Here is a 576,716-nt window from a genome sequence, read left to right as displayed (position 1 = left end):
TGAATTTTCCACATAAGAGGTTTTTCATTGGGTGAGAATACCAGCAGTCAAGTTGCCACAGACTCAACTCTAATAGAGCAATCTGATGAAGTGTGCATACACATGAGAACTTATACCCAGAATGAAACTGTGCTGGTCTTAAAAGTGCACTGAACTCAAACTTTGTTCTGTTGCTTCAGACCAGCATGGCTATGTACCTAAGTTCCATCATGTGTGGGGGAGTATAAAAATGCACAGGGCACAGACTAGCTTTGGTCAATTACTGTGCAGGTTTACGATCCTGTTTCAGAACTCAAGTTTGGTCCTCAGCAGAACTAGAGACCCAACACCTCAGCTTCCCACGCAGCCACTCGTGGCACCCATTGACAATACAAACCCAGTATGTGCAACAGCTGATGTCATTGTGCAGCATAGGGCCATAAAGGTCAGCACTGCAACAGCAGAGCCTCTCACACCACAGTGAGTAGTCACACAGGCTTGGGCAATGGGTGCACAATGCAGGAACACAAAATACCAAGAGGACAGATAGGCGGGAGGAGCAGCCACAGAGACCCAGAAATCCCCAGCAGATCTGATTCCTTCACAGGATTTCACTGTAAATATATTTGGAGTTTCAGATGGAATATCTGGTTGATTTTGAGGAACCGGTAATTCAAACTCCGTCTAAAAACAATTTGCATCAACATTGATTCCTTTTGAAGTAAGAGCTGGAGATTAAATCTGCCTAAAAGGCATTCCACTTGGAAAGGAATTCCTGATCCATTGGCCATAGTTATTTCATAATTCTTTTCATACAACGTTTCATGGAGATGTTTCTATGATTCTATGACTATGATTCTAGACTAGCGGTCCCCAACCTTTCTCAGGTCAGGGACTGCCTCCGGAGTGAGGGAAGAGCCGACGGCCCGGGTGCTGCAAAAACGCACACGCACAATTGCCGCACATGCGTTTTTTTGCCACCAGGTGGCACTAACGTGCACGCGCGACAACAGCGCATGTGCGTTTTTGCCACTAGGGGGCGCTAACGCGCATGCGCGGCAACAGCGTGCATGCGCGTTTGCGTCACTGCCATGCCGGCGACTGCGCCTGCCTCTTCCCTTCCTTCTTGCTGCCGGCGGGGGAAGGCAGGCGTGGCTGGCGGCGGCCCGGTACCGTGGCCTTTGCGGCCCGCCACCGAGCCGCAGACCGGGGGTTGATGACCCCTGTTCTAGACCAAACGTGGAGTGGAAAGAGGTCCAGCAACCTTATTGAAAGTTCTGCCTCTGACGTTCTTTTGAAGACGTGGAAAAGATCTGCAGACTTACAAGTGTCCATCTGTAAGGGCTTATCTACATAATCAGGGACCATGAAAAAGCAGGATTTCTATTTTCAGAGAAACACCTGCATATATATAGAAATGTAATACAATTTCAGTCAAATGCATATAAAGTCAACGATGCATACAAAGCCGAGTGCATATAAAGCCAAATGCTGTCTGGCAGCAATTATATTTTTTCTTCCTCCCTATGTATATGCATTTCCCTTAGAATGCTGAGTAAAAAGACTAGTGAAAGAGTCTTTGAAAATGCCCAGAGCCTGGTTACTTCATGTTTCAAAACAGACAAGTAATATGGACGAGAAATCCCTTGAAACAACTTTGACAAGCATTCACAGAATAGTGAAATATTCCATCCTGAAATGTTTAAAAATGCCTCAATTTTAAATGTGCCAATCCTTTCCTCCTGTGCTCATTTGCACATGGCCTTCAGCAACCCCTAACAAATGTGGAGGACCAGAGTTCAGGCTTCTAGTTCAAGTGAAACATGGAATTAAACTGTGCCTGTCAGTCACCGGCAACCTGCCAGAAGTGCACACTATTAACTAGCACACAAGCAAAATGAACATTCCAAACAGCTACTCATCTTTTTATTAAAACTGATTATAGAAAAATGTGCAGCAGGCAAAAATCAGAGAATGAACAAGGTCTGTTACTCCTAAACAGAAACTATGCACACAAATAAAAGAGGACCAGCCTTCCATTTCACTTTGCCCACCAGCCAAAGGTTTTGTACAGACTGTGCTGCAGGATCAAGAATCCACTAACCCCATCCCATGAAGTAGCAGTTCAGCCTCTTTCATGTAAAGGATACAGCCCAAATATGTAAGCATGTCGTGCTCTCTGTCATTACTACCAGATCACGTCTCCAGAATTGGTACGAGGATTTCAATGGGTTTTAGGAATAAATTATAAATGAAAATTATTCAAAGTGCTAACATCTAAAACTAAAGACCACTAAGCCAAATTATACACTTTTCTATATCAACTGGTACCTAGACAGAGCCAGCTTGGTATAATGGTTAGAAGGGCTGATTTCTAATCTGGTGAGATGAGTCTGATTCCCACTCCCCCACATACAGCCAGCTGGGTGACTTTGGGCTTCCTGCAACACCGATAGAGCTGTTCTGACCGAGCAGTAATATTGCGCAGCAAGGAATCACCCGTGCCTCCGGTTGATGCAGTAGAGGGCGGACTGGAGGCAGGCACGACTGCCCTCCGGTCCATGCAGCGCGCACAGCGCAAAGAGGCAGGCAGGACCCAGGAGGCATATAAAGGCGCCTCACACGCGCCTCTTCACCTGGCATGCTGCGGAGCAGCGTCCTTCCCTCCTAACCTATGTGATATGTAAACAGCTATGTGACTGTTTCTGAGATGGGTGTTTCATGGTTAATATTTTGTCACAGCTGAGGGTTTTGCATGGGATGGAGCTTCTTGGCAGGGAGTCTGGTGGGTGATTGGATTCCCTGGAGTTCAGGGCCTCCATGGGAGGCGGCATGTAAATGAGCACGGCCTACCCTGCTGGGAAGCCACGGGCTTGTTGCCAGGTGGCCTGGGGGGCAGCCAAAGCAGGTAGGCTGCTGGTGGCTCTTCCCACATAGGTCGCCTCCTGTAGGGCAGACTTCAGTAGGCAAAGAGGGATGCGGATCCCTAGGGCGCCTCAGGAAGCCGCGGGTTTTGGTGCAGTCCGACTGCTAGGTCAGGCTCCCTCTCCTATGCTGTGCTAACTCTCCCGTGGGGAGGTAATAAAGCTGTGGCCATATTTATAGCCAATAACTGTGTGTTGCGTCTTTTTCCAGCCAAAAATGCCCTCCTGCAAGTCAACAGTGCTCTCTCAGTCTCACCTACCTCACAGGGTGTCTGTTGTGGGGAGAGGAAAGGAAGGCAAATGCAAGCTACTTTGAAACTCCTTTGGGTAGAGAAAAGCAGCATATAAGAACCAACGCTTCTTCTTCTAGTTCAATCTATACTTTCCCCATATGCTTCTAATAGATGCACTTTATTATTCTGGAAATATCTACATATTTCAATGCTGCTAGGATTAATAGCTAGACAAAAAAAATGCCTTGGAGCATGAGAATGTGTACTTTTCGAGCAGTAGCCAGAAGAATAAGAGGCAAGGTTGTTCAATGGGCTGGCAGATGTTCTCCCATCCCATTTCCTTTTATATTCATTTTTATTTGGGTTTCCTTTTCAACTGTCCACACATAACCTCAGATGACCAAGATAGAATCATGTATTGAAAAATATAGTTGCAAGCTACTTTGAACCAAGAGAAAAGGTGGGAAATAAATATTTTAATAACATAAATAATAATAAATAGAAACAAACTAACTAGAGGGCAGCCTTCAGCTATGTTTGTGGTATAGCTCATGCAGTTGCTTCCTGATCTCACCACGCAGTTCTAAATTGTGCCCTGCTTCTGTCTTTAAAAAAAAAAAAACACTTGCTTTTAGGTAAATAGACATACTGCACACTGGGCTTTACCTGTAAATGTACCAACATTTTCATGCATATTCCTACCTCACTTGCAGAATTACTTTTGAGATCTAACGCCTGACCCAGAAAGTTTCAGCCACCTGCCATAATTTTGGATTTCATGAGCTGGCAATAGCAGATGCCTTTGGACTCTGTCTAGCATATGGTTACTACCTTAGTCACCTGCTAGCCAGCCCAAACACCTGCGTTACAAGCCAGGACCACTTGACAGCATCCTCACTTGTGCCAACAACCTTCACTCTCACTGTAAGTACTGGGGGTGGGGGGAAGCCAGTATTAGAAGCTACTACTTGGGACTGGGAGTTTGGCTAGCACATTTTTGATCAATCGCACATATCAGGCTTACTGAAAACATGAGCCTCAGGTATGCGTATTACTGTGGACCTCTCCAGATAATTGCTTGATTAGGATCCCTGCAGATACAAGTAAATGAAGTTCAACCTGTGACTAATAGATACAAGCAGTGAAGAAAACTTTAAAAACAACAGGCCCCAAACCAATCAATGAACCTGTCTATCAATTTGAAATAATGAAGTGCTCCAACAAGAAAAAACTTTGAAAATATATAGAAATCTATCAGCCTTACCGATATGAATGTCAAGAAAGTGCATTATACATCATACATAATATGAAAGTAACAGCAGAAAAAATAGCTGTATCACATTGTTGAGCTCTCCAGCCTTACTGCTACAATGTACTGATCAACAGGTACTCCTCCCCTTATTCTCAAAGCCGTGTTGATGTAGGGAAGGCTGGTTGAAATAAGTTCACTGAATCCAAAGTAAGTTGCAAGGCCAGGGACAACCATTTTTAATGTTTAAAGAGGTGTGCAACCAGAAGGAATGCAAACACTTCAACATTAAATCTGTTAACTAACTATGTATTTAGTTTTTATATAAACTTATTAATTTATGTTGCAGCATTACAGTTAAGTTTATTATAGGCCTTGCACATGCAGCCACCACTATGGACATGCCCCGTGGGTGCTAGTATGTTGGTAGTCATTGAGAGCAGAATGAGTATTAATGTAAAGCTCCAAATCTACAAAATCTTGAGTACTTGTTCCATGTCATAAGGAAGGGTCTTAATATCACTGAGGTTACTCTCAATGTGTAAAGCATGCAAATAAATTTTGCAGGTTGAAGCAATTTAGCTGTGTTCATTTATCAGTTAATTCAATAAAAGCATTTTGAAACAGTGTGTGGCAATGGGAAGCAGCGGAATTACAGGCCCTGTTAAATATTTGACTCAACTTGGTGCAAATGCAGTCTGGCGAAAATCAGCATTCTGGATCAGTTAGGTATTAGTCACCTGCTGTGAAGTAAGGGAGATAATTCCAAGCTTCTACTTGAAATGCTTGGCATCAGATCCACAAGTCAAGGTTTAATTTTGTGTCAAGGGCATGAAATTCAGAGTCACTGCTAAGCAAAGACATTTTAAAGAGATTACATTCTAAATAAATGGTGAGGAAATAGGATGTGTGTAGAGTTATAAATACATTCTGTTGGGATGTTTCAGATTTTTGTGGGTGAGTGTGTGCAAAATTGTGAGAGAGGACAGAACAGGATCATTTTCTAAACATGTTAACCCATATTCCTAGTCAATGGCATCTACACTGTGAGCCAAAATGGAGATTTAAACAGACATGTTTAAATGCATATAATGCTAGTTTCATCAGATAAACTACCGGCTGTTCATATAATTTAAATGTTTACCAACAAATTGTGATTCAAATTCAAATTTATTGTTATAGTCATAGACCAGTCATATATAAAATTTACGAGAGTCTGAAACAGTCATTGCAGAAATTATAAATAGAATAAAACAGATTAAATGTGATTAAAAGGCCATACTCTGTGTTGTTAACATGCCAAGTCTAAAGTTTTGACAAAGAGACAACTCATTGGGATGGATGAGTCACAGCAAAGTTTCATTCCCATCCATACTATTGTGAAATATGGCAATGTGAAGTGGTAAATAGTAATTATCACAAGGTAAAAAATTATACATGTCATACTTGTGTAGTTTGTTAAGTGAATTCAGTCCCCTTAAGCAGGAGGCCTTCTGCCTACAAGTGTGTGTCACTCTAGTGGGGATGGAACTGTCAGTAGGGAGACTCAGCATTCCACAACCAGAGGTATATCTGCCCTTTAATCTCCAATCTCGACATATTTATTTCCTTGACTATGTTTCCCCCCAGAAATTAATCCAAACAATTGGTAACTTTATAATCTAAGCTTGTCATTTCTGCTTGGTCCTTGAATCTGTTAAACATCTTCATTCTGCTGTATGCTAATTTTACTGCTCACCCTCTACTGATATGTATGAACTGGTAAATCTCATTTTGGTTTTTTATTATTTATTTATTATTAAATTTAAAGACAATCCACTCTCGGACCAACCGACTCATGGTGGTTTACGTTACAATTAAAATAGCATTACAATCCCAATATAATATACAGTACAATTTATAGATTTTATGGCTGCAAGTCAACAATCTATTCTCTCCTGCAGAACCTCAACTCTTCTGTTCACAGTTGTTGTGTCTCTCCAGATGACCCCAGGTGATGTTAGCCTAAGGGAGGTACACATCACAGGGAGAGGGAGGGACCCGATTTCACCAATGGTAAAGGTAAAGTTATCCCTTGTGCAAGCACTGGATCATGCCTGACTCTTGGGGTGACGCCTTCTAGCGGTTTCATGGCAGACTTAATACGGGGAGTAGTTTGCCAGTGCCTTCCCCAGTCATTACCATTTACCCCCCAGCAAGCTGGGTACTCATTTTACCAGCCTCGGAAGGATGGGAGGCTGAATCAACCTTGAGCCGGCTGCTGGGATTGAACTCCCAGCCTCATAGGCAGAGCTTCAGACTGCATGTCTGCTGCCTTACCACTCTGCAGTCTATATCCTGGCCCCAACCAAATGGAAGATCTCCATCTTACAGGCCCTGCAGAACCTTAAAGAGTTCTGTCAGGGCCCTTAGCTCTTCTGGGAGCTTGTTCCACCAGGTTGGGGCCAGGGCCATAAAGGCCCTGGTTGAGGGCCATAAAGGCCCTGGTTGAGGCCAGGCGCACTTCCTGAGGGCCCAGGACATCCAGTAAATTCAGTAAAATTCACTAAATTCATACCCAGAGAGGGAATAGCCCTGCAGGGGGCATAAGGAGATAAGTGGTCCCACAGATAGGTAGGACCCAGGCCGCATATAGCCTTATATCTGAAGAAGTGTGCGTACACCCGAAGGTTTACATCTTGAACAAACCTTTGCTGATCATAAGGGTGCCACAAGATTCAAATTTTGTTCAGACACCAAAATATTACTGATAGGGATTAAGCAGTGTATTGAAAGATATTAGTGCATAATACAAAGCAAACTGCATAATGAATCTGATTCATGATACATGGACATTTAGGAAGATACAAACGGCTACAGAAAATAATATGACCAGACAGAGTTACTGGCCATAAGCATGAGAAAAAAATTAAAATTCTAAATCCATTCTAAAATAATAGAGGACACCTTAGGTATTAGAGAGATGAATGACAAACTATTAGGCAATGTAAATATACTTGAAACAAAAGGCTGCAAGCATCAGAGCAAACTTATTGCATATTAGCCAGTCTAAATCTATATGTTAAACAATTGCCATGCAGTTTCAGTCTAGGATGCAAGGAAAAATACTCTATAGTATGATTGTGCATGTAAACAGTCAGAGGGAGGTACTTTGTCTCCCCTTATGTGTGAAACACAGTCCTATGCTATATGGTTGTCATGACATCATAATAGCTGATGATCTTAACCTAATTGTCAATAAATAGCCAAACCAAAAACTAGTGCAAAAGAAATAGTAAATAAAATTAAACTATGAAAAAGTTGAAAAAGCAAGTAAAGTCATAAATGTACTTAAAAACAAAACAATATTATCCCCCAACACAGAAGCTAATCAGAAAACAAAATACAGAGCCAAAATACAATACGACTGATAGATGATAGTAGGTTATAAACTTTGCTTAGCAACACTAAAACTGTCAAACTCTGAACTCAAATTGTGAAATCTATAGCATTATACTCCATTTAAGTCCCATCCCTCCCCAAACCCTACCCTCCTTAGGCTTTCCTCAAATATCCATGTATTTCCCACCCAGAGTAAGCAACCTATCAGAAACACAATAATAAAACCAAGAATGTCAAATCAATTCTGAAAAGACTTCCATGTCATCTAAGCACAGTGCAGCAGCAAGAGGAAATTGCAATAATATTCCTCTGAAGATTGGAGGCCAGAACCACACATGAAAATAGCTGCTTCTGGCCTAGCCAGATTTTTCCAAGGCTCTATGGGTTGGTCAGGTAGCACTAAGTTGGCTAAAACCTGCTATGATTGAAGGATTCTGTGACTTATCTCCCTCACTCAAATCAAGAGTATGTTTAAATATAAATATCTCCCACCTTGATTGATTCCCTTCTCTTTAGCTGCTTGGATAGGAACACCATCTTCTCCTGTTAACTTGATAGCTCATATGTATGGAATCTGCCTCACTATGGAGCATCAGTTTAATGGACTTCTGATATGTACTTCAGATGCTGAATGTACACGGCATCAGACAAAATTGCCAACAATAAACTATATATGATTTTGCAATAACTTTTATCCATAGGCAAACAGAACAGTATTTTCCACACATGCATTGTTAATTCACTGCCTCAGCTGTATTGTCATACCAGGACTGCTGTTAGAGTGGAAATAATTTGAGGCAGCCTATGCATCCTTCCAGTATTGAAGTTAGTTTGCAGGTCATTTTAGATAAGGTAATGTTGCATTACGAAGATATGTCCTGAAATCAAAGAAGTGCAGTTGATCTGCAAATACTACGACTAGAGAAATTCACACTAATGAGGGGTGACGTCCTCTCATCCACAGTGTTGAAGAGGTGCTTTAAGCAAACCCCAAGAGCTGAGAGGCTTTGCTCATGTAGGCAGGGGGAAGTGGAGTCATTAGAGTATGTCTTTTTTAGATGTTCTCTTTATGAGGCTCCTCACTCTAAGATAATATCCCCACTGCTTAGGGATGTAACTCGCACCACTGGCCAAGAAAATATTAGGTTTCTTCTGTGGGAACAAAATTCTACTATGTGAAAGCAGATAGCTAAATTCTGTGCAACGACCATTAGGTTATGACACCTATTTGTGGAAGTAAATAAATGAAATCGCCAACTGCAACAACTTACCCTGCATTCCATTTAATACAGAATAGGAATCCTAGTTTTATTTTAAAATGCTCTTATGCTAAATGTCATATATCACATGTTAATCATATATTTTATCTCCAAATTCTTAACAGTAACACTGTTTTATCATACCTATATTATTGTGTATATTTTGCATGTCTTGTTCCTAAATGCCATTAAAAGCTTCTGTAATATATTTTATTTTTTATTATCATTATTTATTTATTAATAATAATGTATAGCTGTTGTATTGTACTTTTTAGTCTGTATTTGTTAGCATTATGCTGTATTTAAATAAAATTGAATACTACTAGAGAATGGCTAACATGTTTAAAACACACACACATACATACACAACAGCCATAGCCTCTGAATGGAAACAATGATTTGTTAATGCACTTATCATAGAAAACATATTCATGGCATTTGAATCCAGCTGATAAACCTATATGTGCTGTTGAGTCATAGGACTTATGGAGGCCCTATAGCAGGGGTAGTCAACCTGTGGTCCTCCAGATGTTCATGGACTACAATTCCCATGAGCCCCTGCCAGGAAATGCTGGCAGGGGCTCATGGGAGTTGTAGTCCATGGACATCTGGAGGACCATAGGTTGACTAACCATGCCCTATAGGATTTTCAAGACAAGAGACATTCACAGATGGTTTGCCATTGTTTGTCTCCATGTCACAACCCCGATATTCCTTGGAGCTCTCCTATACAAATATTAGCCAGGGCTGGGCATGATAGTTTCCAAAAACTGATGAGATCAGGCTAGACTGGGCTATCCAGGTCAGGGCATGAAAAGGATGTGCAAAAAGAAAAAGGGGTGAAAGATGTAGCTGTTCAGAGTTGTCCTCTTCAGTGATGAAAAACATTTCTTATGAGGTGCATCCCTTCTGCATTCCTGAAACATATCCTGATCCTAAAATGAATCAGAAGCCTATTCACTCAGAGTTCCACATCTGTATTGTTGTTCCCACAACTGTGCTGCAGTTATTCTGGGACGATTTTCTTTCTCTAATTGAGATGCAGGGTTCCCTCAACATCTCATTCATCATCTGCCAGCATTCATCTTTTAGCTTTTACAGTTCCAAATAGCTGCAGCTTCAGAGCATTTGCCTTTACCACTGTCCTTCAAATTGATCTTCTCACTGTTTAAAAGCCACGTTGATCCTCAATTGATTTTGAATTGGATCCAAAGATGCTTTGAAACTAAAAAGCAAATAACCTTATTTGTTGTGTTCACGTTAATAATTTGCTGCCCTGAACAGAGATCCCAAAACACACACAAATAAACTCAAGACAGTTTAACTTTGCAGAGTATTTTGTAACCATTAGCCTACCATTTTGCAGGGCCAGGTTCTAAAAGAACACCACTTCTGCATCCAACACAAAACCATGGCTAAAAGCAACCAATTAGCAGTTCAAAAGGCTGGCAGGAAAAAATTATTGACAATTCCTAAGCATAGCCATTTACGTTAATGTTATTAAGTGTAAAATTCTATGTTATAACTAAGGAACATGAAGCTCCAAAATAAAAATAAATTGCCAACAATCAGATTGAAAGCAGCCAGGCATCATTCCACCATGCCTGAATCCAGCTCTGTTGAGAATCCCCAAGAAATCTTTTATCTCAAAAAGTAATTGTCATTTGTATCAGATTGATTCTTGTGAATTGTTTGGAGAGCCAATTATTGTCTACAAAAGCATGATTAAAATATAATAAACAGAACATGAAGAAAATACATTTATGAAGATGAGGAATTTGTACACCACGTCACATCTGCAAGGTTTGAGGGATCTGAGTTTATGAAAGCTAATTACAAGCATGAGTCCAAGTGGTCATTGGTGAAATTTGAGTGATGCTTTCCTTTCATTATAATTATGAAAGAAAAAGCAGATTCAGTGCAACACCAGCAAAACGTGCAGAAGGTGTTAAGTACAAGCAACTTTTCCAAGTCACTTCAGAAGACCTAGATTTTTAGCTGCAATTAAATTGCTAAATTAAATAACAATCTTCACATTGTTCCTGTTAAAAGTTTCACCACACAAAACCTGCTGATAGATTTGCAGTCCAATCCTAAATAGAGTTATACCCTCTAAGCTGCTCAACTTCAATGAATTTGGAAGCACTTAAGTTTGCTTAGGATTGAACGGTAAGTATGGTTAAAAAAAAAAAAAAACAAGCTGGGATGTCATCATTTTCACACAGAACAAAAAACTCTTTTTTCCCAGCCACTCATGATTGCTTCTCCATATGTGATGAAAGTCTGTTCGGGGCAACTTGGTTTCCTCTCTGAAATGCTTGATTTATCTATTATCCCTAGAATTATGCCCTTCAGATGAATAATCTTTTCAAAACAGCTCTTCTTTCACCTGAAAATTGTCAAAATCTATTATGATAACGATGGATCTGCGATGTGTCAGTCACATCTGAAAATTCTTCATGCTGGCTAGCATGCCCATCAATGTCACTTTTGAGCTACTCAATCAAATCAGAACCCATGGCTCTTCCATATTCTGTGACCGTTATCCATGAAAACTGATCATTAATAGCCAAGAGACATTCATGTTTTAAAAAACTCTCAAATAATGCATCAGCTGTTGTTCAGCAATGTCAATATAATAATTTCATTGCCCTCAGAATGGCTCCTCTTAAGGTTTGACTTACAACATGACTTATTCCACTGTAAAGCCACTTTGCTAATTCCAAATTTGCCATTGACTAAGTGAAAATTGATCAGCATTTTAAGAATTTAGTTCCCTTGCCTTTTGGAATTCCCTCTGGATTGTTATCACTATTTTTTTTGTGTGTGATTAGTTTTCTAATACACCTCAATTTTATTGTTAGTGAAACTACACCAGAATGGCATTCATGGACACATACTTTTTCACACCTACAAAAAAGTGTTTCCTCCAAGTCTTCATTAAAGGTTTGTATCTTTTAGTGCTTGATCCTTAACTTGTCATTGCTGTCTGTTAAATTAAGGTGTCCTTCCCAAATGTACAGAATTCTCAAGACTGGGATGCTTTATTAATTCTGCTTTCCTGCCATTAAAATTATACAGACACTAGATTTCTATTAGTTTGGAGATTGAAAAAGATTCTTACATACAGATTTGTGGCCAATCCTGTGCACATTTACTGAAAAATAAGCCTCATTGATTCTGTAGGCTTTAAATTAGTGCACACAGAATTGCAGCTGTCATTTTCAAAACACAGGATTTATAACATAGTCTTACCCATGTTTACTCAACAATAAGTGCTAGTGATGGACAACACTCTTTCAGCTTGCTTTTGAAATGCATCCTTAATTAGAACTATTTAGCGTTGAGGATCTTGGTTGATTGCCTTTTTTGCTTCTTTGTCATGAACAAGTCAAGAAAATACAGGCTAGCAGAAGGGAAGGAGAGGAAATACATACCTGGCAGGAGCAAAGAAAATAAGAAAGCCTCCAGAGTGGAGAAGTTCCAGGATTGCACAGTTACTTTCCCCCTAAAGCTCTAGGAAAGCCATAGACTTGCTCACCATTCTATGAAGCCTTGAAATTAACTCCTTGGGAGAAGTTAGCTCTGACAAGTGGTCCCGTTAGGTTTGCCAGCATTTGGGCAATTCTGCTCCAGTTCCAAGGTCACCACAACCACAATAAATGTGCAGAAAGGTCATGAATCCCATCCCATATGGTGTAAAGATGGAAGCTACGATGCATGACACTGAAGAGTCACCCCCCTCCTATCCCCTGGTACCATTCTGCCACAAGCAAATGGCTTGAGTGCCCTTCTCCAGGCCTCTGATGTAGTTTTCAGTCTAATAACAGTAACAAGGACTTAACCTACTCCTGACCAACAGAAGTTCTGAAATCCCAACTAGGGCCGACTTCAGGATGAGGATTTAATATCACAGTCATAACAAATGTAGACTAAGGTTTAAGTGGAAACCTTAAAAAAAATCTTGGACCAGAAGCTTCTAGCTAACCCCACAGTGTGTTAAACAGGGAGAGATGTGTAAGGAACTCCACAACATGACTAATTCCACACACAGGCTTTGCTTGAAGACTGCCAGTGAGGGGGAGCTCACCACCTCCTTAGGCAGCCTATTCCACTGCTGAACTACTCTGACTGTGAAAATTTTTTTCCTGATATCTAGCCTATATCATTGTACTTGTAGTTTAAACCCATTACTGCGTGTCCTCTCCTCTGCAGCCAACAGAAACAGCAGCCTTGTTACGCAAATTGCTGAACACGTGTCCTAAAAACACGTATCTTTGAGCTCGTGGGGAATATTAGCCCAAAATGCTGCGAGAGGGGGGTAACTTAGCGTTATCGGATCGTTACCTTTGTATACGAGGGTTTATTGAACCCGTAGGAACTCAAGGCAAACACAGATTTAAAGGTAAAATATTAATATAAGCTTTTATTGAAAGGAAAATAACAAAAGTACACACAAATAGCTAACACACATACAAGCAGTTATATAGAGAAGGGGGAGGAAGAGTGGAAGGCTTGATAGTTACCTGTCCGAGGAGTGGTGGGTCAGAGGAAGGAGCACGAACCAGCGTGGGAGGTCCCGGGTTGGAAGACACTCAGAGTGGCTGTGTGAAGCCACAGTTTTTATAGGATTTTGGGAAGGGGGCTATGTGACAAGGCTCAGGTAAGCATGTGCTGGAAGTTTCCAGGGTCCCCAGAGATTAGGACAATACCTGGCCAAGTGGGGGGGGGTGATGGCCGTAAATGGATTTGGATAAAGGTATTAATGGCTCTGAGGAAGAGAGCCATCAGGTCTAGCTGGCAGGGTGTGGGGAGGAAATATCCCCTGGCAGAGGGGCCAAGTGTGAAAAATGTTGCAAGACAAAGGATTTTCCTAGGAGCCCTTAGGCAAACAGGAGGAAGCCAGTCCACTCACTTAGTAATACAATGGGGGGGGGGGTCGAGAGTAGGGCATGGAGGCACCTGGATTTCCAAACCAGTAGCTGAGAACAAGCCTGGGCTTGTCCTGTTTCCTAAGATGGAGTCTGCTCTGACATTGCCCTGCCAGAGTGACTTGGTCTGTCCTGTGTCTAGCTTGCTCCCAAGTCTAGACTGTCGTGCTGCGCTATTGGTTAAGGAGTACAGTGTGCCAAGGCATAAGGCAGGGATCCTGCCATGCGTAACAGCCTGGCCTCCTCCAAGTGACAACCTTTCAAATACTTAAAGAGGGCTATCATGTCCCCTCTCAACCTCCTTTTCTCCAGGCTGAACATTCCCAAGTCCCTCAACCTGTCTTCATAGGGCTTGGTCCCTTGGCCCCAGATCATCTTCGTCGCTCTCCTCTGTACCCTTTTAATTTTATCTACGTCCTTCTTGAAGTGAGGCCTCCAGAACTGCACACAGTACTCCAGGTATGGTCTGACCTGTGCCGTATACAATGGGACTATGACATCTTGTGATTTTGATGTGATGCCCCTGTTGATACAGCCCAAAATGGCATTCACCTTTTTTACCGCTGCATCACACTGTCTGCTCATGTTTAGTTTACAATCCATAAGTACCCCAAGGTCTCGTTCACGCACACTGTTACCTAGAATTGTATCCCCCATCAAATAGGTATGCTTTTCATTTTTCTGACCCAGATGCAGAACTTTACACTTATCTTTGTTAAACTGCATCTTGTTCTCATTTGCCCATTTTTCCATTGTGTTCAGGTATCGTTGAACTCTGTCTCTATCTTCTGGAGTATTTGCCAGTCCTCCCAATTTTGTGTCATCTGCAAACTTGATGAGTAGTCCCTCCATTTCCTCATCTAGATCATTAATAAATATGTTAAAAAGTACCAGACCGAGCACTGAGCCCTGAGGTACCCCACTACTCACCTCCCTCTAGTCTGATGAAACACCATTGACAACAACTCTTTGAGTGCGGTTCTCTAACCCAGTGGTCCCCAACCTTTCTGAGGTTGGGGACCGGCAGGGCATCGGGCCGCACCCACGAGCCGCGCCTGCACAATGGGCCGCGCCCGCGGACCATGCCCCTGCATCGGGCCGCGCCCGCGGACCGCGCCCCTGTGGCCGCGGCTCGGCCCCGATTCCCTCTCCCTGCCCTCCCGCAGTAAGAAGCTTCCCGGGACGCAAGCTTGCAGCCTGGGAAGTTTTTTACTGCGGGGGGGAGGGGTGGGGAGAGGGAGCCGCGGCCCGGCGCCATGGCCTTCGCGGCCCGGCACCGGGCCGCGGACCGCAGGTTGGGGACCACTGCTCTAACCAATTCCCTATCCACCTAACTACCTGAAAATCCAGATTGCAGTCCTTCAATTTATCCATCAGAACATCATGGAGAACCTTATCAAAAGCTTTACTAAAATCCAAGTAAATGACATCTGGAAGCAAATCTGGCTAAAAGTCGCACCAGCCCCTGCACAGCCTCAGGTTGCTGCCAACGTCATGTGGAAGTAGCACTAAAATCCACCACCAACTGTCCAGGGGCAGATTCCTCATGCAGAATCAGTCCATGTATATAGGTTTCCCTTTCCAGCCCATAGTTGGCTGCATTAAAAAAAAACACACAAGCATTAAAGTCCCCAACTCCACATTTGATGAGAATATTCAGAAAACCATCCCCCACTGCAGCTGGGGGGAGCTTCGGGAGAGGAAGAGGGATATCAGACAGCTACAGCAAGTGTGGCAGAAGACTCATGATTAGGCAGCAAGGACATCTCATTGCACGTTTATGAGGGCGTATGAAATAGAGGTGAAAGTGACAAATGTGACTACTTCTCTGCGGAAATCATAGCTGGTAGCTCTCACCAGGCCCAATTGTTTAAGGTAGTTCGGACTCTTATTGCCCTGAAGGAAGGGCACCAAAATAGTAGTAGCTTGGATTTAGGCTGTGAGGCTTCAGTGAGCTTTTTTTACAGACGAAGTCTTGTCACCCTGCCATGAACTTACTGCCACGATTGATACAGAATATGAACTGGAAGCTCCATGGCTGTTGCAGGGGATAAGATTTGATGACTTCAGGTGGCTCTCATGTATTTATATGCTTATTTACTTAAATTTGCAGATTTTATCTACTGTCTGAATCTAATCTCATATATAAGTGCCAGGTTACTTAAGCTTCTTGACTCTAACTAGACCTTCCTGACAACAACCCCCCCCCCAATATAATAGTTGAGAAAATACTGTTTCATTGTATCTGAAGAAGTGTGCTCGTACACAAAAGTTTATACCTTGAATAAAATTTTGTTGGTATTAAAGTTGCCACTGGACTCAACTTTGATTAGTATTATGTTCTCCTTGCTGCTGCAAACTGCTTCAAATTGCCAATTTGTTTCCAGTCCCTGCTATTCTGTCTTCAAAATAGCCCAGTTGACAGATTTTAAAAGGTGACCAGCTTACCACTTGATAGGGTTTTCTGCCAAATGGATGCTAGGTTCAAACTCACAATACCCATAGGGTTGTGCAATCACTTACGTGAGTCATCTGTGGCTCATGACATTAAGGAAATTATTTCTGTGAGCAACAGTGCTTCATGACTAGAGATTCTTCCATAGACTGCCTTGTCTTCCCTGCCTTTCCCCCCTGTAGTTTGATGAATACACAAGTATTGTGTCTGTATTTTAAAATAGTAGTTTTCATGTGGCTTTTAAAAATCACAAGAAGAAGAAACTTATGCCAGTCTATGAGAACATATTTATTTATTCATTTACTCAGAAATAGTACCCAGAGATAGATGGTTGTGTGTTATGTGATAAAAGGCTTAAGTTGTGCCTGTGTGGATTTCACTGTGCAAAGTGAATCTTTTCATGTTTTTCTTTCTCTTTTTGATTTTGTGAGGGGGTGCATACACATGAATGTCAGTGGAGAACATCTTTTCCACTAATATGCCCATTTGTGTCTTCCCAGGTGGTTGGGAAAAAGAAGAGTTGATTTTTATACCCCACTTTTCACTACCTGAAGAAGTCTCAAAGCAATTGCTTTCCCTTCCTTTCCTCACAACAGACACACCAGGAGTTAGGTGGTAGAGCTCTGACAGAACTGTTCCAGGAGAACTGCTCTAACAGGACTGTGAATATCCAAGTGGGGAATCAAAACCGGCTCTCCAGATTAGAGGCCACCACTCTTCACCATATTACCAAGCTGGCAGATACAAACTATTGCAGTTTCTGAGTTAGTTAGAAATCTTCCTGCTTTTTACTTCCTTAGTATTTGCACCATAATTTCTGCAGCCTGCATGCTCTCTAGAGATGTGCTAGTAGATAAGGCTTAAACATGAAAAGACTGACTGGATTCCTACCAGCTTACCTTGCAATGGCTAATATTACTGAAACAACCTTGTTTGATATTCCTCCTGGCATTTAACTGTTGAAGAGAAATACCAGGAGGTGGTGGCAGTGAGTAGAGGGAAAGGTCCCTCAAACCTCCTGAGAGTGAGTGAGAGCAATGAGGGAATCCAATCGGGAGAGTGGGTTTCCTTCAGCAAAGACAACTGCTTTAAATTTATTATTTATTAGATTTTTATATCGTCCTTCCATATGGCTCAAAGCGGTTTACATATAACATCATGGGGGGGGGGAACACATGTATTTTGTCTTGTGAGGACACAATAGCCCACAAACAGGCCTCTCTTGCCTGTTTGTGGGCTATTTACACAAGCTGAGAGTGTGGGCGGCCAGGCAGACATAGGGTTGACATGTTACAGGCATAATTATCTCTCTCCCCACTAGTAGAACATCTTCTCAATCATGGTGTGAATGCTAAGGCCCAGGCTGCAAGCCCCAGGCTAAAAACACCTTTTGGTGTGTGCCTCAGGTGAGCTGCTCCTGTTGAAGCCCTTGCTACATAACCTGTTCAGAGACAGCGAGAAAAGCAGTAAGTGTGAGTATAGCCTTTTCACTTCCTGACCCCAAAGTGGCTACATCTGGGGATAAATTTCTTCTGTCCTTCCTAACCATCTTAGTTTTAGCTCAGGTGAGCTGATCCTTTTGAAGCAGTGTCACTGTTACATACCTTTTTGGCTTGGGAAAAGTACATGCATGTCCTCCTGTTAAACCTTCTGCCACTAGTGTAAACCCTGAAAATGGTGCCTTGCCTGCAAAGAGTACTACTGAGCTTACACTGATTTCCACTACATCACGAAGGAGCCTATGGTCTATTGTGATTCCAGTTTTGTCTGACCTGGGTTTGGATGACAGCGGTTGGCTGGGTCAGAGAAGAAGAATATTGTAGGTTAACTGTTTTACAAACATAAATGAGCTAATTACTCTGATGATTAATGTTTCTCTTTGATGGGTTGCTTGGCTGGAACAAATCTCTTGTCTGGCTTGAATCTATTAAGCATGTAGCTTAAAAGATTACAATTTAAATGAAGTAGCCTAATTCACAAGCTATATTCAAGGCTTTTACTTTTCTTTTTTCTTTTTTGGCAACATAATGTAGAAGCAGTCTATGAATGTGATTTACCCCTTTCATTTCATGATGCCTAATGGACAATTTTTTGAAAGTCCAGTATCTCCTGACTTGAGGGATTAAATAGGAATGCTGATCTATTTAAAGAACATCATAAAACTGTCATGCATTTAATGAACCTTATGAAATTTTTACTATAAATTGTTTTCTGATTGACCTCTTGTCTGATTAGGGGATATTAAAATTGCAAGAGAAGAAGGGAGGAAAGACAGTTACTGCCAAGACGTCTTTTGGAAGAGTTCATGACCTGATTGAGCTATTGGTATCAACTAGAATGAAGGAAAGCAGGTTAGCTGAATCAAAATGGAATCTGAATATACTTGGATCAGGACTCTCAATCAAAGGGGAGAAGGCTGAGGGCAAAAATGAGATATTTATTGCTTCACTGTGTGAGCAAAAGATGCCCTCCATGCTGTGATATATACAACCAGACCTAGCATAGCCAGGCTCTCACCTTCACTTGAATGGAGACAGCGATTATCTCAAAATGCTGAGCACTCTGCATGCTTACAGGGACTTGGCCTGGAAATGCTATTGCCTTGTGGGCAGTGGGTTCTTGTTGTGCCTTGGGGCCCTCATGCCTGGAATACATAAGTGTTCATGCTCCAGAGCCATTGTACATCAAAATAAATAATATTCCAGCACCATAAAGACAAATACCCTTTGGTTCTAACATAAGCTCAGTAGGTAAAAGAGCCCTGGAATGCAGGAGATATAGCAGGAGAAAGAGAAAGAAAAGAACTATTATTTACTACCCAAAGGAGTCTCAAAGTGGATTACAGTTACCTTTTCTTCCTCCCTCCACAACAGATACCCCATGAGATAGGTGGGGCTGAGAGAACTCTGAGATAACTGTGACTGGCCCAAGATCACCCAGCAGGCATCACGTGGAAGAATGGAAATGAAATCACTGCTCTTAACCACTACACCAAGCTGGCCCCAAGATACAATTATGTAACTGAGTGGTGAATTGACCTGGAGGTTTACAATTATTTCTACATATGTATACACAGTATAGATCATTGGTGAAGGCCCAACTGGTAAAGTAGATTCTAGTCCACAAACCTTATGCTTGTACTAAAAAAACAGTTTTTCCTTAAACTCCCCCAAGATTCCCAATTATTTTTTTCTGCAACAGATTGGTACTTCTGTGGATCTTAGCAAATAAGTATCCCATCAATGGGGCTTCCAAAATGCAAAAGTGATTATCCCCCATTGTTATAAATCACAAACATTTTAATAGCATGAGACAGAATTTCTTTAAATTTCAGCTTAGCTCACTAATAGAATCATAAAGGGGCTACACTGGCCATCACCACCCTGCTCAAGGCAAAATCAGCCTGAGTATCCATAATAAGTATTTGTCCAGTCTTTAAGTTCAGCCCATTCTAAGTTGCCTCAACCTTCTCTTCAGAACTGACTTTCTAGCAGCAGCAACTACATAAAGAAAAAGAGAATCTTTACATACTCCAGCAGGAAAAGGAGTGAAGCAAACTAAACTCAAGGACCAGGAGTGAGGACTTACTTTCCAATAAGCATGCATAAAACTGCAACCATAAAGTAATGATGGACAATAACTTATTTCACCTAGAATATTTATTGCATGATGCTGCAGCTTCCAGCAAACAATGCTCATATCTATTTCCAATATTGTAAGCAACAACTTATATTCATGGATAGATTTCTTCATTAAAGAAGTGCATCCCACTTTTTCCTTAGATATATCCTGCTTTTCCATTGTATGCAAATCAACCAACGTTAACAAGAAAATGTTAAAATTAAACAAACCTATAGACAATTAAGAAAGATGGAGTGTTGGATTTCATACCCTACTTTCCTCAACTCTTAAGAGTATCACAGTGGCTTACAATCACCATTTTCCCTCCCCACAACAGTCACCTTGTGATGTCAGTGAGATTGAGAGTTCTGAGAGAACTGCAACAGAACCAGTGTTACCTAGCATGTGGAGGAATGGGGAATGAAACTTGGTTCTCCAAATTACAGTTCACCATTCTTAACCACAATACCATACTAGTTGTCTAAGCATATCATAGCATAAACATACAATGCCATTTGAAACCAAATGCTAAGGCTGTACCTAGATTACATTGGAACAAAAGCAGAAATTTTACAGACCTTATCCCATGATGACATCTTGCAAACATCCTTGGGCAGTTCTATCTTCAGAGATTCTTTGAGAATCCAGTTCCCACTCTGCATGAAGGTGGTATTGATTTGTGGCAATTCAGATCTTCTAAATAAGGTATAAGAGATCTCTTGACTAATTTTCTACCTCATATGGAGCAGCTGGAAAAGCTTATGTGGTAGTGGAAAAGTTGTTGAGCTCTGGCTTGCTTTACAGCAGGCTTTTGCAGAGATATAGCTTTCCTGCTCCTCCCTTCCTTCCCTGTGGATAATGTGGTAGTACCTGGTTGCCTTGAGGGGCTGAGCAGGGAATTTTTGAACCTGTAATGAAGAAAATAACTAATCTGATTGTTCCTGTTGTTTCTAAACTCTGGTTCAGGCCTGAACTGTAAGCAGGCCTCACACTAATCTCTTTGTAAAAGTGTGTGCCTTCAATTAAGCCCTACAGTGAATTGTCCTTGGGGAGGTTTGCACCTGTGGCCTTGAAGCTTAGTAGCTAGTACTGTATTGAATGTTTGAAGATAAGGTATTCTCTTTCCAGCTTTCTCCTATTAATACCATGAGAATTTGACCCAGTGCCGGTGCTTTTTTTTAGCCAGGCCTCTGATTGCCTTAGCTATCTATGCATTTTCTTATTCTTTTGTCAACCCCCCTTGATGTCTTGGGAGCTGTGACTTCTCTTTGGCTACTTGGGCTTGATCCTCTGGAAACTCTGAAGCTCTGTGTATGCTCTACAAATTTTGAAACTCAACTCTGTAACCTCTTCCTTGGGAGTGTACTTAAATGCATAGATAGAAAGATTATACGATGTTTTTATTTTATTCGCTGCTAGCATTAAACTTGGAATCACTATTTTTGCGTTCTATGAAACTTTTTGTTGCTCCATATAGACCACATTTTTCATCAAGACCCCCCCCCCCCCAGTCAATGGTGTCCTGCTTTACCAATGTTAAAATCTGGTCACCTTAACCTGTTCTAACAATTTGATGTGCACAGGTGGTGGGGGAAGGAAGCCAGGAATAAGACTGGCTAAGTTTGAAGCCAAAGTGGATTTGTCCAAAATGCAGGTAGCCATGGTAGCAACAAATCACACTAATTCAGGGATGTTTAACTTATATAGATCAGCCATTAATAAATTTAACACACATAATACATTTAACACATGCATTTGCCTGAGACCATCAACAGGTCCCCCTCAGACATCCCTCCATGGCCTGAACCAGTCTGTCCTCTCTGGGGGCCTTGGCTGGGTTCTGGTCCTTTTGTATTGTTTATGATCACTGAAATTCTGTTAACGGGTTGTTGCTGTATTTGTTTATGTTATGTATTAATTCGTTCCATGTATCCCCCATGTTGTATGTAAACCACCTTGAGCCATATGGAAGGGTGGTATAAGGTAAAGGTAAAGGTAAAGGTATCCCCTGTGCAAGCACTGAGTCATGTCTGACCCTTGGGGTGACGCCCTCCAGCGTTTTCATGGCAGACTCAATACGGGGTGGTTTGCCAGTGCCTTCCCCAGTCATTACCATTTACCCCCCAGCAAGCAAGCTGGGTACTCATTTTACCGACCTCGGAAGGATGGAAGGCTGAGTCAACCTTGAGCCGGCTGCTGGGATTGAACTCCCAGCCTCATGGGCAAAGCTTTCAGACGGCTGCCTTACCACTCTGCGCCACAAGAGGCTCTTAAGGGTGGTATAGAAATCAAATAAATAAATAAATGGTGTCTCGTGTCCTCAGGTCCTTATTTGAGGGTACTGCTGTGACTGTTTATGTATCTAGGGCAGGGGTAGTCAAACTGCTGCCCTCCAGATGTCCATGGACTACAATTTCCATGAGCCCCTGCCAGCATTCGCTAGCAGGGGCTCCTGGGAATTGTAGTCTATGGGTATCTGGAGGGCCACAGTTTGACTACTCCTGATCTAGGGGATCAAGGGCACTTTTAGAAGGGCCTATTGGGTGGGCCTCAGTTGCTTAAACAGTGAACACAGGGAGAGGGTGCTCTGCAGCAATATAATTAGTACACCTGACAGCATATGAAGGTGAGTTTATTCCACAGTAATCTTTTTACCTACTGGAAAGTTAAGGGTTGGGAAGTCACCTCGAAGTTTAATGCCAATGGGGGAAGACCAAATGATTAAATAGCCCCACAACAGAAATAGATCCAGTAATTTTATAAAAGTTGATGGGCCAGAGTACCTCTCATCCATCAGATCAATATTTTGTGAGAAGAGCCTCAGGTACTAGAGAGCCAGAGGGTATCTAAATGGCCATAAACTATCCCTCCTAAAGTGGAGTAATTACTTCCCAAGCCACTGCAGCTGTCAAAGCTATAATATAAATCAATACATTTGAGAAGAAACTCCAACAACACTTCCTCCCATAGATCTCATTATTATCATCAGTCTATAGGGAAATTATCTAGTAAATAGTTGTGAGGAAATATGTATTTGCAGACCATTTTTAAAAAAGCCCTACTAAACTAGCCACTAGCGTTACTTATATTTGAATTTTACAAAGTCAGTTTAAAAATGGCCTGATTTTTTGCAAACCTTTTCCACACTGTATGAACACCGTTAATATGCATGAGTGAGTGAGTGAATGATGTGTTGCCTTAATGAGAAAGCAGGCTATCATGGGAGCTAATATAAGAAATGGATTATACCTCCAACCTATCCTGATATGGTGTTTAAGCCTTGGGACTATGCATAACATTAAGATTTTTGAGGATAGTATGTTTAACTGAAGGTTCAGCACTGTGAAACAGCATCTCATAGTTTTGTTTTTAGGAGGCTAAGCAAGATGAGGATGGTCATACTAATAGAGACATTTTTCCTTTTTCCTGTTAGAATCTATCGTTCCCTGTTGATCATGCTTCCCAACCTTTGCCAACCAGCTGTTGAGGGAAGCTATTCTGGGCCCATGGGAAGTTCCCACCATCTCATGTCCCTCAGCCTGAGAGAAGAACGAGGCTCTGACCAGGGACACCGGATGGGGGAGGGGCTGGAAAGAAATCAGGGTCCAACTTTGAAAATTCACCTAGCATGAACACAGGAACAAGGGCTAGCATAAAAGGTGGGAAAGAAGAGACAGGATGGGGTTAGACCCAGGAAATTAGAGGAGTGTGAATAATCCTGCTGTGAGGAGAGCTATTAGAATGAAGGTGATTACTGAACAGCTGGTGGTTTTTTGTTTCTTTTCAATGCTGAGACAGGATTAAGAGGATGGAGCTGGAGACTTCCAAGGGTCCTGAAGAAAGAGTAAGCCAGGAAGCAGGGAAGTCCTCACAGTTGCTGTTAATGATCCATGCATAATGTAACACAATTTAATGGCACCTTCAAGACCAACCAAGATTTATTCAAGGCATGATCTTTCATGTGCATGCATACTTCCTCAGACAATCAAACAGGGATCATAAGAGTATAGATATAAGGAGAAAGTAAATTAATAGCAAATTATTAAACAGCATCACAACATCCTGAATCTGAAGTATGGTAATTCCTTGCTGAGTAAGTATGTAATGTAAGCTAGAAACTAACTCTCTGTTCTCAGGACAGGGTAACAAACTCAGCACGGCTGGTCACTTGTGGGGATGCCTCCATGATTGGGTCGAGATGGATGGGACTAGCAACAAGTCTCTTTTAATTCACAACTGGGAAAGTATCTACCATTAATCATTAACTTAACACTTTTATTCCCCCAATGTTTTTTGTGAATGGCAATTGAACCCAAAAGACTGATTTGCTTTTCTAGCAAGGGATTACCATACCAATGACTGCTCTAGATCCAGCTTGCCTCCCCTTCCTGCTTGCTTGGCTTTGCCAGCTGCCATTTCCCTCTCATAGTGGTGACTTCTCTCTTTCTTCACACTTGCTTTCTCCTTCTGAAGAGTCACTGCTTCTTCCACCACTTCCTGCATGGTTAAGCAGTGGGCCATCTGTTGGGCAGTGATAATTTTGAATTTCTCCTCCATTTTGGTTTGGAAAGGAAATCCCACCTTGCACCTTGCTTCTCATTTCCATGAATCAAACTTATATTGCTTCATCTTCACATTGCTTTCTCTTTCTTCACATCAGATTTTTCATGTAAAACAATAACTTTTACATGAATAAATCAACACAATATACACATTGAACATGCGACTGATGTCACTGTGTCTATAAATCACATAAAACAATGCAACATGAAATATACTGCAAGAATACAAAAACTAACATCAAATGTTAAAAATATTTTAAAAGAAGCAAAACAAGGAATATTGGTTCATCTCATCTATTAGGACCATGCTCCATTCTCAGTATCTGCTCTAATCAATTTTTATACATTCCCACATTTTTATACATTAATTATTAACAAAATTACTAATATGAATTAATTTTAAATGCATGTTGTATTAATTATATAACACAAATGTTCAGTTCAACAAATTCAGAGTCAAAATGTTTCACACGTATTGTGTCAAAGCTCTTTAAAGATACAAATAAAGAAATATTTGTTAGGAAATATGGAGGCATATGTTCTGTTCACACATCTGAAATTCAAAAAGAATTTCCCCTGGAGACCAAAGGATAAAAATCTTTGCTGTCCAGAGACATCTTTGAAATCTCATTATCTACACGAGAGGAGTTCAAACAGTAGATCATGTTCTCTATATTTATTTTTTCTGGCTTCTCTCCCTTTCTCTGCATTTCCACCATGCTCTCAAGTTGTCTGTTTGAATCTGAAAGCAATTTACATTTTTAAATCCAATAAACATTTTTATTATTTCTCCTCAAGTCTGATTCTCATTATGTGACAACATTATGAATGTGCATGCTAAACTTTTTTTCTTTGAACCCTATTACGTATCAATAAAAGGGGGCATTAAAATAAAAGTCAGTTGTGTTTGCAAAATCATCCATGTTTGGAAAACATTGTTATGTGATTAGAAGTTGTGCAGAAATACATGAAAGGTTAGCCAGTGCAACAGTGTACATTTTCTGACTTTCAAAATCTGTCTTGAAGGAAAGAAATAAGTTGAGGGAAAATGAGCCATTTATTCTGAAAGAAAATGTTGTTTGATAGAGAGACCACCTGCTGTCTTTTAAAAGGAACAAAAGAAGAGTAATTACACTATCTGAAGGGAATCTCCTGTACTTATCAGATTTCTTATGGTAAAACAACATTTATTTCCCTCTTTATCAAGTTCCTATGAGCCCTGAGTGTAGGAGTGGCATTTTCCCCTCCACTAGTGGAAAAGATGATAGATCAAGAGCAACTTCTAAATGAGTGATATGTGTCGTTCCTTTTGACCTTCAGTATTCCATCAGACAAGCCTCTTGTGGCGCAGAGTGGTAAGGCAGCCGTCTGAAAGCTTTGCCCATGAGGCTGGGGGTTCAATCCCAGCAGCCGGCTCAAGGTTGACTCAGCCTTCCATCCTTCCGAGGTCGGTAAAATGAGTACCCAGCTTGCTGGGGGGTAAACGGTAATGACTGGGGAAGGCACTGGCAAACCACCCCGTATTGAGTCTGCCATGAAAACGATAGAGGGCGTCAACCCAAGGGTCAGACATGACTCGGTGCTTGCACAGGGGATACCTTTACCTTTACCTTTTTATTCCATCAGAATATTAGTATTCTATAACAGTAAGGAAGAAAGATGCTGAAGATTTCCTAATAGCTGACATTTATCACCAGGCATACCTGTGATAAACTCTGCCGAACAAATTAATGCAGTAATTTACATGATATTCAGAATGTAGTTTGCCACTGGCATAGAAAATGCTGATGATAAGACCACTGTCGTATGCACACAGACCATGAACCATTGTAGTTCTGACCATTTCTTTTGACAATGGAGCAGGAGAAGTCATTTGATATGCTTAGAATTCCCAGGAATGGAATTCATGTTGGTCAGAAGAAACCTTGGGAAAAAAAACCCCGAAGGCATCTTAAAACACATCAAGTCATTAGTTTATTTAAGCCAGGACTGTCTCCTCCCATTAGCACTGGCTGTCCCCACAAGGTTTCATCATCTGGGGAATGAGAAGAGTGATTCTTCTCCAGCATCACCTTCGCCATCCAAAATACATGACTTCTCTGATCATGGTTGCAGATAACACCTAGCTGTGGCCCATGTTGTGTTCTTCAGGCCATATCCATCCTGTCAGCTTAATCTCACAGATGGCATTCCTCCAGCACTACAAACACCTTTGTCCAGGACACCCTCTCTCTTTTTTTATAAGGTAAAGGTAAAGGTATCCCTTGTGCAAGCACTGGGTCATGTCTGACCCTTGGGGTGACGCCCTCTAGCGTTTTCATGGCAGACTCAATACGGGGTGGTTTGCCAGTGCCTTCCCCAGTCATTACTGTTTATCCCCCAGCAAGCTGGGTACTCATTTTACCGACCTCAGAAGGATGGAAGGCTGAGTCAACCTTGAGACAGCTGCTGGGATTGAACTCCCAGCCTCATGGGCAGAGCTTCAGGCTGCACATCTGCTGCCTTACCACTCTGCGCCATAAGAGAGAACCCTAAATTTTGCAAACGAGCCTATAAAGATAGTGTCTAGGAAATATACTTGGAAAAAAAGGAATATTTTGATTTGTTAATGACAACAGAGTATTCTGTATCAAGCATTCAAGAAATCACTATGAAGAACAGTAGATCCCTTGAGCTAGGAAAAACATAAATATATATATATATATATAAACATACAAGTGTATATATATACACACATACACACGCACACATAGTAGCAGTTGTAAGTTCATCTTATCAGAGTGCCCAAGTGCTTCGTCTTGGGCTATGAAAAGCTAGAGCACAAACCTTTGTAGATTTGAGTAAGAAATTTATTACCCTGCTGAACAATTTTCGTGAAGTGTTCTGTCTCTTATATATTGAAAAGAAAGTTTAGAGACTGTGGATGAGCAAGTGGGAATTGTACATTTTTTTTTTACATTGTGAAGATTGATGCAGCCAGTTCTTCTGTAGTAAGCTACTAGGAACATGGAAGAAAATATGAGGGAGCTATCTAACTCTAAGTTATTGCTGATTTATAAAGCTGTAAGGGGTTCTCCATCAAAAGATCAGAAAAGGCTTTTGTATTGCCAGAGATGAAATGCTGATTCTCTACAAACAGAGACAGTTGCGATGTTGAAAGTACCCTACTAGTACTTATCCAAAAATGAGCTTATCCAAAAATGAGGTCCTCTGTTTTGGTTGGGGAAGAGCACTACTGATGGATTTATGTTACTTTCATGCAATTTCCCAACAGAAACTTGTTCTCTTTTAAAATAAGAGGCTACTGACCTTAGGACTTGAGGTGAAACTCTTTACCCAGTTTTAAGACAAGAAGCATTTATTTGCTAAGTTATTGTAGACATGAGTTTGTCTCTAGACACCCCCCACCAGAAAACAACAGCAAAAAAAACAACAGAAAACAGCTTAGATTTTTAAGTGAAGAGACTCCTTCACCCAGTACTAGCAGAGACTGTGTAGAGTTGCCATTGTTTCCTATTACAGAAAGAACTATGCTAACTCAGTGAGGGACCGTAAAATATTCATTACAAATACAGAGAAATCCAACTTGGGACACAGTTGAGATGCTACGGACATAATTGAGATTTCACACACTCTACAAAAGGAACGTTCAAAAATATTGGTGTCAATTTAGGCTCCAAATTAGATTTATGGCATGGTATTTAATTTCTGCATTGTACATACAAACATGTTTCCCAGTCAATTTGATGCAGTGAGAATACTTTCCCCCACCATTTCCTCCAGTCCAGTGTCCGGAAGCAGATGCTGCCAGTTCTCTCACAGCATCAAGCCTGTTTGTCGGCTGCACGAGAGGCAGGGTGAGGGGGCGGAGCCAGAACTGGTTCATCCAGGACTTACCCATCCACTGGAATTCCACCTATACCATGATTGTGTGTTTTGTGGAGCAAGCAAGAATGGTGCTGGATGTCATCTCCTCCATGACTCTTAAATAAGGAAGAAGAGTTCACCAGATCCAAAGACTCGCTGACTCTCTCCCAAATGGTGCAAGGCCTCAAAACCAGCTACATGCTCTCCTCCCATACAGTTAGGACATATCTTACTCCTTATTCATGGACTAGGCTCTGCAATGCAGCCAAACTTCAAGGGGATGGCAAAGAGATTGCAATTGAGTATCACCAGGTTGTATGCTCTCTGCAAGAAAGGAGAGTACCAGCTGGCCCATATCTGTGGCCCCAGATAAAAGGCAGCATTGCTCTCTGGGATGCAGAGTTTATGAAATGAAAGCCTAAGCTCTGCAGTGGAGGGAACAGGCCATTAGATGTTACCAAAGGGAACAGTGGGTAGAAGAGGCTAGGAAGGAGGTAGAAGAGGAAGAGTAGGAACAGCAGTCCATCAACTCTGCATCAACGAGCCCAGCCAGGAAGAGGTGCCACTACTGGTTGTCAGTGGTGAAATGAGAGGTTAGCAGCAGTGCAGAATGGTTGATCAGTATCCTGAGATGTAAAAGGAAACGAAACAGACAGTACCAAAAATTAAGCATTGCTTTTGGAGGCTTAATAATGTGGATTATAAAAGACAACAAATAATTCACCCAAAGCCTCAGTATTGTATATTTTTCCTTTTTATTATATACAACAAAATACAACATAACATAAACATGATATTCTTGTTCACAAGTTGGTAAAATGCAGTATGGAACCTAATTCTGTCAGATGGATCAATAACTGGTTGACAAATCATACCCAGAGGGTATTTGATAATGGTTCAGCATCTTCTTGGAAAAGAGTGACAAGTGGAGTACCCCAATGATCTGTTCTGGGGCCTGTGTTGTTTAACATATTTATACATTAGAGGGGATACTTATTAAATTTGCAGATGACACTAAACAGGGAGGGATAGCAAACACAACTGAAGACAGCAACAGAATACAGGATGATCTTGATAGGCTTGAGAAGTAGGCTAAACTGAATAAAATGAAGTTCAATAGAGACAAATGTAAAGTTCTGCACTTAGGTAGGAAAAACCAAATACACCAATATAAGATGGGGGAGACTTGTCTTGGCAGTAGCATGTGTGAAAAGGATCTAGGAGTCTTAGTAGACCATACATTGAACATGAGTTAGCAGTGTGACTCAGTGGCTAAAAAGGCAAATGGGATTTTGGGCGGTATCAAATGGAGTATTGTGTCCAGATCACGGGAGGTGATGGTACCGCTTTACTCTGCTCTGGTTCAGCCTCACTTGGAGTACTGTGTTCAGTTTTGGGCACTCCAGTTGAAGAGGGATGTTGACAAACTGGAATGTGTCCAGAGGAGGGCAACAAAGATAGTGAGGGGTTTGGAGACCAAGACATATGAAGAAAGGTTGGGGGGGGGGGCTTGGTCTGTTTAGCCTAGAGAGGAGACGCCTGAGAGGGGATCTGATAACCATCTTCAAGTATTTAAAAGGGTGCCATATGGAGGATGGAGCAGAATTGTTCTCTCTTGCCCCAGAGGGACAGATCAGAATGAATGGGATGAAATTAATGCAAAAGAAATTCCATCTAAACATTTGGAAGAAGTTCCTGACAGTTAGAGTGGTTTCTCAGTGGAACAGGGAGGTGGTGCGTTCTCCATCTTTGGAAATTTTTAAACACAGACTAGATAGCCATCTGATGGAGAGGCTGTTTCTGTGAAGGCAAAGGGGTGGCAGGTTACAGTAGATGAGCGATTGGGATGTGAGTGTTCTGCATAGGGCAGTGGGTTGGACTAGATGACCCATGAGGTCCCTTCCAACTCTATTATTCTGTGATTCTATACTTTTGTGATCAGGGTTTTCTCATCTAAAAAGAAAACTAAAAAAATGAAACATCTACTCTACTGGTGTTTTGACATGAGCTCTTGGAAAACAGTTCTCCTTTGACCCTTTAGTCAAACTAAATTTGAGTCAATAGAGCAGGCTTTCTCATACAGGGTTTCATGAAACCCTGGGGTTCCTTGATGGCCCTGGGTTTCCTGAATGGGTGAGAGTATTGCATTGTATTATATTGTATTGTATTAAACCTTTATCTTCATATGGCCAAATATGGTCATGTTGACCTGCTCCCCCTCCCAAAATGGCCAATGTGGGCCTGGAGGGGGATGGGAAGGGGAGGGTCTCATGAGGGCATGAACACAATTATGCTTCCTAACCATATTCTGCATGATCATGCCTCTTCTGGGGTTTCTTGAAGCCTGAAGAATGTTTCAGGATGTTCTCAATGGTGAAAAAGTTGATAAAGGCTGCAATAGGGCATAACCTGTACTCCATTTCCTTTGTATAACTTGTATGGCTGAACAGCCCTGCTCAAGCCTGCAGGCCCTATTCTACCTTGCTAACTCCAACACCTGAAAAAGGCTTGTCTCTTTCTCTCCCTAGGATAACTTTTCCTCTGCCACCTGACCTCTGCATGGAATTGCTCCAGTCTATTAAATGCCAAATTAAATACAGAGGATGGAACAGGTACAAATGTCTGTTGCATCTTAACTGCAAATGTCTTTTGTAGTCTTAGAACTGGCTTTCTCAACATAGGTGTTGTGAAACTCTGGGGTTTCTCAAAAGCCCCAGAAGGGTTTCCCCAATTGGGTGGGAGTTAATGTTTAATACATTTTTATTTATTAAAAAAAACATTCAGGTGATATGATCATATATGGTTATATGGACCTGATTCCCCTCTCAAAGTGGCCGACAGGTCTGGAGCAGGTGGGGAGGAGAAGGACCCCAGTCATTCAAATCCTTGCTAGTTGAGACTTGTTGCATGTGGTAGCAACTGGAGTATAGACAGGGTGCAGTGGAGGGGCAAATGTCTGCCACAGCCCTGTTCCCAGCCCAGCAGATTAGGCTGCTGGGCCATTTCTAGAGTGGGGTGGCAGGGGGCAATGGAGCATGATGTCATAGTGGGAGTGTCTGGGTGATATCACTTCTGGTGATGTAACTTCCAGGAGTGCAGCAGGGAAGTGGGGCCTGCTTACATCACTTCCAAGATCTGTTGAGGACTTATGAATGTTTCAGGGATTTCTCAACAGTAAAAAGGATGATTAGTACACTATATATTTATCTGTATATATTTGATAATATTATTTTTTCAGGAAATACATTTTTGGTATGTTAGAAAAATATTGTCATATTAGACTTTAATAAATATGAAATTCTACTCAAGTGTTTGAACGCACAACTTAGAAATAAAACACCTTTTAAAATAAAGTAAGAAACTCATCCCTTTCAACAAGCACACAGTTGGAATGAGGATCAGAGACATATGTCGCAAAGAGGTAGGATAAATTTATTAAAATTGTACAGATGTAGCAATTTTAAAGTCCATTGACAAACTGTGTAATATCCACATTTCAAGGTTCACCAGGCAATATGATTAAATATTACTCTACAAGTGTTAATTAAACTAGTCAATTAAAGTACAAATTAATTTACTGCAGGAACGCACTGCCTATTATTACAGGGAAAACACATAAAATTAGAGTTGATCACACTCACTACATTTGGGAAGTTATCACTTTTGTGACATTCCATTTAGATATGAATGTAAATCAGCATTGCCACAGTGAAGCAGAAAGCACACACGCATAAAGCTCCTCAGATCAGCACCATCAATTTTAGTATACTTGTTATGCAAAAGGTCAATCCATTACATAACATTATGTGTGCTATAAATACAGTGTCACTTGCCAGCCTACTCTCAAACATTCCTTAGAGGATCTTGCCTCCCCTTGAACATTTTTGCCCTTTCTTGCTCATAAAAGTCGATGGAATCAAGTTGCTTTTTACTCTGAAATGTATGGCTTCCATTTGAGCATATCTGCTATACTTTCATATCCAATTTGAGATGCTCATACAAAGTTCACTTTTATTGAGTTCCTCTGCTGATAGCGCAGTCCTAAGCAGAATGGCAGCCTTTGAAGCCATTGACTTCAATGGACTTTGAATTCTATAACTTTGCTTAGGGCTGTATGGTTAAATTTTCAGTACCTTGGCTATTATCATATCAAGCATTATAGGATACACTCAGCCATCTAAGTGTCCAAATGCTAACGTGAACACATACCATTGAACTAAATTTCAAAATTATTTTTTAAAAAATAATAAAAAGAAATCAAGTTTGTGTTAAACTTTTATGACCAAGTCAATTAAAGACATTTGGCTTTGAACATAAACTATCAAATTGGAAAACAAGACTAAAACGTCTAATATAATACCTAAGCAAGGCATAGTGGTTTACTTCCTGGAGTGTTTCCTAGAAGGCTGATCAATTTTAATCCCCTAGTCACTTCATTCTCTCCTCCCAGGCTTTTAACTTTATTTCAGAGTGTATTCCTTATTTTTCCCTCAATATATACAGGCAAAATAACATTTTGAAGTTTCTCATAGTGTAAGCCAGAGCATGAACATGGATTTGGAAAAGGAATAAGCAAGGATTAAAGTTATAGTGCATTGTGAATATACTACAATATGAGGGAACAATATAAATTTAATGATCAAATTGGCTAAGAAAAAGCTGAACTTGAAATGTGTAAACATGAAAGTGGTTTTTGCATGTCTTATTAATAAGACCACCTCTCATTAATGAATTCTGACAATTTACAAAGCCTCTAGAACTGTACGGCAAGGTGTGACGTACTTACTCTGCACCTCAAAGTGTCCCTGGGGCCTTTTGGTCTCATTTCAGGATCAAAGAACTAAATGACAAAAAACTGCATTTGCTTTTCTTCAAAATCCCCAATTGTTTTCTAAAACCCAGAGAAGGTGAAAATGCTCTACATTTTGTAATGCAGACTAGATGTGTGATACTTAATAATTCATTTATAAATATTTATGTCCTGCCTGATCTTCCCAAACTCAGGTTAGCCAAAAACACTACATGGTGAAAAATACATAAAATTCTGCCACTGCAGTTTATCTTCCATCCAATGCCCTCTGAAACAAGACTTTATTGTCTCTGTCTAACTATTCTGCATCCATTCAGTTTGTTATGGAGGCAAACAGGGAGAAAGTGTGCTCAAAGGAATGGGGGGTCTCCAAAGGAGCCAGTCAGGAAACTGGAGGAGAGTACTCGAAAAACATCATGACGTTCCTATTCTAAATTTGCTAAATACATATGTTCTCCAGTGCCTCCTGTAGGATAGTCTTCACATGCCTTTGAATAATGCACACTATATATCTTGCTTACCCCAACACTTAGAAGAATGTAACCATGCTTAGTATTGTAGTGTAAAACATACTAGGTACATCATCATGCATGATAAATAATTGCAAGCCATATTTTGAAGGCAAACATAATTGTAAAGGTCAGAACACAATAGAAGCACATTTAAAATTGTCCAGGAATTATGATTTTCTTTCATTAGCAGTAAAATTGTTTAATGAAGTGAAAAAATAAGAAAGGATATGATATTTGATTTAGTCATTGAGTTATATGAACTGGACCTGATATATGAACCTGTTTGGAATTTAGTGCTCATGAGACACCTCTGTTTTATCCAAGAATGTATCATGTGCATAAATCACGAGGGGAACAGCAATGGCTTAATAATATCAGAATATAAATATTCATAATTCATTCACAGACAGCATATGGATCCACTTGTTGTCACTTTGCTTCCAAGTAATACTTCTTCATATTCATCTTTGTCTAGAGAACATGGAGCAGGGACGGGTTTGGCATTCAAACCCAGGGGTAATGTTGAGGAAATATGAGTGCCATTTCCATAGACAAAATGCAAATCACCCCCTGAATCTGCTATGACCCTAGCTCTATAATCTTTTCAGGCTATACAAAGAGGAATCATAACTCTAAAACTATGGCCAGGATACAACATACATTGATGAACATGCCCATCATACTTACTTATTTACTTTATGAATTTATTTAATTTAATGTATGTATGTATGTATGTATGTATGTATGTATGTATGTATGTATGTATGTATGTATGTATGTATGTATGTATTTATTTATTTATTTATTTATTTATTTATTTATTTATTTTATTTATTATTTAATTTAAAGCTCACCACTCCTGTAACCAGCTCGTGGCAGGAAACAAAATTTTAAACCTCACAATAGAATCCCCATAAAACATAAAAACCCCAGTACATTCTGACAAAGGAATTAAATACCATCCCAACTTCCATTCAACAGAAGGTATTTAAGTGCCTCAGGGGTCTAGTAGGGCGCAACATGATGCCTTCGTTGACTCAAGTATGGGCCCAGATCTTAATTGCCCTGGTCTGAACTGAAGACCCATCTTACAAGACCTGTGGAACTGTGAGAGCTCCATCAAAGCCCTCTGCTTTCCTGGGAGCTCATTCCACCAGGTCAGGACAAGGACTGAAAAGGCCCTGGCCTGGGCTGAGGCCTGGAGAACCTCACTTGGACCAGGGATATTTTAGAGGTCTCAAACAGACTCCCTTCTCTCCTTTCTGCATCTAAAATTGTATTATCTTTTAGTTATTGGGTGTATCTGCACTTGCCCAACCTTACTTTTAGTCTCTTGAAGTTTATTGCTTGCACAATCATGTCTGCTCATATGCTTCACATGTTCGCAGAGTTTAACTATGCAAAGGTGCAAAGCACTGGTTGCTGAAAAATAAATAGCTATGGTGAGAATTGAAATAACTTTGTAAAAAAAGAGAGGAGAGAGGGAGTCCTACCAGTCTGTCTAACGAAGTCTGCTCAAAGGAGCAGGAAGTCTCCAATTGATCCATGATGTTTGATCATGCACACTGTAGATCTTGCATATTCCAACAGTACTTAAGGCTTTTGAGGAGTTAAGGCCATTTAAAAAAAAGGCCGAATTACCTTGGTTTTATCTACTACATTCATAGCAGGAAGGAGAACCACTAAGCTGTAACTGTTTATTCCAGAATTTAAAAAAAAATGGTTCCAAGACAGGCTTACGTAAATTGTTTGTTTACAAAAAACATCAGTACATATGTGCAGCAACTAAAGGATTAGCAAAAACCAACAAACAAACAAAAAGCTTGCCACCCTCTCTTCTCCCCTGTTAGCTTTGTTCCTACTCTTAAACATCTTTTTTTCTTGAAACACATCTTAAATTCCATAGCATCCATGGTAATGTCCTTGGCACTCATAACAGCAAAATTCATAAGTCATAATAGAATACTGGTAATATAATAGATAGCAAAACAATCAAGAAAATATCAAAAGTCACTATCCACAAAATTCACAAGGTTTCATTATATCAAAATAACATTTTTCCTCTAATCCAAATACATATAGTGTCTAAGAATGGAGGAATATTAATAATCAATATCCAATGCAGGTAAATATTTTGCATTCCAACAGACTTACTTGTGAAATCTAGAAATGATCAGAAACCCTCTGATCTTTTAGTTACTCTTGTATCTCACTGTCTCATTTCTTTCTCCTAGGCAGCAAGAGGTAGGAGAGGCAGGAAGAGAAGACTGAGCAGATATGTGTCTGATTAGAACATCATGCAGCCTAAACTGTTGACTTTCCCTGTGTTCGGAGTTTCCGTTTCCATTTTGTAGAAGCACTTGTCCTAAATCTGTGCAAGCTATTCTACCTGTAAGACTTTGAAACCCACTGACAGACAAACAGTACTGTGAGATTTTGGGGTGGAGATAACAGAAGCAGAAGCTTGGGTTTTACTCCCTGGTTCCTCTTTCCTGATAGACCACCCATTGTTCTGCAGACTAAAAAAGGCAAAGAGATGGAAGAAAATTTGCTCTGTCAACCCACACATCCTGAGGACTCAGAAGGGGGAGAGTGAAAGTAGCAACTTTAAGCTTCTTATAAAGCTTACCCTTTTATGTTTAAAGTGGGAGTGGCCATGTAGATAGATCCTTTAGAAGGAAGGCTGGAAGCTGCTCAGGTGGCTCCATCTGAGTAGCCATCTTTTCATTTCCCAACTATCAGAGATACAATTGTTTTGTTGAAGATCAGTATATAAATATATTAGATAAATCAATAGAAATGGGAGCACCACATTTCCATTTGGTTTCAAAATAGGGACAGTTTCTGGGAATAAGGATATTTTTTAGTCTTTGAGTAAAAGGCATTTTTCTGGGGAGTTTTAGGACATATGAATACAGTGGATGTGTATTTATACACTTCAGTTACTTTGAATTCACCTGTATCCCATAAAAAACATTTTAGATATTATGTATGAAACACCACTGACAGAACTGACAGTCAACACTGCTGTTCCCAACTAATAAAACCATATCCTAAGTTCAATGCCCACTAAAGTACACCTGCCTTAGATAACTTCCAAAAATGGAAGACAATGGTGGTCCCCCCCCCCAAACATCATCAGTGAGTCCATTATACACTGTAGATGCCACCATTTTAAAATCCCCATCCATAGGTCAAAGTTGATTTAACAAGGCTTGAGGGATCAGGGAGCAAGCTTCCATTAAACAAACATGACTGATGTATGAGTACATACTGAAAAAGGCAATCCTGGAAGTATGTGGGTCCTAGGCTATGAAGAGCACTCTCCTCCCATGGAGGCAGGGATCTGCTGCCAACAGGCCCTCCCGCCAGCCACCCATCAGCTGGCTGATAGCAAGAACTTACTTGGAGAAAGAGAAAGGCCCAGGCCTCTAGCATGCATCACACAGCAAGTGATATAATCATACCAGTAACATCCAGGCAGAAGCTGGTTTTACTATAGAATTTTGCGTAAATACCAGAGTGTCTCTAAGATAACATAGGTGTGATGAAAATACTGGTAACAAGGCCTTTTCTTCCAGGTGAATCCCCTGTACTCATTGCTGTTTGCTGGGAGAAGTCTGGCAACCCTTGAACCAGCTCATGAAAACTAAGGAAGACAATGCAATAATTTAAAAATGTGTAATATGAGTACTATGACTAGCTTCTGATAAAGAATAAGCTAACATATTATCCAGCAATTCAAAATTGTCTTCAGGGAGAGCCCTGGGTAGATCATATTAGCCTTGAGATTACCATTCCCTGGATCAGCATATCTGGGCTTTGTTACTTCAGATGGCACATAGGGCCTCCTATAGCTAAATACTTCTTCACAGGTACAAAAATACTCCCACACAGAGACTGTTGGGCATCAGTCTCCTAGAAAGAAAAGAATACTGTGTGGAAGAACATTAGTTATGGAATCCTGCCTTACAATCTGATGTGGCACAGACCTGGGCCTGGGAACCTCAGTAAGAACTCCATGGTAGGCCTCTTTGCCAGCCTCTTGCAGTTCCCATCTACCATGAAATACAGACATTTCTTTGTGCTTTCAGACACTTTCAGAAACTAGAACTTTAAGTGGGATGGGAACTATCATCGAGTAAGCAGAGAAGCAGATGGAATGAAACTATTTGCAGTCATGTAGGCCTTGTTCAAGTTCATGAACCTCTCTGAAAGAATATGTGTGGGCATTCAATCTGTACAGATAGTGACCTGAACATATCTTGGCTCTGGAGGCATGTCACACTTGGAGGAAGATAGAATAAGTTTCACAGAAAAGAGCATAACCCCCTGTATAAGTAGCTGGACAATTTTAAAAAAATCAGAAAACTCTCTTCCCCATTGCACTTTTCTAATTGGCACCAACCTTCTGCCCTCTTTTCAGGAAAAAAAAATCAGGAAATCACGTCATGCATGTAGGCAGTTGATCCTGAATCTCCCTTTTCAAAATAAAAATGTGTAGGTTCTTTTTTCCTTGTCTAAAACAAGAAGCAAAAATATTACAGTTATTTACATAAAGTTATTTGCATGGCAGGAGAGAAGCCTTATGAAGCAGATGCACACAGATCCTCTTATATGAGCATGGGTGCCCCAGCTCCTCCCAGCCCTCCCAGTCCAGCTTGCCACAGCACTGGTCTAGCCCATGGCCAGCACACAACACAGAGCTCCACGCATCCTCCTGCCAGCCTCAAATCCTTCTTGCAGCCTTGCTCTTCCTCTGTTACAATTTGACAGCCAACGGTGAGACATGGCTGCATTTATTTAGATAAAGTTGTTTAGATAAGAAGCAGAATCACATCCTAACATTATAGCATTTTGGGGTAGTTGTGGCATGGGTGAAAAAGAAATCTGCTTCTCTTTAGGGTACTTTTCCTACCTGGCAACATACTAGCATTTTCAATAGCAACACCAGTGAAGAACTAGAAAGAATGAGAATGATTATGTATTTATTTTTAGTTTGCTTTTCTCACTGAACCTGTTGTTATTAGGTGTGAAGTCGTGTCCGACCCATTGTGTCCGACCCATGGACAATGATCCTCCAGGCCTTCCTGTCCTCTACCATTCCTCGAAGTCCATTTAAGTTTGCACCAACTTCCTGACTCCCGCCCAGCAATAGGCCACCTTGAATTTTCAGGAGTTAAAAACATGCTTAATTAATCTGAGACAAAGCTCTTCAAGCTGATAGAGCTTTATCTGGCAGTACAGAATTGTAGTCAGAACTTCATACCAGAGAACTATCTTTACAATCTAGTACTTCAGAGCTTTCATCTTTGCTTTAATCACCTGCCCTCAGTGCTACTGGAAGGGAGACACATTCTGTCTTGCCAATGTCTGTGCTCTTTCCAACTGAACACAGTCAAAACAGTGAAATGTGTGTTATTAAATTTCCTATTTTATAAAGACACTAGCAACAAAGCCCATTGTATCTTACAATACAACAGGCCCTAGGCCCACCAGCCTGGGCAGGCAGCCAAGGCCTCTCCCCTGCAGTCCCCAAAATGCCCGGCTCCTAAGGTGGGCCTTTTCGTGGCAGGGGCAAACGCTGGGGGTGGGGGGCACTCTTCTCTCCCCCTGTGCCACCCCAGCCAGCCCTGCCAAAGTCTGGCAAGGCCGCAGCTGGAGCTGTTCAGGGTGGCAGGTTCCCTCCTCCCACCCCCATCACTCTCGGCCATAATCCCTGGCCTTTTTCTTCTTCTTCTACATTGACCATGAAATATAGCCAATTGGCCTATCAACAATAAATCCATATACTAACATTGGCTGTGTATTTGGACCTTCATATTACCCTCCACAAATCACCAACATATGTCTCCTGGGTCATGTTCTAAGTTCATGTTTGTCGTTATAATATTACATATTACAATAATAAAATAGAGTATGTAATTTGTGTTGACGATTGAGAAAAAATAATATATTGCTATTACACTATTTTAAAAAATCTATTACATGGAAAATATATAATTGAATGTCTTCTTATGATCGACAGTTGGGAGCCAAGGGTTACATTTAGGAATACTGTTGGTAATACGCTGGTCCCTTTAGGCATCATTAAAGCTCCTGGAGAGATATTTAATTTTGCTTATACATAGCACAGCTGTCAGGAAGAACCAATAAAATATATCCACTGACTTGTCACAAAAACTATGCCATCAATTTCAGTCTCAAGTTAAGCCCCAAAGCAGAGCAAACATCTATAAAATGTGTGCTTGCTTACCATTAAGTCTATTCATTAACTTGCTACTGGTAACAGAATGTTTCTGTGGTCTTAAATTTAAAATATATTGTAACGCTGAGACTTCTGTAATTTCCTGGGATTTCAAATGCCTAGAATCAGGAAATAAAAAGAGAGCCAACTGTACCAAAAAAAATCCCCAACATGCTTATGAGTATTGGAGGAAACCAAGGCTGATTCTGCACTTACTTTGTTTTTTCCATTGTGGATCCTGCTGAATTCAGATAGATTTAAACTCAGGCCTTCCTCTATTCCCCCCCCCCCGCCACAATTGAAACAGAAAGCATTCTGCACTTGATTGGGGAAGCTCAGAATGGAGAGGAGTGCCAATTGCAGGAGGAGTCTCTTTCTTTTCTTGAAGTGGGGGGGAGGATTGGAGACAGCAGTGGAGTGAGAAATAACAAGAGACAGATCTCTGCTGAGAGAAATTAGGGCTTCTGGAGTGCCTTGCAACCAGGAACCTGGAAGTCTTTGAACTTACGCCCTGGCCAATCAGGGAAGATTGCTTGCTCCAAGGCACAGAGCAGTGAGTTAATAAGAAAAAAGCAAAAAATCTGCACATTTACTCATGGCAGTTTTTGAAGCATCCACTCCAGGATATTGCTGGGGAAAGGTAGGGTAACCATGAATCAATCATACATGTTGCAGAAGGATAATTTAAAGCAGCCAAAATCAAATTCAGTGTAGACTGTAGGGATTTAGTCAATCTGTGAGTGGGTAAAAAGCTCCGTGTAAACTACACCTAGGAGGAATATTTTCTTTTTAATGAATATCCATTACGTGAAAGCCTTCCTGTTTTCATTTAATCAGGAAATACCAATCTGTGTAGGTGGTGGGCATGTTTTAGCCTGCCCATAGAGAGTTATGGATCCATCTGGTTTCCTGAATGTGGGATCCGATGCCTCCCGGCAACGCACTGATGGCTTTAGTAGAGGACTGGCTGTCCTGGCTGACTGCTGCCATTGACGAGATTGCTCCCAAGTGCCCTCTACGCCCTTGCCTAAAACTGGTCCCCTGGTATATAGGGGAGCTAAGGGAGAGAAAGAGGGAAGTGAGATGGCTAGAGTGAGTGTGGCAGAAATCTCACAACAATCTTACCTCATGCTTATGTGAGCATATGAAATGGCGGTTAGGGTGGCTAAACGTGAGTTTTATGCCACTTCTATTGCATTGGTGAGCTCTTGTCCTGCCCAATTGTTTAGGGTAGTCTGATCTTTGACCGCCCTGAATGAAAGACACCAACATACTAGACAATAGGCTCTTCACTGTGAGGCATTAGCAAACTTTTTTGCAGATAAAGTCTTGTTGCTTCACCAGGACCTTCCTGCTACCTTTAATATAGAGAGGCAACTAGATGCCCATTGGTTGTCATGGGAGGATATGTTTGATGGCTTCATACAGCTCTCAGGAACTGAAGTAGGCAAGTTGCTGGGGTCTTGTGGCTGAGCAGGAAAGGGATAGAACAGAAAGTGCATCTTCCCACCTTTGCGGGGAGTGCAACTTAACATCTCCCCCATGGCAAGGAATTTGGGAGTAATCCTAGATACCTTCCTTATGATGGATGCACAGGTCACAGGGTATGCATTTTGCCATCTTTGCCAAGTGAAGCTACTAGCATCCTACCTGCCCCCAGTCTGCCAGGCCACAGTGATCCATTTGATGGTCAACTCTAGACTGGATTTCTGTGACTCACTCTACGCTAGCCTACCCTTGTCCCTAACACAGAGTCTCCAGCTGGTGCAGAATGCAGCTGATAGGGTCATCACTGGTTCATCTTTGAGGACCTATATCCAGCCAGTACTGAGTCAGCTGCACTGGTTACGAATCCTGGCCTGAGGGACTGTTTGTCTTCTTATGCTCCCCACAGGGCACTTCACTCTGTGGGTATTAATCTATTCATGATCGCTGGCCCCAACAAGATACACATGGTCTCAACCCAGGGCAGGGCCTTTTCAGTCCTAGCCCCAACCTGGGGCTCCCAGGTTGAGCTGAGGGCCCTGACAGAGCTGGCAAAATTCCACAGGACCTGTAAAATGGAGTTCTTCTGCCAGATCTATGGTTGAAGCTGGGTTCATAAGATCAGTGGGCCCCACTTTTACATCTAGTGCACCCCTTTGTCAGGTGACTGTTGGAGGTAGGAAGTATCTTACTGTCTTAGCTTTGTGGAAGACAAACCCAGTTTTAGGCTGGGTTTTTATGGGGATTTTTATTCTTTATAACCCACCATTAACTTCAGTGGTGTTTAGTGTGCATCACTAAATAAAGGGAAGTTTTAAAAAGAGAGAGATTATCATTAGCTAAACGGAATAGAACTGCCAGTTTGTCAAAAGGAGCCTTTTAACAGTTACCTTCAAGTAGTATAATATTTTTAACTAATAAGTAACTTATTTGATATTGAGCAGAAACACACGGCTCATTGATGACAACAGGAAACTTGGCTTAATGGATGCTTGTTTTACCGAAAGCATAAGATAATCAGAGGCCAATTACTGTCTTTTCATCAAGTAAGACCAAAGTGCTTTCCACATGGGGACAGGCTAGTGCAATTTCCTCCTTGCCACTGCAGCTGATACTTTGCTTAGGCAAAAGGGTTCTGCAAGGTTGGTTTCCTAGTTCCCCAACCCCCACCCAGTCAGCAGCAGTCAATTCCCCTCCTCTGCCATTCTCTGGTTTTTAAATCAACACATGAACATCAGTATATCAATATCAATATAATTATAACAACTTGAGTGTTATTTTCTGTGAACAGCTCCCTTTCTCCCCCTTTAAAGGAAGACTTTACCCCTTTTATTGTGGGGATATATTAGAGGAAAGGCACATCTGTACAATGAAAAGGGCTAGAGCCTTGAAAAAATGAAATACGAATTACTCGCTGAATGTTTGTTCTGTATATTTGATGCATTTTTGACCACTGAAGAAGACTGTAGAGGCTGAAATGCATCTGGTTTCATGTCGTTCATAGGATATAGCCAATAGGAATGCTTGTAAATCGTACAGTCTGATATTCAGATGCCTAATGTTTTTGATTTTATACGTGCACATAGAGATTGCACCCAACTTTATCACCTGATTAATGCCCATGGACTCCCCATGGAAACATTTGCAAGATGTTTGGAATCAGTCTCTGGATGGCTCAGGCAGAGTCGCCTGAAAAGCAAACCCTCCAAGAAGGAGGTCCTCTGCCTGGGTGGACAGCAGCAGGAGCAGGAAATATGTTTACCCTTCCTGGATAGGGAGCAGATTCACACTGGACCATCTGCCAGAAATTTAGGGGTGATCTTTGATGCCTCCCTTTCTATGGAGGCTCATATCATGAAGGTAACTCAAGTGGCATTTTATCACCTTTGCCAAGGTAGGCTACTAGCTCCCTACCTGTCTCCAGAACAGCTGGCCACCATAATCCATGCAATGGTCACTTCTGGACTAGACTTCTGTAATTCACTCTAGGCTGGCATTCCCTTATCTCTGATCTGGAAATTGCAGTTGCTCCAGAATGTAGCTTCTAAGGTCCTCACACCGTCATCTTGGAGGGCCCACATCCAGCTGGTGCTGAAGCAGCTGCACTGGTTACTGGTTAGCTTCCAGATAAGGTTTAAGGTTTTGGTTCTTACCTTTAAGATCAACTGTGCCCTGGGCCCTGCATATCTGAGAGACCGCTTATCTCCTCATGCCCCTTTCAGGGTTCTTTGCCCTGCAGGTTTGAATCTGTTGGTGGTCCCTGCCCTCCAGGAGGCGCACCGGAGCTTGACCAGAGCCCTGGCCTTTTTGGTCCTGGCCACAACTTGATGGAATGAGCTCCTAGAAGAGTTAAGGGCCATGACAGAACTATCTCACTTCCTCAGGGCCTGTAAGACAGAGCTCTTCTGCCAGGGATTTGTATGAGGCTGGGCTAAGAAGATTGGGCCCTTCCCTATATATACGTGGGTTCCAGACTATGAAGGGCCTTGAAGGTCAAAACCAGTACCTTGAACCTGATCTGGGCCACAACTGGCAACCAATGCAACTACCTCAGCACAGATTGGGTATAGGTCTACCGAGGTGTTCCTGTGAGAACTCTAGAGGCCATATTTTGCACCAGCTGTAATTTCCGGGTCAGAGACAAGGGCAGGCTCTCATAGGGCGAGTTACAGAAAACAATTCTGGAGGTGACCATCACATAGATCACAATGGCTATGTGTTCGGAAGACAGTTAGTGTGCTAGTAGCATAGCCTGACAAAGATGGGAAGACGCCTGGCAGGCTACTTTTGTGACCTGTCCCTCCATGGTCAGTGAGGTGTGCAAGGTCACCCCAAGTTCCTAGCCTGGGGTGTCATGGTCAGTTGCATCCTGGCCAGGATGAGTAAGCATGCTTCCTGTTCTGCCCTATTTACTGTTCATCTGGGCAGGAGTTACCCCCTCCAGACGGTGGTTGGGGACTGTGGGTGGCTGCAGTCTGGTGTGCAAAGAAGGGAGGGGTTTAATCACCAGTCCATGGGATTGTATATTTATATTTTTTTATGGTATTTTATCATTTTACTGTAAACCGCCATGAGCCAGCATGGCCCGGGAGTGGCGGTCAACAAACATAATAGATGGACAGATGATAAAAAGGTAAAGGTATCCCCTGTGCAAGCACTGAGTCATGTCTGTCCCTTGGGGTAACGCCCTCCAGCGTTTTCATGGCAGACTCAATACGGGGTGGTTTGCCAGTGCCTTCCCCAGTCATTATTGTTTACCCCCCTGCAAGCCGAGTACGCAAAGGTAAATTTTGTTCTATTTTGACCCTTTTGACATAATAACATATTGATATACCAATATTTGTTGATCAACCTTTTCCCCCAAATAAGCAACCAACAACAAAATCTGAGTAGCAGGGAGATTATTGTCATGTGAAGAGAGTCCAAGCTTTCCCACCCACATACTAGCTTGCAACATTTCTTATCTAAAGCAGGTTTGGGATAGATTTGAGAAAACCTCAGGAAATGCCTTTTGAATGCACTGTGATGCTGTGAAGAAACCCACAAGCCCTAACTGATTAGTAGAGGCTCATGTATTTGGTCTTATTTTACTGTATTTGAATATGCCATGTGAACCTATACCTTGCACAGACAGAAATCAAGATTTGGACCAGTTTCCAGAGCTTAATTACCACCCTCATAACACACAATGCACCTTCTCTACCCTGCATACACTACAACTCCTCTAATTATTCAACCCCTGTAACCCACTGCTACACTACATGCATTCCAACTTCTCCAGGAAGTGGTTTTGTAGTAGCTAAGGCTGTCCCAGGCTGAGTAGTCAGTGCTCATTTTTCAACAAGAAGAGTCCAAGAAGAGTAGGTTTTTATACCCTGCTCTTCTCTACCTTAAAGAATCTTAAACAGCTTACAGTCTCCTTCCTTCCCATTCCCTTTAACAGGCACTTGTTTTGTGGGAACTGTTATTGGCCTAAGGACACCCAGCTGGCTTCATCTGGAGGAGTGAGGAATCAAACCTGGTTCTCCAGATTAGAGTCTGCCATTTTTAATCATCACACCATAGAATCATAGAATGGGAAGGGATCTCCAGGTTCATCTAGTCCACCCCCCTGCACCATGCTAGTTGGCAGTGCACCAAACCTTTCTGTCCAGCTCTATACATTACATCATCAATAAGAGCCTCATCCATGCCTTTGTAGGTCATTTGTGCTAAAGATAGTTCTCAAATAGTTTTCCAGCTTAAAAAATTGCTTTAATTATAATTTTAGCACTGAAAAATATGTCAGTACCTTTTTCTTTTCTTCTTTTGCATGGGGGAATGCTGTTTTTTTTTAAGTACAGTATTATTGATAATACAACTCCTTTTCTCACACAGATTTTTACACATATTTTCCCCAGTACTGAAGTCTCTGCTTTAGCAGACTCCGTATATACATCAGAACCCCATAGCTCTTTGGACTGCGACTAATGCCACCACCACAATATATCTAATGACTTTGAAATGAATGCCATTTCTGTGAATGCTGCTGACCATTTTAAATAGCATTCTTTCTTTGCCGTCTGGAGTCCCTAAATTGGTTACTGCACAGATGGTACATAAAAAGAATATGATGACACCTTTGCTATTTGTTAAAAAGCAAAGCTAAAGAGTCTTTCCTATTCCGTTCAATCACATATGTAACTGTGATCTTAGGGCAAACACAGAAGACAGAGCCCATTGGAACTGCAATGGGTATTAACAGATATTCTAAATTCAGAGCTTTCATTTCACAAACTATGGCCTAAGGCACTAATAAATCATTTTCAAACAGTGCTCTGAATAAAAGATAAGTACAAATATCACCAGGATCAATAGCCTGGGGTTTTATCATTGTACTATAATTACCAACATAATTTAGCTCTAATGCTATCTAAAATTGAGTTTAATTACCTAACGGGAACTGAACAATGGGATAGAGCACATAAGCTAAAAGTTTGTGTTGTTTTTCTTTTTTTGACAAAGTAGACCCACAGCTGGAAATATTTGCTAACCAGTTTATGTGTTTCAACAGCCACTCAAAGGCTCAGTGGCATTTTGCAAAGCACAGACAATGTGAAAGGGAAGGAATTAGCTCTTTTGCTTCTAAACATTCATAGAAAAATAATATTTGCCATGCCTATTAATGTCTCTTTCCCCGGCAATTGCCTCATTTTAATGCCAGCTATTCAAAGCCCAAAAATTCCACAGTGAATTTTGTCAAGAGGGAAGGGGAAGGGTGAGGGAGAGAAGCAAAACTTCAATTATTCCACTAGGAAGTCTGCCCTGTTCTGCATCATTGCACCACAGTTTAGATCTGGAAAGACCATCTTTTAGTGGGATAACCAAATAATTAAATCCCTGTACTCTTCTAGGCAACAACATCAAATTATTTGTGTGTGTGTGTTGGGGGGGGGGTTAATTCCTATATGTATGTACTTGAATGACAATGGGGTATTTAGTTTTTTCTTTCAAAATTTTCCATTAGCAGAATGCATTTAAAACAGTGACATCAGACTTGCTCTCTACAGGGGCTATTAAAAAAATACCTGAGTTTTTCCTACAATGCACATCATATACATTTTTCATAACAAAAGTTGCTCTATGTATTACGTTAGCAGCCTATTCAGTGCTTTGGCCAAAAACGTTATTCCCTCTGTACAATTTTCAGCAGATGTGCTTTTATATTGAGAATCACGTCAGCCTCAACATGAAGAAAGTTATTGCATTCTTCGATTCTCAGTTTCTGAATCATTTCACTGTTGTTTTTATTATTATATGCTTTAATATTAATATAGCCAGAATGAAAGCACTGGGGCACATCCTGGTTTACATTCGGGTAAATTTTGCCTGAACTTCAATGCAGCTGTGCTTTAGAAAGCAAGGCAGACTCTTGGGTGTAAGATTTGTTTCCATTACAACAAGTGCATGTTAAGTAGTCTTGGGGCCAAATTATCCATAATAGAAGAGAACAGCGATTAAGTTCTCCCCTTTTTAAAAGAAACCACACTAATTAACAACTTCATGCAGCTGTTTTGAAAATAAAATACATGGCATGGGTGCATCCTTAACTCTTTCCTTTCATGCCATTTCTCAAATGCAAATGCGCACAGACTCATTGAAAAGGCCCTGAATACAGTTCCCACTTGCCTCATCTCTACAGGCAGGTACACAGAACATGGAAGATCTTATTAGGCATACTAGACAGTACACTAGGAGATGATTCTTCAAGAACCATGCCCCAAATTGTTTTGGGCCTTACAAGTAAAAACTAACTTTGAATTGCATCTGGATAAATTGGGCAGTCATTGCATCTAAAAGCACAGGGTAGAATCAGTCCCTGAATCTAGCCCTTGAGAGTAATCTGGATGCCACATTTTGGACCAACTGATGATTCTGGACACTTTCCAAAAGCATGTAAAGCACATTTCAGTAATCTGATCACATCCACAGCACTGATCATCATGGCCATTTCATGATTTTCAAGAAACAACCATAGCTGACATTACCCAAAAGTGAAAAAAGATGCTACACGCCACAGAGGAGACCAGAGACTTCATCTATAGGTCAGGATCAGCAACTGTCTTCAAATTATGAACCTGCTTCTATATAGTGTAAACCCATCCAGGACATGATGACCCATTGAGTGACTTTATAACTGATCAACACCAGGACCTATTCCACATGGTAGCAGTTGTACCGGGCTGCCACTGGGAGTTTGTAATGAGGTCATTTGCCCTGCCACTTCCTGTGTCCCCATGGGGAACCGTTTTTGGCAGTGGATCATGTCTGCCCCAAATTTCTTCCTCCAGATGAGGCAGCAAGAGTGGAAAGGTTCTGGCATGCAGGGGCTTTTTTTCTCTTTAGAGACACGTTGGCAATACTGATTTCCTAAACAGAAAAAAAAATGGTCCCGGCAGCTCAACAGTGCTGTGCAGTGCCATGGAGCCATCTAGGATATTTTGTGACCCTTTTGGGACACCATAGTTGGCCAAGGGCAGGGGAAGGAACTGGGCCTGGAAGTCCCGACTCTTCCCTGCCAGACAGGGCAGACCTGGGCTAGCATACGCATCAATGGAACCTGTATCAGAACAGGGAAAGCAGAAAGAATCCATGTTCCATTGTCACAGGGCAAGCAACAGCCTGATTCATGCCAGACCCAGACCAGGCCTAGGCTGGCACTGATGTCATGTGGAAGTAGGGATTAGCCTTGCTGTCAGACGAGCACCAGCCTGACCTTTTCCCCTCATGTGGAAAAGGTCCACCTCAGTCTTGTCTACACTGAGCTTCAATTTATTGGCCCTCATCTATCCCATTACCTTCTCCTGGCATCAGTTCAGGGTATCCTCAAATCCACACAGATCTGTTAATGAAGTTGCCAACTTCCAGGTGGGTCCTGGATATAACTCAATGTTACAACTTATATCCAAACAACAGACCAATTTTGAAGGGTGGGCTGTATGGCATTATACCTCACTGAGGACTCTCTCATCCCCAAACTCCATCTTTCCCAGGCTTTACCGCCAAATCTCCAGGAATTTCCCAGCTAGAAGTTGCCAATCCCCTCTGCTAAGCAGAAATAAAACTAGGTGTAATCCACATAAGATACCTCAGACCATTTATGCACTGGAGGTTTCATGCTGTGCTGCAGACTAGAGTTTTAGTCATGGCAGGTTGCCCCACCTCTTCTTGTACCTACATGGGGGAGCATTTGGCCTGGTGCACCCCATCTGCCCCCTATTTGTGCTCCTGCACAGGAGCTGGGGCAGTGAGGTTCACAGTGCATAAATGGTCTTTCTGAGACAACCTCTCCTAGGGGTTTCCTGTAGATGTTAAACCGTATCAACATCATCAAAGAGATGAGCAAATTTTGAGATCAGAGCAAAGGACCTGGTAGTACTGTGCTGAGGTTCAATTATGATAAATTATAAAAGAATTACAAAGAGGCTTCATGACAGTGTGAATCAGATGCAAGCAATCTTAATTTCCTGCTGTGTATTTCATACAGCATTAAAGATAGGCTCCACTAATCACCAAAGTACTTCTACATGTTTCATCTGAACAAAAACACAATATGTGACATCAATAATATGGTACATTAATAGCTCATAAAACATCTTTTTTTTTTTTAAATCCACAGAATAATACATCCTTAGGAGAACCCTTGTTTTGGCTGGATAAATTTTACCAAGGGAAAACAACAAACTCATACTTGCTTGAAATGGGTTCTGTCTGTAGTTCCCTTGTGAAAAAAATACCCATTTATTGCATTCCTCCAGAGAAAAGATGATTCCAGTGGCTGAAAGTTTTATGTATATCGCTAAACACACACTAAAGCCTAGTTAATGGTCTGTATCTGGCGGCTTGGAGTTGTCAGATGCTACACTGCCATAATAGCTTTCCAGTATAAGATGATAACAGTTGCATGGGACAGAAATCCACCAAGAGTGTTGATTGTAGAGTTGCCAGCTGTCTCCCTCCCCCACCCTCAATTGTCTACCTTTGCTCTGGTGAACACTGGGGGGATTCTGGAAAGGGACGTTACAACAGACATTTCAATGTCTCTTCCAATTGAAGACCCAGAAGTCTTTATTGTCTCCTCCTATGATGCTGTAGGACTCATCTAATCATCTGTGAAGGTTTGGAAATTTGCACTGTGTAATGGGACGTTTTGCTTTTCCTCCCTCAAATAGCTTCCGAATAGCATAACCATGGGTCTTGGCATCCCTTGTTGATTGTCATGTTGCTTCCTCAGAAGCAATAACTATGGATTATAATGATGGAATCAAGTTTCCCCCCTCAGGATAGATGTGTACTGAAAATGAACCAAAGATTTGCATGCCAAGTTATGTTTTCCAAAATGGAGAGCATCCAGAATTTTAACTGATCTCCAGATCAGTTCCCCTGCTAAAAAAATGGCTGCTTTGGAGCATGAATTAAATGGCATTATACCCTGGTGAGATCCCTCCCCCAATTCTACTCTCCCCTGGCTCCACACACCTCCTATCTCCAAAGATTTCCCAACCCAGAGTTGGCAGGCCTAGAAACAACCCAGAGGAGGCAGCCAGGGCAGCAAGGTTCTTCATGCTGCATGGTGGTGGGGGCCAATTTTAATACTAAGGATACTGTGTTACAATGCAATACCCTGTTCTTAAAAAAAAATTGCCACAGGTGGATCCACTGCATTGTGTAATGTGGTGAAGCCATCCGGGACATTTTATGTCCCTTCCAGGATGCTGTACTTATGGCCCTGGGTGGGGTACAGACAGGTCAGGATGAGCTGACTCTTCCCTTCCCTATGGCCCTGGCTTGACATAAGCCCCATAAGTGCCTGGTGCAAAAATGGAAATGTGGATTGCCCTGGGGCAAGTGAGAGCCTGAATCAGGCCAGGCCTGGGATGCTACAGCCCAGCGATGATGTCATCTGGAATTGGGAATTTGCCTTGCCAGCTGATGAATGGTAAAATGGGACAAATTACATAAGAAAGGGAATAGAAATGTGTCTTAAGAGGAATTCCTTTTAATGGAAGCAGCAATGTGTGCCTTCTTCAGACTCAAATGGGAACATAGCTACAGGACACAATATATTTTCCAGTATGAAAATTACTTGCAATTGTTGACTTTTAATGGGCTGTCCTTCCGGAAGTCACTAATCTTAGTCTCTCATGGTCTTTAATTACTGCATTGACCTTTCTGCTTTTGTGTTTTTTAAAAAAAAGACTTACAGGATCAAGCTTCCAGTTATTAACTTTCAGAGTAGAACTTTGTCTTTTAGAAGGATTACTTCTCTGCAGACGTCAGGTGGCTTGCTGTCATCATAGATCATCTTTCTGTCCTCTAACTAGTTACTTTTTGGCTAATCTTGGATTAATAAAACAGCATTCTAAAAGGTTCCAATTTAGCTCTGGGTTTTTAATGACCTTTTCTATGATACGCTTCATATTCGTATTTCCTTAATGCTAAGTGACATATATTTCCCCCCTGCAGAAGCATTGCTACTGCTTTACTAGAATGGGCACATTTTTAACAAAATTATGCTTTTTAACCAGTTGATTATTAGTTTAGTACTGACTTGATTCTATAGGTAGTCAGCTGAACAGAGCAACCTCTTGCTCATATATCCCTTCCCCTATTCCCCAATACCAACTGTGTACAACTTTACCAAATAGTATTTAATTAAAAATCAATTTGATCTGTTAAGCTTGGGTTCTTTTCCTCTGTTTTTAATGATTTATTTGGCACTTCACGTTTGGGTTTACTTGTCTTTCTGACCCTTAAAAATATTTTTTATTCTTTAAAAAAACATTGATAGCTATTGCCTTGGCTGAGTTTTTTTATTTTTATGGCTGTCTTATTTATTGTTATCACTAATAGTGATATTGTTTGCTAGTATATTGTTTCTATTTTATTTTTGATAGTGTAAGGTGTTCAAGAAGACTAGGCAGACTGCAGGTGAGAAATTGATTAAACAAAAGACATTAAATAAATGGATAAGGGGAGAAGTGAAAGTATTGCCTCTCTCAATGTTTAATTGGAGGATAAAATACATATGAGGGCAGCCACATTTGCTGTTCGTATGTCTACTTTGTTCACATTCAAAAAGAGCACGAGGAGTTTTACATTTTGACAAGTTTATACAGGTGAGTGGAGTTGAATCCTTCCCATGTTTTACCATACAGGTATTTCTCCCACACAATTCAATTCCGGTCAGGGTTGTCACCTGACTGTTCTCCCAGAATTACAAATGATCTCTACACTACAAAGATGGAGGGAATGGCAGTTTTAGAGGATAGACTCTATGGAATCACAACCCCCACTAATCTTTCCCTCTTCCTGTTCACCACCACAAAATATCCAGGAATTTCTCAAACCAGAGTTTGAAAACTTAGTTCCAATGCCAATGTGAACTTAGTTGAAAAGGAAAAGTATTTGTAACAGAGTATGGCAAGGTAAGGCAGAGAAAAACCCATGTATCCCCTTCACACCAGAATCATGAATATTTTTCTGTATTAAACTAGCACATTCCTACATAATTGACCTCACAGCTCACTCTTTTTATACTGTACTTATTACGTTACCATTTTGAGTAGATTGCAATACTAGCTAGATATTTTATCTAGCTGCTTTCTGTTTCTCTAAGTTGCCTTGTCTGTTCTTAAAACAGAAGGCAGGATAGGCATTTTCTAAATAAATTAATGAATAAAAGCATAACAAGAATCAATTTGCTCAGAATAAATGTAGCTGTTTTGGGATTGGAGGCATGATAGCTCTGTTTGCAGCATATGTAGAAATTGAAATTCTGTAAAGTATCAGGCAGTTGGTAAAGGCTGCTTGCACTGAAGCATCTCTGCTGGTTGCCTGTGGATTTACAGTACAATTCAAAGAACTGTAAAAGAAATCCCAATTTTTCCTTAAAGATGTCATAAGGGCAGAATAAGCTCTAGCAGTTTTGTACATGGGTGATATTTTACTGTACAAATTGTTTATATATTTATATATTTTGATTTCTAGACTGCCCTTCCCTGCAAGTGGGCTCGGGGAGGTTTACAACATTAAACAATTTCAATGAAAACATGATAAAACACAGTAAATAAAAAGGACTTCACCATTTCTGTTATCACTATTGTCTAGGTGGGAGAGGATATGGAGAAAGAAAGGAGGGAAGCCCCTAGTTTTTTCACGTTGTCCTTGCCTCAACCAAAGGCTTGGTGGAAGCACCATTTTACAGGTCCTGCAGAACATTGATAGCTGTGTCAGGGCCCAGAGCTCTACATGCAGCTTGTTCCACCAGACAGGAGCCAAGGCTGAAAGGCCCTGGCTATGGTCGAAGTCAGACGAATTTCTCTGGGGTCAAGAATTACCAGCAAGATGGTATTTGCAGAGCACAATGCTCTTTGGGGAACACACTGGGAATGACAGTCCTGTAAATATACAGGGCTGATACCATGTAATTTGATTTTAACATAATGCTTTATTTATTTAAATATATTTTAACTAAAGAAGTATTATTTGTGAGAACTCAGTACCAATTATATACTATGGATTTCCCTCAAGAAACCTGCTGGTGGAAACTTTAGGGAATTTGGAGAATTTTAACAAAGTAATAAAAATATAATCTTACTTTATTTTGCATCATTAGCTTTGGCCTTATTCTCTATCTCCTAGTAATTGGTGCAGCTCTTTTATTTTCTCTATAAATCTCTTCAAGGTTCTCAACACTGCCATAGCAAGTGCCATCAGATTTTGGGAATGATGCACAGAAATGGAAGATGGTGTGATATCACTTTCAGGCTACATTTTAGGCTGCCTCCCCTAGTCACTGTTGCCTAACCATAGAGATTAGAGCAAATTCCTAGAGTGTCACTATGTGGAGGCTATTTTTCTCCTACTCCTCAGTTCTTTGGGGATGAGACTAATGATGATGATGATGTTATCCGTTCAGTCGTGTCCAACCCTCGGTGACTCTATAGAAAGGTCTTTGCTCTGTCTCTGACTGCTTCTTTTAGTTGGTTCATGGTCATCCCTGAATCGGCTTTGATTGCGTTGAGTCTAGGAGCTGGTAATTCCCTTCATGGGCAGGTAAATAAGAGCCTTTCTATAAGTTGATAGCATAGAGTTTTACATATTGCTATTTTCATACATATACAGAAAATTTTCATTTTAATTGACCATCTTAATAGGTGTTATGATATTAATTGTCCTAAGTTGATAAGTTGCCTCAAGAACCCCTGTGTGGATTAAGAATGAAAATTTATAAAGAAAACAGCCAACTAAATGCAACACTTCAAATCCATGTTACTTACTGGTTTAGATGCTGTGCTTTTATATTGTTGGGGCTTTTGAATTTCGCTGGGTCCTGAGTCTCTCAAGAGAAATAGAGCTGCAGAGTAACAGAGCATTTTGAAAGTATGCAGTTCTTAGTTACCCTTGTGGATGAGGCACAGATCCAGACTCTGCTTTGGTACTTTCTGTTTTAGAGTTCAAGTCTTCACTATTTTCAGACTGTAATGTGGTTTCATCTGAATAAATAGAATAAAAATATCTCAAATTGCTGCTCTTCCTACTACCAATTTTCACTCTAAATCTAATTCAGCCTTCCACATAATGTTACACATAAAGATTGAAGATACTGGAAGATAAAATACATCCTTGTCTGACACCTTTGCCAATTGGAAACCATTCTGTTTCTCCATATTGTATCCTAATAGTGGCATCTTCTCTGGGGTACAGGTCCCGCATCAAAACAATCAGATGCTGTGGTACACTTCTTTCCTTTAACACTAACTTAGCTTTTCATGATCCACACAATCAGAAGCTTTGATGTAGTCTTTGAAGCACAAGCTGATTTTCTCCTGAAATTCTCTCTTATGCTCCAGTAATCAATAAAAACTTACAATGTGATTTCTAGTGTCTCTTCTTTTTCTGACTCTAGCATGAACATTTCTCATTTCATATATGGTAACAGTCTTTGTTGTAAGTTTCTGAAATCACTGTACTCAGGTAAGAACTTAATGTGATGGTCCAATAGCTGCTGCAGTCTGACATCTCTTTTGAGTACTCAGGGAAAGCTAAGAACTAATATTGGGGGAAAATATCATTCATTCCTTTCTGTACTTGTTCCACAATTTTGCTGTATCAAATATTTTATTCTCATCTTCCCAATGATCCTTATTGAATTATGTGTATACACATGTGGCTATGTATTTGTATGTGTTTTGTTCAATATATACACTTCAGTAGAAACAATGATACTGTACATACAAGTGCAGCCCTTTATTTAAAAATCTAGGAAATACCAATGGAAACTGGCCATGCAGGTCCATATGACATGAAAAGCTTTGGTTCGAATAGCATGTTCTAGGAGAGAATTTCTACTTGAAAAGGATTGGGATCATCTCTAGTTAGAATGCCTGAAGTTAAATTCTGTGAAGAGATATTTGAATCTAAGCTTCGACAGTTAACTTCAATGGATTTAGACCAGAGTCACTCCACACAGTTTTCTTGGGAGCATGTTGTGAGCTTTTTGTCTTTGATTTAACAAGATAGGATTTTGAGTTTTGCTTGGAAAGGCTGTGGCTTCAGCTGCCTAGTTTTATAAAACTCCCAAGTTCAAATAAAACACATTGTAATGTCTGTTGAGGCCATACACAACATGAAAATACTTTCCAACTGTGCTAGCTTTTGCAATTGGCAACATAGCAAGCATCTCTACTTATATTTCTAAACTCCAGCAGGCATTTTATCTCCAGCCTTTCCAATCCTCATTGACAAGAGAAGTAGTAATTAAAAATGAAGAGGTAGCTTCTGCTCTCATCATATTTCACTGTTATATGTAGGGGATTTCTTTACACAAGTATTCAAAAGCTGTACATAATAAAGTTTTATAATATACGTGCATGAAAATGGGTACTAGGTTGGCATGTACATTCTGTATTAACTCATATCATTTAGAAATAATCCTTTCCTTAATTTTCCTTATCTGGAAACTCCAATATCCAGAGTTCATTACTTCATTCTGAAGTCCTGCTACTCAACTTGACTCAATTACACTTCTAGTTAAAATTTATTGGTCTGTATATCTCCTCCAAAGACATAGTCTTGGCATAGATGCTGGTGCATCTATGCATTATGGTTGCCAAGCTTGAGGATATTGTAGGATTGGGCAGGACAATGCTGAAATAGTCTGTGTAATTTCTGTCAAACTGAACGCAAAAGTTGGCAGCAAGGAATGCACAGTCATAAATAACATCTGCTATGGGATGGTCTCTGTGACAGGTCATTTTGATCAAATGAGGGGACCCCTATGGTTTGGAGAGAATCCGTTTTCTTTAAAACTGGAAACCTTCCCCTCAGTTACCAGGTTCTTTAAAGGTAATGAATGTAGAGGCTTTGGGTTTGCTGCTATGAGGTAAGTGAGGGAGAGCACAAGTAAAAAAATGGAGGTCACTGAGCCAAGAATTGTATTTTAACCACAAAGATTATTTATTTTACCAATTGGTTTCCATGATCAGAGCAGCAGCACAAGATTCCAGATGGACAAAAGAGAAACCTGGCTGAAGCACACTAATTTAGAGAGTAGTTTGGGACCATTTCTGGAAAAGGAATTTGTCCCTACCCAGCCTCACATTGTTTGCAGGTTTTAATGCTGCTTCCTTATGTTGGCAGCAACCTGTAGCTCTCCAGTGGTTGGTGAGAGTTTTCATCCCTCTTTTCCGCAATGATCATTTATACACTGGGAACTTCACTGCCCCAGCTTCTGTGCAGGAGTACAAATTGGGGGTGGATGAGTTGCACCAGGCCAAATGCTCCCCCATGTGGGTGAAAGAAGAGGTGGGGCAACTTGCCACAACTAAAACTCCAGCCTGCAGCCTGGCATGACACCTCCAGTTCATAAACAGTCAATGAGGGAAAGCGGTAGAATCCTCTTCCCCTTTTTTGTCGTGGCATACAACAAAGTGCTTTAGGATGCTTTGGGCTGATCCTGCATTGAGCGGGGGTTGGACTAGATGGCCTGTATGGCCCCTTCCAACTCTATGATTCTATGATGCACAAATGGGGGCAAGCCTGTCAGAAAGAAGAAACTCATGACAGTCTCACTAGCATTTTTTCCACCCTTGCACCCACCCTCCTCTCTCCATTTCTGGATCGTTATTTTATTTTTAAATGGTGTGGTCTGCATTGCTATAGTACTGCAAAGCGGCATGCTCGTGTATCACTGGAAATAAAATGTACAGTTGTGTTCTCTTCAGTGTGCACAGTAATATTGGGAGTGGGCAGCAACTCTATCTAAAACACATTCATGTTTTTGTTTTCTGGAAGTACAGCATGAACGGAGAAAGAGGGGGGCTGTGTGATGAAGCAGAACTCAACGTATTAGCATGGCATCTGTGTTCTGTATTTTTAATCTTTATTGTGAACACACAATCATCAGGGTCCAATTACTGTGACAAACCTATCAGAAATCTACCCGAACATAGATCGAGACCATTATACAAAGAATCCTGGAAAGAAATCTTGAAAAATATTTTACTGTTGTAGCATAATGTTGAAGCATATATATATATATATATATATATATAATTGATTTCGGGACTCGGGAGGGGGAATTTTGAATGCAAGATGGAGGCAGCGTGCATTGTCTGCCTCAATGCAGAAATTGTCTCAATTTTCTTTTATACCTTCAAGCATAAGCAGACTTTTAATAATTAGCCACTGTGCCTACATGCACAGGATTCCACCCACACCGGCCTGCCCACTCCCAGACTATATGGTATATATATTTTAATTTGTTGTGATTTTTGCCAAAATGCCTCTTACATAAGGCATTTGAGAGGAATGAAGCTGAGTCAGTGGCTATAATGAAGAAATTGAAGGATTGATGAATATCTAGAAAATAAGGTGGGAAATTGAAATGGGTAATTTAGAAAAAGAGAAAAAAGACTAGATTAAAAGAGAGAAAGTGAGAAGCACAAAGGCAGTATGAGATCAAATTAAATAAATTAAAATAGAAGAATTGTAATTAAGCGCTGAAATTTTCTTAATTTCAGAAAGGAGACAATATTGAAGGGTTTTTTGTTAGCTTTGAAAGGATTTGTAAATATTTAGAAGTGACTGACAATGCAAAGATTAATTATAATCCTCACAAATATATGAGGGATTAAATGGCATCTGCTCTGAAATGAGGAATGAAGAGTCCCTTGACTGTGATCTGTTCGAAGAAAGGGTGAAACAGAGATTTGGATTAACTGCTGAGCATTGCAGAAAAGAATCTAGGAACTGTCCGGGGGGGGGGGGTGTTAAATGAAAATGATTGTCAGTTGGCCTGTTTAGACAGACTGCTAAATCATTGGTTGACTCAAATTGTGTCCACAACTAGAGGTTAGTGAATTTCATAGCACTGGAAAACTTTACAGGCAAAAATGGCAGAGAACAAAATTAGAGTGGCTGAAATTGTGGATTTCCTGGTGGAGGAATCTCAGGGAATCAAAAGAAAGGAGCTTGGCTCCCTAAGGGGGGGGGGGATTACCTTAAAAGGATGTCTATAAAAGGACTGAGAAGACCTCATTTTAATGTGCCATTAGATAACATACAGATCACATACAAAGAATGGTTAGGAGACAAGGAATGTATAAGGAAAACTCCATGTTGTTGACCTTCCAATGACCTACAAGACTAAATTTTTTAAAGATAGCTTACTATACTGTCTGGATGTTTTCGGGAGAGAGGACAGGCATTTAAAATAGTGTTTTTGTGGCAATGATACCTGGCTAGCTATATTGGGTATGCATAAAGGCATGCATTTATACTGTGATTTTATATTTTTATTTAAAATATTACATTGTTGCTGGGTTATAATTGTTTCGGAAAAGGCAGTCCTGGAAATTTATCAGATAAATTAATGAAATGGCATGCTGTGATTCATTTCTCATCACTAGGCTTCAATGGCTGAGAAATGTCTGGAAGAAATTTCTCAACCATGACTAGCTACCTGGAGCCTCCATGTTAAGAATCAGTGCATTACTAAATGTAGATGCTGGGATAAAGCGACAAAGGCAGTTCTTGCCATCATATCTTCTTATAGGTTTTCCAGAGGCAGCTGGATGATCTCTGATGGAAATTGGATACTTGAGTAGAAAGATCTCAGAAAATGGTCCTTAGGTTTGTATAATCCCAGCTTGGTGTAGGAGCACCAACTTCTAATCTGGCAAGCTGGGTTTGATTCCCCACTCTTCATGCAGCTAGCTGGGTGACCTTGGGCTCACCACAGCACCGATAAAGCTGTTCTGACCAAGCAGTAATATTAGGGCTCTCTCAACCTCACCTACCTCACAGGGTGTCTGTTGTAGGGAGAGGAAAGGGAAGGTGATTGTAAGCCACTTTGAGACTCCTTCTGGTAGAGAAAAGCCGCATATAAGAACCAAGTCTTCTTTTTCTGACAGCAAAGGGAAATTAAGCAAGCCTACAATTAATTGCAAATGACCATACAAATGCTTTTTGGCATCTGAACTAATATTGATATTTTTAATTAGACATGGTTTCAAAAACAACTTCCTTCTATGAACACCAGGACCATTATTTTTCATTATGCATTTCATGTTCCCGTATTCATAAACACTGCAAGATTGCATCTGTTTACCTCATTTTAGCTTTGTCAATCTGGTATTTTGCAGTATAAACTCACAAAGAACCAGCTAAGAAAAGAATGAACAGTCCCAAATCTTGTAGTCAAAATAATTACAGGGACTGATAATAAATGCATTTTATCTTTAACACTGATTGCTGTAAAAGACATGTACTATGCTTTACCCCAAAAAATCTATTCACCATAATTCTGTTATCCAAATAAAGTTGCCATTTTATATTATATTTATATATTAATTTAAAACTGCATTTTAACAGATTTCTATTGAAATTATAATTTCTTAGGTTTTATATTGTTCTACTAATGCCTGTTCACCGTCCCAAGGCATCTAATCACAAGGGAGCAATATAGAAGTTGAAGAATGAATGAACGAACAAACTAACGAGGGGCCTGGAGACCTCCTAGGATTACCACATATTTCCAGACAACAAAGCTCAGTTTCCTGTGGAGAAAATGGATCTCCAAGCTCCACCCCCAAATCTCCAAAAATGTCTCAGTCTGGAGCAATGCTATGCTGAGTCTGTCGCCTTCCTAGTCTGCTGTTCTGTCACTAGGGGGCTTTCCGCACCGGGATCCTTGTAGCAAATTGTTTGCTGAATGAAAAATCACCATTTAAAATAGTGGAATTCGTCGTTATGCATACCTGACTTTGTAGTGGAATCCAGTTGCGTTTCCATCGTTTCCCACAAGCTTCCAGTCTCAGCAAAAATCGCTAGAAAGGAAGCGCTATTGCTGAGCCCTGGCCATCAAGCAGCCAATGGGCAGCCATTAGCATGCTCCCAAACAGCCCCTTTCCCTTTAAGAAAGGTTTTTTTAAAAAAAAACACACACACATTGCAACGAATCTGCGTTGATTTGTTGCAACGGAGAGACCCATCCAGCTGGCAGGTGTGTTTGAGCTGTCGTTTCATCGTTGCCACGCTCCCCCCGAGTGAAAAAAAAAATCCCCCCCCTCACGGGCCCGATTTTCGGCCGAAAACAGTGTAAAAAATAAAGGGAAAATACATCAGCAAACGGGCTTCTCTGTTGTTTGTGCTTAGTGACTGTAAAGAGCTCTGTGGAGGGACTGCAGCCGGGGAAGCCTCACTGGGTAAACGAAGGCTTGCCGGTGATTTGATCTCCGCTTGCTCGGAGAAAAAAAAATGGCGATCGCTTTGCTGGAAGATCAGAGGAGAGAGCCAGGGGGAGGGACTTTGTAGAAACCACAACAATGGTAACGCACAGAACTTTCCCGCTAGTGTTGCAGATTGGTTGCAGGAGTGTAGCGCTTTCCGGAGGGTGAATCCACTTTTGGGGATTTCCCTGAAAGCGCTACAAGGAAGCGCTTTTTGCGGATCGGTTTCAGGTGTGTGGCAGATTGTCAACGACGTTGTGCATAATGGCAAAACTGTAGTGATTTCAATTGGCAACCATTGTGCGATTTTGAAGGAGTGCGGAAAGCCCCTATATATTATACAGCTATAAATTTTCAGTGGCATATTAGTGTAACTACAGCTATTTAGTGTTAACATCCACACAAAGTCAATGCAATCATCATATTAATTATTTGAAGAATTAACATGGCTATTATTCTTTTGTGACATTCTGCCTCTGGCAAGCCAACATTATATAGCACAACAGAAACAAATAGGCCAACAGCAATGAGTTTGAGATTTGGTTCTCTATTTCCTTGTGTAATGCAGACACATTAGGCAGAGCACCTGTCTGCAACACACTAGGGAGGCCACCTGACATTTCCAATAGGTTCACATGATGATTTTGTCTCTACACAATGCTCCTTGATTGTCCCTGAGGACCTGTTCACCCTAAGAATCTGTCTTGAGATGAACTGAGCTCCCTATGGGCACATCTGCCGTTCTTGAGCAAGCTAATCCTATTACAGTTGCGGCAGCAATAATGGAAAATGCTTGGAAGCAGCAGCAGCTACAAGACACGAATAAGTCCCTGAGGGTACTCACTGAACATTGCATCAAGAGAAAATTGACTGTGTGAAGTGAACTTTTAAAAGATACTTTTTCGAGCAACCTCATTTTTGTATTTATAAAGCATGGCAATGCTTTTAAAACCATCCTGTACTTACGAAAGCATCTTCTTGCAATTAAAAATTAAACCTGCTATATGAAATCTAGTCCCTGAGTCCTAGTCCCTGAGTTTCTAAACCTGGCTGAATCAGTCACAACTTCCACAGAACGGGTAGGGGCTTCCTGTTATCAAGCTTTTTAAAGACCATGACACTGGGAGGGGAGACAATCCTTGTAGTGTGCATTTTAAAAGCCCACCATTTAGTGTGCTTTTTAAAAGCCCACCATTCTCCTTAGTATTGTTATAGTGAACATGAATTGCTGAATTCATAGAAGTCCAAAGGAAAGAGAACAAGATGCCTGATATGGCAGTTTTCTTTTTTCCTTACTACATAGGATTTGTTCTAGTGCTGGGGCATCATTAATCATGTCACACTTCCCAGGACCGCATTTATCAAGGTGTAACAAGGTGCAAAGTTCTCAGGATTGCCCTGTTGGCTTCTTAGCAGCCATATGGGGGGTAATAATGCTATAGTACTGAAGTAAAAACATTACACATTATAAACAGGGCCAGCATTTGCTGGCAGGGGCTCATGGGAATTTTAGTCCATGGACATCTGGAGGACCATAGGTTGACTACCCCTGAACAGGACCACATAGCAATAACAAATATAAAATTCTTCTGAGTTAAGTGACTTGAGATGTTTGTGCTTAATGTTAAGGACAAGAAAAATCACATCAGGTTGCCTTGCAAGTGGGTCCTATAAAGTAGATTATATTTAGAAGTGGATTCTACCTCAAACAGTTTGAGAGCCACCGGGTTACACCAAGTTAACTGTGATGGTTTACTGCAGTTCATGTAGGGATGCTGTCCTTTTAAATTAAAAAATGCATTAACTGTAACCTTGCTTTCCTGAATTAATCCCATAGCAATACTAGATAAGCATTCAAAGCAGTAATGCCCTTTTTAAAATGGAACAGATAGTCTGGATAAAAGAATTCACAATGCAGAAATGAGACCACTAATAACGGAAATAAAATTTCCCAACTAACACATATTGTTTGCAATAACTAGCAAATAGCTGAAATCTTTGAGGAAAGCTGCTCATTAAATAATCATCATCAAGTATGAGACTGAGCCACAACAGTAAAATGAGAGGATGAATAGGAGTCCAAGAAGTGAGCAGACCAGGGAGAGAGAGATCATGAAAAATTTAAAGCCTGGTAAAGCTCTCAAATGAGTACAATAAAAGCCTCTTTATTATTGTTTTCCATTTACAAGATAAAACCATGACAGATACTCATAGAATAATCATATTTTTTATTCCTTAGCTTCAACCTATTAAAACTGATTTTCAATTTATAACAATCAATGCCAAGTAAATTGTTTAGGAATATTTTTAAGATACAGAGAGAGAGAGAGAATGCTTGAAAACCACTATGATCCCACCATATTCAGACAAAGTTAACATTAATCATAATTTTATTGCAATATATCTTGGTCTGATACAGCAGAGATTACCCCCAACCTTGTCTGGTACTGAACAAGGGTTTTAATCATCATAATAAGTAGCAGTATAGTAATAGTAGTAGTGGAAGCTTCCACTGCTTCTTGCTTCTGGTCTAGAGGAAATGCTGGCTTAGATACTAAACCTACTTTAAAACATGGCCCATTGACTAGCAAAATGGCAGAGGCCAATCATTAAATGACTCACATCTTTGGCAAATTACAGGGCCGCAGCTTTATTATAAAGGTTGGCACAACATCCCTCTAGCCAGAGGGTTGGCAGGGGATGAGACATGCGCCAGCCCTAAAGACGCCTGGCAGCATGTTGTCGGGTAAATACGGTGCCCTATAACCCGCCTCCTCCCAGCCGGGAGGACAGGTCCCTTGCCCATGAAACCCATACCGTAAGGAGGCAGCCTGTGATGGTTGCCGGTAGTCCACGTCATTCGGCCACCACATCTGCCTGGCCCTGAGCTCCTGGCCTCCCCTTATTGAGACCCCTCTACCACATGGTTCCATTACACAGACTGGAACCCAACACAAAGGTTCATGCTTGTGCCCAATTTAAACCGAAGCTGCAACATAGAATAAAATACCAATTTAACAATCCAACTAATGGATGGGCAGGTTGGATGCTGTCTGGTGAGGTCTGCGGCAGATTCGCCGGGCGGCTGCACATAACACCTTATAGACCCATTATGCACGGGGGGAATAATGCACATTCGGGGTGGAATGGCGGTGACTAAAATCACAGATAATGCACGGTGCTGGCTGCAACCGGCTGCAGCTTCGGTGCATGCCACCGAAAAAGCCGTGTTAGCGAAACAAGCTAAGCTACTAGCGCCCTACCTGGCCCCGGAACACCTAGCCACAGTGATCCATGCGACAGTCACCTCCATACTGGATTTCTGTAACTCGCTCTATGCAGGCCTGCCCTTAGCCTTGACCCGGAAACTACAGCTGGTCCAAAATGCAGTGGCCAGGATTCTCACAGCAACATCATGGAGATCCCACATCCAGCACATCCTCCATCAACTGCAATGGTTGCCAGTTGAATTATGGATCAGGCTAAAGGTTTTAGTAATTACCTTCAAGGCCATATGTGGTCAGGGTCCAGTGTACCCGAGGGATTGCATCCCTGCCTATGCCCCCCAAAATGCTCTACGCTCCGCCGCCACCAACTGGCTAATGGTCCCTGGCCCTAAAGAAGTTTGCCTTGCCTCAACCAGGGCCAGAGCCTTCTCTGTCCTGGCACCCACCTGGTGGAATGAGCTCCCGGAGGAGATAAGAGCCCTGACGGAATTAAAACAGTTCTATAGGGCCTGCAAAAGGGAGCTCTTCCACCAGGCATTTGGCCAAGCATAATCAACAACATCTGCAGGACCCCTTCCCCCCTTCCCCTCCCCCAAAATCCATCAAGACACCTAGACCTGTTTGTATCATTATTGTTTAACTAGATTTAAAGCCCATTTCAGATGCAAATGAAATGGGTGCTAGATGGGCCGGGAGAAGGCGGCGCGGCCCACCCCCCACCCGTGGCTGTCTGGAGCAGCCAGCCAGATTCCCTGGGTGGGTGAAGCAGCCAATGTTGGCTCCTCCGAGTGTCCATCCCGGACAAGGCCCGCCCTAACTCCTCCCACACAGTCCTTACTCCTTTATTCAGTCTGTTTAAAGATGCTTACCCTGTTATTGTTAGTTAATAATATTAATGTTATAGTTATTTATACGTATAGTTTCTTGCATAGGTTTCAGTTCTATGTAGACCACCCTGAGCCTTCGGGTAGGGCGGTATATAAATGTGAATGGATGGATGGATGGATGGATGGATGGATGGATGGATGGATGGATGGATGGATGGATAAGCAGTTTATTTCTAGGATTAGATCTAGTCAAGTTTGTTGACCATGTATAATCTGACTGATCAAAGGGAAGGAGAGGGTTGTTCCAAATTATGAGAAAAGAAGTATTAGGATTTGATACCCTGTTTTTCTCTATGTTAAGGGGTCTCAAAGTGGCTTACAATGGCCTTCCTTTCCTCTTCCTATAACAGGCACTTTGTGAGGTAGGTAAAGCTGAGACAATTCTGAGAGAACTATGACTGGCCCAAAGCAGGCTTCATGTGGGGGAGTGGGGAATCAATACCCAGTTTTCCAGATTAGACTCCACCACTCTTAACCATTATACTACTCTGGCTTTCAAAACTTTCAAAAAAGTGAATAGACAGGAGATATATAGGTGGTGAATGAGATTCTTTGGTGGCAAACTTGGTCAGATTGGAAGACTGGAACTTTGCAGGCAATTCAGAGAATCTAAATTGAATAACTTTTTGATGGGAGATGTTAGCATAGAGAAAGATCTTTCTGTGGCAGCTGCTATTGTAGCAGGTTATCTGGCTAAAGGAACATCGATTAATCACTGAGACACCTGGATTAACAAAACAAAAGCTGGCAGGTGGTCCTGGACTCCAGGGGATATGAATGAAAATCAGAGGAGAAGAAGAAGAAGAAGAAGAAGAAGAAGAAGAAGAAGAAGAAGAAGAAGAAGAAGAGTTGGTTTTATATGGGGTGGGTGAGGCTGAAAGAGCCCTGATATCACTGCCTGGTCAGAACAGCTTCATCAGAGCTGTGGGAAGCCCAAGGTCACCCAGCTGGTTGCATGTGGGGGAGTGCAAAATCGAACTTGGCATGCCAGATTATAAGTCGGCACTCCTAACCACTACACCAAACTGGGAAGATTCACAACAATAAGCAACTTCCATTAATGGATCACTGGACCCCACTCAATAGTTCAGTCTAAAACAGACTTTCCCAACCTTTTAATCATGAAGGCACACCTGAATTTTTTTCACTGAGGCATACTGGAAATGATGTAAGCAGGCACACCTCCTCAGAAGTGACATGTCACCTAGAAGTGATATCACTCAGACACTGCCACTGGATAACCCTTCTCCCTTTCACTCAAGGACTGGAGATTGTTAGGGGCATTCTGCAGCCTAGTGCCTGGCCACAGGTGGCCACTAGGTCACATAAGGCCCCTCTCCCTATCACCTAAGCCCCAAACTTGCAGAAATCCCTTCAGCCACTCTGAGTTTTAAAAAAACCCCAAAAGGTACCCCCCAACCCTACAACCCCAAGGAAGGACCCACCTTAGTTGACTCTAGCTGCCACCAAAGAAACAGGTTGATTAAATGCTAGTTAGGGTTCGTTTTGCCCATCCCTAATGAATCACAAGGAGAGAAAAACATTTTTTTATATTTTTACTGCAGAAGAAATATAGACACAAGGGGGTTTCTCAAATCTATGCGGACAACAATACAGTTACATGAGACGTTATAACCTCCCATTGGAGGCGGGGAAAGATGATGCCCTTTCGGGTCAAACCAATAACCTGGGGTCTCCACCCCCTTGCACATCCCACAGGATCACCCTATTTTATCCATGCCAGCTCCCCGAAAAGGTCACAAAAGGCAACTTTGGTTCCTTCCCCCTCCCTCTGGCCTTGGGAAAAGGTCAGCCTGACATATCAGAATTGGCAATATTTCAAAAATATTTCAAAAAAATATTTCAAAAAATAGCCAGGTACAAGCTTCTGATTACAAAACAGTTCTGTATGCCAAGTTTCTCTCTACTGAATCAAAAGAACCCCCCCACACACACACACATACACACACCATCACTAGGAGTCTCAGCCAACAAATGTTTGAATGGCTAGGGCACCTGCTCTTCCATCCATCACTGACCACTTTGGTCAATCTGCTCATACCACAGTGCAGCTCCGGTGCACCAACAGCACACCAGTGTGCCGTGGCACACCAGTCAAGAATCCCTGGTCTAAAATATTCTTATATCTGCCAGTTATTAAAAAAAAGACATTTTAAAATGTGCATTAAGATACTTATGTCACAAGTCAGTATTTCAATGCTCTACAGATTACATATAACAAATCAAATTATGAAAATGTTTAAACTCTAAGAATACACAAGTAAGGATTTAACCGTCTCATCCTTTGGAAACTTAGCTTTGGAGTTCAGATTGAAAATGGCACCTTTGTCCCATCGCTCTTGAAAAAGTCTCTCACTCTTTCCTCTTTTGAAGAACTAAATCAACTGCAGATTTCATCAACAAACCAAGAAGGAGAAAACCCTGGAGTGATGCAAATGAGTTGAACAGCTGGTGAGTGCTTTATTACAACAACCCTAAAAATCGTTGCATAGCTTGCTTTTCTCTCAGAAATTAGTATTTAAAGTACTGCAGGGAACATCTCAGAAATGCTCAATAGAAAATATCCTGATGCTGAAACATTCATAATTACCTGCAGTCTGGCTCTTTCAAAGATAATGTGATGATGTTGTACATTATAACCAATGACCTATCCTAACTATGAAGTTGGAGGATAATGTCACAATGACGATAAGCAGAATATAGTAAAGCAAAATTAATCAACAGATTGAATAACTTATGACTGTTACATAACTTTCCTTCTTTGCCACTAGAAACTCAACACAAAAGTCACACCACCTGCATTAGCGGCCCTGCAGTATCCATCAGCATTGTTTAAATAATAAATACTTTCTGTCAATACACAGTCCCTTTGCTTTCATTGTACAGGTGATAGTACCCACTATCTGCAACCCACTGTGATCATTTCGCAAAGCACTTTGTAGATAAAATCTCTCACATCCATTGCAACTTGTACTCTACACTGCCAGTGACAGGATCAGATGGTCCCAGGGTGCCAATTTGTCCAGGTTTGTAAGATAATTTCATGCTTGTTCAGTCTGATGATTTGAATAGAATGCTTAGAAGTTTGAGGACAGCCTCTTCTTTCTGAACCTTGCCCCTCCTGGCTGTTTAAATATCTTGGCCCTAATCCCTTGCCTTAGCATTGTGTGCGTGTGTGTGTGTGTACAAGGTCGTTGTAGCTGTTAATACTACGGGCGCTAGCATGGGGGGAGGGTGTAAAATATAGGAAAGAGAGAGAGGTAGAAAGAAAGTGAGTGATTAAGAAAGAGAGACAAAGAGAGAGAGAATAGTGAGGCAAAAAGCCGCAATGAGGCATCAGGAAAACGCGGGAGGGGTCTCCCGTCAGGAAGCTTCAAACCGGATGTTTGCAAGCAGGAGGTGGCACAGGTTTTACACCTCAGTGCACAATCGGTTTGACATTCATCATGTATACATAGTACTAGCATCTAGAGAAAGACTAGGGATTCTTTATAGAATGTCCATCTTGACAAATATATACTGTAAAGCAGTGGTCCCCAATCCCCGGTCCGCAACCCGGTGCCAGGCCGTGAGAGCTTTGGCAGTGGGCTGCAGCTCCCTCTCCCCACGCTCTCCCCACCAAGAAGCTCGCCAGGCTGCGAGCAAATTGGCCGCCAGGCACAAACGCGCATGTTCGGCAGGTCTGCACATGCGCGGCAGGTCTGTGCATGTGTGTTTGCACGGGGCTGCTGTGCATGCATGGGGCCCTAGGTCACCCTCTCCCCCCACCCCTTGGCAGAGGTCTGCAACCTGAAAAAGGTTGCAGACCGCTGCTGTAAAGCGATCCTTCTAATATGTTCTCTTTCTACATACCTCATCTCATGTCCAAAGCTCATGTCTGCAACAGTTTCTATCCTTGTTTCTATCATCTAGCTATTGGAAAAGTGTAATCTATTTGTCCTGCTAGAAATGAAAGTAGACACCTATCAAACACTCTGCAAATGGAACTATGCCCCCGAGGCTTTCATTTCAGTCTTTCAATCTGATTCTCTAGTATCTTGTGCCAATTTTGGTGCAGGTTTAATTTTCCATTGCACTGTGCAAATAACAGCCACAATGTTTAAATTGCGAGAATTCCATAAAATCACCAGCCTTAGTCATCTTGCAACTGTGTTTCACCTTTGCAAACAACCCAGTTCCTATTTCACACAAGCAATTGGTGGGTGTAGAAAGATGCTTAGAGAATGAAAGAAAAATCAAAAGGTTGCTCTCCTCAGGGCAGTGGTGAGCATGAGAATCTAACTGTTTCAGAAACAGCACTTTCATGAAAAGAACTTTTTAAAACAAAGCAGTTTGATGATTTAGTACTTATTGCAATGACAATATGGCTATGTTACATTTTAACTAGAGCTGACTAATCAAGAAAGATGTGGTCAATTGAACGTACTGGCTAAATATTCATGAACTTAATTGAGATCTAAAGAGATGGTTCCTTTATGCCACCTTCTCTTTTTTATTTTTGAGGGTAGTGAGTGTAATAAATGAAATAATTGATGTGCAGCTCATCCAGCTGGGAAAACTCGTGTATGATTCTTTAAAACAAAACACCACTTTAATACATTTTCACAAATGACTGTATTTGTGTTATAGTGTGACTGCTTTTGTTTTGAAAAAGCAGTAGGAGGATATTGTAATTATTTCCAGTAGCACTTTCAAGTTATAGTCTTAAATATTTTCTAAAGTTAAGAAGAACAAAGCTACTTAGCTCTCACTTGGAAAGAATATTTCGTTTGATATGTAGGAGTTAATATCTCCCATTAATACTACCAGTTAAAAATATTTGTCCGTGAGGGGTGCGGAATCATTTGCACACACAGAATCAGTTTCTACTAGAATCCTATTTCTGAGTTCCCTAGAATTTCAGATCTCATGGAAATAGAGCTTCACCTCAAGCTACACTTTATCCCTGGTCCTTGCTGGGTATCTAGTTCTGTATTGTGTTTTCAAAGGGCCAAAACAGAAATGATTCAAAAGATCCATGGTTAGGATCCTGATTTTTTTTCCCCCTGCAAGCCAATGAGCAATTCTAAGAGGCCGCTTGGACATGAAAAATTGGCTTCTTTGATTTGGGGGGGGGGGGGGGTAGGTGTTGCCTCTCCAATGATTTAAAACATTCCATTATTACCAAATGCATTAACAACCTATGATTCTTCCATTTTTACTCTTTCACCAAGCATGCTCAGTTTCAAATCAGTGTGTTTCTTCTCTTTTACTTCTTTTCAGCTTGTAGGTGCATATTGTGGACTGCCACAAGGTGCAGTGCTCTCCATGATCTTATTGAACATCTTCATGTGCCCTCATGCATAGCTGGTCTGAGAGTATGAGCTGGAATGTCACCGCTTCACTGATTACACCCAGTTCTATCTGTTGATGAGTGGCCAACTTCTCTGGCCAAGTGCCTGGAGGCCATGATTGGATGGTTCTGGCAGAGTTGTTTGAGGCTCAGTCCTGTGAAGACACTGTGGCTGGGGAAGAAAGGACCAGAAGAGGAAACATGCCTCCCCTGCTTAGACGGGGTACAGCTAACATCTTCACATCCCATCATGAATCTGGGGGTGATCTTTGATGCCTCCTTTACTAAGAAGACTCAGATCACAAATGCAGGGACTCCATGGAGGGCTCATATTAGACCTGCCCTCTACCAACTACTCTGACTGTCCGTGGAGTTCCAGGTCAAGGTGTTTTTAACCTTTAAGGCTTTAAGCAGTCTGTGCCCTGCATACTTGTGAAACCACCTCTTTCAGTATGTTCCCTGGAGAACATTACACTGTGCAAATATGAATTTGCTGGTGATCCCTAGTATCAGAGAAATTCTGTAGCCTCAACTGCCTTGTGGAATGAACTGCCAGTGGAAATCTGGGCCCTGATGGAGCTAGTGAAGTTCCAGGCATCTCCTGCAGGTCCTCTTTTACCCAGCCTATGATTGAGGCCAGGATAAAATTAGGACAACTATGGGCTTCCCTACACCTCCTGCCCTCCCCCATTTCAGCTTTTCTAGGTATAATGATTAATCTCCTTGCAGAACGATCTCCCACTATAGACTTGGAAAAAAAATAGAATGCCAGTGGAGCTATGGGAAACTAATAGTGATAGACAAGTTTAAACTGTAATTTTATCAGGTTCTATTAATGTTACTATTATATTTACTGTAACCTGCTCTGAGTCTGCTTGTGGGGAGGGATGGTCTATAAAACAATATATAATAACAATAATGCATGCAATGTGTATGCAATCACATCACGAAGCTATTGGGTGCCTTTAAATCCAACGTGAATATATGCCCTATAAAATGGTTTCATTCCTCAAGTTTAAGGTACCAACTGAAAACATTGTCCAGGTGTTTGGATGTAGATTTGAACTCTCACCTTCCTATCAACTGCCATATCAGAGGAGATGGTCATTTATTTCCCTCTTTTAATCTGCTGCTTCTGATTGCAGCTGATTGCAGATCATTTGACAGAAAGAGCAGCTAATGAACATTTGAAATAAATAAGTAAAGATAAAATAAATGTTTTAGCTGCAAGGCTGGGGAAAGCATGGATAGCCCACCTGAAATACTTCTTTTGCACGGACCCAAGGAATTCATTCCAGGCCATTCTGATCTAAGCCAATAGTACAGCCTTATGGGTGACCCACTGAAGTCATTAATCAAAAGCAACCAGAGTCTTGTAAAATTGCCTAGAAATTATTTTTAAAGCAATCTTGTGATCTTAACAGGTCACAGGTATTTTTGCAATCACAGTGGCACCTTTGCTTGTCCTCACTTGCTGTATATTTTATAAAAATAGGAGCTCTGGTTGAAACCAAGATGATTTCAAATTGGTGATCTAGCGTTCAATTTTAACTAGTAAGCATTCAATATGTACTCTAATGGGGCACCTCAGACACCATGAAATGTTTATTTTAATGCCAAAAACATTTAACCTGCATCTTGAAGCAGTTAATGTTAAACTTAAACAATTCAAAGTGTCCCTGGCATATAATTTAAACTGTAATGATAAATTCTCCTGACTCTTATGTGGAGAATGGAATGCAATTTTTTTCCCCAAAAAGGAACATAATAACTTCTTGTGCACTGAAAATACAAATCCATTGCCTTGCTATGTAAGGAGAATTTTGTTTTCCCTGTTAACAACTAATGAGCCCAGCTAGCATACAGCTTCAAAAATGGAGTGATGAAAGCAAGTTGTCTGCATATAGGGAAAAAAAGGTTAAATTGGTCATTCCTCAGGAATCACAGAGCCATTTTCCACTCAGGATATTCACTGTGCAAGATAGCTCAATGCAATTCCCTTTATAAATAACAAAAAGGATCCACAAGACCAATTTATCATCAATCACAAATGTGAAACTGCGCTAAGAAAGGCAACCAGGAAGATTAAAGCTTTGTGTGCTTCAGAATACTGGAACACAAATTAAGGTTTTTATGCTTCTAGGAAACATCTACTAACACCCATCCTTCATCACTGTTGGCTTTGTTTTTCCACTGTGAAAATCAGAGCTTCAAAAAGAACTTTGGAAATATTTCATTCAATATAAAAAAAGAGAACCCAAATAGCTTATAGATGGTAGAAAAGTCAAACCTTGTTCTATACAATATTTTATCTCTTTGAGATTTCATTCAATAAGAAAAATTAGATACATATTTTAATACCTTGGTTTTCATTCTCTGAAGTCATTTAAAAGTTTTTTTTTGGGGGGGGAGCATAAATTAATATATCTGGGTTAACATTTATGTCAATTCTGTTAGATAAATTGGGGCTTCCTGTTCACCTGGATATATCCACTAATGCCTGAAAAATCTCTTACAAGCTGTGGTAAACTTCATGGCAATTAATGTATCTCATAGCAAGGTACATGGTAGGAAGAAGGAGAAGGAATCATGTCTGCTATCTCCTGTACAACCTTACATATGGAGTCACTACACCAGCATTCAAGCTTTAATCCCATGTCAGGTAAGGAGGCAGTAGAGTATGTCTTCTCCTGTAAATTTAGGTCAAAGAGAAAAGGGGCACTGAGACATCCAACCACCTTATCAAGCATGGGTGGAAAGAGGATTCAACAGAACATGGTTTGACAAGATAATGGCCACAGCTTTATTGTTATACAAATTGAACAACGGTGGATTCGGCCATCTTGCAGCCAGCAGACCGCAGGAAAGCTCCTGCACCAGCAGCCAAACTGCTCAAATAACCTTCATGCCATGCACGCTTTGGTTTGCAATGCATGCTGGGCACCCTGGAGGTGACAGTCATTAATGAACCACCTGTGAGCATCCACCTTTACTAGGATCCCCTCCTGTCACCAGGCAGCCTCCCTGATGGAAGACACCAAGGCTTCACATCACACATCCACTTAAGGAAGCCCCCAAAATAGGGAAGGTTGGCATGCTGGCATGACCTTCCCTGTAATATGGATCCACCCCTTGAACAAATGCCAAGCTGTGACATAAATAGAAACAATGCCAGATTAGAAAACAATGAAATAGAGCCAGAGACACAGAACAAGATTAGACAAAAGAATATTGGGTGGAATATCTGCCACTCAGGAGGAAAGGAGGCCGTCTCCGGGGCAGGTCTGCATTTAAAGGGACCACTGGCCCAGCCTGCCAGCTTGCCCCCATCAGCCCATGGCTGCGTTGGGGTGAATTGCTGGATTGGGTGTTTGCCAGTTACCCAAAATGGTATGAAAACCTGCTGCAGTTGGGACAGCCCTCCCTCACCAAGAAGTAAAGTCCGCCTTCCTTCCTGCCACCTCCCACCACTACAACCTGGGGCTGCCTTCAAATGGCCACACAAGTTACTCTTTTCACTTCAATACAAACAGAGTCACTGAACAGACTAATGAAATTATACACATGATATTGCCTCATAGATAGTCTTGTGAAATGAGATGGACCACTGGTCTGATTCAGCAAGGCTCTTCTTATATTCTGATGAGTCAGATGATCTGTCAAAATGAATACTATATTCTTACTAGTGGCAACTCTCCTGGGTTTTCACACATATTTGTCTTACCTGAACTTTTTGCCTGGATACTACAGGAATTGTACCTGGAATCTTTAGTCTGCAAAACAGATGCTTTAGCACTGAACCAAACCCCACCTCCCCCTAACGATCAAACCAATATTAGGATTCTGGTTTTGAAAGCCAGTATCACAATAATGTAGACTATTTCAATTTCAAACCTGGTACCATATTGTCAAAACAGTTTCAAATGCATTACAAAAGATCATAGAAAGGAACTAGAAAAACTGCTCACTTACCAGACTAATGCCAAACATTTGAAAAATTTTTTTACAGATTTTCCCACAATTAATTTCCCAGCTATTTGAATTCGCCGTGTCTGGTAGCTGGTTATCACTATGCCTCAAGGAATAATGCCCTACTTAGGATAAAACTTCTCTGCTCACACAGTTAGACCAGTGTAGGTAGATTAGCAGATTTATTGATTGCCAGTATTAACCAACAGAGTCCTAGAAGAAACAGCTCTACAGTGTCCCTGACTAGGTAGCCAAGCTCAGTCAGTTAAATGGCTTGAGAGATTCTTTTCAGTTCCTATATATTAGCTACAGGTAACTCAAGCAAGATCTTAAGGAAACATGGTTGTGCCATACTACTTAGCATTGACTATAGACTCCAGTCCTGAATACCCATTTTGTCCTTAAAGTTGTAATCAAGTGACTTCACTCATTGCAATACATGCACTAATAAGAAACACACCATTGGAATATTTGGCAGCCTTTGGAAGAGAACTAATAACTGATAACTTGACTCCTTTCATTAAGTGACTCTGATACTTCACAGCTCTTACCTTGAGGCTTTTGTTGGTTGCTATACATATTTTATATGTGTTAAGAACTGGTGTGTGTTAAAACTAGACTTCTGAAGAAGGACCAAAATGTGTTGGTGTAGTGGTTCATATAGTGCATAGCACACTGTTTTGCAATAGCCTATGGGCTGTAAATATGTTTTAATTCCTAAAGTTTTTAAATTGTGCACAATAAAAATAATACCATTTTAACATTTATACAGACATTCAACCCTTGAAGGTCCTAATTGTCACCAGTTGGGTTTTTATGGTTCCGGTTCCCCCCCTTCCTTTTGGTTTTTGCTCATAGCTAAACAGCCTGGAAGCCAAATGAGGTGGGTGCCCTTTGGTCCCCATTCAGGTTGCTTCCTTCAGTGGAGACTACAGGTGGCAAGGGACTTGCCTTTCTGGCTGGGTAACAGGCCAGTCCCAGGGCACCACTAGACTCTGGGTTATGGTGCAGCTGGACAGCTGTGGGTTGTAGGCTTCCTTCTTCAAGCCTGGGGATGAACCCCTTTGGTAGAAATAAAGCTGTGGCCATGTTGAGTTATTTGACCAAAGTGTCACCCTGCATGTCAATCAACCTTGACAACAGTCCTGAGCCTCATTATAAAAATGTATGTTACTTTATACTAAGTCCCGCCCCCCACACACACACTTAAAGTGGCAGCAAGGTGTTTTATGCATACTGAACAAAGAATTGCACATTTTTTGGTAATTAGAGCTTACCTGTACCTAACTCTATCTGGATGAGGACCCTTGAATATCTAAATAACACAAAATAATTATTAGTACTAGTCATTTTTAATATTTCACAAACTATAGGATTTCTAATCCAGAAACAGGAAAAGCAAGTGGCTTTTCAACAAGCCTGGCTACATCTGTTCAGGCAACTATTTTCTAAAGTGACTCATGACAAGAAAAAAAAACCCTGTTCACGGGTTTAAGAGGCAACACACATAAGGGAAGAAAAATGGATGGGAAAGCAAGGGGAAGAGGATCAATTTGATAGGATATAGTTGGGCCTGGCTGATTTTCTGTTATTAAAATTCATGACTGGATGGAAGCCGTGCAACTATTCTTCAGCTCTTTGTACTCGGTCAGTCATAAAAGTCAGCACATCCTTCCCTTCTGGCACTTGGAAGAAAGGTTTCTTGTCAGGATGGGGGAGGCATGCTTCCAGGGGCTATTCATTAACTGGTTGATAACTGGTTTTTACTTGCTATAGCAAGTGTATAAACACATGAAGGGGCCTTATATTGAATCAGATCACTGGTCAAGAAAGGTCAGTATTGTCTATTCAGGCTGGCAGTGTCTTTAGAGACAGAGGTCTTCGCATCAGCAAGTTTTTGATTATTTTAACTGGAGATGCTGCAGATTGAACCTGGGATCTTCTCTATGTCAATCAGATGCTTCACCAGTGAGCCATTACCCTTTCCTGAATCAGGTGTTCTTTCTGGTGCCATTTCCCAGTGACCCTTGGATCGCCAGCTAGTGGCACAGGTCAGAATATTCTTTCCTCTTTTCCCCGAAGTCTAGCTCACAATCCATGTTGAATATGTTTTCCTTAGTGGCAGACAAAAACTCTATATGATGGTTCCTACACAGAAAATTGTACTAAATTATACTGATAGAAATAATGATTGTTTATATACTGTGTGAAGTGATATTTTTAAAGGAGTAGTGTGTCTTTTTGTGCATAAGAGGAGAGATAAAGAATTAGCTTTTACATTGCAGTTAGCTAGTAACATTTTTGAGCATGTAACTTTTTTCTTATTCTGCAGAATTTGTATTGTACAGAGATATATTTTGTACTCAGACATTTTCATGTACTCTTTGATCTATGAGACTGTGGTCCCACTTGTCAATCATAGCCTGAAGGTTCTAAGTTGCCTGAACCTGAGATGCAAATTTGTACATGCAATTGTTTGTTCTCACTACACATGTTTGTCCAAATGAAATGCATTGCCTGACTAGGTGACCTTTACTTCCTGAACACCAAATGAGTAAACAAACAGTCAGGAGGAATTATTCATTGCTATTCCTGTTTAACCATCCAGTCCATTTGGCATTACTTTTAAAAACAAAGGTCAAAACTAAATCAGGAACAGATTAAAGTTTTAAAAAATCCCTTCTCATTTTTCTTCAGCTAGGCTAAGAAGAAGAAAGCACACTATTTGTATAGCTCTGTGAACATTTGATTGAGTCTAGCCTTTGCTCCAATACTTTTTTCTCTCCTGGTTAGATTTCCATCATTATTTGCACTAAACTCATTAGGAGATCTATCTGGAGAGAACTATAGGTTATGCTCACCTAGGAGCAGTATAAGTTACATTTGTCCAGAGGGTGTATAATGTTGCTGATTAGATAAATCAAGCACAGCATGAACACTGTTAGGCTGGTGAGTTGATTCAGACTTTGCTTTCCCCACCAAGCCTTCTCAGAGAAATCAGTTCATGATAATGTACTTTCCCCCCTCTCCGATTGTTTTATTTGCTGTTTTGTCCCAGAGGAGGTTGCAAGATAATAGGGTTCTTCTGATTGTTATACACGCTGTGTTGTTGCTGATTGCTCCTTAATGCCATTATGATAGATGATCCTACTTACCTTTTGACAAACTCATTTGCATGCCCCTAAGAAATCCTTAATCATCAACATGTGTGTGGATTTGGACTTACTTCTCCATTATATATTTTTTGAAGTCATACAATGAATGGACCCCCAGAGACATATCAAGTCAGATTTACTTATTCATGTTACTTTTCGAGAGTCAAAAGCAACCCAGTAAGGCCATATGCTCATGTTCTTTGATTCTTCCTTGTAAAAATGAAATAGTTAGAATGGAAGACCTCTTTGTAAGCTCAACCATTCCAATACGGAGGTCCTGGGACTAGGGAGGGTCCAGATCAGGAAGCACGTCTCCCTAGCCAGGGATGTAGTTGGAGATTGCACCCCTAGCCAGGAATTTAGAGGTGACCACTGATGCTTCCTTTTCTATAGAGGCTCAAGTCATGAAGGTAGCCAAGATGGCATTTTCCCACCTGCCCCATGCGAGGCTACTTGGCCCCAGAACACCTAGCCACAGTGACCCATGCGATGGTCATCTCCATATTACAGAAGTGACTTCTGTAACTCACTCTATGCTGGCCTGCTCTTATCCTTGATCCAGAAGTTGCAGCTGGTACAAAATGTTTGTACCCTGTTGCCTTCCATCTGAATGAAAAGGTACCAGAGACTTCAGAGAAGATCTTCCAACACAGCACACCTGCAAGTTGGTGCTCCTTCAAGGGACTGCCTGGACAGAAGTCAGAAAGACTGAGTCCCTGGTCTGCCCAAATCCAACAGGCCTGAATTGTTAACTATTGGTTGCTGTTAGATGTGTTGAATATTGTTCCAAAGATGGTATTGTTCCCAAGATGGTTGTTGTTAGATGTGTTGAATATTGTTCCAAAGATGGTTGTTGTTAGATTGTTCCAAAGATGATATCTGTTGTTAGTTGGGTTATAGTTATTTCCACAAATGCAAGTGTCACAAGGTGGGATCACACTGTCATAACTGTGAACTCTCTCCTTTTTGAAATAAAAAGAAATTATTTTTGATCTTGTTTAAACTGAGTAGGTTATAAGGTAAAGGTAGCCCCCGTGCAAGCACCGAGTCATGTCTGACCCTTGGTGTGATGCCCTGTAGCGTTTTCATGGCAGACTCAATACGGGGTGGTTTGCCAGTGCCTTCCCCAGTCATTACCGTTTACCCCCCAGCAAGCTGGGTACTCATTTTACCGACCTCGGAAGGATGGAAGGCTGAGTCAACCTTGAGCTGGCTGCTGGGATTGAACTCCCAGCCTCATGGGCAAAGCTTTCAGACGGATGCCTTACCACTCTGCACCACAAGAGGCTCTGAGTAGGTTATATAAGCACAATAATAAATAAATACAATAGCTGCTGTTGGTTTTGGAGAAAGGTTAGGATGCAAATATGATTCCTAAAAAAATGCATGTATCCCTTAAGGAATCCCCTTATTCAGCCATCTCATTAATGCAAAACATGTTTATTTAGTTTATTTAAAATATTTTAATTTTAAATGACTTTGTTCATTTATCCTTTCTTTTAAGCGGTCTGATAAACGGACCTTTAAATGCTATATATTTAAATTCCCGTAGGGGAGAGGATGATGTGGAGAGGTTGTGCAGTTGTGCAAGATGTGTGTACCAAGTGGGAGACTTATTTTTAATGGTTTCTACTCAGATTAATAGTTTTGAAAACCTGACATGGTAGTGCAGTTCCAGTGAAACATTGCTGTTATATGCTCTGCCTCCTTTTCACTCATAGCAGAGCATATCTTCCTTCTCTATCATCTCCTTGGAGGAAGTGTCCTTATTGTTTTAATATCTCCTGGTCAACTGAACAATGGTCTGAGATCATTTGAGTAGCATGATACCAGGTTTAGCATGGTTTCTTCATGAACTGATGAAGTAACACAGTGTGGAGAAAGTCCATGACACAGATCCTTTTAATAACACCACCTGTGAGAAACATGAGGAAGTGCAAATAAGTAAAGTGAAGAACAGCTCTAGCTGCAGTGGATTGTTTTTGTGTGGCCCAGAGCTTCAGACATAGCAACAGTGAAGGAATTGTGCTGAAACAGCCCCAAATGGCACATATACTGTAGGAATTGGCCGATAATTTGCTACCATCAAAGTAAACTATTTTAAAATATTCCTTTCTCATGGAAGCCAAGAGAATAAATGTCTGCAAAACTTGATGTCTTTGGCCTTCAGAACTTCTCAATCCTAGCTTTGTGACTGGAACTTTAGGGAATTTATAGGAAATGAATCATAGAAGGAGAGTAATTTAGTGAGATAAAGACATTCTACAATTTTGGTTTGTTAAATTGTTGATAATGTGTCAAATGTGATTTTGTAATATTTTGTTAAAGATGGGGGAGGAAAATTATTCTAAATTAGGACTATCATGTTGTACTGATTTGCATTTTTTAAAAGAGCTTTTGATTAATTTAATTCTCTCATGTTAATAAATTCCCTGCTCTGTTACTAATAATTGAATGTTTGAGGACTGTTTACTCAAAAAGATTTCTGCTCCTCAGACTTTGATGTTGTATGGAAATGTTAGCGCTTATCACAATTGTTTAGATTAAACTAAAAGGAGACCAGTTCAGTTTCTCCAAAGCTAACAGTAAATCCGATTTTCTTTATGTCTTCAAGGGATGGTTCCACAATAACTACACTTTCTCAGACTACTTTATTTGAACAGAAACCATTTCATCTATATGCCTCTGCAGAAAGGAAGCCTTTAGCCCAGCAATAGAGACCTTTATATGAACACCCTACTCCAATTTTATGTAGAAACTAGCAAGATTTCTCTTAGGTTTTGAGCTGTTGTGAATACTGGAATAAAGTAGAGTATAATCTCCTGAAAGGGTTAACCATTTCACTGGATGATTTTCACTGGATGATTTTGCTACCTCCTGCTGCCATGCGGGGGGAGCAAAACTGACCAGTGATAAGGCTGGCATCCATTTCAGCCTAATAGAAGAAGAAGAAGAAGAAGAAGAAGAAGAAGAAGAAGAAGAAGAAGAAGAAGAAGAAGAAGAAGAAGAAGAAGAGTTGGTTCTTATATGCTGCTTTTCCTGACCAGAAGGAGGCTTCCCATTCCTCTCCCCAAACAGACACCCTGCAGGGTGGGTGAGGCTGAGAGAGCCCTGATATCACTGCTTGGTCAGAACAGCTTTATCAGTGCCATGGCAAGCCCAAGGTCACCCAGCTGGTTGCATGTGGGGGAGCGCAGAATTGAACCTGGCATGCCAGATTAGAAGTCCGCACTCCTAACCACTACACCAAACTGGCTCTAATAGCAGGGTGAATATTCATATCAGACGGTTTCCACTATTGAGATATCATTTAGATATGCTTTTCTAAAGAGTTGAATTTTTCATCCATTTCCGCATTGAAATCTATTTCTTCAGGCACAGACCTGAATTGGCCCCTCACTTACGCCTCAGCAAAGGAATGCTCAGGAAACTAGGGTGTAAGCTGCATGGAGCTTTTATTCCAGGTTGATTCAGTCCCTGCCATCTACACAGAATGCGATTTCCATTTTGATTTTGTTCAATTTAAAATTTCCCTTGGCAGCAAACATGATTGATCCGGAGTGACCCTACCTTTCCCCTGCAGACATGGGGGAGGTTGTGGTGGTGATCCCCACCACTACGGCAGCCTAGGACCTGGCTGTCCAAGGTTTGGACGCTGGGGCCACTGTGGGGAAGATTAAGGTTGCAGGCCTCATTGATACGTTGGCCTAGGGCCTGGAGGCCACACTTCCCCCAGGCAGGGCCAAGGCAGAGACAGTTGTATACCTTGCTGCAGCCAATGCAGATGCTGGGGCCCAACCTACTGGCACTGCCATGGCAGAGGAGGCTGAGGCCTCCTGCTTGGAGCGAGCAGGCCCCTTCCTGGCCAGCTCCACCAACACTGATGCTGTCACAGTGATTGGACCCAAGGGGTGAAGGAGACTTTGGGTAGGTGGGGAACCATTGGGGGGACCAACTACAGCCCTGGGGGCAGCAGCAAACACCAAGAGACCCAGGAAGAGAGACCTAACGTCTTCCCCCACTGCTACTCAAAAGACTGGAAAAGGGAGGAGATTAGAGGGAAGGAAAGGGAGGGGTTGGGGGGGAAGAGAGAGAGAGAGAGACCTCCAACCCTTCTCCCCCAAGCCTACAAGACTTACCTGGAGAAGGACAGAAAGGGAGGAGTCAACCCACGAACAGCCGAGGCCGAGAGCAGTGGACCTGGAGATGAGGCTGGGAGGGAAACAAAAAGCAAAAAAATCTGTGAAATAGGAAAGGAAAAGGGTAAACTCAGATGTCCTAACAAGGAGGGAGGATATAAGAAAGGGAGGAGGATAAAAATGGGGGAGAGAGGACAGGGTTTGTTTGTTGACTAGGAAAGAGAAGGCATGGAACAGCAGAGGAGTATGAAGGAATGGAGGACTATTGACAGAGGAGCAACTTTCAGGAGAGGTATTGAAGTGGAGGGGAAGAAATTCCAGACTGACAATGAAGTGGGCAGTCAGGAGACATCCAGCAAGTCAGACTCCTTTTCAGGAAGCTCTACTGAAAGCATCACAACCCATTTCCACCTCTCACCTTGCTGGTGTACCTCAATAAAGCCCAGACATTATCCCAAGCTGGTGTTATGTCCATCTTCTTTTGGAAACCTGAGCAGAAGGGGGCACCCATCTCACGGGACCCCCCCGGAGCCTCACAATTATATGTATAAAGTTAAATAAAAGAATTTATTTGTCTGTGCTAAGTTAAGGTCCAATGACACCTTTAAAACCAAACTTTGTTTGCTGCTTCAAACCAACATGACTTCCCACCTAAACCTTCTTTCTGGCCATTATTGTTATTTGTTATATTTCCTGATTATTACTAAAAATAATTTTGACATATAGAGGAAGAGCCCTGACCTGAATAGCCCCAGCCAGCCTGATCTTGTCAAATCTCACAAGCTAAGCACTGGCAACAGTAAGGCAGCAGTGGCAAGCCACCTCCAAACATCTCTTGCCTTGAAAAGTCTACAAGGGCACCATAAGTCAACTGTCACTTGAAGGCAAAAAAAGAAAAGAAAAGGGAAGTTAAAAATTGTCTGCCTGTGAATGCCAAATGGACTGGGCACACCACTGACATTACAATGTCATCACTCCGCAGATTGAAAAGCTTGCCATAGCTCTACTTTCATTTGTCCTTTTTGCCCTTTGCATGTTTCAGTATCTCAATTCTTCTCACTGTTGATGCAGGACTGTTTTTTCACTTGATGACACTAGTGTAAGGAGGTGACAACCATTTATCAGTAGAGCATTAGTGCCTTCCATTTGAAGACTGGATTTTGATATATCTTCAATATGTGTATATGGAAGCACATGTCCAATTTCAGTTTGCTTCTATATGAACTGAAGAGTCAGAGATACAGAAATTGCCATGGCGTTCCCTATAACCATGCAAACAGTTCTGATTCTATGGCATAAAAAGAGATAATCTATTTAACATCCCACATCTTGCCCTTGACCTTTCTACGAAATCTCAGAAACTTACTTTGCAGAACCGACAGCCAAGCTGGAAGATTAAATGGAAACAGACCAACTTCGATTGCCTGTTAACTAAAGAAAAGAAGGTTACCAAAACAGGCTTTATTTAACATTCTGTGAAAACCCGTTTTACCTTCTAAAGGTTGCTCTGTCCCTGTATTGGATTTTATATTGTTTAGCAGCATGTTGTTTTTTCATGGAGAGACATTTGTAGAGTTGCTTTGGTCAGCCATAATTTATACTTCTCTGTGTTTAGAAACTCCCAGAGCTTATAATACTTTCGAATCCCAGGTTGCTAGCATCCTTGTATTTGGTTGCAGCTTTTTAAAATGATTTATTTTCCATCAGTCAGCTTTTTTTTTTAACAGTGTCTTTTTTTTTAAGGAAACTATATTATATCGTAATGTTGATCAGATTTTTGACAGCATATTTTATTTAGCACCAAGAACAACATTTTACTTACTACCTTTTCTTCGTATCAAAAGAATGGCAAATGAAAAATATATTTAGACATCAAGTGTGATCTAACGCAGTGGTCCTCAAATATTGCATTAGGACGCACAGATTCGGTGTGAGCGAGATGCATTGGCAACCAAAACATTTTTTTTTCAAAAAGGAGAAAAGGAAAGACAAAAACATAAATGAGAGAGAGAGTATGGTTATAGTTCAAATGTATATGAATCATGTGCTTGATTTAACTCTCATGGCTCTTTCCCTTAAAACAAATTTTTTTTTGTTAAAACAAAATAAAAAGTCCAAGCAATGTTCCATTAAGAATTCAATTAGAATTCATTATCTGCCATGCACAACTACAATTCCCTTGGGGAAAAAATGACTGCTCACGGTATATCTATATAACCATTCAGAGCAAAAATGTAACTGTCAAGGTGAATTACAAATATAGGTAAAACAAATCATAAACCTTTCATAGTAAGACAGAGGAGAAAAAAAGAGATTTTCAACTTAAAGGCCAAACTGGAACTACCCCATGTAATAACTAAGAGGTTTTAGGAAAAATCGCAGCCATGCCTTACCAAAGGCCACAGTTTGCCATTACAGCAGGCAGGACCAGGAAGACGCTGCAGAGGCAAGGTTTGAGTGCACAGCTGCTCTGGCCAGTGCAAGCACAGCCCGACAAAATTGCAGCTGACAGCGTGCTGCAGGGGTGTGTGGCCAAGCTACTTTATAGAAGCGGCCCGCTCGATGCCTACCCTGTTTGCCCTGCAGGGGGCCAGTTGGAAGCTACCCACCCACCCCATCTGTTTTTCAAGCATTATGCCCAGTTAAAATGTTTGCATCTATAGATTGTTTGCCAGGGGTTCTACACAAATAAGTTGTATGTTAATAATGTCACTATATTTTGTCTCAGCAGTTTCGGCTTGGGGAGGATCCTTTTGTGGGGAGGCTGTATCTGCAAACTGCACTCTCCGTCATGGAGGCTTAAAAGCCTGTGCACATGCTGAGCTGCAGTGCCAGCTGCCAACCCTGCTGAGAAGGCAGTCAGACTAGCATTGCGGGGCAACTGGGGGGAAACAAGCAGAGGCCCATGGACGAAGGGTTCCTCCATTTCATGTTTGCCTCCCCTTGGTGGTCCCAGCAAGCAAGTGGAGCAATGCTTGATGGGAGGCCAAGTGCTCAGCTTCTTTGCAGTCTGCTGACCACAAGATACAAAGGTCCTTCCCATGGCTGCACCAATTCTCCTACTTTGGGAGGGTAAAATAAAGCTGTGGCCAATTTTGTGCCAAGAAAAGTCAATTTTGTGTGTGCATCCTCTTTGTGGGCCAAATTTGCTTGCCTGCTAGACAAAGTCTAAAGTTTTAATTTTGACTGGTCTGAGTGCAAATCAAATTGGACTGTGGTCCAATTGTGCAGCCTTGGATCATTTACTTCCTTAGTTCCCACTTCCAATTCAAGGTACAACCCAGTTCCCTCTTCCAATCCAAGGTACTTGACACCCAGGTAACATTTAAAAGTGCCTGGATTACCTCAATCCTGTTTACAAGAACTTTGTGTGTTCTCAGTATTATTATTCCTACACTGCTACTCTAGAGCTGCAATCCTAAGGACAAGTCAGCCCCGTTGAATAACATAGGACATACTTCTGAATTGACCTGCTATTGATGGTTCCTGCACCAATGAACTATCTGACTGAAGTGAGATTTAAAACCAGCAGCTTCCAGGCTCCCTTCAGAGAGCTACTAAGAAACACGACCACAGCCTGGCCTAGTTAGCCCAGGCAAACCCAATCCCATTAGATCTCAGAAGCTAAGCAGGGCCATTTGTGGCTAGTATTTGGATTGGAGACCAGCAATGATTTGGGTGGTAATTCCTCCAAGGAACACGAGGTCATGACATGGAGGCAGGAAACGGCAAACCGACTCTGAATGACCCTGGCTACACTACACATGACTTACAATAAATAAATACATACATACACTAGCACATTAGTAATAGCCTCTGTCCCTTTTCTATGAGTTTGAACACAACAAAGCCCTTTTAAAATAAAAATTACATTTGTGGAATTCCAAAAGCCTTTTTAAAGCATCTTAGTAAAGTGTTTTAAATATATAATTCAGCAAAAACCATTGCATTAGACCTGATTTGTTTAAAAAGTGTTAGTTATTTTTCTTCCATTACTGTATGCTTTATAATGAAAACCATATATTGTTCCAACAATGTCACCATCAAAATGCTTTTTATTACAATACAATTTTATCTCCAGGAGTTCAGGGTGGCAAATGGAGTTCTGTGTCTCTTATTTTCCTCCCTTATAACAGTCCTGGAAAATACATCAGTTGACAGAGAGTGGCTCCAGATCACCCTATCAATTTCATGGCTGAACAGAGATGAACATCCAAGCTCTACCTCCATCTACTATAGCACCTTGGTTTCCTGTGTGCTCAGTCTCAGATATTAAGGTTGGATAATTCAGATAGCATTTGCTTTTTTTAGAAAAAAAAACTATTCCAAGAATCTGGCAAAATCATCTTTAACCGCTCCTTGTGGAGCTGATAAAATAAAGGAGTAAGGGCTCCGTCGGCGGGCCCTGTCTGAGATGAGGAAGAGTGCCGGTAAGCCCCTTCCCACGGACCGACAATCGGAGGGCCCGATTGGGCCCTCCGATTGTCAGTCCAGCGGTAAGGGACCAATTGTGAGCCGCGCATAGCGCGGTTCGCAATTGGTACCTTGCTGCCAGACTGACCAATCAGGAGGCACGAAGCTCTGGGAGGGGCGGCAGCGGCGGGGCTGCAGCACGCCACAGCTGGCAGCGCCGGAGCCAGCGGAGCCGGTGGTGGTGGTGGAGCAGGCGGCGGCAGCGCCAGCGGCAGTGGCGGAGCCGGTGGAGCCAGCGGCGGCAGCAGAGCCGGCAGCGGAGCCCGCTGCCCCTGCCCTGCCCGCACACAGAGCCGCTCGGACTCCAGCCATCCTCGCCTACATTTCCTACAGGTAGGCTGTGCCGCGGGAGAGGGGGGCGGACAAACCGCTAGCGCCCGCTATATTTAGAGTACAGCGGGCTTATTTTCTAGTCACTACATAAAGCTTTTTAAATTTTGGAACATAGACTGACATAGTGATATGGTAAAATATGACAGGCTGTCAGAACAGTAAAAACAAAAACAAAAAAACATATGGATTATCCAATGAAACCAATATCACTACACACTTGTATGATATAAAAGACAGCTCATGACATCAATTTCCATGGCCAACTGGGGGAAACTGCTACTGCAGATATAGCTACTCGGCAGAATTTCACTGATCTGTAACTGGGAAGGTTCTCAGGTACCTAAGCATGTATGGACTGTCCATCGGATAATCTCATACTGCTTCATGTAGTGGTTCGGTGTGTGGACTTCTAGTCTGGCAAGTCAGTTTTGATTCTGCACTCCTCCATATGCAACCAGCTGGGTGACCTTGGGCTTGCAACAGCACTGATAAATCTGTTCTGACTCCTCTGGGTAGAGAAAAGCGGCATATAAGAACCCACTCTTCGTTTTCCTCCTCATCCTCTTCTTGCCATTGTCCTCAGTGCATGCCCTACTGAAGTAGACTAAAAGAGTAGTCCTAAGATTTACTCTGAATTCTACTAAGATCTATTAAATTGGGATTACTCCTAGAAAAGCATCCTTAGGATTGCATTGCCAGTCTGCTCTGACTTAAAAGGCACATTCATTCAGGCTTGGAGTAATTTACAGCTATAAAACATCCACACTTTTTAAAGTAAAATAAACATATTAAAACATAACAAAATATAATACACCCCCCCCTTCTCACCATCTGCACCAATCATGCCCACCAATATTGGCGGTGACATAATCAATATGTCTCCATAAGAAGAAGGAGGAGGGAAACATGTTAAGTAGAAGAAAGCTCACCTGATATTTAGACTGCCATGGCTTCAGCCAAAGGTCTGGAGAACAGCAATATTTTACAGGCCCTGTGGAACTTTGACAGCTCTGTCAGGGCTTGGATCTCAGCTGACAGTTCATTCCACCGGGCTGGAATGGCCAAGCCAGGTTTATGATTATATCTTTATAAACTGCCCAGAACTGCAAAGAATGAGTGGTATAAAAATCCAAATAAATAAATGACTCAAGTCCAAGTTGAATAGACACTGCAGTGCTGCAAGGTCCAATTAACTAAATGCCACAGTAAAGGTAAAGGTAAAGGTATCCCCTGTGCAAGCACCGAGTCATGTCTGACCCTTGGGGTGACGCCCTCCAGCGTTTTCATGGCAGACTCAATACGGGGTGGTTTGCCAGTGCCTTCCCCAGTCATTACCGTTTAACCCCCAGCAAGCTGGGTACTCATTTTACCAACCTCGGAAGGATGGAAGGCTGAGTCAACCTTGAGCCGGCTGCTGGGATCGAACTCCCAGCCTCATGGGCAAAGCTGTCAGACGGCTGCCTTACCACTCTGCGCCACAAGAGGCTCATTCAAATGCCACAGTAAGAGCCCACAAAATTTGAACCTGGTAGCATCTTTAAGACCAACAAAGATTTATTAAAGGCATGAGCTTTCATCTGCATGCACACTTCCCCTCTTCTTCAGAACAGTCTCACACAGGTTCACTCAGAGTCCTACTCAGGCCTATTCAATGGGGCTTGGTCTCCATAAATTATTCTAGGGGTTGCATTGCAAATGACATTAATTGCTGTAACAGACCAAATGAACTCCTTCCCATGTGTGAAACCCCTGGAAATGCTTCAATTTTTCTTAAATAATTTGCAGTAACCCATTGTTGTTTTAATAAATGCTTATACATGAGTGCAATTTTTAATGTTTTATGTTTTGATTTATGGCTGCTTGCAAATCAAAGGGAATCATATTTTTTTCCATTAAGTTTAACTGCTTGTCATATCAAGAGTCATGACTTTCCCATTTGATTCAAAAAAATATTTTCAGAAAGCTAAATATCCTGGAATTGATCTGCAGCCCTAGCCATGGAATTAATTTGTTTCAGGCAAAGGGGAAGAAAACATTACCCAAAAGACTGCATATATTTATGAAACAGTCATAAGACTATGACTTTAACAGCTTTGATTTTATTAGTAAACTCAACTCCATAAAAGGTTTAATCTTGATGGTGTAAGAAATGTACACAATACTCCCAGCATGATGGTACCAATGAATTCATCTTTAATTCCTAGAATTATTATTGGAGCATTGTGGCTCAATATCACAGAATTTGCTATACTTGCAAAAAAAACTGGATTTAGAAAAGAAGATATACTGGAAATTTATTACTGGAGCCTTCCAGCACATTTTGAAGGGGTTAAAGTCAGTCATGCAGGGCTAAGGTCTAAGCAGGGAAGTTAGGCTTAAGCCTTTAACATGTGCACACATAGACACAGATATACCAGCTGTTCCTAGCCTTCAAAGAAGAAAGGCGCCCATATTTTTCTCTGTCTCTGAAATGTCTTCATTGTACCAGAGATTGATGTACTGATCTGATTGCCCTTTCCTTCCCCCTTCCCATGGCCCAGACAGACCACTGTCTTGGGAAGGGTTGTGCATGACTTTTGTACCCTAGCAGCCACCCAACCACACATTTCCAAGCAGGAGTTGGGGCAAGTTTTACACCTCCGTGCAGAATAGGTCAGGGTTTCCTTTAGGTTTGCAGGACCCTCTATCATGGTTTGCGAGCTTAAATGGACTTCGGGGAATGGTAGAGGACAGGAAGGCCTGGAGGATCATTGTCCATGGGATCATGATGGGTTGGACACGACTTCGCAACTAACAACAACAACAACTATCATGGTTGTGGCTGGACCTATTGTCTGCATTTTGTGCACAGGTTGTTGTTGTTATGTGCGAAGTCGTGTCCGACCCATCGCGACCCCATGGACAATGATCCTCCAGGCCTTCCTGTCCTCTACCATTCCCCGGAGTCCATTTAAGTTTGCACCTACTGCTTCAGTGACTCCATCCAGCCACCTCATTCTCTGTCGTCCCCTTCTTCTTTTGCCCTCGATCGCTCCCAGCATTAGGCTCTTCTCCAGGGAGTCCTTCCTTCTCATGAGGTGGCCAAAATATTTGAGTTTCATCTTCAGGATCTGGCCTTCTAAAGAGCAGTCAGGGCTGATCTCCTCTAGGACTGACCGGTTTGTTCGCCTTGCAGTCCAAGGGACTCGCAAGAGTCTTCTCCAGCACCAGAGTTCAAAAGCCTCAATTCTTTGACGCTCGGCCTTCCTTATGGTCCAACTTTCGCAGCCATACATTGCAACTGGGAAGACCATAGCCTTGACTAAACGCACTTTTGTTGGCAGGGTGATGTCTCTGCTTTTTAGGATGCTGTCTAGATTTGCCATAGCTTTCCTCCCCAGGAGCAAGCGTCTTTTAATTTCTTTGCTGCAATCCCCATCTGCAGTGATCTTGGAGCCCAGGAAAATAAAATCTGTCACTATCTCCATTTCTTCCCCTTCTATTTGCCAGGAATTGAGAGGGCCGGATGCCATGATCTTTGTTTTCTTGATGTTGAGTTTCAAGCCAACTTTTGCACTCTCCTCCCTCACCCGCATCAACAGGCTCTTTAGTTCCTCTTCACTTTCTGCCATTAGAGTGGTATCATCTGCATATCTGAGGTTGTTGATATTTCTCCCTGCAATCTTGATCCCAATTTGTGACTCCTCTAATCCCGCATTTCTCATGATGTGCTCTGCATAAAAGTTAAATAGGCAAGGCGACAGTATACAGCCTTGCCGAACTCCTTTCTCAATTTTGAACCAGTCAGTGATTCCATGTTCAGTTCTCACTGTTGCTTCTTGACCTGCATATAAATTTCTCAAGAGACAAATAAGATGCTCTGGTATTCCCATCTCTTTAAGAACTTGCCACAATTTGTTGTGCTCCACACAATCAAAGGCTTTAGCATAGTCAATGAAGCAGAAGTAGACGTTCTTCTGGTACTCCCTAGCTTTCTCCATGATCCAGCGTATGTTGGCAATTTGATCTCTAGTTCCTCTGCCTCTTCGAAATCCTGCCTGTACTTCTGGAAGTTCTCGGTCCACATATTGCTGGAGCCTAGCTTGTAGGATTTTGAGCATAACTTTGCTAGCATGAGAAATTAGTGCAATGGTGCGGTAGTTTGAACATTCTTTGACATTGCCCTTCTTTGGGATTGGTATGTAAACTGACCTTTTCCAATCATGTGGCCATTGTTGAGTTTTCCAAATTTGCTGGCATATTGAGTGTAGCACTTTAACTGCATCGTCCTTTAAGATTTTGAATAGTTCAACTGGAATGCTGTCACTACCACTAGCTTTATTGTTGCTCAGACTTCCTAAGGCCCATTTGACTTCACATTCCAGGATGTCTGGCTCCAGGTCAGTAACTACCTCATTGTGGTCATCAGGGATGTTAAGCTCGCTCTTGTATAGTTCTTCTGTATAATTTTGCCACCTTTGTTTAATCTCTTCTGCTTCTGTGAGGTCCCTACCATTTTGGTCCTTTATCATACCCATCTTTGCATGAAACGTTCTCTTCATATCTCCAATTTTCTTGAAAAGATCTCTGGTCCTCCCGATTCTATTGTTTTCTTCTATTTGTTTGCACTGTTCATTTAAGAAGGCATTCTTATCTCTTCTAGCTTTTCTCTGGAATTCTGCATTCAATTGGGTGTATCTTTCTCTTTCTCCCTTGCCTTTCACTTCCCTTCTCTCCTTAGCTATTTGTAAAGCTTCCTCAGACAGCCATTTTGATTTCTTGCATTTCTTTTTCTTTGGGATGGTTTTAGTTGCTACCTCTTGTACAATGTTGCGAACCTCCGTCCATAGTTCTTCAGGCACTCTGTCTATCAGATCTAATTCCTTAAATCTATTTGTCACCTCCACTGTGTATTCGTCGGGGATATGATTTAGTTCATACCTGAGTGGCCTAGTGCTTTTCCCTACTTTCTTCAATTTAAGCCTAAATTTTGCAACAAGAAGCTCATGATCTGAACCACAATCAGCTCCTGGTCTTGTTTTTATTGACTGGATAGAACTTTTCCATCTTTGGCTGCAGAGCACATAGTCAATCTGATTTCTGTGTTGACCGTCTGGTGATGTCCATGTGTAGAGTCGTCTCTTGGGTTGCTGGAAAAGAGTGTTTGCTATGACCATTGTATTCTCTTGACAAAATTCTACCAGCCTGTGTCCTGCTTCATTTTGTACTCCAAGGCCAAACTTGCCTGTTATCCCGGTTATCTTTTGGCTTCCTACTTTAGCATTCCAATCCCCCATGATGATAAGCACATCATTTTTGGGCGTTGCTTCTAGAAGGTGTTGTAGGGCTTCATAGAACTGATCAACTTCATCCTCTTCAGCAGCAGTGGTTGGGGCGTAGACCTGGATCACTGTGATGTTGAATGGTTTGCCTTGGATTCGAACTGAGATCATTCTGTCATTTTGGGGATTGTATCCCAAGACTGCTTTTCCTACTCTCTTATTGATTATGAAGGCTACTCCATTTCTTCTGCGAGATTCTTGTCCACAGTAGTATACCTGATGGTCATCTGAATTAAATTCACCCATTCCTGTCCATTTTAGTTCACTGATTCCTAAAATGTCGATGTTCAGTCTTCTCATTTCTTGTTTAACCACATCCAGCTTGCCTTGATTCATGGATCTGACGTTCCAGGTTCCTATGGAATAAAAATCTTTACAGCATCGGACTGTCTTTTCGCCACCAGTTACTTCCACAACTGAGCGTCCTTTCGGCTTTGGCCCAGCCGCTTCATTCATTCTGGCGCTACTCGTACTAGCCGTCTGCTCATCCCCAGTAGCATATTGGACACCTTCCGACCTGAGGGGCTCATCTTCCAGCGTCATATCGTTATGCCTATTGGAACTGTCCATAGAGTTTTCATGGCAAAGATACTGGAGTGGTTTGCCATTTCCTTCTCCAGTGGATCACCTTTTGTCAGAGCTCTCAGCTATGACCTGTCCGTCTTGGGTGGCCCTGCACGGTATAGCTCATAGCTTCACTGAACTACGCAAGCCCCCTTGCCACAACAAGGCAGCGATCCTTGAAGGGGGTGTGCACAGGTACAGCCCCTCAAAACTAGATATAGTGACAGATTAGACAACAAATATTATTCTCTTTTCAAGCAGATTTGAATCCTAGCCTTCCTTATTTTACTCTGGTTTCTCTTCAGATTGCATAAATCTTCCACCTTATTTTACTATGTGTATCTGGCTAACTAAATCAAAATATACCTTTATTGGCATTATCGGCCAAGCAGGGATGTGTAGAAGTAAGTGTTAAAAAAAAAGAAAATGCTAAAATTATTCAAGCTAAAACTCAAATTTACCATAAATCAAAAAAAGATTGCATAGAGAAATCTGGCAATGGCTTCAGTTACCTGGGGATTTTGGTCGCTCAAAAATGTTGAAGCAGTGTTGTGGGATTACGGTTGTCTGCTTCTCTCATTAGAGACTTTACAAGGTGGTCTCTGAGGAGGGTCTGCTGCTCACAGTAGAGCAGAACGTATTCTACAGTCTCTGAATATTTTAATGTGCAGGAGCAGATCGTCTTGGCAAAGGGGACTTTTAAATACTGGCCCTTAGTTACAGCAGTTGGTAGTGAATTTAAATGTGCCAGCATAAAACTTTGTTTCAGAGAAAGTGTTAATAGACAGAAGCATTGTGGAATCATCCCAGCCACTGGGTATATATGAAAGAAGATGGGGAGCATATTTTGCATGCTCTACATACTAAAGATTGATAGTCTATATCTGAGATTCTTTGTCTGATAATAATGTAGGCTTCTAGGGAGAAATCGATAGTATTTGCTTTATTGATAATCATCTTTGCTGAAGGGAAGAGAAAATTGTCATTTAGCATGAAATAAGTTAAATACCTGGTAGAGCTCTGAAATTTAATTGCAGTCAAAATTTAAAGATTTGAAGCCAGGCTTAGGGGGCGAGTGATACTTGAGGCAGATTGTGGAATAGGTGACACATTTGGGTAACCCAAGCAGGCATTGTGGAAAGGAAGATTGTACCCTTTTCACATCAGAGATAATGTTTGGGCCATAGACAGGCAGACCCTAGACTGTAGTAATTTTGATTTAAAAACTCTTGATGCTGCAGTAAGGTATTAGCTATGCAGGAAGGTATTGGATGATATCTGGATAATTGATGTGCAGACTACCACAAGTATTGTTACACAGTTTTAATTGCACTGAAACCAGGGCTTTTTCTGCACATACACTTTTCTCCAAAATATGACTACATTCTACCTGATACCATTTTATTTCAGTTTTTGTCCTCTGCACAGTTTCCATTCCTCCAATTGTTCCAGAGTATGAATTCTGCATTACAGTGAGCTCCATTGGATTTCTTTGATAGTGGGCTGTACCCTCCCTTTTTGCATAAAGCTCTGTATGGTGTGATTTCCTGGCTGTCATGTTCATTTATAGGGCATTTCTGCATCCATTAAATGTAGTGAAATGCATACCTTATGTAGACGTTATATTCCAGCCCCTCCATATGACATTGCCAACATCCAGCATCTGGGCAGTAACTGGATGGCTACATACTCCATTTTAAAGTGCTAGTTGGGGAATTGCATAAAGTGGATTCATCAATTTATTTAGTGCTAGCTACTGGAGAGCAATGAGCAGGCAACCAGTATGGAGGAAAGTATGGAGGCTCAAATGCACAAAAGGTGTCTGCCTCATCCCACCCTTGCACCCACCTCCCTCTAACTTGTTCCTGGGGATGGGAATGTCTTTTTTAATGTTTAAGATCCTGGCACAACGAATAGGGGGACAAGCATACAGGCAATGTCAGAAATAATTTTTTTCTCCCAAAGTTGTAACACAAAGCATGCCTCCATAAAGTCCCCCCCCCCAAAAAAAATCAGGAACGAAATTATTTTTTTTAAGTATCAAAAGACTTGTGATTCCATAAGGGGCGGTGTTCAAAAAGTGCTATGCATCTATGATTACATGTATAGGCATTTAAATGGAGAAGTATGAATTTAAAAATAAAATAGCGGGCATTGCGGGACCTTTAAAGCATGGAGAAAGGGGATTGGTTGCCTGGAATGATTGACAGGCAGGTGAGAGTCGTGTATAATGTGCATTGATCTCTTCCATCATTTCCAGCAGCCTATGTGGATGGTGAAAAATGTGAAAAGGTGGCAGACAAAAGCGACACAGCAAAAAAGGTGAGGAAGGGCTTGGAGGTGTGGTAATATTTAGCGCAACACCATTCAGCTGGCATAACGTTATTTTTAGTGATGTGCGGAAATGCCCATAGTTTATGGCAATGCTGTGGAAGTTTCCGTTGTGTTTACTCTTTGTTAGCCAAAACCTTACCCCTCCCATATACTGTAATTCATCTTCAGTCTAATGCTTTAATTTCAATGTAACTGAAGAAGTGCCCATGCACACAAAAATTTGAATCAAACTTTGATGGTCTTAAAAGAGCCACTGGACTCCAACTTTGCTCTGTTGCTTCCTTTCCACTTCATCACTGATGCTTTCTGGCACCAATCTCTCACCAAGTTTGGATCTCACATATCTGCTTTAAAAGTCTTCAAAGAATTAACAGGTCACAATTCCAAAGACTCTTCTTTCTAGGAGGGCAAAAGAAGAAGACAGCATTATGCTGGGTGCTTTTATGCTTCTCGCTTTCCTAAAGTCTTCATAATGCTGTATGCCAGGCCCAGTTTAAGGATTTGCACCAGAGACAGAGGGCCCTAGCAGACCACAACTGACACTATTATGTGTGCTGCACAAGTAACTGCAGGGCACCCTTCCCAGGGATAGTTCGAACTCTGGAAGCAACTGGCACCTTCCCTTTGATGAAAACATTTACTAGTGTTATCCTGAACTCTAAATTTCCTTAGCATAAAAAAGAAAACAACCTAATTTTTTTTTAATTGAGTACTCTCAGGCACTGTCATCTTCTTTGATGGCTATAGTTCCATTTCCAGAGCATTAATGTCTCTCCCAGGCATCCTTTTACCCTAAGACCTGAGATTACAGCTCGGTCGGAACAGTTTTATCAGTGCCATGGCGAGGCCAAGGTCACCCAGCTGGTTGTCTGTGGGGAGCACAGAATCATACCCGGCTCTCCAGATTAGAAGTCCACACTCCTAACCACCACACCAAGGGCCATTCCGCACCCGATTAAAGAAGTGGAGTCTTACCTTTTGCGAATGCCATATTTTTGGCGTTTTGCACAACATCATAAACCTCCAGTGTTACATCCGCAAACTGGCTGCTACATCCTCCATTTTAAAGTGCTTGCAGGGGAATCCACAAAACTGGCCACCCCTGCCATGTAGCGCTACCCTGTTTCCCAGAAAATAAGTCCTACTCCGAAAGTAAGACTTTTTCAATTGGTCCTTAGAGCCAGGATTGGCCTTCGGGGTGTTCTTGTAGGGGCGTTCCCAGTCATACAGGGTGCCGGCCAGCCAACATTCAAATCTGCAGCACACGTGTATGCTGTGCTGCTGTGCCGCTCATCTCCCGATCAGCAGCAAAGCACACTGCAGAGCCCTGCCCCTGCTCGCTCAGCCTCTGTCAGCTCCTCTGTCAGCTCTGCATACAATCCCCTGGCTTAAAAGAGCAAGAAAAGTGATTGGCTGCCTGTCTTCATTAACAAGGGGAAGAGAGGAGTGTGTATAGCACGTTCCCCTTTTCTGCCATTTCAAGCAGTGTGCAAAATACAAGGATGCACAAAACGGCAGGAGAAGAGCCAGCAGGTAAGGAATTCTGGGAGGCACAGGGTTTTTTTTTTAGCATTATGCAATTGCACTGGCATAAGGCTTTTTTTTCCTGTGCGGAATGGCCTCAAGTTTATTGTCATCATAACTCCAAGTAACATAACAGCAGTAACGTAAGTCATATTGTTCCATTAGTTTGTATGATATCTACATGTCACGTCCTCTCATATCAAAACAAATATTATATATATATATATCTTTAACACTGTATTTGCCTCTTATTGTTTTATGCCAATAAAGGTTTATTATTACATATCTTTAACATCTTGGACAAGCTATGCCAAGAGAGAGCAAAAGCAAATATGTGCTAGGGAATGAAAGTATCTGCTTGAGGGAAATGCATCTGGGAGAAAGGGTTTTAGTTCTAATGAATCCTTTTCTTACACAGAACATGTGAGAAATAAAGCTCTCTTGTAGGATTCTGATGTTGGTCTCCCATTCCCCAATCAGCAGGGGCCAGAACTGACAGATCACTTAGCTTCTTATGGAGACAGAATGCTTCTTGACTGGCAACACTAAAAGAAAGCCCTCTGGCTGAATACAGAAGACAGGATCCAACAGGAGGCCAACACAGACCATTCCTTCTGGTCTTTCTGTGATGCAAAACTTCAAAGGTGACAAGAAGAAAAAAAGGAAAATAAAAGGCTGAATTCAGAGCTTATAACCCCAGGAGAAAGGACCCAGAGTTAAATTCAGGCTTTGATCCAGGTTTCTTTCTCAACCTAAAACAATAGATTCAAATGAGTAGCCGTCTTGGTCGGAAGTAACACAATACTGAAGTAGCTACTGGACTCTGATTTTATTAACCTAAAACCATGTAACGTTTCAGCCTGACAAAGCCCAAGATTTAAACACTGCCCATTTGTAATTATTGACAATGTTTGCAAAAGGAAACTCCCAATCCCCTGAAAAGAATTTCAACTATAAGATGAAATCAGGGCAACGTCATTAACATATAAATAAGTTTTTACTAATATCTCCCCTGTAATAGAGAGTCTATTTTTTTCATTACTACATGTCTCTTTACATAGATCAAGATTAGGAAGATCCCCAGTGGCACAAAAAAAAAAGCATTAGATTTTTTTTTTAAACCCTGAATTGTCATTTAAAATGATGAAAGGAAAATTTGCTGTTTTATAGAAACCATTAGGAAGGAATAATTGCCAGAGTCACTTGACTGGAAGACAGTCTATGACCCATTATGCATGGCAGCAGCCACACCAGGCTGCTGCCAGGCATTGCATTAGGGCAGCATGCATGGGGGAGGGAATCCCCCAGCATACACAGACTGCCCCAGCGTAGCGCGCATGCATGCAAAATGCCAGGGCTGGAAAGCCTGGTATGCCGCCTGGAGGTAGCAGTGGGGGGAAATGGGGGCATGGGGCCTCCACTGCACAATGGTGGGGACCAGCATGCCCCTCTACCACCAAGGTGGGGGTGGGGGGACTCCGCAGAGCTGACAAGGGCATGAGGTGTCCCTGCAGGGACACCGTAGATCAGGGGAAGAGACAGGCCCAAAGGCTGATTATGCACGGCGCTGGAACAATCTAGCCTCCGCTGGTGCCCAAGGCACCGTGCAGGGACAGGGATAGGATGGTGGCAGCATCGTGCACATTTGGGGATGTCCTGTTGCCACCACCCCAGATTACCTGCCCCATGCGTAATCAGTCTATGAAACACATTTCAGGTCTTACTGAAAATGTTCACACAGACCTTAGGATTTTCAGTTTTCTATATTTATTTTACTTTTGTTTTAAATGTGATGTCAGTGAGGCATTCCCTGTATGGACTCAGGTTCCCATTGCAAATATTCTGCAACCTGTGCAATCTAGCTACATGCATGCTATTCACACTGCAGATATCTGTCACCCTGCAGATACCGTATTGGCATACAAACATCATGCAAGTAGCAACCCAATTTAATATTCCACAAAATTCTACAGGTGAGATTTTTTGGCCTTGTCAGCATAACAGTTAAATTTGGAAGAACATCCGATAGGCTTCTTCAGAACTTATCAGTGGTTCCTAGAAAATTACTTTGCATTTTTTTATTTTGACAAATCCAGATTCTGGCTCTGACTTCCAGCCCCTGCACAGCATAGCTGTACCACTTAAAGACTGTGTATAAGTATAAAAATGGAGCAGGTTCACTTTTCACTCTTTTCTGCCTTACTAAATGTCTTATTTGATTAAAACCAGTTACAGAGATATTTGCAAGCTGCAGAATCAAAACTAATGGGGAAAGGTGATGAGAGGAAGGGAACCATGCTCTAGCTATCATAACATCACACAATGTTGTCTTTGCTAGTCCCTCCCTGGTTTACCAATTCATAGTTCTGCAGCATAGTCACCATTATTCACCAATAAAGTACATATTCTGCATAGAAAAGAATCTTAAATGCTTAGCAGCTCCAGAAAATGTTCTCCATCTATTAGTGTAGGGCAAAATTTCTGATTCAGCCCCCCCCCCCAAAAAAAAACCCCCTGCTAATAACAAGACAGTTCTAAGCTATAATGACCAGGCAGTTTCACTCATAAAAGGACTACTTTTCCCCCAATGAGTCTGCCCATCATATAAAATGTTCTTCATCATCATCTGTCCTTGACATGAGTGGTTTTTTGTGGGGCTCCATGACTCTAAAACTCCTTCTCAACAGCTGTTTACTAAGCCATGAGCCTGTTTAACTTTAGACACCGGATGAAACCTTTTCCCTTAGTTGAGATTTTGTCAAGGTTGTCCATTATCTAATTCTTCCATCAACAGCTCAGCTTGTAAGAAGATGTGTGTGTTGTTTTTAATAGACTTTGCTGTCATGGCCATCATTGCACAGCGGCAAAACTCTAAAAAATGCTTTTTGTTTTGAATGGAGAGAAAATAAATAATGATCATTTGAGGTGTTCCACTCACAAAACAAGGGACAATGCAAGCAAGGTAAATTTCAACATTTTCATCAAGTTCTTCTAATCTCAGCAGAAACAGATTCCATGTCATGTTACTACCATGGTCAAGTATATAGAGTTTGATGGTGATGATTGTAGAGAAGTTCATGAAATGAGCTGATCCTGGACACTGCTGCCTCTCAAGAATATCTTGCACTAGACCTAGAGGTGCTAGCCTCTATTTGGGACATGGGGATCTCCCAGAATTATAGCTAATCTCCAGACTACAGACATCAGTTCCACTGGAGAAAATGGACACTTTAGAGAGTGGACTCTAAGGCAGTGGTCCCCAACCCCCGGTCCAGGGACCAGTCCCGGTCCGCAGATCAGTCGGTACTGGTCCGCAGCTCCTCCTCGTCCTCCTCCCCAGCTGCTGCCTCGGGGGGCTGCCCTGCCACTCTGCCCCTGGCTCATCTTTGGTGCTCTCCAGCAGCTGCCATGGCTGGGGCTCCCCCTTGACGTGGCACTGCGCAGCTGCTGCTGGCAGCACCCCCTAGTGGGTGGCGGGAAGTCAAGGGCACCAGCAGGAAAGCAAGTGGAGCAGGGGCACAGGTGGCGGCGACATCCCTCGGCAAAAGACTACCCCCCCCCGGGCCTCAGTAAAATTGTCAAGCGTTCAGCGGTCCCCAGTGATAAAAAGGTTGGGCACCACTGCTCTAAGGCATTGTACCCTGTTCTCTCTAGGTCCCATTTCCAAATCTCCAGGAGTTTCCAAGTCTGCTGCCAGCAACTCAACTCTCCACCCCCCCCCCCCCATCCCTCACCAGTGGCTAGGGTGGACCTGGGAAATTTAGCTCAGATGAGCTCCTCAGAATCATCCCTGTAGTGAATTGATCAACTTGTTATTACTACCACAGAGAGAAGCTACTACTCACTGGCTGTTCTTAGGATTTTTCACATGGTAATAATAACATGTATATTCAGTTTTAGATATGAACTAGTAAGAAAAACTTTTAAAGGGGTGTAATTCAGTTTTCTTGGCTGCCTTTTCTCTCTGAGTACAATTCAAAAGCTGTCAGTTTCTTGACTGTAGATTTTGCTTTCTGCTGTTAAAGGTGTGCCCCTTAATAAAAATTTTAAAAAGAGCAGAACATATACCAAAAAAATGTCATAAGAAATCTTTTGGAATTATGCATTCCAACTGGGAAATTGAAATATATTCTTTAGCGGCTGCCTCTCTTTCGTGGCATAAAAAAGAGAGAGACTATCAATATTCTGTAGGGGAGACTGAGTGAACATTTCTACCATGAAACCCTAAATAGTTGCAGTAGAATATATTTCAATATGAGCTATTCAATATTCTTTCAAGTGAAGAAACACAATGAAAAGAAACGCAGATCTCTTTTTTCTCTGATTCCTGGCTGGAGGCAAGTGATGTTAGTGGAGAACTTTTTAACATTTGTGGGTGAGCAAACTGCATTTTAACCCAAATTATCACTGGTCAACAACAACATATCTCCATGGTCAACAAGAATAATGGACATTTTTGGCACAGTAGGATTAGAAAAGGAAGTAACTGCTCTGCAAACAGAGCAGTTTAACTCTAAAAACAAAGTTGTACTTTGAAACTTAGTGAGTAAAAGAGCTTCTGAGAACACTGTCAGGGATCTGCATCATACACATTTTCACTTTCATGTGTGAAGATGTTTTCCCTAACAGTTAGGCCTGTAAACTCACTCAGACCCACAAAACAAATTTCTAGTTTAGAAACACCCTTGTTGCTTAATCACTTTTTTTCTTAAGAAACTTCTCCAACTTAAGACAAGCTCTACTCCTTACAGTGAGACTCAGCAATGATAATATTCTTGTCAAATAAGTAGAAACCTGCTTGTCTAAAGGAACCAGACTGATGGAAGACGAGAAGTGCCTTTAAATCTCTTGTGCATCTGCTGCAAGTAATGCACGGCTTGGAGGCTGCATCTGTTGATTGCTAACTTATGAATTTTTGAAAGCTCCACAGAGACTTCCATTAAACCAAACATATCTTCTATGTTTTAAGCATTCATGGTGAGCTGAGCAGACCCAGTGTTGTATTAAAGTTTGGGACTGTCTCTGTGGACTCTGTTTGATTACTGCTAAATCCCAGCTTGCCTAGACTTGTCCCTCGTACTGCATGAGTAATATCATTACCTTGAGAGGATGCTGAGCTTATGGTTTGTTCCCCTTTCCCCAGGTGGCAGGAAATTCTCTCTTCACACAAGGTTGATTCATTCTGAGGACAAAACTCTAGAGAGACAATGTGTTACTTTAAAAAAAAAGTTTTTTGTTTGTTTGTTTTTCAAACCTAGTTTGAGGCCAGTTCTCCAGACATGGCACTATTTGGTGTCCGTAGTATCAGTTTCATTGGTCAGCAGAAGCAAGTGGTCACCACAACCCAGTGTGTGAGGAATGATATGGACATTTTTTGCACTCATTCTATTTTGGCAGCTTCACTGGTTCCTCCTGAGTATATTGGGGATGAATGAAACTCCCACCTCTGGCTCTGTGTCATCATTGCAACTCTGATTGTTTGCAGGAAGGAATCCTGTTCCTCCAGCCACCTTCACCTCTATTTAGAATGCATTGAGGTGGATCCCCCACTAATTCTCTCTAAGTAGAATATTTCATATTTGTTTGGCTAAATTAAGAAGTGCTGTTTTTTATACCCCACCTTTCACTACCTGAAGGTGTGTCAAAGTGGTTTACAATCACCTTCCCTTCCTCTCCCCACAACAGACACGTTGCGAGGTAAGTGGGGCTAAGAGAACTCTGACATAACTTCTTTGTGAGAACAGCTCTAACTGCTGTCTCTAACCATTAAAAATAGCATCCTGCTTGTTACACTGCATCAACATTGTAACATGATAAGCTATTTCTTAAAAAAATCACATCCAACATATTTGGGGGAAATGGGGAGGTGATCAGTATATCTGAGGGAAGGCACAGAATAGCGGAATAAAGGGACACAGCAAAAAGAAAGATGCAGGCAGGTACCGTTTTGTGGGGAAACATTTTTGAAAAGGGGAAGGGAACCAAGCATGATGGGAAGCTGCCTCCTTCTGAATCAGATATGACAAACATCAGCATGGGAAACAAGGGGAAGAAAGCCCAAATGTGGAAAACCCAGTGTTGACTCATAGCAATATACAGATGACACCCAGCTCTTCCTCCTGATGGATGGCCACCCTGATTCACCCCCAGAAGCCTTAGCCAGATGTCTGGAAGGAATGATGAGGTGGCTCAAGTAGAGCCATCTGAAGGCCAACACTTCAAAGATGGAGGTCCAATAGCTAGGCAGAAAAGATCCAAGTGAAGAAACATATTTGCCCATCCTGGATGGGGTATAACTATCTGTCGTTCACTCCACCAGGAACCTGGGCATGATCCTGGATGCCTTCCTCTCTATGGAGGTGCAGATCACAGGAGTAGCGTGGCTGATGTTTTACTACCTGTGCTAAGCCAAACTACTAGCACCCTACTTGGCACCAGGTCACAGCCACAGTGATCTATGCAACGGTTACCTGTAGGCTAGATTTCTGCAACTCACTCTACATAGGCATACCCTTATCCCTGATCTGGAAGGTACAATAGGTCCAGAAAGCATCAGCCAGGGTTCTCATGGGAATACTATGGAGGATCGACATCCAGCCCATGTTCCAACAACTGCACTGGCTACTAGTTGGATCCCAGATCAAACTTAAGGTCTTGGTAATCACCATCAAGGCCATACACGGTCTGATCCCAGTTTTAACTGAGTGACTCCTTACCTGCCTATGCCTCTCAAAGAGTACTATGCTCAGCCAACATCAACTGGCTGATGATCTCTGGCCACAAGGAATCATGCTTGGTCTCAACCAGGGCAAGATCATTCTCTTTCCTGGCCTCAACCTGGTAGAATGAACTTCATGAAGAGATCTGGGCCCTGTAGAAGCCAACACAGGGCCTGAAAAATAGAGCTCTTCCACCGGGTATTTGATTGAGGCCAATCAAAACCAGTAACATCCACTGGGCCCTCAGAACCCCTCTTCCCATACAGATATGCCCATTAAATCCATCAAGGGAAAATCCTGTATTGATCGATCTATGGGCTTACAATTACAGTTGATATGTTAACATTCAATCATTAGTACTGTTGGTTGTTACTGTTGGTTATCTTTGTTACTACTGTTACTGCTCCTATTACCACTACTATTGTATTATTGAATTTATATTGTACCTGTTCATGTTTTCTGTCAGCCATCCTGACTTGCGAGGGTAGTATAAATATAATCAAGCAATAAACCAATGGAAATCCAAAACGAGGCTAAAAGAATGTATGTCTCAAATGTGGAAATGGTCTTTGTCTGACTCCCGATTGCTACTCTTGGGCAAATTCCCCTTTCTTCTTGGAAGTGCCACATTCACATTCTCTGTATCTATCTCTTTCTCTTTCATACAGCTAGGCATGTAGTTAAGAATCTATCTACTCTTTTCTGTTAAGGATATTCATTCCTCAATAAACCTTGATCTACTCTTCAATCAGATTGTGTACCATTGCTGTGTCAACCACTTTGCCAATGTCCCAGATCTGTTTTGTGTGCAGGAGGTCCCTTGTTCAGTCCTTGGAATCTCAAGTCCAAGGGATCAGGGAGTAAGTGACATGAAAGATCTTGCCCCCCCCCCCAGAAAAAAGGGTCAAAATAAGGAAAATGTGCTCAAGCCTCTGTAGGGTAAAACATATTTTAAAATGAAATATTAATATTTATTAAAATTAAAAAAACAAGGCTTAAAATATAGCCTCATTAAAATTCAAGTGTACATTCATAGTAATGGCATCACAGACATGATGGGCATCACTGTCTTTATCAATGGTCAGGCATAAAAAAATAAAGCAGCATATATAAAATGAAGGAACAGAAATGTTAAATATATAGTTGGCTTCTTTACATACAGTGATATAGTATGTTAACTATGTAAGACGCTCAGGACCTTAATTGATTCAATGGACCAGAGGGCCAGATAAAAAAATGTTGAGGCCTCTTATTATGTTTCTAAAGCAGGCCCTGGTCCAGAGGAGCACTTCCAATGTCCAGTGAGTGTCCTATAGGAGCCAGCCTTTCTCCAAAATAGTTGTTTACAAGAAAAAACCTGACAGACCGGCAGCCTTTAAGCAGACAGGTCCCATGATTAACTAGCACAATGCAAATTAGAGCCAATCACAAATTACTTCTCTACCCTCATAAGAAATGAAATGGTTATAGATTTTACCTCATTAGCACCACAAACCGATAGTTCCTCTGAAATGAAGATGGCAAAGATCACATTGCTGTCCTGGAGCCTACTGCAAAAATCCTCAGGAGTTAATTTTTCACTTTGCAACTGGTGCAGTTATGTAGAATGCTGCTTCCTGCAGCCAAGCTAGTTATAGCCAAGTTAAACAGCCAGGCTTCTCATGTGTCCACTGGGCAAGAGGTACTTTTCACTCTCTTCAAAAAAATAACTGGCCTACAGCTAGTGCTACAGAAACCTATTTTATAGCAGATGGAGAAAAATGGAAATTAAGATTAAGGAGGGCAAAAATAAAGCGCTCAGTCCGGGAGACTAAAATGCTCACTCTGAGTGAGGAGAGGCTATTACAAATGCCAGTCAAACCTGTTGTTTGAGAAACTGAAGAATAATCAGGGGGACAGATTTACAGCTTGTTATTACCAAGAGGCACCTGGAGCCTGATTAATGATGTGAAAGCTCAGCTCAGTATATATATATTTTCTGGGGTCCAAAAGTTCTTAGAGAACTCTGGCAGCTTTTGTAAACAAACTCCCTCTTGGTCAACTACATTGCATTCCTTCACCAGGCTTTCTCCCCCCTGAATGTTGATGATACCTAACCACAGAAATAACTAACTACTGATTCTGATACTCTAGAGGGAGAAACTCAACAAGCTGAGTAGCACAGAATAATTGTACTTACCAATGTACTTTCCATTTTGGAGTCTCAGAATTCCTCAAGGGCTGCTGTTTGCTGGAACAAACACTCTGGCTCTCATTAAAAACGAGAATTTAATGTAGCTGCTTTACAAATGCTTAAATGTTTCCTCTAATACAGCTTAATGCATAGTTTGGTGTTAGAAGTTATAATTAATTTGTTATCTGAGTCCTCTCTCATCTGTAGAATGTGCCCTGCTAATGGTGAAAAAACAAATTTCACCTAGGGGTGAACTGTGACTCGAAGATATACATGTTTGAGCCACTTTGCTGTATTCCAGGGCTTGCTATGGGAGCCAGCCAAGCTACATGGGGTTACTTTTGGGGGGGGGGGTGATTTGTGAAACCCTGATAAGTCTTCCTTATCAGTTTGGTGTAGTGGTTAGGAGTGCGGACTTTTAATCTGGCATGCCGGGCTCGATTCTGCGCTCCCCCACATGCAACCAGCTGGGTGACCTTGGGCTCGCCACAGCACTGATAAAGCTGTTCCGACCGAGCAGTAATATCAGGGCTCTCTCAGCCTCACCCACCCCACAGGGTGTCTGTTGTGAGGAGAGGAATTGGAAGGCGACTGTAAGCTGCTCTGAGCCACCTTTGGGTAGGGAAAAGCAGCATATAAGAACCAACTCTTCTTCTGCTTCCTTTCTGTCATTCCAAAATCTGTCTTTGGAACTGTTTGTGGCCCAGCCAGTCATACAAGTGTTCACTGTGCAGAGTAGAATAATACACTAAGAAGTTTCAATTCAGATTGGGAGCTGTGAGAGCTGTGGGCTTGCTTCCCTTGCCTAACTTCCCTTGCCTAACTAGGATTCTCTCCAAGTTACCATGGAGTTCAGAGTCTGCCTTTGGAGACTTGGGGGCTGCAAGCATAGGTGGTAGGTTTGCCTTTCTTTTATTGTCTGGATGGGGGGGGGGAGGATCTGCCCAAGTGAAGTTTCCCTGTGAGTTTGGTGTCACCAGCTTGTTCCTGAGCTACTTCATAGATTCCTGTAACCAGCTGTCTTTTCCAGAGAGAGCATTTGAGAGACCTTTGTGGAGTCCATAGCGGGAACCCTAAAAATGCAATTCATCCTCAACTTGGATAAACTGTAGAACAGCAGGTTCTCTGTGCATTTAGTGTGTTGAGGTTCTCTGTGCATTTAGTGTGTGTAGCTTGCAGGAGGTCCATTCTATACGCTTTTGAACCTACACATGACCAATCTACACATAACTCAGAATGCATGCATATAAGAATCAGGGGGAGGTCCTCCACAAGTCTAATGTTTCTAACTTGCACAGAATCCTTTCTATAGATTCCTGAACCTGAACCTGTCATTTCCCCAGAAAGCACTTTCCTGGGGGCACCATTTGGGTGGGGCATAATTTGAATCCCCAAAATTAAATTATTACTAAGCTTGGAGGGCATGTAGAGTAGAATCAGCCAGAGATCTCCAGTGAGTTTGCTGTATCTAGCATGCTGGGAAGGGTTGTTCTACCAAATCACTAATCTCACAAACCAAACACTCTGAAAAGCTAGTGACAGTCCCTAATTCACAAAACTGCAATTTCCCAGTTTGTGCCCATCCCTAGTCACCAAAAGCAGAACTGGCTGCAGTGGGTTGGAACTGACAGAACCTCATGTTGGATGGCATAACAACAACGTAATCCCTCCAGTTATAGGGATGCAAGCCCAGATGTCAGACAACAGGTCAAAGAGATGTTGAAATAAGTAACTCTTCAGCACAGAGCAGAACAGATTCTCCTCCCTGCAAATATGGCCTGACAACTGAGAGGCCCCAATGTTAGACCAAAACAGTTGTAAGCGATTTCAGCATACCAAATCATTCCTCCCCACTTCCAAATGGAGGGAAGTGATTAGGAGTGCTGAAATGGCTTGCAGCCTATTCAGCCTGACAGCTGAGAGGTGTCAGCCGAAGAAGGATGCAAAGCCATTTCAGCATGCCATTTTGCTTCCCCCGGCTTCTAAGGGGGGGAACCAGAAGTGGACCAGTTCATTTCATGGGAGTTGGGTCATCTGGATTTGGGGTTTGGCTTGAGAACACCTAAAACCAAATTGGAATTTTCTTATTTGTACCCACCCCTATTACTGACTTTCTTGACAATGTTGATTGGATGAAATGAAATGACAATAAAAATTCAAGTTTCCTTTATGGCTTTTTCACACAGGACAAAACAGTGATTGTCCTTTCTCCTTCCTGTGTTAATAAAATTGGACAGATTTAAGTGGATACTTATTTTTCATCCATTGTATTCAAGAGGTATAAAAAAGAAGAATGGCATATGATGTTAAACAGGCATTACAATACATAAAATGGCAAAAAATTGAGACATTTATCAAAGAAAATAGGGAGAATGAAAGTGGCTGTCCTGGCTATGTAATAAAATTAAAGGAAATTTAAGAGTTGTACAAATCAGATTGATGTTTCTTCTCTTTGAAAAACTGTGAAAGATGCCCGGTAGAGGAAAATACATGTGTATGAGTTTTAAAAAAAGAAAGAAAGAAAAGAAAAGGAAGGAAGGAAGGAAGAGAACACTCAGCTATCAATCTGGAAAATAACAGCCTATAAAGGTAAAGGATGGCGATATAAAAGTTAGAAATATTTCCCTTCCAACCGCTTCTGAGGTCTATCTGCATAACAGCTTCTTGGCTGAGCATTCAAATCTAGAGGTTTATAATTCAATTTTCAGGGAGTCATAAACAGCACTCTTCTTCACTGGGTGATGACATGTAGCATTGTTTTGAGTGTATTCAAATAACAAGTATTTTACTGTGACATCAATTTGGGTGAATACACTTTGGGTAAATAATATGATTAATGTTCTTTATGGCGAACGGCATATTTGCATTTGCTAAAAAGAAAGAATATGAACAGATATGTGTGGTTTTGGAGGTCATACAAAATGATCTTTTAATCTTGCCCTGTTCTAAAAATTCTTATTAAAAAAAACAAACAATATGATTATCATTTCCCTGGTGTTACCTTTTGAAAGTCTGTAAGTGTCAAAATGTCATAATAAATCCAACACACTACAGACATTTTTTGTTGTAAGCTTTGTTTGAATATCAGAATTAAAACACTTTAGCACAGAAGTGGAGATATCCTATGGTGACACAACAATTTTGGCAATAGCTAGAGAGTGTTAGTGTATTCCAATACATCTGTAACAGAGAAAGCAAACATAAATCTCTCCTATATATTCTGGTTTCAGATGTGAATAAGAAAAAATAGTCTCTTACTAACAATACCGGCATTTCATAATGATTAAGTTACAAATCCAAACTTGCCAGGAGATATCTAGATTTGGAAAATTTGTACCTTCTGAGAAGATTAATAATCAGATCTTGTCACATAATGAAGCAATAGAAGCAGAGTTGTTCTTTGAACCTCTGCTTTGCCCTAAGTAGATTCAAAGTATTTTACAATGTCTTTCTCTTCTTTTCCCACAATAGTCACCTTGTGAGGTAGGTGGGGCTGAGTGAGCTCTGGGAGTATGATGACTAGCCCATGATCACCCTGCAGGTTTCATGTCCGAGGAGTGGGGAATCAAACTCAATAAGGGTCTACCATCACAATACCATGCTGGCTCTCAAGTAACCAAGAAAACAGTTATCCTATCAAATCTGGAAACAAGCGCTATAACTATGGGATGAGAAGGTTTTGTTTCATGAATGGTAGTAAAGGCAGAGAAGGAGTTAATGAAGCAAGATTTCTGGGCAATCCATCCATAACAGACTAAAAAAGATAAGAATCTGAATGGTTCTCTCACATGATAAATGGAATAGGTTTGACACAGTATTCCCTTGAAACTGATATGCATAATCCTTAGGGGAAAATGGTATAAATTTCATTTCAACAGCACGTGACAAAAGGCCATCCGGATCATCCCAAAAGTGTCTGGGATTTTCAGGGAGGGGGAATCCCCCAAAAAAATCCTGGATATTTTTGGTTAACTGGAAAAATCACATAAACAGCTGAGAATGCTCCTCGCCTATCAGCTATTTCCCCCCTTTTTCTGCAGTCCTTTTAAGCCAGGCTGGTTTAAAGGTTTAAAGAAGTAGAAGAAGAAAAAACAACAGGAAAGTATCTACAAATCAGTTGTTCCCCCCTCCCTTCACCTCTGTCATAAAAACTTCTAATCCCGGCTCTTCTTTCCTTCTCATTATCAGTATCCCAGGTCCTTTATCCTGCCTACTGGCCAACTCCCAGTCAGGGGTCTCTCACAGCATATCACAGCCCCATCTGTAGCAAGTGGCTCATAATTCTCCCCTTCCAGATCAGGTAGTTGCCTTCAGTTAGCCTATCAAATAGGTAGTTATGCAGAATGTTACCAGAAACTGCCATGTTCTGTTTCTTCTTCTCATTACTATCAAAAAATCTCTCTCTCTTATTTTGCAACTTGAATGCTTAAACTGGACTCAGAACCCTGTTGGCAGAGTTTAAATGTGCAAAGAGGAACACTAGAAAGAGGAGAAATAGACCTAATTAACTGTCTAATTGTTGTTCTGATTTCTTGATTTTTGTGGCAGTGATCAGGAAGGAAGTATGCTCAATGAAGAAGAAGAAGAAGAAGAAGAAGAAGAAGAAGAAGAAGAAGAAGAAGAAGAAGAAGAAGAAGAAGAAGAAGAAGAAGAGTTGGTTCTTATATGCCGCTTTTCCCTACCCGAAGGAGGCTCAAAGCGGCTTACAGTCGCCTTCCCATTCCTCTCCCTACAACAGACACCCTGTGGGGTGGGTGAGGCTGAGAGAGCACTGATATCACTGCCCGGTTTTATCAGTGCCGTGGCGAGCCCAAGGTCACCCAGCTGGTTGCATGTGGGGGAGTGCAGAATCGAACCTGGCATGCCAGATGACAAGTCCGCACTCCTAACCACTACACCAAACTGGCTCTCCAGTACACCAAACTGGCTCTACACCAAAATGGAGCAGGAAATCTCCAAATGAGCCAATCAGGATATAGGAGGAGAGTATTTAAAATATATATCAGGTTCCCAGTCTAATTATGCTAAATACACATCTCCTCTGATGGCCCCTGCAGTATATTCTTATGTTTTTGAATTATGCCCTGTACAGGTCTTGCATATTCCAACAAAAATGTGGGATACAGAAAGTGTTACCTGTGAGTTTCACAAATGTATACAGAAAGGAAAACAAAGGATTCTTTAATGGATGATAAACTATGTAAAAGCAGGAAAATGGGCAGCAGCAGGAAAAAGTGGGACCCTTAATTCAATACTGTAGTGACAGACACAGACCGTTTATGCACGGGAGGTTTCATGCCGGGCTGCAGGCTGGAGTTTTAGTCATGGCAGGTTGCCCCACCTCTTCCTGCACCCACACAAGGGAGCATTTAGCCCGGTGCACCTCATCCGCCCCCGATCTGTGCTCCTGCACGGGAGGTGGGGCAGTGATATTCCCAGTGCATAAACGGTCACAGTGTCTCAATGCTCTTCATTCTCAGTTTGCTTTATTGTGAAGCCTGGATCTAGTTTTCAACATTTTTATTTTCCAAAAGGAAGAAAAGCTGGTCGCAGATTAGAGTTAGAAAGATGCTGGCATAAGAGGGAAAGTAGCTGCTGCTAGTGCTGAAAACTTATAGCATGGACTTGCTAGGCATGGGTTGAAAACATCATGTCCAGACATAAAAACCACATGCATTTTTTTCATGAAAGATGTATTAGGAGACTTCTAATAATTTCCAAAAAGTTCCCTTAATATTTTGATAGGCATTTTTCCATATGGAAAAAATATATTACTTTGAAATTAAACTAAAACAGTAATGGTCAGCATTTTTGACAGGTTTGCTACCAGTCATGAGAGAGTGCCAGTCTGATGGGTCCAGTAATATATCAATGTCCCTTCTACCATTGGTATGATTCTGCTTCTAGTTTACCAGCAAGAGCCCTATTTGATATGGGAGGGGGAACAAAGGTCTAGCCATATGCTATAATCAAGTGCCCAGGGTAGTAGTCCTGTAGTCCTCACTCTGTTCAGTAGACATTTTCCTTGCACTGTTAAATGCTTTTCCAAAAATGACTAATTGAGTGCAGCTTTGAGAGCCTGCTTGGCATAGTGATTAAGGGCAACGGCCTGTAATCTGGAGAACTGGGTTTAATTCCCCACTCTTACACATGGGAGCCAGGGCAGCAAAGTTCCCAGTGGGGAAATGGTCAGAGTGGCTTACAATCACCTACCCTTCCTCTTCCCACATCAGATACTCTATGAGGTTGATGAAGCTGAGAGAGCTCTGAGAGAACTGTGACTGAATCAAGATTACAGGCCATTGCTCTTAATCACTATGCCAAGCAGTGATGAGTTAAAAAAGAGAGGTGACCACATACCTTGACAAGCTTATTGAGTTGCCTAATAATTTAAAGGAGAAAGAAAACATGCCACTTCTATTGTTGGCAGGAAAGGTAAAGCAAGGAAATAGCTGTCCTCCTTAAAAAAAAAGTGAAATAATTTATTGATCCTTCACAGGTGAACCATTTTCCCAACATCAGCCATTTTCAATCAGTCTAAATTCTGGCTTTTACAGCTTGACTTACTTTGTACTCCGGTTATTGCTTAAACCTAACCCTCCATTTTTCACACTTGCTGAACTGGAATTATTTGCACTGATAGCACTTTGGATTTTCATCACAACAGTACTTTCTGACTGAGTCTGTTCTAACGAACGATTCTGGAAGGATAAAAACGGTTTCTTGTGAAACTGTTCTATTTAGACCAACAGTGGAATGCTTCAAACACAGAAAGGAAGCCTGTAGTGGTTAGGAGCGCCGATCTGGCAAACTGGGTTTGATTCTCCACTTCTCCTCCACATGCACCCAGCTGGGTGACCTTGGGCCCGCCACAGCACTGATAAAGCTGTTCTGGCCTAGCAGTGATATCAGGACTCTCTCAGCCTCACCCACCCCACAGGGGGTCTGTTGTGGGGAGAGGAAAAGGAAGGTGATTGCAAGCTGCGTTGAGATTCCTTCTGGTAGAGAAAAGTGGCATATAAGAACTAACTCTTCTTTTGCTTACCTCCAGAACAGCTGAAGAATGACTGCAGCTAGCTAGCTAGTTAGATCTCCCTCTCTTTCAACGCAAAATTGTTTCTCTTCTGAATAATTTTTTTTATTTTTAAGCAGCCTGGTGCTTCGCCTTCTCTGCATATTCATACTGTGCCAACAAAATAGATACTGAGCTATAAATGCTTATGTATGAGTACCACAGCCACCTCCAGAACCATTCGTGTTACCTAATCTGTGTAGTACTTTGCATTCATCTTGAAATGTCTCCTTTGCCCATCAGCTGCAGCCAGAAAGATTTCCAGCCTTTATCATTCAGCACATTCACAGAACAGTTAGGTAATCTCTCTCAAAAATGTGAGTGCAGTGAATGAGTCAGAACAAATCCAGTTCCGCATCTTAAGCAAGAACACTTGCATCCAAAGCAACATCATAATAAAAAGCCCATTCAAAAGTGATCCTCATATTATCTTACACTTTTTAAATGAAAAAAAAAGAAATCCAGCATTCAGTAGGCATAAGTTCTGTGGGTTCTGTCATCTTTGCAAGGTCTTTTCATTTTCACAGCAGCATTCATTTCTGTATGCCTAAAGCCAATCGAGCCCTTTGATGTGTAAAAAAAAATGTGCCTAAAAAATAGATCCGGGGAAGTTGTTTGACTGGCTTTGTGACCTGTACATTGTCAGACAATTTGTGGTGAGGAAGTTAAAGTTATAGTGGAGAAAAGGAACATTCTACTGATAGTATTTTTAAACATGCCCCTCCCAAATACAAACAATTCAGTATTACCATTTCAATATTTGAGATTTACCTTGCTTTGGATTTCCTTCCGATGCTGCATGTCAACACTAGGCTTTCCACATTTGGGTTTTCCTACCCTAGTTTCCAAGGCTGAAATTTGCCTTATGTGGAGGTGGTGGGTTCTCCATCCTTGGAAATATTTAAACAGAGGCTAGATTCTGTGAAGAGGCTGATTCTGTGAAGGTTCAAGGGGGTGGCAGTTTACAGTGGGTTGTGAGTGTCCTGCAAAGTGCAGGGGGTTGGACTAGATGACCCATTCCAACTCTATTATTCTATGATTCTATGTTTTCTACATCTGAGCTGGAAAGAGGCAGCTTCCCATTATGCTTTGCTTACTTCCTCTTTTCCAAAAAGGGCAGGGTTTTTTGCAAAATGGTGGCTGCTTGCACCTAATTCCACCATTTTATGCCATTGATCACCTCCCTCCTTCACCCAGTTTACTTGATGGGATTATTTACGAAAACATAGGTTATTGCATTATAACACTGTTGCAGCGTAACAAATAAAACTGCTGATATTTCTTATACTTAGAGACAGTGTTGTAATGCAATAACACCTGTTTAAAAAGTCAGATGTCTTGGGACAGAGGAAGGAAGGGGGAGGGGGATGATGACAAGGAAGGGGGCATCACAAATGACTCAAAATGGGACATGGGGGGAAATCCTGAATGGAAGCATTTCTCCATTGGACAGCTCTGAATTAGATTCTGTCTTAAAAAATGAAATTACCATAACCAGGAATTCCTTAATTGCATGGTAATTGAGAGGGTGATCAGGTCTGTGTTTGGAAAGGCAGATTTTCGTGCATAAACAGACACAAATTTTGGCCCTTTACAAAGGCAAATCCAAACAATATTGCTTGTGCAGAAACCTCCTATTTGTTGATCAAAGTTATTGATTTTATCATCTTTGCAGAACTCAGTATCAGTTTATTAATGTGGTACTAGACCAGAAAACAGACTACAGTACAGAAACAATAAGTATACAAAAATTAAAATAAGAAAAGATTCCAAGCCATGAAAATTAATACAATTTCAAATTAAAATACAATACAGCTAATACTTAACACTATCTTTCCTCCAGATTCACCTAGGTCTTCCTTATTTTAGTCACGTTCCATGCAAATTTAGTCACAGCAGAGATTAGTATCTGACAACATGATTTCAAACTTCTCAGAATTAAAACTAGTTTATGGGAAAGATGACAAAACAATAATAACATGAATTTCAATAGCGATAAACCTAAAGTTCTGCATTTAGGTAGGAAAAGCAAATGTAAAATAGGAAGGGAGAGATTTGTTTTGCCAGTAGTATGTGAAAAAAATAGAGAATGAGATGGCTGGATGGAGTCACTGAAGCAGGCGGTGCAAACTTAAATGGACTCTGGGGAATGGTAGAGGACAGGAAGACCTGGAGGATCATTGTCCATGGGGTCACGATGGGTCGGACACGACTTCGCACCTAACAACAACAACAACGAATGTTTACAGACTGAATGTTGTATACCACCCTGAGACAACTTGTTTGAGGGGGCAGTATAACAATCAGAGAAATAAATAAAATAAATAATATTGGGACTCTTTTGCACATAGGTGCTGACTCTATGATGGCATTGAATTGTGCTGTGTTAAATAGTAAGTTTGAAGGAAAGTCAGCCATTGCAAATAATTATTTTTGGGGGGAGGGGGGGATTGAAGCTGAACACAGGGAAACTCTTCACCTGGCTATGGCCCCCATATATCAATAGTCCATTTGCTTCATTTCCCAGGTGAATCCAGCTTGTTCACCTTGATCCATTATGCATGGGGGGGAATAATGCACATTCAGGATGGAATGGCGGCGACTAAAATCACCGATAACACACGGTCCCGGCTGCAATCGGCCACAGATTTGGTGCATGCTGCTGAAAAAGCCACATTAGCGAAACGCGGAAGAAAGCGCAGCTTCCAGGTGACCGGGGCACAACCAGAAGCGGTGCCGGGGTCGCTGCGTGCATAATCGGTTACTCTGGGTTTTGCCGCCGTTGCGTCCCATCCCGTGCATAAGCAGTTTGCTCCGCGTTTTCCCCCTCCACATTTTCCATGTGACCCAAAATCGCCGTTTTGGCAGCCATGCATAATGGGCCCTTGACTTACACTTCACCTGAGTCACGTGGTACCATCTGCTTCGTGAGTCTGGAGTGGTGATCTGTCTTTCTTACTCCTGATCTCAGTTTGCACCACAAAGTGTCCAGGTTCCTGTATGTACAGCAAATCCTGCCTCGGAGCTACATGTTACTTGGGCTTTTTATGCCTGGCAGATTTTTGAATCCAGTAACACTGCAGAAAGTCACTTCAGGCATGCCTAAGGGCTTGTGCAAGACCAGCAGAGATTTGCTTTTCCCTACCTTTTTGGGCAGCAGAGTCTTTTGCCAGATCACAAGAGACTTCAAAATGCCTCTGCTTTTCCAAAGTGTCTTCCCATCTGGCTGCTGTTTGAGAAGCACAAGTCCAATCATGAAGTGTTTCCAGTGTACTAGGAGCAGGGGGCCACTGGTTGTTCAGCAGGATAACCCTGCAAATTCCCCAGCAGTTAAAGTAAAATAAAGCATTTGAGGAAAGCAGCATTATGCCTGTGTGTGTGTGTGGGGGGGGGGGGAGTGCCTGAGCATTGCTGGTTTCTCTTTCTAGTGGAATCTGTTGTGGAGACCACTAGAAAAAACTCTAAAAGATATATAACACCTCATGAATAGCAGATGCTAAAAGAAACTAACATAAAACTTACCTAACTGCCATTAACTAAAATTTTCTTTGGTGGTCTCCATCCAAGTACCAGGTCTGCTTAGTTTCTCAGATCTAATGAGATCAGAATATACCATGGTGCCTTTCCCCCCCCCAAAGCTTTTTTAGAATATTTAAATAGTTACTCTGTAAATTGAATTCGGAATTATTTCAAACGGAAATAATTTGCCTGCATTCTGGTATTTTGCCTACCAAGACAGGTGTGAACATGATAATCAAAGTGCCATCTATATAAAATCTAAACTTATTTATCTCTGCTTTTTCTTTGCACTGCAGGGATGTGAAAATCCATATGGAAAATCCATATGTCTATTGAGTAGCAGTACACTCCCTCCCCCCACCATTTGTCTTGCTGAGTATGACTTCCCGTTTTGATTAATGTAGCACTGCAATTTAGACAGCCTGAATGAGAGTGACTTGGCTGAACTAGCCATCTGGATCCAGGGCACAGTAATGCCCAAAGTAGACCATTATAATGGGTCTGTTCTTGAAGACAACTCAGTGGGTACAGTTGGTACATATTGCAGCAGCGAGGTTCTGTGGTTACCTGGTTACTCATCAATTACAGTATTTGACTGAAGGCATTGCCTATCACATACAAAGTCATTTATGCCCTTGGTCTTTTATATCTACAATATAGCTTCTCCTCCTATGCGCTGCCACAACAGCTTGGCTCATTGAGCAGAACTTCTGGGAATGCCAGGTCTAAGCAGACAAGTACTTGGGAATGTATTCTCTTCCATGGCCAGTGTCTTGTTTATGTGGAGGGATATTTCATTGGATTGTATTTTTAAGACTACATCTAGTCCAGCATCTAGACCAGCCTTTTTCAACTTTTTTAATGTTGAGAAACCTCTGAAACACTCTTCAGGCTTCAAGAAACCCCAGAGGTAGTGTGATCATCATGCAGAATATAGTTGGGAAACAGCTGTGTACATGCCCATCTGGGGCCCCTCCCCTTGCCACCCCCCTCCAGGCCCATCATTGGCCATTTTGGGAGTGGGTGGATTGACAGTAGCATTTATCACCTGATAAATGCTTAACAAATTACTACCATTTAGGAAGCCCTTCCAGGGCTGTCAAGAAACCCCAGGATTTCATGAAACTCTGATTGAGAAAACCTGAACTAGTCCAACATCCTGTATCTCTCAGTGGTTGTCATGCCCATGCCCTTCATTCCGGCACCAGGGAGCACTACGGGGGCAGAAGAGATCCCATAGGCACCAGGAGATCCGGTGGTCATGGACCAGGAGTTGCTAGATGCCTAGGAGGATAAGCAGCCTCAGATTAGCCAGTCTGAAACCCAGCCTTTCTATGTAAAGCACTTGGATAAGACAGCTACCAGCCCAGAGGACTTATCAGAAGAACAACACTGGCAGCCCCAGGCCAAGCTCCCAGTAAGCCCCAGATGGCAGCATCAGAGGAGTTGATCTACCCTGACAGTTGTCAGATGATCAGCATGCTTGTTAGCTCACAGTCAGGTGGATGGTGGACAGGTGTACCTGCATCTTCAGATGAGGATTAGCTCCAGCTGCAGACCCTCTGACAGAGGGCTGCTACACCTTGTTCTGGCTATTTCAGAAAGACCTTGAGGCAAAATCCTTCATGGGGGCAACATATGCATTACCCTGCTTGTATTTCCAGACAACTCCTGGCTCACCATGGTGAATCTCTGCTCTTTGGACTCCCAGTTCCAAACCCTTGGCTTTGACTACATTTCTGGTTCCAGACCCTCGGCTTGGATTTGATTATACTCCAGGTTTCAGACTCTCATCTTGGCAACAACTATGCCCTGAATCCTGACCCTCATCTTGGCTACTGACTCTGCTCCTGAATCCGGTTTGACTTTTAACTCTCTCCCTGGCTTTCAACCCCAGCTCATCTTGACTCCCCTCCCATCCCTGCTTGCTGTGAACTCTGTCTTCCTTGGCTCCCAATCTCCCAAACTGGACTCTGGTCTCTTTCTAGCTCTCCGTCTCACAACCCCCTAGCTGAGTAGGTACAACCTGGCAGGGTAGCACAGTGGCCCACCATATGCCTCCTGGAAATCCAAGCAAGATCCTGGTTGTTGCTTTCCAACAATTAGTAATTGGTGATGTGTTTCCTCAGAAAACCGTAGGATTCATTTAACTGTCATGGCTGATAGCTGCTGGTAGGCTTCTTCTCTGTGTATTTGCCTTTCAAAATCTGACTGGGTCGGGAGATACTCTTTAAACATTTAAACACCTCTTTTTAACCATGACCAATCTACACATTGAGGGGGAAAAGATATATAGCACAACCTACTTGAATATGTATTTCTTCAGAATGAAGTGTTTGATAGCTTGTTTTTGAGGAAAACTTGCAAAAAAGAAAAGAGTATCCCTTGTAGAAGGCTAGACTAGAACCATTCTAACTTAACTAGACACAATAGCTCTCCACAATTAAGGAATTGTTGAAGCATCATTCAATCAAATTACTATCTACCCCTCATGCAATAACCAGCAACGGAAAACAACCATTTCCAGGAACCAAATTTTGCACATGCTATTGTCCACCACAGAATATATAAATATGTATCCTTTCACATGAAAGAATCATGTGAAAACAAACTAATGCTCTAGTAATTCTTCAAACCCAAACTCCTACTGAATGAAGATGGGAGGGGGGTTGAATGTGAGATGGAAAACAGCAGATTGAAGGTAATCCCTATCAAACAAACAATGATTTCCATCTGTTTAGGAAAACCAACAGTCATGAAATGAAGTGCTAACACCCCCTCCTCCCCAAAATATGTTAGGTCTCCAGCTCAGAGGAGCTGCTTAATTAAAAGAGGGATAGAGCTCATTTGGAAAACTCTTAGTTGGAGATTAGAATATTAGTGTTTTTAGGCTATTAAAACAATCCTTGGAAAGTATTCATATTACTGAAAAGATGGATTAAAGCACTGGAAATATTTATATGGAAAGAAAGCTAGGGAAACATTCCAAATCATATGCATTCAGAGAAGTTTAGGCGACTCATGAATATTCATCATTTTAATAGTTTTACTACCAGCATGTTGTTAATTTTCAAAACATTCTTGTGAAACAGGCAGATTAAGTTAGTTATGAGGGGGGGAATTGAGCTGGTATTATTTTCTGATTTGTGAAAAGTGGTTTAGTGAAGATTCTGACCCTCCATTTCAGTGCTCTGCATTTGTAGACATTAAGCTATCAAACAGAAAAAAAATGACATGGATTTTTCAAGGAGGTGTTTTTCATAATGCCTAAGAGACTCAAATTTGTGTAATCCTTACAGAAAATTGCAGGGGACTTCAAGCATCAATTTTTATGTATATTTTTTCTTGGGAATTCTGGAATGTACAACACTATTGGCCACCCAGTTGGCAGTGTGAGTGGACAGGAGGGCAAACAATGTTCTTTTCCACATCAGGAACACAACACAACCTTTGAGACATTGCCAACATGTACTGCATCTTCAGTTTCTCATAAATTCTACTCCTAATGAGGAAAAGTTGGAAATAAAGGACAGAATCTGCAAACAGAGACTGTTTGATTTTGCCCTGTGCATATATCGTCTTGGAATCATAGAGGTCATATTCCACTGTAGAGCACCTTCCTCTTGCACTGGGCATTTGGGGTCTACTTGACAAACATTAGTGTCTCACTAGCAAAAGCATGTTGTACCAGAAGGAGAATCCTTTGTGACAGAGGACCTCTTTTGCAGTACCTGGAAATAAGTGCATGTAGAACAAAGATAAAGGATATACATAATTGTTTTCAATATCTGGATTTTAATAACTGATTGCTATGACAGAGGACATAATATATAGTTAGGCTTTATGCCATATTCCAGATACTTGTTTATATAGTGCACCTACCACTGCATGGAATTTACAAAGTCTTGGTTACAACTTTTGAGTGAATTTCTTAATGAGCTCCACTTTAAAATGCAAGAAAGAGCAACTGATACATTTTTGACTAAAATTAGTGACCCTGGAAATGAATATTCATCAGTTTTCATAAAGTCATACATCAGCTGAATCTAGGACTCAAGTATTCTTGCTGGAATACCGTCGTCTATAGCTTCTGTGGGTTTTTAGTGTGTTACCTTTCACAACCCAACCTACTTCCTACACTGAAAAACTCCCAGCACTGGATGCTCCACTCTTTAGCCAGCAAAGCAACACTATGCTTTTAAGTAGTACGGGTTTTACGAGTTCTCAGTGCTGGCTGATCTTTGTGTCCCTAGACATGACTATTTTTCACTTCACTGCGCAGCAGTTTTATTGTTCTCAAGCCATTGCACTTACTGCCTCAGATTACAGTTAATTTTCTTTTGGTGGAGCAATTGGATTTTCATTTTGTAAAAAACCTATTCCCCCTCAAGAACCTTCAGCAGAGAAATACACAGCTTTCCATTACACATTCAGTAGGTATTTAATTAAAAGGTAGAAAAATTACTTGGGATTTAATTATGAAGAAAGAATTTAGAAGGAAGTAGAGCCAACAATGAGAGATTTCTAGCCCATTCATGCGCACCAAGATAGAAGAAAGATATGGCCATCAAGAAGATTAAAAAAGGAATATTAACAACCTAACAGCAACTTTTCGCCCCTTCATCAAGAAGATTAAAATAAGAATACTTTTAATATTCATGAGGAAGACATGATTTTTCACACTCTGATTCTAAATATACAAAGGCAATTTCACTTCACTTCAGACTTCTGTTAAGAACAAATTTGTCAGGCACTGTCAAGTGTATCTCACATGGAGGTGCTCATATGAGCATAATCTCATCCCATTTTTAAAAGCACCGAGGCAGTCAGTAGTGAGTGGGTGCAATTTTACTAGCAATACAGGTGCCTTAAATACAATAGATACATAGGAAGTAATTTTAAGGAACTAACTATAAGTTACTACTAGTGCGCTACTTGTCCTCTGAACATCTGGCCAGAGTGATCCATGCAACAGTCACTTCCAGGTTAGACTACTGTAACTTGCTGTACACGGGCCCACCCTTAGCTTTGAAATTACAACTGGTACAAAATGTTTCTGCAAGGGTCCTCACTGGTACATCTTGGAAGGCCCATACCCAGTCGGTGCTATTTCATCTACATTGATTACCAGTCTGTTTCCTGATCAAGGTTTTGGTTTTAACCATTAAGGCTTGAGCCCTGCATATCTGTGGGACTGGTGGTCTGCCTATGCCCCCTGCAGGGCACTATGCTCTGCAGATAGGAATCTGCTGGTGGTCCTGGGCCCCAGGGACATTTGCCTGGCCTCGACCAGGGCCACAGCTTTTTGGGCCCTGGCCCCAGCCTGGTGGAATGAATTCCCGGAAGAGCTAAGGGTGCTGCTGGAGTTATCAGCTTTCCGCAGAGCCTGTAAGACACTTCCACCAGGTGTATGGTAGAGGCCGAGTTGGAGGTCCCGGATGTACCATCAGGGGATACCCTAGAGCTGGTGAGATCAGGACCCTCGCTCCTAAAGAAAGAGCTCTGGAATACTAGCTGGACAGGGAGAGAGAGATAGAGAGTTAACTCCAACAAATAGCCATCTTTTAAAGTGTTTATTGTGTTGGGGATTTTAAGGATTCTGTGTTTTTACCATTTTAATGTAAACTGCCACGAGTCTTTGGGAGTGGTATATAAATCAAAGAATAAACAAACAAACCAGAGTTCTAAATCTAGTGGAGTCCATGGACTTAAAGGGTGTAGTTCTGCTTAGGGTGGCACTTGCCCTGGAATAACAGTTGGTCTGATAGCTGCAAATGCAGAGGTAAGGGACATGTGTAGAGGGATTGGTGGCTAAAACTAGCCAGCAGTCAATTTTGTTGGAGGATGGGTCCCATACCTCATTCTCAAAGCAGCTTTCAAACTAGTTGTTGACCCAACAGGTCCTCATGGCCACCAGTTCTATCACTTGTCATATATTTTTGTACTTACCTGAACTTTCAGCATGGAGTTGCTAACCTAAGAAGACTCCTGGTGGATCAGACCAATAGTCCAGCATTCTGTTTCACACAGCCACCTTTGCCAGTTGTGCTGTAGGGCTAAACAAACAGGGTATAGAAGCCAAGATCCTCCTTTGATGTTGCCTCTAGCAGTGGTATTCAGAAGAGTTCTGCCTTGCTACATGGAGATTTCCCTCAGCTCGCCATGGATAGTGGCCACTGATGGATTTACCCTCCATGAATGTGTCTAACCTCACTTTAAAGCCATCTCTCCTCATAGCCATCATTACATCCACAGTTTAATTATAATTTTCCTTATCTTAAATGTATTGGTGCCCTTCAGTTCTAGTATCATAGGGCAGGGGTCATCAACCCCCGGTCTGCGGCCCGGTAACGGGCCACAAAAGCCTTGGTACTGGGCCACAAAGGCCTCAGTACCGGGCTGGCAGCAGCTGCGCCTGCCTCTCCCCCCCCCTCTCACAGCCAAAAGCTCGCCAGGCCGGCATCCTGGTGGACACAAATGAGCATGCGCGGAGCTGCTGCACATGTGCATTTGCGCCCCCTGCGGACACAAATGTGCATGCGCAGCAGCTCTGCACATGCACACTTGCATGGAGTGGCCACACATGCATGTTTGTGTCCACCAGCAACGCGCAAATGTGCATGCATGGCTGCTTTGGGCATGCACGGCGCCCAGGCTGCCAGTTCTCCCCCACCCCCAGAAGCGATCCTCAACCAGGAAAAGGTTGGGGACCACTCATAGGGCATACAGAAATAGCTACCTTTTTTTTATCCCATGTATAAACTTCTATGTTTCTTCCTCTAGTCATTTTTTTTTCTAGATTGAAAAGTTCCTGAGTCTCCAGCATTTCCTCATAGGAAAAGTATACAAATTCTTTAATGATCTTGGTTGTTCCCTTCTTTACTGGCTGTTCAGGTTCAGAATAAATCCATAGCCACTTACCCTCATCAGTGCTGCAACACTGATACTATTTCTGCACTAGCAATTTTTTTTGGATTTGCATGTTAAAGTGCCACCTTTTCCATCCATTTCCACACTAAAATCCACCTTCCCCAGCACAGACCTGAACTGCCCTCTCACTTATCCTGTATCAAGGGAAATCCTGGTTGATCTTTCAGGGCATAATCTAATTTACAGCTGCCAAATGGGGGAAATGCTTGCATTAATTTTTTCCCCCTGCAGCTGCCATTTTGAATCATTTGTACATGCCCCCTTCCTTGTTGCCATCCTCCCTCCCCACTCCTTCCCTCCATCTGGAAAAATCTGCCTTAAAAAAAAAGTGTAATCATGTTACAGTGCTGTTTCCAGCTGTAAAAAATTAGTGGTTATGCTGCAACAGCATTGTAACATGATAATGTACATTTCTAAAAAACCACATACTTGGAGTGGAGGGGTAAAAGGGGGGGGCGATCGAGGGCACAGAATGGTGGAAGCACCACTTTGCAAAAGAAACATTTTTGGAGAAAGAAAAGGGATCAAAGTATGATGGGAGGCTAGACTGACTAAAATGAGAAAAGCATATATGGCAAATTTCAGACCAGGAAATGAGGGAAGGAAAGCCCAAATGCAGGAAGCCTAGAGTCATCTAGCAGCATCCAAAGGAAATCTAAAAGAAGACTAAAACAAGGTATGTCCTAATGTGGAAATGGTCTGAATGTTGTCTCAGTCAATTTACTAAGCAGATAGAAGAACTAGATTCATTTTTTCACACTGAAACACTCCCTAAGATCCAGCATACTGTACTGAAAACACTTTTGGATTTATCATCATAATTACATATTAGGTAGTTTCCCCTAGATAATACTTCTCTCAGTCACCACAAAATTCTATGCAGCCATTTTCATTTCTGTTTGTATTTCAAAAGCCCACACAGTTGGGAACCTGCACTGTACTCCATCTGCCCCTGTTGCTTAATGAAGTAGCAGCCATACATGAATTTTGAACTGCAGTTAATCTTAAAGGATTCCTGTGAATAGCCCCATAGTAACTTTCCAGATAATTGCATCAACATGGTGGTCCCAGTGTGAGTGTTCTCCTCACCTCTGATTGCCCTATTCATTGCAATTTCACCATTTTACCTAATTATCTTAATTTTCTCTTTTAATTATTTACTTCCAGCTGTATTCCATTAAATTCAGTTTTGGTCCTGATAACCAGCATTTGCTCATTTACAAATTCTTCTCATACTTAAGCTTTCCTCTGAGACCATAGATTTCTTCTATGGAAGCCAAGGACTGACTTTGTTTCCCTGTGTTATATAAAATGAGGAAGAAAGCTGATGTCTTAATCTAATTATTTCAGTTCAACTAGTGGTCCATAGTCAGTGATGCAGGAACCATGTTTTTTGCAACTTGATCTACCGCTCCATAAATTCTTTGTTAAGAGAATTACATGACGTCCATCTATTTGTCCATTTCCTTTTTCCCTCTTTCTGTAAGTTTAATACCTTCCCTTCCCTCTTCCTAAACCTTTCAGTGCTTGCATCAAGGGATAATCCCTGACAGCCAGAGATCCTTTGAGTAACAGACTGTTTGAATGGAATTCTGTTGAGAGGGTCAGTTAAGAAATGACATTTGGGAATGGACAGTTGAAGAGTCAGTTAAGCTCTGCCTGCGGACTGGGAAGAGGTGGAGAGAGTGAGTAGATTAAGGACTGATTATTCAGGGTGGCGGCAGAAGAGCAGCGGGGCTAATCCCTGATTAGGCATGATGCTGCCAACATCCCAGCCCTGGCCTGGCACAGCGCCCCAGATAGCCCGCAGTATGCAATTGTGGGAACTCCTGCATTCCCTGCAATACTGCGGGTGCCATCCATAGCCCTCCAGCGCCAGCCGTATGCATAACAGTAAAAGCTTGGCCTTTGGCTCTTGGGCCCAGCTCCACCCCTGACCTACAGTGTCCCTGTAGGGACACCACATGCCACTGTCAGCTCTGTGGAGCTGGACAGGGCATTCCCCCATCTTGGTGGAAGAGCAGCATGCTGCTCCCCTGCCACTGTGCAGTGGGGGGGGCTGTCCCCTTCTCCCCCACACTGCTGCTGCCTCCGCACAATGCACTGGGCTTTTCCAGCTCTGTCATTGTGCTTATTCACGTGTTACACTGGGGCAGTCCCCCGTGCATATGCAGGAAGTGGCAGGGCATGCCACACTGACATAAGGACCCAGCAGCAGCCCAGAGTGGCTGCTGCCATGCATAATCAGTTAAGGAGAATTCACATTCAAGATAAAAAAGGGAAATAGTTTCTAGTAAAGAGAAATGCTCCCTGCCCAGTTAAGAAGGTAAAAAGGAGTGATCCCTGATCTCCTCAAAGAGATCAAAGTCTCCTCAAAGTCTCCTCAAAGTTTCAAAGACCTTTTAAAACAGCAGGAACACTTGTTGACAACAAATTATCTGTTGTTTATTATCTCTTCACCTTATACTTCCTATGCCTGATTCCTCCTGATCTAAAGTTTATTTGGAACTTTCAAAAGCCTCTCATGTGCCATTTCAAAATGAGAATATAAAAAGATTCTCTTCTCTCAATGTCCATCTGAATGAAGAAGGAAAGATTGCCACAGCTTATTTCTAGCATTAAAGGTAAAGGTAAAGGTATCCCCTGTGCAAGCACCGAGTCATGTCTGACCCTTGGGGTGACGCCCTCTAGCGTTTTCATGGCAGACTCAATACGGGGTGGTTTGCCAGTGCCTTCCCCAGTCATGACCGGGGAGCAAGCTGGGTACTCATTTTACCGACCTCGGAAGGATGGAAGGCTGAGTCAACCTTGAGCCGGCTGCTGGGATTGAACTCCTAGCCTTATGGGCAAAGCTTTCAGACGGCTGCCTTACCACTCTGCGCCACAAGAGGCTCATATTTCTAGCATTATGACACCTCATATTCCAAATTTCATTCTCATTTGTTGCCTTTCCTTCTCCTGCTCATTTTGGAATGGCTGGCTCATCATTTAGTTATTTCCCTATCGCGTTATTTCCCTTCATAGTTTCGCTAAAAGTCAGGTCTCCCCACATTTGATACAGACATTCTTGCTGTCTTCTCTGTTGGGAATTGCTCCCTCTTCTGCACACATTGCAATAAAAACTTGTAGGCATACTATTGGTCTTCTTTCCAAATTCTGCTAGCTTCCTACTTGTCCATACCTCAAGCTCTCTGCTTCTCAACTTTTCAAGCTTGTTCAATGCAACTGTACTATCCTATGCATCTCCATGCTGGTCCTCTCTACAGTTCACTCTCAAGCACTCCAGACATCAATTGCCTCACTCACTCAGTGCCATCTTCTTCCCTCTCTGAAAATACCCCAACTTGCACCCTGGTGATTAGAAATTCATGTTGATATTTGCTCTGACCTAACTGTATTTTATCTCCTTTCTACTTCTTTCTTCAGTCTCCACATTTGCATTAACTCCCCTATATACTCTCTTGATAATTTACCTTGTATTCACAAAGAAGAAGAAGAAGAGTTGGTTCTTATATGCCGCTTTTCCCTACCCAAAGGAGGCTCAAAGCGGCTTACAGTCGCCTTCCCTTTCCTCTCCCCACAACAGACACCCTGTGGGGTGGGTGAGGCTGAGAGAGCCCTGATATCACTGCCCGGTCAGAATAATTTTATCAGTGTTGTGGCGAGCCCAAGGTCACCCAGCTGGCTGCATGTGGGGGAGCGCAGAATCGAACCCGGCATGCCAGATTAGAAGTCCGCACTCCTAACCACTACACCAAACTGGCAAATCTCGGAACTTTATGTTGTGAAATCTCCTATGTCTGACCATGATTAGATCTTTCTACAGGATACTTTGTATCCTTCTCCAATAACAAAATTGAAACTACTTGCTCTGATTTTTTTTTTTAAGTTTTTACATTCTTCCATTGTTTTCTCTCTATATATATATACCTTCTTCAGGCCTTTTCTTTAACCTTCCTGTTTCACCTGATGAACTCTGTTGACATTGGCCAGTCCCTGAGTACACTACCATGATACTAAGCATTCTGACTTATCTTTTCCATTCTTTTGCCACAGAAATGAGCCTATAATTCCTCTCTAGCTCTTTCTGTAATTCTTAAAGGTATCACAATTCCTCCCATTTTCAAAAACACATTCCTTGACCCATTCCTCCTTTCTGATTCACTTTTCTTTTCTCAGCGTCCAGACCCAAAAAAGGGTCTCAACTATCCATTCCACTGTTCCACTATTCTACAGTCTCAATTATGCTTATTCCAACTCCTCTCTTGAGTTCTACCAAATTAATATTACCAAATAACAGCCAAATCCAAGTCTCTGCACTGTCCTTTTCCTCAAGTTCTCTGCTGCCTTTGATGCAGTTATTTAGTTGATCCTATTTCCTCCCCTCATATGCCGGTTTCTATGATTTTCTCTTCTCAGCTAGCTTTCTTCCTGCCCTATCTAACCAGTATTTCAATGTTTCCTTTGGAAATTTCCCTATTATCTCTATTGTGCCTCGCAGGAAATTTGTTCTTGGACCTCTTCTATAATTTCTTTGCACTGTTAGGTGACCTCATCAAACCCTTAGTCTTACCATACCTCCTATGCAATGATTCTCTACTACACGGATTCTGATTCTAACTAGTTCCACAACTTAATTCACTAGTCTATATTTTCAGTGATAGTTTTCATTTTTTCAACACTAATACTCTCAAATATGCAAAAATCTCTAACTCCCTGATATATCTGATTTTGCCTGTATCCCACCTCCATGATGCTAATTCCTTCCTGCAAATCCCTTATTAAAATTCACCTTTGCTATGAAGCTTCTGGCATAGACTCCTTATACTGCATGAAATGAGTAGAAACACATGTGACTGAAACTGAACACATTTTCTGCTCCAATTTATCTCCACTGCCATTTTCTCCTTTGAGGCTTCCCTTTTGTTAATTCTTCAACACCTGAGGCCAGGGCTCTTTTTCTTGTCTAAAGTCAAGCCCTGTGAACATTTATGTTGCCATATAAAAAAATAACAATAATTGTAAAGAAGAAATGACCATAACATTATTTCAGTAATTTTGAAAGGTCAGAATCACATCAGCAGGGCCAATCTCATGGCTTGCTCCCTTTTCTATTTTTTCATTCTCTTTTCTTGGTCAAGTGATAATCACATAAGAACTATTTGTGCAATTAGGGTCATGTGTGCTCTTCTGGTCTTGTAAACATGACTATGGCAGTCTGGGATGAAACCACTGAATTAATGTATGGCTGTATCCTAACCTAAGCTATATACCTGAGTCCCTATGCATTTTAACATAAGAAATGTATATTTAGAATGGAGGGTTAATGCCTCTGGGACTAAAGCAATCATAATGCCTCCATTACATATCTAGCTACAAGCCTCTTTAAAGCTTTTTTTTTTTTTTTAGTGACACAGCTAAACTTCGAAGTTGACTGAATGGTGACCCGATCATATGACATCATCAGGATAAGATTTAAAGAACTACTCTGGCCCTGTTCATGACTTATCAACATCATTATGCAATCTAGCTCAAGAGCAGCCCACACATTTCCTCTTCTTGGAATTATGTCTTCTTTCGCACTATTTATTTGAATTTCCTAAGCTGTTTGGTATTTACTGATTAGCCCTATGGGATCAAATAATGATATGCTTTTCCCTACATGTTTATTACTAACTAACCTCAGAAATGAGAAAATGAGACTTGCTGTCAGTTTGCTTAAAATGAAAATCAATAAACGGAATGAAAAGAGAGAGTGGATCAATGCTACTGGAGAGATTTCCTGAGGACAGTAAGTCTAGGATTTTCTTTATGTGAGAATAATTGGCTGTAAAGAAAGTAATACCATCTTCTTGATTAGAACTAAACATACCAAGTTGCCTTATACTAATCAGTTCCTCTAGAAGACTATTGTCTGCCCTACTTGGCAGTGGCTCCCTAAGGCCTCTGGCTGATACATATTTTTACCAAACATTTGCTAGTCCCTTTGTCTGGAAATGCCAGTGGCTGAACAGGGCACTATCTGTATGCAAAGCATATGCTATGCCAATGAAGCACAGCCCCTTCCCTAAATATATCCAACAGCCTTTTTATAGAGCCGGACATTAGTCCATCATGCCCAGTAATTCAACCGGTCAAAGCTCTTTGGCTTCTCCCGCTGAAATCATTTCCAGCTTTATCATCTCAGATCTATTTGGTCCAACATTTCTAGGCTACCCTTCTTATATAAAAAGGCACTGTAACTATACAGATTTCAATAACTACAGAATGTTCAATAAACTAACTGAATATTGTAACAGAACTTAAACGGTGGAAAGTTTTGCTCTGTTAAGCTACAAAGAATGTGGCATAAAAATGTGGATTAGTTGAGATGCTTAGGAGAGACTTATCAATCACAGCCAAAAAACCCCATTACACTGAAATTACTTCTAAGAAGTTCTGATCTGTGCCCTTTCAAGGCAATCAGATGGTACATTTACCAAAGTCTCCTCTTATGATCATAATGGGGAAAATGTATTTAGACTTCCTTCCTGGTTACTTACCATGCAGCATAGTAAGTTACTATCTGCACACTTTGAGTATCTTCTTAAGAAAACCATATTGGTCAGGGTCTGTTTAAGCCTTCATGCATCTTTGGAAATCTGACATTGGGTGGCAGGAACCAACCATAAAATGGCTGCCACAGGAGGCAGAACTAACCACCAAAAGTCAGGGAGTAGAACATCGATAGTAGCTCACCAACATTTTAGGCAAAAGCTGTTTATGGGATGCCTTTTAAAATCAACATTCATATGTATAAATTACGTATCTCCATTAAGCCAGCTAAGAAACCCTCATCAGTTCTCTTTTTGCAGGTATCTAACCCATCTACACAAAATGCTTCTTCTCCTGACCATCCACTGTAAGTGAGCCCAGCTATTTTTAAAATACACAAGTACTTGCAACAGTTGATGCTGAAGGGCAAAGGAGAGCTCCTTACACATGTGACAGCATTTCTGACTAAACTTTATTGGAACATTTTAGAAAGTGGAACAAATTTAATGTATGCAAAGAGAAATTTAATGTATGCAAAGAGAATCATAGAGTTGGAAGAGGACATACAGGCCATCTAGTCCAACCCCCTGCTCATCGCAGGATCAGCCCAAAGCATCCTAAAGCAAAAAGGACATACACCTGGAATGGAAAAACTCAGGACAGCAAGAATTATCTTTGGAGGTACACAGTACCTCTCACATGCACAGTGTTCCATATGAACATTCCTATTCAGTAGAATATTGCAGAGTGTTTCTTGTACAGCAGGGGGTAGTCAACCTGTGGTCCTCCAGATGTTCATGGACCACAATTCCCATGAACATCTGGAGGACCACAGGTTGACTACCCCTGTTGTACAGAACTGAATGTCTGGAAGGAATGTTTCCTGATACAGAAAGAAGTAACCAGACCACAATTCTATTGCATTTCCATATCTGTACTGGAGCAGAAGGCTTTGCACACTTTTGATCATGGTATTCACATTTCTTTGGAATCCTACTGGCTGATACAACTGACAAACATTTATTATTGAAAAATTCCATACCTACCTATTTTTATGGTGTGACCAGTTTCTAAATCTAACTTTACGAAAGCATTTACAAACTTGGAAATGCTTCCTGCTACACACTTACACACAGCATTAAATATATTTCTCACTGTTCAATCAAATTTACTATGTTATTGCTATCTTTATTGGTCTCTCTTACTGGATTGTCCATTATAAAGAACAAGAATGTTGCAGAATTGGAATTGAAACTGTAACTTTGACCTAACAAGCTACTATATTAGCTCCATAAAGGTAAGGGGAAAGCTGAGAAAGTTAAAGGTTCAGGACCCTCTTCTCTAAAGGCACCCACATTTTCAAGAAGATTGGACCAGGGGGTACAATCCTAAGGGCACCCAAAGAGGGTTACCCCTATGTTGCTCCATTATATCCATATGTTGATGGTGAAAAGATTCTCTGGTGTAGTCTAGCTCCATTGGATACAATAGGGCTGAGTGGGGACACTCTCTTTGGGTGTCCCTAGAATTAAACCCCCTGGTCCAATCTTCTTGACACTTGGTGGGTGCTCAGAGATGAGGGTCCTGAAGCTACACAGAAGGTTTGGAGCCTCTAACTCAAACTCTCCCCCTAGCCACAGAGAAGATGGAAATATGAACTTTAACAAAGCAAGGGAGTCTCTCAATCAGGACTAGCATGCAGATGCCATCCTCCAGGCAGGAGATGATGGGAATAAACAGGAATTACAGCAGTTCGCATCACCTCCACTGGAGAAAAGGGATGCATGCCAGAGCTACAAGTGAGAGCTAAGGTTTTACACCCCAAGAATGCTGGGATGCTGGCCTCCAGGTGGTTCCTGGAAACCCACTGACATCATACCACCCAAAGTTCACCTTTGATCCTCTGGAGAAGAGGAGATGCCGTGCCTCTCATTGGCAAAGTGTGTGTAGAGGAATTCTTGCAGCACACTCAATGTCTCAAGGGATGTCAGCCTCCAGGGGTAGCCTCGAGGCCCACCAAACACCACAGCAGAGTTAGGGGAGGGAATGCCTGTTCACTGGCAATGTGAGGGGAATGTTCTGGCACACTAAGATTCTCAAGAGATGCCAGCCTCTGGGGGAACCTGGAGACCTACTGAAATGACACTGCATCTCAATATAACAGAGAAGAATCGGGTTTCTCACCTGATCGCTCTCCTGCCTCGTCCATCAGGTCGGCCACTCACCTCCTGCAGAATAAAGGCCTGAAGAGGATCTTCTCTGGGATCCAACCCACCAGGATCCCCCATTTGGGGAATCTGTGTGACTACAGTATGCCAATAGCACAGTAGAAGCATACTGCTTGTCCAGCCTAGCATGATGTCTACCATGCAGAAAGACAATCCATTTGCTTTGGGCAAGCCTCAGAAAGCAAGGGGGTTTGTGTCATGCGGACACCTTCCTCTTCCTCATCAGGATCAGTGCGTGCACAACCTTCATTGCCCCAGTGCAGGAGCTCTGGGTGGCCTAAGCGCTGGATCCATTTTTCCATCATAGAATCATGGAATCATAGAATAATAGAGTTGGAAGGGACCTCATGGGTCATATAGTCCAACCCCCTGCACTATCATCACAGGCTTTCCCTTCCAGCCTCCCCCCACACCTAAAAAGGACAGCTGAGAGGAAGACTAGCTGGTTTTTATATTCTACTTTTCAGTACCCAAGCAGCCAGAAATCCAAAACCTTTCCCCCAAAAAATTCACCCCCGGAAATCCCACCCCAAAATTCCAAAAGTCCCCAACTGCAACCAGGAATAGACCCCAAGAAACCAAACAACAGATCACCCACCAGCAACCCCCTCTACATATTACAGTTCAAACAATAACACAGAAGAAACCAACAATAGGACAAAGCAGATTAAACATGCAGAGCCTACCTCCCAAATCCAAAAGGAAAATAGAAGAAAAACTCATAAGAAACCCAAAGAATCCCAAGCACTCCCCAATAGAAACCCAAAGAGTAGTGGCTAGTGAGTTTAGAAATAAAAAGTTAGCTCAGAAGAAGAAAAGAAAGAAGAGGAAAAAGCTGAGTCCCTCAGGCAAAACAGATGAAGTCTTCTCCCGCGATCAGATGATCCTCCAGGGTTCAATGCAGCAGTAGCCAGCCAGCAAGCCCAGAACACTCTCTGGGAATCAGAAGAATCTCACTAGAGCACCCAGTAGTAGGTCAGGGTGGCAGCAGCAGCAATGGAGTCAGGTAATACCCTTTTAGATTTATACTTCTCTGGGCCATGCACAGAAGATTTTCAAAAAGGAAAAACCTTCTGTGATTGTCCAAGAGCTGTTTCCCCCCTAAAAAAACTGCCTCCCTAAAGCCTCCCCCCAGCCTCCTCCCCCTTCACTTATCTTGCCTTCCAGCAAGCTTAGCATACTGCAAGACCACATTACAATGATTGGCTAGGCTCCTCTAGTGCATCTTGCCATTGGTATGCATTGCTCTCCTCTCTGCTTTGCGTGGGAGCCAGGGCTATGGTGGGAAATAGAGAGAGGGAAAGCTACAAGGCACTTCCTGGCTCTCTACTGTACCTTTAAATTTTAAATGGCTGCCCACCCAAAACAGCCCAAACACTCTGAATTGTGTGATGATACACTGGAGCTAGACTATGCGCTCTGCTGCTACAGTACTGTGCAGAAGAGGTCAGGAGTTATCACCTCTCATTAAACAAATTTCTAAGCATGCAAATCCCCAAACCTGTCTATCAGCTTGTGTGAAAGTTGCCAGTGCTAAGTGGCAAAAATATTTCTGCCAATGGGGGCGGGGGCAGGTATGTGATGCAGAGCTTCTGTATGTAAAGTGAACCTTTCTCTTCTTTCAGACTTTCACTACCATCAATCGTCACCTTGTTATTTTACACAATAAAGACCTATCTGCATCGGTATATCAACTGTAGGCAACAGCATTTAAAATGTAAGGGGTTTATTCTCCTTTTGTCAAGCATTTTCTACATATAAGAACATCCACATGATGTAGGATAGAGAAGAAAAATGTAGATGGACTACTGTAAATCAATTAATAACAGACATTTTACATGATTCTTTGCTCACAATGGGGTGGGGAACTGTTAAGAGGATTCAGTTGCTAGAGATGTATGTCAATTAGTTTGTTCACTTAAATCTGTCTGCCATTTTCCTTAAGCTAAAGAGAGTTCTACTGTATCACAGCGCAGGATGCTAATTACACACAAGAAAATACAACGCTAGAAAATTTCAAATTTTGAAGCAGCTTTACACATTGGAGTGAACTTAGATTAAAATTCCAGATTGCACCGAATGAACAGTGGTCAATTTAAATGCCTGGGTTTTACATAAAGAGACGCAAAAAGCCAAACCACCTATATTGTTACTGGAGATCTCTTGTACTGCTAACTTCATGGAGTACAGATATAGTTTTCCCCTCATTCTGTTGGCTACAATGATTCTAAATTTTAGAATCTTTAGTTTCCTTGACAGATGTTTCAGCAAAGTCCAAACCCATAGCAATAATTTGTTAAAAGAATGAATACAGCAAGTCCTTGTGATAATTTAATGACAGAAGTGGGATAGAAAAATTGACTTATCAAAAGTATTGAGGAAGAGCAGGTTTTTGAGAGACAATGTACACATAAAGATTTGTGGGGATCTATTTACCTGATCCTGGACACATTTCTATTGACTTCAACAGAACCTGCTTCCATTAGGGAATAGAGGGACATAGTCCAAACTTCCATGTGTTGTTGTTTTTTTAGTTCCATTGTTATACAGATTCTTTAATAATGCACATCTAGTAAGAAATTGCTTTAAAAAATAACAGTTTCCTTGCCAGTCTAAGTGAAGCTTCTTGGTACAGGTTTGACAAAACATGTTTGTTCCTAGGCAGATATGTATGATGAATAGAATAGCATTTTTAAACGAATGGATACATAGCTGCCTAGGGCTGCTTTGAAAAGGGCCAAACCTTAAGGAACAGTTAGCAGACCTTCTAAAACCTGCAGTCTAAGTCTCAGATGGGTGTGATTAAAACAAGAGAACAGTAGGTGTTGCAAACAGATGTTTCCCTTTTTCTTAAAAACTACACTTTACAACTGGATGGAAATGGGGGGAAATTGAGCTATCAAAAGGTTCTTTTCAGGGAAAAAGAAAGCCCATAGCCACAAGGGGGATAAAATTACACATTTCCTAGGCTTTTCTTTCCTTGTGAGACATTTCCCTTCAAGGCACAAAAAGATTAAATAGTGGACAGGTCAGGGTATGACAGAATATTTCATTTTAAGAAATCTGACATTATACATAATCAATAACCTAACAATCTGATTGAATCAACATGATTTTTTTTCTTTAAAAAAGATCATTATAAAATGTTGCATCATTTCAACATGTTGTGGCTCATTGATTGAGGGGACTTGTCAATTTAATATTTCCATCAGCTAGCCAATCTGTCGTCAGAATATCATAGTTAGGAAACTGAATGCTAAATCACAATTTCAGCTTCTTTTATATCACCAAAATTGTATCTCAGTCAACCACATCACATGTACAGAAGGGTCTAACAATTTAAAAAAATGAATATTTAGAGGATGAAGTTAAGTGCAGTGTACTGTAAAACTATTCACTCAGCTGTTATCTAATACGGTTCCTTATGCTTCACCAACCCAAATAACTGTGTTTCCTCTTTCAACTTCAGTAATTTCACAATTCAGCTTGTTCAGACGTCCATCGAGAATAAACAGGGATTCCTTGGAAGGTGTCATCAGATACTGCCCAAAGAGCCCACTGCCTTCAATTAACCGGTTCTTACTGTTCCAAGGCCATTCTTCTGACTTAAGAGGCTCCTTAAGACTCTTCACCATCTTCACCTTGCCAGAGGACAATTCCACAAATAGCACATCAGTTTGTGTGCTAGAGCTACCGAAGACATTATATTGATGGGCTTCTGTAAACGATGGTTGAAAAGCCACATCAGATATGTGCAAGTTGGTATGAATGTCAAAGGCATCTTGAATTTCTCCTCTGGTTGTAATGATTTGGACTCTCATGAGACCTTTCACATCATCAATGCTGACTAGATAGTGACCGTCTGGCGAGACATACGGAGTTCCTGTTACATCACCATTATATCCAATAACGGAGTCGGTAACACTGTCCACTATTAGCTGTGGTGGAACAGCCCCAGTAGTATCAGGCTTACAGTCAATAAAATAATATCCCCCAAGGTGTGTGTAAGCCACAGACTGTGGAATGCAACTGTAATCCTTTAAACTAATTGTCTTGATGTATGACATAGTTTCAAGGTCAATTTTTTGGAGTACAGATTCATCTTTGTGAAGAATAAATCCAAACCTAGAATATAAACAAAAGACAAAAAAAAAACATAATATGAATTTATTTACTACATTTATATACCATGTTTTCCATCTATTCCACAACAAAACAATACAGAATAGCATGATAAATTAAGAAAGGGTGGCGGCACAATTTGAAAATACTGTCAACAAAGTTAATGTAAAACAGCAGTTCATTTAAAAAGAAAAACTATTTTCCAGCCTGGCACCCAAAAGCATAGACTTGCCACAAGATCAGTAATTTATTTGAGAACATTTCGCAGATGAGACACCTCAACAGGGATGTCTCCATCCTTCATAGCCACTAGTTCAGAAGGTGGGACACACCCAACAAAGCATCTGATGAAGGTTTCAAAACTCAGGTATGCTCATGAGGGAACAGGCATGCTAATCCCAGACCACTTGGTACAGCATTAAGTTACATACAAGTATGTTTATCAAACACCAGATTGTAACATGCAATATATAAGACTGTCATACTCTTGACAACTGGCAGCAGTGTCTCAAATAGGTCAACTAAAAGAATACCATCTTTAAGATGATGAGTGAGGAAATGGAAGCTCTGTCTGTGGAGCTAAAAACATGAGGGCTTATTCCTACATGCAAGCTGAACCTGAATGTTGCAGTCAAGTGAGCAATGAACCAATTTCAAGCTGCTGATGAAAGACTGGTATAAATGTATCATCTCTGACCTATATAGCCCAGGCTGGCCCACTCTTGTCATATCTCAGAAGCTAAATAGGTTTGACCCTGGCCAGTATGTAGACTTGAAACCTCCAAGGAATGCCAGGGTTGTGATGTAGAGACAGCCAGTGGCAAACCACCTTTGAGTGGTCTCTTGCCTTGAAAACCCTACAGAGTTGCCATAAATCTGTTGTGACTTGATGGCACTTTCCACTACCATAAATATATCAGCTGCTTAATATTGGAATCACTTGAGACTTCTTTAAAACATGTATATTTCAGCTTGAGTAACAAAGTATTTTCAAACTCTATGTTACATTTAATTGGAGCATATTCTGCTATATGTGTAACTGGAAATAGGGAGGGGAAAGTGGCCCAGCATCTTGGATATGTGTAAATCTAGAGGGATTTTGTTTATGCTGTTGTAAAATCAAAAAACTGTGGCTAAACCAGAAGGCATAAGCAGCTTCAATTAGACTACACAGCACATCTCACACATTTCAGTTCACTTAATTTCATTCTCTTCTTTCCCCATGAACATCAAATTAATGCAGTGTTCATTGCTATTTAGATAATTATTTCAATCCTCATTTTAATTCAGATGGAGTGAATATCATGTGGATTAGGATTGTTTATAGTAAGGCCTCATTTGTTATATTCACCACAGCCTTGTGAGATGGTATCCTTATGCATAACAATCAAGCAATTACTCTTGGAAATTAACTATCTGGAAGTCATTAGATAACATGGGCCACATCCATTTTAGTATAAAGAAATCATGTGCATAGAGCAGGATCATACTTTTGGTGGCACACAAAATTCTCTATTCTGAATAGTGGCACTATGTTAATTCAATTAAGAGTGAAAGAAAGGTGTGTGATTAGGATGACACTGTAAATAACATGACTACCCTGTAACTTTAACTTTACACTATTGACTTCTTCCACAGAACAACCATTTCGTTGTTCAGGATGTATGTTCAGTGCCCTCAATATTTTCAACCACTCTAAAATATTAACTTTAGAATGCATGTATGTGTAGATGTGCACAAAATCTCACACAAATTTTCATTAACATCTGCAGTCTTAACAGAGCACTGGATCGAAGCCAATGCAAGTGCCAATTTGTACAAACGGATCAGGAGAGAGTTGAGCCAGGAGATGACAGGCCAGTTAACCCAACATCTGTTCAAAGTAAACTGATGGGAAGTGTTATTAAAGAAAGAATTAAGCAGACAGAAGAATAAACCCTGTGAATACATTTATACATAGTCTACAGCTCAGATTGCTACATCTCATATTACAGAACTAGAAAAGGTTTAAAAAATTGCAATCCAAATGACGATTGGACCTTCACTATAAGAAGAAGTGGAAGTGTTCGAGGTTGACTAGTTTAAAAGAATATGATTAAGGCAATAATGTTTCATAAAATTGTGCATGATATAAAGTAAGTGGACAAAACTTTTTTGTCCTCTCCTGTAATACATATTCGATCTTGGATTGTCCAGTTAAGTTAAAGGGCAATAGATTTCAGGACAGACAAATGGAAATGCCTCTTCACACAATGCAAAAGTCAGAATCACAGGATGATGGTTACTAACTTAAATGGCTTTAAAAGGCGATTCGGCAAATTCATGGAGGATAGATTCATGAATGTCCATTAGGCGGGATGCCTAAATAAAACCTTGGATGTTCAGAGACAGTATGTCAATGAATAACAATTTCTGGAGAGATTGCAGCAGAGGAAGGTCATTATCGTCATGCTTTGCATGTGGACCTCCAAAAGAAACATCTGATTAGTCAACATAGGTAACAGGACACTGGACCAATAGAACACTGAACTGAGCAAACAATGCTCTTCTTATGAATCATCTTTCCACCCTTTAAAACTCATTGTCATTTTTTTAAACTGCTCATTGATAATACCTCTGAAAAGCTAGAAAAAGTGCATCAGGATTAATAAGGCTGACAGTGTACCTAGGACAGGCAGTTAGAATAAATAGCTTGGTTAAGCTTAGGTGCATTTTCCATTTCAGATTTTGAATGTCTTTTGTTTCTGTTTATGACCCTGACTGTGGAATTCTTCTTTGCTCTTTCATTGGGGGGGGGGGGAACCAAACTGTCGCAAGAGCACCAAAAGTAAAGTAGAAATCTGTAGGATGAATAAAAAGGATGCTAATGAAAGTTTGCACACTTCATGGATTCAGGCAGTACATCAAGTCCTAATGGACTGCAAACTATACATACTATCTTCATCAGGAGAGAAAATAGCTTGTAGTAGCTTATGGTGGTCATTTGTCCTTTACCATTTACAACCATAAGTCAAGAAGGCTTGCCCCTGCTAATGTTATAATGGGGGGGGGGAGATAGGCATTTATCAGAATGATTTGTTAAAAGATTCTGCAGGGTCAAAAGCCAAACAGGTTACAGGACACTGAGATATCACAGTTCATTATATTTTCTGAGTCAGGAGGGTCAGGCCAATTTCCCTCCCTCCAAGAGAGTATTAAAGATATTGCCATCAGGTCAATGGATGATGGAGGAGACTTCAGCTTTGATCATTTAAGAATTTACATAGGCCAATTAACAAAAACAGATGGCAATTCTAAGATCTGTAAAGATACCCCCCCTCCAAATCTAGACACCTTGTTATTAGAGCATTACCATCCGAAATGTTAGCTGATTTGTTTTGAAATTCTGAACATCTCCATATAAATAGGAAATGGAATGTATCACTAAATCAAAATAAATTAAATATATTATAGACCTCTTGCTCACATGGTATCTCAACAATTAAATTAATTTAATTAAATGCCATATTGATGGAGTTAAAATTAGCAATGGATCCTACAACATTAGTGAGATTATTAATGAGTAAACATTCTGGCAATTGCTTGAAACTCTAATCCCCTACAGGAAACTTTTTGATTATATCTCTTTCCATGAAAGATATTCACTGCATGAGAGTAGCCATGTTTGTCTGCTGCACTAAACAATGGAGTCCTATGGCATCTTAAAAACAAACAATATGTTATCATCATAACTTTTCTTAAACCGGATAACATTTGTTTGTTTGAAGCATTAGCTGCCTTTCTACTTTGTGACCCTCAAGATGGCTTACAATATAAACATCTTAATTAGGACTGCCAATAAATAAATTAGTCAAATGCAGTGAATAAAAGTGTCTTCAGTTTCTTCCTGAAGATCGAAAGTAAGGGAGGACCACCCAGGGTAGATTGTTCCTTTATTATGGGGCTGCCCCCAAACAGACCCTCTCTTTTATGGCCACCAAATGAACGTCATTGATTGCTGCGACAGAATAAAACTTTATAAAAACTATACAGAACGAACAGCACAAAAGACCAAACGTATTTTGATCCTACTGGGTCTTCCTCAGTGGTTAGAACTGTGATAATACACTCTCTATAAAATATTTATATTAAACTCATTATAAAGTGTAGCTGAGTGGTTGAATGGGATCTGTAAATTATGGCTTTTTTTTCCTGACGCACATGAGATACACTCTCAGCACAGAATTATATAATAGCGAAGAGTGGTGACCCTAGGCACATGTCATAGGAGGTGGTCTCCAAAAAGGATAAAATTTACATATATTGGTTGGAGCCATAATTTACAGATCTCATTCAACCACTCAGCTACACTTTATAATGAGTTTAATATAAATATTTTATTGAAAGTGTATTAGTTCTGTATAGTTTTTATTCTGTTTTTGTTCTGTTTTTAATTGTGCACCTTAGCATATCCTATGAATGTCTGTTTACTTTTCCTAATTAGATCTGATTTTTCTCTGTACTTCCAGCATTTCATGGCACCTTGATTGCCAAAACTGCATAGTAGCAATCTACCCATAGCATGAGAAGAAATAAACTCAAGACCACAAACATTTATACCAGAACTCAAATAAACTCAAGACCACAAACATTTATACCAGAATAAAATTTTGCTGCAGGGTCACAAGGATCCTGCTTAATTAATAGTCAGTGAAAGAACCAACAGAGATTTCACTGTCCTTTACTGTTGACATTGATCTTCTGCAGTCAAAGTAAGTCATTCTTGCAGTTTCTTCAGAACCTCTGTCTTAGATTGCCTATGCTCCAGGCTATGGTTTGAACCGAAGACTTTAAATTTCTAGAGCTATTACTTATGACACCTTTTGGAAGCATTTAATTTTTGAAGGCTGAAAGAAGAAACCTGCAGTCAGTCATAATTGTGTCATAAAATTATGCCTGTGGCTTATGTACTCTAAGCCTGTTTTATGAGTAGGCCTCTAGTAGAACAACAAGCGATATATCAGAATACCTTCAGTTTTTCTCCAGTGATTTATATGTAAGAAGCGGCATGTTTAATGCAAACTTACTTTCTTGCAGACTGATATGCCGAGGCTCATACTGTTCATTTATCTCCAATTAATATTTATGAGAAGACTTATTCTTATGTGTGTCCTCCTTTGCAATAATATGCTTGGAATCACCCGCACAATTTTCTTCACAGCACATATGGCCCATTCCAGCCACTCAATGCAATATGACATGAGAACCTCTCTTTAAAATGGCTGAAAGCTAAAGCCAATGAAAAGCTGTAGCTTCTGGGGCTAGAAAAATTTAGAACTACATGGAGAAAGTAGTGTTAGATGACTCTTTCTCCAGCACACCATCTAATCTTTTTTTTTTAGTTTTAACTATTTATGTTGTAAACCGCCCTGAGACCTATTGGGAGAAGGGCGGTCTAAAAATTAAATAATAATAATAATAATAATAATAATAATAATAATAATAATAATAATAATAATAATCTAAAATCAGGCTGCTGTTCCAAAATGCAACACCAGTGTGGTATAGTGGTGAAGAGTGTCAAATTAATATGTGGGAGACCCGGGTTCTAACCCTTACTCATACTATGGAAGGTTTCAGGGTCAGTCACATTCTCTCATCTAACTCATCTCCCAGGGTTGTGGTAAAGATAAAATGGAGTGGAAGAGAACACTGTAAAGCGCTTTGGGGGAAAAGGCTGTTACAAATGAATTGAAGTGGATAACCTTCATGGACCCATTATGCACAGCAGGTGCTACGCCGGGTGGCCGCCATGCCATTGCGGTGGGGCAAGATGTCCCACCATTCTCTGTGTATGCTGCCAAGCAGTAGCCATGGACACTGCCAGGCAGTGGCTGAGGCCGGGGGGAAGTGGGGAGAGGCCAGGCCCCCACCGCCTGCTGGTGGAGAGTGGCATGCCGCCCTTCCACCACAGCGGGGCAGGGGGATGCCCCTGCCGGCTCCGTGGAGCTCACAGGGGCATGCGGTGTCCCTGCAGGGACACCATAGGCCGTGGCCAGGTGGGCTGAAAGACCAGGCACTGTCAATTATGCATGGCACCAGCCCACCCCAACCCCTGCCGGCACCTGCAGTATCCTGATGTCCTGCCGCCGCCATCGTGGGCATTCTAGCCTGTGCATAATGGGTCTTAGAGGGCGAATGATAGACTTGCATGAAAATGTACATACTAGAAGAAGAACTGATTTTTATAGTATGCTTTTCACTCTCCAAAGGAGTTTCAAAGTAGCTTACAATTGCCTTCCCTTCCTCCCCCCACAACAGACACCCTGTGAGACAGGTGAGGCTGAGACAGTTTTGACAGGCCTGCTCTGTGAGAACAGCTCTAACAGGACTGTGACTAGCCCAAGGTCACCCACAGCTGGCTGCATGAGGAGTGGAAAATCAAACCTGGCTCACCAGATTAGAAGTCACCGCTCTTAGCCATTGGCCAAAACTGGCTCTCAAGAATCCCTTGGTCCAGCTATGCGACGAAGGTGCCCAATGTGCAGTCATACTGCACCATTTTAGAAGCAAAAAAACTATTATGTCACTGTGCAGAAGCAGTACAAGAGGACTGCAGGGTCTAGTATTGCTTCCACTGAGCTGTGGCATGGTGTCTAGTGCAGCACAGAGCAAGGGGGCACTGTCATATTCAAACAGTATTCTGTGCCAGTTGTCTTGCCTGTCTGTCTGTCTTTCTAAAAGTTGCTAGACAATATTTCCATCACTTGCTCTCACAAAAAGCAAGATCGGTGTAATTGTGTCCTGCTCACCCCATCTGACATAAACTCTCGTTCCTATCCAAACCCAGTTCAATGTTCTATAATACTTAGCTCTGATTCTATTATTGTCTGTTGCCCCTTATAAAGGAGAGACTGAGTGATGTTTCCTCAGAAGGTGCTAAAGAAATAGCTTTTTAGCTGGATGTCATGTGGAAGCAGGGGTGAAATACATCAATGTGTAAATAGTGGCCACGTTCATTCAGCAGAAAAATCTACCCAGAAGCTCAGATGGGCACATTGATTACAGCACTAAAGATTAAACTTTAGAAGGCTCAGAGCAGATGAAGGGACCAGACCTTCCTTGAAAAATTGACAGGTACTTCAAGATACATTATGTCATTACTGATACTAGGAAAGGTGAGACACTAACAGGAGAACATAGTGTGCTTGAGGATAGAAAGGAAGACTTTGGGAAGTAAAGTAAGATAATTGGAAAGGCAAGTTGGACTAAGGAACTTATGACCTTGAATGGGAAGCAGCTGGAAATTTCTTTTAGTCAAGAGAGCCAATTAAGAATAAGAAGAATTTTCTATTGGCACTTGTTGGAAGACACTGGGAGGTAAGACATGGTGAAATTTCTACAGAAGCAAGAAACAAAACTTGGCTCTCAGTGTGAATTTCAGCAAGATAGTTGAATTTTGCCCACAGCCTGAGTTCTAAACTTTCCACCCATCATGTCTAATTTGAGAAAAATTATGTAGAAAAAGGCTTTGGGACAAACTGGATAAGCTACCATTGGTCAAAACTATCCTATGTTGCTTTATCCATAGCAGTTGCTTAAAATAGCATACTTTTCAAGGCAGTTGAAGGTGTAATACGTTGCTGTTAGAGACCGTTTATGCACTGGGAACTTCACTGCCCCAGCTCCCTTCCAGGAACACAAATCGGGGGCAGATGAGGTGCACCAGGCCAAATGCTCCCCCATGTGGGTGTAGGAAGAGGTGGGGCAACCTGCCATGACTAAAACTCCAGCCTGCAGCCTGGCATGAAACCTCCAGTGCATAAACAGCCAGAGGAGTTTTTGCTAGATCAAATCTTCTTTATCAGGGTTGGCAAAGCTGGAACGATTGGGAATGCTGAATATTGACAAGGTTCAAAGATATTCATCAAGCCTTGTTCTTGTGGTAATTATTGGTACTTAACTACGTTTTGCTTTCCTTATTTCATTCCTTTTATCTCACCACATGCAAACTGTCTTCAAGCTTGCTTTGGCTTAGGTGAACTACCATTAACTCTGCAGTGGCTCCATCTCTGATTCACTTTTATTTTACATCTCAGGAAGACTGGCTTCTAAGCCACTTCCTCTTCTTCAGAGTTGATTCTTTTAGTACTGCTCTGGACTCTGCAATTAACTCATAACTTTCTCCAAGCAATTCTTCAAAACTATCTCAAGGTGATTAAAAGTTAGATCATGTTTCATGCTTGTCTGTCCTACAAGGGCCATTTATAAGAATGAATAAACACTAAGTGACAGCTCATTGTGTAAACAAATTGGACCCATAGTTATTAAAGCAAGGGAATTGGTGGTAATGACTATAATGAAACCTACATTGTCATCTGTACTAATGCACAAAAATAGTATAAATAACTTCATTCTAGTCATGGATCAACAGACTGTATTGTACAGCAGGCATAAGGATGAATTTAACATGAATTGATCAGAGTCTTTCCAAAAATACAGCAGTATGATGACCAAGCTTTTCACACTCTACAAAGGACTATATTGAGCAGCATTGACAGGATGCTGTCAACAGACCATGGTTTTAGCAAAAATCAGATTTCACTATCAGGTACAGGGGTTGTATTGACATTTTAAAGACATGTTTGTGTGCTCAAGGCTAGACATTCCCTTTAAAAATAAATGAACCTTTGTTTCTTGCTCAGATTTGTTATTTTGTAGTAAAAGGATGCCCATGGCAATACAGCCAAAAACAGTCCTACTAGTATCTGTTCCTAGTGAGGTAGCAACTTTATTATTAAAAACCCTCACTTTGGAATTCAACAAAGTGCTGACAACAACAGACTAACTTGCAAAAAAACATTTCTGGTTGTATATCAGTTTAAATTGTAGTATTTAATACAACCTGTTGCCATTAATATGATGGTCTAATTTATCAGGCTAGCTCAAGAGAACAATTAATGATGTAAATTTTCATAAATTTTTGAAAACCAAATTAATGAAGAAAGTTAGCATTCTCCCCTCCCTCCCAAATTGTCCCATGTATTTTCCAGGAACCTTCAGTAAACATTGTTTTTTGAGGAAGCCTATGTTATTATCAAGCGGGGTATCATAAATGTACCATATTTCCTTTAACTTCTCAATCAATTAATTATTTGTTCAACTTTTCCATAACTCATTCTGGTTGCTCACAAAATAACATTTTATTCATTTTGTTATAATTTTCTTATGTTTTACTTAATGTGTGGCTGCAATTTATCATGGATGCCAATTGAAATAGCAGTGGGCTGGCTGGGAATGGGGCATGTCCATCCCAGCAGTCCCCCAGCGATGCAGGCTACTCTCTGATGGTGCACAGTATACCAGAAAGGAGCCAGGTTCCACAGCATCTATTTAAGGTGAACCTCTGTCCATTATTTTTGACACTTCTTGGAGAACAGGTAAGGTGCCAGACGATTGGAGGTGGGCAAATGTTATCCCCATCTTCAAGAAAGGGAAAAAGGAGGATCCGGGTAATTATCAACCCATCAGCTTGACATCTATAGCTGGCAAAATTTTAGAACAAATAATCAAACACTCGGTCCTTGAGCAGCTGGAACTGAGAGCTGTGATTTCTAAGACTCAGCATGGGTTTTGCAAGAACAAGTCATGGCAGACCAACCTTATCACTTTTTTTGAGAAAGTGACTACCTTGCTGGATCAGGGGAATGCCGTGGACATAGTTTATCTGGATTAAAGTAAAGCTTTTGATAAGGTTCCACATGATATTCTTATTCACAAGTTGGTAAAATGTGGTATGGATCCTAATTCTGTTAGGTGGATCAATAACTGGTTGACAAATCGTACCCAGAGGGTACTTGTTAATGGTTCAGCATCTTCTTGGAAAAGAGTGACAAGTAGAGTACCCCAAGGATATGTCCTGGGGCTTGTGTTGTTCAACATATTTATAAATGATTTGGATGAGGGGTTATACTTATTAAATTTGCAGATGATACTAAACAGGGAGGGATAGCAACTGAAGACAGCAACAGAATACAGGATGATCTTGATAGGCTTGAGAAGTAGGCTAAACTGAATAAAATGAAGTTCAATAGAGACGAATGTAAAGTTCTGCACTTAGGTAGGAAAAACCAAATACACCAATATAAGATGGGGGAGACTTGTCTTGTCAGTAGCATGTGCAAAAAGGATCTAGGAGTCTTAGTAGACCATACATTGAACATGAGTCAGCAGTGTGACTCAGTAGCTAAAAAGGCAAATGGGATTTTGGGCTGTATCAAATGGAGTATCGTGTCCAGATCACAGGAGGTGATGGTACCACTTTGCTCTGGTTTGGCCTCACTTGGAGTACTGTGTTCAGTTTTGGGCACCCCAATTGAAGAGGGATGTTGACAAACTGGAACACGTCCAGAAGAGGGTAACAAAGACCAATATGGAGACCAAGTCATATGAAGAAAGGTTGGGGGAAACTTGGTTTGTTTAGCTTAGAGAGGAGACGACTGAGAGGGGATCTGATAACCATCTTCAAGTATTTAAAAGGTTGCCATATGGAGGATGGAGCAGAATTGTTCTCTTTTGCCCCAGAAGGACAGACCAGAACGAATGAGATGAAATAAATTCAAAAGAAATTCCATCTAAACATCCAGAAGAAGTTCCTGACAGTTAGAGCGGTTTCTCAGTGGAACAGGCTTCCTTGGGAGGTGGTGGGTTCTCCATCTTTGGAAATTTTTAAACAGAGGCTAGATAGCCATCTGACGGAGAGGCTGATTCTGTGAAGGCAAGGGGGTGGCAGGTTGCAGTGGATGGGCGGTGGGGCTGTGGGTGTCCTGCATGGTGCAGGGGGTTGGACTGGATGGCCCATGAGGTCCCTTCCAACTCTATTATTCTATGATTCTATGATTCACATGTGTAGGGACCCAGCCTCTTTGCTGGGATCACTGTAGGAACAGCTTCCCTCTCACCCACCCGGTATGTTGTGTTTACTTGTGTTGAAGTTTGTGTTGTAATTTTCTCACATCTGCAAGAGAAGGAGCCTTTTGACAGGGAGTTCAGTGTGGGATCTGACTTCCTGGGTTACAGGGCCTCTATCAGAGGTGGCACAAAACGAGTGGGACCAACTTAGCAGGGAAGGCATAGGGAACTCGTTTTGGCCAGGCGTCCTTGAGACAGCTAAATAAGGCTTTGGCTCCCCACACAGATTGCTTCCCATAGTAGGAGGATTCCAGCAGGAAAGGGGCTCTGTGTTCCCTGCTGGGAACTGGGGCGGACCATCTGAGTAGACCCCCAGCAGACTTCTAGGCCTGGCTCCCTCTCTCATGTTGTGCCAACCCTCCAGTGGGAAGGTGAATAAAGCTGTTGGCCATATCTAAACCTACTACTGGTGTGTTGTGTCTTCTTCCATTCAGAAAATGCTCTCCTGTTAGTCAATTAAATTTTAGCTGTATTTTATATTAGCTAGACAGAATTGGCACAAATGGGATGTGATTGAAACTGCTTTTTCAATCAATTTGACCTATTTCTCCTGCTTACTATAGCTCTCACATTGCTTGAATCCATGCATGTTCCATAACCCCCCAGCATTGCCTTTTTGGTGGTCAAAGGGCTACAGTTATACTTCCATCCCTCAGGAGTTCTAACTTCAGAAAATTATGCTTCACTTAATTTTATGAAAAAATGTGGCGAGTTTCTAGGGGACAGACCTACTTTCAGGCACAGACTCTGTTTCCCTCCAGGTTAACATCATCCTTTATCAATAGATCTTTTGTTTTCCTGATCCAGTTATTCTCCTTTGTTCCTGCTGCCTAGTCAATTCTCTTCTCTACTTGTCCATTTTCACTTCTGCCCCCATGCTTCACTACACACATAAAATCCTTGTTGTTCACTTCCAGCAACATTTGAGAAACCAGGACTATTTGGCTACGGAGCTGACTCAAGAATGTTTTCCTTAAGTAAAGGTACTATATAGTAGTGGTGTTGATAATTGAGAAGTGCCTACCTCATTTTCCTAGTTTCTTTAAATCTGTAGAGGATCTGCTCCAAATGTGAGACAATGCTCATAACTTTTAGGACTAGGATTACCAAAATAAAGTGGTACCAGAATGGCTAGACCTTAATTTATGCTACTTTTAATACTATGGATGGAGGCCAGCCAATCTGATCAAAATGAATTTAGTACAGTAGTTTAACTTAAAATGGATTTAAAATTAAAGAAGATTAAAACTACCATTTGATCCCATGCATTTGTCCCTGTTTACTAAAAGATTAAAACCAGCTTTGTGTCTTATTTTCCCCAAAATAATGCATATTCAAATAAAGGAATGATTCCATCAGTAACAACAGCAAAAGTGTAAAGAGTGTAAGTCCCTTTGCAGAAATTGCTTGGTAAAAATATTTCATAAGTTTTGGGGAAAAATACACATTTTTAATTCCCATATATTTTAAATAATTTCTGACACTTATTTATTTTATTTATTTATTTTTTTATATTTATATACCGCCCTCCCCGGAAGCTCAGGGCGGTTTGCTTACTTGGCAGCACAAACACAGAAAACAAGATATTGAAATATATTACATTTCAGTATTCTTACACGAGGCTTATTTGTGATATATCGAGCCTCCAGGGAGAGGTGAGTAACAAGTCTAATAAATAATAATGATAATGATGATGATGATGATGATGATGATGATGATGATAATAATAATAATAATAATAATAATAATAATAATAATAATAATAATAATAATAATAGACATATCTATGATTAATTAGGAAAGTATTAAACGCAAGTCACCTATTGAGTGTGTGTAGCATGGAAAATGTGCTGCCTGGCGGGTGTTAATTCTGTGCCACAGGTGAATGAGTTTTGAAATTTAGCATATTATAGTATTACCTTGACATAATGCTGCTTTCCCAGACATAGAGAACCAAGGCAGGTGATGTATCTATTGAATACGGATAATTGCAAACAGTATAGTGAAGGTTCATAACAATCCTCATTATAATAACTCCACTAAGATATTCTTAGAGACAATAGTTGTATGACAGAATCTCTAGTACTGACATATATCTCTGGGATTCAGACAGTTCTTGAACCTGCAAGGGAGGCAACTGCCTTTCTATTTCTGCTAAGCCAGAAAACATTCAGGAATCCCACTGTGTAAGTCACAATAACAGCTAGTAATACATCTGTGTAATCCTATGCAGAGGTAGCTCCATCTATGATTTCAATGGGTTTAGAGTGGAGCCAATCTGTGCACACATCCCATTGCAGGCCTGGCCCAATCCACTAAACCTCATGGCAGAACTGGAATTTGTAAAGTCAGCATTACAGTCATTTTGAGGCTGTGATATGTAATAGTTTGATGTGTTTTATTTATGAAATGTACACTATTTTTGAATGTTTTTACCTTGTTGTTATCTGCCTTCAGCCAACTGGGAAGGGTAGGCTATAAAATAAAGTTATTATTGTTATTATCATTATTATATTCTTACTAATTGAGGAGCAAGTCATTATGATAGAGATCAAAGACATTCTTTACTTAGTTGCCCTTCTTAACATGTTGTTGTTGTTAGTTGCGAAGTCGTGTCCGACCCATTGCGACCCCCTGGACAATAATCCTCCAGGCCTTCCTGTCCTCTACCATTCCCCGGAGTCCATTTAAGCTTGCACAGGCTTGCACCGACTGCTTCAGTGACTCTTTCTTAGCATACTGCTACACATTAAAAAGTACACTATATTGGTTCATTTCTCTTTTTCCTTAGAACAGCTTCTACATTACTACTGGGGAAGGGAATGATAAAAATCCAAAATAAAAATGATGCTAAATTATTATACTGTCTCTTTCTCTGTCCCCCCTTCAAGAATACAAATTTAGAAATATACAGTTCAATGAGTATTTAGACTTCTCTATGTTTAGCACACTTCAGAACACACAACTACAACCTTTTAAAATTTGACTTGGTAGAATATGGATTTTGGACACTGTTTGGGATGATGAATAGCTTTCTCACACAAGTGATGGCAGAGGACATTGTAATCTCACACTGAAAGGGAAGCAGCATGAAGATCCATGTATAATAAGTCAGCATACCATGGCAGATGTGAACAAGGTTCAGAGGTGGCTGCATTATATGCATTGCCTCCAATCTTATTATCACCATAAAAGACAGTAGACAGAAAACAATAGGAATACTGAATGAGAGGAAGTAGTAGAAGGATTTATTCCCACAGACAAATATGCACCTTGCCAGAAGAATAAGGAAAGAAAGTATGCTGTACTATCCCAAGAGGTTTTCTCTCTCTTCTGAGCCTTGTCTGCCATCCTCTAAGGCACAGACCTCAGGAACAGGCACAATGGCCAAAGCATAAAAAAGTCTTCAGATGTATTATTTTTGAAGTTTCTGCCTTCAAATTGTGAGAGAGCAAAAGTAACTATACTCTTAGATGGACAACAGTATCTCTAGTACACCCCTCGAGGAATTGGTACTACCGGACTTCAGAAACTGTGGAAAACTCAATAAGAGTATTGCACAACAATTTCAAGTTGCATGCCTCATTTGGCAATGGAAAACATGCATTTTTTCTAAGACCGATTATGCACAGCATCAGTTGCGCCAGACCACTGCCGGGTCCTTGTGGTAGGGTGGCATGCTCCGCTGCATCCAGAGAATGAATGGGAGATGGAATCCTTCAGCATACATGACCTGCCCAGATGCAGCGCGTACACACACACCAGTAAAATGGCTTTCAGCCATTTAAACCTAACAGCTTGGTAGGGATACCTGTCAAGTGTTAGGTTTAAATCCCTGGCAGCATTTGAGAGCTTAGGTTTGGAAACACCCTGAACCAAATTGTAATTTTCCAGTTCATACCCATTCCTACATTCTAGCATTACAGAGCCAAGTAAGAAGTCATAGAGTTGTGGATGCCTACACAAAGTAAGAGCCTCTTGTGGCGCAGAGTGGTAAGGCAGCCGTCTGACAGCTTTGCCCATGAGGCTGGGAGTTCAATCCCAGCAGCCGGCTCAAGGTTGACTCAGCCTTCCATCCTTCTGAGGTTGGTAAAATGAGTACCCAGCTTGCTGGGGGGTAAATGGTAATGACTGGGGAAGGCACTGGCAAACCACCCCGTATTGAGTCTGCCAAGAAAACGCTAGAGGGCGTCACCCCAAGGGTCAGACATGACTCGGTGCTTGCACAGGGGATACCTTTACCTTTACCTTTTACACAAAGTAAAGGAATAGCAAACCAGACTGACCATATCAAAGTCAGACTGAGCAAGAAAGAGGTCTTTGACTTCAACTCCCTACACCATGAAAAGGTCTGGAAAAGTCTTTCTTCTTTACAGTCCAGAAAACAGATGTTTGCCCCTCACAGTAGAAGTCCCATGAACATGGATAATCTGAGGCCAACACCAGACAAGGACTGCTCCTCTGCCACTACTCTTCTTCCTCAGGCTTTTCTAACCTGTAATGGTTTCTTTCTCCCAAATTCTCCACTCCCTCGTGAGTGAAGGCATTCAATTTCAGTTATATTCTGAGGGGGGAACCTCCAGGGTCATCTAGTCCAACCCCTTGCACAATGCAGGAACTCACAAGTACCTGCCTACCCACAGTGACCCCACTTATATGCCCAAGTGACCCCTCCCCACCAAAAATATCCATAATCCAGCCTGGCCTGGAGAAAATTCACCTACCATCACACAATGGTGATCAGCAGCTCCCTGGGTATGTAAGGAAGGGCCACAAGAGAAAACACTGGCACATCCCTTGCTGCCCACCCATTTACAATCTGCCTAAGTTCATATAATCAGCATTTCCGTAAGATGACTATCAAACCTCTTTTTAAAAAATCAGAAAAAATATCTGTAGCAATAGCCTATAATGTATATAGAATTAAACATTCTGTAATGTGAAATAGTTCATTCTGTTTCTTTGAAGTCCTAGTGGTAATAACAAAGCAAAATTTTTGACCATTGATGTACTACCACTGAACAAAGCTTTGAGAAGGCTTCATAGGATTTAGAATCAGAATAGCCTCTGATTGAACATTATTCCCAATGACCATTAACATTTCAGAGGAAGAGGAGAATGAACTATTTAAAATCTAGAATAATTCCATTTGCATACCAGGATATCTCAGCAGTAGGCTGATTGTTCATTCTTGCATATGCAAAGACAGGTACTGTATGATGTTCAAAACACCTGCTACAAAGATTAAAGCAGCTAAAGACTGGGAATGAATGTTTTACAATTACTTAATTTAACACTGCTTTGAAACATTGTATAATATTGCAATTAGAGCTTTTAATTTATTCCAATTATCTTACTTTACTTGGATTTATTAATTCTATTAAAATCATTAGAGCTTTAATTTCTTAGATTTTGATGATTTAGATCTATATAAATATATGGGACAGGATGTTCTTTCTGTCATCCTGCATACAAATTTAATGTGTCAGCTTTGAGACACGGAAAACTATAGAGACAATTAGGTATTATTATTACTTTGATAAATATTCTTTGAATTTAATATATCTCTTCTGCAAAGAAGATGATTGACCCACTTGAGAAGCTTTGTTATTATTATTTAATCCCTATACTGCCCCTCCCTTTATGGGCTCGACCTGGTTCACAACAGTAAAAAAACATCCTTATCCCTTGTTGTTGCTCTATATATTTATGAAACAGCCTAGAGGGTGGGACGTGTCTGGCTGCCCAAGTTGGAATAGGGCTAATCAGGGTGCAGCCCCTGCAGCTCCTGCCCTCCGTCCCTGGACTCTAGCCTCTTTTCTCTCAAACGCTTCAGTGCCTGGAGCCAGCAGCAGGTAAGGGGAGAGGCCCTGGGCAAAGGATTGTGGTGGAGGGCCTGCTAATGAGGGCCTCTTGGCCTGCTAGACTGTGTGCTGCCCTGTTACAGGGAGCGTATTGCCCAGTTACAGCTGATCAAAACAGCCATGGAGCTGTCACAGTCAGCTGAAACATATGGGGGGGGTGATCCTTCTTTAAAGGGACACTTCCCAAAGGCCTGGAAAGGGCTCGCTACCACCCCGGCTGTCACCCTTTCAAAGCTTTGCCACTAGTACTATAAAAAAAATACCATACTAAAACACAGTTAAAATCCCAATCCCACTCACCCTCTTTAATCAGCTCTATACAAATGTATGTTTTTGTTCAGTGTCTTTAACACTGTTTCAGAAGGTATCTGTGTTGATCTGCAGTAGAAGAGGTCCAGCAGTACCTTAGAGTAACACTTCTTAGGAAGGGAACTTTGACTCTTGCAAGCTCATGCTCCCAAAATCTTGTTTGTCTCTAAGGAGCTACTTGACTGGAATCTAGCCATTAGCACTACCAGTGCATATTATTTGGGCTTGCATTTGAACCATATTACTTTCCTCAATACCTCATGTGGCAACTTTTGGCCATCTTTTAGCTTAAGTAGTCCACTTGGCATCTATAAGATCCTGTTATTTTTCTGTACTGGCCCCGACCTTGTGGAACAAGCTGCCAGAGAAAACTGGAGCAGGCACTGTCTCTAGCTGTTTTCAGGAGGCACTGTCAGGTCACTATTATTTGTGGGGTTGTTTAATGGGGTTTCAGATACAGATATCTTTCTTGATGAGAAGGATAAATGGAATTGTAAGATACCTTGAGCAAGATGGTGGAGTATACACTTTTTAATAAATAAAATTCCATATCTGTTCCTGACATTATCATGTAGATAGAAGATATCCCAAAGGACGGACTTCATAGTACCATGTTGCTAAATGAGAAGAAAACTGAGGGCCATTTCGCACGGCTTCAAAATAGCACAATGGTTGCTAATTGGAAACGCTACTAATTTGCCATAACCCACGACATCGTAGACAATCTGCAACAATCCTGAAACCGACCCGCAAAAAGCGCTTCGTTGTAGCGCTTTCAGGGGAATCCAGAAAAGTGGATTCACCCTCCGGATAGCGATACACTCCTGCAACCAATCTGCAACAATAGCGCTAAAGACCTGTGCGTTACCATTGTTGCGGGTTCTTCAAAGTCCCTCCCCCTGGCTCTCTCCTCCAAACTTCCGGCGAAGCGATCGCCATTTTTTTTCTCCGAGCGAGCGGGGATAAACGCACCAGCGAGCCTCTTTCTGTTTAGAAGCTTCCCTGGCTTCAGTCCTTCACCTTTAGTCACTAAGCACAAACCACATAAAAGCCCGTTTGCTGAAATAAAGTCCCTTTATTTTTTACACATTAATTCAGCCGAAAATCGGGCCCGTGAGAGGGGGGGGGAGATTTTTTTTTTATCACTCGAGGCAGCGTGCCAACGATCATACAATCAAACGACAGCTCACATTAGGCAGCTGGATGGGTCTCTCCGTTGCAACGAATCTACCTAGATTCGTTGCTATGGGTCTGTTTTTTTTTTTTTTAAACCTTTCTTAAAGGGAAAGGGGCTGTTTGGGAGCATGCTAACGGCTGCCCATTGGCTGCTTGACGGCCAGGGGCGGGATGAGCTCGGCAATAGCGCTTCCTTTCTAGCGATTTCTGCCGAGACCGGAAGCCTGTGGGAAACGCTAAAAAACGCAACTGATTCCACTACAAAGGCAGGTATGCATAACGACGAATTCCACTATTTTAAATGGCGATTTTTCATTCCGCAAACAATTTGCAACAAAGATCCCCGTGCGAAAAGGCCCTGAATGTATCTGATCTAGTGGAATCAGAAGCCAGTGCCATAATGTTTTGTAAAGATGAAGGCATTTGACTAAGACAATCTTTAAGACAGCTCTGAAAAATGATTGTCTAAACCTAATATATCTCTTTGATCATTTCTATATTTATCAGCTCACAGATATTCAGGCCTCTACAGGAAGACCTCAGTAAACTTAAACCTTAATCTGAAAGGATGCAGACCTTTAAGGTTTTCTTCCTAATGTAAGTAGTACAGAACAGTCCTTTCTCTCATCTGTGACTTAGGACCCTTTACCCTTTAATGTTAATATTCAAAGAATTTCTTTGTCAGATGAGCAATAACATCTATGGATGCTTTTGACCACAAAGACCTTTTTATTCTTTATGATAAAAACCAAACCTTTTGCAGATTCATCTGGGGACCAAACTCTCCTGAAAAGTCACCCTTCAATCACTAATTGAAGATAATTCTTGAGCAGATTTATCATTAGGTATTTGCTCTCATGTAACAGGCTAGTTTCTAATACAAAATTGACTTAACTAATTGTCTGAGACAAAAATTAGCAATTTCTGAGCAGCAAACTACAACTCCTTTACAACACCATCGCTGTTGCAAGGGCATATTTCTCAGTTTCTGTGCATACATGTACAACCAGAAATTGTGCCCCAATATCCTCTGTGACACTGCAAATGATATAGGCACCAGAGATTTATTATTATTTATTGGCTTCATATATGCTCTGCCTTTGTCCTCACTGGAGACACAAAGCAGTTTCTATCCTTTTCTTCTCCTGCATTGTATCCTCATAACAACCCTGTGATGTAGGATAGGCTGAAAGTTTGTGACTGGCTCATGGTCATACAGCAAACTTCCATCGATGAGTGGCAATTTGAATCTGTGTCTTTCTAATGTCTTTTGCATGCTGCTGCTGCTGAGTACTTTCACTAATGACTAATAATAGCTTAAATAAAGTAGACATTTCCACCCCTACCCCCCAATACGGTTTCTAACTTGAAGGATTTCTCAGCTGCCATGAATGTAAAGAATTTCTTGCTACACCACTCAAAACTGCTCATTTTATTTTAACCAACTCTCAAAGTTCCTAAAAGCAAACTCCATGTCAGGAAAAAAGGAAGTCTTCAGTTAGTGAACAGATACAAATAAATAACTCTGGGGGAAACCATAACCCTAGGGCAGTACTGCATACTTTCGCATTTTAATTCCTGGTTTAATATACAGGCAAATGCTAGTAAAATGTTTGACTTTTAACCTCTCCCCCACACACAGAAAAAAAAGTTCTGTACTATGTTCAAATAACTTATTAGGAAGTTGAAAGCTTTACGTAAAGGTGAGACCAAGGTCAGAATATATCTGACAGAAAAGAGAACCACGAGCTCTTGCATTTGATCTATTGGTATGTGAGCAATAACTTTTAAGACAGAGGAACAAAAAAGCAGAAATCTTCACAGAACTGTATGGAAATAAAGGCATCTCCTTGAAATTAGATCACTCTAGGTCAACTGTTTTGGCAGTGTCTTTGAGACCTAAGGATAGCAGTGTCCTTTGCCCTAGCTATTACAAACACAAATATACAACTAGCATAGAAGAATCCCCAGAAGATGTCTCATTTGCAGTAAAATCCAAAGCAGAGTTTCAACTGACTAAGTCCATGGACTTCAATGGACTTAAGGTGCACCTATGCTTAGAGCAGCACTATTATGCACCACAAAGGATTATGGGACTGGAAGATAGGTCTTGTGTCAGGCTAGTTCTTTGTGATAACATTCTTTATGAGTTTGGAGAGAGAGATGCTTTTGAGTTTCCAAGCTAGTCCTTTGCCAACTGCACAAAAATTCTCTCCCATCCATCACTCTGCTTAATGTTTACCTGGTTTATTTTTTAAAAAGAATCAGAGTAACTTGACTCCCCATCACATTATGTTAATATGCCCTATTCCCATGGGTTGCTTGGCTGCACTTTCTCTCTCCCACTACTGCCTTTACTCTATTTCTTGTAGTTGTCAGGGCCATCCTAGTCAAAGGTATCATTTAGTGCATTTGCTGGCAGGGGCTCATGGGAACTGTAGTCCATGAAAATCTGGAGGACCACAGGTTGACTACCCCTGATTTAGTGAATGTACTGACATTGTGACACTAGTAGTCAATCAGATTTAGTATTATGACAATGGCCTAAACCAACTGAGAGTGTAGGAAATAGGTCAGTAGAAACCCCACCCTGCATGGGGAACACTTCAACATTTCAGAGGAACCTTGAAACATCACTGAGAATGGGTGGAGTACATTTTACCATTATTAAAAGTATTTCCATTTTAAAAGTCCCCTTTCAGCATTGCAACACTTTTCAAAACAGCATACCAAGAAAATAGCTTGGTCAAGGCTTCCAAGATATACTAATTGTCCTGGCTCACTTGGCCTCCGGGCCGGGAGCCCGGATGTATCCGACCCTTCCCCTCCCACCAAATAGGCCAGTGTACCCCCCCCATGCACAATACCAGCTCGTCTGCAAGAACCCACGCCAAACGCACTCGAACCGAGGGGAGGGGCTAGAGAGGCAGCAGACGGACGAGGCCCCATGGGAGCAACAGTGACTGATGCTAGGCAGGGCAGCATGGCAGAAGACGCTGGGGCAAGAGGCCTGCTAGCCAGACCAGCTCGCCCATAGCCGGAAAAGGACAGATTGGGGAAAGTGTTGGGGAAAGACCCTAAACACGGAGCACAGGAAAGGGGTGGGGTTTATGACACCTCGGGCACACAGCGGAGAGGAGGAAACGGGAAGCAAGAAACACAGATAAAAGGAGGAGAAAGGCTGGGAAAGGGAGGAGGAGAGGAAGGGGAAGTGAAGCGGTCAGCTGTGTGACAGGAACAATAAAAAAGCACTCAAGATTCTGGAAAGTGTTCTAGTGCTTTACTGACTCTGGAGGAGGCTGCTGATGAGAGCGAGTGGAGCCCAGGTGACTCGGACTCCAGGCCAGAGTGGGATAACCCCTCATCCCCGCCTGTCTGGAGGGACCCGCAGGCCCCTGCCCCGGGGAAAGGGGTTCAGAGGCCAGGCGACAAAGGGACGGACCCAGAGCTACGGGAGGGGCCTGACACTAATGAATGCAAGCTATGTCCCAGTAACGCAGAGCCCATGCATAGTCTGCCTCAAAGGGCACATCAATAACTGCATTTTACCCAGTCCTAGTCATTATTATAGGGATTATGCAAGTCTTAGACAGAATGGACGAAAACTGAAGGTGTAAGAAGCTGTAGTCCTGATCAATTTTTGGGGTTAATTTTAGAAACTGTCAAGGAATGGAACAAAGTGTGGGATGAACATTCAGAACCATAATGGAATGAAGCAAAGCATATCTGTTCATCTCAATACCAGCCTCTGGAGACAAGTATTTGTATATTAAATGTATCATTTATTTTTGAATTTCTAAACCACTCTATTTCTTTTTGTTCCATTTGGAACACAGTGCACTGATACCACTACGTTTAATCCTTTGCCCTCTAACCTTAACCTCCTTGGTTCTTTTTTTCTTTCTATACAAAAATCCATCTACCTAATGACGTCGCACAAAGGCTGTTTTATCATAATGCTGAAATACCTTCAGGAGAAAATATCTGAACAACACAGAAGGGATCTTTTTATGATTTTGGTCATGGATCCCCACAGAATTATTTATGAACATGTAATGAAAGAGAATGGATTTGTTTCATTGATATTAATGGATCTCATTAACACAGTGGACCAACACTTTTAGGCTGTGTTATACTAATTCTAATAAAGCTTTCCTAATTCCCACACCAGCCACCCAAGCCAATCTAGTTGCTATACTATTTTTATGCATACCACATATTCTCGATAAAATATATTTCCAAATAACCCTACTGCTTAAGAAAACAGCCTTAGTGTGAAGCTCTGCTTACCTTTTTCACATTTTACTACAACGAGTTGTTGGAGAAGTGAAGACAAACACTGAATGAGGCACCATTCCTGGTAAATTCATCAGCATTCAAAAATACCGAGAAATACAGATTGCTTAAATGTGCCTAATAACCCCAATAGTATAGTTAGATTATCTGGGGAAAAGATGCTACAGAATAAAGAAATCTACGTAACATAGTCCTAGAGTAAAACATTTACAGTGGCTTTTGGATTTTAAAACAATTGCCATGAATAGTGCTGGTACACATGCAAAACTACGGTAAAAATCATGTAAATGTCCAAGAATCATTATGTGATCCTACATGTAGGGATCTAGTTGGCTTCTGTGAGCATCATTTGTTGCCCTAGATGGACCATATCTAATAAAATCACATCTTAAAAATCATTTAAACCAAGAGAAAACATTTAATTAAAACAATTAAACTGGAGCTAAAATACAGACAAAAACATAAAGACAACAATGACATCATTAGGCAAGAAGGAAGAATCCCTGAGTGAATGCCAAATGAAATAAACAAGTCTTCACCTGCTGGCAGAAGATGGTAACAGAGGGAGACAGACAAATTTCCCTGGGGAAAGAGTTCCAGAGGTAAAGCATCATGACAAAGAAGGCTCTCTCCCAGATTGATACCCACCTGATCTCAGGAGCTTGGACACCTGAAGCAGACCCTCAGAAGATGATTGTTGTGTTTGGATATGTTCATAAAGAAGTAGGCAGTATTTTAGGCATGCTGGTCCCAAATCATACCTGGATTTAAAGTTCAACACTAGCACCATGAATGGTGCCCAGAAACAGATTGACAACCAGTGTACCAGAGTGATATGGTCCCTGCAACTCACTTTAGTCAGCATTCTGGCTGAAGCATTCTGTGCCAATTGAAGTTTCTGAACACTTTTCTGGAATAGATCTACATACAGCACATTGAAAGCAGTGGCCTCTAATCTGGAGAACCGGGTTTGATTCCCTGCTCCGCTATATGCAGCCAGTTGGGTGACTTTGGGCTAGTCTCAGTTCTCTTGGAGCTGTTCCCACAGAGCAGTTCTCTTAGAACTCTTTCAGCTCCACCTGGTCGAATGAGTTGCCAGAGAATGTCAGGGCAGTAATGGAACTCACACAGTCATGTAGGGCTTGTAAGATGGAGCCCTTCCGCCAGGTTCACAGCTGAGGCCAGTACAGACAAATAAACCAAATAATAGTGGGCCTCCAACACTGTAATCCAACCGCTCTTACTCACCCAAGTAAGAACTATGGAAACGTCACTAACTGTCTGTCTGATGGAGTTAAGTATTTATTCAATTGTTTCAATGATTTTAATTGTTCTGTGTTTTAACAATGTTGTAAACAGCCCCCAGACAGCGGTACCTATCGGGGTGGTCTAGAAAACTATTAATTTATTAATTAATTCAATAGATTTTTTAAAAAAAAAACATTTCTCCAAATTAATGTATAAAAGTAGGAAATTCTGTTTCTTGAGAAAATTTCACTGGTTGATGACCTGAGATCATTCAAGGATATGTGGGGGGACTGTAAGTAAATGTTCCACATAACCAGATAGTATGTGATAAGGGAGGAAAAGAACAACCAGAGAACTGTGAGTAGGAGATGAGAGGAGAGAAAAACTGTATGCCCTTGGTACACCAGTTGTGAGATAGAAGAATACTGCATGTGGATCAAGGGAACCTTGGTTTAAACTTTTGTTCAGCCATAAAATGTAATGAAGGACCTCTTAGCCTAATGTCCCTGACAGCACTTGTTATGACAATAAAAACAAGACAACTGTATGCACACTACCCCCAAGGTCTTTATAATAAATAAATACAAAGATGGTCATGCCTTTACCTGCACACCACTGTACAGTTTTTTGTACATCACTTACCTTATGTGGTTGATGAGGAGTGTCGTGGATGGAATGAAAAAGTCATCCACTCTGTCAAACTGCTTGCCTACAGGTTGAGTATGGATTGTATGGTGAGAAATACTCCCGCTGGCCTGGGTTATCACCTGAGGATCACATTGTACAATTAGTCACATTTCGTTTACTTCTAATAATTTGTCAGAATACATTACATTCAAGTAAATTATGTTTATTATTAATGACCAATGGATTCTGACACCCTCACTTCAAATAAATGCATACAAAAACCCTTATTTTATTTAATTATATTCCATGTCCTGTTTTTGTTCTCTTTTACCAGAAAATAGATAAAAGAAAGCAAGAAAGGACTGAATTTAAAGACATTCTGGGGGATCAACATATATTCAGTACGAGAGCCAATTTGGTGTAGTGGTTAGGAGTGTGGACTTCTAATCTGGCATGCCGGGTTTGATTCTGCGCTCCCCCACATACAGCGAGCTCGGTGACATTGGGCTCGCCATGGCACTGATAAAACTGTTCTGACTGAGCAGTGATATCAGGGCTTTCTCAGCCTCACCCACCTCACAAGGTGTCTGTGGTGGGGAGAGGAAAGGGAAGGCGACTGTAAGCCGCTTTGAGCCTCCTTTGGGTAGGTAAAAGCGGCATATAAGAAACAACTCTTCTTCTTCTTCTTCTTAGTGCTGGGTGATCTTGGGCCAGTCATACAATCTCAATTTAATTTATGTAATTTAGAAAAGGAGAATACTACTAGCCAATCTGGATATCATTAGCATTATTAAGATAAATAAAGGAAGATATGTGATCATATGGAGACTGTCCACAGAGTTCTCCAGAGAGATCCTCAGTAAAGATATCTGTGACACACACAAGTCCTTATTTGTAATAGGATCATGACAAAAGAATAAGTCCAGTGTTACTGTGAAAAATAATTTGTGGGCCTAAAAATCTAAATGGGTCTTCTAATGTAAACTCTGCTGTATTCAAATATTCCAGTCAGTTTTCCATTATGGAGAACAGTAACTTACCTGAAAAGTAAAAATTGTGGGCAGTAATCAGCCGTATTCATCTATTAAATCAAATTCTGAATTATCAATAATATCTTCTATTGGGGCCGGAGTCAAAATTATCAGAATGAAAGGTTTTTGCTCTCAAAGGGCTGAAACAATTATGTTAGGATTCAAATCATTTCCTGTATTTACAAGTGGATGTGGTTTGGGTTACATTTTGATTAGTTAGGTTAAGATTGTAAATCCCTAGAGCCAATTGCTATTGTAATAAATAAGCAATGACTGTTCTGCTTTAAAACTACAAAAAGCCAGGCATAATTAGAATCATAACATATGGGCCCTTGTGATACAGAACAGAAGAAAATAGTAGTCATTCTTTATATTAAAAATATTTACTGCTTTCTGTCTTTCTGCTGTGTTATCTGATTAGTGCTAAAGAAGGATCAGAATTCTGCCTGGTTTTTCTATTCTCAAAGTTAGAGTAGGCATTGCTTCTTTATCTCAGCAGCCACTGGTGCTGTGTGAGAGATTATTTGTACCTTGAATAGTTTAACGTAATTACAACTGCAAAACATTTCCTCTGTTCCGTTTGACACTGTAGTAAGCTGAGAAAGATTCCCATTATGTATCTCCTCTGTATCTCCATCTCTTGTTCCGTTTTTCCTTAACATCTGATCAGATAAAGTATTCTAGACAACTCAGGAGCTTGCTCACTAGCATCTGGCATTTTGAGTTAGCCCAGGTTTATCCCAGGTTGCTGTGATGGAAAACAAATTTGGTGACAAAGGAGCCCGTCCTTGCAGTGAGACAAATGAAAAATTCCTGTTTCAAGTTGTATGTCAACACCATGCAATGCAATGTGTAGAGTTTTATCGCACAGACATTCATAGCATATTGATGGAGTAACCATCAGGGTTTTTCCTCTTGTAAAACATCCTGCCATTAGAAATAGAGAGTGAACTGCAGGGAGAGGGGAACATCACTGGAAGCCAGCCCGGACAGGGAAGACACTCCCCCACCAGGTGCTTGAAGATTGAACAAGACTAAAGAAATAAGTAGGTTGACTGGATAAATATTTATCTAACTTTGTATAGAGTGGTTAATTATATAATGACCTAATTTGGGAGTGTTATTCAGACTGCATAAAAATCTGTACCCAGTGTGTCTCGGTGTGGATGCTGGATTTTAGACATGATACAGTGCCACCCCTTTTTCATGCTGCAGCTTTAAAATGGTATTTAGACATTGTGGATAATTTGGCTCTCTCCCCACAATGAGTTAAAACAAACCTGAACTTCTTAATGGTGGATGCATCAATATTTCCTGACTAACCTGTTTCTTTCCCATTAAGACTTTGCCCAGCATTGCATTGCATTGCATTGCCATATTTAAAAATAGTGCCTGAGGTAGCAATTTTGGATTCATTAATCTCACAAATTTTGGATGTTTCAAGGACACAGTAGTCACTGTATACTCCTCCCCTCACACCTCAGCTTTACAGGACAGCAACAAAGGATGATTTAAATCAAAGTATGCCCACTAGCCCATTTTCCCACCAAGGACATATACATATTTTGAAATGTGGATCAATAACAGAGTCATTCAATAACAATGCATGTTTACTATTCACTGGAAACATTCTCCCTTACTAAGTCATTATCAATGGCTGCACACTACAACCTGCATTCAGAATTATGCCCATCTACCGAAACATGTTCTTTTCTGCCCTTTGCTATCAGGTTGATAGTTATCTCCCATTCTGAAACAAATAAATTCATAGTCAATCTAAACTGTTTTCAAGGTATAATAAAGATGCAATGCCTACCTGTTTCTCAATACAATACAAGTCTTGTATTGAGTAAATGATACATTTTGTTAATTTGCTATAATACATAAAGATAGACAGCAGTTCCATACAATCAGAAATCATTTTGCATTGGTTGGATTATATAGCCCTCTCGAAGATGAACTATTTTCAGTACAACAAGTTACACTATTGCTCATAGTAAGCAACAAATACACTTATGGACATCATTTCAAATGCTCAAATCTGGGATATTATCTCTTTAGATTTAAATTGCCTTTTAGATGTTTCAGCAGTAGTGAAGCCACTTTCTATAGGTTCATTCCAAACACTGCTGTGGTATTCGAAGCACCAATGCCAAGCCAATTTTATATGATCAGCAGTCATGATTCCAGATGGACAACAAATGCAATGGTGATGACTTAGTGCTACTAATTGTTGCTTTCAGTCAGCAAATGTTTAGATGGTATAGCAATATCATAGGAAGACCATGCAGGAAACGGTATACACACCTTGGCGGCTACATCTAAACCTGATTTTGCTGTGACTCTACATAAAAAAATACTGGGCTAATTAGTATAAATGTGTGGAGCTTTCTTTCTCTTTTTGCACCAGAGCCAAAGCAAAGAAGTCAAACCCAACATACAAGGCACTTATGGAGCATTTTGGACAGTGTTCATTTAGAACTAAAAGTGTTGGTATTCATGCGGAAACTGCAAGAGAATGAACATGGAGAGAAGTCTCATGTAGGGAAGTCCCATGTTTAAAAATGTACATTTGTGTAAAAAGATCCTCCTAGTTTGAAGCTTCGTGCATCCAGAGGAAACCGTCTAGGGAATTCTCCCTGACAAGAATGCTTTGACTGTTCATGGAACTTTCAGTGTTAGGACGAACACTACCCACAGTCAAACAAATACTACCCACAGGATGGTACAATGAGCCAAATGTGCAAACTTAAGAGTACTGACCTGTAATGTAGGAGAGTTCTTATCAAAGCTTCCCCAACTCAGCACCCACACTTGATCATGTGATCGGTCATAGTGAAGTTTCACTGGTACTGGGTCTGTACTTACAGCCTGTGGCATGTGAAGAAGCAAGAAAAGAATTAGCCTCAACTTGATTGTAGTGGCACTAATATTACATGAGGACTGGGCAAAAAATTATGCCCAAATAAAGTTATCTTGCTGATTCCAAAATTAGGCTGTCAGTTGCTGAGATCATCCTCAGACTAATTTGAAGGTGGAGCCCTTTGCTGAAACAATGATCTTTGCCTATTTTTGAGCAGCATGACATCGATATATATCCACTCTTAGATTTAATTACATTTTGTCGCAAAACACAACTATTGAAATTCTGGGGACAAAATTGGTGAGCAGTCGAGCATTTGTTAACCATTCTGACCACAGTTCATCTTCATTTGAGAACTTTTTTGGGTTTGAATTTTTCATTAAAGAGAGAAAAGTGGATTGACCATGGATTCACCTGGAGAGAGATGCATGTCCTTTCTGCTGCTCAAAAGGAATTTGCCAAATCCCCCAATCAGCAATCACATTTCTCTAATACTATTCTCTGATGAATAAATTAAATGAGATAAAAATATCATTATCAACAATGAAGGAAACTTATATAACACTGCTCCTATTTTTACCTGTTTTTTTAGTAGAATATATTATTTTAAGGCTATTAAATCGGGGTAAAAATAATTGCAGTCCTTTTTACCAGATATCCTCTAGTCAGTGCGCATATTGTCTGGAAGATAATTTATCATTAATTGTGCTACAAAAAGTATACTGAGGGATTTCATAATAGTCAGGGGCAGGATAGACTTAAGTGTCTCTGGATGCTATTGGCTGATTATGAAGAAAGTTAGACTAGCAATGTGAGAGTGCCTAGTGCTTTCCACTGGTGTTTCTGTTCTTTTTATTTTTAGAATAGCAGGATAATCCAGACTTTAACCTATTGCAATGAGAAGCGGTGGCAGCATGCAAAACTCTCAGGAGTATTTTCCTATTTTTGTATATATATATATATACAATTTTTTTTGTATATATACATGTACATGTACATGCATGCATGCATACATGCATACATGCATACATGCATACATGCATACATGCATACATGCATACATGCATACATACATACATACATATATATATATATATATATATATATAATTTATTTATTTTAAAAAACACAGAGATTTCCTGTACTTTTTGGCCCCATCATTATACAACTGTGCAGCACAGCTTGTTTATCAGTTTGAGGAGAAGAGTACCAGCTGGCTAATTAAGTGAATCTAATTTAAAGTAATGATGTAGATTCTCAAGGTAATGTGCTAATGGCTGACTGAGACCACTGGTGATACTTAACTGTACTCCTGAGGTGTTACAAAAAAACACAAAACAAAAAACCAACCCTCTGCTTCCTCTAAAGTAAAATCTGCTTTTCTTCTTGAGCAAACATAGCCCAGTTGCTTACTAGCAGGTTCTTTGTTCAAAAAAGCAGAAGGGTTTGTGTGTGTGTGTGTGTTTGGTACTCAAATCAATAGTTTTGGCACTGCAAGCTGCACAACATTTGAAACAATCACTTTTCATTGACCCCTCTCACAGCATATAAGAATAAGCAACCAAATTTAATTCTCACCTGTTTAGGTGAAGTTGCTGTAAAAGCTGTATCTTTCATGGGTTGGAGCAGAAGAACAGGGCATCTTACTTTAATAGTGCTCTGTTCAGCTCCAAAGCATTGTGAAGGAGGAAGAGGATTCAGGCTTCTCTCCAGCCCCCTCCCCTGTGCTCATTTGCAGGGGCAAAAATGATGCGGGAGGGAAGCTGGAAACCTCTCCCTCAGTTGGACTTTTCCAAAGTTGAATCAATCATAGTCAAATGCTTAGGGGATGATTTTCCTGCATTTTAGTACAAGTTTAAATTTAAAAGGCTTTCATGAGAAAAGAAAATTAAAAAAAAAATCATTTTCCTCTGATGAGTTAGCCTTCACTTAAACTGAACAATAGGACAGAAAAATAGTAATATACAGTAACACCCAGGAAGTGCATTTCAATGTATTTCATATATATATATATGAAATGCACTAAGTAGTGATGAGAAAGGTGGTAGCGTTATATTAAACACAAGCGCTTGTCTACATGCTCTTTTAACACAATTATAGGCATAACCACAACAAATAAATGTGGAAAATGCCTCATTAAATATTTTCTTGAATATGTGAAAACTAGTAGTGAAACCCATTGCATGTGAATGTGCTAGCTCATAAGCATTGACACATATAAGGAATGCACATGTGTATCCAGAAAGGAAACAGGATGGCTACAGAGGAAGCCTACTCAGGGTGGTAACTGGGGGGTGTAAGCTGCACAATGCCCCCAGGAAGGTCTTCTCCAGAGAGTAAAGGTGGTAGAGAGAAGGTAAGGGGATGCTGACTGGGGTTGGGGGAAGGACCAGTTGGTTAGGTGCAACCTTTGCCTGCATTGGCACACCTTCCTCCACCCCCTTCCATGTCCCTTCTCCTTTCTGTCCTGGTGGAGCTGGATTGGGCTAGGGGCATGGTAAGGCCTGCCAGGAGGATTACAAGTTCCCAGTGCCTGTTCAGCCTTCCTGCCTTCCTTGCCTTCACTGCCAAGCTCTGGGGCTTCCTGCACTGCCAGGCCTGCATTGTGAGTACCTGGCTGCGAGAATGGACAGAGAGCAGAGGTGAAAACTACAGCCTTCACGCTGGCAGAAGGGAGGGAGAGAAGGATGGGGAAACTGTGCCTGCCCCACTCAGGGCCACTGAAGGAGGCTGTCTGTCACAGGGGTGGGGGTAGTAGACAGGCATGCTCCAGCCCCCCGCCCCCAGTCTGTGTTAGCAGCAGGATGGTGGATCTGGCTAGCTGATTGCCTTGAAGAAAGGATTGGAACTCCCTTGCAATCTCTTTCCTTCACCAATAGGAAAAAGGCAGTTTGGTTTCATTGACAGCTGCTGGCCATATCCATCAGACTTCCTTTTCCTATTGGTGGAATACCCTCCAGTCAAGGCCAATCGGCTCCTGTTTTAAGAGGTGACTTGTCGTACAGAATGGCACATGGAAAGTATTAAAGTACATGGAAAGTAGTAAAGTAATTGGTCCATCTTCTTCAGCATTATCCAGGCTGACTGTTTGTGATTTCTTGGGGTTTCAGAAAAAGAAATGTCTTTCTCAATATCTAGAACTTGAGGTCCTTTAAGTGTAAATAGTGGAAAGTATCAAGTCACTGCCAACTTATAGCAATCCTGCAGGGTGTTCAGGGCCAAAGACTTCCAGAGGTTGTTTGGCACTGTCTGCCCCTGAGTAGCAACTCTGGACTTCCTTGGAAGTATCCCATCCAAAAGCTAACCAGGGTCAACCTTTCTTACCTTCTGAGATTAGGTTACCTACATTTACCTACATTTTGCCTACAATGGACACTTAGAACTTCAACATAGGTTACTTTCTGCTTGATTCCACTGTATGAGGAATCAACCCACCCACTTTTTAAATGTTTGTAGTACCTTGCTAAACACAATCTGAACCTATGGTGGGGCCTCACACAGCCAAATTAAAGCTCAGTATTAATTTGGGTTAAAAGAATAGATATCACTCTGTAGATAAATCAGTCAAGACTGCTGGCTGCTATGTATACTTCTTTCTTCCTTCTTTAAATAAATTCCCTTTGTTCACTCTTCTTCTTCCTCTGGCTATGGTGGCGCTTGGTACTATCTGTTATTGTCAAAACTGTTTCTAAAAACCATATACTAGATCCTGAGATGGGTATTTAGATTTATTAATCCTCAGTTTTAAGCATGCAAAAAACACAGTGAATGCCAACTCTGTAAATTTCAAGATATCCTTTGATAAGTGTAAAGCACCAAACAACTGCTGAAGCTTATACTAGGACAATAGATTTATTCCTACACTATTCATGAAAAAGATGATATGGCTCAGTTGTCTAGTGCTTGCAATTGTTTTGATTAAGTTAAAATGATAGATGTCTTAGAACACTATGACCAATTCTGCACAGGTGGAAAAGGCTGGGACAGCACCCATATGGCAGTGGGGCTAATCCCCACTGCCACACGACCTTGGTGCTTGCCCAGCCTTGTCCTGGGTCTGGTGCATTTTAGGCCCTCTGTTGCCCTGCAGCAAGGGAACATTAATGTTTCTGCATTCCCTGATCTGTTGCAGGGACCAACAAGGCCTATCCAGCTGCAGGCCTGTGTGGATGTCCTGGAGGAAACAGAAAATGCCCCACAGTTCCGCAGTGCCTCATCACAGGACTGAATGGGGAATGTGTTGTAATTCAATACCACCTTTATACAAATAATCCCCTGCCATATCCACCTTTCCGCTCCAGCTGCATTATGAGGATACAGAAGTTTAGGGCAGACAATGTACACCATGGAAATAGGCTCCCCATGGGGAAACAGGAAGCAGTGGGGCATGATGCCCTATTGCAATGAACTGGCTACTACCATGTGAAATTGGTCAATATTTTCCCATGCATGCATTTAAAGCATGATGAGATTTTCTGTGTGTGTGTATGTGTGTGTGACACCGTCTAGAGTTGCTGTCATGGCAGGTTTTTTTTTGGGGGGGGGGTAATAACAGGGACAAAAACATATATACCTTCTGAATAATGCACATACTTGACTTTTTCCTGCTAAGATATTGATGTGGAAAGCAAAAATAAATAGTTCTTATCAGCTGGACTGGCTCAGAATCTAAATGCCTCATATACAGGACATACATATTTAAAGGTTCATGTCTAAATGAAAGAAGAATTTCTAGTGCTTGCAAAAAGAATACAATAGCATATTATTACATGATAAGGAGAGCAGGAATGTTTCTATGATCTTACACATAATAATACTGAGACAACTCTTCCACTAAAATGCCAAAGTACTTGAAATTACCTATACTTCAGCACTGAGATTGTATCAATAAAATGGCAGTGACTGATATTTCTTCCATGTCTAACAACTTTTTCAGTACATTTTGTCATAATGTTCTACCAGCTACCCAGTTTTCTTACGGGGCTAGCAAGATGAAAAATTATATGCAACTTAATTATTTCCTCTGTCCATCATTTCATTTCAACATTTATTAAAATCAAAGATCAACCAAGCAGTTTTTCAGTGCAGATTACATACACATATACAATTAATATATAAGGAGTAAAAAACATAGTGTTATAGATATAGGTGATTATAGATAAAAAAGTTATTAAAGGCTTTGGAATATCTACTTATGGTCAAGGTCTCAGCACAGAATTTGACCTCTTTAGAGGTGGTCTCATTAGATTGGTTTCCAAAAGGAGATACGTATAGAGTTTATCAGATCTTCCTGGGAACTTGGATAGAATGGGATGAGATATGTAGAATGAATGTCCATGTAAAATAGGCAGTTTAATAACACCTGTTCCACTGTTTCAACTGACTTCAGTTGGCAGGAACACAGTATAACTCTCTCCCTCCCAGTAGCACTGATGTTAAGCAATTAAAGCGGAACAAGGTGGAAAGGAAATTCTCGAGTGTAAAGATAGTTTGCTGCCATGAGGTTTTGTCTATGATTGCCTACTGCTGGATAGAGGTGTGCTCATCATGAGAATCAGTGCCACAGAAATGGCAGTCATGGGGCACTTTAAACAAGAAAGAAGATGGTATTATTATAATAACCCCCACCCCCCCAAAAAAAGTTGTCTATATGGGGAACTATGTCTAAGAGCAGATTCTATGGGGATGCTCACAGCAATTAAGTAAATAAATAATTTGTTTGTCACTATGTAAAAACTCCAGGAGCTTCTATCCCAAAGTTTTGCTGTCAGTATACTGTTAACAGTATCTTTCAGAAATGTAATTAAAGAAACGCTGCTCTCTATGATAACAAAAGTACAGAATAATGATCAGAGTTGTACAAGACTCAGATGGGAAATGCACCACACACTTGCCTCTCCCCATGAAGGAAATGTGCAGCAATTTATTAGCTGTAACTCAGAGAGATGAACTATATACTGTCAGGGAAGATTTTAGAGCACTTACAGATTGGAACAGTAAATTGCTGTATTATAAATTATGACAAAACTCAGGACAGTGGAGTCCTCTGGGCTTAATAGGGATGTTGACTTCTTAGCTCATTACATGTGCTAAATTACTCACTTCTCACATGCCCAAAATTGAACATTGTTGGTATTTTTTGGGGGGGCGGCGGGCACTGGATTCATTTAGTTCTCACATCTGTTGTTAATTTCTTTATCATCTGTATAACTATCTGTATTTCATAACTATCTACATTTCTCACCATATGTGCTATTCCTATCTTAGCTGTATTTATTGTTGAGTTATTTATGTATCTTTGCTCTCATTGGCCATTCCTGGCAGCTAACCCCCCCCCCCACCTTTAAGGTAATCTGTTTCAATGTAACTGAAGGCGCATACATCAGCACTTGCTAAACCTCTCAGTTCTTGTTTGTACCAAGAGTTGAACTTGGGATTGCTACTGGACTCCAACTTCACTCTTGCTTCGGTCTGTTAACTCTTGTATTTGTGTGTTGATTTACTGCCATTCACAGATTTGAACAACTGCCTTAATCCAATCTCAGCTAAAATCACCCAGTTACTCATGCATCTTGACTCTAGCTAGTCCTTCCTGTTAATTAATCCCCCCACCAATATGTAATGATTGAGGAAATTATGTTTCACAGTATCTGAAAAAGTGTGCATGCACATGAAAGCTTCTAGCTCAAATAAACCTGTCCAGGTGATGCTGGACTCAAAAGTTGTTTCACTGGTTTAATCTTAGATACTATGTCATGTTCTTTGGGCACATTCTAATTCCAGCTACTGGTATCTACTTCTTCATGCTTTCTCATCCGTCAAGTGGGTCCAGCTCAACCTCAAAGCTCACAGAGTGGCCTTGAGCATGTCAGTATGTCTTGATGAATCCTAACTAATCTTACAGATTCATTATAAGTGAAAGCAGGATAGAGTATAATGCTGAAAAATAAATTAAAGTATGTTGCTTATGTTTGGTTATCTTACATTCTGCTAAATGTAAACAACTGAGCTGGGCAGCTGTCATCTCTTTCCAAACCAGTAATGATTCAAATAATTCAAAATGTACAGTAGTCTTTTTTATATATGACTGCATATTATGACAGATAACATTGAAATTATCATTATATTAACCTGTCAAATCAAGAGATATTAAAAGTTTAACATATATTTGATGCACAACCATCTGTTACAAATTAATAAGCTCCAGTGTTATTAAGAAGTATGACAGCACTAGGAAAACTGGTAAGGACTGAAATTTTAATAGAGCCATGCCTGACATTTTCCGCTGGTTTCAGATTTTGCTTCTTTTTATGAAGATGACAGTAGCATTTTTAGCAACTGTTTAATGCCTATTCATGAAGTAGATGCACAGCTGCTTGAAGAAAAGTTACATTTATACTTCATAACGTGCAACATTTTCATTCCAAAATGAACTCTAAGATGACTCTTTGTGTTCTGAAATATAATGTTAGCACCCTACTCAGAGAATAGAAACTATAGTTATCTACCTATCTGTGATTGGCAGGACCTGCTCACAGTTGACCAGCTTCTATGCCTCCTAGTCTATAGTCAGAAAGGCTGAAAATATTTTAGAATTGTATACAATGGAAACATAGAAATAAGGTTATATTGGTCTGTATATATGTATGTGAATTGTATGGCTTAAACTGTACCACAGCAGATGCTTTCCCCAGCATCTATGTCTAGTAGTGAGGTCTCTTCCCACTGCATGCAGACCCAGCTAGGAGAACTTCTGCTGTGGTGGAAGCTGTTCCCCAGGATCTGCATGCAGTGTGGAGGTCTCTCCCCATCACATTGTCCCCAGGATCTGCATGCAGCAGGAGGGTCTCTAACTGGCTTGGGCAGATCTAACAGCATCAGCTGGGACGGCAGGATATGAGAGTTCCACATGGCCGCAATGAGTCTTCAGAGAGTGGTGGGATAAAAATCTAAATAATAAATACAAAAATAAATAGTAAATCTGAATATAACCATGTAAAAGCAGGGGGAAAATGACTTCTATTAGGCTCAGCTATGGCTACTGATCAGAACAGGGAATTTGTAATCAGCTCATATACCTTTAAAATATTTTTGGAGTATTTTTTTGGCTTGGTTTAGCCAAATAAAGACCCCTAATATACGTATACAGAAGTTTATATGCCATGGCATACAGAATCAGAGCAAACACTTTTCAAGAAGTTTAAGTTTCTAATATTTGCAGTTCACTATCCAGTTTGCACATTCTTTCTGTTGTAATGCATTTGCATTTTAATACACCTTACTGTAATTTTATTTTCCTGGGCTCCAAGATCACTGCAGATGGGGACTGCAGCAAAGAAATTAAAAGACGCTTGCTCCTGGGGAGGAAAGCTATGGCAAATCTAGACAGCATCCTAAAAAGCAGAGACATCACCCTGCCAACAAAAGTGCGTTTAGTCAAGGCTATGGTCTTCCCAGTTGCAATGTATGGCTGCGAAAGTTGGACCATAAGGAAGGCCGAGCGTCAAAGAATTGAGGCTTTTGAACTCTGGTGCTGGAGAAGACTCTTGCGAGTCCCTTGGACTGCAAGGCAAACAAACCAGTCAGTCCTAGAGGAGATCAGCCCTGACTGCTCTTTAGAAGGCCAGATCCTGAAGATGAAACTCAAATATTTTGGCCACCTCATGAGAAGGAAGGACTCCCTGGAGAAGAGCCTAATGCTGGGAGAGATCGAGGGCAAAAGAAGAAGGGGACGACAGAGAATGAGGTGGATGGATGGAGTCACTGAAGCAGTAGGTGCAAACTTAAATGGACTCCGGGGAATGGTAGAGGACAGGAAGGCCTGGAGGATCATTGTCCATGGGGTCGCGATGGGTCGGACACGACTTCGCACATAACAACAATTGTAATTTTTCAAATCACTACCCACAATCTACATTTTGAATTTATAATATAGATCTGAGTGCCTTGTATTCGGGACCTGCTCCTGCTGTCATAAAGAACAAGGATAAATTGCCCCTGGGACAGTTTCTAGCGAGGTATGATTGATATATGTCCATAGGCCTAGATACACAGGCCTTATTTCTGTAGCTCTACTTGAGCATACTAAAGACCCATAAGACAGTGAGTTTATTACTTAACAGCATTCATATTGTGAAATGTTGGAATATGCATGTAACATTTTTTCTTTATGTGTTTTAAGGGATTGAGTCTGCATGACCTCTGATCTGCCAAGTCAAACACAGCCACCAACAATGTATTGCAGCATATCATGGCTCATTGCAATATTTGTTTTTCCTACTTCTCAGGGATCAGAAAAATAGAAGAGGAACTGTCAAGCTATAATATCGAGTTAGTGGGCTGTATTCATTTGAGCTGTTATACACCATACAGGTCTGTTGCAGATATTACTTGATAGAATCATAGATTCATAGGGTTGGAAGAAGCTATACATGCCATCTAATCCAACCCCATGCTCAGTGCAGGATCAGCCTAAAGCATCTCTGACGTGTTCATACAGCTGCTGTGTGATAGATAACTTTCCCCAATCTTTTTCCCACATCAATGCCATTGAGCCTGAATGGAACACAGAAAAATACCATGCTCTGTCCCTTTCTACAGAGCAGGTTCAATCAGGCTAAGCATATGTTCATTCAGATGATATATACTGAACCCTCAGCATAATTTAGTAACTGATTATCAACAACAAACAATATTAATATCATGAGATCCTCTTTGCACAGGCTGTCATGCTGACAGAATCAATAAGTAATGAAGGTCAACTGTCCTTTGTCTCACACTAATTAACACCAAATGCTATAGAAGGAATTGCCATTGGCTGCTTAAAAGCAAATTAAGCTGAAGATGATTCCCTGGTGTCATAGCAGTTCTTAATAGCATCCATTTTTAGCAGCCTGATAACACGTTCTATGGACATACCAGTCTCAAAGGGTAGAGCTTGTCATTGCTATTATGGGATAGGGTGGACATGTCTGACCACAAATCATTTTTGTTGGTTCATGAAATATAACCGTGGAAGCCTTTGGGGGGCTGGGAGAGAGTTAGCCTTATCGTGAGTGATAGCTGATATCAGTTTGTAGTTCTTGATGGTGACTGGATAATTTCTAGTTACTTGGTTTTCCTTTTTCCAGATTGATGCACTATGGTTGGAGCCATGGAAGAAGTACATTTTGGATTCAGCAAATGTGTACTTTTTGAGGAAAATATATTTCATAAACCCTGGTATGTTCTTATTTTAGGAGAAGTCAGCATCTTGTCCTCACTATACACTTACTGGGATGTTTTCAAGTACTTTGTCTAATAGAAACTTACCTGCACAACCCTTTGGGATTGTACATCGACAATCAGCACTCTGTCTAAAGTGGGTTGAGTTACATATATGAATTTGTCTTTTACATTAACAGCAGATGCCCAAACACATAGCTGGATTTCATCCTCCTCAGCTTTAGGGCAAACTTCATCCTAGAAGTAAGAGGAAAAGGGGGAAAATGTAAATCATTCCAGGGAACAGTAGTGAAAGATGTTTGTGATGAACTGGGCCAAAAAATATACTAAATAATAAAAGACTAAAATGCAAAGGAAATGCGATCAATTCTGTCAGAAGAAAGGCAACATTCAAACTGTTTTAGGAACTAACTGTGCTAAATTTGAAATTGTGAGTTCAGTTTCATTCAAGAGTATTCATCCTTTTTTGCAATTCTAAAGAATAATGTGTCCAGCTATTTACCATTCTCAGCTGTTTCTTTCATGGCTGAATTATGTCTTTCTAACTGAATAGCTTATGTTCTAGTTTTAATATTTCTTCAGTGTCATAGCACTTGCCTTTTCTTTAACCATTCCCCCCCCCCAAAAAAAAAATCCCATGGCAAAATGGCATAAGCAGTGCCTGTGAGAGGCTGACAGCAGGAAAGTATGAAGAAAATTTTCAATAGTTCTCAATAGCAGCATTAGAGTAATCTAACCCGGATATGATAAGAGCGTGGATCACCATGGCCAGATCAAGCATTCAGGGAACAGCTTTAGCTGCCAATCCGCCCAAAGGCTCTATGTGCCACAACCTTAGGCCATGAATACCCCCTAGTTACCAATTTGCTCCTTCTGGAGCAATGTAGGACAGGCTTGGTTCAGAGATTCTGCTTCATCTTATTTTTATTATAATGGACAGCTCATCAAACCAAATTTTATCACAGATTTGTGACTTATTCCTGACCTAATATCTTCTATTTGACACTTCATAGCAGGCTGCAGTACTAGCAATCCTTAGGGAGTGTCAGAGAATGATGACTTTAAATGAGGAATAAGCTGCATTGACTGATGAGGTCTTAAGCAAATGCCTTGCTTCCATGCACAGGGGATTCTTCAAAAGGATGGAGATGGGTGGCAGAAAAGCCTGTGACATGCAGAAGGAATGAATACTTGAACGTATGCTCTTAAAAAGTGCAAGACACAGCTTATTTACGCATTTGCTAGCAACTGTGTCTGAAGGTTTTGCTTCAGCATACATTGCAGGTCTAGGCTCAATTTAACGCATCAAAGTAAGTCAGAAATCCATTTCCAAGGCCTACTTAGAATGCGTTTGCTTTTAAAAACAGTTACTAGTGACTGGCTGTTCAACATTTCTTAAGAAATCACTATACATGATTTTGTTTTATTAAAAATTTATATATATATAGACCCTCCTCTCCCCCCAAACCTATAAAAACTCTGGCTTTGCCAAGACAAAGTATGCTTCTGATTCGGGACCCATTTGGAACACCCTTCACATTGCTGGTTGGTCCTATCACTCACTGCCTCTCTGCTCTTCAGGATTGGTAAATGTACTGATTGCAATACTTTCTCCCTTTTTATTTTCCTATCTGCTTGACTGTTAGTGTACCAGATATATGTTTGTCTATTTCTTTTATTATTTTCTTTCCAATAAAGATTATTATTTATTATAACTACCTGTTGTTTGCCTTGAGTTTGAAAGGGTGTAATCACCTCATAAACAAGCCATACACTACATTACCAAACCTCTTGCTAAGCAATTCCCCACTGCTCATAGATATGTGTTTTGGACACATGTGTGTATTTCTGGTAACAGGGGAGAATTTACCCCACAGGATTAGCTCTTTTACAGGCTCTGTTGGGCAGATTGGTTGCTTCCCTTCCCGTCAAATATGAACTATTCTACTAATTCATATTTAATATAACTAAACAGAAAAAAACTATTTCTGTTTAAAAAACACAACACTGATAACATACTGTAACCATAAGCACAATATTCTGTCTCAAATGAAGACGGTTCAGTTGAAGTGATTTTTGAACAATACTGAAGGAACATATCAAATGGATAAATTCAAAGGCAGAGGATTTTCCAGAGGAAAAAGAATAATAAAATAATTGTAAGCACTCACACACCACTTGTTTCAGGAACCATTTCCCCCCTCCTTAATTTCCCCTTTCCTAACTTGGAGACAGTTTTAAAGAGGAAAAAAATGCTTTACATTAAATGTACTAATCTCAACTGTTCATCATTCAACCTATCATTAATTCTGAACATCTAAACTATATACTTTTAAATTTCACACTGTTCCCAATTTCAGCTGAGAAAATTCTCAGATACTTCTTAAATAATCAGGTTTTAAATTAGCTATCCATAAGAAGGAAAGTCTGTGACTTATTTTTAGCTATGTCAAAGTAATTTCACTTAAGCAGCACAAATCAAAGCTTGATTAGCTACTGAAAGTATAATTATGCACAGTAAAAAAATTATCTTGCTGCTGAGCACTGCATGTATATGTATATTTTTATCTTTGGCAATGTTCACATCAGAAGCAAATCCAGCCAGAGGAGTGTGCCTTTATTTAACTAAAAACTGGTATCACAATTGTTAATAGATCTATGAAATAAATCCAAGAAGAATCTAGATGTGCATCACAAAGGATTCCAAAAGATTAACTGTATTATAATGAAAACAACTGAAAACCTTGTTATTCAATTCATCTTAGTATAATTTTTGTGGATATCAGATGTATAAACTTTGGTGAATGTTTTTTTTTCTAAAATTAATTTTTTTAAAAGATATAATCACTGATTTTGCTTATTTATTACTTTAAAAAATATAATAAGAGATTTATCTTTCATTTGTTATTTCTCTTAGCAATTTCAACAATTGCATTTGCATGTTAACACACCCAGGATGGTAACTTAGAAGGGTTTAAGAAAACATTGAGAAAACGGTTTAAGAAAACATTGCCTGCTTCTACAGAAAATCTACAGAGTGAAATTTTGAAATTTTGCAGAACCTAAATTCCTGTTCCTCCTTACTTCCAATTTCATGTTGATCAAAACAAAAATAATTAGAAATACAGTCTAAATTCAGGGAAAAGAGGATAAGAAACCTATTGTTGGATTTCCAGGAGAAAGTTGGTGAAGAATTAAGAGAATTCCTCTTAACAATGCTAAGTGTGCGTCCGCATTAAAGTGTATGTTCAGATCTAAACAAATGGAAAATGTATCAAAAATACATTATTGATATTTTCAGGTATATTTTGGCATCACTAATGCATCTGGGTTTTCTGTTTCACTTAATTTTATATTATGAGCAAATCTATGTTTTTATCTGTATTATGTTTTGTAACCGATTGAGTGATTGCTAATTCTGACTTTCCTGGACTATGACCGTAATATAGATCTGTCTGTCTGGATTTTCTCAGGACCTGAACTGGAAAATATTGATTTTTTAAAAATTGCACATCACTAGTATACATACAGAGACAAAACAGATTTGCCAACCTACAGGTGGAACCTGACGATCTCCAGCTATTATATTTGATCTCCAGATCACAAAGATGAGTACAAAATAGCTTGGCGGATGGACTCCATGGCATTTTACCCTGTAGAAACCTTCCTCTTCCCTAACCCCACTCTCCCCAGGTTCCACACCCCAAAACTCCAAGTGTTTCTCTACCCAGAACTGGCAACTTTAAAACAAAAGCAGCAGAACGAAGAACCATTTTTCCTTTATTTTTGTAGTTAGAGTCCAGATATATACAAAATAAAATAGAATTATCCTATTACAGCAGCATTCACTTATTGATTCTGAGTTGAATGTGCTATGCAATTCCCCCACCCTCATGGCTGCCAGAGTGTTCCAATTACAGTTGTGAAGCACCATATTTATAATACTGAGCCATATTCCACTTTCTGTGAATTCTAACTTTTGACACATGATCTCTTCTAGTAGTTAAAACCTTCTGACAGAAAAAAAAGCCAGAGGAATTTTTGAATATCTGCTTCATCAGAATGTTTTCAGAGCATTCAGAGTCAAGTATGGTGTGGTGTATCAGGATACTTGCCTGGAATCCAAGTAGCTTTTCACTAGGTTTAATATGTCTCTGGAATTCACATTCTACAGGTTGTATCACTTTGATTCCATCTTCATAAAACACATAGAACATATTCCCAATCCCCAGACCTTAGGGACACAAACATATGTAAAGGAACAAAATTAAAGCATCTGAGGGAGGAAAAAATTCATGAACAAAAGCCTTTAATATGTTTGGCCAGAACCCAATTCATTATTGTCTGTGAGGTTCATAAAGATAATCCTATGGGAATTTATTGTATTGCTGAAATGAAACTGCAGAGCGATTCAAGATTTCATATAGCCCCCATGAGGAACTCAGTGGCTTCATGAATATCAATCTGGAAGCACTGGGGCACTTTTTGAAAGAAACAGTGTGGAATTCTTTTTCATACTTGGATCAAATGAAAGTAATCCCTTATAGTTATATGTAAGGGCTTAAATTAAGCTTTGCGACAACACAAGAAATCCTGGAGGGTTTTTGTTTTGGCCTTATTATGTCTGACAGTTCCTCCAGATTGTGCAAAAAATCCCCAAAACTGTTTTACATTTCACTGCATATTAGGCACCTAAGGCAATATTAACTTGAATAATCAAAAATGAACACTACATTTCATCTGAAATTGCACAGTTGCACAGGAAGTATATTCTGTTAAATTGACTACAGCACTGGAAGCTGGACTTCCAGCTGAGGATAACATTCCAAACATCTGTGAAGGTATCAGGAATCAGGCTGAGCCCAGCCCGTAGAGTCCGTGATAAAGAGACATGCAGGATTCAACAGGCAGTCGAATGTCCAAGGAAGAACTTTATTAAACAGAACCTACAGAATTGCTGGAAATCGCCAAGACCTCCGGGTCAAAGATATTGGCAATTACAAAGAACAATAGACACCTCAGAGTAGTTATAGGGGATTCTTGATAGGGGAGGGGGAACACAGGAATTTCGGTGGGAGAGCAAAGGGCACTAAAGGACCTGGAATTCACAGACTTCCAAATGGCCAGGGTGTAATCTCTACAGCTATATTTCTGCTGAGTCTTTGCTGTCCATGCAAAGTTGCGAGAACAGTTTGATAAAGCGGAAGAAGGGAGACGCCCCGCTGGGAAACAAAACAGGCATGAATCGGGGGTCATGACAGAAGGTGCTATAGTCCACAAAAAGATATGCCACAATAAATCTCCATTTAAGGTGCTACCCAAAGATTATTTTAATTTTTTCATGAACTACAGACCATTTATTTATATGAATAAAACTGTATGCCAAATTGGCAGGAGTATACATGAGATATAGGGGGGAAAAACAATGGGGCAACAAAGCCACAGCAGAGGCTATACCTATAGGCTTTTCACATTTATCTGCACAGCCCACAAGCAAACCAATATTAATATCATACCCATTCCTTTACCAAAGATTGTGTCTGTCATACTTACAGACCACTTCATCAGAAAGCATAAATAAACAGAACAGTGCAGGAAAACTGGAAAACGAATACATTATCAAATCATATTCCTAGGAGGGAATTTTTGGGGGTATTTTTCAGGTATTAATTCAGTCATATGTCTTTTCTGGCTATCCGAAATGGCCAAGCATGAAAATAGTTGGATTATTTTTTTGGAATGACCAGATAGCTGCAGTTGGTGCATTTAAAGTACTCTCAGTCCTTTCAAATGACTTTGGTGTGAACTTTCAGCTTAGAGAGGGCATTTCAAGGGATCGTGCACCTTTTAAATGCCTTTGTAGTTCATTTGATATACTGTTGTGGTTGGCAAAAGGTATTAAAAATGTAAAGGAACTGTGTTTAAAGTTTAAATGCCTTTTCCCCCTCCAATGGAAAGAATGCAAAAAGGGGTCACCCTTTTGGGGGGAGGGGGTTGATAAAATTAGACCCCCTGATCTTTTTCAAACTTTGTGGGATTGCAGAAAAGCACCAGCAGCTATGCTGCAAATGTGGTGCCAAAAAACAGACCCCCAAGCCCTAGTTACTGCCAGATCAATTCTCCATTACAGCCTATGGGGAACATAGACTGGGGAAATGAGTTAAATGCTCTTCCACAGTGTATGCTTCCATTTTTCATTCAGAGCACCCAGGGAGGCAAGTTCAAGAGTTGCAAACAGCTATATTAGTCCCTACAGAAAACAAAACAAGAAACCAAATCCATGTACAGTAGTTACTCAAAGGCAAGACTAGTTTTTAAAGTCTGCCATAAAAAGAAGGGTTTCTCTTAAAATACATATACAAGTTACAGTTACATTTGATATAAAAATAGGGATGGGCTATCTTCCTATATAGTAATACATCTTTGTACTGGTCAACCAAAGCCAAATATGTGTAACATTTCAATTGTGACTTAGTCATACAGCCAGCTTCTAAATCAAACAGGGATCTGGATCATGTCTCTTCCATCAAAATCCAACTTTCTAGCCTCTGCTCTCTACCATCTTTCAGTGGTGTATGTGTGTGTATACATATAAACACACACAGACACACATATACATACACATATACCCCCCATCAAGAGCCTCTTGTGGCGCAGAGTGGTAAGGCAGCGATATGCTGTCTGAAGCTGTCTGCCCATGAGGTTGGGAGTTCAATCCCAGCAGCCGGCTCAAGGTTGACTCAGCCTTCCATCCTTCCGAGGTCGGTAAAATGAGTACCCAGCTTGCTGGGGGGTAAACGGTAATGACTGGGGAAGGCACTGGCAAACCACCCCGTATTGAGTCTGCCATGAAAACACTAGAGGGCGTCACCCCAAGGGTCAGACATGACTCGGTGCTTGCACAGGGGATACCTTTACCTTTACCTATACCCCCCATCATCTGGCACATTCAATATCACTTTTATATAGTCCACATTATTATCACTATCACTAAACATTACAATTTCCAAGGATGACTCACCTACTACCTGATTGGCCCTTCATGGCATTCATTCCACCCCATGGAGTCAATGGTTGGTCTGCTCAGCACCCAGCCACCTCCCCTCCTCTTTGTTCCACCCTTCTTGCTTGCTTGCTTTCCTTCTTGCCTAATTTGTTCTTTCTGCCTAATTTCTTTCTTTTTCCTGTCTAACTCCCTCCCTTCTTTCTTCTTTTTTCCTCCTTTCCTTTCTTCCACCTGTCTTCTCTGGAGGAGCTGTTGCCTGGAGAACAGTTATAATTCCTGAAGTTCTTTGGCCCTCCACTTGGAGGTTGGCAACCCATTTGGCTGCATATGGAGGAGAGGGGGAATCAAATATGGCTCTTGAGATTTGACTCTGTTAACCTTTAACCATTTAACCCAAGTGGATCTTAAGATCAAGTGGGGAGCAAGGAGAGGGCCAGCACCCAGGAAGGATACAGTACAAGCCTGAGTTTCTTTCTCTCACCAAGTTATTAAACACCCACAAGTACAGAGTTACAGAAGACAACATAGTTGGAAAAACTATTGTAAGAAAGAGCTCTGCATGCACATGAATTGCTCAGCATAGCAGCCCCCCAGTAGCCCTATGCAGTCCAACACTCCATGGACCCTGCAAGTTGAGTCATGTACAGCAGGGGTCCTCAACCCCCGGTCCGTGGCCCAGTACCGGGCCGCAAAGGCCATGGTACTGGGCTGCCAGCGGCTGCGCCTTCCTCCCCCCTCGCAGTGAGAAGGGGGGAAGAAGCAGGCACGGCCTCCGGCACGCCAGCGACGCAAACGCGCACATGCGGAGCTGCCGTGCATGCATGTTTGCGCCCCCTGCTGGCAAAAACGTGCACGTGCGGCAGCTCTGCACGTGCGCATTAGCGCCACCTAGTGGCAAAAAACGTGCATGTGCGACAACTGCGCATGCGCGTTTGCGAGCAGCGGTGGCGGCCGGGCCGCCGGCTCTCTCCAACCCTCGGAGGCAGTCCCCTATCAGTGGTCCCCTAGAAGGTTGGGGACCACTGATGTACAGAAAGGTTATCTGCACATGACTACTACAGAGAAAAAGAATGTATATTAAATTGTACATATGTGAATAGTGATCAAGCACAATAGCTCCTTCCTGTGTCTTGCCAGTGTCTCTGTCGATATTTTTGGCTGACACACTCACAGGACTTTTGTTATATAAATGCAATAGGCAGAGGAGAAAGAGAAATTCTAAGATCCTACTACAAGAGAATTAAAAGATTACTTGCAATGAGTAAGAAAGAAAAGACAATTAATACAATTCTAAAGCTATTGTCTGCTAGCAAGAGATTTAATATACTTTGGACAAGTAAATTATTACACAATGGGAAAAATATATTAGTACCTTCCTCTCTCCACAGTATGTTTGCAACTGCAGCATGTAAAGAGAGAAAAGAAGAGAAGACACAAATGAATATGGAGAAAAAATCACATGCAATGGCACATCAGTTTTTGGAATAATGGATATGATACAAGCTTGTTTTTCAAAATAACTTCCAAGACACATCGTTTTATCCAATACGATTGTTTAGTACTTCTAATTGCATATTTACTCTTTGAAATTACCCAACTTGGGACACTTTTCAATGAAGAGTATACTTATCAAACAGCAACAACATAATTTTCATTTGGATTTTTACCTGAAACATCAATAATAGCATGCCTGAACTCTGCTTATTTTGCTGTCTACTAAGTGAACAACAGGATTGTATATTTCAGTGCAGTGAACAGAAGTGAAAAAATATATCTGAGATATTCATTTAAATAACACTTTCATTTCAGTACTGCCCTAACCAATTCCTTTGAAGCATCTGTGCTATTTCTGACCCACTTCAAAAGGCAAAGTTGAGGAAAATAACTTGCTGAGGCAAAATAATGATGACCCTTTATCTTATTTACATGAAAATATCATCAAGTTTGAATTCCACTTCATTAAATTTGAGTTTGGACATACAACAATATATAGAAAGAAAACAAAATGATACATCCTACATATTTCCAGAAGGAAAACCATCAGATGACTGGGAAGGGCAGCCATGAAGGAGCAATAAAAATCCCTCCACATGTAAGGGTGTTTCACTGACACTCAAAATAATGCACACTGTCATATTCTTCATTACAATGCTGCTGGTCAATGACCATAAATAAAATAATCTAAATCTTCATTACAATGTATGAGAGTGAGAGCTGGACAGTGAAGAAAGCTGACGGAAAGAATATAGTGGAGTATTTTAAGGATAACATGGACTACCAAACACCCCCCCCCCCAAAAAAAAAACCCAAACAAACAGGTAAGTAGGTTCTCGATTAAATCAAGCTTGAACTCTTCCTAGAACTTTAGTCAAATAATGAGATTCCCTAGAAAAGTTAATAATGCTAGGAAAAGTTGAAGCAGGAAAAGAGGAAGACCCAACATTTGATTAATTGACTCAATAAAGCAAACCACAGCCTTCAGGTTATAAGACCCAAGCAAGTATATTAATGATATGCTGTTTTGGAAGTCACTAATTCACAGGATTGCCATAAATTGGAAGCAACTTGCTGGTACTTATTACACACATATTTGTTTTTTTAAGAACAGAAGCAAGTCCAGACATGATTAATTAAAAAAAATAGGCACACTATAGCCAACATAATTCTTGTAACTTATTAGTACTTAAGAAATTTCAAAAGGAAAGTGCTGAGGGGTTTTGGAAAAGAAATATCAAGAACTCAGTTTTATCAGTCCGGTCTTACATTCAAATATTTAGTTTATTTTACATTCTGTTATGCAGTTTTGCCCTTTGCTAAAAAATGTACAGGCTTTCCCAGGTTGCTGCTGAATCAGTGGGTTGGGAAAGATTTAGTCCTTACCAACTTCCCCTCTACTTCCCCTCTACTAGCCATGTAAGTCTGTAGCATTAGAACAAAATTAGAATAAATAGCACCTTAAATACCTACATAATATTCCAGAATATAAGATTTTACAATTTAAAGTTCACTTTGACAGATATTGGGTACCTAATTGAGCCACAAAATATTATATCCCATGATTTTTTGTTGATCTTTAAGATGCTGCTGTTCTTAAAATTTGCTTTATTTCTTTCTGCATCTCACCTAGGCTGACTGTGGCATTTGGGGATACTGGGGCAGAGGAAGGCCCTGATGGGGAAATGTCTGGTGGCACTCCATTTCTTATCTTTTTGGTGGGCAGGTACAGGGAGAACCCACACTTGGGTTTCCCACTATTCAGTGATATCCCCCAATGCAGTTGGCCATCAGGCTGAGGGGCTGGGGTTGGTTCTCCATTTATAAGTTCTGTAGCCCTTGGCCTCTTATCCTCCTCCTTCAACGGTACATCAGATGCGCTTTCCTCTGTCTGCATGACTGGCAGACTTGGGGTATTGTCAGACTGCGGGACAACAGGCTGAAAAGGATGGTGAATCTGTGGCTGCAGGGCAAGGGCCAAGTGGATTGTTGCAGATGGGTGGGAAAGGAAGGAAGCACTGGAGGAGGCACAGTAGCAAGTGATCAAGCACATGGTAACATGAACACACCTCTGGTGAGTCAGGATCCTCTGAGGATTAAATGGATATGGATCAGAGGGATGGGATTTACTGGATTAAAGGTGCATTTGTTCCAGGTCTTAAATCTTGGTGGGAAATTCAGAACAGGAATGCATGGATAGAAAAGTTTGGACCATATGAGCAACACAAGATGGACCTTGTTGGGTTTTGGCTGGCTATAAGTGACACAGGTGCAAGTACAATCACTGCTGTGAGTCCTGTAGTGGAAGCCTCATCAAAGTGGACTAGACTAGATCAGGGAGCAGGCATCAGTCCTTTTGATGGGGCTGACCCACTATCAAAAAAGAGGATGGGTTCGGCTCTAAGAATTCCAGCACAGGAAAGAAATCCTCATAGTTATTCCCTGTGTGGGCTTACCATCTTGACACCCACCCAAGTCATGCTGTCCTCTCTGATCCTCTCATGCTGTATTTTCTAGAGAGGCAGCTTATTATCTAGAGAAAGAGTTTTCACAAGGGTTTTGTATTGCTTTTAGTGGCCCTAAGTTGCCCACTTCTTATCTTAAATTAGTATTTGACCTCCTATGGGTGGCAGCTAATAAGGTCAATAATGAATGTGAACTGGGCAGGATAGTTGGTCCTTTTCTTGACTTTCAATTTTCTTAGAGTTTAACCTCTAAGAGTAGTGCCCAAGAAGTGTCCAGGCCATATTATCTGCTACATAATTTATTGTATCATAGGGATTGATCTATTGCTCCTGAACTGTGCTCTATAAAATTTGCATCACTGAATTATGCAGTGGCTGTCATCAGGGCATGTGGGGCTGGAGCATTGATGACAAAGTGTGCCATTCAATCAGCTTTCCATTTGCTGCCTGTATACCCTAAGTATTTTGGTCTTTTGGGGTTCAGGTTTGCAAGGAGAGAAGGGGAAGCAATTGGAAGCTTATTGGAGACTTCTTAGGGTAAAGAAAAACTGTATAAAAACACCTCTTCTTCCTCTTAGCCTTTAACTTGGACATTAACTTTGTGGGCCAATATTTGGAGTTTGCATATATACTTTCTAAATTTCAGTTCTTACAATCTTCATTTGCATCTTTACCCATCTATATGACCTAAATCAACACAGCAGCATGTGTGCGTGAACTACAGACTGTTTCATTCCTTAAGGTCCAAAGTCCCATTTATATCATTTGACTTTCTCTTTCTCTCTCCAAACTGAATCAGTAGAATTTGGGAAATAGGTATGTGCTTGCCTGCTGTTGGAGAGGCTTTATTTATGCATTCCTTTATATTGACAAAACCCGAACTAGTTACTAAATGAGAATCTGGTCTTCTCCTTTCCACATTACTTATTTTCTATATGAAAAACAACAGCTCCTCAGTATATGTTTCCTCAACATATGCATGATAGAAACAAAGATGACCCTAAATACAAGGGGCTCAAGTAGCTCCCAAATGGACATATGCAATATAATCCTAACATGTTAGAACAAAGTTTCAGTGAGTTCAATGGGGCCTAATTCTTACAAATAAACCATGTGAATTTACGATTTGTTTCCAAATAAGCATGTGTCACCAATAACACCACACCCAAAAATGCTGTTAGAGTCATACATGACTCCTGTGTCATATGTTTAAAGCTTTATTATATATTATTATATCATAAGATACAATATTAGGTTCATCTATTGGATTTGTGTTTTGTTTTGCATCGAACCATGACATTATAATTTGTTTAACACTGAATGAGCACATCTCTGAAACAGGAAATCAATGATGTGGCAGATCCAATATATGATGTATTCTATTTAAGAAGAGGGGGACAGCCCCAAATCATTAAGGAATCGTTCTCATATGCACTAAGATTCTAAAAACAAGGTTCTAATTTTTTAAAGGGGAAACAATAATTTGGGATGCTATTCATACTGAGAGGAAGTCCTGAAATGCTTTAAAAATATAGCATTTTTCTGGGAATCTCCAAAGACAGGTTTGCTATCTCAGGATCATAACCCTGAGATAAAACACTTCTGAATTGTGTTGAATAAAGAAACCTGTGATAACCTGCAGATGATAGAAGGGTCTTAGAATCAGAAGAGAAAGGAAAAAGCAAAATTAATACTTGAACATGTCTATTGAAGATGGAGTATCTAGCTATTTTCAGAAAGTATAGCCTAATACCAGGTGCTCACTAATGGTAGGTAATTCTTTTTGATGCCTATCAATGCTCATTTGGTCTGTGGGTGGAAGTAGGCTATTAAAACAGGAAGGGGGGTATTTGTTGATACACAATGAAGTTACTTCTGGTGCAATCTGGAAGTGCCAGGATTGTAGTACAGAATAGACTACACTCTAGCACTCACCTAGGAACTGTATGAAAACCAGAGTTTCTAGGTGAGTGTTACAGTGTGGTCCAGTGGGTTACTAGCATTTCTAGGTCATATTAGAAGTGACATCACCCAGCGATGAAGACTGACACACTGCCCCAAAATAATTACCACTTCCCCTTTCTCCCTCCGGTTTTGAGGCCATGGCAGGCTACCCTAGTATTATGCCTACACAGGTATAACTTAATTGCTAGCAAATAACTGCCAAATAAATGTTTGTTTATATAATTCATTTGTACCATGCCTTTCTCCCCAATGGAGACCCAAAGCAGCTTACATCATTCTTCTCTCCTCCATTTTATCCTCACATCCTGTGAGTTAGGTTAGTCTGAGAATGTGTAATTGGGCCAAGGTCATCCAGTGAGCTTCCATGGCACAAATGGGTATTCAAACCTGGGTTTCTCAGATATTAGACCAACACTCCTAACCAGTACACCACAATGAAGTAAATAAGTATTCTTAAGTACAAGTCCTAACCAGTACACCACAATGAGGTAAATAAGTATTCTTAAGTACAAGACACAACAAAAATATCATTAAAGGTGCATATCTCCCAGAGGAAGAAATTTAGATAATAAATTGGCAACATAAAAGCTTTGAGCCTTGTGTTGTGCTATAGGCTTCAGAGATGTTTTGTTACATCTGATGGCCATACACCAGGAAAGTCAGTAGCATTCAGATCACATAACCCCTTTGAAGGTGATAAGACTTTGACATGCAAAAAAGGCCCTGGTATTAGAAACTGATCTATTTAACGGTAAGGAACAAGCGTATTATTTTTTAAACACAGCCCCGAGACACATAATGCAGGAACCAGATAATTTTCAGTTTGCTGTGGATGAACACATGAAAGGATTTATAGAAGTTGTTTCATAGAATTTGACAGTGTCACAGCTGCTGAACAGAGTAACATGGGAAACTGTAACTGGTGTTAAAGGATAAAAAATTCAGGATAAAATATTAATCAGGCATCAATTATTTAACTCATCTATAAATTACTGGAAAATCACTGGGTGACGAACTTTCCTATCTGTAGATTAACAAGTAAATAATGAACTGCATATCACCTGCAGTGGAACAGAGCATTCTAGAGAAAATTCTAATCTGGAGCAATTTGATATATTGGCTTTGTTGTTAAAAATAAGCCTTTAAAAATAATAAAATGAATTATACTTGTTTGTAGAACTGCACTTTGCAGTGTCTGAAAACCAACTGTGAATCTGAGTCCTGATTCTGCATCCAGCACTGTAACAGGGCTCACATTTCATAGAGTGATGATATGACATTTCCCTTTGTCTTTGTATAATAACCAAATCCAAGGATACTGTTTCCAAATAACATCACAACAAGGAATGGAATATACAGTGGAGATATATATGGTCCCTGTTCCTTTTCAAAACTCAGTAAATACACTGTATTGTATTATATTGAGAGCCAGTGTGGTGTATTGGAGTGTTGGATTAAAATCGGACTAGGATCTAGGAGATACAGGTTCCAATATTCACACTGTCATGGAAGCTGTGACCGTGGGCCAGTCACAGCCTTCTGCCTAATCTATTTTACATGGGTGTTCTGTGGATAAAATGGAAGAGAACAATGTAAGCCATTTTGGGATCCCACTAAGGAGAAAGGTGCTGTTTAAATACAATAAATTAATAAATACAAATGCATTAAAATGATTCGGGAAGTTTCAAGAGACAAAGTTAAATAGGTAGAAATGGGAATAGATTATCAATATGTTATATACAGCAGCTGAAGTATAAAAAATTATATTCTGCAATCTCCTCAATAACATGTTTTCTGCATCTCCAAAGGGTAGACACACATATACCTCCCCTTCCACACTCAGAGGCAGTGCTCCTTGCCTTGATATCTTTCCTCCTCATGGGATCAATAACTGAAGACAGAGTCAGTCATGATTTCTCTGATGCTGCTTCAGGTGAACCGAAGCTAGCACTGATGTCATGATTAATTAGCTCTATTATTTTCTGGGGATATTTTTCCCTTCAGTGGTTAATGAGTGAATACATGTAGATGGAAACTATACAGCATAAAGTCTTGTTTTCCTGAATTGGAAAGGTCAGTTCCTTATAACTCCAGCAGTGAATGTTGCTGGGGGACAGGGAAAACATCACTTCAGTGAGCACTGGAAAATAAGAAAGCAGATTATAAGAATAAAATTAGTTCCACCACAGACTATAATGGCTGCAAGTGGACTTCTATAAGGCTGGCACAGTGGCTTTCCATGACCAAGGTAGCTGGCAAAAGTGCCTCTCTAGGACCATTTATGCACTGGGAACTTCACTGCCCCAGATCTCGTGCAGAAGCATAAATCGGCGGCAGATGAGGTGCACCAGGCCAAATGGTCACCCGTGTGAGTGCAGGAAGAGGTGGGGCAACCTGCCCCAACTAAAACTCCAGCCTGCAACCTAGCATAAAATCTCCAGTGCATAAACGGTCTATCTGGCCCAATCAAATACACCCTGAGCCACAAACTGGTTGGGCATATCAGGGCTCACTTACCTACTGATGCAGCCAGAAAAAGCTGGGGAAATTGTTTTGAACTTTGAAGTGATACCACTTCCAATCAATGTGCTAGGAATCCCTGAAATCTCTATGACAAAGAAATGGAGATTTTGGAAGCTCTTAGAGCACTGCCCAGAGGCGGAGTCACTCTTAGGTTGGACACAATTCCTTCCTTCCTTCACTTTCTCTCACTGCATGGGTAAGTGAGCCTACAACATACCCTGAGCCACCATGTGGGCACCCTGCTACCCCTGCCCTTTGGCTTTCTGGGCAGTAGTTCTACAGTTACAATAAGTGACACTACTCCCCTAAGATGTTAATCAAGGACTCGTTCACCTGAAATGTGAACTTGAGGCACATAGTTAGATGTGCCAGAAGTCAGCTTAAGTGTGAAATGTGAGACCTTTAAAATCTTCAGCACTGATCTCTAGACAGAATTGCTCTTCTGTTGCAGTGTTTGCAAGCTGGCTGTTTGAATTTTAAGCCTTCTAAACTGCAGGTGTAAAGATAACACTTCTTTGACTTTTTAGTTTTGGAATCGATAAGGAAGTGGCATTGGTTCTATATGCCAAAATAGAGTTTTAGTTTAAAATTACATTCACTATTACATTTGTACCTCTTCAAAACTGGGTCATTACAATGAGGTTTCCTGTGTGCAGAAATATTTTGTTTCTGAAACTACATGAAAGTATATGAAAATTAATTTTGACTGCATGTTTAGGCACATTTGCTTACAGTATGGATAACTATGTTATTGTGTTATGAGTGTACACAAGACTGATAAATAAATATAATGAAACCAAGAGAAATATTTGCTGTCCCAGTACAAACGGGAATGTCAAGAGGGCTTCCGATTACCATCTTTTGTTAACATCTGACCAAGCTGTCAAAGAAGCTTTACTCGTGATTTCACTGAGACATAAATGTAACAACTGCATGACAAAGTGCTTCCAATGTGTTTTTCATTTACTTTAATCTTGAATTTCCATTTTGATGATGAATCATTATCATCGAGTACTGGCTTCTCTCAGGAACAGGAATGTGCCAAGAGTGTGCTATCTGCAAGAAACTTGAAAATAAATTATACTCTCCATTTTCTAGGAAAGCCTCATCTCAGACTATTTATTTCCTTTTATTCTTGCAAACAGCAACAGGCATCAAAAAGTCTACCAAAGGTCTTATCCATCACTCTATCTTCTTGCTTGCTACAAAATATGGTATATTAATATCCAGAAATGAACTCTGAAGGTTATTAAATCTTAGACATCTAATCCCAAATTTAAAGTGTGATTGCAACATAAATGCTTTGAAGATTTGTTTCATGTTAACAGTTTCATTCCAGAAAATTCCATCTTTAGTTTTGCTGTTAGTGTCATTGAAAAAATCCAGAAGAAGAGAAATGGAACCTACAGATCTTTACTTCAGCACAGCCTTAGCAAGATATGAGGACCTTTATCATACTCAACAAAAAACCTAGCCCTCCCAAGACCTTCTTTACGGACAAGTAAATGATGCATGTGCTATAAACCGATACCTCTAGGGCTCTGATGTGAAAGTATGTCAAGCCTGCAGTATTACAGGGTTTTTTTCTCCCAGTGTCTACTGCTGTACATTTTTTAAGTAATATTCAAAGCACAGATGGCCAAAAATTGAATCATTCTAAGAACAAATGGCTAAAAGTTGTATATGTATGAAGCACAGCTTATAAAAGTAAACCTATCAAAATATCCACACAGAATTGTAGTAGATTTCCCATGGCATGACCAGAAGAAGAGCTGGTTCTCGTATGCCGCTATTTCTCTACCCGAAGGAGGCTCAAAGCGGCTTACAGTCGCCTTCCCTTTCCACTCCCCACAACAGACACATTGTGAGGTAGATGAGGCTGAAAGAAAACTGATATTACTGCTTGTCAGAACAGCTTTATCAGTGCTGTGGCGATCCCAAGGTCACCCAGCTGGCTACATGTGGAGGAGGAGCAGGAAATCAAACCTAGATCACCAGATTAGAAGTCCATGCTTCTAACCACTATACCAAGCAGAGATCCCACACAGGGTTTAAACCACTGTATACTTGTCAGACAAAAGTGGAACATGTGCAGCTGTTGATCCAGGGCCAAGATGAGGATCTTCAAAAAAGGGAGGAAGGATGACCCAGGAAACTACAGACCAGTGAGTCTGACCTCTGTTGTGGGGAAGATAATGGAGCAGATATTACAGGGAGCGATCTGCAAACATCTGGAGGACAATTTGGTGATCCAAGGAAGTCAGCATGGATTTGTCTCCAACAGGTCCTGTCAGACCAACCTGGTTTCCTTTTTTGACCAAGTAATAAGTTTGCTGGATCGTGGAAATTCGGCTGATGTCGTTTACTTGGATTTTAGTAAAGCTTTTGATAAGGTTCCCCATGATGTTCTGATGGATAAATTGAAGGACTGCAATCTGGATTTTCAGATAGTTAGGTGGATCTGGAATTGGTTAAAGAACTGCACTCAAAGAGTTTTTGTTAATGGTGTTTCATCAGACTGGAGTGAGGTGAGTAGCGGGGTACCTCGGGGCTCGGGACTCGGTCCGGTACTTTTTAACATATTTATTAATGATAATGATCTAGATGAGGGGGTGGAGGAACTACTCATCAAGTTTGCAGATGACACCAAATTGGGAGGACTGGCAAATACTCCAGAAGATAGAGACAGAGTTCAACAAGATCTGAACAAAATGGAAAAATGGGCAAATGAGAACAAGATGCAATTTAATAAAGATAAGTGTAAAGTTCTGCATCTGGGTCAGAAAAATGAAAAGCATGCCTACTGGATAGGGGATACACTTCTAGATAACACTGTGTGTGAATGAGACCTTGGGGTACTTGTGGATTGTAAGCTAAACATGAACAGGCAGTGTGATGCAGCAGTAAAAAAGAAAAATGCCATTTTGGGCTGTATCAACACGGGCATCACATCAAAATCACAAGATGTCATAGTCCCATTGTATACGGCATTGGTCAGACCACACCTGGAGTACTGTGTGCAGTTCTGGAGGCCTCACTTCAAGAAGGACATCGATAAAATTGAAAGAGTACAGAGGAGAGCGACAAGGATGATCAGGGGCCAAGGGATCAAGCCCTATGAAGATAGATTGAGGGACTTGGGAATGTTCAGCCTGGAGAAAAGGAGGTTGAGAAGGGACATGATAGCTTTCTTTATGTATTTGAAAGGTTGTCACTTGGAGGAGGGCAGGATGCTGCTTCCGTTGGCTGCAGAGGAGAGGACACACAGTAATGGGTTTAAACTACAAGTGCAACGATATAGGCTAGATATCAGGAAAAAATGTTCACAGTCAGAGTAGTTCAGCAGTGGAATAGGCAGCCTAAGGAGGTGGTGAGCTCCCCCTCACTGGCAGTCTTCAAGCAAAGGTTGGATACACACTTTTCTTGGATGCTTTAGGATGCTTTGGACTGATCCTGCATTGAGCAGGGGGTTGGACTAGATGGCCTGTATTGCCCCTTCCAACTCTATGATTCTGTGATTCTGAGGAGAGGAGCTGGGGAAACCAGTCAGACACGGTTGGCCCTCTAAGAAGGTGTAGCTAGCATGGAGAAATCTCCTGCCAGATCAAAGATACAGTAAGGTGTCCTGACGGTGGTACAGTGCAAGAGGGTACATTGGAACAGGAATTGGACAATCTGGGGCTGGCAGAGCAGGAAGAGTGATACAGCTACTTCTCATCCAACTGAGAATCATGTAAGTTAGTTGCTGTAAGCAAGATAAATAAGTAAACAAACCCCACTGTTGGGGAAAGTTGCTGCCAGGCTCATGAGGGATTTTTGCCTCAGCCTCTTTGATATAGAATGGTTATTTCTTCCATGTCTGCTTCAGCCAACCATAATGACAAGCAGCTGAAACACAGTGGAACATGGTAACAGTGTCCATCTTGACACTTGGAGAATCCTGATTATCCACCACCCCCCTCCCAATTTTTTTCTCTTCCTCAGCTAGAAAAATAGGGAGTGAATATACAACACATGATTTGATCACTGAGATGCTGAGTATTCACAGTTTAATGCTTGATTCATGGATTTTATTGTTTACTAGGTACCTCAGGCCAGGCCAGGCATTCATAAATGGAACCAAGGAATTCAGAATTATTCATTTGTTAAAAAAGAAAGAGAGTGTAAAGGTTACATTACTGTTCCCCGAGACATGAGAATGAACCAACCCAAAGTTCAATGCTTTTAATTTTCCCTGTTTCATTTCAATAGGAAAGAACTCATGCTTAAGCTTCCTATTCAAATCAACATGAATTAGTTCAGAGTGCTGAAGGACTGGCACGATTGTATCACATATTTAAAACATCATTAGAATGTCTACCTTCTGATTCAGAGAACATCTTTAATTTGCTCCTGCTGAGCGGATTAAATAAAGAGTAAGGGCTGTTGGGGAGGAGCTAGGGCGGGCTATGTCCAGGATAAAAACTCTGTCCAGGATAAAAACTCTGAGGAGTGAATCAGGAGCTGCGATGCGGCTCCTGATTCGCTCCTCAGAGTGGCAATCCAGGGCCAAGTGGCCTCCCTATTGGCTACTTGACCCATCTCCCGAATGCCGCACCACCAAATCTACAGTTGTCCCGAGCCGCCATCCTTGCCAGATGGCTGCTGGGGAGGACCCTTGCCCCACGCCGCTGGGCCCTGGGAAAACGACTTTCCCTCCGCCCAGTGACTGCCCTCGAATGCCGACGGGACTCGCCGCTACCCTACCCCCCTCCCCGCACACCACCGCCCACCTGCCTCGCGCAACGACCCCGACCCTCCATCCCCGCCTGTCTTGGCACACGCCCTTCCCACACCCACCATGAGGGTCCGTCCGCAGACGACCCCGCCTGCCCACTTCCCATCCCGCCCCCACACCACACCTTACCGCTTGCCACTTCCCCAATTCCCTGCCTGTCTCCGACCTTTGCGCCCACCGCTGCGGCCAGGCCCTGACCACTGCCTGCCTGCCGCCGAAGACACCCCCGCTGAAGCACTCCACCGCCACTGCCGCGCCTGCCCTCCACTGCCCGTGGCGTGGCTGGCCGGCTGCCACCTGCAATGCAGCTGGAACACCGCCGCCAGAGCTGCGGCTGAAACACCGATACCCGCGCCGCTCCCACTGCTGCAGCTGGACTGCCACCCCCGCGGCGTACCATGTAGCTGCCCGCCTCAGAGCCAGCCGCGAAATACCATCACTGCAACTCCCGGATGCCTAGGAGCCGCCAGCGCCGAACACAGGTAGGCGTCTTCCCAGCTATCCAGGCCCGGCCCCGCTGAAGCCTTCCGTGGTCCGGGGGGGAGGAGAAAGGCTTCTGCGGCCCCATGGACGCCACGGCCAGCCTCGCTGACCTGCGCCACGCCGTCCAGGGCTACGCAGAAGCCTTTGGGAGTCGGGGGGGAGGGCGAAGCCATCTAGCACCCATTTTATTTACAATTAAAATGGGCTTTAAATGTAGTATTAGATAAATAGCTACAATGCTTGGCACTTTTAATAGCTCTGTCCTAGTAATTAATGATGGAAACTGATACAGCATTTCAGATTTACAAATCATGTTTTTGTTCCATGACAGAGTTAGCTTGGTGTATTGGTTAGGAGCATGAACTTCTAATCTGGTGATCCGGGTTTGATTCCCTGCTCCTTCTCGACACGCAGCCAGCTGGGTGACCTTGGGCTTGCCACAGCACTGAAAACCTGTTCTGACTAAGCAGTAATATCAGGACTCTCTCAGCCTCACCAACCCCACAGAGGAGAGGAAACGGAAGATGAATGTAAGCTGCTTTGACCCATTATGTACAGTGGCAGCTACTCTGCACTTCCGCAGTGCCATTGCAGCAGGGCAAAAAGCCCCGATGTCCCCCCTGTACACATGGGGGTGGAGCTCCACCAGCTGTCCCGGCGGAATGGCCCCACGTATGCAACGCAAGGCCGGAAGTGCTGGGAGTACAGGTAAGCTGTGGCAGCGGCTGGGGGGTAAGTGGGGACAGGCCCCCCCACTGCAGGATGGTGGGGAGCAGCATGCTGCTCTCCCACCATGGTGGCGGTAGGGGGGTCACCCCTGTTGGCTCCACGGAGCCGGCAGAGGTGAGAGGTCAGGGGATTATGCATGTAGGTCAGGAGACGCCGTAGGTCAGGGGATTATGCATGGCCTGGCCCTCACCTGTGCCCTTGGGAATCCTGGAACTCAGGAAGAACCCATGTTAATGAAATGCATGGGCTGGGACATGCCCTCCCTGGCCCGGCAGTATGCATTATTGGGGATTTTCCCCAATGCCCTGCCACCACCAGCGCAGGCGTTCTGGCCCATGCATAATGGATCTACGAGACTCCTTCTGGTAGAGAAAAGTGGCATATAAGAATCACCTTTTCTTCTTCATCATCATCATCAGTTTTGATACCTAGAAAACACCAGAAATCAATCAATTGTGATGTTCATGACAACTAGCCACTTGGTTCTTTTATGAACTCAAGCACAGCTACAAGAAAAACGTTAGAATTACTGGGACTGAACTTTATAGTAAAAAAGACCAACCGTAGGGAGGTCCTTACAAGTGATTTATGTTCTCATGTACTGGCTGGTGATGTTCTAAATTAGCTTGATAGATGGGAAGAAAGGGACTGAGGGACTGAAGTAATTTTTTTCTGGTGTTTTGTTCTGTCTTTGCTTGGTTTGGGTAAAAAAATGTTCCACTTGCCTGATTTCATATAGCATGTACTTGTTGAACACCTTATAAATCCAGTTTTAATGTTTATTTCAAATAAACAAAAATAAGCTAATCATGTCCCTCTTCTCAGATAATTCATTTCCACTGGTCATGTTTCTGGGATTCTTTTCTAAAAGAATAATACTTTCTATTCTCATTGTAATCATTTGCATACACAATCATAGCTCTCTTTATTTGTCTTTAAAATGGGGAAATGCTTTGTAATGGTTGTTTATTCAGCCAAAATAAACTGGAAGGGATAGGTCAGGATTATTCTCATTCAGGAGATAGAAACAGAGATTAGGGTTATTTGTGCAAGTGAGATTTGTCTGTTAGCACATATCTTGTCAGTCTATACATCTTGCCAAAGGATATCTCATTGAATCACAAGGGAATAGATTTTTAAGAAACATGATGTAAAAGATCTTGTGTTCTGTCACTTTCACCAATTCATTCAGCAATTTGAATAAGGGAAAGAAGTGGAAAGGCATGTTTTGCCAGGATCTAAGCAAGAAACTGGGCTTCTGGTTTCTACCAAGCTTGCCACGTGTCACAGACTGATAAAATGGGGAAGGGGGGAAATGACAATTTTATTTAGTTCCCTTTAAAGCATTTCTAACCTGCCTTATTTTCTTGGACTCAAGGATAAATTATAAGGCTAGATCCTGTGATAAAGATATTGGATAGACTAGCTTTAATGCCCGCTGTAGGAAAAATACAGTGGGCGATAGTGGCCGGGCGGCTGGGGGTGAGATGCAGGCCACTGGAGGGGTGGTGAGTAGATGGTGGGCACGCAGCAGTAGAGGCTCACCTGGGAGTTGGTGGCAGCCTTGGCGAGGTCATGGCGGTGGAGGCAGGTAGGGCAGAGAGTGGAAAAAGGGAGGAGATCGGAGGAGGCAGGGCGTCTTCCCAAGCAGGTGTTCTTGTGGTGGCGTGGAAGGCTGCGGACAGCAGCCGCTCCTCATGTTGGTGTGTGTACGGCAGAGGTTGTGGCAGGCACAGGCCGTCTCTGCATCCACTGGCGTCGGGCAGGTCATGTCACAGCGGGCCGAAATGCAGGAGCTGGGGGGGAGGGCAGTGGAGCGAGGAGTGTGATCATGGTGGCCTCGATGTGCATCATGGCTACCTGGCCTGTACCGTGCGTGCCACCGTGGGCAAATGGTAGCATGGTTGGCTGTAAAGGCCGGGCTCCTAAGGCAGGCTGTGGCTGCAGCAGTGGAAAGAGCTGAGGGTTGGTGGTGGAAGGTGGGGGGCAGCAGGACGTGGAGTGCAATCACGGCGGCCTCCACATGTGATCATGGTGGCCTCCACTGTACCATGCGCGCTATCATGGGCGGGTGGCAGACGGCGGCATGGGCAGCTATAACGGTTTGGTTCCTGAGGTGGGCTGTGGCTGCAGCGGCAGTGGGAGCTGAGGGTTGGTGGCGCAAGGCGGCGGAGGGTGCATTGAGATGGAGCGAGGCAGTGGCTGGGCAGCCAGGGGCTCCGAGGCATCGTAGAGGCTTCTTCCCGCCCTGGCGGAGGCGCAGCTCAGGAGCTGCCAGGGCTCCATCACTGGTTGTTGGGGTCACAGTGGAGGAACAGGAAAAGGCACGAGGTGGGAAAGCAGTATCCTTAGCAGCGAGGAATCGTCTGCTGTGGAGGCTAGGTAAGCAGATGGCGCTCACCTGATGGATGAGGATGCTCCACGGGTCGGCCCAATCCAGCTGCCTCTGGATTCCTAGGCCTGGACAGACCCAAACTGACCCAGACAGCAGAGGGGAGACCTGGACAGCACCACCCAGATGGCTCTTTCAACTTTATTTAAGTGCCAATGTTTAAGATTACCGTTGCAAGGGTGACCTGTTACAGAACTTTTGAGAATATGGGTTTGGGTGGAATTGGTCAACTATTTTTACCTAATAGCAGGTATGCAGATTAACAATATCTATTGTGTAACAATAATAATAATTGCCTTCACCAGAAACTCTTAGTGCCATATAGATTTTGTATATCCTCTTGCAACTTCATGCCTAGACGTTACAGAGCAACTGTCATTTGAAGAGAAATGGCAGCTATGATATCTATCTGGAGGAGGTTACTAAATACATCAAGTGGTATTTTACTCATCAATCAGATGGTGTTTGTGATTATTGACTAGCATCCTATATTATTAATTATTCTTAGAATTAATTCATCAGGAGATACTATTAATGTAATCAGTCATCCTGTTCCCATACACATGCACCACATGAGACAAAGATGGTGTGAATCTAGTACGTTTCTTTTTTTTTTCCTTAGGAAAGGAAGAAAAGGAGTGGCAGAAAGGGGGACATAATAAATGAAGTCTTAGCCCAATGGCAAATAATTTACTCAGATCATATCAGAAATGTTCTAATACCTTGGAATTTATCTCTGCTGTCAACAGAACTAGAAAACTTAAATTTAAAGTGCTCTTGTTATTTACAAGAACCATTAGCCAAAGCCAATTGTAATATGATATTAATTTGTACTAGTGGAACTCTATTAAATGATGTCAAATTTTCAATGTAAAAATATTGTTTTGGATTAGAAGCATTTAATCATGTGACCTGAAAAAAAAATACTATTCTTTCTGTTGTTTCTGAGAACTATGATATACACCAGAGGAGTCCTGGCTTTTTCTGTTTCAATTAAACTAGTCAGGGCCCTCAAACATTTATTATTACTCCCTGCTATTGTTATTTGCAAATGTATCATGCATAATCTGATTTTTCATGGTACAAAAATTTTAACCTAGGACAAGTAGACTGGTTATGCACGGGCAGGAAAGGGTGAGCTGGCACCTGCATGACAGTTGGGCTAATCCCTGCTTATGCATGATGCCAGCACTGTCCAGGTACTCTCCTGGCCCTTGGCCTACTTTAGGGCCTCTGATGGCCCGCAGCAAGGGAACACTGAATTTTCTGCATTCCTTTTCTTGCTATGTTGGCCATCAGACAGCCAGGTGGGCCAGACCTATGCATACTCCCCCCACCTACTCCCCCCCCACACACAAAACACCATGTTCGGCTTTGCAGTGCTGCATAGCCGAATGGGACATTTTTTACACCCCTCATTCCACTATCCACCATCCTGTGGTGGGGCCCCTGTGCCCTTTATGATCCCTGTTGCTGCCACCACTGCAAGGCACAGCAAAATCTTCCAGCCCCGAGTTGTGTGTGCCAACATCGTACATAATCAGTCATTGTGATATTTTCAAGAAAAATCTCTATTGTCTTTTATATAATAACTAGTTTCAAAGCCCCTTTATAAAAAGGGGTTTTGAAAGGCGCGTGAGTCCGGCAGGGAGGGAACCCCCAGCAGCCGCGCTTCCCGCGACTGCTGGGGGTTCCCTCGGGCGGCGGTCTGACGCGGACCCTTCCAACCCGGACCCTTCCTCATCACGGACAAAGCCCACCTCTAGGGGGCTTAACGAATTATTTAGTCCGTGGCGCCCGTGGCGCCACGGGCTGTTTAAAGATTACTCTATTTCAAAGTGATATCAGAATTTTGGGGCTTAAATGTACATAATGAGGAAGAAAAGGTTAAACATCATTTAGTATAATTTTATTATATATATATATATATATATATATATATATATATATATATATATATATATATATATATATATATATATATATATATTGACTGGAGTTCCATTTGGGAAATATATGGTTCAAAGAATAGTTCATTGTAGCTGAAATAGTATATATTTATACTGTTTACCTCTAATGAATTATTTCTTAAACCATATATTTCAGACAGAACATCAGTCAAAGTTATTTAATTATTTTTGTGGTAATTTCAAATTTATTTCACTTATAAATCCACTTATGTCACTGGAACTCAATTTATGCTGATGCATAGATATCATTATTTTTACTTCTTTGCTTCTGGTTTCCTTACAATATATTTGAAAACATTCCTAACAATGAAGCCAGCCATAAGATTGAATAGGATCAAATTTCAATGTACTGTTTATTTAAAAGTAGATATTTCTCCTATCATCATGGAATCCCAAGATTATAAAATAAGTATTAATAATTCCTAATGGTTTTTCCAGTAGTTCAGGAGATGTTTAATTGAAAGCCTAGAACAAGGGTCCCAAATGGGATCTCCATGGATGCCACATTATGACACCTTTCCAGGTACCCAAATGTTTTTAGAAAGTGGGCAGACACAGGTGAGGCTTTTGACCAGAAGGGCTTCTGACTGGAAACTGACAACCTGACTGGCTGCACAGATTTTTTTGCAGATGCTTTGGCATCAAGTGCCACTACCACACAAGGATTTTCACCTTATACACCTTGAACCTTGTTTGCACCTTGTGCAAACTGTGTGTAAGGCAGAGCAATATCCCCTAACAGAGATCAGGATCCTGTGGAACCTTAATCAGTTCTGCAGGGGCTGTAAGATGGAGCCATCCCAACAGGCTTATTTTATTTTTATTTATTTATTATTTGATTTATAGACTGCCACTCCCCAAGTGGGCTTGTGGCGGTTTACATCATAAAAACATCAAAACACAGTAAAACCCCCAATAAAATCTTCCCAGCTAACATCACATCACAGCTTATGGTTGGGATTCAAAATAACAACTACCAATAAATCATGACCTCACCACTGGGAGATGGAATGACCAGCTCCTGATGCCATAAACCCCTGTCTAGAAATATTAGTTGGAGGCATTTCAATTAATAACTTTTTAACCTCATTTGTATATGATGTTTTATTAATGTTGTTGCCTCCCTGAACAACAGAAGGGTGGGTTAAAATAATTTATTATTATTATTATTATTATTATTAATTTTATTATTGTTATTAATAATAATAGTAAACATTTTGATTTTAAAATACATCTTGTTAAACAGAGCTTCTGCCTGAAATGTTCAAGGTTTACTATTAATAATGCATAAAAGGCTGATATTCATTATTCATCACCTCATTTTGTGGTTGACTTCGCCTTTCATTGCAGCCAATTTGTGGTTGGTTCTGCCTCCTGCAGCAGCCATTTTTTTTTATTTGCACCCACCATTCTGTGGCAGGATTCCAAGATACTCACAGGCTGAAAAGGAGTGGGACACCTGAACTAAGACTGAAATCCCTTCAAATAGCCTAAATGTACTTGCATCAAATCTTGTCTACACAGTCTACAACTGTGTGTGTGAGCGCATAGCAAAGGGAGAAAGAGAGGAAGGGAAGGGAGAATGCTTTGAGGTAAAAAACAAGTCATAACAACAGAGCTATAATTTATTTCTGTCAGTCCAATGTTTTGTAAATTGCTATTCTTTGTAAGTTACTGCAAAAATGACAAGTTGATTCTTACGCAGAATACTCAGAAGACCAAGCAGACCACAATTTTGACATATGAGGCTAGGATGCAAAATAGTATAGGTTGATAAATTGCTTCTTATACACTGATGTACTACCATTTACCCACACCACAGCAGCTATCTGTACTGTTTTTTCTTTAGCTGTAAGATAACATAACAAATGCTACATACGGGTCTTTCGAGCAGAATCTTCCACAAAAAGTGAAGAGATGTCTTCATCCACTCCTGCTTCATTCTTTGCAATGCAGGTGTAAGCCCCTGTATCTTCATAACGCACATTGCTAATATGGACTTCACTGCCATTTGCTGCTCACAGAAAAAGAAATGCATAACTATTTTAGGTTTATTATTGTGCTTTAAAGATTACACGTGTAGGCATCTGACTTAGCCAACCCATTTAACTGTTTAGTTTTTCTGGCAGTGTGTACTAGAGCATTCCAAACTTGTTCACATACATTTGGTTGTTGGTGAAATGTGTCACTTTATCTTCTCTTATGATCTTCATAGCAAAACAACACTTATGCATTAGGTTTCATGGCCAATTTCCAATGTCCTCAGTTTCAGGTACATCTCCTTTCTAACACTTTACTAAAGATATTTAAGGCTATAATTTGCTCTTGCTGCTAGGAAAGTATCTTCTAGGAGTGGCAAAAGACTCCATAAAATATTTAAGTGGGCTAAATTACTGATTAAAAGGGAGGATGTATTCATTGGTGAGATCAGCCAAGTAAGTCCATTCTGTCTCTTACAATTTACATTACATGCACTTCTAAATAAATGCAGTGTATTTGGAGCCACAATATGCTGGATCCTCTCAGTCTGCTGTTATGGGACTCATTTGAGACACAGGCAAGCACAAGCAAAACTCTGGGATGCAGTCCATGCCCTGCATGTGAAAATGAGCCCCCATAACACGAGTACAGAATGGGGGGGGGGGAGAGAAAAGGCCAAAAGTATGCGATCATAATGAAACCCAATCAAATTATGCACAAGCTGAGTAAGAATGACAGCATCCTGGTAGGGCCTGGAGTTGTCTTGGAATTACATCTGATCTCCAAACGAAAAAAAAAGTTTGCTTGGGAAAAAAAAAACGCAGCTAAGAAGGTAGGCTCTATATCATCACAACTCCTCTGACCTACCTAGACACTGTCCCCCAAAGCTCCCAGAATTTCCTAAAACCAAGTTGACAACCCTAAAGCCAAATAAATTACAGCTTAGGATATTATATTATGAGAAATATCTCTAAAATACCACAATGCTACTAAGAGATTCTAAATTATCATTTTATTGCCTTGCAGGTGACCTGTTGTCACAAAGACACGGAGACAGCTGCTCTTTGGTGTTTAAATAGGCCACAACTTTATTAAACATAACCAAGCGTTGGAGAGCATGGGGGTGAAGAAACCAGCCCTCTTGTGGCCCACCGGCCACAAGGTAGCCAAGTATTACTCCAACAGGCATGCCCAGGGCCCTCCTGCATCCTGCCGGGCTCCCCGAGCCCCCAATGACCTGTTGGATGTCAGGGAGGTGACCCCATTTTGAGAACTCGTTGAGGAGTGAACCTCTGCCGAGTTCCCGAGCCACCCAGAAATGTGGGCTTTGCTGGCAAGGCTCCTCCTCCATGAGGGATGGCTGCCTGGCACTGCCTACCCACAGCCTCTTAGTCCTGTTATGCACGGAGCGGAAGGTCTGCATTCGGGGTGGAATGGCGGCGGCAAAAATCACTAATTATGCATGCTGCAGGCGGCAATCGGGCGCAGAGTCAATGTATGCCACCAAAAAGCTGTGTTAGCGAGATGCAGAAGAAAGTGGAGCTTCCCGAGACCAGGGCCCTACCAGAAGCGGTCCGGAGTAGCTGCATGCATAATCGGATACTCTGGGTTTTGCCGCCGTTGCGTTCCATCCCATGCATATGCAGTTTGCTTTGCTTCTTCCTCCTCCGCGTTCTCCATGATGCCGTTTCAGTGGCCATGCATAATAGGCCTCATGGAGGCCCCCTTTCTATAGCAGGCCTGCACGCAGGCTGGGCCTGCTCACATATGGTTCCTCCCTTATGCCCAAATCCCGCAAGTTGTGACATATAATTCAACTGAACAAACATTGTCAATTCTTTCTTATTCTTGTTCTTGTTATTAAAACATTGCAATTCAACTTTTTTTTTTGTATGACTCTCACTGTTAACAAACTGTGAATAAATGGGAGAGAGGGTGGGCAACCTCTCGGCAGGGAAGAGGGAAAGAGACTCGCACCTCTTTTCCCTTTCCCTAAATGGGCACCCGAGAGGAACCTGGAAGGAGAGGCCTAGACCCTCTCCCTCCCAGGCCTTCTCCAGCCACCCGGCCCCTGAAGAATCATGGGACTAGTAGTCCCTGAGCATTTCTTTGGGCGATAGCTTCCCCGCGGCAGAAAATGAAATGGTGCCTGTTAAATTTCACATAGTTTTGGGCCTCTCCATGCCAAATACCAACAAGAAATGCTGTGGAAGTACTAAAATTCTATGCAAAAGCTCAATTATTGTCTGTCACCATGTACAATTTTTTAAAGCACCCAATTTTTTACTGTTTTAAATGGAGAATTCCAACATGGAGTCAATCCACAAGAGAGTATATATGCATACAGGATTATAAGGGGAACTGGAGAGAGCTATTGCCAGGAAAACAAGGAAAATGATTATATCATAATTACTTCGTAGACACCGATTCAAATGAGTAGCCGTGTTGGTCTGAAGGAGCACAATAAAACCAGAGTCCAGTAGCACCTTTAAGATCAACAAAGATTTATTCAAGGCGTGAGCTTTCGAGTGCAAGCACTTTTCCTCAGACTGTGAACTTCTTACATGACCCTGTCATGTAAGACCCTGTCATGTAAGAAAATCACAGTCTGACGAAAAGTGCTTGAACTCGAAAGCTCACGCCTTGAATAAATCTTTGTTGGTCTTAAAGGTGCTACTGGACTCTGATTTTTTGTAGACAACGACACTGCCAGCTTTATTTTCAAGGTGGTGGAGCTAACACATCACACGTTGCTTAAGGCTCTGCCTGAAGGCATGATAAATAAATTATACCAGTTTACAAGTTCACATGCTCTCTGAAGTCTCCATAGTACAGATAAAAAGACATACTATGCCTTTAGAAAATTCTAAAATATGTTTCTTTACCTTGAAGAGTTAACTGTTTGGACAACTTTGGAGTAATATCAATTCCATTCTTCAACCAGCCAAGCTGTGGGTTGGGAATACCTTCAGCATGGCATCGAAGGCTTGCAGTGACCCCAGGTTCTCGGGCCTGGCTTTCTGGAAAGACTCTTATGACAGGTGGGACTGAAGAGACAAAAGCATCATAAATCAAATAGAATGCAAATTGTTAAAAATATGAACCCATTTCAAAATCATCAGTGTGAACAATCCCACAGCCGTACTTAATGGCACAACAAAAGAGTAATGCTATATTTTACCTGCTTGCTTATTGGCATATGACCTTTAGCTCTGCTATAGAATTTATGGAACACAACAATATTATGAGAAGGGTGAGTGCATGCATTTGCTGATGGCTTTGTTTGCCTAGCCCTTCAGCCCAAGGTGCTCAAGGTGCACAAAGATAACATAAAAGCACTATATATTAAGATCAATAAAAGTGTACTTTAAAATCAAAGCGAGGGGGCAACTTTTCTACTCCAATCGGCATGCCTTCCCCCTGCCACAAAAACACTTGTAAATAAATGAGAATTACACAGATGTCAGAAACACAAGAAGAAGGAAGAAATGCGGCTCATGGTAGTGTTTGTCCCCCATATACACTGAGTGAAGCAGTTCACATCCTAAACTGAATATAACTGCTGTAATCTTAAAATGGGTAATAGCCCATACAAGTTCCTGCATGGCTCCATATTGTGACTGCTCACACAGTTTATAGGGAACACTATAGTAAGTAATCCACTTAGTCCAATGGAACCTTTAAGACCAACAAAGTTTTATTCAAGGTGTGAGCTTTCGTGTGCATGTATATTTTCTCAAACAAAATGGAACAACCACCATAAGAGTACAGATATAAGGAGAGAGTAAATCAGTAATACATTAGTAAACAACATCAATAAGACATCCACAAATATGCAGCATGACAATGAAGATTGGATAATCCCTTGCTAGAATAACAAATCAGTACTTTGGATTCAATTGTTGCTCACCAAAAAAAAAAAAACAGGGGGAATAAAAAATGTTAAGATGTCATGAACCTTGATTCATGCCTGCTTAGTTTTGTTTCCTAAAGCCTGGCAAGGTCGGGGGTTGTAAACCTGTAAATCTGTCCTCAGGCTCCAAGACTTCTCAGCTTTTTTCTTCCATTGCTTTATCAATCTACTCTTGTGACCTTGCATAGACAGCCTAGTCTCAACAAGGCTGTAACTGTGAACCTTAGCACCTTTGGTGCCCTCTTGGTCTCCCGCCAAAATGCCTTTGTACCCCTCCCCTATTGAGAGAACCCTATATCTATTCTGACCTGAGTACTGTTCCCTGTTACTATCAAGATCTTTGCTTAGGAAGATCTCGGCTCACTTTAACATTTCTGTAGACTCTGTTCAATAAAGGTCTCTTTGGATTTCAACTGACAGTTGGATCTTGGATGTGCCTTTATCATGGACTCTATAGGCTGGAGTCAGCCTGATTCCTGACATAAGATTAGTGATTAATGGCAGACACTTTGTCAGTTGTGGAAAGAAGTAATTAAAAGAGACCCCATCCGTCTCCACCCAATCATGGAAGCAGTTTCACAAGTGACAAGTCCTGCTGTGTTTGTTCTCCTGTCCAAAGACCAGAGAATTTGATGGTAAATTATATTACATACATACTTATATCACATTACAGTCCCATTGTCTCAGATGAAATGAAATGAAGAGGGGATTGTAAGGAACATAGATATAAGAGTTGAACAAGGTTAGCACATGTAGTGAGATGAGTAACCTATATTCCTGTTGAGTCCTGGGGATTCCATTGTTTTGAGTGTTGTAATAACTTGCATCTCTGCAAGTTATATGGTCATGTTGTCCCACCTTCCTTCCCCACAATGGCCAATGATGGGCCTGGAGGGAGTGGAAAGGGGAGTGGCTCCATGTGGGCATGAACATAGTTATGCTTCCCAACCTTATTCTGCATGATTGCACCCTTCTGGGGTTTCTTGAAGAATCCCTGTTTCAGGGATTTTTCAATGCTAAAAAAGTTGAGAAAGGCTGTTTAGAGTCATTCTTTCTGTAATTCAGCATTTTAGCCCTGTTCAACATTTTAGTCCTGTTTTATTCATCCCCACATTTGGCAAATGTTGGGGACTGTGAGGACTATATTTCCAGATTTCTGTCCAAGTTCCTCTGCTATGCCTGGTCAAAATAATTGTGCTCCAGAATTTCACTTTGGATCAAATCCAATGAAAATAAAGGAAATATTGGCTTTCTATTGGTTTTATAGGTGATTTTACTATAACATTGTACAGTGTTTTTCTATAACTAAAATGGGAAGAATAAAGATCAATACATAATTAGCAACAGGGAAAAATACATTTCCTGAGTGAATGGCAATCAGAGGCTTACATTTAATCATTTATGACTCTGCTGTTACATCATCTGGGATTTATACAGTAAAACAAAGCTATTGTGTGATATAGAATGTATCTCTGCATTAACTGTAAAACCTTCTAATTAAATCCCTTTAATTAAAATGGATCACTTACTCCCATCTCTTTAGATTATTCACTCCCACTGTATTCCTATTAATTAAATTTTAATACTCAGATCATCTGATGCTGTGCACACTTTTCATATGGAAAAAGACCACAACAAATATTCTAGGGCTGCATGCAAGAATGAAAGTGAGATGTAGTTACTTTTAGTGCTACTGCTCATAATTTCAGGGGATGGTTCCATTATCTCATACACAGCAACAAGGCCAGATTTACATGAAAAGACGTCCTAGGCTATTCCACCTATGTGGCCCTTTCACCTCCCATTTTTAAGTTTGTAAATTACATGAGAGATAATAAAATACATCATTACTGTGATATATATCCATATGTTAAATGAAACATGTTGTGATTGGTACTAACCTTTATAAAAATGTGGAATATAGGCCCCTCTTGATCTTGAGGCCCTAGGTTGAAGCCTAGTTAGCCTATAGGAAAATCCGGCCCTGCACAGCAATATATATCTGCAGCTCTTTGCACATGTGCACAACTTTGCACACATAGGTTGGGGTCTAGTGATATGGTGGAGGGTTGACAGGAGTGAAACCCACATACAGAAGAGCAAGAGAGAAAGGAAAGAATGCAGAAGAAATTGGATCAAATTGTATATATACAATTGTACACCCAAACCATTTACTGCTGGTGTAAGTCATTGCTGTCTCAAAAGGAGATGGCTGTATGTTTTTTTCCCCAATTTCCTCATGCTGCAGCCCACGGAGTAAACTGAAATGCTGCTCTTGGGGGGCGAAGGTTCCTCAGCAACAACATGGAGGAATGAGGTGGAGTCAACAGTATTTATTGACTTCATTTATACCCAACTTTTCTCCTCACTGAAAACCTAAAGACATGGGTAATATTGATTGGAAAGACCAATATTCTAGAGGGATGTAATCTAGGTGGAATGACGTTGGCTTTTTCAGAGCAGGTTATGGAGGCTAAAGAAGGCAGTGGGCAAATTACAGGGGAAAGTGGACACAGTGCTTTCTGATGTGGGAAAAGGAAGCTGTGACCTGAATACGATTGTCTTTGACTTGTTCAGATTTGTTAGCACATAGAAAAGCAACTACAAGAAATCTACTATTCTATGTAAAGTGCCATTAGATCTGACATAGTAATACTATGAACTAATTAACTCTATTATCAGCCTTGCTCAGATCTTGGAAACTCAGATCCTTACTTCCTCGACTCATGTTGGGATTCATCTTTTCTAGCACCTTTCAATTTTTTGTAGTGTTATTGTCTTTCCCAATTAATCTTGTCTTCTCATGATGGGACCAAAGTATGATAGCCTCAGTTTAGTCATTCTATCTTCTAGTGAGATGAGATGTCAGGCTTCATTTGATCTAGAACCGACAGTATCTGTATCATGTGCCATGCCAACTTCCCCAGCTCCCTCCTGGAATTCAGATGATCAATGGTGTTTGTGCCTGAGTCTAACTGAATTTCCCCAGAGAAATTCTCATCTGAATTTGCTGTTTGCTTAAACTGTTATCTGAATCTGGTATGTGCTCCTGAGGTATTTCCTGTGCCTTATGGCCATCAACACATTCTAGTACTCATTGGTATTTGGCCTTTGAAGTGAATCCTTTTTGATGTGCTAATTGCCCTCCTGAAAGAACTGCTCGCAAGTCATAAATCTTGTCCCAAGGAAAGGGAGCCTGTTGGTCTGTTTACCCATGGACAGAGAAAGCCTCTTCAAGGCTTGGAACTGAGAGATATGGGAATCTCTAGGTTTCCCCTGGAGATCTCCAGAAATGGACATGGTAGCTAAATCTTTGAAATGTCTTTTATTTCTCATGGTCCTTAGGTAAGGGCCTATTGTTTGTACTCCTGTCATCTTTAAACAGCCCGTGGCGCCACGGGCGCCACGGACTATATAATTCGTTAAGCCCCCTAGAGGTGGGCTTTGTCCGTGATGAGGAAGGGTCCGGGTTGGACCCTTCCTCACGACAGACAATCGGAGGGTCCCTCCGATTCCCAGGCTGAGCAACTGCGAGCCGCGCGCAGCGCGGCTCGCAGTTGCTCCCGGTCTGACGCTGCGGGAGGCGCGAAGCGCCTCGCGCAGCGTCAGACCGCCGCCCGAGGGAACCCCCAGCAGTCGCGCGAAGCGCGGCTGCTGGGGATTCCCTCCTTGCCGGTCTGACGCTGCGGGAGGCGCGAAGCGCCTCGCGCAGCGTCAGACCGCCGCCCGAGGCAACCCCCAGCAGTCGCGCGAAGCGCGGCTGCTGGGGATTCCCTCCTTGCCGGTCTGACGCTGCGGGAGGCGCGAAGCGCCTCGCGCAGGGTCAGACCGCCGCCCGAGGCAACCCCCAGCAGTCGCGCGAAGCGCGGCTGCTGGGGATTCCCTCCTTGCCTGTCTGACGCTGTGGGAGGCGGGAAGCGCCTCGCGCAGCGTCAGACCGCCGCACGAGGCAACCCCCCTTTCAAAACCCCTTTTTATAAAGGGGCTTTGAAACTAGTTATGTATAAGTTGTTAACATTTTCTTAGTCTTGTATTAATCCTAGGAATGCCAGCTGCCAGATTGCTTTGAAACTAAGATAGTCTTCATTATGGTAAAGTCTCTGCCATGATTCCCTGAGCCTTTTATGTCTCATGGACCATTGTTTTACAAAGTGTGAGAATGCTTTGATGCCAGAGTGCTCTGACCATACTCATCTGCATAAGTGGCTGGAAGAATAACCACCACAGTTTAGCTTTGTTATTTTTAAGCCCCAAAGGATGTATTTATTGATGTTTCTCTGATGTGTTCTCTGATCAATTGACACTACTCCTAGGTGGGGCTTACAAAGGTATAAAAAATAGTGTAACAGCTTTGCTCTTTGTCTTCAACATAATTCCTGCTCATGTTCAGCCTGCCTAGCTCTTGTATGGATTTGCAATGAATGCTTAGATTTGGGTCCCCGATCTCCGTGGCTTGTTTTTCCCATTCATCCTGGTGTGCTAGTCATGGAACATGACAGAAAAAGCCTCCTCCAACACCTTTTCTACCTCCTTCATGGCTGCCCTGTCCAGTCTCAGATTCCTTCTGATTTCTTCGTTGACGATTGAACCAAGGAATAGAAAATCTTGAACAATTTTAATTTCTTCATTGTCAGCCTTAAAATGGTATAATTCATCTGTAGACATTAGTTTTTTCTACTTGATGTTCCATTGTAATCCCACTTTGGCACTTTCTGCTTTTGCCATTATCACTACTTGTTTCAAGTCTTCCATTATTTTTTGCCAGTAATGTGGTGTCATCTGCATATCTTAAATTGCTAATGTTCCTTTCACCAATTTTCTTCTAAATCCAATCCAGTGTTCCTTATGGTATGTTCTTGTGGTCTGAAGAATTAGGGAGATAAAATAATCCTTGTCTGACTCCTTGGCCAGTTGGAAACCATTATGTTTCTCCATAACAGTAGGTTCTTGTCCAGAGTATAGTTTGTGCATCAACACACACAAAAAATATTATGGAATACCCAATAATTTAAAAATCAATGGTAGTTTTTCAGGCACCATACAGTGAAAACTTTGCTGTAATCTATGAAACACAAACTGATTTTTGTATGCTCCAGTTCTCAATGTAAATTTATAATATGACCTTTAGTCCCTCTTTCTTTCCTGAATCAAGCTTGTACATTTGTGGGTTGCAATAGCTCTGCTGATATTCTATCTACTCCTGATGGTTTGTTTCCATATTATCTGTGTCAAGCCTCTTTGGTATTTCCTTTTGAATCCATTAACATCAACAAGTGTTGTATCATTAAGAATCAAACTAGTCATAGATATCCTCAGCAATTCCCCAGTAGCTGACTGAGTACTATCCAACCTAATGGTTCTATCTTTCATCTTTTTTTTCATTTTGGATTATCTCATCATAGGGTTTTTGTTCAAAGATGTGGTCAGAAGTGGTTTAACTTTGAAAGCTTCTGTGCAGTACCAGCCAGGGTTAGATGAAGTGGCACTTAATCTGCTGTTTGTCTATATTTCTTTTTACTCGTTCATAAAGAAACGGAATCAATGCTTCAGATTTGAATCTTTTACTTCCTCATATTTTTTTCTACAACCAGGTTAAGAGGTTGGGGGTGCTCATGAATCTTGCCTTGCTGTTTGAAAAGCAGGCTGGCATGGTAGCCAGGAGATCTTTTGATTTGCCAAAATCACCCAGCAAGCTTCAATGGTGGATCAGGGATTTGAACCTGGGACTCCCAAACTCTATTCTGATACTCGAACCAATACTTAACACTGGCTAAAATGGGAGAGGGAACTGGTGAAAATTGATGAAATTTTCTACCTTCTACTGGTGAAAAATAGCTTTCGGATCAAATCCTTTATGTATCTATTTATTGAGGTATCTATTTATTATTATTATTCAGTGTGCATATTTCTTTCTTTCACTGAAAAAAATATTTTTCTACAAACTTGGAAGACCCCCCAGGCTTGTAGAAAAATCCTAAAGTTCACAAAAAATATCGGGGCGGGGTTAACTTCCCTACATCAAGGTTGTATCTGCACATGCATAGATTACTTACCTGAACTGTCAAGAAGTGCTGGATTTGGAAGGCCCTGCCATCTCCTGCTTCTGCTTGGGGGAGGGGGTGTCTGAGAGGCCAAAAAACAAACCATTGCTGTGATGTATGTGGGGAAGAAAGTGTCTGAAAGTGCCACTGCCACTGCTGGGGGCAGAAGGAAGAAGTGGTCAGGCAGCTGGGAGAGCCATCACTGCTGCTACATGTGGGCAGGAAGAAGTAGGCAGGTGGCTAAGATTGTAATGGTGGCCAGAAAGAGAGTGGAGAGGCAGAGGGAGGGCAAAGAGAGATAGGAAAGAGGAGACAGAAAAAGATAAAGTGATGGGCAGGGGGCAGAAAGAGAGAAAAGTGACAGGCATAGGGAGGAACAAGGAAAAAACAGGAGGCAGGAGAGAGAAAGAATGAGAGACTGACACTTCTTCTGCACCAGCAGTGCTGTGCCAGGCATCCACTAGCCATTTGCAACAGGGCAGTTTGCCCCACATCTTCCCGGGTCCAGAAGGGGGAACATTTTCCTACCAGACCTGGTCCGCCCTAGATTAGTGCCTCTAACTGCACTTGAAAATAATAATTAAAAATGTTCCCGTTGGCTGTGCTGTGCTGTGCAGTGCCATGGAGCCGACTGGGGTATTTTCTGTCTCTTCTGGGATGCTGTAGTTGTGGGAAGAGCCATGCCTGGATGGCCCAAGACTTCCCAGATGGGCCTGACTTGACATAGCCCTGACTACTGGAAGCAAATCTAAGACTGTTGGAGACCAGGGCCCATTCTGCACACATAGGATAATGCACTTTCAATGTGCTTTGACAGCTGGATTTTCCTGTGCACAACAGGAAAATCTACTTCTAAAGTGCATTGAAAGTACAATATCTATTGTGTGCAGAATAGGCCCAGGGCTTGGCTGCTTACTATTAAGTTTTGTTTGTGTTTAGTCTTTAATTCTGAATCCGCTAGTCTTACTTTTCTAATGCTCTCAAAACTACAGACTTCCAACTGGTTTAATTATATTGAGTGAAAAATCCAAATGCTTGCCATTTCTTTGTATTCACTGGCCTTAGCACGTACAGCATTGATATATATAAAACTATAAAACACAGAATGTTAGATATTGAACTTCAAGCTCTGAATGAAGCAGCTAGAAAAATGTGATCTCCACTTCTTTTAGGTATCTCTCCACCATCTGACAAATTAGCATTTTATTTTTCTCATCTTGCTATTCTCCAACAACGCAGGGCTTTTATGCTTGCCAGGTTTAACATTCTCCCGTCAACAGATATGATGGGGAGATTTCAGAAGATTTTTTTATATTCAGAGACACTGCCCATGTAAACAAGGTTGTATAGAAACCATATAGCACATTTTCTTTTATTGCCCAATATACAATGCTATTTGGGCTAAAGCTCTAGTTAAAAGTATGCTTAGTTTAATGTACTCTGATAAATGCAGGATACAGTTTCCTCTCTCCAATCAGGATCCAGATACAATTGATAAAGTGGCTACATTTTTACAAATGGCAATTAAGCTGAGAGAATTTAAGAACTAATTGTATTCTTATTTGTCTTATATTTCTGCCAATAAATGCTGTTGTTGTTATTGTATAGCCCCCAACAGCACCCGCAGCAAGGATGGGATTGCGGGAGAATCCGCATTCACTTGCTGTGGGGCAACCAAGGGCTTAAGTCTAATATCACCTGGAAGCAGGGATTAGCACCAAAACCAGACAAGCGCTGACCCAGGCCTGAGTCGTTGTGTGGAACAGGTCAGAGAGAAGCAGGGGAAAGAGGAAGAAGCAAAAGTTTGGGGAATAGAGTAGCTGTACCTGCAAGTCATGATTTGAGATAAATATTCCACAATAACTCTTTCTACACTCTTTGTAGATCCTGAAGTTTATTCCCTGATCTCATTAAATGCCACATTTTTGTATATGCTAATCATGCAGGTTATAGAAAAAAACGATTAAAACAATATCTCCTCTCCCCTCCCCTGTTGTTTTAACATCCAGACCGAAGAGTTTCGGATAGCATTTAAGCTCACACTTTATTAATTTACTTATTATTACTTTGGTGGATCTTATTAAAAGTTATTACATTACTTGTTTTTAGATTTCAGTGAAAACAAACTGCTATGCCATGTGTCATTATTGGCAGACAAAAAAGATATGATAGAAAATAGGCATATTTTCACTTATCGTCATTGATTAAACAAGCCTTCCTAAGTCTATGATTTAGATCTTTTGGGCCAATTAATTAATTGTACTGAGGTTTGCCCCCTACTGAAAAAGCCATCTCTGTACCCATGGGACCCTGCCAGCTACCACCCAGTCTTGCATCTTGTGTTTCTGGGGAAGGTGGTAGAGCAAGCTGCTGCAGACCAGCTCCTGGTATTTTTGGAGGAAACTCTGGCTCTAGATTCATACCATCCTTCCATCCTGGCCACAGGGTGGAGACAGCACTGGTCACCTTGATATCCAGTGCCAATTGGATCAGGATGGGTCAGCCATCCTCGTGCTTTTAGACCTGATGGCCACTTTGACGTGGTCAACCATGAGTTGTTGGCCTATAGCCACGCCGAAACTGGGAATAGGGAGACTTCACTGCAATGACTGGTCTCCTTTTTCCGGAACCAGATGAAGAGGCTTGTGGTGGGGGATGAGTTGTAACACCCCTTTGGGTTCCTGTGTGGAGTGTCACAGGGACAATTCTCTCTCCTATGCTGTTTAATATATATATGTGCCCTCTAGCCCAGTTGGTCTGGGGTTACAGGCTGGGTTGTCACCAATATGCAGATGACACCCAGCTCTGTCTCCTAATGGACGGCTGGCCGGACTCCCCTCGGATACATTTGCCAGTTGTTTGGAAGCAGTGGCTGGATGGCTCAGGCAGAGCCATCTGAAATTCAACCCCTCCATGATGGAGGTCCTGTGACTGGGTAGAAGGGGGCAGACACTGGCAGTCTTCAAGCAAAGGTTGGATACACACTTTTCTTCGATGCTTTAGGATGCTTAGGGCTGATCCTGCATTGAGCAGGGAATTGGACTAGATGGCCTGTATGGCCCCTTCCAACTCTATGATTCGATGATTCTATAGGATCAGGAAGTGCAGCTCCCATACCTGGATGGGGTGCAATTAAGACCTGCAACATTCACCAGGAATTTGGGAGTGATCTTTGATGTGTCCCTTTTCCATGGAGGCTCAGGTCACTAAGGTAACCCAAATTGCATTTTTTCATCTACGCCAAGCAGGGCTACTAGTGCCCTACCTGCTTTCAGACCACCTGGCCACAGTGATCCATGCAACGGTCACTTCCAGGTTAGACTTCTGTAACTCACTCTATGAGGGCCTACCCTTGGCTTTGATCCAGAATTACAGCTGGCACAAAATGCGGCTGTGAGGGTCCTCACTCCACCTCACTCCATTCCACCTCACTAGGACATCTCGGAAGGCCCACATTCAGCCAGTGTTGCGTCATCCTCATTGGTTGCCAGCCTGTTTTCTGATCTAGTTCAAGGTATTGGTTTTGATGTTTAAGGCTATACATGGCTTGGGCCCTACCTATCTGCGGGACCACTTATCTGCCCCACAGGGCACTTCTCTCTGTGGATATGAATCTGCTGGCTTTCCCAGTCCCCCAGGACATTTGCCTGGCCTTGACCAGGGGCAGGGCTTCTTTGGCCCTGGCTGCAACCTGGTGGAATAAGCTCCCTGAAGAGCTACAGGCTCTGTCGGAGTTGTCAGCTTTCCACAGGGCCTGTAAGACAGAGTTCTTCTGTCAGACATATGGTTGAGGCTTGTGTGTCCCAGTGTTTCAAACGGTGGATCCCCTACTGTTAGTGTTGGGTAATTTGGCCCTCACTCCTAATGAGAGAGCTCATTTGACTGCATGCTGAACAGAGGGTGAGTGTTTAGAACTCTTATGGTATTGCCATCTTTTAAATGTTTAAATGTTAATCTATTAAGAGATTTTTAGGGGTTTATTGCATTTTATTGTTTTATTATAAACCACCACGACACTATTTGAGAGAGGTGGTATACATATCTAAAGATAAATATAATAAATAAACAGACCAAAACTGAGATTGCTTGAGAAAGTAGAGGGCCCTCCAATAGAGAACATACTTCTGAATCCCTTGAAAATCAATTTACATTAAAACCAATTCTTCTGAATACAGATTTCCCATACTAAAATACATTTTAACAGAATAATATAGAGAGTAGATAGACTATTGTGAAATGAGATTATGTAATTTCTAATTTCACCTAACTGATTAAAGGAAACCACTCAGCGTGCAACATCAGTATAATTTTTTGAATAAATAAGAAATGGTATATTCTGACTGATTATGCATGGCAGTGGCCACACTGGGCCCCCACCAGTTTCTCACAGTGGGGCAGCATGCTGCCTGCTTCCAGTGTACCAATACGGGAAAATTTCCCACACTGGACATGATCTACCTTGGCTTTTTGTGTGTGAACCTGAAGCTGGTACAGAAAGGTTCTACTGTGCCTACTGGGACACTACAGCTGGGGTCCAGCCCATCATAGCCACTGATGGCATCCATGTTACAAAAGGGAATGCTTAAAAATCAGCTTCCCTTAACATGGGGCATCAGAGGCCCAAAAGTGGGCCAGGGCCTGGAGGGTGCTAGGCTGATGGTATCATCATGCTTCAGAGGAAATTTGCCTCACTGCCCAGTTAACACTCCCATGCACAATCCCATTCAGGCCCATTTTATCCCTCCCATGCACAATCAGTATGTGTCTCCATAAATGAGACACAGTGAATGTTTTTGAAAGACAAAATTAAAAACAATTAATTCTGATATCCAAAATTTTTTGGATGCCTTAAGTTCGTTTGACTGCTAAAGCCAGCTGTAGTGCAGTCAAATATGTCAGTTATAGGGTCACAAATCAATGGCTGGAATAACCAGGAGAAGGGGGGATGTCATTGGCATGATGTCACTCATCACCTAGAAGTGATGTCATACCACTCTATGGGTTGTCAGAAACTCTATAGTAAAACTCAGAAGTGTCTGATCAGATCTTCCACTAAATGTGCAGAAACTGGAGAGTACAGGTGATCAAGCCATGAGCAAAAAGGCTGTGATAAGAAGCAATCAACTGAAAAAAATATCTCATGCTTTAACTGTGCATTTGCAATGCAGTGCACGCAGGACTCTCATTACCTGTGAATGTTGTGAATGCATTTGAATAGAGTTAATGCTATTTTGATAATCTAATTAAATTTGTCCTTATATTTGTTCATGCACTACATTTCATGTATCCCCTAATCATACTTGTGGAACTGAAACCAAATGATTTGGTCTAAATATAACATGAAACTATGATTTAACTCTGACTAATTTGGGAAATCAGGATTCACCTCAATCATGCAAATTCTGATTTGCCATAACTAATACTGATTTAATTTGCTTTGCTTTTGTAACTTGGGAGGTTGTGTTTTAACAATGACAACAATATTATCTGCATTCAGACAAACAAAACCACAGTCAAGACTAACAAAGCCGGATCAAATCCTGGTTTGATGGATTCTAGCCCACCATATTTAGTGGAGTGTGCTTCACAGTTGCAGCAACCATAGTTAATTTAATTAAACCATGGTTTTTTTTATTAATGTGACGTCTGAATTTAGCCATTATGGTGATTTGTCCTTGGATTTCTATCCGGCCTTAACTTTTGTAAAGAAGTCAATAATTCCCACCCTGAGACACAAACTACTGTAGAGTTTAGTTCATAGAGAAAATAATGAAAAACAAAGGAAATTATGCAGTGTTAAAAATGTTGAAGTACTGAAAAATATGATAAAAATCTCTGCTGAGTTCATCTGAACAAAAATGCACATATTATGAAAGTGCTTAAAATCCAATTAAATTATTTTCAAAGGACTCTCACATTAGATCTTAAACATCAACGAAGCCTCGTTATCTCATTAACCTTCCTTTGACTTTTCTGTTATACAAGTGCCATTACACTAATTAATCATTTTCCTGGACTATATACTGACTTCCTTTCCTATGTTCAAGAATGTAGTGGTTATATCTAAATACATAAACCATTAAATAACTGTTTCATCTGACTAAGGTATTAAGCTTCAAAATTAAACCAGTTTAGCTATGATGTTTAGCTACTGTAATCTTAGTAGATTCATTAGTACAAAATCTGGTTTAAGCAGACACAAAAATAATCCTGCAAGAATTTGGCAAAAACATGCCACAGTGCTTAGTAGTGTAAACAACACAGAATTGTAATATGCTAGCATGTTAAGCATGTAACACATGTGTAACACATGATAGTAATTAAATACTTGAAACTCGATTTTGAATCATTTTTAGGGATGGGCATGAACCAGAAAAATGTGGTTAATGTCAGTTTGTGGTTCATGGCTGAACAACAAATGAAACCATTAACTGAACCAGGAGGTTTATTTGTGAAACAACTACAAACGCCATTGAAAAGAACCATGTTTCCTTTAAATAGGTTTGCAGAAAGCCCAACTTACAGCTGAGTGGCAGGGAAGTCTTGCTTAGCCATTTGTGTGGCTTTTGAGGAGAGCAAAAGCTGGGGTTTAAAGAGACTTACAACCGTGCTTTCTGCTCTGTCTACGAGCAACAATTAACTAATTTAAAAGTTTGTAAAAAACTTTGAACTGCTTTAAAAGTTTGTGAAGCTGGACCCTCATGGAATTCATTTCATTAACTACTAACAGGGCAAAATTCATGATAGATTTTGCTTTGTACCTGTAGTCATTTTCTACCTTTAACTGAGCAGCAGGTCCATAACCAGAAATGTAATGTGAGAAGTCTTCAGTACACAGAGAATCAGGCAAGATAAACCTTGGGACTTATTAGGCAGGGACAAGTCAAATCATGGGGGGGGGGCGCTACTGAACAAACACAATCCTCACACTCTCAAGAAACTTCCAAATGGTCAATAAAGCAGAGCTAGTGGGATTTATTGCTAATGCGTTACAGTAACTCTCAGCACATTGGTAGCAATGGGTTTCTCACTGCTTTAAGTTCTATTTTTTTCTTAAATATGGAGCCAGCTTTGTATTTGGAAAGCAAAATGTGCTATTTGAAAACCAGGGCCATTTCTGCATGCAGAAGAAGGTTCCTGGACAGACTTCACATTTGGTGCCATATAGAGCCACATCCCGAGGCTGTCCAATAGTCAGATTACAATTTGGGAATTTTTAAATTGTGATTTTGGAATCCAGGAAACTGGATTTACCACCTTAAATTGCGTGAATCACAGGTGAACAATCAGTGAGTGCACGGAGGGAGAAACGTGCGATAATCTGGACAGCTTTATATATTTGTTTGTTTGTTTCTACCCCGCCACCCCCAACAAAGTTGTCTCATGACAGCTTACAATAAAGATCAAAAAACACAATCGGTAAGAAGCCGCTGGGAGGAGCTGGGACTCATTGCCTACTCACTTATCAGGGAGGCTATTCCGGCTGTCCCATCCCTGACTGGCCATCCGTCCAACGAAACGCAATTAGGGGGGATGCCCCACCCCTTGCAATGTCCCCCTCCAACTTCTTCCATATGGAAGAACTGCCAGCCCCCAGTAAGGCTGGCAGCCAGCTGGAGATGGGAAGGAGGGCAGAGGGTCGGGGACTGCAGCCAGTGACTGTGGGCATGGGCGTTGAGGGAGGGAGCTCCCACCAGTGCTCCTGCCACCACGAACAGCTCAGGCCGTGGCCTTCCCAAGATTTGCCAGGGCTGCCTGGGGCAGTGTGGGGAGGAACAGGATGTCTGCCAGCACTTCTCACCCCCCCCCAAAAAGGCCTGCCAAGGCCTGCAGGGGCCTCGTTCAGCCTTTTGGGAGTTGGGGGGGGGACTCGGCTGGCCTGCCCAGAATGGGGGAAGGGGAGCCTAGCACCCATTGTATTCCTGGATTCAATTGGGTTTGCCTCTAGTATATCCATAAAACCCCATCAAAACATTACAACAGTATCAATATCAAAGATGGTGGTGTAGCTTCCTAAAACTCCCAACCCAACTCAGCTGTTCCAGCCTGAGGCCAATGCAGTGGCCCTAGAATACAAAAACAACAACAACAACAACAACAACAACAACAACAACAACAACAACAACAACAACAACAACAACAAAACTCGAGGCATTACTGCTTGGCAATGCAGAACTGCCTTAACAAAAAAGTGGGGATGGTTGGGGGGGGGAGAAAGATTCAGTCCATGAAGGAACTGCTGTGTTGTGATTGGTGGCTTGCTGTGATTGATAAGCCAAGGAGTAGTGGGAGAAGTTTGTGTTGCTTTCCTTTGCAGCCTAATCAGGTGGCAAAAAGCCATGATGGGACAGAGGGAAAACGTGACAGGGGTCTCCCTGTGAGGAGGGCTGCAAATGCAACATTTATCATCCCGCATTTGTAAGCTGGAAGCCACTTACGTTTTACCCGTCCTTGCAGAAATGGCCCAACATTTAAAAATGAATTGTTACAGTCTAAGCAATAACATGATTATGTTGTTTTTTCAAAACAATCATTTCCATCAATATCTATTATTCTATGGATAGAATATTAAACACACATACTGTGTAACAGCATTAAGAGCTCAATGTACAAAGAAAATAAACCAATCAACATTTATTACTTTTTATTATAATTTAACTAGGGTTGTTCCATGATGTTATTAAATCTGATTTTACTGCAATCATATTTAAAGAAAAGATATAATATTAATTAAAAGGTATGTCTTTTTTGCTTTTTAGTTCTTATACAATTACAAAATCAGAACAATCCACTAAAATATACTGGAAAACCACCCTATAACGTGCAGTGTCAAAATGTTCCTTACCATTCACTTGAAGAATATGCGTCTGATAGAGTTTATCATAGCCATCCGCATAGCAGCTATAATTTCCCATGTGAGTTGTAGTTATCTTAGTAATGTATAGGGACCCATCATCACCAAAATCCTAAAGGAAAAGAAGAAAAACAACATGTTCACAATTATTTGGACAATTCTAGGCTGTACGAAAAGGGATATGAAAGATATTAAGACATTATAACACTTTATTCTCTCTGTAAATATAAAATACAACAGGGCTTCCAATATGGAAATATAACCAGGCCATGAGAAGCACAGCTGCAGCTGCCAACAGCCAGTTCTCCATTGGCATGAATTGCGTTTCTCCTCTCTAGATATTTGCCAGATGAGGTTTTCTTGATATAACAGAAGGAACAGAAGAGATGCAATTTTCTAACAATCTAAAACCTTTTAAGGAATTTACTATGTGGTGTCTTTAAGGCCTTTGCAGCAGCTAATTTTTACTTTCATTTTCAGCCAAGGCTTTTTTTTTTTTTGTAATTCAAAAAGAGCTTCTCTAAACACTGCAGCCGCTGGCTGCTTTTCCTGTTTTCCTTTCTGTCCTGATATCTCTTAAACCAGAAACGGAAGGAGAATACACTGCACCACTACAAAACACCCTAATTTGGCCCCATGCTCATGTGCTACCTAGCAGGGAAAAACAAAGGATTAAAAAAAAAATAACATGAAATCAAAATTGCTACATTTCATTCATGTCCAGGGAGTCTCAGCAATGTTCTCTCTAATTTTCTTAAGCATGTCCCATAGGTTTCAATGGTGCCTCCTCTCATGTAATAGGATTGCAGCCTTAAAACTATAAATCTACATTAAAGTGCATAAGAACTAGGGTTGGAAAATACCTGGAGACTTAGCTTGTGCAGCCAGGAGTGGGTGGGTTTGGGTGAGGGAGGAACCTCAATGAAGTATAATACTTGGGAGTCCACTCTCCAAAGCAGCCAATTTCTCCAGGGAAACTGATCTCTGTTACCTGGAGATGAGCCATAATTCCAGGAGATCTCCAAGTCCTAACCAGGGGATTGGGATCTCTAATATTAAGAACACTGGTCCATCTAGTCAGATACAATATGCTCTTATTGGCAATAGATTTTAGAAGATTCATTTATCAGAAGATGCCAAGTTTTTATTTTAGGGATCTCCTGCATGAAAAGTTTGCTTTACTGCTATGCTGCTGAAACTAGGATAATTGCTATCAGGAAAAAAGTAGATTTTATTATATGCTGTTTTGCCACCAAAAATGTTTTAGTCTATAACACATCGTAGAATTCCTCATTCTTGGGTAATTAGTTTTACTTTCACAATGAATACCTTTCAACAAACATTTTGAGAAAGAACTTTTTTTTTAATTTCTAAAAAAAAAATAACTAAAAGAACACATAACTCAAACAGGTGACAGAACTGCAGTTTGCACATTATGCACATTGTAGATAAATTAAGCAAGTGTTTAGAACATATTCTGGGGGGAAATCTAACATTGTTTTGTGGGACTTATACAGTTGTGAAATAGCTATGTACTTTCAATGAACAGAGTATTTATGTGGTCTTGCCCTGCTATCTTTCAGTTCATTACCTTTTGTAACATGGATACCAATCTAGGACCCCAATGGCCCCACACCTGGTTTGGTGAGACATGGATTTAGTCATGCCCCTTGATGGACTGCCTCTTTCCAGATTGTGCCTTTCAATCCCAATCCCCTGGTTAGGACTTGGAGATCTCCTGGAGGGAGGGCCCCCCTTGCCGCCTCTGCCGCCTCTGCTGCCATCACCATTGCCCTGTCACTGCCCTTCTGAGGCTGGTCGGGGAGGAGGGAGAGCCCACCTGCTACCACCGCCGCCCTGCCGCTGCCCTTCTGAGGCCAGTCAGGGAGGGGGGAGAGAGGGAGAGCCCACCTGCCACTGCTGCTGCTGACGTGACGGCGGCGTGTCCCGCCTTGTGGCCCCGAATATCTGGTCACATTAACCTAGACCTTTGAGAAGGAGGAGGCAGCCAATAAGACCTTGCCTGTCTTTAGGGAGCATTTGCTTGCAAGGTTGTGAATAATGGGGTGAGTGTGATTTGTATACACTGGGGGGGGGGCAGCTCAGGGGGAAAAAACTTCAAACTTTTTTCTGAGAATTGTCTGAGAAATTTCACAACCAAAAGAACCCTTTGTGAGAAGAGGTAGAGGAGCTCACCTATCACATTGTACACAGGAAGAATAGGAGCAACAGAAGTGAGGCTACTTGGTGCTTTTGTAACTCAAAAGTTGATAGTGCTGCTTCTTCCTTTTACATTTTCCTAAAAATCTATTTAGGACGCAGCAATGCAGTAAGACATTTTAGAATCATCCTGCAGATCTCAAAGTATTCTGATAGGAGTCAAACAAGACATTGAACTCCTCTCTTTTCTCTTCAGCAGCGGAAACTGTTGGCAAAAAAGAAAGCCAAATCTGGCTGTTCGTGCTGCTTTCTTTTATGTGTGTCCTTTGTTTAGATACCAGCTATTATATTCAAATCCAGACATCTACCATGATTTACTTTGGTCATAAAATTTGCTATTGCTGGTTTCTTTCACTTTTTAAACATTTCTGTTTTTATGGTATGACACAATAATGCTATTATACATCAAGTGGGTATATCTTTGATATAGATGTGAAGTATATTTTCATAAAACTGCAGTAAGTTAATTGGAATAAGTTGCTAGCTAGTAGCATATAGGGTTCCTCTGAAAATATATTATGATAGGAGTAGTTTCTGCTATACAATATTTAATGCAGAACTAGTTGGAGATACAGCACAGAACAGGAAATTAAAAGACACAAATATAGGGAGTACATGTTTATGTCTGAATAACTGTGGGCAGACTTTGAAGCTTGTGAAACTGCAAAAGGTAAATGATGGAGTCTCTCAAAGTGGTGACATGCACAAACATTTGATGTGGACAGATGACATGCACAGTAGAAAATGCATTGTGCTAATGACCATATTATGTTACTTATTTCTTTTATAGTCTGACAGTCTCATTAAATGCAGGACAAAACACTGCACTGTAATGGCCCATTATGCACGGCCGCCGAAACGGCGATTTCGGGTCACATGGAAAACGTGGAGGGGGTAGAAGCAAAACGAACTGGTTATGCACGGGACGGGACACAACGGCGGCAAAACCCATAGTAACCGATTATGCATGCGGCGACCTCGGCGCTGCTTCTGGTTGCGCCCCGGTCACCCGGAAGCTGCACTTTCTTCCGCGTTTTGCTAACGCGGCTTTTTTGGCAGCATGCACCAAATCTGCAGCCGGTTGCAGCCGGCTCCATGCATTATTGGTGAGTTTAGTCTCCGCCATTCCACCCTGAATGTGCGCTATCCCCCCGTGCATAATGGGCCATGATACAACAATGCAACAGAACTGGATTATAAAATTAGAAGACAACTAGTGGGGACCTGCAAAGCTTGTGTGAGAGAGTCCCATCCCACCTTGCCAGACAGCCCAGCCATTTGCAATGAGATCTGCTCACCCATCCTTCTTTCCTGTTGGCTAGTGGTGGGCCAGCTGCTTGCCAGCTGTACAGTATGCCCAGCTGAAGGGCTGCTGCTTGCCTGGCTTATTTGCCTGCCTCAAACAGCTAGGGGAAGGGAGCAGCGGTGGAGGCTCCTCTCCCATTCACATGGCTTAGGAAGATAATGAAGGCTGTGCCTACCTGAATTTATGTTTTTGCATATGGGTCCTTGGCAAGTGTTATGGCAATGCATAGACATCCAATGAATATAGTGGGATGGTCACAAACAGATGTTTATTAGTACAGGGTACCAACAGACTTGGAAAAGAGGTAAAGGAGGGGATTGTTATAGGCATGGTGATACCATACTATATGGACATCCTTAAGGACACCCACATATATTTTAGTATAATTCAGATGGGGCTGCAGAAAGCTTCAATTCAACATGGCAACACTTCCTAACATGACAAAAGAGAAACAGCCTGAATAGTTTTACCTGGGAGATAGGTGAATTAGTCCCTTCCCCAAAAATGTAGGTGATGTCTTAATGATTAGGTAAGATAACATACTGTTAATGAACAAAAGGATTATGTCAGCAATCATCCTATCTTAAGCATACTGTTTCCCCAGGATACAATCATCAGTTCATACCTGGCTCTTTGTTCATTGTCTAAATCAGTGAATGACCAGTTCAAGTGACCCGGTGTGCCAGTTTTGCACCTATAATTTTCCCATCTGGCAGTCAGAATAGGCCAGTACAATTTGTAGATAATTCCTTGAATGTCTGCTAAACAGCACAGCTGTTTCAAGGAATGGCACCTTTCAAGGAATGCCCACCACTGTTTTCTTTAAGGAGACATTTTAAACAAATGGATGAATATAGACAAACATTTGATAGTTTACAAATACACGTGTGACTAGTATGCTGTTGGTCTGAACTATTCTGCCAAATAGCAAAATGAATTTCACCACACACTATGCCCCCTTTGCTTTCTGAGCAGGGACAATGTGGCAAAAAATTATTTTCCCTTACAAAATTCTTGTCATCATGCATCAGTTTTTGAAAAGCCTCATAGGCTACCATAGGGCCATAGATTCAGAATATCAGTGAACCTGAACCAAGGTACCATTTCAGTGAAAGGAAGTACCAGCTGATTGATGTGGGCCATTGGTGCAAGGAGGTTTCCTTGGCTGGGGCGGTCTGTCCATAATTCATGCACTTGACTACTAAAGGTGGTAAAATTCAAGGTTAACCCCTCCCTCCCCAATTTCTTCTCCTCCCTTTCATCCCATCTCTCATTTCACCTGTTTAAAAATCTGCTGTAAATTGAATTGCTGGCAAATTCTCAACTACCTGCTCTTACCTTAATTTCCCTTATTATCTGATGCAATGATTTTATCTTTTTTGCATAAAGCTGAGTATGCTTCAATAGAATACCAGTTTTACACAAATATTCTGTTCTGAAGGCCAATCATTAGTAACTGGAAAGTCTTCAGTCCTACCTCTGTAACATCTCAACAAAAGGCTGAATTGACCTTGTGACATGTCATGCTTAGGCCTAACCACATAAAAGTTAAAGTAAATAACAGCCCAATCTAGTATCTATTTTATTTACTCAGAGGACAAAACTGGTGTCATGATCATTCTCTGAAGACTAGGCTGAAAAATGCTGTTAAAAATACATAATACAGAGAAAGCTCTACTGAAAAATAAAAAAGAGAGAAGAGAACAAAAGGCAACTTCCAGGACAACTAATCAAAAGCAAGTCTCATTTTGCATGGAGACAATTGGGTATCACAGACTTCAGCACTGCTTCCATCCATCCATTAATAATAATGAAGGACTTTGATTGGAGGAAGGGGTCAAGGAGTTAGTGGAAATGTGTCCCAAGTAACACAGATGGTGGCTAGGGGACTTTCTCTTTCTCCCTTTTCCCCAACTTATATTCCTTGAATCACTAGCCCAAGAAAAAGAAGAGTTGTTTTTATACCCTGCTTTTTACTATCTGAAGGAGTCTCAGAGTGGTTTACAATCACCTTCCATTCCTCTCCCCACAATTAACACCCTGGGAGGTAGATAGGGCTGAAATAGTTCTGATAGAAATGCTCTGTGCGAACAGCTGTAACAGGGCTATGACTAGCCCAAGGTCACCCAGCTGCCTGCATGTGGAGAAAGGGGGAATCAATCCTGGCTCTCCAGATTAGAGGCTGTCACTCTTAACCTACTACACCATGCTGGCTTTCTTGATGCTAGCATAAACATTCAGTAAAAACTTTTCCCTTTGTCTTCTAGATTTCTGCATGTATGGATTTTTGGATTGTCTTGTAAGGAAGCACATCCAGTGATGTGAGCCTGAAGTGGCACAAGCCAGCCAAATCTTTACTACCTCAGTGAAAACTATGTCACAACTAGGGTTGCCAAGCTCCAGCTGGAGCCTGGAGATCTCTTGCCATTACAACTGATCTCCAGATAATGAAGATCAATGGAGAAAATGGCTGCTTTTGAGGGTGGATATGGAATTGTATGCTGCTGAGGTAATTTTCTTCCTCAGGTTCCACCACCAAAATCTTCAGGTATTTTCCATCAGAAACTGGTAACTCTAGTCTCAGGGTAACAGAGGACCTGTGTTGGCCTACACCTGGGATGGCTCTGGCCTATTATGCACGGCCGCTGAAACGGCGGCCTGGAGAACGCGGAGGAGGAAGAAGTGAAGCAAACTGCTTACGCACGGGATGGAACACAACGGTGGCAAAACCCAGAGTATCTGATTATGCATGCGGTTACTCCAGAGCCATTTCTGGTTGTGCCCTGGTCCTGGGAAGTACCACTTTCTTCCGCATTTCGCTAACGTGACTTTTTCGGCGGCATACGTTGACTCTGCACCCGGTTGCTGCCTGCAGCGCGCATAATTGGTGATTTTAGCCGTCGCCATTCCACCCCAAATGCGGACCTTCCACTCTGTGCATAATGGGGTTTTGATTTACTGCCAACATCAAGTGGAAGCTGGAATTTGCTTCTCTACCAGACAAGTGGTAAGTTGAGGCAAATTCCCTGCATAGAAACAGTCTCTGACACAGATTTCCTTTATTCCTCTCTCAGAAATAAACAAACATAAATGTTTTGAATCCAATGACACCTTTAAAATCAACAAAGTCAGGTATCTGACAAAGTATGCCTGCACATGAATGTTCATACCTTTAATAAAACTTTACTAGTCTTAAAGGTGTCACTGGATTCAAACTTTGTTCAGCTGCTTCAGACCAACATGGCTACCCACGTTAATCTCTTTTCTCTAGTTTACTCCTCTATTGGAGTAAGGTGCCTTGTTTTCAGCTTGCAAGCTGTTTTTCCTCATTATGTTCTGCAAGATTCTATTGCACAGTGTTAATACATCTTTGTTAGATGATTTTATGTTAAATTATGCATTGTTTTGATACTCCTCTGTAATTACTACCTAGTCTTCTTAAAGATCTTTTTAAAATAGCCCCTTAGGGCTTTGGAAAAAAGGATAGTAGTTATATCACTATAATTTTATGATGCTATAGCAATAAAGCAACTATCAATATTTTTAAAGGCCCTACTGGTGGTTATTTTTTTTTAAATAGGGAGAAATAACAGACATGAAGTGATCCTGTGGGTAGAAAGGTATGAAAATCACTAAGTAGTGTTGCCATGTTGGGCAAACCAGGACTGATTCCACTCAGAAGATTTTCTATGATTCAGCAACTCCTGCCCTATGCCATTTTTGGTTCCAGATATCATCCTACATTCCTGCACAAACCATAAGCAGTCCATTTTTCTGCTATAGAGCTGCTTTTTATAGCTGGGGATTTTGGGCATTTTGTTGTACTTAAACACATAGCAAATTAATCTGTATTACAAAACAAACAGAGTACCCCAAGGAAGAGTTAAGACCAAGAGTGATGTGAGAATCCTCTGAAACATTATAGTAGTCAATTAAAATATTCTGACTTTCATCCAAGCAAGATTGTTTATATGTGCACTAAGAAAAGCTGGTGGTGAGACCTAGAAAAAAAAATCCAAGAATGACTTTCTTTATCTTCTCACCTTCTTCAGAAGCTCAGATGTTTTTCATGAGCAAGAATTACAAGATTTACCATACACTTAATTTCAGGCAAATTTGGGTTGTCCTGTCTATGAACATTAATAAAGTTGATTCATATACTTAGCTAATACAGAAAACCATTTCCACCACTCTGCAAATTACATTCTAGTCCCTCTCGCCCCTCTTGTAACGAAGTTCTTGGGGTAATCTTAGGATAGTATAGATAAGACTAGAGTTTTTGCCGCAGCTGTTTTATGGTATATTTGTTATATTTGTTTTATGGATTTTATTGTATGGGTTTTTATTGGGGTTTTTATATGCTGTAACTTGCCTCAAGCCTCTGGGGAGAGGCAAGTAAGAAATGAACTCATCATCATCATCATCATCATCTACAGAATATTTAGGATACTTTTGTGCAGTAGTGCAGGGGTAGTCAACCTGTGGTCCTCCAGAGGTTCATGGACTACAATTCCCAAATGCTGGCAGGGGCTCATGGGAATTGTAGTCCATGAACCTCTGGAGGACCACAGGTTGACTACCCCTGCAGTAGTGCACAGAGTGAAATGTCTTTCAGAAGTTATACAATAGAGCTGTTCCCACTCACATCTCTTCTCCTGTCTCTACAATTCTATGCTTCACTTTTAAAAATTATTTCCTGAATCTGCTGAGTAGACTTGAAAAACCTATTCAGGGTAGTTAAAACATGAGGCACTAAAAGGATGGATTGCCATAAACTATACCCAGGAGTGTTTCTTCAGCTGCAATGAGGCTTTGTGTACAAGCTTTAAACAAGCAGAAAAATGCTCAACTAAATCTGATTTTTATTACTAGGGTAAATATTACCTGTGGACACAGTGACACAAACTCATGCCATCCTATTGAGTACAAAATGGATCAAAATGTCTTTTCAAAGTAAAGGTATTAAGTTAATGTTGTCATTTAGGATGTTTTTATATGCTTTCTTTGGCAAACTAAGTGATCAGCCCAGTCCAAGCATTTAGTGAAGCATCTCTACTTTAGAAATGGGATCCAAACAGCAATGTAGACCCACTGAAAAAAAAATATTGGGACAACTACTTAGGATCATTTTCCTGGATATACATTAGCAACAGGCTTGGATCACAATGTCAATGTGGAAATAGAAGCTGATCTTAACAGCTAAGCAGGGTTTGCTGTTATAGTTGCCTACACAAGTATCCTAGCATTCTGATCCTAAGTTTTGTGATATTTTTGCTAGAAAGTGAAAAAGATTAGAACAAACCAGGCCTATTATTTTAGATTTCATGCTAAACAGCTGTTAGAATCCTGAATCCTGTCATTATTGAGATCATCAGTTTGAGATAGCTGTCTTCTTTAACAGCTTATATCTATATCTATGAGGAAATAAAGCAAAACTGATGTTTGTTCTGGAAAGGAGCAGTATGAAGCCAGTAAAGCAATCTTAGTGAAGCTCTATCCAGAGATTTCAGCCCTTCAAAACTGGACCTTTTCTTGTCAACTCTGTTTTGCAGAGGTTTAGTTGACAGACTTTAGTGGGTGCATAGCCAAATAGGATATTAGCGTTCCTATCTCTCAAGCAATGTTATAGTTTGTAAACAGAAACTATATCATTTTTTAAAAACTTGTATATGCTACCTTTGTCCTCAATGAGGACCCAAAGTCACCATTTTGACTCCTCTATTTTATCTTCACAACAGCCCTTTGAGACAGGTTAGGCTGAGAGTGCGTGACTGGCCAAAGGTCACTAAGCAGGCAGTCCTGGCAGAGTGAAGATTCAAACCTGGATTTTCCATATCCTCATCTGACAGTCTAAACACTATATAATTCTGAAAACACAACTCAGGAAAGGTTCCATTTTGACATTTTCCATCCCATGGTGATAACCCTGCTATAGCTGCTATTTTCCTTATGGGAACAAATATACAGCAACCAACAGAGTATCTATAAACTTTGTTCCAAAAGGCCATTTCAGTTATACAAAACAATTGGTATGTGGTAGCAGTGATTATCTTTACGTGAATGCCTGAATGCGTTTCGTCTGGCTAGACTGGAGAAGGCACTGGCAAACCATCCCGTATTGAGTCTGCCATGAAAACGCTAGAGGGTGTCACCCCAAGGGTCAGACATGACTCGGTGCTTGCACAGGGGATACCTTTACCTTTTAGACAGGGCATTACAACAAACAAACAAACAAAAACACTGTCTGCATTTTCCTGCTCTTACAGAATGGCTGACAACAACCATTTCTTACTTTCCCACTGAAAATTCAACACTTGCCATGCTTCTTTATTCTGGACTGTTTGTTTCTAAAAGTGGCTGTGTAAACTTTTCCCAACATTTCCTTCAGTAGGTCTGCCATTATAGGGACATATTTAAACAAATGGCAGGAATACCTACTGAGAACAGTGGGAGAGTCCTGAAGCCCAATTAAATATAATTGGGGGGGGGGGGCAGAAATGCTGACTGACTTGCATAGGCTCTATTAAAATATACTACAGCACAATAAAGTTGCAATTAATACATGGAACAGATTAGAAGAACCCTGTCCTGAGACTGAAATGGCAGGCTTCAAAGTTGACTGATAGTCCCTGGGCCCAGATAAAATGCTCTGGAATTTCAATGACAGCCTCCAGGGTGGAATTATGGTCTCTGGGAAAGGAATTGTTGCTCTTAGGAGACCCATTCCTGTTCCAGATGACAGATTCTAGTCCCAGGGGCCATATTTCCACTCTGGGGGCTGTAATTATAGTCTCAAAACACTTGCACAACCCCAAAGGACTATGATTCTACTGTGGGGCTGATATTCCAGTTCCAGAACAATCTGTATAGGGCAAGAAATCATCATTCCACTTTGGGAACATGAGCTCAGGACAGGCCTGTTTAAAACCATTCTGCATTTTTGATGCAACGTTTGATTGCTGTTATGCATTTCAACAGAGCCCATGCATGTCAGTTGGCATTCTTGGCTTCCATTATATCTAATGGTCCTTCAGCCATCTCTCAATAGACATTCGTGTCATTCATTTAAATATATCTCCATAATGGTAGAAATGTTGAAACGAATGGAGAGCTGAGTTTGCAATGGGATGCACTTTTACTTTTATCTTTTGCTCGGGTATTTTGTTATACACAAGACATGAACTGGTTTGTGTTTTCAAGAAAACAGCATCTATATCATTTTATCAAAAGCTGCCTTTTGATATATGACAAATAATCTAAGACACACCGTAAGTCAAATATCATAAAGGGTCTCCTTTTCCATATTTCTATACCACTTACTAAAACTTCATCCTGTAGAATTCTAAAAAAAAATCCATTTGTTTTCTGATTTCAAATTGTAAAATTTGAAATTATCAGATAATGGTGTGGATAGAAAAAATTGCATTTTTTTCAAATCCTTCATTTTAGCATCATTACTATACCAAAATACTTGAATACCCTCTACAATACCTATGTTAGAAAATACTGAATGTTATTTATCAAAGATATTTAACAGGATATGGGTCTGGATTACTGAAGTAACACAAAAACTGAGGCAGATATAGTCCAATCTTTTACTCTCAAGGCAGCTGGCAGACATTTAATTTTTTTTTTTGTATTCCAGAATCCAGATGTCACTTACTAACCTCTAGTTTCAATTACATCTAACTCTAATTATACTCCTTTCATCAACACTTTCTGACAGGTCATATAACTCATTATAGCAACAAGACCTTTAGTAAAGTAAAATCATACAGTAAGAAAATTGGTTTCAAGAGCCTAATCCCAGAAATTTTAAAACATTGATGCTTAAAAGCTAACCGCTTTGGCTTTGTGCCCCTGTAGACTACTGAATGTGAAGTCCTGAGGAACATATAAATTGCTTTTGGCCAAGAAATTGAAAGTTGAGCCAGTTATGTGAAAATTATACCCAAGACAATGGGGGAAAGAGGTCAGGGGGCACAATAGGAAAGGGTAGGAAAGAAAACAAAGGGTTCAAAGAGCATGCCAGAAGAGGACAGCCCAAAGACTAAAGAGGATCTTTAAACAAGGAAAAAAGAGTGGTATGTAAATTAAGCCAGGCTGAATTAAACCAATGGAGGGGGAATTCAATGCAGTTAACAGGCCACTGAATGCTATGTAGAATTACAGTGATTGAATATTCAACATGCTTGACCAGAGAAATAAAAACATAAAAGCTTACTGAATCCTTAAATAAACATTCAACATGATCCTGGTACTACTACAGAGACATACAGAATACACATGGGGACATGATGTTAGGAAAAACTGCAGGATGCAGTGTAATGCTGTATCTTTTCTGAGCAGGGAAAACTACAATGATTTTCAAGCAAACTCGTTACAGACAGGTAGGAAGAGCTATGATAGAACATCCAACATTAAAGAACATGCATTATTAACAAGGCAGTAGAATCATAAAGATAAATAAGCAGCAGGGTAACACTGCCCATGGGTACCCCGAAGGCAAGAGCATGAGAATGAGAAACAGCTCAAGAAATCCTACCTGGCCTTCCAAATGACTAAAGACATAAAAATAAAAATGATAGATCTAGGCAGTTTTAAGATGCAACTTACGCATATTGAATGTGGGATTAAGCTCCAGAATGGACAGAAAAGCAGATACATTTGCTCTTTGAAATTTTCTTCTTTTATACAAAGCCCACGAACCTTTTGGAATAAGGCTCTTGATGGTGTACTTTTGCTCTAAAATAGCAAGCCTCACTACATGGAGAAATGGTGATCCAAATTCTCCCTAGGGTCACCAAGACATTTGGAAAGTAAAGAAACCTTATTTTAATACACAACTAAAACATTTATGAAAAGTATCTTATATCCCTCAGTAGTAATCTATTAAATCCAAAAAGCATATCCAATCTCCTACTGCATTTTCATGGGAACTATTCTACACATAGGTGCTATCTGATGGTTTAGATCTTCTTAAAGTGGTAAATTCTTTAGGGCAGGCGCTTATTATATTTTTACATTTGCATCTCTGAAAATTTTCATGTGAATTGATTTTACTGTATATAAATAATAAAAAGAGCAGTGAATGAAGCAGTTGAAACCGTATTTCTTCTTATGTAAGCATAAAAAAGCTAATGTACCTGCTTTGCAAGTGTATGTGAATTTAAAGGCCTCTCTGGTCATGCTTTCAGGCTTTTCCTAATCATTGCAAACAGGTACAAGCACTCTAATTTTAATGAGATTCTTCCTCAGGCATAAAGGAATCTTTTAGGTTTTAAAGTTTTTATAACTAGTTGAACTACTTGACTCTACTGAATATCCTTTGCAAGACCAACACAAGGAAGAAAAACAATCAAGACTTCGTGCTAGCATACTGTCAGCACTGAATTTTTTATTCAGTAATATGATAAATTTAACTTGGGAAGACTTCAGTCAGATGTGATTTTAGCAAAAAATTGGTCTTGACAGACCAATGTTAGCTCTGCCATTAGACATGAATATAAAGAGAGGATATGCATTCATATACTAATTTTGCAAGTCCAAGCCTGTGTTGTCCCTATCTAAACCCACTGACCTCAATGGATTTAAGTGGGTCTAAATCTGCCAGGTTATCAAAAACCAGATCCAAATGTATACATTCTTTAATATAGTTACCATAACTATCTCAATTGGGAAATTAAGATTAGAGATGTGTATCAAGAAAAAAAATTGGTACTCCTTAGATTTAAGTTTTCTTGATTCAGTGAAACTCAAATCACCTGAATCACTGGTTTCGTACATCAGTTCAATTTTGCACAGTTTGGAAAATCAGTTCAGCTGAATCAGCCTCCAGGCAGCTGATCTTGCTGTGTAGAAAAGCATCCTCCGGGCCGCCAGCAAATCAGCCGCCAAAGCGGCCGATTAGCTTGCGGCTCAGCAAGCTTCTCTTCCCTCCCCCCACCCGAAACAAGAAGCTTGCCGGGCCGCAAGCTAATCGGCCGCTTCGACGGCCAATTTGCTCGCGGCCTGGAGAGCTTTTCGCTTCGGGTGGGGGAGGGAAGAAGAAGCCGCAGCCCGGCGCCAAGGCCTTTGCAGCCCGGCACCGGGCTGCGGACCGCAGGTTGGGGACCACTGTGGTAGAGGACAGGAACGCCTGGAGGATCATTGTCCATGGGGGTCACAATGGGTCAGACACGACTTCGCACCTAACAACAACAACAACAATAAAAAGTTTTTTTGGCTGCAATCCTCAAAACTGTTCCTGGGAGTAACCCTACTGAATGTAATGGGCCTTAATTCTGAGTAGACCAGGGGTGACCAAACTATTGCTCTCCAGATGTCTATGAATTACAATTACCATATGCTCTTGCCAACTGACTATGCTCATGTTTATTATAGTCCAAGGACATATAAAGTTCAACAGTTTGGCCACCCCTGGACTAGATCAATTTAAGATTATGTCCCTTGTTATTAGTATCACATAATTACTGCTTTGCAATTATATGTGAAATACTAATATTTACTGTTTGCCTTCTTGAGTTGCCACATGCCTTGTTGTGACAGCTCTGCCATCAATTTTTTGTTAACTGGCTATATAATATAAATGTTCCTGCAGGTCTGCCTGATGCTTTAGTTGTGATGATCCCTTGCATGATTTCTCCAATCCATAACTTTTTAATCCAAACTGAATAGAAAACAAAAGCCTTGTACCAAGTAATGCATTGGCTATTGAAACCAATATAAATAAATAATATGAAATAACTGTCAGAAAGTGAATTCCAATAACATTTTGGCTTATAGCCTTGAAGCCTTTTAATTTTTGAAATTTCTTTATGTGAAAGGCTTGTGAGTACGTTTCCATTACTATCAAAGAAAACTATTCTTTGTTCCCAAAAGGTGAAGCAATGTTTCAAGATCTCTGCAATTAAGTGGAATATTATTTTTGTCAGCCATGGAATCTAACATTTTAATTGTGTGTATAGTATTTCAATCAATTACTTAATGTATTTGATATTGTGTTAAGAAAAAAAATCATGTCTGAAACTTTGCCTTTCTATAAAGATGCAATTAAAATGTAATGGCTCTCTATCTACTATATTTCGACGACTTATAACTGCCTTAACCAGTGTAATGTTACTGTGGCACTGATAAAAGGGTGAAGTTTTTCTTTTAAAACAGGAAGCCAAATTCAATCATGATCAAATGTTTACTGCAAACTAACTCATAGTTCTTGTACAGTAAGCAATAAAAGGTTGTGATAGTCTAGCAGTGTATGTTGCAGCCTCATCCTTGGATATACTGCTTCACAGATTTATGGGAAAGACCTGACATACACTTAGCTCATATGTGGCCATAGCCACATGGGGGAAAGTTAATATGAACTGACAGACACTTCATGGTGATGATTCATATGATTGCAGTGACTGCCCCATGGGAAGTGGAACTGTCAGTTTAATTGCACTTATTTGCACAGCCATGCTAGAGGCCTTTTGACTCTTCTGTCCATTTTTCACATCATAAACTGGTTTTATGAAAGTACAGATATGAAGGCTAGAATCTCTTTACATCACTAACAAAATGGTGGGTTTTTGAGTTTATCACTCATAGATGCTGACAGCTACTACTTATAAAAATAGTGCAATAATAATCTCTAGGTCAAAAAGAGGGGCTGTGGCTCAGTGGTAGAACTTCAACTGGTATGCAGAAGGTCCCAGGTTCAATCCCTGGCATCTCCAGGTAAAAGGAATAGGTAGTAAGTGATGTGAAGAAAATGCTACCTGAGACCCTAGGGAGCTGCCTCTAGTCTGAGTACACAATACTGACTTTTATGGACCAACTATCTGATTCAATAGTAGGTAGTTTAATATATTCATGGGCTGGTGGCTCAGGTTATGATTGTAACATCATTACATAGTGTTACAATCATGACAGAGACTTGGGCTGCCACAGAAAATGTAGGGAAAATGTGGAGTGAAGCTCTCCTTATTGCTTTCAGCTCCAGGAGAAGGGTTAGGTGAAAATGCAAGCGATACTGCAGTGTTTGTAGAGGACTTGGAGCTCAATGGTAGCTCCCACTAATAAAACACTTCCAAGTAATTCCAAATTGGTAACATGCAAATTTAGTTGCATATTTTTCTCCTTCTATGCAATGTGGATTACAGCCTTGCAGACTAATATATGGCTGTATCCAACAGCTATATGAAAACAGCACAAAGCACCAGATTTTGGAATTTGAAGTAATGTTAGGTGCCTTTTCAAATTTTAACAACATAAACCAATTGTACTTCTAAAAGACAAAAAAAAAGTAAACAAGATATTGTAAACTTTACAGTTTTCACACCTGCTGGATTTGTATGTAATATTTAAATGTACATATTTGCATGGAGTCCTTCTATAATGTATCAAATTTATTATGCATTTCAGCCACTGTATTATGCAATAAATATCAAGACTCTGTTTGAACTAAAGTCGGTAGAGTAAAATAAAACAGAGAATATATAAATATATATATAAATGGCCATTCTAGTTGTAAATTAGTGTTTTATTCCAGTTATTATTTCTTGATTTCTTTTTGTTTCATGTGATCTAATGACAAAACTGTGGGCTTTATGAGCTCATTTTCCTATGTAAAAGTAGAATATGTAAACACATTAAAATTGCATTCCAAATATTTAAACCTGATATGGAAAAGTCTAAAAGTTAAACATTTACAATAAACTTGGGCTACCTTTTCCTCATAGATTATAATACATTATAAGAAAGCATTAAAATATGAACTTGGTGAGCAAGGAGCAATTTGAATATATATGGAGATGATATGGCTCTAAAATCAAACCCTGCTTATGAATGGAAACCATTCTGAATGCAAGAGAGAGAGAGAGAGAGAGAGAGAGAGAAATGACTGCTATGGTATTTAGATGGATTTTTACTCAGCATAAAATGACAAGTCAGAAAGAATGAACAGGAAGCTGATAAAATTTACATATGCTGCAGAACTTGGAATAAAGGAAGAGAAATCAGCAAGGCTGAAGGAGATCATCAATAAAGTTCAGAGTAACTGGGAAACACAATATTAGCAGTATGGGTAGATAGACCAGTGAACAGTTTAATTTAGAGAAATGTTAAGTAATGCTTCCTGTGAAGTATGGCAGACATAACATTTTGAGCTGTAGTCTTGTCAGAGTCCACAAATTAAGCAGGCATTGATCTAGATAAAGTAATTTGTCACATGTCAGTCTTGCAAGGTCTGGGGCTGGTGATTTTTATAGGTGCAATATTCCTTCTAACTCAGTGCTGACTTAATGCTTGGGTGGTTGGATGAAACATTTGCGTGACTGACCTCTAGCAGCAGTTTAAGATCACACAGAGGTTGCAAACCATTTACCAAATATCGGGTCCTGGACAGTGCTCTGTAACTCACTCCCACAAACCTTGTAACTGCACATTTTGCTCTAAATTGTTACTCTGCTCATGAAATGGCAGTGCAGACAGGGTAGAAATAAAGTTGTTCAGTTTTTGCAGGTGAACACCAAGATTTGCATTGATCAGTGCAAGCCACACATTATTATGGAAGTAAGGTTAAACAGCAAAATACTATGTTTTAAAATAATGTGCCGTGGTTACTTAATAAAGGCAATTCTGAAGAGAAATTGCGTATGGATCTGAAACTGGGAAGAGATGAATGAAAGCCTCTTCCTTAGATGGAATCCCCATTGATAATTTGACTAACGAGTTACCTCCTGTGCAAAGAACTACCAGCATGAGGCCGTCAAAATGAATGCTTTGCATGTGGCTGTGAATTACTTGGTCGAAATACAGCAACACTTGGATTCAAACAAAAAATATATATTAATCATTATCCAACTTCAAACACCACAGTCCTCTTCTCGCAATCAAAATCCTCAATCAAAATCCAGAGGCAGAATGAGCAAGGGAGACTGCCTGCTCCCTACGATTGCTGAGTTGTCTGTGTAACCCTGAGCCCACTAAAGGAGTTAAAGAGCTGGGTTATTCATTATAAGGAAGAAAAGACGCAATTTCCCCTGAGAAACTGGAGGGCCTGAAGCTGCAGGGAGAAGTCCTCTCACCTCAGAAGCACTCCTCGTAAAAAAAGTATACCTTAACATTTTAGGTATGAAAAGTTCTTATGTTAATTACTGGAAGGAAAAACTGTTTTTATATTAATTGTCTTTTATTCTGGATTTTGATTGTTGTTGGAATTATTTGAAATGAATGTTCAATTTCCCCAGAGGGATTGAGGGCCTGAAGCTACAGGGAGAAGCACTCTCACCTCAGAAGCACTCCTTTCTAGAACTATATATCAACATTTTATGTGAAACCATGTACTGCTATCTGCATTCTGATGCCTTCCATCCTGAGCATACAAGGGTACCAAGAACTCCTGGGAAGAATAGATGACTGCCCAACACAGGCGCCAGTTGGTGCATCTTCATTGGACTGCCCATACAGAAGTCAGAAAGACTGAGGCTTTGGTCTGCCTAAATGCAACAGCCCTGAGTGGTTTCTGTTGGTTGTCATTGGAGATGTTTAATTATTGTTCCAAATATGATGTCTTCTGAAGTTGGTTTATAATAAGGTGACCAGATTGTCCCACTTTTGGAAGAACGTCTGGGGGTACCTGGCAAATTGTATAGAATCATAGAATCATAGAAACAGAGTCGGAACCACACAGGCCATCTAGTCCAACCCCCTGCTCAACGCAGGATCAGCCCAAAGCATCCTAAAGCATCCAAGAAAAGTGTATCCAACCTTTGCTTGAAGACTGCCAGTGAGGGGGAGTTCACCACCTCCTTAGGCAGCCTATTCCACTGCTGAACTACTCTGACTGTGAATTTTTTTTCCTGATATCTAGCCTATATCATTTAAACCCATTACTGCGTGTCCTCTCCTCTGCAGCCAATGGAAACAGCATCCTGCCCTCCTCCAAGTGACAACCTTTCAAATACTTAAAGAGGGCAATCATGTCCCTTCTCAACCTCCTTTTCTCCAGGCTGAACATTCCCAATTCCTTCAACCTATCTTCATAGGGCTTGGTCCCTTGGCCCCAGATCATCTTCATCGCTCTCCTCTGTACCCTTTCAATTTTATCTACGTCCTTCTTGAAGTGAGGCCTCCAGAACTGCACACAGTACTCCAGGTGTGGTCTGACCAGTGCCGTATACAATGGGACTATGACATCTTGTGATTTTGATGGGACGCCCCTGTTGATACAGCCCAAAATGGCATTCGCCTTTTTTACCGCTGCATCACACTGCCTGCTCATGTTTAGTTTACAATCCACAAGTACCCCAAGGTCTCATTCACACACAGTATTACCTAGATCGTATCCCCCATCCAGTAGGCATGCTTTTCATTTTTCTGACCCAGATGCAGAACTTTACACTTATCTTTATTAAATTGCATCTTGTTCTCATTTGCCCATTTTTCCATTTTGTTCAGATCTCGTTGAACTCTAGCTCTATCTTCTGGAGTATTTGCCAGTCCTTATATACTTATGTTGAAATTTAAAAATATATATTACAATACTATTTTTGCATTCTATGCATTTTATGAAACTTTTTGTTGCTCCATATAGACCAAAATTTTAATCAATTAAAATTGATTAATTGATTGCCCCCCCCCCCCCCGGTCAATGGTGTCCCGCTTTACCAATGTTAAAATCTGGTCACCTTAGTTTATAACTATTTTCATAATTGCAGGTGTCATAAGGTGGGATCACACTGTCATAGATGTGAACTCTCTCCTTTAATAAAAAGAAAATATTTGATATTGGTGCTTAAACTGAACAGGTTACATCTGCACAGTGTAGACACACAGAGGACATGTCTGCATGTATGCTCCTTCCTGATGCTGCTTCCCGAACACTGCTTATCAGGGGGATGGAACATATTAATGGACATTTCCTCTGAACTTAGTTAGGCAACATGGCTTATGACCTGGCAATCATGCAGAAACAGGGTGTGGGGTTAGTCTGACTCTCCGTCTCCCTCTCTGTGCTTTCAGTCAATGAATGAAGAAGTCCCATGTAAAGGGCTAGTGCTTTGCAAAGAAATGCGTCCACACATTCAGCTTCCCAGTGTTACTCAGTAATGAGAAACCAAGTAATAAACCTATGCATGAAGCAACTCCTTCCCTATGCCCCCCCCCAAAGAACATTAAGATCAGGCAGCTTAAATCTGTTTAGGGTTTCCTGCCACAGGGAGACAAAACCAGCCTCGACCAGGGCCAGGGCCTTTTCAGCCTTGGCCCCAGCCTGGTGGAACACTCTGCCTGAGATCAGGGCCCTCTGGGATTTCACACAATTTTGACAGGCCTATGGTTGAGGCCAGGCAATGACATCAAGAAATACTGGTCTCCACATTTGAAACATCTACCAAAGGCAACTAAGGTTTTGCCATTGGCAACCCCTCCAAACTCTGGAAAAAATAGGGTATTAATAATAGGAGACAGTTTTTATTTGAAGATTGTTGTTTTACTCTTATTGACATTTTATTATGCATATTTTTTACAATGTTGTTAACCACCCTGAGCTGTCAGGATGGGACAGTATATAAATATTCATTTTACCCTATGTCAACAGGAATACACAAAGTTCTTGGCCACTAAATTGTTAAACGGACAATACTAGAAAGATACTAGACATTTTTATAGTAACTAGAGGTTAAACCTGCATGTTTTCTTGAGGTAAAGCCTCATATAAGATTTAGAGTCATGTACCCAAAGAAGCTGGCCAGCACAAATAAGGTGCTGTAGAATGGTGATGGAAATAAATAATGATTATTTTCTCCAAATAATAATTCGGGGGTAAGTTCAACCCTTGGAATAAAATACTATTTTCCTGAAAGGAAGGAACAACCCTTTACAGGTTCCCTAGCTTCCTTTTTTCTTGAAATGCCACATACGTCTACTGAAGCAAGAACAGTCAATTGCTTAAAAATAGAACAAAGCGTACAGCCATCAAAGTAAGGCATAATTGTGTAGATGATCAACAACAAGTGTGCAGTGCAGAATCAGGAGGTAGGCTTTTTCTTTGTCTAAAAAAAGGGACAAAATTAGCTTTATAATTGCCTACAGTATGAGAAACTATTTTTAACCTAGAAAAACAAAGTGAGGAGCCAATATAGGAAAGATGAAAGAAAAGCTGGCATTTCAGAATGCTAACTGTCCTCTTAGGAATATATTTAGAAACCTCTTCACCTTGTAGGGAGAGTTTTGTCAAATCAGCAGACACTCTAGAGATTAAATGTATTGACTCAGAATGTGTGGCTATAACTTGTCTTCAGAACTTTGCTTCAAGTTACAATATCAATATGTCTAAGAGTTCAAGAAGAGATAAATAAATTGAGACAATTTAGGATGTCCTTATACACCCCCTTCATTGTTTTTTGTCATTCCTGAGTATCATCAAGAAATGAAATCAAAGACAAGGCTGTACGGAAGAAAAGGGCAGAACTATGGTGAACTGTACAGGGGCACTGAAGAAAAGTAAGGGCCCAGTCTCAGTATGTCCAATACAGTTGTATAGTTTACGGTAAACAGATCATAATCAAGGGAGAGGGGAAGCTTTTATTAGAGCCTAAGGCACATATAGCCTGTAATGATGTTGCTGAATATATTTTTATACTTGTCCCCATATAAATGAATGCTTACCATTAACCTCTATGGGGAAAAGTAAAACACTGCAACTTATGGTGCCATTACAGAGGGAGAAAAATATATCTGCTGCTTCTGATAGCTAACTGTTCAGTTTTATCTGAGGCAGATCACTTAAGAGGGAGGCCATGTCTTTGTGTACATGACATTTCCATCAATTCCCAATGGAATCTGTATAATTGTGTAAGGTGTACATAGATGAAATGTGTCTGTATGCAGGAGCCCAAAGTTTTTGAGGTCCAGGCTAGAATTAGATTCCTTTGTATGGCTTGCCTACAATAAGATGCTGGTATTTTCATGTGGGACGAAGTTCATCTTGCTCAAATACAGCAGAGAACAGACTGGGGCTATATGAAGCCTTTCTTTTCCTAGTGGATTAGAACAATTTCTTTTTATTTCGGCATTTAAAAGTTTAGTAAAAAATACTGCATCCCCTATGATCATAAGGAAGGCATGAATGGTAAGAAGCAAACCTGAACATGCCTATGTCTCTGTTTCTATAGAAAGAGACAGTAAAATAGAACAAGAAGAAGGAGGGTTGGTTCTTATATGCCACATTTCTCTACCCAAAGGAGTCTGAAAGTGGCTTACATTTGCCTTCCCTTTCATCTCCCTACAACAGATGCCCTGTGGGGTAGGTGAGGCTGAGAGAGCCCTGATATTACTGCTCGGTTGGAACAGCTCTATCAGTGCTGTGATGAGCCCAAGGTCACCCAGCTGGTTGCACGTGAGGGAGCATGGAATCAAACCCAGCTCTCCAGATTAGAAGTCCGCACTCCTAACCACTACTACGTACGAGCAAGAGGACTTTATAAACTTGTTGGATTAAAGCTGTTTCTTTGAATAAATATCTTACAGATCACAGAGATGCACAGTCATCTAAAAATAATTAAGTCTAACAGACACACAAACATCTGGAACAATGTTTCCCATATGAATATTGCTTTGTTCTACATTTTCCAGATACATACAGCAGGCCCATTTCAAGACAGTCTAAAGCAATGGTTACCAAACTTTTTTGAGCTGCTGCCCCATTGGCTGCCAGGCCACATCTCTACTCCCCCCCCCATACACACACACACATACACACACAACAGTTTCCTGGTGTAGGTCTACTACAAATTCAAAATACACTATATTGCCTATACTTTTTTTGTTGTTCTGCAGACACCATATCCTTATCTATGGTTCCTCTATATATTTGTGAAACAGCTTGTGGGGTGGAACGTGTCTGGCTGTCCAAGTTGGAATAGGGCCTATTATCCCATCCAGCCTTCTTTCTGAAGCTCTTGTTTTCTTCAGGAAGCTAAGCAGGTTTCAGCCTGGTCAATTCTGGGATGAGAGACCACCAAGGAAGACCAGGTTCATTACTACTGAGAGGAAGGCAATGGCAAGCTGCCTTGGAACATCTCTCACTAAAAAAAATGCAGTTGCAGCAGGAAGAGTCAGACTGCTGCCACCTACTATCCACAAATACCTCACTGCACCCTGGATCCTTCTACTGCCCCTAGGGGACATGCCACCTACTTCTGGAATCCCTAATCTAGAGGAATCCTACTGTGATTTCAAGAAAGTCAAGGCTGGGGCATTTTCATACTGTAATGCCTTATTTGATTACCACATCAACATTTGATTCCAATAGCAACTTTAAGACTAACAATGATTAATTCAGTGTGAACTTTTGACTACATGCACTCTTCCTCTGACTGAGGAAGTATGCATGCACTTGAAAGCTCACACTTTGAATAAATCTTTGTTGGTCTTAAACGTGCATTTTGTTGTGCTACTTCAGACCAACATGGCTACCCACTTGAATCTATCTTGGTTACCACATATTTGGGTCCACATGAATCCGGGCCTTTGGAAGGACTGATTTGATAACAACATCAGGCAAGAATTTTTGCAGTTTGCTGAAAGTACTATGGTATAAAACGTAAAGGTAAAGGTATCCCCTGTGCAAGCACTGGGTCATGTCTGACCCTTGGGGTGACGTCCTCTAGCATTTTCATGGCAGACTCAATACGGGGTGGTTTGCCAGTGCCTTCCCCAGTCATTACCTTTTACCCCCCAGCAAGCTGGGTACTCATTTTACCGACCTCAGAAGGATGGAAGGATGGAAGGCTGAGTCGACCTTGAGCCGGCTGCTGGGATTGAACTCCCAGTCTCATGGGCAGAGCTTTCAGACTGCATGTCTGCTGCCTTACCACTCTGCGCCACAAGAGGCTCTGCTATGGTATAGGAATCCATAATATTGAACTTTTAAAATGCACCGGATACCTTCTAAAAATACTGTGTGATGAAGAGTAATTCATCAGACATACCTAACTGAAAATGGTTTGGTCTGTCGAGAACCATGGAATAGCTCCAGAGTATTTGCATTGGTTGCTAATAGCATGCTAGAAAAGCCACTGAATGGCAGTCAGTTAATTCTTCAGTAAATTGATTTTGATGTAATTTATTGTTTAGCACCTAAACATCAAGACTCCAAGTAGCTTACTGCATAAAAGCATTCCTGTAAAACAAATTGTAAGTACATAAAAAGCCTCTCATATTGCAGTTGGTACAGAATGCTGCAGCTCTGTTATTACCGGCAACTACATCGTAGAGCATGTATATTACTCTCATTTTGCAATCATTCCACTGGTGGACTACCAGTTAAAAAGCTCAAGTTAAAGTATTAGCTGTCCCAAACAAAGCCTTCCATAGATTTGGTCCCTAATATTTACAAGCCTGTCTTCATTAATCCAAACAGGGCCTTCTAGAGGTACTACCCACAAGTGGGCAAAATCAATAATTGCCTGCTGTTGTGGCCCCAACGTATGGAAAGGCCTGACTGACAAAGTTAGGGAAGCTCCCACTCTCCTGGGCTTTTGGCATAGTATGCAAAAGTCAATTATTTAGGAGACCATTTTTATACATGTAACATGATTGTACCATGATGGAATGGTTCAGAAAGATGCTTTGGTAAAGGGGCAGGGACTGCAAACTATACTACTGTGTCCTGTTTGTTGCTGTAAGTATGCTTATACCATGCGATTTTTGAATTGCTGAATGTCACATTTACATACTTGTGCTATGTTTGAGGTCTGTTTTCTTCTCTGCTTGAAATCTCTGGTTATTTACAGATTTCTGCCATCTAAACCCTACTGCACTGTTTATTGGATGCCCCAATCTGTTGATTTTACTTACACAACATTATCTGCCTTGAGTCTTGGTGGGGAAGGTGAACTATATGTAAGTTAATAAATATAATACTGACTTTTTCATATGACTTACCTAATATTGACTCTTTCACTTGTCAATATGTTTGCATCACGGAACTAAATAGATTCAGGCATTTGCAAACTGAAGAAAAGATTTCCAGACCAAGAACTCTGATTTGTAGTCCCAGTAAGCAAGGGAGAGGAGAGGGCAGTGAAGACAAAGGATACTTCCATGGCAACCACCGCCCCCCAATAAACATAATCACTCTCATCTTTTTAGAGTAAAATGCCCATGGTTTTATTAACTACAGATGTAAGAAGTCTTGGCACAGCATGGGACAACCAAATCCTGGCCTCGACTGGCCCATCCGCCAATTGATGCACCCTGACCCTCCCCAGCCTGCCAGCTGGGGTGGCAGATAGCTAAATCTCGGATACCACAAGGATGATCACTAATAAGTGGTCTCCCCTGCCATCTGAGTGTGAGGATAACTCATTGGCAGCCCCCAAGCTGGGCATGCCCCTTGAAAGCCTTTATCCCAAGATCCCCTAAAGGAATCCCCAAACCCAGGAAAAATGGACATGCAGACCAGTTTTTAAAATGCATCTGGCTGATACCACTCCCCATATAAGACTGATAGCCAAAGCAACAGAAGAAGAAGAAGAGTCTCAAAGGGGTTTAAAATCACTTTCCTTTTCCTCTCTCCACAACAGATACCCTTTGATGTAGATGAGACTGAGAGAGCCTTGCTATTACTGCTTGGTCAGAACAGCACTATCAGGCTATGATGAGCCTAAGGTCACCGAGCTGGCTGTGTGTGGAGGAGGAGTGGGGATTCAACCCTGGCTTGCCAGATTAGAGACTGTCACTCTTAACCCCTTGAACAGGAACTGATTTTCTGTGCCACACAATGACCCACAACCCATTATGCACTCTTCCCACTAAAGTGGTGACTCTTATGGCGAGGTGAGTGTACAAATTATCCCACATGATAAGATGGCATAGTGTATTTTTCCATGCTGGCCCTTCAGCCTTTTCCCCGCCCTGCAGGCTCAATCTCAGTTAAGCATGGGCATTCCTGGGGAAGGGTAGTCCTGCTTACCATGCTCTTGCTGCTGCCCAGCCTCCCAGCTGCCTGTGGCCAGCTTTCCTTGCTGGACCTAACCAGTCGCCGTTGTCCTCACTGGTTCTTTCTGCTGGCACAGGACAACAAACCGGATCCACAGGTCAGCCAGAGCCCTAGCTTATTCCAGTGTCGTATCTGCATGATACACTTATGGAAAAGTACTTGGTTGATGTTTAAGAGCACAACATGATGTGAGAGAGGACCACATTGCAATTGTTTGTAGTGGCAGGAGAGAGCACTACAATATTTTTGGTGAAAAACCTAACACAGCCCAGTGCCACTGTTGTCACAATGATAGCGCACATATATTTTGGAATTAATTTAAATCTGTCTTTCATATCACACTTTCCCATCACAATGGCAACATGCCTATAAAGGAGGCTAAAACAATGTTTATTTACTGGCCCATCAATGTGTGGCATTATTTAATACTATCCATCCCCCCTGTAAATTGTGATAGTGTTCCTGAGGTACCTTCTCTTTTACTTTGGTGAGCATGATGATAATTTTTTCACCCCTAATACCAAGGTGATTGAACACAACAAAGAAATGATTTATGGGGGAGGGGAGTAAAAATATTAAATTAATATGTGTGATTTACAAGAATCTTTGAACCCATAAAGGATCCTGTGATGTACATGGCAAACATTCAGGTCCTAGCTCACTTTTGTATTGGAATACTTATCTAAGAGAGCCAGTTTAGTGTAGTGGTTAGGAGTCCGGACTTCTAATCTGGCATGCCAGGTTCGATTCTGCACTCCCCCACATACAGCCAGCTGGGTGACCTTGGGCTCGCCACGGCACTGATAAAACTGTTCTGACCGAGCAGTGATATCAGGGCTCTCTCAGCCTCACCCTCCTCACAGGGTGTCTGTTGTGGGGAGAGGAATGGGAAGGTGACTGTAAGCCGCTTTGAGCCTCCTTCGGGTAGGGAAAAGCGGCATATAAGAATCAACTCTTCTTCTTCTTCTTCTAAGCAAATAACCAATCTCTAGTTGTTTTAATGGATCACAAATGCTTGATAGTGGCCCCAATGTATTAACCTCCCCCCGCAAAAGCCCTTAATTACTCCTAAAAAATCCTAATATTTGTGTACCTTTTAAGGCTGGGAATGAATAGTTCTAATAGCATTCCTATCATTTTATGCTAGCAGCAGGTCATGATTCTCAATTTTGCCTGGTCATTTGTCATGAGATTGTTTCTTAACATATTATATCTTTGACATTTATATTTTAATATGCAGCTGAACCTGTTTTCTTTTTGTTCTGTATTCTGTGATTTAAAGTCTTCTCTCTGTTAAATAAATACACAATAGTTCATAACATAGCCAGAGGTGAGAACAAAGACCACCACCTCTGGAGACTGAAGAAATTGTACCAGTGCTGTGGGTTTGTGAATGCTGAAATTGCTTTGTAAGTACAACAAATGAATAGGTATTTAAAGTGCTACATAAACCACAGTACTATGTATTCCCTTAGAATGTGTTTATTTGAAGTTCTGTATCTTTCAGCGTTCCAGTCATGTTCCAGAGTGCAATTTAGAAGGACAATTCTCTTCAGTGGGCCCGTCCAATTACTTGCCTCTCTCTTTTAGGCCTTAATTTCTACTTAGGAAAAAAAAGTAATGATTTCATCCCAACCATGTGTGCAAGAATTTAAAGCCAGAAGTGTTAGTAGTTGTCAAAATCCCAGTTGATTATTTCATTCACTACAAAGCAACATCAAAGTTAATCACCATATTACTAAAGCCAACCCAGCTTCATACTACCCTGATGGTATCACATCTAGAGGGTTTACACAAGAGCACTTCCATTTGATTAGTCCTGATCAACTGCAAGCACTTTATCCTGTGCTGCAAACATTAAAGCAGATTAATGTTCTCCCTTAGCTCATCAGCGCACACTGAATGAAGAATTCTACCCATAATGCAAAATCACCTACTCATAAATGTAAATGAATAAATGAAACGTGTTAACAAGTAATTACTATATGTGAAGCGAACTCGACTGGGAGTGTGCAATCAGATATTTCTGACCTGATGAGGTGCTGGATGCTTGGGATACTGGATTGGCAATGTCCAATATTGCTCCTGCTTCTCCCTTATGATTCCTGATTCAAATATTTTCATTCCAGTCATATCGGAAATGGGAACCCTGTGAAGGGGCAGGAAAAGCTATGGAGGAAAGATAACTGGTTGGTGATACACCTGTTCTTTAAACTATAAAGGGCCATTATTTTCATTGGGAAGGACAGCTGCTCCATTGAAAATAGAGGGCAGATGTGTGGTGAAGCAGCTGAGGCTTTGTACTTGAAATAATGTGTTGTAGATCTGGCCTCCACAATCCAGAGGCCAGGTCTATTGTCCATTTTTTTCAGCACTCATCAGCTGACCTGGAATTCTGAGGCCAGGGCCCATTATGCATATGTTGGAAAGGCATTTTCAATGTACTTTAAAAGTAGATTGTCCTATTCTGCACAGGAAAAGCCAGCTGCAAAAGAACACTGAAAGTGTGGGGAATGTGTGGGGAATGAGCCCAGGTCTAATCCTAGGAAAAATGGGTCTTTAGAATTTAAAAAGCTGCTGCACTGCTAATGAGCTGAGGACCCTTCCTTTCCCCCTCACTATTGTAATTCTGCATGGGAGAACTGGAAAATGGATGATTAGTTTTATTAGTAAAACCACTAGCAATGATTTTTCCAGAAAAACTTTCTGGAACTATACAAATACTCCCAATACGGCACTAAAACAATGCTAATGTGTTTCGTGATTTTTCAGTATGGGATTAATGTTTTTAAGGTTGCACACTGCCAAGCTAGACAGTGCATCTTGTTCACTGCAAATTCTATTCAAAGGAAAGGAGACCCAGACGAATCAAAAGCATTCTAGTTTAGTCCTTCATGTGAGTCTGTAGGGGATGGTACCTAACTTTTCAGACACAGCTGCTCTAATAAAACATACCCAATTGTTTCCTCTGCTTCTGACAAAGTAAAAAACTGTTTGTTAAAAGTTTTTGAGAGAGAAAGAATGGGACTTAAAATGATGTAATACAGCATAGATAAAAAACATAGGAGCATTGTGGGCTGGACTGAGCCAACTTTCGATGGGTAAAAAATAGAAGATGACAGGATCCCAATCAATGTTTCCGCTAATTTTCTTCTCTAATTATTGGAGAAGTTCACAACCTGAGCAGAATATAACTGCTGTAATCTTAAAATGGGCAAGACCCTGCATGGTTCCAGATGGCTGCTGAACAGGGCTTCCTGGTTTAGACTACCCACTCATATGCTCATTGGTGGGGACACTGATCCTATCTAAAAAGGCGGTGCTGGAGATCATGGGACCAAGATGTAAACAAACATGTCTGATGGGGATGGTACTGAGCAGGAGAGAAAATGAGTGAAAAGGCTGGGCAGAGCCTCCGCCGTGTTTTTTCTTTCTTTTCCAAATGAATATAAAAAATCAAGGAAATCAGTATTCTGGACACTTCTCTATACGGTACAGAGATACTACCTAATGTGGCTAGGTGTAGAAACCTTTCCTAATAAACTACGCAGGTAGGAAAGGGAGAATATGTTTCACAAGGGCAAGTATAATGTAAGACAAATCTGTGGAATTACAACAATGAAAAAAGGAGCTAACAATGTGGTCGTTTTAGAACCTGGTCTACCACACAGGCCTACCAGGAACACCTTCTCCCACCTCCCCGCTTGACTGTAAATGATGGTAAATGAGATCAGTAAGGTCATGGGGTACTGAAATTGTCATTTATTAGCTGTCACTGAAAACACCAGAACTGGCCATTCAGCCGTTCAGCAAAGAGATAAAGAACAATAACTGGGGCTGTGGGGGGGGGGAATTAATGTTGGATGACTTTCCATGTGAAATGGATTTGACTTGCTTCTTCATTAGCCCAGATGTTGTTCCTAAAAGCAGAAAATCTATACAAAAGTATGACAGACTAATACAATTCTGCTGAGACAGATGGCAAAAGTTGCCCTCTTCTCTCCTAGGAAGAAACAGCTTGCTTCTTTGGTTTTTCTAACCCTTAATCTCCCACACATTTGTTTACAACAGAAGCATAGCACAGCCATTGATACCAACTTCGATTTGATACAGTTATGCAAAATCTGCATACTGAAGTGGCCTTTCAGTTCAAGAAGCATTCCAGTACGACCCTTGGGTTCAATATAGGAAAAGTGATAGAGGGATGAGCTTTTGTCAGCTTGACAGACGCTACTGCAAGAGTTTGTATAGCAAAGATTTGATATAATGCGTCTAGAAAGTAGCTTGAGAGTCTTTTATCACTCACATTGATGTCTTCCAAATCTAAGTTGTTCAGAGCGACATTATTCCGCTTCCAGATGATGGGAGGTCTCAAGGTCCCCTGAATGGCACAACTTAGAACTGCACTTTGTCCTACGGTTGCAGCAGTGACGCTTACTTTCTGATCTTCTGGCAGACTCAACTGAATAACTTCTGTAAAAGATTGGTTGCATTTAATGTTAATTAGTAGGCAGGGTTTCTACATCTTGGTAGCTTTAAGGGTTTTTAATTTGAAGCAAAAGCAAATATAATTTCTACAAGTGAAGGCAGGAAACACAACTGCTTCAAAGAAAAGGTCAGCATGATATTTCAATTAGACTGACTGACAAACACTGCTTCATCAGGAAAGAGGCTTTTAAACCATGAAATTATTTCAAAAGAAAGGAGCATGACATGCTGGCTTCAAAAGCACACAGAATATTTGACAGTATTTGATCAATCTACCAATATTATCCTAGCAACCTTCTGAATTAATACAAAGATATTGTTGGGAGTAGGCACACTCTTAGATAACGCCTGGGGCCAATTAGCTTTTCTGACCTCAAAAAGGATGGGTGAGTGAGCAAAGCTGAAACTTTTCCAACTGACTTCCACGCAGCTGGTGTGGTAGAGGTTAAGAGTGGTGGCTTCTAATCTGGCGAGCTAGGTTTGGTTCTCCACTCCTCCACATGCAGCCAGCTGAGTGACCTTGGGCTCATCACAGCCCTGATAGTGTTGTTCTAACTGAGCAGTCCTGTCAGAGTTCTCTCAGCTTCACCCACCTCTCAGGGTGTCTGTCATGAGGAAAGAAAGGGAAGGCAATTGTCAGCCTCTTTTGGGCAATGAAAAGTGGGGTATAAAATCAACTGTGGTTCTTCTACAATCTGTTTGCCCAAGCACTTTTCTGGATCACTTCCAATTATGGAAACTAGGCTATAGGGAAGAGAAGGGTAGATTACAGAGAAGTAAAATAGTCTCCCCTCAGCTACAGTTCCTTTTGATGTTAATACCTGAACCCACTACCTCTGCATACCTATCAAGTTTGGCTTGCAGACAATATACTCTTGCAGTGACAATACACATTTAAAACTAAGCTTTCTGATGGCTATTGGTTATTTTATAAACTTTGTGATTTAATGAATTAATAGCTCAACTGAAATAATTCTTGAATACAGTTACTTGACAATACAATTCATAATTCCAATGGAAACTGCTTCCAAGCAGGTGAGTTTAGGAGAAATCATAGAGTTGAAAGGGGCCATATAAGCCATCTAGTCCAACCCCATGCTTAATGCAGAATCAGCATAAAGCATCCATGATAAGTATCTGTCCAGCCACTGCTTGACTACAGTGAATTACAAGCAAAATAGATCAATGTTACAATGTTACAAACTCTACATTTGCTTCAATTTTAATATAAATATGCATACCATAAAAGTGATATCAATACTATGTATCTAGACATAAATGCCGAAAGGCTGGTACAATATCAAACAAGCTAACAGTAAATGCTGTGTTTCAAAATGTTACTCATCAGAAATACTCTAAAAACATACATACATTCAAAAAGTCATAAAAAGTCACTTGTTAAAACACCTTCACAAAACACTAGTAACCCTCCCCCATACTTACAATTTCCAAATTCAAAAAACAGACCTGAACTATTCTCTGCCTTCCTTTAACTGACAACGTTTCAAATTCTTAAAGACAGCAATCATGTCCCCTTTCAACCTCAACTTCTCCAGGCTGAACATTCCCAAGTCCCTCTATAAAGATAGGGCTTGGTACCCAGGCTACAGATTATCCTAGCCACTCTCCTCTGCACTCTCTTGATTTTGTCCCCATACTTTTTGAAGTGAGATCTCCAGTACTGCACAAAGACTCCAGGTGCAGTCTGACCAGTTTGGTATACAGTGAGACTACGATATCTTGCAATTTTGATGTGATACCACTGTTGATACAGTCCAAGATTACATTTACCCTCTTTACCTCCACATCACACTGACTGCTAATACTAGTAGTTAAGACTGGTAGGTCATGCAGAAGCCTCAAACATCTCTGGTGCCCCAGCCTCACTGCTCACGTGCACTGTGGTGAAGTGGATGGTTAGCCAGGGTAGAGGCCTCTGGCAGCCGCAGCCCAGCATGAGACCGGAGGTCAGTTAAGAAGTCCCCCCCTCCCATGCATGTCTGCTCTTAGTCCAATGGCCTAGGAGGTGGCTCGCCACCATCTCCCCAGCAGGGGAGGAGGCACCACTTGGGGTGAACCTGTCTCACTGCCCCACCAGCTTCTTATGGTGAGAGGTGGAGAGAGAGGCTGGCAGCAGCTGGTGGCCCAAATATAAAGTGGGCTTCTGCAGGGCTTGTGGCCCCTGGCAGAGGGTTGGAAAAGCCTCTGATTGGTCTTCAGTGGGGAGGATGCCCTCCCAGCAAGGGCCAATCAGAGGCCACAGGGTAGTGAGTGATGGCATGCCAGGTTCTCTGAGTAGCCCTCATAGGGAGGGCCCTCCACCAATCAGAGGGCCAGCACATTGTGAGAAGTAACTTGCACATTTTATTATATAGGATTTAGCTTACAAGATCTCATTCACACACACTGCTACTCAGAAATGTATCTCCCATCGAGTATGCATGATTATTTTTGTGACCCAGATGGAGAACTCTGCACTTAACCATATTGAATTACAGCATGTTCAGATCTCACTGAACTCTTTCTTCGGTGTTTGTTACTCCTCCCATTTTGGTGACATCTCCCAACTTGGTGTCATCCAACCCCTCATCGAGATCATTGATAAAAATACTGAAAAGTATCTAGCCCTGTGGTACCCCACTGCTCACTTCCCTTCAATCTGATAAAACACTACTGACAACTACTCTTGGGTATGGTTCTCTAATAACATCTTTGTGGTTCTCTAACTACATATTTAATTATATATCTAACAACACTTCGGGTGTGTTTCTCTATCCACCTATCTGAAAATCCAGTCCGCAGCCCTCCAGTTTACTTATCATATTATGTGGCTCTGCACAATAGTAAGGGATATTTGTGTGGAGGGAGATTCTTCAGTCATAAAATACTTTTCCATTAGAAATTCCAGACAGACATGCATTAATCTACTGCTTTCAAAATGAGTCCTGTGTCAGAATCCAGGCATGAATGCATCTGACATCACAGACTCATGAATTATGTTAAGTACTCATTATGTTAAGACTACATTAATGGGCCCTTGATGAAACAATTGCTAGCTTCTCAGATAGATGATGTGGTCAATCTTTAATCTGCCCTTTCTGAGCACAGTGACTGAGAGCATAGCAGACCAACTCCACGTCTTCTTGGTCCTTTAAAGCTAAGCTAGGAATGTTTTCACTTCCCAAGTGTTAGATTTTAACTATTATGCAATAAGGTGAATAGCTGTAAAATGGGTCTACTGTGAATTCTGGATCCCTGTTTGGCTGTCCTGCATGAATTAATATTTTCTAAGCAATTTAAGCTTGTAGATGCTCATATTTGGACTGAATATTTGGATTGTCCACTGTGCCTATCTGGCAAGTGTTCGTTGAACCACTTTCCCCTTGCACCTATAAAACTGAAAATAAAGTGGTTGTCAAAAAAGCAGCCACACCTGATCTGGGTAGACAGAGTTTGAAATCTGGTTCAATATTCTTCCAAAATTTCCAACAATGTATGTTTGACTCAGATTTAATTTAATAATTACCCACATGCATGTTCATAGGTTACTGTTCCAGTGCCAAATCCATCTTTTGAAATACTAAAAGATGGCTAAAGAAAACCATGGAAAGACGATGGCATTCCTTCATAAGAAGGGAAAGGGAAACAGTGAAAACTTGTGGTTTGCAAAGTATCTCATTCACTTTGCATAGGGTCTTCTTCTCACTTAAATTCATAGACTAAAAGGTATTGCCCAGTGGGTTTCTACAAAGGCTAACATCCATATTAACAAAGGCTAGCATCCATATTACAATTGTCCTGTGATACTTCAAGGGAATGTTGGCCGGTAAATGTTTGTAGATAGTGGCCTGGAGGAACCACAAAGAGCTTTGAGTTACTTCATTACTGCTGAAATAACAAATTAGCCTCAAGTATGGCAAACATTAATCTTTCAATTGAGATTGAAGATCTATCTATGAATGTACAGAGATCTTTAACTGGCTCTTTTTAGGCAAATTAAGAGAACACTTTGTAATTAGTACAATTAAAGAGATAGCACATTTGTTTAATGTGTTTTCAGAAGAAGGCATCAAACAAACATTTCAGTTGCTCTTGAAAGAAAAGCTTTGTAATAGTGCCAGTGAAATTAAAACAACTGATATTTTTAAGCACCATTTTTGCAAGATCAAAAGAATAAGTGTTTTTCTTTTGCAGCAACAAGATACATCTGTATGATGGACTTCAGTATTATTATTATTATTAATTAACTTTTAGAATCAGAATATAAACTTTCAATTAGCATAACCATTTTTCGACGCAGGACATCAGCCATCAGGATACTGTCCAAATAATCTCCAAATAGTAAATACCATCCTGGTCATGTAGAAGTTATGAATCATTTTGCCTGTTAACATCTCTGTCAAAGTTTAGGGATCAGAAAATCTCAACCATCACACTGAATGGAGAATGGAGAATGGCTAGAAGGTTCTAGTTTAGGCATTCCAATGACATCCAGATATCTTATCTCCAGTTTTATGCCTGTTTATTACACATGATAACTTAAAAATATAAATCAGGGTTTTTTGGGGGGTGGGGTAGGGGAGTGACTAGCTAAATTCTTGAAGATTTGTCATTTTATATGATTCACTGACATTGTGATCCACCCGGAGTCTTTTTGAGAAAGGGTAGAAGTTGAAATATATATACGTACGTACATACATGCAGCAGATCATTTACAAAAACATTATAGTGTTTTCAATAAGCCTTTGTCTGAATTTACCCCAGTATTTTCCAATATCTGTGATAAACAAAAATAAATAGCATGATATCATGCAAGTTTTTTTTCAGAATTAAAAGTAAATATTGGAGCAAAAACAAAAGAAGTAGAAAAAATGAATATTTATCTCTATGTGCAGAACATTTCAGTTGGTAAAAATATTAAAATTTGAAAACAATAACATATTCCACAGAATATGTTATGGCAAATATACTTTCTTACTTCATTCCGAACCATCCCACACAAGTTTCATTTATTTGTTCATTGAAACCACAAAACACCCCTCTGAGTCTAAACTAACAAACATTATCCAGACTGGAGCTTGCTAGACAGAATTAAGACTGCATTATGCCTGTATTCATTTTGTTTGCCTATTTAGAATGTAATTTAAAAGCAATCACCTCTTCAAACCACATAGAATGGTCCTTTGTACATAATCTACAACAAGTTTCAAAAGCTTAATGGGAAAGTGATAAAACTCTGAAATAAAAACACAGAGTGCTGTGATGGGATAATTTTTACCTTTTGCTCTTATACAGTTTTAGTGTCATTTTATATATTTGTGATAAAGGTACAATGTTATTGCATATGATTTTTATTTCCCTTTATTACTCCTTCAGTTGAGAGTAATGTCAGTTTCACTTTCATCTTCCATTTTGTATAGATTCTGTTAAAGCAAAAGTTAACAGATTTTTAAACACATATGGAACAGAACAGATGAAACTTAATTTTCAGCAATCAGGTGAACCAAATATGAATTGAAACATTTAAAGGAACAAAATAAGTCTAAAATATGTTTTAAAATACATTTCTTAATAATTCTACAGTATAAAGCAATAAAATCCCTGTCAAAAGGGAATAAAACCTAAGGCAGGCTTTCTCAAGCAGGGTTTTATGAAACCCTGGAGATTTCTTGATAGCCCTGGAAAGGTTTCCCAGATGCATGGAAGTTAATTAATTTTATATATTTTAAAACATTTGTTAAACATTTATCAAGTGATATGACCATATATGGTCATCAACCACCCTTCCCAAAATGGCCAATGATGGGCCTGGAGAGAAGGGGAGGGGGAGGAGCCCTTGATGGGCATGTACACAGCTATGTGTCCCAACCATATTCTGCATGCTCATGCAGGCTTTCATGGCCAGAATCTTCAGAGAGATACACATCTTGCTGTGACAGACCTCTGAAGATGCCGACCACAGATGCAGGCAAAACATTAGGACTAAAAACTGCAAGAATATGGCCCCACAACCCGAGAAAACTACAAAAGCCAATGTTTCAGAGGATTTTCAATGGTAAAAAAGTGAGAAAGGAATCAAAGTCAGCTTGACATTTTTTTCTCTTCTACATTATTTATTTAAACAGCACTTTTATATTTTACGGGTTGCTTTGGATGGCCACGAGGGAGAAGACAGAGGTTGAAATGCCTAAATAGATATGTTGTGAATTTCTCTTATAGTTAATGGCCCATAGTGTACATGAACCAGTGGATCCAGTTTGTCAGGAAGCTTTGCAAGTGCTCTTGGCAATCTACATCTAGACTGCAATTCGATGAAGAAGTGGTGCAGGAGAGCGAAGAACAAAACACTTTCCCATCAAGATGGAAACATCATTGCTGGTAACAGAGATAAGGTGAGAGGTGTTGTATCTGATATTGAGAAGTCATTTCCACCTCTTCCCATGGTACACAGAAAATGAAGCCTAGTACAATAGTCAATGTGCAAAGTAAACAGAATTTCACATTGATTATCCTTACAGCCCTGATGATGATTCTGAGAAATGAGATCTTGCTAGAGTTGAGATAGCTGGGTATCATTGTCAGAAGGCCAGACTAGAAACCGGGAGACCTAGCTGCCAATTTCCTCTGGCCATGAAAGCTTGCTATATGAGCTTAGACCAGTCACTGTCTCTCAGCCTAACCTAACTTACAGGCTTTTTGTAAGGACATTCGAGATTCATTGAGGACAAAAATAGGGTTTAAATATCTAAATATCTTCGAGTCCTGTTGCTTGATAATATTCTGGAGATAAGTCTGACAGTTCTTGCATCACCAGGATCCTGCCCCTTTCCAATCAGAAGGAGATGACTCAGCACCGTTCTTCAATACTGAGTTTTCCCTCAATCTAAACCCCCCACAAATACAATGTAAATCACTTTCCTCCCTCCCTAGCATCCCCAAACACAGCAGCACCAAATTCTGATGATGATTTGGGAAATATGAGTCTCCAATAAGTATGTGCAAAAAAAAAAAAAAAGGAGGGGGGGCGTTTCAGAAATCAGAAAGGTTCCTTCACCTTTTCAGGTTTGGCCAAATGCTACTGCAGTGACTTTTAACTGCAAAGCTGCATATGCCAATTCTGAAGCTATTTACAGCCTTTTAAGATCTTAAGGCATATTGAAAATTGATTACCAAAGGCTATCCTATAAAATAGTGGTCCCCAAACATCACCGGGGACCGGTTAACGCTTGACAATTTTACTGAGGCCCGGGGAGGGGGGAGGGTAGTCTTTTCTGAGGGACGTCACTACCGCCACCTGAGCCCCTGCTCCACTTGCTTTCCCACCGGCACCCCTGACTTCCCGCCACCCGCTGGGGAGCATTGCCAGCAGCAGCTGTGCAGTGCCACGCCGAGGGGGAGCCCCAGCCATGGCAGCCACTGGAGAGCACCAAAGGTTAGCTGGTGGCAGAATGGCAGGGCAGCCCCCGAGGCAGCAGTCGGGGAGGAGGATGAGGAGGAGCCGCGGCCCAGTACCAACTGATCCATGGACCAGTCCCGGTCCCCAGACCGGGGGTTGGGGACCGCTGATATAAAACATTCCAATTCTAAATCAGAATTAATTCCTTCTATAATCAGTGTCTGCAGTCTATGAATTAAAAAATTATCTCAGGAGAATTTATTCTAGGTTCTGGTGATGGGATGGCATCCTTTTCACCACTTTAATGAACATAAATTGGAGATCTTCTTCACCGTGCCCAGTATCTTTGAAATAGTTTGTCGTCAGTTCCTCAATAATTTTATTTCTAATCCTTGATTGATGCTCAAGAATTCTGGTATGGATCTGATGGGTCATTTTCCCTATATAGCATTTGGAACAAGGGTATCCTCAGGCTGCACTAGAATATCAGGTGAATCCCATACCCCAAGATGGAGGGTTGCCTGGACAGGCTGGGTGTGTCGTGGAGGAGTATTGCTGCTGATACTTGTGTTTGGTGTTGCATGAGGTTTTAACAGGGGAGGGGGGTTAATAGGACTTTTCTTATTGTTATCCACCATGAGTTGTTCTCGAGAGTGGCAAGATAAAAATCAAATTATAAACTATACTAGTAATCAAGCCCGCTGTATCTAAATACAGCGGGTGCTAGACCAGGGAGCCCCCGGCAGTCACGCAGAGCGCGGCTGCCGGAGGTTCCGTTTGTCGGAGGCCAGACGCGGCAAGAGGCGCTTTGCGCCTCTCACTGCATCAGGCCGTTGGGCAGGGAGCCTGGGGGTTCCCTTTGTGGGTGGCCTGAAGCAGCGAGAGGCGCTTTGCGCTATCGCTGCATCAGGCCGCCCTCAAGGAAGCAACTGCGAGCCGCGCTCTGTGCGGCTCGCAGTTGCTTCCTTCAGCAGGCTGGGAATCGGCTGGGCCAATGTTCTGTCTGGAGGAAGGGGCCAATCAGGCCCCTTCCTCATCACGGACAAAGCCCTCCCTCAGAGGGCTTAACGAATTATTTAGTCCGTGGTGCCCGCGGCGCTGCGGCCGTGTTAAGGATTATTCAAATCAGGGAGGCATTTAAATGGGGCAAGGGTGGGGCACCTATCTTCATCAGCTGATGAGTTTGCTGGTCACTCTTGAGAAAATAACTACACTGAGGAAAATGGTTAGTATGCAAGAATGCACAGAGGGCTGTTTTTCACACATTTTTCCCCCACACGCACTTATGAAAAGAGGAAAAAGTACACTGATGTACACCAACATGCACATCATGTACACCCCATATGCTTTTAATTTTTTAACTGACAATTTCTGTGGCCAGGGAACCAGTGTTTAAACACACACACACACACACACACACACACACACACACACTCACACACATATTTGAATGCCTTCAAGTCTTGATTCCTCTCTGATCTGTATTGATTAACCTTGTGTACCATTCCCTCCAACCCAAAAGAAATCAAGAAGGCAGCTGGCAGCTACGCACCCCTCTCTCTAGTATCAAAGAGGACAAAGGCTGGAAGAACAGGGCTGAATTTGCACAGAACTTTTATTCCAATCCCAGATCGATTGTCCCTGCCATCTACATTGAATGCAATTTTCATTCTGATTTTGGGCAATTTACTTTTTTCATCTGCAACAAGCATGATTGATATGGAGTGACCCTACCTTTCTCCCGCAATAACCTGGATGTAACCCTCAATATTTTAAAAATCGGCATGAGTAAAGGTGCAGCTCTCTGATTTTCCTGAACTAACTTGCTGCCGAGCCTCCAATGCTGTAGAAACACCCTGATTGGACAGGATATCAGTTGAAAGGCTTCCTTGTTCCCATGTTGCAATGCTTCCCTTAAAGGGGGAGGCCCTAACTTCTCTCAGCAGAAGCTCCAGAAGCCTTAACTTCTCTTGGCAGATATTTTCCTCTTGGATTTACTCCCCCTCCTCTGCTGTCTCCAATCCTCCCCCCCTTTCAAGAAAAGAAAGAAAGAAGGAGGCTCCTGCTACACTTGGCTCCCCCTCCCTTTTGAGCTTCCCTAATGACCTGTAGAACACATTTTTGTTTCAATGGGGGGGGATAGAGGAAGAACTGAGTTCAAATCAATCTGAATTCAGCAGGATCCTCAACAGAATAAACAAAGTAAGTGCAGATTCAGCCCAAGACAGTGTGGCTGCTTAAATTGTAAGCAGACATAGAATTGTGAGGTTGTACCATATCTTCTTGGCTTATATGGTCAACAAGAGGAAGGGTCTTTATCCTACATGTTGTATAATTCTGGAGCATAAATGTACTCTAAGTTTCCTTAGTTCTTCTCTTAAAATGATACCTAAGTGTACTTCTCTTTATCCATTCATGAATGCCTGTATTTATATGGATAGTATTGTACAAAAGTGTTTATCATTCAGCAACCTCTGATGGCAAATTGCTTTTGTGCATATGAACACAACTCACCAATGTTGTTATTTAAAAATGAAACCACTGCAGGTGATAATTTGGCCATTTAAGTATCAATGAATTACCACATGCTCAATGGTAGCCAGAGAGCTGGGAGTTTTGACTTTGCGAGAGCTGACGTTTTCAAGCTATCAGGCAACCCCCCCCCCCAAAAAAAAACCAGCATCAACAACTAAAAAACCCTACACATTTCTGAAAGTTCATCTCTGTTCTTGTTGGAAAAGTAGATAGCTCTGGGCCAGCTGTCTGGAGAAAAGAACCAACAACACTGATTGTAGTTAGATATTGTAGCTCCTCATTCTAGTTGGAATGATAAAATTGGGCTAATACAGAAGAGGGAAAGAGATAATGTAATGTAACTCTTCTTCATATTCAGCCTCCAGTGGAGGGTGTTTTTTCACAACTCTCATGGAAGGGAGATACCTAAGTGTCCGAGATTTTTATCAGTGTTATTTAGCTGACAAGACATAGGTGATTGTCTTGCAGCTACACACCTGTCAATGGCAGTACTAGAAGTCAAAAGTTGGGAATTCCTGTTAGGTATAAACAAAACCAAGCTTCAGAATGGCTCCTATAGTTCAGCTGTTTTGTGATATTAAGGAAGGGTATTTTATACAATCTGGTCATGCCTTCATCCAGCTTTCCCTGAAAATACCTATGAACTTGTTCAGACATTTTCTTCTCAATGTAATTAGAGTGTGGAATTTGTCCCTTAATTTATTTTTTATTGATTTTAAACACATCTATGGATTGTAGCTCTCTAGTGACAAAATACAAAACAGTTTAATAAAGCATCTCTGGACCCAAGGATGGCAGCAATATGCAACAATCTGTTTATTTTGATAAGCAAACATTAAAACAACAAATATGTAATATAGCTCTCTTGATGTGGCGAAGGGGCTTGCATAGCTCAGTGAAGCTATGAGTTATGCCGTGCAGAGCCACCCAAGACGGACAGGCCATACCTGAGCGCTCTGACAAAAGGTGATCCACTGGAGAAGGAAATGGCAAACCACTCCAGTATCATTGCCATGAAAACTCTATGGACAGGTTCAAAAGGCAAAACAATATGACGCCAGAATGAATGAAGTGACTGGGCCAAAGCCGTAAGGGCGCTCAGTTGTGGAGGGAACTGGAGGCGAAAAGACAGTCCGATGCTGTAAACACTTTTATTCCATAGAAACATGGAACATCAGATCCATGAATCAAGGCAAGCTGGACGTGGTCAAACAAGAGATGGCAAGATTGAACATTGACATTTTAGGAATCAGTGAACTAAAATGGACAGGAATGGGTGAATTTAATTCAGATGACCATCAGATATACTACTGTGGGCAAGAATCTCTCAGAAGAAATGGAATAGCCTTCATAATCAATAAAAGAGTAGGAAAAGCAATCTTGGGATACAATCCACAGAATGACCTCAGATCGAATCCAAGGCAAACCATTCAACATCACAGTAATCCAGGCCTATGCCCCAACTACTGCTGCTGAAGAGGATGAAGTTGAAGCCCTCCAACACCTTCTAGAAGCAACACCAAAAAATGATGTGCTTATCATCATGGGGAATTGGAATGCTAAAGTAGGAAGCCAAAAGATTAACGGGATAGCAGGCAAGTTTGGCCTTGGAGTACAAAATGAAGCAGGGCACAGGCTGGTAGAATTTTGTCATGAGAAGAAGAAGAAGAGTTGGTTCTTATATGCCACTTTTCCCTACCCGAAGGAGGCTCAAAGCGGCTTACAGTCGCCTTCCCATTCCTCTCCCCACAACAGACACCCTGTGGGGTGAGTGAGCCTGAGAGAGCGCTGATATCACTGCCCGGTCAGAACAGTTTTATCAGTGCCATGGTGAGCCCAAGGTCACCCAGCTGGCTGCATGTGGGGGAGCGCAGGATCGAACCTGGCATGCCAGATTAGAAATCCACACTCCTAACCACTACACCAAACTGGCTCTCAGAATACAATGGGTATAGCAAACACTCTTTTCCAACAACCCAAGAGACGACTCTACACATGGACAACACCAGATGGTCAACATAGAAATCAGATTGACTATGTGCTCTGCAGCCAAATATGAAGAAGTTCTATACAGTCAGTAAAAACAAGCTCTGGAGCCAATTGTGATTCAGATCATCAGCTTCTTGTTGCAAAATTTAGGCTCTAATTGAAGAAAGTAGGGAAAAGCACTAGGCCACTCAGGTATGAACTAAATCATATCCCTAACGAATATACAATAGAGATGACAGATTTAAATAATTAGATCTGATAGACAGAGTGCCTGAAGAACTATGGATGGAGGTTCACAACATTGTACAAGACCAAGCAACTAAAACCATCCCAAAACAAAAGAAATGCAAGAAAGCAAAATGGCTGTCTGAGGAAGCTTTACAAATAGCTGAGGAGAGAAGGGAAATGAAAGGCAAGGGAGAAAGAGAAAGGCAAGGGATACAACCAACTGAATGCTGAATTCCAGAGAATAGCTAGAAGAGATAATGCCTTCTTAAATGAGCAGTGCAAACAAATAGAAGAAAACAATAGAATAGGGGGGACCAGGGATCTCTTCAAGAAAATTGGAGATATGAAGAGAATGTTTCATGCACATTAGGGTATGAGAAAGGACCAAAATGGGAGGGATCTCACAGAAGCAGAAGAGATTTTTAAAAGGTGGCAAAATTATACTGAAGAACTATACAAGAGCAGGTTTAACATCCCTGATAACCACGATGGGGTAGTCACTGACCTGGAGCCAGGCATCCTGGAATGTGAAGTCAAATGGGCTTTAGGAAGTCTGAGCAACAATAAAGCTAGTGAAGGTGACAGCATTCCAGTTGAACTATTCAAAATCTTAAAAGATGATGCAGTGAATGTGCTACATTCAATATGCCAGCAAATTTGGAAAACTTAACAGTGGCCACAGGATTGGAAAAGGTTAGTTTACATTCCAATCCCAAAGAAGGGCATTGCCAAAGAATGTTCAAACTACCACACCATTGCACTCATTTCTCAAGCTAGCAAAGTTATGCTCAAAATCCAACAAGCTAGGCTCCAGAAATATGTGGACCGAGAACTTCCAGAAGTACAGGCAGGATTTTGAAGAGGCAGAGGAACTAGAGATAAAATTGCCAACATACGCTGGATCATGGAGAAAGCTAGGGAGTTCCAGAAGAACATCTACTTCTGCTTCAGTGACTATGCTAAAGCCTTTGATTGTGTGAAGCACAACAAATTGTGGCAAGTTCTTAAAGAAATGAGAATACCAGATCATCTTATCTATCTCTTGAGATACCTATATGCAGGTCAAGAAGCAACAGTGAGAACCGGGCATGGAATCACTGATTAAAATTGAGAAAGGAGTTCAGCGAGGCTGTATACTGTTGCCTTGCCTATTTAACTTGTATGCGGAGCACATCATGAGAAAGGCGAGGTTAGATGAGTCACAAATTGGGATCAAGATTGCAGGGAGACATATCAACAACCTCAGATATGTAGATGATACCATTCTAATGGCAGAAAGTGAAGAGGAACTAAAGAGCCTTTTGATGCGGGTGAAGGAGGAGAGTGCAAAAGTTGGCTTGAAACTCAACATCAAGAAAACGAAGACCATCGCATCCGGCCATCTCAATTCCTGGCAAATAGATGGGGGAGAAATGGAGGTAGTGACAGATTTTATTTTCCTGGGCTCTAAGATCACTGCAGATGGGGACTGCAGCAAAGAAATTAAAAGATGCTTGCTCCTGGGGAGGAAAGCTATGGCAAATCTAGACAGCATAAGGAAGGCCGAGTGTCAAAGAATTGAGGCTTTTGAACTCTGGTGCTGGAGAAGACTCTTGCGAGTCCCTTGGACTGCAAGGCAAACAAACCTAAAGGAGATCAGTTCTGACTGCTCCTTAGAAGGCCAGATCCTGAAGATGAAACTGAAATACTTTGGTCACCTTATGATATGGAAGGACTCCCTGGAGAAGAGCCTAATGCTGGGAGCAATTGAGGGGAAAAGAAGAACGGGACAACAGAGAATGAGGCGGCTGGATGGAGCCACTGAAGTAGTTGGTGCAAACTTAAATGGACTGGTAGAGGACAGGAAGGCCTGGAGGATCATTGTCCATGGGGTCGCGATGGGTCGGACAGGACTTCACATATAACAACAATAACAATCTATATATACAAATTGAAAACATCTGACGCCCAAACTTACTTCCTTTCTTCAGACTCAGGCTGTCCTTAAATACTCCAGATTAATTTTCTCTAGAAACCTCACTGGAATGCCTGTTTGAGAAGCTGTTCCACGTGCATGGGGCAGCCACTGAACCCAAGCCCAGATCATTGCTGAGCATGATTTAGACATGGGTAATACTGACAATAGATGTTGCTGGAAGGAACAAAGCTGCCAAACATGTAGGTAAAGGGACTAATGATCCTTATTACATTTGGTCCATAGGAGATGAAGGGTTTTAAAAGATGACATTATCACTTTGAACTGGACCGAGAAACTGATTGGCAGCCAGTGGAGCCATTTAGAATAAAAGTAACATGGTTCAAGCAGCTGACTCTCAATGAACAAAACATTTTTTCTCAACAGCAGATTTTGCATCATCTTCAAGGGCAGTCCTATGTAGAACATGTTATAATAATGTAGCCCCAAAGTTAATGATGTCTGGATGAACACAGGCCAGGTACCTACAAACAAGGAACCAACATGAATAGCCAAAAAGTCTATTGCACAGATGCATGCAATGGGCAATAGAGGGCCCTCCTCACAGCCCGGCCCCCGCCCCCACCTGCGCCGCCTCACCTGCTCCTCTCCATGTCAAGCTGATCTCTCTCTGTCTCTTTGTCTCTCTCCATGGGGCCACCACCTCCAGTGCTGCTGCCTCAGCAGCATAGTCGTCCTTGCCACTGAGCCTCATAGGAAGCAGCAGCCTGGTCCTGGCCATGGCCTCTGTTGGTGGTACCGCAACCACCATTGCAGGGCTGCCACCTCCAGCGCCACCGCCTCGCCACTGCAGCCATCACCCCGAGGGCTGGGCAGGTGGGCACAGTTTCTTTGCCCTCCGTGGGCAGTGTGTGTGGCAGCGAGAGTGGACAAGTTACATGCAGCTGCCTCGTGAGGGCTGGGTTTCTAGGGACCTGCCCTATCCAGGGTTGCCCAGCTTCCTGGGCGCCCAGTTTGGCCCACTTTTCAGGGCCAGACAGGCTCCACCCTGGAGGCTGTTTTTCTTTTATTTATATAGCTAATGGTTAAAGATGTGCAATGAATCTGGAGAAGCAGCAGTAAATTTAAATAAACAATAAATAAACAACTATTCTCATTGATCATTATGTACTATTGCTGAAGCAGTCATGACAAGGAATTAACACTTTTTTTCACTCAATTATTTAATATATTTATATATTCGAACAATGTTTCAACATGGCTTTTTGTAAAATTAAACAGTACAACACCATAAGGAAAAACTATATTCACTGACATAAAAGCAGCAAACAGTCATTACAAATTGCAAGAGAAATCTACATATGTGATCGATAGCTGAGATCAAAAGGCAACCAGATGGGGACATATGGATATTCAACAGAAGAGTATTCTAGAGGCATGGGATGGGGGTGACAACAAAAAAAGCCCTTCTTTCTTATTGCAACCCTACTCTCTTCACTTGGCAGAGGGACACACAAAACCGCCTGCAGTGACAATCTGTGTCTCCGTTCAAAATAAACAATGCCAGCACACCGCTCCTTTTCATCTCATTTTTTAAAAATCTATTCAGGAATTCCCGGGTTACATGTATAACCATTCACAGGGTGAGAAAAATATGTTAAAAAAGCAGAAGAAGTCTGCGAAAGAATACCAGCCACAATCCAATGCACGTGTAAATAAGTCCTTACAGGAAGGAAACAAGACAGGAAGGAGCCTTGCAGAGCTTCGGAACACTACAATTTAAATCACTGGAAAGCTCACCTAGTCTTTCTCTAGTTTTAGAGGGCCCATTGGACAAAACATTCTTACTTGTACTATATAGTGGTTACATTTTGCTGGTTCACCCATTTTTTATGTAATATGTAACCAAATCATAGAATCAAAGAATTGGAAGGGATCTCTAGGGTCATCTAATCCAATGCCCTGCACAGTGCAGGAATTCACAATTATCTGCTAATCCACAGTAACCCCAATTTAATATCTAAAAATCTCCAGAATCCAGCTTGGCCTGGAGGAAACTCACCTACCATCCCATAGTGGTCATCAGCAATTCCCTGGGTATGCAAGAAAGGACCACAAGAGACAAACATTGGTGCATCTCTTCCTGCCTACAATCTGCCTAAGATCATAAAATCAACATTTTTGTCAGATGACTCTAGCCTCTGCTTGAAAACTTCCAAAGAAGGAGAACTCACCACCTCCCGAGGAAGCCTATTCCACTGAGGAATTGCTCTGTCAGGAACTTCTTCTGGGTGATCAGCCGAAAATTCTTTTGAATTAATTTCAACCCACTGGATCTGGCCCGTCCCTCTGGGGCAACAGAAAACAACTCTGCACCATCTTCTATATGACAGTCCTTCCAAGTATTTGAAGATGGTTATATCACTCTTAGTCATCTTCTCTCCAGGCTAAACAGACCAAGCTCCCCCAACCGTTCCTCATACTACTTGAACTCCAAACCCCTCACCATCTTCATGGCCCTCTTCTGCTCCAGTTTATCTACATCTTTCTTCAGGTGTGGTGCCCAAAACTGAACACAGTACTCCAAGTGAGGTCTTACCACAGCGGAGTAAAGTAGTAACTTTACCTCATGTGATCCAGATACTATACTTCTTTTAATACAGCTCAAAATCCTGTTTGTATTTTTAGCCACCAAATCACGCTGCTGATTCATGTTCAGTGTATAGTCTATTAAGACCCCCAAATCATTTTCATAAACACTACTGCCAAGACAAGCTACACCCAGCCTATAGTGATACATTGGATTTTTCCTACCTAAATCAAGAATTTTACATTTATTACTATTGAAAATGATTTTAATCATTTGTCCATTTCTAAACTGTCAAGATCATCCTGTATTCTGATTCTGTCTTTTAATGTGTTTGCTACTCCTCCAAGTTTAGTGTCATCTGGAAAATTAATAAGCACCCCTCTATTCCTTCATTGAAATCATTTACATATATGTTGAACAATACAGTCCCTGAGGCACTCCATTCATCACTGTTCTCCAAAAGGATTATATCTATATCTATATCTATATCTATATCTATATCTATATCTATATCTATATCTATATCTATATCGGCAAGCTGTCTAATGGAGGGCTACACAATAAAACCCCCACATAAAACACAGCTATCATATCCCATTGAAATTATGTACCCTGGGAGCAAAAACCTATCCTCCCACCCTCACAGCAAGAACAGGCTGCCTCTCAGTGCACCATGAGCAACTACGCAAGCTGTCAATCCACCAATGGTGATGACCTGGCCTGGTGGTGGCCCATCTGATCTTCCTTGTCCTGGCCTTAACCATAGACCTGGTGGAAGAGGCCAAGCGAAATACAGGCCCAGTGAAATGCCCTCTCTTGCAGGCCCAGTGAAATACCAGAAGCTCCCGCAGGGCCATCAACTCTTACTGGAGCTCCTTCCACCAGGTTTGGTACAGTACCGAGAAGATCCTGGCTATGGTCGAGGACAGGGGCCAGGAATCACCAACAAGCTAGTACCCACAGAGTATAAGGCCCAATGGGAGGCATAGAGCAACAGGCAGTCCTTCAGATTTGTGGGTCCCAGACCATGAAGCGCCTTGAAGGTCAAAACCAGAACCTTAAACCTGATCCAAGCTACAACTGACAAGCAATTCAGCTGCCTCAGCACTGGCTGGATATGGGCCCTCCAAGATGTTGCCGTGAGGACCCTAGCGCCTGCATTTTGCACCAGCTACTGTTTCCAGGTCAGAGACAAAAGTAGGCCTGCATAGAGCTCCTGCATAGAGTGAGTTACAAAAGTCAATTCTGGAGGTGACTGTCATACGGATTACCATGGCTAGGTGCTCTGAAGATAGGTAAGGTGCTAGTAGCCTCGCCTGACATAGGTGGTAGAATGCCTAGCGAGCTACCCTCGTGACCAGTGCCTTCATGGTCAGTGAGGCATCCAGAGTCACTCCTGAATTTCTGGCCAGGGGTGCACTGTTCAGTTGCATCCCAGCCAGCTGACAAACCATTTCAAAGCAACCTTGGATTGAGTACTGGTGACAGTCATAGGAGTCATAGGATCCATACTGTATTTTACCAACTTGTCAGTAAGAATTCCAGGTGGAACCTTATCAAAGCCATTACTGAAATCAAGGTAAACTATGTCCACAGCATTCCCCTGATCTAGCAAGGTAGTAACTTTCTCAAAAAAAGAGATAATGTTAGTCTGACATGACTTGTTCTGGAGAAAGCCATGCTGACTCTGAGTAATTACAGCCCTGTTCCAGCTGCTCAAGGACCAGCTGCTTGATGATTTGTTCTAAAATTCTGCCAGCTATAGACATCAAGCTGACAGGTTGTAGTTACCCAGACCCTCCTTTCCCCCCTTCTTGAAGATGGGAACAACATATGTGCTGTTTATTATTGATTAGTTCATTAGGGCTCAGTAGCAAGGAGGACTTGAGAATCTATTTGATTGTCTTCCACTCTGCATTCTTCTTATAAAGTTACATTTATAAACAGGACAATATACCAGCTGTCTGTCTTGCCTGTTCTTCTAATGGATTTATGACAGATTTTCTGTGGAGGTGCATTTGGTGGTAGAAAGTGCCATCAAGTCACAGCTAGTTATGGCAAGCACATTGGGTTTTCAAGGCAAGAGATGTTCAGAAGTAGTTTGCTATTGCCTGCATATGTTTCACAACTCTGGTATTCCTTGGAGGTCACCCATCAAAATACTAGATGGGGCCAACTCTGCTTAGCTTGAAAGAACTGATGAGATGAGGCTAGCCTGGGCTTTCCAGGTCAGAGCAGACATGCATTTAGCACATGCTAATTATTACTCATGCATGCTTCTTGAAACTCTATTGTTAAATATACAGTTACTATATGTGAGCTTAATTCTGTCCCAATAATTTTCTCATTATTTAATAATGTCTTAAAGATACCATTATAGTTATATAGTGTTTTGCTTTTTAGTATTTTTTACTTCCCATGATACATTCATAAGTAATTAAATGAATAAATGCATATTAAATTAATCACATCTGATTTTGTTGATAAAGTATATTTCTGCCAAATTCTACAGGCATTTATAAAATAATGCAGAATATCTTAGCTATATTGCATTAGGAGAAACACTAAGTGATAGAAATGAGTTTTAAGAAAGAGAATATTCCTCCCTTCTCCCAGCCAGGGAATCTTACAGCAAAAGGATATAACATAAAGCTACTTCTAATCTGCTCATTCTCGAGCATGAGGTAAGATAAATCCCTGAGCACACTGATAGGTTTTTATCAACACACAATGGATAGCTAAATACTTTACAATATTAACAGGATTTCTTCACCAAGCTTTGCATTTCAATTGAACCAAGAGTCATCCCAAAACAATAGTAAAGCCTTTGTTGTAGGATGTTCTTTAATCAGCAGCAAGGACTCTTTGATTACTGCTGCTCTTAAGGCTTCTGTTCTTTCTGTGTTGAGAGAATGAAGAGCCATGGAGGTAATACATTTCTGCTGCCAGTGGGACAATAACTACTTTCTATCAGTCAGTAGTGAACCTCTGACTTATTACACAGCTACAAAGTTGGACCCTTAAGAGAGGAAGCCCCCAGACAAAAGGCTGATGGCAAAGTGGCAGCAAGATGTCAATAGGGGAAAGATGGAAGACTCAAGAGTCCTGTCAGAGATGCAACAAATCCAACTGGAGAGAAATAGATGTGTGCAATATGCACATGGAAGGACTCCCTTTCTCCCAACCCTATGTAGTTTGTCAGTCTGTGAACTTATTGCAGCAAAATCCTTCCCCTGATATGAGTACTTCAATTTAGATAAAACTAATATAAGTCTCAGTGTATATTGATAATACAAATTGCAGACTTATAGGACTCTTAGCAAATTTCATGTGGAAATCCATTTATGACTCTCCTCTGAGACTGACAGCTACCTAATGGTGCCTAGATAAGGAACACCAGGTCCAATGGCATGAGGAAGTCATGCGAACAGTGTAACACTCAATCACCTTTGCCTTCTCAGTACAACATATCTGGAACATTTCTACAGAAAGAGTAATATTTCATTAATGTATATTATGAAACAATTGTATCCATCATGGTATCAAGTTCTATAACAGAGGGTAATCTTGTTTCTCATAACCTCCTCTGCATTGATATCACTGAGTAGGTTTTAATAGAGGACTGATGGAATTTTACCACAGAAAATCAATTCCTAACAGTGTACTTAGCAGGTTTCTTCAGGGTAAACTACAGCAATTTAATGGTATAAAACAGAAATATATCTGTAGTACAGACATATCCAAAGCATGTGAAGGAGATGGAAGGAAAGTTTTAGTTAGTCTCTTACAAGAATAAATTCATGAGAAGCGGGACATTGGCAAGGCTATTGTCAGGAATAACATGCTAAAGAGAAGCTCATTATGGGTCATCAGCCTTAGAACACAGGTAATTAGAAGATGCAGGATCAACCTGCAGAAGAGTTTGCAGTTATGGGCAGTGCAATAGAGCAGGGATGAGGGATGAAAAACTCAGAAACCTCAAGAAGAGATACTCCAGAATCTAGTTTCTTACTTTCAGAATTGCAATCGGCTATTAATTTGGTGAAGTTATCCGTGAAAGGTTGTTGTTAAGCCATTAAACTGCACATATGTACTCACTAGTGGAACCAAATGGTCACTGGTGGGATTTCAGCCCTAAGGAGTGGAAATTCCCCAGCACGTGTCTGGGATATCCCTTTGTTTAAGTGGGGCCACTACCCACTTTCTCTTTCGTTAGCTGCTAACGAGGAAGAAGGAAGTTTCCATTTTAGCTTTCTCTATTTGCTGAAGCTTTGGTGCATTGCATCAGCAAGGAGACTGAGGTAGATCAATATGATATATTATTTTCTATAATTAAAGGTATTCCTTTTAAACCTTAAAGTGCAGTGGGCCTGGATCTGTGTCTCATCCACAAAAGGTAACCAATAATGACAAACACTCTGTTATTCTGCCACTCTATTTTTTTCTGGAGGGACTCAAAGCCAAGTCTAATCCAAGAGTCCAGATACTTAAACGTGCCTTGCCATGACTCCTGAATTCTTTATATAGTACACTGATATAAGTCCATTGATTGTAATGGTATAACTCAAAGAATAACTGCAGTAACTCTGCACAGGATTGCACTATCATGGATTCCCAACAACACTTCAGAAAGTTATCAGAGAATTTTAGGAGATCATTTCTTGTTATCTTAGAAGCTGGTTATCATTATATTTGCCATACCAAGAATATTTACCAGCCTCTTTCCAATAATAAGAAAAGTCCATGTAGCTTCAGATTAAATTTTAAAAAGGCTACTGCACTCTGCTGATCATTGTTTCCAACCACTATCCCAAAACACAGTTTGGAGGGGTTCAAGGTTAAAACAACCACAACCAGTACAAGATTGGCAGTGATCTACAACTGACTCTATATGTTTAATTCCTTAATGAAATGATGTAGCCAAACAACATCTCTTCAAGAAGCAGTACTAAAAAACATACACACAAAACAACTACCCATATATGTAAAAATGGTAAGGGTGAGATATTTTTTCAACATAATTAATTAAAGCTAAGGAATTATTGTACAGATTGACTGGAGAATTAAAATTGCTACATTGCTAGAGGCCAATGTAATTATTTGAAGTACAAACATCTACCAAGTAATAACTGCATATCAGGAAAGTTGGTAACTAATTGTGGCCTTACATTAGATTCAGAATTCAAGTGCAAATTCAGCCAATAGCTGCTTTTTCAAAGCCAGGCAAAATCTGATTAATTCACAGGGATGTTGTGAGGATAAAGTGATGAAGGACTGGTTTGTAGGCCACTCTGAAGGATAAGCAATATAAACATGCTGACGATGACAATGTACCAAAAGTTTATTGGTTCAATTCTATGGTCATCCAAAGAAGTTGCTCCCCATTCTCCATTGTTTCCAATGGGGGGGGGAGAGAGGGGGAATAGCAAGGCAATACAAGCCCAAGCCCAGCAGAATGTCCTGGAAGAAAGTGAAGTGTGTGTGCATGGGAAGGGGGGCGGGCATTTTTGCCAGCAGAAAACCAGTGCAATATGCCCAGCATAACCAGTGCAAGTATGGCCATTCACCAACAGGACTACGGTCAAATATGAGAATATAAGCTTTCAAGTCAAAGCTCTCTTTGTTAGGCATGTGTGTCTGATTAAGGGAGCTTTGACTCTCAAACATTTATACCCTGAAAATCTTGTTGGTCTCTAAGATGCTAAAAAAACTCAAATTGAGTTTTACTGCAGACAAATTTTGCTCCCCTCTGAAACAATATTCAAACAGTATATGAGGACAGAAGTGAGGGAAAGAAGAGAGTGTGTGAAGCCAAAAGACTTCCAAGTTTTCTTGTAGCAAATTATGTTCTGAATGCAGCCCCATGCTCTCCAGCAATTTACAGATGGAAACCCCAATTATTGAATGTGGAATGGGATAACACAACCCAATCTCATCAGATCTTGGGATAACTTAGCCCAGTCGCACCAGTTCTTAGGATAACATAGCCCAATTAGATAACATAACCCAATCTTATCATCTAAGCAAGGTTGGTACTTGAATTGGAGATCACCAATGAAAACTTTGCAGAGGCATGCAATAGGAAACCACCTCGCCTTAATCATGTGCCTTGAAAACTGTATGGGACACCATAAGTGGCTGCAACTTGACAAAATTTTACACATACAACCAATCCAAATTTGGATTTACAGTTCTCTCATTGAAAATGAGAACCTGAAAGAGTAAAATTTTCCTTTGTCTTGTGCTAATGGACAGTAACAATTTCTTTAAAATGTTTACTGCATTGCTTATTCCCATAGTGCAACCAGTTTTATTTATGCAATAGCTTCAGTACATCTACAGAAATGTGTAGGAGAAGATGAATCCATTTACAGCATGCCCCCCTCCAAGACAGTTAACTTTTAGAGATCCAGAACAAAAGAGAAATAAGGCTGAAAGCTGAAGTGCTCCAGTAGATGTAGTTGCTTACAAATAATTTTTAAAAGGTTTTTGCAACGTTTAAAACACACGCACACAAAACCAATTAAAAAGACTCAGGAGGAACCGGTACCAAAACCAATGTACAGCTGGGTCACATAGGATATCCAATCACCTAAGAAATATAACATCTTTGTCACTTCTGACAAAGCTATGGGCACCCAATTTAAAATATAGCAGAGACTCTTATAAGTCTCATTTTAGCAACAGTTCCATTTAGCTTTGAGAAAATGTAAACATCCTGCTTTGTGAAATATTAAACACATTTGTCTCACACCTAACACAAACAATTCCCATTTCAATCTGTTTGTAAAAGTAAAATGTAAAAACTATCTGTCCTATGATCAAAGAAGAGAAAATTGATGAAGAGATGAAGAGGAAATAGCCAAATAAATTACATAACATATACAATCATTTGTAGTCAAGCAGCCATGATATAATATGTAAAAGAGTATAGCACTTTATTATCTGAGAAGTAGGTGACTATTGACTTTCTTGATCTCTTTTAACATTATAATTTCAAAAACAAGACTCAGACTCTTCTGAAATTGTCTATACCTAATGAAAATACACCCACCAGTAGTTCAATTCTTTGGTCACTCACAATTTCTAATGCCTTATTTAATTATCATATGAATAATCTTAGCAAAAACTTCCCTATAGAACTGCTTCCAGAACCATAGACTGACCTTTTAAAAATCTTAATTCTTTTTTACATAATAAGTTGCTTTCCCTACTCCCCTTTGAATTGGTTCATATTTTGTAAACATAGAAGTGGATGACAGACAATGAATTGCATTTTGTCCCCCTTTTCCTCATTCTCCTATCATATTTTATCCCAATCTTTCACCACGTTGCTGATGGCATTTGTCATGTTTCACCATTCTTAAAAAAACAAAAAAAATAAACACCCCCAAAACTCCTTCATGGCAACCTTGTGGTAAGTTCAGCTGAGAGAGAGACTGACTCAAAGTTACCAAGTAAGTTTTGTGACAGAATGGTGATCGGTACCTAGACCTACTAAATATAATCTACAAAATACCTTACTCTTTCCACCTGTTCTTCCTTATTGTTATTTCTTGCCCACATATCCAGCTAGGCTGCTACAGAAAGCCGAAATAATATCTGAACTGTCAAATAATGACATTGCAAGTCTTCAGATGCCATTTTGGCTTGCTAAAACAAAGTACACAGATCCCAGCTACATGGCCAGTTTATATAGTACATTAGCTTTAATCAATATCAAGGGTGCTACCTGATACCTGATCAGGTCACAAGCACCTGTACTAGGTGGGAGATACTGTGGAGCAACAGAGTCTGCACATCTGTTTGGTTTCAAATGATTCATGGAATCTGATGAGTCTGCAGGTGCTCTTTATGGTGCTATTTCTGCCCTCGTTATTTATCTTATTTGGACAAGCGTCTTGAGTCTAGTGATATGAGACTTGGATTGCTAAATTTTAAAAAAATATGGGGGAAATAACAAAGTTGTGCAGGAGGATGCAGTCTCTCCTGGGCTTCTGTTCACAGTGCTGGAGATAGATTGGCATGAACAACTAGTCTTAGCTAACTGAATTTAAAAAAATGAATAAAACAATGGGGGAAAGTTTAAAGGAGCTAAATGGGGTTTAGTTCCTTGCTGGTATTGACTTGAAAGGGGATCAAAGAAGGGAAATGGCAACATTCCCAGTTTTTTAAAAAAGGGATTTCAGTGCTGTATACAAACAAAGGAGAGATATTGTGAAATGAAATTGATATGAAATGTGGAGAGAGAGAGAGAGAGATGGGAAACCTTAAGGATTGAAAATATTTTTTCTCTTTAATACTTTAATAAACAAATTCTTTGGGGGTACCATTTTGGCAGTCTCTAGATGCTTAACATTAAAATGGCAGCTGAGCCACATGAACCTTATGCAAACTGCTGAACTCAAGACTCACTTAGGATTGATTCATTTGGAGGACAATCAACATAGGACATGCTTTTAAAAGTGACAAGATCATGACCAGTGTGCAGGATCAAATTAGAGAATCACAAACAGAAAGCCATTCAAATTTGCAGTTACTATATAGCTGTGCTAAGACATCAGTGAAAATATCTCCCTATTTTTTAAATTTAATGACACAAGACTAAAAAAGCTCTCCAAAGATTCTGCCAGAGGACTCCACCCTCATACAAATTGTAGCCCAGTGCAAACCATAGTGGAGTTGCAATTGACTGTGCACAGACATGTGCACAGGCACACAAACATACATTTGTGTTGCTAATGATCAAAGCTTGCAATACTAATGTCATTTACCATGCATTCTGTACATTCAAGGAGTTTCCACATGTTATGAGATTGTGTAACTCCTATTTTTCACAGTAGCTGATAACACAGCAGAACATTCCCTAGGGTTTGGAAATAGGAAATGAGGTTTCATAACTGATCTTATCCATTTCAAAAATTCTTGTCAATTTCAACATTGGATTCCCACCCCCCCACCCCACCCTTTACCTACATTTCTTGGTGTTTCATTCACGGATTAATGCTATAATGCATGCATAAAAACTGAACCACATGGATTTAAATGGAAGGTGCTTGCTAGATGCTATTTCACAGCTGCAACAGGGCAACTGCATTTAAAACAAAAATAAAGCTATGGATGCCCCCACATGACACAAGTGATATTTCCATCCCAATTTAGAAAAGTGTGTTTTTAAAATTGTAGCTGCAGAATAAAAACAATGGAGGGGGAAAATGTTGCTTAATGCAGGCACAGAAGCCAAAGCTTAAAGGCTTTCTGATTGAAAAATCTGCAGTAAGCTAGAATGCGTAATAGCCCAGAGCCTTGCACAAGGACCAGGAAAATGCACATTCAAATCTCTACTCAGGCAAGAAGCTCATTGGGTATTCTTCAGCTAGTAACTTTCCAACCTAATCTACCCCATAGAGTTGTTAAGACAATAAAAAGGAAGAGGGAGAAAGCCTGTCATGAAGAGCTTGATGATGGAAGAATGAAATGAAAGGTGATAATCATAATCACTAATTTTTATTACCTCAGCTTGCTTCACATTTGTTCCTACAATACTGAGGTAACCAAATACGGCAAGCAATGTTAAGTGATGATTATACTATTCAGATTATTAAAGCTGGAAAAATAACATGAGCTTTGAACCCAACACATATGCTATCCAGCAGTTAATGGAAATATTAAATGCTTGTAGAAGAAAACCCCAGTGTACTGACATTAAACTTAATTCAGTTAATTATGTGAAACAAAATGAAACAAAAAGGGAAAGGAGAACATAGACAGAAAGCCAAATTAGCATATGTGCCTGAAGACCTTAAGACATAATTTGGTTGGCACAAGTCTGTGACATTTAGAATTTTAATACACAAAATTCTTGTATTATTTTAGTGTGACAAACACTAAGAGCATTCTGAGGGAAAAGGTTGTGCAACAGTAATGTCTGTGTCACTTTTAATTAACAAAATAAACTCAATTGTAAATGGCTTGTTGTTAGCAACAAAAAAGGACTTCTCCAGATAATTTTGTATTGCTATACTTAATTGAATGCAATGCTTCTTGGCATTTGAATTTTGAGGAAGAATTTAGATCTTGTGATAGCCCTGATCCAATTATAAACAGAACTTTTAGTAAAAACTATGAAGAAATATATGTACCGTATTTGCCGGCGTCTAAGACGACTGGGTGTGTAAGTCGACCCCCCATTTCCACTCAGTTTGTTACATTGCATTACAGTACTATGGGCCACTATGGGCAGCTATGTCTATCCCAACTGAAGTGCACCTGGCGTATAGGACGACCCCCCCACTTGGAGGCATGTTTTTCAGGGGGGAAAAGTAGTCTTATATGGCAGCAAATACTGTATAAGTATAAGTATAAGTATAAGTATAAGTATAAGTATAAGTATAAGTATAAGTATAAGTATAAGTATATGTATATGTATATGTATGTTTTCTGCCTCAATATGGTAGTCAAGTTGGTATTAAAATATATTCTATACAACAATCTAAAAGAATACTAGAGAGTGATAAAAAGTGGTAACAAATAAAGAGAGCAGCAAAACAGAAATGAATAAAATCTACAGGACTGGGGGTTGGGGAGACTTTCCTTAAGGCTGAGAGCATAGACTGACCAACACCCAAAAAATTTATAAAGATGTTATCTATGTCCCAATCCTGGGTCACTCACAGCAAGAAGGCACCGCTCAGAGCCATGTGTTCTCAAGGTTATCTAAACACAATGACTTAGACCCTGATAAAATGTATAAAGGTTTCTTAAATACTTTAAGAAATAAGATATCACTAGGCAACACAGTCTCTAAAATCTCACAGCAAGAAAATTAGAAAAGCTAAAATCTCTATCTAATACTTTAATGTCTGGTATTAGATGGCACACATTAGATTATCAGAGTCTAAACCAGAGGTTTAAGTGTTGTGTACTTAGCAGTCCATCACGATGGGACTTAACATAGTCCAAACCTCAGCCCAGCTTCCCTCTTGTCTGTGGATTAAGAATAGCCTTTGGCCATCTGGCATTAGGTGGTCTCCCAAACCCAATGATGAAGCTCGCTTGATGGAACCCAAGAAGATGATGACATCAACTACTGCTTCCTCCTCCCATCAAATTACAGGTTCCCAGGATTAGCCAATTATCACATTTTAAAATCTGGCCTTGAAGGAGATAAGGATGATGTAGATAGGGAGGCCCAATTACAGACACCTGAAAGCTAGAACAGGCCTACCAATATTCAGACTTAACCTTGGGCAGAAGAATCAGGTGCTTTGTCTCACCAATGTGTTTGGAAAATATCCTTTGGGCAGGAGCTCCATCACTGGTACTCCAGTGGTTTTAGGTAGACACACATAACTTCCAAAGACAGGGGCTCCTAGGGAGTGGTTTTTGATGACAGCCTCAAATACAAGTAGACGCCTGCCCTGTAGATACCCTGGTACCTGACCAACTACTTCAGTTTTTAAAGATAACTCTCAACTGTTTTAATTGTGACCAGAAATAGAAACTCTGAGCCAAAAGGAAAATAAAAATAGTTCACATACAACACAGGAGGCATTAGTTGAGATGATGAATCCTACCACTTTTGTGTACTCTTGTATGATACTGAAAAGGCCAGGCTGGCTACAACTGAGTTAAGGTACAAATCCAGCTGTACAAACTGACGCTTCAGTCACAAACAATGCCCATCAAAGCAGTGATTTATCAGGAATAAGGGGAAAGCTCTTGTAAAAAACCAAAAGCATGCTTCCCTGGGAAATGTTTTGGAAATACTCAGTAATTTGGCATAATCTGTTGGAAATCAAAGGATTTCTCGTTACAAGTTTCTCTAAAGGGTGCCCTTCTTTGAAAATAAATAAAATAAAATAGCTAGACTGCTTTCTAAATAACAGAAATCTGGAGCTAAAATCTTTCTGAGAACAGGCAATTTCATAGTGCATCATAAAACTTCATGCAAGCTAAAGTGATATGGCCCTAAATTAGCTGCAGCATTGATCTTGCACAATGTGCTAGATGTGGGATTATAACGGCTCCGTAAAATACTTGATATAGTCCAACATGCAAAAGCCTCTGTGTATTTAGAAGTCCAATTCAGTTTGGTGGAGCATCTTCCTACCATTTTAATGAAACAAGCAGGAGAGTAAGATGAAAGTGAGCTCTATCCACTTAGACTACAAACAAAGGAAAGATGGCAATTCAGTGGAACTTAGAGCACATTTAAACATTAATCGTTAGCATCCCTGTTTAAAGCAGCTTCTGTTTCTTCTGACATTTTGTCAAAATGCTCCCTTTACTAGTTTTCCAAACCATATCCACTAGTCTTTCAGCCCTTTAATTCTGACCTCAAATCACTCCATATCCCTAATTTTAATTGCTTTAGCACTAAAAATCCCTGAGATGAAAAGGATATATATAAAGTCCAAAAGTAAAGGATGGAAATAGTGAGTGAGCAACTCACTCAACATGCCAGTCATCAAGAACTGAATACATAGAACTGCTGATGATATTCAACTACTCCCATTGTACACATGGTTGACACTAGAGGTGGGCACAAACTGGAAAATGGATTTTTGTAGGGGGGTCAAAGGTCAGGGGGACATCATGAACCCCAAACTTGCACAGACCCCCCCCCCTGTTCACAAACCTTTGGGTTTGTTTGAGTTCATTAACTGTTTAGCTGTTTCCTGGGGTACTATACATGTGAAATTCACTGTGGAGTCCCCTGACTATATTGCCTGATTGTGGACATGGTTTCTGGGTCTTGTCCCATGTCCACCCTTCTTCCCTTTGGCCCTGGGAGGTGGTCATTCATCCACTGACCTTCCCATGTCATAGTTTAAGACAGGAGCATGGTTTCCTATGGATTTAATGGATGATAACTGAAATGGGCATCGGGAGCCCCCATGGGAGCCAAGTGGTGACCACACATATGACCATGAGGGTCCACAAGCTTGGAGGGCCCTGGATGGGGTGTCACTCTGAACACACTCCCTGGGCCCTGGGTCAGGTGCTCTGATTTCCCATCTATTCAACTTCCAACCAAATCAACATTCTACCTGCCTACCGACCGAACTATCTACCTGCATATCTAACCAACCGTCTACCTGCCTACCTAACCAACTGTCTACCTACCCACCTAGAAGAAGAAGAAGAGTTGGTTCTTATATGCCACTTTTCTCTACCCGAAGGAGGCTCAAGGCGGATTACAGACACCTTCCCTTTCCTCTACCCACAACAGACATCCTGTGAGGTGGGTGAGGTTGAGAGAGCCCTGATATCACTGCTCGGTGAGAACAGCTTTATCAGTGCCATGGTGAGCCCAAGATCACCCAGCTGGCTGCATGTGGGAGAGTGCAGAATCGAACCCGGCATGCCAGATTAGAATTCCGCACTCCTAACCACTACACCACACTGGCCACCCATCTACCCATCTATCTAACATCTGCTGAGCACAACTACCTAGGAGCACCAGACCCAGGGAGTATGGTGACAGCTACAGCACATCCTGGCCCCTTCAAGCTTGTGGATCTTCCTGATTACCCCCTGCTCTGCAGGCACTTCCTCTGGATCCACCATGTGGCGGACATAGCAGATCTTCTCTCCCTAGGAGTTGTCGCAATGAACTCTGGGGCACTACTGGCAGCTGGGTAGCCAAGCAAATACAGGGATGTCTGACTGTCTCTGTGTGCCAAGGCATGGCCAGGTATGTTTTTGTCCTGTGGAAGGGGATGGCCATGGCTAAACCCCAATACCACCCCACCACTTCCAGTGCCCCTGCAGGTAGCATCTCTAGAAGTTTTGTCCCCAGTAACAGAGGTCGCAAACCATTGTTCAATGATGTTTGTGGCCAAATTTGCCATGGCAGCCTACAGCTCCACTTCCCCGTCCCAACACTCTACCTTCAAGGTGACCACTGTAGATTTATTTCTTCATTGGGAATGTTGGGTAGGGAAGGATACTCTTCCCATCAAAAGGCTTCTGTGGGGCACCCTGGATTCCATGAGAGGGAGTTAAGGCACTGGCCTTTAACAGGGCCATGGATCTACTCCCTGCTATTAATCCCACCTGGATTGCAGCCAACTGTGCAGATACTTAATCATTAGCCTTTGTCTGGATCACTACTTTGTAGAAAAGTAAAGTAGAAATTTGGATTTATTTCTGATCCTTCACCACACTTTCAGAAAGAAAATTAGGAAAGTTAACCCATAAAAAGTTTCCAGGCAATTTTTTTTGGGGGGGGGTGCGTTAATGCCATCCAGAAATGGACAGCTGAAGACCTACATATAATGCTGAAGGTGCTCCTTCTCGCTAAACCCTTCACTTATCCCACAAAATTATCTCGCTCAAAATAGCTATGAGTGTCTCCCTCTCTCTTTCACTCACTCCCACCAAAAGCAAAAGAACTGAATGAGCTCTCACATGGCCCCAGGGAGTATATATGCTAGCTAAGACATTCCCGTTGAAACCAAATGGAGCACTACTCTTGGTTTACAAGGATACCAATCAAACTAAATGGATAATCACTGGAGCAGCCATGGAAACCAAAAGACAACCCTCCCAAGCTCCATCTATGCCGGAAAAGAGACTATTTCACACTTCACATGCTCATGTTCATGCGCCAAGAGAAGAACCTCTGTCCACCAAAAAGCCCATAAACATGCACAGAGGGGTAAGACCCATATGTGGTCATACATGGTTGTCAGGGGCGTGGCCATACAAGCTCAGTTTGTGAACCACAAATTGCTCCATTTCGTGGGTTCATGGAGCCCCGTGGGTTGGCTCATACCCATCTCTCTTACTAAAACCTTCCATACCCTGTTGGAATGGAAGAGGAAACAGTCTGAAATGAGAGCCACTTTCTCTTGACATATACTAAACTACCAATGAAGGATCCCTAGCACCATGGTCCTTTCCACAGCAGTATCTCTGAGATGGATGATTCTAAATAACTAAGAAGAGCCAGAGTTTGCTGCATTTTATATTGCTGCTGGTGGGCAGCCAGACTGTGTCCTTGGAGTAAGATGAAAGTGTGTTCTATTCTCTTGGCTAAGGTTCAAAGACCCTTCTGGCATTTTCTTCCTTCTACAGTCAGAAGCACTGTAGAGCCATTCTGTTCAAAGAAAAAATGGTCATAAGGTTTGAAAAGGAGCAGGAATACAACAGTGAAAACACCAGAAGGCAATTATCTTGTATCACACTCACTTGGACCCAAACAAAGGAAAGATGGCAATTCCTTGGAACATAGATCACTTTATTTTTGTACTATTCTATATAGCCTGAGATGGGCCTCCCTATGGAGACAGCCAAGACAATCTCTTTAATGCTGCCATTCTTGCAATTTTAAACATTAATGGGATCCCAATGTCATTTCACATCTTTACCTCCACTTTCTGTAGTCTCACCAGAGATTACCTGCACACTCTAAGACCAACCACCATGCTTTTATTTAAAATGAAATACAATATTCTCAGGATGCTTAATTCTGCCTCAGGCATGAACAATCAAATCAAGCTCACTGGGTTCATGTTCCTTTAGCGATGAAGGCTCCTGCTGTAGAAACGGTCTACATCTGTGGAGTTCAGGGCTGTAAAACTTTTTGATGAATTTCTGGTGTTCACAACTGGAATGAGGAAAGCTTTCTTGAATCGAATTCTCTGAGGGCAATTTTATATGCCACTAAAACAATGAACTGTATGCGAGTCTTGGCTTCGCCTCTTCTCTGCATTTAAATAACATAATACAGAAAGGAGAGATCTGTCCATCTTTTTATCTTAACCTGGAAGGCTTAAAAAACCAGGCATTCATGTATTTCCTTCTTGGTGAATATCCATGCTTCCTATCCCTCTCCTTCATAAGCATATCCACCCCCAACTTAAATCTTTATGTTTTGTACAAAAGACAGTGCATGGTCCTTTCGCAGCATGTATCTTGTTGAATCTTTTATGCCAGTGTCATCCCTGCTGTGAAAGCAGTATCACTCTGATTAAGCACTACACTGCTTTTTTTTCTTTTCTTTCTTTTTTTTTGCAGCCTTAGGAATGCCTGTTTTAATACACTCCCATTTTCTGGAGAGAAAAATGTTCCAACAATTTGTGTTTTTTAAATGCAATATAAAAATAAATTGGAGAAGTCAGTATGGCAAAAGAATTGAAATAGTGTACAAGATGTTAGTAATTAAGAAATCTTCTTAAGCATAAGGCCTAGTAACTACAGGACAGATTACTAAGTGAAACTCTGACACTTCAAAGTCATATAAATCTCCTCCAAGGATATGAAAATCAGTTATACAAGTAAAACAAAATAGACCTTAAAAATTTATTTGAAGATATTGGAGACAACTAAGACAGTGTACCAATCACCAACTGCACCTCTGGATGCCCTGCCAGGCCTGCTGGAGGCGGTGGCTGCCTGGACATTGCAGTACCCAAAGGGGCCTCTCTGCCTTTGCCTCAAACAGGCCCCATGGTATACTTCGGGAGCTTCAGGAGAGGAAGAAGGAAGTGAGATGGCTCAAGCGAGTGTGGAGGTAGACTCATGATGAGGCCACAAGGACATCTCATCGCATGCTTATGAAGGTGTATGAGAATGTGGTGAGAGCGGCATAAATGACATTTCTGATGCCACGGAAATAGTATCCATGATCTCTCACCCAGCACAATTATACAGAGTAATTAGGTCTCTTACTGCCCTCAAGGAAGGACGTCAAATGTGAAAAAAATTGGATTTAAGATGTGTGGCTTTATCGAGCTATTTCACAAACAAAGTCCTGTCGTTCCTCAACGACCTACCTGCCACGATTGATACAGTTAGTGATCTGTGGCTGTGATGGGGGTTAGTGTTTTATGGCTTCAGGTGGTTCTCATTAACCAAAGTGGACAGATTATTAGGTTCAGTGAGGGTGACCACTTGCCCTTTAGATCCTTGACTGTCTTGGTTGCTTAAACCAGGTGACTAGCAGAAAGGTGGTCCTCTCCTTAACCTCTGGAGAATTCCCCAAAGGATTTAAGGAAGCAGTGGTGTACCCTTTGCTGAAAAAAACACCACTAGACCTGCGGGACCCTGCCAGTTACTTCCCAGTCTCGGATCTTGTATTTCTGGGCAAGATGATAGAGCGGGCTGTGGCGGATCAGCTACTAGCATTACTGGAAGAAACTTTGGCCTTTGACCCATACCAGTCAGGCTTTTGTCCTGGCCATGGGATGGAGATTGTGCTGGTCACTCTGATGGATGATATCTGGCGCCAGCTGCATCGGGGTGGTTCCACTATAATCGTATTGTTAGATTTGTCAGCTGCATTCAATGTGGTAGACCACAAAATATTGGCTCACTGCCTCGCCGGAACCAGGATCAGGGGAATTGTGCTGCAATGGCTGGTCTCCCTTCTCTGGAACCAGACACAGAAGGTTGCTGTGGGGATGAGTTATCTGACCCTCGTGTTCTCCCATGTGGGCTTCTGCAGGGGCGATACTCTCCCTCACACCTTTCAACATCTATATGCGCCCTCTAGCCCAGCTGGACTGGGGCTATGGGCTGGGAAGCAGTGGATGCTGGATGGCTCAGGCAGATTTGCCTGAAACTCAAAGACAGAGGTCCTGTTGCTGGGTAAAAGAGGACAGGACCAGGAAGCACACTTCCCATGCCTGGATGGAGTGCAATTAACACCTGCCCCAGTTGCCAGGAATTTGGGTGTGACCTTTGATGCCTTGCTTTCAATGGAGGCTCAGGTCACGAAAGTACCCTGGACAGCATTTTTCCATCTTCACCAAGCCAGGCTACTAGCGCCCTACCTGTCCTCGGAACACTTGCCACAGTGATCCATGCAATGGTCACTTCCAGACTAGATTACTATAACTTACTCTACACTAGCCTGCCCTTGTCTTTGATCTGGAAGTTACAGCTGGTACAGAATGCAGCTGCCAGGGTCGTCACTAGGACACCATGGAGGTCCCATATTCAGCTGGTGCTTCAACATCTGCACTGCTTACCAGTCTGTTTCTGGGACAAGTTCAAGGTTTTGGTATTGACCTTTAAGGCTATATGCGGTCTGGGTCCTACAAGCAGTCCTCCATGACTGCTTGGTTGCTTATGCCCCCCACAGGGCTCTTTACTCTGCGGGTATGAATCTACTGGTAGTCCCGGGTTCTCAGGACTTTCACCTGGCCTTGACCTGGGCCAGGGCCTTTTCAGCTCTGAGTCATGAATTTTAGGTCAATGTGAGCATTCATCAATGGATGGACCCAACGTTGCCAACCGTTCTGTCCACAGTTGAAGCAATGTAAAAGGAAGTCCTCAGTTACTGGATAAATTGGATAAAATATTTTTAGGGACAAAGATGGATTTTAGAAGTATGTATCAGTTTTCTAACAGAAATTCAAGGCTGTTGCTTTATCTGTATAAAAAGTGCTGGCAAAGACCATACAAAGAATTCAGCTCTGCATTTACACCACCTTTAAATGTCAGTTCACACTGTAAATAGCAATAATTGGTTTTAAAGGCTAACAAGCTCCAACCAAACATAATGCATATTTCCATGCATTTATCCAAGTGGAAAAGTGAATTTATGCAAAAATCAATGTCAGTATAAACTTGTTGTGTTTGCACAAGGCTAGCTAAAGCAAAATCATTTCATTTAAAATGTCAGGAGTTTACCATAGTTACCCTTTAAAATGGCTGAATAGATCCAGTTAATGGCTATGTTTACAAATATATATATCAAAGCAAAACATCAATATTGCATGCTTGCACTTACCCCATATGAAATATTTAAAGGGCAGCCCTATAGATACCACAAGGTGCTTTAGGGATTAATCAATAATGAAATGGAAATTTTAAGACCACAGCTGACATTTCTAATAACTCATGGTTTTGAAGAGGAGACTTAATTACAATATTTTTTTTTGTCAAATATACATTTGTATACCTTTGGCCATCAAAATTCCATCACCATAACTAGTTATTATCATGGAGTTCAAAACCACTACTTCTAAAAAGCACTAAACATTACGCACATAATCCTAAAGGTTTACCTCAGAGGAACACCTCAAGGAAGACTTTATTCTTATTTGAAGAGTACTATCTATATCTACTGCTAGACCAGTTACAGAAAGACTTCCTTGAACAGGTTTTTAAAAAATCAAAGTGATAGTCTTCAAAAGAGACTCTACGGTTCTCTTGGGGATTGCACAGAAAAAAATTGACAGGATTTTTTTAAAGAGTACAGCAGAGGCTTCAGCGTGAATAATGCTCAGATGTCCATCTGAACAAGACTTTTCTACTTGGTTGATAATTCAAAGGCAGAATTTTGTACTTAACCAACTTGGATCTCCCAGGAAGGTCAAGTTCTCAAGAAGGAATTGAAATCACAAGTCAACTAACAGTCACCTCCAAGTTCCATGCAGAGCACCATCTCAATTACTGTGCTAAAATTTGGTATTGCTTGGTGTCCATGGATGACAGGGTTCCAAATACTATACTAGTAATTACTTTCATACAGTTATTATGATTAATAATGAAGCACTTATGGGACATGGAAACACACTGGGAATCTTAGATTTACACAAATACCCCAACGTGTTTCCATTCTCATAAGTGCTTAATTATTAATCATAGGAGAAAAATTCAGTATACGTAATCTCAGCTTTGTAGATATTGTAAGACAACTTCTTAAACCAGTGGTCCCCAACCTGCGGGCCGCGGCCTGGTGCCGGGCCGTGAAGGCCATGGCGCCGGGCCGCGGCTCCCTCTCCCCGCCCCCCCCCGCAGTAAAAAACTTCCCAGGCCGCAAGCTTGCGGCCCGGGAAGCTTCTTACTGCAGGAGGGCGGGGAGAGGAAATCAGGGCCAGCCGCGGCCCTGTAGGCACGGCCCGATGCGCGGGCGCGGCCCGCGGGTGCGGCCCGATGCGTGGGCGCGGCACCCGGGCGCAGCACCCGGGCGCGGCCCGATGCGTGGGCGCGGCACCCGGGTGCGGCACGTGGGCGCAGCCCGATGCGTGGGCGCGGCCCGCGGGTGTGACCCGATGCGTGGGCGCGGCCCGTGGGTGCTGCCCGCGCCGCAGGCACAGCCCGCGGCTGCGGCCCGATGCGCGGGCACAGCCCGATGCGCGGCCGTGGCCCGAGCGGGCCGCGGGCCGCGCCCCAATGCCCTGCCGGTCCCCAACCTCAGAAAGGTTGGGGACCACTGTCTTAAACCATTTTTTAAATTCTTTTAAATGAAAACAGTGTACATGAGAAAACTATGCCTGTACTTATCTACCATTCCCCCAACAATGTGACTACTGTAAGGGATGCTAATTTGTTCTTCACAAGGCACATCTACAGTCCTAGAATTATAGAATAATACAGTAGGTGTGGGGGGGTAGTCGCTCTCTAATGTTACTCAATTTGTATTATTGGCACCCAAGTCAATATTTTGCAGTCACCCAGACAAAACAGTTGTTCTTCAGTCCTGCATTATTCTAGGCAAAACTATGAACTGTGTGAACTGTGGAAGGTGTGTTTAAAGTCATTTTGTAGAAGCCGTTAATCTTATTTATGCTCACAGTGCACCTGGCATGTGCTTGTCTCGTCTTATTCAAAGGAAGATGCACTACGGCTATGTGCTATGGAGCATGTGTTGCCAAAGAAATAATTTCTTGAAACAATGAAGCTCAAAGGGCACATAAAACTGAAAATGAAACATACAGCCTTAAATCAAATGCTTACATTTTAAAATGTTTTGAAACCTTTTCTGATTCCAAGCATACAACTTGGCATACAGAAGTGTCATCTAAGACAAGAATTACCATAACTTGACATAACTTTCAGAAAAACAAATTGGAATTTATACAATAGAAACATTTCCCTAATTATAAAGAAAGAAAGAGTAGACAAGCACCTGGCAGGTGCACTATGAGCATAAATAAGATTAAGGGCTTCTACAAAATGACTATTAACACACCTTCCAACTCCAGGCCTGTAATCCAAAGGAGACATCATAATGAGGCAAAGGGACACAGATGAGCCTTAAGAAAGCCAATACTGCTGCTGCTTCCAGTGTTCAGATTATCTCTACCCAGGACCGAGAGAGACAAAGCTGTTCAATCCAACACTTCTCTTCCATGTTTGAAGTACTATGAACATGCCTAAGAGTCTCCTGCCGGTGCTGTTCCAGGTGCATCTAGGGAGAGACTGTTTCCACCAGCAGTTCCACTCCCCCACTGGGGAGAGACAGTTTCCAGTGCTCTCTTCTGTCCTTGGAGAAAGATCTCAGATTTGTCCTGATTGAGACTTGTTATGCTTAAAATATTGGGGTATAGAAACATAGAATAATAGAGTTGGAAGGGACCTCATGGGTCATGTTATGGGTTCATGCTTTATTATTTGACTGCCATTTGTGTGATGCTGCCTTGGGGCCTACTTTTCAGGAGAAAGATAGGGAAGGAGAATTTTAATAAAACTCCCCCCCCCAAAAAAAATTAATTTAGGACGGGAGGATGGTTGTTTTAATTTCTATTGCCAATGAAGCTAATTATGGGTTTGCACTTGAAGAGTAGCTTCCTTCATGAATAATCAAAAGAAAGTTTAAAAGGAACTAGTATTTTACACATGCATAAAGAATTCCTTTGACTCTAGCCTATATATCTACAGGCTAATCCAGTGCATTGTGAGAACGGTGTTTAAATACAACATGTTCCTTATATGACATATATGCATGGTCAGATCTCCTCCCAGACTTACCTGGACCACAGCAGGTGACCATGACTTCAGGACCAACTGCCAACAGCTCCAATGGCTGCCCCAACAGCAAGAGGGTCACCATGGCAAGGCCAGGCAATTCATAGCTCCTATACAGTACTGAGCAGCCTCTTTAAGGAGCTGCCAGCAGGAACTGCAGCTAAGCTACACCAGTTAGGCTGCCAGGCAAATGGGGAACAAATAAGCGAATGGGTGAAAATAAGCGAGGGGAAAACAAACAGTGTGGTGGTTGGTGTCTGCTACCGACCGCCTGACCAATGAGAGGATGTGGATGCTGCACTTTGTGAGCAGCTTGAGAAAATATCCAAGTGGCAGGGCCTTGTCATCATGGGTGACTTCAATTTCCCAGATGTGTGCTGGGAAACAAACTCTGTGAAGCGTCCTCAGTCATGAAACTTTCTGACCTGCCTGGTTCAGCCATACTGGACTTAATACTGACCCACAGGTAAGAGTTGGTGGATGAGGTGAAGGAGGTGGGGACCCTAGGGGGAAGTGACCATGTCCTCATAGAATTCCTTTTGAGATGGGGAGCCAAGGAAGCTTGTAGCCAGACGCGGATGTTGGATTTTCGTAGGGCAAACTTTAATAAACTCAGAGACATGATGAGTATCATACCATGGACGAGAATGCTGGAAGGGAAGGCAGCATGTGAAGGGTGGGCGCTATTCAAACAAGAGCTATTGCATGCTCAATTAATGACTATTCCAGAAAGATGAAAACACTGCAGGAGCTCTAAGAAGCCTATCTGGATGAACAGAGAACTTCAAGAGGAACTAAGAAAGAAAAGGAAAATGTTCAGGAAATGGAGGGAAGGGCAGAGCTCTAAAGAAAAGTACCTACATGTTACTAGGCACTGTAGATCAATCATCAGAAAGGCCAAAGCTGAAAGTGAGCTAAGATTGGCCAGGGAAGCCCATTGTAATAAGAAAAGATTTTTCAGTTATGTGAGGAGAAAACGTAAAGTAAAGGAGGCAATAGGCCCACTGTTGGGTGCAGATAGACAAACTCTAATGGAAGATGCAGAGAAATCCCACAGGTCAAAGGGTTTAGGCACATCTAGAGATAGCAGTAGCCAAAGGATAGTGTCTGGGTGGCAGGTTGACATGGATAGAGAGGTTGTCGAGAGGCATTTAGCTGCACTGGATGAGTTCAAATCCCCTGGGCTGGGTGAAATGCACCAAAGAGTGAGATGCACCGGAGAACTTGCAGAACCCTTAAGTAAAGTAACAGGTTTGCTGGATCGTGGAAATTCGGTTGATGTCGTTTACTTGGATTTTAGTAAAGCTTTTGATAAGGTTCCCCATGATGTTCTGATGGATAAATTGAAGGACTGCAATCTGGATTTTCAGATAGTTAGGTGGATAGGTTAGAGAACTCAAAGAGTTGTTGTCAATGGTGTTTCATCAGACTGGAGGGAAGTGAGTAGCGGGGTACCTCAGGGCTTGGTGCTCGGTCTGGTACTTTTTAACATATTTATTAATGATCTAGATGAGGGGGTGGAGGGACTACTCATCAAGTTTGCAGATGACACCAAATTGGGAGGACTGGCAAATACTCCGGAAGATAGAGACAGAGTTCAACGAGATCTGAACACAATGGAAAAATGGGCAAATGAGAACAAGATGCAATTTAATAAAAATAAGTGTAAAGTTCTGCATCTGGGTCAGAAAAATGAAAAGCATGCCTACTGGATGGGGGATACGATTCTAGGTAACACTGTGTGTGAACGAGACCTTGGGGTACTTGTGGATTGTAAACTAAACATGAGCAGGCAGTGTGATGCAGCGGTAAAAAAGGCGAATGCCATTTTGGGCTGTATCAACAGGGGCATCACATCAAAATCACAAGATGTCATAGTCCCATTGTATACGGCACTGGTCAGACTGCACCTGGAGTACTGTGTGCAGTTCTGGAGGCCTCACTTCAAGAAGGACGTAGATAAAATTGAAAGGGTACAGAGGAGAGTGATGAAGATGATCTGGGGCCAAGGGACCAAGCCCTATGAAGATAGGTTGAGGGACTTGGGAATGTTCAGCCTGGAGAAAAGGAGGTTGAGAGGGGACATGATAGCCCTCTTTAAGTATTTGAAAGGTATTTAAAATCCATCATGAATTTTGCCCTGTTAGTAGTTAATGAAATGGAATCCTTCACCAACTTTTAAAGCAGTTCAAAGTTTTCTACAAACTTTTAAATCAGTTAATTGTGGCTCGTAGACAGAGCAGAAAGCAAGGTTTTAAGTCTCTTTAAACCCCTGCTGTTGGATACACACTTTTCTTGGAAGCTTTAGGATGCTTCGGGCTGATTCTGCGTAGAGCAGTGGGTTGGACTAGATGGCCTGTATGGTCCCTTCCAAGTCTATGATTCTATGATTCTATTCTAAATATAGGAGGTCAGGAACCACTATAAGGCTGGCCTACAGAAAGGGCCCCTCAGGCTGTGGAGGATGGGATGAGAGAAAGAAGATAAACAAGGTGCAAGTAACAAAGTGCTTTTTAATTATGGACTTCAATGAATTTATTTAAAATATTTGTTTTTTGTTTTTAACTTGTGAGCTGCCTCAGGTAGGTTCTTGGAAAGGCAGCATTAAAATGTTCTAAATAAACTAATATATTGCATATCTACATTATGATGTTGTTGTTGTTGTTGTTGTTGTTGTTGTTGTGGCTTATGACCAACCACTCCCGAATCGGCTCATGGCAGGTTACAACTTGTCTGTATAAAAACTCAATAAACCCCATTAAAACCCAATAAAACAATCTGAACATGACATACAATAAAATCACATTCCTAAAAAACCATGGTGCTCTTCAACCCCCTACCCCCCCTAAAACATCTATATAGAGGAGTGGGAAGTGGTGGCATAGATGATAATGCTATCACGTACCCTATTAGCACTGGGGGGCCCAAAAGATCTTCCTCACCACACTGGCCTCAACCATATACTTGGTGGAAGAGCTCCATCTTGCAGGCCCTGCAGAATGCCGGAAGCTCCAGCGATCTATATCTACCTACATCTCTATATTCAGCTGTTACCCATAATTCACTTTGATAACATGCAAACAAGACCAGGTATAACAGCTTCTATTTATACTTGGAAAACCTGTTAAAAGAAAATAATATTTTGTGCTAGGAAAACAGCCTTAGTACGGTGTTCAGTTTATGACCAGCATGGCTATAAAGATAGCCAACATAGTACATGAAAAAGGCATTTAGAGTATCCATATTTACTTATTAATGCATTAAGATATTTATATCCCAACCATCATGAGTCTTCCTAAAAGTGAATTGAGACAACTTACAAAAAGAGATTTAAACTAACCTGAGTACAGATCTATAAATACTTCACAGGACACAAGGGCTGTGCTGTGTATTCTTCAGTCTCCCTTTATGTGTTCAAGTAATGCTTTGTGTACATATAGATATTTCCTGAAGACCCTACATTGTACATCCACCTTCTATAATTCCTTTCCACTGCTCCTGTTGCTTGCTGCTGTTCCACTTGCTGCTTCTTCAATTCTATTTTCTTCTTTCTAATTATAGGAATTCCTGGAATACTGACATGCTAATAAGGTGTATGAAATAGACCCCAGCTACCCAAGAATTATACAATATGGAGCTACATGAGCAATCAAGTTGCCTATGAGGGCAAAAAAGAGAGAGAAGCTTGAATTTATAATAGTGGGGTTTTAATGGATTATAGTGTTTATACTGGCTTGTATGTATGTATATGTATGTATGTATGTATGTATGTATGTAATGGCATTTTTCTTTTTACACAGACCAGCTGATAAGGGTGGAAATAACAACACCAAGAAGAAGAAGAAGAAGAAGAAGAAGAAGAAGAAGAAGAAGAAGAAGAAGAAGAAGAAGAAGAAGAAGAAGAGTTGGTTCTTATATGCCGCTTTTCTCTACCCGAAGGAGGCTCAAAGTGGCTTACAGTCGCCTTCCCATTCCTCTCCCCACAACAGACACCCTATGGGGTGGATGAGGCTGAGAGAGCACTGATATCATTGCCCAGTCAGAACAATTTTATCAGTGCCGTGGCGAGCCCAAGGTCACCCAGCTGGTTGCATGTGGGGGAGCGCAGAATTGAACCTGGCATGCCAGATTAGAAGTCCGCACTCCTAACCACTACACCAAACTGTCTCTCAAAACTGTACAAGAACAGTACAGAAAAGAAACAAACACCCAGCTTGTACTTTGTGAATCTGAAGATGAACAGTATCAAGACATTATATTGGCTTTTTTTAAGGATGGAAAACTCTTAAATAATTAGCAATTTAGAACAAAAATTTCATGTTTGTGTCTCTGGCACTAGTGAATTACAGAAGTTAGTAAATAGATTAAAAAGCTATTCTTTGTTTATTCAGTTGTCCTTGAAATGCAAAGAATTATTTAAATTCAGAAGTTTATTTGTCACACATAAATGTCACACAAAAGAAATTTTTGTTCTCACGTAAGTGAAATATCCTTAAGGCACAACAGTTGGTCATGCTGGACTTTGTAAATGATCACCATATACATGCTGTGAAATTCTTTTTTAAGTTCAGAATGAAAAAGTATGCAAATATAGGTGGCAAAAAGCTATGCTTTTACATATAATTATATCGTATGTTACTGCTAAAACAAATATTGAAGGAATTTCAAGGTGAGTCAAGAGACCTATCTGTAACTCTTCAGAACAGCTCTCAAGGTGCAGTCAATAAAAGGTGCATTCTACTTTCAGAGCATACAGAATTGCAGGAAATAATTCTTCATTTTTAGTGAAGATGTTCCAAAGACTATCAATGACTTGCTAGTAATCAGCTGTCATAACACAATACACCTGGTGTAAATGCATTGACTTGATGGACATACTTACATATAGCTGTTGGCAACTATCATTGCTATACACTGCCTTAGTGAGATCAAAAGATACTCTGGAGAGAAAAAGAGAGTTCTTCCCTGAAGTTAGAGCTTCCATCTAGTATTCATACAAGAGGGTGGACTTTCCAATGTAACTTTTAGACTATACTATCAAAGGCTATACTATCAAAGTATTAGGAACACAGAACTTGTCTATGTATGATTCAGCACCCTAGTAAAGTCCAGCAGGGAACAGGGACATGAGCCACTTAAACATGTCATTAAGATGTTTTATAATATAGTAGATACCACACTAATGGCCCCAATAAACTTTACAACAACCCAGAAAATCCTATATTTTTATCCCCATATTGCAGAGGAAGGCTGAGGCAGAGAGATAACTGATTATAACATAAGGGAATTCAGGACTGATTGAGATTTTAACTGGAAATTTTTCAGTTCTCTCAGTTTATATTGTTATGTACAACAATTTATGGATACAACAAAACAGATGAATATACAATATACAAAGAGGAGAATGACAATAGTAGGCAAGATTGGATTACGTGTAATTCTCAGCGGGGTATGAAGAAGATTATTTCAGAAAAGAATCTATGGAAACTACCCATTTTTTTCTTGCTTGTTTCTAAACTTTAATGTTACTCTAGCTACATATAGAAGAAAACTCTTTCATCCACATTGTTTTTCTGACGACCTTTCTAAATTCCTACATTATATTTCTGTTTTACTTGGTCATCAACTCTCTTTTGAGGTCTTTGAAGTAGATGAAAAGTGAACCAGGCAAAATGGCAAACAATAGGAAGCACATTATAGGAATCAAACATGAAAGGCAGAGTAAAGCGTTGGTGTTAACTGTTAATACATTGGCACTTAAATGTTTTCATTGCTTTGAAATTAATTTTACAGTAGATGTATTTGAAACCTATACATTTTCCCCATATAATAATGTTCCCTAAACCACTGAATAAAACAACTTGAAATTATTTATTGAAATAATTATTTATTTCAAGTAAGTTGACAAAAAGCGAAAGACGTATATTTAAGGGTGCTGAGTACTAATCTGCATTATGTCCTTCTGATATAGTCAAATCAAATGGTAAAAGGAAAGATCTTTATCTGGTTCTTTCCTGGTTTTAATGACCCAACTTATCTCTTGGCTCAGCAGTTCTAAATATCAGAGAATCTTAAAATGTTGGTGTTAAAGGTGCTACTGGACTCTGATTTTATCATGCCAGTATTGGTAGCTGAGATTCTTGGAAATGCTGAATTTTTTCAGGTCTAATGGATCCAAACTTAAAAATACAGATTAAAAAAATTGCACGCCCCTATGGACGACTCACAGCTTAAGTACTGTTAATGATATTCCTCAACTTTACACATATGGAATGTTACTTAAATTACATTATTTATGATAAAGCCTTGATATGAGCATATTCAAGTAGTTCTGTTCATATTCATTTTTGTTTCTCTACATATGCATATCCATCTATTTACATAACCAAAAATAAGTTGTTGCTACTACCTGAGATAATTGTATTAATGTTTATTCTGTAAGGGCACATTACTGAAGAAAGTGTATTGTTATTTCATAATTTTTAAATGCCACAAAATTCCACAAATTAGTGTTTGCAGTAAACGCAGAAATGCAGCTGCTATAGAAGAAGAAGAAGAAGAAGAGTTGGTTCTTATATGCCGCTTTTCCCTACCCGAAGGAGGCTCAAAGCAGTTTACAGTCGCCTTCCCATTCCTCTCCCCACAACAGACACCCTACCCTATAGGTAGTGATGTCTGTAGGTTGTGCCCATCACCTTCATTCTGCACCCTCAGTGGTCAACAATATGCCAAACCATGGCATCACCTCACCAAGGTGGCACCCTAACTTAACCTTGCCTCAGAATTTGCCTCGCAGGGGAATACCATCCACAGCACGACTGACGTGGAGACATAAACCACATAACTCCCTCTTTTGGCATAAGGAAAGGCTACAACTTTTATTAAACGTAAGCATTGAACAGCATGGGGCAGAATCCCGCCATCTCGTGATCCCAGTCACGAGGCAGCCAACCATCTTCCAGCATTGTGCCCCCAATGTCCTGCTGGGTAACTGGGAGGTGGCACCCAAGGACCCGCTGAGGCGTGAACCCCTGCCGGATCCCCCTGCCAACTGGAAATGCGTTTTGGCCGTTCTGGCTCCCCCTCCATGAGCGGGAACCAAACAACACCACTTTCTCACAGCCTCTTACTAAGGCCCCCATCCAAGAGCCGGCACCGAGAGGAAAGAGGCACGAGCCCTCCCCCTTCCTTCCATATAAGGCAGGGATGAGGAGGAGGCCAATAGCCTCCTTTCAACGTGCAGCGCACGCACCGCTTGAGAGGCACACCCCAGAAGCCTCTGGGACATATTCGTCCAGAGCCATCCGGCGTCCTCGCGCTGCGGGCTTCCCCGCAACGGCAAAATGCAACCGGGGTAAGTCCCGACTACTCTTTCTTTAGAAGACCCATCTAGAAAAGGAATCATACAACTACATCTAGCTGTGGTATGTATTTTTATCCACTTCAGTCTAGTACATTAGAATACAGTTAACTTGCCTAGTTTGATTACCTCTTTTCATGATATTCTGCTGTATAAGAACTACAGAAGTGGGATTGATTTTGCTGGCATTCAAAAAAAGAAGAAAAAAAAAGAATGGTATTTGTCATATAACATGCAACTTAACACCCACACTATCAGAGCTGCATTTACCATGTCACCCAAATACAGTAACAACACAAACAACACACAGCTTCAACAGTGTTTAAAATGTAGACAATCAGATAGAAAGGTAACTTGTGCTCCACATTTGGAGTACAAGCTGTAACTTGTGCTCCACATTTGGAGCCGGTAAAGCAGTTGTTGTTGTTGTTAGGTGCAAAGTCGTGTCCGACCCATCGCGACCCCATGGACAATGGCCCTCCAGGCCTTCCTGTCCTCTACCATTCCCCAGAGTCCATTTAAGTTTGCACGAATTGCTTCAGTGACTCCATCCAGCCTCCTCATTCTCTGTCGTCCCCTTCTTCTTTTACCCTCAATTGCTCCCAGCATTAGGCTCTTCTCCAGGGAGTCCTTCCTTCTCATGAGGTGGCCAAAGTATTTGAGTTTCATCTTCAGGATCTGGCCTTCTAAGGAGCAGTCCAGGCTGATCTACTCTAGGACTGACCGGTTTGTTCGCCTTGGAGTCCAAGGGACTCGCAAGAGTCTTCTCCAGCACCAGAGTTCAAAAGCCTCTATTGTTTGACGCTCAGCCTTCGTTATGGTCCAACTTTCACAGCCATACATTGCAACTGGGAATACCATAGCTTTGACTAAACGCACTTTTGTTGGCAGGGTGATGTCTCTGCTTTTTAGGATGCAATCTAGATTTGCCATAGCTTTCCTCCCCAGGAGCAAGCGTCTTTTAATTTCTTTGCTGCAGTCCCCATCTGCAGTGATCTTGGAGCCCAGGAAAATAAAATCTGCCACTACCTCAATTTCTTCCCCATCTATTTGCCAGGAATTGAGAGGGCTGGATGCCATGATCTTTGTTTTCTTGATGTTGAGTTTCAAGCCAACTTTTGCACTCTCCTCCTTCACCCGCATCAACAGGCTCTTTAGTTCCTCTTCACTTTCTGCCATTAGAGTGGTATCATCTGCATATCTGAGGTTGTTGATATTTCTCCCTGCAATCTTGATCCCAATTTGTGACTCATCTAACCCCGCCTTTCTCATGATGTGCTCTGCATACAAGTGAAATAGGCAAGGCGACAGTATATAGCCTTGTCAAACTCCTTTCTCAATTTTGAACCAATCAGTGATTCCATGCCCAGTTCTCACTGTTGCTTCTTGACTTGCATATAGGTTTCTCAAGAGACAAATAAGATGCTCTGGTATTCCCATTTCTTTAAGAACTTGCCACAATTTGTTAAAGCAGATTAACATTCAATTTCCATTTACTAATTCGATAGATCACAGAGAATATGAACAAAAGTTTGTTGCTATATTTCTATCAAGTACATTTTAAGCTACCAATTAGGACTGGTCTGAAAGGGGAATGAGAGCAAGACTAGAAAATAAAGAGGGACACAAAAATTATAAGGTAGATGAGGAAGAAAAATGATGAAGGTTGTTAGAGAACAGAGCCAAATGGAGGAGAAAACTTGGGGAGAGGGAAGAGAAAGAAATGTGCCTCCTTTCAAATATCAGGGTGTTACATTCAAGTACCAATTTTGCCATTGAACCAGGGGTAGTTTCCTTTTTGTTGGCTGCTGTTAGTCCTGCAGGTCCGCAATCTGTGACCAAATTATTTGAAGAACGCTCCTGCCAAATATTAATGTGACACTCTTGTCATTTTACTACTGGCACAATTTTCTTTTATCATCATTTTGTAATCATTATTGATATTTGTATTATGATTTTTGTATGGTTTTAGCTCTAGTCAAATGAACTCATTGTTATTTAAGTAAAAAGAAAATATGAAATTAAGGACCAGAGAAAGAGAGGTAATTTAATTTTGCTCAAACGCAAACCCAGCTGGTTGTGTGTAGGGAAGCACAGAATCAAACCTGGCTCACCAGGTTAGAAGTCCTCACTCCTAACTACTACACCAAGCTGGCTCTTGGTGTGAGGCAAGTGTTTGCTGAGCCTCACTGTAGTAAAATTTCCAGAATACTCAGAGCTACTGCTATTTGCACTGCCTTTCCCTGTGCCTTAATTAAAATTATTCTGGGTTTATAGGCCCTCAAGCTGATTTGGACCTCTGAATTCTGAAAGAAGTAATTTTTATACATATCCAGTCCCACCCTTCACAAAGTACATTTATTGAAACAATCTTGAATAGTGATCCATTTCTTTTTGTCGGGGATTTTAACTTCATACCCATTGTTTAGTAGGCCTGAAGAATTGGTTTTCAGAGTTTTGTGTAAAAATGCAAACATGCATTTCCCCCCTTTCATTATTTTAGCTAACGTAGTTTTTAGCTTTGAGAACAATAAAATATGAATCAATAGCTTTATGCTCAGAATAAAGTCTAACAAATGGTACAGAATTTGCAGCAGTTGTTCTTTGGAACATTTGGAAGTGTTTAAAATCATGTGTCTACAGAAAACAAATTAGAGACATGAATGCATGTGAGGCATACACAATATGAATATACTAGTATCAAAGCCCATTTTAAAAATGGGCGTTGAAAGGGGCGGCAGGCAGGAGGGTGTAAGAGGGTGGCTGCGGATTCCTTTGGCCTGCAAAGCGGGCTAAAGGGAGTGGGAAGTTCCCCACCAGCTGGCGGTGCTGCTGTGGGAGGCTCCCTTTGGCCCAACAAGTGCTCTTGTTACAACGAGAGCGCTTCCCGAGCTAAAGGGAGTGTAACCCCCCCCCCGCCAGTGGCGACAGGGCTTTGTGGCTTGCAGGGATGCTGCAAACTCCCCTCCCCAGCTCCCTCCCAGCAGAAGTGTACCTGCGGGCCGTAAAAGCCTGTTGCTGCTTCTCTCCTTGTGGGTGACAATGGAGGCCGCAGCCACAAGGCTTCTAGCAGGCAAGGCAGGTAGGTGGGAGTTGGTGGGAGAGGGCCAATCAGGGTGGACCTGGACAGACAGGACCCTGGACAGTCTCCTCCCAGGAGGCTGTATCCCAAATAAGGGAATGAAATAGTGTTAAGGATAGTGAGGCATACCCTATATAAAATAGCCATCCCCTAAAACTCCTGAAAGAAGTTTTTTATATATGTATCCTGTTTTTCACTACCCAAAGGGGTCTCAAAACAGCTCCATACTTGGAGGAAACTTTGGTGTTCAATGCATACCGGTCTGGCTTCCATCCAAGCCACGGGGTGGAGATGGTGCTGGTCACCTTGACAGATGATCTGGTGCCAGCTGTATAGAGGCAGTTCAACCATCCTGGTGATATTAGACCTGTTGGCCACGTTTGACATGGTCAACCATGAGTTGTCGGCCCACCGTCTTGCCGGGCTGGGATACTGGGGACAGCCCTTCAGTGGCTGATCTCCTTTCTCCTGAACCAGACACAGACGGTTGTAGTGGGTGAGGAGATGTCGTATCTCTTCCAGCTCCCTTGTGGAGTTCTGCAGGGGGTGGTCCTCTCTCCCACATTATTTATGTTAACACAGCCCGCGGGGCCATGGGCGCCGCGGTCTAAATAAAACAATAAGGGCTTGGGAGGCGGGATGTGTCCGGGATGAGGAAGGGTGCCGATTGGCCCCTTCCTCCAGACAGACTATTGGAGGGACCAATAGGCAGGTGCGAAGCACCTGCCGATTGGTCCCTCTGAGTCCCCGCCGGAGCAACTGCGAGCCGTGTGCAGCACGGCTGCCAGGGGCTCCCATGCCTAGGGCCCCTGTATTTTAGGTACAGCGGGCTTGATTACTAGTCATCTATATGTGCCTTCTGGCTCAGCTGGTCTGGAGCCTTGGGCTGGGTTGTCGTCAGTATGAAAATGACACTAAACTCTATCTCCTGATGTGTGTCTGCCTGCCTTCCCCCCACCCCCAGATGCATTTGCCATATGCTTGTAAGCCATCACTGGATGGTTGGAGCTGATTCACCTGACTCTCAACCCCTCCAAGATGGAGATACTGTGGCTGGGCTGAAAGAAGACAGAACAGGAAGTGAATTTGCCCACCTTGGCTGGGGTACAGCTTAACATCTCGCCTGCAGCCAGGAACCTGGGCATGATCCTGGATGCTTCCCTATCAATAGGGAAGTTATTATAGTTGTTGTGATTTTTTAGGGGATTTTGTTATGCGTTTTATGATGTTACCCACCATGAGCCATTTTATGGGAGCAGCAGGCTACAAAGCAAATATTAAATAAAGGTAAAGGTAAAGGTATCCCCTGTGCACCGAGTCATGTCTGTCCCTTTGGGTGACGCCCTCTAGCGTTTTCTTGGCAGACTCAATATGGGGTGGTTTGCCATTTCCTTCCCCAAAAATATTAAATAAATGAATATAAATAAATATAATCACCTTACAATCTCATGGCCACCTCATGAGAAGGAAGGGCTCCTTGGAGAAGAGCCTAATGCTGGGAGTGATTGAGATCAAAAGAAGAAGGGGATGACAGAGAATGAGGTGGCTGGATGGAGTCACTGTAGCAGTTGGTGCAAGCCTAACTGGACTCCAGAGAATAGTAGAGGACAGGAAGGCCTGGAGGATCGCTGCCCATGGGGTCACGATGGGTCGGCAACAACTTTGCACCTATCAACAACAACAATCACCTTTCCTTCCTCTCCCCACAACTGACACTCTGTGATGTAAGTAGGGCTGAGAGAACTCTGGTCTGTAAGAACAGCTCTAACAGGACTGTGGCTGCATACGGAAGAGTGGTTAATCAAACCCTGTTCTTCATATTAGACCAGTGGTTCTCAACCTTCCTAATGTCACAACCCTTTAATAGAGTTCCTCATGTTGTGGTGACCCCAATCAAAAAATTATGCAAGGGTTCTTTCACAGAAATTAAACCAAAACTAACCAATGGTGTGAAGATCCAATGTTCATAACTGTATATAAATAGTTCCCCCCCCCCTTGGTTTCTCAGTTCTGCCTCTTGTCCCATCATGTTGATCTCTCTGTTTTCTGCTGCTCCAGACAGATGAATGATCTATCTCAATCTATCCAACAAGGCTGTTGTGTGGATGGTACCCACCCCCAGCCAAACTGTTGCAACCCCTGCGAAAGGGTCATTTGACCCCCAAAGGGGTCCTGACCCCCAGGTTGAGAACCACTGTATTAGAGGATGCCACAACAACCTGACTCTACAGAAATATAGAATCATAGAATAATGGAATTGGAAGGGACCTCCTGGATCATCTAGTCCAACCCCCTGCACTATACAGGACACTCACAACCCTATCGCTCACTGACTATAACCTGCCACCCCCTTGAACTTTCACAGTATCAGCCTCTCCGTCAGATGGCTACCCAGCCTATGTTTAAAAATTTCCGAAGATGGAGAATCCATGACCTGCCAAGGAAGCCTGTTCCACTGAGAAACCACTCTGTCAAGAACTTCTTCTGGATGTCTTGACAGAATTTCTTTTGAAATAATTTCATCCCATTGGTTCTGGTTCATCCTCCAGGGCAAAACTAACTACTCTGCTCCATCCTATGGCAGACCTTTAAAAACTTGAAAATGGTTATCAGATCACATCTCATTCGCCTCCTTTCCAGACTAAACAGACCAAGCTCCCCCAACCTTTCCTCATACGTCTTGGTCTCCAGACCCCTCACCATCTTTGTTGCCCTCCACTGGACCCGCTTCAATTTCTCTACATCCCTCTTCAGCTGTGGTGCCCAAAACTGAACACAGTGCTCCAAGTGAGGCTGAACCAGAGAAGAGTAAAGTGGTACCATCACCTCCCGAGATCTGGACATGATACTCCATTTGGTACAGCTCAAAATCCCATTTGCCTATTTAGCCATCGAGTCAGACTGCTGACTCATGTTCAATGTATGGTCTACTAAGACACCTAGATCATTTTCACACACACAACTGCCAAGACAAGTTTTCCCTATCCTATATTGGTGTATTTGGTTTTTCCTACCTAAATGCAGAACTTTACATTTGTCCCTATTGAATTTCATTTTATTTAGTTTAGCCCAGTTCTTGAGCCTATCAAGATCATCCTGCATTCTGATTCAGTCTTCTGTTGTGTTTGCTACCCCTCCCAATTTAGTATTGTCTGCAAATTTAATAAGTACCCCCTCTAATCCCTCATCCAAATCATCAATGTTCCACAAAATCATTCAAAGGGTTATTTTATTTATTGAGTTGGCTGGAGACATAGCATAGTAAGGGTAAAACACTCCCTGGCACATAACAGTTGGTATCAGCAACATTCCATTGTAATGCTTTTTGCATCTATGACTTTGACACACATTATTGTTTGCAAAGTTGCTCTTCTACCCAACCGGAGATGGACAGACTCTACAAAGGAAGCTATCGGTCTCAGTCTGCAAGACTTCAGAGGCTGTTAATGATAGGACATTTTGAAGGCTATTTATTCATAGGGTCACCATAAGTTAGATGAGGCTGGACAGTGCTTCATACACACACAAGCACACATACACTGCAAACAGCAGTGAGCCAGTGTGGGAAAGGTGAACTTTGTCTTTTGAGAGCTTCTAGACTTCTTTTTATATTGAAAATGTTTTCTGGAGATGATTTAGCTCAGCTCTGTGAATTTGTTTAAATGGAAGTTGATTTTACAATTGCATAATCAAAATCCCTATTGGCTTAGAGGTGCCAAATCATAAAGCTCACAAAGTAATTTTCAGTCATGTTTGATTCTGAATTCACCATCTTCGGATGACAGTCAAGGCTCTAATTAACTACACTGCTGGGGGGGGGGGAAATCTCCTACTAGGAAATCCTAATGAAACAGCAGTGATAATTAATCATGCTAGTATCATGCTCCTGTTCTGTCTATATATTTAAACAAATTTAATTGCCTAAGACTTTTGAAAGGGGATATAAATCTGAATCCCTAGAGGTCCTAAACACAAGAGGCATATATTGATATATTTTAAATGTTTTCTTTAGCTAGCAGCCATCACTTTTCTTTATAAAAAAAGGAAAGAGTTTTTTTCTGTCTGTTTTTTAAGATTCATCATCAGTAGTTCTCAACCTTTGGGCAGCTGAGTCTCCCCAGAGCAAGGGAAAAACAAAACTAAACAGGGTCTTGCTAAAATCAAGATAATTAAACACAGAGATAAAAAGCCTACTGCGTAACTTGAATAATTAAAAGGTATTCATACCCTATCAATGCATGCTTACAAGTAAGCTAGAGGTTCCACTACTGGACTACTATTCGGGGTGTGAAAACAGAAATTACTCCTGATTAATTAAATTAATGAGGAGGGTTTTTTTTGTGTGTTAACGGCAAAAGTAAAAAAAAAAGTTAAGTTGTTCAGAAAAGTTAAGGGTATGAGAGAGAGAGAGAGAGAGAGAGAGAGAGAGAGAGAGATTTCCTTCTGCTAAGCTTCTTTGCAATGGAGGTTCTGGCAGAAGATCTCCTTTAACATAGGAAGGCCTTCTCCTTCAAAGGAGGACTTGGACTTTTCCACACTGGGAATTTGCCCTGCCTTACCACTTGTCTGGTGGTGGGACAAATTCCTGGTTCCAGACCGTTCCAGGCCTAGCCTAACTCATTTGCCCCAGGGCAAGGGAACATTACCTTTTTTTGCCCTGGGTGCCGACGGGGCCTATGTTGGGCCTGGGCCATGGGGAGGGAAAGAGTCGGGCCATCCAGGCCGGGCCCATCCCCACCTGCAGTAATGAATATGGCATCCCGGAAGGAACAAAAAATGCCTCAGGCAGCTGTCCTGTGCAGTATGGTGGAGCCACATGGGGTGCTTTTAAATAAAGAATGGGGTACTGTGTTGTAATGCAATACCCCATTCTTAAAAATCAAAATCAGCCCCTGCTGCCCTGCAACACAGCGGAACTTTGCCACGCTGGCTGACTTGTTTGGAGGCAAAAATCTGGGGCAGACCAGGTACAATGGGGAAAACGATCCCCCGTCTGAACCCAGGAAGAGGTGGGCAACCTGCCCTGGCCTGAACACCTGGCAGCAGCCTGGTGTGGCACCGCCAATGCAGAATGGATCTTAGAAGAACAGATTATATTGGTGAGAGTCTGTTGGTCAGATGCAAGTATGTGCAGAAACTTGCTTGACGGTAGTTCTGGCATGTGGGTGCATGATATATGAAGTTCTGTCATGAAGGCACATGGTATACATGGAGGACATTGGATTGCAGTTTTACAATTTTTGATTTTCATTGATATTGTTAAACCACCCTGGGCAAATGGGAAGGGAATACAAGTTTCTTTTTGTAAATAAAATTCATATATATGACAAAAACAAATGTCTTTAAAATGTGCTATTATTATAAGTTTAAGAAACAAACAAGCTCTGAACAAAATTTTTATAGATTTCTTCAGCAAAGGTTTCAAAGATTTAAAATCCAGTGTTCTGTTTCAAATATTACAACATCAATTATATTGAGTGGAACAAAACCAGAATTAAATGTTGGCAAAAGAAAACAAAGAAAAGTACTCACGAAATGCTCTATAGAATTCTTCCAAGCCAAGGTGCTTGTCACCATTATAATCATCATATTTCAACAGATCGAATAAGGAGCAGTCAGATAGATCCTTCCCAAGCTCATCCTGTTTTATTACCTGACAAGAAAATTATAACCATGAAATTGCACTGGAGCTCTAAGAATTGGATGGTATAATTAAGTATTTTTAATAATCATTTAACATATTGTTTTAAGGATGCCCCAGAGCAATGAACTCTAGTGTGCAAAATCTGAGATTTCCAGAAGCTTTGTCATTGCTTGTTGTCATTCGTGGAAAAAAGTAAATACAATTCCACCGATTCTGTACATTTAAATTTGGAGTACTACAGGCATGCATATGAGCATATGATCTAATACAAGAAAAGACAAATTAGGTGTCCCGTGTCTTTAGAAGACATGCCAGTTTAGTCAGCTTCATTTTGATCAACCCTACAGGTCCAAAAACTGACAAAATTGTATAACACATCCTATTTGTTTGTGTTCAGCAACAATATACCCACAAAAAGAATATAAAACCAAAACATGTTTAACCAACAACTAATAAGGTTTAGATAAAACATTTAAGCATGAGGAAGCCACTAAGTTGAATAGATCAGTCAGGTCAGAAGGGGAGAGGAATTAATTAAAATTAAGAATTAAAATATCAAAAGCATGATGAAAAAGGTTAATTCCATTCTTTAAAAGTAGAAGGGAATAATTTAATTTTTCAGTTCCAAAAGGCAGCAGTGAGGCATACTTGAAACCACTATTATAAAGATCCTGCTTCTAAGGGCAAAGTACAAATTGTACACCGATTAAGTATTGGTGTCACACTCGACAGAATTATACCTTTCTAAGTCCTCCTATGCATACAAGTATAGCAAGCTTCTTTTGTCACTATCATTCAAACCCAAAGGACAATGCTTAGGTGGGAGAAAACCATATATAATCTCAATTTAGCAATTTTACATCTTTTCTAAAGGTTTAAGATAGTTATCACCCTTGGAGAAGGGAAAGGTGTAATTCACATGAAAATATTTTCCACTGGGTCAGCATTAAGAATAAGCCACAAGCAGCAACTACATTAACTGTAATAAAATTTCCAGGACTCTGGCTATTTACATCATCTCTAGACATTAAACACCAATCATAAATTTAGATCTGCATACCCTAAAACAAACCTTTAAAAACAACATATAGAACACTGAGACGGACTGCTTCTTCTCCTGAGGTTGAAAGATTATAGACATATTTCTGTTTCTTTTTATCTTGTCTCCCATCCCCCCCTTTTTTTTTTGACCTGAGGTGTTCAGGGGCAACAGTTTATCATTTACAGTTGCTAGTGTTTAGTTTTATTTGTTACTAGAAAGAAAGCCCATTTTATCTCAAAATAAAATGGGCGCTAGAGAAGGAAGTTTGGGGGGAAGGCCTCGGAGGGCGAAGGGCTCCGTTGGGCTCATAGCGGAGCCTTCTGGCGGCTGGTCACCGGCGAGTTCAGTGGGGCCAGGCAGCAGGCGGAGGGTGGTGAGTGCAGGCGAGAAGGCCGGCAGGGCGTCTTGGGTCCGTGGAGGCGTGGAGCTTTCTGAGTGCGGGGAGGCGCGGGCGCGTGTTGAAGCGTTGCCGGGGCAGCGATGGCATGTCAGGTTGCGGCCTACCTGTTGTTGGGCGGTCGTAGGCCCGACGGCAGCCGTCAGCCATTGGCTGAGGGCGTCCGTGGCTCCGGGCGGGCGTGGCGGCTAGTGGCGACGGTTTGGCGGGCGGCTGGAGCGACCGGCGTGGGCTCAGCGTTGGTGGTGGAGGTCGCAGCAATGGGGGGAAGCGGCGTGGGAATCAGGCAGAGTGCATGTCGGACGCGGAGGCAGGCGGGTGGCGGGGGCATGTCTGGGCGAGGCGATGGTTCGCGGCCGGCAAAGGAGCAGAGTGGCCGCGTCTTTGACGCGGCCGCCCTGCTCCTCTGCCAGCCACAAACCATATGGGGACGGAGCGCGGGAAGGGAGTCCAGGGCACTTGGAGAGGGCCAATCAGGAGCCGCGAGGACGGGTCCCGCCCTAACTCCTCCCCACAAGCCCTTACTGTTTTATTTAGTCCACGGCGCCCCGCGCCACGGGACGTTTAAAGATGATGATCCAAGATCAGCAGTCAAGAATAGAGATGGGCATCAACTGGAGCACAAACCAAATTTTCCTATGGAAATGCCTCAGTTAATTCCTCTTAAACCAAGGTTCAGGAAAAACGCTCCCTCAGCCATTTCATAGACTTTTGTCTGGTTCAGGGATTCAGCTGCAGCCATTTTAGGCAGACAGTAGGTGGGTGTGGGTGTCCCACTGAAATGGCTTGCATCCATTTAAGGCTCAAAGCTGAGAGGTGCATGGACCCCACACTGCCAGCCTGAAATGGCTGTAAGGCATTTTGACCATCGTTTTGCTTCCGCATTCCCCGCACTTCCAAGCAGGAGGGAGCAAAATCAACCATCTGGCAGCAGGGCAAAATGGACCAGCAATTTCTTTCTTGATTTCAGTAAATTCTCATCCATCTCAATGGCAATAAGATGACACCAATTAAATTATATAGCTGCTCTTTTAATGGGTTTGTTAAGACCCCTGCTAGCAACACACTTGATTGGTTAATGTCAACTGCATAGCAATCCATTTCATAAGGTATAAAAGAACTTTCATTTATACAGATTGTATCTGCGTGTTGGCCACTTCTTGATTCTGAACCAGATTGGGGCTTTGCTGGCTGGAATACCTGCCTGGGACTTTGAAACTCTGCTTGAACTCAGTCTGATCAGGTAATATCTAAATGAGAGAAGCAATATTTGTAAGGAAGCCTTAAGTTAGGTATTTAGCTTTTATTATTTTACAAGGGGACAATCCCATTCTACCCCTCACATATTTTTCTTGCCATACCCAGTGCAGTCCCCGGACTTCCCTGCAGCAGCTGCTTCTCTGCAGCCAGCTCAAAGTAGTTCTGGGACAGCCAGGTGAGGCTTTCTTCCCTGTGTCTCATCCAAGAGGGCCTCCCCCACCCCAAGCTCTCTGCCACTTTCTTGGAGCAGCCCTGAGCAAGTCAGTGGTGGCTTCCTCCCCCACCACCCTGTCGCCATCAGTAGGTCTCCTGGAGCAGATCTGGACAGGCTCACTAAAGCTTCCCTTCCTCACTCTCTGCTCTTAGTGGCTTCCCCATAGCTGCTTCAAATGGGGCTGCCAAGGCTCCCCCTCTCATCCACTCCTACTGGAAGGGTTTACCAAGGCCTCCCTCCTTTACCTGCTAGCAGATAAAAGACACTGACTCCATGGCAACCAACAGTCCCATTTCTAGCTGCTCTACAACACTTTTTATTTGGGGGAATTTCAACCCCCCTATGTTTTATTTTGTTTTTAGTTTTGTTTTAGATTTTTCTGCAATTTAGGGGGGGGGTCACCCAAGTTTGCAGAAAATTATCTCCTATTGGCCCATTACGCATGGCTGCTGAAACGGCGATTTTGGGTCACATGGAAAACGCGGAGGGGGAAGACGCGAAGCACACTGGTTATGCACGGAGCGGGGCGCGATGGCGGCAAAACCCAGAGTAACCGATTATGCACGCAGCGATCCCGGCGCCGCTTCTGGTTGCGCCCCGGTCACCCGGAAGCTGCGCTTTCTTCCACGTTTCGCTGACACTGCTTTTTCGGCGGCATGCACTGCAGCTGTGGCCGGTTGCAGCCGGCTCCGTGCATTATCGGTGATTTTAGTCACCGCCATTCCACCCCGAATGTGCATTATTCCCCCCGTGCATAATGGGTCATTCACTGCTCTAATATTGCATATCTCTGCACATTGTTTTAATAAAAAATGAATTATATTTTGTGGCATTCTTGGGATTGGGGGCTTCAAGCTGGGTCTAGTACTTTAGTTCTTTATTTGCTACAGCTACCAGAGTAATTGCTTTGTGGAAGCATTCCACCCTGTAGAGTTGACTCCTTGATTTAGACCCAAGTTGGCTTGAGACTCAGAGTTTCTGGCTGGTTGGTTAGAAAAGAGTAATGCTGGTAGCACATTATCCTGGGATTGTGAGGATTTACTCTCCAGCATTTTGTGGCTTTGTTCTTGACCAACCTGTCAACTTTGTAGAATAACTTTTGACACATATTGTATTTAAGTGCCTTTCCTCTATAACATGACAACTGGAGGAACACATCTCTTCTTACAACATCAACTGGTTCGTACATCTCAGAATTAAAGTGTCACTTTGACACCTGCAGTAACTGAAATTGAATTTAGAATTATGCAATAAATTGCAATTGCTTTAACTACATATATCAAACAAAAGGGGGACTGTCAAGAAGAGCATCTACCTTGATTGATTCTTATCAGTATGGTCCAAATCTGCTGAGTTACAAACTGACCTCAATCTCTGCTACGTACTCTTGTTAGGTGATCATTGGGGATTTTATTTTACCAATAGATTCGAAAGAGAGATATGGAGCACATTAGTCAGAACCTGGAGGAACAGAATGAACCACTGACCAGTCTGTTAATGCTACTACATGATAAGTAAAATAATTTATCCAGGATATCCCCCAAATATGAATATTTTAATAATAATATTCTGGTTCGTGCATTTTATGGTTTGCAAGCTTAACTTTTTTAGAATACTCATTTTAGCAAATACCAGAAACAACATTATACCTTGTTACATTAATAATGAAGGATCTGGGTTATGAATTGCTCTCCCTTACCCTGAAGGTCGAGCCTCTTGTGGCGCAGAGTGGTAAGGCAGCCACCTGAAAGCTTTGCCCATGAGGTTGGGAGTTCGATCCCAGCAGCCGGCTCAAGGTTGACTCAGCCTTCCATCCTTCCAAGGTCGGTAAAATGAGTACCCAGCTTGCTGCTGGGGGGTAAACGGTCATGACTGGGGAAGGCACTGGCAAACCACCCCGTATTGAGTCTGCCATGAAAACGCTAGAGGGCGTCACCCCAAGGGTCAGACATGACTCGGTGCTTGCACAGGGGATACCTTTACCTTTACCTTTTACCCTGAAGGTATATGTTTATTCTTTTAGCTGCTATAAGGCTACTTTTTCATATATTTAAAGGAATATTTCCAACAAGTTAAGCTAAGGATCCATAATGGTGTTGCCAGAGTTCATATTCAGTAGATTTCGAATACAAATACTGGAAGATTGTTATGTGAATAACCAAATTCTCCATCTTAGAGAGTTTAACATGTGAAAAGAGGAAAAATGCTTCTTTGACTGCCAGTAGGAACAATGGCAAATGTAATTCCCTCCTTCCAGCACAACTGAAAGAATAGCAAGCATAGACAGAGCCCAAGAACAGACTGGAAAATGAGTGACCTTGACCTTGGCAAATACATTTTCCTCTCACTGGCACTTGAGTTGCCATGAGGTAGCAAGGTGCATTGCCAGAAAGCTTTTTGCTAGGGCTATAGCTGTGGCTATAGCTGGAGACCTGGTCACTCTATTCTTGGTTCACCCTGGGGTTTTTTTTCAGATAAAGCGGGCCACAGGTATCCTGACAGTGACTGTGACTCCCTGATAGAGGAGGATTTAAAAAAAAAACTTTCTATTTGTTTTTATCTAGACTCTAATTTCTACAAGGAGTTACATTATACATTGGATCCCATGGCAACACAACTGTGAAAAATAAACAGTGGCATTTTCCAGCGCTTTATATAGTAATATATTATCTAAACACAACATTTAAGCAACAATGTAAGTGCTCATAATGAAAAAGGATAAAAGAACATTAAAAGGAGACTGCCTTGCTTTAACACAGTTATAATCAACTTTACCCATAGATTTCAGCAAATATTTTTTACTCTTATTTCACAGTGCTACTCTACCAGACTGATTCTGCTTGCACAAAAGCTGTCACTCATGGAAAATGATACCTTAGACTTCTAGTGTACATACACAGAAATGACCAGCTTCTATTTGTCTTAGAAATGAAGATTGATTTATATTCCAGTCCCTGTAATGTACAAATAGATTTGATTAAGTATCTACAGGACCTTTTATTTCTAATGTTAAGAGAATATTTGTACAGGTGATATTTGCTCCAATCAAAGACACAAAAGCCCTGATTAAACTCCCACAAAGCTATAACTCTGGAAGTATTTTAGTATTGTGGTAGGCTATTTCCTCCTTTCCCCCCTTTTCAAAATGTTAAAATATATATATAAACAATGCTTTTGATTAGAAAGTACAGCATCATATGCTACTGTCATATTTTGTGTGTGTGTGTGTGTGTGTCTGTGTGTGAATTAAATTTAATATGAAGTCTAAGAGTTGGTGTGCTGGGAAATATTAACATGGATATATGAGAAGCAATGCATCTAGCTGTAGTGTCACCTTACTTTTTGGACAGGTAAGTCAAGCACAATTTGCAAAGGGCCTTTTTTATTGAAAATATTTATTTCCTGCATATGGATCTCCCAAGTGGCTTACAATAAAACAATAATATGAGTTCACCATCCCCTTCACTAAAGGCTACTCTAAGGACATCTACTATCATTCATTTGTAATCCTTTTCTGTCTATTCCCAGTCTTTGAAACACCTTTTGAACAGTCAGGATAGTTACTAAGACTCCCACCTGTGCCTTGCCCTGCTTTCCAAATCTGGAAATGAAAGAATTTATTATTATTATTATTATTATTATTATTATTATTATTATTATTATTATTATTATTATTATACCACCCACCCTATCATAGAATCATAGAGTTGGAAGGGACGTCATGGGTCACCCCCTGGACTTTGCAGGACACTCACAACCCTATTGCTCATCATGTAACCATCCACCCCCTTGAACCTTCACAGAATCAGCCTCTCTGTCAGACAGCTATCCAGTCTCTGTTTAAAAATTTCCAAAAATGGAGAACCCACCATCTCCCGCGGATGCCTGTTCCACTGAGAAACCGCTCTGTCAGGAACTTCTTTCAGCTCAGGGCAGTTCACATTGTACCTCTCATACACAATACAGTACAATGAATATTCAAATATTTCCATAAACCTCTGGTCTGGAGTTTGTGATATTCTGAGGGAGCAATGTTTCTGCTCACACCATACTGCAAGCCTCTTGCGTGGAGGGTCTTGAAACGGTGTGAACCACCCTTACCAAATAAGATCCTTTATTACTTGCACATGGGTCATTGTATGGATTTGAAGGTTTCTTTTCGCTGAACATAAGTCAGTAGCATTATAGGCACAGACTAAAAAGCAGTGGGAGGAAGAAATGCACACCAAATGGACAGTGAGACATAGTAAATCGATGATAAATGACCAAATGAGTCATCTACTAAGGAAAAAATGCAAAAAGTAAAACTTTCTTTGGGGAAACAGTACTCTCACACATGCTAAATAATGCACATAGAAACAAATCTCAGCAGCACCAACTTACAGCAACATAATCCTCCTAACTTTCCTTCGTTCAGTCACCATATTTTATCAGGGGAAAAAAACCTAGTTTCAATTAAAACCCAAACTGATACAATCAAGTTTGCTGATTCATTCTAATATATAAATCTCATCTGGAAGCCTTTTTGCTATTACTCCTTCTGTTCAGGGTATACTTTCCAGAAAATGTGGTCTCATAAATTGGTAAACAGATGTTACTTCTAGGCCTTAGCCATGTTGCTAAACACATATTTCCTGACTGTGTGATGGTAAGGACACTGTTTTTCTTTTTCTGCATTTCCTGCCATGCTGCTGTAACTATTACAGAAAGCGTATGAATTTGGGGAAATCCTGTCACATGTCACAATTTACTAAGATTGCACTAACCTAGTCAAATGCACGTTTGTAAAGTCACATTTCATAATGAAAATGAAATCAATGTGCTTACCTGTGTTAGTTCATTACTGTCCACAAGGCCATTGTTGTCTGAATCATAATAATTAAACATCTGATCCACCAGTAATTTTTTCAGAGCCAATTTATCTTCAGCATTTCTTTCTCTTGCTTGTAAAAGGTATCTTCTGTTTTGTAGATCCAGCAGAAAATTCTTCATCTTGTTGTAGTCAATCAACTTACAGTTGTCTCCTGCCAAGTTAATGCCATATTTAAGATTATTTGTACTGCCAAGTGGGGAGGAAATTTCTATGGAAGACAGTTTCAAACTCTCTGTAAACAGATATGTTATAGTTAGATTATTTATGTTCCTTAAGCGTATCTGAATATGCCCAGATCAGCAGATGCATAAGAGAAGATGGCTGCTATGGCTACTTTCGAAAATTCTAGAACAACCCTGTGAAGATAATTTTGTGCACATATAAAAAGGCCATCTGTCTAGTCAGCAATTAAACACATGCCCAGAGTATCAGTGGCTTTCTAGAAGAGTTCTGGGACTGCTCAGGAACACTGTGATATCAAACAGAAATGATAATCAGAGGATTGAGAATAATTTCACTTGATGTAAGGCAGGTAAATTTCATTCAGAAGATAACTGCAATTTCTGTTTGGGAGAAAACTTAAAGTTTCATTGAACTTAATCAACTAGAGTTCAATTTTTCTACTTTAAAATGTCAATATAATTATCTAGGTAATCATTATGCATGCAAGCTTTGTCCACAGAATTCAATCACTTCCTAATGATGACATTTTTCATATGTCTTTGAAAATCATTTCAGTTCTCAAGTATGAAGAATGGGTCAATTACTAGAGCTAATAAGGCTCACTAAACAGAGGTAGAAGAAGGAGTTAGAAAAGTGTCATCATCAATGTGTCAAGTTTATTTCACATAAATGATGATATATGAAAGAAAAAATCATAATTAAAAGCCATCAGTTACTTCCATTATCTATTTAAAAGTAGCAATTAAGGACTATCACACTCTGAAATGAGTTCAGGTATAGCAGTCAACATCACTCTTTGGATTTAATTTCTCACTGTGATTATAAATTAAACTGGAAGTAACTGGCCAGAGCAGATTCACAACAGAAATTTGGTTGGAGTTCCACAAGGTAGGCAAAATGTACACAAAACCTATATTGATTGCAGGCAGGTATACAAAATAACATGGGGCTGGCACATACATGCCATTCAGTGGATTTAGTTATCACAGGAAACAGCATCAATGCTATCATGTGCCTTTTTAAAAATGGGCAATAGTGCAAGAACCCAAATTTTAGAAGCATCAATGCAATTCTTGCATCACCAATTATGTACCACCAATCATGGAAGGCTCCATCCTACCATATTGAGCCTTTTTTTCTTCAGGTGCTGCTGGAATCACGGCCAGGGTTATTAAGCTGGCAAACTAAGCCGAAACAGATTGCCCAAATCATACTTAAAACCAAAGTGTGTGTGCTAGTAAGGTCCTAGTAAAGGTACTAGTAAAATGCACTAGTATTTTAACTTTATGCTCATTCTCAGACTTTGCATTCATCCCTGCCCCAAACGTCACATCCATTTTTCATGATAGACAAGTCAGTAGGTGAAGACATTAATACCTACATCTTGGATACTACCTAGCCATATATTGTTTGTTTTTGAGCCACAATGTTACAGCAAACTTTCTAATATACCATCAATTTAAGCAGTCAAGGTGAAGAAGATGATGGTACAAACAGCCCGTTCTTCCCTAGGTCTTTCCCCACATTTGGCTAATAAAATGAAGGTGTGAAACTATATTTTTCCTAACATTTTTTTCCCCAATGGAGGATTTGTGGTGCCAAAGGTGGTAGAATCCTATAAGGCCCATTATGCACGGGGTGTTGGGGGATAGCGCGCATTCAGGGTGAAATGATGGCGAATAAAATCACGATAACGCACGGAGCTGGCTGCAACTGGCTGCAGATTTGGTGCATGCCGCCGAAAAAGCCGCGTTAGTGAAACACGGAAGAAAGTGCAGCTTCCAGGTGACCGGGGCGCAACCAAAAGTGGCGCAGGGGTTGCCACGTGCATAATTGGTTACTCTGGGTTTTGCCGCCGTTGTGTCCCGTCCCGTGCATAAGTGGTTTGCTTCGCTTCTTCCCCCTCTGCATTTCCATGTGACCCGAAATCGCTGTTTCGGCGGCCATGCATAATGGGTCTAAGACCCATTATGCACTGGGGGAATAACGCACATTCGGGATGGAATGGCGGCGACTAAAATCACCGATAACGCACGGAGCCGGCTGCAACTGGCCACAGCTTTGGTGCATGCCGCTGAAAAAGCCGCGTCAGCGAAACGCGGAAGAAAGTGCAGCTTCCGGGTGACCGGGGCGCAACCAGAAGTGGTGCCAGGATCGCTGCATGCATAATCGGTTACTCTGGGTTTTGCCGCCGTCGTGCTTCGCGTCTTCCCCCTCCGCGTTTTCCATGTGACCCGAAATCGCTGATTCGGCGACCGTGCATAAATGGGCCTCAGTGAGGCAAAAACAATGGAAACACTCAGCATCAAAACGTAAATGCCTTTTTTCATTGCAGAACATAAAATCATCATATTGCCTTCTCCAAAGACAAGAATAAGTGACAAAAGCAAATTCCCATAATACTTTTTTATCAAGGTCAGCCAAAATAACAAGTTGCTGTGTTATTTTGTTTCACCATCATTAACAGTATTGCAATCCTTTTGTTTTTTGGCTTTAACTACAGACTAACATGGCTACCTGTGTCTTTGGGGGAAAAAAAGTAGAATTTTCCCCATCAGCCAGGGTTTTTAAGTGCCTTTGACAAGTAGAAATTCAATGCACAAAGATGCAATAATGACAGACTCATCTTCCATTGAATTTCTAAGCACCATCTAGATTTTAGAAGAACATGGTTATAATTCAGATTCCCTTTTATTGTACTTCTTTGAAAAGATCATAGTCCCTGCCTCCCAAAAAAGTATAAAGAGAACTACTGCAGACAAAGGGGGAGGGGGAGTCATAGTCCTTTCAAGGCTGTATGACTGCCAGAAATCCAATATTTACAAATGTCTTCCATAATGACAGAGCTGTAGCCTTCAGAACAGCTTTTAACCAAGTTTTCAAGACAAAGGCTTTTCCCTTCCTGGATCTCATTACCCCTTCTTAATTAAACAGTGCTTTGAAAGAAAGAACTCACATGGCTGCATGTCAGGTTTTCGGTTTTATTTGAAGAAAGAAAAACCAGTAGATTCAGTAATGGATATTCCATACATTTGGCACTTGGGCACATGTGAGGATAGGCTGATATTTGTCACCCTCACAAACACAACATGGGTCGGGAAAAGTGGCAGCTCCCAGCCATCTTTCTGGCTGGAATTGTGGTAACATCAAGAGTGGTTGGCCTCTTTATACCCAAGTGCTATTGGGGCCAGTTGGTCAGAGTTGCCTCATTAGATCTTCTCAATTGCTCTGGCACATCAAAACATTTGCTAATTATAAGTGTGCTTAGGAATATACTATTTAAAAAGAAACCTGATGAGAAAATGGAGAATATACTGCTCAATGGCCACACCTTTTTTTCTTTCCCCCATTGTTTTTCTTTCTGTTCTGAGACTCAGCTGCTCAAATTATCTATTTTCTCCTTTCCTAAAGAATTCTGAGCCTCTTGTGGTAAGGCAGCCGTCTGAAAGCTTTGCCCATAAGGCTGGGAGTTCAATCCCAGCAGCCGGCTCAAGGTTGACTCAGCCTTCCATCCTTCCGAGGTCGGTAAAATGAGTACCCAGCTTGCTGGGGGGTAAACGGTCATGACTGGGGAAGGCACTGGCAAACCACTCCGTATTGAGTCTGCCATGAAAACGCTAGAGGGCGTCACCCCAAGGGTCAGACATGACTCGGTGCTTGCGCAGGGGATACCTTTACCTTTACCTTTAAAGAATTCTGGCTGTCCCACCTTAAATGGCACACAATAAGTTTTTATATTCCAAATCAACAAACTATTTTAGTCAACAGAGAAAGGAAAGGTCAGAAGAAAGCAGGGACAATATTCCTGGTAACTCAATATAAACTCTGAGTTAACATCAGTACATGCACAGACTTCAGTTCTTACATTTCAGGCTAATGAGAGTCTCTTAAGTTATTCACAGTTACTTAAAATCTTTATGTTGAGAGGGACACTTTCTTTGAGTACTCTCTGACGCTTTTGGTTTCTAGAATGCTGGTATGCTCCTTCCAGTACCCAAACATCTTTTCTTGAAACATCAATACTCATTTTGAGTTTTGAATTGACATTTAAAGGCAGTTTCTAACACCAACAAACCAGGGATAGCGGATTCTTCAGAGCTAACTCTTTGCTTCACTGGGTACGGAATATCCTTCTATCTCTAGAACATGCCTTCCTTTGGCCAAAACTACCCCTAGGATTGTGCGCTTCAACCGCCAAAGCAGCTGTTTGAGCCTGAAGCAGCCAGTGCCATGGAGTGGGGGGAAGGTGGGGCAGCAGCAGTAGTGCTGTGTGACCCAACACCCACACACAGGTGCAGAGCTCTATGCTTGCGTGCATGCACTGACTGGTGCGCTGGCACCACCCCTCCTCCCTGTGCCGCAGCAGGACAAATTTGAAATCCTCCCATATACACTCAGGAGGTTGAGCAGCACAATTTACCTAGTACCTTCCCTCCATTTGGCCCTCTCACTAGTTCTCAGCAATATGCCTCATGAAGCCTCATGGCATTTTTGGCGTTTCTTTTCATTTCTTATTTTTTTTACACAGCAATATTGTTCTACATAGTAGGTGAGTTCTCCTTATATGTGGGGACTTTTCTCTTCTCTGTGCGGAGTCTAGCTTAGATGCCTTTGTGGCTGATGTGATCTACCCTATTTACTATTACATACAGTGAATATTTTGAAGTTATTGAAGAAGAAAAAGAGAATGCTATAGAAGAAGAAGAGTTGGTTCTTATATGCCGCTTTTCCCTACCCGAAGGAGGCTCAAAGCGGCTTACAGTCGCCTTCCAATTCCTCTCCCCACAACAGACAACCTGTGGGGTGGGTGAGGCTGAGAGAGCCCTGATATCACTGCTCGATCAGAACAGTTTTATCAGTGCCATGGTGAGCCCAAGGTCACCCAGCTTGCTGCATGTGGGGGAGTGCAGAATCGAACCGGGCATGCCAGATTAGAAGTCCGCACTCCTAACCACTACACCAAACTGGCTCTCTCCACTATACTCCACTGAGGTCGCTCCCTTCCCCAGGTTCCATCCATAAATCTCTAGGAATTTCCCAACCTCAAGTTGGCAACCCTAGATAGGTTTGACAGATCCCCAGTGGAGGTAGGGGTTTCTTATCATCAGGCCCTCCCCCCAGCCACTGATTAGCTGGTCTGTGTGCATATGGAGGGACATATCAGGAACCAGCTTCTACGATAAAGTCTTCATCCAATTATCAGATCATCAACACATCACTAGCATTTTGACGCCACATTCTTTGCAGTGCCAGCAATGAAGCTTAGGGCTTTCTTTTTCTCCTCATGGCCCTCCACATCTCCTTCTGGTTGCAGGAAAGTCCTGCAATCCTAATCCTTGACCCTGAATGCTATAATTAAGTCATTCCAATATTACAATACTGTTTTCCAGCAAAAGAGTATAAGAACTGCTTACTTGGGGACAAGTGCGTAAGGCAATCCTGATTCAGACAGCATTCCATTGAGTTTGTTGTTTAGTGACTGATGAAGCATTTAGATTGTAAATGGATTTATTTGTGTCAGGCTATATTCATGTTGATAAATGCATGAATATTTCCCCTTATTCTTTTTTTATTCTGCATTGATCCCTTCCCAGCCCCCTTCAGCACTGAGTTTGCTTTTTGGTCATTGTTTCCTCAAATTTTCTGAGAGTTTTTTTTTGGGGGGGGCTGATTTTGCCCTTGTTTCATTTCCAGGCTGAAGGTAATTCAAAAGAGTAGAGTTTTCCTTGGATATCCCCTTGCCCTTTTGCTACCCTTCAAAAGACACTTCCCCACCCACATCAAGGTCAGAAATATTGTTTCTGATTCCTATCAGAAAACTAATACTAATTATTTAGGTATTAGGAACAATTAATTGGTTTCCCAAACCACAAGACACCATTCCAAAGCAAGTGGTTGTCATAATTTTGTTTTTAACATATCAGGCTTTCAATGACACCCGACTGCTTCTGGAAAGACCCCCTGCTTCCCCATTCTTACTGTTTCTGACATCCTTGTACAAAGCTGAATGAACCATAAGCTTAAACTATTTGACGACAACAAAAAAGATACTGGAAATACCTTAACTTGTGAACTACTGCTAAAACATTTCCTTTTCCAAATTCAAAGAGTTAAGAGATAAGCCTAAAATATTTTCATTCATGATCCCGTCATTTAAGAAATATATTAGAAAAGAAAGCAACATTTTAGCATAGTTTTAACGGAATTATTTGTAGCATTCAAACATGATTTTCTTCAACACATTCCTACACATCACCTTGATTTGGAATCAGAATTCCAGTCATGTTAGTAAAGAAGCTAGCCAGCGTGCTTTCCATCTCTGTCAGAAACTTATACAAATAAGTCAATATTTAACCAACCTGCTGAAAGCCTATCATTATGCTCATAATGTACAATAATGGTGATGGTTTAGTACAGGGAGGAGGAGAAGAAAAAATGACTACATCATTTGCAATTTACACACATATAATTTCATTTTCTATCTTCAACAGTCACACAGCTTTCATAATTAAAGTGCTTTCATTTTTCCTATCCTACAGGCATGTCCATAGGGTCCCCCCGCCTTTCCATACTCCCAGTTCTTCTCTGTAAAGCATTAAAGGCACATTTACAGATTATTTGGAAAGTACACACTCCCACTGTTGCCAAATTTCTCTCGGTGTTAAAGTAGATTTGGTACTTATATGCCGCTTTTCTCTACCCGAAGGAGTGTCAAAGCGGCTTATCTTCCCTTCCCTGCCCCCACAAGAGACACCATGTGAGGCGGGTGAGGCTGAGAGAGCCCTGATATTCCTGCTCGGTCAGAACAGCTTTACCTGTGCTGTGGCAAGCCCAAGGTCACCCAGCTGGCTGCATGTGGAGGAGGAGTGGGGAATCAAACCCGGCTTGCCAGATTAGATGTCCGCACTCCTAACTACTACACAAAGTTCCATAAAAGCTGTATTATTTTGCTCTGTGCTCACATGACAAACTAAACAGAATTAATTAATGTCATTTTGGCAGACAAAATGGGGAAGGGAAAAGGAAATGAATTTTCTGTGGTATCTCTGTGACTAATGTCCTCATCCACAGTGGTTTGTAGGGAATAATCTAATTCTAACCAGGGGCCTATTATGCATATGTGTTTTCTGTCACTTTCAGTATTTTCTATCACTTTCAGTCCATCTTTCTTTTTCCTTTTTGCATACATTTTCCTTCCTTTGGTGCTCACTTTGCTTTATGTTCATTTCTCGCCCACATTTTTAGAGAGCAATTTTGTGGCCAATGGGGGGGGGGTGACTTCCAAGTCAAGCATATTCACGAACATAATGTAATGATCCCCCCCTCAGCCCTTTGCCACCTCTTGACACCTACTCCTCCGCCCACACCAAGTCATTCAGCCCATTCAACCACCTTTCAACATACCTCCTCCTTCACTGCTGTACAAGCACCATTTTTAATCATTTCCTATAGTCGTTGTTTCAATTATTTAGGGGTATGGGACTAGGAATAAAATGCTAATCAAGAGTTTAAACCCCCAGGCCCCCATTGTAATTTTGCACCCAGTCCTATGCAGATTTATATTAGGGGAAGAGAGCCATCTAACTCAGCCATCTTACTTCCAGTAAAGGTGCACTGGATTGGAGTGTAGCACTTATCTCTCCCTTTCATTGTATATCCTTGAGGGAACAAGAGTCAGCTTTTTTAAAAACTTAAAGGCAGATGCTTTAGAAAGCAGGTGGGTTGTGACTATGTGTGTTTGGAGTGTGAGTTATTACCTTGGTACCATATACCTTGAAGAATAATCAGGAAAGGGATATCTGCCTTGTCTAGTCACCATCTTGAAGAAAGAGAGTGTCCAGTCAAGGTATTGTTATTTGTTCTCTAACCATAGAGTAACTACTAGCTTTAAAAGGAATCTAAGCAATTCATTTCAGATCTCTCTATCTCACAATAGATACACAAAATTGCAACAGGAGTAGAAAAGTAGGCTCACCTTGAGAAAAAAACTGAAGCAGATGCAGTTCTTAAGTTCAGAAGGCATTTTTGATGGGGAAGAGTTAATATGATTTTATTACATTACTAGAAAATAAGCCCACTGCAGGCAAAATGCAGCGGGCGCTAGGACGGCACGCGATGAGGGCGTAACGGGTGTGCGGCGGGGCTTTGGAAGTCCGGGGACGTCCGGGAGGGGTGGGACCTTGCGGCCTACCTGGTTTCCTGGGGGGCGAGCGGTGGGCATGCTGGAGGGCAGGAGGAAGTGGACGGGCTGCGGCTGGGAAGCTGGCTGGGCACTCAGGCTGTGAGTGGCTGGATGTAGCGGCACTGGAGGTGGGCAGCTTGGGCCGCGTGGTGGAGTGTGCCGGCGGCGCCGCCGGGTGGGCCGAAGTGTCCCCCACCGGCTGCTGCTGGTGGGCGGGTCCGGTGGGCGAACAGTGATGGGCGGCAGCGGAGCGTCCTGCGCGTGCGCGGCAGCCGGGAGCAGCCTCAGCCGGCATCATGGGAGCTGGGCGGCTGGCGCTCCGTGGTGGGTCGTATCAGTGCCAGCGGCGGTCCTGAAGCATCGCCCGCCGGCCGCTGCTGGCTGGCTGGGCCTGGGGGCGATGTGTTGTTAGCGGCAGCGGCGACCTGCGGCCTTGAAGGCTTGGAGGTAATGGCGGCGGGCGGACAGCTGTTATGGAGCGCAGAGGGGGGCGGATCGCGAGGCGCTTTGCGGGCGGAGAGGATCGGTCACCGAAGCCGGGCCGGAGGGTCCCCGGGGAAGCGAGGCGCGCCACGCTTGGCCAGACGGCCGTCCCTGTGGGCTGCGATGCAGCTCGTCTCCCCGCCTGTCTGCGTCCTTTCACGGCAGCGGCAGCGGCTCCCAGCGGCTTCCTTCACTCGAAGCGGGCAGGCGGAGCGGCACACAGCTTGCAAGCCAGCCAGGCCGCCACCGCCGCACGTGGGGCAAGAGCGCAGTAAGGGAGGAAAGGAGGGAGGCCGCGGCGGTTCCCTTGTGCAGGCGGCGCGGGATGGCACTGTGGCTCGGGGGGGTCCCGGGCTCGCTCGGTCAACAGGCTGAGACGGCGAGCTGCCTCAGGCCGGCCACAAGGGAGCCCCTGGCAGCCGCGCTCTGCGCGGCTGCCGGGGACTCCCTTGCGGCCGGCCTGATGGGCTCGCAATTGCTGCGCGCGGCTCGCAATTGCTGTGGTGGGAATCGGAGGGACCAATTGGCAGGCGCTGTGCGCCTGCCAATTGGTCCCTCCGATTGTCTGTCCAGAGGAAGGGTCCAATTCAGACCCTTCCTTATCACGGACACATCCCGCCTCAGAACCCCTTAGCCTTTTATTTAGTCCGTGGCGCCCGTGGCGCCACGGGCGGTTTAAAGATGTGTGTTTTTAATTTAGAATTGTAAGTTGCTTTCAATGACAAAGGAAAGATGAGGAATAAATAAATGTCTAGAGTGGTTGAACCTCCTAGAAATTTATCTGAACATATACATAAAAAATGTGGCACAGAGTAGTAAGGCAGCAGACATGCTGTCTGAAGCTGTGTCCATGAGGCTAGGAGTTCAATCTCACCAGCCGGCTCAAGGTTGACTCAGCCTTCCATCCTTCCGAGGTCGGTAAAATGAGTACCCAGCTTGCTGGGAGGTAAACGGTAATGACTGGGGAAGGCACTGGCAAACCACCCCGTATTGAGTCTGCCATGAAAATGCTAGAGGGTCAGACATGACCCAGTGCTTGCACAGGGGATACCTTTACCTTTAAAAGGAAAGGGGGTGCCTGATGTGGCAGTAAAGAAGGCAAATGCATTCTTAGCCTGTATCAACAGAGGCATCACATCAAAATCACAAGATGTCATAGTCCCATTGTATACCACATTGGTCAGACCACACCTGGAGTACTATGTGCAGCTCTGGAGGCCTCATTTCAAAAAGGGTCTGGACAACATTGGGAGGGTTCAGAGGAAAGCAACGAGAATGAGCTGGGGACTGAGGACCAAGCCCTATGAGGAAAGGCTGAGGGACCTTGGCATATTCAGCCTGGAGAAGAGGAGGTTGAGAGGGAACATGATTACTGTCTTTAATGTTCAGGTCTGCTAATTTTTGCCATAGGCGCTGCCTATCTATAGAATCAAATGCTGCGGATTACTGCCTTTGAAAGATTGTCACTTAGAGCAGGGGTAGTCAACCTGTAGTCCTCCAGATGTCCATGGACTACAATTCCCATGAGCTTTTTATAGGGAGAGGGTCCATTGTCAGATTCTCAAGGGTGTCAATGATACCCCACAAAAAGGTTAAGAACCACTGTTACAGACAAAGAAAAAGAATGAATGATTGTGCTATTGAGTGAAACTCCTAAGGGAAAATAATAAGGCTCACTTTTCAATCTCATGTTCTTTTTGTATGAGTTTCAAGGATTTCTTAAAATGATGCATCATGAGTCCAAGCATATCACATTTCACTTCTTCCAATATATGCAGCATTTTTTAATACTTGTGATTTATGTCATGTGGGCTTTATTTATTGGTTTTATATGGGGTTTGAGATTATAAATGCACCTTTTCCGCTCATACATATGCAGAAAAACGTTATGAACCAAAGAGTGTCATTTTTACTCATATTCTGGATAGGGAATAATAATTCAAATCTTGTGTCCTTTGGTCATAATATAAACATGGTGAAGTGCTGAATGCCTGCCTCCTCATGTTGTACAATCCAGCTGCGCATCTGTAACAATTACTTAGAAAATTGTTCTATGGGCAATTTTTGTTACTATAGATATTGTAGGCCTGGTTGCTTTCTATATGTGAGTTGATGGAAGGGGGATTGGCCACAGATCACACAATTATTCTGTTAAGGTGGCAGCTAGCCATCAAAGAGCAATGGAGAAGCAGGAGTCACTCAGGAACAAGGTAACATATGCCATAACATGGGTACTATAGTAATAAGAATTGCAGAAACCAACTGCCCCCTGCACACATAGGGGGCAAGGTTCAAGGTCCCCCATCTCATTTACAGACCTTGGTGTAAACTGCATGGAGCTTTTATTCCAATCCCAGGTCGATTCAGTCCCTGCCATCTACACAGAATGCGATTTCTGTTTTGGTTTTGGGTGATTTAAATTTTCCTTCTGCAGCAAGAAGGATTGATCCGGAGTGACCCTACCTTTATTGTGCAATATCTTAGAGTGCTTTTAATGTTCAATATTTTTAAAATCTGGATTGAGAAAGCAGGCTGTTTTGAATCTGGGCTTTGCTCCGGAGTAGAGAACCCCTGATTGCCCAAAGCTGGTCATGTGACAAGCTTGCCTTAAAGGAGAAGCCCCTAATTTCTCTCAACTTTTGTCGGTCTTGTATTTTTTCCCCTCCTCTGCCTTCTTCAATCCTCTCCCCCCCCCACTCCAAGAAAAGAAAGAGGCTCCCTGCTTGGCTTCTCCCCCCCCCCGTTCAAGAAAAGAAAGAAAGAGGCTTGGCTCCCCCCACTTCTGAACTACCCTAACCACATGCAGAACACTTTCATGTTTCAATGGGGAGGGGGGGAAGAGGAAGACCTGAGTTCAAATAGATTTGAATTCAACAGGATTGACAATGGAACAAACAAAGTAAGTGCAGACTCTGCCCTTATTCTGTTCACACAAGGCTGCAAAATAATCTACTTTAATTATCCTTCCATATTGCAGTCACCAGCTTTTCAGAAGATGAAGAAACTAGATATAGAAAGGAAAGGAAGAACAAATCCCTTTCACAACTGCACTCTGAAGTTTAGAACTTCAGCACCCAAGTATAAAGAAACATTAGAAATTATTTATGAATATATATATGACTTGATCACTGATTTGGCATTGTTAATCAGTGTACAGATTAAGGGAAGGAGAACTCTAAAGTTACTTGGAATGCTTAGAGCAGTGGAGTAAAATTTGTTTATACACACATATAAATATACAAGATAATTATTTTGAAATTCTAAATAGTACAATGTTTATGTATTTCTGTGGATTTTGTATACGTAGTGCAGAAGAACCTTTAAAGAAATGAATGCCAATTACTGTGGCCATTGCAAAAACTGCTAGGGAACCACAACAATACTGCCAGCTTTCAAGCTTTGGTTTCTATCAGAAGGGTCCTTTCCAGAGCTGTTTTGTTCTCCAAAAGAAGACTCCCAATGTGCTGGAGAAGATTTTCAGACTAGGATTTGGGAGACTCAGGCTCATATATTTACTCTGTTATGGAATCTCACTGGGTCACCTTTGGACAATCACACCCTTTCAGCCTAATTTATCTCACAGGGTTGTTGTGAAGATAAATGGAAGATATGAGAGTGAGATAAAACTTCTTCCCTGGTAGGAAGAAAGGTGGAGTATAAATGAAGTGAACAAATAGCTGAAGATGGCAGGGTAGATTAAAGGTAGGTTGGATAGAAAGAAGAGGAGAAAGAAGGGGAAGGGAATAAGATATAAGGGCTGCCATGAAATGGGAAAGAGATACAGGGGGGAATGGCACATTGATTCTAACTGCAAAATTCCGTTCTCTTGGAAGTAATTAAGGGATCTGCATGACTCCTCCATTTTTGGCAGCAGGAAATCCAGATTTTTTGTTGTTCTGGAGACAAGGAGTTCCCCAATTCCCCTTCAGTTCAGGAACTTCTATAGGTTTCTCCCCTCCCCCTTTGGCCTGAATTGGAAGTATCACCTCACTGTCCAAATTCCTTATGCCAAAAACATCTGTCCCAGATATCTAGACAATGTGTAGAACAACTTTTAACCTTTAGTAAGGATTGTTCTCCTTAACTGGGGTGACTGGAGAGAATCAATTGCATCACTGTGAACTCCCTTGTGGAGTGCCACAGGGTGCAATTCTCTTCCCAACTTTATTTAACATCTTTATGCACCCTTTGCCCAGGAGGCCCAAGAGTTTGCACTGGGATGTTATCAATATACCAATGACACTCAGCTCTACCTCTTAATGAATAGATGTCCAGGTTTACCCCTTTAAATGTTCTCCTCAGAGAAGATGTTCAGCTAAGCAGACAGGTTCTGTCAGAAAGCATTCTCATTCTCTCTCGCTCTCAATCTGAGTCAGAATGATCTCCCTCTAGCACACAGGTACTAGATCAAATACGTCTTAGGTGTTGCTGGCCAATCAGAGTGCTTGGAGCTGCCTGTTGTCAAGCTGTCTCTTAAGGAGGTATTTTAACCCTTCACTAACTGCTACTTCAGCACTTGGAATCTTACTAACATGCTGCCATCCATCACAGTCTACTATTAGATAGCTGGTCATAACCTCCTAATCTCCATCTGAATCAGGTTCTCCTTCCTCCTGTAGTGGAAGATCCACCACAAGAGTAGCTAGTCTCAGGATCCTTAGAGCAGGGGCAAATGATGAAGAACAAACCTTGGTGGCAAAGGGCCTCTTGAGCTTGGGAGTAGGAGATGGCCTCTCACTGATCTGATCTTTCTCCTTTTCAGGCAACTCAGAGTCACTATTGGAGAGAATAGGAGAATTATCCAAATTCGCTGACTGGTCTACTAGTGAGTCTACTTATGAGTAACACTTGCTTTCTTGCAGGCTATGTGAAGACCTCAAGTAGATCTTGCCCCCATCTGCCTCTAAAGGGTGGCTCCTTGTGCTACTTAGTTCTACTGTGGCTGAAGGGGGGAGGAGTGCTGGCAGTTCTAGCTGCTGCCATCCCTTGTGCCCAAAGCCTCTTCTATAAAAGATTCCAAACCACTGTTGGAAGCCCTCTGGGATCCCTGGGGTGACACTCTCCTTTTTCAGATTTGTAGCATCCTTGCTCAACCTTACTAGGGGAGAAAGGCATAGTCACATTTGATGGGGAGAAAATGTGCCACTTCTCTGAAACTTCACCATCTTGTTCCTTATCCACTCACTTGAAGAAGAGGAGAGGAAAGAGGAGAATGATCTGGGAAGAGTTCTATGCAATGAATCAGGGTGTTAGATCTCAGCTTGACACACAATATGTCCAGCAACTCAGGGATGGAAGATCCTGCTGATGGTTCCATGGCCCAACTCCCCTGCTGTTTCCACACAGTACTGCAAAGTTGCAATCCCCTGGGCTCCACTGAGCCAAAGCCCGTGACATTAATGGCTTTGTGAGATAGGGGAGAACACTGAAGATAAGAACAAATACTTTAAATCAAATGCTGGATTACAAAAGGGAGCTCTTAAACTGAAAGCACTCAAAACTCTCCAAAAATTTGCCTTCTCTGTTGGGAGGAAGGGAAGACTGATGTGGAGATGAGGAAACTCTTCTTCTCTGGAACAAAAAAACTGGACTTCCTGCCACTGATAGTGGAAGAAGGGACTTCTCCACTCATCTGGATCCCTTCATTTCTCCAAGGTTGAATGATATGCTCCCCTCAAGTCTTTTTCAGTTCTCCATTTGTAAATACTAATTCCCGTAGTTGTGCACAACAGTACTAAACTACATCGTCCTGCATGAAATACAGGGGATATTTATATGTGAATAGTCAGAAACAATAAACAGTTGCCACAAATAAATTCTATTATAAGCAGCCCATCAAATGAAACAACATATAAAACCAAAGAAGATCAGTATCAAAACCACCTACATAACCAATTACACTGAAACTCCTTTACCAAATTCATCCGAGGGCAGCAGTATTTGCATTGGTTTAAAATATATACTGAATAATTTGGAAAATTTAGATAAAATAACATGCTGGATCAATTAAGGTACAGTGACATGTCAAAACATATTTCATACCTATATATAGAATCTGGTTCATAAATAATTTGCATAACTGTTGTGTACTAGTAGATAAGAGAAAGTTAATGATCACACTCTGATGAGAAAATCAACTCTCAGAAATAAGAATCAACTCTCTACATTTCATAAACTGGCAGATGCTTGTCACACTGATCACATAGTTCAGGAGGTATGTGGAAAGCCATCATGGAGTATTGGAGTTAGTGTACCAGATGAGGATGTGAAAGACTGATGCTCAAATCCTTACTCTGTCATGGCACTCATGGCACTAGGTGATCTTGGACAAGTTATTCTCATTTAGCTTACTTACCTCACAGGGTTGTTGTGAGAGCAGAAGGAAGAAAATGGCAAGTCAAAAATGTATTAAATAAATGCACACAGATATGAAGCTACAATATTAGTAAGACTGAGATCATCCTCTTCCACCAGTCAGAGTACAAGACTGTGCAGGGGGATGGGGAGGAGCTGGTGGTTCAGTTGTAGATCATCTGTTTGACATGTGGAAGGTCCAAAATTCAATCCCTGGCATTCCCAGTTAAAAGGATCTAGTAGGACATGCAGGTCAAGAAGCTACATGGAATCACTGATTGGTTCAAAATTGAGAAAGAAGTTTGGAAAGGCTGTATACTGTTGCCTTGCCTATCTAACTTGTATGCGAAGCACATCATGAGAAAGGCGGGATTAGAGGAGTCACAAATTGGGATCAAGATTGCATGGAGAAATATCAACAACCTCAGATATGCAGATGATACCACTCTAATGGCAGAAAGTGAAGAGGAACTAAAGAGCCTGTTGATGCGGGTGAAGGAGGAGAGTGCAAAAGTTGGCTTGAAACTCAACATCAAGAAAACAAAGATCATGGCATCTGGCCCTCTCAATTCCTGGCAAATTGATGGGGAAGAAATGGAGATAGTGACAGATTTTATTTTCCTGGGCTCCAAGATCACTGCAGATGGGGACTGCAGAAAAGAAATTAAAAGACGCTTGCTCCTGGGGAGGAAAGCTATGGCAAATCTAGACAGCATCTTAAAAAGCAGAGACATCACCCTGCCAACAAAAGTGCATTTAGTCAAGGCTATGGTATTCCCAGTTGCAATGTATGGCTGCGAAAGTTGGACCATAAGGAAGGCCGAGCGTCAAAGAATTGAGGCTTTTGAACTCTGGTGCTGGAGAAGACTCTTGCGAGTCCCTTGGACTGCAAGGCGAACAAACCGGTCCGTCCTAGAGGAGATCAGCCCTGACTGCTCTTTAGAAGGCCAGATCCTGAAGATGAAACTCAGATACTTTGGCCACCTCATGAGAAGGAAGGACTCCCTGGAGAAGAGCCTAATGCTGGGAGCGATCGAGGGCAAAAGAAGAAGGGGATGAAAGAGAATGAGGTGGCTGGATGGAGTCACTGAAGCAGTAGGTGCAAACTTAAATGGACTTCAGGGAATGGTAGAGGACAGGAAGGCCTGGAAGATGTCCATGGGGTCGCGATGGGTCGGACACGACCGCACCTAACAACAACAAGGACATGCCTTACCTTGAGAGAACTGTTATCATTCTGAGCAGATAAATATTGGCCTTAAGACCAATGATCTCCTTCAGTGTAAGGCAGCTTCATGTTTTCACATGAATATTATGGATACTTGAAGGCACAGGAGTTTATGGGAAATACATGGGGGTCGACGACAATTTAGAGTAGTTTTCAAGGAAAGGGACATAATAGAATGGTGAGATCATAGCTATGAACACTGAGAAACTCAGTTCATTGTACTACCATGAATAGGGATTATACTTTAAAATTTAATTATTGCATAGTGTCTAAAGGTGCTGTAATTAGCTGGAAATGACAAAGAAATCTTTCTTTTAGAGAAATCTTTCTTTTAGAAATCTTTCTTTTAGTTCATAACATTTTTACATTGTGCTCTATCACACACTAGGTAAGAAAGGAATGATTTTAAGTGGCATCCCAAGGAGAAAATAGAGGCAATCAGATCCAACAACCAGTTTTCAGGGGGGATCTGTGCTAACCCTAACCCTAGTCCATAAAAGAAGGGGAGGAGACTCCTTTTCCAGATGAAACAAACCAGAGATAAGCAATAGAAAATATAGTACATAGAAGAATGTGGAAGGGAAATAGGTGAGGACAGCAAGAACAGGTGAACACAGCAGAAGGAAGAAAAAACACACACATTCAGAATAGCAACATGGTGAGAACAAAGTATTGTGATAATTTAATATCACCACCCCTTGTATGCCACCAGAGCTGCTTTTAGAAGGAATAAAATTGTACAAGTAAAATGGGCATGATACTACTTTCTTCCCCTGCTGTTTCCCACTGAAAAAGCCACCCACAAACTGTTTATACCACTACTATGGAAAACTCTTTTTTTTTTTTTTTTTTGGTAAGATTTTGGTTCAGCAAGATGGTTTTTGAGGGTAGCTGTGCTGGTCTGCAGTAGATTCAAGTCTAGTCGCACCTTAGACGCCAACATGAGTTTAGGGTATAAGCTTTCAGGATTCAAAGTACTGACAAACGGAGATTGACTCTTGAAGGTTTATACTCCCCTTAAAAAAATCATGCTGGTCTCTAAGGTGCTACTAGACTTGTGTCTACTTGTTTATACAACAAATGATAGCAATTCACTGTTATAGGTCAGCCAGGTCTCAGCAATGCTGAGGACTCCGCAGAGGAGGAAGGGGACAACAAGGCCAGACCAGAGGCAGCAGAAGCGGACAAGCAAGAGGAGGAGGTCCAAGCATACCAAGACTTATAGCTGAGAGTTTACACAAAGTCACCTCCATACCCAGCTCTGATTTAGCAGATGAAAACTAGCTGCCTCTTTCTAGTCCTCCAGGAAAGGCAGAAATGCAGGCTTAGAGTAGAGCTGCAGGCTAAAAGGAGAAGTGCTTACCTTATGGTTAGCTGTCAGTTACTTGCTAAAAGTGATGAGATGTTTCAGGATTAAGTCTGAACAGTTAGTGTTTAACTGTAAAACCTTCCTAAGTATACTGTTGAGTGTGGGTATAATGTAAGTTATACGCTGGTACCTCATTGCTTGAATCCTGAAAGTCTTGACTTCTTGGATTGGATTATCATGCTTGCCTGACCCCTGGAATCCTGAACCTTGCACTGAAACAACTTTGTATCTTGTCTCCTCTCTTTGCTTTAGTTATTTAAAGAACTGCGAAAGTTGCTGCAATCTGATACCTGCACCTGGCCAGACTATTACATTCTTCTCCAAGCTTTTATTACACAAGAAAGATTATCTAAACCCGTTTCAATTCAGCACCCAGCTTGGTTTTGGAACTGCAACTGTCACCTTAATTGACAGAGGTCTTTCTCTGTCTCTATTCCCTCTACTCTTTCTGAGCCTCTTCAGTCAGTCTTCTCGGGTTCCTTGCAGACAGAGCTTGATCTCTGATGGCCTACTCCCCTAGTTTTTTTCTCCTCCAGCAGCTTTTTTCCAGTTGGAAGATATTGGGTTTGATGATGTCTCAGGTCTCTCCCAGCCTCTTGTGATGCTAATAACCTCAACCTCAGCCCTTTACTTGCCTCCAGAGCCCCTCCTTATCCCAGAGTCTTTTGCAGATTCTGGAGCCTCCCCATCTCCCATGCAGTTGTTGGCCTCCTTGGCCTGTCCCTCTGGCACTGCTCCTACCCTCTCTTTTTCCATACCACTGAACTTCAATCCTGTAGTTAACTAGCCAAGACTTCCTCTCCCAGTGGCAGCATCACTCTTCTGGCTCAGTTGCCTGTTTTCTTTCTTTCTTTCTTTCTTTCTTTCTTTCTTTCTTTCTTTCTTTCTTTCTTTCTTTCTTTCTTTCTTTCTTTCTTTCTTTCTTTCTTTCTTTCTTTCTTTCTTTCTTTCTTTCTTTCTTTCTTCCTTCCTTCCTTCCTTCCTTCCTTCCTTCCTTCCTTCCTTCCTTCCTTCTTTCCTTCCTTCCTTCCTTCCTTCCTTCCTTCCTTCCAACTGGGACACAGGAAGTACCTTGCTACTGCTCAGATTCAACAGGACTGCACTTCCAGCCATATCAGTATCTCAAATATATGCCATACTCAGATAAACACTTTTTTTCAAACCAATGATATGACAGGGAATAACATGCAAAATTTTCCAAAATTTCAGATGAAGAGGGTATACTTTTATCATTTTCATTTTGTACCACCATCTCTAAATCTGCACAGAATTTACATAAATTGTCTTTCTCCCTCTAGAGCATTCAATGCTGCTTTCTTTAATTAAGAAGCAACCCGGTGCCCATTGCTATGTCTGCTCCTGTCTATTTAGAGTCAAATCCTCAATGCCTTAAAAATTATTTTCACTTAAATGATAGTGAGCCAATGAAAGCAAATACTATCAAGATGGAATTAAATTGACATTAGAATTTCAAAACACTTACCTCATTCATACTCCTATCAGCAGTAGCTCTCACTTCATGCCTTTTTGAACAATACAATCCTAACACCACTCAGAACTTGTCATATTGTCAACAGAAAATAGACAAAAATGAACAAGGAAGGCTGCCTTGAGAAACTAATAACTACAAGATGATATAGCCTTTTGTATGAGGAGCAGCCAGTCTAAGACTGAAAGACTTTAAAGATTAACAACAAAGTATAGAATATCTCTGCCATTTTCTGAAGCAACCACTTACAGTTTTTTCCACATGATCAATTAGGAGTCAGTAAACAGCTCAGATGGAAAAGTGTTATATCACAGCATATATTGACATTTTTAAAGGACATGAAGAGGAATATATATTTAGGGAATTGAAATTAGTATTGTATCACTACGTACTCAATGTAAGAATCTACAGATCCCAGGCTTTTGCAGGGGCACTTAGGATACAATCCTGAAGGCATAATGAAGCAGTTTAATCACCCCTAGCTACATATCCTGATATGCCTGGAGAAATGCCAAAGCAATGGCTTACCAAAACCTCATAAACTAACCAACCAACTAACCAACCAACAAAAAACTATTATTTCTCTCCATCCAATTTTTTTCACCAGACATTCACATCTCTAATTACCTCAAATGAAAATATAATCTGTTCAAAAAATTAGAAGCCCACAGGATATGGCATGTGTTTGTGCACACTACTTACTCTCAGCTCTGGGGAGATTTGGGGGGGGGGGTTAAGCCTGGGGAAGGTGAGGTTTGGGGAGCAAAGGACCTCAGCAGGATACAATGCAATGGTGTCCAACCTACAATACTTCTATTTTATTCAGGTGAACTGATCTTGGTAATCTGGAGATTAGTTGCATCAGCAGGAGATCCCCAGGTACCAGCTGGAGGTTGGCAACACTAACCACACAGACACCATTCACTAGACATCCATGACAGTGATACACACTCCCACAGTAGCAATCCAGAGACAATAAGGAGGGAATGCTTAGCCACAACTTGTAGCTTGAGTCTAGGTAAAACAATTTCCCCCCTAGCTCTGTGGAAAGATATTTGTATTCCCAGGGAATACAATCATTAAAGAGGTGCCTTTATTTTCAAGAAGGAACATAAGAAGAAAGAAATTCATATCTGAATAGAGATCAACAGATCTCATTTATAACTATATCATTGCAAATTACCTAAAGAACCCTTCACTTCCACTTTGAAAGATTTAAAACAACAGCCATAAGCAACAACAAAAACCGCCTACCAAAACCTAACAGTTCCATTACCCTCTGGAGTTTTAATTGTACATAAAGGACAATATGCATGAATAAACTGCAGATGGCAGAATGAGCCATATGAACCCTTGATTTCAAGCTGTCTCATAATGGAAGGATTATTAATAAGCATGTAGGCAGCAAAACCTATCACACATTATTACATTTAGACCTCCATTTCATGCCAATCAAGTCACATACATACCAACATAGCCAATCCTGTTGGCTTGATGAAGATTAAATTAACTCCATTAGCTCCTAACGAGTTCCATTAATCAGTAATGAGGTTGCATTCACTTTGATGTTGTTAGAATATGGAAAACAAGCAAGGTTGACTGGGATAACTTAACTTGACATTCTCCATCATTTCCAGACAAGGAATACATTAAGATGGGATGAAATGAGAAAGATAACAGGCAGCCCTTCCCTAAGGACATCGTTCCTGGAAGTGAAGGTCAAGATCAGAGTTCAGAGTGGTTCTGTATTTTTCTTTTGCAGTGGAGTCAACTCAGTTCTCACTGTCAGATCTTCTCCCTCAGGGCATGGACAATTTTTAACTGTCATGTTTATTCAAAAAGGCATTGTATGGGCAGAGGTAAGGTTGTATCTTTCGAGCAGTTGAACAGTTAAATGAAATTAGAGATCCAGCAAGAGTTTATTATAGACTTTTGTCAAAATCTAGAACAACCTACTCTGGTGTTTGACATCTATATGTCTCAAGCATACATTAAAAAAAATGGGCTGGTGGGTAATTTCGGAAAAGGGAAAATATAGGGGATCATCTTACTGTAACTTCATTTAATCATTATGTGAATTTCCAAGCATGCCCTAGATGAAGTACAGGTAACAAAATATCACCTTACCTCCACTGAAATAATCATCAATTTTCTATTTGCTCAGTTCTTATGTACTATATGCTAATTTGTTGGAGGCTGACTGATGGACAATGGAAATGGACTTACTACAGTTTCCTAGAAAGGAAGCGATTTTTTCCGTGCTTTGTCCCGCCCCTGACCATCAATCAAACAAACAGCCAATGGGCGGTTGTTATCATGCTCCGGAAAAGCCCCTTTCCCTTTAAGAACAGTTTTTTTTAAAAAAAGAAAAACACATGTTGCAACGAATATGCCTCGATTCCTTGCTTCCTCCTAACATAGAGACCCATGTAGCTGGCAGCTGGCATGTGAGCTGGTGAGTCATCAGTGCCATGCTCCACCGAGTGAAAAAAAAACCCCTCCCCCCGTGCACAAGCATGATTTTCGGCCGAAAATAAAGGGAACTTGCAAATGGGGCTGTGTTGTGCTTGGTGACTTAGGGGAGCTTTAAAGCAGCTCCGTGGAGGGACTGCAGCCGGAGAAGCCTCTCCGCTCGCTCCGAGAACGCACAGAACTTTTTCGAAACTGTTGCAGATTGTTTGCAAGAGTGTAGCACTTTTTGGAGGGTGAATCCACTTTTCTGGATTTCCCTTTAAGCGCTACAACGAATCGCTTTTTGCGGATCGGTTTCAGGAGTGTGGCAGATTGTGTGCGACGTCATGCATAACTGCAAATTAGTAGTGTTTACAATTTGCCACACTCCTGCTACATTTAACTTGTGTGGAATGGGCCTTAGTATCCAAAGCTGGAATTCTACAGGCTGCCTCTTCACTTATCGTTTATTTATGATGTGCAGAAGTATCTGATTAAAAGGATTATAGCTATGATTCCATGATCCTTTTCTAGAGTAGCTGATATCTTTTGGATATAATTTCCCTATAGATACAACCTTATAGATAAAACAATGCACATGTTCAAATGTTTCATGTGAAAATGGGCCATTGAACAAAAGAGCAGTCTTGCTGGATCATACAATGGCCCATCTAGATCAGAACCCTGTTTCTCACAGACTGATTATGGACGGCAGCAGCCTGGCTCCTTATGCCAAGTTCTTACGCTGGGGTGGCATGCTCTGCCACTTCCCACATACACACAGGGAAGGGAATCCCCTGGTATACACAGATTGTCCTGGCGTAGCGTGTGAGCATGCAGAACCCTGAGGCTGGGAGAGCCCAGTATGCTGCATGGTGGCAGTGGCAGTGTGTGTTGGGGGGATTGGGGGCATGGTTTCCTGATTGGGGGCAGGGGAGCAGCATGCCACTTGCCCACCAAGGTGAGGGTGGTGGAATGCTCTGTCCAGCTCTGTGGCTCTGCAGAGATGACAGTGGTATGTGGTGTCCTGCAGGGACACCATAGGTTGGGGGTGATCTTCCATTATGCACTGGGCTATCCCAGGAGGGCTGTGAATGCCACCCGCAGTATTGCAGGGAATGCGGGAGTTTCCACGTTGGCATACCACGGGCCAACCGGGGAGCTATGCTGGGCCAGGATGGCAGCAATGTCATGCATAATCGGGGATTAGCCCCACTGCCCTGCTGCTAGCACCCTGGATTACCTGCCTCATGCATAATTGGTCACAGTGGCCAACCAGAGTCATGGACACCCACACCAGGAAAACAGAGGGTCAATGAGTCACCCCCTCCACACAAGAACTGGCATTTGAAAGTATCCTCTCCATGAATAAGGGTATTTCATGTCACTGTTGCTGTAAACAGCTACTGAAGGACCAGTTCTCCATAAATCTCCTTCCTTTCTTGATGTTTTTAATTCACGTGGCCTTGTACTCTTACTCCATGATGCTTAAGTCTATTCAGGATACTGTTGTGAGATTGCAATCAATAAAGATTGCACATAGGTGCAGTGGTATGATCAGTACTTCTACAAGAGACCTGTGCATGCAATCTCTGCAAGTTGTAATAATCTTCTGTCCTTTTTGAGACTTTGTAGCCATTAAAGACCAAAATTATCAGAGTGCAGCATGCTCAATGGGCCAAGCCAAACCTTTTATTACTGCTTCTCCTTGTGAAAAATTGCAAGAAACACCATTACGATTTCCCATGTGTCAGTTCAAGTCTATTTTACAACAATGTCAACAAATTCTGTCTATAATTCTGTCCCATAATATAAACCTTTTCTTTCCTCTTGTTTCCTTGCATTGCAGTTCATCAAACTATATTATGTCTTGGTCATTAAAGAAAAACACCTGTAAATATATTTTTTCACACATAATTAACATTATCCAGCATCACCCCAGCCCTTTCTCTAACTCTCCCTACAGACAAGATGCTTCTGTCAAGCAGATGGGTGGATTGCTTCGAACCTTCCAATAAGAATTAATGGAAATATAAACTAGGATTTATTGAGTGATGGCAGATGGCTGGAGGATTGTGTAGAGGTGTGACTTGTCTAATTTACAGCAAGACTGAGTTCAACCTCTTGCTATGGACAAAAGGTTAGTTCTGCATTGCATTAGGATTTTCTGCATGATTAAATGTCAGGACAAAAACAAAGATAGATTTTATCTTATCTTCTATCATTTTAACACAACAGTTGACAATTTGATTATGAGAAAGCCTTAATGAAGAAGAATGAATAAACACACCTATGGAAAGCTATTAAATGCACTCCATGGGAGCAGGCTGGAGCTTAGTGGAAGAGCATCTGCTTTGCATGCAAAAGATCCCAGGTTCAGTCTCCAATATCTTTTTTTCTTAAGGATCATGCAAGGAGGTAATGTAAAAGACCTCTGCCTAAGACACTACTGAGCTTGATAGCCAGTGATCTGAGTCACCATAATGCATCAATGTGTTCATGTGAACTCCATGTGGCTCTTAGCCTAGAAATCACAGCCTAGGGCCCAGAGGCTTTATACTGAGGTGTGGAAGAAGCGCTAACAGCAGGGGAACACCTCCTTTCTCAATGGGATGGCTACAACAACACTCTCTCACTATAATCCCCTTTGCTGCTCCTAGCCACACTTGTTGCCTTGGCTCTGGCTACCGCCAGGGTGCACCACCGCTACAACGGCGACAATTAACACAATTGGCTATTCCCCATAGGGCAGAGCTGGCAGTGGGGGCCCTTCCTAGGCCCATTTTTAAAATGGGCTTTCCTACTAGTCTAATAAATAAACAAATGAAGTTTCTAACTTCTCAGGAACTGCTAATTAGTTGCCATGCTTTTGCAAAAATGCCATGCCCTGTACACCATCTGGTCTGTTGTCAAGCCAGTTATGGTGATGGATGTTGACTGACTAGCCTGATCTTGTCAGATCTCAGAACCTAAGCATGGATGGCTCTAGCTAGTATATCAAGGTCATGACACAGAGGCAAGTAATGGCAAACCACCTCTGAACATCTCTTGCCTTGAAAACCTCTGAGGTTACCACAAGTCAGCTGTGACTTAACAGGAAAAAAATGTTGACCGAATCTTGTGATCTGTAAAAGCTACCACTTGTACTCTGGATCTTTCTTCATCCTGGTGTTATACCCACGGGCATCGCTCTCAGCTCCCTGCCACCCTGGCCTGAATTCAAAGAAACTGGTAACCACTCTCCTTCATTCAACTTTTTAAATTCTGTCCTCTTGAGACACTTGCACTGCTGACCGCCTGTTCCCTCACAACACAACCCCACCTGCTGCTCTCTCTCCCTTTGGTCCTCTCCTATTCTCTCGTCCCTCGCCTCTTAAAATTCATCTGTGCCCCTTCTCCATGCAATCTCCCTCAGTTTAAACACCGTATCTCAGCTAGGTGCCAAGTAAGTATGTCTCTAGTTTCTTCTTCTAGGAACATTTTGGCCACTGCAGAAATCATTGCCTCTCCTTGGTGCTCATTTCACTAGCCCCTTTAGTAGGGAATGAGATGTGGGACTGTACCTTGTGCCTCCCTGTATATGCAGAAGTTGGAATAGGGTGTAAAGCTGATGTTAAATGCCAAGGAGCCATTCAATCCATGAGTAAACTCTAAATTAATGAGGACCTCATCCTTTTTAGCAAACCCTCAGCTCATTGTTAGTTCATTAAGAAACATTCTAAAGATTCTATGAAGTGTGAGGCCTCTAGAGAACAAAAACCCATTAAAGAGCAAGAGAAATGCAAAAACCAGGTTAAAAATAAACTCATGGTGATAATGATGGATTAAAATAGCCTAACTTCATCCTTCACATTTGTGCAATTGTTCATCTTTCCATTCCTTTGAATTTTTACTTCCATTAACTTTAACATGTCACTGTAATCAATGAGGTACAGCTTTGCCTTGAAGACATTATTAACCAATGAAGCACTTGGAAATTCCAGTGACAGCTTTTCTTAAAACCTTTAATTCAGATACTATATTAAGAAATGAAGCTTCTCCTAAAAATCTTCAATGCAGACAATAAGTTAGGATCACTTCATCTTTTACCTTGTGTAAGATGTCCATATTTAACACTGTGCTGTATGTTACCCCGGTATTGTACTGCAGTGGTCCCCAACTTCCGGTCCGGGGACCAGTACTGGGCCGCAGCTCCTCCTCATCCTCCTCCTCGGCTGTTGCCTCGGGGGCTGCCCTGCCACTCTGCCGCCAGCTCACCTTTGGTGCTCTCCAGCGGCTGCCATGGCTGGGGCTCCCCCTCGGAGTGGTACTGCTCAGCTGCTGCTGGCAGCGCTTCCCTGTGGGTGGTGGGAAGTCATGGCCGTTGGTGGGAAAGCAAGTGGAGCAGGGGCTCAGGCAGCTGCGATGTCTTTCGGCAAAAGCCAACCCCCCCCCCCCCCCGGGCCTCAGTAAAACTGTCAAGCGTTGAGCGGTCCCCCCTGATAAAAAGGTTGGGGACCACTGCTGTACTGCACATTTACAGTAAGCTTAGGAAGATCACCCTCATCATATCATTGAAACAAACCCATGGCAAATCAGGGTAACTTTAAATTACTCCTATTTTTCTGTAAACTTTGCAGCAATCAAAATCACAGTCAACTGACATTTATTTCAATCCCATATGTCAAGCTTTTGCTAATAGCAAAGTCTCCTGCAGAATCAAATTAACCTCCAGGGTGTTCTTCATAGGTACAACATATGCTTATTAACTGACAACAATGTAACCATATGAGATGCAAGTCACACATTCTCACATTACTGGACAATTCTGAAAACACAAATATAGATTACTTGATATTATGAAATGTAAATTGCATGATGGAATATTTTTTTAAGTAATGGAAGTCACATAGGCTTTGTTCTTCAGTGGAAAACTATGAAGCTGAAACTTTTCAAAACAAAATATGTACAATCTGCTCCATGGGATTACATTCAAGTTCATGGGGGTAAATCCTCTTCAGAGGCTTGTAAAATACTTTGATGCCACAGATTAAGAAAGAAAAAAAAGGTTTGCCACTGGCTCATTCCAGTCCATTAATATGTAAACAATCTAGTGTTCCCTGGCCTTGGGATAAGATAGTTACCAGCTATTCCCTTGTAGGAATGTTTCACAGTTGTATGGAGACAGATGGGGCAAGCAGCATATGGTGACGTGGGAGCCTTTGATCACTGACACAGCTTTGTTTCTTCTTGTGTTTTTGTAAACTACAACTGAATTCCAGGGGATTGATTGGCTGTTTTGACAAAGAATTATCATTGACTATATTTGGCTACATGACACAGTCTACTAATGTAACATAATTGATTTTTGCTATATATTCCCTGTCATGTAAGGTGGAAGTCGTCAACCCCCAGTCCGCAGCCCGGTACCAGGCTGCGAAGGCCTCAGTAATGGGCCGCTGGCGGCTTCGCCTACCTCTCCCTCCCTGCAGTGAGAAGCTCACCAGGCCATGAGGGAAGCAGCCGCTTCACTCGTGGCCCGGCTAGCTTCTTGCTGCAAGAGGGGGGGGGGAGAGACAGGCGTGTCCGCCAGCATGCCGGCGAACACAAACGCACATGCGCGGAGCTGCTGCACATGCACATTAGCGCCCCCTGCCGGCAAAATGTACATGTGCGGCAATTCTGTGCATGCACAGTAGCGCCCCCTGGTGGCAAAAACGTGCATGCACAACGCCTGGGCCGCCGGCTCTTCCCAAACCCCAGAGGCGGTCCTCAACCGTAAAAAGGTTGGGGACCGCTGATGTAAGGAGTTCATAGTCTGACAAACAATGCTTGCACTTGAAAGCTCATGCCCTGAATAAATCTTTGCTTAGGACCCACTAAACTTTCCATAATGTTGGATTCAGCCAACTATGATTTGTGCCTCCCCTTCAAAAAAGGATTGAAAACCATGTCAGGAAGTTGGTTTGCAACCTTAGTTTCAAGAGAATCACATATCAGGACAGTTCCTCTCCAACAGTACAATATGGTTTGACCTAAAACTGAAAATAACCAGGTCAGTATCTGAGGGGGATATGAGGAGTATATAAAGTCAGGATTTAATTTTGATAGGACGGAAACATAGACAGGTTTTAAATGTGGACTGTTCTATTTTTCAATAGAAAATAAGTGATAACACGGATTGAATACACAATTTTGAGAGCTGAGAAATGACAAAATACAAAGATAACATCAAATTCCCCCAACAACGAAGAACACTAGATTGCATGAGAGTCATATGTTAAGCTTTTTATTACCAAGTACATCAAAGGAAATGAAATCATATTTCTTGCGGTGATGAGCTATTAGAAATTTGAAATATACTTCTCAGCTAATGGTATTTTTGCACACATTTCAGCTATTTTTTTGCTGCAATGGAGCTCCCTGACTGGAGAAAACTATTATTAATCTACGTGTTCCAAATATATCTTGCCACAGTGGAGCCAAATGACTAAAAGCATTATTGAGGCTGGTCCTAAACTGTACTGGGACTTGTGTTAGTTTACTTATAAAATCACCTGGTGATAAAGGTATATTATGAGATAAACAAGTGTGCAGAACATTGAAAATCATCAGAGACAATAAAATACTAAGCAGGCCACAAAGAATTCCACGAGGTTTGCATGAATGGATAACTGTATGGCAATTGTAGATGAATATAAGCAAATTCAGTGTCACACAGCAAGAAAAACAATCCTTTTTTCCCATTCACACACACTGGCATACACACACATATAGTCTTTAATAGGATTGAGATTGGCTGAACCTATAAAGAAACATCATAGATTATGCGGGGAAAGCTAACAAAAAACTTTAACTTTAATAAAAGTTCTATTACTGTTCCTACTTCTATTACTATTATTAGCAGTAGTAGAATCATTATTATTGGAGTTGATGATGTTCTGGTAAGCTATTAAAATATGTATATATAAATAATAATACATCTACAATAAGAATTAGGTATTATAACTATAGCAAAACTATATCTAGCTAGATTCACATGGGTAGCTGTGTTGTTCTGAAACAATAGAACAAAGTTTGAGTCCAGTGGGACCTTTAAGATCTCAAGGTCTTAAAGCACTTAAGGACCTCAAGTGTGCTGGCAGGAAATCATGATAATTGTAGTCCATGGACATCTAGAGATCCACAGTTTGGCCACTCCAGAAATAAGGGGAGGTAAAGGCTATGTTGTTCATCAGTGGCTGATTCTACATGACGGCGGCTGCACCGGGCCACTGCTGGTGCCCCACTGAAATGTGTACCCCTCAGGAAACAAACCAGTAATAGCTTAGTTCCTCTGTGCAGGAGGAGAGCTGCAGGGGGGAGGGGATATCTTTATTTTGCAGAAATACATTTTCTCTGCAAAGGGAAAATAAATGTCCTGGTTCGCTCCGCAACACGGCAAAGCACCGCAAAGCCAACTGGGGCATTATTTCCCCCCTCTGGGCCACCATAGGGCAGGGAGGAGGCTCGGGTCTTCCCTGTCCACACAGGCCTGCTGTGGGACAGGCCCTGTTGGCCCCCACACTGGGCTGAGGGAACTCAGAAAATTCCGTGTTCCCTTAGCCCGGGGCTTCTGGTACCTGATCCATGCTAGGCCTGGGAGAGCGGCAGCCTGGTGGACATGTCATATGGAAGTGGGGATTTGCCCTGCTTCCATATAGCTGCCCTCTTGGCCTTTTCTGCCAGTGCAGAATCAGCCTATGTTGCCAATTGCTTGGCCAAGCAACATAAAAAGGGAAACTTATGTGGATATAATAAAGTGGGTTTTGAAAAATCATATGAGGCCTCTTAAATTGACACATGGTGGTTAAGGGTCTCATGCTCAATGTGTTATAATGGGGATGATTATCACTTGCTTTCAAGCTTGTGTCTTTCAGTGTTGATAACTAAGGAGCTAAGTAGATTCATCTTCACTCTGATCCACTGGGGCCATTTGTCATAAACTCATGAATAAGTAACTGAAGTGTCACGTATGGTGTGATAGGGAGGAGACCAGTCACAAAGTATTCCACAAAACATTTATTTTCCATTATATGCAAAAGTAGGTTGCTGTCTGGGCCTCTTGTGGCGTAGAGTGGTAAGGCAGCCATCTGAAAGCTTTGCCCATGAGGCTGGGAGTTCAATCCCAGCAGCCGGCTCAAGGTTGACTCAGCCTTCCATCCTTCCAAGTAAAATGAGTACCCAGCTTGCTGGGGGGTAAACGGTAATGACTGGGAAAGGCAATGGCAAACCACCCCGTATTGAGTCTGCCATGAAAACGCTAGAGGGCATCACCCCAAGGGTCAGACATGACTCGGTGCTTGCACAGGGGATACCTTTACCTTTACCTAGGTTGCTGTCTAAGGTAATATTCAAGTCACTAATGTTAGTATAGTTTCCAATATTCAAGTGGATCCTGAGATCACCCAGAATTACAATTCCTCTTGAGTCCAGACCATGAAGATTAGTTTAGGGGAAATTTCCTGACCACTAACTGCTCTGGAGGGTGAAGTCTACAGGATTATATTCTGCTGAGGTCTCTCCACTCCTGCTTTCCATGGGTTCCACTCCCAAATCTCCAGGAATTTCCAAACTTAGAATTGGCAGCTCTGATTTTTGCTACAGTACTATTTCAAAGACATAATATTTTCCTAATAGTCTCAATTTGTTTACTGTTTCAATCACAAGACAATATTAAATGGGTGCAACTAGAAGGTTCCAGGCTTGGTTGTTCTGGAGTACAGTAAAAGAAATGAAGGTTTCTTTATTATCCAATTTAGTATTTTGGGTTGGATTCTAACTAAACTGCCTATTAACAGAAAGATTTTCATTGCCCCCCTCCCCCATGCCACGGACCCTCAGGGGCTTTCTGCACTCCTTCAAAATCGCACAATGGTTGCCAATTGAAAATGCTACAGTTTTGCCATTATGCACAACGTCGTTGACAATCTGCCACACACCTGAAACCGATCCGCAAAAAGCGCTTCCTTGTAGCGCTTTCAGGGAAATCCCCAAAAGTGGATTCACCCTCCGGAAAGCGCTACACTCCTGCAACCAATCTGCAACACTAGCGGGAAAGTTCTGTGCGTTACCGTTGTTGTGGTTTCTACCAAGTCCCTCCCCCTGGCTCTCTCCTCTGATCTTCTGGCGAAGCGATCGCCATTTTTTTTCTCCGAGCGAGCAGAGATCAACACACCGGCGAGCCTCCGTTTAGAGGCTTCCCCGGCTTCAGTCCCTCCCCAGAGCTGTTTAGTCACTAAGCACAAACAACAGAGAAGCCCGTTTGCTGATGTATTTTCCCTTTATTTTTCACACTGTTTTCGGCTGAAAATCGCACCCGTGAGGGGGGGGGATTTTTTTTTCACTCAGGGGGAGCGTGGCAATGATGAAACGGCAGCTCAAAAACAACTGCCAGCTGGATAGGTCTCTCCGTTGCAACGAATCAATATGCGTTGCAACGGGTGTTTTTTTTTTTTTTAACTTTCTTAAAGGGAAAGGGGCTGTTTGGGAGCATGATAACGGCCTCCCATTGGCTGCTTGACGGCCAGGGGCGGGACGAGCTTGGCAATAGCGCTTCCTGGCTAGCGATTTTTGCCGAGACCGGAAGCCTGTGGGAAATGATAGAAACGCAACTGGATTCCACTACAAAGGCAGGTATGCATAACGACGAATTCCACTATTTTAAATGGCAATTTTTCGTTCAGCAAACAATTTGCTACAAGGATCCTCATGTTATTATCAAGGGTTGCCTCGTTTCTAAGGAACAACACTGATGAGATATTTGTGAGTTGCAAAGGAAATCATTGATTGACCGATGTCCAATGAACAGTATTGCTACCTACCTATGAAAGATGCGATATTAACAGAGATCTTGTGAAGCTTTCCTTGTTCGCTCCAGTTTGTACTCAAAGAGACAAAGCAGGATATGACCTGTAACATGACATTCAGTGCTGCTTTTCATAAAACTGCTGCTGTGTACCATTTTGTTCAAGAACATTATCATGAGAAGCATCACACTTCTGCTAGGTGCTAAACACAAGTAGCTGAAACAGCAAGTACTGCCTAATTGGTGCAGCTGATCCATTCTATTTTGATTTTCATAGTTGTCAGATTTTTCTTCTGAGTCTCTGTTTTTGCAGCTATTTAAACTAATGTAGTATCTAATGTAGTATTTCTACCTATTTTATTTTAGATTCTGAATAAAATAGTTGTGAGGAAAATTATCCTTTTGTCCTGATGCAGTAAGAGGGAAAAATCTAATACATCTGCCCAAGTACATATATCACATCATATGAAAAGCTGGAGATCATAAGAATTTCAATTTGGGGAGGGGGAAAACAAAAATTATGAATAAATGTTTCAGATAAAAAAGAAAATATGAATACTTTTGAACATGGTTCCATCCCTCAGTCCACAGGAAAAAATGTTAGGTACTGTCCTGCATTCTTATGATGGATGCAGACCTCTCCCCTCAACAGTCTATTCCAAGCCTGAGGAAGTTTATTCCCATCCTGAAAGCTGGAGTGACCAATAGGGCTGCACTGAAGAGGTGCTACGGGGAGAATTTGCTTCTTCTCCTGCCTGTGTAACTGAGCTAGAAAAACAGGCTGAGAATTTTTTGGTGTCTGAGTCCTTAGTCCATCCTGGCTCTTTTCCACATGCAATGACTAGGCTGCAGTGATGTACCAACTCATCTGAAACCATAATTCCAAAGCTGAACCAAAGAACACTCAGTGGAAAATGTAGATTGTACAACCCATCTTCATGGAAAGGCAAGTGATCTTTGTAATGTGCTAATGAATAAATGTTGCAAAAATATGTGTGTGTATATGTATATGCAATGATTTTACAAACACCACAAACAGAATTACAAATGACCCATAATATCTTTGTCGCTTTTGAAAATCCATCAGCAAATGCATCCAATAACTGATCATGTTCTAGGAATGTAATTTCCAGATTAAGTTTTCAAATGAAACACATTCCATATCCTATGCATGTTGTTGTCCATAAATATTTAAACTGTCATATTGAAAAAGTTATGTGTTATTATATAAACTGTAGCCACTAGAACTTGTTTAATTGTGGTTTACTTTCAACATGATGGAAGACTGCTTTTCCCAACCCAGGCATTGGAAACTGAATAAATGTTTTAAAACACACAGTTAAATAAGTGGCTTTGCTAAATAGTTCTAGACGGCATTTCCACAATTCACTTGCTGCTCAATGAATCTAGGTTGTTTAAGCTCTATTAATATCGCATTCTTAAATAATTCAACAGGAAGAAAAAGTAAAAATGTTCATCAAAATTCTAATGAACACTAAAATGTCTTGTAAAGTTTCAAAGGGCACAAGTGGTAATCTGTTTGAAAGCTAGGTCTCCAAGTCCAGTTGCTTATGTCCCCTCTGGGATCCAGCTTTGTTCCCTTCACTGTAGGAGTGTGTGTTCTTTGGGGACACAAATCCTTACAAAGAAATAAGGAATTTAAAAAGAAAAAAAACCCTGGAACTACAGTTAATGGTTTTGATCTGGATAGACCAGTTGAAGAAGCAGAAAAACAAAAAGAACACAATCTTGCACTGTTTTGCACTGCTTGCACTATCAATCGCGTTGTGACTCTACGTACAATCTTGCTTGTGCATGATTTTGTGCAATTTATTTCTGGGCACTATAGAGTGAGAAAGCCCTGGGTGTTGTACAAGGTCTTGTGCAAATTCTTTTACATTCCCCCTTGTGCATCACTGTAATAGGGCCGGTATCTTGCATCTCTTTTGCCTATGTAAGTAAACAGCCAAACGCTTAATAAGGGTTCATTTTTAAAATCCTCTGTAAAATTGATATTTTATAACTTAATTTGGCTCCTTTTCTTTTTCATAATGTAGGACTGATTTTAAGAAATATTTTAAGAAATATTCAGGAATCCCATTATTTTATTCCTATAAATTTCTTATTTTTAACTCTATTTGAGGTGACAACTAAGATTTTGGAACCATTCATCAAGCTCCAGATATTTGCAGAATTGAGATAAAAATTATTTAGGCCAACCTGAGCTGGTGTACCATATTGACTAAGGAGAATAAGCTGTGATTTGGGAATCCACCGATTCAAATTTTGTCTCCATCATCCTGAGGAAGCCTCAGGCAAGCCATACTCTCTGCCTCAGCTCCTCTCCCCTAATGCAATATGGAGATATAATAGTACTGGCTTACCTCACAGTGCAGTTGTATGAAGTGCAGAAAGAGAACATGTGTGAGGTGCTTTGAGGAATGAAAGTGCTATACAACTGCTATGTTTTAGTATTAAGTTGTCACTGAAACACATCCAGGCCTGCTGTTATTGCAATGCAAATTATATGTTACTAGCTTCAAAGCCCGTTCCTAAGAATGGGCCCTGAAAGGGTCCCCTCCCGTGGCCCCTGGCCAGGCAGCTTAAGGTAGCTTTGGGCCCCAAGATTGCAGCCAAATAAAGTGGGATGGGTAGGGGTTGGGCAGCTCCTTAGCAGGCAGTCAGCAGGCCCAGCCTTGCAGGCCAAGAGGCCCTTGCTAGCAAGCCCTCCACCATGACCCTTTGCCCAGGGCCCTCTCACCTGCTGCTGGCTCCTGAGGTGTCTGAGAGCAAAGAGGCTAGAGTCCAGGGTCAGAGGGCAGGGGCAGGGCCAATCAGGGCAAAGCTGGCTGCACCCTGATTGGCCCTATTACAACTTGGACACGTCCTACCCTAGGCTGTTTCAGAAATATATAGAGGAACAACAATGTATAAGGATTAGACATAAAGGCATTCTGCTGAACACTGAAGCACCTCGGCAAGTTTCATCTTCTTTTCAGCAATACGTAATTCAACTTGTGTCTGTATTTAAAATGCTGTCAAATAGCAGCCAAATTATGGCGACCCCATACACTTTTCAAGGCAAGAGACTAACAGAGGTGGTCTGGCACTGCTTGCATCTGCACAGCAACCCAGAATTCCTTGTCCCAAATGGGGAGACATCATAGCAAAAACCCTTCATAGCTTCTAAGACCTGATGAAATCATTACCCTAGCTTCATTTAGATTTAGTGTTTCCCCATATCCTCCAGTAAAATACGTAAACACGTAAAATAGCAGTCCTGTCCAGAAGTTACAGTAAATGTGCACAGAGTTTGTACACCATGTACACTAGATATTTCTTTAGACATGTTGAGTAATTCCCATGCTACATTATGTGATTGAAGTCCCATGTTTATCCAGGTTTTAATTTGGAAGGTGAGCAAGTGTTGATTCTTTCTTACAAAGAGATGTATGCAGAGTATTTGTGTGTTCACTGTAACATATGAACAGGCCTAATATCAGTAGGGCTGACAAGTCACAGACCTCCAGGTAATGGCTGGAGATCTCTTGGGATTACAACAGATCTCCAGACAACAGAGATAAATTCAGAGACAATTTGGAAGGTAGACCCCGTGGCATTATACCCTAGTTCCTCCTGTCCCCAAACTTCGCATCCTCAAAATAGCCAGGTATTTCCCAGCTCCAATTTTGGAGCCCTTAAATGTGATATGTGATAAAGAAGGTTTTTGGTATGTTATACACAATGAGGAGAATGTATTAAGTTCTGCTAGTACCATTACCAGGTTGATGGGACAACCATTCAATTTAAAGGACAGAAGTAATTATATTACTTGAGGTACAACAGAATTATGAGCTGATTATTGACTTCTACAACTCAGTGAGAAGCAAGCAGTGAAGTTAGTAACTGGGAATAATCATATATATCACCATTATTGTTATGGTTCATGAGACTGAACCATACACTTATATGGAATAGAAGCAAACAATAGAAAGCAAGATGTTTCTAACAATAATCTTTATTTTCTCCTTGCCAAATAATGTATACCTCAGGCAATAGGAGATTTACCAAGCATCAAGGTCACCTTTCCTATTTTTAGGATGCACTCTCTTAAAAACTCTCAGAATTTTAGTTCTCAATTGCCAATAATCCTGAAATGAGAACATGTTTTTCCCCCTAACAGCTTTATAGAATTAATATGCTGCTTCCTGCATTTGAGTTTGACTTCATCCAATCTTTTAAAAGACATTATACATTTATAAAATGAATTATTTGCATTTGATGTCGACCTGCTGATATTTTTGCAATGTTAGCAGAACTGTGGGACTTTAATTTCCCTCCAGACCATTACAACTGACGATTCTACTTGTTTAGGGGGAGTGACACTATGTAAGCAGCTATAAATTCAGATGTGATTTTTCTTCCCAGTTTGATCAGCTTTTACCAAAACCCAGCAATCACATTATCCTTGAAAAATGAAGGATAAAAGTTATGCTTCAGAAAATTGCTGTGTCTGTTTATCATATAGACTATGACTGTGCAACTGAAGAAAGATTTTAACTTGCCACGCTGCTCAGGATTGTTTCCCATGTCAGACATCTCAAAAAATGGTCTCCACCCCCTACCCTTAAGCCATTCAACATGTCTGAAAACATTCAACAGACATTGCTGAATGCACATTCCCACCAGAATGCTGAGATTCCAGGAATGACTCTCAGGGGCTTTCTGCACTGGGATCCTTGTAGCAAATTGTTTGCTGAACGAAAAATCGCCATTTAAAATAGTGCAATTCGTCATTATGCATACCTGACTTTGTAGTGGAATCCAGTTGCGTTTCTATCGTTTCCCACAAGTTTCCGGTCTCAGCAAAAATCGCTAGAAAGGAAGCGCTATTGCCGAGCTTGTCCCGCCCCTGGCCGTCAAGCAGCCAATGGGCAGCCATTAGCATGCTCCCAAACAGCCCCTTTCCCTTTAAGAAAGGTTTAAAAAAAAAAAACACACCCATTGCAACGAATATGTGTTGATTCGTTGCAACGGAGAGACCCATCAGCTGGCAGGTGTGTTTGAGCTGTCGTTTCATCGTTGCCACGCTCCCCCCAAGTGAACCCCCCCCCCTCACGGGCGCTATTTTCGGCCGAAAACAGTGTAAAAAATAAAGAGAAAATACATCAGCAAACGGGCTTCTCTGTTGTTTGTGCTTAGTGACTAAACAGCTCTGGGGAGGGACTGAAGCCGGGGAAGCCTCTAAACAGGCTTGCTGGTGGGTTGAACTTCGCTCGCTCGGAGAAAAAAATGGCGATTGCTTCGCCGGAAGATCAGAGGAGAGAGCCAGGGGGAGGGACTTTGTAGAAACCACAACAATGGTAATGCACAGAACTTTCCCGCTAGTGTTGCAGATTGGTTGCAGGAGTGTAGCGCTTTCCGGAGGGTGAATCCACTTTTGGGGATTTCCCTGAAAGCACTACAAGGAAGTGCTTTTTGCGGATCGGTTTCAGGTGTGTGGCAGATTGTCAACGACGTTGTGCATAATGGCAAATCAGTAGCGTTTTCAATTGGCAACCATTGTGCGATTTTGAAGGCGTGCGAAAAGCCCCTCATAATTGTCTGCAAACCAAAAGACACTATCCTTGTTCTTGGAGTACAGAAAGTAGAAACTATTTTTTTATGTTCTCAGTTCAGGCATACTGATGGAAAGGACATGCAGTCTTATCAGTTCCATCCAGATATGTTTCCAGATCCAAGTTTCCCCTCTTCAGAATACTCAGTAACAATTACCCCTTATTCCAAATGTAACAATTGATATCGGCAAACATGAGCAGGTCTTCCTTTTTCTATCATATGCCAGGACCAGTCATTCATGCTGGTCCATTAGAACCAGACAGGTGCTGCTTAGCATAAGCCTATCAAAATGCAGTCTTAACAGAACACTTGAAGAAAAATTCACAGAACTTGTCTTTCACACCACTTCAATATGAATATATAGAATCAAGATACAATCAAGATTGTATCAAGAGAGATTTAGAGGAGAATTATATGGCCAACACAGTCTGACAGATTACATTAAAACAAGGCCACGAACCAAGTACTCTGACATATAGCATAGCTCAGGATGCTGAATTTGCCAGAACTATTCAGAGTTACTTACTGAATTAATTTAGTATACTCTGAGAATGATTCCCCACTCCCGCTCATGTAGCCAGTTGGGTCACCTTGGGCCAGTAACCTTTCTGTCAGAACTTTCTCAGCCCCATTTACCTCACAGGATGTCTGTTATGGGGAGAGGAAGGGTAGGCAATTGTAAACCACTTTGATACTCCTTCAGGAAATTAAAAACGGTACCAAAACAGCTTTTCCTTACTTAATGAATATATTATTCCATTCACAGATATCTCAAACTCTACAACCCACATCTCTGCAAGCAAGGACTAAGTATGATCTAGAACTTTTAAAGAAGAAAGAAAGTCCCAAGAGAAATGGCTGACACTGAATTATTGTTGATTTAAAAATCATGGTGGTTTTCATTTTATGGGTACATATATTACTTACTTTGGACACATCATGTGATCAAACTTGCTAGAAAAATCATTAATGCTCAGCACGGTCAGTGGCAAAAGGAAACGTGGTCACCAAAGGATCCACTGGCTTGACACGATCAAAGCCAATACAGGGATGACCATGAATCAATTAAGGGTCAGACATGACTGAACGGATGATATCATCAAGGAAAGAAGTAAAAACACAGTTTTTAGCATATAAAGTACCGTGCTCTTTGGTCTGCTGTAAAAATGCAACACCCTAAGAAGGTTTAGTTGTGGTATGAATTAGGTAGTCAGAAACATTAGCATTGTCAAGGAACTGGTATCACCATGTTTCCATGAATATGAGAAAAACATGGAACAATGATTGAGAACTGAAGATTTAGGAATTAGTCACAGGACACAATCCATTGGATCCAACAGCTAATACACTATAATCCCATGGACATGATTTCTATCCTTCACTGTTCCCCCATTTACCTGAATTACCAGCTGAGCAAGGAAGATTTAAATGAGGACAGGTGTTTCAGCAAACTGCTGTAATTAATATATGCAACCTGTCTGCAGGGGCAAGTGCCTGCTTTTAGCTTTGGTCCTGCAGGGCTCCTATATGGCAGTAAGTGGATGAGCAAGCTGACTGGGGCCCACTGAAAGAAGGTCCAGCCAGCAGCAGAATGGGAGAAAGAGCTAAATAAGAACCCTTCTTAAATTAAAGCAAAGCTGATGTGTCCTCTTGTTCATGATACTATGTATGATGACAAGGATGAACTGAAGGTATCCTGGTAACCGAGCAACCACAGAAGAATGTGCTTTTGCCTTTTGAGTAGTCCTGAAATGGGAGAAAATGACAAGAACCACAGTGTGCAGACAAGTACAGAATTCTCATCTGTTGATTAAACAGGACCTATGATCTTTCTTAATCCAACTAGAATAATAAAGCATTCTTAATTTTGCATTAATTTATTGCATTCATTCATACTTTTTCTTTTGTTGCTGAATTTCCTGTTACATTCATTACATTGCAGTTATAAATTGTATATTATTTTCACACCATCTAAGTGCAAAAATAGGTCAATGAAAACATTGATTTTACTTGTTATGCAAGTCCGGAAACAAATGACTGTCATTGGTTCTAATAGCTGAAAAACCCTAAAAGAAACCACAAAAGAAACTCCAGCTTCTGGTTGGGTGGTTACAAAATTCAATAGTTGCCTTAGTTTCAGCTTTAAGTCTTGTTTGTTCTCACCTAACAAAAGCATATTGTATAAGGAAAGATTAATAACATCTTAGAGAAATTAAAGAGACACATTCTTAGTATTGCATTTAAACTGAAAGAAAATTCTATTTTATTTATGTATTATTTATTTAAGTTTTACTCATCTATACAGGTGTCTGTATTCTTTTTTGGCCAATTAGTTTCTCCTTCAGCAAGAAAACTCTGGAATGACACTAAGTCACAATTAATCTTTTTTTTAAAAAAAACCATAACTCAAATTTGCTGAGAGAGTCAAGGTGTAAGAATTTTCATATCATAATCATAGAATCATAGAGTTGGAAGGGGCCATACAGGCCATCTAGTCCAACCCCCTGCTCAACACAGGATCAGCCCAAAGCATCCTAAAGCTGCAGTCTGACTGCTCCAGACTTAAATGTAAATATTTAAATGATTTCAGAATGAAAGATTGGCCAGTGATATGATTTATCGGTGGGAAGTCCATCCATCCCTCCATCCCTCCATCCATCCATCCACATTTTTGTACTGCCCTCCCTTGTTGCTCAGGGCAATTTACAGTGAATTCATAGAACAATACAGAGAATACATTATAATGTGAACTTGTAACAAATGCTAACATTTCAACCTTTTCTTTAATTGTATAACCATTAACAGCATGAGCCTCTTGTGGCGCAGAGTGGTAAGGCAGCTGTCTGACAGCTTTGCCCATAAGGCTGGGAGTTCGATCCCAGCAGCCGGCTCAAGGTTGACTCAGCCTTCCATCCTTCCGAGGTCGGTAAAATGAGTACCCAGCTTGCTGGGGGGTAAACGGTAATGACTGGGGAAGGCACTGGCAAACCACCCCATATTGAGTCTGCCAAGAAAACGCTAGAGGGCGTCACCCCAAGGGTCAGACATGACTCGGTGCTTGCACAGGGGATACCTTTACCTTTAACAGCATAACTGTGGTAGGATTTTGGAGGGTATGCTGCCAAGTCTGGAGTCACCTGTTGCTGTTCTCTGATTGGGTATAATTTGATGGTGATAGGAGGGGCTTCTGGGGGCTCTTGCTGGTATTATTGTTTTCCATCAGCCTCGCCTGAAAGCCTGGTGGAAGAGTGCCATTTTGCAGGCTCTGTGGAACTGTTTTAGCTCTGACAGACAGATGCAGCATTGACTTTAGGAGCATGTATGAACTCAGAAGCGCTACTTAAAAGAAATACAAATCATATAGTCAGCAACAAGCTTTCTGCCGTTATTCATGGAGCAAAGCCCTGTATAATAGACTGCATTATAAAACCTAGGGATAGTTTAAGAGAACTAGCCTCTGTAACACTGCTCAGTTTTTGACATTGATGTCAGGATGACCAATAATTTGATTTAAAAATGAATTCCATATACAGAACATTTGTGTGGGCATAGCATTTAGGAAATGTAAATATGGAGTTCTATCCAAGGGACACATTTTAAACAACTGATTGTACAAGCTCCTGACGTGTAATTTGAGATTTGATCAGCCCTACTTAAAACAATGAACAATACAATCTTGCAAACATTTTTTTGAGTTCTAACATAATCAGGGCCAATTTATACCTGAAGGCATAAATCAATAAGCCTGACACAGCCAACAGGGAAAAGCCGGTTCTTATAATAATAGCCTGATTTATAAAATATTTAATGACTGAGAATGTTTTTCATGCAGCTTCCTACTGAACAGGGAACATTTTCTAAATACCTTTCAACTGGGACACACATTTGTATGTGTTAAAGAAAGAACATGGGGACAGGAACATACTATGGGTAAGTAACACAGCATTGCTGTGGATCTGCTGGTTGACTGGATCTGAGATACACTTGCCCTGTAACTCAGTGGTCCCCAACCCCCGGTCCAGGGACCGGTCCGTGGATCACTTGGTATCGGGCCACAGATCCTCCTTGTCCTCCTCCCTGGCTGCTGCCTCAGGGGCTGCCCTGCCACTCTGCTGCCAGCTCACCTTTGGTGCTCTCTAGCAGCCAGCAAGGCTGGGGTTCCCCCTTCACGTGGAACTGTGCAGCTGCTGCTGGCAGCACCCCCCAGCGGGCGGCGGGAAGTCAGGGCACCAGTGGGAAAGCAAGTGGAGTAGGGGCTCAGGTGGCGGCGATGTCCCTCGCCAAAAGACTACCCCCCCCTGGGCCTCAGTAAAATTGTCAAGCATTGACTGGTCCCCGGTGATAAAAAGGTTGGGGATCACTGCTGTAACTGACCCCCAATAAAGCATCAGTAGCCTGAAGTGTGTAACTAACAGGGACAAATAGAGGCTCTACAAATGTAGTATGTAGGAGAGTGATCTTAGTAAAGTCCCAATACACATTTTCACTTAATGTCTAGCTTCTCAGCAATATCTCTAGGCTGGTAGCAATGGCAGCTTAAGGAGCATAATCTAAAAGCTCTCACACCACTCAAGCAGTATGTGATGTAATGAAAGTTAATACGGCCCCGCACTCCAATCAACAGCTCTTTCTTCTGACACTTTGGATACTAGCTCAAGTTTTCTGTCAGGAATTGGACTGGACATGAGATTGCTACCCATTGTAAAACAAAACCATGGATGTTGTAAACAAAAGGAATTGTAGCCTATTTTTCATCATAGCACAGAATGAGAGTCTCTCTTTCTCTTTTTGCCTTTGTTCCGTGGGTAAAAGCAAAATATATACACAACTGTCTACCTCCTGGTGAGTGGTCAGCCAAGTTCTTCCCCAAACAACTGGACAGATATTTGGAGGCTGTGGTAGAGTAGTTAAAACAGAGTTGCTTGAAGCTGAACCCTTCAAAGACAGGAAGGGATCAGCACAGGAAGCATACCTGCCCAGTCTGAATGGTGTGCAGCTGAGTGCCGCACAGATGGATAGGAATCTGGGAATATTTGATGTCTCCCTTTCCATGATGGCTCAAGGCACTAGAGTAGCTCAGCAGACATTTTTCCATCTGGGCCAGACCAAGCTATTAGTGCCCTACCTGGCCACAGATCACTTAGCTCCAGTCATCTGTGTAACAATCATCTCCAGTCCAGACTCCTGTAACTCACTCTACATGGGCCTTCCCTTGTCCCTATGCCAGAAGTTGCAGTTAGTTAGAACACCATAGAGGGCTCATATATCCCCTGTGTTCAGGCAGCTGTGCTGGTTTCCAGTGGAGGTCCAGATTATGTTCAAAGTGCTGGCTTTTACCTTTAAGACTATTCGCTGAGCCTGATATACCTGACCATAAGGAGCATTACAATCTGTCAGTTCCAACAGGCTAGTGGTCACTGGCCCAAGTGAATCTCATCTGGCCACAACCAGAGCTATGGCCTTATTGGTCCTGACTCCCCTTTGGTAGAATGAGCTCCCAGAGGAGGCACAAGCCTCCTCAGGCACAACTCATTGCATTTTGCAGGGCCAGCAAGACAGAACTCTTCTGCCAAGCATTGTTGTGGTGAGATGGCATCGAACAACTAGAAGCCATCCTCCTTACAACACCCGGATAAATGGAACCAGGCCAGGAAATTAAGAGGATGCTGATAGTTGTATGTAATAGCTAAGTTATTATTGTTTCATTGAATTTCTAGTTTTATCTTGTTGTACACCAGTCTGAGATGGTTGTGCAGAGAGGGTTGGTTTACAAAACCAACCAACCAAATCAATACACATGTATAATGTCCCTGATATTACCTGATATCACAGGTTTTTAAACAAATAAAACCATTTGGCTCTCATGGCATACATTACTAAATATGGAATAGGTCAACATTACTTCAAAAGACTGAAAATACTCAGAAGGGGACTTGCATGGCTCATGAACAATATACCTGTGTGGTTCATGGACAATCAACATGGCAACAGGTAGACAGTAACAGAAGACAATGTATGATCTTTAAACATCTTTGATTCTAATCATTAGTGAAGGCTGCATCCTTCAAACCAGGGATGTGATTTTCAAACTGGGAAAGTTCTCTATAAGAACTCAACGCAAGCACACTTTAATTAAGGCACAGATCCTTTCAAATCTGCGATGATGGTCATTTCATATTCTGACGAAGAGTGCTTGCACTCGAAAGCTCACACCTTGAATAAATCTTTGTTGGTCTTAAAGGTACTACTGGACTCTGATTTTATTGTGCTACTTCAGACCAACACGGCTACTCATTTGAATGAATCCCAGGGGTGTGTCCTCAAATGACCTGTAACTAGCCTCTGTCAGTGAGTGTTCTTTCCCAATGAAAACACTCCATGAGCTACATCCTACCATTTTTATCAGTTCAGGACAAACTTTCCTATGCAAAAAGACATAAAATACAAATCAATACAAATTCTTATTCATGGTTCCGCTATATATTTGTGAAACAGCCTGGGGGATGGAACATGTCTGGCTGTCCAAGTTGGAATAGGGCCAATTAGGGTGCTGCACCTCAGCACCTGGAGCCAGTAGCAGGTAAGGGGAGAGGGCCCTGAGCAAAGGGTCTTGGTGGAGGGCCTCTTGGTCTGCTAACAAGGGCCTCTTGGCCTGCTAGACTGGGCCTGATAATGAGGGCCTCCCGGCCTGCTGACTGTCTGCTAAAGAGCTCTGTCCCAGGCCTACTAACAAGCTGGCCAGCCCCTGCCCACCCCATTTGATTTGGCTGCGAGCTGTGGCCCAAAGTCACCTTAAGCTGCCTGGCTGTGGGCCAGGGGAAGGGACTCTTTCAAGACCCGTTCTTAGGAACAGGCTTCAAAGCTAGTTTAATATAAAATTACAGAGAACGCACACAGATCTTTGTACCTAGCATTCACATAAAGCATGCTTTAGAAGTATATGCATATATTTCTTGCTATTGTGTATCCACTTGCTATTCAAATTACAAATAAGTGTATTAAAAAAAAGTTTCTAAGACATCAATAGGAAGCAGTCTGTGGTGTTATCCTGGTTAGCTTTCTACAGGGCCATCCAAAGCAGAGTTGCACTTTTAGTGCACAGTTAAGAAGGGTGTTACTCAATTTAGGAACACCCTGCCACCTAAAAAAGTTAGATCACAATAACAGGGAAAAGAGGATGAAGTTATAGAACAAATAGCCTTTCTGAAAGAGAATGCAAATTAACATTAGCCTTGCACCGATGTTCATATTTCTCTAATACAGCTCAGATTTATCCAAGGTTAAAGAGAAGCAGTGGTATGAGGCTGCTGTACTATAAAAGCTCCCCCCATACATACATACACACTAAGATTTTTTCAATGACTCTTTCATTTTTATATTAGTAACCCATGCAAAAAGATTAGATGGTCTTCCCTGTCCCGGAGAGAAACAATTCTGTAATCATCCATTAGCTGTGAAGAATGCTCGCCTCACTTTTAAGCAAAAATATGCATAATAGACCAGTTTCACATGAGGGAGGGGGAGTTGCATTAGACATATTAATTTCTGTACTCTGTGCATATTCTGGAAATGTAAAGAACGACTTGAAAGTCAGGTTCTGCCATTACTGCACTTCAAAGAGATGACTGTTCTTAAAATCCTCACGCTGGACAATTACAGCTCTGAAGGGCTCCCAAGATTATACTATACATTCCGCTAGCAGTAGCACTTACTTCAGGCTGAAAGAATGCTCACCATTTTCATTTGCTTCAGAAAGTTTTCTTTCTAACTGACACCTTCTTGGGCCAAAGTTTCCTGGGAGCACCTCAGTCTGGGGATCACAAATGAAAACTGGAACGGTTTTAATTCCTCTCAGTGGGCCATGTAACGTACACAGACAGAGAGGCAGGATATGGGTTGATGGCCATAACTGACAAATGGGAAACTATATACCCATCAACTGACAAGTGTGGCTAAGAGTACATTTGGGCTCACTTAGTCTGCTGTTGCCTTGCCTAAGGACTGTGGACCTTGGAACAAGTGGCATAAACACTGGATCCTGGGATTGTCTCTCCAGCTTGCTTGCAGACACACCATAATCCCACAATCGAGAATTGATGTGGACACCAATCCTTAGAGAACTGCTGCTGGTTTGCAGCTAGGATTGCTAGCTCTGGGTTGGGAGATCCCTGGGAGATTTTGGAGGTTGGGTTTGTGGAGGATGAGGTTTTGGAAGGAAAGGGAGTTCAAAAGGGCACAATGCCATAAGGTCCAGCTTCCAAATTTTCTCCAGGTGAATTTGTAATGTATGGTATTGGGCACCTGCCCCTTTAAGAGCACATAGAAGGATTCCCGTGAACGGGAAGGTTTTCACACACTCTTAGCCTATATGTACTCTGAGCTGTTCATTGTTGGCAGTTGCCGGTTCTTCTTGTAATGATTAATAAAGACTTGTTGGAGGAAGCGTGGCTCCAGTCTCAATATATAATAGAACTGATCTGTGCTACCTGACTATCAATTGTAATCCCAGGAGATCTTCAGATACCACCTGGAGGTTGGCAACCTTAGAAGCATCTCAGTTACTGGTACTCAGAATGCAAGATCAAACAAATTAACAAACAAGTAAACAGGAAGGAAAGCAATGTATGTCCATAACTATGTGGAGTACAAAGTAGACTGAGCTGTCCCATCAATTGCAAGGTACTTTTTCAGATCCATGATTATAACAACAGCTGCAAATTCAGCAAAATGGCTTAACTTTGGCTGGAGATTACTGTGAATGTGGTCCACTTTCCAAATTGGACAACATTCACACTATGGCAGCCTAAAGATAAAGATGAAAGAAAGTGGTTCTGGCATTTCTTAATCACTAGAGAGGCTGGATTTGGTTTTACACTGAGTATATAGTAACGTGCCCATATTACAGTAATCCAGGCTAGAGGGATCAGCAGAGAAGTGGCACATCTAGCACAAGCTATGAAGACATTCTGGGTATTTTAGAGTAAAATTAGAAACAGGTCTATTTAGGGAATAATTAGCAAACTCAAGCTGTCAAAATAGCACCAGGCATACAGCAAAATAAATAAATCCCACCTTTGAGGGCTACCGAGGCAAACTCCCTGCAACGTTCCATTGCCAGAGCTAATTCCCAGCACTATAATGCCCTTTTCATCCAGGTATTCCAAATACCCATATGATGCATAAGATGTTCCATTTGCAAATAGAAGGCAAGAAGAACTTAATAGTCAAGCAGAAGTGACATGGCTATCTATACAAACAAATTCCAGGCCAGGGTTCAGTTGGCCTAAACATCCAAACAGCAAACTAAATAAGGGGCACAGAAGAAACCAAATCCTATTGTACTTCAAAAATGAAGATACTTGAAATGACTATTGAACAACAACTAGGAATGAAATCCTCCCTTTGTTGTCTCTTTTCTAAATTGAAAAGTCCCAGACTCTTCAGACTTTCCCCATAGGGAAGGTCCTCCTACGGTCTAATTATCTTAGTCTTCAACCTCTGTACCTTTTCTGGCTTTTGATGTCTTTTTAAAAATATATATGATGGCTAGAATTGTACAAAGTATTCCAAATGAGATGACACTATTGATCTATAAAGGGGCATTATAATAATAACAGCTGTTTTATTTCAACCCTTTTGCTAATAATCTCTAACATAGAATTTGCCTTTTTCACTGCTGCAGCATACTGGGTTAACACTTCAATTGAGCTATCCACTATGACACCAAGATCTTTCCCCCTCTCAGCCTCAGCAAATTCAGATCCTATACAGATCCTATACTAAGCAAATTAGCCTATACTTGAAATTAGGATTTTTTGTTACATTGTGCATCACCTTCTATTTAACAGTTAACATTTAATGCAGTTAATACATTTAATATTGCCTGGAGATCATAACACCGCCATGTTGCATTTTTCACGTCCTTTGTATTTTTATGTCCTTTGTATTAATTTTTAATCGGGTTTTTATTAAAGTTTTAGTGTGTGGACTGATGTTGTATGTGAGGTCCTGTGAAAACTTGCAGAAAGGGATCAAGAGGGGACAACTGTGGTCAGAGAAGAGGTGTGGTAAAGTCAGTCTTGGTTTCATAGCAAATTTCATTATTCTTAACACAACTGGAACTATCTGGAAACTGTGGGAAATGCTATTGTCTACTTCAATTATTTCTAAAGTTTATGGTGACCAGACCCTATGTACTTGAATTAATTACTGAGAGGATCTGATTGACTGTCTGACAGCCAAATAAAGGGCCTCTCTGGGGCTGCCAGTGGTAATATTTGTTTCTTAGTCCCATATGACTACCAGAGTGAGGTCCAATTTCCTTAAGATGGCAGCAAAAAGAAATATTCCCAATGATCTGAGAGCAATACAGGTCATCAGGGAGTGGAAAGACACTCTGCTTTGTCACTGCCTGTAAACTTCAAGGCTTCTCCTTGGCAACTATGGGACACAAGAGGGTAGGCTATATGGACCACTGGGTTGACCCAACAAGGTCCTTATTTCAGCTCTTGGATGCCTTTGAGCAAAGCAAAAGATTACAACTTTTCAACTAAAATCTATGTTTAATTTCTAAAATGTATAATGCAGTATCCAAAGCAAAACCAAGTTTTAAAGTTTTAGATGTATAGACATGAGGTAAATAATACAGCTGATCACAGTAGAACTCCATACATTTTTATATGCATCAGGCAACTTAGTGACCAACTTTTATCATTTCATTATAGATACATAGACTTGTATACACACAAATATTAGACATTATACAATTTACAGAACATTGAATTATGCACCAGTTCTTGCACATAAACTTTCTGTTAATAACTAATTGCAAAGGGAACTTGGAAATATATGGCATGTTTAATGTCTGCCTGCCATTATAAATCCTACTTTACAAAACAGCAGTCTAAATGAATACTTTCCCCGGCCACTATATCACTTTACTCTGTACTTCAAAACCCCCCAAGGAAATGTTAGAAATATTCAAGAATTAGAATACATCATCTTTCAGGTTATGTAACCCAAGAGCTAGTATATTTTCTCTATTTTATTTGCCACAAGAGAAGATGTGTTTGAAATTTTAAAGGAAATACATACAGAACATTTTCATATTACCATTCTAAACCAGATGTTATTCATTGTTGGCCCAATTTTGAGTAAAGCAAAACAGGGATAGGGGTTTTATACAGTGAATTTCCTTACATTACTGAGCCGTCTCTAAAGTGCTAGGGCTGTGTCAAACAGTGCTGCCAACCCCCCTCTTTCACCACACAATAATTCTTGGAGTTAAAAAAAAAAACACCTTTCTGAGTGTTATTACACAATACCTTACTTACAATAACAAAAACATATGTTATGTTACATTGTTTTAAAAGGATCTATTGGCCCTATACTTTAATCTAATAACAAAAATAAAGACTTCCAACCCCCTTCTAAGTCATATGAGAAACAAACAAACAAGCAATACCAGTACAAATCCACAGAGAACTATGTTTTCCAACAACAAAACGATTCATATCACAGTTGATCTACTGAGTCAGTGGTACTACTATAGCACTCAACTTAGAATGTTTAAAAAATGTCTGTGGAAGATTGCATGGCAAACAAAGATGGGGGAAAGCAGAATTGTAGGAAGCATTACAGGTGTTTTAAATAACGTTTTAAATAACACCACAATGAGTCAGAAGTGAAATGAAAGAGTAGAAAATGGAAGAAAGCAGTTCCCCTCAAAAGCAATTCAGCAAAGCTTTGCTAACTTGCTGCAAGTGGATTTGTATGAACCAGCAAATAATTGCCGGCTAGCAGCCAATTATTAAACAGGTCTATCTGAAATGACAGAAAAATTTCATTAGCAACCAGTTATTAAAATGGAATACAAAGGCATTTTGAAAATGACCACAGTTCGGAGGAATCAAAGATAAACCTACAAACATTCTGATGGACAGACTAGCTTAGATGCCACCTATGACAATGTAGGTTTGTGGTCACGCTGCAATGTGGACCATGACATAAAAAAAATTATTCAGAGCAAGAAATGGAGAGGGAAAGGCAGGTGCAAGGGCGGAACAAAGCTGCCAAGACTATCATGTGTTTCCCCCTCCATATGAGCAATCCCTGGTTGCTCACCGATTGGACGTGCAATTTAGGGATGTAAATCCAGTTTTTCTGATTCCTGAAATCACTAATTAAAAATGGCCAAAACTTGACCTAGCTGCTGGACAGCCTCGGAATGCAGGCAATGTCATGTGAAAGCGGCTCTAAAACCTGCCAATATTTGAAGGCTGTCCAGGAACAGATTTCTCATGAGGAAATGGTCTGGGTTTCCTGTTTGTGACCAGCAAACAGACTGTGAGCTGAACTAGTGGTTATTTGAACACTCTTAGTTCAGACCCTCTAGGTCTGGAGACCTAGCAGATGAGGGGGGAGGGGGGGAGGGAGGGGGGAGGCCAAAGCAGACTCTGAACAGCAAATGGTTTAACATAGTCTTCAGAATACTTCTGGTAAGTTCTTGGTATTGCTATTTATTTTGTGATGTGTATATGGAGGTTCTATGACTGATTCATAATGCTTTAGCATTGTTGGTTGCTAACACTTTTAAAGGTTTTACTGTATAACAGCAGAGAATTTTAAATTTAAAATAGCAAATTCTCATGATACGGGTGCATGTATGGTACAGGTTTCCTAAAATGGGTACGAGAAAGACAGGACAGATATTAATGTTCATTATGCTTGCATTCACTGGAAAAACAGAAAAAGTTACAATGAGTTGTGAGCTGATGAGGTAATGAAAGGTGACTGGCATCTTCAAAACTGCCTTGCTGTCTTCCTCTTCTTTAAGGACACTAATGTGACCAGATGCCCAGTGCATTATATGCCCCATTCTATGCCTATGGCAAGTCCCAACTCTGGGAATTAAGTAATTTAGCTCTAACTGGAAAATCTACTGTTTTAGCCCTAAAGGTTTCCAGTTCAATCATAGTCAAAAACGAAACAGCAACTGACATAGAAATAATCTCTCACGAGAATTCAGGGACTTCATCTATATTAAGTTAAGACACACAGAGGATGGAAACAATCCTTTGGGTTGTACTCTCACACAAAATGGTATGCCAAGAAAGTTAAACTTTCACTTTGAAATGCTCTTTGTTTATGAGCGTCAAGCAATTGCCATATCATGTCTCAGTTCAACCTTATCAATATTATCTGCCTCATGATATATAGTGAAATAAAAATTCAATTTGGGTATTCTTTGTTTCAATATTTAAAACATTTTTATGCTCCCTTTCCACCCAGTTTAGGGTCCTCAAGTCAAAGCATATTTATTTAAAAATGCATATAAACATAATTTTAAAAATTCAGGAAACACAAACACATAGACATATAGACAGGAAGGGAGGTCAGCGAGAGTCACTGAGGGAATGCCAAAAAATCTCCACCAAAAAACCAAAAAGAAATATTGAAACACCCATTTTACAGTGAAGGAGAAAGGGGGGAAACTGCCATTAAAGAGTGCTTTAAGAATGCTTTTTGTAGACGGCTTAGTGTAGCAGATAAAAGCAGCGACTTCTAACCTGGTGAGCCGGGTTTGATTCCCCACTCTTCCACATGCAGCCAGCTGGGTGACCTTGGGTGTGTCATAGCCATGATAAAACTGTTCTTCCCAAGCAGTATTATCAGGGCTTCCTCAGTCTCACCTACTTCACAGAGGGTCTGTTGTGGGGAGAGGAAATGGAAGGCAATTGCAAACTGCCTTGAAATTCCTTCTGGTCAAAGAAAGCAGCATATAAATCTCAACTTTTCTTCTTCTTATTCATATATTGCTTTTCTTCCTAATCAGGAGACTGAGAAACTCACCACATCATTCTCCTTTTCTCCACTCTATCCACATAACAGCCACCTTTGTGGGTAGCTTACACTGACAGATTTGCATGATGGAACAAGGATTCAAACCCAGTAATCCCAGGACCCACGCTGACATTCTAACCAATGATGCAATACTGGCTCTTATTCCCATCTATTTCTTGAATGTATTGTTACAGTCTCTTGTTGTTAATAAGACTTCTATCAAACAGCAATAAGTAAGATCTCTGTAGATTCTACACTTTATCTCCTGAGCAGCCCCTCTTTAAATTTAATAAAACATAAGTTTAAGTGTTCCAAATATTTCAGATACACTTTCTCAGTAATCATTGCAAGTAATTCCAGTGTAAAAAGATGAGCAATCCTGTGACACTAAAATGCACTGTAACATACATCACATTTGCCTCCACTTGAATCGTCGCACATCGTACTTAGATCAGAAATTCCAAGTTTCATCTGAAAACACTGAGAACAAAGGATCACTAAACTGGTTTTTAAAAGAAACACCCTACAAACCCAAATGTTCAGTCTTGCACTTCCACTGTCAAGTGTAAGAGCTGAGCAACCATTTATTTTAGCAACCATATTATCTAGTTTTCTCCAAGCAATCAGTTTGGATTATCTCGACCCACACTTCTAGATTCATTATTTGATTTGTATTTATTTTTACATACTTCTAAGTATGTAGTGAAACTATGCACTTTGGCTACCTATTCTGGTGTCTACTAATAATATAGGTAAAGGTAAAGGTATCCCCTGTGCAAGCACCGAGTCATGTCTGACCCTTGGGGTGACGCCCTCTAGCGTTTTCATGGCAGACTCAATACGGGGTGGTTTGCCAGTGCCTTCCCCAGTCATGACCGTTTACCCCCCAGCAAGCTGGGTACTCATTTTACCACCCTCGGAAGGATGGACGGCTGAGTCAACCTTGAGCCGGCTGCTGGGATTGAACTCCCAGCCTTATGGGCAAAGCTTTCAGACGGCTGCCTTACCACTCTGCGCCACAAGAGGCTCTTACTAATAATATACATCAACTTAATTATAAATGGTATAACATTTCTGGGCAAGGGAGATACATTCCCAAACTGGGGGTAATTTCAGGTTTTACATCTCCTTCTTGAACTTCAGTGATATCACTAGTGAAGACAGAATAATAAAACTGAGGGAAGGTGGCTTCTCACAGGTGAACTGTGGCTAAAGTGAACTTTGAACTACATTGTCAGCTACTATTCTAGGCCAGCTCTCTTGCTACATGCAAAGGTGCACTTCTAAGTAAAAACCTTTTGGCATCATATGAATGACAAAAGGAGACTGTGAATAGCTCTGAAACCAGGAAGCAATTTGAGTGTTCTCTGAATAGCCTCTTACCTGCTGCTCTTCCCATACCCCAAGGAATGGCTCCTTATTTATTCACTGCAGAAGCACTCATGAGAAAGAAATTATGCACCACAATTCCAAAAAAATAAATAGAGAGAGAAAGAACTTTTATTTAATACATTTCAAGGATGGTTATGTTCTAATGAAATACTAGCAATGTTCTGATAGATGTAATATATCACTTTTCTTTATTTTGTGGTAATGTTACCTATTCTGCCAAAGATCAGGAAGGAAGATGGCATCACACATTATTTTCTGAAAGTGCTGTTTTGTCATGTTAAAAACAAGATAACAAATGGGATGGCTCTGGGAATACAAGGACTTCCATCACAGAGAGCTTGTATGTGTGGGCAGGAAAAGACGGTGAGCAGCTGGAAGGATTTGAAACGTTTTTATGGCTGTTCATCACACACTAGCTCAGCAGGCTTCTCCCCCACCCATACATATGGCTGTCTAGGGCTGCTGTCTAAAACAACATATTTTTAACATGCCAGACCAAAGGGTCGGTACCCAGCTAGCACTACTGCATCTGCTTAACTTCTCTACTCAGTGTCGAATGTAAACATGTCTCCAGCAGATGGTGTTGTAAACACACTTACTCATTTAGCCTGAAGCTGCTACTTTTAGATAAACTCATAGCCCCCCCCCCCCCGAAACTATTGTTGGTTATGCAAATACTTTATCCCCCCCTCCCCCTTGTTAAATCCTTTTAATTCCAATCCAGGCATACCATCAGTTCTAAACAGTGATGTGTTTCTTTTCCTAGGCAGTGGTCGCATGCAATTTAATACCCACTCTATGGATTTTTGCTTAGGGTTTCTGAGACTACTCTTGTATATTTATGGTTTACATAGCACAGCTAGCATAGAAGAATCATTTTAAAAGTTTGTAATGCTATGAATCTTTTCTGAGAATACCAAGAAACTCTGTAGGAGTCTTACTCACAGGTAAAGATGCATACGGTTAGGCCATAATTGTGTTTTTTCTTCTTTCTTTCATATACACTATGCATAACTAAACAAAAACAAGAAATATGGAACAGATATTCATTGAGCATCAATTTTCAGACTTAGGTTACTTTAGATATTACCAATTTTTGCTCAGTCTCCCCAAATTATCTTCCTCCCTGCATCCCCAACCCCACATGACTTTTGTTAATGAGAGACCCATGGTATTTGAGAAGGCAAAGGAGACATCCGCCTCCTTTTCTACCAGCAGAAAAACTGGTTGTATCCTTCCCATTGCATAGCTCTTCTTTGCTTCCTCCTAAAAATTAGCTTCAGGCAAGGTGTAATATTAAAACCTGCTTATTTGATAAATTCAATTATTTCAATGACATCACATAAAATATTACACAGATAAAAGATTGTTTTTAAAAGAAAAATAATATTGACTTTTAAAAGTATATTTCATTAAAACACCATGCTGGCACTTCTTTATGCGCACTATAAATAGTTTGCCAGAGAACATGTGCATCACATAGTAAAAAAAAATAATGTTCTGACTTTTAAAAGACTCCATTTAATTTCCCTATAATATGTTTGCTCTTGGATCTGAGTCAATAATCCTCCTTCCTCCATCTCAATCCCTAGCAAATCCTTTCTCTAGACACATTTAATAATCCCCTAATACTGCCAGCCAGCTCCTGTTCTTCAAAGATGTCCAATGATTTTTCAACCGCACAAGAATTTCAGGTAGAATACAAAGTTTTACAGTGAAGATTTCAGTACCTCTCAGCTCGTTGGGTATTTGTTCAAATATGTCAAGAACTACATTCTAATAATCTTTGTGAAACTGGATGCCATTGGGGGGAAGGAGGGTTCCCCACATGACTAAAGCTTGTTTCACATAAACCGCCCAGAACTGCAAAGAAATGGGCGGTATAGAAATCTAAATAAATAAATAAATAAATAAATAAGTATCAATATACCTCATCAGAGTCATTGTGAGAACTGAGTGATGCTGGTGAACAGCATTCTGTTTGAGATTATAGGAGGCATAAAGGAAGTTCTGTCAGCAGCCAGACAGTTACCCATGTATTTGTCACTTAATGGTGCTGTCATCTGCAACTTGAAGGTGTGAATCAGTTCTTCAACATACACATCACTGGAAGTGGTATGCTGCCTATTATACATGCATGGATACATTCCAAAGAACTTATTTCTTCTCTTGAAAAAGTGCATACAAGACATGAATACACACACAGACATATCTTAAGCACATTACATTCAGTAACTCAGAGGAAAGATCAGCTTAAAGATTCATGAACCTGTACAACAGCATCTCCATAGTTTTATCGTTCATCATTTCGTGAAACAAAATTTCCACTGGGAAACATTTTTACAGGCATGTAAAAGAGGTAAAAGATACCAGTAATCTATAACGAGGTTGAGAAAATGATACGTATAGCTAGTCATAAACAATGGAATTAGCCAATAAAATACTTAAAAAAAAACATCACTGATCATTTCAAAAATATTTTTGTAAACTATGTCTAATAAAATGAAGCTACCTTATACTGTGGCAGACCTCTGATCTATCAAGATTAGTACTGTCTACTCTGACTGTCAGCAGCTATCCTACATCTCATACAGAGGTCTTTCCTTCGCATAATTTAATACCGGATTCTTCTGGCTGGAGATGCTGAGGTCAGAACCAGGGACTTCCTGCATGCACAACAAATGCTCTGCCACTGAGCCACAGGCCCTGTCCAAAGTTCATGAAAATTAATATGCATGTGTGTATCCAAACATATAAACATTTCATTCTTTTTATATTAAAAGTTCCTGCAGATCAATGATAAAGGTAAAGGTAAAGGTATATCCTGTGCAAGCACCAAGTCATGTCTGACCCTTGGGGTGACGTCCTCCAGTGTTTTCATGGCAGACTCAATACGGGGTGGTTTGCCATTCCCTTCCCCAGTGATTACCATTTTACCCCCCAGCAAGCTGGGTACTCATTTTACCAACCTCAGAAGGATGGAAGGCTGAGTCAACCTTGAGCCAGCTGCTGGGATTGAACTCCCAACCTCATGGACAGGCAGCTTCAGACAGCATTTCTGCCGCTTACCACTCAGCGCCACAAAAGGCTCCCTAGATCAATGATATAGAGATAAAAATGTAATTCTTGAATCAGGTAGCTCAGAATAAGTCTCCACTGGAAATTAGACGAGGGCAAAATTCTAATTTAGAGTGCTTGTGGAGTTGCTGTCAACAATTTATAGTACAATATCAACAAATAATGTGATATTTGCTATTCAATGTAAAACTCTGTTAATCCAGCACTATTAAAATAGTACTGAAAACATTTTAATGATTAATTTTAAACCCATACTTGATTTTTTTCACAGCTTGCATTATTTTACTTTTATTTTCTTTTTGCCTTACACGATAACAAAACAGTGTTATGGTCATATTATGACCAGTTTTACGGAAGCTGCTCTGATGGTCACCAGTCTCCTTCCAAATTTAATTAAGAATTCAGGTTTCAGCTTTTTAAGCTCTTCATGGACCCACACACTCAATATGCAAACAGTTATCAAGTCAGCAAACACTATGGATTGTATCTTTTTCAGCATCAGCAACAGGGATTCTGAAATACCTGCTGGTTTGACTTGTGACCTGTTTGTCACTTTAATTAGGCAGCTGATTAATCAACTGGCACTCTGGATATTTGCAACCCATATGTGATTTTTGAGTCCCAAAGACCAGTTGCAGCAGATTCAGCTTCTAAACTCCTGCTGGGAAAACTTCACTGGGTTCCAAGGAAATTAGGAAGCAGGAGGGGGCTCAGAAGTCAATTTCCAGCAAAGGACCAGCTAAGAATCTACATTTCATTTTACATCCTAAAATCTTTGCTGATTACTAGACTGCTGCAAAAGAAATCCCCCCCCCCGGACCTTCTTATCCAAGCACCCCAAAATGCACTTCTGGGTAAGAGGCTCATGATCTCCATCATGCTGCGTCTCGGGCAGCCTGAGATGCAGTAATGAGGATGAGGTGGATCAAAGGTAGACTGTTGATCCCCTAAGCAACTTCTGATTTTCCTCTTTCCTTACATACAAAATCCTTGTCCTAGCAGTAGGCAGAAACATGTCCAGGTCAGGGATAGCAGAAGTTACTCTTACATGGACCGTTTATGCACTGGAGGTTTCATGCTGGGCTGCAGCCTGGAGTTTTAGTTGTGACAGCTTGTCCCACCTCTTCCTGCACCCACATGGGGGAGCATTTGGTCTGGTGTGCCTCATCCGCCCCCGATTTGTGCTCCTGCATGGAAGCTGGGCCAGTAAAGTTCCCAGTGCATAAACGGTCATGATGGTGGAATCAGAAGGCAATTGGCTTCTGACCTCTGACCTGAAACATTACTTTTTTTAAAAGGGCAGTCTTTCTTGAACTTTTTACTGTTGAGAAACCCCTGAAACACTCTTCAGCCTTTGAGAAATGCTGGAAGCAATGTCACACTCCCTGCCATGCCTCAGGTAGTCACATGTCACCAGAAGTGACATCACCCAGACAATCCCACCAGATGTGATATCATGTTCCTTGCCCCCTACCCCACAATTGCTAGAAACAGCCTAGTAACCTACTCCGCTTGACTGGCTGGGGTAAGCATCTGTTGCTCCATCATCCCCTGCCACCACACCCCATGCAGTTAAGTTAAAATGAGAATACTTATGCTCTGGACTTCAGTTGTTATCACGTGCAATGAGCCTCGACCAGCAAGGATATATATATCTGTTGAGAGAGCCTGAGGTAAAACCTAGCAACATTTTGCAGAAGGGGTATCACAAGCTGCCCCGACCAGCAGAGACAGCTACTGGACAATTGTACTCAGGAGTTGTTTGTATTGGTCAGTATGAGCTGAAATCAATCTATGTTCAGTTCATGATCAGACTGTGAGTATTCAATATGATATGTTTGCTGCAAAATGCATTGCATCCCTAAACAGCAAGTGAAGTTAATGAGACCAGGGAATAGATCTCTCCCCCTCCCTACAAAACCCATACTTTTGCCTATGTTACGGCATTTCCTCACAGAAGTATTAGCAAGGTCAAATTTTTATACAGGCTGTTAAAACTTCATCTTCCAGTTAGAGTTAATAATCTGTTCTGTTGGGGTTTTATTAAAGGTATCTGAAATTGATTAGTTGAAGAGGATAATGTTAATGGATAACTTTACTTGTGGGTGAATTTTGAACAGTATATGTTGGTATGTTTTTTGATTATGTAGTATTTCTGTTAGCAGTCATGAAAGCAGGAAAAGTTGGCTATAGATTCTTTAAATAGATACATACATACACTTCAGGGTGCAATGCTATCCCACACATTATTATTTATTATGATTATTTATTAAACTTATATCCCACTGCTTTCCAAAGACTCACAGTGGCTTACAAACATAACAACACCATAAAAACCACTATATAAAACCCCATTTAGCTCTGAGGCTGTAAGGCCCCCCTACAAGCCACAAGATTGTTGACCAGACTTCCCAAGTCCCCCAAACAGACCTCTAGAGGTGGCGGTTTAGATGGTATAGCAAACCAAGCCTGAGGAGGAGTCATGGCCATACATGATCATGTTGACCCCCTCCCAAAATGGTCAATGATGGGCTGAAGGACTGCTGAGTAGCCCTGTACACACCTATGCTTCCCAACCATATTCTGCACGATTACACTTCTGGGGTTTCTCAAAGCCTGAAGAATGTTTCAGGGATTTCTCAACAGTAAAAAAGTTGAGAAAGGGTAATCTGTTCAGTCCCACATATGTTCAAATGATTTAAAACTGAAATTGAACTTAATCCAATAGATTATATGTTATATGCTTGTAAAAGGGATATTTATAAGCACATGAAAATGTAAAGCTTGAAGGCTTGGGAACTCAAATACTATTCCTCCATATGTGGCAGCACCACAAATTCTGAAGAAAAAAACAAACATAAATTTCCCTGAGCATTCCAACAAGCTGTTGTGGTTTATGGACTATTTTACTGAGAAATTTGAAAACTGAACAGAAATTAGTTTTGTGCAGTCAAATCCAAAACCCACTATTTGGAATAATGACTTACACATATGCATAATCACTTGGTGACTCATAGGTGAACATGTGACCTGTTGCCTTCATTGGAAACATAGTACTGTATTTGTTGGCGTATAAGTTGTTGTTGTTATGTGCGAAGTCGTGTCCGACCCATCGCGACCCCATGGACAATGATCCTCCAGGCCTTCCTGTCCTCTACCATTCCCCGGAGTCCATTTAAGTTTGCACCTACTGCTTCAGTGACTCCATCCAGCCACCTCATTCTCTGTCGTCCCCTTCTTCTTTTGCCCTCGATCACTCCCAGCATTAGGCTCTTCTCCAGGGAGTCCTTCCTTCTCATGAGGTGGCCAAAGTATTTGAGTTTCATCTTCAGGATCTGGCCTTCTAAAGAGCAGTCAGGGTTGATCTCCTCTAGGACTGACCGGTTTGTTCGCCTTGCAGTCCAAGGGACTCGCAAGAGTCTTCTCCAGCACCAGAGTTCAAAAGCCTCAATTCTTTGACGCTCGGCCTTCCTTATGGTCCAACTTTCGCAGCCATACATTGCAACTGGGAAGACCATAGCCTTGACTAAACGCACTTTTGTTGGCAGGGTGATGTCTCTGCTTTTTAGGATGCTGTCTAGATTTGCCATAGCTTTCCTCCCCAGGAGCAAGCGTCTTTTAATTTCTTTGCTGCAGTCCCCATCTGCAGTGATCTTGGAGCCCAGGAAAATAAAATCTGTCACTATCTCCATTTCTTCCCCTTCTATTTGCCAGGAATTGAGAGGGCCGGATGCCATGATGGCGTATAAGACGACTGGGCATATAAGACCACCCCCCAACATTTCCACTCAAAATATATAGTGTTTGTTATATACTCGACGTATAGAACTACCCCCTTTTCCACACACCAAATAAAACGTAAAAGAGCATCAGGGGGGGGGGGAGAGGGAGAAAGAGAGAGAGCCATAAAAAAAGAAAAGAAAGCAAGAAACTATGCTTGGATTAGTGATTACCTCCCTTCCCCCAAAAAAGGTGGGAGGAGAGGGGTAACTCTCTTTCTCTCTCTCTGTGAATTGAACTGAAACAGCTTCCTCTGCTTATTTAACTGCAAACAAAGAGGGAGCAAGCAAGCGAGTGGAGGTCAGATCAAGGAGTATCATTCCCTGCGTGCCGGGCTGGCCGCGTGTGCTCTCTTCCTGAATGGGGCGGCTTCGAAACATCAAGGGAAGGGAGGGGAGCAGAGGCTGGCACCTCCCCCCCAGCATCCTCCTCCTTTCCACTCCTTTGCCACTGGCTCACCCAGTCAGGAGCTCTCTCTCCCCCCCTCCCGCTTCAGAGTATTTTGTGGGAGGGAGGGTCCATCACTGCCGTGGCGAGGTGGGGCGTGCACGCAGGCACAGGTTTGTGGGGGGGCGCCACCTTCTCTCAGCCCGTCCTAGCGCCCATTTTATCCATGGGTAAAATGGGCTTTCTTTCTAGTAAATATATATGATGAATCATTCGCAGGCAAGCTCAAGATGTATGAATCATGTATGCATCAGCTCATGTTAATGGCGTGTCCATTCTGATTATACCAGGTGAAAAATAATTACATATTCAGCTCACATTATGGTCAATTCATATGCCACAAAGCACACAAACACTGGGAATTTTGTGCTTCTAATCACAAATATGGCACACAGGGAGAAGAGGCTTCAATCTTATTGACTGCCATCAAATATGCTATGTAAGTAGCCTATCATTAGTCTCAATGAGAGAAATTCAGCTGCGACTTACCTTGGCTAAACGTCAAGGTGGCAGAGGGAGAGGCGACTGTGCAGAGACTGTCTAGTGTGCATGCACAGTGTTAAGGGCAGGGTGGGACCTGTGGTGACTGTTTAAGTGGAGGACTTCAGTAGGCAAGGGAATTTGCTCTCCCAGCTGGGAATGGTGTGGGCCCCCAAGGTGCCTCTGGACTCCGTGGGTTGTTGGAGCAATCTACTGACTCCTAGGTCAGGCTCCCTTTTACATGCTGTGCCAACTCTCCTGGTTGGAGGTTATAAAGCTGTGGCCTTGTTTATCCCAACATTGGCACTGTGTCTTATACTAGCACATAATGCCTTCCTGCAAGTTAAAAACAGACTATATATTTTGTAAATAAAATAATGAAACAAAGTAAGTTGAAGTAGTATCCATGTTGGTTAAACACATCTCATTTCATGTTTTCCGTAATGCTTCAGGTTACAGTGATTAAGAATATCTTCAGTCAGTGTTCTTTTTAAATAACACTGTAAAACAGTATAAAAATGAAAAGCAAAACATGTTTACAGAATTCCTTATTTTTCTCTTAGAAGAACTTGAAATTTCTCTGCTGACTCATTGGCTGCATCATGCTATTGTCCTAGCAGCAAAGGATGTACTAATGAAATGATGCTACTTTTCCTTCTGAGAAATTGGGACTGGAAACCAGTGGGAAACGACTGAAACACAACTGGATTCCACTACAAAGGCAGGTATGCGTTACGTCGAATTCCACTATTTAAAATTCCGTTTTTTCTTCCCAAAAGCAATTTGCCACATTGAACCTTGTGTGGAATGGGCCCGAGTTGCAGAAATAGGGACCTACTTTTTAAAAAATTCACTCTACTTAAAAGAAATGTAGAGACAATATTGCTGTGGTCTGAAAATGGAGCTTTAACAAACAATTAAATGTACAAGGTTATCATGAGTGAAACAGTTCAGATATTCCAAATGCTGAAGAAGTTGACAGCCTGCTAAAAGTCTAGTTAACATAAATACGGCTGAAATAATAGTTTGATCTATTTGTATCCTAGGGGGAGCTGTGGTGTATTCTCTAGTGCTCAGGAATGTTTTATTGAATATTTTCTCTTGCAGTTTAACCTACCTCTTGTTGTTTCTCTGCTGTGTGTTAGTGTTAGTGTGTGCTTGTATACTGAAGGCCTCTCTGATGTATTAGTGGCCTGCAGTCTGTTATTGTCTTCTTGCAAAATTCTGTTACACTAAAAATCATTGAAAGCAAACTCTAAAGCATAAATTGGATTATTTCTCAAACTCTGCCAACACTAAATACATCATTTCTGCCTACAGATTTATTTGCCTAGCTAGACTATCCTTTCTGGGTCCAGCTAGCTAGACATGACTGCGCAACCACAAGAGTGGAAATTAATTGGGTTGGGATCTGGTTTCACATGCACGGGCACATTCCTTTTCATGTAAAATAATCATTCATTCTTACTCTATGTATCATTGAGGCACTCACAGGAAAGCATAAACTTGGCTGTCCCAGCCACCAATGCTGTGCCTTCTATTTCATTTCCCCACATAGGCCCATTATGCATGGCTGCCGAAACGGCGATTTCGGGACACATGGAAAACGCGGAGGGGGAAGACACGAAGCACACCAGTTATGCACGGGACGGGGCGCGACGGCGGCAAAACCCAGAGTAACCGATTATGCATGCGGAGATCCCGGCGCCGTTTCTGGTTGCGCCCCGGTCACCCAGAAGCTGCGCTTTCTTCTGCGTTTCGCTAACGCAGCTTTTTCGGCAGCATGCACCAAAGCTGCAGCTGGTTGCAGCCAGCACCATGCGTTATCGGAGATTTTAGTCACCGCCATTCCACCCCGAATGTGCGTTATTCCCCCCGTGCATAATGGGTCAAAGAGACCATTCATTCAATAAATTTATAGCCCACTTTCCTCCTTGGATTCAAGGAGGGTTACATATCCCCTAAAACCCAACCATAAAAACAAAACAAATCCAAAAATTACTGAGATGGCAAGATCCCTCCTACCTCCCACAGTCAACTAACAAGGGTATGCTAGATATTATAGTTGGACCTGAGGTGGGCTAATTGGTCTTGCTAATCCAACCTCAAACAAAGACCCAGCAGAAGAGCTCTGTTTTACAGGCCCCGTGGAAATTTGCCAGTACTATCAGGGCCCTCAGTTCTCCCAGGAGCTCATTCCACCAGGCCTTGGGCCAGGTCAAGGCCAGGTGTATCTCCTTGGGGCCAGGGACTACTAACAGATTAGTACCCACAAAGCAAAGTGCCCTGTGAGGGGCATAAGCAGTCCCTCAGATAGGCTGGGCCCAAGCCACTGATGGCCTTAAAGGTCAAATATCTGGGCAATTGGAGGCTCTGTGCTTGCTCCTAATTTATATAGTCTGCCTCTCTCTACTGGCATCCGAGCAAAAGGACTGACTTGAGTTAAAACCTCCCTGCTCACATGCCTGATAACAGGATATTCAACATTTCCCCCAAAGCAAACCAATGATACAGATTTAAATTGAACATCAATAGAGGTAATTTAGAAAGATCCATAACTGGGTAGTTGAGCTCTGATTCCTGTAATATTTGGCAGTCTCTCAGGTGTCTGTATCTAAGTCAGCTACAGAGAATATGTGCAGCATTTTAGCCACAGGGTAGGCTACCCCTCTCAGTACTGATGCTGTCAAATAGTTAGATGCAAGTTTTGTAAGTTTCTTCCAGTGAAAAAGGTTCTAACATTTGACTCAAAAGCTCTTTTGGGTATGAAGTGCTGATATTTTAAGGGATGGTTTATTCCTGAGTTTTTCATTCCTAATGCTATAATGTTGGCCAGTGCTGGGGGTGCAATTAACAGTACAATCGCATACAGTTACTTCAATCTACATCTATTGATGGGCTTCAAGTCAAATGTGCATAGAATTTCATTTTTTCCATCACAGATAATAGCCAGTGATAGATCTACCATCCATGACAGCCAAATGGAACCTCCACTTGGGAGATGGAACCTTCACTTTCAAAGGCAATATAGCAACTGTAAATCAGTTGTTGTGGGATAAAGAAGGATACAAAATGGAGGAATACCAACGTCGTGCCCTGTTTGTGGAACTCCTGGAAACACTTGGTGGGCCACTGTAACAATAGGATGTTGGCTAATGATGATAATGGTAATATATACTTCTTTACAGAGAAGCTATAGTACAGTAGAATATGATCTTAAGTATACATTTCTGGCAGAGATATCCAGGGCAATCCTATGAGGAATTACTTTTGTTGAAGCTCCAGCAAATGAAAAAAAGGAAAAGATGAATAGAAAGCAAAGTCAACTAAGGGTCCATACAGCAAGCGCCAGGCCATCAGTAACCACAGGATGTAAGTTTAAGTAGCTCATGAAGGACAGCCACTGGAGTGGGGTAGTTTTAATGTAACAAATAGCAGAATGTAATGTAATTTAGAATGGTAGATCAGAACCTATTGGGCCATTTTCAAACTGTCTTTGTACTTTGCTTTAGTAACTGGTTGCTAATGGATTTTTTCTGTCATTTCAGACAAACCTGTTTTAGTAACCAGCTGCTAGCAGAATGTATTATCTATTTATACAAACCCACTTGTGTTTGGTTAGTAAAGCATGGTTGAGCCACTTTAGAAGAAAACTGCTTTCTTCCATTTTCTACTCGTTTGCTGTGCTTCTGAATGGCTGTGGTGGGCTGTTCAAAATGCTCATGGTGCTTCTTACAATGGTGCTTTTTCTCACCCTTTTTCACTGTGTGATTTTTCATGGACATTTTTTAACATTCAAAGTTGAGTAGTACAGTGCTAAATGAATACAGCAGCACCATTGAGATGCTTCTTTGGTTTAGCACTATAGACCTTTTTTCTAAAAAGAGGAAGAGTGTGTGGCAAAAAGGGTGTGTGTGGGGGGGGGGGGAGAGAAGCAACACTGTTTGAAATGACCATAGTGCTTCTTGGATAGTTCATTAACAGAAGGAAATTCACTGTATGAAACACTGTTATCAGTTACTCAAAATCAGTCCAACAATGAATAACATCCACTTAGAAAGGTAATATGAAAATCTTTCTCTGGTTTTGAAGATGCTGTAAAATCACCTCCATACTTGAGAGAAGACAACAGGGTCTCAGTTGATTTCTCTTTAACTGTCCACAATTAAAACGGATAGATCTGCCCATTTATCTCTGATTTTGATAAAATTATTTCCTTCACTAATGAATAAAATGCCAACAAATGGTGGCCATATATACCAAGCTTGTTTTTTACAGTTAGGTCCTTGCGTCTGTTAAACACTATTTATGCTTATGCTAATTTGCTGCTTACCAGCTACCTATTAGGCTAATTTGCTATTCACCAGTTATTGACTGGAAACTTCTATTTCAGTGTATCTGAAGAAGAGTGTGCACACAAAAGCTTATCTGTACCACTATATATTTCTGGTAAGGCCCTGGAGGGCATGTTGCATGGCTTAAGTGCCACTCAGTGCTTAACACCCACTCAGAGTGGCTGTCCCACTTCCGAGTGCCTCCTCCTCCAACCAGCTTGCCTGTCTGTCCAGCAGCCAGCCAATCGCCTTCTTTCCCCACCCTCTTCCTTCCACTTCACTCCAAGGCTGCAGATCCCTGCTGGTGAGTTTCTTTCCCAGGGGCCTCCAGCCCACAGCCTTTCCAGGTCCTGAGGGGAGAGAAAGGCCGTCTGCCCCACCCCAAAATCTACTGCCTGTTGTATTCCTGAATGCAACGGGCTTTGTCCCTATTATCTTGAATAAAGCTTTGCTGGCCTTAAAGACTCAAGCTTCAATCTTTTCTTTATGAACAACTTACTACAAATTTTCTGAGCAGTCCAGACTTTAAGCTTTACTTCAGACTCTGTGCCTTACTTTACAAACTGTTCTTTTTTTCTCCATGTATTTATTTTGAAGCTACAACCCCAAAACGTTGTTGTTGTTATGTGCAAAGTCGTGTCCGACCCATCGCGACCCCATGGACAATGATCCTCCAGGCCTTCCTGTCCTCTACTATTCCCCTGAGTCCATTTAAGTTTGCACCTACTGCTTCAGTGACTCTATCCAGCCACCTCATTCTCTGTCGTCCCCTTCTTCTTTTGTCCTCGATCGCTCCCAGCATTAGGCTCTTCTCCAGGAAGTCCTTCCTTCTCATGAGGTGGCCAAAGTATTTGAGTTTCATCTTCAGGATCTGGCCTTCTAAAGAGCAGTCAGGGCTGATCTCCTCTAGGACTGACCGGTTTGTTCGCCTTGCAGTCCAAGGGACTCGCAAGAGTCTTCTCCAGCACCAGAGTTCAAAAGCCTCAATTCTTTGACTCTCAGCCTTCCTTATGGTCCAACTTTCGCAGCCATACATTGCAACTGGGAATACCATAGCCTTGACTAAACGCACTTTTGTTGGCAGGGTGATGTCTCTGCTTTTTAGGATGCTGTCTAGATTTGCCATAGCTTTCCTCCCCAGGAGCAAGCGTCTTTTAATTTCTTTGCTGCAGTCCCCCTCTGCAGTGATCTTGGAGACCAGGAAAATAAAATCTGTCACTATCTCCATTTCTTCCCCATCTTCCCCATCTATTTGCCAGGACAACCCCAAAACATATTTTTCTTAATTCAGAGGGTAATGTCACTTGTAACATGTGGAAGCTGGTGTCTGTTTTGTTTTAATTGATGCAATTGCCTTATTGCAGTTACACAGAAATGTCAAGTAAGGGTCTTCAATTTAAATTCTCATGGTTAAGTTCCTTGAATGAAAGGGAACATACACAAAGGAACACAGGCAAAGTTTGAAAAGAACATCCTGAAATTAACCAAACAGCACACACACAGCAAAAAACCCCTGCAGATTCAGCTGCTGGGTAGGCTCTCCAGTTTAAACTGGGCTGTCCAGCAAAGTCTTTGGGGGCACTCTCCCTGTAGGATTGCCTCTTGAACACACAAATCACTCCTGAAGAGACTCCCTTCTGTACTTCAACTTTTACCTATGATTAATTTTCCCTCAGCGATACAAGTTTAGCAATAAACTCATATTGGAAAACTCATTCCACCAGGTCAGGGCCAGGACCAAAATGGCCTTGGCGCAGGTCAAGGCCAGGTCACACTCCAGTCACACACACTCAGCCTATCCTACTTCACAAACTTGTGAGAAAGAAATGGAAGATGGAAGAATGATGTCACTGTTTTGTGCCCCCACTGTGGAGAGAGACAGGATATAAGTGACATGGTTCAGTAATAAATACAGCTGAAGATGTGGAGACAGACAAAAGGTAGGTGAGTGGGTGGCGAAAGTGAGAATATGGGAGTTGTAAGGAAGAAGAAAAGAGAAAATTGTTTGGGAAGGGAATATAGAGGAAATTGAAGTAACTCCCCCCCCCAAGTCAGAATCATAATAATACAGAGCTAGAAGATAACACAAATGACCATCCAGTCCAGACCCTCCCCCCCCACACACACATTTTATCAGGGACTTAGAAAACACACATAGGTGCCCATCCAGTCTCCTAAAAACATCCAATGGAGACTTCCCCATGCTCTGAGGCAACAGTATTTTTTTTAATGGTGTGGTCCGTGTTGCAGCACAACCACAAACCTACATTATCCAAGATGAAATAAAATCTTCTTTAAAATGTCCATGGCCTTCTTGGGATCAGGCAGGCAAAATGTAGCCCTGTTTTTGTTTTCTGGAGATGGGAAATATACTGGGGAAGGGGTGGTGGCAGATGATCAAGCAGCTTTCTCCCAATCATTCAGCCAAGTGTGCACTTTGTTTTTAAGCTTACCATTTACACAAATGGGCGCCAATTTCCCATATTCAGACTCTGAAAATCAGACAGGTAAATACAGAATTATTTGTGTTTTTGGAGCTGGGGAATGAAAGGGGAAAGGAGGAGTGACCTAGCAGCCTCTTGCTGACCATACAGGGGTCTGAGCAGCTTGTTTTAAAGCCAACCATTAGCAGAAAATGTATTTTTGGGCTTCAGTTACCTATCCAGCCTTCTCATAACTTGGGTAGGCAAAAACAGACCTGTTTGCATTTTCTGGTGGTGGAAAATGAGTTGAGAAAGTGGGGGGGCAGGTGATCTCCCCATCATACAGAGGTCTGAGCAGCTTGTTTTAAAGACATCCATTAGCACAAAATGGCTTCTTGGGCTTCAGGGACAATGTGCAGTATCTCAGAAATCTACCCAGACAGAAATAAACTGCAAAAGAACACTAGAATTTCAAAGTGGGGGATACTATATTATTCTGGGATTTCTCCATAGCAACAGGACAGTGTTGATTTTATTAAAGATGCATCCATGTTGTGGCATTACTGCATAGCAACACATAAGTGCCTTTTTAAAAAAGAAAAATTAATTTTGGGGCTAGGGACAGGGAAGAAAGTTTCAGTTCATGAGAGAACTGCTGTGCTGTGATTGGTGGCTTGCTGTGATTGACAAGCCAAGGAGCGGAGGGAGAAGTTTGACTTGTTTTACCTTGCAGCCTCGTCAGGAGGCAGAAAGCCTTGACGGGACAGAGGGAAAATGCAGGAAGGGTCTCCCCTTGAGGTGATCTGCAAAAGCGAGATTTACCATTCCGCATTTGCCAGCAGGAATCGATTTGCATTTTACCCCTCTGTGCAGAAATGGCCAATATTCCTAAGAATTACCTAACATGAGAGCTAGCAAAATAATTCTTGGATCCCAGCATATTGCAGAGGCTGCAATCTCCAAATTGAATTGCTTGAAAGTAATTCACCTTAAGGCTACGAAAGTGGTGGGACAAAAATAAAAGAGAGAAATCTTTTGCACTTACAAATATAAACTGAAGGCAGAGATACAGCCTATCTGTGAGCATAAGGGCAACGGTATTTAAGATCAAAGCCTCTTTTAAAATTCAACAGCAACCCATATTCTTGCTCCAAGCTATGTGTTTTCATACCAAAGGGAAAGCAGTTTGCTAAAAGCCCACCATAAAATTACAATCTTAGAGGCATCCATTGTAAGTAACTGACAGCCTGTTCAGCTTACCTAACTAGTGTAAAATGTAAACTGATGTGTGACCTGAAGGCTTTAGAAACCAGTTGTTTTTTTCTTATTGCCTTAGTTCTTATAAGCAGTAAACAAATGTCCGTCTTTTTGCTAAGGCCTTTAAAGAAATGCCTCCCACAAATGCAGAAAGCACTTCTGCAAAAAGAGTGAGTGTGTGTGTGTGTGGGATGGAGTGCCACTGGCAAATAATAAGTTTACTCTTTACTTCTCTCCATCTACTTTTCATGTTAAAAGAGAATGCTTAAAAAACACTGAGCATCTATGGCATTTAGCATTTAGCAGTAAATAAAAAGATTGCACACAATTGTTATGATTTGGACAGAGAAAGGATGTTGTGAACCACAGGGGCCATCAATGGCTTCCTCATTCACTTTGATGGAAGGACAAGACCTCCACGTACGGTATATTCATTTGCACACACAAATTTCCTCTCACTTCAATAAAAAAATTTAAAGCTTCACATCCAAACTGGACATCAAGGAAAACTTGTATACATTTTAGATTTTTTTTTCTTATACGTTATTTCTTAGAAAGTGAACTACTGGGAAATAAACCAGAGAAACAGTTACACAAATTACTAAGCTGGTGTTAACTGCTTTAAGCCAGTTCCGCAAAACCTAATTACTTCCTTTGCTTTATTAAATGGCATTTCTGCATGTGATATTAACCCAGGCGGATATATACAAAATGGAATAAAGCTATCAAGAAAATAACATTAACTTCTAAATGGATGAAACTTTATGCCACAAATCCAAGACAAATGTCTATTGATCTTCTACCTCTACAGCATTAGTGGTGTTAAATTGAATGCAAGTCCTTCCTTTTCTGTAAAAGTTTATTACACCAATCTGTGTTTTGCTTCTGCCATCATGAAAACTTCTGCTTTAAAACTTCATCATACAGTAAAGAAGATGGATGGAGTCATCCACCATCTGCTTAAGCAAATACACTTAAAGATGCTTCCACAAGTGTGATTAAGTGACAGCAGATCTAGGAGCAAAGTGTACTCAAATTTCAAAATGATGATTGTACAGCTGTAGCCTCCATCATTAGGGAGTCATAAAATTTTATGTTCCATTTGGACGGCAAGGACCTTTGTTGAAGATTCACCAAAATGGGCAAATCAAGAAATGATCCATTTAGCAGTTGTTGTAAATTGAGAACGGCTAATGAAACAAAGAACCAAAGCTATAACTATCATTTAACAACACAAAGGGCTATGTTAGTAGTGAAGTCCCAAGCAGAATTATACCTTTCAAAGTCCACTGACGTCAATGAGCTCTGAAGGATGTGACTCTGCTCTTTAAATGTCTGCATGCAGCATACTTGAAGGATGGAGGGCAAGTTTCTTTGCACCTAATCTAAGCTGTCATGTAAAATTTGTTTATAAACTGTTATAAATGGCACATGTCAAAAAAAGAGGCACAGGAGAACATCCTAGTACAAAGATAATACATATATCTAACTTTATAGATCTATGCTGATATTTTCATAGATCTATAAAGAAAAAAATTCTATAATAATCTTTGAATCAAAAGCATATTAGTGCAGCAAGGAGACAAAATTTCAATACAAGCTTGTCTAGGAAGATAAATATGGAGCAAGAAAGTATGTCTTAAGTTCTCTGATTCTGTTCTCCCACATGTCACAGCTTTGTATCTATTCAATTAAGGTGCAAACAGAAATACCTATGTAGAAAGTTCTTGTGAATTCCTCTTCCCCCAACTGCTGAACCATTATCAGTTAAATGTTAAACACACACACTTAAGCTGGTAACATTTAGCCTTAGTCAGCACAAATGGAAAAGTTTTTATCTGATGTTATCCACCCCGAGTCTATAGAGAAGGGAGGGCTACGGAAATAAATTTATTGGTTGTTGTTGTTGTTATTAAAGTTACAGCTGCTCTGTGCCAACTCATCCTCCATTTAATTTCAGGGCTTTCCCTGTTTTTCATTAAATCTAGCGTTACAAAATCGTGCGTAGGAAAGCCTAATCTTGATTTACATAGAAGTAGGGATGGACACAAATTGGAATATTCTGACTCAGTTCAGAGTTCATGGTGGTCTCACCCAAACCTAGCCTAAAAGCCCTGAAACAAACTGACCGGTTTGGACTGCTCCATTCCCCCACCCTCAAAGTGAGGAAAAGCAACAAGGACTGCTAAAATGGCTGTCAGCCATTTCAGGCTGTGAGCACGTAGGTACACTCACCCTGCTGTCGGGCTAATATGGCTGCAAGACATTTCAGTGGGAAGTTTTACTTCTTCCTGCTTAGAAGTGGGTAGAAGTAATAGACAGAAGATGGGCACATCTGTCAGCTGTTAGGTTTGTATGTTTTACTTCCTGCTGAAAGAAGAAAGGGGGAAGTGAAGTGAAGGATTTAAACGGCAGGCATAAAAATCAAACAATTGATAGGTATGCCCATCTGCTATCAGCATGAAATAACTCACAACCATTTCAGTGGTCTGTTTCGTTTCCCACCACTTCTAATTAGGAGAGAGCAAAAATGATTGTTGAAATGGCTTGCAGGGCAGGTGTGCCCATCTGCTATCAGCCTGAAATGGCTACGAGCCATTTCAGGCATCCATTCCACACCTATAAGAGGGAGAATGTAAAATCAGTCACATAAATGGCTTACAACCATGTTAGGCTGATAGCAAGGCAGATGCATCTGTCTGCTGTCTGTCTGAAATGGCTGCCAATCAAAACCCCCCAAGCTTAATTGGACAAAAGTCTGGAAAATGCTCAGGGGAGGTGCCTCCCCCAAACCTTGGTTCAGGGGGATGAAACAGCATATTTTCCATTGGAAATTCCTACTCAGAAGCCCTAGCCAGTTATATGTGTGCATATTATTACAGCCCTCAACATATGGAAGATGTTCCAACAGGCAATAATACTGAATCAAAGAGTTTTTTCTGTACAAATGATTAAGAAACTGACAAGGAAATACAAAATGAATTTGACATGAGGGCTATAACCTCAGTTAGTTAATGGAATCTAGATAAATATTCTCACAGTCTCCTTGGTAATAGCAGGCTTCACCCTCCACTTCCAAATCTGCAGAGCCTGCATATACTTTTGGTTGGCATACCTTATCAAAGCATACGCTATACAGAAGACCATCAATAAAACAATAATAGGAATAATATTGTTTTTTTAGACTATGTAATATGAACCAATAATAAAATAAATGGATTGTCCAAGAATGTGTTTACCTAGCTAATCTAGGATTAGGGATCAGGGCTTCCAGGAGATATCACCATCAACAACCTTTACATAGATCTTGAGATACTATAAGATCACTCCTTTGATTAAAGAACAGAAAAGGACAAGAGCAACTTTCAATACAATCCAAATGGCCTACTGGAAGAAATATACACATAGAACAAAAATTTTCCTTAAAATATTTTGTAGGGATGAACTGTGTGCCTGAGTTCTGCACTGGGATTTTATTTATTTATTTTTAAATTTCTATACCACCACTCTCCAGAAGGTCTTGTGGCGGTTCACAACAGTAATAACATACAATAAACTCACCTAAAACACTCCATACATTATGATTAATCAGAAAGCAATCTATTCCTATAAAAGTTCTAATCTCCCCCTCCCCACTCAGCCCATGGGTCAAATTCTCTTTCAATGGGAGTGAGGAACCAGATCTAATCAAACATTGGGGGGGGGGGAGACTCTGATGGTAACCCCAAGACCCTGTCCTATACTTCATTCTATGGCCTTTCCCCTCTAGGCTAGTGGTCCCCAACGCCCGGTCCGGGACAGGTACCGGGCCTTAGATCAGTTGGTACCGGGCCGCGGCTCCTCCTCGTCCTCCTCGGCTGCTGGCTCGGGGGCTGCCCTGCTACTCTGCTGCTGGCTCACCTTTCGTGCTCTCCAGCAGCTGCCATGGCTGGGGCTCCCCCCTCGGCATGGCAATGCGCAGCTGCTGCTGGCAGTGCCCCTCAGCGGGCGGCGGAAAGTTAGGGGCACCAGCGGGAAAGCAAGTGGAGCAGGGGCTCAGGCAGTAGCAGTGACGTCCCTCAGCAAAAGACTACCCTGCCCCCAGGCCTCAGTAAAATTGTCAAGCGTTCACCGGTCCCCGGTGATAAAAAGGTTGGGGACTACTGTTTCAGTATACCATCTAAATTAATATCCATTCTTGAATAAGGATCATTTCCCCCCTTGTTCTCAGTCTTGCAGAAAAAGATTATGAAATGCTGCCCTTTTATATGTTTTTAAGACTCTTGCCATTTTTTTCCAAATAATTCTGAAACCCACGAAAAAGCATGAGACATTTTGTTCTTAAAATACTTTCAGAAACCACAGAAAAAAGAAACAGAGTTACTAATGGATCTCCCAGTAGGCACCTAGCAACTCTAGTATTGATGACAGCTGATGAGTTCCTGAGGAAATGTCCAAAAACTAGGCAATAGTAGATTACAAATACTAGATTACAAACCTGTTAATTGGAACATGGAAAACACAAGGTCTTACCAAATACTACAATTTTCAGAATTCCAAACACTGCTAACATTAATCAAAACAGGAAAGCTGAATTTCTGCAGCCTCAATATGTATCACCTTAACACTAGATTATTTATTTGGTTGTTCATGTAATTTATTTGGCTTTTAGCCTGCCACTCTCTGGAGACACATAGTGGGTTACAACATAAATCCACTCCATAAAAACATGATAAAACCCCCATCCCATAAAAGAACATAGCTAAAAAAGAAGATAAAACAAGATGGGTGGTATAGTCCCTTCTGGCTATCCCTGCAGCCATCCCCCCCCCAGGGTGGGATACACTGGATGTTACCGTGTAGCCTGAGGAGAGTCCTTCATTGTTCTACCAATAAATATGATTTATGTTAACACCCATAACAGCAGATATGAAGAGAGAGTCAGGACAAAAGCTGTTACTTATCAAACATACAGAAAAGAGGAATACGTATTTGTTCTTAATATAGTATTTTGTGCTTATTTGCCTATTAAGAATTTTCATCAAGAAACATTTAAATAGGAAATAGAATATACCATAAGTCTTTAACGGATCAGAAACAAGTACCCTGCTGTTTATGCTGACATCAGCAGATTTCCAAGCTGAATGTGTGCTTATTCTCTGCTTCTTTCTAGACAGGAATTCTATCCTCTAAATATTTCTGCCACCTGTTCCAGCCTTCAGGCAAACAAACATTTCAGCAAATGTACAGTTCAAAATTTAATTGCAAACAACTTAATAAAGATGAATGCAAAATATGTCCCAATTCCACAATGCTGTGAATAGATTTTTTTTTTTTTGCAAGGCCTCTGTTGGATTTCCCGAGGCATTTTTTTAACCTGGTTATGGTGCAATTTTTTTTATCGGTTTCTCTTATGCACTTTCAACAGCTTTAAATTAAATCAATGTTATCATTATAGAAGAACAGAAAAGCCTGTGGATCTAATTAGTTCTCCTTATTGGCCCAATTTGTTATCCATTTCATTTAATACAAACTTCAAGAGAAAAGCTGAGATCCATTTGCAAGGAGCATTACTGTGAAAAAATGCTTCCCTGCGCTCAAGCCCCTGCTGAACTTGAAATGGGAAGATTAATAAAGGAGAAGGATGACTTTGCTGCAGTCACCTGGCTGTTCCTGCTTATTCCTCAAACAGAGCAAAGGGCTCTAAAGTCCAAAGAGAGGCTGACTTCTTGCCATTTTATAATTCCAACATTCTTAATACTCCATTCAGCCACCAGTTAAATTGCTCTTATTTAACCAGGTTAGTTATGAGTATTTTCAAACCTATGGTGAGATGGAATAATGAGAGCTGATAGATCCTCAAAGGGTCTCATTATTTTCTCCTATCTATATACAGTTTGCAGTACCCAAAGCCATGGAGCAAGGCCACAGGATTGCAGAACAATTCTGGCCTTGTGTATTCTGGCAGCTATTCCGAGCCTGGTCTCGGAGTCAAAGGAGGAGGATGCTGACAGCTGGCCCAGTGGAAGAGGAGGGTGCCAGCAATCATTCCAGAACCAACCTAGTAGGACACTAACAACCATACTAGCTTCAGTTATAGAGGGGGGAAGATGCTGCCAGCCATGCTGGGCCAGCCACAGAGGATGACAGTAGCCATGCCAGGCTCAGCCATAATGCTGGAAGACACCAGCAGCTGCATTACGCCTGGTAGCAGGAGACCCCAGGATCCTCAGTTACTGAGGCTCAGTAGTCCCTGCACTGTGCAGGGGTTTGGACTAGATTACCTTGGAAGTCCCTTCCAATTCTATGATTCTACACCAGGCTTGGTGCTGGAAGGGATGTGAGTTCCCTTCACTGAGCTATGTTGGGAATTAGCAGAAATGGAAGGAGGGATCCCCTCTGCAAGTAATGCAAGTCCCTACTTCATGTAACCATCCTGCAATCTGAGATAAGGTGACCAGAATTAAGGGACAGTAAGACGGGACGCGCTATAATCTGGGAGTATTTTTTGAACATAATACTTTTTGTAGTTACCTGTCCAAAGTTATTGATGGCATTAAAATACATAATACAATACAATAATAGCACACGATCCAGTTACGTTTCCACAAGGAATATCCCTATAAGCTTAAAAGGGCCTTGAACTCTCCAACCCCCACTTACATACTCAGAGAACACAATGGGTTATGAGAAGGGGAAAACACTCTATGCATGTTTCCCAAATTCCCCTTTAGCTTTTTCCTCCTGCCTTTTGGTGTTACTTTTCTGTTCCAATAGAAAGAATGAAGATAAGTAGGCACTTCTGAGTCTTTTGGTAATCTTTTGCGCAGGGTTTTTGTGCTCATAGGGGCCAGGATCATGTCTGAAGGGTGTGCTGGTGTTCCTTTAAAGCTATTTGCAGACTGATATTTAGAGCACGAGAAAATAAAGAACACCTGCAATGGTTGAGATGACTCTCAATGCCTCTGAAGGGCCCTGATCTTAAACCTAATCTTAAACTACTGCGATGGTAAGACTGGAGAATAAGAAATAAAATACATTCTGCACAAAACAAGAGAGTATCAAAGTTCACCTGAGCCTGAGAACAAAATCAAGCAGAGCTGTTGACTCTCCACAATAGGCCAAAGTTGTAACAAAAGGAATGTTCTTCTGCCAGTCATGCCTGCAAAATCCCAACTTCTTCATTAGCCAGCCTGATGCATAACAAAGCCTCATAGATTCATTGTCTGCCTCTACCACAGCTAGGAACTTCTGTCAGATTTGGGGACATCATGACTGAATCACCTCCCCCATCAATCATGTGTGAGAAATACTTCTTCCCACCCAAGTGCAAAAGCCTCTACCCTCAAAGTGGGAATTAGGGAGCCAAAATCAAAACACAACATCCGATCAACAGTCTGCATGGTTATCCAGCACCACAGCTAGGAGAGTAGGTAGCAGACAAAAAGAGGCGGAATCAGAAAAACAGGCTGAGTACCAGGTACTGGTAGCATACCACAATGAGAAACAAACCCTAATGAAGGCATGATAGGAAAATCCTTCCTGCCACTGAGGAGTTTTGTGTTGCCAGACTGCTACTCCTCAGCTTGCACTGAAAGAGAGACAAAAATATGGTGGTTCTGTGGGGGCTTCCAAACCCCCTGTCATTCCTGATCCATAGATTGCAGACTATTGTCTTAAGAAACCTAAGGAATTTGGGCATCCTAAACTAAACACACAAGGGGATGCCATACTAACAGGTCCTCAAATGTTGTCTGTATCAGGAGCCTGTCTACAGAAATTCTACCTCCCAGGTTTACCTACTAGCAGTTGGAATTAAGTAATGTAAAATTCTTCTATCTTAGGAAGGTGGTGTAGTAGTTAAAGAGAGCCAGAGTATAAAGTGGTTAAAGAGGAGTAGACTGTTATCTGGAGAACTGGGTTTTATTCTCCACTCCCCCACATGCAGCCAGCTTGGGCCAGTCACTGTTATCTTGGACTTGTTTTGCAGAGCAGTTCTCTTGGAGCTCTCTCAGCTCCAACTACCTCACAAAGTGTCTGTTGTGAAGACAGAAAGGGAAAAGTGTTTGTAAACCGCTTTGGGACTCCTTTGGATAGTGAAAAGTGGAGTATTAAAAAAAAAACACAGCTCTTCTTTGTCGTTGTCAGGTCAAGGCCTGGATCTGGCAGGTCATATGCCAAACCAATGGAAATACATTTCAGAGAGGGTAAAATGGAGAAGAAAATAATATAAGCCACTTAATTCCTATTGGGGAGGAAAGTGACGTCTACATAAATACCTCTAACCACTATTTCACCACTGGAGCCAAACTAAATGAGATGCACACGTTTCTAGTCCTTTTTATCCTCACATGTCAGTGCCTATGAATTGGCAAGCAGAAGCTTTTACAAATTGTGCACATTATCCATCACAAAAAAGGTAAATTATCAATATAAAGTACCGTAGGTGCATTTATTTAAACTTCCATTAGGCTAATGCCATCTCTTTTTCTTCCCAGGTTTCCTTAAAACTGCTTCTATTAAAACTACAGTAAGAACACTGTGAATACCGCATTTCAGAGCAAGTGAATGATTAATGAATGATCAGCCAAGGAAAATGGAAGTGATTGTGGGAAAATATAGTCGTATGCTTGACATATATGTGGGCGAGAAAGCATTTTCACTGGATTTTCAAATACAAATGTATCTCCATTTGCACTTACCAATACAGTCCTGCATTTCCCTAAATCTTAGTCTTTATCAGTTACCCTTTTTTCATGGAGACAAATAATTTGGAAGAAAATCCATTGCAGTACAGCGTGGTAGTGAACAATACCTGCCATTTCCTTGATAAACTGTATCAGATAGTAGGGCTTAGGAAGACTCCAGTTAAACAAACCAGTGACCTGACTTAGTTACCCAGCAGGAAGCTCTGTTCAGATTAAAAAGCCTCCTCAAATCAAGGAATGATGGTAGCTTGAGAAGGATTGCATGCTGCTATTATTCTGAGTATGAGAAGTCATAATGATCTATATCCAGATTTCCTAGCAACCATGCTACTTGAACTGCATAATATTTATTTATTTGTAATTAGATTAATAGGACCATCCTCTCAGCCCAGCCATCTCAAGGCAGTGTTTAAATCAACAAAATTAAAATCAGAATCGATTAACTCATCTATTATTATTATTATTATTATTATTATTATTATTATTATTATTATTATTATTATTATTATTATTATTATTATTATTATTATTTAATTTTTAGACCGCCCTTCTCCAAATAGGTCTCAGGGCGGTTTACAACATAAATACATCTAAAACAGCATCCGTATTCCTTGCTTCTGGGCTTCTTCACATCATTCTCCCATATTATTTGCCAGATTCAAATGTTATGAGGGAGAGTGTTTCAAGGGGGAAAGGGGTTCTTAGATGTTCCTGATGGCCCAGCCTCAACCATACGCCTGGTGAAGGAGCTCCATTTTGCAGGCCCTGCAGACCTAAGTGAGTTCTGGCAGGGCCAACATCTCCCCTGGGAGCTCATTCCATGAGGTAGGGGCCAGGACCAAAAAGGCCCTGGCCCTGGTCAAGGCTAGTGAACTTTTCTTGGGCCAAGAACCACCAGTAGAGCAAAAACACTGTGGGGAACATATTCAGGGAGATCGTCCCTCAGGTATGCCGGGCCGAGACCGTGAATGGCCTTAAAGGAACCTTGAACCTAATCCAGTATTTCACCAGGAGCCAAGCAGCTGCCTAAGCACAGGGTGCATATGAGCCCTCCATGGTGTCTAGTGAGGACTCTGACAGCTGCATTTTGGACCAGCATTTTGGACACTGACCTCAGCATCTACCGTTACTATAATATCCTCAGCTTGAGAACTTTGTCATCATTCTTAGTTTCTGTTAGTAAATTAATGTTTAGCTGCACAGAAAATGCAGTCTGGCTCTTTAATATTCTGAGACATAAAACAGCAAAATGCAGCTACATCTTTTCTTATCTATAGAGGTTATATCCTTTGGTACACAGAACTACTGTGAGCATGTTCACTATTTATTATTGCGCAAATGTTTCTTAACCGCTACTGTTAAGATTACTTTTGGAAACATCCAGATTTCTATATGGATGTTGGCTATTTCCCATTCATAATATTTGAAGCAATCCAACCTTGTGCTATGTCTCTTGCAGCATTTGCTGCATACTAATCCGGGATTTACTACCTTGGAAGCAACTTCTTATGGGTATCTCTTATGGTATACAGAAGAGATAAGCTGACCTGTCAAAAGATTCTACACAAATTCTGCCTGCTACTTTCCAGTTCTTTCCCTGAGCACATCTCTACATGTGATTGGCACCTACCTACTCCGTCAACCCACCACAGGAGACTTACCTCTGAACATCTGGACTGAGCATATGCATTCACAGTTACCATATGATGTTTATGCCCAATAAAACTCATGTGTGGCTATTAGGAAGTGGGAGGGGTCCAAAGAATATAAGAGATACTACGTGTACATCAGTTATTGGTAAACATAGTCTCATCCATTGCATGGATGAGAAGAAAATAAGAGAATTGAAGACAATAGATTTTTTTTAATGCTTAAATGAATCCTTAAATTCCATGAAAACACTCTGAATGTAGCTATACTTTTTCCTTGTGTGAAAGTTAGTTAAAAACTGGATAGGATAAGGGCAGAATCAGATCAGCCAGATTTATGGGCAACCAGAATTGTGGCTGGCTGATAGACTCCAAGGGGTGGTCATCAGTGGTTCATCTTCATCTTGGAGGGATGTGACTAGCAGGGTGCCAAAGGGTTCTATGCTGGGGATGATATTTCTAAAGATTTTCATTAATGATTTAAGGTGAAGCAACAGAGGGTACATTGATCAAATTTGCAGGTAACACTAAATTGAGTGGGGTGGCTAATATCCCAGAGGAAAGGGCTACTATTCAAGCAGATCTGGATAGATTAGAAAACTGGGCCATAGCAAACAAAATGAATCTTGACAGGGAGAAGTGTAAAGTATTTGGGTAATAAAATGTGATGCGTAAATAGAAGATGGTGGATACTTGGCTTGATAGTAGTACATGTGAAAGGGACTTAGGAATTCTAGTGGTCAATAAACTGAATATGAGCCAACATTGCAATATGGCAGTTAAAAAGGCTAATGGGAGATTAGACTGCATTGCTAAGAGCACAGAATCTAGACCAAGGGAAGTTATAATACCACTCTCATCTGTACTGGCTAGACATCATTTGGAATACCGTTTCTGGGCATTGCAGTTCAAGAAGGATATTGACAAGTTGGAACGTATTCAGAGAAGCATAACTAGGATGGTTGAGGGGTTGGGATCCATACCTTATGAGGTGAGGTTGAGGGAGTTGGGTATATATAGCTTGGAAAAGAGGAGAGTAAGGGGTGATATGATACCTGGATTTAATTACGTAAAAGATAGATATGCTGAAGAATGGATGGACCTTTGTGCTATCTTTCAGCTCTACTTCTGAATCAGAAAAAAAAATCCTTTCTCATCATTGAAATATTTAAGCCCAACCTTATGTGAATATTCAAAGTGGCTAAGAAAATACATTAAACATTTGTATTATTTTAATTTGTAAGGATACTATTGACAATGATGATACTAAGTCAAATGTTTTCTCTTTGCAGTTTGAGATTTGTGTTTGCATTTAGAATTATGTAAATTTATGAACATAATATTCACATTCACTTCATTTACTGAAACTTGATTCCAATAAGAGAGGATGTTCTAGAAATGGCAGATGGATTTTGTATAATACACATCTGTGATGGACTGTCAAGGGTTGATGCCTACCAGAGTTTGAGAATCTTTGAGTGACAAGCTGTATCAATGGAATTCTGTTGAGAGAATGAGTTAAGGAATGACAGTTGGGAACTGAGAATTGAAGAAAAAAATGTTAAGCACCAATGGTGGACTGGGAAGGAAGCAAAGAGAGAGAGAGTGGATCAAGGAGGATCCCAATTCAAGCAAAAAAAATGGAAATAGCTTCTAGTAAAAAGAAGGGACGCCTGACCAGTTAAGAAGGGAAATAGTTTCCTGAAAAGATGAGTGATCTCTGGTCTATGTATAAAGAACGGTTTGGGAAACTTGATTGTACATTCCTGTTTTCTAATTTTTGGTGACACTCAGAAACCAATGCTTGAGTGTTTAAGGAGAAACTTAAAATAAAGTCTCTCTTCTCAAAGTTTTAAAGACATTATTGAATAACAGAAACACTTACTTATTGGCAAAAATTGTCTAGTGTTTATGCGATTACACAGTTACTTCAGTTTTATTATCAGTTCAACTCATGCATCCCACACTTTTCAATTGATCTTTTCTCCTCCAAGTTAAAAACAACCACACAAAACCCTTATATAAGAAGGTGATTTCATCTCTTTCCTCAGTTACCTGGGATTGGTAACAAATAAGAAAATTGATAAAAGGACTGCTAAACAAGAAAGAAGACAGAAAGAAATAATCCTTCCTTCCTTCGTTCCTCCTTCCTCCCTTGAATTTATTACCCACTCCTATCAGCCCAGCCAACACGGGGCAGTTCACAACAGTCAACAGACCAATATTAATATAGAAATTACATTGAAAACAGTTAATAACAGTTAAAAACAACCACAGTTGATGACAACAATATCAGTTCCTTCCCATGTGGCAGAGGGAAGAGATCATTCTAGATAAATTATTCTTTCTAATGCCTATTACTATTATTAGGGCAAAACTACCAATTGTATGAGTGACTTACAGTCTAAAAGTTAACTGCAAAGGGAAATAGATCAAAGTTACAATGTGTGACATGGCAAGCAAATTATCCTAAAAGCTGTAGGGTATAAAACATTCCACAACTAACAGCAACTTCTACAGGGAACTTTTAGGAAAAGCTGTTGGCAAGGAAATTTTTCAGGAAATTGCCACAGAGCAGAAAATACCCATACTGTAATTATACCTTCTAGTATTAAAGATAATGTTAGTAGATATTGTCATGGATGGAACATGATCTTGTCCCTTTCTGTCAATGATCAGTTCCCTGGATATCTGTTTGGTGTGTTGGCAGATCAGGGAACAGCCTATATGGGAGGAGAAACTGAGAGAAAATCAGTCAGTTCAGATCAGCTGAAGCCTCAGCCTTTAGAGAACAAGACCAGCAATCTACCTTATGTGTAATTAGGCTAAAACAGTGAATGTCTGGAGATAGGGTTTGTGCTTACAGGAGGATAGGCTAGAAATCATTTCCCAGGATACTTTGGTTGTCTCATAGTTGGACTTCCTTGAGAAACCAGGCTAGCCTAGTGAATGCTTGAGGAAGACTACAGCTGTCTCAGGGACCAGTTACTGAGAGAAACTGACTGGAGATGTATAATTTCTGGGAGAATCTCACATTTAAGAACATAAAGAACATAAGAAGAGTCCTGCTGGATCAAGCCAATAGTACATCTAGTTCAGCAACCTGTCTCAAACAGTGGCCAATCAGTTCCTCCAGAGAACCAATGTCACACCACAGGGGCCTTTACCCAATGTTGTCTCCTGACACTGATATTCAGAGGTTTACTGCCTCTGCCTTTGAACATGGAGGTTCATTTCAGTAACCTGACTAGTAGCCACTGATAAATCTATTCTCCATTAATCTGTCTAATTACCTTTTAAAGCTTTCTATGCCATTGCTACATTTTCTGGCAGTGAATTCCACATTTTAATAACTCAGTGAGTAAGGAAGTATTTCCTTTTGTCCATCTTGAATCTGCTACCCATCCACTTCAATTTCCAGTGTTGTAGGAGAGGGAGAAAAAAATATCAACTCTTTCCACTCCATGTATAATTTTATAAACCTCTATCATGCCCCCTCCAGTCATCTCTTTTCTAAATTGAAAAATCCCAGACTCTTCAGCCTTTCCTCATAAGGAAACTGCTCAAATTCCTAATCATTTTGGTTGCTCTGTTCTGTATTTTTTTCCTGCTCCGTGAGGTCCCTTTTGAGATACCATGACCGCAACTTCCAACAGTAATCCAAAGGGGGCCAACCCCAATGATCTATATAGGGGCATTATAATATTGGCTGTTTTATTTTCAATCCCTTTTTTCAATTTAGATTTTCAAACCCTAACGTAGAGTTTGACTTTTACAGCATGGCAGCAAACTGGGTTGACATTTTCATTGAGCTATCTACTACAACCCCAAGATCTTTTCTCCTCTTATTCTCAGAAAGTTCAGACCCCAGGTGCCTATACTTGAAATTGGGATATTTTTGTACAATGATTTATATAGTGAGGTTAATGGGGGTTTTATCCTGTTTTCTTGGTGTCTCATATAAAATAACTACATTTAGATAGTCACGGATTCAGTCTGCCAGTAGAATACTAGGATAACGCTATTTGTGTACTATTCTATATCCAGCCTTCCCTCAACTGTCTCTCCCCAACCCCCCACCAGTATATATCTTTTAAATTTCAAAACTCACACTACAGCAACAGGAAGTTTTGACAGGAACTGAGAATTTTATGTTATTTGCCTTCCGACAGTATTTGAGAGCCCAGATATCTGTGGGAGAAAGGGTGTGACATTTCTGCTCAAAACAAAGAAACATGCAAAGCTACTTCTGCACAAATAGTGAGGCTTCAGAGGCAATACAGTGAAGTCTCCTCTGCCACCAGCTCTGGATTTTCCTCTCATTACAGCCTATAGTGTGTGGGCTGCTGTGCTTGATGACATCGCTACAGAGTTTCATGCTTTATTGTGACACACAAAAAAGGAGCTCAGTTCTCAAATAAAGGAGAATTCAAGGCTTCAAAATGTGGAAGGCAGCCATCAGCTCATGCTGACAGAACATACAGTTAAGGACACCATCAGAATCAGAGTGGAACATTTTCTAAATCATTTGCTATCGCCACCCACAGCGGGTTGTTAATGGCACATTGGCACTGATCTGCAGTGCCTTGTTTATTATTGTCATCATCAAACACTTCTCTGTTCTCCCACTCAACCAGCCAGCAACAGCACAGGACACAAGTACATGGCTGAAAACCAGCTGAGGTAACCTCCGGGATGGCTTCTCAGTACACTCAAAAATCTGTCTAGTCAGTCTACTACATTTAAGAATATCACAACAACTTTGTGCTAGTCTGTAGCCATGCTGAAATATATTTTACAGAAGCACTTAATTCAGGACTGACAGCTAAACTCCAAACTGGTACCGGCAGTCAAAGCCACAGGCAGCTACAAAATTTCCAAGATGGGGTCCCTAAACCCATGGAAAGATCTATTCTCACTAGAATTGCTTGAGTCTAAGTTGGTGACTTTGACCATGAGGATGAAGAAACATATCTAATGATCTACAGACATATAGCTGGATCAGTGTTCTCTTCCACCTAGCAACAACTTCTGACCCCACAAAAATTTATTTATTCATTTCTTTGATTTTATATCACCCCTCTCAGCAATTGCCAACTTGGGGCGGTGAGCAGCATGTCTAGCATTAATTAAAATGAAATTCATAAACAATTAACAATAATATTAACAGTTAAAACAACAGGACCATCTGAATTCTGTGAATTCCAGCAGCTAACAACTACATAGCTTCAGGCCCCCTCTAGAAAGGCATAGGAGGGGGAGGGAGGAGGAGGTGGAGACCTGTCACCCTGAGTGGAAGAGCTCCATTTTGCCTTCCAGAACTCAGCAAGTTCCAACAGGGTCCTAACTTCTTCTGGGAGCTCATCCCATCATGTGGGTGTCAGAACCAAAAAGGCCCTGGCCCTTGGGACAAGAGACCACCAGATGGTTGGTGTTTGCTGAGCATATCACTCTTTAGAGGGCATATTCAGAAAGGCAATTCCTTACATATACCAGGCCTGGACCATGTATGGCCTTATTCCTGCGATCATGGAACTCACATTGACTAACAACTGCATAGGTCAGGAGCCTGCAATAGGAAGAGGAATAGCATCATTTTCTTCTTCTCTAGATATAGTCTTCTGACCTGTATGACTCTTAGTTCACATGGATTCTACAACCCTCAGTTGGGAAGGAAACTGAGGGAAATAATGGATATTGCTATTACAGTGACAAAGATCCATTAGGGAGGGCATCAGAGATCCATGACCATCAGCCCCTTCAACTGATGAACTGTTGGATCCTTGCCAAAGTTTGTTATAACTATTAAATTATTGAACAGTAATAATCCCCACAGCCTTCCCTAATCTGGTTCACTTACTTGTCTTTTTCCTTTGATAATATCTACTGGGGGTTCAGATGTGTAAAAAACTATTACAAATCAAACACCACAAAGAGAGTTTAATATCACCAACCATGTAATGTTTTCATAGCGGGGTACCTCAGGGCTCGGTGCTCGGCCCGGTAGTTTTTAACATATTTATTAATGATCTAGATGAGGGGGTGGAGGGACTACTCATCAAGTTTGCAGATGACACCAAATTGGGAGGACTGGCAAATACTCCGGAAGATAGAGACAGAGTTCAACGAGATCTGAACACAATGGAAAAATGGGCAAATGAGAACAAGATGCAATTTAATAAAGATAAATGTAAAGTTCTGCATCTGGGTCAGAAAAATGAAAAGCATGCCTACTGGATGGGGGATACGCTTCTAGATAGCACTGTGTGTGAACGAGACCTTGGGGTACTTGTGAATTGTAAACTAAACATGAGCAGGCAGTGTGATGCAGCGGTAAAAAAGGCAAATGCCATTTTGGGCTGTATCAACAGAGGCATCACATCAAAATCACAAGATGTCATAGTCCCATTGTATACGGCACTGGTCAGACCACACCTGGAGTACTGTGTGCAGTTCTGGAGGCCTCACTTCAAGAAGGACGTAGATAAAATTGAAAGGGTACAGAGGAGAGCGACGAAGATGATCTGGGGCCAAGGGACCAAGCCCTATGAAGATAGGTTGAGGGACTTGGGAATGTTCAGCCTGGAGAAAAGGAGGTTGAGAGGGGACATGATAGCCCTCTTTAAGTATTTGAAAGGTTGTCACTTGGAGGAGGGCAGGATGCTGTTTCTGTTGGCTGCAGAGGAGAGGACACGCAGTAATGGGTTTAAACTTCAAGTACAACGATATAGGCTAGATATCAGGAAAAAGTTTTTCACAGTCAGAGTAGTTCAGCAGTGGAATAGGCTGCCTAAGGAGGTGGTGAGCTCCCCCTCACTGGCAGTCTTCAAGCAAAGGTTGGATACACACTTTTCTTGGATGCTTTAGGATGCTTAGGGCTAATCCTGCGTTGAGCAGGGGGTTGGACTAGATGGCCTGTATGGCCCCTTCCAACTCTATGATTCTATGATTCTATGATTCACTTATTTTGATTCATCCATTCAGCTTTGACTAATGAAGTGGTCAGTATCCAGTATGCATTTGTGTGTCAATCTTTACAGTAAAGATTTCCTACTCCTACAACTGTGCAAACACATTCCTAGTACTCCTCCTTTGTTTCCTGGATTATTTTTCTGCACATGTTCATGTTTTCAGTGGCCTTTGGCATCTGATAGATTCAGGTTGGTAGCAGTGTTCGTCTGAAGCAAGTAAATTCAGCAGTACCCTTAAGACCAACAAGGTTTTATTCAAGGTATAAGCTTTTGTGTGCATGCACGTCTGCATCAAACTTACAAGGCTGTCTTTTTATCAGGTTTAATGGCAATTTTTCTCAAAAAACTACTTGACACCTTAACAATTTCCATCTACAGAAAAAGAGTTTTCCAGTGCATGTAAGAATGAGCTGGGCCTTGAAAAGTGATGTGACACAACAGTTTTTTACTGACAGGTGTAATTTCTTTGACAATTTTTTTGGAAGTTTTAACTGAAGAGATGATGATCATGTTTTTATATTACTTAGTATATTATTTAGTCCCCCCCCCCACCATAGCCTTTGTTGACACACTTTCTTGGAATGAATGACATAGTTAAGCAAGCACATGTCATCGGGCACAAAATCAAACAAAAACTTCACTATATTGGCTCATGGTTCAGTGATTGAAACCTGACCATTTCTTATCGCAAGCCAACAAAAATGAGAAGAAAAGCTGATGTAAAAAAAGGAAAAAACAATCTGCACCGAGCTGGTCTACAATCTCCCAGAGTTTGACATATGAAATTTATGATGGTCCATCCATTACTGGAGCTTGCACAGGAAAAATTCAAGACAGATAGCAAGCAAGTCATGAATCCCTCTCCCTTTTTTTCAGAAATGTAATTTTCATGCTTCACAAGTAAGAGGGAAGGGGTGTCTCAAAACTTACTTTACGTCTGGATTGGACAGAGTGATAGAAAATCATTGAGGAAACAAGATTCAAGATGGGTTTCCCAATGGCCCCATCAGTAAATTCTTTATCAACACATGCATAAGCCCAAACATTTCCTGCTCCTCTTTCATTTGCTTTGCTAAGCCTGATTGACACCATGCCACGGGGCCAATGCAGATGTTCTTAAGTGGAATGTTTGGAATAAAGGATCTTTGTCAAATAGTGTCTTAGTTCAGCAGGAAATTTGCAAAATTGGTAAATAGATTTATAGGGCACACTAAGAATCCTAGAACAAACATTTGTATTCTGTTGGAACTGCAAAGCTAAAATGATGCAAATGTCTAATGTTTAAACCATGGAGACTTGTATATCTCACATAATCCACCACTCTGATACTCTGTTGATTGCCACAATATCATCCTCAAAACTGATTTTTTTCAAGCTCTATTTCAAAACAAAATAAAAGTCTTTGAACATAACATTTTTTGAACACTGACAGACATACTTTTATACTATCCCATTCAGTGGAAAACAGAAAGATCTAAGCTCACCTTGCACCTTAGCTTTCAGAGCACTGTCTGGTCTTTTCTCCAACTAATCAAGTTGTCTTTCAACACAATATATTCCAGTTGCATTAGCATTCTTCTTCACAAAGATTGGAGCCAAAGGCTAACATCATGAAGCTAAATTAAAAGGGTTATGCCTCACATGATTTGATACAGGACAGAAAAGATTGACTCTGACACCCCACAATCTGATGAGATGCCCAAGACTATTTCTAACATGCCTCCTCTCTGCCCCAACAAATGTGGATGCTGGCTCGCCAGCAGACCGCTATTAATGACGCAGCTGGATCCAGCTGCAAGGAAAAGGTGCCATTGGGCTCTCCTCCCCTTTCCTTTCCCAGCCTGCCATCCCAGCATGCCGAGAGGGGCTAGGCTCACCTGGCCATGGGGAGGGCAGGGGAGGAGGGGGAAGGGCAGAAGCCTTCTTAGCTGGGAGCCCACTCTGGAGACACCCCCTTTGTCTCTTGGCCCCCAGTGATCCAACTGCTTCCTGCCCACCACCCACCTCTTTTTTGTTGTTGTTGCTGATTTGGAAGTCTGCTGTTGTTTTGTTTGTTACACTCTGTTTGAAGTTCTCCTTGTCAGAACTGGTGGTGTTAGTAAGGGGTGGATCCTAGTTTCCGGAGACCGCACCTATGTGCCGGGCTCGGATGGTATCAGGAGCCTCCATAAGAGGCTGGGTGCATGCTATGGGGGAGGAGCTGCCTCACTCTGCAGGTGATGGTGGGAGCCCTAATACAGGCTAACATCCATGGGGCCTCCACCAATACCACCATCCCTTGGGGCCAGCAGGCCTAGGGATGAGCTTGACCAGAGGTGCTGCTTATGGCTGGAGCAGAATGGCTGGCTTGCTGGAGTTGTGGAGCTTTGAATGGGTGACTTGCCATTTGTAAACCAGATCTGCCCTCTTAGTGCACTGATGATCATTTTAATAATAAAGCCATGGCCATTTTATATGCCAGAAAGAATTATTGTCTCCTGCGTTCTCTGTATCCATGACCTCTGTGAGGCCTGGGAACATTCCAGCCTGCTAGATAATTTCCTTCCTTCCATATTTAGAAATATTGCCAGGAGATGAGAACTGGATTGAAATATGAAAATAGACATCCTTCAAATCAATAATGATTAAACAAATTATAATAATTATAAAATCAAAGGAATTGACAGTATACATAACTTAGAAACATGAAGAAAAATATTTTAATTTTCCAAGGTCTAAAATGGTTCTAACTCCCCCATCATTCTTAACTTGGAAAATATGAGAGAAGAAACCCTTACATGACTGACTCTCTTCAAACCTCTAAATAGTGACTGTATCAATTAGGGAGGCCAAAGCCTGGGCAAGCCCTAAAGTTGTTGGGTTGGATCCCCTTAAAGGTAAAGAGCAAGTGGTAAGAGACTTAAATTCTAACCTGTAACCAACTATGGACACCCACTTATTGGAGGTAATAGACTCCTAGGCTGTACAACCTGAGCTAGCCTGTAATCAAACTTAACAATGAGCCTAGTTGAAAGGGTGGTTTTTGGGATGAGTTTGTCTCTCTGGAAGAGAGTGATTGTTGGTTTTACATTGGTCAGTTAGAATCCTTATACTTATGGCAACCCTGTTGTGGATTAAATTGCTTAGAAGTAAGATACTGAAATCGTATATCCTGGAGACATCATGTACATATATGGAGGCCACCACATAAGCAGTAGGAGCTGAAATGATGGCAATGTGGCCATTTGTTCCAGATCAGACTTATGTGGAACTAGGTGGATGCAGCAGTTAGCTGCATCCACCTATCTTAACACCGCCCACGGTGCTGTGGGCGCCGCGGACTAAATAATGCCGTAAGGGCTGGGTAGGAGGAGTTAGGGCGGGCTGTGTCTGGGATGAGGAAAGGTGTCGATTGGCCCATCCCCTGGACTGACAATCCGAGGGCCCAGTCAGCAGGCGCGATTGGCCCGCCACCGCCAAGGCACAGCGTGGCTCGCAATTGCTCCCTTGCTGGCAGCCTGACGCGTGCTATTATTATTATTATTATTATTATTATTATTATTATTATTATTATTATTATTATTATTATTATTATTATTATTATTTGCCGCCAGCAAAGGGAGCTACCGCAAGCCACGCTGCCTGCCGCCTCGGGGGCCCCGCACTGGCCCGCTCGAACTCAAAAATGGCGCAGACAACAAGAACAAGCCGAGGAGCCGCAGCCGCACACAGCACCAGGCCGCCAGGGAGCCGCCGCACGAAGCCACGACCTCCCTTCTCCACTCCTTTTCCGGGCCCCGCCCTCGAAAATGCCTCCTCTTCCAGGTACGCTTCATTCCCTCATGCTGCCCTCGCCTGTCCCTCGCTCTGCCGCTGCCTGCTAGCGCCCATTGTATTTTTTATACAATGGGCTTTTTTCCTAGTCTATCCAGAATAGAAACAAAAAAAGATCTTGGAGACTTGGGTTCTCCTGCAAGGTTGCTGTTGGCTCAGGACTGCAGGTGGAAGTATTCTGCTTGGAAGATGAATTGCATTCCTCCTTGTCCTTGGTCTTAGCTTTCTTGGCTGAGGCATGATGAGGCAGAAGGGAGTGCAACTGAGATCAGATCTGCTGAGATGTTTGTTCTAGGAGACAAAGATCTGGGAGGTAGAGCCAAGTCTGGCAGCTAGAGTCCTCACTAGGACACTTCACAGATTTGGCAGCTAGGGTCCTCACTAGGACACCTTGAAGGGCCCATATTCAGCCGGTACTCCATCATCTCCATTGGTTACTAGTCTGTTTCTGGATCAAGTTTAAGGTGCTGGTATTAACCATACGCAGCTTGGGTACTACTTACCTGTGGGACCGTTTGATTGCTTATGCCTCCTGCAGGCCTCTCCGCTCTGCAGGTATGAATCTCCTGACTGTCCCGGGGCTCCGGAACATTCGCCTGGCCTCGACCAGGGCCAGGGCCTTTTCGGTCCTGGCCCCAACCTGGTGGAATGAGCTCCTGGAGGAGCTAAGGGCCCTGTCAGAACTACCATCTTTCCGCAGGGCCTGTAATACGGAGCTCATCCGCCAGGCATATAGTTGAGGCCAGGGTAGAGGCCGGGTTCCATCCAAGATTCTAATGCATCAGCCAGTTTTTCTCTCCTCTCCCTCTTATGGAATTAACGTCTGACCTCTCTCTGAACAGGCGGGTAAAGTGGGGAGAGTTACAGAATAGAATGCCATCTTTTTATTGTAATTGTGGGGTATTTATGGGGTTTTATGTGATTTTACTGTGATTTTATATTTTATTGTGAACCACTGTGAGACCTTTTGGCGAACGGTGGTATATAAATCCAACTATAAATAAATAAATAAATAAATTCATCAATTCTGAAGATGCAGAATTTGCAGCTTTCTTCAGAGCTGCCTTGGGTGAGGACTTGAAGGGATTAAGGGCTTTCTTCCACAATGATACCTAAAGTTTTGATGCCCCCCTAGCTTTAGGGGTGAAGCATTGGCAGGCCTTACATGTAGAGATACTAAGCTCCTCACCCAAACAGAACAGTCAGAGGTTATGCTCATCAGTTTGGATCATTTTCATCCCATTTCCTGAAAAGCTTCATATTTTTAATCATTACATTAATTATATTTTTACACTGAGCATGAAAGGGACCTTGAAGATCAATTAGAATTACAGCTTTTTGACTATGGATAGACACTGAAATTAATACTGTCTTGATAGGAAATTGCAGGATCTACAAACCTATATTATATTGTACTTCCCGGCCTACAGAAATTATATCTCATTATGTCAGTTGAGACTGATATTCCAATTCTAGAGTGACAACAAGCAAGACAATTAGATTTTTTGAGCATATGGCAAAATGTAATTTTTCACTCTTCATAAATCTGATATTGTTGTAGGTGTTGAGGACACACACCTAATTTACATATGATGTTTGCAGTGTGGCTCCCCATTATTGGCATCAGTAATATCTAAAGTTCCACTTTGCATTTATTATTTGGATCACATTAGTGCTTCCCAAGCTAGCGCCAGTGGTATAGATGCAGCACTTAAGTGAGAAGCATCCATGTGTTCCAAGTAGTCCATTGTGATGTGAAGCCAACTATGAGAAAGTAGCAGCCACCCCAAAGGTTTAGGTATATTCAAATGCTTATCCAAGATAAAAACTCAGCCGGTGAAAAAATATTTGGGAGTCAGGAATGGCAAGAGGGACGCCAGTGCAGCTAGATCTGATCATGCTTAAATTGGAATGAGCTATTTCAGGATTACGAGGAAAATGCATTTAACATTTATGTTGCAGTATATATTTGATCCTGCAAATAAAGAAAGGAATATAGAACACTGGGGGAAGAACTGATGTGTCCATGACACTCGAAGGTTAATGCCAACCTTTTATTTCTCTCCAACCCATAACATCCTCAGTGTAGTGGATAAACAAATCAGTCAGTGCACAAGTCATTTCCCATTGATCACAAGGTAAAATATAAAAGTATATCTTGAACACCCAAGATACAGAGCTGTGCTTGTTGAGTCCAGAGACTTGTTGTTCAGTGTGAAAACAACATGGCAGAGTCCTCAGTCCATGTCTTCAAAAATAAAAGAAGCTTCTCATTTTAAATAAATATTTTAAATTTAGTATAAAACATGGGTGAGATTTGCAGCTCTTATGTGTCTATAAAATAACACTATTAAATAATTGATCTGCTAGGTGAAAAATACAAACACTTGGAGTTGGTGGAGAGTTTGCTGATTTTGTGCTTTACAGGGTTTTTGCATTGTACACATGATGATGATATGCTGTGCTTTAAGGAACGTGATGATCAGAAAAAATCACATTTTCAAAAGAAAATCTACCTTTCAACTTACAAGTAACAGTGCTTTAAGTAACTTTTTAAAAGACAAAACCAAACCTACAAGTCTGCTTTAGTGGCTACTGCTAAAATGTAATGCCTGCTAAAATGGAATTCTACCCAGAAAGTGCAGCAAGAACACTTTTAAAATGCTCCTCTATGTCTGTGGCTTACTGTTGATGTCCTTTCCTCAACCAACAACAACCAGGCTCAGACTCTGCCTTTTGAATCCTAGAAACCACTGTGTCCCAGTACTGGAGGAGGCCACAATATTACTCCCTCAGGCCATAACATTAAATTCATAACACTGTGCATTGAACGGCCATAACACGTGATACCTCCAACAACGACTACTGAAATGCAAACTCGCATTTCTGTATCACAGTTCATTTACTATGGTCACCACCTCAAGTCCACATGGTTGCACTTTGAGTTTTGCTGGTTCCAAAAACGTGTTTTTCCCCCAGAAGGCACTGAGGCACAGCCAAGAGACACCTCTAGTTTTGTCAGATTAAATTTTCTTAATGACTCCTCACAATACGTTTTGTAGCATTTCCCAGTACTGCTAAGATACCTTCTGTAGCTGATCAGTGCACCTGAAGTTTGCCCAACCACATTACCTTTGAAGAAGCAGTCTTCATTGTGAACAATGGTGATCTTTTGCTTTTTCAAGCAGGCAGCTCGATGCACCTCACAGTGGTTTTCGTAGAATTCACCATCAGATCCACACACAGGCTTATAGTGAGGCTTGCAGTGTTCCATGCAGACACACTCTGCTTGTCCGGTCCCTCTGTTAATAACACAGTGCCTACCCAATCCACAGTACTTATTTTCACATGATCCAACAGAGCCATCATGACCCACATACCCTGAGGAAAAAAGAAAAAGAAGAAAAGATTGTCAAGATATATGTAAGCACCTCATGATAATGCCATACGCTGTGCCTCTGAGAAAGAGAGAAAGAGAGAGAGGAAACGAAAAGCTCATTCACTTCTGCAAATTGAGACATTCCATTGTGAGAAGAGTCACCTTGCAAGTGACATTCTTTGCTAGACAGACTCACAGATGGAGTGGAATAAGGGAGGCCTGGATTTTTGTATGACATTGTATCAGAGGCAGTCACTATGTGCTGTATTAAGTGATTTCCCATCTGTAGATGTAACTATTATTTGATAAATTCTTGAGAATTCTCCTTTCTTTATCTGAGATTCCAGTCCTCGTCAGGGTACATCTTGAGACAGTGCTAAATAATTTGTATGTAAATTGAATGAACAGGAATTTAAAACGTTGAAGTTATGGCTGGTATAGGTTAAACATGTTGGTTAAACATTTGGATACCTAAAAGTACAATTAATAGTGTCACATGAACTCTCGTATATTATGGAAGCCTCACATGCTTCATAAATTTGCAGTGTTTTGTAAAAACTGCTTTATACATTCAGTATTCTCCTGGAATAACAATGTTCTCATAACTGAACACAGCAAAATTTCCTGATTCTGGTAATCTTTAGAAGTTACTCAGTATCATCCTTTAGAATAATTTGTCTTTTGCAGCCTTTAGGGTTGTCAACAACCAGATAGGGCATTCAGATCACAACACATTACAATTAATCTCCACATGCTTTAGGGAGGGGACTCCATGGCACTTTACCCCAAAGGAGGATCCTTCTCTCCTTAAGCCCCACCCTCTTCTGTCTCCATTATTCCCCAAAATCTACCCAAATTGCCTAACCAATAATTGCCCAACCAAAGTCCAGTGGTCCTCAACCTTCTGAATGTATAAGCCTGAAAAAGCCCCAGGTTTGCAGAAAACATTAAAATGTAAAAAGGGGGTTAGAAAACTATTAGAAGCAGCCTGTACTTGAATGCATTCAGTGAACATTGCTAGGAAACCACAACAGTATTGTATATCTCCCAGCCTCGGTTTCTGTTGGTGAAAGGTATGTGGGTGTGGGCCTGGCTCTTTCTAGGCTGGGTTTTTGTTTGTTTGTTTTTTGTTTAGCTCTGTGGAAGGACGCATAAGTACCAAGCTTGGTAGCAACCACAGCAGCAATTTGCTGTCCCATGATTTGAATGGCTCACCCAGGACTGGCTGCTTGCTACTGTTCAATAACAACTACCTTAAAGCAGTGGTTAAAGTTTCAGATGAGGAATTGGGAGACCCAAAATTCTACCACTCTGTCTAGCCTGTATCACAGGATTATTGTCAGGATAAAATTGATGGAAGCAGAATGATTCAAGGGTATATCGGTTTCCCCTTGTGGAGAAAGGTAGGGCATAAACGTGGTAAATACAAAATAAATGCAGCTGAAGATGGGAAAGAATAAATAGTGTTGAGTGGCTACAGGGGAAAATGAGGTGCCCCTGCAAATCCTTCGCTTCCCACCATGCAACTGGGCATGGCCCAGCAGCTGACTTGGCAAAATTGAGCAATATTTTCCCAGGGACAGGCTGCCAGTTGGATAAAAGGAGGAAAAACTGAAGTGAGTAGATGGGTGTAAGACAACAGCAGATGGGCTGGGAGGTGAGAAGGAGGGAAAGGAAAAGGGAGAGGCAATCAGGATTTCAGTGAAGGGATAGAGGAAATAGTTAGTGAGAGAAAAATGAAATGCCTCCTAACAAGACTTTACAGGTCCCCAGCTTGTAAATTCTATTTGCCAGTATTAAAAAAAAAACTGTACAGTATTGTTTCAACAACTATACAAAACATAAAAGTAACCTCATTTTTGGGAGAAAGCACTACATTGTTAAAGTAAACACAGGACTCAAATCACTTATTGGGTCTTACATGTAAACATAATCCTTGGTTAATTACTCTGCACAAAAAAAAAAAAAAGCAGGCATATACAGTCATGCCATAAATCAGGGGGGGGGGGTAAAACTGCAGCTCTCCAGATGTCCCAGCATGAGGCTTTTCTCCAAGGAGTCCTTCCTTCTCATGAGGTGGTCAAAGTATTTGAGTTTCATCTTTAGGATCTGGCCTTCTCAGGAGCAGGCAGGGCTGATCTCCTCTAGGACTGACCGGTTTGTTCTCCTTTTTATTATTTTATTATTAGATTTCTATCCTGCCGCTCCCCTGAGGCTCGCGGTGGGTAACAACATGTCCAAGGGACTCGCAGTCCAAAGGACTCGCAAGAGTCTTCTCCAGCACCAGAGTTCAAAAGCCTCAATACTTTGACGTTCGGCCTTCCTTATGGTCCAACTTTCACAGCCATACATTGCAACTGGGAAGACCATAGCCTTGTGCACCCCTGGAACACATAGACCTCCATTGTATTTTAAAAGGTACACCTTCACCCTGGTGTACCTTTTAAAATACAATGGAGGTCTATGTGGTCAAGAGAACCACAACCAGCATTAAAAGATATAAAGTATTTTTTTAATGTTCACAAGCATAGATTTATCATAGCACCAGATTGAGAAAGGGATTCAAAAGAAATGGATAAAAATCAATCCCCCTGACTCTATATGTAGTCTATCAGATGTTAAAATATAGGGTGGGATCCTTAGCTTAGGAAGTTACAGATGGACACAGCACAAAAGGGCCAATCCTCCTTGGTTCCAAGAACTTTATTTTCTCCCTTCCCTCCCCCTCAGGTCAAGGAAGCTTTTCCTAATGTCTCCAGACATTTTTCCTGAAGTCTTTTTAGTCTTAATTCCTAAATCTGTTCCCTGATGGAGAGGCAGGGGGAACTGTCCCATTCAACTCTCCAGATTAGAAGCTACTGTTATTACCCACTGCACCTTGCTGGCAAAGCCAATTCCATGTTGATTGAATGACTGGCTATCTCTGCTACCAACTGTAAGTTTCCCCATAAAACTCTTATAGTACATTTGCCGAACCTGTCAGAATCAAACATTTCTCATTCATGCATGGTAGCAGAAAGTCTATAAGCTCTGTTCAATACAAGAGCTTCCTAAGGCTCACCATTAAATGGCAGCAGCCATTCTATTATCCAAGGTGGAGGGGATCGTATCGCTCACAAGTAGCTATCAAATTGCTATGAAGTGACAGGGCAAATATTATACGTGCCAGACAATTGCAATGAAATATCCAATATGGACAGCAAGCTAATAAAAATGAGAAAACCAATCATTTGTCAGTATTTAATGAGGCCATTTAGTCCACATGCAAATATGCCTGGTAAAAACCTTTAATGTAATTAGACAAAGTGTAATTCATCTGAACAAGGTCCAACAAGGGTCTTGTGTTGTATAAACAAACAGTAGGAACATATCCATTTTGATAGTAATTTTCTATGACTAATGCTGAACAGCATTCAGGCAGAAATTAAATCAACAGTGCCAAGCAATCATCATGACAGCATGATACATGCCTTTATACTATATGTTGGATGATTTGTAATCAGTAATTTACAACAACTGACATAATTTGATCTTGCAACAATATGTATTTTAAAATCTAAAACACAAAGAGTGTACATTAATCAAATACTCTCATATTGGTTAGTAATATGAATACCTAGAAATATTCCTAAATTGAAACACATCGCCAGTCTACAAAATGATGTGCTACAGGTCCCAGGAACTTATGGCTGTTGACATATTTGTACAGATGCTCTGAAATATGTAACAGATGCCAACATTTCTTCAATACTCATCAGGCACTTGACAGAAGACCATAGTGTACAGGGTGTTCAGATCTATGATCAGATCCCCAGTGTATAACGTAACTTCAAAAGTAGCCAAATCAGGGCTGAGGCACTGGAGAGATGGACTAACACTTCCCTTTACATTGTTTCCCTGATTGAAAACACCCCTAGGCTGCTTAAAAACCAGCAGGAAAAAGACAAACACAATATGAGTGTTAGCTCCCCCCCTTCCCTTTGTGTCTTAAAGTAGTTGGGGGAAGTTGTTTTCAACTAAAGTATTATGTGCAGGAAGACACAACTCCTCCATTGCCAGTGCCTTGGCCCTGATTCATATTATCCTTTATGCACCTCTGCTAGCATGATGAACTGTAACAGAAATAATTCTGGTCTCCTGTCTCATTTCTTAATAGTTGTGTATTTTGTTTTGCTTTTATAAATAGGAAGGTTGTTTTATAAAAAGATGCAAGGTTAAGAACATGAGAAGAGCCCTTCTGAATCAGACTAGTGGCCCATCTAGTTCAGCATCCTGCTACACATAGTAGCCAACAAGTTATTCTGGAGTGCTAACAACTGGCCATAGACTCAGAGGCTTTCTCTTGATGCCACCTCTTGGCACTAGAATTTAAAGGTCTACTGTCTCTGAATATGGAGATTCCTTTTTGTGATCATGACTTGTAGCCACGGTAGACATCTGTTCCATGCTCACTTAATCTACATCAGGGTTTCTGCATAAGCTATGCTCATTTGAGGTTCCTGACCCCTGTCTCTTTATGAACTATACAGATCCAACAGACTATATTTAGATGGTATGCAAAACAGGGATCCCAAACTCAACTGTGTTATGCAATTAGAGGGCCCAAACATTGCTGTACTTGCATACTAATAATCCCATTTCCCCAAAAGAATAAATAGAAAACTGAAGGCTTCTGGCTTGGGAAGCTCCTATTTGCCACAACATCTAAACATAGGCAACATGGCAAATCAGAGTCCTATTTATAATAAACAGTATTCTAAACTTTAGTTCAATCAGATTGGAATCCCAGTTTGTTAGGAAGAAACCAACACAAATTTGCTCATCTTTCTTTGAGCCTACAATTCCATTCCATGAGGAATGTGATACTGAAGGGTTAGGTGTGAAATAAATATACAAGCATAGCAACAAGCTGTCATTTTGTCTGTCACAGTCAAACTGGCATTTGTTGTGGCATCCAAAGGCTGTCATCATCCATGGATGCTTTAGAGCAGCTGTCCTCAACCCCCAGTCCGGGGACCGGTACCAGTCCATGGATCAATCGGTACCAGGCCACGGATCCTCCTCGTCCTCCTCCCCGGCTGCTGCCTTGGGGGCTGCCCTGCTACTCTGCCACCGGCTTTCCTTTGGTGCTCTCTGGTGGCCGCCATGGCTGGGGCTCTCCCTTGGTGAGGCACTGAGCAGCTGCTGCTAGCAGTGCCCCCCAGTGGGCAATGGGAAATCAGGGGTGCCTGCGGGAAAGCAAACGGAGCAGGGGCTCAGGCAGCGGCGGCGATGTCCCTTGGCAAAAGACTATCCCCCCCCCGGGCCTCAGTAAAACTGTCAAGTGTTGACCAGTCCCCGGTGATAAAAAGGTTGGGGACCACTGCTTTAGATTGATCCTGCATTGAGCAGATAGTTGGATTAGATGGCCGTGTGTGTTCTTCCATAACTCCATACAATAATGCCATAGTTTTCTAACATAAGTTCTTTGCAGTTCTGTGTTTACAATACTGGACTAAAAAATAATGTCTCATGTTTAATGGTTCAGACTGAGCATTTACAGTTCTAAGTGAGGTCCCCTAAAGCTGAGGCAGGAAATGACAACCATTACTTTTGTTCAGTTTATTAGCATTCATCACCAGAAACAATAGATACCACTATTGATATACATAGTTCATGATCTGAGAACTATGAGTGCTTTCATGCAGGCTTTTGTGTGTGTGTGTGCCTCAGTGCAGCATTTTTATACCTTTCTGATATCTGTTATCTAATCTATTTTCCTTCTCTGTGTTCTGTCTTTCTCTTTAAATCTATGGTTTTGCAAACCGCCTTTGATATACTGTTTCTCTTTCAAGTGGTACAACTATTGGCTGACTGCCTAGACTATTGCTTCTAAAAACCTGAGCTTTCTTTGCCGATCTTGTTTCCTAGCAACAGATCAACTATGTGAAGGGGCTGGTTTCCTTCCACAAACTAAACAAGGAAATTTGTGGTGCATTTTTAAGTGTTGACTTCCCCCTTCCCTCCTCCTTCTAAAGGTTGTCAGAAATCTCCATTTCTACATCTTTTCCTTCTCCCCACCAACCAGCCAAGTTATATTTATCCTCCCTACCCCCTGTTTTCAACTCTTCATCCTTCCTTCCTCCTGGAAACCTGTCTTGCAAAAATATAGCCAAATTGTGCAGTGCTGATTGAACCCAGTGTGAACCAGCAAGGACTTGTGGGGCCTCACTTTCCTAGTTATTCCTCTTCCCACATTATTTATTATTTCTCTTTTCTGGACAGCTTCCCTATATTCACCTTTCCATGCTACCTCTTTCCACCGATCCATCAACCAACCTTTTATTTGCCCCATCTTCAGCTATATTTATGCTTTATTTACTTCATTTATATCCCACTTCTCTCCAAAAGAAGCTTACATCATATCCTACTTTTCTCCCAAAGAAGCTTACATCATTCTTCTCTCCTCCATTTTATCCTCACAACAGGGTTGTTGTGAGGTAAGAACATAAGAGAAGCTATGCTGGATAAGACCAGTAGCCCATTCAGTCCAACACTCAGAATTGCACAGTAGCCAAAGCCCAGGTACCATCAGGAGGGCCACCAGTAGGAGCATAACTCCAGAAGCCTTCCCACTGTTGCTCCCTAGCACCAAGAATATAGAGCATCTGTCCCAGAGTTGTTCCCTCTATATGCTGTGGCTAATACCCACTGATGGACATCAGCTATGTATGTTTATCCAATCCCCTCATGAAGCTGTCTTGTTTTTAGCTGCCACCATTTTAGTGAAAGATTGCCTCAGATTTTCATGTGAGCTATTTTGAAACTCTTCGATGTATGTCATCTGGGTCTGATGCTTTGTCAGTTTTTAATTTGATTATCAGCTATAGGGTCTCCTCTCTTGTCATCTCACTTTAATTCAGGTCTTTCAATACCTGTCCTGAAATCAGCAGTTCTAGAATGGGCAAGCAACTTCCATCTTACATAGTGAAAACAGAGCCTAGCTGAGAAGTAAAGAGAATTCGGGCCTGAGCCAAAGTTACCCAGTGAGTTTGTTTATTTGAACCTGGCTCACCCATATCCTAGTGGGAAACTGTACCCACTACAATGGCTTTTGTAGGCTAGCCAGTGTTGAATAATAACAAGTAGCCAGGCCTGGGTGAGTCATGCAAGTCACCCAGACAGTTTCTGCAGTCACAAAAATGCTCCAGTGGCCTTCCTAAAGTCCTGTGGAATACAAACATTTTATGCAAAAATAAAGGTCTTAAGAAGCAGAGCTGAATGCAATCCCTGTTTGCCACTTGTTTTGAAAATCCTCAGAAATCACGATTTCTCCCCCTCCTCTTGGGTATACAATAGGGACGCTTGGGATTTGAGTTTGCTTCCTCCTCCATTCCAAACTCAAGTGGTGACATATCAACTCCATCTACTCTCTTCCTCTGCGCCTGCTTTTCCACCCTTCCCTCCATACTTTTTATTTTCATTTTGAACGTGATTGCATTACAATATGAATTTGCAATAACAATAGCACCCACCTTCTGGGAACACTCCAGGAAGTTAACCTTAAGTCAAAAACAAGGAATGCACATTCCTCACTTGCCTCCCTCATTTCTCCCTCCATCATGTAAATATACTTTACTTTCATGATTTAAGGTGCAATGGGGCACTTCATAACTTTCATGTAGATAAATAGATATGTAATGGTGGCTGAACTGCTATTTTTTCATGTATGCATGGTGATTAAGCACCCATCAACACAAGAATCCTGCCCCCACCTTGCTTGTGTGATTCAAGTGATATAGAAATCGAGGAATGGGGGGGTGCAATTATGTATATATATATATATATATATATATATATATATATATATATATATATATATATATATATATATGTATATGTATATGTATATGTATATGTATATGTATATGTATATGTATATGTATATGTATATGTATATGTATATGTATATGTATATGTATATGTATATGTATATGTATATGTATATGTATATGTATATATGTATATATATGTATATGTATATGTATATGTATATGTATATGTATATGTATATGTATATGTATATAACAATATATATATTGTTATGACATGAGTGCATTATTGAGCATGCTCAGACCACCCCCCAAAAAGCAGAGGCATGATGGGAGGTAACCATCATGATAACCATATTCAAGTACCTGAAGGGCTGTCATATAGAAGACAAGCAAACTTGTTTCATGTTGCTCCAGAGCCAATGGAGACCAGAACCAATGAGCTGAAATTAATTCACAAGAATTTCCAGCTAAACATCCAGAAGAAGTTCCTGACAGTTAGAGTGGTTCCTTAGTGAAACAGGCTTCCTCAGGAGGTGGTGGGTTCTCCTTCTTTGGACGTTTTTAAGAAGAGGCTAGATGGCCATCTGACAGAAATTCTGATTTTATGAACTTAGGCAAATTGTGAGTGGGTGGGCAGGAAGGGACATGTCAGTGTTTGTCTCTTGTGGCCCTTCCTTGCATATCCAGGGAATTGTTAATCACCACTGTAGGATGGTAGGTAAATTTCCTCCAGGCCAGGCTGAATTCTGGAGATTTTTGGTGGTGTGGGGGGATCACTTGGGTATTTAATATGGGTCACTGTGGATGGACAGTGAGATCCTACATCATGCAGGGGGTTGGATTGGATGACTCTGGAGGTGGTTCTGTGGTTCTAGGTGGGACCTCACACTCTCCCAATGAAAATACAAAACACTTGCCAGATGCAGAATGTCAGATGCAAATTTGGAGTCTACTTTTAGAATCCAATGAGGTGGAAACACACTGGCAAATCATAAATGCAGAATCAGTCCTAGTGCCTGCTGTCCAGCTTAGTCTCAATTACTCCTCTCTCAAAGGCCATGTTGAAAATTAAATATACTGATAGTCACACCCCATTTACCTTCTTTTTGAAATAGCTCAATAATATGTTCATTGTAGAAATACAGAATGTTTTACTTATACTGCTGGTCATTTCCAACAATTCCCTAGAAAGATATACTGCTGTCAAACTCCTAAAATCAACGTACTAATCCTCATCATTAGTGTTAATCTGGATAATATTTCACAACATGACCAACATCTGAATGCCCCCGTTAAAGCCCTTATTTCAGGATTCTCTAGATGATATCTGCCATGATCTTTAGCCATCAAAAGTTTAAATTTCAATTCCAGTAATTTTCTGCAACTGACATCTATGAGCTACCATCTGATCAGTTACATTGCTCCCAAAAACACATTTAGGTGAAAACATCCATGAATGTATGGAAACCTTGAAAGTGAGAACTGGCCCCAAGTGGTCCATGAATCTTTCCCCTAGTGTGCAAAGTACTTCTTTATGGCTCTATTCCAATTCCTTTCCCTTGTGATGTAGCTTTTTAGAGTAAACAACTTTTGAAATTGCTTTGTTTATGAATCCCTTTTCAATGGACAGTGTGTAGGGTTTCCCTCCCCACCTCCAATTGAGTGTTAGCTTTGTAAGTGAAGGATTTTGGCGCAGTGGCCAAATATTATGTTTATTCACTACTTTGTATTTTTCTAACTGCTTGGCCAGATGCTCCCTTACACACAATGGCAAGAAGGAAGAAAAGCAGGAACGTCACACCCATTTTAAGCAGATTTCAAAAAAAAAGTAGATAATGTTATGTAGGTGTTCCAGCAGGTGTAGGTAGGATAAACCACAGTGAAATAGGTCACAGACAACAAATACACAGCTTGCAATAGGTAACCATAGAAATTAAGTCTTCTTGGGCAGGGTTTTTTCCCCCTTCAGGGAAGAGATAAGAGGTATTCTATATATATATTATCTTAACGTGCTTAAAAATTTTGACCTTTACCACAGGTAGCAGGAATAGTAGAGAAGAAGAGTTGGTTCTTGTATGCCGCTTTTCTCTGTCAGAAGGAGTCTCAAAGCAGCTTACAATCACCTTCCCTATCCTCTCCCCACAACAGACACTCTTCTTCTAGGTGAGGCTGAGAGAGCTCTGATATTACTGCTCGGTCAAAACAGCTTTATCAGTGCTGTGGTGAGCCTAAGGTCGCCCAGCTGCTACATGTGGGGGAGCGGGGAATCAACCCCGGCTCACCGGATTAGAAATCGGCACTCCTAACCACTACACCAAGCACAAATAAGGTGTCCTATCAAGTATTCCTTGGTCACCCAAACAACACAACTGTGTAAATACAAGTTATTCAATGCTATGCACCTATTTCATTTAATTCCCTTGCCCCAATAACTGATAGTTCTGCATGGAAGATATTATGTATACACACTACAAATTATGACATTCTTCAGTTAGGGAGAATTGTTAGGGTCTGAGGCCAAATCATTACTCTTTCTGCTTCTGAACTGGATGATACAATATCAGAGGCAGGCAACTGTTCAAAATTACAGCATTTTATGCAGAGACATAACAATGTATTGTGCTATGGATTGCTGGGCTGCTCTTTGGACTTCATTTTACTATTGTAATTGACTTTCTGGTATCTGAAAGTGAAAGGCTGACCGAGGAAAGAAAATAATTGAACTGCTGAATATTTGATATGGGCTAACATACAGTAACATTTCTGCTGAAGGCTTTGTTCTTAGAAGAAAGTATTATTAGCTTGTTGTCACAGCAATATGAACTTCAGTTTGTAAACCACAAACTGACCAAAATTCGTCACAGATTTCAGTTTGTGAGGTGGTTTGTGTCCACTGAAGACTGTCTAGAAATTTGGCTTCTACATAATGGAGGACTGCAGCCATGACAGTTCTGCCTATAAGCTACCAACAACTATATTGGTATCAACATAAAGCTTGAATATGCTACACTTGTAGAAAACAAACACATAAAAGGTTAATTAAACAGCCAATCTCCAGGTTATATTTGGGAAGCAGAATGTAATGCTATATTTTATTTTACATGCATTCAAATTTATATCTTCCCATATACATTAACACTTTCAAAATGTATTGTTGTCCAAGACAGAAAAGTATGGGTGCAGAAAGATGCAACCTCACCCTTCTCCCAAAACATAGGACAAGATTGGGGAAATCATGCAAACAGGACTGCAAGTTCCAGGTTCATTTCTCACACTATTATTTGTTTATTTGTTTATTTATTTATGTACCTCAATTTACTCCCCAATGGGGATTCAAAGTAGCTTATACTGTTCTCCTTAAGAGAAAGCTCAAGGTGACCTTCACAAGGTTACCTAGCAAGCTTCCATGATGTCATTGTAGAAAAAGGAGGAGTTTGTTTTTATATGCCGTTTTTCTCTACCATGAATCTCAAAGCAGTTTACAATCCCATTCCCCTTCCTCTCCCCACAACAGACACCCTGTGATAGGGGTAGTCAAACTGCGGCCCTCCAGATGTCCATGAACTACAGTTCCCATGAGCCCCTGCCAGCATTTGCTGGCAGGGGATCATGGAAATTGTAGTCAACTACCCCTGCCGAGAGAGCCCTGATAGGTGAGGCTGAGAGAGCCCTGATACTACCATTTTGTGAGAATAGCTCTAATAGGACTGTAACAAGGTCACCCAGCTGGTTGCATGTGGAAGAGCAAGTCATCAAACCCAACTCGCTAGATTAGAAACCACTGCTCTTAACCACTATCCCAATCTGGCTCTCTAAGAGTGGGAATCTGAACCAAGAATCTCCTAGATACTAGTCCAACTATCTAACCACTACACCACACTTGCTTTGAACACCTGCATAGATCCAGTCTATTTTAGAGTGCTTCTAATGGAACAGGAAAGGAGGAAAACTCATGTGAGCCATTTGTGAGGGTTTTCGCTTTACCATCATCCTTCTGGGAGAGCTGGGTTCAAAATAACCTCTCAGTCATTAAGTATTTGGGTCGCTTTGGACCAGACTTTCTCACTCAGCCTAACCTAACTCTCTGGGTTGTTGTGAAGGTTAGATGAAGGAATGGATACACACCAGTGATCCTCGGGACAAGGAGAAATTAAAATGGCATCAAAAGAGGAAACTAATAATAGTGCATGAATACTGACGGGAAGCCATGTGTCTCCCACCCTTGGTTTTACTCAACAAGACCAATGCATGTGGCAATACAGCTGGTGCCAGGGTGATTTCTGTCCTGTCTTTATATGGTTACAACACCAGATGGCTTGCACTTTAGAGAAATGAAAGACAGAGGACTCATGTAAAAGACCTGTGTAAGTACATTTTTAAAAGTTTTACTTTGAATCTGATAAACTGGCAGCATAGCCAAAAAACTTCAATTCATACAATATATTAGGAAAGTAACCATGCAGATAATTGCTCTTCTGAAACTGGAAAATTGAACTGTATTTCACAGGTCAACTATTGTTCTAAAAATAGTCTAACAAATTTTTGACTTAAATTAGTAAAGCATGTAATATTCACACAAATCATAAATTGAATGTCATTCCTTGAGGAAGGCATTGTATTAAGTGAATATGACTGAACTAGAACCACAGATTACAACTACTATTTTAAAAAGCAATTCTAACACAGAGACTTTTTTCTATAGTAAGTAGTGATGAGTGCTCCAAAGATCAAGTGGAAAAACTGGAGATGTATATAGTTGTTACTAAATTATTACCCAAGTGCATTCCGGTTATTCTCTCACCCCACTCGCCTCCCCAGAAAAAGGCCTTTAAGCCAAATGGAACCATAAAGCATCACTGGCTGTCACTGGCTTCCGGATCAGGTTTACGCCCCTGCAAGGTTTGGGACCTGCATCTCTCTATATTTCTGAGTATGTCCCCCAAAGAGCCCTTTGCTCAGCAAACCCCAATTTGCTAGTGGTCCCTGGCCCCAAAAGTGTGGCTGGCCTCAACCAAAGCCCTGTCTCTAGCCTGGTGAAATGAGCTGCCAAACAAAGATCTGGGTCCTTTCAGAATTAGCATATGCCTGGTGGAAGAGCACCATTTTACAGGTCTTGTGGAACTGGCAAAATTCCAAAGGACATGTAAAACAGCACTCTTCTACCAAGGTACATGATCGAGGCGAACGCCAGCACTTGGGAACATCAATGAATGCTCCCCCCTGCCTGCACCTTACCCCCTCCCTCTGAATCTGGGGATTGAAATGTAATCTGGATGTATTGACCCCAGGTTCAGGAAAATAGAGCAGTTTACCTAATCTTGTCAAAATTTTAAAGCAATTTGTAATGAGTTTTTATATTTTTCGGAATATTTGTATGGCTAAATAGGGAGGCTGGGAGCCTGAGATCTCTGACTACACTTCAGTTCCTTGTACTGATCTTTGTTCCATCCATAAAGGTCATTGTAGTACTTCAAGTTTTGTTCTAGGCTCTGAGGAGTCATGTTCTACTTACTACTCACCATGGAACACTATATATGTTTGATGCAGCCTAATCTGCTTCCCATGGCTATCAGTATAAAATAAGAGAGAATCAAATATGCCACTCTGCGCTCCTCAGCAGAAAGGAATGACAAAAACACTTTAAGGATGTGTCACCAGCCCACTAATAAACAAGTAGCCATGCAACCTCATTTGGATTATCTGCTGTGATCATCATGAAGTGCAACAAGTGACCTGTGCACTTTACAGCCAATCATAACAGTGCAAAGATGCCAGGTAGAGCAAAGAGATTGCAGAAGGAAAAATCAAAGTATCACCAATTCAAAGGATGGAGGTCTAACTGTAACACTGAAAATGATAATCCATTTTCTAAATTTTCAAAACAATTCTAAAATTGTTGTTAGCTGCGAAGTCGTGTCTGAACCATTGCAACCCCATGGACAATGATCCTCCAGGCCTTCCTGTCCTCCACCATTCCCCAGAGTCCATTTAAGTTCACACCGACTGCTTCAGTGATCATCCAGCCACCTCATTCTCTGTCGTCCCCTTCTTTTTTTGCCCTCAATCGCTCCCAGCATTAGGCTCTTCTCCAGGGAGTCCTTCCTTCTCATGAGGTGGCCAAAGTATTTGAGTTTCATCTTCAGGATCCGGCCTTCGAAGGAGCAGGCAGGGCTGATCTCCTCTAGGACTGACCTAGAGTCCTAGAGTATTCTAAAATACTTAAGTATAAAATCTGTGATCTCTATTTCTTAACACCATGTAATGGAAACTTAATGGAGACGCTATAGAACGAGCTTTTAAACGTTTCAGTACCTCTTCCATAATCAAGTAGGAATGTAATAACATGGTTTACCATGCAATATGAAGGAGGCAAGAATATGGAAAGGTGGAAGTGTACATACAAGTGTACATACACAGGTGGAAGTATACATACAAATCTGACATGGCATTTTATGTAATGCATTGGAAAGTTTATGAGCTAGTGAAGACAGCAACAAAGAAATCATTGAATCACATTTACTGATAGGTCTCACAGTAGACCTACCTCCACCTATACTGGAGAGAGCTGTGGCCTTAGTTGAGGTCAGGCAAGCTTCCTAAGGGCTAGGGATCCCCAGGCAGTTGGAGGTAGCAGAGCGTAAGGATATTTGAGGCAGAAGGCAGCCCCTCAAGTACACTGGGCCTGGACTACATAGGGCCTTAAAGGTGATTACCAGAACCTTAAGCCTGATTTTGAATTCTAGAGGAAACCAGAGCAGTTGTTGGAGGATGGGCCAAATGTGGGACCTCAGTGGTGTTGCTGTGAGGACCCTGGCTTCTGTATTCTGGACCAGCTTTAGTTTCCATATCAAGGTTAAGGGCCGGCCTGCATAGTTGCAGAAGTCCAGACTAGAGGTGACCATCTCATGGATCACTGTGGCTAGGTGCTCCGGGGTCAAGTAGGGCGCTAGTAGTTTGGCTTGGTGAAGGTGATAGAATGCCAGCTGTACTACTTTCATGACCTGAGCCTCCATCAAGAATCACACCCAGGTTCCAGGTGGAGTGAGCCACTAATAACTGCACTCCATCCAGATTGAGTAGGCATACTTCCTCCCTTGGACCCTTCCTGCCCTCTGTCTTTGAAAGGTTGAGCTTCAGTTGACTGCTTGAGCCACCTCATCACTGCTTCCAGGCAGCTGGCTAAAGCTTCAGGGGTTGGGAGAATCAGGGTGGCCATCCATCAGGAGGAAGAGCTGAGTGTCATCAGCATATTGGTGACAACCCAGCCCAAATGTCCACACCAGTCGAGCAAGAGCAAGAGGTTGCATAAAGATATTTAATAGGATTGGAGAGAGAACTGCTCCTGAGGGTCTCTACATGCAGGCTGGTTGTAGCTTGAACTCTCCTATTTCTCCCTCTGTCCGCTATCCTGGAGAAAGGAGATTAGCCACTGAAGTGCAGTCCCTGTGATCCTGGCATTGGCAAGGCAATGAGCTAGAAGCTCATGGTTGACTATGTTGAATGCTGCTGAGAGGTCTAATAACACAATGAGCACCCACCTGCCCCCATTGAACTGATGATGGAGGTCATCCATTAGAGTCACTAGCACTGAGCCTACCCCATGGTCAAACAGGAAACCTGACTGGGATAGGTCTAGGACTGAAGATTCTTCCAAGTATGCTGACAGTTGGTCTGCAACAGCCCACTTTGGTTCATTTGGAGAAATGAGAAAGGATAATTTAATAATTTAAATAAATGAAAGCGCTGGTGCATTTATGTATAGGAACTTAAAAAAACAACCACCAAAAGTCAGTTGTGCTCCTAATTCTTTGGTGTCCTTACAGCAGTTTGGGTTATCTTGATAATCAACAACATAAACACTTGGAGACTTTTGAACAAGAAAAGCTTCTTAAAAAGAAGCAATTTTCATAATGAACAAAAGACAGGCCTACAATACAAGTGTCGTGCTGTTTTGTATGAGTCACAAAATTAACAAGTAATTGAGATGTCCAAAGAGCATCTTGGAATAAAAAGCTCCCAAAGCTACAAAAAAGGGTCATGTAATTGACAGTTTTGTCAAGGTTGAAAATTGAAGGATCTATTTAAAATGACTTGTGATGGTAAACTCGTGTTTCATAAATAAGACTTCAGATTATCAAATATGTAACGGCTTTCTATATTCATTCTACAATACTACTTTAGCCTAGTAATTAATCTCAATTCTACAGCCGGCAAAGCATAGTACATAGGGAAAATGTGATGATGTTTTCTATAGCATGCAAATGTATTGAATAATTACAAATCAATCATGCTGATTTTATCTTGAGTATACCACCTTTCATCATTAACTTCAAAGGGTTTGAGCTATAGTGTTAGGTAATGGTAATGGTATCCCTTGTGCAAGCACCAAGTCATGTCTGACCCTTGGGGTGACGCCCTCTAGCGTTTTCATGGCAGACTCAGTACAGGGTGGTTTGCCAGTGCCTTCCCCAGTCATTATCGTTTAACCCCCAGCAAGCTGGGTACTCATTCTACCGACCTCGGAAGGATGGAAGGCTGAGTCAACCTTGTCTATACTGTTATACATACTTAAATCCCTATAGAACAATGTTTGAGTCTGGTGGCAACTTGAAGATCAACAAACTCTGTGTAACCATTGCTATAAGAAGTAATAATGACTCCAGTACACATACAGCCAGCACCTTTAATAGTTTCACTTGTGAAATGAAAAGTAAAAAATCAGACTCCCCCCTTCCTTGAACAAAGCCTGCTTTTGACATGGAATGCAGATAGATAATGGAGGTCATCCGACTAATTAAGATTATTTCATAGTGAGGCAAGGTTTTCATGAAATTTCAAGCTCCATAGTGACTGGTGATCAGAGAATAGCATGAGATAAGCATACAAACCCTACTGGCTATAGGCCACCTTTGAGGAGGGAAACGTCCACACTAAAACTTCAGGGAGGGCTTGAAGATCTCCAATCATTACAATACATCTCCAAACTACAGAGATTAATTCCCCTGGAGAAAATGTCTGTTTTAGAGGGTGACCTCTATGGTATTATACCCCCTCTCCAAAGTCACTCCATAACCCCCCTCTGCAGGCTTCACCCCAAGAATCTTGCAAGCAAACTATGTCCACACATAAATGAGGTGTTTATAAACCACTTTGGGACTCCTTTGGGCAGTGAAAAGCAGGACAGATAATAGCCTTCATCTTCTTCTTGTTTGTTTTGTATTCATTTACTTCACTTATACCCCATCTTTCTCTCCAGTGAGCACACAATGTGGCTTTCATTATTTTCTCCTCCATTTTATCTTTGCAACAGTTCTGTGAAATAGATTGGACTGGCTTGAATGTGTGGCTGGCTTGAATTCACCTATCAGGTTTTCACAGTAGACTGGTGATTCGAATCTGGGTCTCCCAGGCCCTAGTTTGACACACAAGCAACTATACACTGGTCTCTTAAGCCAATTTGAAAATTATTCTCATAATTAATTAAATGAGAAAACATAATAAACAAGTTGGTTTTATGCTAAAACAGCTTTTAAAAAATGAAACTACTTGTATTTTTAATTAAATTGGCATTGCTCAACAAACTCAAGAATACTTTCAAAAAAGGAAGTAATCATTCAATTCTTTGTCAAGAATTATCACTCCCTAAAGCTGTCTTGTTTGTTCCTTTTTTCATGTTTCAAAATGTATTTGGTGGGGTCTAAATAAAGTATTATGCCTCTAGCACTAGGATTTTCTCTGGCTTTGTAAAACCACTGTATAATGAGGTCAAAAAGTATAGCTAAAGCTCTACTAGTCTAACTTCCAGCTAGTTCCAAGAGTGCCACATCCTTGTGTATTTAAACAAAAAAGCAGAGCTCTGTCGATTATATAGAAATACTTCCTAAATGACATACTATTCTAACATGAAACATTGTGGCATCATTAACAGGAAACACTGTTTTGGTGGGCTGCTCTGTTAAGATGAACAGCCAAAGCTCAAGTCTTGTAGACACACCAAATAATATGCTTCTCATTTTGCTGGAGAGAGTTATGAATTCTCATTATTTTTCAAACAAAGTATGTTCTCTGCAGAATGCTGCGACAAAAGAAGATATATGTGAGGCATGGGCTGTTATCAAGCAAAGGACCAGATTAGAGAAATCTTGCAAGTAAACTAGCCAGAGTTACTCAGGTCAAAATAACTACATGAATGCCCTTACACAATTTTTATGTTAGATATATTTGAGTCATATTGATGACCTGGAAAAGAACCCTTTTCCTTTGGTTTTGAAAAGCTTCCTTGCATGGAGATAAATTTGACAACACCATAGACAATATGCAGGAATGGCTACTTATGACATCAGACTACGAGGAAGTCATTTGTTTCCTAGACCGTGATACCTAGAAACACACTATGGTTGTGCAAGGGGGTCCCGATTCGGTACAATTCGGGTTCGGATGAACCTGATTCGAACCCGGATCGATCTGAATCAATTCGGATCGATTCGGAGGCATCTGAATCGATTGGGAGCCAATGCAAGTCAATGGAGCTATTGACTTGCATTGGAAATCCTTCCCCTGCCTTTCCCAGGGGGAGGGGGTATACGTTGCACCCCTGAAACTTCTTGGGGAGCTCAGGGAGGGTTTTCCATGACTCCCTGCAAGTTTCAAGAAGATTGGACCAAGGGGTCAAGTCCTAGGGGCTCCCAAAGAGGGTACCCCATCTGCTCCATTGGATATAATGGTGAATTGGATTCTTTGGTTTTAACTTGATTCCCCATAGACTTCTATGGGGAATGGTCTTTGGGAGCTCCTCATTTCTCTGTCCATTCTCCAACTGCAGCTCTCTGCCCTGCCAGCCCAAATGAGCCAATTAAGCAATGCTAGCTATGTGCTGGAAGAAAGCTCCAGTCTAAATGGCGCCACACTATGTTAGCAAGACAACTACCGACTGCAAAAGACTGGAAGTCATCACAGAGTAATGATAGAGAGGCTGCTGACAACCTATATTAACTTGAGGCTGGGTGGTCTGGGTTATGGACACAACCTGTGACCTGCAACTTCTGCTGATGCCCTTGAACTGCCTGAAGGACCCTTGACTCATAGGATTCAGTTAACACATTCATTGCATTCTGTCTGTCCCTTGGCATTCTGTTTTTGAAATACTGATAATCTCTGCCTCTCTTGCAGCTTGTCTGTTCTTCCTTCCACCAGAGAGCTGAAACCTGAGACCAACACAAGAGACAAAGGAAGCAGTTGGCTTCCCTAGGATCGTTCCAATAGGCCAGCACCTCCTCCACCCAGCAAGCAGCAGGAAGAAGAGGACAGATAAACCCCATGACTGGCCCTCATTGGCAGAATGCTCTCTCCCTATTGGCAGCACACTCCCAGGGAAGGCCAATTAGGTATGGATTGAGTTGTCTGCATGCAATTTGAATTGATTGGCTCTAACTGGCAGATTGCAATTTGAACTAAATGGCCCTCATTGACAGAGTACAATTTGAACTGACTGGCCCTCATTGACAGAGTGCAATTTGCACTGATTGGTCCTCATTGGCACAGTGTTCTCTCCCTGTTGGCTGCACACTCCCAGGGAGGGATTGAGATGTCTCCATGCAATTTACACTGATTTGCCCTAACTGGCAGAGTGCAGTTTGAACTTATTGGCCTTCATTGGCAGAGTGGTATCTCCCTATTGTCAGCACATCCCCCAGGACCAAGCAGGCAGGGTGTGAGTTGGCTGCATGTAACTTCAAGTTTATAATGTTTAGTGATAGTGTTAGTGATAAAGCACAGGAAACAAAGACTACAAATAGGATGCTGGGGGCACTTTGTTTAGGGACCCAATTTTATACCAAATTAGTTCAAATATGTAGGATCTTTAGTGGACAGTCAGCACTACATCTCATGATATTCTGGTGTCCTTCAAAAACAGCCACTTCCCTACTACACACACACACATCCTAAAAGAAGCCTTCCATAGGGAATCAGAGAACCTGAATAATTCTGGGATTTGATTTTTCTAAATGTCAATCCAGATCCCAAAACAGTATCAGGGGACTCAAATACCAGTATTTAAGTTCTTTCTCTGAAAAATAGCAATGGGGAAGGGTCACAGTACTAACAGTACTGCTAGCAATAGCCTAAGAACCAAAGGGACTTCAGTGACTACACAGTAGTTTTCAACTATGTTTACAGTGTTTGAGAACTGTGTTTGAAAGGATTATAGACAAAAATTCAAAGCATGCTGGAGTACCTATGATACAAGCACCGCTAAATACTGACATTCTGGTGCCAATAACTGCATACCAAAATTAATGTTAATTTGTACATGAACAATAGCTGGACATAAAAGAGCACTCATAAGAAAAATAGTCCTGATTATTCCTAACATAATGTGACACCTAGGGTGGTTATGCACTCATAGTTTTTCATCTAAGTCAGATCACTGACATTGTTAAATTGCCCCTTTTAAAATCACCCCTTTTTAAAACATGTATGTGTGTGTTGCATACCATAGTAGAATGAAGCAAAGGTTTCTGCATTTGAGTGAGCCTTCCTCAAGTGGGAAAGTATTTAATCCATTGTACTAGGAGCCCATTGGTCGGCTGGGGTCAGTAAAAATGTCACCTGACTGACACATGCTTCTGGCAGAGCCATGGAAATCAGAGTTCATGGGCTTTCCATTCAGCCATTGGTGGAAGACAGCTCAGGGGAAGAGACAGAAAACACAGTAATTTTTATGCACGCCATAAAAAGTGTCCCCGGAATCGGCTTACAGGAAAGAATCAGTAGCAAAGCAAGTTTACAATACTGCACAGAAATAATGAATAAAATGCCTTGAGAGATAAGTGCCATGCATAATCAAAAACACTCCAATGGATTTTCCGTGGCAAAACTACCGCCACATGCAGAAGCAAAAAAGGAAACATCTTTTTTTGCAGACTTTTTGTGAGTTTTCCTGTTGTGCATAACAGACCCTAGTCTTCTAGTCTTTAATTGCAGGATACAATGCAGAGCTTCATAATTTTAAATGAGTAAATAAGTAAAATAAGGTCATTTTGACATAGATTCTGTAGTGAGCTTCAAGTCTGCACCATAGTCATAGAAGACCTTCTTTCTCTGCTGTATTCCTCAGTATCATTTTTGTTATCCTGTAAGCTTCTTGGGAGCAGGGATCTGTTATGAAACTTAGCACTATGTACCCTGGGGAGCTAAATGATTATTATGATTCTAACATGAATGTGGCATGGGCCATTTTTTAATGGGGACAACTTTTGTTGCTGTACAAAGAGGCTAGATAGCCATCTCATGGAGAGGCTGATTCTGTGAAGGCAAAGGAGTGGCAGGTTACAGTAGATGAGCAATTGGGATGTGAGTGTCCTGCATAGTGCAGGGGGTGATTCTAAAGATAACAAATCTATGTAATTCAGTGTTTTATCAGATAAAAGGAACAGGATATAGGGTTGAATCTGACTAACTCTTCTGTTTTTAAAAAAGGGAAGATAGTGTCCCATCTGACCACCTCAAAAGGCTGTGCTGGGGATCATAGGAACAACATATTTAAAAAGCCATGTGTTTGGGGGGCTGTCGGGTAATTGGGAAAAACTGAGAGAAAAAGCTAGTTGGATCAAGCCCATAATTATTATCAATTCCAAGAAAAGTGGTTACATTGACAAACATTTTTAGTCAAAACAGACATTGAAATTCCTGTTACGATGACTCATATTCCTCAATCAATGAATCTACTATAGAATTACAGAAACCTGTAATCTGTCATGGAGATACCCCTGCTGAATATCTATGTGCATAACGTAGGCAGCCTAAAAGTTTTACCTGCTGCTAAATTAATGTGCTCAATTATTTCTATTAATCACTCTAAAGCCCCAAATCATATCAGTCTATTGCCAACCAGATTTAGACATCAATACATATTGCTAAGAAAAGAACAGATGGAAATCCAAGTGAGACTTTGATGAAGTCATGTGGGTAGTAATAAAACATACACCACTTAAACTGTTTTATGCTCTGTAGTGAGTGGAATTGTGAAGGAATATTGATTTGGGAAAGCTGCAAGAGAAAACTAAGCACACACAAACATGGCAATAATATCCCAAGTAAAGCTGTCCCATAGCAGTATCTCAGCATTAGAGAAAGCATAATATATCTATCTGCAGCCAGAACAAAATGCAAACACAACACTTACAGTAGGGAAGCTATGTGCAAAGCTAGTATTGATGTTCATGTGCATATGGTTCTCAAAAGTGCTCATTTATGATTTAACTGCCTTATCATACTAAAAAGAGCTCTAACATCCTTTAGAGGCCTTTAAGAAATGTTAAGGAGTGGTTAAAAGCTAGGGCTAGAATCAGGGAGACACATGTATACATCCCCACACTAATCATAAAGTCAGAAGGTAAACTAGTCACATACAATCTCTTATCTTAACCTATTTGACAGGCTTTGTTACTAAGGTGAAAGGGGACAAAACTGTACATCACCTTGTGTTGCTTGGAGGAAGAATGGTATAAAATCAATAATATTAAATCCAACACATTATAGCAACAAATAATGGTCACCTATTCTAAAACCTTTCTCCTTTTAAACCCCTATTGCTTTCAGCAAGTTCATTCATGCCATCTTTATCACCAAAGTTCATTTGTTGTTGTTAGGTGCAAAGTCGTGTCTGACCCATCGCAACCCCATGGACAATGATCCTCCAGGCCTTCCTGTCCTCTACCATTCCTCAAAGTTCATTTAAGTTTGCACCAACTGCTTCAGTGACTCCAGCCAGCCACCTCATTCTCTGTCGTCCCCTTCTTCTTTTGCCCTCAATAGCTCCCAGCATTATGCTGTTCTCCAGGGAGTGCTTCAAAGTTCATAGCTGCCAAGAAATAATCTCCAACATTAAATATTCAAAAGTTTTCAAAGAAAGGTGCTTGCAAAAAGTATTTAAATTAATTTGAGGAATTGTGGTAAAGATTTTTTTTTAAAGCATTTATTATTTTCTCATGGTTCATAAAGCACTCTGTAGATATTACAGTAGGTTGAAAATACATTACTCTCTAATTTGGGGTTACAGGCAATCATCTCCTTTCTTTGTCTTAGTTTAATTTCAGCCCATCTCTAATCCCTATTGGGTGCAAAAACAGCATAGATGTTTTGAATAAATAAAATAAAATAAAATAAAATAAAATAAAATAAAATAAAATAAAATAAAATAAAATAAAATAAAATAAAATAAAATAAAATAAAATAAAATAAAATAAAAAGATGAATTCAAACAATGATAAATGGTATGATAAATTATATTACATTTGATAAATCTAAGGAATAAGAACTATTTCTTCAATGTATTCACTAACTCAAAGGAAAAGGAACATATGGATTGGCCTTTCTAATCTGGTGACAAATCTGTATGCCCTATTCAATGTATTCCCAGAGGCAATTAAAACTTCTTTTGGGCTAGTTGCATATTCATCAAAGCAGTTGGTTCACTGTAGAATCAAACACTTTTTTTTTAGGGGGGGGGGACAAACCCAAATGTAGAAGCATAGCTGGCCTACTCTGTGTTTTTATCAAAACGAGACATAACCTGGCATTCTTGCTGCACTCACATTTCATGACATTTTGGAAGAAAGATCTTCTAAAGGTTTCTAAAGTTTGCAAAAAACACTCCAAACTTGGATTTCTTCTTAGATATTCGAATTCCAGCATGAACAACATAAAAACCATGGAAAACTTGTTTATTTTCATTGATGTTATTTATAGTCTGCCTTTGTCCCTGGGACTCTTGCAGAATTCTACAAGTGGGCGACATTCAATTAATTAGGAAATAGGATTTGGGTTGTATAACCAACCAGAAATATCAAGACAGAACTGAAGCAAAACAAACTTTTAGCATGACTTATTAAATGGAACAAAATTACACAGCAGGATTCAAGTTACAGCAAACTATACACAGTAGTATAGATTAGCGATCCCCAACCTGTGGGCCGTGGACCACAGATGGTCCTTCGACTAATTGGAGGTGGGCCCCGAAGGACGCCTTCTCCCCCCCCCCCGGCCCTTTACTTCATCCCCCCAGCCCTTTACAACACACTTCATTGTTGTGGCGTGTCTGCATCTTATTTTGAAGGGATGTTTAAACATTACCATAGTGATCAGAGAGTGGTTGAGAGTAGAGGAGTAAACTACCCACCCCCACCAGGCCTCAATAAAAGGCGTTGTCCCCGGTGAGTGATCCTCAGTGTTGAGTGGTCCCCAGTGATAAAAAGGTTGGGGACCACTGGTATAGATCACAGTCCCTAATTATTTATCCAAGTAACTGTGAAGCATTTTATCCACTGCTCATCTTGAAGTCTCAAGGACATTTTCACAAGAGATAACAGATCATATCATGCTGAACTTTTCCCCCAAAATGTATTCAGTTATAATCTATGATGATTTTATAAACATATGTTGATAATTTTATAGCTTTTAAAGATCCTACTATTATATTACCAAAACAGAAAATATTCAATCTTTTTTTTCAGTCCTTACTATTGCAAAGGATATCTTGTAAAACAGGCCTGTGTAGCAAACACAAACTGAAAAAAAAGATGCATGTGTGCAAGATATAAACTTTTTAAGTTATATTTTGATTGCAATAACACAGTTTTTTGAAAGGCATTTGTGTTGAAAGACTATGTTTTATATTTGCAAAAAATATAGGCTGCTTCCTTGGTTGGAAATAAAAGAAAAACACTAAGCATCACATTAACAGAGGTATGTATAAATGTAGTTGACATTCTTGGTTCAAAGGGGTTTTTTTTCACTATAAAGACAACATGTATTCCACTTTTTCCTATATTTCCTAAATTGATGGAATACCAAGCCTTAAAAAAAAAAGAATATTAGGTACAAGAAAGAAATATTCTGATTGGACTTTGGCTGTTTTTCATTTTGGTGCCATGAGGAGCCCTGAGGCAATATTTGTGCTCAGCGAGAATTTAAAAATCAATCCAGGCTTGCCAAAGACATTCACATCGGCATCATTTTTAAACTAGAATAATATCATAGCAAATATTACAAGGCACAGGTTTTGATACTGCACTATTAATGAGATAGTGACAGTATAATGTTATCCCACAAAAAACTAGATATTTATTTAATTATATATAATTTAAACCATTATTATGTCAGTTTTCAGTCTCTATCTGGGCCCCCTGTGATAATGAGGTAAAGGTAAAGGTATCCCCTGTGCAAGCACTGGGTCATGTCTGACCCTTGGGGTGATGCCCTCTAGTGTTTTCAACAAGGCAACATCAGTCTGTACATATCAGAAATGGGTTATGTTATGCTTGATCACCCTGCTACCATCAAAGCAAAGTCACAAAACCTGCTTTTTGACCCAATTGACTTATCAGACCCCACAATGTCAGCAATACAGGAGAGGACTGTTGCAAGAGGAATTAGCCTGGTCCCCATGAGAACTCTGAGAAACCCTAGCCAAAGGAAGTATTCAGTGCCTCTCTGGAACTCATCATTAAATGCCAACAAATGCCTTCAGTTCGCGACACAAGGCAAAGAGGTCAAACCTACGCTAAAGGATAATGAACATAAATGTGACATCAAGAATCACAAAAATAATAAACATAAAACATCAGCCTTCCAGGACATTCAATGGGTGACCTCAAAGTGGCTGTTGTAACGGAGCTTCAGGAACAGTCTAGAAAGGAAAACCTGTGTTGCAAGTTAGTACAGCACTCAGAAAGATGTAATCTCCAGCACTCAATAGGAATCTTGGTTTCTTATATCACTGCATACATTAATCTTATTCAGTTCATACATCTATATTCTCACCAAACCCCCAGAAAGGACTTAAATCCTCTTTATTTTAGTTTATTTCTTATTCAAAAGATTAAATAAGAATAGTAGGTTGTAATGCATTGTACTAAATAGTAGAATGTAATGTAATTTGGAATCGTAGATTGGAATGTATTTCTCTGGTCTGGGGACAGGGAAGACAACTCTACACAGCCAGTCTTTCCACTTCAAAGAAGATACTGTAAGGTTGCCTCCATGGCTGAGAGATGAGATTGATGGAGTGTAATGGCAAAGTCTCAATTAAGTAGGCTCAGCATTCCACAATTAATATCTGCCATCAATCTCCAATGTTGACATATTTATGTCCTTCATGATGTTTGCCCCCTGAATTAAACCCAAATGGTAACCATAAAAATTAATCTTGTTATTCCTGTTTGGTCCTTGAATCTGTTAAGCATCTTCATTATGTTGGATGCTAATTTACTGCTCACCCTCAACCTATTATGTATTGGCTGGTAACTTCCATTTGATTGTATCTGAAGAACTGTGAATGCACATGAAAGTTTATGCTAGTGAAGTATCTTTCCCTTCTGCTTTGCTGCTACATTTACATGTGTATAGTAGTCAAAACAGATTTCTTCCCAGAGTTAGGCCATTATTGATTTATTTAGATATATCTTTATCCCACTTTTCTCCTTAATGGGGATTCAAATCAACTTACAATGTTCTCTTCATTTTATTATCACAATAATCCTATAACACAGGAGGGAATAGATCTCCCAGCAAATTTCCATTGCAGAGTAAAAATCTGAACCCAGGTCTCCACTCTACTACACTGGCTCTGCATTCTGGGAGTGGAAAAAAACCTACAGTTCCCTTGGGAATGTGTGAAAGTATAGTTGTACTAATTGCAGAAGATCCACACAAACAGGAAGCTATTAACATTGACAAGACAGATACTAATTAAACTAAATGCTAAAGACTGCTTTGCCTGTTGTTTTTAATGGGGATAATATATGACACAACAATCTTCTGGCGCTAGAAGCCACCATCCCAACTTCAGTAGGAATGATGATTTGAGGAGACAGAATGTAGACCCACCCAAGCCAAGACTAATAATTGAGAAATTAGATCAGCTTTACTCAACTCTTTTACTGATGAGAAACTCCTGAAACATTCTTTAGGCATCAAGAAACTCCAGAAGTTGCACGATCATGCAGAATATGGTTGAGATGCATACCCAGTGTGCATGCTCACTGGGGCCCCTTCTCTCCCCACCCTGCCAGGCCCTTTATTGGCTATTTTGATAAGGGGAGAGTCAACATGTCCATTCATAGTCATATCACCCAATAAACATTTAACAATTGATAGATAAAAAGATGGAAGATGATGGATATAAACTCCTACCCATTCAGGAACCCCTTCCATGGCCCTCAAGAAAACCCTGGTTGAGAAAGACTTGATTAGAAAGTGATAGTTACAAAATGGTTTACTTTTAAAACTTGAACAAGAATGTTTACTTAAAACTGAGGTAAATATAAACAGAGAGAAGTGAGATGGCAAATCTTAAACTTTACCTGCAAGAAATAAACATTTACTTATCTCCAGCATTCAGCTGTGACTTAGTAAATCTCTCTCCCCCTCCAACACTAAATTAGTAATTAGTAATAAAATATTAGTAATAAAAATGATTTAAGGCAGGTAGCCCACTTGAGGTCTGATTTCTACAGGAATTCTGCACTGACACCAGCAATCTCTGAGAAGGTAGCAGAACTTTGTAGAGCTGATGGAATTACAGAATTCATAAAGCATCAAAATGGAGAACGTGATTTACATACAGGTCCTCTCAAAAACAGGTAATCACAAGTGTGACCTTGATGATTGACTCATAGTCTCTGAAGTGATCTCTTAGGTAGCCACATTTGTGAATCCAGCTAAGACAGAGGTCCTCTGGCCATGCCCAGATGAGACACCACAACTTCCAGCCCTTGGCAGGGTTCCATTTACAACTCTAGCCATCATCAAGAGCCTGGGTGAGGTCCTGGATTTCTCATTATCCATGGAATCCCAAGGTCACAAACATGGCCCGCCAGCTGTTCTACCAACTACACCAGGCATGGCAGCTAACACTCTATCTATTGGCATCCAACTTAGCCACAGTGATCCATGCAAGAATTACCTCCAGACTACACTATTGCAACACGCTCTATGCAGGGCTACCTTTTTATCAGACCCAGAAGCTTCAAAGTGCAGCAGCCTGACTCCTTACCAGAACCGGGTAAAGAGAACATATTCAACCAATGCTCTCCCAGTTGCACTGGCTGCAAGTTGAGAACAGAATCAGGTTCAGGCTATTGGCACTTACCTTTAAAGCCCTAAATGAACTGGGATCTTCATATCTCTGGGACTGCCTTATGCGCTATGCTCCTAAGAGGCAACAAGCAGACATAGACATAGAACTAGACATAATGACTCAGAATGTAATTTATGCTCAATACACTTCCTTAAACCAGCATCAGGCAGGGAGCTATAATCTATAACCCTCTACAGGTGGTTGTCTGCTCTTGCTGCTGCCCAAATTATACTCAGATCATCAAACAGACCACAAAATGCCATGCTTCCTTTAGACTCAGAAACTATTATGAACAGTGCTGAGTAGGCATTCCATTTTTTACTGACTGCCCAATGATTTTAGCCACAATATTTATGCAGCTACGATGTTTAGATAAAATAAAAATTTCTCATGTTGGGTCAAAATATTCATATTATCCATAGAGGAGTACAGAAGAAGCATTCTCTCCATCTCTAAGTTCAAAGTTCTTTATTATCATGATCGAAGATCAGCTACACATAAAAACACATATTCTATAGCTTCTACCACTCCCACCTGGCATGGGCATAAGTGTAAAGCACAGGGGGTTCAAACATATTTTCTTTCTATAAGAGCTGAAGGGAGGACATTAAGTCGAGCTAGGGTAAATGCTCTGAGATGTCTGGATAATCCAAAATATGTAGATATCTCCCCCTTCAAGGATCGCTGCCTTGTTGTGGCAAGGGGGCTTGCGTAGTTCAGTGAAGCTATGAGCTATGCCGTGCAGGGCCACCCAAGACGGACAGGTCATAGCTGAGAGCTCTGACAAAAGGTGATCCACTGGAGAAGGCAATGGCAAACCACTCCAGTATCTTTGCCATGAAAACTCTATGGACAGTTCCAATAGGCATAACGATATGACGCTGGAAGATGAGCCCCTCAGGTCGGAAGGTGTCCACTATGCTACTGGGGATGAGCAGACGGCTAGTACGAGTAGCGCCAGAATGAATGAAGCGGCTGGGCCAAAGCCGAAAGGACGCTCAGTTGTGGAAGTAACTGGTGGCGAAAAGACAGTCCGATGCTGTAAAGATTTTTATTCCATAGGAACCTGGAACGTCAGATCCATGAATCAAGGCAAGCTGGACGTGGTTAAACAAGAAATGAGAAGACTGAACATCGACATTTTAGGAATCAGCGAACTAAAATGGACAGGAATGGGTGAATTTAATTCAGATGACCATCAGGTATACTACTGTGGACAAGAATCTCGCAGAAGAAATGGAGTAGCATTCATAATCAATAAGAGAGTAGGAAAAGCAGTCTTGGGATACAATCCCCAAAATGACAGAATGATCTCAGTTCGAATCCAAGGCAAACCATTCAACATCACAGTGATCCAGGTCTACGCCCCAACCACTGCTGCTGAAGAGGATGAAGTTGATCAGTTCTATGAAGCCCTACAACACCATCTAGAAGCAACGCCCAAAAATGATGTGCTTATCATCATGGGGGATTGGAATGCTAAAGTAGGAAGCCAAAAGATAACCGGGATAACAGGCAAGTTTGGCCTTGGAGTACAAAATGAAGCAGGGCACAGGCTGGTAGAATTTTGTCAAGAGAATACAATGGTCATAGCAAACACTCTTTTCCAGCAACCCAAGAGACGACTCTACACATGGACATCACCAGACGGTCAACACAGAAATCAGATTGACTATGTGCTCTGCAGCCAAAGATGGAAAAGTTCTATCCAGTCAATAAAAACAAGACCAGGAGCTGATTGTGGTTCAGATCATGAGCTTCTTGTTGCAAAATTTAGGCTTAAATTGAAGAAAGTAGGGAAAAGCACTAGGCCACTCAGGTATGAACTAAATCATATCCCTGACGAATACACAGTGGAGGTGACAAATAGATTTAAGGAATTAGATCTGATAGACAGAGTGCCTGAAGAACTATGGACGGAGGTTCGCAACATTGTACAAGAGGTAGCAACTAAAACCATCCCAAAGAAAAAGAAATGCAAGAAATCAAAATGGCTGTCTGAGGAAGCTTTACAAATAGCTAAGGAGAGAAGGGAAGTGAAAGGCAAGGGAGAAAGAGAAAGATACACCCAATTGAATGCAGAATTCCAGAGAAAAGCTAGAAGAGATAAGAATGCCTTCTTAAATGAACAGTGCAAACAAATAGAAGAAAACAATAGAATGGGGAGGACCAGAGATCTTTTCAAGAAAATTGGAGATATGAAGAGAACGTTTCATGCAAAGATGGGTATGATAAGGGACCAAAATGGTAGGGACCTCACAGAAGCAGAAGAGATCAAACAAAGGTGGCAACATTATACAGAAGAACTATACAAGAGCGAGCTTAACATCCCTGATGACCACAATGGGGTAGTTACTGACCTGGAGCCAGACATCCTGGAATGTGAAGTCAAATGGGCCTTAGGAAGTCTGAGCAACAATAAAGCTAGTGGTAGTGACAGCATTCCAGTTGAACTATTCAAAATCTTAAAGGACGATGCAGTAAAAGTGCTACACTCAATATGCCAGCAAATTTGGAAAACTCAACAATGGCCACAGGATTGGAAAAGGTCAGTTTACATTCCAATCCCAAAGAAGGGCAATGCCAAAGAATGTTCAAACTACCGCACCATCGCACTAATTTCTCATGCTAGCAAAGTTATGCTCAAAATCCTACAAGCTAGGATCCAGCAATATGTGGACCGAGAACTTCCAGAAGTACAGGCAGGATTTCGAAGAGGCAGAGGAACTAGAGATCAAATTGCCAACATACGCTGGATCATGGAGAAAGCTAGGGAGTACCAGAAGAACGTCTACTTCTGCTTCATTGACTATGCTAAAGCCTTTGATTGTGTGGAGCACAACAAATTGTGGCAAGTTCTTAAAGAGATGGGAATACCAGAGCATCTTATTTGTCTCTTGAGAAATTTATATGCAGGTCAAGAAGCAACAGTGAGAACTGAACATGGAATCACTGACTGGTTCAAAATTGAGAAAGGAGTTCGGCAAGGCTGTATACTGTCACCTTGCCTATTTAACTTGTATGCAGAGCACATCATGAGAAATGCGGGATTAGAGGAGTCACAAATTGGGATCAAGATTGCAGGGAGAAATATCAACAACCTCAGATATGCAGATGATACCACTCTAATGGCAGAAAGTGAAGAGGAACTAAAGAGCCTGTTGATGCGGGTGAAGGAGGAGAGTGCAAAAGTTGGCTTGAAACTCAACATCAAGAAAACAAAGATCATGGCATCTGGCCCTCTCAATTCCTGGCAAATAGAAGGGGAAGAAATGGAGATAGTGACAGATTTTATTTTCCTGGGCTCCAAGATCACTGCAGATGGGGACTGCAGCAAAGAAATTAAAAGACGCTTGCTCCTGGGGAGGAAAGCTATGGCAAATCTAGACAGCATCCTAAAAAGCAGAGACATCACCCTGCCAACAAAAGTGCGTTTAGTCAAGGCTATGGTCTTCCCAGTTGCAATGTATGGCTGCGAAAGTTGGACCATAAGGAAGGCCGAGCGTCAAAGAATTGAGGCTTTTGAACTCTGGTGCTGGAGAAGACTCTTGCGAGTCCCTTGGACTGCAAGGCGAACAAACCGGTCAGTCCTAGAGGAGATCAGCCCTGACTGCTCTTTAGAAGGCCAGATCCTGAAGATGAAACTCAAATATTTTGGCCACCTCATGAGAAGGAAGGACTCCCTGGAGAAGAGCCTAATGCTGGGAGAGATCGAGGGCAAAAGAAGAAGGGGACGACAGAGAATGAGGTGGATGGATGGAGTCACTGAAGCAGTAGGTGCAAACTTAAATGGACTCCGGGGAATGGTAGAGGACAGGAAGGCCTGGAGGATCATTGTCCATGGGGTCGCGATGGGTCGGACACGACTTCGCACATAACAACAACAACAATGTAGATATCTTGCTGGATTAAAGGTTTTATGAAAATTTACTACTATGATGGTAGGGTATAGTCGTGCTCTCTGATTCTAGCCAGTTGGGCCCAAGTTTCAAGAGATAGATAGATAGATAGACCAGCGTGGAGCAGTCTCTCTCTCTCTCTCTCTCTCTCTCTCTCTCACACACACACACACACACAATCATCCCTGTCACCATATTTAAAAAAATACATTGTAGATCTGGAAAAGGTATGAGGAGGGTGCTAGATCTGTGGGTTCATGGAAGGATCCCAGGGCACTGGGAGTAAGAACAGCTCTTTAATTGTGATCTCAGCATGAGTGCAAGCTGTCAGTGATTAACAAGAAGACTGAAAATACCCAGAATCCCACAACATTTACACACAAGGCAGAAAATAGATCTTCTTGCCAGTCTACGCTATTGGTTAGATTGAGGTTTAAACAGATTGGATCTAGCAGATGAGATCTAGCGGCACATTGGTTGATTGTGTGTGTGTCTGGATCCTGCCTCAGAACTTAAGCTCATTCCTTGGAAGATCTACAAACATAACACAGGGTGACCAATGATTAGGGAGTTGGAGCCCCTTCCCTATGAGGAAAAGCTGAACAGTGTGGAATTTTTTCCAATGCAAAGAATTTCAGCAGAAAAAGAAAGGTAGATGCTAGACTGTATCCATAAACAAGAATAGTTATTGGAGGTTTTGGACGGAATACTGAGGGGCTTTCCGCACCGGGATCCTTGTAGCAAATTGTTTGCTGAACGAAAAATCGCCATTTAAAATAGTGCAATTCGTCATTATGCATACCTGACTTTGTAGTGGAATCCAGTTGCGTTTCTATCGTTTCCCACAAGCTTCCGGTCTCAGCAAAAATCGCTAGAAAGGAAGCGCTATTGCCGAGTTCGTCCCGCCCCTGGCCTTCAAGCAGCTAATGGGCAGCCGTTAGCATGCTCCCAAACAGCCCCTTTCCCTTTAAGAATGGTTTTTTTAAAAAAAACACACCCATTGCAACGAATATGTGTTGATTCGTTGCAACGGAGAGACCCATCAGCTGGCAGGTGTGTTTGAGCCGTCGTTTCATCATTGCCACACTCCCCCCAAGTGGAAAAAAAAATCCCCCCCCTCACGGGCCCGATTTTCGGCCGAAAACAGTGTAAAAAATAAAGGGAAAATACATCAGCAAACGGGCTTCTCTGTTGTTTGTGCTTAGTGACTAAACAGCTCTGGGGAGGGACTGAAGCCGGGGAAGCCTCTAAACAGGCTTGCTGGTGGGTTGAACTTCGCTCGCTCGGAGAAAAAAAAATGGTGATCGCTTCGCCGGAAGATCAGAGGAGAGAGCCAGGGGGAGGGACTTTGTAGAAACCACAACAATGGTAACGCACAGAACTTTCCCGCTAGTGTTGCAGATTGGTTGCAAGAGTGTAGCGCTTTCCAGAGGGTGAATCCACTTTTGGGGATTTCCCTGAAAGCGCTACAAGGAAGCGCTTTTTGCGGATCGGTTTCAGGTGTGTAGCAGATTGTCAACGACGTTGTGCATAATGGCAAATCAGTAGCGTTTTCAATTGGCAACCATTGTGCGATTTTGAAGGCGTGCGAAAAGCCCCTGAAAGTTCAGATTTTGTGTGACTTACACTAAACTTCTCCTGTTTCTGGAGGTGATTCTCAAAGTTTTTCTAGGCCCATCCCCACCCCAGTAATCAGCTGACATTTTTGCTAGAAGCTATTAACCAATACTGAACTTCCTTGCTGTCTTTGGGGCAACGTCCCTTCCAATCAAGGGATGAGATTGATTAGAACTTCAGTCCAGGCCTTTTATGCTGTGGAGCTATAGACTGAGGTACCCACTGAGACCTGTCCTTGTTGACCATATAGTGACAGAGAGCCAGTTTGGTGTAGTGGTTAGGAGTGCGGACTTCTAATCTGGCATGCCAGGTTCGATTCTGCACTCCCCCACATGCAACCAGCTGGGTGACCTTGGGCTCGCCACGGCACTGATAAAACTGTTCTGACTGAGCAGTGATATCAGGGCTCTCTCAGCCTCACCCACCCCACAGGGTGTCTGTTGTGGGGAGAGGAAAGGGAAGGCGACTGTAAGCCACTTTGAGCCTCCTTCGGGTAGGGAAAAGCGGCATATAAGAACCAACTCTTCTTCTTCTTCTTCTTCAGAAAAAATGTCTTCCCCACAAATTTGCCCTTAGGAAATGTAGCATGGTAGATTTGCTTTGGGTGACTAAAATCAGTTTGCAGTTGGAAAAAAAAGATGATAAGAACAAAAGGAAGAATGTAGTATTCCGAAACTATGGCAAAAGCAAAATATCTATATCCATAAATGTGAAGAGTATTTACTTATTTATTATTAAAGTTGTATACTGCCAGCTCCCATTCCAGCTGGCTCGTGGCGGTTCACAACAGTAAAAGCATAAAAACATAAGACGGCAAGAATACCACCTTGCTGATATTACAATAATAAAGTACAATAAAATAACACCATTTAAAAGACAAAGATAGCATGCATAACAGTCCCCAAAAGACCCATTTCCCTCATTCCCCTATTCCTGGCAGTATCAACAGATGTAAACTGGGGTGATGGATGGCCCCAGGGGGGATCCAGATGTCACAAGGGCGGGGGAAGACCCGATCTTATAGAACTAAGTATAGAACTGAGCCACACTAAGTTATATATTTTTTCAATATAAGTTTTCAATATGTAAGAAGTATCAGCACATGGCAGCAACAATATCAAAATGAATAAAGGAAGAGGGCCCAAAAACTCCAATACATGTGCAGTTTTTCATACATACATTCTATTCTCTGCCATTCATTTACTGAGAGATATGGACAGGTAAAGCACTCCATATCATTAAGGGACAGGTTCAAAAATATAATGCATATAACTTTAAATGATCCAAGAATATATTTTCCTATATATGGTTTAGGCTTTTGCTCCCATCATAGAAAAAATGTGCACATATTTTGCTGAGGGAAGTGTGTCAGATTGTTGTCGAGTACAGGGTAACTGTATGATATAAAACAAGATAGACGCATAAAATAAGGTCAAAGACGAATGTGTGCAAGTCAATTGTGATGTAGCTTGCCTCCTTCAGGAATGCTTGCCAATTTCTTCAAAGATAATAACTGAGAAAGTGGTGCCAATACACCTGCAAAAGCATCTGGACTCCAGCAGGAGCCTGGAAAAAATCCAGACAGACTGCTGACCTTCTTAAGTCTCAGACACCATACTTGACAGGGTGATGAATGATCTGCTAGTGATTTAAAATTAAGGACAGCTGTCCACTTTGGCCATGCTGGACCTCACAGCAGCATTCCACAGAAATGACTACAGGCTGCTGCTTCATCATCTGGATAATAGCCAATTGCTAGAGGATACCACTTATTAATCACCAGCGTATCTTCACCAGGATGTCATGCCTCCCATTTAGCTTGAGGGAACACTCTATCTAGTCCATAGCTGAGTATGTGTCCAAGAGCTGCAGATTATTCCAAACCAAGATTCTGCTCTAAGGAACGATACACACAGAAGTTCAGATCCAGAAACAATATTGTCGTAACAATTGTTTGGTTACTGTGCAGCACTGCTTCTGCCAAGGCATATGTCCCCTGTTGCTGAAAAGATAAGTACATGATAAGCCAAGGCCCTTTTGACTATACAAGAGGTCAAACACCTGATTACATCAATCTCTCATTGAACAAAACAGGAACCATTTTGCATTAATTAAATCTGCATTAATTCAATATTGTCTGAAATGCACATAGCATAAATATTCAAAAAATAGATAGAAATAGGAGAAGCAGCAATAAATTCAATACTGCATCAAGGTCACCAAGAATATCTCCTGACTTCTCTGGAGGTGGGTCAAAGGCAGGCTTTGTCAACCAAGGTTTCATGAAACCCTGTGGTTTCTTGGCATACGTGAAAGGGTTTCCCGAGTGCATGGGAGTTAATTTTTATACATTTTTTAAAATTTGGTAAACAGTTACAGTATTTGCTGGCGTATAAGACTACTTTTCCCCCCTGAAAAACATGCCTCCAAGTGAGGGGGTCGTCCTATACGCCGGGTGCACTTAAGTTGGGATAGACATAACTGCCCATAGTGGCCCATAGTACTGTAATGTAATGTAACAAACTCTATATTTTGAGTGGAAATGTTGGGGGGTCATCTTATACGCCCAGTCGCCTTATACGCTGGCAAATACGGTACTTTGTGATATGACCATATATGGTAATGTTAATTACACCCCCATCCCAAAATGGCCAATGATGGGCCTGGAAGGGGTAGGAAGCTGAAAGGCCCTGTGTATATGGTGGACATATACAGAGCTATGCTTCCCAACCATATTCTGCATGATTGCACCACTTCTGAAGTTTCTCAATGATAAAAAAGGCTTGTCAAAGGATGGTGCAATGGCACCTTATGGCACCTCCTCCTATGCTGCCCCCATATCCTCCTCCTATATTCTGCCTGGACATGCTATCATTTACTGACTGCATTTTGTGGATTGCCAGAAAACCATGCCCTGCCCTCCCAGCAGCAGAGGAAACTGAACAGGATACTGGTAATAAATGTTTTGCTGAACTATTCACAACAATTGAATTAACAGAGCCACCAGTTGATGGACAGAGGTGCAGGTGCCAAGCAGGTGCCAAGCAAAGGCACAAAGAGAGGACGTGCCATAGGCACATCAGGGAATGGCCCAACACATGTGCATCATGGGTAGAGCGGAGACTGGGACTTAAATAGCACCAACCGCAATGGCCTGGCCTCTTCTGCCTGGAGAGCCAACAACAGATGGTTAGCCTGCCTGCCCACCCTCAGGTTATGGTTATAATATTGTATTTTTGGTGTTCATGTTTTCTGATGGGTTTATGCAGTTACCAGTGTTCGTTTTAATATTTTCTCACAGCTTGTGGGATGGCATAGACAGAGCCTGTCTTTTGGGGGAGATCCAACCTGCATCCTGGACTCCCTAGTTTGGGCCTCATAAGAGGTGTCTGGGTATGAGCGGGGCTTGACCCTTGGGGAAGGCTTGGGGCTCATACAGGCAAGTGGCCTAAGGTGGACCACTGAGGGGGGGCATAAGTACACTTATGGTGGGACACTTCCCTTATGGGGGTCCTGGTAGCAAAAGGAACCCATACTTCCAGCTGGGAGATGGAAGGAGATTCTTTGGGGGGCTACCAGGATTGTTTAATGAAGGGTGGGCATGGTTGGCTGACCACTGCCAGATGATTCCTCCCTATGAGTAGCAACTCTCCTGGTTTGTTATCAAATAAAAGCTGTGGCCTGGTTTGCCAAAGTTAGTAAAAGGTGTGAATGTCTTTCTGGGACCAGGAATGCCCGCCTGCTTGTCAAAAGTTTGCTAGGAGGTTTTGACAGAGGAGCCATTAGAGGTCTGTCTTCAGTTTCTACATTCTTCTTCTTTAACATACCGAAGCAAATAGCAGCTTTGGACAAATGCTTATGACAAAATCACTACTACAAAGTTTGTGTATTAATTATTTCTTACAGTAACAACAAAGAAGTGGCAATGAATACTTCTCTTTTAGATTCTAGAAATAAACACCAAATTCCCTTGAGTTGCAAATTTAATAGTATATTGTAAGGGTTTAGAGACCTCTAAGAAATTACCTGACACAAACGCCAGTGAAGCATTCAGCTTGCAGATGTTTAGATCCCACATAAGGGAATCTAAACTTAATTGCCCATGCACTCACCGTATTCAAATGGTTTCTCCCCCAGATACTATTTCCTCTTATGAACAAGTATACTATGGTGATTCAGTTTGCAAATGTGAAAACCCAGTCATCCCCATTTAATTCTGATGATGTACAACTGGGTTTTTACCATGACTAGTTGTTACAGGACAAGGGTTATCAGCCTTTCCTTTAATGAGTGAGATTTCTGAGTAACAGAATACATCTTGATTTACTCTTTGCTGACCACCCCCACACACACACACACATGTGGCCACATTTAATTCTATCCAAGAAACAATACATGAACCAGGAAGAGAAAAATCCAATGCCATAAGTTATTGCCTTTTTCCAAAAGACTAGAGCAGAACTTTACCTCAACTTTTCATAGGTCTTCTCGGGGATATGTTGGAGCTGCCAATAGTTTATACCTATTGGAGGCCAATGTAATATAAGACATATCCTTAAACCGCTCCTGCGGAACGGTCTAAATAAAATGCTAAGAACTAAGAACTAAGCCGCAGCCTTGGTTGGGGGGGGGGGGCTGAAAGGTTTCGTTCCAGGGAAAGGAGCAGGCCCGGCACGTCACAGATGCACCGGACCTGCTCCTTTCCCCGGGACGAAGTTGCGGCTTTGAGGGGGGGGGTGCCTTCCCGGCCAGACAACAGTCCCTCAGTGGGGCCAGGGGTAGGGGGGGTGGGCTGGCATGCGGGGGCCCTCCCACCTCCACCTGCCTGCCCACTAGCGCCCGCTGTATTGGGCCTACAGCAGGCCTTTAATCTAGTATACCATGTAAATGTGCTTACACAGTGGCATTTCCCATCTGGCACTAACTTGGCAGGTGAAATCATTTTCTACAGCTAGACTTTTATGTAATTTCTTACCTACTTTTGGTAATTCTCTATGATCTGTTGTCTGACTGTATTATTTATTGTCTTCATTTCTTGCTATCTACCTCAGGCAAGGTTTTTGAAGAGATGAGATAAAAACATTCCAGATTGGTATATCTTATCCCTTAATCGGGAATATATTGCAGAACTCATCTGCCCAAACAAAAGCATGTGCTTTGGTAAGATTAAAAACTAAACATCATTTGATTTGGACATTCCGGATAGAAAGGATGGGGGAGGATATATCACAAGACTCCGAATGTCTGGCTAACGTAATGGAATACTTTACCATCTCATACTTCTCACTAACTGCTAAAGCTTAGCATTTCTTATTTAAGGGAGTATATTTTCATATTATCTTGGAAATGCAAACTGAATTTCCAAATAAACATGCTGGAAACCTTATTGACTTCATTGTCATTTATCTAGTAACTGTTAAGGGAGAAATAAAGCCTCAAATAATGGTATTAAAGAAATTTTATATAAATAACAGTCGGGGGGTTGTTTCTTTTTTGTTACAACTGTGTTTTTTATATTACTAATAAAGTGGCTTCTATCTCCTGTGAACTGTCCTGTGAATCTGGGCAAATGTCAGTATGATTCCGATCCTCCAGTACTGGTTGGTAAAGCATAAATGGGAGGCACTTGACAAAAGCTGTAAAACTCTGAGGAGTCCCTGAGATGCACATTGCCTCACTCAATCCCCACTGGAGCAGAAGAGACTTCTCACTGTTGAAATACTTCATGCAAGCCTGTGATTCTCCCAGAGAGGCCATGCCCAATGGGATTGCAGGGAGACAACCAGGTGAAGCTGTGGCTGCTTCTCCTGCCTGCTCCCTCATTCCCTGACCTTCAAGATAGGCAGGCTCTCCACACCCCTGATGTCATTGATGGCAGGATAAATAATGAAACCTCAAGGCTGCAAGCAAGCAAGCTTGCAAATGGCTTGAAAGTTCATTCTGAAGCCCTGCCCACAAACCCCCAAGGTAGACCCAGACCATTTCCACTCAGGGGGAGGTCCAGATATATGGACTGATTTAATGTTTCAACATTATGAACAAATATGCAATTAAAAACTCTTCTGAACCAGAAAATAACTCATGTTCTGATGTGTTGTGAATTGTGTACCGGATCAGGTTCAAGGTTTTAGGGTTGACCTATAAGGCCATATGTGGTCTGGGCTCAGTGTTCCTGAGGGACGAGGGCTTTGCTCTGCAGACCGAATAGGCTGGTGATCCCTGGCCCCTGGGAGGTCCACCTGGCCTCAACCAAGGCCAGGGCTTTTTTGACCCTAGTGGAATAAACTCCTGGATGAGCTGAGGGCTCTTATGGAACTGGGTCAGTTCTGCAGTGCCTGCAAGAAGGAGCTTTTGCACCAGTCTTATCTTTGAGGCTAGGTCAAGAAACAATCTACCCCCCCCCCCGCACACACACACACCAAATTTCCCGCTGGCAATATTGTCCCAGGGACTTAGTAGATGGGAGGAAGGATGAGAGTGGTTAGCTGGGGTAGGGTGGAATGGGTTGGAGAATATGTTTTATTATATTTACTTTGTATTTTTAACGATGTTAGCCTCTGCAAGACATCAGTTTCATGAACAGCAGCATATAATTGTAATTATAAATTTAAAAACATCCCAAGGGCCAAATTTTAAAATATGAAAATATTAACCATGATTCCTCTTCCTCAAACAGCCAAGATTACAAAGTTAACAGAAATCATTGCAGACATGTTTATGCAAATTCTGCAGCCTGAAATTCAGAGGAAAATATGTATTCACTCAAAAGATAAAGCCACGTAAAAAAAACCGTAGAGTTCATTGTGAACTGTACAACTTTGCCGGTTGGAGAGCTCTGGCTTGGGATCCCTTCGCTTAGGTTACAAGATTGCCAAAGGAGAACAAAATCCTAGAGGCCTTTGCACAAGTACTAGAAAAGGCAGCTCAACTGCAGATGCTGGATATATCACTCAAAGGCTTGCAGGTCACTAAATGCACAAGAAATGCAAACTGATACTAAGGTGCATTAGCTAATGGCCTGAAGTTTGACTGAAACTGGCAAAGAAACAGCATTCTTGTTATTAGTCTACTGAGTCGACTATATAACTCTATCAAAAGCTGCCTACTCAGAAAAAGCCCAAGTCTCCTATATAAACCTATGTGGTTCAAAGCACAATATATTTTATGGTGTATAAAATACAGCTGCTTGGAACAGTCACACATCATTTTTTTCCACAACGGCAAGTTGGTAAGTGAATTCCATGTGTCTTTAAACCTCCTGTATTCTATTATACTATATGCTTGGCTTTGCTTTGATAAGCATTTATGCCACAATACCAAAAGCACTTATGGGTGCTTAAAACCCCAGTGAAATAAATTGAATTTAAGCACATGTAATTCTGTGCTGGATCATGGTCTTAATGAAAATGGGCTCTGGCTGACAGCTCCATCTTATTCATGAGCAACAGAAATAGTCCAAATCCATCAAGGGCATGCAATGTGGGACCTTAGGCAATACAAATCTCACACACAGTGACCTCTCAAGAGAATGGAGATTTGTAACTATTCCTAAAAACCAAATGTGCTCAAGCAGAGCAGCTTTGCTTTGGCTAACATGGGGACAAGGGGATGACAAGCAAATACTCTGCACTTGGAAATCATACTCCTGCTTCTCAGTAGAGGAAGAGGAAGAAGAGAGTTGTTTCTTATATGCTACTTTTATCAACTAGGAAGAGTCTCAAAGCAGCTTACAGTCGCCTTCCCTTTCTTCTCCCCACAACAGACACCTTGTGAGGTGGGTAAGGCTGAGAGAGCCCTGCCAAGTCAGAACAGCTTTATCAGTGCTGTGGGGAGCCCAATGTCACCCAGCTGGCTGCAAGTGGAGGAGTGGGGAATCAAACCTGGCTCAGGGCTAAAACCTATAAACAAGCTGTTGATTGAATCAGCCAGTGTCCCACATTTGAAGGCCTAGGTGGAAAATGAGGGCCTTGATACATTATCAAAAAAGGATGTCATTCATATAATACAAGCAGATGTTTGATGAAGAAAGCAGCTTGTTCTGCATTAGCAAATGACTGATGTGCGTAACTGATATATATGTCTTTCAATGCAACATGCAAACCATTCAGATTAAACGTGTAGTTTCCACCCATTTCCCCTTACTGATGAAGCTTTCCCTCATATCCTCCAAAAGCTGCAGTGCCATAGAGCTCAGTGGGCAGCAGTGGGATGGGAGGCACAGTAAAGTTCCATTCTGCCATTTGAAAATTTAGCATGGATCAAACCCATGTGGTCCACCAATGAGCCATAGCCTTGAAGAACTTATGAAGCTGCCAATTTCCAAGTCACATCATTTTTTTTTTATCCAGGTCAAAACCATAGTTGTACTGGCAGCAGCAGTTATCCAGAGTCACAAGCAGAGAAGCCCAAAGTCTGCTATTTGAGATCTTTGGGGATGCCAAAATCCAAACACGGGAACTTCTTCATACAACAGCCCCCAATAAATGGCCCTCTCCTTATTCCTTGGTCATATTATGCATTTCCAATGTCAGCAGTAGGCTGGATTGTATTACAGTTTCTACAACAACAGTCTAACTCCAGAGGATGTCATCCAATGCACTCTACTGTTTTAACTCAAACACGATGCCAGGTGAAAAGGGTAAAGACAAAGCTGACCTCAAGTTGAATGCATCTGGCTGCAGCATATTATCTGGATGTTACATCCTAACACTTTCAACATTTAAAATGTTCTGTGATGAATGGCAACAGAGAACATTCAGAAGAACAAAAATCAATTTTTCATACTTCCGACTATATTTAGGGATATTGAGACACAAGCAACCAGCTGAATAACCTTCATGTGGCATGTTCCTAATCTTTTGGAAGATGCATCTGTGCATAAAATCCAGCTGGCTGAGTTAAAATACAGTATCATGTGGTTGTTAGCCAGTATCTTAGTTGCTCCAACGATATCAGTCTTCTCAATGCCAAACATAGATTTTCCAACTCTTCCCCTTGAGGTCATATTAACCCATAAAGAAAGCTAGAATAATTTTTCCAAATACTTTATCAGGCTATTTAAAAGATCCAGCTGGCACTACATTGTGACCATTTAAGCTAATGCCAAATAAACAATCAAGCAAACTGACTGAAACTACTGCAGATATTTTGCTTAAGACCAGCTCTTTGTTAAATAAAAGTCCTGTTGTTGGATTTTTTTCCATCTTCTGGGTAAACAAAGTAATTTTTCTTACAATACAGGTATTTATTGCAAACACAAAAATATCAAACACTGTTGATTTAATCTAGCACGTTATGACCCTTCAGCTGGTATAAATCTGAGCAGTTTCAGTGGTTTTGCTCATAACATTTGAAAGCAAATACAAAGCCCTTAGTTGCTAGTTGGTACACCTAAATTTATAGGACAAAAATCTATGTCCTGAATCAATATTGTGGCTATTTTACCAGCCAATGTTTTTTAAGAACACTGTGGAGGGGAGAGTTTGCTAGCACCACACTCATTAATATGCACCCAATGTAAATTCTGTCCAGAACTTCTGTCCAACACATGGACGGAAAGTGATGAGACAACATCAGTGGATACAGTTCTAATCCCATCAAGCCACATATTAATATCGTTAAACAGTCAAGTAGACACGCCCAAGGGAGATAACAACAAAACATTCATGTCAGGTTTGCCTGTCTCTTGCCCATCAGTGCAACTCCTTCCCTACTGCCTGGTGGGGGAAATAGAATGGAAATGGGGAGATGTCTCAACAGGGCCATAGTGTGCTGACATCACTGCCCGTTCACCCAGAAGTGACATCAATGCATCACCAGAGGACACTGAAGATACTCTGGCACTTGGACAAAGCCCTTAACTGCCAAATTTTGTCCAAATACCAGAGTATCCCCTGCATCCCCCAGCAACACACTGATGTCGTTTCCAAGAGTGTCAGTGCACTGACCTGCTATATCCCCAGCAATGATCCCTCATGCTTGAATTCTCTAACATCCCCCACTCTTAAAACATTGCCTGTGATATTTAAAACCAGAAGAAGACCTTGAAGTGAGTCACTCAGCATGCCTGGGCAGGGGAGGGGCAAAAGCAGGACATTAAGTGTATGTTTTTCCCTTGAACGGAATGCCTTCATTGTCTTAATGTGGCAGCTGCCCTCTGACTCCTTTCTGTGTGCCTTACATTCTCTTCAGTTATTCGCATGGTTCTTCATGGAAAAATATGTTTCTTTGGGTGTTTCCTGTTGAAATACATTCCTCATTCATACACATGATGCTGGCCATCTTTAGATTAGAAGAAAATGCAGTCTAACTCAGGTTTTGTTAACCTATTTCTCCCTATTTCTGCTAAGAGTCATACGAAGACAAAGTTCCTAGATCTGAACGGCAGTAATTTAAGGATGACAGAAAATATTCTTGTAAGTCTGATCCCTTTGTGGATGGCATATACAAGTAAACAAGTCTTCTAGAAAATGTCCCAGTATTAAGAGTACCTGAGGGGGTCATAGTGGAAATAGGATTGCTCTGTTTATTACATTGGGGGGGGGGGAGTGTAGCAGACATCAGTTAACCAGGCCAGTAAAATCAAAATGCATACAAGCTTGTCAACTTCCCTCCAAAAATGAAACAAAATTATCTCTTTCAAAATATCTTCCTCTGATGGGTTGGAAATTGCCCTACATCTAGGCTGTTAATGTAATGCGTGTCTGGGCAAACCACAAAATTAGTTCCAAATTCAGGGGTTTAAGGAGTTTAGCTTTTGAGTCGAGTCTTTGTTTCCTCATTTTTCTAAACCAGGATTTCACTTTATTCCAAACAAAAATTCCCAACAACAGCTAATGAAGAAAAGAAATTCATGGGAGCAAAGTGTTGGGGCTACAACACAAGCTTTAACAATATCATCTCTAGACTATGACTGAATTGGGAGGAGTAGGAGAGTTGTTCCAGCAGACAAGGGAATAGGCCTACACATGCTAGCTTTGAACACAGCTTATTATAATACTTAACTCAGCAGGATAGATAGCCTGTTTATTCCAAGGCACTGTTTCCCATAGGCTACATATGCCAAATGCATGGGTAAGTTGTAGGCAGGCATCTGATATGGGAAATTAAAAAAAGAATAATAAAAACAACAATTGAAACAGCTATGAAACTTCAATAGACTTTACATACCTTAGAGACATCAGGCATTTCTGGTATATAATGAGAGGGGAGAGGGATATAAGCCAACAGCTAGATTGTGCAGTGAGAGTGGGAGTGGGACTGTTCTCACCCAGGCAAGGTCCCAATTTCACCAAAAATCTTTCATGTTCTTCCCAGATCAGGGGACCAGGGTAGAAAAAGAAATCACTGTGAAATTCTAGTGAAACATCATGTAGCTTATAGAAACATTAGTGTAATAACTCTTCTACCCGATAGGTATTATTATTACACATCTGCAAGTCAAATGAAGGAGGTAAATTTTCCTCACCATGAAGATGACCTCTGGAAACAACCTCCTTGCACCAATTACCATGGCAAATAGGAGTTTCACAGAGTGATCATAGGGAGGGCTTTCCAATGAAGATCATAGGAAGGCTGCCCCCTAGCTGGACCAAATTTAAAATACCTCCGAGGAATAAATAGCTCAATATACAAAGACCACATCTCTATTCAGAAGGACGCGCACCAGCTCTATTGCTTCAACAGCTTCTATTTTGTAAGAAGGTTAGATCAGCTTGGATTCAAGAATACTGATAAATGAAGACTATCCAAATCTTTATTAGGCTGAAAGCAATAGCAGCAATAGAAGTAATAAACATTTTCAAAAATTAGCTGGAGTGGCTATAACCCTGGTGGTTAGATTTAAACACAGAGACCAAATTGTGCTATAGGTCAAGCACTACTGTGAATTCTCTGAGATGGCCTTTCAGAGATAGCAGCAGCCTACTGCATCAGATAAAAGGTGCTACAATGCCCTGTTCCTTGCTGCTGCCGCACAACAGGGCTATCTTTCTCATTCTGTACATTTCCCCCAGAGGAAAAGAAAACCACATGGGTATTTTAACCTTTCCCATCTACCAGTTATCCTAGTAAAAATCCAGAAACATCTGAGACTTTCTCCATTCATTTCATTTTAGTAATGAAATAACCTCATACAGTGTTGTCTTTGGATCATTAGAGGATTTAAAGTGTCTCATGAATGCCAACAAGATGATTATACAAGTGCTGATATCAAGTAGCCCATTCCTAGTCCCCACCAAAATACGAGTGGGTCCATGCATATTCAACAGAATGCAAATATTGACTTTTCTGGGAGGAAATTGATCAGATCACGAACATGGCAGATGATCCCCCTGTGTGCTGTGTGTGTTGGTGGTGGGGAGGACTGACCTTCATGCCCTATATGGTTAGCATGTAGTGTGCTTGCATTTATGATCCCCCTAACCTTTAAATAGTTCCTGCAACTGGAAGAATGAAGCAGACATCTGGAAAAGGGCAGCCTCTGTCAGTACAAGAAAGGCTCGAAAGCAAGTAAACAGATTTCATGTCTCATAATGTCTCTCCTGAGATGCAAAGCCAGAGAGAGCAGCAGGTTGCAACTGACTGTTCCGAGCAGCAAAGCCAGCAAAGGAGAACTTTCTGCTACCACAATAAGCAAAGGTGATGATTAAAGGTCACCAGGGTGTATACTCACTGATCAATACCGACAGCAAACAGGCTGGCTCATGCAAATGCATTCAAGGAGGTAATATTTTCAAACAGTCACTAAGTGGGTCTGCATGCCATCAGCGGCATTCCCTCTGTTTACACTGTATTTTGCAAAGGGGGAACTGAAATGGTAGCAGAGCTATCAGGACACTAAAGATTTCAAGCTGTCAACAGTAAATCTAGAGAAATACAGATCAACTCAGAAGTGCAGTTTCTGTACACCTCAAAAGCCTGTCTTATCCAATATTTACAAACAAAAACAACAGCCAAGGATAATGGTTTGGAAGATTTTACATTATTTATTACCCTTCAGCAGGTATCATTAATAATTAGAGAAGAAGATGTTTACATGTTAGTCTGAAATCCAGGCAAGAAGACTTATTCCTGAGATTTTTAATATTTTCCTGAAACATCAACCACCACATTTTTATCTTGCCACCCTCTCCAAGGAGCTCAGAGTGGTACACAAAGTCATACCACTTGTCTTCCATTTCATTCTCACAGAGCAAGAGAGACAGAGAGAGATCCAAATTATTCAGTAAATGTATGTCTGGATAAGGACATGAGACTGTGTTACCCCAGTCCTTATCCTAGTTCCTAGGAGTCTAACTACTACATCACTCCAACTTAGGATGCAGTCTAAAGTCACTTTGGTGCAAAAACTTAAAAGCTGCTGGGCACGCAGGTTTCCTCCCTATTCATTCCAAACAACTTCACCTGACTGTAATGTTCACACCAACCAACAAACCAAGTGAGGGCAGAATCCCATCTGTAACCGCTCCGTGGGAGCTGTATAAATAAAAGGGTAAGGGGGTAGGGGTGGGCCATATCCGTGATGGGCAATGGGACCCATTGGCCCCTTGCCCACAGACTGGCGAGTCGGGAGCCGCGCAGCGCCTCCCAACCCAACCCCCCCCCCCCCACTCGGCCACCTTGGGGCAACTGCCACCATTACGCAGCTATCCGCCTACAAAGTAGGTTGCAGGCCGCCGTGCTTCCTGACTCGGAGGAACCCTTCCATGACTGTCCCCCTCCCCAACGATCCCTCGCCTTCCCGTGGACCCGGGGAGCACACCGCACACGTTGCTGATGTGGTGGCTGTACTTCCCAGGTCGGGGGAACCCTCCCACACCAATCCCCCTCCCAATGATGCCCTGCCCAGCAAGACAACCTCGGGGGCCTTACCCTCATACCCGCATCACACCCCCTCACAACTTGCCCCTCCTCACCCGCCCTGCGGGCCCTTCTTGTCCATGCCCCCACCCTCCTTCCCCCCTGCCCATCCTCTTTGCCTTTCCTACCTTCCTTCCTTTCTCTCTCTCTGTCCCCTCTCTCTCTCTCTCTCTCTCTCTCTCTCTGCCCTCCGCTCGCGCTCTGACACTGCTCCCCGCCAAACCACCCATCACTACCCGCAACTCTTCCCCCGACACCCCCCCAAAACTTGCTCTCCCTCACCCACCCAGCGGACTTTTCATCCCCCTCCGTCCCCCCTGCCCCATGCCCTTTAATTCCTTCCTTCCTTCCTTCCTTCCTTCCTTCCTTCCTTCCTTCCTTCCTTCCTTCCTTCCTTCCTTCCTTCCTTCCTTCCTTCCTTCCTTCCTTCCTCTCTCTCCTTCCTGCCTCTTTCTCTCCCACTCACTTGCTCTCTTTCTGTATTTCTGCCTTTCTCCCTTCCTTCTCTCCATCCATCCATCCATCCACCCATCCCTTTTTCTCCTTTCTTACTCCCATCCATCCATCCATCTTCTGCCTTTCTCCCATTCTGTCTCCCATCACTTACTCTCATTTCTCCCCTCCTCTCTCTCTCACTGTCTCTCTCTCTCCCTTTGTACCTTTTTCTATGCCTGCCTGCCTTCCCTCCCTCCCTCCTGGGGGGGGGGCTGGCTAGGGGGGCCTCCCGCACCCACCCACAGCCTGCTAGCACCCGCTGTATCTCTTATACAGCAGGCTTAATTTCTAGTATACGATAAAAGCCATGGTGTTCAAAAGAGATTGTTAGATTGGGTTTCACTACCTTCCCATATTATTTCCAATTCCTACCTTTAGAAACATAGAAATATGTTTGTTAAATTCATAATTTGAACCAAGAAAGAAAAATGTTTGCCTCTGTTGGTTAGAAGTTAGACTATTTGAAGCACAGCAAAAGTATTGATCCTCTTCCCCGTAAGAGATAAAAACGAGAAATTAATTCCATCTAACATTCACCTTTAATACTCGTGAGTTTAAAAGAACAGTTTATAAAGTGTCATTGTGGGGAGGGGGAGAAGCTATCCATAGGGGAAAAAAAGTCTTGGTAGGAATGTCCAGACTCTTAGGCAAAAAACAGAGTTTCTGCATTGTGGCTCAAATTTATAACAGAAATGGCAACTCTCCTTCCTTTTTTCCCTTCTTTGTCAATTGTTCCAATGACATAGTCAACGTTTTTACACCTTGAAATTCTTTTTAAAATGTTTTATGTGGAGGATAAATATTGGGCTTGTTTCTGACAACCAACACTTCCAATTTCACAGGAATCATTTTGATGCTCAATCCACAACAAGCATCATTGCCAAACAGTAATCTGGCTAAATCTGATTAACTAGTTCTTCACTCTTTGTCCTGCCACCATTTCTGTGTAGTATGCTGCTGGTTGGCTAAGGGCAAGGTTACTAGGACAGAATGGTCCACATTTTGGGAGATAAAAAAGAAGTCCAATCTTAAAGAAAGACTACACTATGTACTTTTTAAACAATTTAAATATGAGTTCCTTTGAGCAACTTGTTTTCACCAAAGTCACACAACATTGTGTTTCAAGCTTGCAGGAGCCAGCTTCACTCAGGGCAGTTTCCTGAGCCCAAACATCCCTAATGGGGAGTTGATTACATAGCTTTGGAGATAACCCTGCGTGGAATACTCCAAGTATTTCCCTAAAGTTCTGCACGGCGAGGTTGGATCAGGGGACCCTGGGTCCAATTTGTTTTTAAAAACATATAATGTATTTGGGATCAACATGTTTGATCTTTCAAAAATGACTGACAAAAATGGAATTTTTTTACCTCACACACATCAAATTGCCTTGATTGCTTGACTCATTTAATAGTACTGCTTTGCTGTTCAAATTCCAAGTGTTGGTACAACTGGAATTTACAAAGTATATTTTTGAATTTTTTCGGAACAAGGGACAGCAATTTAATCCCTCCTTAAAACCCATTCCGAATTTGCAAGCCACCAATCTCATGCAGGCAATTCCCTGAGCTATTGAGATCACTTTCTGAGATCTCAACTATAAATTCAGAAGTGACTTCCCAAGAACCCCCAACAGAATACATTGTTTACAAGGAAATTTATGGTACACTTTCTGATGCTTATGATCACTGAACACCGAGAAATTCCAGCAGGAGGAAAGGTGGAATGCTCTCTATTGGCTAGTAGACAAAGAAAAAGATTTACGGCTCTGCCTTTTCAAAAGCAACACCTAAAAACTCTTGCATTTTTTGTTTTTGTAGGGGATTAGGAAAAAATATGTTTCTCTCCAAATGCTTGCCACAAGGCCCGATCAACTCAAAAATTAGATTTAGGCACAAAGTGTCAAAAGTATATAATTTTAATGCTTAGCCTTGAAATAACTGTGGCTCCAGAGCAGCTTACAAATGCCTGTACTTTGGGGGCTGGTAAAAATCACATTTGCCCCTGTTATTAATGGAGTCCGGGAGAAGCTGATTCCACACTCTGCAACAGTCTGGATTTTCTGTGTCACACATGATGAACTATACTGATGCTTCGACTAGACTTCTTGGAGGGTAAAATTATAATATTTGCAAGGCATACTGTCCAACCATGAAAATAGAATTATACACATTAATCCATGATTAGAATGATTATGCATCCTGAAAACCTCATTCGGAAGGATTTCGTCATTCATGTTGATGGAGGCATCCATTAGTTGCCCACAAAGGCCTTCTCTGAAGTGCATCAGAAGAGCCCCATGGGCAGACACAAGCAACAGTTCTGCATCAGAAAAACCATAATTGGCACGGAGATGCCAGACTGCTCTAAACTACTCTTAACTGCACAGTCCTTGAGGGCACACATTTTCTATTTTTCAAAGATTATATGGCAAATACACCATCGTTTAAAAATCAATTATTGAAGCAGCTTGTCCATGAAATCTTGTTGGAGTTTCCATTGTAAAACTGAAATATCCTTCATTATCGTTTTTGATGTCTCACTATCCACACAAATTACAAAGTGTTATATTAGCAATCTGCTGAAATAATTGAAGCTTGAGAGGAAAGACACAACCAAAATAAATCCCCCTAAAATATTGGAAAATTTCAAGGATGTTTATTAATATTTTCACAGTTAAAGCAATGAATTTCATTTGTACCGGAACCCCATAAAGCAAATATAGCACTGCTTATCATTTCTAAAAAGAGTCTAAGTTAATACCACATTCAATTTACTATCCTTTCCATCTATAAAAAACTATTAGAAGTCTTAGTTCTGCAGTGGAATTAGAGTGCGCTAAAAAAAAAAGCTCTAGAGAATATGCTTAAGGAGGGTTTTATTAGAAACACTTAACCATAATCCCTTCGAGTTTTATCGTTCCATACGAGCTCTGCCAATTTTATTTACTTTCTTGTAATTTTAGCTATGGATACCTCTTTCATTTTGAGGTGTTTGATGACTTAATTATAAGTAGTAGCAGGAATCCTTCATTGTTTGTGAGGGGAGAAGGTCAACAAATCGCTAATTAGATCATATTCAAGCTACATAAACGAACCTCCAGGGATCAAAATTATGATAGCAGAATATTATTTTTATAGGTTTTCTCCATTTGTTGTGCATTTTAGTGGGCAATTATCTTTAAAGCTATGAAACCAGTTTCTCATTTAATGGGGGTGGATCAATGTGTGTACTAATTAGGACCTCCTTAACATATGTCACACAAAAGGATTTTTGTGCTATTTATTCTTTAAAACTATAAGCCCCAGCCCTGTAGCCTTCTGAATTTTATTTCAAATACATGGAGTGACACATATGGAAACCAGCCAAAACATATCACTGTACAGTTGACAGATGTGGGCTTGGAACTACCTGGAGATGGCAAGGTAGAACCTAGATAGGGTGGAGTTCAGGGAAGGCATGAACTATAATACCATGGAATCCATCTTACAAAGCAGACATTTTCTCAGATGGAACTGATCTCTGTAACCTGGAGATCAGGTATAATACTGGGAGATCCCCAGCTACCACTTGAAGACTTATATCAGTGCATAAAGCACAGTGTACCTTTTTGAAGCTATTTCTTTAGGGGAAATTCTCTGGCCCTTCTTATTCTGGAAACAATTATGTCAAGGAGGTGGGCTTTTTCTGCTGTGATGCATGGAATGTTTAGTACGATCAGTGGCGTACCAAGATTTGAGGGGAGGTGTGGTCTGCCACAGGCACAGCTTAAAGAAGGACCTTGAAGGGAATCCCTGAAGCCATGATTATGCTTTGTCCAGCTGAACATCTTTATTTTTACAATGCTGATCTGGGTGCAGCCACCACGGATTCAGGGAAATCCATGCACAGCAAAAAGCTCTAAAATTGGTTTGGTTTCCTTTTTCTTCCATGACTGAAGCAAAGTCTTTTAATTTCTTTCCATCTTTCCCATACATTTCTCATTCATTTCTGTCTCACTTCACCTAATTTCCCTTTCTCCTCCTCTCTCTTTATTTTCACTTCTTGGTTCCTATCCTGCTTGGTGCCAGAATGTATTTAAGAGCAGTATAGTAGCTAATATTTGTTAACATCATGAACAGAAGGCACTGGGCTTGCTGGGTGTGGTATGCTGCACTGGTTTTGTTGAACTTCCAACTCTGCCCCTGCTGGGACTGTGATTTTGTGCTTGACATCAGCTGGCATTGACACAATAGCACTTTGTTTGTTGGACACTGTGATTACACTGGTACTGCTGGGTACTCTATACATTGCACTGGTTCTGCTGTGCTTGCAAAACTGCCTCCTTTCCATTTCTGGTTTGACTTTAGTCCTTTGGAAACAATGGAGGATGGGGCATTTGTGGGAGTGGGGGTGGGAATAGTGTGTTTCTTAACATCCAGTCTGCTAAAGCTTGCAATCACTATGTTGCGATGCTTTGGCTAATGTTATCTAGTAAAGTTAGTATCAAAGGCAATCTCTTGGCTCTTAAAATATATTGTAGACATTCGAATAGTCAGCTCATGAGCTTCAAAATACAGAACAGAGCCCTCCTAAGTGTCTGCTCAGAACATAAGTGATCTGATGAAATTTATTTATTCATTGATTTTTCATTATCACAACTGACTCAGGGTGACCCTGTAGAGTTTCAAGGCAAGAAAAATGGCAGGGGGGGGGGGTTGCCATTGCCTGCCTCCATGTCAGTCCAGCTTAGTTTCTGAGATCTAATTAGATCACTCTCTCCTGTGGATATCCAGGACAGGACTAGACTGAGAGCAATGTGACAGGCCCAGGAACACCCAATAAGCTTCCATTGCAAGAGTGGGGATTTGAACCTGGATTTCCCAGTTCCAAACCCACCACTTTAATCACTACATTATGCTGCCTCTCATGATGGAATCATTTTCTTTTTAAGAATCAGTCTACATTTCTTTTTTGACCACTGAAGTTTCAGTCCAGTGGGACTTGTAAGACCAAATTTTGTTCTGCTGCTTCACATCAACATTACCTGCCTAAATCTATTTCCTACCCATGAATATTATTCATTTTATTTCATGATTTGTATAGAAAATAATGTTGTCATACAGAGGAGTGGCCCTGACCTGGATACCCCCAGACTAGCCTGATCCTACCAGATCTCAGAATCAAAGCGGAGCCAATGGCAAACAACCTCCAAACATCTCTTGCCCTGAAAACCCTGTGGGGCCACCATAAGTCTACTGTGACTTGACAGAAAGAAATATAGAGATAGGAGGGGAGTATTAAAAATGTATATGTTCCTAGTGTCAAATTGGCTAGGTACAAAGTTTATCACTGGAATAAGAAAGCTTTAGCTGGTAAATACCCTTTTATAGTGATACAGATCGTATGATATGGCTAGTGCTGACCTCAGCAGAACAGAGCAATGGAATTGTGCAGTCCTAGTAGCCGCACCTTTTGATGCTATTTGTGGTCATTGAGTGTAATCCATATCTTGTACAGTGAACCTTCCCTCTGCTGACCAACTTATATCACAAGGGTGGGGGTAGATCTTAGGGACAGAGTTGGAGGAGGGAAAGGATCTCAACATATTGTCCTTTCAGTCATTCTTTTCATAGGAATTGATTGCTATTGTCTGGAGTTGGATTATGAATCTAGGAACTCTCCAGGCCCCAACTATATGGAGGATAGCAACTATATGAACCCCAGATGCCCAGTTAACCTTCTATCTCTCCCCTATACACATTAACCCATGTCAAGATGAACTTTGTCTGATCCTTTTGTAATCCTTGTACACAAGACTGCAATGACAGAAAATAGCTATTCTTGGAGACGTGAAAGAACAAAAGGGAAGGGGATTAGGGTTGCCAGGCACTGCCTCAGAAATGGCAGAAAGTCTGTAAGATTACCATATGTTTTCTGACAACTGCTAGAGCTACTCTTGTAATTCTGGGAAGTTTTCATGATCTCTATAGTCAGAACTACCTGTAAGTACCAGAAGTCTTATTTTACTTTAAAAAAAAAATTTCTCCCCAGAACAATCATGCCAGACCCCCACTTTAGATTCAGTTTCTGCCAGCCACTGAGCTTCAGCTGGCCTGAAATCTCCTACCATAAGCAGGCAAATGGGACCCTAAAAGGGGGGGGGGTATGTGTGTGTATGTGTATCAAGATTATGGTAATAGACCTAGGCTCTTACAAGTGTTCAGCTAACACACATGCATTTAGGACCCCTGGAAAAGTTGGGCCACTGATCACCGGCAGGATTACTGGTCACTGGCCACTGAATCCTTTGTGGGTGGTATATAAGCATAGACTCCATGTAGAGCCAAACCCTTATGCATATTCCCACCCCTGAAAGAGGGTTTCTTTGCCACAGTCATACACAGGTTGACTCCTTTTGTAGGAGTCATGCCATGCCATGTAAATCTTAATGGAGTTCCATCATTATTTACCATGTTGGTAAAAGGACATTTTCTTTTTGGGATTTCTCATCACAGGATAATGGAGCTGCCATCACTGAATCGGTATTATTCAAGCACAATGTTTAAAAAGCCACTGTGTCTCTCCAATAAATTGACAATATTTAATAATATGCCTCAGTAGAAGTGAAACAGGACTGGAACCAAAGAATCAGTAAAGGGTTCAGATTGACTCAATACTTTGCCTGCCAAGCATAACAAGGAAATAGATTATTTAAAAAAATGTTGTGTGTGAATTATTTCTAAATAGAATTTGGAAAACCTATTTTAATATTATGTATAATCCTGGCTGCTAGTCAATGGTTTAATCAAGAGAGAAGTGGTAGTACCCCCCCACACACACACGTATTCACACAAGATAATCACTTTAATTTAAAAGGAAATAGATGGCCTTCTTTCATATTTATATATTGAAAAACCAAGAAATATGTGATTGACAGCTGTCAACCAATTTGAGTCCGCTCTCTCTGTCTCTCTGCCTCACTTAAATCATTACTCACCTTTAAACTGCTAGTAAAAAAAAGGGTGGGTTTAGAAAGATACATTCAAACCTTGCAAGGTCTCTTTAGAAAGTCCAGGTTTTAAGCATAATAAGAACAGACAGCTGGGTCCACCCTTTATGCTAATGTGCTATGAAGCTTTATTAATCTGACCTTTGCAAAGCAATGAGAAATATAATAGTGCCCTGCCATAATTGTTAGAGGCAGGCATTTTAGCAATCTTTAATTTGCACTTTACTTTAATATTAGCTCTCTTTTTCTGATGTAAGCATTAATAGGACCTGACACTCTTCGTAGCATTCCAATGCAGCCATGGCAGAAGGGTGATTTTGAAGTAAACAAGAATGTGGCCTAAGTGGATAATGAAATGCATCAGCTGACCCAATATAGAGACTAAAAGCACCAAATGAACACAGCAATTGTTTCAATGGGCACCTGTACAATGTGCATTGCCGCAATTACCGAGCATGCAGAAAGAAAAAAGGACCACTTGTACTTGTATTTCAAGCTACCACACATTTTACCTTTTCTTTAAACAGCTTGAGAATGTGAACAAAATGCTGAGGTCTTGGAGGGGGCACGCAACAAGAAACATAAGAGAAGGAATGAAATTCTTTCATATCATATTGGAATATGCAAATAGAAAAAGGCCAGGATTTGTAACAAAACACAAATCCCATTGGGACAACTTACATATTGCTAAGAAATAAATGAGTGAGCAAATTACTAGGGTTGGAATCTCCATTTTACTTAAACATTGCAATGATTATACTCCTATCCTTAAGATGTATCCAACCATATGTTCAAAAATAGGAGGTCTCTGTTAATGCAACCTTTATATGACCTTTATGGACTGCTAGGGTTAGCAGGGGTTACAGTGCTGTCCTAGAGCTATGCCTTTCAAAGGCCATTGATTGAACACCACTGAACTGCACTCTTAGTTTACTGCATCAAAAATAAACTGGAATTCAGTGGCATCTCCTAGACTAACATAAATTGCATTCCACCATAAACTTCTGTAGACTAGATTCTGGGAGTTTCCATTTGATGTCATGTTTTTCCCAAAGATGACCCATGGAGCTACCAGAAGTTCTTTAAGACAGCACAAAGATAAACCTCTCCTGCCTCAACTTAAAAGGGAAATGATATGGCAGCTGCTTGTGTGAAAGCTCTGCCCAGAGTTGATGCCTGGAGGGACCAGACTTTAGCTTACCTTCAAAATGGTGGAACAGTTTTGGTATCCCGCCTCTTAGCTGTTTAACAGGGCCTATTATTTTCTCTTAATAACTGAGCAGTAGATTTATACTTTGCTTTATACCTACCTTGAGAAGATTGCTGCCATTACAAAGTCGCTTTAAAATGTCATGAGGGCCCAAACCCTCATAGGAATAAAATGAACCTTTGCTTGATTTAATACGCCAAAAGGCAAGGGGCTTAGCAGCAACACCTGAAATCTACCCTCCAGATAGAACTAGAACCACTGCAGAATGGTGCATCCCAACTCCATCCTAGGAATGTGGTCCATGAGGACACTATGACCAATAGTATCAAAAGGTCAAGGAAAATCCACAGAATTATACTCCCTCTATGTATCTCCTAGTTCAGGACCGAGGGCTTCACCAGATCTAAAACCAGACTGGAAAGGATCCAAACAATCTGCTTCATTCAGGAAACTTTGAAATTGTCCTGGCAGCATCCATTTGATCACCTTACTCAAGAGTGGAAGATCTGATACTGGTCAATAGTTATTGAGATCTCCTGGGTCCAGAGTAGCCTTCTAGAGCAGGGGTAGTCAACCTGTGGTCCTCCAGATGTCCATGGACTACAATTTCCATGAGCCCCTGCCAGCAAACACTGGCAGGGGCTCATAGGAATTGTAGTCCATGAACATCTGGAAGACCACAGGTTGACTACCCCTGTTCTAGAGTGATGGCCTCTAATTTGGAAAACTGGGTTTGATTCCCGACTACTCCACATATTGCCAGCTGTTAACCTTGGGCCTGTCACAGGTCTCTCAGAGCTCTCAGCCTCACATACCTCACAGGGTATCTGTTGTGGGGAGAGAAAGGGTAGACGATCATAAGTCACTTTCCTCTGGGTAGTAAAAAAGCAGGATACAAAAAGCCAGCTCTTCTTCAGAAGCAGATGCCTGCATCTAGGCTGGGGAAACCACCCTTCTCTTAAAGAAGTATTAACAGTGGGCACAAACTGCATTTTTGTAGTTCATGACCATACTGATAAAACCGGGAGGCTGGTTCGTGAACTGAACCAGTTTATATCATTTCATACCCCCTGCTTTCTCCTCCCTGTTACTCCCATCCATTTAAAAGCTTGCTTTCTTGTTCCTTTGAAAAACAGTTGAGGAGTGGGGAGCAGAAAGGAGTTTAAATGGCTCAGAAATATTTAAAAACATGTGGAAGTTTGTGATCGCTATTTGATTCATGAACTTAAGATCGTGAATCATGAGCCGGCAAAAATTCATCATGAATTTTCATTCATGAGCCAGTTTGTGCCCATCCCTATTAGCTACCTCTTAGACTCAGTCAACCAGGCACCCCTCCTGGTAGATTTAAGTAGTCAGGAAGTGCATGTGTCATACAAGCAGCCTGGTAATTGACTTTAAACTTCCAAGGATTCATAACATTAGAGTGTTTAATCCTAAAAATTTCCCAATCAGCTGAACAAGTCTTGGCACTATCTGACTCTGTCACTACTAAGAGATTTTATTGGCAGAGTGCTGACCAAAACAGTTACAGCAGTCCACCAAACAGTCCACCTCCTCCCGCAGATCGGATCACTGCACAGAGATAAAGCTAGAGCAAAAGTGTTATTCCTTTTGCTGCCCTCTTTACCTTGCAGTAAGCTTTAAAGTGGACTTTCACCTGTGATTTATCAGATCCTTCCCATCACTCTAGCCATCTCCATTGCCTTTCCATGGTCTGCAGGCCCTCAGTAAACCACAGAATTATCTGGGCTCTAACACTTGAGAGAGAACACCTGAGGGTAATAGTGTCAACCACTTGGGTCATCTCCTCATTCTAGAGACCAGCCCAGGCCCAGGGAAAACCCCATTTAGTAAAATTCACTAGAATCTTAAACATTACTAGTTTATTTGCACTAATAAGAAAAAACACCACACACAGTGAGCACTGGATCTCTTTTTGTTCCCCTGAATAGGATGGCTTGGTTTGCGCACTTAAATAATCCAAATTGGTTTTCTTTGCATTTGTCCTCTGCTGCACATCTATACTTTCAATGTACTCTGAACCTGTGTCTTCTGACTTTCCACACTTTCCATTTGGGGCAGAGGAGAGGGGTGTTCACTTAATGCAAAACTATCTTTACTAACATGGAATTAAAGATGGTACGTTATATAAACTTGTTTTTTTTTTTTTTACTAAAGTTAGTCATGAATTAAAATTACTTCTAACACACTAAATGTTTGCTTGATTAAGTTACGACTTTTAAATTCCTTTCCATACAGGGCTTCCAAAAGCTCTGGGCAGCTGTGATATCTAGTGGCATATTTTCAGCTTTGTCTATATGTGATATGGCTCCAATGCTCCTCAAACCATTTCCTTAAAAAATCCTCTTCTGACTTTGGGACTAAGTCACTGTGAAAGAAAGGATTTGTCAGAAATATGAAGGAAGTGATTCTACTTCAGATGCCTGAGGGAGGAAACATTTGTAGTGCCTTCCATATCCTCTGGAGATTTATTAAACCCTTTGCAACTAATCAAGTAACTTGGCTTTGGAAAGTAGCCTCCAAATTCTGTTATGAAGGCATTTTGTGATTTTTTGAACAAAGACAGAAACATGCCTAAAAGTTTCTATAGCGTTTTCCAGATGTATAATAACTATTTGCATAACAAATTTATGCAGCGTGCAAAACTGCCCAGTCTGTGTCTCACTGTGTACAGCATTCCTTCCTTCTTCCCTTCTGAAACCTTCCTAGCAGCAAGTCTGTCTCCTTTAACTCTGATGCATGAATAATCTGCTTTCTCAGAGAGAAAATCTCTCTGAGAGGATTAAGGGGGTGGCAGGAATCCTCAGTTCCATCTTTGTGTCACATGCTGACAATCAGGTGGCACACCTGACTGTACTCTGTATAAGGTAACATTTCAGTCCTCAGGAAATCCACAGAGGTGTCAGCAATTATCTCTCTCTAATTAGTATCTCCAAATCTGCATTGTTATTGTTCAATGCCTGTGCAGCAGGATGGGAACCTTGTTGAAAAGCTCAGCATGTCAGGACTAAGCCTCTTCTTGTAAGAGCTTCACACCTTTTTAGGAAAGGAAAAACCTGAAATGTTGAACTTTCCATCATGTAATGAGCTGGCTAATGTCTGAGTGCATCACTGCCATCTACTGTAGAGAAACACCGTAGCTGGGCTGTTAGGTAGAACCTGTGGCTTTGCAGCCAACTCCAACTTTGAATTAATACATCAGCAGGGAACTTGCCCTTTCTTTTTTATTTTTTTAATCACTCTCTTATCGGTAGCGGAGGCTTTACTCATGAAATGAATGGGAGGGCATCCAAGGTTTGTTGGCAGAATTACCAAGAGGAGGGTGGCAAATATCTTTCTCTGTTCTTTACCTTATAAGCAAACTGTTTACCAGGGAATCTACCCTGGATATTGCAGTAGTGTTACTACAACAGTGCAACATACAACACTATTGGATCCCCTGATGGGTGGAGCTGTGGTTTCATGGCAGAGCCTGTGCTTTGCATGCAGAAGGTGCCGAACCCAGTCCCTCATATCTCCAGTTAAAGCTGTCAAGGAATAAGGGTTGTGAAGGCTATTGACACCCTGGACAGCTGCTGCCAGCCAGAGTAGACAAGACAGATCTTGAGAGACAAATGGTTTACATCAATACAAGAGAGATTCATGTGTATACCTCTCTAACCTTATATTTAATTGTGTTACATGCTTGTTAACCCTTTTACTTACAGACATAAGGTCCTTTGCCTATTGTTGTTTCTGATAATAAAGCATTCTCTGTCAGTTTGTTCAAACATTTGTCTGGGCTACTCTGACTTTTGTGGCTTGGAACATCAATGCTCAAAATCAACATATGGCTCCATATAGCCAGGTTACCAATTATGTGGCTCCACGCTTTTGGAGTACAAAAACCTAGATTTGTCTTTCAAAGGCAATGGAATGTTTTCAGTACTATTCCTATTAAAACACAGTCCACAGCATTTCCCGCAATCACACTTCTAGCTCACTTGTTTAGGAAGGCTCTCTGTCCAATGAATCTGTAAAGCAGAAGTGAGAATGCATGTTGTTCGTGTACTTGACAAAACTTGAGCATATGGGGGAAAGTGATAAAGTGTGCATCTTCCCATACCTCATCTCATTATGTTGTCTTGTTTGAAGCATAATTCTCCAAAGAAGGAGCTTTTGGAAACTACGTAGAAGGGAAGACTATTTATTTCTCTGCTCCTGATGCCCTGCTCCTTATTGGAGAATCTTTGAACCAAATCCCCAGGACCAAAGATACACTAAACCATAAATAGCTTGGAGCTGAGCAAATCCAAGTATTCCCACATTTTAATAGTGGGAGGGACTCTTTCTTTTCTCTGTGTGTCATTTGGCAGGAAGAAAATGTCATCCCAAGTGGGTGAGAAGAGGAAAGCTGCAGCTGGGAATGTGTTTCCCTCTGAAACAAATGTAAATGTCACACAAATGCAACAATCCAAACGTGTGAGGAATTAAAGATCCTGAGCAACATGTTCATCCATCAAAACAACAGAAATACAAACACAAACCATGGACTTTCCAAGTGAAGGTAATATTCTTCTTCTTGACCATAAATGCAGCCTATTTCAATATTATTTTATCTCACAATTCACTCAGTTTTGTGTGCTCCTTCTCCATTCCTCCTATATTTTCCTTCATCATAAGGAGAAATCATCTCTTGATCCGGAAGAGAGAATGCTGATTTGAACACTTGGGACACTAGAATTTCTTTGTTCAGGCATTCACTTCTCCCTCTGATGAAGAAAGTATGAAGGAGAACGGCATACAAAGCCAAGATATCCCCCATTCTTCAACCAGGAATAATCACAGGAAGTTAATAACTTCCAAACAAGTCTGTATGCATCTTCATAATAGCATTTCTGTGCTAAAATTGGGAAGTATATTTGCCTCAAATAAACATAATGGGGAGATTTGTCAACAAAACTGAGAACACAGCTTTCTCAGTTGACAAAATACACACCCAACCCTATCTGATAAAACCAAAATAGCACACACACACAATCTGTTTTAAACTTTATCTTTGAACAGCCACAATCTTGTGAATAAAAATAATATCAAGGGACAAAACATCAAATATTAACCTCTAAGTAGCTTGACAGAGAATGCTTTGCCACTTTCTGAGAAAGAAAGATGAGAATGCTTTGCCACTGTCTGAGAAAGAAAGATGAATAAAGAAACAGGTAGTGTCCAAGTACTGCATGGGTGTCATAGCCAAAATGATATCTCAAGTGATCAAGTTGTCTCTATATGCAAGAACTGCTACATTTATGATACATTTATGATACATTTATGATACATTTATGATACATTTATGCTTTGTGCCGTCCAACTAGCCCCAGACATTCTTTTATAGCGGGCCTAGATTGGAACAGATTACTAATATTTTTTTTCCAATGAATGGTTGTGATGCAACATTTAGTATTACATTATTTAGGTGCACTGTTGCTCATGAAATATCTTACCCATTTTTGCAGCAGGACAAAGGTCAATAAATAACAGCTGGTTGCATCCTTCAAAACAAAGTCAACTGACTTTACCCACAATATATCAGGTGGCAAGTCTTTTAAAATTACCCATTTATATGATGCTAAACAATGAATAAGTTATCCTATGTGATGATATAACCTATGCTTTTAGCATTCAATGTACAGAGATACAATTTGTTTTACAAGGCAATGCAGAACCTTTTGTTCATTATCAAAAGAAATATCAAAGAATGCCACACTACCCGCTGTTTAGAATATCATTACAGTTGTAATTTATTCTCTTGCATTTGAAATCTTTTGAGGATTCTCTGGAAATATCCAACAAAGAATCAGTGAATCAGATTAACGTCCTCTTCAGATCCCCTACCTGAGTTTATTTAAATGCAACCTATCGTTCTGCAGCTTCATCCTTTTATTACTTTTGTTGTTGTAGGAGAGGAAGAAAAAACAAAAGATCAATCTTTCACATAACTCTATGTAGACAACTTTCCAGGTATGGCTGTTTGTAGAGCTTTTTGCATTGTGCAGGTGCACTATATTGTTTTCCAAGAATTACGTGAATGACAGACATGCAGCAAGTTATTCCCATATGGTCTCCTCTTTACTCCCGGTAGATAAAGATCAGTAAAAGGAACAGATGTTTGTTAATGAAATCAGAAAAGGCAGGCAATATGTTCATAATAATAGAGAATTACATTTGAGCAATGGATCTGCATGCCAACCACCACTTTGTATTCCGATTGTTAAAGGAAAGGGATCAACTGAAAAAGAACTGATTACATAATTAAAGAGCTGCCTGCCAATATTCTATAGCTCTAGCTTTGCCAGCACTTGACAGAAAACATTCTAGTGAGCAACTACAGTCATACACTTAAGGGTCACCACACGGTTTAAAGAAGAGATGGCTCAAAAAACAGGGGGGAGGGGCTAGATGACCCCATCATAAATGGAAACAGAGTTGAAATCCAAAACATACCTTCTGGTTGGCAAAATGCTATTCAAAATGTGGTTAAAGACTATTTACTAGATCATTTTTAATTATGCTCTTTGAGAGATATACAAAAACTAATATTAGGCTAGTTTATTTTATGAGTGCTTGCTTTAGTGTTATATGGCTACTCAGTTGCAAAACCTACAGTTTCTTAGCCCAGTTTTGCAGACTCGCATGGCCAGAGTAAAATCATGTATCCTGTAAAACTTAGTTTAGTTATCTAAACTTCCAAATGCATGATGTACAACTTACATTGGAATGAATGCATTTCTTTCACATTTTACGCAGTGTGAAGAAGAAAAGTTCAAAAGTGAATGGCTGCCTCTGAGCGTTTTGGAGTGAAATGGTGGTTTTGAGAGAACTCAAAAAGGAAATCGAATTGGTTTTTATACCCCACGTTTCACTACCTAAAGGAATTACAAAGCATCTTACAATTGCCTTGCCTTCTCCTCCCCACAACAGACACCCTGTAAATTAGATATGGCTGAGAGAGGGCTATGAGAGAACCATGACTGATCCAAGATCACCCACTGGCTTTATGTGGAGGAGTGGAGAATCAAACCTGGTTCTCCAGATTGGAGTCTGGAAATGGCTCTTAACCACTACACCACACCACCTTTTTGCTACTGTTTCAGTGCCACTGTCCTCTGCCTATACTCCCCGCCCCCCCCTGCCCCCCCAAAACTGTCCCTCATCTATGGAGGAGGTAACTGCTGTAGATATCCAAAACAATGGAAAGAGGCAGTAGAAAGCATAAAGGCCAGAACATGGCCAGAACAATCCTATAACCTTACTGAAACTAAGAGGATAGAACCAGAACCAGAACCAAAGGGATGAAATTAATTCGAAAGAATTCTGGGCTAAACATCCAGAAGTTCCGGACATTTAGAGCAGTTCCTCGGTGGAACAGGCTTGCTCGGGAGGTGGTAGGTTTCTCCTTCCTTGGTAGTTTTTAGTGGGTAACATACTATTGGGTAACATCCCTACTCATCACAAAAAAATCCAGTTTGTTTGACACCTCTAAATTGAGCCTGAATAATAGGTTCAAGGGAAGTCCTGGGGTTTTGTTATGTTTTTTTTTAACTACAAGATCTATTATAGAAATGGAAATTGCTTTACTTGGGTTCTTTACTACTGCCCCAAACCATTAAACTGAAACAAATGAGAATCCTTGAATTATGCCACAGACAAGCACTAAAGGTAGTCTTTCGCCTTACAGTCAACATAATCACACAAAGCCCATATAGATGGATTCATCTGAACTTCATTAATACCATTCACCCATCAGCTCCTCCTCCTCTAAAAAAACACCAAACATAATTCAACTGCTGGAGTACATTTAGCAATTATAGCTTTAAAGACATTATTAATGGCATCTATTAGCTCATGCTAGAAGTAAGTATCTCAGAGGAGCCATTCATAGTATATACAGCCCGCCTTCCTTTGGATAAGGTTTTATGTCATTTCATTTTTTTTCTGTTTTGTTTATATGTTTCTCACATACGGAATTAATAGATTCACAAACTTCTTAAAGAAAAGTATTTACCACAGTATAACTAAAGCAGCTTGTCACAAATGTATGTTTACTTGAAGCACTCTAAATCACTTGCGCGCCAGGGTACCCCGAAGCAACACAGAGTCTAGCATAGAAACTCACTCAAAATAAAAGGATTTGTACATACTCTTGTGGCGCAGAGTGGTAAGGCAGCTGTCTGAAAGCTTTGCCCATGAGGCTGGGAGTTCAATCCCAGCAGCCGGCTCAAGGTTGACTCAGCCTTCCATCCTTCCGAGGTCGGTAAAATGAGTACCCAGCTTGCTGGGGGGTAAACGGTAATGACTGGGGAAGGCACTGGCAAACCACCCCGTATTGAGTCTGCCATGAAAACGCTGGAGGGCGTCACCCCAAGGGTCAGACATGACTCGGTGCTTGCACAGGGGATACCTTTACCTTTACCTTTTACATACTCATGGTTTGAATACCTCAATATGACTACAGAGCCAACCCCAGCAATGGGTTCAATATGAAAATGGTGGTATTTCTACCTGCAAACATTCCAGATGATACCAAATGCAGAGGTAACTGCAGAAATATTTCACCACAATTAGGAACTAAGTATGGGGTGTCTCAGGAATAAAGTCTCCCTCCCAGATTGATTTTAAGTATGATTAAGGGTTATGCCAGTACTGATATCATTCACAAGCAAGGTTTACTATAATTTGGCCGATATTTGAACTTGCTAAAGCATTGCAATATGGGAATAGTATTTTATACTATCTAGGGTTGCAAACCTCCACATGGGGCCTGGAAATCTTCCAGAATTACAATTGATCTGCAGACTACCTAGATCAGTTAATGTAGAGAAAATGACAGCTCCAGAAGGTGGACTCTATGGCAGAAAAAAGCAGATATTAAATTACTATCTATGAAAAATAGGAACATTTTTAATTGGATGTCTTAAATTTCAATCTTCTGGCCAATCTTTTTTTTTTTTTTACTTTCTTAAACTATAACATTACCGCTGAAGGGGAAATTGCAGGTAGGGAAAATAAGGAGAAAAATCAGTTGTAGTTATGGGTGTAGAGGTTTGAAAACAGTTGCAGAAAAAGAACACTTTGCACCCTTGAACGTAGCTACTTGGAAATTGAGGATTCATTCCCTAACGACTGTTGGCAGACTGTAATGAATAGATTAGCTTCAAATATTTCACAGGTCTTCGACAACTGTATACTTGGTTAGTCTGTTAAATCAAAGACCTAATGAACCTCTGTGCATGCTGGGTCTTGCCAACTTGCAGAGAGTTGGTGACCTCCCTTAACATATTCCGCACGGCATAGAAACAACACGCTCAGAAATCATTCTTAAGAGACCGCTTAACAGCTGCTGCTGTGCTGAAAAATACCTTCTAGTTAATTTAATGCCACAAAAGAGGAGGACAACATGTATGAGATGCCTCTCGCAGAGAGAAACAATGGGAGTGTACTTATGCATCCACATCTGCTCATTTCTAACCCTTTACAGCAAATTAACATTTGGGAGCAAGATTTGTACTGAGTTGTGAAGGCTAGTTTCAATTGTGGAGGAGTAGCAAAAGTTGACACACAGAAGTAGTAGGCAGTTACAAACCTTTCTCTGAGCTGCATATATTCCAGCACAAGTTTTCCTATTAAAGATTATGAAGGAAGCAGCTTTGTATCTGCACAGAGCTAACTTCAGTTCTTATAGATATTCACTTAAGTGACGTCATATTTTATCTTCTCGATGGTCTTAGAGGACACAGCCCTTGTCTCAACCCCTCCCCAAGCTTCCATAACTCTCCAAAGTACATGGGTTAGGGATTTTACTTATTATGTCATTACATAATACTCTCTCCCCAGGTACTTCCATGTGGTGTGTCATTTCATAGCTGTTCTGCCTACAAGCTTGACCAGCACTGTAGAATGGTCCTTTCCACAGAAGCCTAGTGTTCTGAAGATGTATGTGCATCCATTATGCACTAAAGTATAAGCTAAATCCATGTAGATAATGAATAACTTCTTTTAAGAGATGCCTGTTGGTATTAAACATGTTTGAGAGCTTTGTCAACACTAAGCATGCAGGTCATACTATGATTGCAAAGATGAGATTAAAATAAAATAATAATAAAAACAAAATTCTCCTCAACACAGTTTCAGAATGTTTCTCAAAAGCTCCTGTGAGAGACAAAACCAGGAAATTTATTAAGAACATGAACAAAGCTCTCCTGGATCAGATTCCTGGTCCACCTAATCTAGCACCCCGTTTCACTCAGCAGCAGTTACCATGGAAGTTGAACAAACAGGACATAGAGGCCAAGGATTTATACTGTTTCTCGTCTAATGCTTCCTGCATATTTCACAGAATCACACAATGGTAAGAAGAGTAAACCATGGTAACTATGGTCTTAGATGTTAATTCAAGTTCAGTGTCATTAGGAGATCTATGCAGTTCTAAAAATCTGTGTCCCTTTAGAAAAAACAGGGAGGGGGTCTTTTTATTACAACTTTGTATGGACAGTATTCAATCTAGCAAAATTCTCCATCCTTCCATATCTACAGATTTATTTCCATATAGAAGATATTTAGTCAAAACATTAAAGGCATCTCCATCAACAACATGTTGTTCACCCTGGCAAATCAGGTTTCATACCTAAAAGATATACAAGAAATAATATACATTTTGTTTTAAAAGCAATGGAACATGTACACAGATTGCAGCAATCGGTTATCTTGTGTTCTTAGATGCTGAGAAAGCTTTTGACAATGTTTTTTGGAATTTCCTACAAGCAAGTTTGCAAACTATGGGATGTGGCAAAGTTTTTGAACCCAATCCTACAAATCTATTTTTGACAGGAGGCCAGAATTTTGGTTAATGGTATGACTACAGGCAACACAAATAATATCAAGAAGGTACTAGACAAGGATGCCCATTATCTCCTCTCTTGTTTAATCTGGTTTTTGAAACATTAGCTTCAAAGATCAGGTCTACAGCTGAACTTTCCAGGCTGTCTATGGATGGTGAGAAGTTCAAGCTAGGAAGTTATGCTGATGCAGTTGTGATATTAACAAAACATTAAGTTAAGGTGACAATATTGTTAGGTATCCTGAAGGACTTTGGTTATTATTCAGGTTATATGAAAGTAATTATGCTTTTGTTGTTGTTGTTGTTGTTAGGTGTGAAGTCGTGCTCGACCCATCATGACCTCATGGACAATGATCCTCCAGGGCTTCCTGTCCTCTACCATTCCCCAGAGTCCATTTAAGTTCGCACTGACTGCTTCAGTGACTCCATCCAGCCACCTCATTCTCTGTCGTCCCTTTCTTCTTTTGCCCTCAATTATGCTTTACTGTGGTCTAAAATCCAACAGGATCTACAAAGATTGACTAAAATGAAATTTTCTTGGTCAGCCAGGCTAGCCATTGTCAAAATGAAGATATTACCTAAGTTCAACTTTTTATTTCAAGTAATTCCACTGGAAGCTAAGGATAAGATCTTACAAAAATGGCAATCCGAAATTAACATTTGTGAGCTATTTTGCAAATGAAATCTCCATACTCCACCATGATCTTCCACCAACTTTAAACACAAAAAAGGAACTAGAGGCCCTTAAAAGTGGTGTCAGGTTAGCTCAAGTAGAACCATCTGAAGCTCAGTCTTTCAAAGACAGAGGTCCTGTGGTTTGGTAGGAAAGGTGATGAAGAAGAAGAGTTGGCTCTTATATGTCGCTTTTCTCTACCGAAAGAAGGCTCAAAGCGGCTTACAGTCGCCTTTCCTTTCCCCACAACAGACACCCTGTGGGGTAGGTGAGGTGCAGGTGAAGAAGCGCAACAGCGCTACTTGGATAGGGTGCAGCTATCACTCATGCACTCAGCCAGGGAGTTGGGCGTGATCTTTGACATCTCCTTCAGGAGGTGAGCACAAGGCTAGTTTGCGTCAAGCCAAACTACTAATGCTCTACCTGTCCCCAGAACACCTAGCCACAATGATCCAAGCGATGGCCACCTCCAGGCTGGATTTCTGCAACATGAATTTATCTAATGAACAATATTCACAAAGTTCCAATGTTAAATGTGTGCAAGATTTAATGAAACCACATATATGAAACTGAGTCACATATTGAATGACAGAACATAATTTCTGTTTTTAACTGCAGAGATAGCAGACTAACTGTTCCATAGAACACTCTTTTTCTCAGTGGAAATGAGGATTAGATGCAGTGGACATGTTTTGTCAATGAACTTACCCAGAATTTTGCAAGCAGGAAATCTACAAAGAACCTATTTTAATTTTAGCATACATGAAACCTTTGTGCCCTTTTGAAAAATAATGAGTTTGGCACTGTTTTTATTTTGAATGACACATAGGGGGGACCATAATCTTTTCGGTGCTTAGGGTGCCTGAAGGTCTTAAGCCAGACCTGTCACAAGGAATTCAGACACCTGGAAGTCAACAAGTACTCATTTGCTGCAGGAAATCACTTGCTATTATTTCAAATCAAGCAAAACATTCAAGTGATAAATCTTAGAGAACTTTTTAGTAGTTGCTGAAATCTGAAAAACCAGAGAGGACCAATTTGCATTATGTTAGACATGCTCTGATTCTCTCAGGAAAATAAAATGCAAGTGAGTTTCCTAGCCTACTGGTCATGGGGAACTCTATGCCTCTAATTATTAGTATTAGAGTCTAATATAAGTATTAGAGTCCAATACCCCTTCTTGGTAGCCCAGCATGTGGAATCTAATGAGCACCTCCTGCATATTCTTTCACAAGATTCACTTAGTCCTTCAGTATCTCTCTAGTGTACCTAAGAGATTTATACAAAGTATGCTACTCTGAAGTATCATAGTGTTCCTTGCACAAAGTAAGCTAAACCAAAGCATGCTAAAGGAACAGGAATTTCTGAAATGCAGAAATATACTGTATTGTAATTATTTAAGAGAAATTACACTCAGGTATTTGCATTTGTACAATGTCTTAATATTTTGCAATGTCACCTTCCTCATATACCATTCATTCCATATTAAGTGTCAAAAAAGGCAATACACCATGGGAATCTACCAACTAGGTTTCAATTAAGGATAGAGAAAGTCTAGATTTAAAAAAAAATGTAATTCCATACCTTTGTTTCTTGAATTCTCTGGACCCTTTTCCTGCTGTAATGAAGAAAGAAAAACGTTATATGATAAACAGCTAATATGTCAAAATGACAAGAAAAAATATAACAAATGATGCTATTTTTATACTATCAGTGCAGATATACGAGGCTACTGGTAGTTCATTTCCATTGAAGAATTCCGCTGAATTCACCAGATAAACTCAATAAAGTGATTAAAAGCACAAAGTTTTAAAATAAATATTTTCAAGAAAATATGTTCTAAATATTTCCCATATACTGAGATTATGGGGTCCAGACACAGATATTCAGAGGAGAGAATCTGAAGGCTGAAGAGATGTTTGAGTCCCTCAATGTCTTGTAACTCCTTCCCTTCCCCCCCAAAAACCCAGCATTTTAAATGTTTGTTTTCTCCACACATCGGTTCTGTTAGTAGAAGTGAAACCATCTAGAAAAATTAAAATTGCAGGGAGAGAAGTACATTGGTGAGTGGAAGAAGACATGCTTGAATTTGTACCTATGATCTCCAGAGAGTTAAACTGATACCACAAAGGTACCTTGACTGAGGTCTCTCTACAGTCTAGAATGGTTCTGCCCATTCTGATGGCAGTGCTTTAATGTCTCTGAATGTTTCACATAGACCGTTTATGCACTAGAGGTTTCATGCTGGGCTGCAGGCTACAGTTTTAGTTGTGGCAGGTTGCCTCACCTATTCCTGCACTGACATGGAGGAGCATTTTGTCTGGTGTGCCTCATCCGGACCCGATTTGTGCTCCTGCAAGGATCTGGGGCAGTGAAGTTCCCAGTGCATAAACGGTCATAGAGGGTCCTTGCTGTTTCACTGCAGTGCTTTTTTTCCCCCCCACAGGCATGTTTTCCATTATTATTATTATATTTCTCCATGCTTTCTCAAACCTCCTCTGATACTAATTGGAAAAGCACAGTAAACTGATGGCGAAAATACGTAAAGACAGTAAATTGAAAATGAGGATGTGAGGAAGCTTGGAAAGAAAACGCTGAAGGATGGGACCACAGGAAAACCTCCATGTGAAAAGACCTTTTGTCTTCATATTCTGTTCCAGAAGCAATTCAAGATGAGGCGTTTAAGCTATAAACCCCCCCCATCCTTCCATTATCACTGAGGACTATATTTATTATGTTTGTATACCACCCCTCCACATGGACGGATTCAGGACAATTCTCAGCATAACAAAAATCAATAAAACATCATCATCAAAACCATAAAACCACCATAAAACCATAAACAATACTAGAAATTACACCATCCAACCCATCTCTCTCTTCCATCAGGTTGGTCATTCATTGGTGGGTCCCCCAGGGGTGGAGAGAGCACAGAATAGAAATTCGTATGGGAGGAAAGGAGAAAGGAAAAGAAAAAGAAAAAGGGGAGATCCAACAGCTACCATCGCTTGGGAGAAGAGTGCCATTTTGCAGGCCCTATAGAACTTTGATAGCTCTATCACGAAATGCAAGCACGGGTGTGGTCTGCTGACAACAGGACAGGTTCTCTCCTATGTCAAACCAACACTCCAGGTTTTGCAATAAAGCTGTGGCCAGTTATGCCAACTTAATGAAGGTATCAAGCACCTTCATTGGGGCTGGTAATGCCCTTCTGCCTGTCAAGGGCCCATTATGCACGGCCGCCGAAACGGCGATTTCGGGTCACATGGAAAACGCGGAGGGGGAAGACGCGACGCATACCGGTTATGTACGGGGCGGGGCGCGACGGCGGCAAAACCCAGAGTAACCGATTATGCACGCGGCGATCCGGGCGCCGCTTCTGGTTGCGCCCCGGTCACCCGGAAGCTGCGCTTTCTTCCGCGTTTCACTGATGCGGCTTTTTCGGCGGCATGCACCGAAGCTGCAGCCGGTTGCAGCCGGCTCCGTGCGTTATCGGTGATTTTAGTCGCCGCCATTCCACCCCGAATGTGCGCTAAAACCCCCGTGCATAATGGGTCAATATGAGAAGACAATATTGCCCCTGATCAACCAGTACGGTAGGTTTGTTTGCTCATTTGTTTGTGTATCTGTTTCTTCATATTGTGGCTGTATCATGAACTGAAGTTTTTGTTCAAAATAGGCTTTTTGAGCATGGAATGTGTTTTATTTAGCTTAGTATTTTATTCTCAGAGTTTATTTTGTAAACAGTCCTAACTGTTAAGAGATGGACAGGTAAAATTAAAGCGGAAAATAACACTGAAATGAATCAAAACAGCTCAACAAGCTGAATAACTGGCCAAAGATGTACAAAGTACATGAATTAATCTTGCAAGTCATCCATCTTACAAACAGCTACCCCCTTGTCCTTATCACACTCTGAAGCTAAAGTTGACAACTCATTTGTTCATTCATTTACATTTGCCTTCCTGCATGACACACGTCTTATTTGTATCTAGGCAACCATGAGAATATTATTTCTCATTCAAGCACTAACTGACATCATACGGCATTCTTCCAGTTTAATTTCTAAGCATATTTCACTTTGACTGACAAGTAAATTCTACAAAAATATTGATATTGTTATAACATAAAAGTTTGAAGTACAGAACTCATGCAACCTTCTTAACTACAACAACTTAAGTTAAGCATGCACTCTCCCACCCCTTATGGTAGTTTCTAAGGGGGGGAGGGGGGAGGAAGAAAAGTAAATATGCAAACATTTACATTATAGCTCTTCTGCTAAAACCCATGTATGCCATGTCTAGTGTGCTGTGGTGTACAGTTTCTGTATCATGACCCTAAAGGTATGTTAGTTGGTTTCTGTTGGAATATATGTGAAGTGCACATTCAGTTTCCGTCTGTATTTGATGTATGACCTGGGCATGCCTTCTGAATAGTTCATTGGCTCAAGCAGTATCTAGTATTTTACTGAGGATCATCTGAAGTTTTCATACACATTTACCTCCAAGCTGTCGCTGAGGATAACCATGGGGTCTTCCGCACTCGTTCAAAATAGCACAATGGTTACAAATTGAAATTGCTACTGTTTTGCTGTTATGCATAACGTCGTTGACAATCTGCAACACTCCTGAAACCGATCCGCAAAAAGCACTTTGTTGTAGCGCTTTCAGGGAAATCCCAAAAAGTGGATTCACCCTCTGGAAAGCGCTACACTCTTGCAACCAATCTGCAACACTAGCGGGAAAGTTCTGTGTGTTACCATTGTTGCGATTTCTGCAAAGTCCCTCCCCCTAGCTCTCTCCTCTGATCTTGCGGCGAAGCGATCGCCATTTTTTTTTCCTCAGAGCGAGCAGAGATCAATGCACTGGTGAGCTTTCGTTTACCCAGCGAGGCTTCCCTGGCTGCAGTCCCTCCCCAGAGCTGTTTTAAGTCACAAAGCACCAAGCAACACACAGCCCCGTTTGCTGGTTTATTTTCCCTTTATTTTCCACTCTATTTTCGGCAGAAAATCGGGCCCATGCGGAGGGGGGGTTATTTTTTTTTTCACTCAGGGGGAGCGTGGCAACGATGAAACAGCAGCTCAAACACCACCTGCTAGCTAGATGGGTCTCTCCATTGCAACGAATAAACGCAGATTCGTTGCAACGTGTTTTTTTTTTACCTTCCTTAAAGGGAAAGGGGCTTTTTGGGAGCATGATAACGGCCGCCCATTGGCTGCTTGATGGCCAGGGGCGGGACAAAGCTCGGCAATATCGCTTCTTGGCTAGAGATTTTTGCCAAGACCGGAAAACTGTGGGAAACGATTGAAATGCAACTGGATTCCACTACAAAGCCACATATGCATAACGATGAATTCCACTATTTAAAATGGCATTTTTTCGTTCCGCAACCAATTTGCTACATAGATCCTGGTGCGGAATGGCCCCATAAATTATCTGAGCTTTGGATCACAAGCTGTGTTTACAAATTCATATGATCATACAAGAAGTGATATTCACCCGTATCTTCTCTCACTTTTTGGAATGCTTGTGGAAATGTATAATGTTCAAAGTTCATTTTTTTCCTTGTGGTTTAAAGTACCTGTTATATGCCAGTCTTGCTTTTTCATATTTTTTTCTGTCTCTAGTGTCAAGGAATGCTTTGAGCATCTGGAATATTTCACTACCTGCTAAATCTAACCCCATTACCCTTGTTTGGTAGAGTCATCTTCTTTCCTTATAGGAAATAAATTTTCTAACAATTCAAGACAATCTTCCCATCTTTATGCACAGTTAAACTCAATGGTTGGAAATTCAGTAAATGTAAGGAGCACGTGGAAGGCAAAGACTGTAAGTTGAAATCCTCCTTTTAAGAGGATTGCTATGAATTTTTCTAGGCATTAGTAGAAAGGTGTGCTGCAAGCCTGACTGGAGACTTAGGGACAGTAAACTCTCAAGATCCCTTTAGTTAGAATGACTCAGCACACTAATATCTGAGCATTACAAGGACAAATGCAAGGATTTCATCTGGACACCTCTTATGGGTTGTTTCGTTGCTCATAAAGGAGTGGGAAAGACTGCTGAACTTGGCTAGTGATATAAAAACCCTGGTTATATGAATATTAGCCTTCCGTTCTTTCGTAGTTGCTTCTACTTTGCAATCTTCCTCTGGAGTTCTCTATTATTCCATCTTGGTCATCAGTGTTGTATCCAGAAAAGGAGGCACTGAAGCTGCACAGTTTTAAGAAAAAGCTCAATAGCAAGATTCCTTCTCTGAATACCATTACAGAAACAACTAATTTCAATAACCTCCAGAAATTCCTCTCGGTCATTGTAGCCCACTATTATTGAGGACCAAACTACATGCTTCATGTAACATATAACTGCTACAGAGATTTGCAGCAGGATAGCAACAGCAAGTTCCCTGCAGGGCCTCAATTCAGAAGTGCTGCAGGAAACCGATCTGAACCAGGACAATTGGGGGGGGGGGAGCTTCAGTCTTCTCCCATGCCATTTTCCTGACCCTAAATCATTCTACCACCTGGGGAGGAAGCTGTTGCAAGGATTCACTGCACATTCAGACCTCAGCAGGACAAATAATGCCCCCCCCAAGGGGGCTGTTTCAAATCACGAAAATGACAGGTTGAGAGGACTGAAGTTCCCTGTGCTGTACTATATTTTTTGTTATTTAATTCCTGTTAGATATTTAGATATTTAGCTGGTGACCATGACTTTAGTGTTTCTTAGGCCAAACTAAATATACCTTTCTGCTAACCTTTTAAATAATAATGCATCAGATGCAGCTGCTGGGGCATGGGAGAACAAAAGAAGAAAGAGGCTTAAAGCTTGTCCTGTTTGCCTACTGAAAGTCATCAACACCCCCCCCCCCAAGTTATTCTTGCCTCTGCTAAGGAAAAATTCCATGTACTCAGATGATGTTTTGAGAGGAAGACATTTGCATGTCTTCCTCTCAAAAGCAAAGATCAAGATTAAATACCCTCCATACACATACACATAAGCACACACACATATCTTTCCCCTTGAAACCATAGCAGTGTATGAAATATTTTGGCAGTAAAGAGATCATGGAACTACAGTTAACAATGCAGGATTGTTATTATGTATTACTAGTATCGAAGCCCATTTTAAAAATGGGCTTTGAAAGGCTACCCTTTGGGAGGCAAAGCCCTCTTGCCAGCTTTGTGCGGCGACAAGAGAGCTTTGCAGCCCAAAGGGAAGGGAACCCTTCCCCCCCTGCCCACGGACACTTCCCTTTGGGCCATGCTCTGTGGCACAAAGGGAAGAGGCCATGGTGCAAGCGGGGTGGGTAAGATTCCAAAGAGAAGGGATTCCTCCCCCCCATGGCCGCTTTTCTTTGGGCCCCAAAGCCCTCTTGCCTCTACAAGGCGGCAAGAGGGCTTTGGGGGCCAAAGGGAAGGGAAAGGCCACCCTCCTCCCCCCCCCCGCTGTCCACCACCCCACTGTCCCCCATCCCCAGGGCACTTACATGTGCCCTGGGGAGCATCCAGTGGCAATCTGCCGACAATGGCGGCAAAGAGGCCCTGGCTGGCTGGGTGGCTAGTAGAGGGCATGACCTGTGCAAGCCAGGGCCCAATCAGGATGCGACCAGCCACACCCACTCTCTACCCACTTAGCCCTTAGCGTATTATTATTAACAAGGAGCCCGCTGTTACAGATAGGGTGTGTATAGTGTAGCCGGGAATTCCGACAAGGCAAGGAACATTCAGAGGTTGTCTGCCTCCACAGCATAACACCCCAGTGTTCCATGGAGAAAGTACATCCAAATCCTTGCTGGTTTCCCATAAAAATACTAGCCATGGCTGGCCTGCTTAGCTTCCAAGATCTAGATAGCATTAGGCATGCCTATGTTATTGAGGTCAAGATAAAAATGCAGGAGTCTTTTCAGAATATATATTAGGAAACCCAAGTTTAGCAATAAGAACTATGTGGACACAGTGGACATGGGGAGATCCCAGATTGAATAGCGGGAACCTGCCCTGGCCTCAACCATATGCCTGGCGGAAGAGCTCCGTCTTACAGGCCCTGCTAGCAGAGAGAACTGCCCTGTACTCCCTCCCTCCCAGTTTATATTGTACTGTAAGCTGCTGTGGGTTTCCAATGGGGAGAAAAGTGGCAGATGAATAAATAAATACATTTTATTATCTGATTCTAAATTATATCTAAAGCTTCATTGGGATTTATGTAATAGACAGAAACAGAAGAATTAAAGAAGAGATTGTATGTGATACTAGGGGCAATTTTGCACATTAAAAAAAATAGCATTATGCCAGCTAAATGGCATAACGCTATAAAACAATCGCACCTCCGGCTATTCGTTGCCTTTTGGCTCTCTTGCTTTCCTCTGCCACCTTCTCGCGCTTCTTGGCACTCCGCATGCCTGCTTGAAATGGCGGAATAGAGCAATCTGTTTTACATGCGACTCTCCTCCACCTGTCAATCAAGCCAAGCAGCCACTCACCTTTTTCCATGTTTTAAAGAGCCCTCAATGCCAGCTAATTTTTTTTAAGTAAAACTTCTCCGTAGAGATGCCTATGCATCTAATCAAAGATGCATAGTACTTTTTTTCATGCCACCCCTTTTGCAATCATTAGCCATGAAGCTTTTAAAAATTAATCTTATGCTTGATTTTTTTGTGGGGGGGACTTTAGTTAGCCATGCTTAGTGTGTTAACTGGAGGGGGAAATTTTCTTTTGCTCTGTCTGGACAATTCAATACCTATTCATTGCTTCACTTAGTTAAAAAAGTTAAAATCTATCCCCAGGAGAAGGGAGAGGGAGGTGGGTGCGAAGGCAGGTACTGGAGGCATAGATAGTGCTACTACGGCTCCACACATTCCTTGGCTGGTGGCTTGCTGGTTGCTCCCCTCTGTTCATGCTACATCTTTTGGGGGATCCACTTGATGCCATTCCCCAACTAGCACTTAAAAATGGAGGATGTAGCTACCAGTTTGCTGCTGGAACACTGGGGTCCATTCTGCACAAGTTAAAAGTAGCAGATGTCTTACAAACTGTAAATGCTACAAATTTGACATTCCGCATGATGTCGCACAAAATCTGCAACACTAGCGCTAAAATCGCTTCGTTGTGGCGATTTCCAAGGAATCGGGAAAATTGGATTCACCCTCAGAAAATCGCTACACTCCAGCCAACAACCTGCAATACTTGCGAAAAAGACATGTGCATTCTCAATGTTGCGATTGCAACAAAGTCCCTCCCCCTGGCTCTCTCCTCCAAACTTCCGGCGAAGCGATCGCCATTTTTTTTTCTTCAGAGCGAGTGGGGAAAGCAATGAACCAGCGAGGCTTCATTCACCCAGCACGGCTTCTCCGGCTACAGTCCCTCCACAGAACTGCTTTAAAGCTCCCCTAAGTCCCCAAGCACAACACAGCCCCCTGTTTGCCAGTTCCCTTTAATTTTGGGTAAAAATTGTGCCCGTGTGGGGGGGAGGCATATTCGTTGAAACGTATGTGTGTGTGTTTTTTTACTGTGCTTAAAGGGAAAGGGGCTTTTCGGCAGCATGATAACAACCGCCCATTGGCGTTCGTTTGATTGACGGCCAGGGGCGGGAATAAGCACAGAAAAAATCGCTTCCTTTCTAGCGATTCCTGCAAGACCGGAAACCTGTGGGGAATGAATGAAACGCTACTGGATTCTACTACAAATGAAGGTATGCGGAACGCCGAGATTCCACTATTTAAAATACCGTTATTGCTTTGTGAAAGCAATTGGCAACATTGGTCCTTGTGCGGAATAGGCCTGAATGTTGATAAAGTAATGAGAAATGCCAAAAATATGGTGTCTGCAAAACGTAATCCTTTCACTATATTTTTCAGGTGCAGAATGGCCCTAGATTACAAAGATATTGCTAGCCTGGTTTAAAGGGTGGGCCTGCGACATTCCCAGGTGGGGATTCAAAGAAATCTGTGATTTCTGCCTAACCTGATATAATAACTATCAACTACTTGCCAGGGCTCTGATGAGTAGACTGTAGGACTCTGGGAGACTATGTAGTCACAGTGCCACTATGTAATTATTTTTCATTTCTTTTCCAAGCCCATGCAGCTGTTCCACAATTTCTAGCATGGCATTTAGATGTTCATGCATATCCTACTCTGCCAAGTCTCATTTTATACAGTTTATGTAGCAGGAATAGGTTGCTGTTTAGATTTCAATGATTCTGCACTTTCTGAAGTGCATTCCAGATTCCTTTGGCTGTTTCTTCTTTCCTTATGTGGATCAACTACCTATATACTCGTGTATAAGCCTAGTTTTTCAGCACCTTTTTTCACACTGAAAAAGCCTTCCTTGGCTTATATGCGGGTATATACGGTAATTGAAATAAAAGCCTGCTCCATCCAGCCAATTGTTGAATTGCCTTTTGCAGATATGTACTGCAAGTTCAGCTTGTAGGACATCAATAGTTTGACTGAGGGATTTTGATCTTTTTTTACCTTTTGCCTTCACTTCTTCCTCTTCTTAATCACTTCTTCCAAACTATTATTTTGGTTTGGGATTTACTGTTTCTTTCTCCTAGTGTTTCTTCTTTTATATGAGGGGCAGCATTGTTTGCCTTTTCTTCTTGAGATTGTGTTTCTTTTAAAAGTTGATTTTTACAGTTCTTTCTTTCAATGTTCAGTTTTACAGTTCTTTATTTCAGTGTTTTGTTCTGGGGGGCACTGTAGTTCCGAGTTGTCCATTCTCCCAGTTTGGTAGCTGTTGTACTTGTTGTAGAAGTTTGCCAACTTCGAGTACTGTTGTTCTGCTCTGGTTTGCTGGCCTGGGGGGCACAGTTTGGTTCTCCTGCCAGAGCTGTTCTTACAGAGCTGTTCTGTCACAGCTCTCTCATGGTGTCTGGCATCAAGAGAGGAAGGGAAGGTGATTGTAAGCTACTTTAAGACTCCTTTGGTTAGTGAAAAGCGGGGTACAAAAACCAGCAGTTATTTATCCTCTTGACTTTTCTTTATCTGCTGTGGGGGGAGGCTGGATGGAAGAGCCTGTGGTGATGGAGTATTTCCCACCCTCGGCTTATATGCGAGTCAATATGTTTGCCCATATTATATGGAAAAAATTAGGCTTATATGTGGGTTGGCTTATATGCAAGTATATATGGTAATCATCTTCCACTAACAGGCTTATTGCTGCCTTTGCTTTCCTGTTTTTATTGTTTCATTAGCTGGTCTATCAGTACTTAAAACATTCCAGAGGTCATCTATGAAGGTTGAAGTTCATAAATGATAATTGCTATTATTCAATTTAGCCATTACAGTATGAAAGTAGCAGTGCAGGCCATCTTCCTCTGGACAGACTGCCCTTCCTTTCTATTAATGGCTCATAGGTATAGCTTTTTTGAAATTAGTCTTGGGGTTGGGCCCATAACCTGTTGGCAGAGTTCAAGAAATAATCCATTCCAGGCTTTGGAATCTGCCTTCATGGACGTTCACATCAAAAGTATTCTACAAAAAGATAACTGACTGCAGGCACTAGTACAGCAGAGTAACCTTCAGAATACAAACTAACACATAGCAGAGATACCAAAAAAAAAACAAAAGAAGAAAAAAGATGCAGACTAAATTGCAAGAGAAAACATTCAATAAATCTTGAGCACTAGGGAATACACCACATCTCCCTTAGGGTTCAAGTGGACTAAACTACTATTTCAACAGTATTTGCAATAAGCAGGCTTTTAGCAGGCTGTTGGTTCTCCAACATGATCCATATTAGGATGTTATCTTCCTCCTCACTGAGCTCAGCGTTTTTAAAAAGAATGCAGTTGATAAAAAATTCTTCCTGTTTTACAGTTATACTGAAGACACAGAGACTGTTAGGGAGAACAGGTCATTTTGCATCATCAGAGTTAATTGAAGGTTTGATGCAGTATTAATGAAATCAGAAGTGGCCTGTCAAATAACCAGATTATGGTGTTAATATTACAGCTTTATACATTCCCACCTAGGTCTGAAATGCACACTTGGCTCTGTTTCACTGGCATACACTTGAATCAGTAATAACTCTTGGTTAAGTTATTATCAGGATTTAAACCAGTGGAAATAAGAGCACATCAGAGTATATTGCCAATCAAGCTCTGGTTATTAGAAGGAAATACCTGAATCTGGTAGCATCAGAGTGTAATATCATTGAGTATTCAATGTTATTCAATGGATGGACTCTCCATAGGATACAATGGAGGGATGGGGGCCCCCTCTTTGGAAATGGACCCTGTGGACCAATCATTATGGAATTTGGAGGAGAGTCAGGGAACAGCCTCCCTGAGCTACCCTGAAAGTTGGAGGCTCTGCCTCAAGCCCCCATTCCCCAGGCCCCTGGAAAGGCTGGAATGCTGAAATTCCCATTATAGTCTATGGTGCCACAGACTTTCATGGGTGCCAACGTCCAGGCAGCCAGATCGGGCCCTTAGTGATTTGAGCCTTTTGAGGGGGGGGAGAGTGGAAAGAATCATTCCTGATTGGGGAGGGAGAAAACTTTAAAGAGGCATACTTTGTGTGACAAGCTGGGAATGAATTATTTTTTGCTTTGTCTGCATGCTTGAACACATATTCATTGTTCCAGGCAGTTTGCTCTAAAAAAAAACCCCAAACAACCCTGGGAGAAGGGAGAGGGAGGGTGGGACATTGTAGGCACATTTCTTTAGCGGCACATTTCTTTAGCGTGTGGCCTGCTGGCTGCTCTCCTGTATCTTGTGCTTTTTAAGTTGGAGAATCTACCTTATGTGATTCCTCAGCAAGCACTTTAAAATGGAGGATGTAGCTAGTGGTTTGCTGCCTGGATACTGGATGTTGGCAATATCGTGCAAAATGCCAAAAATATAGCATCTTCAACAGGTAAGCATTTCACTATATTTAAGGCATGTGGGAAAGCATATTTCGACTAAAAGTCGCTCCCCTTCCCCGCCCAACTATATGTAATATGGAAGTTTTGCTATTATTGAATTGAATTCCCACATTTTTAACCTGGAAGGAATCAATGTTTCAAACTAAAGGCTATTCTTGTATTTCAGTTGGAGTTTATATTTCAGTTGGAGTGCATCTTTATCCATGGTTGGAGTTTATCTTTATCTTTATCCATGGTTCCTCCTCTTTATATTTGTGAAACCGGCCTCAGGGAGGAGCAAGTCTGGTTGCTGGAGTAAAAATAGGGCCAAACAGGGTGCGGCCAGCTTTGGTACAGGGTGCAGATTTCAGCTCAGCCTGCTGAATGTCCATGTGCCCAGCCACCAGTCCTTTCCCTTCCTCTGTGAGAGGAGGGGAGCTTTGCTGGCCCCAGCCCGTTCTTGCCCTGCCCCCAGAGCAAGCAGCAGGATGAGGTGGTGATGAAGGCGCCAGATGATACGCTGGGACTCTGTGGCCCCAGATAATGCTGCCTGCCTTGCTTGCTCAGCCCTCCCCAGCCCCGGAGCTTGCTTCCAACTGCAGCCACTGGTGGTGGCGGACCTCGCCACATGGATGCCACGCGGCCCAACAACCCCCAAATCCACCAACAGGACTGTGCTGAGGCACCCATGCCGCTGCGCCAAGCACACCTGGGAGGATGCCACGTGGCCACCAGCCACCCACCACCACCGAAGCCGCTGCTCCCAGAGAGCACTCGCTGCCTCCAACAGGATATCCGTGCCCACCCCACCGCCAGGGAGGTCCCACTGATGTGACAAAGCCCGAGACGCATGGCCACAAGTACGCACACAGCCACCGGGGCTCCATGTCCTCGCTTCCCCTCACTCTCCTATGCCGCCGCTGCGACGCTACCACTTGCCCTGCGACCTGCCCAACGTCCGCCACTGCTCTCCACCAGGACGGCACTGTGGAGCTCTGCGAGCCCACCACCGCTTCCAGCACTCCTCCCACGCCATGACATCCTACCTCTTTGTGCCCCGTGCCCTGCCATCCCCACGCTTCCTCAGGACCGTGCTGTGCCCTTAATGGTCCCGCACCATCCACCTACCCCTCCCGCCATGCCCTATGCCTCCTACCCTCCTCCTCTCTCCACTCGTTTGGCAACCCCAACATGCCATCAGGACTCACCTGCCCTCCAATGCTCCCCCCTACCGCCCACTGCACCCCCACTTACCCCACTTGCTCTGGCTGCAAAAATGGGATTTGCCACTAGTACATATATAATTAGCATCATCACTTTTCCCCATCTTATCCTTCCTCCAAGGAGCGCATAATGGCATACACTTTTTGCCACACTTTATTTTATCCTCAGACTCAACCTGTGAGGTTATTCTCTACTAGGCTGAGTAGGAAGGAATATTTGCTATTATAACTTCTAATGGGTAGAAAATTCTAAATTGCAATCAAGTGTAAAGAATGGTCTTCCTTTTAACAATACAGTGTCATGTGAATTGGCCTAAGAGTTCTCTTGTTCTTACATGAAACACTATGATGGATGGTAGCATCAGGCTTTACAGCAGGTTAGTAGAAAATAATGGCTGGATACTAGTTTGAGCTAGAGAAGGGAAATGGCTGGAAAGGATACACAGTCCCAAACTACTGCATAGAAGTATTCTATAGATACTACGAACTAGGAAAACACCCAATGTAAAGGTATCAATTTAAATTCAATGAAAGACAAGATTGTCTTCCTACCCTAATAGATGGATCATTGCAAGATTGTGACACTGTGACTGACTCACCTCTACACTGTCTTAAAGGTATTTCAACCTCTCCATGTCCTAAAGCACAATATAAATCTACCTGCTGGCTATTCAATAGTCTCAACAGCAAGTGATAATTTGGTTCAAAAGAGATGAAACACCCTGTGTAAAGTGTGTCAAGTCACAGCTGACTTATAACAACCCCAGCAAGTGGCTTTTAAGGCAAGTGAGAGGTGGTCTGCCTTTGTCTTCCTCTATCTATAGAGTCTTCCTTGCTGGTCTCCCTTCCAAGCACTGTTGTTTAGCATCTGACATCTGACAGAATTCATGTATATAATGTTGCCTTCTCTCCCTGGATGAGGTTACTCCAAAAATGCCTGAGATTAATTTCTTTAAATATGACTCATTATCAGGTTTGTCAAAAGCATGGTCGGTTCAGAGACCAGGACTAAGAAGTAACAAGAAGTAACAGACCAGGACTAAGAAGTAACAATCCTGCCGTATTCGGTCAATGCTAACATTCTGTCAGTGCTAAAAGGTGATCAAACATGGCTAATGATGAATAGAAATCTGAAGATTACTGGCAATGTAATGAAGCAAATCATATGCCTCACATACACACCATAATCTGCTGTTCACTGGTGTGGGTTATTTGTAAATAGCAAAACTGTCTCAGCTACCAAAATGCCTAATTTGCTTCTGCGTACCAAGCAGGACTGAATCCACTGTGTAATAGCCAAGCAAATACTGCCGAGTTGCACAGTGTTGCATCATGTTATGTTTCATCCCTTTTTGTCATCCCAGCCCACTGAGGTGTAGCAATGCACAGCACATAGAAAACTGAAAAGCAGCTTCTCTTTTGTGTCAGGCAGGCTGCATTCAATCTGGACTTTTCAATACACGGCAGATGAAAAGGGGAGAAAATGTCACATTTTCCACTGGGCTTGTGACGAGGAGAGATTCTGGATGGCTGACCACACAAATTGCTACTCTGGCATATTACAAGCTTCAAGCTACTTCCAATATATCTAACCTGGCATTGTAAAAGTAACTGATTTAAGTGCATTGAAATGCTTTCTTTTTTCCCCGGAGCAAAAATATCATATTTCCTTATTCTAGAAACAATCCATTGCAATCCAGACCACACTCCTGGGAAAATAAGCTACATTAAAATCAAGGGGCTGACTTCCAAGGATGCAGGTTGAGTGTCAGGATAAGTATGTCCATACAAAGATAAACACAATCTTTTATTGTATTTGTCCCAGTATGAGTAAGAGATCCTGACATCATTATCTCACTGCAATAATGTGCTGAGTGAACATCAGAAGCCTGGCTTGAAATTGCTAAGGAAGATCTGCAAGTTATAACCTTGACATAGCAAAGAAAACAATATGCATTGCATAGAAACTCTCAGAAGAGTGAGAAGAGCTCTATGTTAATAGAGCACCATATTGAATATCTCATCATTGGCTTGGGCAGGGGGGGGGGGGAGAATCTCTATATCCAAACCCCTAGAGCTACCAGGAGAGGATGAGCTATGCCAATATCTGTGGTGCATGTGGTCGTAATGTAGCCAATTTGGTAAGGACATATTAAGTATTAATTTTACATGAATGCTCTCTTGTATATGTATGGTTGGCAGCATGCTTGTCGTTCTTTCCTCACTTTTCAGAGAATGTGTGAAGGATTCCTCCCACCATGGTCACCAACTTGGCAGGTCATATACCACTGACATGGTTGCTAGGCACACTGTCACTGTAGCCTGCATTCCAGAAATTCTTTAAATATTCTGTTCTCAGCATGGGAGTAACCATAGAAGAAACTAAGGGCACACAAAAGAAGCAAACACAAAATGAATTGATTCAAATCACTTGTCTTTTAGAAAGCTTTGCATTCTGGACTACCAGTATTAAAGCACAAGGAAATCAATCTAATGCCCAATTATTTCAAAGCAAGCACAACTTTCCATATAACTTTATCTTCCTCGAACCCAAGCACATAGGATGAAATAATCAAGAGAACCTTTCTGCCAAATTTCAGGCAGATAGGGGGGAAAGTGTCCCTTAGGCAATTAAAATGCACAGCTATCAAGCAGAATGAACAGGCAAGTGAGGGAGTTCTTCCTTTGCTCCCTAGCAAGACCAGTAATTGTGCACTGTGAGTTCATTGCTATTTTTACATTTAAAAACCCACACCAAAACAACAACATCCATGAGAGCATGGACATTTACATGTACAGAATGGTTTGCATTTTACTGGATTAAGTTTGTCTATCTCTAAGAGCCACAGCACCCATATGCAGTAAACAGAGATTTTTTTTGCCTATATTGTATGATTACATTTCCCTCTGCATTTCTGTAATTTGTCTTGAGTCTCAGTGAGAAAGGCTGTCTAAAAAATATGCTAAATAAATAGATAAATTAGGAGAGCCCTTGAGGTACCTACTGATGAAGGGAATTGGCCTAAGCCAGATTCTTACTGGCTGCATGCCCAGTAAGAGAGGGTGCTTCCTGGGTCCTGGACAGCATTCCACTGAACTCTGGCATGGCATGGCATGGCATGGCGAAGTTAACAGGGCTCAGCCCTCCTCAAAACAAATGTGGTGCTAATAATATTCTTCTTGCCACATCCATTTGCTAATAAAAAATTAAGCATGACACATATAAAGAAAGAAAAGATATCCACCTAAGAAGACTAGAATCTGAATGTTGCTACAATACAATAAATTGACTGGAAAGTGAGGCTGGTGAGAAACTGAATATAATCTGCCTTCTCACTGACAAGCAGTACAAACAATTTAAGGGAGGTGGTGGAAAGGAGGATACAGCATTTTGTTACTGCCATTAGGAAGAAACTCATGTGTGCTTTTAATGGGCATACACATTTTCATTCCATGCAGAGTTTCCACAACCAAGTAAAAGCTGTTCTTTTATTCCCTTTCTTTCCCAGAATCTAACCTCAGCAGATAGCAATGCACAACAGGAGTGAGACAACCTCAAGTAATAAAGCCAAAAGTGCTTTAAAAACAAACACCTTTCTACCACATTGAATGCAAACACACAAACCCACAGCTGATACCCATAAAAGCATTTTCCTTGAAGTTTCTGCCTAAAGTGAAGATATATAAAGAGCAGCAGGTTGCAAGTAGTTCCTAAAGGGATTATGTACTCCAGCTGTGGTTAGATTCATTTGTCCTGATTAGCACTGTGGTTTAAAGCAGCTGCCAAGAACTTGCTGTTTTTACCCCAGATTGGAAGAAATCCTTTCACTAGATCACAGGTGAGTCATTTTGATTCTGGAGGACAATGTCTATATATGACAAATTTCTTTAGGGTGGGGATCATATTGAACTCCTGATAGACCTTTCCAGTATATTTATTATCTGTTGTGGTGAAATACCTCTTTTAATACATCTTTTCATGTTTAATCACCAGTGAATGTTGTTGACCCTATGATTTCTTGAAGAAACAAACAATAACATCATGTATATAGGCCACACACCCCACCCAACCCAGTTGATATTTTAAAACAGATTCCATGTACCCAAACTGAAACTTCAATTTGGAAGTTTTGGTTTCATTGCTACACTTTCTTCTCTGATTTGCTAATGTCCTTAACTGTGTGATGCGACCTCAGCCAGCCCTTCATTTAGAGCAGCTTCATGAATAACAATCTTTCAAAGGATGTTTTTTGTGTCAAAAGCTTATATCCCCCCCCCCCAAATTTCACTGGTCTCTAAGGTGCCACTAGACTTGAATCTAGATGAGCAACTTTGTTATACAAATAGCTGGGCTCACTGTTTTGAATAGCATAACAAAACTGCAGATTGGCAGCCCTTCCTGTGAATTATGCATTCCCCTCTTTCACACAAACCATGACAACTGCTTTACAATGAAACATTAAGACAGAGATTCCCAACCTTTTTGAGCCTGTGGGCACCACTGAAATTCTGACATAGGGTGGTGGGCACAACCACAGAATTGCTGCCACAGGAGGCAGAGCCAACCACAGAACATCAGGAAGTAAGGTTATACATAGCTCTAATATTTTAGGTGGAAGCTCTGCTTACCAAGATACCTTGTCTAAAGCTATTTTCTTGCATACACAACACTTACCATCAGTCATGCAGTGAAGATCCTTGCAGTGAGCTGGCAGCTGATTCTAAACCAATGTTCTGTTTTTGCTTTTGAGTCTACACAGCCAATCAGATTTCCAATTCCCAATTAGAAGCACTGCTGTGTAAAAGACCCACCTGGTCCACCCAATTTCATAGTGGCTGCCAGGAAAAGTAACAGCAGTAGAGTTTCCAGCTCTGGGTTGGGAAGAAAACTGGAAATCTTGAGGGTGGAGCCTGGCTAGGGTAGGATTTGGGGAAGGGAGGGTCCTCAGCAGGATAGAATCACAGAATCATAGAGTTGGGCCATACAGGCCATCTAGTCCAACGCCCTGCTCAATGCAGGATCAGCCCTAAGCATCCAAGAAAAGTGTGTATCCAACCTTTGCTTGAAGACTGCCAGTGAGTCTAATGCTATAGACTCTATCCTCAAATGTAACAGCTGGTGATCTTCAGGCCCACTTGGAGGCTGGGAACTCTAGTTGGGAACTCTAGTTAGCAGGGACCAGGTTGGGGACAGATGCTTTAAACTCTCATTGTTCTTAGGTGGTGAATAAGATATTGTATGGAAATTTAGATTGAAATAGCCTTTTATATAGTTAGCATTTCTAATTAAACAAGTGCTTCCTAATTTGTTTATACCATATTTTTGGTTATGGCCTCCAAATATGGTTACCCAGCCTCAGGGAAGGAGACAAATTGAAGGAGACATGCTTCTACAAGACCTGGGAGATTCTCAACTCATCAATGGTCTGTTCAAAGAGGCACACTTTTGAAGATATTCTCTCTTTAGATTTCTTCACCTAAGCTGCTAGCATTTAAAGAGCAGCCTTTACCATAAAAGGATACCTAGGACATATCTTCCAGTCTGCCTCTATCCACCCAGAGTTTCACTAGAATAGAAGGGTTCTTGCCAGTTAGACTCCAGTTTTTTGTTTCATCACTGAAGTGGAACTGATTCAGAATTCTTCTCCTGAAGGAGTCATAGAATGAAACTCACCTCTTCCATGCCATTGATGGTCCAATTCTACTTCTGGCTAAGGATACCAGCCCCCAGGTGGGGCCTGGATGTCTCTTGGAATTGCAGCTCATCTATAAATAGATCAATTTCCCAAGGAAAATATGGGTGCTTTGGAGGATGGATTCTATGGCTTGTACCCCACTGATGTCCCTGTCTTCCCCAGGCTCCACCACCAAATCTCCATGAGTATTCTAACCTGGATCTGGAAACCCTAACCCCATATCTCTCGCTGGAAGTCAAGGAGGACCTGGTAGTGCTACTTCTGGCCAGCCTCCCTCTTGCTACCTTGCCACCACTTTTGCCAAGCATTAATGAATCACTACAGAGATAGATTAATCAAGGATCCAGCTACAAGATGAAAGAGTACTCACACAACAGACATTACTTGGGAATCACTGTACAGTAAAGCACTGCTTCCTGTGTGTTTCTTCCATGTAAAAACCAATTGCTATGCATGTTTCGTTTTTCAGAAGTTCCAGTGTGGTTCAATGGGATTTACTTACCTGTTAGTATGCACAGGACTCTGCTCTACTATGGAAAGATTCCTGACCAGAAACAGCTACTGCCAATAAAAGTTTGTGGCACCCTCTGAAATAAGAGTTGCTGCTGGATTTTGCCTAAAGCATAATTTGTGCTTTCTGTTTGGGGAAAACATCCAGAGATTTTCAAAATCAATAAAAGAGTTTCCAGTGAGGCTTGTAGAATTATTCACATGTCCCTAGGCTGAAAAAAGGGACTAGTGTTTGGACATTAAGAAGCAAGACACATTAGGTGGCTTAAATAAATCAAAATTTAGTTTTGGGTTATTGGAAGCTCTTATAGAGAAGGGCAGAACTGCTGCTCCGGAAGCCAAGGACAAAACTTTGAATTGAATCTGGCCTAGGAGTATCCAGAACAGGTTGCCTACAAACATGCTGGTCTTGGTAAAATTAAGGAAATGGGAAAGAAGTTAGCAGAAGGTGTTATGTGGGCTGCCACCCCTCCATCAAAGGCTGGCGCACCCGTGTCAACCCTTCCTGACACTCCTGAGCAGACCCTGGCACCAGAGAGAGAAAAGCCAGGTCAAGCCTTGCAAAGCATAATGGGAGAGCAACTAAAACCCACTTCTGGCTCTGAAGCAGGACTTGGAGTTAGGCTTCCCCCAACCTACTTGCTTGCAAACAAAAGAGGAGTTTGTCAGCACACCTGGCAAGTACAGAGAGACAAAGGCACCCCACCCAAGACTCCCCTCCAGCCAGCCAAGCACATTGTCTTGTAAAGGGAACTGGCCACTCTTTTTCAACACCAAATCTAATCCAAGATTTGGTCTTTGTCTTTTCCCTTACCACTATCCCCAGGCACAAGCAATCATCCAGGATTTGCCAGAAATGGGCCATCAGCCCTTCTAGACAGGAAATATTTCTTCATATTCCCAGCAGCTAGTTTCTTTGTCTCAACAACCCATTTCTTTGTTGGGACCTGGCTACAGTCGTTACTGGCCATCAAACTCTTTGTCCAAGCCCTGGACAAGATAGGATCTGCCCCCTATCACCTCAGGTCACAAATTTCCTTTAAATATTGGGCTCCCACAGCCACAAAGTGCAGTCAGTTTCCAGGCTACAGAAACTCTGTCCGACGTTCGTCTTGGTCCCTCGTCCGTCGCCCCAGATTGCTTCCCTGGACCTCCGGAACTCCGCTCCACCCAGAAGACAGGTAGATATCACTTCCAATCAACCCTTAGTATAGGTTCTTCCCCTATAAGCCTTTTCCTTGTGTGCTAGTGGCTAGGAATGTACATTTCTTTGCTAGAGTGCGCATGTGTTGTCTTTTGTCTAATTAGTGTGTGTTAATAAAATCCTTTCATGTTTAGATCATTGTCTGCCTTGGTTCTATCTCAGTGACATAATTACCCAGTAAACTGTGCAATACAAGGTCCCACGTTACGCCACGCTGCCTCTTGCTGGCTCTACTAGCTGATTCCCCACAACTAAATTTAGACACGTGTCCTTACAGACACGCATTTGGCGTAACAGATCTGGTGGATCACGCGGGCAATTGCCCCAGGGCTTTTATTCCGTGGTAAAAGCAGAGGTGCAACTACCTCGGTTTAAAACCTCGGTGACGTAGGGGAAAAGTCTCTGAGTTGAACTAGTGGCTTTTGTTGTGTGAGTGTGTTTGCCAATTGCTGTTGTGTGAATTCTGGGTGGGCTGTTTTCTGTTCCTCTCCTTCCCTTCAGTACTGCAAAGCCTGTTGGCCGTGGGCTAAAACGGTGTTCACTTGGAATTTGTTGTGGGTTTTGACTGTCGCTCTGTGGGGACCCCACATTGCATCTTTCAGACCCACAGGGTGCCTCCCACCACGGTAGCGTGCGATAGGGAACCCCGCCCTCACGCATCTGACCTTCGCTAAGGCAGAGCTGAGGTTTGCCCTTTCATGTGCTGTATATACCATGAATTAGGGCTCCTCTTCCTCCTCTTCTGATCACGAGCTGTAGATACCGTGAATCAGTCGAGGTTTGCAGGTGCTCCTCCTGACTTCGGGCACTCCCGTTAAGTGCAGGGCAAGAAAGGACACCGTGCCAACCCCCCCCCCTTTTTTTATGTTTCCTCCTGTTCATGTGCTGTATATACCGTGAATCAGGGCTGGTGCAGGCTGTAATCATTCTGCAGAGACAGAGGACACAGGCCTGGTCTTTCCTTTGCTGCATACCGGAGCTCGGTGCCAGCAATCTTTGGGTTAATTCTTGGGTGCGTTGCCTGTAGGATTTCCCCTATCTCTTTGAGTGTTTGGGTAACTGCTGCCATAAGGGATGGCTGCAAAGATTGTTCTTGCTGAAGCCTTTCAGAGCAAGGACAGGGTAGACCAACTGACCAAGTGGGTCATGTCAAAGGGGCGCAATCCCTGGAAACCTGGGTTCTTTAAAGACCCAAATCCCCTGGAGAAACTTACAGAGACTTTTCAGTCTTACTGTGACTCCAGGAGGCTGAAACTGGGAAGTGTGAGTACCCACGCTGCCTGGGGTCTCTACACTGCGCTGCAGGACAGTGTGGCACAGATTAGAGAACTCCAAACAGCGTTGGAAAGTAAAGATCTTGAGAGAGAAATCGGGGAGCGAGATGCTGTAATCAGCAAGCTCCACCGAAAAATAGAACAGTTGCAAGGAGAGAAATTGGACTTGCTTGTGGACAAAAACCACTATGCAAATCTGGTACAGGAGAAAGATCTCCAGTGCCAACAGGCTCTTCTGAGAGCAGAAGAGGCCTCTGCTAAGGTGAAAGAATTGGGCAAGCTGCATGATCAGGCACAGAGTGCAGCACAATTTCTGGCTAGGGAAAAAGCAGCACAAGTCTCAGCCATAAGCCATGATGCGTGCCGCCATGAAATTGAAAGTCTGAAGCAAAAATTGGGGCTTCAGACTGCTCTCATTGCAACTGTGCACCCCGAGACACTCCCTTCCCTGCCAGACCTGTCTCACACAGAGCAGGTACTGCCAGCAGAGGCTGTCTCACATCTGCCAATCAACCCTGATTGGACGGAAACCCCCACTCCGGTCCATCCCGTCCAGCATGAGACAGTCCGGAGACACATGGCAAACGGCCGTGTCGAGGTTACCAACCAGGAGAGAGTCATGATTTGGAAGCCTCATGAAGCGAAGGCTATTGGTGACCAGTTGGGCCCTCTCAACAGGGACACTGGCGTGCAATGGCTGTGTACAACCCTAGAGCAGTACCCCACTGCCAGCGGGGAGGATCTGTGCCAATTGGTAAGGGTGTGTGCTACTGGACCGGACACACAAGCCTTACGGAATGGCCTACTCCAACGTAATATGGCACAGTTAGGTCCAATGAATTGGGCCCGCGAAATAGCAAAATTGCTATGGCCGGGCCAATCAGCGGAGCTACTGTTCCTCACTGACAAGCAAGGCCCTGATGAGAACCCTGAAAGCTATTCAAGCCGCAAGTGCTTCCTTGCGCAGTTAGCTGAAAAGGTTCAGGCAAATGCTGAGGGTATATGGAACTTTAATGTAGACAATTTTAAGACACCATTCTACAATGGTCTCAACACCCGAACAAAAATTGCTATAGGCATGTTTGACCCGACCAACATTGCTTGGTATGCGCTGGAAGAAAAGGTACGGCTTGCTGGCGACCTTTTCCGTGAGGCGGCCCATGCTCAAGGTTCTCGAGTCAAGCATCCCAAGAAAGGCTCCCAGGAACCGGTGCAGGCAGTCACCTACGCCAACAACGGCCCTCATTCCACCCACAAGTGGAATGGAGGAAGTGACAAGCAGCCCTGGGATCTTTCTGCAAAATGGAGCGGCTATCGAGGGGGAAACAAGGGAGGAGCCAAACCTGGTCCTGAGCGCCCTGCTGCTGCTCCCGGCAATGGCCTCTCCCCAAATAACCCCTTCGGTCCCCGCCCATCCCCGCTCCCCAGGAACACGGTTCCAGCTCCTGCTCAGCCGTCAGCTCCTATGGCTCCGGCCAGCTTCGCTCCTGCAGAGGCAGCCAGAAAATCAGTCCGGAACTGGTTCTGGTTTCGTCTGAAGGAGATGGGTCAGGACATGCGGCAGTTTGACCAACAGCCTCTAGAAGTCATGATCCAGGCCTACACGGACCTGATGAGAGCCCTACCAGCACCAGCTGCTGGCGCACAGCCGGTTGCCTCTTTGCAAGACCCGGAAAATCCTTTCCCATACTACCCCGGCTTTCCAGAAGCCGAGGGGGGGTCAGAATAGGGGTGCCCGAGGTCCAGAGATCTCCCACTGGGTGTAATGGCAAAGCTTGTGCCTGACACTTGGGGGAGACCGACGGTCAAGGCGGGCGTCGGGACCTCCGGGAACTCTCTTTCCGCCTCCCTCCTGGTGGATACAGGGGCGTCTCTTGATATCCTCCACCCCAGGCTTGCAGCCATGGGAACTCCCACTTCGGAAGCCCGAGCACTTGCTGGCTTTGGAGGAGGAACCCACCGAGCCAAAGTCTGGCAGGACATCCCTCTCACGGTAGGGAAACTCACAACTCGGATCGAGGCTTGCGAGAACCAGGGAGAGGATGATGGCATTCTCGGAATGCCCTTCCTCCGCCGCCACAAGGTAACCATGGATCTGGCAAATGGCTTCCTTTGGAGCCTAAAAGATGGCCCCACAGAGGTGTCTGCCATCCACCGTTGCGCAGCCCTCAAGGCCCCCCTTCCCCTAGCACCTTTGTCCACTGACCCCTGGGTACAGGAGTTTCCTGACATCTGGGTAAGGGACAAGGCAGAATGTGGGTTGGTGCGAGGCGCCTGCGTGCTCATTGAGGGGAAAGACCCCCCTCCCCAACGGCAGTACCGGTACCCTGCAGAGGCAGAGGTCGGTATTGGCAAGACTATCGAGGGCTTGCTAAAATGGGATGTCATAACACCTATGCAGTCCATATGCAATGCTCCTCTCTGGCCCGTTCTTAAAGCAGACGGGGTGACTTGGCGAATGACAGTGGATTTTAGAGCGCTTAATGCGGCCACCCCACAAGTAGCGCCTGTTGTTGCAAAATACAATGAGATCTTGGCAGCCATAGCTGCAGGGTCTAAGTGGTACAGTGTCATTGATCTGGCAAATGCCTTTCATTCAATCAAGCTGCACGAGTCATGTTGGTACAAGTTTGCCTTCACATTTCGCGGCCAGCAATATGTTTTTAAACGTACTCCCCAGGGATTTCACTCTAGCCCTAGCATTTGCCATGCACATGTCATGCAAATGTGGGAGAAGCTCAGGCCAGAGTCTAGGAACCACGTGCTTTCATATGTAGATGACGTGTTGGTCCATTCTGACACGGAAGAGTGTACACGAGAAATCACACAGGAAGTGCTGTCTATCATTCAAGAGAAAGGCTTTAAAGCTAGCCGTGAGAAGGCTCAGCTAGTACAGAAGGAGGTAAAATACCTGGGTCTTTCCCTAGGTACTGAAGGAAGGACCCCTGACTCTCAGCGGGTGGAAGTCATCGCTAAGCTCCCTGCCCCCACCGACACGCATACTCTACGTGCTCTCCTGGGAACGTTTAACTTTTCCAGGGATTTTATAGAGTCTTTTGCAGAAAAGGCTCGGCCTCTGTACCAGCTCCTCAAGAAGGATGCCAAGTGGGAATGGGGCCCCAGACAGCAGGAGGCTTTTGCAGAGCTTAAGCGTAGTCTTGTTAGTGCCCCTGCGCTTGCTCATCCGGACATTGGAAAACCTTTCTATGTCCAACTTGCCACATCAGACTTAAGCATGGGTGCAACCTTAAGTCAAAACCAGGCAGGTACAGCCCGTGTAGTAGCCTATGCTTCCAGGAATTTCAGCCCCGTAGAGGCCAAGTTCAGTCCTTGTGAGAAGGAATGTTTGGCTCTAGTCTGGGCGCTGACACACTGGGAATTCATCATTGGTGGTGCGAAGGTCATTGTTCAGTCTACCCATACCCCTTTAAAGTACATCATCTCTGGACGCATCCAGAACGGCCAGGTGACTAACACTCGCATAGCACAATGGACCCTCGCTCTAGTCAATCGGGGCGTAGACTTTAAAAAGGAACAGAGAGAGTGCCCTGCCCCCTATGGACTCATTGTCAAGGGTGAGCAGCACGAGTGCCCTCTTCCTGTGGTAGAGTCCATGGACTGGCCAGTCTCTTGGGGTGCCCCTCTAGCAGAAGCACAACTGCAAGGCTTTGCATGTTGGTTCTGTGACGGGTCATCCCAACATGTGAATGGCTCTCCTAGAACGGGCTATGGAGCAATCCGAGTCCATGACTCCTTCTTTCTTTCTGGCATTGCCCGTCCTCACTCCAGCCAAGCTGCTGAAGTGACAGCTCTCCAAGAGATCTTGGGGTTCGAAGCTCCAGACTGTCCCCTGGCAGTCTACACGGACTCTGACTGGGTCGCCAAGACAGCCACAGTCTGGCTCCCCATTTGGCTCAGAAATGGATGCAAAACCTCAGATGGGAAACCCATCTCTCACCTCGCCAAATGGCTGCGCATTGCAGAGCTCATTCAAAATCGAACTGCTCCTACCTGGGTTGCACATGTTAAGGGGCACCAGAAGAATGCGTCAGACATTTGTGTCTGGAATAACAGAGCGGACGCTCTTGCGAAAGAGGCTGCTCTGATGGACCCAGGGGGGCCCTTCCTGGAATCTCATACTCTCCCGCCCATTCAGCCCGTAGTCACTCGCAAGGCCAAGCAAGCAATCACCCCTCTCCTGGACCTTGCTACGTTGCAGGAAGGAGACACACAGGTCAAGGACTTAATGGAAGCAGGCAGGGATCCAACAGGGAAGTACCAAATTGTGACACAGGATGGAATCATTTGGGCCAAAGATTCCTCTGAACAGCTCCACTGGCTAGTCCCCTCTGAAGTTCGGGGAGACTTGATCCAATTTGCCCATGAGCAAGGGCACCGGGGTAAGGACATCACCCTGGAACGGGTTAAGGAAACAGGCTGGTGGCCAGCCATGCGCCAGGACATAGAGCAGTGGGTCAACAACTGCCTTGCCTGCGCTATGGTAAATGCGGACCCTTCAGGTCCTAAAGCTGCCATCCAGCACCAGCGCATTGAAGGTCCATGGGCTCGCCTTCAGATTGACTTTATTGGGCCATTACCTACCACCCCCCGAGGCAACCGTTACTGCCTCATGGCAGTGGACCCCTTCAGCAAATGGATTGAGGCTTTTCCTTGCAGGAACAACACTGCAGCCACCACTGCAAGGTTGTTGTTTAACAACATCTTCAGTAGATTTGGTCTTCCGCGAGTAATAGACTCAGATTCGGGTGGCCATTTCATCGGCGAGGTCACTCAGGAACTCTGCCGCGCTTTGGGCATTAAGCAGAGGTTCCACATAGCCGCTCACCCCCAATCCTCGGGTGGAATTGAGCGAACCAACCGTACACTAAAGGAAGCATTACGGAAAATGGTAAAGTCCTCTGGAAGGGACTGGGATGAGAAGCTCCCTATAGTCCTTATGGCAATCCGAGGGACAAAAGCTATGCACGGGTACTCTCCCCACCAGGTAATGACTGGGAGGAAAATGGTTCTCCCTGAAAGTCTGTGGCTAGACACCAGTCTCCCAAGCGACCTGGATGCAATAGTTGTAAACAATGAGTGGGTGAGCCGGTTGGTCCAAGAGATTGCTACTATCCACAGGCAGGTAGCAGAGAAACTTGGGACTGCACAAAGGTGCGTGGACAAACGGCTTGGGTGGGTTCGCAACCCACAGAAATGGGAAATTGGCCAATTGGTCATGTACCGGAACTTTTGGGAGAAAAATCATGTCCTGTCAGCAAAATGGTTAGGTCCAGTCCCAATCACAAAAAGAGTGAGCCCTGCAGTGTACCAAGTGGCTATCCCCCAAAGGGGATCAACCCGCTACAAGTACTTCCATTGTTCCCAGCTTAAGGAATGGAAGGGACAATCGGACAATCCTCAGGATTGTGCCACTGAAGAGCCCCCGGAGGTCAAACCTCCAGCCCCCACCACAACAGTTGTGGTCAAACAACTCTCACTGAGCAATTCAGGAGAGCCTGCTTTGGAAGGTGTGGCAGAAACCTTCCTCCAGTTTGATCCAGGGTAAAGGGAAATAGGGACAAAGACCTTGCCCGCTCTCGGACGCGAGGGGGGGAGAATACCTTACACAGCTAAATAAATGTATCCATCTGGTTAGCCCCAATTGGTATGGGTGCGTCCCTGATGGATGTAGAAAAAAATGAAGTTCTGACAAATAAATTGGCAGTAGCAACTGATGCCACCTCTTGACTGACCAAACCAGTCCAAGATCCTCTGGAGATTGTTGTAGAAGTACAGCACTCCATGAACTCAATGAGCGAACGTTTCCCTGGCACTTGCATGTGCGCAGGCTCATTCTATTAATTTGGCCCTAGTCACGGAACTAATCAGACCTAAATCTGAGGGCCACATTAAGTAAAGCAGTCCATGATGGCAACCCTCATGCCGAATGAAGCTGCCCTATTTGATTGGTAGGCTCTCTTGCATGTCAAGATCGAGCCGGGATTGCTCCGCCTGTTCGTGGCGACAGTAGTTCCACAGGAATTTTTCCAAATTCACCCTGTAGTTCTTCTTGGACTTCTAACTCAGTCCGGAGACATTCTCTATGTTAGCCACTGGGCTAGGATCTCTCTTCTACGGGTTGGCAGACAGTCAATGTCCAAGGTTGCCAATGCCGGGAGAAATAAGGCCTCATCTGTGACAGTGAAGCCCTAGAGGCACATCACCCGTGCCTTGCCCCCACCAAAAATTGATCAGGAAAAATGCTCTTTTGGACATGACCCAAGAGTATAATTTGGCCATTGGTTATCACCGGATCCAGCCCATGGCACCATTATTTAATCACTGTTTCTGTAAAATGTACTCAATCCATGAATGGGTCTTCATTTACACCGCTGTCCTCTGGACGAAGCAAGAGTTCCCATATCTCTCCTGTCGTCCTGGGACTTGGTATGGAACCCCTCCACCACCTCCTCATGCATCCTGCTCTTTGGAAAACCCTGGAAGCAGTGAAAGCAGCTGGAGACGCTGCCATCCTGATCATCACTGATAACGGTAACCAGATCTCCACTTTAGCCACTAAGATTACTAACTTGGGACATCACCAGTGGTGGGAATCCCTCCTAAGATGGTCAAGCAATGCTACCAGTGCCATCAACTTCAAGATGCACCCCATCATCATCCTCATCTGCCAGATCACCCTGGTCATTGTCCTTTTCTGCCTCGCCTGCTGGGAAAAGGGACAATTCAATAGACTGTACCCGATTGCCTCGTACCCATAATGGACCCTTGGTCTACACTGCGCCCTCTACTGGCTGCTACTGCAATTCACCTCCTGACCTGGAGTTGGCTTAGAACTATTATGCTTCCTGCTTTCCCCTGCCTGGGTATTCCGGGAAGATACCTCCTGCAGCCCCAAGGACTATGGACTCTGATTTGAACTCTTTTCTGCCTTTCACCAGCATGGACAAGATCCCTCTGTTCCACTGCATTTTTCTTCTACAGCTGTGGACCTGCATCACCTACAGCAGCCCTTGCTGTCTACCAACTCAAGATGGTGATGGAATAAAAATTCATCTTTGATTGAAATTTTTTTGACTCTAGCCTACACATGGACTGGACTGACTAGCAGCAAAGCAATTGCAGCTGCTAGACCCACCGGATTGGACATTTGACCTAAAGGGAAAGGTGCCTAAACTCTTTCCCTCCATGAGAATTATGTATTTTATTTCATTTACTGTTATTGTATTGTTGTATTGATGTGTATGTGTGTGTATTTTCCCTTAGGATTTAAGCATTTTAATGTAATTTTAATTAATGATATTTAGAATAATGTTTTATTATAGATTGTATTTGTAAGGTAGATTGCTGCCCGCATGTTAGAAATAACTGCCCATACCTGTCATAAGGAAAAAGATTCAGTTTTCACTTTGCCAGCACATTTCCACAGACAGCTAAAAGGGACCAGCCCTTAGCTCCTAATACTATTTTTGCTTTTAAGTTGGCTTTGATAGAGTAGGAAGTTTTTCTAGTGGCAAGAACTGGAAACCTACCTCACCCTCCCAAAAGTCTTTCTGACTATTTTCTTTTGTGGACAGTTTATCTTTGCTTACATGTGATTTGGTCATTTGTGAACGTTCCAAAGAGTTCCACTCTTTGTAGTTCCCAAATGAAGGGGGGGATTGTTATGTGGGCTGCCACCCCTCCATCAAAGGCTGGCGCACCCGTGTCAACCCTTCCTGACACTCCTGAGCAGACCCTGGCACCAGAGAGAGAAAAGCCAGGTCAAGCCTTGCAAAGCATAATGGGAGAGCAACTAAAACCCACTTCTGGCTCTGAAGCAGGACTTGGAGTTAGGCTTCCCCCAACCTACTTGCTTGCAAACAAAAGAGGAGTTTGTCAGCACACCTGGCAAGTACAGAGAGACAAAGGCACCCCACCCAAGACTCCCCTCCAGCCAGCCAAGCACATTGTCTTGTAAAGGGAACTGGCCACTCTTTTTCAACACCAAATCTAATCCAAGATTTGGTCTTTGTCTTTTCCCTTACCACTATCCCCAGGCACAAGCAATCATCCAGGATTTGCCAGAAATGGGCCATCAGCCCTTCTAGACAGGAAATATTTCTTCATATTCCCAGCAGCTAGTTTCTTTGTCTCAACAACCCATTTCTTTGTTGGGACCTGGCTACAGTCGTTACTGGCCATCAAACTCTTTGTCCAAGCCCTGGACAAGATAGGATCTGCCCCCTATCACCTCAGGTCACAAATTTCCTTTAAATATTGGGCTCCCACAGCCACAAAGTGCAGTCAGTTTCCAGGCTACAGAAACTCTGTCCGACGTTCGTCTTGGTCCCTCGTCCGTCGCCCCAGATTGCTTCCCTGGACCTCCGGAACTCCGCTCCACCCAGAAGACAGGTAGATATCACTTCCAATCAACCCTTAGTATAGGTTCTTCCCCTATAAGCCTTTTCCTTGTGTGCTAGTGGCTAGGAATGTACATTTCTTTGCTAGAGTGCGCATGTGTTGTCTTTTGTCTAATTAGTGTGTGTTAATAAAATCCTTTCATGTTTAGATCATTGTCTGCCTTGGTTCTATCTCAGTGACATAATTACCCAGTAAACTGTGCAATACAAGGTCCCACGTTACGCCACGCTGCCTCTTGCTGGCTCTACTAGCTGATTCCCCACAACTAAATTTAGACACGTGTCCTTACAGACACGCATTTGGCGTAACAAAGGGGCAAGGAAAGCAGAGCAACAAACAAATTGGACAGGTGTGATTATAGAAGACATGGCAAAGCAATTCAACTATGAGAGCCAGCTTGGTGTACTCATTAAGAGTGATACCCTCTAATCTGAAAAAGCAGGTTTGATTTTCCACTCCTCTTCAACATACAGCCAACTGGGTGACCTTGGGCCAGCCACAGTTCCTCTCAGAGCTCTCTCAGCCTTACCTACCCCCAGGGTGTCTGTTGTGGGGAGAAGAGTAGGTAATTGTAAGCCACCCTGAATCTCCTTTGGATAGTGAAAAGCAGGGTACAAAAAGACAGCTCTTCTTTCTAATCAGCTGGAAGCAATCTTACCAAACCAAAAAAGATATCTGAAAGTAGGACTGCCAAATCCAGACTGGGATATTCCTGAAGATGTGAGGGTAGAGCCTGGAGATGCAGGGTTTGGGGAGGGGAGAGACCTCAGCAAGTATAATGCCAGAGAGTCCACCCTCCAAAGCAGCCATTTTCTCCTGGAGAACAGATACCTGTTGTCTGGAGATCAAATGTAATTCCAGGGGATCACTGGGCTGTACTACAGGTTTGCAACCGTATCTGAAGGTCACCAGGGCAGAGGCTGAAGTGTTTTTCCTGCCAGGAACCATTTTTATTTCTTTATTGATTACTGATAAAATGTTTAATGCTATAATATATTAAAATGTTTTAGTATTAAAATGTTTATATTACACTGGATGCAGCAAGTGATATAACATACAGACTCCAAGCCGTGACAGAGGCACTGACATGCGGCAGAAATGGAATTATGCCAAACTATATGGTGAGGTACACAAAAAGAACAAGTGGTTCTGACCGCTTGGTATTTGGTTTAAAGACAAGCAAATAGCATTTGCACTAATGGCAAGCCTGTATCATGCAACTCTTGAAAAACAAAGGTGTAAAATGGCCTTCACCTGCAGGAACAATAATAGGAGCCTCCTGTGCTTTAAATGCTAGGTTTTTAAAGAGGTGTTAGCTTTGAGAGTGCCACACCTTCTAATTAGTCCAGCTTCTAATGCTACCTGAACCATCCAAATGTCAGCACTTTAGTGCCACTGCAGGTGGAGCAATTATGAGGGTCAGACAAAGGCTGGAAGGCCCAAGTTTAAATCACCATGTAGTTCTGATGCTTGATGGATAACCTAGTCTCCTCACCCCACCCCCATCTATCTTATCACTCAGAGTTGTTCAGAGGAAAAAGTGGAAGAGGTGTAGAATCACCCACAGCGCTTTGGAGGAAGTGTGGTGTAAGAAAAGAAAAGAAAGAAGATAAATCCTAGTATCCAGCCTTCTTTTTCAGCAGAACCATGCAAATACTTTGATGAAGCCTGCAATGTGTTCCAGGCTAGCCCTGCTGCATTGATACAAATTCCAAGGCTGATTCTTAGCTTGCTGTAGCTCAAAATAAACGCAGAGCTGCTCCAGTAGTAATCGCAGTGTAAAAAGGGGTCAAACACAAGCATACAATTGGAGCCGATGTGTATTTATTCTGAATCAAACTTATTCTCACATAAGCATGCAGAGGATTGCAACCAGTGAAATGTATTCTAAGTAAGCAAGTTGAACAGTCAGATAATTCTAAGGGTGGGAAAAAATACCCTTTCCACCCTTCTCCCAGTCACACATTAGGAATTTTTGAGCTTCCACTGCACAGGTGCTGTTATTTACTGTATTTCCCCCCTAAAATCCCATTCAGAGAGCAAGTGTTTAAAATGTAATTTTCACTTTAAATCACATAATTGTTGCTGTCTTTCTTTTCTCTGCTTGTAGAGAACAGCCACATTTTATCAAGACAAATATTACAAAAATATTCATAGCAGCTGCAGGAGAGGGACTGCTAAAGATGAAAACCTTCAGTGAAGGACAACAATTAGAACTACAAAATCTAGCTATATCAAAACCCTATTCACAATTATGGTCTCATAAATGAGGCATGTTCGTGATATTTGAGCTGCATTTTGACAGAAGAGAATAAAATAATCAAGTTGATACGCAATTCATTTTTAAAAGGTATCTTGAAAATCTTCAAGGGGCAAATTGCTGTTTACAACGTTAATCTTAAAAGAGCTGATAAGGCAGTGTTGCAGTGGCGGGAAAAATGGAGACATGCATGCTATGAATCTTAATTGTTTTTGCCTGCCCTTTAGTGAAGCATTGACTAAAATCTTAACAGGGCCTAGACACATTCAAATATGAGATCTGATGAGAGATTATATTATAGTATTACAGTGCCGACTGAGTGACATTTCAGAAACCAGAATACAAAATTAAGAAGGTATCTTTTTATTAAGTCTGAGCCTTCCAGTTTTATATTTCATGTGTGAAGACTGCATACTAACTACTAACCTATCCAAATAAAACAGTGCTGATACATAGCCAGGACCAAAACCCGAACACATTTAAGGCTTTGTTTTAATTAGTAGGTTAAGAACCAGGGCATAATTTACAACAAAGGGAGGGTTAAAGATTCTGCATCTTGTACAACTTTTTGTCATTCTTCTTCCCCTCCCCCAAGATGGCAGTTTTTAGATCTATTGCAATCAAGAATAAAAATACATCATTTTTTATTCTAATGACCCAAATTTATGCTCCAGATTACAATCAATATAAACCCCTATCTCATGATTTCACCTGCTGTAAATTGCACGAGGAACTTTCTGCCTGAATCAGAAAGCCTAAATAGGCAATAGATAATTATGACCCAGTTCTATTCCCTATACTGATGCAACAATGAATGTTTGTATTCTTTTGCCAGCACTTGCGAGGGTGGCTTAATGGTAGAGCACCTGCCTATTCCTGCAGAAACTTCCAGATTCAATCACCAGCATTTCAGAGAAAGCGAGCATTGCCAGCTCTGAGAAATATCTGGAAATCAGGGGGGTGGGAGGTAGAGCCTGGGGATGGCAGGGTTTGGGGTGGGATGGGACTTCAGCATGATATAATGCCCTAGAATCCGCCCATCAAAGCAGCCACATTCCTCAGGGGAAGTTATCATAATTGTCTGGAAAACAATTATAAGAGCAGGAGATCTTCAGGTACCCTAGTTAAGGGACTCAGGTAGCCAGAGATGTGAAAGATCACTACTTGATTCCCTATGTAACTGCTGCCAGCCAGAGTAGACCCTACAACTTTGATGGCTTATGAGTCTGAAACAATGTAAGGCAGTTTCATGTGTATATTTGCCCCTAATGTCTTGCAAGGCATCATGAAGGCTGTTGAAAACTTCTGTTTTCAAGCCTTGATGTCAAGAGTCAACAATTTGTGTGGCGTGGCTGTTTTTCAAGTAAATGATGCCAAAATTGCAGGAAACCGAGTCCTGCCTGTACAACAAAGACCATCTCCAGGTTTTAACTGAATTGTGTCAAAAGGCCCAATTCTAGAGGACCTTGAACAAGGTGCCCCCAAGCAATCATAGTTGGCTTCCTTGTTTCCTATGAGGTAGGAAAAATGCCAGGCTTTCTACAGGCTAAGAATCCAAACACACAGGTGCAACCACTGCTCAAAGCCTCCAAATGCAAACACAGTAAACATGTTTAACAGAAGCAATGGAAAAACAAAGAATCTCAGCAAAGCCACTGGACTGATCAGCAAAACCAATGTCAATCCAGAGAATCCAAGCCAAACTAAATGCAGGACAGAAGACTGTAGCAAACCCACCCCAACATGCAAAATAGAAGAAAAACAGGCTTGGGTGCTTTAAAATGCCAGTCCTGGGTATTCTGAAACATTTCTGGGATTTTGGGCCCTGATTATTGATATTCTGAAAAAGCTGGATTTCTCTCCAGATACCTAACTTTCTTTGGAAAATACGAATGCTATTTCTCAGGTATATTCTAGACCAGAAACATCCCTAGCCATAAAGATTGTTGATGATCTTCAGCACAGCACTCTCTTAGCCCGACATTCCAAGAATATTATAAAGATAAAATAGCTGTTGGTGGCCCATATACATGATCAACAATCAGCATGTGTTTAACATAGGCATTTCATTCTGTTAGATGTGCTTATTCTCTAAAAATCTACTTATATGTGAACCTTGGAGATACTGTTCTGTGTGCCTTCACCATTGGTTGTGAAGCAGTGGCTAAATGCAACAGGCCTTCTTTGTGATGGAATAGAACTTCCTATTGGAAGAAATCAGTCCAACCACTTATCTCTGTTTTCTTAGGCTACAGGCCAATAAAGTTGTCCAAAAGAGACCTTTAGGGATGCTCTGTTCCTCCTTTCAACATGTACTTGGATGCATACATAGTCAGATGTACTCTAATTCATTCTATTGCTTTATTAGCTTTGTTTACCCCTCCCCTTTTTGGGATTTAAGTTTGTTTCTTTTCTTTTTTTTACCTTGGTGATGCAGGAAAGTATGGAGTTTTCATCTTACCACAAGCATTCTAATAGTAGTTTACATTTTTTTAAAGAAATGAACAGATGAAATAAAGGAGGTCCATATTTGGAGATATGTCCAGCCTTGTTGGAGAGGTGTGTGGATGCTTCTGCATATGACAGGCATTATCAACATTTTAATCTCTCTTCCAGAGGATATAAAACTTTAGCCAAACTGGTGACAATAAATTCAGAGCAAACACAACAGCTGCATTTCCTACAGTGATTACTACCATATTGATTCTAGACTCTGGACACACACTTGTCGTTTCCATGATATCTTTGTTTCGTTGAGCTTCTGTCATGTATTTGTTTTCATTCAACGTTTAATTTGTGCACTGGGAATGTTCTTATACCTTGGAAACATGTCTCGCCATTTTCACCCTTCCAAATTGAGCCCTTGGGTATAGCCAGTGGGTATTTTCAGGTCTGTTTTGAAAAGCTCCATCAGTAGTCGTATCAAGGGTTAAAGACACAACATGACAAAAAGAATACCTTTTGAAACCGCAGGAGCTCTCAGAACATGTTGGATTCAAAGGTCACTCTCTGCTGATGGAAGGCCTCTTGGCAATGAAGGGGAGGGGAGGGAGATTGTTGCTGCTGTTTATTATTTATAATATGACATGTGTGTAATATAGCCAAGAGATCAGAAGATTGTCTGGCTGCCAGGCAAGAGACATTTGGAGGTTTTTTGCCATTGCCTGCCCCAGGCAGATTGTGCAAGGGAGTTAAAAGATGGGTTGACACTCACACAGCAGCGGGATAAATTCCTGCTGATGCATGACATTGCCACTGGCCCGGCCCGCTTCTGTTCCTAGCCCACTTTAGGGCTTCCGATGCTCCACATTAAGGGAACACTTTTTTTTCCACATTCCCATTTTTAATGCAGGCAACATCAGCAGCCATGCCAGGCTGGGCCCATGCGCACAGGAAGAGCTGAAGCTTCCAAGCTCGGCTCCGCTCCTGCCTACAGTGTGCCCAGAGGGACAGAAAATGCCCCATTGGGCGCCTCAGTGCCACAGAGCTGAACACTCCCACTATGGTGGGACTCCCACTATGGTGGGATAGCATTCAGAGAGGTGGAAAAAAACACTGCCCCCCCTTTTGCCGCTGTAGTGAGGCGTGGCAGAACCATTCTACCATAGCTTCATGTGCACACACAAAAAGCTGAGGCAGACCATGTCCAGCAGGGGAAATTTTCTCCTGTCAGCATACAGGAAGTGGCTGGGCATGTTGCCTCTCCGCCAGAAACCAGCAACAGCATGGCATGGCCACTGCCATGCATAACTGGACCCTGAGTCATAACACTGGTATTCCTTGGAGGTCACCCTTCCAAGTACTAGCCAAGCTGACCTGAGATCTTATGGGATTGGGCTAGCCTGAGCTATGGAGGTTGGTATTTTTGCTCATACTGCACACACTTCACTGTTTATGTGTATCCCTGAGTAAGCAGCTTAACTGGCTGTAGTGGGAGGGAGGCCTGACCCGGATACCTCAGTGCTAGTCCAATCTCATCAGATTTTAGAAGCTAAACAATGCCAGCCCTGGCCAGTATTTCAATAGGAAACACCAAGGACTACCAGGGTCACTATGCAGATGCAGGCAATAGTTATCTCTTAATGCCTCTTGCCTTGAAAACCTTATAGATTCCTCATAAGTCAACTATGTCTTGCCTGCACGGGGAAAAGGTGGGAGGGAGAGACAGGCAAGTCCCAACCAGTCAGTGAAGCTCCACTGACAGTACTTTGGAGCCAACCCTTTGACAGTCACTCCACTGACACTTGGCTTTTGTTCTATATTTCAGCTACACAAATAGTAGTTGGCTTGATATTAAACATCTAATATTTTTAATGAGTGTGTGCCTCTAAATCTCAAACAACACTTAAGACAATCTTGCAGTATTGATCTGGAAGAAAGCTTTACAGAAAATGCATGGATTCCAGAGTGAGTTTCTAACTCAGTTTTAGGAAATTCATACTGAAAAAATTCTATACAGGAGCTGTAATGTAGCAATGTGATGAAAAAAAAATATTAGAGACATTTAAAGCACTGATAAGGTGCCAAGATTGTCCACTATATCCTGTGCATAATTTTATAATTTTATCCAGTCATTGAGCTACCACTACAGCCCCAGAGTCTCTTTCCTAAGGTTCATTTACATTCAGATGGGATGAGTGAGTCCTAAAAGTATGCAGAACCCAAACCACAAAGGGCTTTCAAGATTAAAACTAGCCACTAGAAACAAACCATGTACCAAAATACCTGCTGCACTAGGGATGCCAACTTCCAGGTAGGACCTGAGGATCCCCTGGAATTACAACTCCTCTCCGAACTACAGAGATCAGTTCCCCTGGTGAAAATGGATGCTTTGGAGGAAGGACTCTGTGGCCCTGTACCCTACTGAGGTCCCTGTCCTTCCCAGGCTCAACCCCAAATCTCCAGGAGTTTCCCAACCCGAATCTGGCAACCTTATATACTCATTCCCCAGTGGTGTTTGGGGGAGATGCAGAACTCTTCTTCTCTGAATGGAAGACTCCTTTGAGATAGGAAAGAGTATCTTTTGATCTAACCCAGTAACGTTTCTACTGATCATTAGACACAGTTTTTAAAATATAACTAATCTATAAGAATTACAAATATGCAGGCTACATGCTGGTCAGGCACCGTGGCAAGATAAATAGCAATAATTCCAAGGAAATTATATATAAAACCCATTATACGTGGGAGACACATTCTCCTCCTAATAAATTGCTGCTTTCCCAGTTCAGTAAAAGCTTTCATGCAAAAGGAAAGAAAAGGAATACCGATTATGACAAGAACCCTGTTTCTAGATTGTTTTCTGAATATCTGAAATTTGCTCCTACACACTACAATATTGTTCAAGAGGGAAAGATATTGTAAACTGAATGGTTTGTACAATCAAAGGATAAAGTTCTTTTAAAAACATTATTATTTCTAGCTCCAATAGGAACAATACCTCTTTCTTGGTGAAGAAAGGTGCTAAATTTGATTCCATATCTAGAAGTCATGGCTGCTGTACTAAACAAGCTAGTCTGTAGGGTTTACTTTTATTCTAAAATCCCACATGAATTTAAGAGCCCAGCTGCTAGTTCTGGATGGTGGAGAGTTTATGGAGCAAGGAATAAAAATAGCTAAACTTACAGAGTATTAAAAGCAACCAAAGAAAGCAGATAATTCACCCCTAGAAAGCTTATTTGGGAAACCAGTCACGCAATGAAAATGTACATTTGCTAGAGGTCCCCAGATGGCACAGATAACAGAAGGCTTAATTGCATTTCTACATCAATTAATACCTGAGGCTCCTTAGATAGTCTGTGATCCAATATATATTGAAAAATGCTACCCATGCTCAAAGAGGTCTCCAACTGACAGTGGGAGATAAAAGAAGTTATCCAAGTCTTTGTTTGATGCTTATGAGAAACGAAATGATCTTACAGAAGCTGCTCCCATTACAAAAGGAAAAAATGAAGTACAAATAGGATAAAGAAGTATTTGGGGGTCAAAACAAATAGCCAGTTTTTAACTGACTATTGTAGTGCAGGGGAATCCAATTTCATCAGGGGTCCCCAACCTTTTGGCGCATGAGCGCCACATTAGCGTGCCCGGTACCGAAAGAGGGCCACATCTCTAACCAAAATGTAACAAAATTATTAGCCTACTTATTTAGATCAAAAGTAAATGAAAAAAATTAACTTTAATGTAATCCATTTTGGAACAAAATTTACTGTGGAATCATTTTATTTACCTACACATCTACCAAGGGGTTCCTGTTCCACCCTTTCCCACTCACGGATGCTACCAGCCGTTTAGCCTCCAAGCACTTCTTGTGGAGCCATAGGGAAAGTCCAGGCACAAATACCCCTTCCAGCCAATACCTCCCCTCAGTGTGGGTGCCATCACCATCTTCATCAGATGCTGACTCACCAGATGAGGTATCCTGCCTTGAATCCCTGCGCTCGTGGCTGACCCTTCTATGGTGACGTTTGTGCCAGGCCCTCTTCCCCCCCCCTCAGTCCTTCAGCTTCATTGGTCTCAGTGCTGTAGACTGAACTGACAGTACCTGAGGTTCTGGAGCTTATGGCAGAACTCCATCCAGGCCCAGCCCCAGACACTTGAGCCACTGCTCTTGAGTACCCTTGCTAGTATGCTGCAGATTATGAAGCAGGGAGGTCAATCTCCAGTTCAGATTCCCTACTCTCTGACTGCCCTGCCATGCTAGCCTGTTGGACCTCTGCCTGCTGCTTGCCCTTATGGCCAGCAGCCTTGTGTCACATTCCAGACTTTCCAGTGTCCAGGGTGTTCACATGCCAAGTGGTAAGGGGAGAGACCTCCCCCTTGCACCCTGCTTTGTTGCCCTGATAGCCTAGGCCTCCAATCATCCTGCTGCACCCTGCCCCTACTTGCCCCAGGTGATGGGCTGCCGTGGTGTGCTGGGGCAATGTCCCTCTTTACTGGCTGGGGCCTCATGCTCTGCCTCCCAGGCCCTCCCTGATGATCTGGCTCCTCAACCCCACGCGAGGCGGGCCATGACCCAGGTGATGGTGATGGCCATTGCACCTGTGCGGCCCTGGCCCACTGTTGCCCCTTGGTTTGACCCCCTGAAGATCTGCTACAGGGGACAGACTCTGTACTCTTTCCAGCCAATACCTCCCCTCAGTGATGCTGCCCAAGCACTCATCCACTGCCCATTGCCCATTGGGGATGTTTCCCTGGGAGCCTCCCCTCTGCTGGCAATGGGCCCCCTGCCCCCTGCCACCTACTCCCGACCCTGATGGAGACCCCTTCTGATGCTTCCTTGGGGCCATAGTTGCAGTAGAAACCCCTCCTGCCAGGCATGTTTTTCTTTTGGTGGAGGAGGGGCGTGGATGCTCTTTTTCCACATGAAGCCATGACAACCGGAGGCAGCAGTGCAGCTGGGAAGGTCCTGTAGGGCTGCCTGCATTGCCAGCTGCCCGTGCTAAATTTAGCTTTTGTTTTGTTTTTTCTTCTTCAAACCAACTGACACTGTGCTCCTCTTTGGCTTCGCCTGGCAAAAGTGGATGGGCAAAGCATGCAGCTCCTCTTACGGCATCCCGCCCACCTTTCCATCCATCCCCAGGGCACCACGCTGCCTCCACACTGCTCTATGTACATGGCCCAAGAGTTCCCCTTTTCTTCCGCCTTTGCCTGTCCACCTCGCCAGCCACGTCAATGGCGGCTCCAGATGAATCCTTGCCACTTTTTGTGGCAAATTAGTAAACCGTGTCATAATTTCCGAATTAAGCTATATTATGCCATATGATAATTTTTGCTAAAATAGCTAATCAGTCCTTTTGAGTTCAGTTGTAGTTTACAAAAACATTGGAGAAATAAAACTGTTAATGTTTGTAATTATTAGCAGACACTTTCCCAGTGTTGAAAAGAAATAATTAGTTGTTTAGCCCTTCCATCTCCACTCGAAAGCTCATGCCTTGCATAAAACTTTGTTGGTCTTAAAGGTGCTATTAGACTCAATTTTTGTTGTGCTCCTTCAGAGCAACACGGCTACCCACTTGAATCTATTAAAGTTAACATTTCTTCATTTACCTTTGAATGTTTACTTTTGATCTAAGTAAGTAGGTTAATAATTTTGGGTTTTAAGATGTAGCCCTCTTTAGGCTCCTGGCATGTCCATGTGTCAAAAAGTTGGGGCCCCCCGATATAGAGCATGTATCAGTCACTGAGTCAGGAACGCTTCTGATGCAACTGACTTAAAACAGCTTCAATGAAAAGCTTGTACACAGTACTTTACATCTGAACCTTCAGGAAAGTCTGTTTTGAGCTACAAAAGCAATTTAGATTTGTTTGGTGCACTGCTTAATCGTGATAACTCAAATGCTGTAAAATAAATAACTCAGTCTGATGTTTACTCAAAATTAAGTCCTTGTGAACTGGGCTGCTGCCTTATTATAATTAACATGTTGTGGAAAGTGTTTGAATGCCTATGCCATAGTTGCAAAGGGTGGCAAAGGTAATATTTTTCTTGAGCAGAATTGCATCTGAACTGTCTCAACCTATGCAAGTGTTTAAGGCAGTTAATGGCTTGGAAGTAAAGCAGAACCAGTATGGAGTCAGCAATATCTACAGCCCACAATGACATACTGCAATGTATTGCAAAGATAAAAATCACGTATATACAATCTAGTTTACACTCCACAAACAAGGCAAACCGTATCAGCCTTTTGTTACAATTGTTTTGATAAGTTTCAGCCAGTCTCATCTTTGGACACCAGCAGTTTGAGCTTATGAAGACAACAAGCAAGGGAAGATGGGTGTGCTTTTTATTCTCAGTTTTAATGCTTTCCCACGTTCATTAAGGAGAATAACTGTATATATCCAAACAACAAAAAACTCAAAGCGGTTTGCTGAACAGAAACATGCATGTGTGTAACTACCCATACATGTAATTTTCAGCATTGGCCCCATCAGCAAAGACATAAATCTGTGTACCAGGACCACGTAGGGAGAAGAGAGTTTTCTAGAAACCTGGGGGAATAGTCAGGTTTGAAGATAAATATAAAAAGTTAAAAAACAGAAGTAACTTAAAGGTGCTGCTGGACTCTGATTTTATTGTGCTACTTCAGACCAACACGGCTACTCATTTGAATCTGTACTCACACTGCCATCACTCTGAGTCTGTCAGGTAGGAACAGGGACAGGATCCAGCCCCTTTGGGAAATGACGCTACTGTGTTATAGTGACACTCTGGCATGCCCCCCCCCCCCAATTCTGAGATTTGGGTAAATCCTTGAGTAGCATGCAAATATGATTATGTTGTTTCTGGTTTTGTGCTGAAAGTTACGTTATGTTTTGGAGCCTCCTGCCATATTCTCTCTACTGGCCTGAATAATAATTATGTATCAAACTTTTCCATGTTGATACATTGCATGAATAGTCAGGTATAGGATGCGGTGTAATTTGTTTATATTGGTACAATTTGCATTACAGTCTTGTTTGCTTTAAAAAAAATATTTGGAACATCTGTGAATCTTTCTCAAGATCAGCAAAGTTCCCAACAAAATGCTGCCTTTGCAGTTTCTTATCACTTTACTTCTATGTTGAATAAAGTATTGGGAAATGTGCCAAAGTTTTTAAAAGGGAAATTGCATAGTAACACAGAATAACATAGAGTATAGCTCACAGTATTTTACAAGGTTCACTTTCAATGGCATCTTTTTAGTACAAAAGAAATAGACAATTAGTCAATAAAATTTAATAATACTGCAGTATACAAGATAATGAAGCTTGCTATATTCTACAGAAATCATTTTAACTGATGTGCCATCATGGTTTATAACGTTACCTGCATAAAAAATAAATAGATTTTTAAGCAGCAGTAACTTTGATTGATTAGGAGAACAACAGAAAGCTATTCAGACAGTTAAATAAGTCATGCAAGCAACTGTTGGTTCACTACTTTTGCACTTTTAAATTGGGAAAACTGAAAAAGTGACTAAATCATCCTTTGAGATCTTCTCTGGGGCTCACAGCACCCACAATGACACTGTAATCAAGTGTCAAACACCTAAGACTGACGTAACGAATAGGTAGATCTATAAAACTGGGTTAAACTTGAGTTAGACTGATGGTTTCCCTTCTCTCCCCCTTGCACATGTGAGGTTTTTTTATCTTTCTTTCTAGAACCAACCATGGAAATATTAAGTCACACAAAGTACTTTTGCCACAGGATGTAAAGTTAATCCCTGATTAAAAATACTAACCATGTTTATACCTCACTTATTTCTCCAACTGGGACTCAAAGCAGCTTGCACCACCATTTACCCCCTTTCCATTTGGGGCTCACAACACCTCTGTGAGGCGTTAGGCTGAGAAAAACTGACTGGCCTGGGGTCACCCAGGAAGCTTTCTATGGCACTGTGGAGATCTTAACTTGAGTCACACAGCTCATAGTCCAATCCTCTCACCAACACCATGCCAACATTATGCTACAGAATAGTTAATATTACTAATAGTTAATAACTGGCAGGGAGCCTGTTGACTCTCCCAATTTCTTAACTTTGGTTAAGGAATTGGAATCTGATGTGAATCTTAGTTTTTCACTTAAATCCACACCCTGCAATATAAGAAATAAGCCAGGCATTGAAGCTATGAAATAATTAATTCCCCCTTCAAAGTTGTCTTTTCTTAATTTTCCTATGATAGCTGAGTTTATTCAGCTATTAAACCAGTGGCCCAGCAGCATAAGAGATCCTCATGAGGCCGCTTTTTATCCCTCAAACACTTGTCTGTAAATGAAAATAAACTTATAAAAACAGTCTGGCTATTCCCTCTTGGAGGGATACAGGCAAAGCATCTAGCTTGAAAATGGGATTTTATCCTTGAGACTTTCATTCTGATGTTAAAAGGGAAGCGGTCTTTCTGTAGAGAGTTGTTTGTTTCTCTGGAAGAGAGAAAGGATTGTTATTGAATTTTTTTCAAAGGTTTTTAAAAAAAATAATGCACATATTTAAGGTAAAGTTAAATCGGAAATATCTCACAGAGCTTACTTCCCTTTCTCCACATGAACACATCTCTCACACACCCTAACTAAACACTGTTCCCCATTTGGTGTTTTATTTTGCCTTAGGACAACTGCAGAGAGGATGCTGTTCTGTTCTGAGAAAAAGTATGTATTGTCCTTCAACTGCAAACTGGGGGAGGAAATGAAAAATGTAACTATGATAAAGATGCTGGACAACTCATTAATTTAAACAGAAGGATAAGGATGCCAGGTTGTCACCACAGTAAATCTACCACAGAATTACTGCTTTCAGGCAGAATTGGCTAGATTTATAGTTCTAATTGGATTTTTAAAATATTTATACAATGGAATTTAAATTTGTCTGGTCTGGGACAGAGCACAATCCTGAGTAAAAGTGATAAAGTATAGTGATTGCAAAGACATCTCATGGGGTTCTGTGGCAGCCACAGTATGTAGGCCAAACAGCCAGCTGGAGGAATGGAATGAACCTTTTCTCAACTTTCTTCCATCCTTCTTTCCTCTTTCCTATTTCTTCCTCAGCACTCTAAGAAATTTAGTTCTCAGAATGCCTCACGTTACATATCATGCATCCTGGGAACAACATATCCTAAAGTAAAACTGAAGCACCTTGGGGAAAACGAAAAGAGAAGAATGAAGGAGGGAATCTTTCCTTCTCTTGGGTGACTAGTCTATCACCCAGCACCGCTACATGATCAGGACCAACTACCAGGAGAATATGACCCCAGTACTACAGCAATCACAATGGCTACTGGCCCTCTCCTGATCTCAATTCAAGCTGTTTGTATTGTCCTATATGACTTGGGACCAGGGTGTCTGAAGGGCCATTGCAATGAGAGGCTCTCCCGACTGTTCCTCCAATCAAAGAAGCTTGTCTGGTAGGCACATGAAAGAGGGTCTCTTCAGTGGCAGACACAATTATGGGAAAACCTTTCCATGGAGGTACACATGGCCCACTCACTGTCAATCTTCAAGTAGTAGTTGAAGACTGTTTTACTTAGGACTGCATTTGACTAAATCAGTTCTTATTTATCAGCAGTCCTAATTGGAATTTTTAAGTCTAAATTGTGACCTTTTGAGTGTTTTTTTAATTATTAGTTTATGAATATTTTAATTTTTTTATAATTGTTGAGTTCCATAAAGATGGCTAATAAATGTTTTAAAGTAAAAAAAAACTCATTGCTTCAGCAGCAAATAAGTAGGGGAGAGAGAAGGAAAGATTCTTTTCTGGTTTAGATTTTTCAGAGTCAGAAAAGAATTTAGGTAACTGTTATTCTTTTGAAGGTGAACATTACAAATGGATCCTGTTTCAAGCTAAAGGAGGACAGATTGGGATAGTAGCTAGTCATACATCACTATTTGTGATGTACAAACATTCATTTTATACGCCAGAAATAACACAGCCAAATGTAGGAATTCAGCCTTGGCTTCCTATCCTCCACCTTGTCTGTCCCATCAAAATATTCACACTATAAAGATGATAGTTTCTTACAATTACTTGCAAAACAAAACATGTTCTATATGGAGTGAGGGCTGTCTAAGTCTAGGGATGCCAGTCCCCAGGTAGGACCTGGGGATCCCCTAGTTTTACAGCTCATCTCCATGTGACATCAGTTCCTCTGGAGAAAAATGGCTGCTTTGGAGGGTGGGCTCCATATCATTATACTCCAATGAGGTCCCTTCCTGCCCCAAATCCCACCCACTTCTAGTGCAACCCTCAAAGTGTCCAGGTGTTTCCCGAGTCAGACCTGGAAACCCTCTGTGACACACCAGTCTCAACAGTGAACTTGTGGTAGGACTTTCTATATTATTGCCTCACATTGACCGTTTATGCACTAGGAACTTCACTGCCCCAGATCCCATGCAGAAGCACAAATTGGGGGCGGATGAAGTGCACCGGGCCAAATGCTCCCCCATGTGGTTGCAGGAAGAAGTGGGGCAACCTGCCATGACTAAAACTCCAGCCTGCAGCCCAGCATGAAACCTCCAATGCGTAAACGGTCATTGCCAGACCAGTCAGTTTTATTCTCCCCCCTTCACTGTCAACCAGAAGGGTGATGTCACTTGGGAGTTTAACAAGTACATTCGTAATAGGAATCTAATGCCAGGGCTTTAAAAAAAGAAGTCTTGCCATACAGGAATCAAGATTGCTAGTAATTCTAACATATGTAATCCTCTCTATCTAGGAACTTTACATATTTGATTGCCTGTTGCATAAAATAACAATGACTTCTCAGTATTCTGATCAGAGACAATCCTGACCTCATTACCTTAAATCTGGAACTATAACAGCACATGCCTGATGCACTGAAAGAAAACACACATTGCATGCAAATCTTAAGTGGCATCAATAGAAAATTCAGAAGGATGCCAAATGTACTGTCTAGTTATTTCTGGGGAGAGTAGTATTCTCAGTAAATGATCTGCAACCAGTCAGCAGCAATTCAAAGACTCTCCCAAGTGAATATGGCCTTACAAATGCCTTCAGTGTTTCAACTACAGGAAAATCAAGAGTAGCATGCAAAAATCTAACAGGATTTGATCATAGCTTTATGTCTTCCCTTGTAGTCACATACATTTCTTCAGTGGTTGTTTGAAGTGAAACATGAGAATTGCCAGATTCTGTGGCCAGCTACCTTTTCTTCTAAAGCTGTACTAATGAATTTCTGTCCGAGACTGTTAATGTTAATATATCAAACAATGAAATTTGCTTCCCATTTCCTGCACAGTTTTCAGTGCTTCAATAGCCTTTTTGAGATACAATGATCAGAAAAATACACAATATTTCAAATGAAGCTGAATCATAGGTCAATTTAAGACCATTAACTATACTAGCAGTTTTGTTTTCATTTGTTTTACTGATAAGCCTTAGCACAAAATTTGCCCTTTTCACACACAGTCAACACTTTCAGCATATATTCAACAGAACCCTGAGATCGGTTTCTTGGGGTGTCACCACCACTTCAGATCCCAGCAGCATATCATGATCCTAAATCCTAATAAGCGCACATTCCCAGATATTTAACCAGGTGATTTTACAGGAAATGGGGGGTGGGGGATTATCAATTGATTTTACTAACCACAGAAATATTGAAACACATCCAATTAGATTTTGACAAGTTAATATTCTACCCCAATATATTTCTTAATCAATACCTAGGTATTTATTCCTGAGGAAGGCAAGTATTCAATCTCCATTGATGAGAGATTTTATCTTCCACATCCCATGTCATGACCACAGGAGAGTGATCTGTGCATACACCATGAGTTGAATACTAGCCTTTTAAGCCTTAAGAATAAATAGATTAAAAGACACAAAATAAATCTATTCTAAAATATGGCAGTAAGTCAGATTTAACTTCAAGGTAAAAAAATCCCTCATGCATCTAATAATGAATGCTCATACAGAGATCTCAAAATAGTTTTTGTAGGGGTTTAACTTTTAGATGTCCTATCCAGCTTTGGACACATTACTCCATTAAAGTCCCCTTTGAAGATAATATGACCATTTGCAATATTAGGCATCTTTCCATCAAAGTCCTGTAAAATTTGGCATGGGATTGATGTGGACCGTTGAAGCAACTAAATGTCTATTTTTCTCTCCTTAGAAGGATTTTTTAATTATTAATTATTTAATCTCATGACCGAAATTAATTTCAAGAACAACTCTCTGATTTCAATCAATTTGAAGAACAGCTATAAAGATCGCCATACTACTTTAAAAGTTATATAGGTGGCCTAATAAGTGGTCCCTATTTACATATAGTCCAACTACTTTTATTTGCCATGTATTGATGTTTCAGAGGGTAGCTATGCTGCTCTCAAGATTCTGCTGGATTCTAGGGACATGAAAAGGTATATACTCTTTTAAATAGGAAACACATTTTAAAAATTTAGATTTGAGTCCAGAAGCATGTTACAGAATGGCAAGATATTCAGGCTTTAAATAGCTTCATCTGATATCTGATGAAGGGAGCATGCATATCTTACAAAAGGAACCTTGATTCAAATCTAGATGCTTTATAGATTCCTATTACAAAAGGATATATACCTACCTTTTCATGTCTAGTAAGTCTAGTATTCCCTCTTGTTCAGTGAATTAAGACCTTCTGTATTTAACAACATAATCTTACAAGATCTCAGAATTTATTCTCAAGTTCCATTGCAGGACAGAAAAGTGAGAAAATAGCTTATTAGAACTATTTTGTTGTGAGGCAAAAACTCGGCAGGATGGGAGAAGCTCTGTAAGGAGTCCAGTCACTCTTTGGCCTTTGGAACTGTTTTAAATAATACCCATATATAAATGTTTAATTTTAAAGGAATATGTCAGGTGTATCTGAATTTTCTTTTTAAAAACAATATACTTTGTCTTTTTAAAATTAAATAAAAATGTGAATTATATTTCCAGGTGATGTGATTCTGTCTGACATGAAAAAATCGCATTCCAGCTTTCTTATCAGTATTCCCTTGGTGTATCAGAAACGTTAGATAGATCAGAATTCAGCCCACTGAGTCAGGATGTGCTGACTTTTAAAAAATCATCGTATGACTCCTAAGAATAATGTAGTGGATGAGGGAAGTGAATAGTCAACTCTATGTGTATTAGGTTTCTTAAGTTTCTACAGTCTCACCTCTCAGGGCCAACTTTATACACTGTATAAAGTATGAATTTTCATTTGCTCACTGAAGGGCTAGATGGCAAACACTATAATGTGTAGAAAAGAACTGAGTGTCTGAAAAGAAAGAGCCTGGCAAATGAAAGTCAAAGTTAATTGGGGGGGGGGGGGGCTGGCCATTTGTTTACTCCACTGTTTTCAAATGCATGGCTCTCTCTCCACTTGATTATAATACATGTAGTATCCAAACATATCTTTCTGGAAAAGTGTACCCTTTTGAGTGTGAGTAAGCTCTTACAAGTCATCATATATACGAAAACACCCAAGGCATTCCTGATGTTCGTCAACACCCTAGCCAAATTCAAGTGATCAATTCTAGATGTCATTGTGCAGAGAAAACACACTCTGTGTAGAAAGACTAGACACAAGATTTGGCTGTATTTAGTATGAGTCATTGAGTACTTGAGTGTCTTTTGGTCTTTTCAATAATAGTTTTCAGTGCTTGTTATTTCTTGGCTCAAAGTATATAGCACTGGTGGAAGAGACTAGGAAAAGAACAAAAGACAGTATCATTGCCCAGCCAAGTCTCAGCAATATTGAGAACTCCTCAGAGGAGGAAGGGGCCAGCATAGCCAGACAGAGGCAGTAGAAGCTGACAATTAAAAACATGCCACAAGTAACAGCCAAGATGTCTTCATAGAGTCACCTTCACCCTGCAGCTCTGATCCAGCAAATGAAAGCCAGCTAGACACCAACTGCCTGCTGAAAGTGATGATGAGTTGCTGCAAAATTGAGTCTGAGCAGCTGGCATCTGTAAACCGCTCCTGTGGAGTGGTATTAATAAAGCGCTAAGAGGTAAAGGGGAGGAGAGAGAGCGGGCTGAGTCCATGATAAAAACTCGGAGGGCCCAATCAGGAGCCGTGAAGCATCCTCCAAGTGTCACTCAAGGGCCAAGCGGCCAATAGGGAACCCATTGGCTGGTTGGCCTGTTCTTGGCTGGGCCAGCCGGGGAGTCGCCATGCCGAGGAAGCTGCCTTCCCCGTGGGTAAATCCTCCAGCCGGCTTACCATCACCCTCGGGAAAGGAGCAGGGAGGCCGCGTCTTGCGGCCTCAGTGTGGTGGGGTGCCCATCCTTCCACGGGCCCCTCATCTGCCCATTTTTATAAATGGGCTTTCCCCCTAGTTTAACTATAATACCTCTTGAAAGATACTGCGGGGGTGTGGATGCAAAGTTAGCTATAAACTGACACTGCCTTGCTTGAATCCCGAAAGCCTTGACTCCTTGGACTGAACTTGCTGTGCTTGCCTGACATCTGGAATCCTGAATCCTGGACTGAAACAACTTTGTATCTTGTCTTCTCCCTTGGCTTTGGTTATCTGAAAGAACCAGGCTGCTGATATCTGATACCAATACCTCACCAGACCATTACAAACAGCTTGGGTAGCTTTCCAAAAGTGGCCACATTAGAAAAGAAGACTCATTCTATATCACAAACTCCAGTTGGCCATAAAAAGTGAAACTATAGAAAATTTGACCTCTGTCAAACAGCAATATCAACACTTCTCATATGAGTGCTCTGCATAACTGCTCACAAAATTTGTACTTTGGCTGTGCCATACCATCTCACATATTACACTGCATTATAGCAAGTCTACACATTCTTATGTAAATAAGCCACTTCTTTCTAAATGGATGTTCTTTGTCACCTACATAATATGTTGTATGGATGTTCTCATGACTTTCCTGCACAGTTTAGAAAATTTTTGCTCTAACCAATAGCCTATTTAATAATTTCTAGTGTTCTCTCTGTAATAAAGGAAAACAGCAGACAGGCCATCAAGTCCTTTATTTAAAAAGGTGGAGCTACAGACAGTTTTAAGTTTGCTTTACCCAGAATTTTTTCATCTAGAAATGGAGTGTATTCTTACAGAAGACGGATATTTTACAACTCTTTAAAAAACATTATTTCCAGTCTTGGTATACACAATTCAACTATGGTAATGGTTCTGTCTGTACTATATCGGAATGTCTTGGAGCTAAGATATGAACCTCTATATTCTTGCTCTTTTAACCTGCAAAATCCTATAGTTGTTGTTTCTAAAATTTCTATTTTAAATACCACATCAGCATTCACAATATTTTTGAAATACAGACAATGGAAAAATGTGCAGGTCCATATAATCTCTTCATCAAAGTAATACTTAAAATGAGTCAAAAAGAAAATGAGCAGCAAAACAACAGCAGTACCTTGTGACGTAATCGTATAAGGGGCTGGTAAGGTTTAAAGTTGAATCCTTCATTTGCTGGCCATCCCTGCACCCCCAGTGTAATGCATCCCACAAAGGAAGCAAGTGCCCACCATGTAAACATCCTTCCAAGATCCGTGCCTAAAGGAGAAAAAAATAAAAAGTAGTGTGAGCATAAAAAGCAGCATTTTTTTTGTAAAAAGCAGATAACTTGGATTTGTTTGTAGACTTGAGCATGCATTGACAAATCAACAGTCCAATTCAGCTATCACTAAAAATATTGAGTCCATTCCACTAAGTGAGGAATGTTGCATTGGAAGAAAACCCCTTCTATTAGGAGATGGATTCAGCAGTTTTCATCCTTCTTTCAGAAAATGCAAATGTGCTTCCAAGGGAAAGATACTGGGGGAAAGGGAGAATTTCTCATTCAAAATTTAAGCTGACCAATGCCCTTCAGTAATAATATCATGTTCACTATATGGTCCAGTCACTAACATCACAGAATGAGGAAGCAAGAAGCCATAAAATGGTGCAGCCAGAGCTGGGTTGTGAATTAGGGGCATGCATTTAAATGTCCTTAATTTTTACACTAGTTCATTTGCTTGATAAATTCTGCTTCTTTTTTTTTCTTATTTTATTTATTAAAGGTAAAGGTATCCCCAGTGCGAGCACCGAGTCATGTCTGACCCTTGGGGTGACGTCCTCTAGCATTTTCATGGCAGACTCAATATGGGGTGGTTTGCCAGTGCCTTCCCCAGTCATTACCGTTTACTCCCCAGCAAGCTGTGTACTCATTTTACCAACCTCGGAAGGATGGAAGGCTGAGTCAACCTTGAGCCAGCTGCTGGGATCGAACTGCCAGCTTCATGGGCAGAGCTTCAGACAGCATGTCGGCTGCCTTACCACCCTGTGCCACAAGAGGCTCTATTTTCTTTATTACATTTGTTTATTGTTTCTAGTGACCTTAATAGAAAACTGTCTTTGTCCTCTCTCCTATTCAATTGCAACAAAAGGACTGAGAATCCTGTAGTAACAATTTCACAAATTTCTGGCAAGAGAAGCATCCTTATTGTGTAGGTAATTATAATTCCCACAAACAGGGGAAATGGAGAGGGTATTTGTATATGTTAAGAAACAGGTCATGGCATACATAATAATATATAAATACTATAGAGAAATCATACATCTGCCTGTCCATTGACATGTCCAGGAAAATGGAGATAAACCCATCTATTCCAGAAAGCACTTTCAAACAAATTAGAATGTATTACTAAGAGGCCCAAGGCTCTAAGAGGCTCTAGATTAAATTTCGTCCCACTATACTATGGCTTTTAAAGCATATGCTATTTTTCCCCCAACACCAGAATGAGCTAGACTATGAGAAGGAGACTTTAAAAACCCAGCAAACAGAGAAGTCGCATACCATGCAAACATTTTGGTTTTTATATGCTGGCATACTAGCAGGCGTGCTGAAGAGCAGAAAGGTAAATCCCAGCACAGTAGCAGAGCATTTAGAGTACCAAGATGGAAGAACAAGGACAAATTCATGTTTCCTATTAGGATTTTGCATTCAATTAAATTAGCTTATCCAATGGTTATAAAAGAGAGAAGGTGGTCCCCTCTGACATCCAGAAAGGCTACATCAGGCATCAAGGGATCTGCATGCGGAAAAGCCATGTGGTAGGTATGAGGTTGCAGTAAGGAAGTATATGACAGGGAGTGAGAAATCTGGCTTGATACACAATTACTACATCAAACTGGGCTATATACTTAAATTTTGCTTCTGATTCCCTTACATGCCCACCAGCACATATCACAAGCTACATATCATGGTAAAAAAAATAATCAATTCAACACATAGAACAGCCTAGAGCTTGTGATGTGATGATGGAGTAAAATGTTGAATTTAGATGTGATGAGACATGGATTCTAATTCTTATTTGATCACAGATTTTCTGGATAGACTTAAGTAAGCCCCATCTACTCATCTGTACAAGGGTCATATAACTGACCCGACTCACTGAGTTGTTCTGAAAACAGATGATATCATTACTGTGACAGCTTTGCATGTTAAAGAAATTCAACAGAAATGAACAAAAAAGCATAGCAGAACAGATTTGCTGGCACAGGATGCTAATGTAGTTCTCTGGGTGTAAGCCACTTGATGCATAACTTTAAGATCAAGGAGTAAAATGGATTTTACAGGCCACTGGATAGCTTGTTTTCCTGAATGTCAAAAATAAAATTTCATTTCAGCTAATGATATTTAGCTAGCGTGTTTCATCTTGAGAAATAATTGAAAAAGCGTGACAGGGAAGATATTTTTGAACTTAAAGTTCACCTACAGCTTCTTTTTTGTATGGTGTTTATATAAAGAACACAGAAAACACAGCATGATATAACCTGAGAATAATTTGTCTGACAAAAGTTTTCAAGTAACTTCTTTTAATTAAAAGGTACTTTAATGTACTATACAGCTATGCACATAAACAGCTATGCATAAATAATTAGCAGCTTCTTATAACAAAATACTGGAAATCAAGCAAGTGTTTTTAAAAAATTCTATCTAGGGATGGCATAGACTGGGAAAATGCAATTTGGTTTGTTTCATGACATGCCCAGTTTGCATATAAGAACCAACTCCTCCTCCTCCTCCTCCTCCTCCTCCTCCTCCTCCTCCTCCTCCTTCTTCTTCTTCTTCTCCATGACTCCATTCATTTTGTATGGAATGGGAGGGGGGAGGCACTATGAACTGGAATACTTTAAGGAGAAAATTTAAGCCAACCGCCAACTAGTTATGTATTGAAAAAGAGTAGGGAAAAAATAATTTGAAGTGCTTCTAATGTAGTAGTTTTCCTTACTGCACTTGCCATTGGAGGTTTCTCAACACCAGTATTTTAAAAAAGGGTAGGAGACACAGTCTGAAAGCAAACCAAACCATCTACCCCCAGTCCTCCAAGAGGCTATGATATTATCTACAGGATTCTTTGGAATATGGACCAAACTTTCCTTACTGTTCTCTTCTTAACATTTTGAAACTATATGTGGCTCTGCTTGTTCCAGCTTTAGCTAGCCCTTTAAAGATTTTCAGAGGACATGTAAAAAGAGGACAGATAAATGTCAAGGATTTCTCACATTTGGAGCTGAGCGAATATAAAGATCCTGAATTGGAGAAAGCTCTGTCCCGATATTTAATGTGGTACCTTGTCTTCTCCTATAAGATGCATCAAATCAAATGTGCTCTTTGTCAATGCCAATGTTATGACATAGACCAGTGCAATCTTCTGCAGTTACTTTAAACCCCATGGGTTTACACTGGATGGGATAGGTTTTCATTGTTAGACACTCAAAAAAGAAAGCTTTACAACTTCACAAAGACTTCAGACCTTCCACTGAGAGTCATGATTTTCTATGTGACAGTTGCATTTCAGATAACTTTAATTTTAAAAAAATTGTTGAGAGGTTCATCTAGAAAAACAGAACACTGGGACACAGCTTTGGGAAAGCTGAAAACTTCTGTCCAAGTATATTTTTCACACAGTCTTGTGGTTTCTTATAGTGACTTCCTGAAGATTGTCAGCATAAATATCCTGAACTCTGGCAGAATGCCATCTTTTGTGCATTGTCCTGTTTCTAAATCATATTTGACATATTACACAATTAAGGCAGATTCCGTGAAATGTGATTTCAGACAGTCTGAGCTATAATAATCAATAACTGCCTTGTTTCTCGCTACTTTAGAATGACACAGAAATAGATATAAAGCCAAGAATGCAATTTGCATAAGTTTTCTTTTTTTTTAAATTCTATTTAAGTTTAACTCATTTTCCTATCAGTTCATTTTAAATAATTTATCTTTGCCACACTCCCATAAGAATGGAAAATATCAAATGCATTTAACAGGAAAAAATAGTAAAGAACAGCATGTTTTAGTCACACTCAAAATATTCCAGAGCTCTGTAACCACAGAGCTGGGAATGTAATCAACTTCTCCTGTATTGACCATTACAGATAGAATCTCTGGTCTATTCAGAATAAGTGCCTTTATCTTAAGCCCAAACACCACACTATTTTAAAATGTTTTAGTACAAGTTTTCTAATTTGCAATATGTCTTTTCCCTGAAGAGGAACCTCAAATATATAAGAAGCAATAATGGCTATTTGTTAATTATATTTATTTTTTAAAATTATTTCCTTCATCCACATCTCACACCCCTTCCAATGGGAACTCAAAGCAGCTACTCAAAACAACTTACATCATTCTGCTCTGTTTTATTTTATCTTCACAGTGATCCTGTGAGAAATTAGGCTGAGATTGAGTGACCCAGCAAGCTTCCAGGAATTCACATCAGGGATCTCCAGTCCTTGTCTGACCACTACACCATGAAGGCTACCATCTTCTCACAAGCATTTACAAAAGTGTCCCCCCCCCCCCCAATTTCATTTTCACAAACTGCCAGTTCGCTTATAGACACCTACTCAACTTCACGGTCAACTCAAACAACATGGTTCTATTTAGCTAAAATGCAGCCCTTTGAGCCCAAGGGATATGAACAGGGACTCATGGACAGCATTCACTATTAGAGAAAGCATTCTGATGTACCTACTGAGCCACACGTGGCTTTATCTAGAAAGATTACGTTTCTAAACTTATAATCTTTCCCTTCTGATTTGGAAAAGATCCATAAGTCTGAATGCATTTGTTATTGTATGTTGCTTGATATTGGTATATCCCAGCAATTATGCAAATTCATCCTCCTTTTCTATAGCAATTCTGCTTATGAATTACAGTCCCTGAGGAATGTAAATGTACTGTGAATCATTCACAAATCAGCTAGGTGTCAACAGGGCAGCAGGAAGCATTGCTCTTCTCTGTATTGCTCTGCTCCACATGCAGCAACCACACCTCAGGGCTACTCCTATTTCTGGCTAGCACATTGGATCTACTTAAGATGCAACTGTCGACTAATTAGTGCCTCCATGGATATGTACGTATTTTATTTTACACAATTGGCACCCTGTCATTTTGCCCTTACAAGGGTGACAAGTTGGCTAACTAAAATGTACCCAACAAAATTATATTTAAAAACTATTAAAATAACTCCAAAATCTTTAAAAGAGTTTTTTTTAAAGAGCTAAAATAAATACAAAACAAAACCATTAAAAACATTGGGCAGGAAGGAGTGATCACTGAAGGAAAGGCAAATGAAAGAAAAAAAAATCTTCCAGAAAATGGCAACATAAGAGGACAGACAAATCATTTATTTATTTGTTTGTTTATATACCACCCTTAAGAGCCTCTTGTGGCGCAGAGTGGTAAGGCAGCCGTCTGAAAGCTTTGCCCATAAGGCTGGGAGTTCAATCCCAGCAGCCGGCTCAAGGTTGACTCAGCCTTCCATCCTTCCGAGGTCGGTAAAATGAGTACCCAGCTTGCTGGGGGGTAAACGGTCATGACTGGGGAAGGCACTGGCAAACCACCCCGTATTGAGTCTGCCATGAAAACGCTGGAGGGCGTCACCCCAAGGGTCAGACATGACTCGGTGCTTGCACAGGGGATACCTTTACCTTTACCTATACCACCCTTTCCGAAGGCTCAGGGCGGTTTACATAGAACGTATGAACCATACATGAAACAATCTACATTAATATCCATACAATAATATTAATAAAAGTGGTTGTAACAGTATAACAATATAATATAGTACAACAATGCAACAGTGCAATAGCACAACAGGTCCAGAGCGCTCTGGTGGAGTTCTGGGAGGGGGGGAGCAGAGGCCCTTCATTCGCTGTTGGTTATGCCTGATCTCAACCAAATGCCTGGTGGAAGAGCTCCTTTTTGCAGGCCCTGTGGAGCTGTTTAAGCTCCGTCAGGGCCCTGATCTCCTCTGGGAGCTCATTCCACCAGGTGGGGGCCAGGACAGAGAATGCTCTGGCCCTGGTTGAGGCCAGGCGGACTTTTTTAGGGGAAGGGACCATTAGCCGGTTGGTGGCGGTGGAGTGCAGAGCTCTTTTGGGGGCATAGGCAGGGAGGCGGTCCCTCAAGTACATTGGGCCCTGACCGTGTATGGCCTTGAAAGTAGTTACCAGAACCTTTAGTCTGATCCGGAATTCAATTGGCAGCCACAGCAGTTGATGGAGAATGGGCCAGATGTGGGACCTCCATGGTGTTGCTGCGAGGATCCTGGCTGCTGCGTTTTGGACCAGCTGTAGTTTCTGGGTCAAGGCTAAGGGCAGGCCTGCGTAGAGCGAGTTACAGAAGACCAGTCTAGAGGTGACCATTGCATGGATCACTGTGGCTAAGTGTTCTGGGGCCAGGTAGGCACTAGTCATTTGGCTTGGCAGAGATGGTAGAATGCTAGCTGCGCTACCTTTGTGATCTGGCTTTCATTGTAAGGGAAGAGTCCAGAATCATGCCTAGGTTCCTGGCGGAGTGAGCCATAGAGAGCTGTACACCATCCAGGACATGGAGGTGCGCTTTGTCACATGGGCCCTTCCTACCCAGCCACAGGACCTCCGTCTTTGAAGGATTGAGCTTCAGGCGACTCTGCTTCAGCCATCTTGTCACTGCTTCCAGGCAGCTGGCTAATGCTTCTGCGGGGGAGTCAGGGTGGCCATCCATCAGGAGGAAGAGCTGGGTGTCATCGGCATATTAATGAAAACCCAGCCCAAACTTCCGTACCAGTTGTGAGAGAGGGCGCATAAAGATGTTGAATAGGATAGGAGAGAGGACTGCTCCTTGTGGAACTCTGCAAGTAAGTTGGTCTGATGTTTTCTCTCTTATTGCAACCCTCTGTCCACGATCCCGGAGGAAGGAGATCAGCCATTAGAGGGCTGTCCGTCGTATTCTGGCATTGATTACTATTTCATATTATTGCATACTATTTCATATAGTAATTACTATGACTATGACTATGACTATGACTATGACTATTACTATTTATTGAATTTTTAGCCTGCCACTCCCGCGAAGGCTTGTGGCGGATAACAATATCCATAAAACCCCCAATAAAATTCCTCTAAAACAATTAAAAAATCCAATCAATAAAACACAACAGTCTATACATAAACCACCAAGATGCTCTGCGGTGAAGAAGCAGCCAAATCCTATGCAATAATGGACCCAGGGGTGGACAGAGGGGTTGATCTTTACTCTTTAATCCACCAATAGTAGCCCAATGGGGGGGGTCTAGTTCTTCCTCAGAGCGCTGGTCTCAACCATAAACCTGGAAGAAGAGCTCCGTCTCGCAGGCCCTGCGAGATACAGAAAGCTCCCGCAGGGCCCATAGGCCTAGGGAGTGGGTTTCAGAGCCATGATGCCATAACTGGGAAGGCCCTATGCTGGGTTTCCACCCACTTAATCCCAGAAGGTAGGTGCACCAAAAACAGGGCCTCAGTGGTCATGTATGTTTATAAAGGAGTAGGTGGTCCTTCAGATATGGGTCACATAAACAATTGTTAGTATAGCGAATTGTACTGTTCCTTCTTAATTACAGTCTACATTAGTGAACAGAAGATACTAGTTTCATACTTTGGTTCCTCCAACAAGCTCAGGACAAGATACATGCCCTTCCCCATTGTATCCACACAATCACCCTGAAGGACCATTGAAGTGAGTGGCCCAAGGTTGGCAGACTGGGAATTCAGTTTTCCAAGATACTAGTGTAGTATTTTAACCACTACATTAAATTGACTCTTCATTACTTTCTGAATTAGAAGTACATACTTTTCCACTAAGGTAAAGGAATAGAATATTTATTACCCCTCTTTCATCTGTAACAGGGGGAGCTGTTATAATATTTTTCTAAGGGCTAAGTGGGTGGAGAGTGGGCATGGTCTGTCAGAGGTAGGGCCCAATTGGGATGCCCCACCTCAGACAGGTTACACCCACTCAGTACTTTGGCCCAATCATTGGGCCAAAGTTCTGACAGCGCCCGCCCACCAAGCCCAGCCAAGGGCAATCTGGAGACATGGCTGCCAGTCTGCCCTTGACCACTGCAGGGAATGGAGGTCAGTATGACTGCCAAAGGGGATGAGAACAGAGGCTTGGACAGGCGGTACCAGCCCTTTTTACCTCAAGGCTGCCCTAACTGCCATGTCCAACTGTAACTTCCTTCTCTTTGCCTCAGAACACTGACAGAGCTGGCAGGAGGCTGGTGAGTGCACTCTTCCACCCAACCTTCAGGCCCACTGCGAGGAGCCTCTGACAGATCCTGACTGAGGGGAGGGAGGTATTTATGAGAGCAATGCAGGGGGTTTCTGAGGGTATGGGGGTGGGCATTCCTTTTGAGGGGGGGGAGAGCTTTCCCCTTAAAAATCTCTGGAGTCACTGAAATATAAACAAACGTCACTATGATGGATCACCATACACTTCCCCTTTTGTAGAACTGGTATTTACCATCTCCCTTTCAATTGGATCTCATTTGTCCTTCAAATTATGGCCCAGGAATACTCACATGATGTTGGATAGTGACAATGTGAAGATGCTCTGGAGCTTTATCATTAGATTTGGATATTGTTTTCCCTCACTCTGTTTGACTTGATGAAGTTATTAACAGACTAGCATCTTTGCAATCCATAGCCTTGGCACAGCTGGAACTCAGTGTTATTGGACTCTGTGAGTTGGAATTCCAGGCTAAGGCTGTCAGGTACTGTTTTGAGCACTGAACACTTTATATGAAGGACAATCCTAGGCCTCTAGTAATAGAAACCAGATCAGGTAATCTGAAACGCCAAAATCAAGAGGATTTTGTTTTGGAGGCTCATGTCTAAAACCTCTTTACACAGTTTCAAGGCATGAGAATCTTTGGCTCCTGACCTCTTAGGCTGACAGTTATGTAATCATCAGTTATCCAGTAACCAATATGTATTCTTCAAATATAGTGAAGAAATGTACCATGTGTGCAAAAGATAGAAGTTGAATGACAGTAACTTTAGAAAATGAGCCAGGACAGTCACAGTCTACCACTCCATTTTAAAAACGGCATACATTTTAGTCTCAAACGAAAGTAAAAAAGCCATTAGAATTTTTTTATCTGACCTTCAAGGGTTTTCTCCTCAATACTGATCCAAGAGAAAGGAAAATTATTACACACATGCACTTCTGACTTCATTGCCTGTTACCTTGATGAGCACTTTAAATGTAAATTGAAGAGCATTCCAGTTAGGACAGAGTCTATCTAAAATTCCCAGAGGTGTGGTTTCTACAGCTCCTATTTGTTGCTGTAAGAAACATATATCATATTTTGTCAAAGTCATATAAAGTGTTTTTTAAATTTATTGCATAATTTGATTGCCGGAATGATTATTTCTGCCTTAAAAGGCAATTGAAAGGGAGCTTAGCTCTTCCTAAAACAATATCTGACTTTTATTACAGCTTTTTTGTATATAGCACAGTTGGCATATTAATGGCTCTTCTCCTTAAGGACCATGTTTCTAAATAAGAGAATCAAACTGATTAGATTAGTTACATTGAACTGCTAAAATAACCTCATCCGAAATTCAATTTGTGTGATTTCCATTCTGCCCTTGAAAGTACCACAAAGAATCAAAATTTGGAACCATTTTCAGAGCTAGAATTTTCTCTCATATCAAAAACTGATAGTACATGGTCCAAAAATACATGAAAAATGCATTCTAAAATGCAGCATCACCACAGAAATTGGAACATTCACTATAACGAAAATCTGGCAAATTAGAAACGTTTATAAGATATTCATTCACAAATATATTAATCTCCTCAAAGGGACTTATTTATGGGCAAAACCAGATGTGATGCTTTTTTAAAAGGTTGGACCCCACTCACTTTCCCTGTAGCCATGGAATATCATTTTAAAAATCAGCAGGACCCTGATTCAGCTGGGAACTATTCTATGGAAGAGGCTCCTGCCTTCATCCTTGTACCATTTTCTCAAGATGAAATAGCCATGAGGGGGAGTTATTTTTCCCTTTTGCAGCTACATATGTACATGGGGGAAGTCGAACCTGACTTTTACAAAACATCACTTTTTTGCATTCTCCAAGAGCTTGGCTATTTGATTGAGACAACTACTGCTTTTTCTAGTAGCCCAATTGGGGGGGGGGGTTTGATTGAGACACCTACTGCATTACATGGCATAAATTTAAGGTGAATCTAAACCCAATCATGATTCCTTATTCTAGAACACAGCTAGAATAATAAATTAGCTGATTCCTTACATTCAAATAGAGATGTAGATCCATGGATCTGGTTGTCCCATTTTTCAGATACTAGTTTCCTTATTACAAGCTCTGTACTTTAATATATATTATTATTTGTATTATATATGAAGATATAGATATAACTCTGAAAGCTGCTCTACCTCATGGCACTCACATGCTAACATTTTCATGACTAAACAGAACCATGCTTCCTGAAGTACTATTCATTGGTGATGTTTTCATCAGTTGGACACATAGGAATGAAGCACTGGAGAAATTTCACCAGGCCTTTAGTAAGTCTATCTCACCATCAATCTGATCATGAACCAATCAATGAAGAAATATATTATATAGACACCACTGTACAAATAAATGACAGAGGCATTTAAAAACCACATTATGCCACAAACCTAATTATTGCCAAAAATATCTGTAACTTTTAATTGGGGTTTTTATGGGGATTTTATTGTGTTTTAACTATTTATGTTGTAAACCGCCCTGAGACCTATTGGGAGAAGGGCGGTCTAAAAATTAAATAATAATAATAATAATAATAATAATAATAATAATAATAATAATAATAATAATAATAATAATAATAATAATAATAATAATAATAATAATAATAAGGCACCATCCAAAGCCCAACAAATAAATTATTGTCTACAGCCAAGCTCTTTGCTACAGCCACTGCTGTTTCCATCTCTCAGACAGAGATTCTCACCTGCAGGGTCTACAACATAAATTCTTGTAATAAAAATACCAACCTGATATAGTAAGGAAACAGTTCAACAAAGTCACAAAGGTACCAAGGGATAACTTGCTACAAGACAGGTGACCCAACAACAGAATACCACTGGTGATCACATATAGGTCTCAGATGAAGCAGTTCAGTACATCATTCATGATCTACAACCTAAACTGGACAACGATTCTCCCCTGTCACAGGAGTTGAGAGGCAAACCTTTTCTTCCCACAGACATCCTACTAACCCTAAACAACTTCTCACCCACAGCAATACCTTTCCTAACTTGTATCTGTTCTGGGACCAGGGCCTGCAACATACCAAAATGCCAACTCTGTTCTCATATCCACTATGACAACTCAATAACTGGACCTAATAATGCCTGCCATACCATCTCAGATCCATTCACTCATTCATCTTCCAACATTATATATGCCATCAGATATCAGCAATGCCCTTCCATTCTCTACATCTGATGAACAGGTCAGTCCCTATGCAGAAGAATAAATGGACAAAGCTTCAACATTAAAAACATTCTTCCAAAATTTTGAGATTAAAAAAGAATAGACGGCTAGAGCAGCTATATACCTACTTTTTATAAGGAGCAATGAAATATGGAGTGGCCGATTTATCCAATTGCCTCTCGATATCTATAGCTCTCTGCCTAACTTCTGCCTAACTTCTTATTTTGCCCATTTCAACCTTATAGACCTAAGATCCATAAGGGTAGACCGACATGGATACCCTGTGAAAATGATCCAATTAGAGATGCCATTGAATTTCTTAATTCTGTTAATTTGCTTTGAAAGTTCTAGCTTCAGTTTTTCTTTCCCCTTGAACTTTATTTTCACACCATTTGCTTTTCTTTACCAAGTTTTTACCCATTAAATGAATACATGTGAAATGCTGTTTTACTTCAATTGAGTATAAATGGCATATAATTTATATAGTATATCATAAATGCATCAGTGACAAATAAATTGGAAACACCAGCAACAAAGGGAGGTGGAATAAAACGGCTCACAATGGCCTATATGAGAACAAAGCATCAACAAAGAGCATAATTGTGGGGAACCGGATCACATCAAATGCAGGTAAGTCTCAAGCCACCTAGAAATTGATCCACCAATTCTTCTAATCCACAGTAAACAAGGACCAGAATTACAGACAACCTGCTCCACTTAACTGAACATACACTGGATATACAATCAGATGGCTGTGGATGGTTACTAAAATTTTTTCTTGAATTTCAACCCTCCAAAGACAGTTGGGACTGTGCCATTCCCTTTTATCCATAGTCACACAGGTAAAATGATTTACTAGAAATTAATGACTATGGTTTAATATTAACCCAATAAAGTTGAACTAGGCTTCACATCTATTTTGCTGCAATAAAATTAAGAACAAAAACACTGAACAATGCCAAGGCTAAAAAAAAAAACCCCTAGTGTATTGATTTCTATCACAAAATACCATGACTTAAATGGGGCAATGATTTTACTCCAGATTCTTCAGTTCCTATGACACAGATTTAAATGGAGTGTAATGAAATAGGAAACAGTACAGACTTAACCCTTCTCATTACATTGTTGAGATTGTAATCTCACAGTCATTTCTGCTATGCTGTAGGGAAAGAAACACGATAAAGGTATTATCCTTCAGAGGCCTCAGAGGAGTCTTTTAAATAGAATTGACTCACGCCTGTTGATCTCGTTTTCCCATAAAGCTCCACAGCTCAATCTCACAAAACTGCTGTATTTACTAGAATTGATATTTGTTATCAAGTCTAGAGGGTAGAATGAATAAAAATCGCAGCCCATGTGGCTCAGCTTCTCTAAACTGGGATTCTAACATTTTTAATTGCAGTATCCTCTGGGAATTGTCTATGTGATGATGGTACATCAGGGAAATCAGCTACCATCGTACCTTAGAAAGACATAATACAATAGTGAAGAGATGAATAATTGACAAATTGCCACTTTGATATTTTTAATTGGCTGATTTGGGGATATCAGAGATGGCATTTTTTAGCTGTGGTGAATTTCTAAAATGTATACGTTTGTTCATGTCCGTATGTGAACACACAAAGCTGCTTTCTGCTGAAGTGAAAGCACTCATCTATCTCAGTATTGTCAGCAGACTGGCAGAAACTTTACAAGACCCAAAAGAGAATTGGAAGTGGTGGTAGACAAGGACAAACTGGTAGGAAAGTGAAGGAAACAGAGCTGGCATCCACAAGTTCAGCAACAGACCAACTTCTGATATCTTGCAGGCTAAGCAAGGAAATGACTGATAGGGAATGCATTTAAGGGAATATTAGAAATGAAGAACCAATAAGGCATAAAAACAAAAAAGAACCATAGAATCTGAGAAACTAGGAGGATACAGTTAAGGGAGGAAACTCACCAGTGGTCTGGTTTTAACTTTTTTCCACCTGGTTTTAACTTTTTTCCACATGAAACTTAATGAGCTGCAAGCAAATTAAGAGATATGACCATGCTTAATGGACTCTGGAGAATGGTAGATGACAGGAAGGCCTGGAGGATCATTGTCCATGGGGTCGCAATGGGTCACACCTAACAACAACAACAACCATGCAATAGGAAAAGGGGGATCCATAATTATGAACTCACTGTTCCAAGGCCAGGACAATGGGCAACAGACCAAGAATGTTGGAGATAAGAAACATAGGCTGAGCACCAGGAGTGGTACCATGGTGAGGAAAAAGCTAAGGATAACAATTAGGGATGCTTGCTTCCCATAGTTGAATGATCATACCTCAATATTTTCTCAGTCAGTCTGCAATGAAAGTCAGAAAGCATTTAATCCTTCATGTACATTAGCAGGAGAAGGCAGCAGAAAAAATGGTACTTCTATAGGAGCTTATGAGTTAACAAGTGAGTTGGTCCAAATAGATGGGCCAAAGAACACTGCAGTAGTATACATAAAACCAATGACAACATGTTCCCAACCGAGCTAATGTACTCAAACAATGGTGAGAGCACAAGAATCAATTATCTGAAATTGATCAATGTCATTCATTATCTTCTCTAAACCCATTATTTCTGAATACACTTTCACTCCAAGTGTAGGGATCACTTGGGCACAAAATTGGGGTCACTGTAGGTTCCTGCACTGTATTTGGGGTTGGACTAGATGACCCTGGAGGTCCCTTCCAACTCTATGATTCTATGAACAGACTACTGTTAGATCCTTTTCTCCTCAGTTATAAACACACATGCTTAGGAAAACACAGTTACTGCTGAAATAAGATGCAAATGGAACACTACATTACTACTAAAACAGCTTTCTAGACACCATTACATGTGCCAAAATTAATGCTCATGGAAGGGAGCAGGTATGAATGTGCAGGCCCCATTCCTGCCTACATGCAGCCTCTAGTTCATGAAAGCAGAGAATGCTTTCTTAATGTTTCCAGTCATGGAAATGGAGTTCGTGTGTATATGCTTTCTATGTGCTTAGACTTAATGCCTATAGTATGCCAGTGGCCAGCATACTTATTCTCACTCTTCCTCTATACATGTTAATTTCAATGCACATAATGTTGTCGGTGGAGAGCTAGTGATTACATTTTTCAATAAGGATTAAAGGCAGCTCTCAGTAAAGTATAAATACTGCTATTTGTGGGATTTTATCTTTTTAATTGCTTGAGTTTTTTTTTAAAAAACACTCTCCTTTGAAGAAAAGGTTTTACTTTGAAGTTACAAAGGTCAACTTTTTGATAAGTCTGAATGTAGCTCTGTAGGAAATAACTGCAGGAAATTGAACTTGTTCTGTCAAATCTTTAAAGAAACTTGAGTTGCTAGGGTAATGCAATACATTCAATAGTGTCTTAGATCTGTCAGTTGAAGAAGAACCCAGCACCTACTTGCAGGATTTCAGTATTTAGGGAAAGCATGGGAAGAGACGTGGAGAGGTGCAATAGAAACATTACGCATACTCTAGTTTCTTTGCTTGGTAATTGGGCACAGACAATAAAGTTAATTGTATGGGATAGATGAGACTGGGATTACAAACATTCTACTGCATATGCAGACGAACAAGTGTGAAATATCTATATAACGCGGAAGGCTACAGGAAAGCTTGCTGTTAGGCAGATCCTCACACAGGAGACTGTTGTCTCACCTAAATGATCAAGGTATGAATTTATATGGCGTTGATTATTTCATAATGAAGGACACAGCTTCAGGATGCTAGGTAGGCATTTTTTTCCTGTCCTACATATGAACACAGCTTCGGGATGCTAGGTAGGCAGGTTGTTCCAGTCCTACATATCTCACCTTTCCCTGCTCTAATTTTCTACTCTCTGTACAACAGCGCTGAACCCCCTGCCCCCCCCCCCACTACTGGTGGTTCTGAATCCTGGGACAGTCTAGAGATAAATCTGTGTAATGTGATAATAGTCATCACTGTGTTTTTTGCTTCAAAATCTTTCCACAGCTACCCTTTATTTTACTCCTGTATCTGACACTAACATGATGTCTCTAATTTATGAATGTTATCACAGCGGCAACCAATAAAGTATTGTACTTCTTTGCCGTTAAGGATGCAGCTGCTCATACAGTGGAATCAACATTCCTTGGCAGATTTTGTATTAGTTGATTTGATCTGCTTGAGTGCTCAGCCCTTGTTGCATTCAGAATATAGTATGACAAACAGGCACCAATATATTTTTCACATTCTTAAACCAATTTAGTGCTTAAACATAATTTAAATCACTGCTTTTGAAGCCAGAGGTCATGGGCTTCAGCACCTTAGTGTGACCTTTCCCCCTACTACTTACCCTTCCATTGTTCATGTGACAATCTCCAATATATTCTTAATATTAACCAAGCACTCTCAATATAAAAAACTTGAAGCTTAACATATGTGTTCTTTCGAGGATCAGACTGAGAGCCAGTTTGGTGTAGTGGTTAGGAATCTAGCATGCCGGTTCTATTCTGCACTCCTCCACATGCCAGCTGGGTGACCTTGGCCTCGCCACAGTGCTGATAAAGCTGTTCTAACCAAGCAGTGATATCAGGGCTTTCTCAGCCTCACCCACTTTACAGGGTGTCTGTTGTGGGGACAGGAAAGGGAAGGAAACTATAAGCCACTTTGAGCCTCTTCGGGTAGAGAAAAGCAGCATATAAGAACCAACTCGGCATATAAGAACCAACTCTTCTTCTTCTTCTTCTTCTTCTTCTTCTTCTTCTTCTTCTTCTTCTTCTTCTTCTTCTTCTTCTTCTTCTTCTTCTTCTTCTTCTTCTTCTTCTTCTTCTTCTTCTTCTTCTTCTTCTTCTTCTTCTTCAACATGCCATTTTCTCTGTCTCCAAGCATCTTCAATACAAAGTATAATGGATGGGTGGTGGTGGAAAGTACTATCAAGTCACAGCTGACTGATGGAGACCTCACAGGGTTTTCAAGGCAAGAGACATTTAGAAGTGTTTTGTCAGTACTTGCCTCAGCACCACAACCTTGGTATTCCTTGGAGGTCTCTCATACAAACACAAGGCGGGGCCATTTCTGCATAGCTTCCAGAAGCTGATGAGATCAAGCTAGCCTGGCTAGCCAGTTCAGAGAAACAACCTGTTGTGGTTTCTGTACATAAATTGACCATTCAAATGAGCTATCCAATAACTTCAGAGCTAATAGATACAGCTTGTGGTCATCTAAAGTTAACATTCATATATATATAAGATGGCATTAAACAGAGTTTAAACAGTTCCGCAGGGCCTGCAAAAAGGAGCTCTTCCGCCAGGCATTTGGTTGAGACCAGGCACAACCAACAGCGACTGAAAGGCCCCTGCTCCCCCCTGCCTGCCAGAGCTCCACCAGAGCACTCTGGACCTGTTTGCATTGTTGAATTGTTTATACTATTTTATTGTTATACTGTTACAGCCATTAGTTATTAATATTATTGTACGGTTATTCATATGTTACAGATTGTTTCATGTATTGTTCATATGTTCTATGTAAACTGCCCTGAGCCTCCATATATGGGCCCAAGAGTTCATGATAGCAACGAAAGACAAATGTAGAAATAATGATATAGATATATTTAGGAACAAATATCCTTCCACTTGCAAATAGAAAAATATTAACAACTGTTCCAATAGTTACTTAATTATTTTATATACTAGATATTAAGCCCGCTGTGGGCAAAATACAGCGGGCCCTAGCATGATGGGTGGAGGGATGGGGCGAAGGAAGGAGGAAAAGGAGAGAGACAGAAAGACAAAGAAAGGGAGGAAGATAGAGACAGAAGAAGAGGGAGATAAACAGGTAGCCAGAAAGAGGCAGATGGAAGATAGGGAGGAAGGGAGAAAGGGAAAAACAAAGGGAATGCTGGGAGGAAGGGAAGGAAAGGGCAAAGGGAATGCTGGGAGGAAGGAAAGGGCAAAGGGAATGCTGGGAAGAAGGGAGGAACAGAGGAAGGTAGGTGGCCTTGGGACCTTCTGCTGGGCCCAGGGGCAGGCTCGGCTGCTCCAGGGCCCGGCAGAAGGCTCGGGACGGGGGCGGCAGGCTTTGAGGCCTACTGCCGGGCCGAGGAGCAGTCTCGGCTGCTCCAGGGCCTAGCAGAAGGCTCGGGACGGGGGCAGTGGGCTCTGCGGCCCACTGCCAGGCCTAGGAGCAGGCTCGGCTGCTCCAGGGCCTGGCAGAAGGCTCGGGACGGGGGCGGTGGGCTCCGCGGCCCACTGCCAGGCCTAGGAGCAGGCTCGGCTGCTCCAGGGCCTGGCAGAAGGCTCGGGACGGGGGCGGTGGGCTCCACGGCCTACTGCCAGGCCTAGGAGCAGCCGAGCCTGCTCCAGGGCCTGGCAGAAGGCTCGGGACTTCGGGAGTGGGCTTTGTGGCCTTCTGGCGGGCCCAAGGGCAGGCGAGCCTGCCCCAGGGCCCGGCAGAAGGCTCCCTGGGCGAGGGGAAGCCGGCCGGAGGACTTACCACTGGGGAAGGCTTCTTCCTCTGAGCGGCAACTCCCCGGCCGGCCCAGGCGAGGCTGGGCCAACCAGCCAATGGGGAGCCGCGCTTTGTGCGGCTCCCCATTGGCTGCTTGGCCCTCGAGTGACACTCGGAGGGCCCTATCAGGAGCCGCTTTGCGGCTCCTGATTGGGCCCTCCGAGTTTTTATCCCGGACAGGGCCCGCCCTAACTCCTCCCCACTTGCCCTTACTCCTTTATTCCTCCCGCTCCTCTGGAGCGGGGGGAGAGTTAAAGACTAGGGGCAAAGCCCGTTGTATCCAAGAATACAATGCTAGAGCTTGGCAGTGGGAAGAGGAAGGGGAGGAATTGTCCAGTCTGATACGGTATGGGGTTGAATGTGTGTGGGAGGTTGTGGTGGCGTAGTGGCAAATGAGGGCATGGGTGTGGAGATATGGGTGTCAAGAACCTGTGGTTTGGAATGTTTGTTGAGTGTGGGAGAAGACTGACCTTTGGGAATTGTGGCATAGTGGTTACAGATGAGCTTTCCAGAGCCATGTGTTCAGATATGTGAAGGGAAAATCAGACTGCAGACTCTTCTTAGGGGAAGATTAAATGGCAACCAATTCCCCCCAGTTCTACGTCATTTCCCTTCTTGGGGGAATTAGGCCACAGACACCAAAATGCCCCTCTGCCCTAATACACATGGGGTAGTCACAGTGCACAGGCGTCCACCCTGTTCCTTCTTCTCCATTTTTTCACTGTTGATAAAATGTTATGTGCCCACATGCTTCTTTCATGGTTGCTCCTTAGAAGGATTTTTGTACCCTGTTGTTTATTACCCAAAGGAGTCTCAAAGCAGTTTATAAACACCTTTTCCATTCATCTCCCCACAATACTCAACCTGTGAGGTATGTGGGGCTGTGAGAGGTCTGAGAGAACTGGGAATGGGCCGCAGTGACCCAGCAGGCCTAAGGTGTCTCAAAGCATTTTCCAATAATCTTCCCTTCCTCTCCCTCTCACTATTTACAGTTTCAGGCTGTAAGTATTTATTTAGATCTTCCTGCACTTTCCAGACTCACAGGACTGATGCTTGTCTGCCTGTCTGCACCCCAGAATACAAACAGTTGCTGGTAAGGGCTGGCCATAGCCCATAGCCCAGGAGGGACGCACCTGCACCACTCCCTCCCAATTGCAGGCAAAAATGACTTCTTTGAAAGCTGGACTCTGAGGCATTGTACAATTTTGAAGTCCCACCTCCAAACCTCCAGGAATATTTCCAACCCAGGGGTAGCTAACCTCCAGGTGGAGCCTGGAGAGCTCCTGGAGTTACTGCTCACCTGCAGAGTATAAAGATCGGCTCCCCAGGCAGAAAGGGCTACTTTGGAGAGGGTTGTGGTACAGAAGAAACATTTAAGGCCTCCCATGCAGGTTGTTGTTGTTGAATTGAAAGACTTGAGGCCTACTGCACAGAGTTGTTGTGCAGATGAAACAGGAGACAAAAAAAACAGTTTCATCTGCAGAATAACGCTGTACAGTGGCCTCAAATCTGCAGAGAGTTGCAAAGAAGAAAAACACATGGCTTGGCTGTGTCTAACCCCCCAGCCAGAGCAGTATTTTAAGTGAGAAGGGGCTTTTCTGTAGCCTCCCTGTCAGCCAACTGTTTGTCAGAAGGAGAAAGTCCCCCCTCCCTCAAAAGGAATACCCTGAGGCTCCCCTGCGTTGCTCTTGGAAAGGCCTCCCTCCCCTCAGTCAGGGCCTGTCAGGGGCTCCTTCGCAGCAGGCCTGAAGGAGGGGAGGGGGAGCACTCTCCAGCCTCCTGCCAGCTCTGTCAGGGTTCTGAGGCAATTTACAGTTGGATTTGACAGTCAGGACAGCCTTGGGGCAAAAAGGGCTGGCACAGCCTGTGTTCTCATTCCCCTTGGCAGCCCTACTGACTTCCTCTCCCTTTGGTGGTCAGGAGCAGACTGGCAGCCATTTCTCCAGATTGCCCCTGGCTGGATGGAATTTTGGTCTGTCCTGGTAAGGGGCCAATCGGAAGGCGCTTTGCTCCTTCTGTTTGGCCCCTCCGCTTGTCAGTCCAGGGCCATGGGACCAATTGTTGCCCCTCTCCATCATGGACTGAGCCCACCCCAACACCCCTTACAGTTTTATTAAGAGGGAAAAGATATACTATGTTTGTTGCCCCCTAGAGGCATGCGCCAGAGGAAGGTGGAGATTGTTTGGTATGTTTCCAAGATGCATGCTGGTGAGGCTCGTAACACAGAGTTCTATCCTTGTTTTCTCTGTGTGAATAAATATTTCAATGTGCATATCCCTATATAAAACTATAACTAATTCTCTGTTGCATGGTAATGGTGATGGAAGCTCATGATGAGGACACAGAATGAAGAACCAGGAGAGCGTTTGCAAGTCTGAGTGGCTTTAAATGTAAAAATAGGTGAACAGCTATCAAGAGGAGCAGTTGAAAGATCTGGTAAAATGAAAGCTGCCAAGAAATGTTTATGAAACCATAAACTGCATGCAACTGCATGTTCGGTGTTCTGAGGAGCATGATTGTTCATGCATAGTTCTGGTAAGAGTAAAAAAATATATTAATAGGGGGGAAAGAAAACAAGCTGCATGCCATCTAGTTCCAAAAATTAGAAAGAAATTAGACAACTGGAACAAACCAGTGGGCACAAAGACACATGAAAATGAATTTAATATACCTTTAAGTGAGAAAGAATGTTGATATTTCCTTTTGGGTCAACATTTATATTCTCCCTTATGCCCAGCAGAAAAATCCGCAATCAAGCATGCAACACCTGCTCAAGAGAAGTTAAACTGGCCTCAACCAGAGCCAGTGCCTTCTCTGCCCTAATGGCGGAACACTCTCCTGTGCAAGATAAGGGCCCTGCACTTAAACCAGTTCTGCAGGGCCAGAAAGAAAGTGCTGTTCACTGGGCCTGTGGCTGAGACCCACAGAACATCAGGAATTACTGGCCTCCCTACACAGACAACACCTGCACACCACCTAGCTATGGCACTTTGCTCTCCCCCAGACGGCAGGGGGCTCCTGGTTTTAGCGTAAATTGATTTTTTAAAGTTTTAGTATTTTAATTCTTGTTTATATAAAATATTGTGAGCTGAACTGAACCCTCAGGGAAGGGTGTCATAGAAATTATAATTTTTAAAAAAATGTTAAAATTTGAGACTTTCAGTATCAGTGATTCTGTTCACACTGGATACTTAGTACATTCTGACTATCACAACAATTTGGTGGACAAAATGAATTATTCATTTACACCTAACTGCAAAGAATCATGGGTTTCCCATTGTTAAACAGTGGGTTAAAAAGCCCACACCAAAGGAAATATAGATATTTTGAAGATAGCAGCCCTTTTAACTATGAACAACCATTTCCTTTGTGGCAATATCTACCAGTTCTCTTTAACATCAGATATTCCTTATATTCAGTGTAGAAATTCAATTTCATGCATCATTTTACAAATGGGAAATGTGTGTTCTATATTTAAACAGGGCATAGATACAATTAATAAAACCAAGTGTCCTACCCTAGACGGGGGGGGGGGGGAGTTATAGTTAGAACCAACTCTCTGTGCTAGTGGCCTTTCTACAACTTATGATGTGCTTTTCTTAAACATTTACTAAACTTAAGTCCTTCATAAGCCATTATGAAGAGGAATTCATTTATGAAAGACAGGTTTCCTGATGACGAATGAAACTTAAGTATATGAAACAGTGGACAGAGCCCAGTGCAGGCACTTCTACCTAATGAATATTTCTTCGTCAGTATGTTTGGCTTCAAAATCTTAAAAGACGATGCAGTAGACGTACTACACTCAATATGCCAGCAAATTTGGAAAACTCAACAATGGCCACAGGATTGGAAAAGGTCAGTTTACATTCCAATCCCAAAGAAAGGCTATGCCAAAGAATGTTCAAACTACCGCACCATTGCACTCATTTCTCATGCTAGCAATGTTATGCTCAAAATCCTACAGGCTACGCTCCAGCAATATGTGGACTGAGAACTTCCAGAGGTACAGGCAGGATTTCGAAGAGGCAGAGGAACTAGAGATCAAATTGCCAACATACACTGGTTCATGGAGAAAGATTGGGAGTTCCAGAAAAACATCTACTTCTGCTTCATTGACTATGCTAAAGCCTTTGATTGTGTGGAGCACAACAAATTGTGGCAAGTTCTTAAAGAGATGGGAATACCAGAGCATCTTATTTGTCTCTTGAGAAACCTATATGCAGGTCAAGAAGCAACAGTGAGAACCGAGCAAGGAATCACTGATTGGTTCAAAATTGAGAAAGGAGTTCGGCAAGGCTGTATACTGTCCCCTTGCCTATTTAACTTGTATGCGGAGCACATCATGAGAAAGGCAGGATTTGATGAGTCACAAATTGGGAGCAAGATTGCAGGGAGAAATATCAACAACCTCAGATATGCAGATGATACCACTCTAATGGCAGAAAGTGAAGAGGAACTAAAGAGCCTGTTGATGCGGGTGAAGGAGGAGAGTGCAAAAGTTGGCTTGAAGCTCAACATCAAGAAAACAAAGATCATGGCATCTGGCCCTCTCAGTTCCTGACAAATAGATGGGGAAGAAATGGAGACAGTGACAGATTTTATTTTCCTGGCCTCCAAGATCACTGCAGATGGGGACTGCAGCAAAGATATTAAAAGACGCTTGCTCCTGGGGAGGAAAGCTATGGCAAATCTAGACAGCATCCTAAAAAGCAGAGACATCACCCTGCCAACAAAAGTGCGTTTAGTCAAGGCTATGGTATTCCCAGTTGCAATGTATGGCTGTGAAAGTTGGACCATAAGGAATGCCAAGCGTCAAAGAATTGAGGCTTTTGAACTCTGGTGCTGGAGAGGACTCTTGCGAGTCCCTTGGACTGCAAGGCGAACAAAACCGGTCAGTCCTAGAGGAGATCAGCCCTGACTGCTCCTTAGAAGGCCAGATCCTGAAGATGAAACTCAAATACTTTGGCCACCTCATGAGAAGGAAGGACTCCCTGGAGAAGAGCCTAATGCTGGGAGCGATTGAGGACAAAAGAAGAAGGGGACGACAGAGAATGAGGTGGCTGGATGGAGTCACTGAAGCAGTTGGTGCAAACTTAAAAGGACTCCGGGGAATGGTAAAGGACAGGAAGGCCTGGAGGATCATTGTCCATGGGGTCACGATGGGTCGGACACTACTTCGCACCTAACAACAACGTTTGGCTTAATTTAAACTGAAACATTTTCAATTCAGTATTGTTTTACAGCATTATATTGATCGTTATGATGCTATAATGGACTGGAAGGATAACAGCAACCTTTCATGTTTTCAGCCTGTTCTGGTAGATTTCTTAATATTGGCTCAGAAGCAATTTATATTGTTCCTAATTTTGCTTGTCACCTACTCAGGATTCTGAAATATGCTTCCTTGCATTTGCAGAAAAACAGCTTAGCATACAACTTTTTATATTGGGAACAAGCAATACCAGTTTGTTCTGAAACATTAGCCTGCCTAATATACATTGTTATGAAGCTGACTAGCATTTATATCCATGGATTAACTGAGCTGAAAACATATTCTGGGACATCAAAGCAAAGAGTCACAGACCCTTGGGCTCAACCATCCAATGAAAAGCAAGAATCCTACCTGGCTATAGTGAAATGCATCCCCAAACAATCAAGAATTCAAAGTCTTTCCTAGCAGATTACATCAATATCTGTCCTAATTTAGACACTATGGCCGTTCTGAGATATAGGGGCTTTACGTACCGGGATCTTTGTAGCAAATTGGTCACTGAATGAAAAATCGCCATTCAAAATAGTGGAATTCGTCATTATGCATACCTGCCTTTGTAGTGGAATCCAGTTGCGTTTTGTAGCGTTTCCCACAGGCTTCCAGTCTCGGCAGAAATCGCTAGAAAGGAAGCGCTATTGCCGAGCTCGTCCCGCCCCTGGCCGTCAAGCAGCCAATGGGCAGCCGTTAGCATGCTCCCAAACAGCCCCTTTCCCTTTAAGAAAGGTTTTTTAAAAAAAAAACAGACCCATTGCAACGAATCTGTGTTAATTCGTTGCAACGGAGAGACCCATCCAGCTGCCTGGTGTGTTTGAGCTGTCGTTTGATCGTTGCCACGCTCCCTCCGAGTGAAAAAAAAAAATCCCCCCCCCTCACGGGCCCGATTTTCAGCTGAATGAATGTGTAAAAAATAAAGTGACTGCTTAGTAGTGTGCTTAGTGACTGAAGTGTGCTTAGTGACTGAAGGGGAGGGACTGAAGCCGGGGAAGCCTCTAAACTGAAAGAGGCTCGCTGGTGCGTTTATCCCCGCTCGCTCGGAGAAAAAAAAAATGGCGATCGCTTCGCCGGAAGATCAGAGAAGAGAGCCAGGGGGAGGGACTTTGTAGAAACCGCAACAATGTTAACGCACAGGTCTTTTTCGCTAGTGTTGCAGATTGGTTGCAGGACTGTATCGCTTTCCGGAGGGTGAATCCAATTTTGGGGATTTCCCTGAAAGCGCTACATGGAAGCGCTTTTTGCAGATTGGTTTCAGGTGTGTGGCAGATTGTCGACGACGTTGTGCAAAACAGCAAATCAGTAGCATTTTCAATTGGCAACCATTGTGCTATTTTGAAGGCGTGCAAAAAGCCCCATAGAGTTGCCAACTCTGTTGGGAAATCCTTGGAGATTTGGGAGATGGAGCCTGAGGACGGTGAGTTTTAGGGCATAATACCATTCAGTCCCTCTTCCAAAGTAGTTGTTTTCTCTAGGTGAACTGATTTCCATCACTTAGAAATCTGTTGTAATAATAAAGGACGTGTTTCAAAATACCCTCCTATAATAATATATTTGCAGAAAACTCAGATCTATGCTGTCATATATGGACTTTCTTTATACCATTATGAATTATGACGTTCATTTCACATACTGCAGTTCATGCTGGCCAAGACTAAACTGTATCTTATAGCCCTGATTTATAGTGAGAAACTATAAATCATTTAAAAATCAGTTGTAATAGCAGGAGATCTCCAGGCTGGAGATCACCTAAGGTTGGCAACCATACTGAAACAACATACAAAAGTTAGTTGACGTCTGCTGGGAATGAGCCAGGAAGGCCTTGGGATTGTGTGCTTTATTGTGCACTTTCTTTTCTTTCTTGCTCTCTTCCTCTGTGAACCAACCAGACTGTCATTCCTGACTTAGAAATAATTAGTTGGTTGCTTCATTCAAATCAGAAGATGTAACAAACTGTGGTTAGTTTCTCACTATAAATCAAGAGTATAAAATATGGTTTAATCCCAGTTTGTATACAAGAAGCAAGCCACCATGAACTGCAGTATCTGAAATGAATGTCATAATTCATAATGGTATAAAGAAAGTCCATTTAAGACAGCACAGATCTGAGATTTCTGCACATCTATTATTATAGAAGGACATTTTGAACTACATGCTTTATTATTACAGCTGTGGAAATGTCTAAAAAAACCATTAATGCTGAGAAAGCATCCTAGCAACAGAACTCTATTTGCCATTTTCAAATGTGAAGATATCATCAGTTTTATACTAATATATATGTGTGTTACCAGGTAACACACATATATTAGTATAACCTGATTCATCTACCCACCCCCATTTGTTTTATGAATTAATGTGTATTTAAATTAACCTTTGTGCTCTGTTATTAAGTGTGTGATCTGAGCACAAACCTCAGAACAACTATGTGCTCTTGCTCATGGCAATACTTGACTCCACAGAGACACCATCAACTAAATGCTCTCTAGTGTCAAGAGGAACTTACCGTTTGAAGGTTTTTTAAATCCCACTTTACTCCCATGATTGAGGCTCAATGTCACATGTTAATTACACAGCTGTGAAGGCCCTCTGTAAAACCTAAAGTCTTTGATGAGCTGCATGGATATCTTGGGCAGGTCCTGCTATGTCATCTCACATAGAGCCCTTGACCAAGCCTAAATGCTTTGAGTTGGCTGCAAAAAGGGAAAGGCAGATTCTCAACCCATGTTTTATGGAGCTGCATCAAATGCCCCCCCAGTTCCCTCCCCTGAATAAAGTAATAATGGATAAGTAGAACCATTCATGTAAACTTAGATTCAATACTCACATTTTATAAGCTCAAAAACATCAACATGTATGAGCGATACACATAGTAAAAGAGCCATGGTAAAAGCTATTATATCTGTACATGCCTAGTGGCATGTAAGATCAATACACACAGAAAGGGAATGGGAAAGCACACAGGCCATGTTGCATCTGTAATTCTGCCGAGGACCAAGCTTGAGTTCCGAGGCAGGATTGAAAGCCTGCCCTGTTATTGACCAATGTGTGGCTATATCCAATCTGCTGGATCCAGTCAGTTTAAAGTGAAACTGGCCGATAGCATGCACTGGCAGGAAGATCTATTGTGGGGCTTTTGTGTATAAGTTGGAGTTGGTTATGGGCTTCTTTGGTTCAGTTTTTCCCTCTTCGTACCATCATGCTGGGGTCACAATAAAGAGCTGTAATGAACTCCCTGGTCTATGAACCCACAGATCTAATTGGAGAGTCCCCTCCTTATATTCTTTGCCACAAATTACAGCACCTATATGCACATAGGCTTTGCCCTTTTGATCTAATAGCACCTACACACACAGAACCTGTATGTGCATAGGAATTGTGGCCATGGGGATCAGAGTTACTTAGCAGAGGGTGGAACTCCTTTAAGTTGACTCCGGTCATCCGTCTGCCATGCATGCAAAGTGGGGACCCACAAGAAACTTGTGGGAGAGGCTATCCCATCCCCATCTTTGCTTCCTCATCTCTCCTATTTCTCTCATTCCTTCTCCTGCTGCCCTTTTTCTTACTATCTCCTTCATGCCTGTCACTTTCCTTACCTCATCATTCTTTCTCTTTCTGCCCCACATCCCATCAATCTTTATCTGCTTCCCATCACTCTCCTGGACTACCACTGGCTTCTTCCCTCCTGCACTTCAGAAGTCGTGGCAGTGGTGCTTCCAGCTGCACATGCACACACACATGGAGCAGTGACACTGGCAGCTCTCCAGAAATCACAACAGATTTCCCAGCTACAGGGATCAATTTTCCTTAGGGCTGCCAGCTCCAGATGGAAATTCCCAGAGATTTGGGAATGGAACCTTGAGACAGTGAAGTCTGGGGAATGAAGCAACCTCATCAATGTATATTGCTATAGATTCCACCCTCTAAAGCAGTCATTTTTTTCAAGGGAAATTATCTCTGCTATCCATCACCTGGAGGCTGACAACTTTCATTCCAGTGGAGAAAATGGCTGCTTTGGAGGGAGGACTCTATTGTATTATACCTGTCTGAGGTCCTCCCTTCCTCAAACTCCAGACTCCATGCCTCAAATCTGCAAGAATTTTCCCAACCTGTTTTTGGCAACTCTACTTCTTACCCACCCAACAGTCAAACTACCTGTATTTGCCCCTCTATCTCCAGCTTTTTATCCCCTGCCTTCTTCCTTCTAGCCTAGTAATTCTCCACAGTAGGGACTAAAGCATTTTACATTATTATCTCCTCCTTCATATCTGCACAACCCTCATAGGTAAGTCAGGTTGAAAATATGTGACTGATCTGGAATCACCCAATCAGCTTTCACAGCAAGACCTGAACCTGGGTTTTGCGGGCCTAGGTCTTGCAGACCCTACTCTGAAGCACTATGTGCTAGAACACATTTCACATGGTGGCTGCTGTTGAACAGTAGCAAGCAGCCAGGCCTGATTCAGTCATGCAAGTCAGGTGGGTATTACGATATCCAGAGTGTTGCCAGGCCCCTGGTTGCCAACTTCCAATGGGACCTGGAGATCTCTCAGAATTATGACTGAACTCCAGGCAACAGATCTGCCCCTCCTGGAGAAAATGTCTGCTTTGGAGGATAGACTTAATGGCATGTTCTCTACCCAAAACTAGCTCTCCTCAGCCTCCCCCACAAAATCTTCAGGAATCTCCCAAACTGGAGATGGCAACTCTAGCCACACCTGGCACAATAAGTCCTTCCTCAAAGGCTAAAATAGGTCTGGAGAGCGCCTTGCCTTTTACTCACAGAAACTGATGACTAGAACGGTGTTGTTGCCTAGCAAATGCCACCAAGAGAATCTGGTTTTAAAGCCATGGGCATTCCTTTTATCGTGGTTTATTTGTTTGATTGTTTTAACTCCCCAGTGATTTTTTTAAAAAGATTTCACATTTTTCTACAAACCTGGGTGACTCTTCAGGTTTGTAGAAAAATCCATCTTGCCCATTCATATCTCCAATCACCGGATTTAAGTATTCAAAAATTTGGTTGACTTGGCTTTTATAATATAAGAAGATATGAGGCTTTACAGTGGCTTTCTAACATTTTAATTGGTTATATATTTTTCATACAGATTGGAAATCTTTAAAGCCATTGGAATGTGAGTCTTCTTGAATATATAGTGAAAAGAAGCTGACCCAGCACACTCAGATATGAGTGGGGGCACAGCCAGTGCCTTTAGTGTTGATATGCTGTGCGCACAGGGTTATAATTGTTAGATGGGCAGTTGATACACCAGAGAGTTTATCAATTGAGCAATGTGCAAAAATGATACCAAGACAATCAATGGAGGTACAGTAAACCTACATGTTGTACAGACAATTGATTTCCTTAGATGCTTGTCAAAAGCCATGAAAAATTCATGACAATGGTTAACAAACAGGCTGGATATGCAAGGCAAATAAATATTCTGAGGGCTTAATTGTGCCTAAATACTCATGGGCCTCATAAACAGCAATTTGCTTCCTGCTCCCATGAAGATGATAAGCGTCACAGATGTGAACATCGTGCAGCAGTCACTCTAAAAATGCCTTTGATAAAGTAGCTATTGAGCATTGCTCTCTGCATGAGCCTTATAATAAGCAAGACTCCCATGTGCACTCACCCCATTGGTCTGAATGGAGGCTGCACTGCACTGCAGTGTGGAATGGAGTGCCTGCAGCAATCTTTGAGTACAAAAACGGGGAGCGGAGATCATTATTGGGTACATGAGTGGAAACATGCTTTGAATGGGATCTTATAAGCTGCAGATCAGATCCTCAAACATGCTTGACTCCTGAGATATAAGAGGAACTAAAACATCTCTTATGGCATTTAAAATTGATCTTTTATTCTGTTGTCCTGGGAAAAAATAATCCTCCATGGTTTGTTTTGTGATTGGGAGATAGCGACATGTTTTTCTTAATGATGTTTTCAGTGACAGACAGATGTAATTAGAAATGAGAGATTATGGAGTCTGTCTTCCATATGACACATTAATGGAAATTACTAATGAAATTTATTTACATCATGTCAGCATTGAAATTTCCACCTCTTTCAATACAGTGTATAGCTCCTCTGTTGCGGTAGTTTGGTTAGTAAAAGATACATTCTATAATTTATGGATGTGAGAAATATCACAGTGTCACATCCATAACTTCGAACTGCTGATTAACTTTGTTTTAAGTAGATCATGATGACAAATCTATAACCACTGGTGACTACCTAGAAAATAAAGGTCAATATCAAAAGCAGCTGTGAACTGTAAATTATTTTGGGTTGTGAATTATTTATAAAAATAACTGGCCTTTAAAGACAGAAATATTCTAAATATCGATGAAACAGTATGCATAAAATACTATCCATGGGTGTTGTGAGTACAGGACATTCCATGGATTTCCACACACATCTAGATTTGTCTTGTTTGTGGAGATATGCTTTCCACTCAAGTGATCACACCAATATTACAGAAATTTGGAATCATCTCTTTCCTAGCTCTCACCACTTCACTCCTCACATATGCAGATGGAATGGCCAAAGGAAGAAAAAACGCTCACCATCTAACACCATTTAACAAAGACTGGGGGAAGCCAAAAGCTAGATTGTAGTGTTTCCTTTTTTGGAGACCAGGAGGAAAAATGCTGACTCACTGAGGGGTGGGCAAAGGGAGATTATAAATTCTCTGGTCATGGTCTTGAGTCAAGAACTACTAGCATTTTCATTAGCATTAGGATAACATCAACACACGTTGAGGGACAACAGGGAGAAGCCCAAACCCAGAGAACTGAATTAATGGATGAAACACTACAACTCCAGGACTAAGCCTATTCTAATAACAACATCATTTATAGAACTGCATGTTATTGCCTTTTTCTTATATCCTTGCTCTTTTGGATGCTTTCATTGACCATGTGCACACAATCTTATTATTATTTCTTTATTATTTCTTTATTCAATTTCTTTATATTTTAATGTCCAAATATGGTCTTTGTAACTAAGTTAAGCCCCACTGATACAGAGGAAGGGTCAATGGTTAATTGTTTCATCCTGTAAGGGCACAAATGCAATAGTTTGTCCCCAAAAGCAACATGGAAGACAGGGCAAGCCAGTGGAGCAAAACACTAAAGAGTGCTAGAACTACTAATCTTTTTAGCAGGAGAATTGTTGGTGGCTAATTGGTCTTGAATACTGGTTGATATTTATACAAACATTATGCTATCCAGTTTAACCTGGTCAAGTGCCTCACATTTCGTACACAGTGGCATGACTTCAAGAAAGCCTTGTTAGAAATGTAGACATCAACTGTTATAACTCTACAATACCCAGTTCACATGAGAGTTACCTATATATGTATTCCCATTATATGAGATTTGTGAAGGTACATTTTAATATAAATATTCTTTGTTGCTTATTGTAATCAGAAGTTTTTAGCTGGTTAATATTACACCACTGAGGAAGGCAGTAGCCAAAAGGCATTGGGCAGTGGTTAGTACCCAGAGAGAACCTGCTGAGGCAAGAGTAAGGAAAGGGGTGTCTCACTGACCAATTACGCACTGGGAACTTCACTGCCCCAGCTCCCATGCAGGAGTACAAATCGGGGGTGGATGAGGTGAACCAGGCCAAATGTTCCCCCATATGGGTACAGGAAGAGGTGGGACAACCTGCCGCAACTAAAACTCCAGCCTGCAGCCTGGCATGAAACCTCCAGTGCATAAATGGTCACTGGGAAGAGACCCAGACTGGCAGCTGAGCTGTCTGAATTCAAGGAAGAAAAAGGAAAGTTGTTTTCAAGACCATTTCCTAACATCATTTCTTTACTTACTTCATTTACAGCACTTTTGTCCACAATGGGGCACAAACCAGTTTACAACATTCTCTCTTCCTGATTTATCCTAACAACCCTGTGAGACAGGACAAGCAAAGAATATGTGACTGGCCCAAGGACCAGGTCAGCCTTTCATCTTCCATACCAGAGTCAAGATCTGAACCTGGGTCTCCCAGATCCAAGTCTAGCACTCTAATCATCACACTAATTCCTTTCTCTTTATTTTTCTTGTTTCTATTTAGTTTCTAGTTTGTCATAGGGAGGGAAACCCAAACATTATAGGACAACTCTGGCCCATTCACATCTTGTAGAAAAATGTTCCTTTACACAAAGTGTTAAAAACACTCTTTTAAAAATATTTATTAATATACTAAGAGCACAACGCTATGCGGAGTTCTGCCACTCAAAATTAACGGAAATCTGTGGGCTCTGATTGAAGTAACTTTTTAGGATTACCCTGCAAATGTTCTAAGCTAGTGCTCAGATCCATGAAAGAAATCCAAAACTGAGTGTGTAAATCAGATTCCAAACATACTGGAACTTTGAATAAATTGCATTTGTTTTTGAAGACAGTATACCAGAGGTTGAACACTTTTAAAGAAAGTTGACTCCACTGACTTGTGTATTTTTAAATGATCTATTCACTCTGAACTAAGGTTGTCTACAGAACAATTGAATGTGTTTAGGACGCCTGAAAGGACTTTGAGTGTTTGTGACTGCTCGACAGCATCTGTACCTCCCAGTCCACCCTCTGGGCTACAGAGAAAGCAGCTTTGGAAACAGAGAGAACATTCAAAAGGAACCTGAGGCACAATAAGAAGGCCTACTGTTACATGGGTGAAAAAGAATCCCACAAAATGCCTGAAATAGCATTTTGTATTGTGCCCATTTAAGAAAAAAAAAGCCACCCAAATCTGTTCCTTCAAGTCTAGGCTTCTGTACAATCATGAAGCAAGCTTAGTGTTAACCCTGCTTTTACAGCACATCAATACAAAGTTGAGGTACTAGAATATGGTCTCCAGCAACTGTGGGCACAGTTCCACAGCCTGGGGTTAGTAATAAAGATTTAACAAAGAACTGAGTGAAAATGTTGGCTACTGCATTGTAGTGCATTTACACAGCCTTATTACATACTTATACTGGACAATTTCTTATATGAGCTATCTGGCCAGAGAGGGCAATAAATAGCAGCTTGATCCTGCTGATACTGTCAGCTGTAGCTCTTACATCTGCCAAAAAGATATTTTATGCATCTGGTACACTGCCTTAGCTCATTACTGAAACTTAGAAGGCACACAACCAAAATGAGTGTGCCAAAAGAACTCAATCACATCAAAATTATCTTGATCCAACAATTTCTAGTGAGCATGAAATCTCCGGGTGGGGGGGTGTCTGGAGTTTTCATGGAATAACACCTGATACCCAGACTACAGAGATCTATTCTTCTGGAGGAAATAGCAGCTTTGGAAGATGGTTTATCTGAAATTGCATTCCTGCTGAGTTCCATCTGCTTTTCAGACTCCACCTCCCCAGGCACTACTGCCAAATCTCCAAGAATTTCTCAAGCTGGAGTTGGCCATCATAGCATGAGAGATGATGCAGAGTATACACAACGTCTCATACAAGGTATAGTTTTACACTTCCATAAAAGTGTCTGTGCGTGCAAAGGGAAAGCTGTGGTCTTCTTAGCAGAGAAGCTCATTGGCACAGCAGATTCAGATGAACATCTAAACATACAAGGTGCTTTGGATCAAGAGCATGATCTGAATATATTTCAGGCTGCTATGGTGGGTGCGGGTGAATGCCCATAGAAATCTTAATGGAAATTGTCTGTGCAGCTGTGCAATTGTCTGTGCAGCACAGCTCAAATGATATCCCCCTAGGGCTGCCACCCTCTAGGTAGGGGGTGAAGATGGTTCAGAGTTGAATCTGATTTCTAGACTATACCATTGGTTTCCCTGAAAAAAATGCTTGCTTTGCAAGGTGGACTCTATGACATTATACCCCACTAAAGCTCCTCCTTCCTAAAACCCTGCCTTCCCCAGGCTCCACCCTCAAATTGCCAAAAAAAATTCCCAACTCAGATTTGGCAGTAGGATTGCCAATTATGAGTTGGAAAATACCCGGAGACATTGGGGGTGGAGCCAGGAGTGTATGGGATTTGGGATGGGGAGGGACCTCAGCAGGGTATAATGCTATGGAGTTTACCCAGCCATTTTCTCCAGGGAAACTAATACCTTCAGTCTGGAGATGACCTAAAATTCCAGAAGATCCGGAGGTCCCACCTAGGAACTAACATCCCTAGCTTACTTCCACCAACCTACTATTTAAATTATCCTGACCCTAAAAATAACGTATGGCATCACAACATGAAGGTGAATAGCAAAAGCTGTTGCAGAAGCCCTCCCTGCTGTTGCAAAAGCCTTACACAATCAGTCTGTATAATACAAGATGCCACAGGGTTTCAAAATAGGAGGATATTATACGGTAGCAACAGACTTTGGCTGCAAAAATGTGTTTCATTCACCAAGAAATGAGGCTTCTCTCCCTCCCCCCCCCTCCCAAATTCTCCTTGTGTGAAAGGAAATTTACTAGCCAAAAGCCTGGAGCAGCAGGTAATACCAGAGCAAGCAATAAAACTATGTAAAGGGCAAAAATATATTAATGCATGAGCTTTTTGGCCTACAGGGGTGCCACTTTTTAATTTCAGATGCATAAAGAACTCAGTTAAAGTTTTAGATGAAAGCTGTAAGGTGCCTAACGCTACCAGTCATCCTTGCAGAAGGCAACTGGTTCATGAAAATATAAGCAGCACCATTATTTCACTTTAGCAATAAAATTCCAAATAATATTTCAGGGAATACAGAACATAGCCAACAAGAAAACTACTGGAGACAATGTCCTTAGCCCAAGCACTCTACAGCACAAGACAAGGACTGAGTTTCATGCAGTCTATTACGCAGGCCCTCGTGTCCCAGCTAAATAAATGAATCACTCATAGTATTCATATGCAGCAAGTAGTTTCCCAGAATATATCACAACAGCCCATAATAAAATCATGAACAAGAAGCCAAAACCATCCACCCAAATTGCCAATAATAAAAACCAAATATGAAAAAAATATTTTAAAATTATAAACTTCCAGATTACCACTTGAATTAGGATCAAGAATCCTAATGTGATGCTAATGGTCGAGAGCAACAGTGGAAGACCAGGAGACTATGGATTAATATTCTGGAGCCCCATTGTAGTTGGGCAAGGTCCTTTCTTATTAAAAGGTTATGATGGCAGGCTATCAATCTGCAAAGACCACGTAGATGGCCTTGTATGTTAAAAAAAATATATCTGTTTGGACATTTCATAAATTTGGAGAATAGTAAAGAGTCTTTCATGTTTGAATGATTTGTTACAATCAAGCCTTAATGCTCCAGAGACTGAAAATTATTGACCATTTCCACACGAGGAATTTGCCCCTGCACAACCTCTCATTGCTCACAGGTTTTAGTGCTGCTTCCACATGGTGTTGGCCGCAACAGGGGAAGAAGTGTAAGTTGTCCATGCTTTAGGCTTCTCTGCCACCTCGTCAGGAAGGGAAATGCCATGATAAGGCAGCAGGATAGTGCAGGAGGGGTCTCCCATCAGGAAGCGTGCTTACACATGGTTTCCTATTGCATGTTTGCAAGCAGGAGGTGGCATTTTACACCTCTGTGTGGAAATGGTCATGATGTCACCCACCACAGCAGTGGACTACTCCTAAAACCTAGAGATTACTATTGAACCGGGATGAGCAGAAGAGCTTTCCATACCTAAATGCCTTTTAAGGGCCCAGCCAATCCAGTGTCATGCTTATTTTATGTACTGCTGTATGAAAGCCACGGGCTAGTCAATAAAAAGAACCCAGTGAGAAAAGTGAAGTACATCATTATCATCATGGGCAAGAACATGTTTCTAAAGATGTGATGGAGTTCAAATAACTTTATGGAGAAAAAGGGCAAGTGGAAGATAAATATCCATTTGAAGGATCCAGGACTGGCAAGAGCTTTTGAAGGATAAGAATGCATGGTAAAGGAGGTCACAGTACCCAAGGATTACCATCAAGATTGATGACATCACACTGCCCTGCGAAGAGTGGCAAAAATAAATAAAACTGTGCTTAGGTAGCATATAGTGTGATAGTTCACAATTCTCTCGTAGTGCACATGCTTGCAATTTTGTTTGGACAACTTAAGGCATTTAGTTATATAAAAAGGTAATGATATAAAGGGGATGCAAAAGGAAAAAAGATTATATAACAAATTATAAGATTACATTACAATGTATCTAGAACAGAAAATATTTATCCCCAACATCCCCTTCATTATAACTCTAAAACATTTTCTGTCGAATACAATTGTTCTTACCTCAGACATTTTACATTTCGAATTTTATAACCCATCTATGTTATGTTACTATTAATTCCATCATTACTTCATGTTCTATGTTGCATGTTTCATCATTTCTACATATAAGCTATAACTTTTAATATACCAAAATTTAAATGAAGTCTGTTAGCAAAAATATATATATTTTAATTCAAAACCCCCTACTTTATACAATTATATTCAAAATTTGTTCTTATTCTAATTGTAATATATATATATATGCACAGCAATAAATTTCTCTACAAATTTTAAACTGCTTCTCATTCTGTTTGTCTCTTGCTTACATAATAGGTACTCCATCTCTTCAGATTTTGAAATTGAACTGTTTCTAAAATAAGTTGTTAATTTTTCCATTATTGCATAACTGACAAGTCTTTTAACCTTAGACAGATGTCTGATTTCCATTTTGTCGCATAGATTATTCTAGCAGCTGTTATCATATATTCAAATATCTCTTTCAAAACTTTTGGTAATTTGTAAGGCAATATTCCTAACAGCATTGTATGCCATTAAAGGTAATCTATATTTATTCCTAAAAGCATAATCTTAGCTTCCATATGGAATTTAAATTTAAATATATTCATTTTTATGTATTTAATTCCAATTTTTATTTTTTACAAGTCCACCACATATGGTTAAAGGTTCCATCTAGATGTTGACATTTCCCTTTTTACTTTCTCTATGTTCTCAATATCCTTTGGAGAAATATGCAATTTGAAAAATATTTTATACACATTTTCTTTTAATGCCTGGTTAGCTGTGAATATAATTTATTTTCCCTTTAACTGTATTTTCCCTATAACTATTTGAATCATATTTATCCCCCAGATATTTAATAGAAATGGTGGCTAATATGTATTCTATACTTATAATATCATCTTGTTGCATTAAGAATTTCATTTTCATTTTTGTCTTCTTTTAGTTAATTTTATATCCTGAAAAGGATCCAAATTATTCAATATGTAATGATTTTTGTGGATCCAAAACTGTTAAACCCATGTAATCTGCATAAATTTTCATTTTAAACTGTCATCCACTTTTATTGCTTTGATCCTTGTGTTTTGTCTAATCTTTGTAGCTAAAGTATCTAAGATAAATAAGAGAGGTGACAGGGGACAGCTCTGGTGTGTTCCTTTTTTGACTGAAATTGCTTTTGTTGGTTTTCCAGTTCTTAGTAACTTTGATTGTTTGTTTGAGTATATATCTTGCATACAATTCAAAATTTCAGACGACAAGCCATATTCTGTACAGTAGAAAAGACCACATTATATTATCAAACACTTTCTCTGCATCCAAAAATAAAAACACTGATTTCTTTATTTCTTATCCACAAATGCAATTGCATTATACATCATATGTTATCTTTCATATACCTCCTGGCCTCTGTCAACTCAGAGAACAGTGGGGGGAGGGAGCTTCAAGCCTTCTAGAGGTGGGGGGCTACAGAAGACCAAGAAATGGCCTCCTGATGGCCCTCTGGAATCCAGGGATCCAAGGAAATGCTACTACCCTGGGAATGTTTACTCATGAGTAAGTGATGGCCATCATCCAGGAATGACTTGCCCTGATAGTTTAGCCCCAATAAGAATATAGCCCTCAGCTGCGAAGGGCTTAACTAGGGGTCAACTCTCCATCTCCAACTTTCTGCCAGTTTCAGAAGTTTGCTGGGTGGAAGAGTGGGTGGAAGAGAAGATGGCCTCAGAACATGCCTTGCTGCCAGTAAGTTTGCATTACCTCTTTCGGTACAGAGAACTTGGGGGAGATGAGGCAGTTTCTGAGTGCCTTCTGGGGGTGGAGAGCTGCAGGAGCACCAGAAACAGTCCCCCTGTGGGTCCTCTCAGATGTTCGTTGTCCCATCTTAGGGAGAGTGTCAGGAGATGGTGGCAGCTGCAGAAGTCTGAGGCTCACAGCTGGAACCTGGAACTCTGCCGTGGTGCTGCCCATCTTCCCAGGCCGGTCTCACCCTTTGGAGAGTGGGATTGGGCTGGGAAGAGGGAAGATACAGCCAGTAGCAGCAGAGCTCCAAGGCTCAGAGCTGTTTGGTTTTTTTAAGCATTTGGTTTGATTGATGTGTCTTAGTTTTTTAAACACTTTTAGGGTATTTTCCAAGTGTTTAGAAACACATATTTGTTCTTCTTCAGCTTTTGCTTTTACATGTCGACAGAAAGACTTAATCCAATCCAATTTCATTTTTATACAACCCTAATTAAAAGGTTCTACCAAGGGCTCCAAGAAAAGAAAGGATCACTGAAATCCATTTTGGATAACTAGGACAAGAAGGTGGTAGGAAGTTAATTTATCCTCTCTCCTTTTCCAAAGTCACTTTAAGCACATTTTGAATCCATTTTTTTTTAATTCAGCCTAGAAAGTAGGGGGAACTAAAGGAAGAAATGAATCATGATAGGATCCTTGAGAATCTTCAAAGCCTGGGATGTTTAATATTTTCTTATTCGATCAAACTATTATATCCAAATCAAAGCAAACACTACTGGTTTCTTTTGCTTCTAAATTGCCTTTGTTATGACTGGCTTCCGTCTCCAGGGTTAATGTTGCATCATGTTTTATGAAAAACAAAATAATGACCTAAGAGCTTTTCCACAGAGATTTAGGGGAGCCTGTCTTCTTTGTTTCAGCAAGAGCCTTGCAAAGGTTATAAATATGAAGGTAGTGAATAATGAGACTTGAAAACAAGTGATGTGATAAAAATGAACAAGTACAAAACTACAAGGCAGCTAAAGAAATGGGTCCATCAGTGATGCCTTTTTCAGATTAAACACACAGGAGGGGACAGACAAACCTTGGGGATAGAGTTCCAGTGGTCTAGTCCTATGAAAGAGAAGTCCTATGAAACCTCTTCAGGGTTGCCACCCATAAGGGAAGCCAAAGTAGGGTCACTGAAGATAACCATAGTGGTTTGGCCAGGGTCATAAGAGAGTAGGAAGTATTTTAGGTATGACAGTCCCGAATCATATAGGACTTTGAAGGTCAACATCAGGGTTTTGAATTATGCCTATAAATAAATTGGGAGTCAGTGTAGATGAATGAAGACTGAAGTGATATCATCCCTATGGCCCACTCCAGTCAGCATCCTGGCTGCAGTATTCTGCACCAATTGAGGTTTCTGAGCACTTTTCAAGGACAGCCCCATGTAGAGCACATTGCAGTACAAATTTTGATGTAAGCCAGGCACACAACATAGTGGCCAGATCTTTTCTGCTCAGGAAAGGCCACAGCTGGATAACCAGTTGAAGCAGGTAAAGGGCACTCTTGGTCACAGCTGCCACCCACTTGTTCAGCAGTAGCCCTGGGTCCAAGAGCACTCCTGAACTATAAGCCTGTTTCTTCCAAGGGAGTGTAACCCCATCCAAAATAGGTGACACCTTATCCAGATTATACCTTTCACCCACCAGTAGTACTTACGTCTTGTCAGAATTTAACTTCAGTCTATATCCACTCCAAAACTGCCTTGAATCACTGTTTTTTACAGACCCCTTAAGATCAGCTGGAAGAGCAAGCTGAATTGGTGACAGCCCAGCCCAGATCACTCACTTAGTGATTTCATGCAGATGCACTGGAAATAAGATGGAACCCTGTGGAATCCCAGAGGCCAAAGACCAGAGGGCTAAGCAGCAGTCCCATAGGACCACCTGTTGAAATCTACTCTCAGAACCTTAACCACCATAGAACAGTGCCTCCAAATGTGAGTCCTGATAGGTAGTCCAGAATAATACCATGACTGATTGTACTGAAAGCCATCAAGTAGCAAACCATCCACCAGGCTGACTAAGGCTGTTTCAGTCCCATAACCAGGTCTAAACATAGTCAGGAAAGGATCAAACAATCCACTTCATTAAAGAAAGTTCCTGATCACCCATTCCATCATCTCACTCAAGAATGGAAGCTCTGAGATTGGTCAATAATTATTGAGAACTGCTGGGTCCAAAGTTGGCTTCTTTAAAAGTGGATACACCACAGCCTGCTTCAAGGCTTTGATAATCATTCCATCTCTTAAGGAAGCATTAAAACATTTTGTACTTACAAAAAAACACCATAACTGGCATGTGAGCTTAAGCTATCAGATTCAGTATTCAATGCACTACTGAGATGCAATGCACTACTGAGATGCACTACTGAGATTCAGACAGAATTGTTTAGCAAATTGGAGATTATTTATTATACAGAAAGAATAGGATAACTATTCTTAAAGGGGAGGTTTCTTCCTAAATCAGCCCTGAAACAATCCTTGGGTTGTATTTCATTCCCCAGTTACAATTTTTTTTAGCAGTACAGAAAAAGTAGCTCAAGAACTTGGACATTGCCACTTGTACAGCAGTAAATAAGTATTGATAGTTACCACTTGCAGTATGCTTTCTGGGGAAAAAAACAGTTTAAGAAATCTAGGCATTTTGTTTTCTCTCTTGTTTCTTTTTCTTAGTAGGCATATAGGTAATATAATTGTTAGCGTTGGAAATATAAAATGGGGCTTTCCCCCCTTATTATTATTATTTTTTTATTGGTGTATTGTTATAGGGCCAAAGCTCATATTGATCTGTAGAAAATGCAAAGCTCTCAACTTATACCTGTCAGGATGGCTCTTAGAATGGGTCAAGTATAAATGGTTTGTAGATGTATCTGTATTAAGGATAAGGAGAAATTATGAAATCCTTTTGTAATTTTTTTTCTTTGTACATCTTTAAGGCAAAGCCCTACTTTCCTCTCCCTTCATCAGGGTATTGATACAGGGCCAAAACTCATACTGTGCTATAAGAAATGTTTAATGTTAAGCATCTAACTCAAACCTAGAAATATCTGCTAGGATAGCTCTTAGATTGTATCAAGCAGTTAATGTGAGGTCTATGATCTCTCAAGTAAGTTGATTAATAATAACTTTTCTTTTGTATATCTAAACAGGCCTTTTTTTTTAATGTAGTGGAAATGTGGATAGCTCTTAGACTCATGGCTCTTAGAGTTTTGGGCAAAAGTTTATATCACTGTGGAGTCAATGTGGGGTCGTATATTCTCAAATGATTATTATATTTCTATCTTTATGAAAATAAAAAAAATCATTATAAAAAAAAAAAAAGAAATCTAGGCATTTTGCCATTGGATTGTTTTTCTCTCCAACGCATGCAAGGTACTGAGGTAGAAGAAGTTCCTGCTGATAACTTCTTATCAATTTACTCATTTTTAAGTGCTCTAGAGAGATGCAGCCCTTTCTGACAACCCCACTATAGAGAACGAGTAGGAAAAATACTCCAAGTATCAAAAACTTGGAGCACATGGAAGAGGCACCATTCTATATTCCACTGGGGACATGTAACTGTCACTTTAAGAAGTGTGACAAGGGCCACAGTCCTTAACAGACTAGCTATACGTTCTATGAAAAGCAATAGGATGTTATTCCAAATAAATGTGCTTCAAAAGAAGTGATGTAGATGAAGCAGAAGTTGTATTTGTGGTATTGTGTATGTGATGTGGCCCATTCATATATGACTGTAATTTTTTGATAGTGCCACCATTGAGTGAATCTGCATGTGTCATCCAGCACTAAGGTGTCATGTTGACAGAAAAACTGATGGTTGTTGGACTAGAACAGTTCTTAATTATTTCTTCTCAGATCAGATGACCTTATAAAACATAGTTTGCCAGCATTTATCCAGAATCCCAAGAAACACAAACCAGATTTCTTTTCCTTTTATCAAACAAAAGCTCTGTAATACAGTGGTCATGAGCACAGAATAGTTATCACTTATTACCCAAAGGAAAAAAAATGTAGTATCGAAAGTTCTTTTTGAATTTCCATCAGCAAGTAAAAGGTAACTAAGTCATCAGAGTATGCATCAGACTGAGCTTGCAAATATGGTGAAATATGTCTTCTGATATTAACATATATGTGCTATCATGTCAATCTTACTTAAGGGACAGGCAGATTAACCTACCCCTCATAACTGGGGTGGAGTGAGCATGAAGTCTGGCCAGAATGAGCAACCTTAACAAGCTTTGGGAAGACAACAGTAGGTGGTAGGAGGGAAAAGATTTTAGAGGTGGAATGCCAAAAAATTGGGAAGAACAGGTGCAGTGTGCTCTGTAGTGTGTGCATGGTTTTTCCACAATTTCCCACCAAAGCAAAAGCTGCATGAAAGCCCAGGGCCTGGAAAATGTCCAGGTGAACATCAGGAGCCAACAATTTCTCAAAAACAGCCTTAAACCACATCAACCTATAAGTGTCTTCTTTCACGAGTGCCAGGTAGCCCTTGCTTCTCAAGTATGATTTGATGAACAGTCTAAACATTCATAACCAAGCCCTTGCCTGAAGGGAAAGTGACCCAGTTCTGAATGGAGAGTCACACCAGCCATACGGTGAGGAATGTTTAATGATTTTTCAAAAAAGTATAAAACAAGATGCTCAATATTTTCATTTACCAAGACAATCCTTACAGCTACTCTGTGTAAAGGATGATAAGAATGACTTTCAGGTTAAAGACTTGAACAGCACCTGTAACAGTTCCCACCACCAATTGGGGAAAAGGTTACTATATTGTGAGCACAGGTGTTTGCTTGTCTACTTACTGGTGATTGATGTGGCCCTCATTTTTAGATCAGTTGTCAAAAGGATACCCAACTTGAAAACTCCTTCACTTGCTGGATTTCTTCCCCATTCAGAGCCCAGAAAACAACTATTTTAGTTTCCTGGTACTTTATTGTCAGCCATTCTTTAATATAACCAGATGTAAAGGTGTGTCCACTCCATGCTTGCATCATTGATGAATGCCTAGCATTTTTTGTTTGTTTCTGCAGTATATGCATATAAATGTTACCTGGGAACATATTTTGTTTGTGACTAACAATCCACTCTTTTATGATTTGTGATTCCACAAGAACAATCCGTTTGTTGTAACTTCTTAACAAATGCAACAACATAATGTGTGTCTGGGCATGAATTTGGTATTGGGTTGATCAAACATCTGTCTGGGTAAATATAATTTTCATCAGACAATAGATAGCTGTGTACTTCAAAGCTGTGACACAGTTTTATTAATTACAGTGTACTCAAGTCTGTTGGGAGAAGAGTTAGATGTTCTGAATATACAGGTTTCCTAATCAGACCAGCAGGAAGGAAAATAGACATCCCCCCGTGCAATGTTTGTTTCTGCAGTAGTGTTAGAACAGCCATGCAGAAAAGGAAGGAAGTTTGGAAGTATTTACCCAATAATAAAGGCGGTTTCATACATGGAGTAGCAGCTCCAACTTGGGACTAAAACTAGAGCTGCCACAAAATGAGTTATCATTACCACGCGTATGTTCCTTTTATTTAAAAGGTCACAGCTGGCCCAGATGTGCTCTGCTCTAAGGCAGGGTTAGGCAGCTGGCCTCCAGCAGCAGATTTTAGAATACCAGTAATGAACAGTATGTTGTGAAGAATTTTTTTAAAATGTTTACCACTAAAAGGGTCACTTTTCTGATTTTCTGTCTCAGGCACCAAAATGCCTTGAACCAGGGGTAGGCAAACTGTGGCCCTCCAGATGTCCATGGACTACAATTCCCATGAGCTCCTGCCAGTGAATGCTGGCAGGGCCTCATGGGAATTGTAGTCCATGGACATCTGGAGGGCCACAGTTTGACTACCCCTGCTGGACCATCTGTGCTGCTGGAACCAAGGAGAAAGATTCACAGAGTATGTTCACTTTAATATTAGTTTCTGTAGTCCTGATTTTTTTCCAGACTGCTGTCTGTACAAGTTCTTCTCAAAATTAGCCTTAGAATTATCCTGTAAATCTTTTTAAAAGAACATGACTAGGAATAGTGAGAGACAAAAAAGGACAGTCTTGCCATGGATTTCCCTCCAGGCTGTCTGAAATTAATTACAGTCCCCACTATGTCATCATTTGCACCAGCTTTCTTTCCAGACAGTGGGAAATTAACTTTGGAGATCATTTTGTTAACCTACCTTCTGTTCAGTTTGAGTTGGACATGTACATGCCTGGAACTTACAACACTTTTTATTAAAAAACAAAAAAATGAGCTATGCAGGCAAGAAGATAGTCATGGTATGTGCGCATTCTGATTTACACAATTCTCTAAAGTTAACCATAAGAGAAATCACATGTTTACAAACGCAGGCCCTCTGTATGTCTATGCTGGCATTGCAAGATAACTTTTTCCTTAAGATACTTTCATTCATTTCTAGGAAATTGTATTTTTATTCAGATTCCTGTATATTCTTCCTCACTCAGTGTAAGCAGGTTAGATTTGGGGAGCCATTTTAAGCAGATCTACTTGAAAGTAAGTCCAGTTTTAGATAATGCTGCTTAATTTTAGGACAGCGTCTTCAGGATTACAACCTAAAACAACCAATTTAAACTGTAACCTTATTTGAATATATATGGAAACCTGGAAATTGACATGTTCCCAGAAGTTACTCTTATTTTAACCCTGAAATCAGGAAGTGAAAAATTATGTAGAGAACTTTCCAAGCTGAGATTTCAGTAATAAACATAAGGCATAAGTGTTGCATTCAGAAACTTTTCCACATTTCCAAATTGCTGACAACCTCTGTATTATTACCAAAGTAGATGTTCATGATTAACGCTAACTTACATTTTAAATAAAGAGCCCAGAAGTAAGTTCTCATGTTGCTTTGCCACATAAGCTCCATGCGTTAGTTCAATTCCATGTCAAACTTCTGTTGCAGATTAACATTTGACAGGGAGTTGAACACTGAATCAGGCAAATGTCCTTGGTCTCTATATCATACCTGCTGGTCTAGATGATAAAAGAAATTTATCTTGCTTAATATATCACTGAGGGGAAGCAAATGTAATTTGCTCCCTGGCCCATTTTAATCATGTTCTTCTCAAGTGGTCACAAAAAAAACCTGTGCTCTGCTCCTTTTGGAATCAGTGCTCAGCTCATATAGAAAATAGCTTCTCTTTCAAGTCTAAAAAAGAAGTCAGGCAACTCAACAGAGCCAGCCCCTTAGCACAGAAGAGCATCACGCACGGCTTGCAAAAGGTTAAATCCCGACGAAAAAGTGAATTGTTGAGTCTGCCCATGTTCCCTTCAGTGACTGAAAGCAGCACAGAACACAATGCCATATTACTAAGTCAGCACCCTGCATTTGCATCCACCGCCAGCTGGGAGGAAGGCCTGACAATGAGCAGTCAAGCCTGGAACAAACTCCCCTGAACTTTCAGTCCTTGAAACTGACCTCAAGCAGGGAGGGGCCAGCTCTAAAAAAAAAAAAAAAACAGTTTCACAAGTTTTCTGTCACAAGGATCTCTGCTGTCATCTCCATCATCATCATCAACAGGGACTCTAACCTCTCAGCAGCACTATTGATCTCTCCCTCCCTGACACACACAAACCAGCCACCAACCAGCAGGGCACAGCAGGCATTTCTTTCACAAATCCTCTCTAATTCCTGCTTTGCTCACTGCTGCCCAGACTGACCTTAGGTACTCCCTCCCCCCCCCCACGAACGTTGGAATCAATTAGAGATTTGCTCACTCAAACGCTGCCCTTTATTTGGACAAGGTTCTCTCATACATCGGAATTCAAATCCCCAGCAACTACAAAAATCGCTCTGCATGCAGGATTTAGACCAGGCAGGTTTTAGAAGACCAAGGCAAGGGGGGGGTGGCAAATGAACCCCTTTTGGCCTCCTATTATGAGTCCCCCCCTCCCTCCCTCTGACACTCTCCATTCTGCCTTCCTCTCTTGTTTACAAAGCCCATGATGGTCTTGAAAAGCACGGAAATCTTTCCCAAGAGCTCCCGATGAATGGCAGGGCTAACAGGCTCACAACTTTCCACTGTCCTTCCATGGCAGCCCCAAACTCCGGCCGACACCTCCCTGGACCTCACCCCCCCCCCCGCCTACCCCAGCGCAGTGCCTTTCTTCCTTACCTGCTCTAACAGTCCCCAAAGTCCCCGAGGAGCAAGCGCGCGGGGCCCTCTTTCCTCTCTTTCGTTGCCGAAATCGTGCGTGTACCAAAACAAAACAAAAAAAAATGACACAAATAAAGCGTCCTCTTGTTGTTGTTTTTTTCAGAAAAGATGTTCTGCTCGAGAGCCACAGGAAGAGACCCAGATGTGCAGCGCTGTGCAGAAGGGGGGAGGGGAGCCAGCGGTCCGGGCGGAAACTCCGAGGAAATTCCCAGGCAGGCGCCGAGGGGGGTCCAGCGGAGAGCTCCGCTAAGCGTCCGAGGCGCTCCTTCGCCAAGTTGCTTCTGGGTGGCGCGGAGAGCGAGGGGGAGGGCACGCTCGCCGAGTGGGCGAGGCCAAGAGGGCGGGCGGGCGGGCGGGCGTCCCGGCTTCAGCACCAGCGGCTCCGCGGACAGCGCCCGCTGCTCTCGCCTCCCGCGCGGCTCAGGCAATGAATGGAGGCGGCAGCGGCGCCCTCCGCCCGCCCCCGCGCGGCCCGCCTCTCTTCCTCCGCTCCCCCCGCGCCGCCTCGGCTCGCCTCAGCGTCAGCCCGAGCGCTTCCCTCATTTGCATCGGAGCCGAGGGGACTGGGCCAGCTGCACACCGCCCAGCGGCGGCCGCGAGCAGCCGGCAGCGCGGAGAGCACAGGGGACTGCCGATGCCGCCGCCGCCGCCGCCACGTCTGCAGCCAAAACAAACCAAGCCCCCCCCCCCCCCCGCGCCTCGCTTGACGGAGGCCGGGCGGGAGGCAGCCTGCCACTGCCGGAGAATCGGGGAGAAGGCGAGCCGGCTTTCCGCTCTGCTGGGCAAGCCCGTTCCCGCAGCGGGTCTCGCGTGCTGGGATGGAGGAGCGGCGGCCTCTCGAAGTTTGTGGCAAAACGCCTTCGTCATCCGGCTGGCGCGAGGAAGCGAAGCCGCGGCGGGGTCGCTCGCGGAGAGCGGGGGCAATTTCAGAACAGACTGGACGGGATCCCAGGACCTTCCTCGCGGGAGGGAGAGGAGAAGCGTGCCTCCCCTCTTCCCTCTGGAGACCTTCTGCAGGGGTAGTCAAACTGCAGCCCTCCAGATGTCCATGGACTACAATTCCCATGAGCCCCTGCCAGCAAATGGACATCTGGAGGGCCACAGTTTGACTACCCCTGTTCCAGAGGCATCCCGGCTTTTCCCCAGCGCCCCCCCCCCCCAGTCAGGATTGGCAGGGGCACCTTTTTTCTTCCTCTTGCAGGACAGCTCCTTTCACGGGGGTCGGGATCCCCACCCCTTAAATGTACACATTTGACTAGATTAACTGACAGCCACAAATGAGGGCTTGGGTGAGCCAATTCGCACAAAGCGCCTCGGTCTCTGAATCGCGTGACAGGCGTCGATGAGGTGGGTCAGGACACAACAAATGGGAAAGCATTTACACTAAGTGCCTTGCCCTGGGAACATGAACAGATCTGGAAAATATATTCAGTGTGCAATGTGACTCTGCCGTTATCCTCCCAGTCCAGGAAGGTACCATAGAAATACAAGAATGGGCCTACAGTGAGCAAAATGAAGTGATAACAATTTGGAGGCTGGGATTGCTGGTCATTAATTGCTTTGTTTAATCCCTATATGGACTGACAAGTCAGAATCCACAACCAATGGCATCCACTAGGAGGTCTGTTGGACAAGGAACCAACTGTAGAAACTGCTAGAAGAATAAGGCCTATTGATTCACTTACAGTGCAGTCCTAAATCAGAGGTATCATATTCTAAACCCACTGACTTTGAAGGACTTAGGAGGGTATAACTGTTTAGAGTTGAGCTGACATTTTTTCTCTTTCTTCTGACCAGAACGCTAAACTAAACAAAAAGGCTTCATTCCTCCACCCTCTGCAAATAAAACATTCATGTTTGTATGATGATTATTCTAATGCAAGTTGATATTTTGCAACATTAAATTGCATTTGCTCCATTTGTCACTAAAATAACATAGTGTCTTTAATCCTTTCCAAATAATCAGGAATCAACTTCTCCACTTAAATGATGGCATGTACACAAGTATTTGACAGTGGCAACTTGTCTTATTGGACATTCCCAATGTCATAATAGTGGTGGGACATAGGTGTATGACTCAGATTAATGATCAGAGACAGGCCTTTCAAAATACACCATTTCATTTCAAAAATATTTTTCAATAAATACAGCAGTTAATTTTGGTTGCTGTATTTATTCAAAAGTTAACTATGCTGATGTGAACCAGATGTGCCCTGAATGATAGCCTGAACAAGACAAAATATTCTAGAAAAACCACTAGTCTTCATCACTGGATCAGCAGAAACTGATGTTTTAGTCTGACACTGGCTTTGTATCCACATTATACTAAATTGTACTAAATTTCTTTATCAACTTACATGGTGATACTGTCTATATTTGAGCGATATCCTCTATCCCCTTATTATTATCAATACCTGGTGACAACCTGTTATCCCAGATGACAGCAAAATATCAGCATGTATTATTGAGGTTCTTAAGTTGAAATGAACATGCACAAAAGAGCAAAATGTCTGAGTGTTGACTTGAATAGCAAAGCTTTGTCTGTTCGAAGGAAGTAATCTTCGAGGGGTGGCTGTCCTGTACACAGAAATCACCTAAGATGTATAGGGCTGATCTCTGGAGCACAAGGCATTTCTATGTATGTATGTATGTGTGCTGAAAGCTTGCTTTTATTGATGGAGGTGAAAAACAAGATACAATATTTAGTGATGGAGGCATTAAATTTGTCTCCCTACTAAGCATAGAGCGTGCTTAAATACACAGCATAACTGTGACCAATTTTTTCTGCAAAGTTCAGTCTTTTGGACCAGTTTCCCTCTTTTTATGCATGTCATTATCCCCAAAGAGCAAGCAGACTCCAACATGAACACAGATTGCATAGCATTTTGATTCTCAATGTGAAACGATAGATCTGAAATATTAATCAGCTCTAAAATGTTTGTTGGCAAACTTAATGATCAAGTACAACAAAAAAGGATTTTCACAGTCTGCAGCCCTAATGCTCACTATCCCTTTGATGCTGGGCATCCCAGAATCAGTGCTCTTAACTCCAAGTGTTTAAGAAAACCCTTTGGCTTCCTTGCCAGTTTTCATGAACATTTCTGTGATTAATTGACCAGATTTGGAGAAATGGCATGGCTGAACCATTACAGCATCCCTTACATGAAACATTTCAAGGGATTATGTTGGATATAAACCACCTTTTTTACTCAATGTTGCTCAATTCCCTTTCTTACCACAGTCCCCCCACCCCTCATGCCTTTTGTTTAGGCAGGTTCCAATGTCCAGAAGTAATTTCAGAGGGAATCCACATTGGTCTGCAGTAGAACAGGTAGATTCAAGTCCAACAGCACCTTAGAGGCCAACAAGATTATCAGGATATAAGCTTTTGAGAAAGAAATAGAGTCAAAGGAAACAAATCTGGTGAGCTAAGGAGCTTGGAGTCTTGAAAGCTTATTCCCCACCCACCCCCCACCCACCCCCCAAAAATGTGCTGGACCCTAAGGTATGCTACTGACTTGAATCTAGACTTAATTAAAAGGGAATCCCTTCCTTCGCTTTTCAGCAGTCGCTAAAGTCGGTTGCATCCAACCCATGATATGTATGTCAATGTGTAATGTTGTGTCCCTGCAGTTAGATTAGCAAGTTGTACTTGAATTGACTTGATCAAGCAGTAGGATTTTTGCTCACATTTTTGAGAACTGCCTCACTGCCCCAGTTTAATAGCCTGTCTGGACTAGTTTTCTTTCCGTGACTGCAGCTGGTCCAGGATGCTGCCAATGAATTACTGTTTCCCTTGCTCATTTCCAGCTGCTCTTCGCCAAGGCTCCAGAGTCACTTGGGCACATCCTGCAGCTTCTGACCACCTTCACCAACAAGTACTGCTAGTATGTTGAAGTTGATGGAACATTTAGACAGCACTGGGAAAGGCCATCTGGAAATATTCCAGTCCTCCCATTCCACGCCCGCTACAATTTTATTATTTAGACACTAAATATAAACACAAGGGAAGGCAATAAGCATGAATTAGGAAAACCTCGCTCTCTATTTCCCCTGTATGTATAATGAATTATATTTATCTACTAATCATGTTCCTGTTGTTTCTTTTCTATTTTTGGACTCCTGCTGTGACATCTAATTTTACAAGCTCTCATTTAATTATGATTATTTCTATGCATTTGTTGTACACAAACTTTGCCCCCCCCCAGCATTGGCTTTTATAAAAACAGTTACTTCTGATAGGGAAAATGGTACTTATTTGGAAGAAAATGACACTGAAGGCTATAACTGGCCAGCTGACATGTACCATTTTTCATGTGGCACATTCCTGAAATGGGGGAGCTGGGAGAAAAACATGCATACAAATGAATTACTTGGCTCTTTCGTACATTTTTAGAGCAAGGACCACATTGCATCACTACTACTTACCCACTGCTTACAGCTGAAGCCTTGTAGTTCACCAGGCCCCAGCTGTGTTGTAACATTAACTTTCTCTTGATTATATATTTGTACCTTGTTCTAATGTAGGCATCTGCAATCCACTTTATGGCAGTATTTCATAATTAGCCGCTCAGCAGAAGGAATTCCTAGTGCTTCATTTCATGTTTTTCATCTTTCTGTAGCTCTTTAATTTGGATAGTATCTGACAGTATCTTGCCAGATGCACTGTAATAATGCTACATGTTGCAATATTCTTTACAATTTGTTTTATTTAACAGCCCCCAATGCATCCTTCCTGCCTGCTTGTGTTTGTTTTGTTTCTTCAGAGTTCATTCGAACAAAGTGTTCTGCAGGAGCTGGTTGTGGTTTGGTGAGATATCGTAATGAAATCCAGCACTGCTTTTTTTTGCAGGCTATTTGGCCAAATGGAGCTTTATCCTTAATTAACATTTATTTCAAAGGACCAAGGAAGACTGGCAGGCAAGCAGCCACAGGAGCCTCTCCCCCTCTTCAGCAGGGAGCAGAGGGAAAGCGGTTTGTGTTTAGGCATCCATTAAGTTGATACCCAGAGTGTCTATGAGTGCTGTGGCTTGATGTCATGTAGTGTGGAGGGAGTGTAAATTTATCTATCTGAGAGCTAATAGTTTAATAAACTTGAGTTTTACACATAACCAAGCTGGTGCTCTGGACCAGTGGTCCCCAACCTTTCTGAGGCTGGGGACCAGCAGGGCATCGGTCCGTGCCCGCGCGGACCGTGCCCGCTCATTGGGCTGCGCCCGCATGGGCCACGCCCGCACATCGGGCCGCGCCCGCGGGCCGTGCCCACACGGCCCGGCCCTGATTCCCTCTCCCCGCCCTCCCCCAGTAAGAAGCTTCCCGGGCCGCAAGCTTGTGGCCTGGGAGGTTTTTTACTGCGGGGGGGGGGGCGGGGAGAGGGAGCCGCGGCCTGGTGCAATGGCCTTCGCAGCCTGGCACCGGGCCGCAGCCCGCAGGTTGGGGACCACTGCTCTGGACCACCTAGCCTCCCCCACTCAGGTACTACTACTGTGTTGGGAGGACCCAGGGGAGGAAAACCAGGCAAAACTGGGTGGTTGCCAACTCTCCAGGCAGGACCCAAAGATTGATGGTATTGACTCAAAAATACCAGGAACCCGGACAAGGGGTCTCACTGTCCCTCAGAAAGGGGTATCAAAGTCAGTGAGTGGTGGCAGTGGTGGACAGGAAGAGGTAGGCCCCACCCATGGAGAGGGTGGAGGGCTGGAACAGGGCCCACAGGCTTGGCATCTGTCAAGCAGGTGGCCAGATATCTATTAGACTAGAAGGTGTTCTAATACTTGCTCTATTTCATTTCTGTCTCAATTTCATTTCTGTTTAATTTTTGACAACGAATATTTAGTGTATTTTTCTCTTGGGAATTCCTATTGTGATTTCTGCCTTATGTTCTCAGAAATCATGAAGAAACCCACATCCTGATCCAGTAGAGTGCACTGGTTTCTTCTTCAAACAGATCAGTATAGGTATTCCTTTGCCTACACAGATGTGTTTTCATTCATCGGGATAAATTGCCAAGCCGGTGTGTGCAAGATACCCACGTGCACAGGTTTTTTTGTTTTTTTAATGACACCTTTTTTCTCTCTGCATTTGTGAACCTAACATTTGGGCTTTGCTTAAAGCCTCTATGTTGTCACGATCAATCAGCATGAAGAAAGAAAATTAGGAAATATTGATTGTCTGATTCTACCACTTTGGCTCATGATGAGTATAAACGGCTGAGTTGGAATGGCAGCCTTCATCCTTAATCCTGTTCCCTAATCGCCATCATTTATAATAAAGGTATTCTACAGTGATCAGAGCAGTCTCTGCCGCCTTACTCAAAGCAGCAATATTCCTTGGTTACTTAAACAGATCAAAAGAGATGGAATATGGAGAGTGGCCAGCAGTTACTTTCACTGCTTTTTTGTTTCTTCTTCTTTTTGGTGTACTTCAGGCTTCCTGGCAAACAGAACTACAGCAATACTATCTGTGTCCATCCATTCCTTATTTCTCCTTTCTGGACATTGGAAGTAGAATGCTGTCGGGATACCCTGCTGGGTTTCATAGGTCACCCGGTCAACAACTCTGGCAAATTACACTTCTCAAGTTCAAACAACATCCCAATACCATTTTTTCTTGGAGAGACATTCAGCCATGTGTTTTTGATGGGAGTCCATTTGTATAATCAAGCCTTTACGCTAAAGGTGGGGAGAAGTCCTTGAATGTTCCCCTTCAAAATACATGTCTGGCAGGTAGAAAACTTGCCTGTCATGGAGAAGGGTTGAATCCATCTTTCTCCCTGATATGTTTTATCACTTGATTTGGTTGATGATAAAAATTCATCTTCAGTTACAGCTTCTAAAGAAAAATAAGAATGTGGATGAAAACCAAGAATTATTTTGTGCAGAAGTGTTTACAAACACTAAGGTTGGAGCAGTGCAAATTCCCAATGATGATGTTAGCCATTCAGTTGTGTCTGCCTCTTGGCAATCCTATGGTTC

General features: G+C 41.6%; 1 protein-coding gene and 3 long non-coding RNA genes across 9 annotated transcripts; 2 read left to right on the top strand and 2 right to left on the bottom strand.

Moving 5' to 3' along the window:
- Positions 1-75,441: 75,441 nt before the first annotated feature.
- LOC143819714 (uncharacterized) lies at positions 75,442-104,397 on the bottom strand. 2 transcript variants are annotated; one of them, XR_013225055.1, is made up of 5 exons: positions 104,265-104,397; positions 101,169-101,264; positions 82,886-82,950; positions 81,520-81,592; positions 75,442-75,540 (listed from the first exon to the last, which is right to left on the bottom strand). It is a non-coding gene; the product is annotated as an uncharacterized LOC143819714 (long non-coding RNA). The 2 variants fall into 2 exon arrangements; XR_013225057.1 differs by lacking the exon at positions 75,442-75,540 and adding an exon at positions 78,870-79,295.
- Positions 104,398-123,417: 19,020 nt separating this feature from the next.
- LOC143818997 (uncharacterized) lies at positions 123,418-134,848 on the top strand. Of its 3 annotated transcripts, none has more exons than XR_013224726.1 (5): positions 123,418-124,166; positions 128,168-128,272; positions 129,336-129,382; positions 132,869-132,960; positions 134,713-134,848. It is a non-coding gene; the product is annotated as an uncharacterized LOC143818997 (long non-coding RNA). The 3 variants fall into 3 exon arrangements; XR_013224725.1 differs by having other exon boundaries at positions 127,891-128,272; XR_013224724.1 differs by lacking the exon at positions 128,168-128,272.
- FSTL5 (follistatin like 5) lies at positions 132,953-570,161 on the bottom strand. 3 transcript variants are annotated; one of them, XM_077299983.1, is made up of 16 exons: positions 569,701-570,161; positions 524,394-524,533; positions 474,677-474,707; positions 405,253-405,501; positions 312,738-312,934; positions 304,886-305,006; positions 250,369-250,535; positions 220,537-220,657; positions 204,623-204,784; positions 201,637-201,771; positions 182,332-182,358; positions 178,069-178,187; positions 174,041-174,190; positions 163,630-163,737; positions 159,851-159,975; positions 132,953-135,368 (listed from the first exon to the last, which is right to left on the bottom strand). In XM_077299983.1, the coding sequence occupies exons 2-16, from the start codon at positions 524,514-524,516 to the stop codon at positions 134,666-134,668; spliced, it is 2,538 nt and encodes an 845-aa protein (XP_077156098.1). In that variant the 5' UTR covers positions 524,517-524,533; positions 569,701-570,161; the 3' UTR covers positions 132,953-134,665. The 3 variants fall into 3 exon arrangements, with proteins under 3 accessions (XP_077156098.1, XP_077156097.1, XP_077156099.1); XM_077299982.1 differs by having other exon boundaries at positions 474,677-474,710; positions 569,701-570,158; XM_077299984.1 differs by lacking the exon at positions 182,332-182,358 and having other exon boundaries at positions 474,677-474,710; positions 569,701-570,158.
- Positions 490,884-493,550, top strand: LOC143819816 (uncharacterized). Its single transcript, XR_013225101.1, has 2 exons — positions 490,884-491,001; positions 493,021-493,550. It is a non-coding gene; the product is annotated as an uncharacterized LOC143819816 (long non-coding RNA).
- Positions 570,162-576,716: the final 6,555 nt, after the last annotated feature.

Source organism: Paroedura picta, chromosome 10, assembly GCF_049243985.1.
Source record: "Paroedura picta isolate Pp20150507F chromosome 10, Ppicta_v3.0, whole genome shotgun sequence".
NCBI lineage: Eukaryota > Metazoa > Chordata > Lepidosauria > Squamata > Gekkonidae > Paroedura > Paroedura picta.
Note: the sequence above shows the minus strand (reverse complement) of the source record. Positions and strands in the feature narration are given on the sequence as shown.

What these genes read in the sequence shown, in the direction of transcription:
- FSTL5 (XM_077299982.1), bottom strand. Translation starts at nt 524,516, where the DNA reads ATGTTTACATGGTGGGCACTTGCTTCCTTTGTGGGATGCATTACACTG. An exon ending in CAAACAGTTAACTCTTCAAG is followed by an intron (nt 201,772 to 204,622) that starts GTAAAGAAACAT and finishes TTCTGTGAGCAG; the next exon opens with CAAATGGCAGTGAAGTCCAT. An exon ending in AAAAGCTACTTGGATTCCAG is followed by an intron (nt 174,191 to 178,068) that starts GCAAGTATCCTG and finishes TCTTACTTCTAG; the next exon opens with GATGAAGTTTGCCCTAAAGC.